Source organism: Battus philenor, unplaced genomic scaffold (genome assembly GCF_028537555.1).
Source record: "Battus philenor isolate CCGP_79_NKW_IND1 unplaced genomic scaffold, ilBatPhil1.0.hap1 SCAF_6, whole genome shotgun sequence".
NCBI classification, from domain to species: Eukaryota; Metazoa; Arthropoda; class Insecta; order Lepidoptera; family Papilionidae; genus Battus; species Battus philenor.
This window is the reverse complement of record NW_027181726.1, coordinates 13,003,090-13,537,704: the sequence shown is the minus strand read 5'-3', so window position 1 is coordinate 13,537,704 and position 534,615 is coordinate 13,003,090. Positions and strand designations below refer to the sequence as shown.

Genomic DNA, 534,615 nt, shown 5'->3' with positions numbered 1-534,615 from the left:
ATTGATTTGTGGTTCAACCTTATACAAAGTAATTTCTGCTTATCTTAAGATTATCGAAAAAGTTAAGGAATTTCATTATAAATCCGTGACTAAGTAACAGAGGTCACGAAAATACGATAGCACTTATTTTAATTCGTTAAAATAAATTAATATATAGCCATATATGTGTTGTTTATATTCATACAATACTATATTATATATAGGTGCTATATTAGGTATATTTATGCAAGTATTATATAAAGTTATACATATAGTTAGGGCTTAATTAAAAAACAAGCCATGGATTCTGGAAGAATGTGTAAACAATGTAAACTTGGTGTATATCTAAAACTTTTAAGTATCAATATTTTATCTATATTATATCAATATTAAAATTGATATGGCAAATAGTTTCTTAATTACAGCTTCATATTAGATTCAATTATTATAAATGTCACTTAAAAAATGTGTGTAAATATTTACATTCTTACATATTTTAATATTGTATTTAATAATAGAAGTATATGTAAATGTATGCTATTTATAAATAATAATAATTTCATATTACCGCAATCGCCGCCGCCGCTTTTTCTTCACTAGCCATTTCACTTAATTTGATTCACTAATTACAGTATTTTAATCACATACTTTTTAAAAGTAAAATTGGCGCGTAAAAATCCAATATGGCGTAAACTTAAAGATAAATTATAAGTATAAAGTTGTTTAAAAGTACACCAGATGATGGGATGGGTTGAAGAATAGATTAGTAAAGAGTTAGTAATTGTAAACGTATAGAAGTACCCGACCGGTTGTGTTTTGAGAAGGGAATCGAGTGACGGTTCAGAATGGCTGGCCCGCGTGGCGGGGTGACTCGGCCACCGCACCCTTGTGCGTTACACCGAATGTTCCAGTTATTTTTTCAAATATAAAAATTATAAACATCTAATCAAATACGATACTTTATTCCAATTTCAATTTAGATATATACGCCACATAAATTCAAGTTCTTTTTCGTTCGTTAAAAAAATTTGTTTATATATTTATGTGTAAATGTAAATAATTCTTGTCTAAATTATTAGTGAACAGTAATTAAAAAATATTATGAAAGTTCTATTTAAAAATAACATTGATCATTGTTAAAAAATAAAATGGGTGCTGCCAAGTACACACACATTGGGCTTCTTCGGGTCAGCAAAAGGCATATAACTGGCGTGTTTATATAATTCGCTTATACTTTTTCACCTGCTGCTAGTCAAAGGTTGTTAAGTGCTGTTTATGGCCATCAATTATACCGCTTAACACAGCTTTTTCTTAGTACCTACTACATAATTACAAGAAAGTATTCTGCGTCATATATAATATATTAATTATAATTATTAATATTTTATTTACAAACATACTTTACTATATTTCGGAATATAACCACAGCAATTTTATCTTTAAAAGTCATTACTGTAATTCAAATAGTTCGAAATTTTAGTCTATTACGACTTTAATTATTTCAACAAACAAATAATGTCTTTAGTATATATATGTACATATATACTTAAGGTAATGATATATCTGGAATGAAATATTTTAATTATAATTTATTCATATTCCCGTAATTAAAATTTATGTTAACACGTTTTAATCTAAATGTAATAAAATAATTTCTTTTATTGATTTTATAAATAGTTTAAGACTAATATAAACATTTACTAAATGACTTACATGTAAGTTATTTAGTAAACGTAATATAAAACCGGACCACACGTAAAGCGTAACAAAACATTCCAGTTGAATTTGTCGTAGTTAATTTTTTTGGGTTAATTAATACAAAATTCTTGAAATAAAAAATGTGATTATTATAGTATAATATATAAGAAATAATACTCTAATCTCTAGCTACTATCAAAAGATAACGAAACAATGAAAAAAAATTGCTACGAACATCTACGTTTCGTAGCACATCCGTAGCATGTACCATCTGTGGTAATTTATAACATATATTTTATATATTTTTAATTATTTTATTTTGTAAGTTGAAGGTGAAGTCGTCAGACATATATAATAAGCATATATAATAGCGCGCAGAACGGATGGTCGCTGGGGCCTCAGGATCATGGAGCCCAAACCACAAACCAACAAGGGTAATGTAAGACTTCCGCGCACAAGGTGGACAGACAAATTTATTAGAGTTATTGCAAGACGTTTGATGCTAGCCACTTCGAACCGGTCTAATATATTAAAGCTGTGTAATCCTGTTATAATTATGTCTGAACAATATGGAAACGCGAGCTAGTCGAAGCCGAGCGCTTTCAATCATTAGTGAAGTCATGATTTTGCGCATTTTAAGATAAATGGGAGTTGTGCGTGTTCGTTAGTTATATTTATAAATTACATAATGATTCTTATTTTATAGCAATGCTGCAATTTTCTGTTCAATAAATATTAACCTTTTATACACCGTACTGTTTAATAAATAAGAGTCCATATCGAACTAATCAACAACATAGGTTTAGTAACAATAGGTTTGTTTAGTACTCAATAGTACTTATTAAATCAGTGTTTCTCTACCTTTTTTTGTCATTTTCTCAATTAGCCTTTCTAAAATTAGGCCCTCATGTAACATATAATTTTTAATATAAAAAAAATCGAATTGTTCACATAAGAAATTTTAATGGTTTCTGAAATACATAAATCATAATCGTCCGTCCTCCAACAATTTTTACAAAACTACCACCTTGTGGGCGGACAAACTCAGCTGCGCTTGCCGGTCGTTGATGTCCACTCCAAAGCCGTTAAGCCATAGCGGCTATCTGTTCTGCGAGCTATACACCCTTTAACTAGAACTTGCCGATTCGCAAAAATGTTTCGTTTACTTCCGTTCATCTATTTAATGTCTATATATTATGTACATTGAACTGTCCGGATATTTATTTTTACTCCAAATCGCGTGCGTTTAATAAAGGTATATAAAAAGTAAATGGAAGAACATTCGTTGGTTCAATAGAACTAAACGTGTCACACTTAAATGACAGCCAATAACGGAAACTCAATTACAAGCACCCTTTTACGCAGTTTTGAGCTCTATTATAAGCGAATAGAATTCTGATTAGAATAAATAAAAACCTGCTAGTGACAGGTATTGAGTGATACGAGTGTCATAATATTGCGTTTCCTGTCGCTTATTGGTCGTGAGTGAAGTTAAAAGATACCGGACCCGCCCAGCCAGAGGCACGCCTATAGGAGAGAACTCGCGTTGCTCGGCAACAATCTTGTTTATTTTGTCGTCTGAGTCCATACTTTAGGTACTAAATTTTCTAAATAATGATTATTATAAGAGTATAGTGGTGTGTTGTATAATTTTAATTTCTTTGAAGAAACGGTTGTACACGTATAACGTTGTCATAAATTCTAATCTTGCTTGAAGTCGATTGTAGTATAATTGAGCAATGGCGTCAATAATACACATAACCGCGTACTAGAGAACGCTAACGGATAATAACCCAAGCAATCAAGTTAAAAAAATTATTCAGGAAATTTCTATGAAATGATTTAACTTGTCGCAAGAAAGCCTTCATTATTATAATAACATATTGCAACACTGAACCGTCGAGGTGTTATACTTCTGAACCAACTTCAATAAAACGGTATAATAGAATCCGTCACGAGCATTTCTCATAAACGTTTAATGTATACAAAACGCACATTTCGTGACATTTGCGTAACGATCGTAGGGGACCCCTAACACAATTCCCAATTAGCTCAAGGACGAAAATAAAGAAAACTGTATTACTATATTGAAGGACACCTTGACCCATAAATGATTACAAAATCCAATTTTGCTTAGTTTGAATTACGTGACATGAATCGTTGCAATGACATACATATTAGTTAAGATATTATATCAAACCGTTTTAAGATATCTAACGCATACGAAGGTTTATATTAATGCTTTGTTTATTTAAAAACTTGTTTTTGTATGTAATTTTTTAATAATAGCCACGAAAGTTATCGATATAGCTCAGCGTGTTAGCAAGTTGAAGTGGTTGTTGGTAGGTCACAGCGCACACAGTGGATGGCCGCTGGAGCCTTAAGGTTCTGGAGTGGACACCACAGACAAGCAGCATAGACGTGGACGAAGTCACACAACGTGTACGGACGACTTAATTAAGGTCACCATTTTCCATTTTCATTAGAAGCGGCTGGACGTAAGCCGTTACCAACGTGTCTAATTGAAAATCTATGGGGACGCCTATATTCAGCCTGGATATCCTGAAAAGATGATCCTAATTGTTAATGCTTACTTTTTTATTACTTTTCTGCATACAGGAATTGTATATTACTTTTAGCTGGCTAAAATTATAAGTATATTAAATTATTTAATAAATAAAAAATTATTTACTTTATTATTAACATTCTAATAAAGAACAAAAGCAAGATTTTCTTAATTAGGATAAAGGCCTTAGATATTACCGGATACTTTCATCGATACATAAAATCTAGTATCCATAATATAAAGTTAACAATAATTTGAATTTATATATAAAAAAGAGTAAAATCCATCATTGTTCTATTCTTTTGGCTATATATATATATATTTTAAATATGTTATTTTCCGTATGTTTTTGTGTGGTTTTTGTCAACATTTATTCTTATGTTCTATACATAACAATTTAGTGTTTACTAAATGTCCGTGCGACATGTCGACCGATGACACATTCTCACAACTCCAGGAATCCGCTACTGTAACAATCATGAAACAAACATATTACTAAGAATTCATTCAATTATTGAAGCCATTCTTGAATTTATAAAAAAAAAAACAAATATTATTTTTCACTTTCGTGACTTCGGTGTCTCGCATCGAATTGGTGACAGCGATGATTTTGTTTTATGTTCTCAACGTACCTAACGTATTGTATAATTTTATTGTTAATTTTAAATAATATAGGTTACTAATGAAGTACAGTTGATCCACGAGTACCTTCTCTCAAATTCATGTTAGCTAAATTGTTTAATATATTAATAATTTAGAAAAAAAAAGTTTTTAGAATAATTACATCCAAAACTTATATTTATTGTAAAATATCGCATATTTATTTAGTAATTTAAATATTATATATTATAATGTATATATTTTATTCATAAACCGTAAGACGTCGACAGCTGGACAAACGCCTTTCCCATAGATTTCCAAAAATATCGGATGGAAGCTGCTTGTAACTGGCACTATCTGACGGCCTTAATAAGGTTATTTTAGTCGTAATACGTCGAAGTACGCTTCACTTGTCGTTGTAACCGTTATTAATTAACCTTAGGATCTGACGTGGTTTATCATAAAGTTACTTATACTTTTTTTTTCGACATAGAAGGTACCCTGCAAAACAAATTTGTTTAATCTGTTATTTTGCCATACGTCTTGAGGTAGACAAAATGAATTATCATTTCATTTTTATTTAAGATAAATGTTTATATTATTTACAAATACTTTTTTCTGAAAGTTAATTACCGTATAAAGAATATAAAATGCTTTATGAGAATGTAAATTTTAAGAGAGCACAAGACGTATTTTATTATTGAAAAATAGTGAGGCCTACATGCCAACGTTTTACAACCGTTATTAAAAAAGTAACAAAGAAACAATTATTTAATTACATATGAATATGTATTCATTTTATGTAGACGGTAAAAATAAGGACACACGACACGGTTCGTGACATTTTTGCGTGTGAATGCAGCTTAACGCGCTTTTATCAATCGATTGTAAAATATATAATGACGTTATACGGTTTATATTCAAATGGCAAAATGGTGAAAGGATAAAAAGTACGACGTTTCATTTGTGGAAAAGTGGCCAGACGGTATAAGCATCGTTTATGATGCTTGCCCCACTTAAATGCGACGGATTTATTGACTTTCTTTTAGCTTGCCATGATTAGCAGTACCATTATTATGTCTTAATTCTAATACTAATTAAGGGATCTACGAACAAAAAATGTTATAATTAAATCAATAATTATAAGCTTCTTTCTTAGAGGCCTAAATAAATATTATCCTAAAAGAAGAAAACGCTTACGAAAACGTGTTCAGCTGTATAATATCAGAAAAAGGTTTTTCCAATTGCAAGTCACTGAGATGCATTAACTTCAATAGTTTTCAAATAAAATTTAAATCCAAGTTTACTATTCCTACTTCTGATCATGATGTAGGAGCAACATCACTTCATCGTCAGCAGCTCATCGAAAAAGGAAATTCCATAGAAATATAATTCTTTATTTACATCAGTACAAATACGGGCAATAATACAATGAATATACACATTTAAATTCACGCACCCTTCCGTGCCGTAAACTCAGCTGAGCTGTAAAAGCCTTCAGGCTAACAGGACCCACATAAACAGAGAATAAGTGAATATATGTACACACTTCTACTTCGTGTTGTTATTACCAGATCTATCGGCCCTATGAAGAATACCATAATGTTAATTATTTCAACTTTCTTTTCCTGTCGAATTCAACTTTGTCATAATGTTCTAGTTCACCTGCATCCGGTTAAAAATATTAAAGCTCTCTATCTATGTAGTGAGATCAATAAATAAGAACCGTAAGATCTAATCTTTCATTATACGAAAACAGAATTGTTAAAGTGAAAATGATTTAATAAAAACAACATTTTTTATATTTTTTTTCTATTTTATACAGATATATTGGTTATTCTAGATATATTGGTCGATATAAAAGTGAAAAATAAAAGCACATGATTACATTTTTTTACGTTTCTTCTTTGGCTCTTGAGTTTCAATAATATCATATTTTTCATCATCGTCCGACAAACATTTAGATTTCTTCTTTTTCTTTTTTCTGGGGGCATCTTCAGTTGAATTCGTCGCTTCATCAAGTAATTGTTCTTGATCCACATTTTTACTACTGTTTCTTTTACTTGTCACATTTTCATGATTATCTATATCTATATCAATCTCCTTAATTCTCTTCTTTTTTTTCTTTTTCAAACATGAAAATTCCGTATTTAAAATGACTGAATCATCAACGACAATGTTTAAACATTCTGCATCTTTTTCTTTTTCACATTCTGTTAAGTTTTTTGTTTTCTTTTTAGATTTACTTATTTTTTTCTCTTCCACCTCCCCGATCGTATCGGTATTAGAATTATCATTATTAACACAATAGTCATCTGGATTTGATTTCTTTTTACGAAAATTTGAGTTTTCGTCTTCTTCATCATTTTGACTACATTTCAAATCTTTCTCTTCCTCTGTATCATTAACATTAATTGCTTTATCATAAGATTGGTTATCTTTGCTAGGGTTCTTTTTACTCACCTTCCTCTTCCCCGGTTTCTCATTGTTTGCTTCAATTATTTCCTGGTTTTCTTTTTTCTCTACGTCTTTCTGATCTCTATCAAGAACTGCTAAGAAGAAACCTGTAGTAAAATCTGAATCGGGTTTAGCATACAAACATCGTGTGCCTATGCTGCCGTACATGCCAGAGCCGAAGTTATTCCATTGACCTTTTAACAATTCTTTCACATCTTGTACTCTCCATTTAGCCCTTGAGGTTTTTACGATGTTCGTGATTACTCTTTCGTTTTCCTCCGGGTACAACGAGCATGTGCTGTAAACTATTCGTTTTGCTTTAGGAAACGAATTCATTGCGTGTTTGAGAAACTTTTCTTGTAATGAGGTTAATTTAGCCAATCGGGTCTCTTCAATGTAGTTGTGTACACAAAAATCCATGCCTGAAAAAAACAGTTTTGTAACTGTAAACCCAATGTTTTATGAAACCCAAAGAAATACAATAATGAAAAGTTAGGTTAGGTTAGGTTCGGGTTAGGTAAGTTGGGGACCGTGTCTCAGGGTAAGTCAGTCAAGCCAAGCTGATCTAAAATAGCCTTCATACTGAAAATACTTAAAACTTACCCAAGAGGCATCAGTCGTCTAAGTTATGTTTATGTTAAGACTAGATTTAGATAAATATATTTTTTTGAGAACCAGGCAATATGAGATGACAAAATTGATAAATATGTTAAATCTATCTGAAAAATTACCTGATCCAGAACAACTAGGGTCAAGCAGAATGTACTCCACATCATCATAATCTCCTCTTTTCATTTCCAAAGAATCTTTGTGTAAAGTTTCCACACATTTGGATCCAGTCTTTTCTACAAAATCGCACAGAGTCTGATATCGTTGTTCATTTCTCTCCACGGCGTAGATTTTTCCCTGAAATATGAATTTGAAATTTTATACATATTATTCAAATTATACAATAATTTTAAAATTCAGTATTTTTCACTTAGCTGGACGCAAGAAAAAAATCGTTCACAATATGCGTAATTTAAAAGAGGGTATTGTTTTTACATTTGTACACTGAATTATCTGACAAAGTAAATTAGTTTCGATAAATAATGAGAACAACTAAATTTGTTATTAGTTGCCGGCATTTGGACCCGGGCAAACAGAAAAAGTACAAAAAATTTAATAATAAAACACGCTGAGTTATTGGTCATATTTGTAAAAGTTTTAAAGGGGTAAATTTTAAATCATTATAGTATTGTATCTGAAATCATTGATTTTTTGATAAGGTGTACTATACATTATTTGACAACAAATGAGAAATAGATTCACTCCTTTAAAGCTTTACTGTTCTTTTAACTTTCACATATAACCTGTTTAATGTTTAGGTTAGAATGAACATTTTTCCATGTACCTCATTTTTCATAAAAGCAGCTAATTGTGTCGTCTTCATACCAGGTGCAGCGCACATGTCCAGTACTGTGCTGCCAGGAGGTGCCGCCAAAAGTGGAACAGCCATTGCTGTCGCCTAGAATGGAAAAAAGACATTCATATTCTCTTTTTACTTTAATTAATGTAATAAAAATTTTGCATTTATAGATTCTTAAATCGTAATTACTTTATAATGATGGCTATGAAAAGTAGTATTTTTAAACAACTTCACACATGCCATGAATTAAGTGATATAACATTATTTCACTTTTTTTTAAATTAATTGCATGAGAAAATTATGTTATTTCTTATGATACTTGAACAAGAAACGCTGAAACAGAAGGCTGAAGACTTGTGGAAAGAGGGGCCTGTAGTAAGGAAATAAAGCTAGTATGGCTCCACTATTTGTGACTGCAGTTTTGTACTTATGTTTATCACTGTACATATATTTATATATTAAGATACACAGTAACTACATACTATATCAGAAGTACAAACAAAACTACAGTAACAAGAAACTTTACCAGCCTTTAGAAAACTGGCAGAGATGGTCTTTCTTATAGACATTATAAAGTAATTTAAGGACTGTCATACCTTATCTTGCAATATAATCTTATTTTCCAAATACAGATTATGTTCATGTAATTTTGTGCCAGGTGGGAAAACAAATACGGTCTTTATATGATAGTCTTGTGTGAAGTCATACTCGGTGAGACTTTGTATTTGTTTAAGGAAGTCATTATAGGACCCCGAAGTGCATCTGATAAAATGATAGCCTTCATCCTGAAATTCTCTTATTGCATCTGATGTAGTCAAGAGATTTGTGTTGACACGGACATAACGAGGTCTGCGAACAGCTATAATGAAACATAAGCAAAGAAAATTAGTAATATATTTTTTACCAAGACTTGAAACAACACTACAACAGTAATTATGTATACCATTTTTATTCTAGACATTAATTTAAACATGTTAGATTGAACCTAATTTTTCATCATCAAGTCAGGAGACAAGAGTGACAAGTCTTATGCTGCCCAAATCCATCAACTTCCCTTAACATTGTCAGTCCATCTATTGGGAGCATTCTCTCATCACATCTACTGGCTTGTGTTGGCCTTTTTTTTATTCAACTCATTACAAGTTTTTTATTCCATTTTATATGTTACAATAAAATTTTTATCTGTTTATTATAAAACACCATTTAATTATATATAGTCTTAAGCATAGATATAAACCCTAATGATTGTCTTGTGTTGTGATTATATTATAATGTAAAAAAAATATTGCCGCAGCCTATCTAGTAAATTAATATCCTTCATGTTCAATTATTTTACATTTATTTTATTTGTTAATGTTCAATTAGGATCAAACATGTATAATCTTGTGTCTCCCCACTAGTTTCAGCAACCAAGCGCCACTATGATCATTTCACATTGTCTAACTTTAATAAAAGTTGTTTATAGGTTGTTTTGCTCTAAGTGGCACAAGTCAAACTCCATAGATTATTTTTACCGCTGTTCACTACTCACTATCTGATTAATAGGAATATAAAGGCCAAAAATCTAATTAGCCCAAAAATATATTTTTTTTAAAAAGTAAAGTAATTTTTTTCTGTAATATTTACATTGATGTCAAATATATTTAGTATAAAAAAACATTCAAATGTAAAGATTTTCAATATTTAACAGTTTCAACAGTTAATTTTCCTCAATTTTTAGATTGTATAGTAGTTCAATGTGTTTTGTATCAATTTACATAATTTTTTACCAGATTAATATTCCAAATGTACTATTACACATATTTAGAATAAAGGTAAATGTCTCACAATTTCTTTATTTTGTTATCATCTAACACAATTATATAAGTGAAAACAATTTTTTTACATATATTATTTATTTCTACTATCTCAATAGCTGTTTAACACTATACAATATTTAAAAACAAATTAATAGTTAATACTGTAGTAAAATTATTTGGAATGTCCAAAATATTCCATTGGTAGAAAAGAAAAATGTCAATCTTCTTTCAAATTTAAGGAACTCTTCTCTTTTTCTGGGACAGGAAGTTGCTTATAAGAATGCTGGTCTATTTCATTCCCTTCCTCGTCATATTCCTTTTCATGGTATGCTTTATAGGCATACACAAATATAATTATATTAACTACAACAACAGCTCCAGCAACTGACCAAATTGTTTTGGCAAAATTGTTTACAGGATAAACATCTGTGAGTATGTGGCGGATGCCGAAAAATGCGATAAATGGAAGTGTGAACATTGCTACACTGTATAAAAAAAGATTTGCTAGCACTAAAGCAGCCCGTTTGGTGTGCGCTGGTATGAAGGGCCCTTCGGAATTATCCGCCATTTCTAGGTGACTTATATGTTGTATTGGATCTGAAAATAAAATAAACAATTACCTTCACTCTTCAAGTCACCCTCATGTTCGATTGAAAATTTTTCAAAATGTTCTTTGTATGACAGTATTGTTTGCTCTGGTTTACTTTTCCCCGGTAAAGCCTTTTTGCCAAATAATAATTCAGCCGTCAAAATTTTTGCCAGCCAAGGATCTAATCGGGATTCTTTTTCAAGTAGACCAGAACTTTCAAAAATGCTCTCGATATGTTTGGCATGTTTTATGGTTTCTGTTATTAGTGCAAATAGCACATTAGTCCTCTGCAAATACAAAGAAACGTCCAGTATACTTATTTTAAGTGCCATTTAATAAAATCTTATAAATTCAACTTACAAAGTGACGAAGTTTGTTATCGTATAATAAAGATTTAACACTGCCGCCTTCTGTTGAAACTTTTTTTAAAATGTTTGCTGCAACTTTGTAATGCCTTGGTACTTTGACAGAATGCTCAAACATTATAATTTAAGGACAAAAGTTATAGTCAATGGATCATATCAACGAACCTTGACAGTTACTTTCAGTTCTATCACGAGACCAACACAATTTTTTTAAGGTTAACAAGTGTTCACAAATGTAAGAATCTGTCAATCAACACAACCATTAAAACCTAAAAAAAATTCAATAAATTCTTTATACATGATTCAATACCAAATTATATATAAAATGTAAAAAGATTACTATGAATTACCTTTTGTGCGAAATAGCTAATAAATAAATAAATAGTTAGAATTTATAATTAATACGATAATAAATAGCTAAATAGTATATATTAATAAACTCTTTTTTACTAATTTATTACGTTGTCTGTAAACTTTGTGCCGATGTTGCTTAAAATTTACCACGTAGGAACTATTAAAGTTAAAACTTCTTTAATAAATGTAAAATTTTTTTTTAACAAAGTTTTATTTCGATCATCAATTTTCTGTTCCACATATTACCACAAAATTTCCAGAGAATGTAATAATGTATACACTGATATATATATGAACATTTTTTTAACAATTCCATAATTAATTAAAATTAAAATCGATTTTGCATTTTTACAAAATACTTACTGTAAATACTATTACTAAAAATATAATCAATAAGTAATATTCAAAACTTAACTTATTACGAAAAGTTCTTACTTTTTATGTTTTGAAATCAATTACAAAATTGTATATGACTCTTTTATATTGTAGTGGAATAGTAATCTTTTTATTAATACGTGCATTAATGCATAATTATCGCAAATTAAATGATAAATTAATAACATGCATTATTAATAAGTGTTTTCTATGTTTTCTTCATCTCGTAATTATTTTTGTCTAACAGTTCGCTATAATTTAATAACAGACTTTAGGTGTTTTTTTAGAACTTATTGTGTCTTCTAAATGTTTAATTAGAACAAACGATTAAGGTAAAACTAAATTTATTTTGGACAGCTAGCTCGCTTTCGTGCAAATTTTTATTATTCTATGAATTATTCTTTATGGTAAATTACCAGGGAAGAGAATGTAGACATCACAACAAATAAAAAAGATTTTACCATAGGCAATTGGTTTATTTTCTACTGTGCGAGTACTTACGGTAGATTGTTGCACGTAATCTTTATCATTTATTTACAATTTCTTGGAAAAATATTTTTGTGATTTTATAATTTATTCTTGCGACATAAATTATGTAAAGTGTTTGTTGAGGTAATTACATTCAAAAATTATGTTAAAGAATCGTGTCTCAATGTTGTTTGTGTAAATTCACTGACAGTTTCTTTTCGAATGGCGATTTGCCCCCCAATCAAAATACCAGGAAATGCTATGAATCAACATTGCTGTTTCAATAACATCAAGTAACTCAGTGCATAATATTTTCAGTCATCAGCAGCGACACGGTCGCTACCTAGCGAGTTTTCAGTGAAAGGTATAAAAATGTTGCGGGGGTAATTTGAGTGGTCAAGCTAGAGATCAATCAAAACAATGGTCCCCGCGCCGAGCTGCCCGTATACGTGGGACTACTGGACCTCCTCGACATCCGACCACGTCGAGCTGATATGTCTAATGCCCAACTCCGTGTATATACCACTCACGGTGAGCTGGGACGCGACTCTGCAGGATGTCAAGGAGGTTAGTGTTTGTGAGTTCACAAGAACATCCTGACCGAGTGAGTCACGCGTTTAACCAACACATTGTTTCCTTTGCACTTTAGAAGTAGGTTACTGTATTGTGTAACACACAGATAAGTCACTTTGACTTTTAGAAAGTGTATCACTTTGTTTACATCTTTGGGTTTATTTTATATTACTCAATGATTCTATAACATTACCTAATATTTTTTTTAAATGTATGGTTACTTCTATAGTTTAATACTTTATCTATAAAAAATCTTATAATGTTCTGCCTAAACTCCATTATTTAGTTTTTTAAAATTTTCCTGTATTATGCAATGAAATTTTAATGCAACATAAAAACAGGAAAATGTCAGAAAGGAAAGCCTGAACATTATTTATCATTTAGTGCTCTGAAATCTTGATGTATGTAAATTTTGAAAATATTCTTTGTAACATTTGTCAAATATTTTTTTTTTAAATGAATGCACAAATAATTGATTTTCATCTTACAAGGTACCAAATTAAATGATCTTTATTCTATCAACAATCTACTAAAATAAGAAACATTATTTAATAGCTAAGTTATAAAGGAAATGATTATATATAATGAATATTTTTATAATAAACAACAGTCTTTGGAATTTTTAGTATTTCCAACAAATATTTTTCAATAATCAATTGTATTATTATAATAACAACATTCTAATGTAATGATTAGCTAAACTAATTGTTCATGATTTAATTGTGAAGTCAGATGTATACTTGATATCACTTAGGAAGGTATTCAAGTTCTTAGATGAATCACCTTTGAAACAGTCTTTATGCGACTTATATTGTTCATGCCCTCTGAAGCAAGAAAACATTTGACTGTACATCAAAAATATAATAAATTATTTATAGTGTCAAACTAAATGATTATTTATCGTTAAAAATATATTTTTTTTTTACTTTACAGGAATTATGGGATCTTGCAGGAAAGTTTCCTCTGTTTGGGATGCTCCATGAAATGTCTGGTTATGTTTTTCAATTCATCAATTCCTTGGCTGTTACTGAAGAAGTTGATGATGAAAATAAGCGCCTTCGGGATATCAAACCAGTGTGTGGAGTTCTTGTGATAATTGAAAGGTCTATAGAAAGACCTGGGGAACATCTGCTAAATACACACATTAGTAATCTAATTGGAAAAGGTATTCACATAAGATTCTTTAACATTTTATTATGTTTAATCTTGACATAGTTAACTTTGAAGGTTCACTATATATTTTGTTTATATACATATAACAATATATACACAGTATATAGATATCAATTTAGATTAATGAACAAATTTAACAAGAAATTACTCTTTATGAACCATTTTATTATGAATATTTTACTATGTTATATTAACTTAATATTTTTTTTTAGGTTTAAACGAATTTGACAGTCTTAGAAGTTCAGAAGTGAATGACTTTCGTATGCGTATGCGGTACCTTGCAGAAGAGAGTATGTGCAAGAGAGCACAAAGCACTCGGCTGGAAAGACTCCGGTACAGATGCCCACCTAGACTGGCAGATAGTCCGTCTGTGCCACCGACACTTATAAGCCATTTAAATAACAACTGTTTTATACTTGTTACCAAGGTAGCCAATACAGAGGTAAGTGACCACTTATTTTTATGTGACTTATGGTGTGTGGGTTACCCAGGGCTCATTCGAGTTGATATTTCTAAGCTTTGATTATTCAATGACCAAACATGCATCACAAAATGGGATTTGCTTTATTTACTCTTAACAAACAAATTTTAATTTAATTGGTAAATATTAATAGTAAAAATTTAAGTTTTAAGACTGAAGTGAAATAATGGGTTGCTGGAATTCATCATGTTTTTAAATATGAAATGTTTATGTTATATGTTATGCAATAACAACATGGCTTATTTAATTTAATTTTATTATTATAATTTGTACATATGTATATATGCATATATTATATGTTATAGCCTTATGGATCTTGAACAATTTCTAATCTAGTGGAAGTCACATTCAGAAAGGTTACTCCTGTTCATATTACATTTATTTATAATTAATATTACCAAAATTTACTTGGACATGTTAATCGTGTTTACTGTAATACTTAAATATTAATTTATTTCTCATTTAAATCTTCTTCCTGTACTTCTTCGCTTATTTCTTCAATATCATCTTCTCCTTCTTCAAGTATTTGCATCATTAATGTTTTTGCTTCAGTTCTGAAATTATGAGCATAAATTGGTTATTTGCTATTGATATTTTCATTTATTTTACTATTGTTATAACAACATTTTTTCATTTGCTAATTCCATTTGCTCAGTTCCATATCCACTTCACAAGGTTTGAAATGGAAAAACTCTGCAACTCTGCTTTTTAGTAACTAAATTGACCGCCTGAGAGTGGTTTGGACTATGATATTATTTATTTCAATAGATTGTAAGGAATTTTTATACTTATTTTTCCTAGCAAAAGTGAAAAACTTCTAAACTGTATAATTGTCCTATCTGCTGTCACAACAGGCTGTATTGTTAGTTAAAAATGATTGTCATTACTTTTAATTTGTGCAAAGCCAAATGCTTGATTGCTATGGAGACAGATGTTTCAAAATTCTTATTGGTTTATATAGGAAAAAAAGTATTATTTTTCACTATTTTCTTTGTCTTGTTTATAATATTTTTTTGCTGTAAGCCTTACGAAAACATGTAAAAACAGCTAATTTGTATATTTACGCTGAACACTAATAAATGTAAGTAACTTTGAATTACATTACTTGTGAAAAAAAATTTTAGCCAGAAATAGTACACAGATTTTAATAGCTCATTAGGAGTTTCAGAAACAAGAGCGAGACGTTCGATGAGGTTCGGTTTTTTAAAGAGTTATCTTTGTCCACTGCAATTACCAAGCAGAAGGAGCAATGTGCGATAAAGCAATTTACGAAACCAAACTTGGCAGAGCTGTCCTACACCTTTACTCAATCTTATAAATAAAATGCCCTGGATTATAGATCCAGTTTTTTGATATACACATCATTGTGATGTGTTTATAGTTAATCTAAATCTATTTTGTCTAAATTATGAAAAATCTAAATGTTTGTTTTAGTAGAGTTTACCTTTCTTCTGGTGTGAAAACGCCTTTATTAAGTCTTTTCAGACGCGGCAGTGCTGCCAGTACCTCGATCCTTAGTTCAGGATCGTCCTCTTCTCCCGCATCTGTGCCCTCTTCGCTTGATCCACCCATGTAGGGGCAGCCTCTTAATATTAAGACTTCTAGTGCTTTTAAACACTGAAAAAATATTTATATGACAAACACAGACCTTATATATAAAGCTTATCTTCTATCTATAATTACTGATGTCTTCATAGTATTTTTGAAGGCTTAGTCAAATAGTATATCTAGTATAATACTATTGGGTCCTATATTTATTGATCATGTTGTTTTTAAGATCTTAAAGGTGTCAGATCTATGAATGAAAGAAGGAATTAGTCAAAATATTTCTTCGATAGTGGACGAGCCCCCAGCATTGATAGTCTGTATTTATAAAATACCAATGACAAAATCTGTATATGTACAATATTATAAAATCTCACCTGCAGTTTTTTAACTTGTTTTTTGGTAGTCACTCTACAATTTCGTAAATTAATATACTGCAATTTCGTATGATTAGGATCGAAACCGTTCAGTGATTCGATTGGGTTATTTCTTACATGCAGTATACGCAAATTGACTTGTCTCTCCAAACCAACTAGACTCTTTATTTTATTGCCTGCTAAATACAAGCTGTCTAAATTGGGAAAATTAAAATCTGATATATCTGTAATACGATTGTAGCGAAAGTCTAGACATCTGAGTGAAGGCATTCGGTTTGTGAATGATATGTTTGTGACTTGATTATATCCGACTTCCAATGTAGACAGCTCCGGATGGTATACGTCACTGACCGTTACTATGCTGTTGTAGTTCATAATTATAACTTGTAAATATTTAGACTTCTTTAAGAAAGCAGATTCTAGTCTGTTCTTGTCGGCGTGTATTAATACGAGAAATGGTAGTTTAGTCACGGCTTGTAGAGCAGGCGTTGTCAAGTAGTTTTCAGAGACGTCGACGAATTGTAGATGTTTGAAGGAAGCTATCGCTCCTATGTCGGTTAAACTCATGCCCGTGCATGTCGCTTTAATATATGCGTAACTGAAAATATTTTTATTAATTTAAATTATTAAAAATACAGATAGAAATATTGTAATACATTGTATAATATATATTATTTGTAAATTATAATAGGAGAGCTAAAGAGTTGAAATGTTTCGTTGAGAAAAAAAACTAAAATACAATCGATGATAATACAATAATTTTGTTTACATGAACAACAACACAACTAAAAGAAAAATAGCTTTTTACACTTTCGTCTAGTCACCGTAAAATTAGTAATTTATTTGTGGTTTGCATGGTTTTGTAATACACTACCATGTAATGTCTCTGAATTGTCTGGTAATACGTTTATACAGTTTATAAAACAATAACTAAAGTTCTATAAAGATTTTGAAAGTGAAAGAAAGCCAAAAAACCCCTCTGGGTTCGTTGCGGGTTTTTTTTCGACAAGAGCGCGATGGCCCCTGATTTTAAGATGATAAATAAGTTCGGTTTATTTTAGTTTCTATTAAATTGTGCTCCTTGGTATTCTTCTCATGATGCACACTAGTCGCCACACTTGGTTGGCTGGTGGATTGGCGATCGTAGTGTGGTATCATGGTACGCAAAGGGCGCTGCTGTCCATCGTCTTGAAATCCAATATAATTAATGCACAAAGTGTGAATTATATAAGTATCCCGGGTATCAAACCCGCGACCCACGATCGCAAGCCTGTTCTCTACCGCCAATAGATGGCACGGATGAATAATTATGACATTAGAATTAAGATTTATATAAAAAGATGATAACATTTGGGTTATAAATGATTAATGATATAATTGGTTCAAATGGTACTCCTAACTTTCTTGAAGTGTTTATCAAACAAATAAATTATTTAACCCACCCCTTAAATAAACGTTTACCAACCCATCACCTTCAGCCGTCTTTCCAAGCTGGCTAAGTCGCACGCTTACTTCAGATCTGTTAAGCTTCCTGTCTGCGACTGCTGGCAGGGAGGCTCTTTCCGTTCTTGTTTCTTCTGCTACGCTTGGTTCGCTTTTAACCTCTACTTCTTCTTCCTCCTCCACTTCTACTTGTGACTTCTGGCTAATGTCGAAGCGAGATTTTAACATTTTGAACTAATTTATTTATAATAGGTTTTGTTATTCGAAGATAAACAATAATATTGATTAAAATATTTTTGACAAGTACTTAATGACAAGTCTCTTCAATAAGGCACTGAGAAAATTAAACATGTCGTTTTTAATACTGGTTTTTTCTTTCTTTTTTCTAATAATGTAATGAGGTTTTTATTAGGGTTTTGTAATTAATAATTTTAGTCATTTTAAAAGTAAACAGAACAATGGGTGTCGCGAAATATGCGATTTTTCGGATGCATTTATGTCAAGATGGAAAAAAAGGATGAAGACCGAATTTTTATTCGGGAAGGACGAAATGTTATTCGGGAAGACGGAGCGAATATATTTAGAGCATAATATAATAATAGCAGCGTGTACAATGAAGAATATACAATAAAAAAATCAATGTTAAAAACTGTTTTTTTTATGACCGGTAATGATTTAGTTCATTTTCCACAGTTCTCCTTCACTTCAAACGTACCAGTTTCGCGCACGCCTCAACAACACATAGACACAATACTAAAGAAGAAGGTTAACTCCCTCAACATGAGGGGGGAGGATCCTCGCAATTATGTGCTGAAGGTGTGCGGCCGAGAGGAGTACCTGTTCGGGAAGGAGCCACTCATTCAATTCCTGTACATACAGGAGATGTTGGCGAAAGACGGCGTACCACAAGTTATGACTGTTAGCATAGACAAATTGACGCGTGAGTTGACAATGAATAATATAGTATTTTTAGAAGTGTAAGGATATTCTGTTGCAAGGTTGTGTTGCCGATTATTATGGGTGTAAAAGCTTTTTGTTAACAAATTTGTTATACATTCAAACCTTTATAGCTTTTTTACACCATTAACCAAACAACCTGTATATTTTTAGTAAAGTAAAAAGTAAATAACTTTTCAATATTTAACTAGCTGCCTATTTCAATAAAAAAATAAATGCAGAAAAATTAATTATCACTCTCTTTTTCTGTCCTCATAGTAATTATGTAATATCTGTAGTAATAATGTAACTCTAAATATAATCTTAATATGAATTTTTTGTTTTAATCATCATGTCAAATGTTTCTTTGATCAAATCGTCAAACTTGTATGGGGGAAAAAAATGTTGTTTTTACTGTCTTCGAATTTTATTTTATTTTCTCTCCGTAAGAACAGCCCTCGTGCCTTTTTTTGAGTTTTGTGCTTAGTAACACAACCCAATTCATTTTTATTTACACAAATTATATAATTTTTGTAAACTTTAAAATCTTGTTTAACTTTTAGACTCGATATTGACACATTGTGCTTTGGTAAACTGGTAGTTACCTTACAATACTACTTTGGTTGTCTTATAACATTAGCACGATAAAAATCGATTTAATAATTAAATTAATGTTTTTGTTTTAATTTTTATAAGACATACGCTGACGTGTCTATGAATCGTTTCAGTTGGCTGTGATATACCCATAGAAAGGCGGCCACTGCCCCCTGATTACTCTAACACAATACGCAAGAAGAAAAACCACCATGAGTCATCGTGGAATATCGACAAGAACTACACGTGCATGGTGCAGAGTGTGGGCGGACTCAACGTTGACCCAGGACGACTTGTAGAGGTAAGTCTAAACATCAAATTTAATAGATTTTCATCTTTACTACTACCCACATAAGATTTACAGTGACCACTAATGCATATAATGAAATAAAAACGTATTGAGCTCCCGTGTAATGGCACCTTTCAATTTAGATCAGAGAAAAGCCCGCAGGAAACTCGGACGCATTTCTTTTTGTATATCTTGAATACACAATAGTTAGAGTAATTCATTTTAAGGCTATATTTACTTAAAATATCCTACACATTGTAGATTTATTAAATTACTAGCTTTGGCCGCGACTTCGTCCGTTAGGATTTTTTTTTAAAAAAGTTTTTACGTTAAAAAGTTTTTTTTAAATAAAAGTATCCTTAATTAGTCATTATTTACACCTGCCAGTATAAGTCCCATAAAAATCAGTTTAGCCATTTCAAAGATTAACCGAAACAGGCAGACAAAATTTTTTAAATGTGATTTTGGTATATTTACCGTATATTTATTCATATCCATGTAGTTAAAGGCGGTGATTTTAATATTACAAACGAACTGTCCAATTTTATTTATTTGTATACATTAAGAGATATGGTGTGGAAGTAGACACTACATAGACAGGGTCGTGGAAAATCGTTGCATAAGGGTATTGTTATTGAGTGAAAGAACCTGCTAATGGCACGTTCTTTTATGGATAGTAGATGCGGTGTAGCTAAACCCCCCACCACGAGGTAGACCAATGATATAGTTATAAGTCGAAAGCCGGAAGAGGCTAGATGCGGGGGGTATAGCGGCATATATGGCGGAGACCTATGCCTTGCATTAGGCGTCAATCTTCCTACATGATGAGGGATGGGATTATGTTGTAATTACGCACACAGTTGCCCACACTTTTTAGCATGTGTCATTATCAAAGACACTTGTTTGAATTGCCACAATGTTTCATGTATAATGTGATGATTGCCAGGTCGTATGTCAAGCTGGTATTTTCCACGGAGGTAAAGCGCTATGCGAAGCCCAGAAGACGCGTGTAGCACCCGTCTCCAAAGAAGGTGTGGCGCAGTGGGAGGAGGAACTAACTTTCCCTATCAAAGTGTACAACATGCCCCGGATGGCTCGACTTTGCTTTGTCATCTACGAAATATCAAAAACCAAGGGGAAAAGGAGAGGGAAGGACTCAAAGGTATATTTTATTTGTCCACTAGCTGTGTCCCAGCAGACTTAGCAACCCCTGAAATTTTTACCTGTCTCATTCCAATATAAAATCTAATTAATGCCATTTCTCTCAGTTAAAATATTAATAACTTTTACTGATTTTCTTTTCAATCTTTCTGGCAATTTTCCATTACTAGGAAGCCTATTTTATGGAGGGTTTTTTGACAAATGTTAATGTATTAAATGATTTATTGTACTGTATATGTAACTAAAAAAACAAACATGTTCATTTCATATTTCCGTTGCACTGTTATAATTTCTTTCCGATTGAATTGTTTTAATTTAGAAATTTAAAATAAAAACCTACATTAATAAATGAAAAGGTTATGATGTCTTATGGGATTATAGTTGGCCATGATATATTAGCGTGATTGCGCCAGTAATTGCTTCAGGTAAGTATTCGGTGAGGCGACGGAGGAAGCGATTGATAAGACGCACACGAGATATTTGAGAACACTACTCTTCCTTTTGTCTACCTCCTCAGACGATAGATAACTAGTACTTGCAAGCGCCAATTCTTTTGTCATTTTTGTACTTACAGGCAACTGTTAAAAAGGCAAGTATTAGTAATGTACTCAATTTTATTTTAAATATTATTATAATATTTCTTAACAGGACTCAATAAACAAATTGGCTTGGGCAAACACGATGATATTCGACTATAAAGAGCAACTGCGTACGGATGGGTTGACGCTGTTCATGTGGACGCACGTAGCGGACGAGACCCAAGGCGACGACTGGCTGCTCCACCCCCTGGGCACGGTCGTCTCCAACCCGAACACCGACTCCTGTGCAGCTCTGCAAGTTGGCTTCTCTAAGTGAGTGCAAGGTGGAAAGTGGTGATGCAAACGAACATATATAAATTTGTAGATATTTTTGTACATTTTGTAGTTAATGTCCTGACACAGGACGATAAAAAAATAATGAAAAAAAAAACTATTTCGAAATGAATAATTTTATAATTGCTTTATTGTCTTAAAAATTAACTATTTTATATACACTTTTTCATATACTAGAAGATGTTGGTCAGTGTTTATTTTTCCATTCTTATGCTTCATACACTACGTTTTTTTATTTTAATACATCCTAAAACGCTATTTTCGGTTTTGTTTGATGTTAAATATAAGGGATCGGTCCATTAAAAAAACTAATTTGTATTGAAAAAAAGTTGAACTTTTAACTATTTTCCTATCAAAACCCTCTTGCCAAAATATGGCATTTAATTTCCTATGTTAATATGTAAATAAACAAAAGTATGAAAAGAAATAGCTAAATTTACGAAGCATTTTTGAGTTTTGTCTTAAACAACTATTCCAGGGATTAATTTTTATTTATATAGATTTTCTACAAATTCTTTAATTATAAAAAATAATATTGCTCATTGCATTACAGCTTCGACTGCCAATATCCGATATTGTTTCCTAAACAAGAGACGGTGAAGGCCTATGCGGATGATATTGAACTGGGCTCGCCGGACGTGATCGCGCGTCTCAGCCGGGACTTTGAACAACTTCGAGCGACGGCTGAAAAGGATCCCATGTATGAAATGCACGAACAGGAGAAGAAAGACATCTGGGCATCCAGGTCAGTTTGATCATACAGCTTCACTCCTTAAGTTATGTCTGACGATCAGATATTTGGAAGAGTAATAAAAAGTATGGAAGAGGCTTCTTGTTTATGAATAATTAACTAATATAATTATTTTCACATAAACACATTAATGAATAAATAAATATTAGTTGCATAAGTGATGGTATAATTTTAACACGACTTTAATTTTTTTGTAGATTTAGGAATGTCATTAAATTTTGATATTCAAAAAGCACGCTGACGGTTGTTACTACAATTACATATTCTAAATTTAATTGAACATATAAATACTATGTTACCTTAGTATTTTCTTAGCCAAGCATGTGTTTATACTACCGCAAGCCAATATAGTTACTCGACGAACAACTAATTAAAAATTGCTTTCCACAATAAGCCAACACATCTGCTTAGTTTGTTAATCAATCATCATTGTCTAATAGTGTAACTTGTGTAATAGATGGCTTATGCCCTATAGGCGTTCTGTACCCGTTTAGACAAGGCGCGCAACTAGTGGGCAAGTGTGTAAAGGTTATAGAATTAAAGTAATTACAAAAATTTTCAAGTAAAGTTAGCTAAGTATTGCTCGTTTAAAGTTATTGTGGACGGGGCACATAGCTTGTGCAACCAATAGCTATTGGGGCCGATAAGTTCTCGAGTGGCGAACTCGAGCTGGTAGACGGCGTGGGTGTAAACCCTCCACTACCACTCCACTTCCACCTACACCAGGTGGAACGATGACAGTTGAGGTGACTGAATACGAGCAGTAGCCCATGGCTTGTAGTGGGAGTCTCTCGTCTGAAAAGAAGAAAATTTATTAATGAAATAAATATCTCAACCAAAGGGAATACTTTCGCGTGGAGGCCCCGGAGCTCCTGCCCAAGTTGTTATCGTGCGTGGAATGGGGCGAGCGGGCAGAGGCGGCCAGCGTGGCCCGCATGGTGGCCGGATGGCCCATGCTGCGGGTCGAGTCTGCGCTCGAGCTCCTAGATTACGCCTACGCTGACGCGGCAGTCAGAAGCTTCGCTGTTAAGTGCTTGTCCGAAATCAGGTACGTTGCTATCCATCATCTCGATGAAAAGTCGTATGCAGTGGACAGGATTTAGGGGTAAGCTGGTACACTATTCAATTATATGTTCTAGAATGAATGCCGTTGTTTAACAATGAAGCATGTGTATTATTTTTGTCAAGTTGTATTAAAACCGGCAACCGTTAAGATATTCATTCATTTATGTAGATTCTTAAAAGATTTTTACTTTTAAGAGGTCAATCAGAAATCAGACTATCGTTACATATAATAAATTGGGAAATTAATGTGTGTCATATGAATATTTTTATATTTAGATGTGCACAGATTTAGTGCAGCGATTTATATTTTAAGATTTTTATTTTATACCAAAGTATAATGTAAAACCAAAATATTTTTTGGTCCAAGGTAAATTAAAATAGGAACGAAGTGAATAAACTGGACGATTGAATATCATAATACTTAAAACAAAGCATTCATTTTTTCATATCTCTTTTTTTAAATAATCTAAAATATTAAATAACTATGAATAGTTATTTAGTATGATTAATATTAAAAATAAAAGTATTTGAAATACGATAATTATTATTTTACAATTATCGGTTTATTAATGCCAGCGTTTTTTGTATTTATTGCAGAGATGAAAACCTGCTTCTATATCTGCTGCAGCTGGTCCAGGCTTTGAAACACGAGTCCTACTTAATGTGCGAGCTTTCTGTGTTTCTTCTGCAACGGGCCTTTAACAACATGACTATTGGGCACTTCCTTTTCTGGCATTTACGGTATGTTCATTTATTGTTTGTGAAATAAGACAACTAAATAAGATATGTATAAAAACATACTCTTATATGTAATTACAACATTTATTTTGGTAAAGTTAATACCAGTATAATAATTTTGATTAGAAAGATACCCTATCTGGATTTACATGAACTACCAGTAGAAAAAGGATTTGATTTCATTGTATAATGCAGTTACTATATATTAAATATGTATTTTTTGTGATAAAATACTCTTTTAAATTTATTCAGTTTAGCCTATAACATATTTTTAACGAACCATAAAGACAGTGAATAATATTTGAAGGTATTTTAATTGTCAATTAGTTTACTCAGTCATTCTTGTTACTGTTCATCATTGTTACGGTTTAAAGACTCGAATTTCAAGACTGGTATTAACTAACAATTAACCTTTTGATGTCTCAGGATACTTCAATGAAATACTTTAATAATTTAAACACTTATCGGTAAATAAAATAAAAAATATTAAACTTAGGGGGGGGGGGGGGGGTGATAGTCATAAATTTTAATCAATTAAAATATTCTGCAGTTCCGAGATGCACGTTGCAGCGGTGTCGGTGCGCTTCGGTCTGATGCTTGAGGCCTACTGCCGCGGCTGTCAGGAACATATCAACACCCTCATGCGACAAATCACCTGTCTCGACAAACTAAAATGTATGTAAAGTGAAAAAAAAACAGATACTTCATGTAAACAATTTTCACACATCAATAAGAATAAATTGAACAGCATTTCAGTACTATTCAAGTGTTTTTGGTTGATCGAAATATGTACAACTAGGTTTGTTGACTTATTGGTAGTTGATATTTTAATGAATATATCAAACATTTACTTTCTGTCTGTCTCCTCTCAGCACATCAGTTTCGGGCCGGTAGTAGCTTACTACTTATAATATTTAAATAATAAACAATTTAAAAGTGAAATGTGATATTTTCTTGAAAAGAACTATTTATGTTATATTCTTGTTTATATGTATATTTCAGGGGCGAGTCAGTGTGTGCGAAAGAAGAAAGAGATATCAAAAGCTCGTGCGGCGCTACATCAACATCTGCAGGAACAACATTGTATTGAAACGCTCTGTGACTTTGTCTCACCCCTAACTCCTAGTTTAATTTGCAAGAAAATTAAGTAAGTTTCGATTTTATTTTATTGAGGTATAAGTAACAATTTTTATTTTTAAATTTAAATAATATTAATTAAACAGGTTGATTGGAAATAGAGACAAATTATATAAATATATATATATATATAAATATATATATATATGTATATGTATGTATGTATGTACTCGTATATATATTTACATTCTATACCTTCATCCTTTTAACCCATTCCCAATCACCTTGAATAAAGTGCCATAATTTATTTTTTTCTCTTATAATTTACTGGCAAATTTCATATACATAAGGTCTATTGTATACACATCTCTATGTATATATATAGGGTGGTTCATATAGAAGTTGTAGGTGTATTAAATATTTTTTTCTATAGGAATGTGACCGGCCCTTAAATTCTGATAGTATAGTCTGCAGAGACAGGTTACTAATTTTAATATTTATAATGCGAATTAGGATATAATCATGTACTCTTTTTCTTACTACGCTATCATTATGTTCATTATTATTCCTTAAACCAGGTATAGGTAACACGCGACTTTCGAGCCGCTTACAGCCCTTAAACATGTTCATGATGCCCGCCTAGCATTTCGAAAATGGAATTTATTTTATCGAATTTTTTCCATCAATATGTTATAATGAAAAGGGGTAGTACATACTGAACTAAAACAATCCGTGACGAGATACTTCCGCAGCGACTTGTTCAAACATGCAATATGAATGCGACGCCATTTTTTGTATTGAATTTGTGTATGAAAACTTTATTTAATGTTTATTATAAATAAATACTTGTAGATTAATAATAAGTGTTACTTTATGTGCGGTCCGCCAAACTATTTTAAAATTGAAATTGCTCTCTTGATTAAAAAGGTTGCTCACAACTGTCTTAAACCATTGATTTTTGGATAGGGTGTACTGTACATTAATTAAACCCTTTAAACCCCTTTTTTTGTTCCATTTCCAATCAACTTATAGATAAAAACAACATTTTTTTTTCTACAGACCAGATCGATGTAGGGTAATGGACAGCAAGATGCGACCGCTGATGTTGGAATTTGAGAACGTAGACCCCACCGGACCCGATATACGTATAATCTTGAAGATTGGAGACGACCTGCGCCAGGACATGTTCACACTGCAGATGCTGAGAATCATGGACCGCCTTTGGAAGAACGCGGGATACGACTTTAGGTATGAACAGCACGCTGACACGACAGGGTTAAACAAAATGTTTTACGTAAAACAGTGTTGCTAGTTCTAGAAAAATTAATTTAACAATTTTTTTAAAGTCAAAACAATTATAACTACAAATCAACGAAAATAAAAAAACAATGCATTAAATTTATGTATATGTTATATCCTCTGTTTAAATTTGAGTTTATAAGTAATATTTTTAAATATACACATATACATATGTATTAATATATATAAAGTATATGTAGCATATGATATATATAACAAAATAACTTTTGTAGTACATTTAAAAACCCGCCTGCTATTCATCAATGTATCACCTTTAGTGGACTGGTAGATAATGTTTAAAATAAAAAAAATTACACATATTGTAAAAAGGTTTTTATTAACTTAAAATTATATAGTATGGTTATATATTATAAATATGAAACATTGTTTATACTTAAAAATACAGGGTAAATAATTTTACATGAACCGTGAATATAGCTTTATAGATTCTTATATAAGTATGTATATATAAATTAAACATTGTTTTATGTATTAGTATACATATTTTTGTTCACTAAGACGCTGAGCAATTACAGTTACTGATATAAGATACTATATATAAAATATTTTGTTACCAGACTGAATCCCTACAATTGCATATCTCTGGAGTATGCCGTGGGAATGATTGAGGTGGTGGACGACGCGGAGACGGTCGCCAATATTCAGAAACAAAGCGCTTTGTTTAACGCTGCTTCTACAATATACAAAGCCAATCTATTTCGTGAGTATATTCTATAGAAAACATTAAATATTGTATCAAAAGTAAATTTTACCATGCTAGAGATATAATTGTGATATCCCTATACAACCTACTGAAGAACTTAGGCCTGTCAAGAGTGAATATCAGCTTATTTATGGATCAGACTTTGAAGGCAGGATTGGTAGCATCATTTAAAATTTAGTTAAGGTAGAAATGAGTCTAGTTAGTGAAGGTGAATCCCTGATTTCATATCAAGAAGCCCTTAAAATTTTTTTTCTAAAATTAAAAAATTTCATAAGGCGTGTATTGCGTGTACAAAATAAATTTGAATGCAACATTTCCTTACTACATTTTATTCCGGAAAATGGTTACATGGTCAAATTTATAGTCTAGTAGCATTAAAATGGCTCAAGGGAGTAACGGAAAAGATGTCAAATGTGAAAAAACTGTTAAGATGCCTGGTAAGTCCCGAATAAATAAAAAATGTTTGTAAACAAAGATTACTTTAAACTGAAAGAATAAAATTAACTACTGTAATTACGAAGTCGGTAAGTTGCTGAGAGTGCATAGAGAAAGAAACTGAATATTGTGCCATATATATAGTCGTAATTTTTTGTTGTAAAGTACATCATGTATACTGTTTGATTATCCTGACTCGAACATCGAACCCCACTGGTTCACAATGAGTCATTTATTTATAAATCAAATGGTCACTCTACTTTAACATAAAGTATACTTTCGCTTAGTCCAAACTTCGCTTCCGAATCGCTCAAGAAATCACTGTCCAAATAACTTACCAAATAGTCACTGATCGTAGATCTTAATCTTATAACTTAAAAAACAACACTGAACTGTCGACATGGGGAGTACACCTATTTATACTAGGGAGAAGGTTCCAGTAAGTTCGCGATAGTACTCGGTTTTAATTTCCGAACACCGCACACAAAAATCTGACAATAACTTCAAGGTCATTTGTGTTTACGGCACTTCTTGATCCTAGAGTTCCGTGTTTGTTTATAGGGTTCTGTAACTCGTCTGTAAGTCTAATGCTTTGTAACAATATAAATACAAATTTAGCGTTAAATATGTTGCTGTAAAACTCGAGAACGGCTCGACCGATTCGGCTTAGAGAAAAAATCTCAAGGAAGAAAGATTGCGGGATAAATAGGATAAAACTACTATTTTCATGCAGATATAAACACAGCATATTAAAACACCTAATGTAAAATTTATAAAAAAAAAATTAATTAAAATCAATATAAGGAAATAATGAAATGTAATGGTATTAATACTTCAAGACTCTAATAAAAAGTTATAATCAATAATCAAGGTGATAGCGCAGATATAAGTTTTATTAAGTTATTTATTCTATAGAAATGAAATTACTTTAAACTGTATAAAGTCTGGCCATGTTGGTAGCATTAAATATATTTCTTGTAGAATGGCTCAGGAAGCAAAACCCGACCGATATTGGATTTAATAAGGCAGTAGAGGAATTCACAATGAGCTGTGCGGGATACTGCGTCGCTACGTACGTACTGGGCATCGCCGACCGGCATCCGGACAACATTATGGTGAAAAAGTGTGGCCAGGTAAGAAACTGTTTATTTATTTATTCTTAGGTCCTTCACCACTGACAAACTACAATATCATTATCAATTCAAATTAAATAATAAAAAATAAAAGTGGAAGAAGAAAAACGAAAACAAACGAATGTTTTGTTTAAAAGAGTATTTTATTTAAATTCAATATATATAGACAAAACATTTTTAAGCCTATGTAGTCTCCACGTATTTTGTATCATGAAATTTAATCATTTTTTTTTGGTTTATGCTTGTAAATCTGGAACCAAGAGTACAAATAGCTTATAAAAGCAGAGTATACTCTGAATATGAGTTAATAAACGCGGCATAGCTTTGTCAAATTTAAAATGAAAATCTGCACATTTGCAGGAAATTTTGAATCTTCAATTATTTTTAATATTTGGATTACATAATTTAGAGTTGTAGTCAGATCATGAGCCACTCACCACCACCATCTCTGAATAATGGTAATCTGCATCATATTTTTATTTGTCCTTACAGCTTTTCCACATAGACTTCGGACATTTCTTGGGCCATTTCAAACAAAAGTACGGCTTCAAAAGAGAACGTGTACCGTTTGTGTTGACGCATGACTTCATCCACGTGATTAACAAGGGTCAACGAGGTTCCGGAGTCAATGAAGCACTGGACTTTAAGATATTCAAGGAACACTGTGAGACGGTAAGTTCGCATCAAATAGTGCGTTTATTTAATAGGAAACTACATATATAACAAAATATAGGCAGGTATATATATACCCCTATATATATTTCCCATTAATTTCTTTACCTATTTTTTACACTTTTTTGCAAACCATAAATAATAACTAAAAAGAAAACAATTCGTACAGAGGTACAAGAGGCGGTCTTATCACTCGAGGCAATTTTTACCAGAAAACCTTTAGGTGGAGATGAGAGACCTGGAGGAGAGGGCTGTTTTGAGTTTACATACATACAAATATATACATTACTATACACACATACATATAAACAAACATACTTATATAAATTATGTTTATGTACCCTAAATATGTATAAGGTTTTATAGATTGTTCTTCGTGAGCAGCTCGATGCACCCAGGTAAAGGGAGAGAAAATAAATAACGCCAACGCGCCAGTAACGACCGGCCAAGGAATGTAAAAATAAAACAAAAATAAATGGGCATGTATTATAAATAAAATAATTACTATAATAAGTAATTAATGATAAGATAAAAATGTAAAAAATTTTGCATTAGATAAAAAGATTCTGACATTAGGCAGTAGAGGTTCAGATGGAAACATAATAAAAAAACGTACTGCACAAAACAGAGGTGACTGAAAATTAAAGTTCTTGAAAGGAGACCACAGAGCTGCAGATGCAGCATAGGACGTCTGTCCACACCAAGACACTGGATGCAAGCCGCTTCCAATCAATGCCATTAGTAATATATGGAGCAGATCTATGTCCATCCAGACCTATTGCTGAAATGATGACAGAGATAAGCTGTTTGTAACCATTTTGTTAAAAAATTAGATCTTAAATTTATCCTTTGTGCCAATATAATTAGTTATATTTTTGAATTTCTTTTTTATTTTCACAGGCCTTTAAAATCCTCCGAAAGCACGGTCATTTAATCTTGTCCCTGTTTTCTATGATGATCTCTACCGGTCTGCCTGAGCTCAGATCAGAAAAAGACTTACAATATCTCAGAGAAACTTTGGTATGTATTGCTTAGTTGTCTTAATTGTACTGTGATTGTCTTCTACAAATTTTTGCTCACACCAAAAAGCCTCGGTAAGAGAGAGATTGCGAGACAGAAAAGATGTCACTATGACTCTTCTACTTAAAACCATATGACTAAGTGTGATAATGTATAAATTGAAAAATACAATCATAATACAAACTATTATGTAAAATATTTCTGATAGTACTTAAAAAGGTAACTAGTAAATTGACTGACACTGAGCTTTCATACCTGTTATTATTTCTATTTAGTACAGATTTGATAGTAATCTAATTGAACATAATTTTTTTTAATAACATTCCTGTTTAATATTATATGAACTCAGTCACTCAATTAGCCTTGTAGAGGGCTATGCTTAGGATTTCTCTAAGACATCGAATTAGGAATGAAGAGAACCGAAGACGAAGGAAATTAACCAAGAGTCTAGGTATTAGATAGTTCAAGTGGTACCACATAGAACAGATGGCCCCGAGTGTCTCAAGGTTCTGGAGTGGTGACCATGTACCAGCTAGAGTGAGAGCAGAGTAAATCGTCCACCCATGAGGTTGGATAAGCATAACCACAGAATGCTCAATGCTTGGCCGTTTCTAACCGGTATTATAGACTCTATATCTATATCTATGGGGGAGGCTAATATCCAGCAATGGATGTTCTACGACAAAAATAATGATGATATAATGATTTATATTATAATAATTTAATAAACAGGTAATGGACTTATCTGAGGAAAAAGCATTGGAGCACTTCCGATTAAAGTTTATTGAGGCCGTGAAGAACTCGTGGAAGGCGTCAGTCAACTGGGCCATACACAATATCGACAAGAACAACTGACAGTGACCAGTCAGTAGGCGGCTGAAGCGCCAGCCGTCTAAACACACGCCGCAGACTCTGTAAGTCAGAGGGAGCCAGGTGCAGGCTCGTGCGCGATGCGGTGCAATATGAACTCTATGGCTTAACGTTACGGTCGCTTATTTGGACATGGTTACGTAGCGGATACACAGTTATAGTGAAGTGAAGTTTGTTTTTTATATAGTTAAAAGGTGGTGTGATCTGTGCTAATGAAAATAGATCTTGTCTTTCATAATAATGGTAAGAAAGACATTTTCTTAAATTTGTTTTCAATATGAAATTAAATGGCATTTATGTTGATTTGTTAGTGTTGTTGCCACAATAATGTACATCTGAATTTAAACATCGAACAAGTATTGTCACACTGAATAATATTTTTGTCGACTTTGATATATTTTCTTTTGAAGTTGTATATACTGACACATCATTAGTTTGACACACATGTTTAGTAGCGGAAATGTTTTGTACTTGAGTTCCTAATAGCATTTATGATACTACTCGGAGAATGGATAAAGTGTTACATATTTTAACTGAAAATGATCATGCAAGTTTCCATACCTGTCTATTTTTTATTTTATTAATGAAGACAATTTTTTTAGTAAAGTTATTCTTCAATGAATCACCACCCGCAAATGGATTCATGTGTGGAACAAATTAATGTTAAATGACTAAAGAAACACTTTTAAACCAATAAATGTAACATTTTTACTAATGGTAACATTAAGTTAAATGGATGAGATTAATTAGTAGTTAAATCAAAGGAAATTGATTAATATTTGTGGTAACACTCATTTGAACTTCATAATCAGAAACTGTGGTATCCGGTGCAAAAACCTTAGCAACATAGTGCTACAAGTGTAGCTATAATTTAGTTGCATTGTTAAATCTGACGCTACTTGTGTGCGGTTTTATATCTGATATATCAAAACAAAATATATGATATAAGTAACATTAATAATTACTTAAGCTAAGATGTAATGGCAATACTGACTTCTTTTTGTAATTATTAATAACGATATAAAAGACAGTTATTTTGAGTTTATTGCTTTTGTTTGCATTTCAAGTGTAAATTCATAGTTTCATTGACATTGTATGATAGTGGACAAAGTTACTTTTCCATGAACAATTAATTAGAAATATTATTGAAACAGATATTTCAAAGCTGCACTCAATTAGCTAAGTTAGTAATTGTGAGATTTCGTTTTGTATAATAATCTTAAGGTAACATAAGTATTGGGGAGGTTTGATGTGCAAATGGCGGCCATTTTGGCTGTGATAAAGTGCGCGCTGTCAAAGCGCTTACTAGGAGATATTGGGTTGTCATGATTCAACTTTGAACTTCATTTATAACTGTTAAGAATGTGTATTTTCAAAAATCAATTGTCATTAATTTGTTTTATAAGCATACTGAATATTTTTATAGTTTGTCAATTGAGAAACATTTGGACATAAAAAAAACCATTTAAATGACAAGTTTGAATTTGGAATGTAATAAACATTTTACATATGTTGCCATAACTTTAAATGACAAACATGAGGGTATGACTAAAAAGTTTGAAAACATTATGTAAATTATTATATTGGCTTTATTTATTATATTTGTATTTTCTAATATGTAAATGTTCGGATATAAATGTTTTGAATCGTTAGTTTTAAGCGTCATCCATAGTCGTAAAAGTTTTTTTTAATTAAGTGGAATGTCAGCGGTGGTATCGGCCGCATTTGCCGCGAACTTCTCCCATTGGAGCCATCGTGATTGGTGGCAGGCTTGTAATTATAAGGAAATATAACATGAAACGCTCTCATTGACGAGTTCTAGTAATAAGTAGTGAACGCATCATGTTCTTTTGCACGTACGTCTAGCGTTAGTTAATTCACTGAATAAACTGAACCTTCAAAGCGAGGGCTCAGTATCATAGTTTAGCAGTATTATAAAACCGTGCGGTTAGGAGGAAACGGTTTTTGTTTAAAGTTACAATAAAACGTTGATTTTATTACTTCTGCCTACCTCATGGTGTCGCGTACTCAAATGTAACTGAGTATTCACAAACTGATCTACTCGGTTTAATGAAAATTGTGAAAACGCTAGGAAATTGGTAGTGAAAAGCATTTAGATTTAGCTGTCTTAGATTTTTATAGGAACATATTGTATTGTTGTAATAATGGTTTGTGTTGGCGCCCTGTGGATGGAACGTAGTTGTAATTTTTCTCTACCCCATATAAGAGATAGGATTGTTAAGTGTTATAAATCCCAATATGTTCATGTTATGCCTTCTACTTGCTTTTCAGTCTCAATGGGTCTTTGAAATGAATAATTAAATAACATAGGCCCTACTTCATTTATTGTAGACTATTGATTTAGGACACCTCTATCCACTTTACAAAAAATATATATAAATTCCACAAACACGAGGTACGGATTTCAAAATTATATGGTTACTCTTTGATGTAAATACTTTCTGATTTTATCATATTCAATATGAGTACTTATACATATAACTAAATTCTACATATATTAAAAGACGACATATAGCAAAATAAAAATAAGAACCTACTTTTTTTGGGACAGTTTTAATTTTCTATATATTTTTTTATGGTGCCAAATAAATGTTACATATCTAATGTTACAAAAATTGTTAGTTTTTTGCAAAAAAAATTGCAGTGGAACAGTTTATCACCCTTTGTAAACAAAAACGTGTTAAAGGTAGATGATAATACTGATGAAGAAAAATTTAATCTCTGCTTGTATAAACTGTTATAATAATAAAAGAAAGATACCACTGACAAAATCTTCTTGGTAAAAACCGTTTCACGTTGGCATTATGAAGGTTAATAACCATAATATTAATGTTACATTACTGGACACTAGTAAATTGGAACTTAAATATTTGATGAAAAAAAAAAATACAATATGTCCACTACATATTGTTACATATTTTTATCAAGGAAAGACATTTTAAAATGTTATCACCTTAAAACAGTATATTCCAGATGTTTTAAACTGTTGAATGCTATAATAGTTTAGTAAAAAGGGGATTTAAGAAAATGCCTTGATACTGTTGAAGCAAAATATTATATTTATTTCAGTGGCCAGTATAACATCTTCAGTGATACTGTCTTCCTTTTGATTTTTATTACAGAATCTAAAAGAGCATCAATAGTAGTTATTTTTATAAATTAAAATTGGACCTTTATTTTAAATTTTAAGCATCCTGCTATATTTATCATTCAATGTGGAGTTCCGTGTTCTTAAAAAAAGTTATTAAGGTTCCGTGGAAACAGTAAAATTAAGAGTAAAAAATAACCCTGATTTTTACAACAAAAGCAAGTAGTAGATATTTCAATAGTCACTAGTATAAATTTCAATGTACCATAGTTTCAATATTTATGATCATTTATCAAAATAGCGATTATTCATAGCTATAATAGGTAATGCGGGGTAGATTGAGAATTTTGTAGTTAAAGGTTTATATATATTCTGATCTTTGTATAATTTCTGAATTGTCAGTTGTAATAGAAATTGCTGATTACAAATCGGTAGGACGGTTGTTGTAATTGTTATTGAATAGTTGTTCTTATATCCCGAAACTATAACTTTGAGCTTTGCTTAAACCGATATCTGGTTCAAACATTGTAGCTAATAATTATTAAGACATAGATAAATATTTTCAACTAAATTTATCACCTAATCTAATATATATTTAAAATTGATTTTTTCGCTAAGAATAGCTGTACTGAGCATTAAGTATGAGCGCGGGGTGAAGGGGGAGTATCAACGCTGACGGCTGCCTCTTTTATCCTCGGTCTCCACCTCACCCAGCTTTCCTAAGGCGCAGTACAGCGGTTGCAGTAGCACTGTAATATACAAATAAACAAAAGCAGGAAATCTAATAGATTCAGGTGTTACCTTGCGGAAGTCCATCTAAACTAAGAAAGGGACTAATATATAGCTACTTTCGCGATTTTCTTTTATATATAAAAAAAATATATACAATTATAAAGACGCAAACCAATACATTAAAAAAAGGATATAGAATTATTAATATTTTAATTTCCATAAAAGAATAATGATCTCTCCTAAGGTTCGAAGTCACATCTGACACACGCTCCATCTTTGTCTCTGGCTGCCCACTGACTTGTACCTGATCTCTGCAGTTTGTCTTTTTCATTGATAAGCCCGCCCATCTTTTAATTTCTTCAAAGCATACTGCAATTGCTTAGGATCACTAGTAAAATTGATGGCGCATTTCCCTGTACTAATATAAGTTAGAAATTCTTGTGTAAAGTGACGTTTCCTAAAACCTGTAAATGATGATCTCGCAATCGCCATTGGGTCAACAGTTCCAAGAGACTTTGTCAAGAGTGCCTGTGCCATTTTGGACACATACTTAAGATATTGGGGAAAATGCTATCGATGGTTTTTCACCTCTTAAGGAAGACTATTCAACTCTTTCCTAGTATTCCATTTCGCCATCTCTGTAATGTGCTCCAGAACATCAAGGTTATCTAAATATGTACCAAATATTGCAAGGAAAACAACCTCAGATGTTTTTAATCCTTCAGCTCCACTACGCGTTATAAATTTCACTCCATTTTGTTTGCAGAAGTCAGTACAGTATTTGATGACAGCGGCACCTGGAAAGTTTCACTGAACATTCCTCTTATTTTTCCAAAGAGATGAAGAATGTTATTGCCAACTCCTTCAGAACCCCTGACACACCCCCTGGATGGTTGGCTTCTTTCAATGACATTATGATTTCTGTAGACATTGGAAGCATTTGGAGGCTGTCTTCAAGTGCTGATTTCAACTTATCAAAAATTTGTCTTCCATGAACCAGCAGTATTGCTTCAGCTAGTGGTCCAATGTTACGTAAAATCCCAGTTCGTCTTTCAGGCGCCAATGTTATTCCTTGTAGCAAGCAAATGTGCTGATTTGTTAGCCCATATTGTGATATGTTTTGGGTGTTTTACATCTTTTTTGTTGTTTGCACAACTTTTCCATCTCTGCCTCTTTTTACGCCCCTCTTGACAACAGACTCCCGGACTCTGAATCTGGTTACTCCTGTCCTTACTTCATCAAAGAAAGATCTAAAGAGTGCGAGAATGTCCATAATTGGTGTTGCTACCAAAAAAGATATTTTCATGTTCTGCTGTTTTATTTTTTCTACAACAGTCTGAAATTTCGAAAATTCGATTATTGTCACCTTTATAAAGAGTTTTGGATTATTATCTACTTATTATTTCTTAATTTTTTTTCAAACAGCGATATAGGACAGGGAGAAGGTACAAGTCATTAGTCTTTTTTTTGAGAATTCGCGTCCTCCAAAAAAAAGTTACAATAAAGCCTATCTTCAAGTCAAGATTAAAGCCTATTTTCAAGAACTTTTACGTTAAACTGGTTCAAGATAAAAATGCCAATGTGAGAGTACTGAACCTTTTGATCGAAGCGTTTTTTTTTTATCCGGTATCACTGTACTTATAATTTTTTTATTTATCAATATTCTTTGCTTTTTACTGTTACATTTCGCAGAGCTAATTATAACAGTGCTATATTTCTAATAGTAAAGAGTTTAGATGCTATTGATGATTATTAATGCTAATTAGCACATGAGAAAATATATATAAAGAAAACTTTCATCTTTAAAAGAATACGATGTCTTTATGAACGTACTTCCGAAATGTTGAATGTTATGATAGTTTGAACGCCTTCGCACTTTTCGTAGAATTCATAACAAGTAACATAAACGTCTTACGTTTTGTTATCTTAGTTATGGTTTCGGTTCCATTGAAAGTATTAAAATTCTGAATGTGATTGTTGTTCAAAAATGTGTCGGTTTTAAAATAATGCCACCTTAAATATCCGAGATAATTAAATCAACTTTTATCATGTCCTACCGAAGTTACAGAAACGGTGACAATACCGAAGTAAGTTGAACATTTTAAACAGTAAGTTTGTTTCTTTAAATTCATTAAGGTTTATTTAATGTTGTTTTTTTTTTTTGTATTTCGGAATTGTCTTTATAATCTAACCACGCACATAAATCAATGTAAAATAACTCCGGTTGTGTATATCGTTATTATATTACGTATTTAGACCTTCAGGAAGTAGAGAAAAATATATTTATTCTTCTGCTTATATTTGTATAAAGTTAATACATTTTCTATTATGTACCCCAATAATAAATAGAATCTACATGTAATCTGATCTCCCATTATCCCAGATATATGTAATAGTTGACCCTTCCATAGAATTCAAACAACAGCTTCCAGTTAGTGTCGAAGAACATATTTTAGATAAAATATTTATTAAATGTATCTTATAAAACACTTTAAAATTAAAGTTAACCAGTAAATAATGTAAGAATATTTCTTTGTGATTTTGATGTCAGGCAAGCGTTAAATCCGCGTTTATTGGTACTAATGATGGGTAAAAATTGAGTATCTAAACATATTTTTTTGGTTTTCTAAAAGCTAAAAAAATATTTTATAAAGGAAACTCTTTAAAACGCTGATTTAGCCTGTTCCTATTTGTTTTACAATTTTCTCGATAGCATTTTTGTACATCTATGATAGTTTATTTGTAATTTATAGATAGCGAAGACATTAATGTTTACGAACGGGCTCAGTATAACCTAAAATGCTTCCTACGTAGTGCTAAAGTAACCGATATCGTAATATAATTTTGTATTTTATGTGTTAAGGCGCACTGCCTGCCTTTGTAAATGTAAATAAAGTTGTTTTATTTATATATAAATAAAGTTGTGAGTGCTTATATACGATATCATCAATTGTTTTTTGTTTAAGTAAGCGTAGCGTGCAGTTTGTGGAGTATAACAAACATTATTTAACACGCTATCCGCATTGAGACTTTTTTGGGGTTGAACGCAAGTGTAGACGTCATCTTGGTAGGGAATTTCACCAAATATTTTGAACATGTAAGCGTAAGATTAGGCGGTCATTGTGAATTAGCCATTAAGAGTTATAATATTATTTTCGCCATATTTATAAGGCATTATTTTAAGGTCATGAATCATCTCAAGTCTACGATACAATAGTTCCTTTGTCATGTGTCATGTTATATTCATACGAATAACGAAAGTTATGAAGGATATTCATTTAAATATTGTATAAATAATTTACTAAATAATTATTTGCTATCTCCAATATGATTTTTTGAATAAACGTTTCTTACAGGCACTGAGGATTTTCATTTACTCCATTCACATTTTTAAAGAAAAACAAATTCTTATTAGGTGACTGTTTTAGTACAGTTTTGCCTAAAATTAGACATATTAACTTTTTATTTTTTACATTACATATTTTTTTTTTTGGCGAGAAAGATTTTTTTTAATGTAATAAATAAGATAACAAGATGCAGCGAAATGGAGATGCAATCGCAATATCATATTGTGCTTAAACAAATTTTGATGCATACGAAAACATCTCGACTAATGTTAAATAAGTTCAACACGAGTTATCACTGAATCAACAAGGATTGCTTGAGGAACAAACAGAAGTTGTACCCGAACAAAGAGATAGCCTGTGTGAAATGTGAGTTGAGCGATGACGGAAAGATGCTCAGTGGTTAGTCTATGCCCGCAGTACTGTGTATACCGCTTAGTCCAACGCATTCGCCGCGCCGCGCGCATGTCAAAGTTCCCGCCAAATTGATTTAAAAAAAAATTGTGAAGTTAACGTTTTAATTAAAAAGAAAGTATTAATATGATAGTGATATAGTTTAAAGCTTTAAGAATATTTAATAAAAAAAACTTGTATAATAATATAAAATAAAAATGACTGCCGGATCCGAAGAACACGAGCCTCTAATTTCTTCATCGGTGGACAATCAGCGTGTAACATATAATAATTCGCCACAGGTGAGTTATTTCATTATATTGAATTAGAATTATTATTTTAAAACTTTACGCACAATATTAAACAAAATGGTCTTTATTAATTTTATTAAATACAGTACGACATTCAAATTGACCTTTAATTATGTATTATTTTAGTAGGTAGGTATTAATATATTCCCTGTAATTTCACCGCTATTTATTGTTAAATTTTATCTTTGTTATTATTTTTATTTCGTCCGATGAATAAAAATTTTATTTGATTGACGATTTTTCATTTAATAATATATTTAACTTTTAAATAAATAAAAAACTAAAAGAATGTTTCCGACGACCACATGGAAAGATATTAGTTAAACCGGTTTCAACACATCGTGGTAACGAATATATTTTTGGATCTCGTAAATTAGAATTGCAAATATAAATAATAATTTCTTGCTCCTATTTTAATGTAATAATTTGTGTTCGAGTGGTTGAAAATGATGTTCCTTAAAATGAAATTATAATAATGTTTTGATTTCATTTAACAGATTCGTAAAATAGTTATTAATAACAAATGTAAATATCGATATTGTTAATATATAAACTAGTAGAAAATATAAAAAAAATCGATAAGGATGTCACGTTATATTTGTTGAGCTGTGGATATTTATTAAGGAGTAATTATTTTTAGTAGAACTGGTTTAAATGTTGCACAATCTGTAAAAGTAAAAAGTCCGCTGTTACAGTAACCGCAAGGTTGAGGGTAGAAAAATACGGAAATTAAATTAAGCTTTACACGGAGAAAGGCAATGAAATGTACCGATGGCAAGTAACCTTATTATTCCTTATTTATTATGGTAACTTAACATATTAATCGTATCACAAAACATAATTTTACTTGAAATGCTGTCTATTATTCCTGTGTTTATTCATTACTATTTATTTGCCGATGATAATAATTTTATTGCCGAGCACAGCTTCTAAAAAAGCCATGGAGGGAACTATGATCAGGATTTATCTACAAGATCAAATCATAAATGAGGAGATCCGTAGACGAATGAAAGTAACTGAACAGATGTCTGCTTGGATCTTAAATTTCTTGAGAGACGACGGTAAACAGCTAAGGACATCTATAAAAATGGTGAAAAAACAACATTGCTAAATTCATCGAAATATGCTGCATACAGGCCGCTTCCACCCGATCATTTTAAAAATATTTGGAGGTGGCCTATTTCCAACATTGTCTTAGGCATGATGAAATTCTATTCACCATTAACTAATGCCGAATTCAATCATTCCTTTTAGTGTTACTTACTTTACATCGCTAATTTACTAATTAAAGATAAATAATCTACAACAATTATCGTAACCGCAGAGCTTTCAACAAAGTAATTTCTTACTGCATTGGTTATTTTTATTGAACACTATGAATCGTTTAGTCTTCGTTCGTCTTCGTTTAGTATTAATCGCGTATTTATAAAACCACATGGGTTTTAAAAATACGCGATTTAGTGCTTCAAAATATTAGTAATAACATTTTAAAAATATAATAAAATGTCTATTTATTTGATGCTTCAGAAACTAGTCTTAATTTTAAGAGATTTAACTTGTAAAAATTGAGAAGAATGTAACAGAACAAGGTTATCCGTATATACTTAGATATCATTAATTTAATCGTTCAAGTCAGTGTACAAGTAGAAAAAACCGAACGGAACCAGTTTTTTTTACGGCCGTAGCTTTCAAAGCTCCGATATAACCGGGTAGGATCGGAAGAGGTCTTGGCATTGGTTATATTTAAAGACGAGCGTAAAAGTTGTTTTTATTATTATTATACTTCAGTAATTGTTTAATACACAAGTCTGTATAATATAAATAGAAATAAAACATCATCAAGGAATTGTAAATTTTAATAATAAGTTTAAAATTGTCAAAATCAATCCGATCAATGCTCTTATATTGGTTGATTCGACTCCGACCTTTACCCATCTTCATAATGGCGCTTTTTTAGTTTATTTATAGACACATTAAAATAAGGTTTTAAAATAAATAAGCCGTTGAAAGTCGTTAGATGTTAAGAACACAATTAGGACGATAGTATTTTTTCTGATTTGTGTCTTGATCTACTTGTAATAAAACTTAAATGACATTGTCTACTATTTTATTTAAAGATGTTCAATGTCCTTTGAATGAATGACCTAATGTTGTATATAATAATTAAAACAAATTATACGTTATTAAATTGTATTATTATAAAGTGAATAAGCAAAATGAAGGAAGTCGAAGAGGCGGTGAATAGCCCACATAGCGCTCAGTACAGATGACTGCTTACTGATAATGTTCTGGAATGAAGACCACGGACCTGGACAACCATTGACAAGAGTTTTGACCAATATGTGACCTTGTTAACGTCGTTGTAAAACGTAGGATGCAAGCCGCAATGCAAGACCGGATCTGTTTGAAAATTTATGATGGAATTCTTTGTCCAAAAAAAAACTAAAAAAAATAATATCCTCAGTTGTGATAAAAAAAACATGTTAAACATTTGAAGAATAGAGAATTTTGTTATATTATTACTATAATTTTGCTGAATTAATTAAAACAAAAAAACAATTACATTAATTTATCATTAACGAACCAGCATATCTGTTTAAATAATGGTGTGATTATTACGTACAAATATTTTATTAACAGTAAATTATTTTTGTCATTATTGTTAATACATTTATAAATATTTCAACCTGCGTCGCTGTGCCTGCGAGCCTGCTGAATGTGTAAATGCCATGCCATGCCATGTAAGTCTAGAAAAAATAAATCCAATTGTATACTGCCTTAAAGCGCGAAATTTCTTCATGATCTGTGTAAATCCGTCATAATTGCTTATTGTTGACATTTCTTACTGATTTATAACACAGACCTTTTCAATAAAGACATAACCTAGTTTAAACGACGGCGATCAAGTTGCGGTATCCTCGGCACGCCGAAAGATTTTTTTTACCGCATAATATTAAGTGGATTCTAATAAAAAAATTACAAAAATAGTGATAGAATTTTTTTCATCTTTCAACATTAAATTTAATAACAATAACTATTTGCTTATAAATTATTACCCGTTATTTCTCTCTTTAAATATATAACGCTAGAGTATATTATAAGGCACTATATCGCCATTTGTAGTAATTTATGTGTAAATAAAAATGAACTAAAACTTTCTGTTGGTCTGTTATGCCACTAGACATTTATGTTCTAGCTATAGAAACAAAGTTTTATGTCAAATGAGATGATACGGAAAGGGCTCACGGTTCTGGAGTAGAGACCAGGAATCGGAAAACGCATCGTAAGATGACTCCACAAGGACAGGCGTCCTTAACAAGATTGTTTGAAGACGCTGATGTAAGCCGTGTCCAGTCGGTCCTGTAGGAAATACATGGAACATGGCTGAAACGATGACGAATATATTGATACAGATAATACTATTAAATAATTTTACTGAGGCATGTTTTATGTGCATTTCACTTCACAATCTTAACCAGAGAATGAAAATTATATAAATAGATCTTAAATAATTCTACGCGAAGTAAATCACGGAAAAATTATGTCTACTATTTATATTTAAAGATGTTCAATGCCCTTTGAATGAATGACCCTTTGAATTTGAATTAACAGATATAACACAGACCGTATCGATCTAGATCGGCCGGTTCGTCTAGAGGTAACCGAACAATGATACGGTAAATTTCTTTCATCCTGACCTATTTGTGGTAATCGTTAACATCCTACGTGTTAAAGCCGCGGCCCGGAAACCACTAAAGGCAAATTAAGAACTATACAAATATAGTGTAGTCATTTGTGAATGAAAAGTAATATTCGCATCTCATTAAAATCTGTTTTAAATTCTTGGTAAGAATTATAGTATATTTCCCTTGGATACGTGTTTAGATCTACTGCAAAATTCATTCAACTTTTTTTTTTATAATTGTCTTAATACTTCGAAAAAGGTTTTTATGAAAAAATAATCCATAGACGGCCACTGCAAAGCATAGTATATGAAGCATATGACGATCACCACAATGATCGGTCTTGCACTGCGTGCTACCACCAACTTTCTGCGATTTTAATTATATGTCATCGGATAACCTAGTGAGAACCCTATCCACGTCGCATTTACAACCTCGAGGTCGCCGATCGAAAATCTTTTGACCCGAACGGCCGAAAGATGAGCAATACTTCGAGTTGCGTTCGTGATTTTGATTCTTCTGTGGTTTTCATTTCCGTAACAAAGCTCCGAGCATAGCTTTCTCCATTGCTCTCTGACTGATCTTTAGACTTCTCAAGAATCAAGGCATTTGCAATGTCGATAATGAAATCTCAAGGACAGTCGTCAAGTATTCATGTCATGTATGTCATATGTGTTCACGTTGGAAAAGCATCAACATGATTTATTTGCATACCAGAAAATCGAACTAACAATATATTAAAACGCACTGCAATAAACACCGTGTTACTTAATTAACTTTCTTTTATTAAGTTCCATTATGAAGCTAAGGCAGGATAACGTCTATCGATTCAGCTAGTAAAAGATCAAATAATATATTCTCTATAACCTTAAAACCAATAGAAACCACGACCTATTGGTAACTTTGCACATATATTAATATAGTATTAATCAGCATAACAACGTTTCTAAGAGGCTATATATCGAGATTTATTCACACGGTTGCTAGCACGTTGACTTGTTTATGCAAATATAAATTGTATGGGATAGACATTTACCTTCAACCCACGTTAATTACGAAATTTTTATTCGAAATAAATTTATTACGTTTTTTGAAATATAATTATTCATTTTTAATAATGTTTGTATAAAAACTTTATTTAAATATTACTTGACTATACGTAGAAATTTTGAGTAAGCTTTTGTGTTAATATAGTTTCTTGACATTACCATCAGCAAAAATGAGAATTTATTTAAGTACAAAATAAGATTATGTAAAAAGATAATATTATTAAAACAGAAGCTTCGGTATCCGTCTCACAGTTTTTATTTACATTTTATGTAGATTAAATTGAGTTGACAAATAGAGAAAAATTAAACATGTAATATGTGTCTTCAGTATTCACGGGTTTCATCTTGTATAGTCAATGATATTAACATGCTACGAAAGAATGTTTGACACAAGAAGCTCGTTCAATTTTGTATTGCTAATAATGTACATTAAGTAACAATTACTGTAATACTTTTAGTGACTGTTAATTACATAGATTACGATGAAATGTTTAGATATAGGCGATAGACACCCACTACAAGGAATAGGTCACCTTTAAAGATCATCACCATGACCGGTCTTGCGTTGCCCCCGACTTTTCGCGTCTTTAACTACGTCGTCGATCCACGCGTGTACCAACTAGTGGTCACCACTCGAGAACCTTCCATTGCGTGAGCGATGTGCTCCGCCCACTGTTATTTCAAACTAGCAATTTTTTCACCTGCGTTGGGTTTTTCTGCCATTATCTTCATTTCCGATTCGACTTCACAGCGTTACTCCGAGCATCGCGGTACATTTTCGGCAAAAAACTGTAGTGTATAGTTATTGTGTTTCTGTTTGAGGATGCTGTTGCTATTAATGTTACTAAATAAAGCTTGACCACAATCTTTCTTTTTTTCGCCCACCACTGTCTTAGTTTCGTTACATCAAAGCGAAAGACAATATTCCATTACACGAAAATTCAGCCCAAACCTTAGTTTATAAATAAAAACATTACAATTACATTTTGGTGCATACTAATAACACCTTAAAATCACTACTAAACAGTGGAATGTTAAATACGTTGCTCGCATGACTTTCGCAAAATTTTTGTATCGTTAATTCTCGTAATTGCTGATTAAGATTTTCCCTTCCGATATTTTAGTATAATGATAATCTGAAATTTCGGTTTCGAGAGAAAGTACGGATTGAAAAACACGATGCGATTATTACAGATTTACAAATTTTGTATTATCCTTTTTTAAATTGTTTGTATGAAAATGATTTTTATATAGACAGCCTTCGTAAATTGTGACAGGGATTTTTTTATAATGTAATAAATAAGTAAAATGGACTTTGAAATGAAAAGTAAAATAGAATAAATAATTATATATTATGTCCTCTACATTAAAGTAAGGAGGAAAAAGTGCACTGCAAAAGGTGTTATACTAAAGTGTAGGCGATGCGTTACAGCTAGAATATTGGATTATTTGACGCTGTTCGCGCTTATACTCAAGAATCTAAATTTCATTTGCTTTGTCGATTAAATATACAGGATTACTGTTTATACCTGTAAAAGGTTTAAAGAGAATATATATATTTGTTGTCAATTAATGTACGATATACTCTGTTGAAAAATCAATTATTTCAGAAACAATTAATATCGTTTTAATTATATAGTCAGAAAAGACGTTTTCAAAATTCAGATTACATACTTATTAAAATTAAATATTGTTTACTATCTGTCCCTGCAAACATTGTATAGACAATAGTTATTATGCTTTCGCATTTCAATAGTTAAAATAAAAATTAACACATTTCAAAGTGAAAAATTTATACCGGTCGATTGGAAATAGGTTTCGTATATAAATACTATACATCTCTTTAATGTTTTTACATCTATAACCAATCGCCCTGTACACGGTATGATATATTAGGTTTTGCAAACAATATTTTTTATTATATCTATATATTCCATGGATAGAATGTGCAATAAAGATTTTAGGAATAGTATAACAAATAATTAGGTATTTGGACGGCTTCCGAAACCCGCCGCTGACAACAGATTATATCTATCCGCGGCGATTTGTCGGAGTTTCGTTTGTTAGTACAATGCGCTTGAAACGCGACACTTCGTGCGGTGCGCCGGCCGCCTATAATTAATACCCTAAAGCATTACCTAACAGAGGCCCTTCGATTTCATCGAAATTGTGTCACGTCTTGAAACCTTCGCTACAAGCTCGATATACATATTGCTTGACATTGGCTTCTTTCCGCTGTATTTTTCTTATGAAATTAGGGTCACAAGCACACTGATCTGCTAGCAGGTATATATTATTGGTAATCCAATTCTAGACGACTAATCTCATAAACACTGTTTACTGGTTTTCTGTTCTTTGTAAGGATTTTTGATAGTCTTGATGTCCAAGTAACTTTTAAATGCGTTATACGGCATAACTTTTTTTAAATTTAACCAGAACTTTTGTCTTTTATTTGTCTCTAATTGAAGGTAGTTCCTGATATAAAAATAATTATTGTGAAAGTTTAATAGTTGAAGTGCGCAGATAGTGGTGGAACTGTGGGTAGGTTTAACGTATTTGTAAAGTATTTTGTATAATCAATTAAAAGTCTTACAACTAAATGTAATTAAATGTAAAATTTAAAGTATACTGATTTGTTGAAAATGAACGATCTTCTATCTCATACAGCACATAACCGTGGACCATTGTACGTAGACTCGGCAATATTCTACATCAAGTATTTATATTAGAAATAATCCCACTTAATTACAAAATCATTTTCATTATTAATCCCAGGTTCTATGAATGAAATATTCCAACCACTAACTCTCGTTTTTAACTGTTAGCATAATAGAATAATTTTAGGAATATAAGATAGAATCTTAATATTTTAACGTTTTTATTTCTTCTTAAAATAACGTCCATTTTTGATTGTATGCAAATCATACAACAATAAGCTCTATAATCATTAGAATAAATGTGATTACTAATTATAAACACCTCCCTATTCCCGTGAAGCCGAAGCACAAGCGACAGATCCGGTTTCACTTAATGTGATTTGGCCAGGCATTCTTTAACCTCCGTGGGGTTAAAGTCCAATAAATAAATAATTCCGCTGTAAACAAATAAATATATCAACTTTTGTTACACCACATTGCCATATCATAAATCTGTCGAAAACCACACATGTTTTTTTTTTTTAATTAATCATAGCTAATTTCTTTTAATAGGATGGCAGCTCACCAAGTGGTTCACCACGAACAAGTGGTGGCGAAGTGACATTGGCAATACCCACTCGCAACTATGGTGCGATCGGTGGTACGGAAAAGGTTACATACACCTGGGGCGACATCAATGCATTCGCAACAGAGTCCAGGTCTCGTAATAGAAGGTTTTGGAACTGCTGGAAAACCTCCTCCGAACGTATGTTCCAGCAGAGAAAACAGCTGTTGAAAAATGGTAAGTGATAATTTTTTTATCAGATATACTATGTCATATTTTGTTTTAAATATTACAGCTTAAGCAGCTTATCTATAAAGCGATAAACTTTAAATAACAGCAACCTCTCTTCTATCTCTCTCTCACAGATGAGCTAAAAATTAATGTAGCCAAAACATCTTGTCTTAAATTCGCCGGACTATTAACAATAGTTAATAAAAAACATTACCAATCGCAATTTTATAAATAACGCAGTAACATTCATCTGTCTCTTCTACTTAAAATGATACGACAAAAGTTGTAAAGATTAGTTAAAAATGCGCTTAAATATAGCTATTTTGTAAAAAGTGCGGATATAACCAAGTCTATTTTTCTTATAATACGATCCAGTGAATCGTCATTATCTGATTCACTGTCAGTTTCTGAGTTTCTAAAATTAAATATCATTTTCTAGCCTTCACTCTGCTAGGCGAATACAGTATAATACTTAATATTTTTAGTAAAAATGATTATACACCAATTCCTGAGTTTGAAACCTCTGAATAAATTTGTGACTACTTATGTTGTTAAAACGCATAGGCCTATTAGAAGGATAATCATAAATACTTTAATTTCCAAATTTGAATCATTTGTACGCTCCGGGAAAAAAAGTTTACATATTAGAGTCATTTGCCAAAAAAATGTTTTTGTTATCAGTTAATGGCGCTGCTCACTCCGGTGAGCTGCTGGCGATAATGGGATCATCGGGGGCTGGTAAGACGACGCTCCTGAACACGTTGACGTTCAGGACGCCAAGTGGTGTCGTGGCTAGCGGCACCAGAGCACTCAATGGGCAGCCAGCCACGCCCGAGGCCCTCACTGCGCTGTCGGCGTACGTGCAACAGCAGGATTTGTTCATCGGTACTTTGACAGTGAAGGAACATCTGATCTTCCAGGTGAGAACCTCTTCCCAAAAACACTTTTGCATTACATGACATGGCTGTCTCCCAAAGGTTTCCAAGAGAACCTCTTGGAAAGGGCAAGCATGAAGCGTCTTCCGATGACCTTAACAAGGTAGTCTGTCCATCTTGGTGGACGTTGTACGCGGCATTTGTCGATACGTGGTTTCCACTCCGTAATCTTAAATAAAAACACTCTTATTCTGCCATTATTATTGTCGTTATAATCAAAGCTTTTGGAAAACAATGTTACAGGTAAAAGTGAAAATATTAATTATCTCAAAATTTTGTGTATGCCTCCAAATTTTCTTAAAACGCACGTATAAACTATAATTTAAATGTATTTAGACACAGATGACTAACCGAAAGAAAGGTCAGTAAATGACCATGACTTTATGACGTAAAGGAATATAGACATTCCCAGATTGTCATAATTTAAAGAATTTAAAATTTTCTTACATATTCAAATTCTTTTAAGAGAGTTATACAATCTATTTTTGTCGAAATAACAATTAGCAAGGTTTTATAGGCATTTTTGCGATAGTTACAACCTATAGAATATAAAAAACAGTATATTTAAAAAAATTAACATTTCTGATATCTTACCATCTAAACATATAAGATCGTAAAACAAAACTAATCCGTTAAACGAAACTGAAATTGTTTCAATATTCGTTCCCCTATGTTGTAATTTATCCGTATTTAAGCAAAAATGAATCGATTATTTATTAACTACATTCATCATATCTAGTCCATCTATGTCATCTTCTATTGCATTGAGAACCATTGTAATATGTCCCGGTTTTGCATTATATATAGTTTGTTAATATTGCTGTTTCTGTTCTTCTTTTAGTATACCTAGTTTGTAGGAAGAAAATCACATGATTCTGTTTAATATAAGCGCTTCAACCACGTTTATAATACGTATCCTCCATAAAAATTAAAAGAAAATTGTTTTGTGGTTCTATTTCGGATAAATTAGGAGAATAAAACATAACGTTTCCTTTATTATTTTAATATCTGACAGAATTATCACAATAATTGCCTTTTATTATTTATTATATATTATATATTATGAGTTTTATATAACATTTAATTCAGGTATAGTTTGTATACTTCGTTGGTATATTTATATCAGTTTTATTGTCTTTTACAATTTATTTAGTTATCTCAACTACCTTCATTAATTTACCTTAAAAACTTTCGAGTCAAGAATAACCTTAATTTAAGACACCATTTGCCAATAACTGGGTTACCTGGCTTCCAGCAAGAGATGAAATATCATCTCAATAACGATGTAATACATTTGTCGATTATTGTTACACACAAATGAATATAGAATGAAACCACAGTATTAGATTACCACAAATATCATATAATTATATCTGACAAAGGTAATGTTACTATTTATTGAAGTGTAAACATGAGCAATGGTTCAATAATCGAGCAGTGGTGGCCCAGTGGTAGAGGACTGAGACTTGCTGTACATCGCGAGTTCGATTCCCTGGATATAGTCTTATATATAATTCACATTTTGTGCATTAATTATATGGAACTGCGACTGCTCACAAATTTCCAGAAGATGGTAGCAGCGTAATACCGGACTGCGATCGTCAACCCGCTTGTCAAGCGTGGCAATTATGGTATATCCTCCCATAGATATCTTTGGGTGAGACATAAGCCTTACACGACGAGAAAATATTACTTTAAAGTTAAAAAAAATGTGTTAATGAACGTTCTCGCCGTTACCACTGCATAGACAGGGACACTGCATATACACTATAATTAATTTTATGATTATTATTTATAAGCAAACGTGATACGAGAGGATGTCGCCGTTAATGCATACATTTTTCATCTCGCCTCTATTACCGACGAAGTTACGAAACTAGTTTCTAGTCCTTATCATAATGGACAGAGATACCTGTCCGTCGTGTAAGCGCTACACGTTCGTGATGAATATGCATACTTAAATACACTAATAAGATTAAATACAAGTACGCTCTGCTGGTCTATACACATTTTTACACGTATGTATCGTGGGGGTCTTTTGTGAATAAAAATGTTTATATATGTTTAATACATCGCACTATACTGCATACATTTAGGTAATTAACTAAGTGTTAACAAGATTTAACAACTCGTATGTTCTCACTCGTCTTTTTATGCTTTATGGGCGAAGCATTCGACCTCTGTCTCGCCTAATATTAAGAGATGACGTGGTCTAAGATGATATATGCATGCCTAGAAGAAACTTATTTACTATTGCTTTGAATTGTAGGTTATTAGGTATTAGCGAAAAGCTTAGTGCGGGTGGAAGGAACTTCAACGTGTGTCTTGTTGTCTGATAGGAAGGAAAGAGATGAAAGAATTATTCAGTGTATACGGATAACCATGAAACCTTTTCATCGATGCTCGAAAAATTGAAGCTTAGCGCTCACCAAACTATCGTTACCAACCCGCCTCTTGGATCGTCTTTTCATTTTTTGAAGCTCGTATCCGTTTAGGGCTCTTTGACGGAATCGATGTCAAGCGCTTTCCAAACCAGATGGCAGTAGTGATAAAGAGTCAAGTTAATGACTTGAGCTAATCAGATCTACCCGCAGGTAGATGATCGGTCTTTAACCGTCTACTTTCCCTACAAGCAGTATTTAGTCGAAGTTATCTGGTTGTCTGCGAACGTGTGTAGCTAAAATAATTAAGGCTTCATTCGTAACACATCCTGGAGAGCCTAGATTTGTGCGTCTTGCGGTCTATGGTGTGCATAATATTTTTCGCCAACACCTCATTTCAAAAGCCTCCTTTCTTTTCTGGTCTGCATCACATGATTCAAAGAATTTTTTCGATCTTATCGGATTCTTGACATTATGCTAGCAATAGCTAATGCAAGCAGGTAGAGATTATAAATACCAAGGGTAAACGACATTTTGATATTGACAAAAAAGAAGGAAATTTTACTACGATAGAAAATTGATTTTTAATGCACATAATGTACCTAAAATTTAGTATTAAAAAATGAGGACACAAAAATAGTACGTGGCGATAAGCAAAAGTAAATGTTTTAATTGAAATAAAAAATAATATATCGATTCATTTTAAACAGGCTTTGGTGCGTATGGACCGACATATACCGTACGCGCAGCGCATGCGAAGGGTCCAAGAAGTAATTCAAGAGGTGAGTGACATTTGCTCTTAAAATTAAGAAACTTGAATAAAGAATGTTTTTTTACATCCATATAACGACACTGCTTATCTGTACGAAAAGTAATAAATAACTTTAAATGACTGCTACACCCTCAAAAAAATATTTTCGGCTATCGGGCGTATAAATTTCAATGTATAGACGATAAAGGTGTTAAAGAAAAAATTCAAATGTACGATCTGATCAATTTGATTTTTACTGACAAAGCATATATATTGTATAAGTAATTGATGAGTTTAATTTTTTATAATGTTGTTATTTCTTAAGATTGACGCTGACACTAGATACATGGTTATGCAGTTTGATTGGAAATTAGTAATTTCTTATATATTAATGTATGGTACACTCAGAAATCGGCTTTTTAAGTTAAAAGCATAGTTTTTTTTATTAACTACCTCGTTTTAATAATAACAACTAAGAAAGTATTTTTTACATTTCTTTGAAATTTAATAAATTTGTGTATTGTTAAATAACTGTCAAATTTTCATGGTTTCTTCACCCTTTTTATAACTTTTATTCTGATTTTTGAGACATTTATAACAAACCATTATAACGTGTTTGCTCTTACGCCGTGACATTTACATGTTTTGGCTAAACACGTTGTTTACTTAATATTGAGCTATTTAAGTAAAATAAAAGGGTGAACCCCTTATTACCATGTACCAAATCATTCATCATCATTTTTATTTATAAATAATCAATTTTTATTTAAAAAAATATTTATTATAAAAAATATTCGTAGTTGGCACTGTCGAAATGTCAGAACACGGTAATCGGCATCCCTGGCCGATTGAAGGGCATATCAGGCGGCGAGATGAAGAGACTGTCTTTCGCCAGTGAGGTCCTCACAGACCCTCCGCTTATGTTCTGCGACGAGCCTACGTCCGGACTTGATTCTTTCATGGCTCAGAATGTTATTCAGGTATGTTTCCGATTCCTTCAAATGTTTGATATATTCAATAACTTTTACATACGTTCTTAGTAATAAAACTTATCAACTATTTCAATAATTGCTTCTGTAATCCATAAAGTGTACGATTTTTTGTATCCACACAATTCATTGGTACGTTATGAGAAAAATGCAAAGAGAAACAAATTTGATACAAACTAGAATTACATTGTATTCCTGTAACAGTATCCTTCCCTTTAAATTTTCAAGGATTCCAAACACGCTGATCCGAGAAGATACCGCAACAAACTCTTACGGATTTTTTAATACAGTAATAAAGCAATTCGTTCCCCTGCTGTATTATATTAAAAATCCTTAACGCTGTGATATGATTGTTAAAGCGAAACACTAGGATAGTATAATGTTTAATTATAGAAACAAACTTTATAATTTTTAATTTTGATTAAACAAACTTGTTAACGTATATAATATACATAGAAACAGTGCAAAATGTAATCCAATAATTGTTACATTTAAATAGGTATTGAGCGGTCTGGCTAAGAAAGGCAAAACTGTCGTATGTACCATACATCAGCCGTCTTCGGAGCTTTACGCCATGTTCGACAAGCTGCTTATCATGGCGGACGGTAGAGTCGCTTTCCTAGGATCTCCTGATCAGGCCAGCGAGTTCTTCAAAGAGTAAGTAGACATCAACATTGTTTAAACTTTTTAAAGTTTAATGAATTAGACATGTCTTTAAGATAAAGCGGTATCTATATCATAAACTTTTCGTCAAAATTAATATAAGCCTAACATCAATTAATTGTTCATTACTTAGGATTTATTATAGTCGTATAAATTACATTTTACATCCACACGAATACATAGAAACATAGGCATATATAAGGGGGACCGGAAAATAATGTCGTTGCTGTCGACATATTTTACAGAAAAACCAATTGATTTTTACCGCTCTGGCATTGAAAATTTGTATAGTAGATGAGAAAGATTGTTGGGAATGAAGGTGAACATATTGTTGATTAGAAATACAACTTGTTAAAAATGTTGTCGTGTAAATTTAACTTAAGAAAGCGACATTACTTTCCGGTCCCCCTAATATATACAACCCGCATTTATGAGTGAATTTGTATTTATATATAAATTCTATAACTAACTATCCTTTTTATTCCTATCTGTACATAATGATTTAATAAATATTTTTTACATTCTGTACTACATGTAGACAGAAGTCAAGATCCGAGTAGGTGTATAAAAATTTAAGAAAATTAAAAGATAAAAAGAATGTCATCTAAGATCAATGCTATCCATCGGCATTAAATGTTTTACTGTGTTAGAGCGCTGGAGGCACTTAACCTAAACCTCTTTACGGTGACTACGCCTGATGGGTCGTTTATCTGTGCTTACTGTAAGCAGGCCAAATTTAATAAAAAGAATTATAGCGAAAACAGTACATATTTTATATACATCACGTAAACTAAAACCATTGCTATTAGTCTGACAGTTAACGAAAGAAGCAATGTATGAAGAGTAAACATTTATATGTTTACAAGGATTTAATGCATCTCATATAAAAGTCATAAAACGCATGTAGATAACTGTACTAAACTTTAAAGGGGTTAATAAACTATTGTTAAAAATACGTATGTATGTGTTCCGGTGTCAAGAACATTTTAGAAAATTTTATTCATAAACTTTTGTAAATAATATTGTTTACTTACTGGGCAATTTGCATTTAAACTTAGGTTAGGCGCTGCTTGCCCGGCGAATTATAACCCTGCGGACCATTACATTCAACTACTTGCCGGCATACCCGGCCGGGAGGAGACCACAAAACACACTATCGACACTGTGTGCACCTCTTTTGCAAAGTCTGAGTTGGGTTGTAAACTTGCGTCAGAAGCTGAAAACGCCATGTATCGTGAAGTAAGTATAAAATTCAATCTCATCAGTCTTTTAAAATCCATATGGTACAATCATCAATCATTCAGCTATAAAAAGAAATCATTATATAGTTTGTTGGTTATTCTGTTGAAAGAATGACCAGAAATAATGATTGCAAAATGATTGGTTTTTCTATATATTATAAATAGATTCTTACATAATTAATCCTGAATACGAATATAATTAAGTAAAGGGGTTATATTAAGTGAAGAGGTAATTACTGATCTTTATAAAGACAAAAGATATATTTACAATCGTTACTTACAGCAGTGTAGTGTAGTTTACGCAACCCTTTAATATAAAGATTTATTTAAGTGTAACGACAATATAAACAATATTAAGATTTAATTTCAGGTTTATTTTTAGTTATTTTAGAAAACTAAAATGGTTTTAACAGTTTTTCTGATCTCATAATCGTAATATATGACGTAAGACATCCGCTCACAAGGTGGGTAGACAATTATGTTTTAGTTTTTGTTTGGGTAGATTCTTGAAGCCGATCGCTTCTTACCTAGTAGGCCTATTGAAAATATAACGCGGAGGCCTTCGTCCAGCGCTTGCAGGTCCTACAGCTTATATGATGCTGATGCGATGTCTTAGCTTTTGGATTGGTCGATATATGCATACGAATATTGTCATTATTATTACCATAACTCATGTTTATTCTACATTGTTCGGGTTTAAAGTATAGTTCGATTACACAGAGAAAGATTTCGGGCGGCTGGGCCGACGCCCCGTGGTCAAGTGTAGCGGCCATCAGAGCGCGTCGGTCGCCGTACAAAGCGAGCTGGTGTGCGCAGTTCCGCGCCGTTCTCTGGCGCTCCTGGCTCTCTGTCACCAAAGAGCCCATGCTAATCAAAGTCCGCTTCCTACAGACTGTCGTAAGTATAAATAATTAATCTATGCTTTTTTACTAAAAGAACAGACGGAAAAAGGTTTAAGACTCCTTCCAAACTTCCCCATATGATTAGTAACCATCACTCTGGCAGTATGCATAAGGTGGATGACTGAAAAAAGCATACATATACAGGTTGATTGGTTATAGATGTGGTAGCTTAAAGTAACTAATAGGCACGATGACACATACAATTTCGTGAATAACCAAAACTACATCTAGTTACAGGTTAAATAGCTGTATTAGTAAATAAATATAATAAATAATAGTCGTTTAAGTTGGGTATTATAAACATGTTGTAAATAAAGATAAGTTAAATATTCTTTATTTACATTAATTTTTTATTTTTTGTCAGCAAAACGTAAAATGATTACATGTGCTTAGAAAACTCAACTAATGTGATTAGGGTACAAAATTATTTCTATAGTTTTAGAACTACTATAATATTAAATAAGATAAAATTTTGTTCAAAGATTTGGATTACTAAATATAAAATTTAATTACTGTTTACTATCTGTCTGCAGACTATGTACTGTCAGAAGTTATTTGTCTGTTGCATTTCAAAATGCTTTAATAGTGAGACACTTTATACAGGGTGATTACAAATAGGTGTGGAAAATATATAATGTACATACATAAAGGTGGACGAGATTAGACTGGTATTCAAGATATCTTTCAAATTCATTCAAGAGTCACAAATTTTAGATTTTTTGTTTACCATAGTTAATTTTCAGATGGTATCAATTCTTATTGGAGTAATATACTTCGGGCAGCATCTGGACCAGGACGGTGTAATGAATATAAACGGAGCCATTTTCATGTTCCTCACAAACATGACCTTCCAGAATATCTTCGCTGTTATCAACGTGAGTAAACTCATAACGATTCATTTTATCATTTCTCAAACTATAAATAAAGAGATTTACCTTTGTTATTAATCAGTCGCGTCCCAATAGGAAAACAAAGTGTTACGTATTACAGGGTGATATATTATTAATATAAAATTAATAAATAAATCTGTTGATCGATAAATGTTGATGCAACCAACGAGTTCTTTTGACAATTGTCAAACGCGCAGAGTTCAAGGCGAACTGTCAAATATACGAAATTCAGGGCGAATTGCCAGTCGCGCAGTTTTAATATTGACTATATTTTCTGAAATATGTCGAATTTCTAATCAAAAATCTTAGAGTGAAAATTAAATTCAATAAAGTCGTTTTCAAGTTATGTTGTTATCAAGTGATACATAGATATACATATATGTGTGTATACTTTCTAATTGTTCTCGTTAACATGAAAATATTATAATGGTTCTGTACATTTAAATCAAAAAACGAATTTAATGTGATGTTAACTAAAATGCATATAAGTCTCGTGTTAATATTTGGAAAACACTAACCTTACGCAATAAATTTCACAGTAAGGCGTGTTGCAGTAGATAACGTTGAGACATCAAATTTGATTTCGGATTTATGATTAGATAAAAGTTATATATAGCAAACACTATTTAATATCACATAAAATATCTACTTTTATAAATATTATTAAACAGTGATTTTCCTATTTTATTAGTATTTCTAAAATATTAAATATTTTTAAAAATGTTAATTATCGAGTTTGAACAAAAAATATGGTCTGTAAAGTGACACAGGAACTTTTTAATATGTACCGAAGTAAATATCGAAGCATGAAAATTAAAACGTAGTAACTAGCTCTATGATTACTTTAAATATTTTTATCAACATGCTGATTTTTTTGCATTGTCTAGTGTATGTCCCATAGCTGTATAATAAATTATGAATAATTTTAAGATTTAACTAGCAAACACTTTAATGGTTTTATATTTTATATATATACATTTATATATTTTACTTTTTTTGACACTGGTAAACATTTACATGTTGGTTACTAAGTTTTCGTTTCCTTGCTTCGTATAAAAATAGATGTCTTTTTTCTCGATTACAAATATAACTTCGGTTTTACGTTCCAACCATGTACTATATATGCTATTACACTGCCAAAGTTCTTTAAAATAATAGTCATCAGTCCTTTTAATAAGGAGTTGGTTCTCGTAGGTGTTCTGCTCGGAACTGCCGATCTTTATCCGGGAGCACCACTCGGGCATGTACCGCGCGGATGTGTACTTCCTGTCAAAGACCCTAGCGGAGGCGCCGGTCTTCGCCACCATACCGCTGGTATTCACCACTATCGCGTACTACATGATCGGACTCAACCCCGCGCCGGAGAGATTCTTTATAGCGTCCGCCCTCGCTGCTCTCATCACTAACGTCGCTACATCTTTCGGTAAGTACTTCTTCTTTCTTATATTCACTGATTTTTGGTGCCTTACAAACATTTCTACAGCATTTACAGGTTCTTCCAAATCAGGATACAGACTGCAGTGCTCCGTGTTGATTATAACATCATCAGCTTTAGAAATTCGTTTAGCTTTACTCATAAGGAGACAATCATTATCATGTTAACCGATAAACACTGCCAAGCGTAGAGGGAGGCAAAGAACGCTACAGTGAATGCATCCAACGACTTCAGATGACCTTGATAATGTCTTCAGTTTACTTGTATGGAACCCACCCACGCTGCGTCCACCAGCTCATGGTCGTCATTCAATATATTATTATTGGTTCAGTAGCCGCAATAGCACAGGTTGCACCAGCGAAGATATCTATGGAGAACATACCATAATCGCCAAGTTTGGCAGGCCTATTGGCGATCGTCGTACGCTGTATGCAGAGGACGCTGTTGCCCTTTTCTCAGAAGCTTATTTGAGTGCAATGGAAATCCTATGTAATTAATGTATACAGTGTGAAATATTTAAAATTGTATACCGATAATTGAACCCAAGACCTACGATCACAAACTAATTCCGCTAGGTTACCACTGCCCAGATATTTATTATTTCATACATAATCACGATGTATTTGTAATAAATCATTATCATAATTATTATTCATGTAACGCTATTAATGGGACGATACAATCAAACCGGCATATATACCACAATCGATTTTTAATATATCGGTTGAGTAAATTCTTTATAATATTACGCAACTATTTTAATATCATTCATGCTCAAATTTTTAAATAATATTTTAGACATTTGTCGCTAATTGTTTTACCTAAAAAATTAACTTAATGGTCTAAATAATTAAAAGGAAATTTCATAACGTTTTGTAATTCTTAGAAAATATGAGGATGGCATTTAATATGTTTACGTAATCGTTGATGGTAATAAGATACAATTAATGGAGGTAAAATTTAAAATGTTGTTCTAGACTTTTTATTATGGTACTTCACAGTAATACATAACTTATATAATATAGAGATTATTAGTAAAAATATTAACCTTTCGCTTCTCTATAGACTTTCTCAAGTACATGGGAAATTAAGCAAACCCATTTCCCTTCGTAAATAGGTCTAATGTTAGATAAAGTAATATTAAAAGTGTGAATCGTGAATTATGATTATACACATCGAATTTTATTCTCAAAAGTGAATAGACGTAACTTCTCAACATTACTTTCATTAATCATGCGATTTTCGGATCCATCGCGTTGTGAAGACTCGCGTAACTGGTTTAAGAAGGACTTGCGGTACATTCATCTTCTCTCCAGTCTATAAACGCCCATTTCTAGACATAGGCCTCCCCCAAAAATCTCCGCCATTACCAGTCTTGTGCTGCCTGCATCAAGCGACTTCCCACAACCTTAATTATGTCGTCGGAACAACTAGTGGATGGCTTACTCACGCCGCGACTATAGACCCGTGGTTGCAGTGCGTTAGCACTGACCAGACAGACTTCTTTACCTTCCTAACTAAGTTTTGAATGATTCTATCAATGTTGCTTCGGAAGCCTGTTCCAGAAATGAGCTGATGTTCGCTCTTGACATCGCTAAAACCTTCAGCAATTAGAGAGATTTCGTTGTTATACCTCTCGCTCCTACCTCCAAAGTATACAAATTCAATATTATTTTTTTCCTAGATAGTTCATTGACTAGGTCTTAATAAGTAAGTAAAGGACCAATATTTAACCACTTCCGCACATGCAGTGGTAGTCGTGCAACAAAGTTCACCGCCCGTCAGCCCGCTGATAAATGCGTATGCGGCAAACAATGCGAATTACACAACTGCCACCGTTAAACCACTCAACACGTGTTCCACCCCTCCACGGGGCATCTTCAAGAGTTATGTTACACCGATTAGTGCCAAACACGACTACCACTGCATCTGCGGAAGTGGCTAAATATTGGTCCTTTTCTTACTTAGAATGGACTTCCGCAAGGTAACGCCTGATTCCATTAAATAGATCTTAATACTTGTTTACTATATTTGTGTAGTCTATGTCATAAAACTACTATTACTATTGTTCGTAAAAGATGAATAAAAACTTGCTCGGTAAACCGGTAAACCCTTAAAACATTGGTGTCTACTGTAACCTAATGCAAACTACCTTACTATATCGTCGAGAAGTTTTTGTCCTAAAAGTGAATAGAGAATAATAAATAAGAAATAGATTTCTAGTGCCTATTTGGATTCAGTTGAATGTTTGACGTAAAATATCACCTAATAAAAAGATACTTTTGATTAAAATATTAGTGATTGCGAGTGAGAATGCCGTCCCGTATATGACGCAACGACGAGCGAGTTTCCACGGCCAAAGTTGTGGTCCAACGATTGGTATTTGAGTTATAATTGTTACGAAATGACTAGGCCGCTTTTGAGGCCCTTTAAGTTAAAACCAAGGCCAATGCGGAGATTCATATCTCCGTTATGAAAATATAAACATCATTCAAAGTTAATGCAACAAACAGTTTTGTACCATTTTTTTACTAGCAAAACAAGACACAAAGTAAGACAGTTAAAAAAATAGATTTGTAGGATTTTAACATGAGTTTTGGTATGGTATTTAAAATATTATGCTATTTCAAATATACTAACTTCAAAAACAACGAAATAAATTATTCAATCACTCATCATCAAAAGAGCAAAAAAAAAAGAGACACAGTGTTAGCGATTCTATATTTTGATTTGATACGGGAAACTCAGATTTTTTAGATGTTCAAAGAAGTGATACCTTAGTCTTAGAGGTTCAAAAAGATTAAGGTTGCGTTAGTGACAATGCTATACATAATGCTGCCGATGCTCAAATATGATTCTAGCAAACATTGACTCAATAGTAATAATGCAACGACATAAATAAAAAACTGACTTTTTCACTATCTATTGGATTCACGCGTTACTTTGCGGAAGTCCATCCTAAGTAAGAAAAAGGACTTATATATAGCTACTTCCGCTATGTAGCAGTAGTCGCGCAATAAAGTGCACCGCCCGCAATCCCGCTGATAAATGCGCATGCGGCAAACAATGCGAATTACAGAACTACCACCGTCAAATCATTCAACACGTGTTTCACCCCTCCACGAGGCATCCTCAGGAGTAATGTTACACCGATTAGTGCCAGCAAGCACTCGGTGTTTGGCACGACTGCTGCTACATAACAAAGTAGCTATATAGTAGCCCTTTTTCTTAATTTTATTCACTAGTTTATCCCAAGAAAATAGCAAGCATCTTGCAGGATGTTGATATAACTCTGTATAGGAAAGTTATATCATGTATCGACTGTCCTTAGTACGTTATCGAATATGAAAAGACTACTTAATAGCCATCCTATTATTGTTTAAAGTTGTTTTTCGCGATATTTTCTAATTAAACATTTTAAACTGAAAATTTCAGCCTAAATATCAATTAATATTTATTATATAGATTACAGCAGTAGGATTAAGGTCAGCGAATAATGTTATCTAGAAAACGTCTTTAAAGGGTCATCTAGTAGGCTTTTTCAGATTTGATAGTGTACACACATATATACACCTTTCCTGTGGTAAAAAAATGTAAAAATGTTTGGAAATGACATGTATCGTTCTAATTTTAAGGAAAAACATTGTTAATAAAATCATCAAAAAAATAAAAGCCCCACCGAATTTCTTGTTAGTCCTTTTCAGTATGTGCTGCGTCAATAACTAACTGGAACTTAATTTTAAGCTGAAGATTATAAGTGATTATTATGATTTCATATAATAGAGCTGTTTCGACCTTGACTTTGTTTGGTTAAACGTTTTGAATTTGAAATAATTATGAGAAACCAAAAAAAACCATATACACATTATTTCGTTTTACAGGTTACTTGATATCGTGTGCCAGCAGCAGCGTCAGTATGGCGGCGTCTGTTGGACCTCCCATCATCATACCTTTCATGTTGTTCGGTGGTTTCTTCCTTAACTCTGGGTAATTATTTTTCAATAGAATTAACTATTTAACAATCTACGTACTACTTCCATAACCTATACGTTGCCTGATATACAAAGTTTATGTATTGATTCCGCGACAATAAAAGATCATGATCACGTAGAATGACAGCAATAGTTTTGATGGAAATATAACAATGACATTTTCGATTTCTTTTCTTTTATTACAACATATAAACGAAATAAATAAAAAAGAAACAAAACACAAAGAAAATAAAGGTTGTTTGGAATTCGCGACTGATTGAATCTTTATGTAAAACCCAAATTCTTTTAAGTTTTTTTTTTATTTCATTTCATAAGCAATATTTATAGTCGATATTTATTTATTTATTTTACACTTTTTGCAATGGCGTAATGTGTATATTTGTATGTACTAAATGTATCATATTCTAAAGTAAGTTGTATCTATTTTACGTCTTGAGTGATAAGACCGGCTTATGTACCACTGCTGCATAAATTGTTTAACTTTTATTTATTAAATACGTGAATTTCAGTTCGGTACCTCCATACCTGGGCTGGATCTCGTACCTGTCTTGGTTCCGGTACGGCAACGAGGCGCTGCTCGTCAACCAGTGGTCCGGCGTGGAGTCCATCGACTGCACGCGCGAGAACTACACCTGCCCCTCCTCCGGGCAGGTGGTGTTGCAGACGCTCAGCTTCTCTGAGGTACGACTCCTAATAAAAATTATCTATAGTTATTAGGCTATCATTATCATGTCAATGGAAGGATGGAGGATGGCGAATGATACTGAAAGCAATCCGCTTCCTACCGGTCATATTGGCAAACTATGTGGGAGGCCCATGTTCAGAAGTGGACGTCTTATGGCTGAAATGTTGACGGTAATGATGATCACAAGAAAATATGTGACAAGTGTCTCTCAAATTTAGTAAACAATTTATCTTGTCATATCATCAAAAAATTGTATTCTACCTGTGGATGAGATGAATAAACTAAAAAAGATTTCGTATACCAACTTTCATCAACAATATTATAACCGTTACATCCATGTAATACAACTCTTAATGAATATTTAAAAAATATATTTTTACGAACATAAATAAAACGTTAAAAAACAGGTAAAGAAATTTCAAAGCATTTTTGTTTAAACGGAAATTTTGAAAACTGAATAAAAATGCATTAAATTACATATATCTCTTACACAGTTACAAAATTGAAATAATACAATCGAATTAATCATGACTGTAAAACCTAACGAGTACAAAAGATATAAGAAAACACTCTTTTAACTTTACTGTATGTACTTTGTAGCATAATTTGGCCAAAATACGCCGCCATATCAATTTTAAATAAATTATTGAGTTTATTTAAGTTTATTATATAAATATAAATCAAAAAGCATTGTTTTAAAAAATGTTTACTTGTTAATAATTGCAGAAAGATTTCACGATGGACGTGGTGAATATGGTTTTGCTGTTCATCGGGTTTCGATTCCTGGCCTACCTGGCGCTTCTCTTCCGCACGCGACGCGCAAAATAGGCCTATTATTTCTAATGCATCGAAAAACATATAATTATTATTCTACGTATTATATTTACCAAAATATAATTTAGATGTATAACGATATTTCTCTCTTGTCAAAATAAAAAAAAACAGCTCTGGCTACCATAAACATTGTGAATTATCGATCCATGTATCGATTATACGATTGCCTTTTTAGCAGCACATTATCACATTGTTCTGATTAATTAATCATTTCTCCACTTAAAACATATTTAACACAATAATCCAAATAAATATAAATAATAAATACATTCTGTATTTTACGTATAAAGTAAACCACACTGGCTGGAAAAGTCGAATGTAGCACAAGAATTGTTCGAAAATATATAAATCTTGCAAAAATTTATGTTGTATGTTTTAATAGTTATGTTATATTTTAACTATAATATTAATTAGTTAAAACGACATCTATCTATAATTATAAATAACACTTGATAATATAATCATAGTAGTGGCGAAACTTTTTCGGATCGGGATGTCAAATTTTGTCACATCACTAAAGCATGTAAAAAAAATCTTTAAGTTAATTATTTCTTAAACAACATTTAAAATTCCAAAATCAAAATATGAAACAATTTAAAAAAATTATTCTACTTATAAACGTTGTCAGTTTTCAAAATTAAATTTTTAATTATTAAAAACTGACTCTGACAGTTATGAGAGACGAGTATTTGAGATATGATTTTTTTTACTTTCCATGACGCCTGTCAACAAAAAATGAGTCTACGTAGCATTGACACTCTTGTTATAGTTTCGCCATTACTACATTATGATGTTATTTTATAATATTGTATTAAATAATATGTTTTTTGTTTTTACTAAGTGCATTTATGTGAAAGAAATGATTCCTAACCGATTTTGTACCTGAGACAAGGCCAGTTCCCTGCACGCCGCCGGGGTTGCGAAGGTCCGTTGGCAGTCGCTTCGCGTTCAAAACAGTGCCTTAGCCATATTATTATAATTTCGTAATTAAAAATCGTTTTGTCTGTTATTATTTTCATAAATAATTTGCTAATATAGTTCTTGTTCCGTTTATAACACTTGAATGTTTAATATATTATTTATGATTCATTATGGCTACAATGCTTACAATAATATAATTGCACTAAAGTAAAATAAATGTTAAGTAAATCTACCATTTAAACGAAAGTTTTTGTCTAATTTTACAGTTAATTTTAAGTAAAATGTGTAGTTGATAACTATAAACATTTTTTTTGTAATAACGTTTTACAATGTATGCAATATACATAATTTATGTTATCTATGATATTTTTATATTTTTTAATAAATAATAATAAATCGTTTTAATGAAAGAATTTTTCGGCATTGTAATAATTGTGTAGTGCCATGTATAAAATTTGAGTTGATTATATTTCAGTAATTTAATTATACTTGTTTCATTTTGTCCTAAAACGTATTTATTTTTTGGACCGGACTCACGCTCCTGTCCAAATGGCATTTAGAGATTCAGCGGGTTCGAGGCAGCAGGTTGCAAAGGACATCCAGCCTAAGACCTGTTTTAAGATAGCAAAGCTAAAGGGCACAGGGGAGAGCCTCGGTTCGGGCCACTACATAGTACAATTTTAACCGATTGGGAGGACGCATAGCTCTTAGATCGCTTCGGCGGATGCTCTATGGAGTGACTTCATTTAGGAACCCCTCGAAGGCACTCTGGGCTGTCATTTGTAGATAATAGCTGGTTAGCAATCGCAAACAAGGGCATCGTAGACGGGCGTACCACGATTTGGTCGCTTACTAATAACAGTACTATGATCTAGGAAAGTGCTAGCGCTGGGAGAAGAGATGGCAGAAGACACAAGTAACGCTTCTATCTAATGTGATCGGGAGCTGGCGTCCGCTTTGTGCCGGATCGGAACTTATTTTAATAGCAAATCGACTTGTTTTAAGAATAGAATCATACAATGATTAGACCAGAATGGAGAATTTTTTTTATAGTGCCGTCCATAATTCATTTTACAAAATCGTAACAGACATTTGTGTGCATAGACAAATGTGAGTAATTTACTGTACTACAAGGATTTTCTCTTTAGCATAAATTATTGCTTAAATATTTACACTACTTATTTTAATGCCATCTATTGTTGATACTAGGAAATAAACAATTAACAATTTATCAACTTTTAATCATAAATAACAACAAATAATTAATAAAGAATATTTTACAACGTAAGGTTTATCAACATAAATTCTTAGAAAAGGAAGTGTCAAAGAAATGTCTAAATGTTACCGTATTACATAGCTAAGCAGAGCAGTTGTCCATCTATAACTGTCTTCTGGTCTAACTGTCATCTATAACTACAGGCAGTAAATAGTGAGTATCTGGAAAATATATTCCAAATACTCTTGCACGTTTTAGTATAAAACGATTTGAGTTGCATTTGCCTTTTTATTGAATTATCGAATTCATTAAGGAGTTTTAATTGATACGAATAAAAAGCGTTAAGTTTGATCCGTTTATTTGATTTTCATTGCCCTGCTAAGTCATTTCTCATTAGTTTTCTGGTTATATATTTGTTATTACTCGTAAATTTTAAGATGCAAGCCGTTACCAGTCATGCAAACTGGATTTTTTACTCTTTAAGGATCTTTGCGTCTAGTGACCCTATGAAGCATCCGCCTAGCGTTCCAAAAGTACTTCTAATCCGATAGAATTATTATTTTATTGTAGTAAAAGATACAAATAGTGTCGTAGATACGAACAAATATATTAAATTGTTCTTAACATAATACATAATACCAACAGAAATTATAACGTCTATATGAAATCGGTTAGTCTCATCAGCGGAATAGGAGTAAGAATTCTTTTGTATCTATTACTAATTATTATATTGGCACGAGAATAATCTATTACTTCAATACTTAACAGACTAAAACTACCTGAAGTAACTGACACTAACCACAAGGAAATATTGGGGGGACCGGAAAGTAATGTCGTTTCTGTCGACATGTTTTACAGAAAAACTAATAGATTTTTACTGCTCCGGTTTTGAAATTTGTATACTAGATGGCAAAAGGTTATTGATAAAGAAGGTGAATATATCGTTGATTATAAATAAAAACTTGTTAAAAATTTAATCCAGTGAATTTAACTTAAGATAGCGAGATTATTTTCCGGTACCCCTAACATGCTTTTTATTTTCTCGTGGAGAAACCTTGTAGTCAAACAACGATGACGCTGAGGCATAAATAATGTTAGAAGGCAATATCTAAAGTTATTGAGCTTAGTAACCATAAACTTTTAGGTTAGATTCCTTCGACACTCGGTTGCCTTAAACTATGTGAATGTTTCAACGGGCAAATGAACGTGTATATAATGTATATTAGAAACACTTTTTGGTTTATTATCAGGCAGAAATGCGATATACTTAGTGGAAGGAATTGCTTTTCTTCCGGACAGAAATCGCGTTTTGCCATAAACCGTCCTAAGTACTTATTATTTTTTTGTTGATCGTTGTTTTTATGATTCTAATGTATGGGGCAAACAAATATGGCCGCTTGTTGCATATATACATCAATTACTATACATCAATTTATTTAGTGACAAACCATTAAGTTGTGGGAGTTCTATCGCGGTAACGTTTGTCTGAATTAGGGTTTCTCTGTCTGTCGGGGGTTTGAATCGCGTTTGTTACTTGATATTATCTACTCTACTTCGATAACGTTTCGTTTGATTTAGGCAGCTAGATTTATTTGCACTTGATGGAGTTCACGGTGTTTGTAGTCTATATGTTATTAAATATAAAGGGAATGCGGAAAACTTTATGCCACTATTAGTATTAAATACTTTTTACTACAAGGTGGACAAAGGACTAAGCCTTGTAGTGGGCGTCCGTCAGCTGAAAAGAAAGAAAAAAGGTTTTATGTATTATCGGAGTCAAAGAAGTGACGAATTTCCAGGTATTAGACCATATTTAGTCTGATAAGTACTGTCTCACAGTCAACATTAGTGCTTGTACTATTTTTTTAAGCAATTTAGTAATTACTCGTTTATTACTTTACACCCGTAAACAACGCATAATAAAAAAAAATAACTAAATTCCTGAACACAGGTAATGTTACTTTTTAACAAGTGAATAGTAAACTGAACTGTGTAATAAAATTGACAGGTCGTTAACCCTATCGTCGGCTCGAGGTTTTATTTAAATTAATAGTTTTTTATTCTAACATGTTTGTAAAATATGACAGTGATAAAAAAAGATAATCTTGATTAGAGTCATAGATTGGATCTTTTCAAACCTTCGTTTATTTTTGTTTTTAATATAGTAGCATTCATTTATAGCCTTTGTAACTTCGAGTATTATGTAAAATTGTACATGAATAGTTAATTTTTAAAAACTGTTCTTAATTTATTAAAAAACCATTTTGACATGTTTCGTATGAATAGACATAGATCAGTAACATAATTTTGTGATCGCAAAAAAATGTTATACAGTACAGTTCCAGAGAATGTTTATAGAACTACTTACAGAATAACAATGCCTTAGGAGATCCAAACGCTCCGACAGTTCAAGCTACAACTCTCTCTTTTTTGTGCCTTTTATTTTTGACGTGACCGTTATTTCGAGTTCTACTACAAGTTTTAGAGGCCATAGCGCAGATTGTACTGTCTTATTAGTAAGCGTCTATCCAATTTGTGGGGGGTAGTCCTATACTTTGTTTGCAGGTCTGTGGTCTCCACTCCAGTACCTTAAGGCCAATTTGCTAATCCGCTGAGCCATGTTGGTTACTTCCGTTCGTCTACCAATCTTCTCATCTGTCTCGACAATACCTTGTTACAAATTTATCACTAACAAAGTTATTGCTCGATTTCAATATTTTCATTTTATAATTTTGACAAAAAAATTGATTGATAACTACCGTCTATTTTCCTTACAATGTGTAGAATACAGATGTTACCAGTTTGACAGTGAAAAAACAACGCGTTGGTATTATATTACGAAGAGCCTCTTAGTCTCAATCATTAAGTTTGGCAAAAATGGATCGTTTAATAATACAAGTGTTAAAGTGTTGATGTTACAACTTTGAATATTTATATTTCTATTATTATTAATCTATTTAGCTGGAGTAAATTAGGATGTTCGGATACAGACACATTTAAGATAAAACTCGCAATATTTATTAATATATGCTAATTGATTTGTATATTCATATATTCTTTTTTTTTATTTAACATATTTTTTCCTCGTAACATCATCATCGTTATATATGATAAACGCCTATGGTAAGGCATAGACAAAAGATCCGGCTCTTAGTTGACACTCGAGAATCTTTCATCCCCAATGGCCGTCGCTTCAATGTGCCAACATTGGCTAATGTAAAGACGTTGAAAATTAATCGTTTATTTATAAAGTCATAAACAAGATAATATATCTTGTATCTTGTATATCAATCTAACAATGGGTAGTTTTATCAATTAATCCATAAATTCAATTTACTCTCCAACATTCTGAATGTAAATAGACAGTGCAAATTTGTATAATCTAATTGTTGGAACAAATATTATGAACTTTTACTCTAATACTGCGATAAAATCATGTTAAATTGACGAGCATATGTACTGACAAATACCATAACTAAACTAAACTAAATACTTTTTATTAGATCTCTTGTACTTTTTAAAATATGAAGTTAAAAGTAGAAGATATACAACTGATGAAAATTAACTGGAAAAATAAATTAAATATGCATATAATTTTTTTCCGGGGTAATTAATTCATTTCTGCTACAGAACTAACAGTGTTGACGAAACTCAGGTTGTTTCTTAGTCACCAGTTTCCAAAATTATGGTTCTTATTGAAAAAAAATTCAAAATTAACTATGCTAGGTTTTAAAATATGTGCGCCGAAACCACGATTTCGGCGTTTTGATTTAAAGAGGGCATGGTGTAAGGTTCAGCGACGACTAGCTCTCTGGCTGCTGATGAGCTATGATGTTCTTTCTTTGCCACTTCTTAGCCTCCTGCATTACATATAATAAAACCTATGAATAATATGCAACATACAACTTATATATCAATATCGAATCATCGGAACAATTAAAAATTTATGCCGTACGCGTTAATTCGGTAATTTTTGTTATTTGATTACCGTTTTCACCCTAGAAAGGGGAAAGTGGTCAGACCATTTTCAACATATCAAAACCTGTTTCGAGCCCAGGCACAGAACCTGAAATTCTACTAAGTAATGCATTAATTAGCGAATAAAGATTTTAATGGCACCAGGCGATGCCTGCTGTCATGTATGGAATGTAATAAATATGAGAAAGTAAAAAAAGGGCAAAAAATAAGGATGGTTACCAATCCGGTTAAATAAATAACTTATCAGCCGTGGCTCAGGAGGACCCGTTGTTTTTTTTCACTGTACTGCCTATGCTAAGAGCCTGTCAATCGTCCACAGCTGGGCATATGCCTCTATTACATATTTCCTATAGAACCAGTTGGAATCGGCCTGTTTCTAGCATCTGCCGAAAGACTTTAACAAGTTCAATCGGTCTGTGGTCTTCACTCATAAGGATAAGTCCCCAGCGGTCATCTGTTCGGCGCGCAACGTGACCTACCCACTTCTACTTGCCAATCCGATGGGCTACGTCGACCATCTTCGTAAGTCTGCTGATCTTCTCATTTCTGAATCTATTTTGTACAGAAACCGGAGCATGGCCCGCTTCGAGTGGCTTTGGAAGTGGAAATGGGTAGGAGCATTGCTTGCGGCAGCATCGCTTCCCTTTTTAAACAGCAGGAGAGTCGCCACACTTTCTTGCAGTATTGTTGCAGGATGGTGGATGACATTATTTAGCATTAAAATCGTGTAATTAGAAATGTGGTGAGGGATGGGAGGCGATGCGTAAATAAAATATGGGTGAATGCTGTGAAAATGATAGAAAACAAAAAGGATGAAAGAGGGAATAAAGAGAGAAACTGTGAAGGATGAAAGAAAGGGAGTGAAAATAGGAAGAAAAGAGCGGGAATTGTATTTAAAAAAAAGCTTGGCCCTCTCCATACCGTTGAGTGCGTAGGTGTTTGGCAATGGGGCCCGAAGCCAGAAACTATTTACAATTTAAAGATTTTAATTATTACCTGTTCATATTCCTATGTAATTACAGTGGGAAGTCTGTATTAGAAGACGACGTTTAGTTATTACATTATAGCAGTCAACGAGAGCGTAGGCAATACTATTTTGATGACATCGTCGTTAACGAAATTAATGAGCTATTTTATGTATCTCTTAATCTCTCGAGGTAAAGATGGAGGTGCCACGTATTATAATTCAAAATCTTGTGTAATATTTCAAATAAGGACAAGGCGAATCACATTTTTTAATTTAAATTTACCATTCTGTACATTTTGATACAAAAATCTAAATCAATTCCGTTTTAGAATTCAATACTTAAAAATGGAATCGGCATACTTTTATTTTGTACTAACCAAATAATAAGGAATGGTCTGCAATATACTGTGCTGACGCGCACAAGAAATGTCTTTTTAAAGACTTGTTTCAAATTTCTTAACTATTTATTGTAATAAATGAATTATAATAAGGAAACCTTTCTATGTAAATCGTTTAATTAAGGTCGATGATATGTTACCAGGCTACTTTAAGGTTGTGTAAACAAACCACTGAGTGCGTTCTTGGTTTGGTGTTCGAATCTCGATATCCATAAATCGACAGTGTATCCGTTATAAATTTTAACAAATGGTAAATTCTTGTTACCCGTTTATTTTTATTAATGTTTCTAGTTATATATTTTTTAATTTCTTTAAATGAAGAAATTAAAAACTTAATTTTGTGTAACTAAATCTTTACCACCTTTTAGCAATGTTAGTAATGAAGCGTACTAATCAAGTGAAATTTTAATATGAAGCGGAGTCCTCCAGATTTGCAACCTTGAAAGAGGTCTTAGTCTAAGCGCTCTATCCGCTTTACCGCCTTGAACCCATGAAATCTGCAAATGCCACTTAGGCAGCTTTCAAAGTCTAGCCCTATAAACAAAGATTCGGTTTATTTATATATACAAATACACAATTATTTAATTGTGATAAATATTAAATGAACAAAACGTAGAAAGCTAAAATGACCTAAGGGACGAAATATAATAATACAAAAATTAAATTAATTTTTACAATTTACTACTATACCACGCTTACCACATTGAATCACATCACATGAAATAATTGTAAGACGTTAGTGCATTATTTCTCTATTCCTTATTCAAACTGGAATACCTATGGGTTCTCTCTGTCTAAAACTGTCGCCGTCCTCTTTTGACGCACATCATACGTCGCATTCGTCGTTGGGTTACGCGGACCTCAGCACCCAACGTTCGGACAAGCCGCGCCGCGCTCGCGGTAAAATGTTACGTTACAAATTTTGAATGAGATTTTTGAGTGTGACATTTCTCAAGAAATTGTGACGGAAAAATGAGCGACTCGGACAAAATTGTGGACGTGAAAAAAGACTCAAGTTTACCTTCCTCTATTAATTCCTCAGAAATTAAGTCTGATGGGGAAGATTATCACGTAAGTATTTGCATAGACAAGTCAGTAATTTTCTTAGTAAAAATATACGTAAGTATTGAAATTAGTTTAATTGTATTTCAAAATGTTACCAATAGTTTTTATCTATTGATTAAAATATTTCCCAATTATCTTCCAAATCACGTGTCACTCAGGAAAATTCTTAAAAAAAACTTCATAACATATTCCTTAAATTCTTAGCTCATATTGCTGACTTGTTAAAAATTATTAAAAATAAAGTTAATAAATAAAAAGCCATGATTACAAAAGCAGGATTAAATAAATAACTACGAAAAATAATGATTCAAAGACTTGAAGACGGAAGCAAATATTAATACATAAAAGTTAATTTGTATATTACAAGGTAAAAAAATAAAAGTCTTACAAATTGTTACGCATCCATTATTATTTGTAATTTGTAAAACAATGACTAACAGTAATTTTAATAGTTTTTAAATGACTGGTTACTACATAATTACATTTATCATAGTATTGAAGTGACCAGTTAATTGCATTTATGCATTAATTAATTTTTATTGACAGTTAAGGAAGCATTTGTTCTGATAATATTACGTAATAATTAATATGTGATCAATTTATTTTGAAGTGCTGTTTTTTTTACTAATTATGACCAAAAGTTTGTATTGAAATAAAATTCTTTTGCAAAACGGTATGATACCGCAGTAATAGTAAAGTTTGATAAATACCGCCCGAAACACGAGAAATAATCCAAGAGTTCAATATTTACTGCGACTTTTGAATTATTTCTAATAAATTTTTTTAGAGCGTTCACTCATATGTTGATAGATTCCGCCATTTTTTTTAGGTTGATAAATGAGTTTTAAGTTTTAAAGACTATAATAGACTTTATTTAATGAAAACTTTATGAAATGTTTACGTATTCATGAGACCTGTCAGTTGACAGGAATATACATATATAACTACATTTATAGTTAATCAAATATTTCTACAACTAATCTACAACACGTGTCGTTTATCATATAGTATTTATAAATATAATCTATTTACCTGTACACTGCATGTTAATTTTCAAGTAAGAGCAGCGTAAGTCGTCCCCACCGATAAGAAGGACAGTCCACATTGTAGAGGTCCTTCTGTCAATCTATGAGGAAAGCCTAAATCCATCTGTGGACGTCATATGGCGGAAATCATAATGATAAATGTTTTTCAGTTACATACGGTGTTGAATTTACGTTCTGGTTATATAGACTAGGAGCTAACTTGAGTTAGCTTATTAACGAAAACTTTACTTGATGATGCTTTTGATATATTTTTAAATATTATCCTAGGAAGGAAGTCTTGGACTTAAATAAGCATGGCTGGACTAATGTACTTTATCGCTAGAACTTCCAATTATATTTTCTTGCAAACGAGTTTAACAAGTATGGGAATTAAAATTTTTCAAAATAAGAACGTGGTTTTGTTACACCAAAGACGTGGAATTTTATAGACGCGCACGGTTTTAATTCACCATAAATTTTCGAGACGACCACAGCTTACGTCGCATCCATAACGATACGTTATATTGGATTTTGTTCGCCGCCCAGGCATTTTTAAGCCGGTTTTATTATTGAAAAAAGTTCTAATAGACATTCGACGAGAAGACGGTTCAAACGTTAAAAGACTACCATAGATACCAGAGATATTTTGTCGTTAATGTATGGCATTACAGTGTAGCGAAGGAAATTCTGGGGTTATATTTAAAGTACCGAGGATGACCACATGGAGGGTCCATATAGCTCTGTCTGCCCACCAAAGAAGTTGTTATTTTATAAGTAATTTTATACTTCCGTTAACTTTACCTACTAATAGTTTTTTAATTGAATATTTTTATATTCAGTTATTACTCAAGACCTTGATAAGACGTTAAAAAACTTGCTCAGAAAGTGATTACAAAATTTAACTATGTTTGTTGGATTTTTTTTAAGAAAAGTTCATATTCCGATGATATAAAAACTAAATAAAAAAATAATATTTTTTTGGTCTACTATACACTATATAGTATATATAAAATACAATTTAATAATATAATTTCGCTGCCATATTGAATTAGAAATGAGTAGATCTGCAGAAGAATCAAGTTCATTGAAATAGCTCGAAGTTTTGCTCGTTTGAACTGGCAGCTGGATGAAGCACCTCGATCTTATAATCAATGGCCGTTGGGGCGACCTTGAGCCGGTAGACGCAGCATGGGTAGATGCACCGACGATATAGAAAGACGCGAGAAGTCGCCTGATGTGAGCAGCACATTACCAGCCGTCGTGCCTATCTCTGAGTAAGGCCTATGTGTTGTAGTGAACGTCTATTGACTGAAAAGCAGATGTATAATATATAGATTGCTTATACATTTTTAAACTTTTCTTTCCACTAGTTTAATTAAAAATAATAAAATTCATTGATAAAATACCTATTGTGTGCAGGTAGTTCTAAATAAAACATTAACAAAGTGTTTTATCGCCGAAGTATACCAGAAGAATCACGGACTTAAAGACTTATAAATTAGAGTGATTTGCTAATATTAAGACATTTTGGAAATGTTTTAATTATAGACAGGTTTTGATGAAGCTCTTCTATTATTAAACTATTTAAATATTTGATACAGTTAGAACTGATGCAAAACTCGAACAAGAAATCAATAATACATTGATGTAACGAATTATTTTAGAAAATTATAAACAGTACCTGCTTTTAAACTTAGTTATTCAGAGCCAGATCCAGAGACGGCCTTATGACTATTAATACAAGAAGAGCGCGCGGTTTCAATCTGATTAGTTAAAGTCGCGCAAACGTCAGCAGAAAATTCTGTTAGTTTAGTTATTTCTGCTTTATCAGCTTACATCATTTCTTCTCTATTCCTTCTGTGTTTTCCGTTATTTCTCTGTCTACGATACTTTTGCCACTCTCTTCTTTTTCATTTATGTCAGCTACAATTTCTTCTTTTTCCTCGGATGTGGAATAAATTCCTGGCAAATGTATGATAAGTCTATGGATGACAGATTCAATAATTTTCACTTAAGCATCTCTAAGTTATGTTATGTTATTAGTAATGGTAGCTTAGCGGTAGAGGATAGAGACTTGCCATCGTAGGTGGCGGGTTCGATTCCCTGGATATAAATTTATATAATTCACACTTTGGGGATTAATTATAAGAATATATAAGAACACTACTGCCAACAAACAAATTTCCACAGGATGGTAAGCAGCGCCTTTTCCGTATCATCATATCGCGATCATCAACCCGAGCGTGGTATACATTATATTATAGTATACAACTATAGTATACATATCCTTAGATATCTTTTGGAAAAGCCTTTGCCTTGCAATGGGCTTCTATAGGCTGAAAGGATGACGACGTTAGATTTAAGTTTCCCCATCTTTTCATCTTTGCTCACATATCTATGTGCATATAAATGTTTAAGTATGACAAAGTTATCAACATCAGAAATAAATAACTTGATTTGTCATGTCCTTAGTAAAGCGTGATTATACTCATTTCTGTAAATGAAAAAAAATTCAAGAAGTAAACAAATTTGGACAGTGAAAGTATATTCCCAGGAATCGAAAGATGTTGAATTGTGTATGCCATAAAATTTCGTTTTTATATGCAGTCTTTTTACTTTCTGTTCAAACTAGATATGCATTTAAAAGTTAGAATATTTAATGAAACCGCGACATAGATTCACTCCGTGTTATATGAGACAAACGAGATGCTGTGGTTTTTAGATCGGTTTCACACATATATCGAGTTCCCGAGATACGTGTACTGCGAGGTTTATGTTGTATACGCATACTTTAAAATTTAAATATCTTGATTAATATATTTTTAATGAGACAGTTTCAGTTTTTTCGCAAAGTTTTTAACCGGAATAATGATGTCACAATAATTGTACAGTTTCGATACACTTATAGGTAACAGATTTGTAATAAAAACAAGTTGAAACTTCTAGATTAAAGTTTGCAAGTTCGAATACTAAATAAACCAGCGGGTTATATATTTAAAATACAAATCTTTAGGAAATAAATAGAGACATTTTGGCTAAATACATTGCAGAGCCTTTTAGTTTCGTTACAGACAGTGTATATAAATACGATTACTTTAAATCTTTGAATCTTAATATATAAATCAAGCGGTTCGTTTAAATAAATTTAATTGTTTGATACGAAGATGAAAACATAACCTATAATTATTTTAGATTATTTTCGGACGACCTGGATAAATATTTTTTAACTGACATGTGCATATAAGAAAGTACATGTTATCAACAACTTATATAAAAAATTATTATTATAAGTAATTTTAAAAACTACTAAAGAAACTGTATAGACTATAATTATTCTACAATTTTTTGGAATTATGAGTGATTGAATTTGCAGAACTTCTAGGAATTTTAGAGAGAAAGCAAATATTAATGATTAAACATTCAATGTGACATATTCGTTTACGTACCAGATGGAAAAACAAGAAATATTGTGTTTTCCATAGCACTTGAATAAAAATCAAATTGACACGAAACGTTGCAATATCACAATATTTTCCAAATGAATTAAGTCTTTAAATTATTCAAAACGAATTGAATATTTGTGTAATATTTTTACTTCAAATTTATTTCAGTTGGTTGCGTAATAATGCGCGGAAGGTATAGATAGTTATATCAATAAAATAAGTAAGGTACGCTGTTATCCACAAGATCTTTTAAAGTTAATAAGATCCAGATCACAATAAAATTATTACTAATAGATAACTCATGTTAAGAACTATTAAAAATAGTGTAATTAAAACTTTTTTTATGTAACTTAAAACATATTTATAGTACATACGTCATTTGTTATTTTCCACATTCGTTATTTAAGCCGAACACGAATTTGTTTTTAAGAAATAATCAATGTCGGAAACTAGACCCGGCTGACATAACGTCGGAAGCTCCGGTATGCCTAACCTGTCGAATGACTTTTTCGAGTCGTAACGACCTATCGATTCGATTAAAAATTCAGCCTTTCGAGCGTATAAGAAAAAGAATGTGTAATTGATAATTATGTCGTAACGTTTGTTCGTGCGGTATGCGATTAAAAAATACTTTCCCTCTTACCCTTATTTTTAAGCCGACTCGAAACATTTGCATCAAACATAAACTGTCGGTCGGACGAGATTAACACAATGTCCATCAGTTCCGAAATAAGCTATTTTTGGGTGAGAAATATTTTCTTTAATCAATTGTTAGTACATAAATTTAATTGATGATTATTAAGAAAAAAAAACTTTATAAATTCTTTTTAATTATTTAGTCGAGGTAACCACGACTTTTACGACATTATTAAAGCTTATACAAAACTCTACGCTTTCTAGTGACATATTTTTACGTGTTTATTTAATTCATTAATTTTAAACGGTTCAAGAAAATTTAAAGTAAAACATTGAGTGCAGAAATACAGTATAAAATAAAATAAGTAAATAAGTAGTAATTTAATCTTGATTTATAATAATATTCTTTTTTTCCAGGAACCAGTTGAACACAAGTACACACCATCAAAAGGCGAATCGTGTTTTCAAGAAATTGAAGATCTCCTCGGCTCGACGCAACCTCCGCGACCTTGCACGCTGGTATGGCGCGACCTTTCAGTTCACGTGAAGTTGAAAGATGGAAAACTTAAGAGACTTGTTAACAATGGTAATGATATTTTATTTCATTTATATTACGATTCTTATTAAGAAGCTCAAAGTCGTTAAACGGTCTATAGAGAGGCTGTCAGGCTCTTTGTTTCTTCCAAAGAATAATTGCTCCTGATAGTAAATTCCGTGTTCTGCCTCTTTTACTCACCTTACGAAATAAAATGAAAGGGACAGCAATTTTGGATGTCTCGTAATTTTATTTACATAATATTTTATTTAATCAACGCATACATACATATACAATGCTTTTGGATATATTCATTCAATTAACACGATGATTAAATGTTTATTTATTTTCAAACCGGAACACGATTGCATCTGTAGCTTTCTTAAAAAATTAAAGAGGCATGAAACTGCAAGAATTCTCAAATTGCATCCGGTTATACGCATTTCCCTTTTGAAATTACAAATGGCGGTTGGTGTTATATGAAGAAAGTGCTTTTTGGTACGATTGCAGATCATATTTCTGCCTTTAGGCTGTAATGAGTTTTCCGAACAGCAGTCATTCAATTTAAGAGCAAATTAGACAGTGTTTTTATATGACTCTATGAATAAATAATCTACATATTTATATAGGAAAAAGATTTGCACATATCAAAACTTTTTTAATATTCAAAAAAATTTATTACGAAAAACTTTTTTTTTATAAAGTCGCAATTCTCGAATTGACATGTTTTTGATACCCAGTTAACCAATTAAACTTTTATATCTTTGAGGGGTAAGCGTATGGACTTCTATTATCAAATAAAAAAGAAACCTACATCTTTGTATTTCAAATAATGATTTGTATTAACCATGTGCTCGTCAATCATTCTTTTTATTAAAAAGCAGTAATTTTCCGTTGAACAAACACTTTTGTTATAGTAATTCTCTACTAGTGACTAATACTATAAGTTGTCTGTATTATAATGTGACAATCATCGCCTGAGGAATGTGCGCGGTGAGACAGGAAAAGGCGCGATAGCTAAGACGCTCACAGGGTATTTGAACACGCGAATACTTGACGCCTGTCTACCTTTTCTGTTCTGTCATTAAAATGTTGATAGGGACTACGGAACGATTTTAGGATTTAATTTTTGAAAAGCAAATTCTGCACACTACAACTATGTTTATTTTAAAAAGTTCTATGAAATATTTAAAATAAAAGACAAGTCAAGAGTGAATAAGTTTCATATAGGCAAGTTTTTACTATCGTAGACCTCGTGTCATCGCCTAACATCAGGCGAGACAGAGGTCAAATGCATCTTTATAGGCATAAAGGATAAAAAGAAAATATAATTTGCGCATATTCTTAAATCACACTAAATTGCATATCGATCCATTAATTACATCACACAGTTCTCAACTGCCACATTATGCGTCATCTTACTTGTAAAATTTTGGATAGTAATAAAACTTGTTTTAATAAAAAAATATTAACGTTTCATTTGTTTGGTCTTCAGAAAGTTCAATATGCTATTTTTATATGGATTTTAAATTTATTCCAAATTTTGCATAAACGCATTCATGACATTTAAATAAAGATGCCGAAAGTGATCTGTGATATTTTTGTACCTTGTTAACGACTAGTATAAATGTACAGATATTTTCTTGCACGTGGGTACACCATTCACCTCAAAACGGTAGCGCGGAATCATTACTGTTTCAGTTAAGAGGGCATCATAACTTGTTAAATTATTGTGTTTATGTGACGGAACATCTTGTCTCAAGATGATCAGCTCAAACGTGGTACTACTAACTGTTGTATTTCAAACCACTGTGTACACTTCCTGGTATTTTAATCAGACTTATGTCTCTAGGGTATTTGAAATATATACCGGGCTTGACGTACCCCGAGGCACTTGGACCTGATAATGCCAAAAATTACTACCGGAAAATATTCACAAAAATATTTAATGGAATCAGGCGTTACCTTGCGGAAGTCCATCCTAAGTAAGAAAAGGACCAATATTTAGTCACTTCCGCACATGCAGTGGTAGTCGTGCAACAAAGTGCACCGCCCGCCAGCCCGCTGATAAATGCGTATGCGGCAAACCATACGAATTACACAACTGCCACGTTAATTCACTCAACACGTGTTTCGCCCCTCCATGGGGCATCTTCAGGAGTTATGTTACACCGATTAGTGCCAAATACAGAGTCCACAAAAATTACACCATCTATTTAAAAAAAAAAAATATTTATTACTTTATTATCTTACTCAAGACTTCAGCTTGCTAAATAATGTAAAAATATATAAGGTACTGAGTATTGTAATAAAAATTGAAATTTGAAACCTCGTTATCAAATTACGTTTTAATAATTCAGCCACTGGGAGTCACACATGATCGAACAATCGATACAAGCGATAGTTGACGCTCGTGTGTGAATTCGTGCATGATCCGTGTAATTAGGATTGATCATTACGTATTTTGAAAATGAAAGAATTTAATGAATGGCAAGTCTTTTTTAATTATATTAAATACAAAAAATTCCACGAGCATATTACATAAAGGCAGAGCGTTTATTGGTTAATCAAATTAATTTATAAAAAAAAACCTGTTTGATCATTTTGAACGACCAATTTAAACGTAAATGTTTAGCTTACCGTGATAAAAAATGTTAACGAAAATATTCCTAGACAAATAACGAACTTATATTTTTTATTAACAATTCCTGTTGAAATTTTTGACTCATGTCAAGATCATGAGTTTCAAAATGTTATTTCTACACTGGAGATATAATTCTCGTTAATTAACTTTTCTGAATAACTGATAATCTGTGCTGGTACAAAAAATCGTTTTAATAATTATAATGATTTATAGAGATATTATACGTGTAAACATTTATATGTGTGCGAATAATTCAATTTTTTAAATTGTGATAAAAAGTTGAAGTCCGTGGTGTTACTAATTTAGTAATATGTTGTAGAAGATTATGGAATAAAGTTCGAATAACAAGGATGTCAGAAATTTGAGAAAGAACTTTTTGGTCTATAATGTAAATGAATTTCTTAAACTATAAATTAATGTTATTGGTTTATATCAATTTAACTACACCTACATGAGTATGTATATATTAGAGGAACCAGGAAGTAATGTCGTTTTTTTAAGTTAAATTGTAATCAACAATATGACCTTTTGCCATTTAGTATACAAATTTTCAATGTAGGAACAGTAAAAATCAATCGGTTTATCTGTAAATTCTATCGACAGAAATGACATTACTTTCCGGTCCCCCTAATATTTAAAAAATATTGAAAATATTTTTAAAAAACTTTCGAAAATTTCTTTCATTTTTAGTTTACGAATCGTATTTCATACTGTTGGACAATACTAGCCAAAACATAATTTAATACGTTTACTTCATTTTAAGATTAATAAAATCACAAAATGAAGTAAAAGTTAAAATAAACCTTGAATGTTTCATATAATTTGTAGACAATTGAGCTTTACTTCATCCTGATAATAGCATTCGATAGCGCCGATGTTCAGTTTGGTCAACCACCCTTGAATCGTAATCTTAAAGCATAATGTGTGATAGTATAAGTCGAAGTATCCTTTCGGACGTTTTTGCTTCATCACTTCAAGGAGTGTATGCCTAAGAGGTAAAGCGTAAATATACGCAGTCCGGGCCTAGGTCTCGACTTAGTTATTAAATAAGGTTCAAGCTAAGCGCTTTCAGTACTCTGCCATCTCAGCTCCGCGGAATATATAAAAGCCACTAAGGCAAACAGTGACCTTCCGTCATGAAAAAACAGCTCGACTAGACTGTGCCGTTAATATGGTAAGAGTTTTAAAGAAAAGCAAAGTCGGATTAGAGATATAGTGTTACAGATTATTATAACGAGATTAAAAGTAATTCAGGCAATTAGAAACTGCTGTAGACATTGTATTGTCGTGCTGCACGGCTAAATATCTGATGATGTATATTAATAACAAATCGAAAAATTATAAATTCATCATCCTTTTAAAACGCCCATTTTAGACATAAATCCTATAAATTTTCAATAGAATCGGTTGGAAGCGGCCTATTATGTCATCCAACCAACTTGTGGGTCGACATCCAGCGCTTGTAGGTCCGTGGTTTACAACCTGGAATCTAAATACTCCAGCGGTTATCTGTTCTGCGTGCTATGTGACTAGCTCAATGCACTTTAACTTTTCAATCCTCAAGTTGAAGTGGAAATAAATAATTATTTACTATTGGCGTTACATTGAAAATTAAAAAATACTTTTGACAGACAAAAAAGCCAAAATAGTACGAATTTTGTTGCTTCTTCCTGCAGCTATATATAGCAATTACACAAATGTCAAAATTTTGATTCTTTTTTTAAATTATAAAATTAAATTATCTTAAAATATTTAAAATAGAAACCATAATAATTAATATGTTGCAAGAATAACGTTATAGTATTAATTGAATAATTATCATATTATTTAATAATAAACACTTAATGTTAAATTTAAATCTAAAAGGTGAGCTATAATGTTATATTAATAAGACGATTTAAATATAGCAAACTGCATTTATTATCACGTGTTTAATCGGAAAAGTGATTTTATTTTAAGGCTTAGTTAAAAACAAATTGTGTGAATGTGTAATTATTTTTAGTTAGTTGTATTATTTATCCTACAATATCACTGTAACTAAATTATTAAGTCTTTCTTACAATTAATTAAAAAAGAATAGATTATTTGCGACTTCTTATAGAGAGCTGTTAAATATTGATTTCTGTTTTATTCAGTTATTGGCGTATTATACATAAGCTAAAATAATTATAGCTGTTTACATCTACAATAGGCAAACATGTTTTATTTTATACTATTATAATATTAAATGAAACTATTGGAAATTAATATTAGTTGGCGTGTCTGTTTAACAATCGAAAATAATCAAAATACGCAATCACATATTTAATGATTGATAAGAGTTTCACCGTAAGAAATTAATGGTGAAGAACAGTTGCTCGTGTAAGACTATCACACATATGAAACGGTATACCTGTAAGTAAGAAAAGGACAAATATTTAGCCACTTCCGCACATGCAGTGGTAGTCGTGCAATACACAGAGGACTCTGTGTTTAGCACTAGTCGGTGTAACATAACTCCTGAAGATGCCCTGTGGAGGGGTGAAACACGTGTTGAGTAATTTGGCGGTGGCGGTTGTGTGATTCGCATTGTTTGCCGCATACGCATTTATTAGCGGGCTGGCGGGCGGTGCATTTTATTGCACGACTACCACTGCACGTGCGGTAGTGGCTAAATATTTGTCCTTTTCTTACTTAGGATGGAATTCCGCGAGGTAACGCCTGATTCCATTAAATAAAAAGGTATACTTGTACACGCGTTCTTGTGAATACATCTATTTATAAATCTGATAAAAAAATCTGCTTTGATTTCTCCAACATAAATTGTTAAAAAAGATCATTTTTCAAAACTCTAATCATTTACGAAATTTTCTTGGCTATTGGATGTATGATTTTTGTATCTATCGAGTACAGATAGATTAGACATTAATATTTGTATAAAGATTTGAAGATATGCAAGACTTAAAAAATTTAGTTTTAATTATACTTGTTAATCTAGGGACCGGTTACTTTAGAGGCACGCGAATCTTTTTAAATATACATTTGATTAATTCGCGTCATCGGCGATAACGGTTATTTTAGAGATTAAAAGCCTGCTGGCTGATTTTTTTTTTGAAAAAACTCTTGAACTTTATGTAGAAGTAAAAAAATAGATCACTCGCCGAATTCAACTCGGAGGCTCCGAAACATCGTTTCGTCTAAAATACCGCAATGCCTGAAGACTGCCGATGATAACATACGAGATACGAAACGTGGTCGCTACGGTGGACTTTATAATAACGCTTAAGGTCACCCAGTAGTAGAGAGAGATATGCTTGCCACGAAAACGGATCATAAATGAGGAAATCCTGAAAATCTGAAGTGGCAGTAGCAATTGATGGCTTTCGGGGCCGAAAGGTTCTTGAGTGAAAACTAACGCGCCGTGGACAGGCCCTCCACTATGTGGACCAGCGACATGTTTAAAGTCATGGGAAGTCGCAGGATGCGGGCGGCGCCAGACCATTCACCGTGTCGATTTTTGTGGAAGGCCTATACCTTTCAGTGCGCATCTATCGACTGAAAAGAACAAGAAAAAGGAGGATGTTTAACTCCATATAGTAATTATTAATTTAGTTTCGTCAATAACTGTTGATATTTGAAAATACATTAATGTATCTATTTACGATACAAATTCTTACAAGGAGGATTTAGGCGTAGATTTGCTTAATTTGTTTGATATTATTTCATGAATTTCGTCTCGGGAAAATCGTTTAATCTTTTCTCATTAATTATTTTATCTCGTGTTGGGTGTAGTTATCTTAAAACATGATATTGCATGTTCTAATATCATGTTAAACTTTTAATTACTTACGCCGGCGTTTAAAAGACGTTTTCGATCGTACGACGTTGATTAGGGACAGATATGGCCGATCCCGTACGATCCATCGACTTACTGCTGAGTAACAGCAAAACATTCAATGAAAATTAACTTTATTTGTTGACAGTAAGCGGAATTGCAAAGCCCGGGACGTTAGTCGCTTTAATGGGACCAAGGTAAGTAACCTTTTTATTGTTACTTATAAAAGATTAAGTTATCTTTTAATCATTATTATGTGCCGTGCAATTACATTTTTTTAAGAAAAAAAAGAAAGACGTACTAAAATAAACAAATCATTGTAAGAAATGTGGTACCACTAGATAATTTTCCTAAGTTCTACCGACCCGAATATCTTAATCGGCGCAATAGTTAGTTAATCCAGTAACTGTACACCCGGACCGAAGTATACGCTTTCCGAAAGTGTCCATATCGTATTATCTACGGTACCGCGCAACCTTTGTACGGTTTCATTAGCTTAGTACTGTTTATGGTAAGTTTGAAGGTCACAATTTAATCTAGCTTTATCTAGTGTTTGCGGCATCAATCTTCAAAATCTATGTTTTCCAAAGGGCCAAATGTATGTTGCTTGTCTCAGTGTTGGAAAAGCATAAATTATTTATTTACGCATTAAAAAATAGAATTAACATTGACGTGCATCAACAGTCATAAAAATAAACAGATTGTTTTTTAAGTTACTTATTATTTATTGCGTCGGAATTGATTAATTGTAGTTAAGACATCGGCTGACTGTTTAAGTTGTCTATTAAATATTTGATTCAGCTTAAGTATGACTTAAGAGTGTCGGTTGCGGGTGAAACATTCTGGTTAAACCGGTATATCCTACGACTGTAAGGTGACATACACGAATTCCCGTATACTCTCTAAGAGAAGGCTTTTGGCCTATTTGTTTTATAACAAGGCATTATAATTATACATATTATAATTTTATACACATGAGAATAAAGTTTCTCATATATTTTCGTATACGAAGGTACTTTTCATTTACTGCACTGACCCGCATGTTTTAGTTCTATTGTTATGACGGTATTCTTTGATTAATTACTCATTCCTACTGCTTGCTATAAATTGTAACGCTATACCAAAAGACCTCGCTCACTAAAAATAAATATTTAAGGTACTCACTTTAACGTAGACGCTCTACGTGGAATTTTAATATAAATAAATTTTTGTAAACAATATGTAATATTAAATAAGAAGAGATAATTCCGTAAAGTTCATCTCGCTAAATTTTGAATATCCAAATAATATTATGAAATATGGAAATTATACTGTTAATGATAACAATGACTTTACTCATAAATTTTAATTTTTTTAAGTAAAATACGTATACAAATGTACAATGATAACATTAAAGTGTAACGTAGAACGAAAGCAAACAAATAACCGGCGATGAATGGGTTCAAACAGCTCGCAATTAAAACATTAAGACCTTATGTAAACGCGATAAACCGTCATTTGGACATCCGCTGTGATATTACATCATTACAAGATATATATCTCTTTTAAAAATATATTCAAATGGTATATGTTACATATATATGTGTATTTAACAAGGAACAAAAGCAAGTTCTGTTTCAAAAGTTTTTGTCGTAGTATCAATACACTTATGCCACTAGTAGCATATGAAACTATCAATAATAGGAAAACTAGGCGGTTAATACATAATTTCGCTTCTTACGATCTTGCCTATGGTGCTCACCATGTTTAAAAATTAATCTTTGAAATATTTCGTAATGGCCAGGCCAAATAGCGTGCACATAGTCGCAGAGGTCTTAAGATTATGGAGCCATGGACCAGCAAGCGTGGCGAGAGACGTTCATAAAGTTGCCCAGCATCTTCAGACTACCTTGATGGTGTCATCGGAAGATGACTGCACACTGGTTGTATTGCAAAGCTATGGTAGACGATCAAAAGTACCCGACATAATCCAACAGATTGGTATATTAAAGTGACAGTCGGCAGGTCACATAAGACTCAAAACGGACTTTAAGGTTCTGAAGCGAAGGCCACTCACCGACAAACTAAGCGTAAGATATCCGCCCACTAGGTGTACAGATTATTTTATTAAGATCGTCGGAAGATGCTGGATTCGAATCCGGCAAACCGGTTCCAACCGGACTTATTGAAAATCTACGGCGGGAGGCCTATGCATAGCAGTGGACGATCTAAGTTTGAAATGATGATGGTGAAATTATTTTATTTTAACAAAATGTCGACCTCCTAACTCGGGTTCTGAGTACAAACAAATTATTATTTTTCTAATAACTCTTGCATAACATGAATGAGCGAGCGTCTCTCTATTTAAATAAAGTTCGAGTAACTTTTGACAATATCAAATTTATTAATAGAATTTGAGTAATTAATATGTCTTATTTATTATTACGTATTTAGGAATTAGTTAATAGTAGGTCGATAAAAAATGCTACAGTTTAATATTCTAGTGTTTCAGATAATCTTTCCCAAATGTAATGTCATGGTGTAATGTTTAAACAATTTGTTTTGTTTAAATTGGTTTTCGTTTTACAGTGGCGCCGGAAAAACGACGCTGATGTCAGCACTAGCGTATAGAAATCCAAGTAAGTACACAGATGTATAGGAGAGTTCTATCTAATTTATTATTTAATAGAAATTTCTTTCTACCAAACTTCTTTATAAATGATGTTTCGTCGCCTCTTCTCTTACAATGAAAAAAATTATACAGTTGCTGACAGAAATATTATTATAGATATATTGTTTAATTAAAATTTATTAAGCATCAAATTCTTACATATTATAGATTTATTTATACTTACAATAGATAATTTGTTTTAGATTAGCAAGAAAGTTAAATAACGTAAGCGTCTTGTATCAATTGTATACTACATGACTTATTATATATATAAGACAGTTTCTCCGAACTATGTTGGTATATGCTATAAATAAATAATAATGCGTTACGTAATTTTAAAATCTTTAAACACGTTTAATAATAATCACACAATGTTTTACACCATTAACCTATCTGAAAATAGAGAAACGACATTTAAAGTTTGTTATTTAAATTATCGATTCTTTTTAAAATTTTATTTTGCAATATATATTACCACTTTGACATCTCAAATACCAACTGTTTTACCGACACGCGACCGCAAGGGTCGCCATCATAACACCATTATTAACAGCGCCATCTATGAAGTGTCAAGGTTAAACAGCCACTGCTTTACCGACATTAAATAAACGCGGTACCGTACAACTAGATTCTTTACATGTGATTATTCTTTTTAAAAGGACTCTAATTATACTACTAAACAATTTTCGATTGCTTGCGAAATCCTGTGTCTTTATCTTTGTTTATTCCCTACGACGACAGTAGGAACAATCATAGACGGGGACATTGCAATGAATGGATTGCCAGTGGGTGACTTCATGCATCGTGAAAGCGGCTACATGCACCAGGATGAACTTTTCGTGGATAATCTGACCGTCATCGAACACTTATCTATCATGGTATGAATAATAATGAATATAATATATTTTTAATAATGCAAAGTGTAACATTTTATTTAATAATAAATTATGTAGCGATACGTCTACGACAGAACAGACTGATCATACAAAAGCTTTTGGATGTTCGAAAAATAATTAGTGTCAGATTTACGAATGTGTTAAATTTTTAAAATAAATCAGAGTGCTGAAGATTTTTCTTGTTATCTTGAAATTTTAGAACCGTTCATGTTTCAATGCGTCTTTAAATGAAATTTATGTACATTACGATAAATGACCTGTTAATTAATTTAATCGAATAATTGATAATCTTAATATATGGTAGAAAAATTATATTAACAAATAGATGCGGCAGACCCTTCTTTTTTATACTCCAAGCGAAATAGTTCCGCTGGCTGTCGCTATCTTGAAATGTAATTTTAGGACTATGGTAAAAGAGGGTGATGATTCGGTTTTCAAATTTTCTCTATCATTACATCCATGGGATATCTACCGCTGGACATTGGGCTCTCCCATGGACTTCCAACAGGACCGAATCGGCTTTAAAGTTGACAAATTTTAAATCACTTTAAGGCTCCTCAAGTGTTATAAAAATAAAAATAAAAACTATTAAGTAGCAATTAAATTAATTAAATTCATCATAGTTAATATAATATAAAAACAAACTTTAAGATCATTTTATAAAGGTTTCTTGCAACTAAATAAAAGCGCATATAAATGTTTCTAAATGTGTAAACATGTTTCAAAATCATCTAAATTTCGTAAATAGGTCAATTATTGTTAACAGTTTTAAAAAAAACAATAAAACTGAAAAGAATTCCGCTTAAAAAATAAAAACGTCAAACTATTAAATGTAGAGATACGTATAAGGTATAACATTAGTACAATTTTTAAATAAAAATCCCATAACAAACGAATACTACGTTGACCGGTTTCGAAATGATAATTTTTAATGACCACGTGTCCGTGAGATGCCGTGATCCGGCCAATGCCGTGTTGATTATGTAAAAAATAGTAATATGATAGAATTTCAAATCGAAAATCGTAACTTTATTGTAAGGACACAGGAAATTCACTGGTATTTAGTGATTTCTTTTTATAATACGAAATGAAAATATAAATACCAGTATGACATTCACTTGATTAAAATTTTTGTAAGATTGCAAGCTCATGCTCGCTCAACGTGCCCTGGAAAAGGCTTCCGATTTTTCTACGAGATCACCACTTAGCCCAGCGGATTCTAAGTTGAAGTGGCAGTATGAAGGTCACATAACGCGCAGAACAGATTTACGCTGAGTCCTTAAGGTTCTAAAATGGAGACCATGGATTCGCAAGCGCAGTGTAACGTCAGCAACCATAGGACGAACTTGTTAAGATCATCGGAAGACCCTGGAATCAGACAGCTTTTAACCGCTCTTGACCTATGTACTAGAAGTCTACGTCCAGCCATGGACGTTTTAGTCCTGACAAATGATTAAACTTAGTGCATACACTGAACAAAACCTAAACAAAATTACCAACCAACTGAACAAAATTACCACTGCGTATAAATGATCTTTAGACAAACCAGTATTTAATTTTTCTACAGAATTTCATTACAGTGCTTCATATTAAATATATTCTTAAGTAAACTGAATCATAATAGCTGATTTTACGTCTATGATTCTCGTTCGTATGTCTTTTTTGGGACAATTTATCATAAGCTTTTAATTTTTAATTGAAAATCAGCCGTGGGACGTGAACTTTGGCCTCCCACTTAGATATCCAATAAGACCGGCTAGAAACGGCGCGTGTTCTGCCTACCTTACTAAGGTCATCTGTCCACAACGTCTATCTAAACTTCCTACGTCCCGGTTTTACATAACATTAATATTTTTGCTCCAGATACAAATGAAAGATTCCTCAAAATATTTAATTCATACAAAGAGTGCACTCCCCTTTTTTAACGAAAGCAGTAAGAGTTCATTGTAACTTCTACAAGAGTTTCATTCACCTTGAATTGAATAAAAAAATATATTAATTCAGGTCGGTAGTTACTAATAGGAAGCGAATGTCGCTGGCACAGTGTATCTATTCCACAAAATAGTCTCTAATCTTACCTAAAAATAAAAAAAACTAGTTTGACAAGTCTTATCGAGCATCTAAAAACACTAATGTTAACATTCTCACGTCTCGCTTTGATATACGAGGATGCGTTATTTTCCATCTCAAATATTTTTTATATGAATGAAATTGAAGTTTTTTATGTTAATCTTTCGAGGATTTAAGAAAGGCTCAAACTTTGTTTCAACCGATGTTCTATTATCGGATTATCGTGACAATTTCTAATGCTAATATTACTACCATTTCAGAAAGCATTAACGATGGAGGAAGTAGTAGTAAAAAGTCCCCATTAATTTAATACCAAAATAAATTCTAACTACTATTTTTTAATTAAAAAAATGAATACTTTTTTGACATTTGCCGATAGATTTAAAAATTAGTAGACATCAGTCTTAAAAACCTGACAACCGATATATTTATTTCTTCTTGTATTTAAATAAAAAAACGATCTACACACATCCATATCACTTAATGACATTAAAGATGTGATTAAACGTTTTGAATGTTAGAGAATCTTTTTATACACCCATAATTATTATGTATGATAAAAGTAATAAAATTTTTGAAAATGTTAATTTATTTCGAAATTTGGAATTTTAACTAACATTAGAAACTGGTATAAAAACTTGTTATATATAATTTTGTTTTTACCAGCCATACCAAAAAGTGACTGATTTACTTAAATCAACGGAAATTTTGTCACGTTTTTAAACATTCCAATAAAGAAGTAGATAAATAATAATTTATCTCAAAAAGTGAAGTTATAGCTGAAAATGTCTACAATAATAAGAAATACTTTCCTACCTGTTTTAATAAGCATTAAAACTGTATCATGAACTGTCTATAATACATTTCTTTATTAAAATACAGTTCGACTAATTCGGACTTTGCGTGCTATTATTTTAGGCTTATATAAAATTCCTTTATTATATTCTTTTCTCATTTTTACATTAACTTTCTTGCCGTCAGGCTTAGTGCTTGGATAGTGCATTTTAGTTATTTCCACAACAATATGTTCCACGGATTGATGCTTTGTGCAAAGAGGTGTGGATATCGAAAATTTGTTTGTGTTGCAAAAAATAGATCTCTTTGAGAAAACAGTTAAAATAAATCAATATCCTTACTACGGTTTCATAATACACTTATGATAATGTGTTGTACGTTTACGATATTTACAATAATTGAAAAAAAAAAGAGATGACCATAGCGTATTTATAAGGCACCGTGAAAAACACGCTGTATCGAAGTTTTGACTGCTAAAAATGTCTAATTCATTTGTAATAAATGGAAAAAGATTTTTAAATAAAATACCATAAAACGTTATTTGACTACCATTCATAAATTCAAAACGCATATTAAAAGTAAATTGATGGATATATTATTCAATGAGCGAATGTTTGAACGACTAGAAACCTTGGCAATGTAATTTGATTATTTGGTTTTCATAAATCGGCGTAGTAATTTAAAAAAATGTGTCGTGGAGTTTCTTCCTGCTTCTTCTTAACAACTATAACATCTTGGGAATCAAAGTAGAGGTTAAATAAAATAGATATAAAAAAAGTTTATAGTCAATAATTCTGTTAAAAGTTCCATTGTTGAATAAATTAATTTTATTTTTATCTTTTTCGTATAAATTATGATGAGAAAGAATAAAAAAATAAAGACACATATACAACATAAGTAAGAAAAAGACCAATATTTAGCCACTTCCGCACATGCAGTGGTAGTCGTGCAACAAAGTGCACCGCCCGCCAGCCTGCTGATAAATGCGCATGCGGAATACAATGCGAATTACACAACTACCACCGCTAAATCACTCAACACGTGTTTCACCCCTCCACAGAGCATCTTCAGAAGTTATGTTACATCGATTAGTGTGTGCACTTTGTTGCATGACTACGACTGCATGTGCGAAAGTGGCTAAATATGGGTAGTTTTCTTACGTAGGATGGACTTCCGCAAAATAACGCCTGATTCTATTAAATACATATACAACATTACTAGTTAGATAATTATAATGATCTAGTTTCGTTTTCGTTTCCTTAAAATATATTCCTTAAGCTAAACATGAGTTCGAGTCGAAAGCCGGGATCACATAATTATTTGTAACTTTGCAAAGTTCTCCTTAAAATTTCAGATAACCTAAAAATTATAAATGTTAAGCGTTCTTTTTAGTTGCATGATAATAACAATTAAGGATTTGCATTTTTTTAATAATTACGAAGGGCAGCCATCATTTTAATCCTTTAAAATTGACTTGTATTAAACCTATTCATAACCAGTTTCAAATCAATCGATGTATAATAATAACAGACAATCACATCAGTATCACGTTTCTATTTCTATTTTGTGATTCTAGAATCCTGAAGGAATGTCTGTCATTTGACGTGTGCTGTGGCATTATTCGTAACCAAGTCACGATTTTGCTAGAGTGGAAATAATGGAAGAGAAATAAATATGTATACACAGTATAGATACGTCAAATTTGTCAATTTTGATTTAGTTGTTACGTCTATTATACATAAATAGATAAAGCATGTATTGTATTAAAATTTATGTTTTAATATTTAAAAAAAGCGTATCTATGCAGGCTCGCCTACGAATGGATCGACGTACGTCATCATTGATGCGTAAAAGACGAATCAATCAATTGTTAAGGCAACTGGGACTGTACGGGTCAAGATATACACGTATTGGAGGACTTGAAGGACGTAACACTTTATCGGGAGGCGAGAGAAAGAGACTGGCATTTGCTACAGAAGTAAGTTTAGTATTTTTTTCTTAGTTGAGCATTTTACATTACATTTACATTTGATTATTGTGAGATTCAAAAACTGCACAGAAATTTAAAGATGCGTTTACACGTGGCTACTTTTATGAAACGCCTCAAATGAATTTTTTGTCTTTCACTTTTGTGCCTTTTTATAGCAATAATAAAATTTTTACTCGTATTTTTCATGTTATATGGTCTATCTGGAATTCATTTTAGATTTTGCAACTTTCACAATATGTTCCTGTAACAAATTAATAGGAAAGGTCCAAAACGAACCAGCCAAAACGGTTCAACATTATAGCACAAGAACACGTCCACTCTGTACAACAGGTCTAGACCGATGTTTTGTCTCCGTGTAAACGCATCTTTATCTCACTATTACTCATTCATGAGATAAATTGTACAGCGAATACAATATACTTACTTTGCTGGCATCGTAAACTATTTGTTTTTCTTTAAATTCTCATGAACTTCTTTTGAATAAAATTATATTTGTATGTTTTTTCTATCATCCAGTTATTAACAGACCCTGGTTTATTATTTTGCGATGAACCGACCACTGGACTGGATTCGTCGTCGGCACAGAAGCTTATGTCACTGTTGCGAGCCAGCGCAGTTCAGGGCAAGACAGTCATTTGCACCATCCACCAGCCATCGTCCGAATTGATGGCGTTATTTGATAAACTATTACTCCTAGCAGAAGGAAGAGTTGCGTTCGCTGGCAATGCTTCAGGAGCGCTTAGCTTTTTTGAAAGGTAAAAACAATTCTTCGTAATATTCCCTTTATAAAATATACGTCTACAATATCGACTCATCAACAATACTTAAGATTCTATATACTAAGATGGATTAGATTTTATAATATAAATGAATAAATTCAAGTAACTTACTTGTAATTAAGTAATTTAACGAATTTATCTTTCTAACAATCAACAATAATCAATGGTTTTGGATAAAATATAAAACGTAATAATAATATAGTAAGAAACACGTTCCTAAAATTTGGTATACAGATTATTTATATTAATTATTGTTTACTATATGCAGACTTCGTACAGCCATAAGTTAATGGCTCGTCGTATTCCAATAGAAAAAAAAAACGTTAATGTAATATATTTCAGAGTCGTCACTATATAGAAAGTGATGGGAAATACTTGTGAAAGCTTTATAACTTTTTGCTGACAAATGAGCTATAATTTGACTCCTTTAACACGTTCACTGCGGGCCCAATTTTGAAGAACTTTTAGCTGGTGCGGCTGAGGTCGAATCAGACTCAAGCTGAACTTCCTAGTAGTGCGGTTGAGGCCTTTTCTGCCTCATGTTCATCAATATTTTTTTACAATATTGAGTTAATGCTTCGCAGACATAAAGAAAGCTATATTTGTCTTTGTCATACCTCATACGGTTGAGTGTAAACAGCCGCCGCACTAGAGAGAAAACACGAGTTTTACGCGCCGCACCAGTGCAAAGTTTACCATGAGGCTGAATCGACCTCAAGCCGCAGTGAACGTGTTAAAGCTTTTACACGTGTAACTAATCTACTAACTAATTCTATTGTCGATAATAACAACGAAAACAAGGGGAATAATTGAATAGGTGCTATTTTATCTTGATCACCAACTATGAAGACTTAAAAAAAATCCTGTGATTTTGTGATATTATATAATGAGAAATGTGATAAGCTCAATTATAGCTTAATCTTACAATTGTAAATAAGATTTATTTGGTTTAAATTAAAATTGTTGTTACCTGTATGGAAGATAAAAGTACAAACATTAACGATTTTATTTTTTAATGGTGTTAAACGAAAGTGAAATGTCGAAATAGGTAGTTTAGTAAAGTCTAGACATATCTGTTATTGATCTAAATAAATGATCGAGTGACATCGCCGCAACAGAGCGGGTTAAATGATGACCTTAATACAACTTCCTCGCTATTTTCCTTTGCCCTTTCAAATCATTCAAGAAATAGATTTAGGCGCGAGTATTATGAGTATCTTAAATAGTTTTAAACTGTCTACCAACCTTTATATTTTCCATCAAATCTCATTATTCAAGTCCGATGAATATGTAACACAATTAATACAGTAATGTAAACATGATTAAAAATTAAAAAGAATTAATAACATTTACAAATACAAAAAAAATGTATAGTGAGTCTGCTGTAGAAAAGAACTACTTTAAATTTAAATTTGATACTGTAGTAAAAACTTTACATTTGAATGTTAATAAATTATGACCAATAGATATCGTTATTTACTATATTTTATTTAATTACAAAAATAAAGGTGATTTTGTTTTGACATTATTAATTTCCAATGAAATATAATAAACGCTAAAAATGCTAATATATTTTTATCTTATTATTTATATATAGCACTCAACAGCTAAAATCTTTTTAAGTCATTAAGGAAAATAAACATTTTAATTAACACTAATTATACGTGTTTAAGCGTCAATTGAAAAGCTTTATGCTTTATAGAGATATGGTATAAAGAAAACATATTTGTTTAAGGTTTTTCACGTATTACTTAATATTATATAATTATTTATCACGAAACTGTTAGGATTGTTATACACATTTTCTATGTACATATGTATATAAAATTATAAGTAAGAATTATTTGTATATGTTTACTTATATTATAATAATCAAAACAAAATGCACGTCGTAAAATATTAGTAAAAATATATAATTTTTAGTCTCGGATACCACTGCCCATTGACATACAACCCTACGGACTTTTTCATCAAAGTATTAGCTTTGACACCTGGCTCCGAGGGTGCTTCGAGGCACGCCATCAAAAGCGTCTGCGACAGGTTCGCAGTTAGTGATGCAGCCAAAGAGTTAGATATGGAAATTCATTTGGAATTCCATCTCATGGACCATGAAGACGAGGTAAGACTACTTTGTTAAAGATATAATAATAACAATATTGAATATTTACTTGTGTCTGTATAATTAAACTAAACAAGTATATATCACATAGTATTACATCATTTAATAATTTTACTTTTTACAACATTGACATGCCTGCCTACTGTTTATCTCTGTACCTTGGGTTGACTAAAACAGAATGCCTATTAAGTTCGCTTTTACCTCTTATTCCAAAGAAAATAATCTCTCGCATTTCCTGTTCATGTAAACGCATTGTAATACGATAAAAGCTACGAATTATAATCAAATTACACTTTGTTTTAAGGAGGCAAGAAGAAAAAACGAAGATAGCTTTAAACCACCATTTTTTATCACCAAAATGATGTGGCTAGTATACCGGTACCTGCTTGTAATATTAAGGGATCCACGTGTGCAATTACTGCGTATTTTACAGAAATTGGTGAGTGTTTGGGTCATTGTCGTCGTACGTTCCCATTGTATAAATAATAAACCATTTATCTAATGCTACGACTTGCAATTCTCTTAAACATTAAAAGACACTATATCTAAGATAATTACATTCTTATGCGAGGTAACGTAATATCTCAAAATCATGATAGTTGCCATGCGTTCATGTCGATAAATCGATCCATAAAAATAATAAAAACGTTAATTTACTACTTTCGATAAGGCTCCCTTAGCCTATTAAGTTTAATTCAATCGGATTCAGTTCACTAAGTTCGACGAAGCTAAAAGAGACAAACTTTAATTTCACCAAAAATCACAAATATATTCAATGAAATACATTATCCTTTCCGTATTCTTAAACCATATTTTAAGCAAACATGTTTAAAAATATTGTGATAATTAGGAAAATGAAGATCACTTTGTTTATATATATGCTTATGTTCACCTTTCAGGCTATAGCTTTAACAGCCGGACTTTGCTTCATCGGAACAGCGCGCCTCACGCAGGCAGGAATTCAAGACGTACAGGGTGCTCTGTTCATCATAATCGCCGAGAATACCTTCAGTCCCATGTATTCCGTGCTGCATATGTTTCCCGAAGAGTTCCCGATGTTGACTAGAGAGCTGAAGGCGGGCCTATACTCAACGCCGGTTTACTATCTAGCCAGAATGATTGCATTGGTGAGATATTGATTTTTGTACAATACTAAGATTTTGCCATATATATGCGCATACAAATTTATGAATAGTTGAAGTTATGGTACGTTATGAAATGCAGTTTTGTGTCCAAAAAAGTTCCAGATGCAAATTATGCGAGTGAGACAGGGATTTTTACCAGCTATTGCACAGGTAGACACTTCATAAATAGTATCATATGTTAATTTATGTTTATTTAATAATAATTCGTGGAAGCCGCTTCCATCATTTTGTTGAGAAGTTCAATAACAACCACACTTATCTGTAGAAGTAAATGATCTTTTTAATATTCATATTTTTAGCAGAACGTTAAATTTAATATTTTTATTCATGAATATATTATTTAATTATAAAGCTATATAGTTACACCCAACAAAAGCAGTTACTATTTTTTCCCAAAAATTAAAAATTGTGCAGAATTTAAATCAAAAATCATTTTCATCGTCATCATTTCAGCCGTATAATGTCCACTGCTGCACTTAGGCTTTTCCCTTTCATACATACCCCCTACATACATTGCCCCCCCCCACCTTCATACATCCCCTACATAAATTGCCTTTATAAATGCGCAGAGCAGCAGTTTGTTGGATCGTAAGCAATATGACCTGTTCACTCAAGAAGCTACTCCAAAAAGTTCTATAAAAAATGTAATTAATTTTACGCTTCTATTGAAAATTTCATTAGGCTTGCAATTTTATTATTTAAGACTACTTACGAGTACTTAACAGGAACACAGTATTTTTAGCTACATATACAAAGAGTTTTGCAAGTGGTATACATGTCTCGTAAAATATGTTTTTATGTTATATTATTATTATTTATTTAAAATCGTACCCATGCAAAATTGTAACAAATGGCGGAGATTTTATCTGGAAACTTACTAAACAAGTTATTCTTCTGAGAGATGGTAGGCGTAACAGGCTACTTCCAACTGGTCGTATTTATTGTAATTCAAATTCGTAATATTTAAATTCTAGTAGACATTTACACTTTTGAATCTTTTTATTAGTTTAACATTATTAATAGAAAACTATCATCGGCACCAAATGTTGACCTGCTGAGGAGAGTTAGCCAGAATTTCAACGGTTGCTCTTTTTAAATAAAATTTAACAATTTTTATTGTGTACATTATAACAACAATTTAAAGAAGTCAACAAACCAAGTAAAACACACATCGATCAACCAGAAATTTGATTTGCTTTATAAACATTTATTTCATAAAATACTTTTAGATCTGAAACCGAGAAAAGGTAGGTCTAAGATATCTCATGTAACTTTATATTAAGATTTGTTACCCTTTTTGAGATGAAAATACTTTACGAGTTTATTTTTATTTTTTGTGTTTATTTTAAAGATTTTAAATTTTGTCGCATATGGTAATAAACATGTATTGAAAATCAACCTTTAAAACACCAATTTCTTTAAAACATCTCTCAGATAATCTCTAACTTTTAAGTCATAAATAATAGCCCGTATAACTCGTTTCTGTAAAATAAATAAATCATTAATTTCGGGAGCACTGCCCCATAATAAAATACTGTAAAACAAAAAGCTATGAAAATAACTAAAATATATACGAAAAGTGTATTATTAATTTGTTGACACATGACACTATAATGTTTGTAGTTCCCCGGATTGGTGATAGAACCGACGCTATTCACGCTGGTCGTGTACTACATAGCCGGGCTACGCACTACCTTCTTCGCGTTCAGTTTTACCATCCTCTTGTCGGTCATCGTCCTCAATGTCGCTATTGCGTGTGGTAAGTATATTAACGTGGTTTAAACTGTAATGCTTTGTTATATTTGTTTTCCTAATTCGTAAGAACAGCTTTTCGAAATATTAGACCACGGATGTACGGACCGCGGCCCGCCGGTCGAATACTGATGGCCCGCCGACAACAAAAATAATACTTTCGTACATTCAAAAAATATTGAATTCTATTCCAGAATAAAACCAAAAAAAATTTAATTACCTATACTTCTGGCGGCCGGCCCGCCATCAGTTCATGATTTGCCCGAGTGGCCCCTAGTTTTAATAAGTCTGTGCAACCATGTATCAGACCGATTAAAAGTCTCTCATAGCTTATTTATGATGGAAAAATGAAATGACTTCTTTCCTAAGCTATTATTTAAACTTAAACTGATTCATATGATAAACTTACACTGTATTCAATGGTAGTTTAGGAGTAAAGAGGTTCTCTGTTCTAATTGAAATTAAACACTATTATGTCAAGTAATGGCTGTTTCGTACAGAATGCTTGCACTGAAAAAATTACATTGCTATTTATGCAACTGCAGGTATAATATCAATAAGGTTATCGATAGTTCCGCGGCAAATCAAATGGCACGTTGTTTAGTATGGTGATGTCTGTCTATAAGTACGGCAGTTTTTAATTTTCTTTTAAGACCATCAGGTATCTATAGCGTGTATCGTCATTTTGAAACTATAATTATACACCCTGGAGAAGCGGACATTGTATTTTAGATAAATATGCCACTCAGCTATTTTAGGTGCATTCAAATGATGCATTAAGTTCAACACCATTTCAGCCGCAAGACTTCCACAGTGGACATAGGTCTCTTCCATTGATTTCTAATAGAGCCAGTTTGAAAACAGCCTGCATCCAGCGTTTGAGGACTGACGATATTAACTTAAACATGCCTTTAAATTTGATTTTTCAGGTTCGTTCTTCTCTTGTGCATTCGGATCGATGCCAATTGCCATCGCCTACCTCGTACCATTTGACTACTCCCTGATGTTGACATCCGGTTTATTCGTCAAACTAAGGTACGGATTCAATCTCTTATAAATTATAATTTAAGATTAACACACGACTGCTATTCCTTATTTTTATAGACATTTTTCTTAGACTAATCAATTGTTTATAACCTAAAAAAATAGGGTCAGGATTTTATTGCAAATATGACGCGTAACAGAAGAGTGAACAAGTTGTTACAAAGCTAGTAAATCGCACTAGCAAGCTAAGTCAGCAACACCAATTAAAATTAGTTGAAATTGTAGTCATGGGCAATGGTAAATAAATAAAATACATTACCCGTTTGTACTATGCGGCATTTCATTTGGCACTCCGGTAACAAGAGCGAGATATTCGGTTTGTAACGTAGTCTACGTCTGTAGCTATCTGAACACTGGTCAGAGAAAGCAACGCTCTGCAAAACGGAACTCAAATGTTCTCTGCCCGTTAAGTCTTACTCTTCATATAAATTACCTTTCTTGACGTCGACATATAATTATTATTACGTGAAGATGTTACTCGGCAAGATAATATTAACGGGTAGACAATTAAATTTAATATTATTATTATCTAATATTAATATTTTATTTCATGTTTAATTTTACAGTTCAATACCAAAGTACATATCCTGGATAAGACATTTATCCTGGGTTATGTATTCGAACGAAGCCATGAGTATTTTACAGTGGGACGGCGTTGAAAATATAAGTGAGTAATATATTTATTCCATTGAATTTATTCGGTAATTATGTTTAAGAGGTACAAGTAAAAAAAATATGTTAATTTATTTTTACAGCGTGTGTGGCCTCCAACAACATCACCGGAGCCCCATGTCTGAGTACTGGTGACGAGGTTCTAGAACAGTACGACTTCCAAAGTAATCTATTTTGGTACGACGTCATCGCTCTACTCATTCTCTGGCTCTCCTTTCATCTCCTCGCGCTAATAGCATTAAGATTTCGTGTACGAAGAAAATAGCGATATTATTTAGTCACATAGAGTAATAAATGCAATTACATCTAATCTTTTTTGATTAAAAGATTTTTGATTTGTATCAAAGCCTATTTTAATAATTTTGTTAAAGCCAATCATGTTAATGAGTCATTTTTTATTATTATTATTTTTATTGCATGTGTCGTTGAAAGTGAATTATATAACTTAATAATTGATTAATAAAATAAATGAACTGATCGATTTTATATTTATTTACATATACATTATTTTAATTAATGCACATAGAATTCTTTGGTGCTGGTGGAACAGAATCGGATTTTTTAAATAACTCTTATTTAATAAGATATCTTATTTAAGAGGTTGTACAGTTCTCGGCCATTTCAACATTCAGATTTATACTATTACAGTTTTCGGTCATTTCGACTGCAAATAACAATTAATGCTTGTTAAACTATGAGCCTCAAGAATTGAAATATAATCTCTTCTTATATCAAACATGCTTAAAAATACAGCGTGATATTACGCATCACATTCATCACGCGATTAGCTTACTTCAATCATCTATTTAGAATATTTTATCAATAATAAATCCTTAAGAAAGAATTATGGTTAGGAATATTGCTGCTTCATCATTATCATATCAGCTGAGAGCCGCCTACTGCAAGGCATAGGTTTTTCTCTAAAACTGCCGCTGACCACAACTGCCTTCAATATTAAATATGACGTCGGTCCACCCAGTGGATAACCTATCCACTCTGCGTCTACCGGCTCGTGGTCGCCACTCCATTTTGGCGCCTTTTGGCGCCCACAGTTTCACGTGCGATGTGCCCCAACCAACCTAATAACAATCAATCATAATGATTAATTGCTATTAGATTGCTGCGTATTTTTTTTTGGACCTGGCTTGCACTGCTCCCCAAGTGGCACTCAGAGGTTTTGCTGGTGCACCTAAAACCGTCTCAATCTAACGAGTGCTTCGCCGTATTTAGCTGGACACGGTGTTGGTCCAAATGTTCCGAGAGAACGGAGAATTCTCCGATTACCTTTAAAAATTTAACCTCAAGGAGAGTTCCTCGTGCATCTGTGACTCGTACTTGGACCAGACCACGGTGCACGTGATCACCAGGCGTCCCGTCTTCGAGCTAATAAGAATGTCAGTCTCGGCTAGCACAGAGAATTGAGGAGCACAACATCGTGTCACTGGTAAGCAATAAGGAATATAGCCAGATCTTTCTAGATTTTATATAAATCTAGAAAGGTTATAAGAACAAAAATAAATATTTCAGTATTGTATAAAAGAGGACAGGACAAAGGACACGCCTGCCCGGACAGGGCGTGGTCGGAAACAGCGTACCTCGACGCGATACTATAAAGTTCGATTGCTTAGAAAGTCTCTTATAATGTATTTTAAACAGCCCGACATATTTGAAACGTACAACTTGTGTAGAGGTCTGTAATGCCAGACTGTTTGTCGAACGCTTTAGCCGCGTCCAGAAAAATAGCTATCCTGACTGATCCCTTAATTCGTTTACCGAGGATGAACCGATAAGGATATGGATATTGGGCCGATAGGACGTGTTTTTACGTGTTTAGAGGGCTTTTGCACTGTTCCACTGTTTGGGAAAGAATCCGTTGGTCAAGGCCCCGTAAAGATGAGGACTGTAACCTGGATAATTTCAGTCGGAACGAGTTTGGCTATCTTAGTTATATCATTTAAGCCCGGTCCTTTGCGCAGGCATAGATTGCGGATGACATTCATCTTCGTCGCTAGTGACGGGATTTAGTGATTGCTGCGTATGTTATCATATTTGTGTTAATCAAACTTGAGCTATTGACTTATCTTATAATGCCATTATTATACAGATGCTGCGCCATCTATACAAAAATTGTACGTGAGTTTTGTTGTGTGAGCTTACTAAATGACAGCGAGTGGAAACCGTTTAAGCGAGTTGTTTAACAACACTTACGAGTCCACCGACTCGATCACAGATGGCGCTAGTTTCGGGCGTGTTGTTACCTGGACGACCGCGGACCGGCTTGTGCCTGCGGCGCAAGCGTAGTTCAAATTCGGCCGCCATATTCGTCGTGTCAGACGGAGTGCAGTGCACGGCTGTGTCATGTTTTATCGTAAACTGCATACAACTTATGACAACGAGTTGTTTTTGGTGCTTGTTTCGTGTAGAGAACGTTAAAAATATGCGATCTGTTGGAGTTTCGAATGGACACTCGTGTCGCTTGTTGAATAATAAACGTGCAACGAACTGTGCATTCGTGTGTTTATGATAACACCATTAACAGTAATCCTAGATCGCGTATTGTTTTTATCCTATGCTTTCGCTGGTGAATTATGCACCTCAGTGATATTATGCAAGATAACATAACCGTGACCTTCGTGTTCGTGACCGTGCTTGAGATGCTTTTTGAGGTTAAAATGCAGCTACGATTTTGACTGACTGCGCCGAGTCATAAGGTTAGTACAACGTTATTTTATCTGATTTTATTATAACTAAATAAATTTTTCATATATTCCATTTCCTAAATTCCTAAATTACAAAAATATTGAATACACCGGTTATTACTTTCTAGGTAAATTATGTTTTTGACAGTTGTAACGAAGATAGTAATTCTGGCATATTTTAACGTTTGTGGGTGACAAAGTTAGTTAAGCTACGTACTAGGCATCGTCTAATTCGAAGTTTAAAGCGAAGTTTATTCAAATAGTGCATTTGAAAGTATGGCGGTTGGATGCTTCGACTGGCCAACCTTTAACGTGCGGGCCGGCGGCGGCGGGAATGCAACCTCACCGCGGGAAGTAAAAAGGGAATAAAACAAGCTTTTAAAGGACGCTTCATTGCTTAACCAAATACTTTTAGTACAGACATTGCCTTCTTTAGGGTTCCAAGTAACTCGAGCAACGAAATGTTCGTAGCTTCAAATGAAGAAAATTCGCGCCAAAATATTTCGAATGGCTAAGAAAAGTTAACAAATTATAAGTCAGAAATTGAATCCATGTTTTATTTAGATTCACGATTGTTGAAGTTAGACTTCAATTCAAATAGGCGCGAACACCTATTTTATCGATTAAATAAATATTTTTTTATTGAAGGTTTATGTTATTTATTCAGTACAGAAATTAATTACTCATTCGCCCGGTTCTCAAGTTTGACATATAATCATCAAAATTATTTTAATATGCTAATTACATACCATTTTTAAATAAAAAAGTAAGAAAACTAATTTTCCCACAGAGCGTTAGTGTATTGCTATATCACGATTTATATTAACGTAATAGAATGTAATAAAAAATGTTGACGATTCAAGCTAACTGGTTTAGTGTATAATAGTATGAATTTGTTTTCCATGTATGTAATATAAAATATATATATATATGTAATATAAAAATACTTCAGAAATCAGGCTAAGTAAGCATTTCGTCAAATGCTCAGTTCTCCGGCTTCCGAAGTATTTCGTAAACGTTTCCGTTTTAAGGACGAAGCCACGTGCTTGTGAAATTACTGGAATGGCGATAAATTTTATTTCGTTTGAAGTTAAAAAGGTGGTACAGAGCAAGATGTTGTATTTGGAAAACTATCAAATTTGAAATGTTTTCACAGGGATGTACAAGATCATCATATCAGCTGATAGATGCCCACTGTAGGGCATAGGCCTCCTATAAAGATCGCCTTAATGATATCAAGACTGATGTCATTTTCAAAACAAAATAAAATTGATGAATTTAATGGAATGTATTTTATATAAATAAGGATGCTATATTTGCTTTTATATACTCGAGCTGGACTGTTATAAAGGAATACTTCCTTCACTAGTTACTTAGTTCTATCTTATATTCCCAACAAGACGTTTCGCAATTATGCAAATTAATTATGTTTCGTATAAACTTTTATTCTGTCCAAAATAATGTAATGATTTTGGAATACTATAGTGAGGCCTCATGTATTTTCTTATGAGTTACGGAGTAGCATAATAGATTTTGTATCAACACTAATACTTTACGCACGAACGGCAGCCGAAACGCAATTGGCACGCGAGACAAAAAACGATAACATTCGTGCTATCGTTTCCTTTGTTATTCCTTACGCAATCTGTTAGTCTTTGTCAGCTAATATAATTTTTTTTGTTTTGTTATGACATAGTTCCGAGTGGCTATGTCATTATTTTGATTATTCAGTAATATTATTTAAACTATGCAACTATTGTTAGATGGATGATTTATTTGAACGCCTAATATTATTTATGTTATAATACTTTCATCGAACGATAATATTAATGTGGACAGTTTGAATTTATCTCTCTATAATACATTATAAAGTCTAATATCTTTACCTGTATTTTCATAGAAAGGTAATAGCAACTGATCGAGTCGGGGTTTAGCCATCTGGGCATCCCGGCAGTTGTGCAAATCGAAATAACATGAGTGTGTCGTGTATTAACTCAAACCGGAGTCCACTTTTGGGAAGCTTATACGTCCAGTCATTCCATGGGGCATCTGTCTTAACGACCTTAGAGTTAAGCGGCGAGTTTGTTGAGTCGTGACATAGAGAAAAAGCCTTTGAGCTTACTTATTTTAAAAATGTTTGACGCGAAATTAAGGGCAAGGAAGGCTATACAACAAACATCATGTTAGCCTGATAATCTGTAACCAAAAATATTTTTACAAGTCTAAATGTGACTTTTACGAATGTAATTTCGGAATAATTATAATATTTCTATGTAAATTCGATTAAAAAAAAAAACTAGTATTAAAGCCAAATGTACGCACTCTAAGCTATCAAGGCGAATGTTTTTTGCGACATAAGTTAGTTAAGTTAGTTACACCGTAGGAACGCCGTTAGACTTAAACAATTTTAGTCACGCGTAATTCAAATAATCAACGTGACTGATTCTACCGATTTGAAACTGTTAGTAACGTGATATAGACACAACTTATTTCAGTATAAAACAAAATATCTTTCGAAGTTGTCCGCATTAGATGATTTTGAGCATTCAAATCAATAAGTTACAGCTGATGCAGTCAAAACCTTGACGAACTAAAATATTAACAAAAGTTTACGACACTTGGTAAAGTCCCCAAATTCGCCGTCCCTTGTGTTACCTAAAGAGGTATACGTTGTTATAAAAGAAAACTGAATTTCGTCCAATCATGAATTATGGGTTGTAAAATAAATCCTGTTACCTACCTGGCATAGATAGCCTAAAGAGGAGTACAATGCTCCCCGGACTTAATTGAACGTTTCTCGGACTTTTTTTTGTCAGCTTCGTCGAATGCAATCGATTAAGGATCTACAAGCAAAAAGCTTATTTAAGCTTTTTCACGAGTAGTTGCGCTGCTGATAGCAAATATACTTATCAGAATTTTTTTTAGGTTTTTCAAGCTTCATGACCTCGATCGTGACTAGACTACCAGGATACTTATATTGTTAATCTGTTTTTTTTATTTGATTCACCAGTAAAGTTTCGAGTATTGCGTTGTGGTTAATGACTAAAACTTAATATCAGAAGTCGTGGGCTTGTTTTAACAAACCGCAAACTTTTATATAATATCGCTATTGGTTAAGATCGGTGAATGAATACATTGTGAGAAAATCGGCATATTCTATTATCAAACAATTTGAAATTGAATTCCTTTCTTGAAATTGAGGTCTAATAGAGAGGACATTTAGTATATTAAATATATATATACGTAATTTAAATGTGAGTCTGTATAAAATACGAGACACTGCAGACATTGCTATTATGTTGTAGTCTCGATGCCTGTATTCTGTTAAAGTTATACATCACTTTGAAATTCAAATTACGGTCTTACATGCATGTTCGAATTGACAAACAATAGTTGTACATTTGGTCAATTCATTTAAACATATTTTCTTTATAGTGCCTATATTTATAGTAATACCTAAGATAAGTAATGTTAACCTATTTTCTAGTATAATATAAACACCCTTTGCCTTTAACGGTTAATGACATGGGTCAAACTGGATTAAGACTCCGTCACTCCTGCATACGAAACTTCTTGCGTAGTTCTCTTCAAACAGGCTTCCGAAAGGTTCATGTAAGTAGATTGCTAGTGTTTTGTCCATCTGACGTGTAAGGAACGTTGAGTTAAACTGGCATGGAAATTAACGCAACATTTTTCTCATTGCGTGTCAAAGATCTAATGGAATTTGTTACTTTTAAACGTCCACTCTTCACTTTTTATCTGTCTTAGTGAGAATAAGCATCATTATTGGGTACTTTTTATTTGATACTCTTAGTAAACCGAAAATTGTAAATATTTAAATTAATTTGGTGGTTTATTTGTTACGCGTATCAGTTGATTCATTAAAATGTTAGAGCTCGTCAATATTGGTCCTTGTTCTAGTTGCTCGCTCTATTTAAAGCGGTGTGTGTGTCTCAAGTTGCGTTTCGACGGTTTTCGTTCAGTAAAATCATAATTTTAAAATATTAATACCTGATATATTTACATTGCTTGTCACTTAGTCGCTGTGAAGATGGAATTTATTCTTGAAAAAAAAATGTATCATAAACTATAAAATAAGAAAAGAGTATTATCAAATCATACGCATTAAAGATTTTTTAGTTCACAGACACTATGTAAATACAAGACGGTGAGGAAAAATACTGTATTATTTATTGAGAAAAAAGGAAACATGTTAATAACGGTACACAGTTGATAAGCGTACTAACGGAGACACGATGTCTCTTTATTATAAATGCACGAAGCGTAACTTTGAGATACAAAGAAGTTAAAAAAATAAAGAAAATATACGATATTTAGTACTCGCATCTGTTTATTGAATTTTTAATTATTTGAGCTATGATTCTTAATACTAGTACAACTATTCGCACTTTTTCTCTCCTAGAGGTTACACTTTTAAAAGTAGTAGTAATATTAGCCAGGCAATAGCAACCAGATCTAGTCTAGATTCAGTCCACTCGACCGCCCTTAAGTAAAAATGCTCAACGCATGTAAACGACAGCCCAGATGAGGTTCTTTCTCAGTGGCCCTTGCGCCAGGCGGAGCGCCCGTCTAGGCGTTCTAAAGGCTCAGCTGGCCGCTATTTTCCATAAATATCATCATCCACTAATTTAAATATTTTTAAATTGAAATTTATGTAACTAGCCAACCCGGCTCCCGAGAGCTCCAAGTTAAGTGCCTTCTGTGCTTGGACCCCCTAAGACCGCAGAATCTGTTAAAGCCGGTAAGGCTACTGTTTGCATCCTGACAAAAAGTTTAGCGTTATGGTTTAGAAATATGAGACACTATATTCATTGACGTAGATATAACGTACTATTGCTAACAAATACTTAAAAAAGGTTTTTTGTAAAAATAAAACGTGGACCTAAATGGTAATTATTCGGACAAAAGACACGTTTGTTTACGACAACGGTCTAGAGGCGTTGGAATCTACACTTCGCATGATCTACCTGCATAGATAAAAATAAATTATAAGATATACCGTCAAATGATGTTTGGTAAGAAACCATGATAAACAGACCAAGTAATTTCATAACACCATTAGAGAAGTTTATAAATAAAATCATGCATAAAATGGTCGGTACGTTTGTTTATTTTACGATTCGGTAGTTCGGTCGCGATCAAAGTTTATTAACCTCACATTGGATTCGAAAGTTTGAAGTATTGCTTCTATTTAAAATATTTATCTTTGTTATTGTACATAAATACTATCGCTTGATAACACCTTCCCCTTGTACTAAAATATACATAACGCTGTAACGTGCTTTTCGATCTATACGCGAGCTATGTTTTACAAAAAAAAAAATTCAATGCGGTTAAAGTGGCTTGGTGCACCTCGTATAATGTGTAGTGCACCGCAGTATCACATTAGATATGGGTTAAACTGAAGGTTATCAGAAAACAGATTAACGCCACCCTCCGACAGCCGAATAATATCACTTTGTCTATCTAACAAGTCAGGCTTTATTTTCTGTAGCTTGCGTGTTACGTATAAGCCTTGCGATGCTGTAAAAGCCACATAAGCTAACAATCGAAATACTAATCTAAGGTAACCATATCGTAACTGTAAGATATGAAATTGTTCAAATGCAGTGTACAGGTCAGAGAGGTAAATTGTCATGTATTGTATAATCGTAAACTACGATTATTTTGTATTAGCTGAACTGAAATAATTACATATATCTCGCGGAAAGAAAATTGGCATACATTTAATGTTAATTGGAACAATGAAATGTGCCTATTGATTAAATAATAGGCGCAATTAAATTGACGAGTAGACTTGTAATTCCCATTTGTGAACGATTCATTATTTTTTTCGTGTCTCGATAATTCAACAAAGTCCGTCGAAAGTTTCCAGAACAGTTCGCGGGCAAGTGTTTTGTACAAATATTGATATCGCTACATTAACTAACACCGTACGTTATCAGGCAAATATATCCCACTTCAGATTGCTGTGGGCGTTGTACGTGCAATGACGTCACCGTAACAAAGTGCGGCTGCCGTCCGTGGAATAAACAAGCGTATTCATAGCCGGTTTTACTTCCTCTTGTGTAAAATTTAATTTGCTAGATTTCAAAATAACAGAACTAATGAATTTCAATAACTGTCTATGCCGATGAAGCTATTTGTGTTATACTTAGCCGGGACATAAATACTGTTATGATTGAAAATAACTTTCGCGACAATATATTGTAAATTATTTTGTGATATTGAAATGGAATGGGGTGATAAAGAGAACCGAATCGCTGTAATTGCAATGCATTATCAGACTACATTAATGGTTTGTTGGGGTGTTAGCTATGAAGGAGTGACTGAGCCATATATTTTGTGAAAAATGTGTCACAACATCGACACAAATGTATCAAAATACTGTTCTTGAGAAGGTAGTTAAGCCCCTTGTCAACACCATGTTCAATAACAAGAAAGGTTTTTCCAGCAAGACGGCACCGAGTCAGAAAGATCCACCCAATCTTGGTTAGAAACGAACGTTCCGAACTTCATCAGAGCTGAAGACTGGCCGTTATCTAGTCCCGATCCAATCCACTGGATTATGATTTATGATCAGTTTTAGAAAGTAAGGCTTGGTCTACACGCCAAGAATTATAACGGAGGCCCTAAAACAATCCATATGATTGGCAGTGAAGAATTTTGTATTAATGTATCAAACAAACACACTGTAATAATAATAAATGTAAAACGTATTGGAAATTTTAATACTTTTAGAGAGATTTTGTATTTGCCAATTCTATAATTTTTAATAAAACAGATTTTTTACTTAATATCTATATATTTAATAGATGTGCGTAACGGTAAATGTAATCAAAGGTTACCCACATAAATCGTTTTTCCTTTCATCCTTTCTCAGTTATAATAAGTTATCTTTGATTGAAGTGAAGAAATCGGTTAACATGAATTTTATTTTATTTCGTTGTTTGTATGGAACAAACGCCGCAAGTAGAACTGAATAGGCCACACGCTCCGAAGGAACCCTGATCACATACCGAGGCAAGCTCAAGAATGGAATCCTCAAGGAAAGCAACGACGTGGCCGCCCAAAGCAAACCTGGCGGCGGACGATCACTGCTGAAGTGAAGGCAGTTGGAATGACGTGGAGCGAAGTAAAAGCGCAAGGCTTAAGACCGCTCGGGATGGCGACGTACTGTGTCCTCTACCCCATCTTGGGGACTTAGGAATGAATGAAGATGGAAGGAACAAGGAATTCTATCGGAATTGGCAGACCCGTACTCGAGCTTAACATTTAGCAACACATTTGGTGATACATTATATTTTAGTCATAGCAACAAACAATGCAACACAGTTTCAGAGATTCTTTTTATATTCGAGTAATAGCTTAACAACGTCTGAAGAGATACCTGACACTCCGGCGATACAAACGACAGTACTCTTTCTGCGTCAGTGCGTCTATCGATATGTCTTAAAAAGTATTCGTCTACCTTCAACACTTATTTTTTAATAATCAAGTTATTTAAATTAATAAATAAAAACTATGATACTTTCTAAAACCCATCGCTCAGTAATAAACAGTATATATTATCAATAAAGTTCAAAGTTCGTCTTTAAGAAAAACGTTTCACAAACTACAACAGATTATGAATGAAGTTCAGCTCCGTTACACGCGACTCCCTCCTCATGTTTCTTTCACACTCAATAGTTTTTCTTAAGTTAATCTCCTCGTATATCTTATAATAACCGTTATTATGACGCTAGTCGTCATTAGAATGAACGTAGTTTTTATATGAATTTAAAAGTTTTTACACTAGTCGTATGCTTGTTTAAGCATGAAGTATTTTACCAAAAAAACCTTTTCTTAATATAGCTCATAATTCATACTTCGTAAAATGGTTTGTTTTGGGTTTTCTTTACACAGAAATAACTATTATCGCGCTAGTTTTCAATCGACAACTGCGATTTATTATCTTGTCAGTATTCGTTATTGAACTGAAATATACAATTTAAGTGGCATTGACATATTTTTTTTTATTATTTATGTGATGTAAATAATTTTTCTTGACGACATATTGCTATTTTTTTGTTATTTATTTATACAGTTTTTGTGGTGTTTTCAATACGAATATAAGGCAACAATATTTATATTAGGGGACAGGAAAGTAAGTGTTCTCAAATTAATTTCACACGACTACATTTTTATGAAGTTTTCTTCTAATCAACAATATATTCACTTTCGTAATCAACAACTTTTTGCCAGCTAAGATACAAATTTTTAATGCCGGAGCGGTAAAAATCGATCGATTTTCTGTGAGATATATCGACAGAAACGACATTACTTTCCGATCCCCCTAATAGATTGGTCGACCTATAGCAGGTAGTGGCTAACTCCAAAAAAAATGAGACACATATTTCTAAAATTAGTACCTTGCAAAAATTATATAATTTACTATGACGCTTATGGTTTTCTTGGTTATTATGACTGCAGAGAAGGGACTTATAAATTATTTTCATTAATATTTTTGTAAATGATAGACAATGATTTGAATACTATAGCCTGATTTTAAAAGAAACCAGCAATTTTTGTCAAACTATAAAAATTATTGCTACATAGCAACTAATCGATCATATTTTTTTTAAAAAAAGTTTTTTTTTGAGGTTTGTCTCTAGCTGCCATTACCCGATTTTGGTTTAACTTTAATTTATATGACATGTTTTTTGAAATCAATTTAATTAAAAGTATGATTCACTTTTGAATAAATGTGTAAATAAAATTCGTCTTCGTTATGGGACTTCAGTTGTGTTACGAATACTCAATAATTTAAAATTGCACGAGTCTCGGATTGTTCGCCCTTTGGAAATAGATAATCGGCTAATTTCGGTTTTGTAGAGCACTATCTCTGTCCTGAAATACCTATGTGACGTTTTGTCAGTCGTGGTATTTCGTGCGACAAAGATGTGTATGTAATGGTGTGCAATATTTATCGCCGGGTACTGTATACATATACGAAGATAGATGAATGCTTGATGTAAATGTTTATTGATCTGTTATTTATGAGTATTAATTTTGCTTTTTTGATAATTAAAACGTCTTGGTGTTTCTGTTTAAGTTATAAATATTAAGAAAAGTAAACATTTCTGCTCTAATAAACGTGTGCAATAGTTCTAGATTTCACCGTTCTGTTTCTATGTTAATTAAATGGCTCAGATTTCTTATCTATACTTCGGGGCTTAACCAAGTCACCTATCGATTAGATAAACTAAACTGACATTCTGTTATTGCTTAATAATTTTAACTTTCTGTTTTAAAATGTATGTATACTTATACAGGTGATTGGTTAAAGATGTAAAATCTGTAAATGTATAGCTCATTTGCTACAAATTAATGTACGCCATATCCAAAAATGTATGGTTTCAGAAATGAAAATGTGGCAAGAAAGTGTATTAAAATTTCAGATTACCAAAAATTAAAATTAAGCGTCGTCGTATCTGTCTGCGGAGACTTTATATAGCCAGAAGTTATTATTCTACCGTGTTCCAATATAATAAAAAATTAATACAATATTTTTCAAAATAATCACTTTATACAAGATGATTAGAAATCACTGTAAAAGCTTTAAAAGTCTTTGTTGCCCTATGAGATATACATTCACACTTTTAAATCTTTTACACATGTAATTAATCATCCGGTAAACACATAAATTTGATGCCAATATTATGATATTACAACCGCAATGTAATTTATAATAGCATAAAGATATCGTTCGAACATTCCTTTTCATTATGTTTAAAAAAGACTAAATTAGAAAACGGTGCAGTAAGTTAAATTCATTACAGTGCGATTGTACACATACAAATTTGTATTATATACTACTACACTACATCTGTAGCTATAGCCTTGAAATATAGTATGTATATTAACCCACTAATGTACTTATAGCGCTATAAATCGTAACTTAGAAATGCTTTTACATTAGGTGATGGATATAGGTGTCGCAGAAGTCACCAGATGACTTCTAGAAAAATTATCATCAGGAACTTTTATTTAACTACCGTTAACATGTTAGTATAAAACCGAAAATGAAATTTCATTACAAAGGCGGTTTTGTATATATACCTATAATAGTTTAGTAACTTGATACTAAGTGATTTTTTGTTCATTTCATCACATAATAAAGTGGTTACTATTAAATACGTTTTGTTTATTTATTTATTGCAACAGGCAAATCGTGATGGCAGACCGTCGAAAGAATCATGATGCAGATCACTTCCAACCCATTGAAAATCTATAGGGGCGGCGCCCTAAATAAGTAACCACTTTTTTAATGTATTAATAATAATAACAGAATAAAAGAATATTTATAGAATTAAGTTTTTTTTTCATACATTGGCGGTTTTAATAACAATATGAATATATTTTCATAGTAATGCTTTTTATAATACATGATGTTTTTTTTGTTAGATTACCTCTTTTCGCGCCTTTTCTGGCTTTGATAGAGAAACCTGTTGTGAATTAACTTATTCAGCGATTAATACGTGAAAAGAAAATTTTGGGCACTTTTTTTCCCCCGATTTCTACCTTAAAGAGTTTTTCGAGTCGTTCCTGTTTGCGTTTTGCAATATGCGTCACATTACGCGATTCTATTTGTATAAAAAATATTACTTTAATATTTTTTTATAATGAATGTATACTGACGAGCAAACATGCGTGTGCGTTACATAGCGCAGTAGGCGGGTCATACGACTTTCAGACCCCGAGTCTTAAGTTGCCATTAAATATATTTTGACGTTTGTGGCTTTTTGTCACAACGGGGACGACCACGCGGTGTTTCGCGGTCGCTTGCCGACGTTTATGTTTCGACTCAATACAGTTACATCCGGTGGAGTGCCCCTCTAGCGGTTTGCGTTGTTGTTATAGTTATTGTTGTGTTCAAGGAAATTATTCCTGTGAAAGTGAGTGGCAAGGCTGCTAGAAGGCGCTCTAGAATGCACATCAAGACTTTCCCCTTTTAGTCCCGAGGCGATGGATTTGTTTTCGGCGAAATATCTTATGATAGCTGTTTGTTTCAGTTTGCTCTTAGCTTTTACTACCTAATGTACTTTGAAGTCGTCTAAATAGTTCCTATTTAAAAGAACTCTAAATTTTAAAATCATTCTGTAATTTATTATTACTGCGTGTGTTTCTAAGAAGCAAAATTTCAATTTTTTTGACTGTCACGCTTTTTTTATGTCATAGAGTAAAAAGAAGATCATAGCACTGTTGTTATACAATCTAATCAAAATATACTTCAACAAACTGTACACAGTTTGAGAAATTCATTTGTACTTTTTGATCAAATAAAAAAAAATCTAGTTACAGAGATCATCGGTATGAATAGAGAGTCCATATTAATTAATTATGTTTATATATTTACCAAGCGCTATTTAGGTGACTGGTGTAAATGTTTAACGTAACACTATTTCGACAAGTAAACAACATTAAAATAAATGTAAATTATTATTTCTTCATTGTTGGATATGCAATATTTTGTCTGTTATGAGAATGGTTTACTAAAACTTCCTTGTATGACTGCAATGGGATTTTAAACATAATACGTCTACTATTTTTATTCAAAATTTCAGAGTTATACTTTTTCACATAATAGGTTTCACTTTTTGGTCCTAATATTTGTATGTATCGAAGTATTTGTTGTAGATGTAAAGGCTTTTACGGGGTAATGCTTCGTTCATTTATCAGCCAAATACTTGTTTCCAATCATCCTGTTACTTTTAAACGTATTTCGAATCATTCTGTATGAAGCGATCACTTATCATACGACAGGTGAATAACTTCTGGTTGTACAAAGTCTGCAGAGATACATAACCAATCAATCTGTTTACTTTGATATTTAGTTCTATACTTAATGAGCATGAAATTAAAAACATATATATCAATACAAACACCGTCGTTAATTAGCCGGTTTGTGATTTGTGCAACTAGTACGACCGTCTAGGGAGTACATATTCAATGTTTTTTTTAATTCCTCATCAATATTAGCAAAGGGAGCGTAACTATGAACCTAAGTATGTTGTTTTTAAAGTAGTGAAGTACATTAAGTACATTTTCCTCCAACTCTATCGCAACATTAATTTGCATTGGGTCTTGGTCATACTAGTGTGCCTACGCGCCTAAGCTATAGCAGTATTAGACATTAATTAAGTCTAGGTTTCCGTTTTAACCAGTCGAACGGGATTGAACTGGTAGTGCAGTACTTCGGCAGATGTATGTAAACTAATTAAATGATATAGAGCTTTGTTTACGGTATTAAAGTGTAGATTTCATTTTACAGGGTGGTTCTTTATGGGTTTAAAAGCTTTAAAGAGGTAAATGTACACTCTTTCCACTTATTATTCAAAAATCATCAATAACGTAATGATAATTTACAAAACTCGTGTTACTATATACTAAAAATAACTGTTCTATACTAAATGATCCAGACGTTGTACCGCTAGAAATTACTGGTCTGTAGCATTTCAACAGAGTTTCAGAGTGATCTCTTTATACAAAGTGATAAGTTGAATACAAAAAACATGCATGGCATAGGTAGTTAAACTTTTTTATACATATGTTCAAATGGCTGATATCTAAAAAATTGTGTTTAAATCAGTTTAATGAGACGTTTCTAATATAATTAGTGGGTTAATGACATTGCGCAGAATTATGTATGCGCAGGTTAACTATTATGTAAATGCCCTTCTCGTCACGATAGTTTATCATATAAAAAAGACACGTCGTTATCTGTATACTGAATAATTACTAAACGTGTTTTGCTGTTATAAACCTAACGGTTACTGTTTCTTATTATGTGAATAGCACGTGTGTACTTCTCTGCAGTCTCTTTATTAAGGTTCGTGTCCGTTTTAAAACGCCTTGACGAAATCGATGGCAAGCCGATTCCTTTTCCTTTCTAAAGACAGTTGTAATAGAGAGTTCAGTTATTGATCTGACTTGATCAAAGAGTAGGCTAGATCGTCCACAAGGTCTTTTTGCAGTAGAGTATCGAAGTTATTTGGTTATCTGCGGACCATGTGACTCAAATAACTCAGGACTCGTTCGTGTAGCATAGCATATTATGGACATTTTCGTAATCTTAAGCTGGTCAAGGATGTACTTTTTGGTGCAAATTGCTGTCTATAGTATGTGTTTAATTTTTATCCATCTTTGGTAGTGGAAGAGCTATATAACGAACATTTTAAAAGGAGAAAATATACAAACAATAATTGATTGAAATTTTGACCGCGGTTGCCCAGCGGTAGAGGACTGAGATTTGCGATGGTAGATCGCGCGGTCGACTCCTGGGAACTCCTGGAATCTTATATAACTCACACTTTGTGAATAAATTAAAAGGGATTGCCCCTGCTCACAAACAAGTTTCCAGAGGATGGCGTTACTAACGTCCTCTGTGTACCATAATACCACACTGAGTTCCCCAACCCGCTTATGTTATATCGCCGCATCTTTCGGGAGAGCCTATAAATTGTAATGGGTGTCTATGGGCTAAAACGACGACGACGAATCAATTTTTTAAAAATGATTAATATATAAAGTTAGACGATCCCTAAGGCTATTTAGCCGCGCCGCAACATTCTCACAACTTTGGAAACCCTATCATTATGTCGATAGAATTAATTAATATTTCATATATATAGCTTATCTCGTTAGGGTAATATTAAAGCAATAAAATGCAGTAAATGAAATAATAAAGTCGAACGGCTGGTAGCGCTGCACTATTGAGTCATTCTTAAGTGACTTCTATTTGAGGCAAGCAATCGTTTATTGAAGTAGAGTTCTTTATAAAATTATACAGAATGTGCGTGTGTATTCTTTAAAATTAAATTGAAGATATTACGTGTGCTTTTTCGATTGAAGGTTTGAAGATTTTATCTTGATAAACTATTTTTAATATTTTTTTAGCTGTCGGTTAATTTTAAGTTTCTTTTATTTAACGCTATTCAGGTGTTAATGTGACTGAGTTTAAGTTTGAGAGTTAGTCGAACGTTACATGCTTTACATATATAATAATGCAAACTATGTTATACATACTGTTTGGGAGTTGCGAATTTGCAAGCAGTGGTAGCCCAGCGACAGAGGACTGAGACTTGAGTTTGCAGGTCGCGGTTTCGTTTTCCGAGATCGTGTATAATTCACACTTTGTGCATTAATTATATAAGTTTGCCGCTACTCACAAGTTTTCAGAGGATGGCTTGTAGCGTCTTCTGTGTACCACAGTAACACTCTGCGATCCTCCACCCGCCCGTCAATCGTGGCGATAAGTATATATCGTCGCATTGATTTCTTTGGTGAAGACCTTTGTTTGTGTGTTTGAAGACCTTATGGTCTTTTGGTGAAGATTAATTTACTATGCGTCTATCTGCAGAAAGAGAGAGAGTCTGTGATTTTGTATTGCAGAATGTAGTGTGGCAGTTCCACGGTAAGCCAAATCATGAAGTAGTAGTAAAGACATATATTTAATATTAAATAATGGTTCGTTTGTTCAGTTTCTATTATAAAAAGTCAGTTTTCATTTGTGTTTTAGGGCGAAAAGAACATTATTATCTATATGTATTATAAAAAAGCCTTTCTGTGATATAAAAAGATGTGTGGAATTACTTGTTATCTTGTTATAAATTTTATTTTTTCCGACTACTATTTTAATGGGAATTATATTCGAAAGACAATTTTTGTTTAATTGTCTTAAATCATTCATCTATTGTACATATATATTAAAACGTGTTCATTATATTAATACATAATAAGTTACCACTTTATATTGTTTAGTTGAATCGAAATTTAAAGCATTTGTCGTCAGCTTGTGAATGTTCAACTTACCGTATATCCGCATAAATAAAGTTGGCAGTACGAGACCGATGAACTCTGCAATTAACGGGTTAAGTTCCAAGAAGGTGAAAGCCTCTTTTCCTTGTTTTTTTTTCTTCATAACCATTTTGTATAAACGTGAGCACTTCGCTTAAGAGTCGCGTTTACAACCAATTACAATATGGATTCTGGAGTTGACGAGCGAAAGTACAAGATTTTATTTTTTTACAACTCCTCGCTTACTGAATACCGTTTAACAGATAATTTGTCATTAATTTTAACAATTAGCAGATTATGTTGAAATGGTTGTCGATACAAACCAGGTTTTTTGTGTTGAAGGAAAAATCGTGAGAACAAATGTAGGGACCGAGGCGTTTACTACCAGATTTGGAATAACACGGGGTATGTTGAACTGGTTTGTGGCTCGTTACGACGCGCCGTGGAGTCTCACGTAGCCCCACAAAAACCGGGACGGGGTACCGGGCAACCCGTTTCGGACAATACCGGGACTAACATGTAAATTAACAGGTGATATCACTGCGTTTTAAGTGAAAAGAATTAAGAATACTGAAGTTTCTTAGTTTAGTTAAATTCTATTTATGTGTTACTCTTTATAAACTTTAATTTCCGGTATTATTATGTTTTTTGATGCATAATATTTTTTGTTCTATTAAAAAAACGTTCAATGGCGTAACCTTGTGTGTAAAACATAATAGAGAAATAATATTTGATGTATTGTTCGCCATAACCTCGACACGTGATTGAGTTCTAAAGTACCCCGATATTAAATTTGTCAGAATGTTAATAACATTAGCAATTTGTTTTTAGTTATATTCATAGGTACTGTGTATCGTAAGTAGTACATTTAAAATTTAACTTTAGCTCCCGGAGAGCAGGGCACGGGTCAACGAACTTTAATTACTCTCCATTCTGCACCGCGGTGCAATGCTCCAGTAAAATTTACCATAACAAGCCTTTATTAGATCCAGAGTATACCAGCTTCTTTTATGCAGATGACATAATACAGCCTTCGCAGTTTGAAAAGATATTCATTGGGCAACTGAAAGGTTTTTGGAAATGATGCGAATAAGTTCTAAATTCACGTTCCGTTGTAAATGTATACCGGATAGGCGCCTAAATGAAGCCCGTTACAACGATCCCTATCGAGTGACCGCGTTGAATCACTTTTGCATGTCCGCGCCTGCAGCCGAAACCTTTTGCGGTGCGGTGTGCTCGTGAAAAAGGAACGCCGTAAATTGATAGCGTCCATCCAATCGATTTATTCCGATGAATCACACCGGGTTCGCAGTACGGTGTTTGCTTGTGGTTTTTTGCGAACCGCTTGGCCTCACTTTTAAAAGCTTATTTTGTAATAAATATTATAAGAAACTATTTGACACTTCGAGTTATTACATCATATTATAATTTTGTATTATATCGTATGCTATATACATATGTGTGTATGTATACATGTATGTTTTATCTATATGTACACGTTAACTATCCGTTCTTTATACTTCTACTGTTTTCATACTATGGTTATCTGGAAGAAATTACCTTGTGTGATAAGGCTGCTTATTTACTTTTTCTCTACTATTATGCGTCTATATATATATATATATATATATAGAATAAGATCTTCTAGCGTATACAATAAAGAATTTTAACTAACTAAGATCATCTTTTGCAGGACATGTCCCCACAAAAAGTTGTATCATTTTCTAAGATTATCCTTCACTCTAATAATCACTTGCATTCTCTTCACTTAACTATGTAATTTTAATGATGACTAACAATTGAAATAAATTAGACAATACTGTGTGATATAAGGACGATAAAAAAGACATATTCAATATAAGATTTAATAATTAGTGCGATTCTATTGTAGTGATACGCGTGGCACGACATCTCGTGTCCCTCTCCTATAAGGAAATAGTAATTCGCTGCATCGGGAAATAGCACACGAACAACAATTATCTTATGCCTCGTTACAACTGTGCAAACGTTGTCAGATGGAATGTTGTTATGAAAACTTCGCAGACCGACGCCTTATATTAGAGATATATCGACGAGAGGAACAGTAAAGGAGTGTCCGAGGCACGCGACAAGTTCCTATAAAAGGATTGTTAAGTGTGTTCCCGTTAGCCGTGTTCACGCAGACGCATACTACACGAGCTTTTTTAAATTTGATTTTGTTTTTGAGGTCAAAGAAGTAGACGCGACTGTAATAATATCGATAATCTGCGTTCGTAAAGACATTTTACTAACATGATTTAAAGATATTTAAGACAATACAACGACAAATACAATCATCATCACCATTTCAGCCGTAAGACGCCTATTGCTGCACATAGGTCCCGACTTAGATTTCCAATAAGAACGGTTGGCACCAATAATGCTATAGATGTTGTAACAAATGTTCGCTAATATCTGCATTAGAATAAATTTGTGTATAATATCAAAAATATAAAAAAATTAAAAAATGTTGTGAAACTTAATAGAAAATAAATATGTGTTGATGCAAATATTACTAGCCATTGATACAAATAGTTCCTTACCCTACATGAAAGTTGCAACGGTCATTTTTTTAATACAGATTTACATGTACGTGAAGTATAAGAAATAATCTTGTGGCTATGAAATAAAATTATTGATTAAATGAAGCCATTCTGTAGGCTTCTGATTGATACACTTCAGCTATTCCTCGTTTACTAATCTTAGGAATAAAAGGTAACCTCGTGTCTGTTGATGATGAATTAATTGCAAGTTGTAACGTCTTACAGAGAGTCTTTATAAAAAGGCTCGATGGACAAAGACGTATTTTAACGTCTTTGTCATGAATGGGGTGAATTCCATTCCGAAAACGTTGCATGTTCCATCTACTACGTTTGTAGAACAAACTTTACAATCACCTTGAATTCTGTTTCATTTATTACATGTAACATGGTTAAGATACACAGAAGCTAAGTCGGCGTGAAAACGTTGCGTGTTAAATGGAGGCGTTCGTGCGAGTCGTCTGTTACCTAATTCATTGTTTTTTCTGATGTTACGAAAATTAACGAATTGCGGCATCGTACAATAGGTTACATGCGAGGGTATGTTAGATTATAATGTTTGGCGTAAGTACAAATGTATGAAGTCTAGAATATTTTTCACTCATATGCTTTCAGGTTTTAGTGTGCAACATTACATTATATTGTCATGGGAAGAACTGGCGTCTAATATACAGACGAGACCTAGTGTATACACCAGGGTTTTTCTTTTAATATAATATATTTCAAGAATACAGTATAGTAATAAGAGACATAAATGTTCTAATGCTCTGATAATAAAACTTCATAATGTTTTGGTCATTCGTGAAAGGTTTACTTTTTATCAAATGAGTGCTTCATTGCATTCTAACAGTTTAGACTATTATTTATAATAGACAAATAAAAATAAATTACTTTATTAATAAAATCTTGCATGCACGAAATGTATAAATTACGTTTCATTTATTTTTTATTGTATCGCGAAGGGCTAGTAACTTCACAGAACCAAATCTGTCGGGGCAGCTAATCTAAAGTAATATTGAGTGCAAGGAATATATTTGTGGAAACACAGCTTAATTCTGTAAATTTAACATTTATAAAATTAAAAAATGCGTGACTACTGTATCATTGAATTATCGAATTGTATATAATAAATTGAGATAAAAATATGTTAATTTAAGTTGAAAGCTATCTTAGCATTCTACTTCCATAAATTGTGGTACTTGACAAATAGTCCAAAGAAAAGTGTCGCCGGCAAGTACGGTGACCGGTTAGTTATTAGCATATGGATTAAATAAAGATATAGGCGTCGGTAAGAGCGTTCGGTAGTGGAGTTCCATCCCGTGCGCGAGCATGCCCGTGCATACAGTAAACAGATATAATTAAGGTCGCGGCGTCCATATTAATGCGGAGAGATCAATATTCATAGCCGGGCGTCGGGTCACAAGATACGTATCAACGTCGGGGCCCCGGGTCAGGAATGAGGCGAGATTGGCGATAAAGTGGCGGTGCATTGAATGCGCTAATTGATATACTCCGTAATGATTAACTGTGACGTACCGTTTTGCTTCTGATTTGTTCTTAACGACTCACAACACTGATACAATCACTGGCTTCGTTATTTATCGAACAAGAGAACCACTGATGAGCTATGTAGCTATAAAAACTAAACCTATTTATAATTCATATAAAGATAAAGTAGAGATTTGTGAATCCATTTAAGTGTATATAACACAAGTATAAAATTAGTAATACATTCGTTTGGATAAATCCTTTATTATTATAATTTTCATGGTAAGTTTCTTGACGGCATAAATTTATAATCTAAAGCACTAATACACAAAACAATATATTTTTTTAAACAATTTTTTTTATTCTGACTAATGACTTGAATTTTATATAATAATAAGGTTGTAACAAAGTTTTTGTAAAGTCATAATCATGCGTAAACATCCATCTACGCATATCCGTCAACTGCCGATAGTAATAATTGAAATTTCTATTATCTCAAATCGGCGTGTGTTCAAATGTTTTGTCAGGATTTTGAAAAATCTTTTGCAGTTTATACAGTGATTTCTCTAATTACCGTGTTGTGTTTAATCACTAATGTTTGAAGGAAAACAACAGGAGACAAACAGAAGGAAACATATTGATATCACTACCTTCATATATTTAGTGAAATGTTTTACATGGAGGGGTTGTGGTGTCCTGGAGTTATTTGCTCGATTAGTGGTACAGGAAGATGATAATTATTCAGTATTTATAATAATAGTAACTTTTTATTGCAATAATATTAAATGTATTTGGTATTTTTATGTAGTTTTATTTTTGAGTTTGTCGGATATTTATATATACTCTCGCTAATACAAGGCTGGATACCAACATATCTTAATTCCTCTTAAGTTTCTGTTATATATTTGCATGTCCTGAGAAGGGTAAAATGTTGCAAAGTTGGTATGTGCCGTGTTGTTTAAGGAAGAATGGTTTCAATCGCACGTGTGATGTGGCGCGAATAACATTGCGCGACCTTGCGATAAAAATGCACCGCGTTGAGCACTGCGCTTTGTTCTTTTGTTACGCTGCAAGCTATCGGCATGTCAAATTACTTTTCTCCAGAGAAACCGTGAATCATCATTTTAAAATGTATTTTTTTTCTTTTGTGCCTGTGTTCCGACCATAAAGGTATTCGCGTTACGAAACTCTATACTCAGAATTTCCATAATTGTCGTACCTAACATGTTTTTAAATTTGCTTATCAGACCATAAGTTATTTAATGTTTACGCAACTAAAATATGTTAAAAAAATGTTAATTCATTGTTATTTATAAAATGCTATAAATCTTGATTATCATTAAAATTTACGTTTTTAATTATTAAAAGTAAAGTATGTAAAAAAATTCAGGTTAAACAACAAAGTATAAGATAAATGGCAGACAGATCATTTACATTAAAGTGCTACCAGCAAGTTTTGCCATTTAATGTAAGAGGCGACATTATAGTAATTATCAGCGAAAGCGCCCTACGTAACGTGTGAATGAAAAAAAAAGTAACCAACATCACTTAAATCACAAAAAATACAAAACATTAATTTGAAAAACACACATGGATAAATCTACTAGAAAGCTATCTTGTTGGTATTTCACCTGAATAAGTTAACTATAGTACTACAGAAACCTCTGTATCGCGCCTTCGGAAAGCGCGGCAACGCAAGGATCGAGGTGCAACGGAGTGGTGGAAACTCTCCCCCGTCTCGTAGTGTGTTTATCTAAAGCACGGTACAGTTGTTCCGGTAGCACGACTTCAATCATACTGATATAAAATGAATATATGATAACAAAACTTTTAAAAAAGTTTTCAATTGAAAGTGAGATATGCGTATCTGTAAAATTTTGGTTCTGCATAATTTGAATAATGTATGTTCAACGCATTTGGAACCCCATAGCTTCCACCTCGTGCCTCGCTTATGCGATAGTTCCGCTCGTGTGTAATCGCAACGTTGCGTTATTGCCATACCTTCGTAGATAGTGCGTTCGCTCGCCTATCGCCGATATGTTTTTATGTACGCCGTTTGCATACTCGGAACTGTTGTAAGGAGGAATGTTTTTTATCGAATATTATATGCTGTTTTCCTTAAGTTTCTAAGAGTTTTATAATCTATATGTTCTTTTATTTACATATATGATGTGCACAACAGGATATAGACAAAGTACAATATCATTTTTTTTAATAAGTGCAGAGTCTAGTATTATATACAGTAAGACATGCGTTATTTCCTACATAACTCTAAAGTTAAAGAATTAAAATGAAATGTAAATCATCTGAATAAGGTTTAAAAATACAACAATTAGGTTAAATGAATAATGTAACTACCCAAGTCGCATATTTTTTTATCTGTACTTCTTTTGTTGTCTATTGTCCGCGAAACATTTTACTAATATTTTTGTCTAATTCAACTTCGCTCTCATCGTGATCATGTCACATCTCTACTTGAATTATTTGTAAGTTATGTATGAATTTGATAAATATGTTTTAGTTTTCAGGTGACGAGAAATGAAAAATTCTTTCGTTTAATATATTTCTATTCTAAAACAGGCATAACATAATTACATATCGTTTTTATCAAAAATAAACAATTGGACAAAGAAATAACTAGATGAAATATGCAAATGATTTTCAAAAGACGTTAATCATGCCGTTATCGCGAACGCTCGTGCTGTCGAAAGTCATCGCAACATTAACCAAGATGTACTTACGCCTGTCGTGAATATCTGACTATATAAACAATATCGATGGTGTTAACTGAAAGTGGGTCGGCAGCACGAAGCTGAATGCCGAACCTATCACTCGTCTCATTTTTCTTCATGTCAACCTTAAAAAGTCAATTAAAGCGACGTAGTCTATGTTGAGTGTACTTAGCGTAACAAATTATGTTGATTGAGAAATGTTGCTTTTCACGATTGGACCTGTGTCGTGTCTGTTTATTTTAGACTGATTTAGGACACATTATTGTTCTGGATCTTATATTTAATATAACTGTCCCCTAGTGATGTGCCCCATGTACCCATTTCGAAATTCATGTCACTTGCCAGACAATACGGCTGGGTATGTATTGTTGTCTTCCGGCTTATGGAGCACAATACCTACAGTAGTAATTAAGAAGATAAAGAAATATACAACGAAGGATTTGAAGAGAGGCGATTGTGTTGGGGTAACCTGTGTTGCACATAACTAATTGAGATAGAGCCTAATTGCTTCCTTTCAAACAAAATCCCTTCTCACTGTTATGACATCAAGCTGGGAATGTTCCCACTGGAAACAGATAAGGACCCTTTCTTACGGAGAAAAATATCATGGAAAAATGTATAAAATTTTATGTTTTATATTTCTTGGATATTTATCGCAATATTAGTACTAAAGTTATGCCGATTTCCGTTTACAGTTTTATTGAAAATAGTACTTTATATATTAGCGTAATATTAGAAATTGTTCTGAGTCTTTTACTTCATCAACTTTACATTTTGATTTTTCTACGTAAAAACATTTTCTGCGTGAATATTGATTTTCATATTTTAATAGGTATATTTTAAGTATCAGTCATTGTGATGATCTTTGGGCAAGGCTTATTTCTTGCAGTAGGCATCTATCGGCGGACATGATGTTGTTGATCTTTATAAGAATGATTTTTGATACTTACCTAGATGAGGTCTGTTAATATGTCTGCTTTAGACAGAGAAATTGAAATGTATTTAATTTTTTTTTGGAAGTAGTCTCTTTTTGCTGCAACTGGTTCGTAAGAAAACCTGTTAACATGACTTTGCTTTCATATCATTAAAGTGACATTCATTATTTGATCCGAATACATTTTTAAAAAGTAGTACCAGAGCTACGCCCATAAGAAAGTCAATGGTAATTTGTGTGTGTGGGTGTGACTTGGTGTTTGAACGGAGGTCTCGTCTGCAGCGCCTGTATTCATTCGTGGACCGTTTACGTCTCGACGGTTGTTAGCACAACAATGCATCGAGTGCAGCGGGTGGCGCGAAGCGGTGCCGGGTCGAGTTATTGATACCCATCGATACAATTTAGAGCCGGGACTTCAATGGCTCCGTAACCATGTTATGCTATTGTGTTCCTACTTCGAGTTCGATGACCTTGATCGTATCTAACTGTTATTTAATTTTTTGGTCTATTCTAAAATTACGTCTCTAAATAAATTATGACAACGTTTTATTTAATCAGATTTTATTTTTACTTTTTTTTTAAAATTATTTGTATGTTATTGTTACTTACGTGAATTCATATTCTTATTAAAACAACACTGTGTGCACAAAGGATTTAATATTTTTATTTGTTTCTATTAAAATTTATAGAGTTCTATTTTCTTTAATGAGAATATGTGTATTCATGATTGCATATTATTTCATTTCATAATATGTGATGCGAAGAATACCATATGAGCCCAATTTATTTGAAACTAGAATCAAATTGAGCCTCTTTGTTGATTAGATTACTTCAGCTATTTTACGACGTTTATGTTAATTATTATTTCAATATTTTTTAAATATCTTTGAATAAATGTTAAAACCGGTGTATTTATTACAGACAAGAGAACCTTATGAATATAAGAATCCAATGGATGCGTATAAAAATTAATATTAAAAAGTTGTAGGAAGTTCCATTTCGTGCCAAATGCGAGTTATTATTTCGCGGAGCCGGTGCACCGCAAACGCAAATAGCCCGCGACGTGAACGCAGAACAACCGTATACGCCGGCTTAATGACGTTTTCCTCTCGAGCGCTTGCAGCGTGTCCAATGCGTTTTATATGGTTATTTTTGGTCAGACGTAGTTGCCGTAATGTTTGCGTTTATTTTTAAACATTAGTGTAATTTGCATGGTGGCATTTGTATCTTCATTCATACTGCATTAGACAACGAATCTAGTTAAAGCATATCTTCTTTTATTTCAATCCAAGCAGGGGTACTTTAGGGGTCCAAGGGTACTTTTATTTCACCAGGTGTCTACCTGGTGAAATAAAAGTACCCTTTAACTACCCCCACTAACTTTGATTGTTGTCTAACAATCAAAGTTAAAACTTGTAAGCCTTGTGTTTCAAATTTTCCAGTCTTACTAAAACAGTAAACCTACACTGACGGTAATCTATAAAAACAATAAACATATGTAAAGTATGTAGAAAGAATCAGGGTCGCAATAAATTAAATGAATTTTTAATTAATAAGCAACATAAGTCTGGGGCTTCTAACGTCAGAATCATTCAACTACCAGTCCTAATTTTTAAAAAAAATCTATAAATACATGTGTCTGGGGTATGTAGAATATATGTTTTCCGTGAGTTCTCAATTAAACTCGCTATAAATACAAGTATGTTTAGACGAATGCAGTTGCTGTTAATTGCAAGGGGACGCTGTTCTAAATACTGATTGTACCATTATTAAGCTCATTATAGTGAAAGTGAGTTCATTTCTCCGTTAATTTTTTTGTTAAGTCCATTTTATTCAAGTGTTAATATTATTCAGGTATACTGTTCGATAATTAAAAGCATATTTAAAAAAGGTAGTTATTATTATTTATCTTCTTAATATTTATTTTAATGCCCAGCCTGTTATGTTTACAACCATACACGTATGTATGTTGATGTTTATGCGAACCTCTCTCTTGATTTAAATCAAAGTTACGTAATTAAAAACTCTCGTTAAATATATAATTTTCCGCTCACGAAATGAATTATTCGAATCGGGTTCACCGTCACTTTCGTTTTTAAGAGCATCATCTACCCGTTGCAACGGAGAGCCTCCCACGCGGATTACTCCGAACAAATTATACTCGACAAGTCAGCACTGACCACAGATAATATCAAGGCTATGAAGCTATTATATAGTCAATCTTAACTGAGAACCAAATGCATGCTTTTAGCAAATATTTACATGTGTGACGATTGTCGGTTCGTTTAAAAATTACGTCAAAGAACGTAAATGACTTTACAGAAGATAAGCTATTTAAATATTTTTTTTTTTAAATAAACTTCATCTTATTAAAAAAATGTCTATAGTCTCGCTCAGTTCCTTTAGCCCTTTGTAAATTTTAGGTCTTTCGCAATAACGATTCGAACAGGTGGGTAGACTTAACTTTCCGTCTGATGTAATTCATTGTATGTTGATAAAGAATATTTGAATTTGTTACAATTTTCAGTGTGCGTCATAAATTGAGTCTAAGTTTCAGTAGGATAATCTCGTAATTTGATTGCATCTTATTTGATTGCGCAATCAATGATTGTTTTCTATAGTGCTATGAATTTGATTTCCACTAAGATTTTGTATAAAAATGTGGATATTTTTAATAATTCTGTTTATTGGAGATGAAGCATGAAGAGTAGTAGCTTGCACAATAATCTTATGACCTCGCAACGTTTACAATACTGGTTTTGTTCTTAGAAATTAGCACAAGCAGTTTACTTGAAAAGTGTTGCTCACAGCTTGTTTCTATCGAACTATTAATTAGAATCAGCAATATTTCTCAATTTGTTTTATCATGATAATGCGAATGGGTTTAAAGAAAAATATATGCCTAGAATGATTATGATTAAATCAATTTAATTATACCAAAAAGTTTTTAGTGTGAGTTTATTAATTTAATCATATTAGCATTCATTTTGGACAGAAGTGCCCGGCTCGATAGAATAAAAAAAAACAAATTGACATCTTTTTAAATTTATCGTATTATAATATAGAGCAGTAATCCTTGTTAATCATCTTCTGGTTTATTGTAAAAGTTATCATCTCATCAGTCTTAACGTTGTAAACAATCTTAAAAGGCTTGATAGTATGATTATTAACTAATATAAGAATGATGTATATGATTATTAACTACTAAGAATATAATTTTTAAAATGTGGTTTTATTTGTGACTGTTATGTAACAAATTTTAACTGTCTCGTATGTAGCTATAAATGTTTATTTTACTACGTAGTCCCGTCTCATTACAATGTATCATATACGTCTCAACACATTGTGTTTTTTTTTATTGAAATTGTATAGTTTAATTTGTTAAAAAAGTATATGAAATCGTATTAAGATTTTTGGTTTATAATATTTCTCAAATTCTGTTCTTTGCTTCTGCATTTATATACTTTACTACATCTTTACTTAATATAGAATAATTTTGTATTGGGACTGCTTTAATATTATTTCCTGTTATTCTAATTTTATTTTCATTATTACATTACATTGTTTTTGGCGAGTACTGTTCACGTTGTCTAACGCCATCTATTGCACATTGACTAAAAAGCATACCTTACCGATGTTATTTTTATGAAACGGGACATAACTATACAGTTACTTTTAACGGCACCAAACTATTTATCTCCGATGATTGCTTAAGACTGATTGCGGACTTATTTAGAGCGCCACGCCCTTCAAACGTCTACGAAACACTGAACTGACATTTCAAATTATTAAAAACACCATACTAGTTTTGGAGTTGCTCTGTCGTTTATGATTTCTTATAACCAATCAGTTGCTTTCCATGCTCTGTTTATAGACTTCTCATTATTTTTGTCGGCACATTCTCGTACGACTTTTATCGGTAAACCTTTCGATAATGATCAAGCTATAATGACTTCATTTTTGACGTTGGCGGGCGATTTATGACAGATTTCGTTTTTAAAAGGGCTCGCCGAAATTGACTTCGGAACAGCCTCCGGTTTTGGGGTCTCGTCGCTTTGATTCTTGTGAATTTTATCGTAGGCGATTGTGATGTTACGTAAAAATATTTTTCTTCCAAGAAATTTTCTTTTCATATTTAAATGTTTATAATTAAACCTCTTTTTATGTAAATATTAAATAGTTTATTTATAAGATGGCTTACATTGTTTTGTTAGAAACACTGATTAATGTATTTAATAAATATTAACATGTATCAAAATATGGTTCTATGTCTATGTATATATTATTATAATTTCGTTGGGAATTGTAAGTTTTTCTTGATGCAAAAACTTTAAATGTATCACTTCTGCAGAGATCAGACGGATTCTAATTGAGTTTGTTTACAATTATTAGTTTTTTTAATCGATATTTTTAAATTATAAATGATATTATTTCCACTCTAGCGACAAACTGATCCTCTCTCTCCATATCATCCGAGCTATATATAAATTCACTTAGCATATTTAAGTGATTGTAATATTGCCCAATTATATTGAAAAGTTTATATTAAGTCCATTATGAAATTTACGCAAGCTGTTTAACATTATTGTCGTGGCAAATGTGATTTTAAAGCGGATGGTTCCGTTTTGACGTCATTGGATTGCTCCCCGTCGCCCGTCGGTTACTGCATTGTGCCTACAATTGCCTCACAAGCGACTATTGCGAATGGAACGTAAATCGACGCCGCGCACCGTGAGTTCGTACTAACGGGTTCGATGCCCGCGTAGGGTGGTCGACCGCCGCATCGCCAAGTACTTAAATCACCTAGCATTTTTGTTGTTAGACCTAAATCTTAATTTATTTATTCCTAAATTTCTTAGGGGTTTAAATCTCATCTTTTAACTTATGAAATCTTACCTCGTGAATATTGAATTTAACTTTTGTATAGTGATATTACATCAGTAGTTAATAAAACAATGATAAGTTTGCTGTGATTAATACACAAAAATGTATTCTATGCTTTTATCGGTATAGTTAAAATTTAGATACATACAAGAAAGTACTTAATACAATTGACTTTATTTATATACACTTCTTACACAAAGTGTAATATCTGATAATACTTTACAATCCCTACAAGTGAACCAAGAATAGTGCAGAAAGGACATGCTTTGTGTACATTATTATCCACAGACGCAATTTTATAGTCACCACCTGTGTAGGTATGAACGCATATGTGTAAATGACGAGATAGAAAAGTATTATATACATCATAAATGAATGTATATATACACATATTTCCAAATATTAAAAAATATATTTGTGGTAATCTCAGTAATATTTAGTTTCTTTAAAGTTAGTATTGTCAGTATTTTTTTTTATTTGGATCTTTGACTGAAGTTCTCCATATTCAATGCATCCCTGTTTATTGGCTTGTGCACCCAGTCTCTTTCTGCGATTTACTAAATATCATCTCTCCATCTTTTGTATGGCCAACCAACTTTTCTGCAGTATCCAACAGCAGTCAATGTTCGCAACGCGTGATATACATAGCGTCGTAAAAATTGATCGTAAACATCTTATGTCTTGGACATCTGATGTTTTAGGTATTTATTACCCCGAATATGCTCCTCTCCATCTAACTTTACGTGGACTTTATTATGCACTTAACTTTATCGGTAAAAGTCCATGTTTGGCTACCATAGAGTGTACTAGTTTTCACACACGTATTAAAAACAATAATTTTTTTGAATGTTCCTCTCAAGATTTCTTTCACTATCCAGAAATTTTCCCAGGACTTAAATCTTTCCAATTAGTTTTTATTCTTTGTTTTAGTGAATGATATTAGTTTTTTCAAGTATTGTTTAACATAGTCCATGTTTTTGTTTTAATAATGATAAGAATTTGGTTGTGATTTTTCATTCTGGTTTTGGTGATATTTATCTGTCAACCCACCTTGGAGCTCCCCTCTTCTAACCTGTGGGAGTTTCGAACATAACGACGATATCGTCTGTAAATCTGAGGCGGTTGAGATAACAGCCTTCTATCGTAATGCCAATGTTCATTGGTGTTATTGGAAATATATTTATAAATCTAAAGCTAAATATATACATAACAAATGAAGGCGACTGATTAACTCACACTATATCATCTAAGCTCCAATCTATAAATAAAGTCAATTAGTTGTATTAACATTTAGTTGCCAGTGATATTCTGTTAAAGAAATGAATACTTTGACGCTACACGTTTTCTGTGAACACTGCACTTTGACAATAACCATCGACAGTTGGATTGCGGTACAAATATTGGCGGTCGGATCAAGTTTCATTCCCTCGTACTGGTGTTGTAATGGGAGGCAGGTATCGCGTCCGTGACTCATTTTACTGCTTACCCAAGTTTCTAAGTAGCCTAAGTAGTTTTTGTGATATAATTGGATAATTTTATATAAATGCTCGCTTATATTTATACATGATTTGAAATTTATTATAGATTTACAAACACTACGTTCGGATATAATAAATGTAGATTGCTATTAAATTTATGTTAAACCACAATATCTCGCCATAACTATAAAGAAAATAACGCTTCTGAAAAGTATTTTTTTACACATTTTAATTAAACGACTGTCTTAGTTAAAGTGCCAGAAAATTGCTGAGATTGATTGAGATAGTGTTTTTGTAAGCGGCGCTATGCCAATGACCTTTGCGCCAGGATTGGACTTTCATTTTAATGACTTAAGAACAATTTTTGCGTATTTCTCAAAACCATTAATTGGGTTTCGGATATTATAAAATAACAGACACCACGGAGACCATAAAAGGCAACGTTCATGTTCTCAGAAACTTCACAATAAATGCCTATTATATATTCGTTAACTTAAAATAAATACTTGATGTTGTTGTGTAATTTTTAAATCGCCGGGTTTTTGATTACACAGTGGAACGAGGCGTTGTTGTGTGCGTGCGTATAATCTGTTGCATTTGCAGTTTAATCTTTGTTTTGTATCAAACGGTTTGTTTGCCTTCCATTTGCAAATAATCGCACCGTTGCCATAAATTTTGCGAACAAACGTTTCATATTTATGTTGTTCAGCAACGGTAGCTGGATGTATTTAACTTTCGGGCCGCGATACCGTTTCTAGCGGCAGTAAATAATAGTCCGGTTTCTGGGAATATTCTTTCATTGCGTCGGACTATACGTACATGATATACTGTTTTTGAAATATATATTTCTACACAGTTTTGATGATTTTAATGATTTACAAAACATATTATAGAAATAAGTATTAAAAATATGACTAAAAGTTCGTTCTACTGACTCCGAGACAATTATTCAATTTCTACGTTGTTTTATGCACAGTACGTTCTTCATGGCAATCTTTTTCCCTGAAAGCTGCAGCACGGAACGTAAAAATAGATAGCGGTGATGATTTTTTTTTATTTCCGTTAAATTTCTATTACTTTTAAAAAAATTGCTGATACGTTGCGAAATTGCGTTATTCGTAATCCTGTCTACCCATGAAATGTGAAGCATGTATTATATCACATTTCAAATGATTCTTTACTAAGTGCAGACGTAAGCAACGAACTAGATAGGCTATGTTCTTAGTGTAGATAGTGCCATCCGTGTAGACACGTTCCACTCTTTATCCTAATCCTTGTTGGCCAAGTTTGCGACCATTCGCTAGGCTTTCCAGTTCTTTCGATACATACGCACTAATTACTAAAAGGCATTATATATTTATATATATTTCGACTAGTAAAACATCGTTAATGATTGTATTTACATTGCCTTCGTTGAATAATTTTCGAAGACATTTTTTACTACTCTAAAAACTCCGCAGACAGTTATGTTGACCGACAAACATCTCCCCCGTTTAAACTATAAAATGTTGCTCTGTAACTGTAACAAGTAGATAATAAAAATATCTTATATTAATCTCTTCCAACAGCCATAACGACTTGAAGCGAATACTCAACATTTCCATATTTCTTCCACTCGTTTCGCAATGCCGCTGTATTACAAAATGTAAATCGTTATCGGTCCGTGTAGGCAATATTCTCACTTACACCCATTACACTAGGCGCGCATTTCGCTTATCGCGCACCGATCGGCAGCCACAAGAGCGAGTAACTCGTTCAAGATTTACAATACGCGATTCGATATTTGGGCTTCCGTAAAACACCTGATGCAGGGCTCAATTAACGGCTACTTACGTAACTTGATGTTTATCTTTTTTCGCATTAACGCGCTGGTCGCCCCCGGCGGCGCGCCGACAAGTGGGTCAAAGGAAATGCGTTAACTGATCCCAATTGCGTGTAGATTCGCTTTTCCTCCGTTTGATTGCTAACTATATTATCCGTGTCTTCGCCACTGCGAATCGTTTGTTGTTTCCTTTCATACCATATAAACTAAGATTTATATGCTTTAACGAAATCTAAGACAAACTCTTATGATTCTTAATGACTATTATATTAAAGCGGTAAAAGCATAGCTCACTTCTCAGCGAAAAACTTTCAAGCTTTTTCTTATTTTCTATTAGAATGCGATGCGATTGGCTTATGAAGTAAAGCCTCCTGATAATGATAGATATAATATGCAGAGATAAATAGTAAACAATGATTAATTTTAATATGTAACAATCCTAGTTTTGAGAACGCATTTTCTTTTTGCGTTATCATTACGTTATTTATTATTTCTGAATTCATTGATTTATACATAGCTTGTACCGAATATTAGTTGACGGTAAATGAGCCATACATTCACCTCTTTAAAGTCTTTACATCTATAAGCAATCACTCTGTATAGTGTATGAAGGTTAGAATAGTACTTGAGCTGCGTTCATAATTACTAGGTTGCTATTTCTCGTACAATCGCTGATATTGTAATTGTTTGTAAGTAATTAATTAATTTTAAGTTTTGATTGCACTGTGATATGTCTATCCTTGCAATAAAGAAGCATTGTGCAAGCTGTGTTCGCGTGTTTCTAATGAAGTATAAAATGCTTCATTAGAGTCATGGTCCGATTGAGAAACAGTCTCACAACGGATTCGTTTGATTAAATTGTATTATCTTTGATTTTAAATTAAATTTTGATTAAAATTTCATAACATTTCGTTTCAGTTTATGAAAACATTTGTAATTAACTCTGTCTTTTACTGGCGGGATACAAGCAAGAGAAGGAATGAAAAATAAAATTAGTGTTCCTCAGAAATTGTGTTAGTTTATGAGTCTATTAAATCACAACTTATACATCTATTATGTTATGCTTTTCCGTTTAATAACTATTTTAATAACAGTGATATTAATTCTGTGCAATGTAATACAGTAACGATATATTTAAAAGATTGAATTAGCCTATATATTTTAATTATATATCATAATTAAATGTTTTAGTTTAAGAGTGGCTGTGAAGAAAGACGATGGTTAAGAAAATCCACATATCCCCTATATATTTTTTTTTAATTTTAATTAATGTTTGTGTTGTAAGATGTATAGATTAACTTAATATTAATAAAATTGTTTTACAGTAATGTAACAAGATTATATCTCTATACCTATTTTTTCCATGCAACAGAGTATAAAGTAAACTAGTAGATTTAGGACTTTTACAATTAGCAACAATGTGTCGACTGAAAAGACATTGTCTCTGCCTATTCTTCCGAGGGTCAAACAAAACACTGCGACAGCGCTGACTTTTCCGTTAGAACCATTTTGATGAGCGTCTGCGGCCCTACGGAGTTACCAAATTTAAAATAATGTTGTTTTGTCCTTTTATTATTACGATGTATCTTGTATAAAATTTATAGTTTGTTGCATTTACAGTGATCTCTGTATTTTTACATAGGAGTAAATATAACAATAATAATACATGTTAATAGGTAGACACTAAAATGTTTAGTAATAAACTTAGTTATTTAAGTAGGTATTTAGTATGATATTGTTTTATTTTTTTTCGATGTAAAATTATAAACTATCAAGCCGAGGTTTTATAAATTAACGGGTAATTTTGATGCGTAATTTATTTTGATATCTGTTTGTTAAGTAAATACTTTTTATATGCATTTCAAAAACTAGTTTTAATTTATTTGATGATGCTATTGACATATTTAGTGATAGATTTTAATGAATGCAAAATCAGGGTTAATGATACGTCTGTAAAGTGACCCATTGAACTGCAGGGCGAGGTGGGCCTACCACAATGATGCAGATTCGCTGTAAATGAACTATTCAGTGTTAGTAACTCCGCTTCGTGTCGACAGCACGACTGTCAGCTGCGGTTTTAGTGTGACCTTAAATATGTACATAAAAATGTATTTAAGTGATTAAATAAATTCTGCCCCCACAGTAATAGAACTCCTAAATGAGTAATAAATATTAAGTAATGTTTTAGGCTCTCATAAAGAGAAACAATGTTATAATGTGATAGACGACTGCTAGCAACGGCCATAGCTTAACGGATTGCTAAATTAAATAGTCAGTGGGCAAGCCACACAGGCAGATGCCCGCTGAAACCTTAAGGTTCTAAGAATGGAGACCACTGACGGGCTACCACAGCTTAAGAGGAGTGACCCACAAGGTGGACAGTCGCTTTTAATTGATGTTATTTTGAATCTATAGGCGTGGCCTATATCCTGCAGTGGACGTTGTACGAATAAACTCATGATAAACCAAGACAAAAGAAATAGGAATATTTTTTTTATCCTAAAATTATTATGTTCTATTAATAACAAGACGAGGTATTGTATTGTTGTTATCGTTGTCTGCTTTTAAAAAATATATCCTAGAATTTAATGTTTATAATTATAAAAAGCATAATATCTGTGTTTGCATATTAAGTTAGTTATATATTTTCCCGGTTTATGAAATGTGAAAGGCCCAGCTTCAGGTCTTATCTCTAGACCTAAAACTTCAGGTGTACAGTTAATGTCACAAATTATCGTTTCCCTCAAATCGGATCACTGATTTAATACAATACTATTTTCTTGACAGTAATACAACCCGCAACGATATCGAATTGGACGGCTGTCGGAATAATGACTTGACAGCTGGTAATCAAAGATATTATTGCATGGTAAGGTTATTGCAATTTGGGCACTAAACCATTACCAAATATATGCTATTAAAACTAATGCAGATAAAACTTTCGCATATAAGATGTAAAGGTTGTGCCATAATAAAGGTCACTTTTGAAAATATTAATAACGTGAGTGTAGTTTTTAGGATTACATATCTTTTATTAAATAAAGAAACGTATTTTTTTTAAATTACGTCGTCTAGGTACCCTCAGATCTTTAGGAATATTCGACAAATTTCGACAAACGATACCGAAAGTTTTTAAAAACACCTGCAAGTTTAAGCCATTAGAGCCGTTGTTCTTTCTGGTTGAATGTTTTACTTTAATTCAGCCAATGTTTTCGGAGAGTTACACGAAACTACTTTTTATATGTCCCCATTATAAATCACAAGGCGACGAATCTGGACATCGTTGTGGTTACTCAGTGTCATTCCTTTTCTATGTTACTTTTCTTAGGAGCATATTTAGATGTGTGACAAGGTGCCCCTTTCTGTAACCAAGGCATGGAGTTGTACTCATTGAAATCTTTAAATTTTTTTTGCGAGTATAACATTTAAAAACAAAAGGTAACTTTTTTAGGGGACGAGTGTGATATTAAAAAGTAATATTAAAATTTTATGTGTATTTAAAAGAATCGGAGGTCAGGCGATTAAATGATTATTACCTGCATTTTATGTTCCATTACCGATACAGTAAAATTTATATTTATGTAAACTTATATGTAAATAGTAATCGATATTTAAATTCGATTTTGTTCCATTTGTACAATCGACATTAAGCAAACTTGAAACCAAGGTGAAATGAAAATATACACTTTATACAATACATGTAGTGAGCAAATGAGGTGATCTTTATTTCACGGTTAAACAGTTATTAATGACAATTCTCTCAAGGCCATATTAAACGAGTGTAATATTATATGTATTTGTTAGCTTATAAGAAGTAGGGAGGTCAGATTTATTTCGTAAATGTAATAGAAAATAATGTTAAATGTTCGAAGGGATCGTGATTGAATCGATGGCGCAGCCGTATCAATTATCTTGACCTTAGATCGACAACTTGGTCTGATTGAACCTTATTGAATAAAAAGCCGGTGCAACGATTGGACGTGCGGCCACCCACCCACGTTCTTCATTGCTCTGTGGAATAATTAAAAAATATATAAATATAATTATATGATATTATAACGTGCTGTTCAGCGTGTTTAGTTTTGAATGACAAGTAATAATACATATTATGTACGATACATCTTCGAATTTTATCATAGTTACGAGAGTTTTTTGTTGATGGGAATGTGTTATACTTGGTTTGCTGATTCATTTTCAGCGTCGATATTATAATGTTTACATCAAACATTGTTTAATTTCATGAAGAAAGCTTTGTTTGATATTTTGAATTAATTTTTTTTATGTATCATCATCATTTCAGCCCAAAGGCGTCCACTGCTGGATATAGACTTCCTCTTAAGAATTCCAATGGGTTCGGATGAAAGTGTTCTGCATCTAGTGTTTCCCGAGGACCTTAACAAGGTCGTCTGTCCTTGTGAGTTGACGTGATGGTACAGGCGTATAGAATAGTTCCCATCGTGATGATGACCAGCAGTTGCAGCAAGAGTTATTAAGATATAAAAGCGGGGAGAGCCTTATGACATTTATTTTAATGCAATGAATTAAAATAAAATCCATTACTAATTGTATTAACTTTCATTTGCATTTTAAAAACATTTAAGGCATGCTAATAGGTTAGACATTCTAAATACAAATAGAAATAGTTTTATAGAGGTGAATAGATTTGAAAGAGGTGGGGCCTACGCAACAGTAACGGTAAAAGAATCTTGTTACAAAGTATCTTATCAAATTACAATTGCGTACAAACTAATGATCCTTATATTTCGGCATCGAGGCCGTCTGGTAATTACGGCTTATTATCGCCGTAATAAAATTTTATATTTTGTATCGCGGCAATTTAATGGCAAGCGTTTATTTATTGCTATAACGGTTTGCTTAACAGCTTTCGCGCTATGTATTTTAAATAATTGTTTAGTTGCGCTTCTAACCTTGCCTATAATTCGGCAGTGAGATGCTTGATACCTTATCGACACTCAAATGGCATATACGTGCCGAATTAAAATTAATGGCTCGAAGAGCCGCCCGCCGAGGCTTATACCTTACAAACCTATGATTACGTCTCCCCAGACATTCGTTTATTACCTTCAAGCATTGATGGAAATAAATTTTGTTCTAAGTCAAAGCGTGAAACTAGCTTCACTGTATTCGCCTGCTTATTTCAATTTATTTTCCTATTATTTTCTTAATTTAATTTTGATATTACGAGGGAGAAGTGATTATTCCTTATTTTTTTGGTCTTATACTAGTCTTTGAAGCTTTTTGCTGTAAAATGAGCTACGTATTCACCAATATAAAGCTTTTACAACTTTTTTCAATCACATTGTGTAAAATGATCAATTTGATAAACGTTATATTAATTCTGTAGTCACCTACGGATGTCAAACATGGACGTTTGACCTGAAGATTAGTAACAAAATACAAACCATTCAGACAAGAATGGAGGGAAGCTACTTGGACATCAAATTAAAAGACAAAATAAGGAACACAGCTATCTGCAATAAAACGTGTATAACAAATGCACTTACTTCTTCCCACCAAAGAAAGTGGATATGGGCAGGTCACGTGGCGAGGTTCGCACAAAGGGTTGTAAAATGGAAGGGACCACGAGGTACCAAAGCGAGAGGCAGAGCTAATGCCAGATGAGCTGACGAGATCGTGGCTATGGCAGGTCACGGCAGGCTCCAAGTTGCCAAAGATAAAGAAAAATGGAAACCTTTGGAGGAGGCTTTTACCCTGTGGTCCGGGTCCATACAAACAGTACAAAATTATCGAAATTATTATTTAAAAAATTACCAATTTTAAGTCATTTGTATGGAATAAAATAAAGCTATATTATTATTATGCGACTAATATTAACTTATGGCAGTACAAAGTGTGTACAAAGTGTAAGGACAGATTGTAAACAATAATTAATCTTACTATGATATTTAAATACGAATATCATTACCTTATTTATTGTTTCTGACACCATTGTCTATTGGGTAGGATGTACCAAACGATCCCTCTATAAAGTTTACGCTCCTATAACCAATCAGCCTGTATAACTGAGGACATAACGTTCCGAATCTACAAATAAAGTTGATTTGAACTTATATAAGATATTTTCCCGATTTACCAAAACCGCAAATGGCTTTTGATATTTAAACAAATTTTGCGAACATAAGGTGGAAATTAGCTAAATAGTAAGACGATTCGTGTAGCGTAGAAAAATGTTTTAAATAATGATCTAATTGTTCTAATAATAAATGTTGGCATAATAATAAATGGCATTGTGTAGAATAAATCTCAGACCTGTAGTTGTTGATCTGTTTTGTCGCTTACTTGAGAATAATGAGTATCGGAGTGTCACCATTGCATGATTGTTCCAGTGTCCTTTATTCACACTGCAATTGATCCGTTCATAGATTCATGCATAAATGCATGCATTATTGCTAAATTAGGTTAGGCAAGAGGCATTTCTTGGCTTAGAACAATGGGACGAACACAGCCTTTATGGCAACGCAATCAACGTTATGTGTTTATGATTTGAATTATTTTCGTTCATTAGTGTTTTTGAAGATTATATGCGATTTCATTTGAAATAAACCAGTAACGACTACATTACGTACAATAATTATTATTTAATTTAAAATATACAAATGTGTAATCTTATTTTTTGACATTTTACATGTTTAATTATACTGGAGATTTAAATTTAGAGAAGTTTCAAGCTTAAAAGCGACAATTTAAACTATAAAAAGTATATTATATATTATAGTGCAGAAAGAAACCGACTGATATCTGACTGGCGGAACGGAGGTCCAGAAATCTTTACCTTTCACGTCTCGTTGCACTTTCATAAGACGCGGTACATCAGTTACGGTATCAGTATAGCGCTTTTTATGGACTAGACTCATTGATGCCCGAATGGCATTTGCATATTTCACGGTTTTGAGGTGGCAGAGCATAGAAGGCGTCTAGCGTAATACCTCCTTTAACATAGCAAAGTTCGAGAACTCCTTGAGGAGCCTCGGCTCGGGTCGCTGCAATCTACTATTTCACCAGATTGATACTATAGCGCTACCATACGAAATAGTGTCGAGCCTTCATGGTGTTGAAATTGTGTGAAAGTGTGTTCAAGTGCTGAAATTGTTTAAAGAAAACAGAAGGTGCCTACATTTATTAAAGTTCAGTTTTTGAAATTTTTAAAATATTCTTATTTTTGAAACTGATTACATAAAGAGGGCGTTTGTTTATACATGTTTATTTAAAGCAAATAACTAGGCTTTTTAAATAGAAATTTCTACCCGCCAAACGTTAGTCCAAACGTCCGTGGAAGATATTAGAACATACGTTTCATTATAATCCGCAGAGGACGCTGGTGCTCATATTCTGAAAATTTGTTTATGAACTGTTGCAATCCTGTATAATTATGCACAAAATGTGATTATATAAGATTACATCCCGGAAAATGAACTCGCGACCTACGATCGCAAGTCTCAATCCTCTAACGCTGAGATACCACTACTCAAGCTGAAATGCTTGCAAAGTACAATTACAAAAAGGCCCTGAGAAATACATTTGGTGAACGTGATAACATTATTTACTTTTAATTTACTGGTATTATTTTTTGTGCGTACTATTTGATATTAAAATTAATTATCGCTAATATTAATTATTTCGTTGCATAAAGTTATTGTGAAAGTAAATGTAAGACTTATAAGTGGAGAAAGGAATAATATCTCTTATAATCTACGAAACATAAAGAGTTACGGCAGTGAACGGTAGGACAAGCTGTTTTTTTTTCAGCAAATAAGCTTAATTGCTCAACGCTATTCTTTACTTGTCCAGATTGGCATCGAAAATGTCGTGACCGGCGTCAAAAGTAGACCGATAAAGGTAATGTAACCGGTCCATAGAGAACTGTTTTTTTTTTTCTTTTATATTAATTGGACACCGATTTATTACCTACCCGGTAGAGAATTTTAATTTTTTATCCCTAGCACACTTACTGTGCGCCGTGATAGAACAGATTTTTTAATATTTTTATTTGTAATAGTAAAATACTATTTTCAATATTCCTGCTTATGATTCGGGTTTTTTTCCGCCTGTATTTGAGTTCTTTAAAATTAAAAATTATAGTAAAAAGGAATTATTAATAAACCAAAAGTCGTGTATTTATTTTTACGTAAATTTGGTAAAAGGCGGTACGATTTTTTTTTATTTCGCTTTTAATTAATTTTGCCATCTTTTTTGTTCGTTACCTTTATTAGGCATATTATTTTCTTTATTTAGTACGAAAAGTTAAAATAGTTTATTACATTTCGACACTAAAAAAAAAACAGTTACAAAAGAAATAGAATATCAGTTATGAGCAGTCGACGAAGTTTCTCGAAAAAATTGTTCGACGTATGACGTTTGGCGTAATTTCAATACAGTGACACGACGTAAATGGGTTACTTACCCATCAACAGTTGCTGAAAACATGTTTCGGGACTTCAAAGATATATATTAGAAGCGACGGAAAATTTATATTTAAATTCATGAAATAAAGTGAAATATAGCTTAATTATAAAAAATCTGAAATGAAAAGAAGAAATTTTACATAATGTTTTTTAGAAATTAATATCATTTCTCAAACTCGTTGATTCGTTTTACAAAATATTTGTTACTAAGTCGATTCCTTACGCTGCGTTAATAAAGCAATATCAATGAAAATTTATCTTTGACCCAGTTAGATAGGAAGCTACATTCTGATTGGTATGCTCTATCCCTTTAGCTCAACAATGATAGTTATAATTCAGTCGACGATAGCATATTGAGATATTTTGTCGGCCCCTCTTTATACTCATAACACAAACATCTATTACATCAGTTATATCTTCATTTATGTATTTATAAAACACAGTGTTTAATACACTAATTTCGACATAACACCATTTTACTTAGACATAAACTCTGAATATTAACAAGAATATGCACCGTGTTTGAATCAAATTTTTAATAATTCTAGAATAGAGATGATAGGTTAGTGTTTTAATCAAGTGATATCAACTTGTTATAAACAACAAAATTGTACGAAATTAAGCAATATATCTCAGATGTAATATATTACAAAGTGTGTTCTGCTTATTATAAAGCAAATTATATTTACTGTTACAATTTTTAACAATTTATTTAAAAAAAATGATGTTATGATTGGTATTTGAGTGAGAAGGGCGTCTGTGATAATATTATACTAACCTGCTTTTCGTCACATAATTTATTACTAGTTGGAATCTTAGCTTATATTTTCTAAGGTATGATAGAAAACATCTAATAAAAATATTCATCACATTGATCAATTTCAAAATATCTTTGTTTAAGCAGGCATTTACAAACATTTGTGTATCGTCAATTATTAGAAAATACTAAGTAGTTATCTATTATCGGCTCGGAATGCTGATCTGTTGAGAAGAAACGACCAGAAATTCAATAGTTGCTATTTTTAAAAAAAAAATGACATTTTTGATGTATATAATATAAAAGTAACTCTGAAAAATTATCAACAAAATTCGACACATTTTGATAAACTAAAAGCAGTTGAATGCTATAATAAGATATATTTAATAATTTACTTGTTAATTTATATTTAACACTAAGAAATGGAAGATCTAAAACATATTGTGGAACTTGTAGATATGTCTGGTAATGTATGTACGTGTTTATTTTACTATTATTGCTAAAAAAGTTTCTTCAAGCTATAGAATTGCTTCTAATGTAATAATGCCTTTCATATAGTCGAGTAAAGTAAAAAAATTATAATGTTAATACTCCATACATATTGGCGCCACTGACGGCTGTTATTTGTCTGCGTCCGTAGAGGAGTTTCTAAAGGAACTTTCTCCGCGGCTGGCCACTGCCTCTGGTGACAAGGGGGCTGGCTCTTTCCTCGCTTACGGTTCAGCGTTACAATTTATGCGGTTTAATTCCTTTGTACTCGTTCTATTGGACATTAATAAATATAGGCTCTTACGTCTTGTATTAACGTGTAGTCAGTGAAAGCAGTACTATACATTGCTTAAAACAAAGTTTATATTCAGTGATGATATTTTATTAAAAAGGCTATATTCATAAAAAAATATTTACTGTTAAAGTGTTATCATTATCATTCTGAGCATAAGTCGTCCACGTAGGAATCTGCTTGAATCTTGCTTCTTTTAACGACCTTAACTAATAAAATTACTAAAGTACACATACAATTATTAAAGCATGCAAGTTGGAAATTTATTTGTTAACAATAATATCGTTTAAATTTAAACATAAAACGTAATATGTTCACAAAACAAAATCGCACAGTAAACGATATAAAAAAGTGAGGGCTGTTATTTTATTTATATTAATATTTTCATAGAAGTGCGTCTTTTGAATTCGATAAAATAAATTTTAAGATTGGACTTACCTCGCAACTCGTCTTTATTTCCGCCCATATACTACTACTGCAAGGCATAGGCCTTCCCCAAAGATATCTATAGGGAGATTTATCATAATCGCCACGCTCGCCAGGTGGATTGGTGATCGCACTGTGGCATTATGGTACGCTAAGGACGCTGCTGCATATCCTCTCGAAACTTGTTTGTGTGCAATGGCGATCCTATGTAATTAGCGCACAAAGTGTGAAATAAATGAGATTGTATCCCAGGAATCGAACCCGCGACCTACGATTGCAAATCACAGTCCTCTACCGCTGGGCTACAACTGCTCAGTAGTATATTTGTTACCGTGCTTCATTTATTTAGTCATACCTCTCTGCAGTTTCTAGAACAGTTTCTTTTACAATTTTAACACATCACTGATATATACTTGATGCGATATTGAATAAAATACAAGTAACCTCGCGAATAATTTTTACTTCTTTTAAGTTTAATATACACACAGTCATAAGCAGAGCTTAATCGATAAAACCATACACTTAATGTAAATTCAAGCTCTGATTTTGTAATTATTAAAATACATTTAGTGGACTTTATTGGAGCAATGTATAAAAGTTAAAATAATAGCAGCATTCTTTAATAAATTTAAAATGAATAATTTTCTTGCATTCATGTAAGTTTCCATGATGTAGAATCTAGCGCATTCAATATAACTTTCTTGGTCTCTTTACAAACAGAAAGGAGCACCACACACACAATAGATGAGCCCCATTAAGGAATGGAAGCAGACAGCGCTTCTCTTCATTCATTGCTTTGTTTCTGTAAATATATTCCTACATTGTCACAGTAAATTGGCAAGGTTTTGTATCACATTGTATTTTACCTTTATTCACTATTGAAATTTTAGTAGTTGTTTTTTGAAGACGATTTCTACGTTGGTGGTTTATACACGTTTTTGTTATTACGTATGTACAGTTTTATTAGTTACCGATATAAAAGCTTTAAAGGTGTTACCGTATAGCTTATTAGCTGTCAATTTATATATCACTCGATCCAAAAACTAATGGTTTCAGAAATAATAAATAACGTTAATGATAATATAGTAAGAGGATTACTTCGTATTAAAATTAATAATTGTTTACTGTCTATCTCTGCGGACTTTTATAGCCACGTGCTATCAGCTTGTGGAATGTTAATAGATAAAATTAATTAATGTAACATATATTACTGTAATCACTATACAATATGATTGTAATGTAGGTGTAAAATCCTTAAAGCTTTTTGCTTACAAATGACCTATACGTTCACCTCTGAAGATTTAATAGCTGCAACTAATCGCTCTGACTTTATTAGTATTGAAAATATTATTATTCTTGAAAAAAGGGACTAAAAAGATACTTTTTTCATTTAAGTGTCTCGAAAAAATACGAGGGTTATTATAAGCTGTCGTTAGTTTTAATGGAAGTGAATGTTATAATGGTTAGTGATTATCGGTAATGGAGGTTCAAAAGTACTTATCTTAAATTAATTATATGTGTTTTGAACCCTGTGTCCGTCACTCGATTCGCAAACCAGTAGCGCTGTAATCATCATGCATAATAAGTTACTGTGATATAATAATAATCTGCTTTTATCCTTTATGTGAGGATAAGGACACCCATACACGTATAATAATGCACTTGTGGTTATCATGTCTATTTTTTACTATGACGTAATCACGTCCACAACAATCCTACTTGTACATCGGCTACGTTCGTATGGGCTTGCACAAGCTGTCAATCACCGATCACGACTGTCCGCCTGACATTTATGTCCAAATTTGATAATTTCTTAATTACATCTTTGGAAACTGATTTTGCCTGTGTACGTAATCGGAACCGATTGCACTTACGACAGGCCCGTGAAAATTGCAGTGACTAACTTGTTGCAGGGGCCCTTCTCTTGTTTACACTTTTGTGCAGAGTACGGTTGTCATACTTATATAATCTTTTGGTATAAAAACGATACTAATCCGTTTATATTGCTTGTAATGATAAGTATCGTTGTTTTTTTTTTTGCTATACGTAACCTATCTATAATGTTCGATGAGTAATTGTTACAAAAATATATTTTACCGTGCACTTTTGTGCATCCTACATAAATTTTCAATAAGTCTACTTAGGAGCAGCTGGCGTCTGGTGTCTTCTAGCGGCCTGTATAAAGTCGTTTGCCTACCTAATAGGTGGATGTCCAACCACCAACCAAAACACCAGCTTAACCTATGTTCAACGGCTATCTCTTGCTCTTACTCTCTTTCTACGTGGTGCCAGCCCTATGCTACTTTAACTTGCCAGTCGAATTTACTAACTGCAACTAATTGAAATGTTTATAAAAACACTGATGATGCCATTAGTCTGCTAGAGCATTCAAAATTTAATACAACATCGCTTCCTTATAATCCAGCATCAGAGCCGTGTTAGTCCAGAGATAGATTATTAAGACTTACGATCGTAGGTCGCGGATTCGATTCTCGGTATACAATCTTATATAATTCACACGTGGGGCATTAATTATAAAGGGTTGCCACTGCTCCCAAATCAGTTGCCATAAATAGACCGCAGTGATCTATGCGTACCATAGTACTAGACTGCGATCGCCAACACGCCTGCTAAGCGTGGCGATTATGGTATATCCTCCCATAGATGTCATTGGGGAAAGCCCATGCCTTGGAGTGAGCTTCTATAGGCTGAAACGTCGAAAACCTTTATAATAGACTAAACTAGTAATGATAAATTAGTTAAATTATGTTCTTTTAGAGTCAAGTTCCAAAGTGTGAAATTTACAAAAATTGAAATTCAATAGTGACTAATTTAGAAGGAAGTGAAAAAGATATTTTTCGTGCAAGGAAATTTTATATTTATGGTACAGTCACGCAGATATATCACGTTGTTCTTCCGCAAAAACATCTCGACTGAACAAAGAAACATCTTTGCGTTTTGTATTAGCGGCGAATACAAATAAACGGTATGATCTATTTCAGAAGAGGTATAAGCGTGTAGTGTCAAAGATTTATTTAAATATTCTTAGTCAGACTTAAAAAGACTGAAAATAATTCTTACAGAACATTATTTTTTGTTAAACTTACACTGCTGTCCAAGTGACATTTGCAGATTCCGCAGGTTCGAGTTGGCAGGGAGAGAGGGGAGTCTATAACATTTTTTAAGCTCTCAGATCGCTATGGCGGACACACCGTGGATTTCTTAGTTTGTCGCCTTTGGTTGAAAGACATGTAATTTAAGTACCACCAATAAGATGGTTGCAAGTATTTGGTTTAAGAAAAATTAAAAAAAAAAAACTGCAGCGTCTTTGCAACCTACATCTTGATAAAATGTTAGGATTATATGCCAAGTATTGTACAAGTTACAGTGACTTTCGAACTAGAATATAATATTGCATCTCAAATTTGCGATAGAAATAGGCGCCACAGGTATATTGCTAGAAGAGATCTTGCATTATTGGTTCTCTCATTTATTCTGTTCGTTATAAGCTTAGCGAATCGGCAGATTGAAGTAACAGTGGACAGACCGGGCTGTTGGAACGTTACGGTTCTGGATAGACTTTCACACATAATAAGTTAATGAAATTTTGTGCGAACGAGAAATGTTCGAAAGTAGAGGACCGCCTGCAGAAGTAAGTTCTGTAAAAGATAAATTGACATTAGCGTTTATTCTATTTTCAAAATATTCTAATAAATGTATTTATTCAGAAATCTAAAAAAAAGGTTAATTTAATTGGTCTAAGAATAATTAATGTAGATAAGCTCGTAATAAATCAGTTTGATTTATCATTGTCCTTGTCTAGGTCCAAGGATAAATGTTTTGCTTTCAAACATTTATCTTGTCGTGTTTTACCTGCCGCCATAACGACGGAGTAGCTTAGTGTACACCATCTACCTACTGATGAATCAATTCGAATCTTCAGTTCGGGCGAGATCAAATACGAAGCAAAATTTAAATTCTTTTATCAATTTTATGACTATAAAAAAATTTAAACGTAGAACTGTTTATATGGAAAATTTAATTAACGTTTCCACTGTCCATATATCGTATAGACACGTGATTTTTTTAATATTATGCAATTAATCAAAAAATTGTTCGAATTGTTTCACAATAAAAGGTTTTATAAATTGAAAACACATACGGTTACGATGAGACCAAAGAAAAAAGCAAAAGAATTTTTTAAAATGTAAATGACGTAACAAATACTACATATTCGTCTCTTTGTTCGCATAAAAATGTAAATGTCGTGAAAGTGAAAAATATTAATCTTCATTAAATAGACTTAACAAAGTTTATTAACGTCTGGTAACTGAAGCGAACAAATATATTGTTTTGACGTTGTTAAAAAATGTCGGACCGCAGACATTCCTCACGCGAAAGCAAATGCTCTTAAATACTTTTCTATTAATATATGTACTAGAGACAGACGTCACTGAGAGTTAAATGTTCATTTGTAAACGGTTTAAAAGAAGTGGAAAGTTGACGCGGGTGTTACATGAAGTTGTAACTTCATGCCGGACTACTGTCCGGACTGCTACGGGAAGACAGTCTATTTTGAACTGTTTACGGCTTCGCCATTCATGGATGATTTAAAGACGTGCGCCTGCGCACCCATTGTGACCGCAACATAGCTGCCGCTTAGGGCGAATGCCCTTGTGATGCTCACCGCCCCGCTTTTGAATTAGCGCCGTATTGTAATCCTAAATTATTTGGTCCTAATACACCTTAGGACGATGTGTAGCGAAAACAAAGATTTATTAACAATGCTGTTTAGTTTACCATTGTGTCCCAGACAATACCCTCTATTCATGTTTTGTAGAGTAAAATGCATATTCATGACCCAAACTTCCCAGCCGATTAACCTCCTGTTCATTAGTATGCATCACAAACCACCATCAATTTAACATCTGTCAGTCACTTTCTAGATGAAAAAGTATTTTTTTTTTCTAGTTTACAGAGAAATAATTGAAATATACAAAATTCTATCAGAAACAACACTAAAGTTGTGACAGCTTAATAGAACTTACTGAAATAAAGAGAAATTGAAAAAAATGCGTAGTTCAAAATTCATTCTAAAGACAAAAAAATTCTCTAAAATTTCTGATTGTCTATAAACACGGCAATAATGATTGATTGATGTATTTTAAGAAACTTGTTTAATTATACGTTTATCAGATATATTAAGTAAAATTATAACTGCAGATTAGTGGGAGCAAAGGTATTCATTTGTAAGTTTAATTATTTCAGTCATCGGCGCATTTTGGTCATTAGCGGAAAGTTTGACGGATCTAACTTATTTAGTGGTTTGTTGAAGGACAGAAATTATAACAAACTGCATGAATCCTCTCCAATTCTCGGGTTCTAAATTCTCACGCAAGCGAATACGCGTTGATTTACGTTTTAACGATATACATCCTGATTTACGTTGACACAATTGATATGACCGTACTTGTAACCTAAATAGCCCCCTTTTTCGAAACGATTTGGCGGAGTGAGGTCATACAGGATGTTACTGACTGCGAATGATGAAACGCTGTTGAAACGTTCAATGCTCAAAATGTTTGTTTTTAGTATTTGTGCTCGATTGGCATGGCAGCCTAGCCGCGTTAAAAGCATAAATTAACTAGTGTTTAAATTGAAATTGAAGTTAAATTTTGATTGTACTAATTAGGTTTTATTCTTTGTTACAGGTTCGTCTACAACTGCAATAACTTGGCGCTTTTCGAGAAAAGTTGTAAATCTGTTTCAATACAGAAATTTGCAATAAAAAAAACAGTTGAACTTTAGCGATAGCGGGAGTCTAGGTTCAGTTGTGGGTATGCTAGTTGAGAGTTAAATATTTCGCCAAAGTTGCCAAATCGTTTACGCGTAGCCAGACGATTTTTTTTTGCAACTGAAGAAAAAAGTATCGGCAGCCAAGAATTCCCTCATAAAATCTTGCGTAAAATGTCATGTCTATTTTAAATCATCTCTGAGATCGTATTGTTCTAGACAACTTTTCTATATTACAAACTCGTTCAGAAGGTCAAGGGAATGTTCCTTCAAAATGTACGTCAGCTGTGTAATAATTTATACGACTGTTTTATATTATTTCAACAAAACAGTGTTACGATAATCAGTCTTAGTTATAAACTTTTTTATGAAAATAGACGATTAAATTTATTTAAAACTATCATCGTTGGCTCGAACTACATGTATTGTGACGATGAATTTTGTTTTAATAATTACAATCATTTCGATCTTTATGACCGGTCTAGAATTTCTTGTAGTCATTGCCATAATTTAAGACGTTATTTATCTAGAAACGATGTATTCTGACTTGTGTGCCAAGTTTCTAACGCTTTTGTTATGTCAGTGGGTGACTCACTGGCGCGCTCTAGTAAAGTGTATAGCATAGTTACAAGATCAGTTTTATACTCCAATTGTTTATTTTTACAATTACCAAATTACAGGGGACGTGTATTCACAGTAGACGTCAGAATGTAAAAAATAATCTTGAGTTTATAAAATTACGCCCACGTGGCGATACAGGTGTCATAACATCCGTGCGACTAGAACGAACACCTGTTCTAGTGGGCGGTATGGTCAGGGTTACAGATAAGGTACATCTCACTAGTATTTTGTTGAAGTAAAATTTGGAGGAAATAAAAATAATTCTTAAAAAATATCTCTTGTTTAACATAACTACCATGACCTGGTTAAAAATTGAATAAAAAAAATTATAGGTTTTGTGTTTTGTAAATGTAATAATTAAATCATTTCCGGTGCCAGTAATCCTGGTACAGCGTACCCTCGTTTCCGGTGCGACTTGATGCCGTCAGTTGTTTTGGCATACCACGTCGTGCAAAATTCTACGACCCCCTGTTCAAGTGAATTTATAAATAATCCCGATTCGCCAGTGGCGGCGGCGGTGTGGCAGACCGCGGACGGCGCGGGCGCGCGATCTGTAATGGACGCCTGCCAGGGCCGGACTTTTCGAACGTCAGTACCGACACCCCGACTCACATAGGTAGCCTTTGAACCGCGCTTCCGCAAAAGGCTGCGACAGCCCTCTACGAAAGAGTTGCCGATGTAACATCAGTGAAAATAAATTTGACTGAATTTTAAAGTGCATTTCATACGTCAATTACGTTTTTTAGGCAGTGCCGTGGTTGTGTTAAATTGTGATACAATGCGAAAGTGATTTGGAACCTTGGGAATTCAGTGTTACACTCACTAATATAGTTATTTCCATCGATCTTATCCGCTTAGTTTCAATGGGACGGAAAAATTTCTGCTCAGGCGTGTCTTTGATTATAAGCAGACGTGCCACTTCCAATTTGCCGAGGAGTAAATTGTCGTTTGCGACACTTGTGAAATCCCACTTGGGTGATTTATGAAGAGATGTCTTGACTTCCATTCAAACTCTAACGAGCGAGGTGTCATCTTTCAGTATGCTCGGCATGGTTGCAGTTCTTTGAAATTCTTTCAGTGTGCGTTTAAAATTGCACTTCGGTTTAATTGCAACGGATGGTTTATTTATGAATTTCTAAATTTATCTTCCGTTAGTTTCACTAAAAGACTAAGCGTTCGTCCATAAATACACTGAGACAGTCAAGTATGTCACTAATGTTCTGTCGTTATTTACATTTAACATAAAAGCTGAAAATTTTAGGTTCTATAAGTGCGTAAGCTAAATATTTAGTTTTTCATTTAAGTTTAAATAATTTCTTTATAAAACCATTTGCAAAAGCTATTTAATAACGCTGGCAATATTTAAACCTAAGTCCTTTTATGATATTTACGCAATATTTGCGACTCTCCTTTGTGAACAAATCAGTATAAGTAGATGTGTTTGGAGATATTGCTACTTTTCGTTCCATTGCTTCAGCTGATTTACGATCCTTTTTGTATCATTATTTATATCTTAGGCCCGTGTGTGCGGCGTTAGTTTATTACAAACTTATCGTGTTCAATTCTTTTGAAAATTTTCCGTATTCTCTAAACATAACAAAATTGTTCGTCGTGTACATAGTAAATTATTCGCTTTGTTTGTTTAAATGAAAAAACAAGTTCTTTTGTGATATTGTTAGGATCTTATTTTTTTTTACCATTGAATGAACGAAGACGATATTAAATGTCAAAGCTAACTTGCTTGACTTGCTGCATCATATGTGGTAAACGTAAGATGACAGTAAGTTATGGTCGAGCTCAAATTGCTTTGTCCCGATGATTAATAGCGCTCGAGGATTTCAATGAATTCTTTTAGATGTGATAACAAACAGTTAATCACTTAACTAAAAATAAGTTGTTTGTTTTTGTCTTTTCTAGTATATTTAACACAAACTATGATAGAAGCAGTTAATGTCTGTTTGTTTGTGATCTAATGTAATTTTAGTAATCAATTTTTTTCGTTAACTTCCTTCACTTTTAAATATAAAAATGTTTATAATTATTTTTCCTTATGTACTTTTGATCTTTTTGTGTACAAAGCCTGTAATAGTTATTGCTCGTCAATAAAATTTATTTTTTGACGGACTCACGCCTACATATCGAGTTTATTAGTTCCATAACATGCATCGTCATAAACAATTTGTTGGTTTGTGACAGGTCGGTTTGTATTTTTGTTTCGTGTGGGTGTCGCCGTAGGAACCTTACATCATTGTGACCTTAGACATTAACATATTCTTTTGGATTTCCATTTCGTGTCATACCATATTTTATAAGAAAGTTTATAATGGCAGTACGTGTATGTTAATGTAACAATTTTTCTTGTTGTTAATTAAATCTCACTTTGATTTAATAAAAAAATTACATCGTACGATTTCCTATGAGCGCGTACTGATTGTATGCGCGTGCTCTCGCATTCCTCGTGGTTAATGAATTGGTCAGTTCAAGTGTACGAAGTAATTGCTAGATAGTTACGCAAATCTGATTGATGATAACGATCCGTCGGTAGTTACCGTTACTTCAACTTGACCACTGTGCCGTCGGTTAGTAGGTTCGTTCACCTCTTAAACCCATATAAACATTTCATAATTATCTTTCAATAGTTATTATTTTATACTCAACATATTTCATTATATTAAGCGCATTGTTATATTAAAAATTACACACGACTGTAAAACAATTAATATACGAAATATGCATTGTTTTTCACAGCCTTTGTTATGTTTTAAAATTGCCAGTGTCCGTGAAGAGTGAGCACGTCGCATTATATAAAAATAATGGAGTAACGTCGTTCAAACCATACTCTAATTAATACGAATTAGTCGATCCTGTTTATTTACTTTGGTGGTACAAAGTGAAAATCTAAATCCAACAAGATGATGCAAGGGCTACTGGAATCGCTCTACAAAATATACTCAGGTGAGTAATGTAAATTATAAGAGTAAACACGGTAGATTATTTAAAACGGTACTATCGGCGAAATCCATTAGTATCTGGTTCGTGAAGAAAAAAATGTTTTGTTAAAAATTTCCGCCTTCCGCAACCGACCTTTAGTGTAACGTGCTTAAAAAATAAAACTTGAACTTTGTAGATGTCGTAGGTTACATTAAATATGGGCATTGTAGGATTGTCCGCGGCCTCAAATCTATGACAGACGTGATGGACGTAAGTAAGCTGCAACAACCACAATATTTATTAACCTTAAAGATGACAAAATTCTATAATTATTATTCATTGCTATATTTCCTATAAAACAAAAATTCTGTCTCTGATACAAGATACAGGTGTAAATCATTATGCGATGTCTGTGCGCATGAAGCTTGATCTAACAACTTAGACTTTGAAAAGTTGAGTGTCAGATAACACGGTATTTGGTGGCATCAAAAACGATGCATTTAATTTTTTTCTGTTTATTAAAATAAGCCGCTAAAATTTTGACAATCGTCTTGAATTTCATCCCATCTATATTTTATACAGTACTAATAAATTTAAACTATACTTATAATAAATTATTACAGACACGTTAATAATGCAAGAAATTAAATAAATTCTAAAGGTTAACAAATTGTTCGTGGGTCTAAGTGTACGCAAACATAATAAACCATAGATCTTGATTTTCTTAGCTGGAAATCTAAAATAAAAAGTTTCAAGGCAAAAGCATCCAAGTATTTTCGGTTGGTCGAAATATGTTAAACTTTACTTGTAGATTAGTTTATAAGGCTGATATTAAAAATGTACATCGAATATTGTTAAATTTTATTTAAAAAAGAGCGGCTGTCGAGTTTCTGGCCGTCTCATCTCAACATTCGGAGCCGATTGTAGCTTACTATTTATAATGTAAGAATATTTGATGATTCAAAAGTTAGTGTAAATATCTACTTGAATAAAGATAATTTGAATTTACGTTATATTAGACTAAGTTTGAAAGTGTAAATATTTTCCTAACCTTGTTCTGAACGTGATGTTACATTATTATTCTCATTATATTTTAGGTTTTTTTTTTAAATGCGACACAGCAGGTATCAAGATTGAATCTACTTTTTGGTAAATTGTCTAACACACCTGTCTCTAATTTTAAATCGTATAATTCGCAAGAGCGGCCGCCAGTTGCGCGAAGGTGACTACTCAAATTGATATTTTCGTTGACGATCGAGGTTGGCATCCGGTCACTTGGCGTCGGCAACTTGGCTATGTGAACGGTTATTGTTACTCAGCATATGTGTCAAATTAGTAAGAAATCAAGCGGACTGATTTAACCGAACACGAATTTTAGAATGGATCATAGTATCTTTTTTATAATTGTGTTCTTCTTTCTACAAAATAATTTAGAATACATTAACACATTCTATGCCATGTGGGGCGTATACGACCCTCGTTGTATCGACTTTCCGGTCAGGCCATCTGCAGTTCTCATTGAAAAACAAAGGATTCTTAAAAAATGAATAGTAGGTTCGAATACAGATAACTTCATATAACGTATGCGCATACGTAATGAATATTAAAATTTATAACTTATTTTCGCTAATTATAGTTTTGCAGTATTGAAGAAAGTATAAAGCATGCGTCTTAAACGACTTTTTTAATTTTTAAAGTGTGAGTTGTATAAGCCACACGCAGCCTGAATGGAAAATGTTCAAAAGTTGCCGTGGCACGGAACGTGTTTAAGATCTAAATTGTTTGAAATCAATATGTCATTATACATATAAAGATAACGCTTCTCGATGTTAAGTATTTGTTATATATAATAGCATTGCAATTGCGGTTACAGAATATTATGATACATAATAACTAGTCCTATATTGTCTCATCATTGTATCCCCAACCGGTTTCCAATAGGATTAGTATAAAGTGGCCGTGTAACAATATTGTTTACTAACAATTATTTTCAAGAAGAGGTCAGCTAATAATGGATTTATGGAAATTAAGAACGGATTTACACCTATAAGGCGGATTGAGGGGCCTTCTATAAGTTCACGAAGTAATTAGTTAAGTTTTACTATTTGAAATCTCTCTAAAAAATTCTGCAATTTGAAATTTAATTTCCATAAGTTTTACAGAAATATTGTTACGGTAAAGTGAAGCATATGTCGCTAGTTGCTGATGATATTTGTAACACGACCGAGCAGTAATTAACCACGTGGTGCCGTCACGACCTGTAATTATTACAAACAAGATCCGCCCGCGGCGGGACGTTCTGATGTATAAGCCGGTGTTAGTCGGTAACTTGCTGTTTTTGTTTTATGCTCGCTAAATTAATTTTGTTAATCGGTTCATTGACCTTTTATAGAGTGTAAGTTCATTTTTAAATGTGTTTAATTTAAATACCATTGTCGGCAAAAAGTCAAATATAATATTTTAAACTTGCATTAAAAGTATAATGCTTTATTTATACTCACATGCCTTAAATTTTTTTTATTAATATCTTTAATATTTGTCATATCGAATAACTAAATCAAAATATAATCCATTGCTCTATTCAAAGGTAAAATAATGATCATGTTAAGTCAATGTTAAAATGTTTCCTCCATCGGATCATCGTTTCCGTTAGAATACCTATCTTGCTCGACATCGTTTTTACCGCGCGATTCTCTGAATTCTTCATGCAACTGCTCACGGTCGGATTGACAAGGTCGTCAGACCATTTGATAGAGAGAGAGAGAGAGCTCCACATTCCTGTGTCCTTGTGTTTAAATTATTTATGATAAGAAGTATGAAATTCGATCTTAATACTGACTTAATTAAAATAAATTCTCTTTACGAGTATAACTAATTCTTCAATGCAATAATTTCTTTTAAAATATCCGCATAAATTGAATGTAAGAGGCTCGTGCAGTTAATTCAGGTTCCGTCGGCAGTAGGCCACGGCGATTGCTGTTACGATATCGTTCATAACAGATTGTAACGCTGCAAGGAACTCTGGGTCAATGCCGTATTTAGCATATTAATTTAATTGTTAAAAGCATATTGATTGTTTTATTTCATCTAGTAAATTACAGTTTGTTAAAGATGAGAACAAGGCTACGATCAATATATTTTGAGATTGACACAAGTATATATAAAAAGATAATTTAAAAATTTCGCAAGGTTAGGGTAATATTTTATGAAAAAAATATTTCTTGTCAGCGTGCAACAGTCTTAGCAATTATGCTCGCTATGCAGTTACTTTACGATTTAGACACGTGAAATATTGTAGATGGTGTATACAGGGTGATCGGTCTTAGCTGTTATAAGTTATAGAATTTTAAAGAAACCGGAGCATATATATATTTATGATATATAAGTTTATTTATGACTAAAGGAACTCAAAAAATAAAATGCATTTACACGAATTAGTATCTATTTACTATAATTTATCATAAAATGTTTTTTGCCTAATTGTGTGAAAGTGTGTTGTACGTGAACAGAAGCGATCTCTTAAAATATATGACACTCTAACGTTAGAACCTTTACAGCAATGATTTAGATATAACAATAAGCCTTTATAAAAACGAAGACACGGAAACGAACTCACTAGCAGCTAGCAGCCTGGTAATGTACGTAATGGGATTGTATTTAGAATGCAGCCGCGCAACATCGTGATCGAACTCACAAGGTCGCCGTTCAAAGCGGTCGTTGTGGTCACTAATTAACTGGCGAGTTCCAAAGTTCCCTTTGTTGTTTTTTTAGAGCGCTCGCTCGGAATTCGATAGATTTTTGAAATTAAATGTCGATAGATACGACGCTGTTTATTTTAATGCATTGTGATACAGAGGTGTCGTAATATATTTCTTAGTAATTTATCAACGCGATAGTGAGTTCCAATTCGTGTGAAAATCTAAAATTGCTCTTTTCAACCATTATTATTATTTATATTGACTAGGCTGTATCCATAGAAGACTCAGGGTCACTCAGAGACCTATCGAAAAGGCTGTGCTCCGAGTTTCGCTGCGAGATCGAACCAGGAGTAAGGAGATCCGCAGAAGAACCAAAATTGCCGAAGTTGCTTAGAAAATTGCTCATCTGAAATGGCAATGGGCAGAGCACATCGCCCATCCGATAGCCACCGGGATCGAAAATTTCTCGAGCAGTGACCACTAGCCGGTAGACGCAGCGTTGATAGTGCCCCACTCTGTGGACTTACGACATAGTCAAGGCCGCGGGAAGTCTGTAGTTGTGGGCTCTTTCTGGCGATCTTTTAGGGAGGCTTAAGCCTTGCAGTGGGCGTCCATCGCCTTAAAAAAAAAGAAGAAGAAATAGGATGTATTCGTCACAAACGAAGGGCGTATAATTTCTTTCTGTGTATATCAATTATAGGACACACTGCATCGGCATTAGGTATTTTGCGGGAGGTATATTTATGAAGAATTGTAGGTCATGAGTATAATGTCTTATATGCTCACACTATTTCTGTATGCCATTCTATCGCCGTTCCTTAAATATTATGAAGATGCGGCTTGTTTAATGGATATGTTATCCTTTATCTAGGGGGGGGGGGGGCTTAAATTGCAACACAGTACTTAGTTAATATCATGTAATGCAGTTTGGCTTTGTTATAATTGTGAACTGTTCGACTTACGGGTTTTTATTGTGTTCTAACCTAATAATGAATATATCTTTGTATGAAGGAACGCAGATGACATTCAGTCCCTATGAAACGATACAGTTATTTTATAATACAGATCTAGATTTTAGCAGGGCTCCATCGCGAATGTGTAATATAATCAGAATAACGATTAATGCTAACATTGTTTAACGTCTGTAACCGCGTAAACGTACCCATCCGAGAATCCCTACAGCGCACACGTGTTGCCCAACAGCTTGCTGCGAGCCAATTGACGTCACGGCGGGTCATTAAGCCGAGCGCACGGGTTCGAGGCGCTGTTTGTGTTCGGTTGTTTGTTTAAACTACCGGGACCGTTTACCTGTTTTACATCGTGTCAGGGCTCGATTGTGTCCTTCAAATTTGTTGCGATTAGTCTATACGTACGTTATATTTGCTAACTAAATGTAATAATAGCTGGTTGTTACTAGATGGACCGACGACATAGTTAAGAAAGGAAGTGGCTGGATGCCGGAAGCGCAAGACCTATCATTGTAGCAATCTTTGGGGACGCCTCTGACTTCCAATGGGCGTCTATCAGCTAACATGATGATAATTATAATCTTAATACAAAGTTTGAGCGTTCATTATTTTTAACAAAGAAAAATGTGAAATCGTTTAAGTTATCACAAACAGAACATGTTTTTATTCTTCTTCAGATATATTCGTGTTTGTTCCGGAAGAAGTTTCTGTTTTACTTTATCAATTAGAATTAGTACCACATCTGAATTGTATAGTTACCTTTTACAAATGATTACTAATGCAATTCCATGTTTATGTGATAATGATATAACACAGAAAAAAAACAGTATTTTTTCACGTTAGGAAATACAAAATTATTTTTATGCTATATAGAATAGATAAAAATTTAGAACTTCAGAATCGCCTGGAACACCACATCTCGGCTCATTTCGTCGTGTCTAGAGATAACACGTCAAATTGGCTACGAAATTAACAATTTTTTCATGTATACTAATTGGATCTGTCAAACAATTGGACTACTTTCTCATATCAGATTAGATATCCGCTTATAAGTCTGAACTATTCAAGCATGTTTAATTAAATAATTATTAATTCACATTAATTATATTTAAATGTTAATATCCTTAAAGAAATAGCATACTTTCTTAAATGTATTTGTCTTTCGATTTTTAAATTTTGATTAATATTTTTTTTTACGAGACTTATTGACTTTAACGTTTTTAATGGACTATAAAGAATATTATGTTCGCGCAAGAATTTAGTCCGTGACATTTCATTAATGCAGTTTCTTGTGGTTAATATACATCAATTTTTAATCGCCGAGGTTGCAAGCAAAAACAATATGTTTTTTTTTTATCTTTCACGGTTATCAAAAGCAGAGGTGTCATATGTACTTCTGTTTATGTGTATGATTTTTATATTTAATTCATTGCTATGCGTGCATTTTTCATTTGCAAAAATTTTTTAGTTTCGTTAACTTTAAAGGATACTGTTTAATATTTTCTCATAACTAATAATCGTATATGAAATTTATATAGTTTACTTTATGGTTTCTAACGCTAAATATTGGTTGCATAATTATTATTGTTTCCTATAATAGGGCACTGTAGCTGAATTTTGAGGCAGAGCAGGACGGGAAGACAAAAGGTCAAGTCGTCTCAAATATCTCGTGTGCGTCTAGTCAATCGCGTTCCCACCCGTCTATATGAGGTGACTAGCACTATCGCGCATATGATAATAATGGTAATGCTTTGTTGAAAAAAATATGTGTATCGTATGTTACGTGGATTTCAATTGAATCGATCGACTGTACAATGTATGAACACAATACATGCATTCAGTTAGGTTAACGTATATATGTTCATTAAAGTCTGTAAGTTCTAAAAAGAATTTTAGGATAGTATCGTAGTTCAATGAAATATTCTTATTCTCTTTAAATGTTTGATTTTAAGAAAAGTTAAAAAAACATTTTTATCGCTTTACTATAAACCTCTTTTATGCATATTTAGACATAAAACTCAAACGTAATAAAATCACTTCTTAAATGTCAAATACATTAAATACATCGCAACAATCAAATTTATTACGAGTTTTAATTGCTGTAATAAAAATGTAAATAACAAAGTTCCACTTTCTTCAAGCGATAAAAACTTATTTGTTGTCTTCCTTGTCTATATTCTTGTTTTTATTATGCGACAATTAGCAAATCAATTAGCGCTCATTGTTATTGTGTGTTTAAAAGTGTTAACACGACGCGCTGTGGGCACGTGCTGGGGATGTGTTTTGAATGCTAAAAGCGTTTGCTTGCCCAAATTTATGCCGCTCGCCACGCAAGCTGATCGATCTAGAACATTCTATATGCATTTCGTTTGTTTTATGTAACATGGAATTATGACAAATATTGCGATACAGAATAATAAAATGTCGTTCGATATGTTTTCTATTTGTGGTTTCGTTATAAAACATATGCATAGACATGTTCGTAGACCTTTATTTTAAATTACATAAACGGTATAGAAAATCAAACTTTATTCTATGGTCATATAAAATACAATATCATGTATTCTAAATCCAATGTTTTTAGTATTATTGTCTTAATCGTTATGCGTTTTGATCGCAGTGACTTGTTAATAACTGTTAACATCTCATGTGAACAGTGATTATAGGTGTTCAAATTTAAAGGCATGTATGAAGTTTATTTGATAGCAAATTTTGTTTGCAAATAAAAAATCTGATAGTAAACAATAATTGATTTTAAAATGTAGTTATCTTGCTTGCAATATTAATTATTAGTTATTTATTAAAAAAACCTATTTTATAATGTATAATGGTTAGTTTAATTTTTAATATCAATTAATTTTTTTACGAATTAATTTCATTTTTAATAATTACGCTATTTATGGTTTTGTAACTATTGATTCATGGGAAGAATGCACCATACGATAATTGACTGCAAATAAGCTATACCAAGGGTTGCTAACTTGCGACTCGCTGGCTTGGCTGTCATCAATTATTCACCAAATTTTAAAGAATTGTAAAGAGAAAAAAATAAAAGTGTAAAAAAATTTTATATTTAAAACAATATGCATTTTTATGTTTTAATGCAATTTCTATATTTTTAATACCTCATTGTATATCTTTTAAATATATATTCATTTACGACTCGCGAATAATTCCAAATTTTGAAGAATGTCTCAGACTATCTAGGAGCTTGACCACCTCTAAGTTTTGAACCTTTTATATATATAGCCAATCACACTGTGTATCGTGCGTATATCTTCTGTATCAACACCGTATATGGTCAATGTTGTTTAATAAAGGAAATGGCCGTTACATAACGTGACACTTCCAAGAATTGACAGTCTCTTGTGACTTCTATGGAAACGTTCGGAGTTATAAATTTTACAAGCTTAGCACGCTCTGTATATTCGTAATCTGATAACTTACAAGGCGCAACAAAAATAGATAAGATGTTCAAACCTAACAGTTAACGTGCGGCTTATCGGTATTTCATAATCCGCCAACATTTATTAAAAAAATATTCAAACAACGTATTTCCTAGTCTAAATGTCCTCTTGCCTTATTTCGTGATAAATGTCAAATTTTGTTGTTTTTTTGCAATATAGATTGTAACGTTCTCATTGGTTAAAGCGCCGCCAGCGGAAGCAAGGAATATTTTACTACTTCGTTCACTAAAATCTTGTAAATAAAAAATTGTGTCGTACTTAAGTTAATTCTTGTGTATCCGTAAGTTAATCAGGTAATTATTGAACGACCGTCTACTGCTCCAACGTAGTCGTTAAACGTAAATTACAAGTAATAAAATGCACGGTAGACTAATGATATACAAATTGATGTATTTTATATATATTAAACTGATTTTTTACGAGTGAAATGTCTTTTAACGCTGACGGAAATTATCAATGTGGTAAGCACAATAAAGTTAAAATGCGAATTTTATATTTATTTTATTTAATATTAAGACATTTAATTTATTAAGAATTAGGCAATCTGTTCTACTTTAAAAGAGTGATAACGTATATATGAACTGCCTCAGTAATTGCCATACATACAAACAATTTAACATTGCAATTTGAATTAAATCTTGTTCTTCCAGAAGTGAAGTATAAACAAGTTAAATTGAATAAACATGTTAAGTTTATTAAATATAAAATGCTTAGTGTTCCGCGCTACATAAACATTGCTATATACGAGCTAAGTAATAAATTTGTTCGGTTAACGTATTTAAATACTGATTACGTTCGCATTAAACGATACAGTTACATTATAACGGGTAGAGTGAGAGAGACTGTAAATAGGGTCGCGCGTACGGAAAAAAATCCCAACTTAAAAAGCATTCTTAAAACCAAAGCGAGGAACGAAAGTTGTTAAGTTGAAAGTAGGTCGGTTCAAAGTTGTTAATATTTCACTGTTCGCATAAGAGTGCTTTGTGAACTTATCTTTTTATTACTCTCCGCCTCTGGGGTCACAATGCATGCAAAAAAACAGGTTATTGCAAACGAAAAGCATGAATTAATTTAAACATTAAAAATGTAACTGGAATCCGAAAGCTGAAACTTACACAATTCCCGCTCTTTTAATTTTTTTCGAAGCGTTTTGTTTTTTACTTCGTAGTCTTGGTGGCCAGCGTTCCAGTTGTGGCGCGTTTCGTAACCGTCTGACGATATCCATCATTGTTGGCAAACGCACGAAATTTAAACTTGACATGTTTCTGAATAAGAGGATCTGTGTTACAATTACACGAATTCTGCCGAATTAAATGTGCACACTCGACACACTGAGTGAACGTTGTTGATGTCATGTTATAATTTGTAATCTTATACTTTGGGACTCGTGGCCTGCTGTACGGTTGAGATGATGAGTAATCTTCCATTAAACACTTTATACTACGTAGGTTGTGCTAATTTACGATTCAATTATCCCACGCATCGCTGTACGCGGTTTGATGGTATCGCATTAGATACATTATTCGATAGAGCTAAGTTATTGATTTTATTATACGTATTAAAATGGCAATCTTTGATCAAAGCCTTTTATCGCAATCTCTAGTATTTGGCTTAAGAGTAGGGACGCATTATATACATTGCGGGTTTTGATGAAAATACAAAGGCTATATAAATTCTATTATTATATAATTTATAACAAAGGCTATAGACAAGGAATTAGCTCGCATCTTTAATCCGTGAGCACCGACAAAGCTGTAACAAACCCTCAAGGCTAACAGCGACAGCATCTAAAAAAAACTAAAGAATGCATAAGGCATTTTGTGATCAACACATTTCGAAATATTCGGTATAAAAAATATTTTGTGTTTAAAAAATTTCCTTCATTATAAGTAAGCACGAAGTAAGTATAACTTTAAAAAGAAACCCTTCAATGCTCTGCATTGTTCACAGAGAACGTATTTTTGAAAGAGCATAAAGCTAAAAGCGTGTCGATAACCCCGGTCACGTCACTCTCCGTGACTGATGTATTGGGGAGTCAAGGTTACAGAGATACGAGAGTGTGGGCGTGAGCCATTGTGAATGTTGTCGCCCGGCCCGCGATCCTCCGAATATCCTTTAATTAACCCCCGGCCGGCGCCGCCGCGTCGTGACGGACTCCAGTTTTATCGCCGCTTCGTCCCCTCAATAAAATATTTTTAGGGTACCATTAAAATTGTGGAGAGCTTGTATCTATTACAGGTTAAGATGGTCAGTGACACTATTTCCTGTAACATTCGTCCACAAGATCTATTCGGGTGTTAATTGACGTATTTGTTCGACAATGTATATAATATAATATATTTGGTGTGGGATGTGGACTTTACCATATTTATTAACTTGTTTCAAATGATGAAGACCCATATTTAAAGAAAGGAACTTGATTAATCCGAAATTACTTCACATTTGATTATTATCAAAGATCGGATATTTATCCTGCAAATTTACTTATACTTGTAGTTATGAATATGGCTTATGAAGAAAAGTATTTATCTCGAATTAGTGCGTAAAAATGGCGACTATGTTTACTTATGCAAATGTCCAAAAATGTAGTTGGATGTACCGCAAAAATATCTCCTTATGTTAATTTATCTACTAGTAACCCAAGCCATAGTTTTTTAGCAGTAAAATAACTTTAGGTCATCTTTAATCTACCTTATATTATTACAGCAAGTTATCCAGTAATATTTTTACAAGGCGCTGTAAAGACTTGGAGTTATTTTTTACAGAATCATTTTTAGAAAAAAATATTTTATGATGTATTTTGAATGTGATGCTTAAGAGAAAAGTGAAAAAGTAAAGAACTTTCTATGTTCGACTAAAGACTACAAAATTTGAAGATTATTTTTGAAAGATTGTTTGTTTTATTACAGTAATTGTTTTCGTAAGTTTAACTGGTTTCGTATTTTACAAGTAACGTGTTTTCTTGCACCTGTGTGAATGAGATGTCTTACATGCCGCGCATATTTAATTACGCACGTCACGCACAACTGTTAGATTATACGGACATCACCGTCGGTGTCATTGCGTTTAATTGGCACAGTCATATTACTCAACTATGCTGGCAGCTGGCATTTATAACGTCGTTATAACTGTTGCGGGCAGGTTTTATTAACATTTCTTACGGGCTGACAGACAGGGAAATGAGGGAAAGTTAGGTATGTTGTTAAAGGGCATGCACACTTAATAAAGTTACCAAGGAGATATTTTGATAACGAACATGCGGATATACTTTAATGGTTCGTACAATAATAATATATACTTCCGATTAAGTGGCCCATGGATTTATTAATGCAATTTCTTTTTTATAAAATTTGTTTCTAAATCGCCATAGCACCCCACACAAAACAGAAAAAAACAATTTTGATTCGGTTAAATTGTGCCCGGTCAAGCCCACAGCGCTCTGCAAGCCTCTTCCAACAGGTTCTTTTGAAAATCTATTTCACAGATCACCCAAGAGTGGACTTACTATCGCTGAAATAATGGTGACATGTTCCATTATAAATTTCGCGCTAAGTTTCTATCAACGCGCCATGCTATAAAAGCTGTATTTTTAGTATAAAATTAGAAATTATATTTCCCTCTTAGTCTTGTAGTATATGTTCTAACTTTCACGCATGAATAGATGCATTTCGCACAAATGACCAAGTCCATGATGCGCTTCGGGCCCTATCCACTGACTTTCAGACCGAGCTATCTTTATCTGTGAATTGAGTGGTTTTACTTGGCGCAGAGCGATTTACAGCACAATAAGTCAGCTTTAAATTGGAGATCCGACGTCAGTGGGGTCGGATGATTTTTGAGCGCGCTCTGACGCCAAACGCCCGCGGCCGCTCGTGGAGCGTACCAGAATTGTTGCTCGCACACAGTTGTTATTGCTCCATCGTACCATAATACGTCTAAACTACATTGATGTCACTATTGATTTATACTTGTATACTCTAATGGTCTTCAACTTGTGCAGATATTATGATTATTCGGATAATCCTACAATCATTTTAAATCCCTTTTGACTAATCCAATATTTAACGTTAAATATGTATCCGGGTATAGTAAATATAAACTTTTACCTTAATAGCGTAATATCGCGTTTGCACCTTTTAATATAAATTTAAATATTCTTTATTCAATATAGAATGGATTATAAATCCCATCGAAATCAAGATGAGTGTCCGGCTGATAAATATCTTATACCTGAGAAGAACAGTAGAAGGAAACTTAGCAGACCTATGGCCTATATGTTTTATATGAATATAAAATTTAAATAATTAAATAAAATTCAAATTGCCTGGAGGTAAAGACATCTTTACCAAGATGTGATGTCTCCTAAGAAGCTAATTTCAGTGTCGTTATAATATTAGGCACAAAAACATTTTATGCTATGTAAGAACATGATACTATTTCTTCGTAATCTAAGGTAACTAGTAAAAGGTGATAACATCCATATATATTTATAATTAAATTATACACCTTACCATTTACCTTTGAATTTATATAGAAAATGAAGGTAACACGTCAGCGAGCGCTAGTAATATCAAGGTCAGGCAGAACAAACAATTTTCTATTTAATCAGATGTTCCAGCGATAAATTCGCACCAGAGTGTTCTCCTTTTGAATATGTTTTTTTTTATTTCAGGTAAACATCTCGGAGAATGCGCTCGAGAATTCCACGACAATGCAGTATAAATATTTATTGTTTGACTGGTAATTAAGTTTTGTATCTGCAAAGATATTTGTCACGTTTTTGTAGTAATAAAAATAAAATCCGTTAACATATATGTACGAAAGCCATAATCTGTGATTAGACTAAAAGAAATATGTATTTATTACGCCGCATGCTTTTGAGATTTCGAAAAAGATTCTGCTCGCTGTGAGAGCTCAACCTATTTGTTGGCGCATACAATGAGTACTAAATGTGTATTATTAATTTACCATGAATATATATTTGGGTAGGCTTCCTTCTAACTGGACAGACGAAATAGTAAAGGTCGCGAAAAGTTGTTGTAAACAGAAGCCTGTCATAGTAGGTTACTTAATTCTGACCTTTCTACTGTTAGATCATTTTTTCTATTAAATAAACGATATGTAAAGAACACGAACAAAAAAGTTACTAACATTTTATGGGGTAAGTAATTGCATGATAAACTCCAAATGTTTTTAATAAATGCTAGAAGATATTATACTCATAACAGTACTCCTGTATAAAGCAAGTACTCGGATTGGTCGGTCGTTATAAAATTATTATATAATTTAAATTCTAGTAATATCCAATAGTACAAAACGAAGTGTAGAAATAGGTGTGGAGCGGAAGTAGCTCTATATTAGTCTTTTTCTTACTTAAAATAGGTTTTTGTTTCTTTTACCGAACGTTCTAGAAGAAACTTGACCTTGAAAAATGACCTGTGAGTTGAGTTCCATTTTCATTAAAATATTTATAATTTCAGTTAAATATATATGACTTGCCTCTTTGTTAAAATTTTATTTTTTTAATATTTACTTAATATCTCTAATTATAATTTATCTCCTATATCGTCGTATCAGTAGCAGTTGTTATTGTATTTAAAAAGCCTTGTAATATTCGCACTGCAGGAACTCGAGTCTTCTCTTAGAGAGTCTACTTTAGCTAAATTATTATTACGCGTAACATCTTGTGATACGTAATAATTAAAACAGAGTTTAGTCTACTAAATGAATATCGTAATTTCAGCCCATAGATATCCACTGCAAGGCATGGGCCTACCCTAAAGATATCTATAGGGAGATAACCATAATTGCTACGCTTGATTATAGCATTATATTACGCCAAGGACATTGCTGCCTATCTCCTGGTAACTTGTTAGTTAGCAATAGCAATCCTATGTAATTAATACACAGTGTGAATTACACAAGATTGGATCCCGGGAATCGAACTAGGGATCGCAAGTCTCAGTCCTTTACCGCTGGGCTACCACTGATTATTGGTTTTCTGTAAGATAAATTATTATAACATATTATGGTCCTTTGGTAACAAAAAAATTGTCATAGATAACACAACTATCTTAGCTGTTAAAATGATTTAAGTTTTAACTGTACCTCTAATGTGAGAAGTAAGGCGGTACAAGGGAATGTGTAATCAACGTAATCATTGATAAGTGATAGTTAGTCCCGACTTGGTAGTTACAAGGCCACTGTGCGAGACTCGCGCGATACCCCGTTGTGATATTAGGCGCGTTTAGATCCTTATCACACGAACACTACAATACGTCTATATTACGAGTTGTATACGTGGATTTTATTTTAAACACCTGCTTGTAGTGGTGTCCTTGAATGTATGTTCAATAATGTATTCATATTCCAGACATTTATTTTTGTATAATATAATTTTCGTCAAATGAAATGTATAAAGTTGGATTTAATAGCTTATAATTACTGGCTTAAAATATCCAGAATTATTTTGTTAACTAGAAAACTTTGACAAACTACGGGTTAGTAGGTTGAGTAGTAGATGGTAAAAGACGAAGTAAGCGAACACCTACCCGCTGGTCAGATAAAGTCACATCAATTACTTTTCTCTCCCTGTGGAAAACAGAGGATAGGCTAGTATGGAATGAGCTTGTCATACATTTCGTTGAGTCGTTTCGAGATGAACACGATCTTCAATAAAGAGACGACTAAGTATAAGATATGTACTATATTTAATTTATATCGTACCTGTATTTTGAAGTTTAATAAGAAAACCGTAAAACTAATTATATAAAACTTACTTCATCATTGAATTCTAAATACACATATACTCGCATATCTATTGTTCAGAACGTGAGTACTTAATTATACAAATGAATGTTAATACGCATTGTTGTATAATCTGGATATAATTGAAATTGTCATCAACAGCCAAAAAAAAACTCAGCTGATTGTGAAATCCCATTGTTTGGTTAACACAATATAAGTTTTCATGCTATTTCATTTTGGCCTCGTTAATATAATTTCGGTTTGGCGCGCCTCTCGTGTGTGGCCGACTTTACGTCCCTCAAGGCCCTTCGCTAGATTGTTCCGTCTAATTTGTTTAATACGTCTAGCGCACAAATTTGATACATTGATTGATGACTTGCGTTATTAACCGTATAGTTAGTTACAGGGCGAATGACTCCGCGTTCATCAGTGTCGAGATAACTTCATATGTTTTCGGTTATTTTGTTTTATCGCGCTAACGTTCTATTTAAATTAAAAATTTGTTGTCTTACATTTATATTGTGTATCTAATTAAAATTTTAGGATACGGTGCTCTACACTACAAATAACAATTTTAGTTAAAAAATATTTATCATATGTATGACGATAGCTACATAGCTACATTAGGTTCCATTCGCGGCTTGTTATCAATGAATTAATTTTTATGTAAGAATCTAGTATTAACAGCAATTGGATTTATTTCTTTTATTATTCACATATGTTTTTATAAAGTAATGGCATTGAATCAATATGTATAAAAATAAATCCTTATTTGTCTAGGTAACTCCATTTATAATGAAAAAGAAATTATGAAGAAACTTAATTTCAAGAAATCATACCGTGGAACTTTCGTTCGTTTGCCAGTTTACGCGTTACAGATTTATATGGTCGTTTAACAGTTGCTTCGGTCAGTATTTATCGATCAATAAAATTATATTTATTAATAAATTTAATGATCACTCTCAAATATGTCATATTAATTAGTTTTTATATTAGAAAGCGACTGGCAAGTAAGTTCTGGCAGTACAAAATCTGTTAGGAAAACTAGTATGTTCATAAATCAAGTAGCTTCATCTTTTAATATGAAATATGTTAGTAAAAACATTTCGAAATTATTGTTTCTTTTATTCTATTTAGGTACCGGAACAACTGTTAAAATGCTCAATAGAAAAAATATTAATATGAACAAGCCTTTCAAAGATAATAGTAAAGCAGTTTTCGACATACACAAGCACCTTTATTATTTTATATGATTCAAAAGGATGTAATGTGACTTGATTCTATGTTAATAATATTTTTAACCCGCATTTTTTCATGAATAGCATTAATGTACTTTGTTATATATTGATATACTATATTTGATTGGCAATGTACTTCGGCGTGAACGTGCCAGATATGCAGCTTCATTTTGCAATAAACATATCACTGTAGGCATCATCTATCTTCGACATTGTTGCAGCAGTCTTAGTCTGAACTATGGACATAACCTTTTATGTCGATGGCTATCTAAACATTGACTTTGACACGTAACCTCGTTTCTTACCCGACTTTAGAATCCTTGATTTGCAAGTCCATTGTTGTGTCAGTTTACGCCGGGCAAGTGCGAATATTTTGTATTATTATAATTAACTTAAAAAAAACGATGTTGCCAGCTTTATCTACGTACGCGCTCTTTAGGTCGTATTTATAATCATCATTTTATCCAAAGAAAGTCTATTGCTCGACATAAGTCCTCACCATTAGATTTCAGCGTCTTCCTTAACAAGGTGGTCTGTCCTCCTTGTGAATGGACGTCTTACACTCCAAACTTGCCCGTTTTGAAATATTTGTGGTACAGCTTATTATTAATCCTATATTAATGATAGTTTTCGAGTGAGATCCCAACCGAGAGCGCCTTTGTCTATTCCTTTAAGGATCCGTCCAATAGAGCTTGGCAGGCTGCCAACCGGTGGAACATCGAACTTAACGCCACAAGCTGATGCTCTCAAGGGAGACCCAGAGCTTAGTTACATTTGAGTTTCATCATCATTAGCCGTAGGACGTCCGTTGCAAATAAACATAAGCTTCCACCTTCCTTCTTAATCAAAATAAAATAAGCAAACGCTAACTGGCAATAAGCGCTTATCGGCAGAAAAGCTAAATAAACCAATAATTTAAAGGTTGCTTTTCTGATATCATAACGTCTCGAGTGCATTGCAGACGTGTTAAAAATTAAGTACGTTTAACGGCTTAGTAAACAGTCGATGGACGTACGCATCGACGGAAAGATTGTGCCGCAGCTGCAGTCGTAATGGACGGCGCTTTGTTCTTTCGTAAGTTGATGATTGATTGCTCATTCTAACTTCACTTAGGCAGTTTAAGTGAGGCCTTTGATTGATCGCACTCGGCGTTAACTTGTGGAACTTGAGTTATTAAGTAATTTATGTACACAGTTTCCGTTTTTTCTATTCAGTTAACTCTAAGCTAATATTCAATGTTAATAACACCGTTAAACTTGCGAGTTAGTTCAAGATGTTGAGACTTGAAGAAAGATGTATTTTTAGCAAACTTTACTGTAACTATTTCGATATTAATATGCAATTTTGCTGTTTCAGAGTTGCCAATATGAAAACATAACAACTTTTTACAGTATCCGGCATATTATTTGGCGCATTAGAAATGTATTTTATAATCGTCATAGATATTTAATACTTTATATACAAATAAAATAGGTTCTTCACTATGAAATCTGATATTTTATTAATTCGGCATCGATAGAAAAAAATATGTACTATTTTTTTATTATAAAAACATCTGCGTACTATGAACACAAAGGCAAAAAATATTTGAATTATATTCTTTTAACAATCAAAGTGGGATTTTTTGTCGTTGCTTTTGAATAACGATTAACAATTACGTGTGAACGCCTTTGTTGCATACACAAGAAATACCACGTGTTTATGGGTTCCGAAATATGGTTGAGAATTTTTGTACCGTCTGTAAAAAGTTAAATAAGTAATATTTTTTATCTATCAATTTTAGTCACGAATATTATGTATTTTGTTCGCTGTTCAAGCATTATACGAAAGTTTATGTAATAGTTAAACTGGGACAGGTCAGTCAGATTAAATGCATATTTTTTGCCTTTTTAAAACTGCTTGTGTTATGTAAGGAGCTCTTTTACAATAACTGACTTATATAAAGATTTCGCTGGTTATTTTGTTAATTTTACGAAATTAATATTTTAGACTATGGTATTTACAAAGAGTTATGCCAAGAATATGCTTTAGTTCTTATTGGCATACTCACAGTTACAAAGTGAGCCACAGAGAGGGCTATGCTCGGGATTTCTTTTGTAGATCGAATCAAAAATAAGCAGATTCGTAGACAGTCTAAAATAACCGACAGCACAGCGAATTGGCAAGTTGAAATGCTAGTGGGCAGGCCACACAAAGAAAAAAAGATGTTCGTTTGGGAGTGGAGATCACGGGCTGACAAGTGCTGCGTAGAAATTCCACCAGCCTTTATGCTTGTCGGCGGAAGATGCTATATGCATGCTGCTTCCAGCTGTTCCTATAGGAAATTTTTGAAGAAGAATATGTCCATCAATTCAACAGAGGACGTCGTATCGCTAAAACGATGATGACATTGATTATTTTATATTCAACTTGTCAGATTTAATTGTAATACACAATAATGAGAAATAAAATAATACGTATTTGTCCTAATTTATTGTGATTAATATTTAGTCACCCTGTCTCTGGCTGTCCGCCATTCAATGGCTCGGCGATAATTAATGTTAGCAACAAAAACGCGAACGTATTGTACGCGATCGGACCCCGCGTGCGCTATTCGCTATTCTCTCCTGCAGCTCCGAAGGTCAAGCGAGAATCGTTTTTGTAAATCTTTCATAATTTATTACTACAAACAATATATCGCGAATTGTAATACACCGTATATCCATACAAAAAGAGTTTCATAAATTTTGGCACAATGTAAAAGAGTTTTGAATAGAATTTATTTTTAGTACGGTAAAATCGATTTTACTTTGCAAGTTTATTGCAGTAAAGAATTTTTCAATATTTTTTCTTATTATCTATTCTTATATTCAAATTTACACTGCTGACAAAGAAGCATTTGCAGATTCTACGGGTCGAGTACTCAGATGGCGCAGATCGCTAAAACTTTTTAGCTTTGCATAAGCACGATGGGTTCCTTGGTAAGTATTTAGCTCGTGGCGCTAAACACTTAAGTTTCACCGGTTTGGGCTCAAGAATTACAACAAAGAATATCAAAATAGAGCTTTATTATATTTAATGGCATCTGTACACGCTAATGAAAGAAAAATGTTTTCCTAAAATTACTTGAGCTGTGGAAATGCAGTGCTTATAGAACCAGCGCCAATGTTTACTGACTGCCGGTTCCGGATGACGTCTCTCGAATGAGAAGCATTCCGCACATGAATGCATCATACACGTGATAACAGTGCCACTGTGTACACCGTCATAACTCGATTTATTTGAATAGCAGTCGTTCACCCCGCTGACGAGGCAGTCGAGTACGAATTTTGTTATGTGTACAAATTAGAGGTAAGCCGCAATCCGCTATTGTCAAATAGCTAAGTTACAATGTCGATAAACATTCACGCCTTCATTTTAGTACAGTTACGTGCACATGATCCGTCGTAATGAGCCGTGAAATAATCCATTTAAAATGTTACTACGTATATAGCGGGAATATATCTATTTATAACAGGGAGTACCATCAAGACGTACACGTGATGATTTGGATACTATTTTATTGCTTTGAGGTGTATAAAGGTACGTATCGTTAGTGATGTAATTTATATTGTTACTCTTTATGGATATACATATGGAAACACAATATTATTGGAAATGTTATGACCCCTGTAATGTAAAGAAATTGCAAGCATTATGACACAAAGGACAATAGGGTACTTGAATAATTATTTTAATATAAGCTAGTAATAATTGTTGGGGCATTTTGGCTGCATTTTTTCCTAAAGGTGGCTATTTCGAAAATCATTTAGTTTGTAAATGTTTCTATTACCAAGTAATCACTTTCGTTTTTTTTTCCTATGAAACGAATACGGACTATCTGATTATTCAGTTTCTAATTGTAAAGTCATTCAACACACGCCAGAAGGGCAGCACCTTATTAAAACAAAAATAAATGGATTGTATTTGTTTATAACCACAAAATGTATACTGTAATCACACCACGAAAGTAAGGGACATAAAAATGAAACTTAAAGATAACATCAAATAAATTATTTAATTTGTTACCCTAAACATAAATTCGCTTCAAGCATGAAATAACGAAAATACCACGCAGTTAACGCCTTGTGTTGACGTCTCTCCTTTGTCATTTGCTGCCGTAACTTTTTATACATTCGCATTAAATATGTCGACAACAACAAAAGTGTACAAACGCCATTTGAGTCCGGCGTGCGGTGTGCGGTGCGGCGAATTAACTATTATAATGGTTAGCTTACGTGTAATAGTTTTTGTATGAGGTCGTCGACATTTCTCGAGCGGTGCAGAGCGGCAGGGCGACGCTCAACCCATGTTTTACGTTATTATTACCCGGTTTAAGTATTCGTGCGATTACGCTATCGCACGCGGCTGCATTCGTAAAATTTTCGAGTGCACACGCATCGGTTTAACTCCTGTCTATCATGTGAACTATTCGGAACAGAGTAAAATGGGTGGGGGTAACTTTCTATTTAACTTGAAAATCTATTGTCATCATTTTAATCGTATTCCTCTGATGGGCATATATAAGCCTCCTTCATGTGGCTTGCATCCAGTTTTTCATTAACCTTTACAAAGTCTTCTTTCCTCCTAGTGGGTGTACGCACGTCTTTCGCTGCTCTCGCTGTCTCCACTTCAGAATTTTAGCGGAATTAAAATAAAATAAAAATAATGATTACACCATTAAATTAAATTATTGTTCAAATTACATCCTTGTTATAAACCCTGGCGGATTTTTGATTATATGACAGGCCAGTGTCATTGTGATATTTTGCTTCACATCCATTGTGAATGTTCTTATATGACTCACACAAAGTGTAACTCTCTTCTTGGATCCTGTGATCTAAAATCATAAATAAAAGTCTTTAGCTTCAAACAACCGGTTACGTAATGGTATTATGCTAATATTTAGTTTGAAGTTGTGCTAATATTTAAAAAAAGTTAAAAACGATGGCACTACACATATTGTAAACGACTCGAAATACAGAATCGTAGATATCATTTCAGGCATATGACTTCCACTTCGAGACTATATTTCCAACAGGACTGGTTGAAAGCGGCGTGCATCTAGAACTTTCGTCTTGTTAATCCATTAATAACTTTAGCATTAGAAAATCTAAAGATAATGACACTTATGAACTAACTACTCTTTGATGATAGAATTGTCCTCCTCTCTTGTTAAATTTTCTCTGAAACATTGATTCCCAATGTCCAGTCTCAAGGCTTAGTACCTGCTAGGGATGGTACCGTCGTCTATTGCACTAGGACTTCTTACGTCATGGTGGTGATAGCGGATCTAAAGGAAAAATGAAAGCAGTAAGAAAATCCTGTATTGTCATTAAAAAAATAATAATTAACCATTTACAATGTGTTTCATGTTTTGTAGCATAAGTAAATATTTAATATAAATGTTCTTTAAATTTTGGTGTTTTAATGGTGTTATTAATAATTATGATCCTCTTCCACATTCATGATAAACGCTATTGTATGGATAAACGTATTACGTATATTATTCCTATTTTTTAACATTTTGTGAACGGGAGGAGTTCGAATTTATTTGTCGGCAAGAAAGCAACAGTTCATAAAAGGACTTTTGCAGAGGACACCTACAATAGCTAAAGTTAGTTGATAATCAAAGTTTAAGTATCTTTATAATAACTGGCGTGTTGTTTGAGGTTGCTGTCATATATTAATACCATAAATTCTTGTAAAAAGCTGACTTAATTTATAACTGACGTCTCAATGAATTTATTAAACCGGGTTCACAAAATTACCGACGTCAATTTCATCAATCTGCACATAAATATCACGCAGCGTTGTGCATAACATCGGCTGCCATATTGTGGTTCTTGTACCATTAACATATAAATCAAAATATGAAACATGATTTTAGGTGCAAATACAACTTTAAAAATAAATGAATGCAAACTTTCGCTTCATCCATCCGTCAGCAGAGTGGCGCGACGTCCCTTGCGATTTCTTTCACGTAATGGAAAACATTGCGGCTGCATATTTTTGTAATTGTAATTACAGGATATTACGACGACGGGCTCGGTTGCTTGCGGCGCGAAAACTGATGTTTTTACATAAACTTCGACGATGACTTGTGTTCGTTTATGTTTTTTTAAAATATGTATAGTCTTACGAGATTACTTGGACAGCGAGTCACTAGCCCAGAGGTACTTCCCCGTTTTTATAATTATGACATAAGAGTTAAATATGTTCTTAGAGATGTACATTATTTTAAATCAAATTAAATGACCTATGTCGCTAATGTTCTTAGTTTATATTTTACTGTCTGAATAGATTTTGTACTAAAATGTATATATAAAAGTAATTTAAAATATTTATTTATTTGGATAATGTACAGCCGAGAAAAATGAATGTAAAGAAAGACGAATAAAATAAAAGAACTATTAGTTACTATCAGTTAACAAAAACATTAAATTAGAAATCTACTTTTTTTATTATATTATGTACTATTTTCTTACTGTATATTGTTGAGTATATACATACAACGTCTACAAACGATTCTCATATTGATAATATGTTATAAATCGTGGTTTTCAGTATAATTTTAGTTTAAACGTGTACACATCTAAATGGAGCGTCTGTAAGCGCACGTTATCTGTTTAGATACAAGGCGCAAAGTATTTGCACGTGGACAATTACTAGTTTTTCTTCTATGTCGTCATCCGCCATATTAAGACCGCGGCCCTGTTGTTATGGTAAGTAACCATCGCTAGCGTAATGAACGCCATTATTGTAGAGATCGTCGAGCGCGCTTAGCGATTTCATGCCATCTTATTTTAGGTGTTATCAGTTCATAGCAGTTTTAATATTTTAATATCTATCATTAGGTACTAGTCATCTTTTTCAGACATAGTTATACAGATATTATAAATTTATACCTAGTTAACTACACTATAACTATATCAAAACTTGCAATTTTTAACCTAAACTTTGATTAATAACAATATATATTTATACTGTCGTGTGAATATAATTCGAGTCCTGCTGAAAAAATCCTATCAGTTATGTGTTTGTTTTTTTTATCTTGCAAAGTGCAAAATTATTTCCGATAGTATTTTTTTGTAAGTGTCCTTCAAGATTGTATTGACTACCTATGATAGTCAGTGCAATCTTGAAGTACCTCCTTGATATAGATATGTCTAGGAGGTCAAAGCCAACGCTGTGTTGTACAGAATTTTATTTATATTAGGTAAAATTATTCAAATGAAAGTAACCTACGCTTAGTAGATTGACAATCTAAATTAACAGTGGATAGGCTACATAGCATGCAGTATTAATGGCCGCAGATGTCTTTAGTTGAGACCACGGACACGCAAATGCGAGGTAAGAAGTCCGACCTCAATGTAGATAGATCACCTTGTTAAGGACGATGGGCGCTAGATGCAGGCTAGTTCCAATCGTTCTCATAAGAAAACTGTTGGGGACCTCTAATCAGCATTAGACGATCTTCGGCAGAAATGACGATCATTGCGGAGCATTTTACACGTCTAACCTTTTTCAGTACAAAAATTTTCCTGAAAAAATTAAAATACTTATATTATAATGTTTCTTCTTAAAACTCTAGTAAAAATAGTTGGGTTCCGTGTAAAAGTAATATCTAAATATATCTTATCTTTTTCGTAATGACCGATGACTAGTGTTGATGGTTGCGTATTACGCATGATTTGATATTAGATTGTGGTAGTGCAGGGGCTCCGAGAAGCGGCACACAAACCAATTACAGAGCCCCGATAAAGTTTGACGCAGCCTTGATGTTTATTACTGGTTACCAAACATCATTAAACATTATTACTGTGCTTATAATTAGCTTCGCGGAACTTATACACGGATGTATCTTGTTATTTATACTGTTATTATTATTTCGATTGTATTTTATAATCTCAACAGCTGGTAAATACTGAACCTTAGAAAATAAAACGTTCTTAACAACTGATGAAGTAATTTAATTTTAGACGATGAAAAATAAACGTTTCCTGCTCTTCTTTAAAATAGAGGCCCACTGCAAGGCATAGAACTCACTCATAGATCTGTACTATGGCCGATCTTGCACTGCTTGAATCTAACGACTTCCTGTGAACTTAGCTATGTCGTCAGTCCACCTTCTTAAACCAAACTTCCAAACTTATGCTATACGCCAAAAGCATAACCTAAGGATATGGGATTTAGAACTAAATAATTTATTTGAGAAAAAATCTCTTGCACAGCAACTCAAATGTGATTAGCTAAATATTCATATGGCAATGACGATATACTGAAATTAACCATAGAAATAATTTGGAATCGTCCGAATTATCAAACTAATAATGTGTACTGTATGCTATATGTGTAATACTGTATGCTATGTCAACTGTTATTAGTCATGAGGAGATTCGTAGACAAACGAAAGTGTTACTTAGGCCTATAAATTAACAAGTTGTAGTTGTAGTGGGCGGGTCACATACCACGTAGATTGCCAATGGAGATTTAAAGAGAGGAGTGGAGCCCAAAAGGTGGACAGACTTCTCTTCTAACGGGTCTTCTTAAAAAACTATGGAGGAGGCGTATATTCAGCCAGCAGTGGACATCCTATATATGTACGTACTCTAAAATCTGAGATGATTTTAGAATACGTACATATGTAACTAGATGATATATCGTAATAAATAAATAAAAACGTTGTAAAACATTAATCCTAATAATAAAACACTAAAATAAGTCTAACGTAATTCTTTCAAAGCTTTCGTCTTTAGAACGCCCACGGTGCGGATTAAGGCGCATGAAAAAGCTTGTTTTAAATATGCATAACGGGTTGCTAATAAAATCTATGTTCAGTAATGCGTGTCATCGGGCTAATGCAGCGGATTGTTAGGCTTCATTGATTCAATAACTAGTCGTGAATAATCTTCACTAACTTTTTCTAATAGTTTGCAACAGAAATTAATGAACTATTATCAATGAATGTGAATGGCAGCTTAAATATTATTTACATGTAGTTAACATTGTCAATGTAGCTTATAAATTTTTTCAAACATTTTTTTCTTCTATCGCGTTTCAAAAACGACAGCTGTATTTGGGGAGAAAAATATTAATATTAATAAAGAACTTACTACTACTTTATTATATAAAGGCAATCGATAAGGCATCGAAAAAAGATCTCGTTACGTAAAATTGTAACTGCATTTACAAGTATTGCCCTACGTGTGCTATTGCCGGTTTTACTATAACTCTATGCAAAGTCTTCTATCTCAAGTTTCGAAATTATGCCTTTTACGATTTTGAATAATCTGGCGAAGTACTCGATTAATTCTATTTTAGTAAAGAATATGATTTTTGAATTGATGATATTAAAATATGAAATATTTTATAAATATGATTACAAAGCAATCATAAACCTTAATTACCAACGTATGCCAGTCGATACTGCGTAAGATATTTTTGATATTTCATGTTATCGCAACTTATACATACATGTATCTTATTCATATTTTATAGTGTTTATTCAAAGTAAATTTTAACCTAAATAAAGTGAACAACTTTTTATCTAAATGCAATTTCAATAAATAATAGCATGATTTTCTTCCGAAATAAAGTAAAAGAAATAAAAAGCGATGTCAGTGACAGTTAATGAGAGTAATTCAATTTCAAAATTTAAACAGCGGTTGTGTCTCACGCAGACGAGGTCTCGGAATATAGACCGTCGGAATTATTAGGGTTTCCTTAATTCTGCAATATTACCAGCCTTCTGCAAAACTGGTTTGTTTGTCACGAAAGAACACAACCGGAGAGACGACGGCGTTTTATGGCGGTAGGCTAATTTTTATGAAATATTTATTTAAAATCCTTCAAATTTGTGTTAAATTGAGTCAATTATTGTTTGAATTATAATTTTCCGGTTCCACGTATCATCACTACTACCTATGTTGGTGATATTAATTTCGATTTAGTGATGTTAGATCGAAATTAGGTGATGAGCGGAATAATCAAGGTAACTGATGCACCTCGAAGAATTACTCGTCTGAAGTGTGCGGGGTATATCGCTCGTGCAAATACTGCCGTCGGAGCAAAAAGGTTCTCGAGCGGCGACCACTAGCCGGTTGGCTAGATGTGGGTAGTAGCCTTTCCACTAAATGGACCGATGCCATAGTAAAGGTTGCGAGATGTCACAGGAGGCGGGCGGAGGGGGAGCCAAGCTTCTCTCGCGAGTCATATGTGGGTTTTTCTGCGTTCAAACGTACCAGAGTTCATTTTTAATGTTTGTATTATTATATTTTAACAAATTATTATTGTACTGTATGTTTTTTCAAAAGTTTTTTTTTTAATTTACTTCTATAAATATGAAAGACTAAGTGCAATTTTATAACAAATTGACCTATTTTGTACTTTTATCCACGTTAACAATAAATACAATTTGTTTAAAATATACGGATACCTTTTACGGCTCGCTAAAAATTTTTGTTTTAAATAATAGCTCGTACTATCAAGGAGCTTGTGCCACACTTATATTATATTTTGTTCTATGCTTTCCGCTTTTAACTTGGACCACTCGCTATTCTTATTTTCGAAGCAAATTGCTTTTAATTCTGTAAGTGTAAACGTTTGTATTTTACTCAATTCATTTCTTACAAAAAAAAAATATCGTACATTTTGCTGTGTCGTCTTTATACCGAATTGTTTTTATGATGATATGTGCGCAACCTTATGACCTTTTACATGTTAAAAGTTATACCGAACAAACACGGATAATGCTATTCTTTGAATGGTGTCCTATAAATATGAGTTTGAATGTTATCAGTTTCTGTGGCCACCGCTAGTTTTGTTAACGACTTCATTCAAGTCAATTGCTTGCAGAGCTAATAATTTTGAATTATATATGGATTCTTATTTAGAAGCTCTAATAGAAAAATTTTACAAAGTTAAAAATAAATTATGTTGTTAAGCAAGTGGTAAGCTTGTGCTATTTACTTGAGTTAATAAAAGAGATTCTATACAATATTATGCTTTATTTTGCTATGTGTAACATCCTTTCTCTCAGTTACTGGATATTTTTTGTGGGTGTGATTCCATGAAAAGGCTCGAAAATTTGATACGGGAAACCAGGCGCGTACTTTTTGATTTTCCCAAGGAGAAATTGGATGTGAGAGTGTATTCGACCCATATGGCAAATAAATTAACTACATATGTATTTCACAGTTGATAGTAAGATAACATGACAGACGTTAAATATATGCGACTACTGCAAGGCTCTTGTATTATTTAGATTCGTCGTATACTAGTCCACGTTGTTGTATTAATTGGTTCATATCTACACGAGTTATTTATCTGATAAAGCCGCTGTACTAACTAGGTTAATTTAACATAAGTTGTTTAATGGATTGGAAATTGTTTTGAAATTCACCGTAGCGACCCCAGCGCTTTCATCCGTACGAGGTTTGCCGGTTTTATCTTTTGAATTTATCTATCGGCTTCGGAAATTGCGGATGACATGATTGCTCGTATGCCTAACGATATCTATAATTAGTGTTAACAGTTTATTGAAATTTTCCTTATTGGTCTATGAAATAAGTGAAATTATATTTAACCCTCAGAAATATCATAGCAAGATGTAACATGTAAAAGCTCAATTCTAGAATATCAGTTCTAGAATTGAGCTTTTTCGAGCATTGCGCCTAAGTTAAATTCAATTTTATTGACAAAAATCAATATACTTTTGTATGTGATAGACCAGAAGCTTTAGCGGTAACCGAAGTTTAGCAGTATCCCAATTGTGTACTTACATTTCTCTAGAAATCACCCACGTCTGTTTCAACGGAATGACCGACACAGACAAACTTTTCCTATTATTTTATTTACGCATTATAAGCAGCAGTACACTTTTGTAATAGAAAATCTGGTCATATAGACGTGAGTCGATTGAACTAAATCGTGCAATTAATATGCACACTCCACAAAGTACTGGCCCATCTACGTCTGTGTCCAATATCGTCTAATTTGATATTAACCAAGCTTGTTTACCGACTAACTTTTTAGGTTTTACCTTAAAATGATAACATTTATCTCTGTTCACTGACGGAAATAAAGGGAAGTAATTAAAAAAAAAAACTATCATTTCAACCGTAAGCCATGTACTTCTGGACATCGGTGTCTAGCATTGATTTTATATGGGATCGGTTGGAAGAGGCATCCAGCATCAGCGTCTTCCGACGACTTAAACTTTATTTGTGTTTAATGGCAAAAGCTGTGCCGCTGTGAAGTGTTTTCTTACGACGGCCTTTTTTGTATTAGATTCTGTAAACACCCTAGAGTTTAGGTTCAATAAGGTTTCGATTATCAAGAACTGAAGCGAGTTGATATAACGCCAATACATTCCAGATAGTAAATTCGCGATGAAAAGGCTTCACTTGGCATTGAACAGAAATATTTATGAAATAAGTTTATATCAAGAGATGGAACGAAAAATTTTGTGCCTAGTTAGTAGTAAAACAACTCTTCTCTTTAACCACCATAGAGACCATAGAGTAAATCTGTTCCTGGTTATGAAACATTTAGCGTAACAGAAAATAAAAAATAATGTGTGTTAAAATGGAATCCAACTAAAATATTTCACACGATTAAGGATTACTTAGTAGTTATAATAACATTATTAATAAATGATTTCAGTGCACGAATTTGTAAACTCCATTTTAAATGTAACCATTGTTTATTATGATAATATTATGTCAATAAATAAAGAACAAAAAAATTCGTAAATTGTTGAGTAGTTGGCAGCTATTGAATGAAAAGTAAATCGCAAAATTGTCCTTACACGTCTTCTTTAATTTAGGCTACGATCGTAGTTTTAAAAGTGCAATGAACTTTAATGCTTCTATTTATCTTAATTAGATACAGTTCGTTAGAAAACCCCGTGAATACTTCTCTGCGTTCTTGACTAACGAATTATTTCATTAAAATAATAAGGGGCTGCAACTTGTCTCTATGGAATACGGATGCCTACAGGGGTGCTCACCCTTATTTGAATATTACGTTGTACGCGTGATACTTGCGTTTGCGTAACGACTATAAATATAGAGAAAAGTGTAAAGATTGAATTTCACATATTCATCTATTTTAATTAGTTTCTTATTAGTACAGATAGATACCTTTGATCGGTTTTAGCATATCGGAGCTTTACATTTTTTTTTGTAAGAACGTTTGCTTTGTGTTAAAAAAAAAACCTTACCAGTTATTAATTCCAATGAAGATTAATTAAACGACCATCTTTTTTATTACCGTGATCAATTTTACTAATTAAGTATGTAGTAGTTTTACAAGTGGAAAGAATACTTAAAGAGTTTTAATTGTTCATAAAATGTTAAATGTAATAAATCTTTTACGTAAATATAATTTTTAACCGTGAATAAAAACGAAATTATCTTTGTAAGTATGGGCATAATCAGAAATGTTATTGATCTGAGATAAATTATGGTAAAGTGTATTTTATTTCTGGATGTTGCAAGGTTTTTGGTTCGCTTTGCTCACAAGTGCATGTTACTATTCAGGTATGATTCACCCCACTCGTTCGGAGAAGGCGGGGGTGTGGGTGTTTGAACAGAATTTACAACCCTGTGCCGTCTATTTATATTTAAATTAGACTTGAACAGAATACATCTTATGCCATTTTGTTGCAAGGATTTATTCTCGACAGCGATAGCATTTCTTTTTATACTATCAATAAAGCAAGCGTGTCGAAAGAGTGTATCGAAATTCTAGTTGTTTGGAGATTTTGTTGCAAATTATTGTAATTAGTGTTTTCCCTTTTAATTATAGAGATGGCATTGGAGTCTTTACCTCGAATTCTTCTTCCGGTGTTAAAACTTTTAAAAATCTCCCTGTTTTGTCGATAAAAGAATCCCGATATTCAGATAGCGTACAATAGAGTCGTAGTTTGGCACCTTGAACATCCTTCAATCAACATGCCACCAAAGTCCTCTTTCAGCGATCCAAGCGCCCAGTCATTCTATGGAGTATTTGCCTAAGCACCAAGAGTGAAAACCTACTTTTTCAATACACGCGACATGTTCACGCATATTTTGTCTGGACTTGCGATCATCAAATGTGATGGCTTCAAGGCACACAAAGAATATCCCCGACGCGATGCACGCGCTACGACATAAATCAATTTATTATATTCACTTTATTTTTTGTAAACCGATCACGGCGGTCGGGTGAACGCTCTTTATCGATCTTGTAGGGTGGGTGTACGTAATTCTGTAACGACGAATACTATTTGTAACATCAATTGAATCTCATCTAATATATTCTCACAGCTTAGGAGAATGGGTTAATTGTATTTGAATTTGAAATCGCATTTCTGATGTAATGGCTATGCAGTACTATGAAACAAAATTACGCTAACGGCATTCTTAACATATCACGTTTATGTTGCGAAATAATTACTTATCTTTATCCTTAGTAAATAAACAAAATTCCAAAATTACTAGAAATTATAAATATACGAGAATAATAAACACAGTGCAAAAGCATTTTCAAAATTCGAACAATCAGTACATATTAAAATTAATTATTTTTTACTATCTGTTCTTGCAGATTTTTCTATAATGTTATAAGACTTTCACAATTCAGAGTGGTAACTGTGTATATGATGATTGAAAATAAGTGTAAAAGCTTTAAAGCGTTTTGCTGACACTGAAGTATACATTCACCCTTTAAAGATTTTAAACGTATTACTAATCACCCTGTATAATAAAAAGGCACGTTATATACTGCTAATCTGCTTTTAGGACTGTTATACGCTTATGCGGTAAATGAAAATATTGTGAGAAAGCACACATATCCTGGAGTTAAAATTTTATCTTTCCGAGTAAACACTTCTGTCGCAATGGGTCTACCCTACCACCACCAACTGTCTCCAACACAGATCCCATTGTAATATATTTATCGCTAGCATTTAAAAAACGGTAACTGCTACTGACTAATCCGATCACGACCAAACAATTCGCGATTGCAATGCAATTTTTTCGATCGTCTTGCGAACGATTCAGTTTTGATCAGTTTGTATGCAATGCGTTGGTGTCACCGCATTGTGAGCTTGCGCACTCTTGATAAGCTCGACATAATAAAGCCATTCTTTAGCCGCTGCGTCTGCACCGCGCGATACGTCAGATGGAGATTAAGAATAATGAAATGCAGAGACGACTTAAAAAAGTAAACTCGCGTTGAATAATTTAATGCAATGAATCCGCAGGCTCCTCTCCTTTCTCGAATTGTCCCTTATATGGATGCATTGGACGGGGTGAAAGTTTTAATCGGGCGTCAGATTTATAATTAAATGCGTATGGTTTTCGTCTACACTCTGTAATCGTTTTAAATGATGTTTTAAACGAGTACTTATTTTACAAAAGTTTTTTTTTTGTTTTTGCGCGATCATCACATCGTTTCAGTCACGGGACGTCCACTGCTCGACATTGGCCTTCCACATAAATTTCTTAAAGAACCGATTGGAAGCGCCCTGCATCCATGGTAATAGTTTTAATTAAATCAAAAAGTATGAGTTCGTATGTGGTTTTACTATATACTATAATTTTTATTATTTCTTTATTTTAATTCAGAAATTGTAACATCGGTAATATTGGCTATTTATCCTAATAAATAATAACTAAATTGTATACACACATTTTACTGACGTGAATTAATTACGCAATAGGTTTCATCTATTTATAATATTTTGTTTGTTATCAGGCTGATTATAGAGCTGCCTGCTATGTTATAATAATAATCTATTTAAACATTAATATTAAGAATGTACATTACGTGAAGGATAAAGTCGATAGTGCATGTTAAGTAAATGAAATCGCTTTAGTAATTTCTCTCACGCAAAACAGATGGCCGCTGGAGCCTTAAGATTCTGGAGTGAAGATCTTAGACTTGCAATAACAGAAAGATGGCCACCCACAAAGTGGACAGACGATCTTGTTGCTATTGTTTTTGAAGATGTTCTCGCTATTAGGCCGGTGGGTTTTTAATTCTTCATCGAAATTGAATTTACGTAACGGAAGGGTCCGTTAACATACTGAGAGTTCTACTGGACCGATGTATTCCGTTTGCCCGATAACGTTCGTACGAGGGCAGCAGCTCTATACGTGTTTTTATTATAATGTATTATTAATATGTGCGATGTGTCGCATGAGGAGGGGATGTTGCTGTAGTGGTAGCAGTGCTTGTAGTATTTTGAGTGTCTGTAGCGTGTGTTGTGGCGCTTGGATTGTGGAAACTCTGCGAGGGGATCGATTAGGAGGCCTTCCCATGATCTTGTGGGAAGTGCGGGGAGAATGGTGAGATTTGCTCCCTATAAGAGAACGATGCTGGATGCAGACCGCTGCCTACCAGTACTATTGGAAATCTCTGGGGGAAGCCTATGCCCAGCAGTGGACATCTTATAACTGAAATGATGACGAAGAGTAATTTCCTGCACAAATCTCGTTAAAAAAAGTTTACTCTGTTCGTTTTCTAATTAACTTGCATTTATACCTCTAAAGTAGTTTAATTGATAATAAAATATTGTTTTAAAAATATACTTAACTGTCAATAGACATAATATACCTAAAGAAAAAAAAACGAAATTATTTTAGAATTGAATTTTGTAGTGCATGTCCTGCATGCAAACCGTAGCTGCTGACCCTTCGCACCCGCGATGATTATGTGCTCGTTAAATGGGCGGACGACGGTTACTGCTTCGTTAGGGTTGGCCTCACTAGCCGCATTGAATCACCGTCTGGCACGGTACCGATTCTGATTACAATCGCTCTCGAAATACATCTGATGATAGCTTGTTTTGACGGAGCATCCGTGTAGGCGGTTCCCGATTTATCGCGATAGTGAATGCCTTGGTTATTGGAACAAGTTCACTGTGTATGTACGATATAAATTTCAATTGCATTGTATATAAATAAAGGTCACAACTATACAGTACAAACTATTCGTTTTGCACACAAATGTCTAACTTACTTGTAATTAGTACGTAAATATATTCCTTTTGGTAGTATGTAACCGCCTGAGGAGATGCTTTCGTGTCTTGCTATGTTTAAAAATGTAGACTTTGTTATCTACGCTGTGCCTCCATAACCCTAAGGAAAGGTTAATGTTATTTGGACAACAGTGTTAGTGTAATCGAAATATGAATTTTTTGCTGGACACATTACACATTGAAACTTTCCAAAAAGGGTCAAGATTTTTATTTTGCTCTCCTTAACTACAAGTGTTGTAAATTGTTGTAAAACAGATCTATTTAAGTCACAAGTACGTCACATTATCGACTACTTGTTGCATTATTTGGGTTTTTCACAAAAATATTTACACTGTGTACATTCTTATGAAGTGCAGGCCACCGCAACACTGCTGACGTTTTGTGTGCTCAGATGTATCTTGTTTTGACATGGATTCAAATTTATTTTATTCCGCAAACACGTCTCGAAATATTATTGTTATGCTTACCAGTCAATATCGTTGTTAATTTCCACTGAATGTAAGATGTTTCCAGAAACTTTACGCAGAATTATATTAGTAATATCAAAACCTAAAGACAGCAAATTGACATTAAATGATTACTACCTCTTTGACGTTCATCTGGTGATATATGCGACAGGCCTTGCCTTTAAAAACAAGTTCTTAGCAGAGATGTATTTTATTGTTTACCAGTGGTGACAATCTAGTGTTTAGATAGGCATCAGTATCTAGATTCTAGACGGTAGTTCTTATCTTTGATTGTACATCACCCGGTAAAATGGACAAAAAATTATACAAATAAACAATACTATTTTTCCCTAGGATGTCTTCATGACATAGGTCTCTATATATCCAATCCGACGACCAGTTGGAAGCAGTCTGCATCTAGTGTCTTCCAACGACCTTATGCTGCGCTTGCCCATCCGTGGTCTTCATCCCAAAACCTTAAGCCTCTGCGCCCAACTGTTCAGCGCACTATGTGGCCTGATCACTGCCACGCCGACTTGCGAATGTCTGAGCTATGTCAAAACTACAAGTTAACAAAATATAAATGGTTTAACAAAGTTTGTCAGTATGTACTTAACAATTATATGATAATCTCTAGGTCTCTTAAAAAAAAGTTGCTGTCCCTTTATACTTATTCTAGTCTAGTCCATGACCAACTTAACAGCGGCCGACCTCTGAATAAACATGAGCAACATAGACATGTCTAGATGTCAATACCATAAACATCAAGTGTAGAATTAACAACCGTTAAAGTCGATTTTATTTGTGCATTGTGTGTATATTTGCAGCATCCTGATAAATATTACTTTACAAAGATATATTTTATTATAAAACCAACGAGTATTATATATTTTTCTCGTTTGATATCTCGTTGTAAAGTATATCATAATTAAACTATTTATTTCACTGCGTAAAGTGGTTCATTTGAAAAATTATTTCGCGTAGACTTGAAGGTGTTTTTCACCGGGGATATTTATGAATTAATTATTCATCCATAGATGGAGCATAAAAAAATCATATATTTACGACAGCTAATTATAAGTAACGGATTGTAATTTTTTATCTATTTCGAAAATTGTTTCTGTAATGTAATTGAGCCCGTGCTCACGAAAGCAGGTAAGTGATTCCACACTATTATAAATTGTAATTGTCCAGGCTTTAAATTTTAATTGCGTATTGTGTTCGTCGTCATTAGAAATTAAATGGCGAGTCTTGTTAGCTCAGTCTTTTTATGATTTACACCGCGTTATATTGATTTACAGCTGCCAATATTTGCCAGACGAGGATTGTGTGTCTACAGGATGATTAAGATGTAAAAGCTTTAAAGGTAAATGTGTAAAGGTGTAAATGTGTAGCAACTCATTTGATGTCATTTTATGTATGGTAGGGTGTACTTAGTGTGTATTTAGCCAATCTTTAAAAGATAATAAATAAAGTAATGATAATATAGGAAAAATAGCGTTTTTAATATATTATGATTACTAAATATTAAAATTAAATATTGTTTACTGTCTCTATAGGCTTAGTACTGCCAGAAGTTATTGCCCTATCGAAAGGCGATAGAAAAAATTATTAATGTTACATTTTTAAGTGTGATCGTTTTATAAAGGATGATCGGAAATAGGTATAAAAGCTTTAAAAGCTTTTACATCTATTAACAATCGCCCTATTTAAAACTGTGTGATTTGAATGTAGCGTTATCAAATCGGCGCAAAATATATTTGTTACTAAATCATTATGAGTAAACAGAGAAATAGAGAGGCTCCTTGGCAATAACATCGAATGCGTACACGACTTAACGTTTTTCGCTCTCTGAAAATAGCAAACAATGCAATTATAGTTGCGTGATCATCAATTGGTTTCGGATACGAGCGTAACGGGCTGGCTTGTTAAGCGGTCAAATATTTCGTGTCGCTCACGCAACTGACACCGAGCACGGTTGACGCGTCGTCGCTCGACCGATCAGCTGTTTGCGATCTATTGCTACACCTGTGCACAAATGGAAAGATTTGATGCATTTATTCAGATATGATACTAGAAATTGCATTGAGTATATTCACGATGGGTTATAGGTGTAAAGGTTTTAAAGAGGTGAATGTGTTCGTTTACTATCAATTAATATATGGTACACCTTATTCAAAAATCGATAGTTCCAGAAATAATAAATAATGTAATGATAATACTACTTTTAAAATTAATTATTGTTTACTACCTGTCCCTGCAGACTTTGTACTGCCAGATGTAATTGGCCTGTCTCATTTCAATAGAAAAAAAATATATCTTACATATTTCATAGTGTTCTATAGAACAAATATTTTTATATATAAACACTGATTTTAAATATTTATAAAACCTTAAAAGCTTTTTGCTGACTACTGAGCTACATATTCACCACTTTAAAGCTTTTACACCTTATTTTGTACCCGTTTCGCTTTTCTCGTAACTTTCCTAACGTAATGTGTAACATGTATTGAAATAAATAATGGAGGCTTGCGTTGCTTTTACATATATGTACATCACCTTGTGACAGTGTTAGTGCTCCATCCATTAATAGAAATAGGCACTTGTAAGGTAGGAGTAGGCAGATGAAATATACTAACAGGAAAGTCGTCATACCGACTTTGATATAGCAGGTAATTCTATATAAATTTGACTGCAACGAGCATTGCCTCTGATCACAAATGAGTTTCTTGGGGATACGCAACAGCGGCCTCTGTGTACCATAATACCACACTGCGATCGTAAATCCCCGTGCCAACGGTGGCGATTATGGTATTTCTCCCATAGATATTTTTGAGGAGGCAGTTGCCTGGCAATGGTAGTAAGCATATATGGGTTAAAACGGAAAAAAAAATATTATTTTCTATTCGAATGTTTAGTAATTTTGTCATTAAGAAATTGATCTGCGACAAAGTAGTTTTTGAAATTTTTAAATATTGGATGACTTTTTCATTTTCTTTCTGTTCCGGCGAACTTCGTTTCGTTTGCTTAACAATCAATGAATAATATTTCGGATTTTCAAATTTACACAAAATTATTAAAGATTATAAAAGAAATTATAAAAGATAAATTTTTTACACGTCTTTACACCGATGTATTTAGCTGAGGTGGATTGAAATGTTTTTTAATTTATGAATATCATATTTGTGTAATCCTATTACGAACATAAAAAAAACATTAAATTCCTCAAAATTAGTACTGTCGTGCTTTAAATGGTGTATGTATAGATTTAAATATTAAGTTGCATTTGAGCTTTTCAAGTACTATTCAACCTTTAGGAGCGATAATGCACAACGTCAGCTCCCAAAATACAAGTAATTTCTCGCTTTTGAATCCATTAACCCTTTGGGTTTAACGACAAAATACCGGCTAAGGGGTGGGCGAACCCTTTCAAACTGCCTAATAACGTAATACCGTATTTGTGTTAGGGACAATGTCAACAAAGACTTGAGTTACGGGGTCCCCTAATTGTACACGTCGGTTTAATTTTTTATTTGCTCTGTTTTAACATTGGAACCGATATTATTTTCGGATATAGTTTTGGGTAGATTTATAAAAAGTATTTGTTAACAATAAAAATTAATACTTGTTATAAAAATATCGCATATTTTAATAAATAAAAAATAACGGAACTTAAGAATATATTAAATATTCTATTTCGAAAGGTAAATCAAATAGAGAAGGTAATATATTAAATGGCATCCGATTGTTCTAATGCAATTGTTGAATTTTTGGGTCGACTGTACAAACAAATGCCGAATCTTGCAAATTATCTTCGCTCGTGACTGAATATTGAGCAATTGCTCGCAGCGCAACACTTATTAAATACTTCTCCCTACCATTGCCCTTAATCTTTACAAGCTTTACACAAATTGTTTATTACTCTCGATTTGAATGAGATAAAATTATATGATTTTAAAATATCATTGATTGAATTATTTCCATTTACAAAAAGTAGTGATGTAAAAAGTTATATTGCGTGTCATATTAACTTAATTGGTCCAGTTGCAACTTTTCATTTAATAAAATTACTACGCACAAAACCGTATGCAATTAATAAAATATTAATTCCTTAAATAAAACTTGTAAGGAAATAATTAAATTATTGATTTTAAGTCTTAAATTGTATTGGAAAAGACCATTATAGAACTAAAATACAACAATTGTCAAATAGTTGGCTTACTTCATGTCGTGAAGAAAATTGTATAACTTGTCAATTCTCCAGCTTGCTTTGCAAGTCTTTGTAAATAGAAATGAAATAGCCTAATACGTTTCTTAACGTATAATTGGAGAACGCACCGACCAACTGAGCTATTATTATTATATATATTATTAGTTTACTCCTAAAAAGCTTTTACGCTTAGAACCAATCGAACTGTATAATAACAATTATGTGTGTATGAAATATTGATTAAATTGTACGTAAATACGAGCACAGTGAAAGTGTAGCTACTTTAGAAATCGAGAAGAGAAAGAGGAAACCGACGTTACACTTCATAACACCGTAACCTTTAGTTCTGTGAACTTAATAAGCCCCGCTCGCCCTATCGCTGATCTGCAACACCTCGACGTTCGTGCCTCAAATGCAAACCTAGAGCAGACGTGACCGGCATCGCCATCCGATTTGAATAAATAAATCACAGCGTCACGGCCCGTCCGCTGGCGCATCGAGAGAGTTCTTCCGTTCGATTAATCCGTCATCTTGCTTTACCAGTGAGAACATTCCTAAGGTATCGCTGCATTTTGAAGTGCTGATTGCATCATCCAACTTGCGCTCGGTTTCGCTTGCTCCTGTTACGTGACAGAGAAGACATAAAGTTTTTATCTCCCGGAGAAAGCGGCTCGTTTTAAGGTTTAAGAGTTTAAAGGCCATTACATTTCCAGTTTCGAATCGGCTCGTGTCTCTCGTAACTTCGGTTAGCTGCGATGCTATCGTGGTAATTTTCACACCAGAAGCGACGACGACGGTAACACGATAGCTGTAAACTCGTACGCTTGTTGATAAAAATAAATATGCGTCAATCATGATTGCTGTGAAAGTATTTATTACAATTACTAATAGGTCCCCACTCGGTGGACTGATGTCATGATCAAGTCGTTGGATGGGGGCAGCGCATGATCAGGCACTGTGACGATCGTTGCAGTGGGCTCCTATCGGCTGACGTGATGACTTACAGGCCAGAAGCTGAGTCTTTTGATACTTTATCTACGTAATAAAATACCGGTATATAAGTAATATAATTAACATTTTAAAATTAATTTATAACGTATATTTCATGCAAAATTGGCACATTTTCCCGGAATAAATTACAATCGTAAAATTCTTTAAAATTTTAGTGCATGCGCTATATCCACGGTGCAATCATATATCCGATTCAGTCACCGATGCGTCACTATTACTTCAACGAGGTACATCTGTGGATGGCTGTTGTGTATCGTACTAGAGAGTTCAAGGATAAGCAAATTAGTGATATCATTGTTTCACGATTAATTCAAGATCATTTTTATCATTTAAGATTAAACATTACAATGCTTTAAACTATCTATATATGAGTGCAATTTTTTTATTGAGGCTTTTAATGTACAAAAAAAAATATTTTTATTATTATTTTAACTATGCATGGACATAGGCCTCCTCCAAACATTTCCCATGGGACCGGTTGGAAGTGGCCACTATCTTCCGACAATCTTAACAAAGTTGTTTGCAACGGAACTTCTGGAACGGTCTTCGCTGCTAAAAGATATTTTTTATTCATAAAAATATATTTCTTTATTAGAGACGAGTTAGTTCACCCGTTTATGGAGTATGAATAGTCCTTAGCGTAAGGTCTGGTCTAGCCATGCAGCTCGCCAGGCGTCGTGCTCATTGCGAAACTGCGGCGACACGAGGTCGCGACACCCCTATCGCGACATCTGTCGCTGATATCAGTTAATATTCATCGTGTGACTTATACCACTCTGTCGAAGTGACGACGTGTCGCCTTTATCCATGCGAGGATCAATTTCTCCAAGAGAAATCACAACCGTGCAAGTCAAAGGATGTTTTATAATAAGCGGTGGTTTATTCAAGTGTAAAAAAAATTGTTCTGGTATTAGTTTTTATGTAAGCTACCTTACAAAAAATGTAAGTTGCAACTCAATAAATTTTTATTTTGTTATCATAAAGATATTGTAAACTTAATTTAAATTATACACTGTAATTGTACGTATCTCCAATCAACGTGTATGTGTATGATACATACTTTCTTTCTTCTATTGGAACGCGTCATGCCAATAGCTGCTGGCTGCACAAAGTCTGGAAGGACTAGTGATAAACAGAATTAATTATGTTTAGTGATCCGAATTTTAAAAACGCTTTTCTCATGTTATTGTTATTTATTATTTCTGAGGCTATTTATATTTTGATAAGATGTACCATATATTAATTTACGGCAAATGAGGTACTATACATTCACACTATCAGGCTTTAAAATCTATAGTGAAACAATCTTTACATATTAAATTCATAAAAATCGTCATTAAAAGCTAAATTTAACACAATTTTAATTGATTATTCAGTCTGATTAAATTTAATTCAAATGAAAGAAGCAAATAATTTCTTTGTGATAAAACTAATTAATGAGTTCTAGTTACCATAGTAATAGCCGACTTATTAAAATTTTGTGCTGCATCCCCTTAACGATCGGGGTTGGCGTGCATCTTCACCGCCGGGGGTGGTCTGTGTCCCCTACTAATGTGCACTCACGTCGTGCATTTAATCACCTCAGCCATGAATAGTTATCGTTGGCTACTGAGCCTGTGATCCACGTAGAAGATATTTATCAATTTAATTGGTTGTATATGTAAATGATCAAGACTTAGTTACTTTATTTTTTTATGCTTTACATATTCGACGATGTTTTATCTGACATACGTCAATATAATACTAAATAAAAAGTAAATTAACCAAATAATTATTGCAATTTTTGTATTTATTATTGAGTATAAAATATATTAAAGTAGGTATGTGGTTTTGGTTTATGATTTTTTGTTGATATTAGAGCGTCACGGTGGAAGGTGTCATGGAGACAAATTTTATACTGAATTTTGTCAGAGTTACTTGCTTGTTGTATAGTTGTTTTTAGATAATAAACCTTTTAATACGATCTCTATCAAGGGGAGGTCCCCTTTTTAGCATCTGGTGATTTTAACAAGACCAACGTGTGAATGGATTTCCTAAGTTGCGCTACCCGGTCAGTGACCATCACTCTAGAATTTTAAGACCCTTACGGCCATATCTATATGCCCACAATAAGTCCTAATTATTGCCAAATTAACTCGCCAATACGCTCGGCTATGTCGGTAAATTTCGTTCGTCTACGGATTTCCTCATTCCTGATTTAATTTTGCGAGAAATCCCAAACATAACCATCTGTAAGAGGGCTGTGTATGTGTACAAATGTTATTATAATGAAATAAAATTATTTTTAATGGATTAAATTGCGTTTTATTTGTTTTACGTTTCTGTTGTTTCGAATCCTTTTTAGCACCCGTGGTTACGGGTAAGGACTTCCATACTTGTTAATTATTACTAAGAAGTAATTATTTTTAAACGAGTTCACGAATTAATGGGCAAAAGACATACACATGTTCTAAATCATAGACTATTTCACGATATCAGATTTAAAGCAATGTAATTATTCTAAGAATTTCTGAAAACGATCTTCAAATTTGATCGGAAACAAAAAAAGAGTTCATAAATGATGTTAATAAATGTCTTTAAGTATGGGAATCCACTTGTTAACGCATCTACGGCAGGGTACTTCACAAAGTGTTTATTAAAACATATTTAATTACTGGATTGTTATTTATCTTTAACGTTGTTAGGTAACTTTTAAATTTATACGGTGTATAATTTTTAACTAAAATGCTTGGCTGAGCAAATACAGGCTGCTACATCTGTATAAGATTTGCCTATTATGAGATTCAATTTTCTTATCCGTTGCAGATGAAGAAAAAGCAACAAATATTGTTTTAAAAACAATGTTTAAAACAACACTTGTTAATCTTTTTAAAGGCTGTAACTAACCCACTTTAAAGTCGCAGTGTTCTGTCGCCATAGCCTCATAAAAATGCATGAGTACATCTCTTTGATCTTCCCTTATCGGGAGGGCGAGCTGCATAATGACATTAGTTTTAATTTGAATAATTTAAACCGATTATGTTTTTTTTATATATTTTAAGCTCTTAAACCAAATAGGCAACGTGCGTAATACAAAAGGTTCTCTGATTGCATCATGTTTTTGTTTCGTAAATAAATTTAAATCACATCGATGAATGATAAATTTTGTTATTTATAGTATAAACAGTAGTCAAGCGCATATATGCAGAAAAGAAACTATGTCATTTGTTAAGAGTCAAATTGCCGCGGTAAACTATCATGACTCAAGGAGAGAAAGACAAGAACTTGCCTTAATTTTTAAGAGGAGTTTATTTATATGAAATTAATAACTTGCTAATGCAGTAATAAATAGTAATAAGCAATATTGAGTCAATATTTGTATTCCAATAAATATCTATGCGAACCGTCTATTGAATGGGAGCGTGGGATACTTTGCGAGAAGTTTTTAATAAAGCTGGTAGTCTATCTCTCCCGTTGCAATATATATGTAATAATGTTTTGTTTGTCCGCAAAAATATTCGAAATTATTTTAAAAACAGTGATGGGCCCGGTGTTAATATAAGTTATAAAAATAAGCTGTGTACTCCAAGTTTACGTCTTCGAAAATTAAATATATAGCTTAAAAGTTAAAATAAAGGCACAAGGTATACAATAAAATTCCTCAATCGATTTCAGATCTGCCATAGGAGAGATTAAAAAGTAATATTAAAGAATGTTTTTTTAAACAGTATATTATTCAATCCAAGAATACTATACTGATGTTAATGCGTGGAATTAGATTTTGTTTATGCTCACTAATGAAGCTAATTATTATCAAGCACTCTTTATAAAATATATTTGTAAAGAGCAACTGTTGGTGTGTATGGCTCTTCTCAGCATAACTGCCTTCCGAGCCTGTGGTAGCTACCTGTAGAGACAACAATGCAGTCATTTTATGTTAATTGACGAATCGATAGTGCATGTAAGAATATTTTGATTTATAATAATAAATAAATGAGAATAAAAATAACATTAATTTACAAATCAAATTATTTCTTTATAATCCAATTGGATACAGTGTGAAATTTAAAAAAAATATTTAAGAAGCCTTGTGCATGTAAAGATGAAAGAATTTACTAATTTTACTATTTAATATTTCTTTAAGACTGTTAAGATATGAAATAAATGAATAAAAATAGACTAGTATTTTCGTAAATTATTTTAATTATTACGTTACAAATTTACTTCTATAGTCTAACTCTTAAGTAACACGATTATATGCCTAATTATGTAATAGCGTATCGAAATTAGTTACTCGATTCATAAGTAATCAGGTAGTCAAATGAGTAATAAATCATTGCTAATTAGACTTCCGTAGTTTTATAATCTATCGGCGTAATTATCTGTGTGTGGTCGATATCATTTAGTTTTCCTGATATTAGGTTAAACTAAGTAAAAATCACGGTTTTATTGAAAAGCTTTAATTAGACTTGTGTTCACCAGGGGACGCCTTACGACTAAAACCATGGTGATGATGATGATGAATCAAAAATAACTTGAAAGCAACACCATTTTTAAGTCGAATATTTTTATTCTATTTGTGTTGATAAATCATAATTTAAATATTCGATAGTTGCTGTATTGTAATTACGTCTAATTTGGCTCATTTATAAAACTAGAACTTTCTGTACTGTCTCTACGTTTTTTTTTTATATTTTCCATTTGACGTCAAAGTCTATCTTCTCCGTATATTGACAACGGTTCTGTGTAGTGAAGTTATCATTAAAGCCATCTATCAAACCGGGAAGCGGCTGTGCTTGGTGAGATAATGCGTAAACCTATCTTGATTGAAGGAGGAAATGAGAAAACATTCCCCTTGTGCGGTAACCACAGCTATACTTATGCGTGCATACTTTAATATCTATAAGAAAATTGCCCCTGAAAGCTATCATCAACTAGGAACGGACGGCGTGGGGCCAGACACGCGACCCCCGTTGCAACTTACATACGGCTCTCAAGAACCTTAAGCTGTTTTATCAAGGTAGATATTGCTTTGTTTAACTCGCGAAGTGTAATTTGCTGCATACCATTTGGTTGCATCGCGCATGCGTTCGTTTTGGAGGGAAAAAGCGCGGCAACAGTGTTGTCATGGCGATCAGCAATGCACCACACTAGCAAGTACACAGGGTTCGATAATTATTCTATTGATTTTATAATATTCGCAGTAAATCGAATATAAATGTTTCTTGACATTTGTTGTTCACGTCGTGGCTGAAGAAGTTGCGCGGAAAGTTGCGCGCGCGGTAGTCATTTCATTTGAAGTGTTTATTAGAATAGTGTCTGCGTTTGTTTGCGGTACGTATTTACCTCGCTCATGTTTTGCTTTGTTCGTTATTATTGTATTATTGTGAAGCTAATTCGTATCATTAACACGTGTACATATTGATGTCTACTTTATCGATGTGCTCCGTGACATTTTTATGGGACTCGAGGAATTCTTATGTCTATTTATAAGCATACAAGTAATATGATGCTTTTAAATACACCATTTTACATCTTTCTTTACAAAATCCATGTTGATAAATCCATGTATTTACGAATTTATTTTTGTATAAATAATTACAAATTGTTAAAAAAATAGATTTTTCTTATTATTTGCTGTTGTTATGCATTTCTTATGATTTATATAGTTATGATAGTTAGACAATGGTTCCAAAATTTTCTTTCGTTTGCAATTACCTACTGCCATTAATACCGCCAGTCAAATATGCGCTATGTGTAAAAAATACAACTTACATAAAAATGTTATTTTTTTTTCGTCTTTTAATATAGTAAGTTGCTTAATGCACAACACATGACATTTTATTTTTGACGCAACAGTTCATCACATAATTGTTAAAACCGAAACATTTTACCTGATTTCGGTTTTTTGATTCATAGGCTGGTCACTAAATGATTGTCATATCTATAGCCGTACTGCGGATTTCGCTTTATATAGAAAGCTGATAAAGCCTTATTTACTAGGTTAGTAATAGCTTATTCATTCGTCTCTTGACGGCACTGTGCTATTAACATTGATAATTGCCGCTATTAGCATATTGACTATAGACTACAAGACAAACCACCCGCTCGAAACGTTTCTTCACTTCAGCTATAATATACATTGATAGCATAACTGGCATGTTTGAAATATTAGACTATTATGATAGGATTATAAATAACAACGACATAAAATGTAACTTATAGCAATTATTAATAACTATACAGTACTACATAAACCCAATCGTCCTAGATAGAAGAGCTGCTGAAGTTTCTTCCGCCACTTCTTTTCCCTGCAATGGCAACCGATCAAGTTGAGGGTCGGCCGTTTCGGGCGCTCTTTAGCCAGAATAATAAACGTGTATAAAATAACAACCCAATCTGAGGTACTCTTCTGGGTCCCTTTCGCCAGGTAACTCTATAGAGAGCCTGCCATTGCAATCTTAAAAGGTTCCCAAGGATCTCTCGATCTAAGTTACGTAAATAAAATTTAGGCTAAGCATCTTCCGCGCTCTGCTTTCCAAAGCCCATGTAATCTAAATGCCAATAAAAAACAGTGTACATTAAGAAAAAAAAAGATTCATACACCGTAAACAGTTAATAAATAAATCCTAATTACTGTTACTTTCTTTTTATTACACTTCATGTTATGTGTACAGAACCTGGTAACGTTTTAGTAGTGATAATTAATATATCGGTTATAAATTGTTTACATTACTTTAGTTATATTAATAAATTATAATGTTGTTGTTTGGGCCATAACCCACCACGAAGGTTTAATGCCTGTTGGTGGATGTCACGTATCTTCTCTAGGGAGGTCCAGTTATGTCTCGCCGCAACGTTTTCATTTACCAGTTTGTAAGCGGAGGCAATGTATACAATGTGTGCGGTCACCGGTGTCGGCACCTTTTTGTTGCTGAGTAATAATATAAACCACCCTAAACGTCACAGTGAAGAGGCTATAATAGTTAAAACTTGTCCCTTTATAACAGGTGTTTATGCCAATAGAAAATCGAATAAAAGTAAATACGTCAATAATTTTTAGTACTATTCATTCTGGTTAAATTATTAGTAAGATTACAACACTTCAAAAGTTTGTTAAAATTGTAATTCTATTCTATTTAAGAAAAAAATTTTTTCGGCTCTAAAATTTTATAAAAATTGTATTGCTATCTATTCTATTAATAAAAAAAAACAAAACTTTTTTTTTTCTTGTAATTTTTATTAATATTCAAATTATACGATTTTTATTAAGTTACATTTTTTCCCAATTCTTTTTGGAAAAAAAGCAAATTATTTACTATTATTGTCAACCTGATAATCTATCAAAGGTGACTTGGTGTTCGTAGATCTACATTGATAGTAGTAGATATAGCCTGGTGAGTACGGTCACCTCATACGACGATCTTAAAAAACAAGTTATTTTGCCGAAAAAAAAAAATAAGGTGTGATTTATCGATTAGATATATCCTGCCACAGCCTGCTAAAGGCTTTGACACCGTTGACAACAATGACAATGAAACACAATGTATAACAATTTCATATTAAATACTTCGTTTTCATGTAGCCAATGCCTCGATCCACGATCGTAAGTAGTAATTAATAACTAAATCACTAATATTATTTAATTTGCTAAAAAGATCTAAATGAGCAAATTAAAGTTCGAACACGAGTGGCCGCAGGACTTTTAATTAGTACGCAATTAATCTTACAACGCAGCGGTCGGGGCCGGCCGGACGGGCTTACCGCAGCTTGCATATCGGCTGGGGGCGGAGTGCGACGGCAGCGGCCCACTTATGAATTTCATGCTTCAATTTAACGGGCTTACCTCTCTAGTATTACGGTAGTTTAAATAGCTAAATTTATTTAACTGAGCAGTGGTAGCCCAACGGTAGAGGACTTGCAATCTTATAGGTAGCCAGTTCGATTTACGAGATACAATCTCTTATAATTCACACTTTGTGCATCAATTACATAGGATGGCAACTGCTCATAAGGTTCCAGAGAATAGAGAGCAACATCCTCTGCGTACCGTAATACCACACTGCAATCGCCAACCCGCCCATCATGGCGATTATTGTATATTCTCCCATACATATCATTGGGGGAGGACTATGCCTTGTAGTAGGCTTCTATGGACTGAAACTATGACAACGATTTAATTTATATAGACATCGTCATTCAGTTGTTGGACGTTCATTGATAATAAGAACAACCCATCCTCATTAATTTTCAATAAGACTGATTAACTACATCGCCTGTACACCTTGAGAATGGACGTCGTAGGGGTGCACTTACTGGTCTGTGAGTTTATAAAACCCAATTTTTAGTCGTCATTTATGTATTGAAATTTGACCGGACAAGCACGGTGATCAAATAATAGTTAACCACAATAACAATCAACAGAGCAAAGATTCGGCCGCCCTGGGCAGCTTCGAGTTGGAATGCTAAATGCATATTAATTGACAGTCTAGGTAGAGATTCACTTCGTCAGTCCCTCATAAGTCATTTCATGAGTTGTCCGCCCCAGCGGACAAATTTCCTTATAACGCCTGAATCATAAATGCTTCTCGAGTAGAATCTTAAACTAAGCGCTTTCAGCGATTTGATACACGGAAACTAAACATCGCTAAGACAAACAGTGAACCAATGTAACAAAAAAAAATGTTAATAATGATACGGTCCGCGTGCAACAGTTTGGTGTTCCTCATGTTTTGTAGTATCAGAACTCACGAAGCAATTGTAATTATATTTAGTTAGACTACATTAAAGGAGAGCTACTTCTAATATAGTATATACTGGTATATTATATGGCATATTATACTTTTAATATGGTACAGGTCATCTGAACGGGCCTATGATTTCGTTTCCAAAGTATGAGTTCGAAAAGTTGATGCAATCCAAAACTCAGGCGGGTCACGCCGTAGATATACATCAGTCTGTATATCCAGAAAATCTGTTTTTGCATTAGTAAGCATCAATGGGACATTTACTCTAAAGAGAAACCGTATTATTTATTTCTCTCAAACAACGCTGCGACGATTTATTAGTAATTTTTAATTTTAATTATTTGCTTTTTAATTCTTGAATAAAATTCAATAACGTTAACACATATGGTATATATCGAAAGAAATATCGTACCGCACCCGCCCGTTTCAAATTTCCGTTGGTTCAGATTTCGGAACTCTGTACGCATTGCTACATTGTGGTTTGGCGGTTATTGCATACGCTCCAAACCAGACCGAGCTCAGTTTCAACTCCGAGATTATTACCGATTTCGTCGCGCAAATCGCGTGCTAATCTGGAGGTGTTTAACCCTATCTGAATCACGCTTCGCGAATGTCTTGCACACTTTATTTGTGCTAAAGGCATTGTTTATCACTATTCTTTACGATTAAAAGGTAATTTAACAAGGTGTAAATAAATTTTTGTATTAATTAAATTAAAAATTAATATTTACATTTTTTATTTTTTGGCTAGTGCTATTGCTGCACTTAAAAGTTCTGAAATAAATCGATTTTGTTTGATATTGATACGTACAAATAGGTGATGACAATACTTTAAATAAAACGAAAAAAAAACATTTAGTTTCGATATAGGACAAAAATTACTGAAGATATCTAAGCATGAGCTATTTATCATATTCCAGCTATAGAAACTTTCAGATAGTTAAATAATACTTTTGTAGTATGTGTTTGTGCATATTCCATATTAATGCCAATGACCTGCAATTTTCAGGCCAATATTCACATTAGTGATTTCAAAAAATTGAAAAAACAAATTTTTCAAAGAGTAAAGCAAATATGCAGTCAACGATGTCTTCTAAACCTTGATCAAATGTCACTACATGTGATAACAATTGATAGTGTCGCTATTCGGTACCTCTCGACAGTTAAAAATCTCTGATTGTCAATCGACCTAGTCCTAATATTGTCGAAGTTATTTATAAAAGTTATGAAAATTGTGCGTGTTTTATTATAGAATTAAAATAAGTCCAAATCATATCTAAAATCTCAAAGTTAGTCCAGCCACGATTTACTCGCTAGCATTAAATTACCTTTTTTGAACACTTACATTGATATTGTGTTTTGCAAATCAGTTTTAAACAATAAGTGCTGATGTCCACTAGTCGCGTCTCCATTTTTTGTTAAATGTCGCATTGTTGACGGGAGCAGTTCTGGTTCCGTGGCTGTTCTCATCGTTTAGCGCTGCTTATTGATGTTTTCCTCTTCTTGGGTTATTGTATATTATTGTAATGTCAATTTTTAAAAATAAGGTTTTAGAAGGAGAGAACTATAGGCCAAGTGTAAAAACTTTATAAAGTTAAGACCATTGCTGAAATAAATGAGTAAGCAAATGAAATGAGATTCTTCTCTTTGCGAGACGTCATAATTTCGTAGTATCTGTTTATTCAATGTCTGAAAATGCATATATAATGAACGACCCAAAAGCTATATCACGATGTTAATAATTATCTCATTAACCTTATATCCGTTGAGGCAACCCGTTCGCAGATTTGTGGGTCAAGTGCGAAGCTGAGTGTAAATAAAGTTGGACGTCGAGTGATAAAGTTGTCGTGGGAAATGGCGCGCGTTAATTTTGAATGAGACCTTAAAATAAATTGTCGTAAAACCATAAAGTCGATTTTAATACGATGTTTACAGTTAACATATACGCACCGTTTTTTTAATTGAACGTGCTTCTCTTGTATGATTTGAGATTGCAATTGAATTTCTGATTGATATGTTACGTGCTTATTCAAAATTTTACCGATACCTTCTTAAAAAATTACTATCTGGTCAAGTTTTAGATATTGTATATGATTATTTATTACCTAATGTACGTACTAGCCGGACGTTCACATGTGAGATATAATTATTCATAATAGGATCACTTATTTTACCGACCATTATATATGTCATAAGAAGAATATTAGAAAAGTCTTATTTGATAGAAACCAGAGACAGCTTGTGTTGCCTTCAAATGGCATCCATGGCTACGAGGGTTTCAAAGGCGCCCGCCCAGATGGGAAAGAAAGTCCACAACTAATTCAGACTCGATGTCACTTAACATTATGTGGGGCCAAAAATCGGAGATCGAAATGTTAAAAAATGCTTGACGTTAATAGTCTAATAGTTTTACCAACACAACATAAATCGAATCAGTTCCGTTTCTTGATTCATACTAATCTTTTGTTTTTATGAAATTTTTGATTTGTCTCTATCTGAAGATACTATTGGCGCGTGAGAGCCATTATGTTAGAGCAGTAATTCAAATCTTACAACAGATACGCTATGTAAATGCGGAACATTATGATTTATAAAATGGCACGAACTGAAGCAAATAGGATAGCCCGTTACGTAACAAAACAATGCAATGTTTTATTCATGCCCGGATTATAAATTATCTTTGGAAATGGTTGGGAGTTTGTTACGATGTTTGCTTAAAATTCATAGATAGTTATTTTTTTATATAATTATCAAGCAGAGTTTATAACGGGTTAAAATTAATTTCATGTATTTTATGAAACTACACATTAAAAAAAGTTTTAAATAACGATCTTGAACCACTAACCGGAGCGTGGTTGGCGGTAGTTTTATCCACAAAGGTTGTTCAAGCAGTTCAGTATATGGCCGGCAGATGGCGCTGTAATAAAAACATTTTCATCCTGTTTTCAACATTAGGATATTGCTTTATTTTGTAAATAGTGGACAGAAATATCCTATACGGTATTTAAAATAAGTCTATTATATTTACATACTGCATAATTTGAGATCTATTTTAGGCAATTACCGTATTGAAAGAATACATTATAAATCATATGTTTTTCTTCAAGAAAAAATAGCAGTAGAAAGTTCCACGTATCACATCTATATTATTTATACACGAGTAATTACGAAATTGTGCAATTAAATAATAATTTAGTCGTTTCTGCCTATAGAAGCCCGCTGCAAGGCATAGGCCTCCCCCAAAGATATCTACGGCAGGCTTTGTGGTATCGTGGTACACATATGTCGCTACTTCTCATCCTCTAGAAACTTATTTGTGAGCCCCTGCAATCTTGTATAATTAATGCACAGTCTTAATTATAAGATTATGACCCCGGAATCGAACTCGCGACCTACGATTGCAAGTCTTAATCCTCTAACCGCTGGGCCATCACCGCACGAAATTCTAATAATATTATCGCATAATTTTAAACATATTCTTATATGTGGTTTAAAATATGTATAGCGATAATATCCCTCCTATATATTTAGTCGTTTTGGTTTATTTTTTTTGTTCATATTTATTTTACGTAAGCGAGATTCATTGGCATTCCGTGCAATAAATTCAGGGGTTCCGTATGTTGCATTGTTATTTCATTGCCTGTGGTGCTTGTCAATTAGAGTCTTCACCCCATCTGCACAACTTTCTCTTTTTGCCGCGGGGAATAGAAATTAATTCTGTTCGTTCCCCGTCCATTTTTTCCCCTTTATAGAACCTAAATATTGTTTTAGACATGTATATTTTTTGTTATTTTGCTATATGGGGTGTAAAAGTTAAATGCCTATAAAGACAAAAGTATGTGCCGTTTCTGTTGAAAGTATTGTAGCATAATTCATATTGAGATAGTGAAGACTTTGCCTTGAATGAATATGGGTAAATCAAGTAAAATGATCTCTCGGTACACAAAACACTTAAATTTATTCGTCTTTCTAGCATAGCACATTAATTGTATATATGTATAGATCAGTGATAGCCTAGCGATAGAGGACTAAAGCTTGCGATCGGAAGTCGCGGGCTCGATTCCTAACACGCAATCTCATATAATTCACACTTCGCGCATTAATTATAAGCTCACAAACAAGTTTCCCAAGGATAGGCAGCAGCGTCCTCTGCGTACCATAATACCATACTGCTATCGTAAACCCGCCTGCCCAACATGGTGATTATAGTATATCTCCCAATAAATGTCATTAGGAGAAGCCTGTCTGTGGGTGTTGAAGGCCCAAACAATAAAATAAAAATTTTTAATCTTTTTTGTTGTAGTAAGAAATAGTAGTTTTTACATTTATTTTCGGACATATTTATTTTTTTCTTTATTCTGTCGGTATCTATTGTATGTAAAAAAAACATTAATTTCTTTGAGTTATGTGCTAATGAAACTTGTTGATCTCAGTGTCTCAATTCTCGACATTTTATATAAGTTTTTCTTATGGTTAAATGTTAACTAAATTCGTACATGCTTGAATTTACCCGTTGAGATTACCCGTTCAAGCACTAATGCTTGAACGGGTAATCTCAACGGGTAATCAGTCGATTGTGCTTTCTGATACTAATATCAGAAAGCACAATCGACTGACAAGCAGATACAGTAATCAAGAATTGTGAGCATGATTTAAAAAAAAAAGAACTATTCCTGTCAATTTAATACATTTTTATGTGTTTTAACAGTTAGTGTGGATTATGATTTAGTAAAACACTAAAATTTTCCTTTCTCTATATATTTATCTTATGTATATTCTTCGATTTACGTTTCTTAGTATATCTGGACAGATAATATATAATACTAACAATGTATACAATTCCCATAAAAATCGTCTATGTATTTAGAAAGTCCGGAAGTAACGGGTCACGTGTTCGTGTGTTCCGGAACTTGTCTAGGTCGTTGCGCCGGTATTGTTTGTGGATTATTCGACGGATTGCCGGCGTCCGGTACACATGTTAAACACACTTCCTGTAATTTTTCCTTTACATCTGTTGAAAGTTATGGACACGGTTTTTATCAGTCTTTTTAATTTTTTTGATGTGTGAATTTTAAATTGTAACTCCCTAATTAATACATAAAATGATATAAACTAAGCTCAAAGCTTCAGAACGACTCGAATAAGTTAGCATAATTTTTATCTCTTTTTTTGCTAACCCGCGACGAATAATTATGTAGACAAAAATAGAAAAATTAGTAAAAAAATATTAAAAGCAATAATTATCTTATCCTGTACAAGTCGCAAATAAAATTAAAACATCCATTTTACTTAAACCATTAAAATATGAATAACCACATTATCGAAAAAATTCCTGATTTTTTGTGTAATTCCCTTAACTTTCAAAAAATAAGCGTAATTAAAATCATTTTAAAACAGTTCTTTGTTTTGTCCAACAGATTGGCGCGCACCGATGACGGACGAATCGGAGGCGGCGCGCAGGCGCCCGCCGCCGCCACCTCCCCGGCCGGCCGCTCAGCATGGCACACACATGAGTCCGCAACACGGTGCTCAAATGGCCCAAAGCCCACGCGCTGGCCCTCAAGTCTCACACATAAGTCCACAGCACAATGCTCAGATGAGCCCGCAGCATGTTGTTCATAGTAGCCCACAGCACACCGCTCAGATAGGCTCACAGCATGTTGCTCAAATGAGCCCACAGCATAGTGCTCATATGAGTCCTCAACACAAAGCCCAACTTGCCATTCAACCGGTGCGACCCCCTGAACCGAAACCTCGAAGCCAACCGCCTCCGCGCCTTATACGACCCTCCGAACACCTTGCCATAGTGGAACGTGCGCGCGAACGTCGCGCGCCGCCATTAACTCCTACTGTTTCAGTAGTACATGGACCTCGGTCTTCTCAAACCTCGCACGCGTCATCGTCTCATTGCACGGCGGTCGTCCCCCATGTACCCTTACCCCAGCATATACATTCGTCACACAGTACTGCTATTGTTCCGCATGTTCCCCTACCGCCTCAAGTTCCTTCTCATAACTCAACGATAGGTTCTTCGTCTCGCAGTACTGCGTTGGTCCCACACGTTCCTTTTCCTCCTCACTCAACCTCATCTCATCATAACATGGCCATTATCCCTCACGTGCCCCTGCCTCCTCACGCGCCCCTGTCGCAGCATGCTCTGCCCGCTCCTTATGTGCCTCCGCCCCCTCCAGCGCTGCGCCCGCGAGCACCTCCGCCGATGAGAATGTCGACGCCGGTTCCACCGCCTGTCATGAGGTTGCCGCAGCCAAGGAGAGATGTTCAGGTAGGCTATATTAAAATATAACAAATGTATAATGTAATGTAAAATATTTTTATATGTATTATTACTACGTATACTATTTGCAAACTAAAGCTCCTATAAATGTAAAATTTTGGCATGTTTATTATTGCTAAGAAAACATTTTATGAAACTACATCCACAAAAATAAAATATACAGCTTAAGGTTCAGCTGAATTTGTTTTGGCGAAAATCCGCTTCGTGTTTCGCGCCGCGACGTCGATTGCGCACCGCGTAAGCCGGGAGCCGGTTCGATTCGCAACGGCCGTCGGGCGCGTCCAGGTGCCGAGAAACCCGACGCGTCGAGAAAATGCAAAAATGATAAGCCGCGACTCGCCCGCGCTCTCGCCCGGACAGATGAGAAAGTGCGTTTAACTTGCGTCGCGAATCGGCGCGGCGCGCTGATGCAACTGACGTTAATTAAGTACTCGCGTAATAAGTTTTAATTTTATCGGTAACCGTCATTATCGGTTTTTAATTATTTTGTTACAAACTCAATTTTTATTAAAAAAATTGAAACAAACCGTCACAAGTGTTGTGAAAATACAAGCATCATTTCAACCTAAAATAAATGCAGTTTTATTCTTATCGATTCTTACATTACAATTAATGGTTTTCTGCACAACATATCCACAGAATAAATGATCGTCTCTTATTTATTACACTTTCATGAGTTGCCAAATTGCAATGTTGTTTTAAGGGTAGTGAAACATATATAACAGCAATCACTTGTTAACGTCATTTGATATCGATATTAATAGTGCTAATTTTATTCACGATATTTCTTTGAGAAAATATGAAGCTTACTTTTGGAATATTTGATACAGTAAGAAAGCAATTTTACTAGAGATTACTTGCATTAATATAAAATGAAGACGGGAATAACCTTCTTGCGTAAATTCCTACTGTATATACTATATTTACATCTTGTATGAACTTTGCGATAGTTAACAAATAGTTAAGTAAAAGTTTATTTAAATTTTAGCGAAATTGCGTCCATGATCTTTATCTAAATGTTTAATGTTAGCGTAAATGTGCAAATGTGTCCATATGCAAATTACGTAACCGTTTCATGTTAGCCCCGTAAATTTACAAAGCAGTTGTTAAAGAACAATTTTGAACTTTTATTACTCTTGATAGATACTTAATTGTATACGTTAGTTTAGGCAAAATAAAGCGCTAAATAGTTTTTACGTGTCATAACATTACTTCGCAATGCATGTTTCATATAGAAAGGCTTTAACAGACGTTATTAGTAAATAAGTTTTGTGAAAGGCAGCTAGCACTTATTGTTCTAAATGACTATAAACGTAGGCTATGACAAATGTCGCTTATAAACAAGTAATCGTGTCGTTTTTAGTAACATGAGAAAAGATAAAAAATTTGTGCCAGATATCAGTTAAAAAAATGGCTAAATTTAGACATATTTGTGACTGTCCTCTTTGCAATCATGTCCGTTAATGTAATTAGTGCGTAAAAACATTTAAAACTTAATGTCGATATATAATTAAAAAATATGCGATGAACATCACTAAACTTTACGTCTTTATACCGTTTGACCCAGTTTAAAGGACTCTGAAGAACTGACGATCCCGCAAAGCGTCCAAATTCATTGCTAACATTATAGCCTTAGCAATCTGTTCCGACACGGAAAAGGCGTGTGTGGTGAATGTATCTCTGCTTTTTATTATATGAGATGAATTTTTACGCAGTATTTTAGTACATATTTTGATTATAGTTTGCGGAAGTTATTTCCAGGTTAACAATCATCATCGTCGTCAATTGACATCGATATGGGCTTAGCCAATGGATTTTCAATAGGACCGGTCAGAATCGACAGGCATCCAGCGTCTTGCGACATTCTTAACAAGGTCGTTGGTCTAGATGAAATCTCAAGGTCCTCACTGTTATCTGCTCTGCTCGCTTATCCACTGCCATCTGAACTTGCCAATCCGCTAGACTAATTTGCTTACCAACGTTCATCTCCGATCTCCTCATCACCGATTCGATCGTAGAGAAATCCCAACCTTGGTCTTATTCATAGCTCGTCAAGCGACTACGAGTTTGGCAATGTAGCCAGAATTAATAACACAAAATAATTAAATCGAAAGGAATCAGTTACAGTATAGCATATATATAATCGATAAAAATTTGGTCTCGTATTTGATGCCTCTCGGGACCCTCATGTTCTGAAGTGGAGACCACGGATCCGGAAGTGCAGCGTAGATGACCTTGTAGTGATCGACCGAAAACACTGGATGCGAGCCGCTTTCGACAGGTCCTATTGGAAATCAATGGTGAGGACCTTTGTCCGACCGTAGACATTCTACGGCAGAAGTAATGATGATGTGCTTTTATATATACACACGATCTTTATTTGCCTTATATACATATCATGAAGTATATTAACTCTAAACACATGGTGCATATATGTTAATTTTACATCGCGCTCTATTGTATGTTTGTTCATAATAATGAGTATCACAATACCGGCCTTGTTGTACCGCATTAGATGAAATGTGCCACGTCCTCATTCTTATCTGTTAATGGGTTATTAAGAGATTATTGTTGCTCCGTCCCGCAGCGCTATCGCAGCATTCAATTTAGCTTACAATGCGACCCACATCAGGGTCTGAGAGAACGAAGCGTTCCAGATTGAGCTATGATTAGTGTTGCCTAGTGTGGTTTCGTAACGGCACTCGGCAACAGGAACGGGAAGTTTTGAGGCTACTCAATTAAATTGAACCTCTTCACTTTTTTTTTGTATCCCTGCGTCCGTGAAAGCTGTAACAGCTTTACAAGGCTAACAGCGATATCTAATACAAACCAGAAGATAAAAAACATTTACACGGCGAAGATTTGACCTGATTTTAATTCTATTAATAATGTGCATGTTATGTGTAAGTTTATTTAAAGAAATGTCTTCTATGTAAAAAGTTATGAATTTTAATCATATGTTTTAGCATGTTTTATATTCATTAACTGTTTTCCAAAAGAGTGGGAAAGTTCAGATTCAACTCGAGCTGCTACATAACACAGTTTCTGACCATCTTTTTAACGATTGTATTATTCCCACTATTTGGTTCAGACAACACAAATTCACTCAAAAAAAAAAAAACAACTGAATGGGGTTCATGGTATTACATAAGACTTAATAAGGCTCGGTTTGATTAGCCTCATTTCTGGTTGAATTTTTGGACTGGATTTACAATTTACATTCCAAAGCGACAAGTAAAATAATTTAGTTTTCACCTAAATTTATCGATACCAAATTCCGTCTTATTGGTGTTTACATCGAGACCTATAAATTGCCATCAGGTGATCGCCGTGTTATTCTTTATCCAAAACGATAGCAACACTAACAGCACTCTTTACCAAACAACCAAGTATGAATAGAAAGAAAGCGCTTATCTTTCTTTTATTATAACGGAATTGTTAAATAGCCCTTCGACACAAGTAGAAGCAATAACGGTAGTGTAGACTCGCAGAGAGTTTTATTGATGTTGTGATTCTTATCGCATACGTTACACACGTTAAATGGTACGTAGTGCGCTGCCTATATTTGTTGGTATAATATCAGACTACATATGTTCATATGTAGGTCTAGTGGTAATTTATAGTTACGATTTTTATAAATCGCATATCAAATTTTAAGAATAAGGATTCCTAAGTATTAAGATAAGGTAATTATATTACAACGTAATAGACAACGATGCATTCTGTGGGCTGGTGACATTTTTTTTGCGGGTTTTGATTATGTGCAGGTAGTCTATCTGACTGTGTCATGACTTCTTTACTGGAAGCGAACTTGACAACTCCCTCAGAAACATTGCCTCGCGATCATTTCATTGAATAGAAAAAATTGCGATTCCTTTTCAATGCAAAAAGTTTTTTAAGCAGTTTTGCAGTTGCGAATTTGAAATTTCTTGCTAAGTTTAAAATAGTTTATCTTCTGAGTTTTCTGCCTCGGTTTTCTTTAACGAGTCATTTCTTTTTGCTTGCTGGCCAGAAAAAAAATTAAGAATTGTTTATCAAATGGGGAAATAGAAAAATTAGCAGTAAGAATTCTAAGAAGATTCGAAAAATTTACATTGCATTGATTCGGTTGGTATTTTTGACTTAAAGTGAAGTCTCTAGATAAAATTTCTGCATGGAATAACGTTGAAAGCGTTACCTATAAAGGTACACTACCTCGGATTGAAAATTTTGAAGTCCGTTCCCTATCGCGGTGCTGTAAATCTTGTAAAGTCAATTAATGTTGGACACGAGTGAAAGAGACGTGGATTTATAGATTTTATAAAGCGACGCTGAGCGGGAGTGCTTTGATAACTGCGCACAAGTGCCTTATTAAAAACTGGCACCAATTTAGCGATGTAATTACATAAGATGAGAATGATTGAAACTTTGATTATAAAATAAAGATTTACTGGTATTTATAACAAAACTCTCATTTAGTATATAAAGACTATATATTTATTTGCTAAACAAACAATCAAACCTTGTGATAAATGTTTAGTTGCGAGCGAAACTAAAAAGATTAAAGTAATCAAATATAAACAGTATAGTTAAGCTCTATGTGTGTCGCAATCGTTATAGACTTAATAATAGCTTAGAAACGGTATCTTTAAAAGTTTCGTAAACATGAATGAGGTTTCTGTTTATTGCTTATCTAACATAAGTAGTTTCAAAAGATGGATATTAATATTAGCAATCAATCAAATTGCAAAGAGGCGCGTGGGCGACGTTACTGTATTGCCTCTATGTATTTCAACGTTCCATTGAGGTTCGTTAGTTAGTATAATAGAGCGATTGGATTTTAATTGTTTGTGGAGAAGGAGTCCGCCCACGCCCGTGTGGATGTTGTTCTGCAACAGATTTAGGTTTGTTGCAAAACGTTGCAACTCCGCGGCGCGTCGGATCAGCGTCAATCAGTTCAACGTTGACGCGCGTGGGTGCGGTGCACTACCGAGTAATCTCTTCCGGTTTACGACGTTTTTATTGTTTCTGTAATTCTTAATGTTGTTGCAAAAACACTATTAAAGCTCCCGTTATTGCAGAATTTAATCTTAGAGTTTAATCAATGCATATATTGCGATTTATGTTGCGGAAAAGGAGCGGTTGTAAAAATTACTTATGATCTTTCACAACAAGAAGCATGAAATATAAGAAACATTCTTTTATTTGGGGGAAAAATGAAATTTTTTAAATAGTACAACAGAAATCTCTGCTTGCATATGTAATGGAACAGGGAATGCAACAATAGAATCGAAAATACGTATTCGATCGTTTGAATAAACGAAGCAAAGGCGAAATGTCTTCAATACAAATGATAATGCATTTGCTTATAGATATTCACTCTGTATTCAGTGATTTGCTCACAGAATACAAATTTTTTATGGACTTATAAGTGCAATGATACTGGGACTCTTTTTTACTTTATTTGTTAAATGATTTAGATAGTTCAAGGACGATTTATTCTTTATTTATGTTCTATTTTTTAGTCATACCATGTTTCAAAAATAAACTAAGAATACTTTACCATAGGACAAAGTTTACTTGATGCGAAATAGTGTAACAATATTAAAAAATGTATAGAAAAGAGTGTGTACCGACATAAGAGCAGTGGTATCCCAGCTGTGGACTAAATAGATTAATTTTTTTTTGCAGTATTCGCGACGTTCGTGATTTGGTTTTATATATTATTTCTAAGCACATATGTACAATACAAAAATTAACTTTAAGTCGAGAATATTAATTTTACTCGCCATAGATTCGTGTATTACAAATGTTAGGACATTGCAAAGTAATAGTAAAAGTTCATATTTTATTATAGGTACAATACAATTTATTCATTCGTCTAGAATTCTATTGTCCGCTCTTATCTGTATCTAAAGGAACTTAGATGAATATCTCATTACATAACGAATTACATCACATTGACATTATCAACAGATCTCCTGCCCAACAATAGCTCTCGTGGCCTTTGGATTCCGTGCCAGATAACAATTACTTTTATAATACCGATCTATTTTTCTTATTTAAACTGATTTAAGCTATAACGCTTTCAGTATTAAAATCTTAATAATAGAACTTTTTGGTAATATAAATTGTTTCTCGTACAATAACAGTGATCTAGCTCATGTTAAAAGTTTGACTACTCAAGATTTTTTACGTACTTTTCGTCTACTTGTAATTCTGCCGACAAGCTAACATAACGAACTGTATACCGTAAGCTATAAAGATGAAACTGTCTTTCACCTGATATTTATATTCAAAACTCAAAATATAACGAATAGTTGTATAGCTTCTATCGATATTAATAAAAAAACTATGTTAAGATTACAATTCGAGGATAGCTCGATCACTTCGGCTTATTTTGTCCTTCATATATTTTTAAGCACGGCTTAGGTTCTTATGAAAAAGTTTAGAAAAAATGGTATAATTATCAATTTTAAATTTATGTACAAATAATAGAGTAAATAATACACGAGTCCATAAAAAATTGGCGGCAAGAAAAGACAGAGGCGTGTTAGGATTGACTTCATTATGATTCAAGATTGCAAAAAATTATATGCCAGTATTTAATACGATATGTAGTAGTCAATGAGTGAAGGTTTACGATAGCGAGCTCTAATACTGCCACACACACGCTTCGTGTCACTGATATATATACTCGTACATTATTGTCACATATAAACGATGTAAAAGAATATCTTCAGGAAACTCATGTATTCTTGGATCAAAAAAGATCTTCGAAAAGAAACCTGCATTTTAACAGTGGTAACATAAAAAATCTGACGTTTAAGATTTTTTAATGAATGTTAAAATCACTTTCTTGTTACATTGCTTCAATTCCATTGAAATTTCATCAGATAAACTTTCTACACTGCACCGGCGCGACCAATAATTTCTTTTTAATTTGTCGCGTGTCAGTGGAAAATGTAAGGAAACCCAATATTGTAGTAACCCAACACTGAGATTATTGGCCGCCACCGAGTGCACTATCCCGGCGAGAGACTAAAAAATACGACTAAAGTCAAGCTCCGGGTGCAGCGGAGCGCTCGTATCGATTTTCAAGTAGCCACTTTAAACGTATTTAATTTGCTTTTCTACGCCGTTTAACGGAAACGAAACTTTCGATTTCATTATTGAATATAAAAACATTTGCAAGCAGTCGTCATTTCAGCCCATGTATGCCCACTGCTTCTCTTAGGCCTCTCTCAAAGATATATATGTGCTGCTCATCCTGTGGAAACTTGATTATGATCAGTGACAATCCTACATAATTAATGCACAGTGTTAGTTATATATGACATTGTATTTCGAAAATCGAACAAAATCTTTTGTTCGCACAGGTCTACCACTGCTTTGCAAATATTACCGCATTAAAATTTCATCATCAGTATTATATTAACAGTAGGATGTCCACTGGCATGGGCTTACCCTTTGAAATTCCTATCTACAGATTTAGATAGAGAGTGTCCTCTTTATACCTCAATGAGTGACTATAAGCTTGCCAATTTTAATTTTAATATTCTGTATGTTTATGTTTGTTTGTTAGTTCTGTATGTTTATGTTAAACCATAGCGATAGTATTATTATATTAGTAACTGTGTAAATAATATTCTATCATAATTTTGTATTAATCTTCATATTCTCTTTCGACACACTACCATATCTTACAATAAAAACTTATATGTTTTATACTTTAAAATTTTAACGATAACTACAAAATTATCGAAAACTCGTTGCCGAGTGCTGTGTGCACTGTTTATTGCTTACTACGCTATCGTATGTAAACAAACTGCATATACATTAACGTGTACAGTAGAATGCGCCACTAATGCGCGTGAATTAGCACCACAATGCTCGCCGGGGCGCTTTCCAATGTCAACGCACAATCGCCGCCCACGCCGCGCAGCACGCGCCTCGATTGACAACCGGTGGAAGATGCGCGTCTCCATTACGCTCTCACGTCACGACATTTTCAATAAAAAAAGTTTATTTAGCGTAAGTATTCAGTGTGCGAAAAGAAAGGAAGGGAAAACGAAAGGAAGGGAAAACTTGAACTTCTACTATACGGGCTTAAATTCTTTTTACTTATTTATGTTTATTATAAAATCATAAAGAAAAATGCATTGCTTTAAAAGTAAACTAATTACTTACCTGTGTTTTCTTTCGTCTATTCGTGCATGGACTTGGAGCACATCCCGTTAGGTTTATTAATAGATTATTATAACTGAACCTTTTAGTAATAGTAATAACACTATGTATTATTTACAACATTAGTAAATAAATGGTTATATATGTAGTGCCAATTGATTGATAGATAATATGGCGATTGGATGGTATACGATTTCATCTATTTAGTCTTTTCCGTTGGTAACCCAATTTTAATGTTTAAATCTTCAACTTCGCCATTTCCACCGGTCGATAACTTTTCTTCATGTACAAAAACTTTTTTTTCAGTCATTTGGGTTTGCTAACGTTTATTAAATTTCTACAATAACAATATGAAACATACACACTATTTCCCAAAAAGGTAACAATGCGTCGCATTTTAAACAGAAGTAACACAATGGAAAAATAATTAGGTCAGAAACAAACAATACACACTGTAATCACGCTACTTTATTCCCCGTGATCAGATTCTAGAAAACTAGTATGACAGTCAAATTCATACATGATACACACTAATATCATCTTAATACTTAATATTATAAAGACGATAGTTTGAAGATCATGCTTTTATGTGGACTGAATTCTTTGTCATCATTTGTCGTTTATAAACACAGATATAATCACAGGTTGCGAATTTTAAAACCACATTTTTCTTAATAAAGAAATAGTTTCGATTATGGAATAAGATTATGCTTTTTATAAACTTAAAGAAATAGAATAATTTCAAGCTACTGTCGTCAATGCACTACTTCGACTTGCTGAGGGATGATATTTCTAATTAAAAGTGAATTAAAATGGCGAAGATGGATCCAAATAAGTTAGTTCATTATTATATACGTACACATGTAAGTGTAACAAAGCAGACCTGTAGTATTTTTTTATAAGGCTTTATAGAGGTGAATACATAACTCGTTTGCTGTCAAATAATTTATAGTAGATACGGATTCCTAAACAGCAAAATTAATCATTGTTTGACTTTGTACTGCCAGAAGTTATTGCCCTGTTGCATTCAAATAAAAAAAATAATATAAGTAAAAATATAACTGTTTTATTTAGTGATATAGGATAATTCAAAATAATTCTTTTTGCTGTGTATATAGTTATAGACTTCAAAACTTTTATACACAATATTTTTTTAATGAATCCAACTAAATTATTGCGAACGTCGTGCCGTATAGAGCAATGAACCCATACGTGGTAATGAATCAGGTCTGTTCGGGATGATTATGTAAATATTGACTTCGACTGTGCGCCTTGAGTCACACAATGCCTTTTACAACTTTAGTCGCGATTGTTGTTTTTATGCCGTAGCAAAATCATCTGCAAAGATTTTCCTGTACAGTAAGTTACGTATGGGATATAAAAAAGTTATACTCAGAATTTCGTCAAGTAAGACGAGCGTGACGCTTTGAAAGGTAAACCCTTGCTTTTTAAAGTATTTACAAGGTAAAAAAAAAAAACAATTTATTCTACTTAATTTTTAATGACCGGCTTTCAATCGGTTTTCGAAATTAGACCGATAATTTTTTATTTCATTATTCTTAATAGCCGGAACAAAGAAACATCTAACATAGTTATATATACTATACTGTACTATAGAAAATAAATACGTCTGTATTTGCACGAATACACGTAGTAATAATCAGTAAATAAGGTGATGACATTATTGCAAGTTTGACTTAAGCAATGATTTAGAATGAGCATGCAAATATATTGAATATATTTTCATCATTTAATCTGAATATTCATAATTTTTATTATTTAATATCTAAAAACAGCTAATGACTAATTTCTTTATAGTGCCGTCGTTTTAATAGCACGGTTTTCGAGATACAAAGAGCTATTGAATTCAATGCGCAAGACGTCTCACGTCCAGAGTAGCCATTAGAGTCAAAGCGCAGTATGAAAGCGTAAATGACAAGCGTAGTGTACATCAACAACACACGTCAATCACTGCTGCCCGGACTTCTTTGAACCCGTTGCGGTGTGTCGGTCCCGATGAAACTCTGGCGAGTAATATGCGTTACGAGAAATAAAGAATTCAACCACTTGTCTTGTCATTTTGAACAATATTATGTGTATAATAATACACCGACAGTTTAAATGTGTAGAAAGTTTAACAGTACAAGCTACTTGTTTAATTATTTACTAATACGATTAAAGGTTATATATAAAATAACAATTATAAAAATATATAGATCTAAATATAACTGAAATCACTTTTACTACTGCCTTAAGAAAAACATAATAGAATAAATAAGGGAAGAGCTTGTCATCGATTGCGTCAGTGTTTCAAGACGAACACGGCCCATGAAGAGACGACTAAAAACTAAAAGTATTCATTTAATATTCCGACATAAAATCGAAGACTTTTCATAAAATTTGACTATGATTTTAGCTGTGAGTGTGTAATTGTAACATTTCAGCCTTTCCGGTTCAAATAAAATGTATAGAAGATATTATGTTTACAGCTCCATTTAGTTGATTTAGTCACTTCATAATTGAACCTTTTTTAATAAATAAAGATTACAGATTAATTAGAAAAATTCTTTTATTGACTGACGTGCCCTTAACCGATAAGTAACGGGGTCCCGTCACAAGTGGCTCCTTATATAACATTGTAGTAGCAATCGTTAAGCACGGCGTTAACAAAGGAACCTTTATACTGAACCGCAGATGACTGTGCGAGGGCAACTGTGCTTGTAATTGGTAATTTTTTATAGGAATAATTTATTTTCTTTGTCAATTTATTCAGCAAATGACTTTCGATTATACGTTTAAAGTTCAATAACTTTTATGCTTATTGGCGATAAGCAACTTTCTTAACGAATTTACGCCAAAGTGCATAAAAGAGCTTGTAAAGTAACCAGAAGAAGATAGACACAGGCAGCTTTAAACCGGTCTTAGTGGAAATATACATAGAGGGGAGGGGAGATCTATATCCAGCAGTGGACGTTCTTTGGTTCAAATAATTATGATGATGACAAAATTTTCTTGTCATTGTATCTTTTACTATTGCCGTAAATGTGCTATATCTGTCCCCCTCCTGCTTACCGAGGCCCGCATTGCCTTTGGTGGGTGTTACTTTAAATAATCCAAAAGTAATGAAAAAATATTTTCACCAAGTGATAAAAATTATAGTACGGAAATATGCATTTTTTTATGCACTTTTGTCCATTTCGATCAACATAAAGTCCGTTCTTAGTTGACTTCTGCTGTGTCGAAAGCGATATGCCTACTAAATTTCAAGTCTCTAAACCTTATGGTTTTCGAAATATCGTGATGAATCAATGTATAGGAGGATATCTTATACATAGATTACACTATAGTAATTTTTTTTAACATATTCTTTGTCATCATCATAATATAAGCCAATAGACGACCACTGTGACTGGTGTTGCCCTGCCTGCATCCAGTGACTTCCTGTGACTCACGCCGCGTCTACAGTCTAGTGCAGGCCACATGAAAACTTTCTCTCTATAGAGGTTGACGAGCAATTCCTCGAGCTACGTCAGTGACCTTGGTTCTTCAATTATATTATATAAAATTATTCTAAGAATTACTCCTGTTTCCTGTATGATTCCTTAAATGTAACGTATGACATTGGACATAGTCAATCGTCTCCCTGAAGATACCAGCGCTCTTTATAATCAGAGGAGTGGAAAGGCGGCGATTATCCTCAGCTCTCCGCTCTTGAATAGTATGCAAAATCGAATTACTGTTACTTTGTAAAACGTTTCGCCTCTTTTGTGAAAGCAGCACAGTAAAATCTATATAACTTTGAATTGAACTTTTTAATAATTCATAATTTTTTCTATTAAAATACAATAAAAGCACAATTTCTTCAACTTGTATTAAAAATACACATCTGTTCAAAGCTTCCAGAGATACAGCTGGGTAGGACCTTCAGACAATTTGCATGAATAAAAGTGATTTGCATAAAAATTCCTCCATTTGTTCAATAGTGCATACGAAATTAAGTTTACCGTTGTTTTACCATAAAGTGAAACGAACATGTTGGATAAAAATATGTTTTGGTATCTATGACTATCTAAATTCGCCTTAACAAGTTAGTTTTTACTTTGATAATGTTGTGTGCGTGTTCGACTGCTAACGCTACATTTTACGTATTGAGGCAGCCGTCATTGTTAAAACGTTCTTGCATAGTTAGAACGTATTTAACTGTTCTTTTGAAGGCACCCATATTCATACAAGGAAGTTGATTTAATTCTGCTTTTTAGCTGTGCGCATTAAAAGTGGCAAAATGAAACGCTGTTAGGAATGTCTACAGCAAAGTAACAATAGTGAAACGCTGATGATTGCTTATTACTGTTTGGCGGCAGAAGAGCATATTGCTTTTCTTAAATGGTCTTTAGTGAAATAGAGCAACAAATAGTGCCTTTTCAGATGAATTTTCTAAAAATTCTGTTAAGAATTTTTGATTACATTTTGAATTTTGGATTCAATCATACATTTATCAGATGTTAAATGTAGATAGATGTCTACAGGTAAAAAAATCAATATTTTTGGCAAGTATGACTGATTTAGTGGATTTCTTCACAATTTGTACATAGTAATAATGTTATGTTTCTCACAATACTTGCACGTGCAGTAACCGTACCTGAGTACGATTATCAGATAGTCTTCATCAAATAAGTAAGTAATAGTCTTTTTAAAGAAATATGTTAAGTTTAAACTTTTTGTTATTATCCATCATCTTCATAACTCTCGATCATAAGTTTTTGGATACTTCTACGACTGCAGTTATAAGCACTAAAGAAATTAATCATCGCCGATTAGTAAACCAATGACTAATTGTCCCGAGCTAAGATTTTGTTCCAACAGGCTCCAGTCTGTACTTTTACTGACCCGTTCATTATTCACGCAAATGCAGTTTAATTATAAATAATATAGGCCCTTGCCTTTCACACCATTATTTCGGTCCCGGTATCATGGCAACCGTGACCGCGGTCATGATGTGATCCTAAGCCAACGCCTCGCCCACGTATTGATGCGATGGACCGAATCCAATTTTAAATTGACCCATTGACTTAATGTACTTACGCAACAGTACCTCAGTGTTTTAGTGCTTTCGTCGATGAGCCTTTTACTTCAAGATTTAATGAGAAAAGTAAATGTATTCAGGATTTGTTTAATCAAGTAACTGATGAATCTAGTCTACTAACACCACATTTCCTTGTTTTAGTGTCTATCAGTTAATAATGTGAAGAATAAAGAATGTTTTTGCTCCTCCTTCTTTGGTATATAAAATCCATTTTTAGGTTCGTGCACGAAACACAAACATACCATTTAATGACGACATCATTTGGTACACAGTTACATCGATATCTTTAAAATTATTTACACCTTTTCTTGACACGAGTCTCATTCGAAGACGGAATTAATGGCGTGAGAAGCAATGCAAGTTGTAATTTAAATGAAATTATCAGCGCATTGATCTGCGAGTATACTCAGCCGGTCCTATAATGCACTTCTTTGCTTATGAATTGGTATTATTTAAATGTAAGATTCTTTTCCAAATGAATTTTTTATCTGCAATCAAAAATCTAAGATTTAATCTGCTTTTAATGCTTACATTAGATTTATCGACAGGTAATACTTTTTTGTTAATATTTATTGCAAATGACTTTGAGTGTTTGATTTCTAATAGGACCGATCTTCAGATGACCTTAAAAAGATCGTCTGGGGACCTTGTGGGTGGAAATTCTACACTGCTCTTACAGATCCGTGGTCTTCATACTTTAAGGCCCCTGCGGACGACTAATTTATGTGCTACGAGGCCTAGCCATTGTTACTTCAACTTGACAAACTTGACGAAAGGTTCCTCTACGGACTTTGAAACTATTGAAAATAGTGTTGTTCCTTCAACATTTAACTAAAGTGCTAGGTAATTATTTCAATACCGTAGTTTTACATCTAGTATTTTCTCCTTTATATTAAATTAATAAATATATCGAGTAAGCGTTTAAGTTCATACTGTCGAAATCCATCGCTCGAACTTTTTCATTTAAGGTATAATTTTAGCACATTGGCTTTTTTAAAAACAGCTCAGACGTGACATTGCAATATTTAATAGCAGGCATTTAGTGAGTAGCATCCACAGAAGTTAAGAGATTATTAACCTACTTGCATTATGAAAAAGTAACACTTAAGTTAACCGTTAAGTATTACTTTACGAGGTGAGCCGGCTCAACGACAAATTGAATTAACGTCGTTTAATTTGTTGATTTGCGATCCATTCCATTCTTCTCCATTAACTTTCACGCTGTATTTTTTTAAATGTGACCACGGTGTAAAATCGCATCATTTTTAAGATTTATTTATTTATGACGACGTAATGACATACAGAAAGGACGTATTCTATTGAATTCTAAGGAAATTATTAAAAGATCAGCGGAATGTATGAAAATTACTCAAAACTATGTGGTATCGGAAGTATGTTGTAATTACATAAATGATGTTTATTATGATAGAGTTACTGAAATCCTTTCCAAAAATACTACGGCTGCAATTTCTCCCACACGTACGTTATCAATTCTAATTGAACAGAGAAAACTTTAAATCATTGCACAGTTTAACTAGTGACTATTCTAGTAAAAAGGATAATGCGAGTTGGTGGAACATAACTTTTTTGTTTTCTTTTCAGAGCACAGTTTATTTCTCGATAAATGTTGCAATTAACAAAGATTACCCTTATCTGATATAGAACTCGCAATTGCGAATCGTAAGCAGTTAAAGAGTTCAAACCTCTAGATCATCTCTGCCACAGTGAAGCCTTGATGCGAGAAGGAATAAGAAAGAAAAAATGAGTCGTAATCATTAACCGATGTTTGTTTAACCAATAGTCGAAACATGCCGGCGTATTAACCGGTACTCACCTTTGAACACACCGACACAGATGGCCATCTCATTAATCACGCGTTAATGGCACGCGGTCGAAGGACAGTCATTTTGATAATGTTATTGCACTATAATGTCGGCATGCATTCGCGCGGGACATTGATTTTTTTTTGCATATTATTATAGTGCATATTACCGACTCTGCTTTTTATGATGCAACGTTGAATATTTTTTAAACGTATATTAATTGTACAATAAGGTTGTTCTGAATATGTGCTATGATTCATTGATTTTTTTATATTTTTAACAAGAATCATAGGAGCTGTATTTGTTTAAAAACGAAAGAATTACATAAATTTAATTTTATGTTAATAAATTGACAAAGCCTGATACGACCAGAACAGATAGCTGCTGATGCCTTAAGAGTCTAGAATGGAAACAAGGGGCTAGCAAGAGCAGCCTTAGGCATCCGCCTACTAAGTGGATAGACGAAGTTCGTCGGAAAACACTGGTTGCAAGTACCACCCGACCGACCTCATAGGAACATGTTGAGGGAAGCCGAAGACCAGCTACGGATTTCATACGGCTGAATAGCTCATAATTATGAACAATGATGTCGGATCATTTTAACTATTTCAGCCGTTTAGACAGTGTTATTTTTATTTTAGCAATTTTTTCTCTCGCAGATATATTGAATGTGCTATTAGTATATATGCACTTTTCGTGATGTCATATACTATACATCATATTTTAACAATAAAATAAAAGTACGTAATAACAAAATGTACGTGACGACGTTTTTTACACGTAATTATTTTTAGTAATAATGACGATGTTTTCCCTTAGCGTGTATGTTCGGTAATTCCATCATAAAAGCTTTAAAAAGGCAAAATAACAAAACTCTACTATTTTGTGTCCGTTTCTTTGTAATTTTACTAATAATGGCTTTTAGTTGCAATTTCCATCATTACCGGTAATTTTTGTTTTGTTACGTTTAGACGACGTTTACTATAATTATTGAGGGGTAAACTATAGGTAAAACGGCAGCGAGTTGATACTTTGTATAAATAAAGTATCATATTGCGATAAATAACTTAATATCTACGATATGAAAACAAAAACATATTTATAATTTCTTACTCTACATTGTTAACTTGGTTCGTGGAAACTATGATAAAAAGCCGTCGAGACGTGCTCAGACGGAGTAAATTACCCTTAATTTACTATCTTAGTAATTGACCGCTACCATTTCCAGTAATTTAGCAATTTTGTAGCTCCGGTGCATCGCCCGGGGTTGCATGCGGGTTAAATAGATTTCTTCATCACCGGCGTCGCTGGATGGCAGCGCATTGCCGCTATTACGAAGCCGCCGCGAGCCGCCGCGATCTGTTATCAATATCAATGGATGAGCTAACGGTGTGTTCCGTCCACAACGCGGTGTCGTCTCGGAGTTTCTATCAAGAACAAAAACGAAGCAACTTGTGAAGCTAATACCGTTATAAATATGTCTTAATTGCTAGAACTCATTACTGATGCTGTACTCTTAATGTGTTATACATGGGTATGGCACTAAAAACTTTTTGCGAACTCAGATTACGTTGAAATAAACATTACTATGCAAGATTATCCGCCATAGCTGTATAAGCTTCAAAGGGATGAAAGCATATCACATTTGTTATCAAAAAGACTTTGAGCTTTTTACACATTACACATAAGATACATTCATTCATTTTATCTATTGGAATATGAGGCTAGCTTCTAGCAGTACAAAATCTGCAGGAACACAGATAGTGTACAATAATTAGTTTTGATATGTTTTTTCTTATAAATTCTAATTTGTATCGCTATTGTTTTTTTACAATATTTTTTTTTTCGCTTTTACTAAGCGCAGACAGTTGGGAGCCGTTATTTGATACGGATCTTTCTTCTCCCAGCTGCGAGGCACGACAGCGGTTTATAATTATTTACAATTTTCCTACACAATTTTCTCTTATGGGTAATTTGATATATAATAATTCGAATTTTAAAAACGATTTTTCTTATTATTTTAATATTACGTTATTTATTAATTCTGACCGATGATTTTTGGACAGCGTATACCTTACGTTGACAATAAATGAGCTATATATTCACTATTTCACCAATAACCAAAGAAGCTGTAAATGTAAATTTCTTATTAGTACAAGCATATTTATAAGCTATTTAGCTCTATAGACGGTACAATTACAGTATAATTTAGGTATTTTTGCATTATGAACGTTATATGTATTACAAAAAAAATCCACATAATAGTTGATGCTTAACAGTTTCTGTGGGAAGATTATAAGATGGGTAATTCTTCAGGGGGTTGCCCCCTGCGAAGCTCGGGCGATGCATTTAAAACGCACCGGCAACGATCAATCAACTAGATCCCCACTGTAAATCAATGTTTGATTTAATCGATCGTAATTTTGTTCTATTACGCTTTTTTGTTCTTTTTGATTTATCGACTGTACGGTTATTGAATTTTATTAATTATTTTTTACAATATCGTTATTGTCTATCAGTTGTTTATACAAGCACGAATTTTGATGTGCTTTCTTTTTGTAACCTCTTTTTATATTAGTTAAATCATATTAATCTATGTTTAATATCGTTTATGTTTAAATTTATTAGGTATTACAATAGAGAAAGTACTTCTTTGTATTTATTTTATTACGTAGAGCACCGCTGTTAAATTAAAAACTAATAAGATATTTGTTATTCTGTTAACCTATGTTCTATAGTTCATTTCCATCGCCTGGCTTTATCGAATAACCATGTTTGATATTTACTGTAGCAACATTGTTGCAAATCCTGTCGTGAAAGCATTAGGGGCGACATCTGGTGTGGCGTTTGACCTCACTTCATCAATATTTCGCTTCATTAGATTATTTAGCGCGATAGGTCCTAGATATTGCCCTGATGAGAGCAACATTCTTAACCTGAATAGTTGTCAACTGTGTGGTCTGGCGATATGAAGATTTGGTTTTGTAACAATAATCATACTCTGAATAGGATCGAATGTACAATCTTGGAGCAAAAGCTGTTTCTAAAACCACAAACACTGTCATCAGTTATCATTATCATCATCATTATCGTGTCAGCTGATAAAAGCCCACTGCAAGGCATATGCCCCTTCTAAACATCGCCACAATCTTCGTCGATCCAGCTAGTGGTGGGCCTACCCACGCCGTATCTACCGGTATGTGAACGTCACTAGAGAGCCTTTCGAACCAACGGCCGACAGCTGCACGAGTAATGTCCCTCGCCCAATGCCACTTCAGATTCCCGGACGCCATCTCAGCCAATCACCAGCTCCGCTGCATTGAGTTAGACGCTGTCTTAGTCTTGCTCTTCACGGGGTTCCGGGGGGTTCTTCGAGTACCTTTGCCTGTTCAAGCTCAGGGAGAGCCCCTCGTTTTTCTGTGAACCGTTCGTGGACCAGATCGTGGTGCATCTGGTGGCCAACTGTCTGCATTCGGAGGACTTCGGGTACGATTTGGAAAGCAGGTTAAGTAAAAATATAAGTGAGGACACCATCGCCTGACTTACGGCAGATAACAACGACAGGCCAGCGTTCCACGAGTGCTGCAAGAGGATAGTAGAAAAGGTAACGCAAATGAACAAAACAAAATGAAAAAACAGATACAGATCGATAGAAAAGAAATAAATATATAATGGAATAGCAATAATTAGTAAATTAAAAATGTAAAATGGTGAATAAGTATAAACTTTGTAAATAAATGAGATAACCAAACCTGTTATATTCAGAAACGAGACGAAGGAAGTCAGAGCAAAGGAAGAAAGGTAGGTTAGTAAGAAAAAAAGAAAAAAATTGTAGAATGTGAGTAGAAGAAAGAAAGATCATGTGAAAAATGATAGGAAAGTACAGAAATAAAAAAAATGAAAAAATTATTAAAAGATAAATAACGACCCTGTCCTTCCCAAAGATAGAGGTACGATAGGCTCCCAACAGTGGAGGCCATAAGAAAAGAAATGCCACTTCAGAGGAGCAAATTCTTCGAGCTTGGTTCTTCTGCGTATCTTCCCGTTTCTGATTCCATCTCGCAGCAAAGTACACGACAGTAAAAGAACGACAGTAGCATCTAAAATAGCAAACATTTTTCAATATGATAAGCCAACATCCCCTAACTAGTAAAGTAGTTACTTTAAGTGAAAACCATGACGTTTCTCGCATCCAACTATTTATAAACGTTGCATCTGAATCCATTGCCTTACAATAGCAAAAAAAACTTTATACCGCTACAGGAAGTAAAGGAGGATCGTCAATTTTTAGTTCAGTACGCCCGTATTGGCTTAATTTGCCTCCGACGGAGGGCGTGATGGATGGGTCGACATGCGATGCGCTCGCGCTGCCGCACGCCTTCGGTCATAGGTTAAACATCCACTTTGTGCACGAACCCTTTGCCGTATTGATTTTGCAGGCGATTACGATTACAATCTGACACATAACTTCGTATCTTTGATGTTCGTTATGCATGGCACTATCGATTTATTTTGCGCACAAATCTTTTTTAATGGTTCGATCTAAAGGGTTTGTTAAATTTTTGCGCTTTCTTGTATTGTGGCCATTACTTTCACGAGATTATATGGCTATTGCCCAATAAATATATATGTTAGAAAAGGAATGAAATTGTTTTCCAAAACATCTCCAAATTGATCTATACCTCAAAATTATTTTTCATGACTGATAACAAAGTAGATTAAAATAATATTCAAAGCAAACATATATTTCTTATAATCAAATTATGGTCTCCAAATGGTACAATATTTCATTAATGTGACAGATACGTAGGTGAATTTAACTTTTTAATTCAATCGAACCAAATATTCACCTATCCAATGTTTAGCCGATGTACCATAGATAACCGATGCAAAGGTCGATTAATGAAATTTACTTTAATGCATTAGATTTTGTTTGAAATCTAACTATGGGCACAATTTATTACTTCAGAAGTTTAAAAAAATATCTTCTGTTTATATACTAAACTCTACAGAAAAAGATTGTAAAAAAAAATAAAAACCACGAAATTGACTTTTACTTTTATGATATAATGTAAACTTATAAAAATCGGTCGTTGTACTTTGACTAGTTTCAAATGTTCACGATTCCAGGCACGCACCGATAAAGGAAATGTTTACGTGGGTGTACAAGTGCCGGCAATTTTCTTCATGGCTGGATTATCTAATGACGCGCGGGGGTATGCAAAAACGACTGACTATCTTTAACGCGAGACAGCACGGGGATTGCAGTCCAATGAATCTCTAAAACTTTGTAATAGTTTCCTGACAAGCGATATTTAGCAATAGGCCAAGATTTGGAAAATTTAGCTATTGTCCCAAAATTAAGCAAAAAAGCTGAGGAATCCATCATAAAACATACATATTCACGGACTTACCAAATGTTAACTTTAAAAATTATAATATCTAACTGTACCGCAATTAATCTCCGCATTGGAACAAATCAATATAATAAGCATATACTTATAAATATAAGTTTATATATACATATATACATGTATTTATACACAAGATTTACACCTATGTACTAAATCATCTTAATTTCGGTAGCATTTGGGTATTATTATACTAATATTCCTTTCGCCGAAAAGTGGTCAGCTTGAGGAGGAAGCGTTCTTTACGTTCGCGAAGGGGGCGGGCAACGTAGGTATTAATTACTCGTAGTAGTTTAGAATCAAAATTATGAAGCGGTATATATCTACCGTAGCGTAATGAAATCAGCGGTGACAGTCTTAAGTTTTTTAGCGTTTATCGGAGATTTCGAATGTACGAAGCATATTTCCACTGTTGTTTTTTTTCCCTTTGGACCTTTCACCAACGCCGGCGTGCATCTTAAAAGGGCCCGTATCGTGTTAACCCGCGGAGACACAATTTCGATATAGTGTGGCGACTTTTTTCGTAACGGTACCTCGCTCCAGATGTCCGGCGCCGACGCATGTCTATTGTCACCGGACCGCCTTTTACGGTAAGCGAGCGGTCGATGTAGCCAGCCAGTACTGCATATTTCTTTCGTACTTAAGAAAAATCCATTTGCGTATGCATTTATGCCTTTAAAAGCCCAGGCTTTATCTTTACCTCCCTTATATATTTTATTTTGTCACCTCGATTCTGATGAAAGGAAAACCTACTTAATTCTACGAAATTATGATACTATAGAGAAAAATAAAGATCGTATTTGAACTCCAAATTGAAAAAAAAAGTAATTACATGCGCACACTGCATAAGACTGTCGATGTCTGTCAACTATAATCAATAATACGTGTTAAAGTGTCAAAATCAGGTTCCGCCATTCATCGCCACTCGCGCATCCAATTAAGGAAGTTCTCACGCGATACAACATCTAAGCTGTTTATTACCAACGTCTTAGTACAGTGGCTACCCTTGCCAAGTGCCAAAGCGTGCACCGAGCTTTATCTCACTTCCTTATGCAAATGGCTGCAAATAGTTGCTTTCATCATCCCATTTAAGTGTTAGGTGGGTAGTGAACGCGATTAGTGTAATGTGACTCTTCTCCCCACTTGGAAGTAGTACTGACTCAAATTTCTTGTATCTTCATTTCTTCAAGTAAATTTGTATTATTATATTTCTTTGAACAACTTGCAGTTGACTTGTGAACAGATTGACGATGCAATTGTTTACATCTTACAAGTATTTTTTTATATGAATATAAGACTTTAAAATTTTGTGTATTCAACTTTATACAAAGGCCTTTATATGTTAAAATGCAGTCGATTCAAAGGGTAAAACTGTGATATAATTAAAATAATAGTAAATTTTGCTATTTACGATCAATTTTTTATTCATAATTTTACCTTGCTTAATGTTCTAGAAAACAATCAAAATGTACTCGTATAAAATTTTAAAAGCTTTATAATTGTCTAATTTAAAGTCAAGCGTCAGTAATGAAATCTGATTAAATCTGTAGACGTTGAAAAGTTAAATTTAGAAGATGTTATCAGTTATGTTTATATTTAACTTTAGATGGAGTTAAATCTGGAAAGACCAGCTGTAAAAATTATCAGGAACAATAATCCATGCGGAGCCTGTCACACCCACACCGACTGCACCGCTTGGAACGTGGAGTGGCTGACCCTATCGCATGGAGTTTCCTTACAGAATGCCCTTGATCGCTATCTTCGGCTTTGCGAGTGTGTTGCGAGTGGAACTTTCACCTGGAACGCCTTTGAATTGCTCCAAGAGCTTTAAGATTTCTTGGGTGATACCGCAAAAATGTTGCGGCTGTGATTGTGTGCGAGGGAAAATAGGTCTCACAGTATTGAATTGAATATATATCAAACTATTACAATGAAAAAATAAAAGCGAGGAAAGTAAGGAATTATATTTTCACTTAGTTCATCTTTGCATATATGTAACCGAAGTAAATATATACTAGCAGTCGCCCGCTTTGTGAATTTAATGAACAACCTCTCAACCCCTCTGTGGGCGTAATTTCCTAAAATCCATTCTTAGCTGACCTCATTCCCCAAGGAATATTCCCATTAAATTTCAAGTCTCTAAGTCTTATGGTTCTCGAGATATTGTGATCGATCAATACGTATGTGAATAAATATATATAATTGTAAATGTACAAATTTAATCGCAGTACGAAATTAAATTCAATTTACACAATGTAAAAGAATGTCCTCGTGTAATTCCAAACGGTATTATTAAAAGCCATAGTTTACATCTTAACTGAAAGATCGTAGGCGTTCCTTACCTCGTTACACAGCACGGTCGCCTTAAAATTATGGAAATCTTGTTGAGGAATAATCAGTTTCTCTCCATTTGGATAGCGCGAACTGAAATATCCTGCTTCGATATTTAATAATAATTGTCAGCATAACCACGCAGATCTATCTAGACGTGAATAATATTAAGAAGTTAAAATAAGTTTTAATTATTAATAAAAAAAAGCATACACAAGATATTTCAGTTAAGTACTATTACATAACTATACATTGTTTTTGTTTATGTATTATTAATTAACAAATTAGAATTATCATATTATATATTAATTATTAAAACGGTGTTAATTAAGTGAGAGGATATAATAGAATGTTAACGATGTTCATGTTTAATTCATGGAAATATTGGTCAACTTAAGTCGATGGCCGCTAGTAATGTGACAAGATTACGCGTTATCGTCACAATAAGCAGGCTATGTACGTGGGGCGAAGTGGGGCTTGCTAGGGCTGTGTCTTGGCAAGCTCCCGGTGTCCCAGGTGGGTGGGCCAGGAAGTATCTTGCTAACACCCACCAGCCTTCATCGCGCCGTGATTCATGCCTCGGCGGTCCCAAGTACGCCCGTTAACAAAGCGATGCCGACTGCGAGCCGCTAGCTTCAGCTTCTTCCGAGCCACGCTGACAGATTTATCGTCACTTGTTACAGAGCCCCTGTCTATTGTCGTAAATGTTGTCTCGGTGCGATTATGTATGAAAGTCCTGTTATGTAAATTGTAAATTATGCAATATAAAGCTAATAACGTGGTTTCCTGTTCGCCATATACCAGTACATACAACAATGTCGCATTAATATCTCAACGGAATGCTTTATAAATTCAAAAATGTACGTTTTTCTCTTATAACATTAATGTTACTAAAGCTTCGTGTATGAATTTGTAGCAATTTAAATGATTAACAGCTAGACAATGTTTATTTATTTTACATCGCAAATCAAATCAAATTACCGTGAAATATACCATATTATATATACTTGATTGCTATTATGTTTGATAATAAACATTAAACTATTGTTTTTTTTTTTCAAATTTGAAATGTTAAAAGTAGTTATCTGTCAAAGATTGTTACATGCTACGGGTATAACATGTTACTGAGGTAATGGTAAATTCTTTTAGCAATATTCGTATATACCGATCAAGATATATACACCGACAGTATGAGCAAAAAAAAAACATTTTATGATGAGACATATGAGTGGATGTATTTTTGCACATCACAATAAAAAAAATCCTCTTCCAAAAAATATCAGGACTTAAAAAAAACATTGTTTGGAACCATGGCTAGTCAAACCATGTTTTAGTTGGCAAAACCATAAATTTTTAAGAGAGCAACAGTGACCGCGATCGGATCTTTCGTTCACTCGAAAGGCTGTTAAGGTTACCCACCTTACTCTTCACGAAGTGTCCTTTTAAATGTCCCGGATTGTGGAAAGGCTCAGCTAGTTAAATGCTAATAAAACAGTTTTTTTTAACAAATTTCATTAAAGCTTTAAATTAAATTATTTATTAAAGTTGTGTGTAAGGACTGTATCAACTTTCAGTTATATTAGTTAACATTATAATAAGAATCATATTGTATTCTCTTTTGAATATTATATATTGATATATATTTCTCTATTGATGTCAAAAATATACCTAAAAGTGGAAAATTATTTTACTAAAGTAATAAATATTTCAAAGAAAAAAAAATTGTTTGTCGTAACTTAAACGATTTAGTGTAGCCACGTCACAATTGCAACGAGCACTTCCCGCGGCGGTGCAAACACCAGTAGCGGTATACTTTCTCTGCTCCACTCGAGAACGAGAGTTTCGATTATTGCCCTGAGTTATTATTGGACCTGAATTCGCAAATTATTGTCTATTGTCTAACTTCCATTTGTGTCACTGCAAGATATTATTTATTTATGAACAATATGGAGTACGTATCAAATTTAGTAGGACTTCATTTCCATGTCTATTTATATTTATAATATTTAATGAGTAATATATTTGGCAACGAGATATGTAGAGGGCTGTGCCCGGAAATCTCTACGAAATCGAATTACAAATGAGGAGATCCGTAGAAGTGAGAAAGTGAGTTACATAGCTATACGGATTTGCAAGTTGGAAGTGGCAGTTGCCAAGTTATAGCGCGCATAACAGTTAGCCGCTGGAGCCTTAAAGTTCTGGAGTAGAGATCACGAACGAAGCGAAGCGCAGGACTTTCAATACAGTCCCGAAAAGAAGACCTCGTTGCACGTTGGCGCCCTAGAGCTTAAATGATGATGATATTAATTATCGTTAGTTTTGATTTTTTTTTTAAATTAGGATCCCTTCACGACATTTAATATCTAGCCAAAGCTGCAGAATGTGCTAACAAGGAAGTTAAAATCTTTTGAATCTTTGAAGATCACGAAGTGCCTGATTGCTATCTGAACTACAAAATGAGATGATCTCTGGAGATGGCCTACTTTGTTCAACTGAGATGATATAACAAAGACGTCGCAAAGTAATATAGATACATCGTCAGGTGCGATTAAATCTTACTAACTATAAACTAGAATTTGTTATTTTGATAAAACTACATACTATTTTTTACATACTATACTTATATTATATAATACATACATATATATATATATATATATATATAAAAGATATATATCTTGTGTCTCCTGCTTATTGCTATTATATTTTAGTAACACTTTAAGAATGTCTATTTATTTTTATTCAGTGGTTCATAGTATTATCAACTTTGGTTCATTTATTAAAGTATACGTCACATTTGGAATTCCTAATACGAAACGGCCTTCCCAATCAGAAACTTGAACAGAAGCGACCTCTTCTTTAATAGTATCCTACGTCTTAGAATAAGTAACTATGACAAATCTAATCGGCTTTTTTTACTACTTTCTCTTATATCCTTGATACAGTAATTATCTGTATAGCGTATACGATTGATTTTTGAATTGAATCCTAATACAACACATGCGACTCATGGATTCTTCTATAAAAGGTTCTAAGCGCTGGATCGAGCGACGCTCACCGCACGTCCAGTTTTACTGTTGTCGCAGCTTCAACATTGTTGATGTTCTTGAGACTAAGCTCTTTTATTTAAATACCTTTCAGCCATCTACGCCTTTCCGGGTCTTATTTTTAATTTAACATTTTCCTTACAATGGCGGGCATTCCTTAAAAGTATATGGTTCCTACCCTTTATGGTGCATTCAATTGAACAAGTTGCATCTTTTTTGCGATCTCTTAATAAAAAAAGCCCGCGCGGTCACAATTTGCATCGGCCATTGTTTCTCGTAATACGTAATTCCGATGAATGTATTGCCGAATTATGTTTTTTATACGACGTGCTATTTATGTTTTTATTTGTCGTGGCGTTCGCTTGATATGTCACGTGGATTTGCATATCTGGTACTTGGCTTTCAATGTTATCTCTGTCTATCTCCTTGTGCCTGTCATGTTCAATTTGTTAAGACGATAATATTTATTTATTATTATGATTTTATTCACAGATTAACATATTTACCATACTAAAAACATTTATTTTCTTTAGGTTTGTTGGTGTTGGAGTATCTTTCACTTAGCTCTCTAATAAAGTTTTCCCATCCGGGAAATATTTCTTTTGGAAATTACTGTTATTAATGCATATAGCTTACATTTGGAGTCCCTACGATATCATGATTAAAGTTACGTAGTAAATTTTATTTCTTAGCCCGAAATTTCCTACTTATGTATCAAAGATATTGCTTACGTTTCGAGACAGTTATCTCCTTAGCTGGACATCCTATCATGTTAGCGTGTTAATTTATTTTAAAACTCGTTCACTAATGTATTTTAATGTATCAATCATTTACCATATAACCGTGAATTTAAATAGTTATTGACTTTATAAAATTTTTATTCATGAGTTGTTTGCTTTTATTTCGATTGCGGATGTAGTTTGTAAATGGTATTATATTGGTTCAGTGCATCTATATCTAAAAAATGATATGTATAATCTATCGTATTTAATACATAGGATATAAAAATATAGATAAAGCAGGCTGGTACGTAATTTTGCCGGAAACAAAGAGAAGACTAACTAAATTATTTTTTTCGAAAATAAATTGTCCCTTTGATTAATTTTCAATTTTTGTTATTCGCTATATTTAAGCATAATAAATCTTTGCGTATACGCTGCTCGTTATCTTCATTTGTCATTTTTTTAATCTTACAATTCGTAAATCTTCTTTTTGGATTGTATATACAATACCCGGTTCGTTAACTTCGGGCGTGTCGTCATCGGCAGGAGTACGAAAAATCTCAGATGATTCATCATCCGACATTTACGTGCGCGCTATCTCATTTAAAGCGTTTCAAGTACACGACGGGAATTTATTGCTCATCATATTGTATTGGCAGTTATAAATATACGGACGCGCAGAATCATTCACAAAAACTTGCAACACTATCGCAATTGCGGCGTCGAATAGCACCTTCAATGTTTTATTGAGCGCGAGGTGTGATGAAAGCGTAATTACGTCTGTGTTTTTGTTTACTTTAGTCTTTACAGCGTTAACCGCATACGTTTAATTTTTTATAGTCTCATAACTGGCACACTTATATACGCATTTTAGTACCGTCTCCCAACCTCACTTTTTTATTTATTCATTCATCAGCGACAATTAAACAATTTTTTTTAATAAAACAAAACATAAAACCACAGATAACGAGCACGATCATTTCAAATGTATACAACGATACAACAATTTCGTACAAAATAATAATAACTTAAATCCTAATACAATTTCTATTTCTACGATTTTATCAGAAAACTGTGATCAGTTTTTGTAGCAGATTGTGGTCCAAATATTTAATAATAACAAACAAACATAACAATGCATCAAAATTATGTTCAATCAAAATTTTTAAACCGAGTGCTAATTACGTTAAACTCATAACATAACACAGAGTAAATAATTTAATAGAACTAGTATAATTTAGTAAATAAACAAAAATAAAAATTATGACGTAGGGAAAAAAGTGAAGGAAATTTTAATTTCGTACCACCATATGCAATGCAAATACAATTTGTAAGAAGTTCAAGAGTCTTTCTGAACAAAAAATTTTCATATAAGCATATTCAAATGCGTTTTATGTGATTTTTCACATATAGACAATGTAAATCCTTTCTTTATTTCCTGTAAAACTGAATTTATTTTGCTTGCACAATAACAATCTTTTCTTAATGTTAAAGTGATAAGGAAATAATCAAATGTTAAACTGAATAAATTACACCGTTGGGTAATGAACACAATAATAGGCAATTTATACCGCCAATTATGAAACTAATTATCAATTGGTTATGACTGACGGAAGCGATACTGCTCTCCGAATCGAGGAATTATTCATGCGAGGTGATTGTTGTACGCAAATAAACGATTATGCCGCAAGGTCAGGTTCGAAAACTAAATTATAAAAGTTATCTTCTTTGTATCATAAAGGCGGTTGGCCGTGGTCAAAAATTTATGTATCCTTTCTAAATTTTACTTTCTGTATCGGAACATAAAAGAATTTAAGATAACTTTGTTCTTAATACAACAATTACAGGAGTTATTGTAAGCCAGTAAACATAACGTATGAGAGATAATTCCAATTTATTTGACGCAGAGTGAGTTTCAACCGAAGTTCGTCGCGAAAACCATTAACAACTTTATTTTTAACTAATTATTTTTATGATCAAATATTTAAATTAAGAACGTTATAAGAAACGGTAGGTAGGTAGGAAGATACAATATTTAAAAGCCGATGTATTTACGCAAGCAAGCTTAAAGCTTTCGAAAATATTCCTTCAGGCATAACACGCCGCCCCTCTTAATCGGCCGTGCTGACCCACATTTCCCCTTCCTCCGGTATCTGACCCATCCTTACTTTTATTGCTAGCATCAATTGACCTGACATTCAGGCTCTGACCTAAATATTTGGTTTAGTCTTAAAAGGAGTCACGGTCACTGCGGATACGTACTCGATCCATCGAAAAAACTTGTGTTTTAATTTTTTTTTTTTACTAAAAATGGTGTCACTGAATTACTGTAGGTATCCAAAAGTCATTGCCTAATTTTGTTGCTAAATGACTGGTAACGTTTAATAAAATGGTATTTTTAGTTTAAGTTACGACTGTAAAGATTAGTTCTAGTTTCGTGTTTGTTGGGCGCATGTTTTACTCGTGTTAAATGTTAATTTGTCGTGTAGTACATTCACTATATACGTAATAACAATAGGAGCGAAGTTAACGGACTGAAATCGATACGCCGCCCTGACCTTTGCCTCGCGGAAAGGCCCTGAACCCGGCCTTCTGCGGATCCTTCACGAACGCTCGCTTGTGACCTTCACTGCAAATGTTTGTTCCGAACATCGTGTTTGTTACATTTTTTTTCAGCCTCAACTTTGTACTTACGTTGTATAAATATTGTTAACCAGTTTTGTAATGAATGTACTTTCTTTTTACAGGTAAGCAATTACAGGGAGATATGAGTGTAATTGTAAGTAAATTGAATTATTGTAATATCAAAATTATTATTGATCTATCGATAAAAAAGTTTCTTAATGATATTTAAAATCATAGTATTATTTAACGTGGAGAATTCAACAAATTCACATGTAACGTTTAGTTTTGATTTAACATGTAGTAATCTTTCAGGGAGGCCTACGTCTGACAATGGATGTCCTACGGTTATAATAATGATGATGAATTGCAGGCATCAACCAAACAACTGGCATCTATTCATATGCTCTATAGGCTGATGTCAAATGTCACTCTGTCAAAAAATCAATGACATTAAAAAATCTAAAAAAAGGTTAAAACTCCGGATAACAACATTTTAAAATTATTTGTTGTTTATTGGTCTTTGCCAACTTTGTACTGACTGAGACCGCTATTTCTTGCGCTATGTATTTATCTGTACTTAAAGCGCAGTACAGAGGGTTCGGTTGAAATAAAGGAAATTGTTAAAAATCATTATTAAACCAGTTACGTCTACTTAAAAAATCGATGCACGAAAATGAGTCTACATAAAAGTGACTATTAACAGCTATCGAACTGTCTTAGCAAGTCATTACGTTACATAAAGCGGCTGAAACTGGCTCTATGTTCTCGTGAACGTAACACTTCGCGTCACTTTAGCTGCTTTACGAATCGATGACTCATCGAACCTATATCGCTGACGGGCTTTTATCTAGAGAGACTGGTTCACACTTGATCTATATAATTACAGAAGCGAATCATATGTTTTAACACAATTTTCAAAAGATCTGGGTAAATATTTATTTAAAGGCTACTTTTTTCAAAAAAAAAATATAAAATTTACGTGACAATAAAATAGATTAAACATAAGTGAAAGAAAATTTAGTTTTTTTTTTTTAAATCATAGTTTTTGTTGAACTGTTTGGACTGCTCCGTGTACTTATAACAAGTCAATAAATGTTTTTTTTTTATTTTATAATTTTTGGTTTTTATGAAAGAAAGATATATCAATGAAAAATAGACACAAATTGTGTTTGTTAGTTCTATTATAGGAAATATAAGTAGTTTCGTATTTTTCTTGTTCCCTGTCTCTGTTTCTGTTACCTTTGCGCGTTATTATCCCGTTAGATATACGTCCCATGTTAAACCTTTTCGATTTTCTGATATAATGATAAGTTATATGACATTTGACATTTTTTTTATTTTTATTCCTATTTTATGACATTTGTATGGACGATATAGCTCCGTTAATGTTATCATACCATTTACTTAATACTAAATTACGAATCTTACACCATATTTAAAATAAATAAGAAAGATCAAAGTGTAATGTGCCCAAATCGTATTTTCTCGAAACTCCAACACTTTACAGGTTTATATTTACACATACATGTTGACGTATCGACTTTTTGTCATATAATACATGTCTTTATTTTTGGTAAATTTTGTGGCAGTTGTTTGTCGTAAAATTAGAAATGACATACGTAATTTCACATTCTATCATCATGTAACAATAAATCTAATCTATCAGGGGCCTAAGTTGTACGCACTGAATTGTTTCCTTATTAAACCGTCTGTCTGCACATGGTTGGAACGGTCGCGGACGTCGCGATAGTGCGTGTGCAATGGCATGCATTTAAAAGATTAATACTTGAACAGGAAATTTGATTAATGTCTCGAATAAATTGAATGAGACAAGTTGAAGTGCCGTCCGGCTACCGACATTAATACTGTTACGACATTTCACGTTTAGTTTTCTAGGAGAGAGACTGTTCTTTGTGGATTAGTGAAATTGAATACCGGTTGTATTGTGGTTTAATAGTTTTGTTGTGTTTTAATGGATTTCACAGCTAGAAATGCTAATTTAACTTGATTGGGTAAAAAATATTTTTAAATCACTCATTTATTATATAGTAATATAATAACTAGGAATATCTATGACATGAATGCTTAAAACCACGATCATACCCGTGACCATAGATGTTGCGAAACACGCAAAATTCACGGTTATATGAAAGCTAATGTAAACTACACGATGTAATCCCATAAATATTTGATTTATTGTAAACATGGCTTGCGTAAATATAAAAAGTTATTGTATTATAAAGTAATGTTAAAAAAATACATAACTTAAAATTTTGAACATGATGCAGAGGGATATCAAGATTGTTTTAGTGTTACCGAAACCACTGTACCGCGGCTCTAAAAAAGAAATGAGATGGGGACCAAGGATAAAGCCTTTGACGGCAGACTTGCTGGTACGAAGCGACCGATGCTCCCCCCCCCCCCTCGTCTTGGCGCGTACATACCTAAGGCGCGGTACAGCAGCTTCCGTAGCAACATGACACCATATATAGTATACTGAAACTTATGGTTTTTTTAATATAACGAAAGAAATATTGAAAAACGTGCTAGGTCGAGTGAATTACCGTGTACAATCATGGTAACAAAAATCATAACGGCTATTACTCTATCGACAAGAGTGAAGCTCTTCGTGTTAAGAGGATCACTCGATCTATTGACAAAATGTTTCGTAACTGTTCATTTGACTATCAACGATTACAAAATAAATTAACATACAAAAAGCTTGCTCGCACAAAGCTCAGTATCCGATCCGATTTAAATCATCGATAGTATTTTATTCCTCAAACAGTTCCACTCTAACAAGACCTGCGATAACCCTGAATCTAAGCTGTCATTCACGGCCCTACAGAAAGGGTGGGGTCTCAAACGCTGGTGCGTGTAATTATGCATAGAACCAGCCTACGCCTCCCACGTCCTTCCCACCAGTACTGTGTCTTGGTTGTTGGGTCAGAATCGAAACAATGCTTTCACCGGCCGCTTGTAATGTTTCTGCTAATTAATGATCGCATTAAGAAATCGTTACGAGCGTTGCGTATTGTGTACGAATAATCAACGAGATCGTCATTTGTAGTTATAATATCCTCGTTTATTCTCAACGACTGTCGACAGCTTTGTTATTGGCTTCGTTTCAGCAATACTGAAAATTTTTGCGGGAAATAGAAAATATGCCGGTTTCGAAACTATACCTATTGTTTCAGGTTTACATTGTCTAGTACTTCATTGTGTACCGGGTAATAGTGAAGAATGTCGAATATCGGAGAATTTGAATTTTTTTGCGCATATTTATTTTTAGCTTCATTTGTACGGAGATATTCTAATTTCAACAGAGCTGCATAAAAAGTGGTCATTGCCAAAAAATAAACAATGCAGATATAAAAAAAAATGCTGCGCATATATGCAGTGATTGGTAATATGTGTAAAAACTTTAAATAGGTGAATGTATAGCTCAATTGGCAGCAAAATTATTTATTTATTTACATACCTATTTCCAATCATCCTGTATTAAGTGATCACTCTGAAATATATCACATTTTTGTTTCTATAGAAATGCTAAAAGCCCTCATTAAAAAGTAATAATATATATAGCAATCTGATTTTAAAAAAAAACGCTTTTTGCTAGTACATTGTTATTACGTATTTATTATATCTGAAATCACTGATTTTTGTAGGTCATTCTATATCAATTCATGTAGTGTACATCTTAATTGACAGCGAATTAACCTATACTCCTTTTTAATGTTTTTTACACCGATCACACTGTTTAAATAAGCAATCACATTGCAGTAGCAAATACAACGACGCAGTAATTTTTATTTATTAAACAACGTCGAGTACGTCTGTATAGGTTTAATGATAATAACCGTAACCGCAAGTCGCGTCCGACCCAATCGCGCGTATAATTTGAGACATCGCAACGCGGACAATTACTATTAACTGATAGCTTATAATTTAACGTCGGAGAATGACAACCGTGAAAGGTTCCATATAACCCGAACGTAGACGAAAGGTCAAACGTTCGAAATTATAAATACGATAAGCTACATTTTAAAGCCAAGTGGGGAAAGCAGTGCTCGTTATTATTTTATTACCGATCGACGGATCGGCCGGCTATAAATGAAGTCAAGTGAGGTTAAGTAGAACGACGTTAAGACAAAAACGGAGTTGTCGGCTATCTTAATTTTATATGCGCCATTTCAATAACATTTTATGTGCAATGATCACTCAATAAAATTACGCATCAAGACGATTATTGAGGAAGCGGCGTGGAAGAGGAAATTATTGGGTTCCTACAAATTGAACTATCTTTTATAAGGTGAGAACGCAAGGTCTCGTCCAATGAATATATAAATGTTTGTTTTAAAAGTTTTCAATGAATTATGAATGTTTTTGATACAAAATAATTGTCAATATTTTTGATATTCTGTATTAATACTCTCACTTAAGCACGTAAATAAAATTACTTAAACATAATTTTACCGATATTAATAATGTTGTTCTTATGTTGTTTGAGATAATCCAGTCGAGATTATGTTTTGGTTTCTAAATATAACTTTTAGTTGTCATAAGTAGCATTTCATAAATGTATGTCATCTAATCCCAAAGCTTGTTATAGACTTACGCTTTATTAAATTTATATGCGAATTAAAATTATGTTCATACAATTCACGAGTAAGTCGGCGAAATTACATTTCTATCGATATGTTATCTAAAACGAAAGAGAGATATGGCTGCGATAACCAGTTCAAAACCAGTCTAATAAAACCATTGAGAACTGTCAGGTGACCGGCTGCGCCGCGAATAAGCGACGTTAGGGTGTAGCCACACCGTGCACGCTCTTCATCAAACCATTACGCGATAAATAGAGACTGGTCCGTTTTCCATGCGTATTGAATTTACTTTAAACTTTGGATTCTCAAAAGAAAAATATTAATATAGTGATTGTTAGCGACATGCGGTAGAAGTTTTTTGCGTCTGAAACTTGAGATAGACATAAGTTGTTCATTGCTTGAAGGAAGTTGCAACAAGTGAAATTATTAAAGTTATGAATCTTAACCATGGGCATTTAGAGTGACAAAGCGGGTTAAAGTATTGAGTTTTAACACTCTGGTCTGGATCCATAAGAAATAATATTAAAACATCATCATCCTCAAAAGCTCGAGACAATGACCGGTCTTGTGCTGCCCGTGTCCTGGGACTTCCGACTTAGTTGATCCACCTTGTAGGGGGGGTGGGGGGGGGGGTTGAGCATACTCACGCCGCGTCTAACGCCTCACGGTCGCCACTCGAGAACCTTATTAGAGAATATTATTTCATATTATAACCTTTAATAATAATATTTGTATGTTTATGTTAAATGTTTATGGATTTACTCAAACTATCACTATTTATTAAAAAAAAAACAAGGCTTGTTTACTTATTTTAACGGTGAATGAAGCAAAATATAGATCGACAAACTAATTACAATTTAGTGTAAGGACTCAGATTTCTACACACATTTCATTTTTAAGCTGTCTTAAATTGTGTGTAAAAAGGAATGGATCTAATAGAATTAAAAAAAAAATAGTCGATTGTGTCAAATTTTCTAAGAAAAGTTTTCAACAAGAGCTGACGTAAATGAGAACGTGTTTAGTCTTGTTATAGGCAGTGTCCATAGAGGATATTAATGTGAATAAGTACCTAACAAATTTGCCGAGAAATATAGAAATATATTAATTTTATACATTTGCAAATTTCCGTACTTGTTATGTATTTGATCTATTATTTTAAGTGGCAACCAGAGTAATAAACCGTGCCTCGTATTTACCGATGTTTTATGTGCAATATCTATTCGATAAGGGTCCAGTTGCCGCACCGCGGGGCTCTCACACGTTTTCATATTTATTCGTATCGGCCCGCGATAGTGCGCTAGTTTCACCGATTCGCGCCGATGCGTTTGTGTGCACTTGCTTTAATTAATGCGTCGCACCCAATGCGCCCACGCGTGTGCGTAGAAAGCACCGCCGGACCTACCCCACTACCTTCGAGCGGACGAACTAGCAAATTGAAATTGTACCCCGTCTTCATCTAACAGCGATTGATGCGCGTATTATACAAGCATCTCAGAGCTATAACACATGAAGAGAGATTACCTTAAATATAAATACATAATTTATAATTTTGATGAACGCAGATTTTTTTTAAATAACTTATTCTACAATTATAGATTTTCTTTAAATCAATTGCTTCGACAGGGCGTAAAATGATTAAAAGTAAAAAAAATACTGTATTTCTAAGATGTCAGACGATAAACAATGATGAATGATTTCAGTTAAGTAACATAGTATTTAAAAAAAATCCCAACTTAAAATTAATTGCTTTAGTTCAATAAAGAAACATACTCGGAACTGACGAAGGTAGACAAGTGCATGTCTACGACTAAAAAAAAGGAGGAAAACTGTTCATTCATCACAATCGCAAAACCCCATGAGGTGACAAAAAATGAGTACCTGGTTGTAGTCGTGATTATTAAGTGAACACTGAACATACCATTAACTATGTTACGCAATAACAGAACTGGAATAAAAAAGCAAAATATACGCAATTAGGTGAGTAAACATACACGTAATAAATTGTCTATTTTGTGATTATGTATTAGATTTATTTTCGGTTTACGTAAGTACGATCATATTTCCCAGTTCCGATCGCAACTCAAGTGGCTTCCAATTCGTCACCGCAGGAACGCTCATGTTCTTTCTACTCTCTATAACATCCTATACAATCCCTCTGCTCCTTCTTATCTCCGTAACCTCTTCCACTTCTCCCGGGCCCAGGACAAACCTTGTCGTTCGAACGTAAGGACGTCACTGGCCATCCCCACCCATCACTCTGATTTCTTTTCCTATTCCTTCACTGTCCATGCTGCAAGATTATGGAACGCTCTCCCCTACGAAGTACGTGATTGTCCATCATTACCTGTATTTAAAAAGCGAGTCAAAGAGCACTATTTATCGCTAGTTGTCTAGTATATATAATATTCTTAGTTATATATATTATATATGTATTTATGCTTATATTATGTATATATATTATTTATTATGCTTATTTATGTAAGTATATAATATGTAAGTATACATTTATGTTCATGTTAAGTATGTAATTATGGTCAAAAGTCGTATCTATTGTAAATATTTCAATTTAATTATTGTGCACGTTGTGTCTGCCTTACTTTTTATGAATCTCCTTCCGTAGGCCTACTGGAAGAAATTTCTGGTTAGAAATAAGTATTGCCTGTTGTGTCAGTTATATTTGTATTGTTACTTTAGTGTTTTTATTGTGTACAATAAACTGTTAAATAAATAAATAAATAAATTATTCGCTATTAGCTGAAGGTTTGAATTAGCCTTTCCATGTCGTCTTCGTTCGTCGTTTTAGCCCATAGACACCCACTGCAAGGCACAGGCCTCCTTCAAAGATATCTATGAGCAGGCGGGCTGCTGATCGCAGCTTGCTGTTATAATACTCAGAGAACGGTGCTATCTATCCTCTAGAAACTTGTTTGAGCAGTGATCAATATATAATACATATTTATATATACATAATGCTCAAAGTGTGAATTACATTACATTGTATTCCGGGAATAGATCCGACGATCTACGATCGCCAACCTTAGTCCTCTTTGCTAGGCTACCACTGCTCTATCTGAGTATAGCTCATAAAAAAGGTTTAAGTGTATAAATAAAATTAATTGTAGAGCATGTGTTTTTTTTTGATAATTAAGTAAGTGTATTTACTTAATTTTAATTAGAAATACATGTTAATCGAATAGCTCGAATAATTTTTTCTGAAACGATTCTAAATAATTTCGTTACATTGTAACAAAACTTTAATGACGTAACTATTTTACAATAACGTTTCACAGATGAATTAAAAAATCAGTTGGTTACGATATTTCTCGGTCGTACTTCCCGATGCTTGTTTCTTTGATAGACCAGAAACAACACTTAATGATCCGTGATAAGTAATTAAAAATTATTTGCCTTACTAAAATGAACATTGCACCGTTGGATGAAGAGTTAAAATTAAATAGCACACTATAAATAAACTCTGGTATCTACTTACTTCGCACTTTAAGCCGCATTCGATAATTAATCTGTCGAAGTGTTTGATACGGTCGGACAAAATTAAGGTTTACATATCGGAACGGGACAATTATTTATTATCTTTTGCACTGGAGAGCAATGCGTTGTCGGTTGCATGTCGGTTACGCAACTACAAAAAGTGACCGATGCGAAATGAATTCATTGCATAAAAGTGTTAGTAAGGCGGGTCGAAGCTTTAGTCTACTTTCTACTTTAAACCCGATTAAGCTATTACCTAAAGAATGGTGCATTGTAGTCATGCCGCTTATGCCGACAGCTCAGGAACGTTTTATCGCAGTGAGTCACCGCTATCGCTCTAATATTGATCGATTTATCGATAAAAACGGAATCGGTATTAAATGTCTGCCTCTAATTGTTTATTATTAATACAGAGCTCGGTGTGGCAATATAAATCGGAAAAGAAAATGCTCATGAATTATTTTAAAACTTTGCAAGACGTCTTTACAATCTCCGCATGATTAAAGTTAAAAATGTAAATATTTATACAAGACTAACTGTCCTTCGCCTGTTTTGCGAAATTAATGGCCGCCCTCCAACTAACCTTGCGGTATTCTTTAAAATCATATAGGTATAAGGTAAATCCTTCCCTTAACTTGGGGTCCTTCAGTTTTAATCCAGTTCAGTTTAAATGCAGTCTGGCCAAGCCAATCTAAATTGGCATTCATGCTCAAGATGAACAAGACTGATTAAAAAAATTCTCTACTCGGCGAAAGGAATGTTCCGACCGGAATATAAGCTTCTAAGCTTTCTGTTTCCAGAGATATCGTTTTAAGTCAGCATATAGTTTCCAAATTCTCTTCTAAATAAACGAACCAAATACATAAATATGGTTTAAAATGTTTATACCCGTAAAACTTATGTTAAGTTTGCTTACAGTGAGATAAATCATTGTTCATTATATTAATTTTATCTCATATTTTGAATTCTATGTTTTTTAGTTCTTTTTTTTATTACAATATTATTACATTCCGTCACTTCCTTAGGTAAGCTATTGTATAATACAACTGCACTCTTTTAAAAATGTGTTCTGTCCATAAAAGGTACGGACGTTAATAATAGCCATAACTATCTAAGAATATACTGTGTATATAAATTATGTATATATATCAGTACATTCTGTTTTTATATATTACATCCTCTTATTTAAGTGTATGTTTATAAGTAACTATGTAGTTATAATAATTATAGTATTTATATAAATACCATATGTTTGTATAACCAATTAACTTTTTTATAATATTTGATCAGCTGCCCACTATCTGTGCACCGACTATGGTTGATTTGTAGAAAATGCCCAAAGTCTAGTCCGCCTATACAAAAAAATTATTAAGAAAATTCGCTAAATGTCAATAGAAAAAAAGTGGTAAAAGTTTGATTAAAAACTAGCTTAAAGAAAAATATTGACGACACTATTGCGTATATTGCTTATCCTCATGTTTTAAATCTTCTGAGATAGATAAGACAACATTAGAGTAATTGGTTGTTCCTGTCAAGTAAACTAGTGTGTCAAAATGTATCGTAAAGGAACAAGTAACACACTGGCCGGCACAGCGCGTGCCCGTTCGTGACTGGACCTCCGTATTAGCGTATTAACACGGGACAAATGAGGACGCCGGCGACTTGACGTGCCGAGACATCGGCTCTTTTATCGATTCGTACAAAGCTATCGGACGTTGACTTTAGATTTTATAGCACACTTTATTACATTTCATCGATAATTCGGCGGAAGCTAATGGCTACCATGAATCGTTGACGTCTTATAATAATACATAGGCGTTAAAAGATTTTACTAGCTCGTAAAATCGTGACGTCTTCTATATAGAAACTTCTAACTGTTCATAATTGTACTACTCATTGGCATCTATTTCTCTCATTCTTACCTAAGATTCGCCGTATTCCAATTTTATGAAGTTGTCATTTATCATTGGGGTTTTGACCAATTAAACCGCAGGTCTTATAAAATTTATGAATTCTTGATATTTCTTACAAAAAAATCATGTGTTAAGAGTTCTTGTATCGCTCGATATAAACAAAGCCCGCGAATGGTAACAAAACATTTGGTTGCGCTCTTAGCGGTGTAAACCTATCCCCTAATACGCAATTCGTTGTATTAGAACCGACAGAAACGGGACATTTGGAAAAGGTTTCGATGTTAGACGCGTCGGGACGGCGGCAAGCGGCTTATGTATATCGTTTTACCCGGCAATTTGCCGGTCGGTGTTTCCTAATACTCGTAATGCCAGCTAACTCAGGCTCACTGTGACGCGCGGTGCTCTAATGCGCTCGCGCATCCAATACGTCCGTCTACGTAGGGTTTTACAAGTTCTCGAAGAAAGTCAGGTAATTTCCTTATATACTTAGATATTTGATACGAGCTTTGTAGTATAAGTCTGAGGACTCAACCTCAATATGAGGATAAAATCTTTAATTACCACGCTGACCCAGCGTTAAATGCTATGATAATCAAATTGTCATTTTTTACATCATCATCTTTAGTTTCTAACATTAAACAGTTCTATATTTAGAGTAATTGATTATACACATATCAAAACGCTTAGAAGGAAGTTAGTGTATTGTTCATATGTCAATAAAACTTTTACATATATTCCCAATCACTTTAAAGTTATCACTGTGAAATATGTTAAATTATGTACTTTCTATCGTAATGCGACAGTTTAGTAACTTGGAGCAGTACAAGGACAGATAGTAAAAAAATAATTGAAAATGCTTCTTAATGTATTATCTTTATGTTGTTTATTTCTAAAACGATTGGTTTCTTCATAGTGTGTACATTACTTGACATTATATACTTTCACCAATTTTTACTTTTACGACTATCACCAGTCGTCCTGTATACGTCTTAAAAATCACTATATTATTTACTTAATATTTTTTTAATAGTAAGTAATTCTGTATATAAAGCGAGAAGAATCAGAATATGGCCATTGTTCAACAGTTGACATGATATAAATCATTAAGCACTTCAATAAAATTAAATCTAGGTGGTTACATTTATAATCACTTAACATCATCAATTTCGAACAAATTCAATATTCATAGAGATGATTTATGAAAATTTGCCCGTGGCACCCCTGGATATAACTATTAGTCGTCAATTTATAGTCTTTTGGCGGACGCCTACGCGCACTGGACTTTCATGTTATGTGTGTCGGCCACGAGAAGCGCCGAGCCTTCCGCGATCTGATCGCCGATCTCGTATTACAGTTCGTGCACTTACCGGCTTGTCTGTTTGTAGATATTCACTTGTATAACGTTTCACTGTGGAACCGCTCTGCAGCTATACCGCCTAGTGCGTGTTCGGAGACACTGAATGCTTTTAATAATGACATTTGCTACCGGTTCTATTACGCCCTGAGTAATTTTCAATTATGGGAAACGCTGCAATCACGCTATATTTATTTGATGCAAATTTTCCTTAAACTCTAATTATTACTATCAATTTATATTACTTACCGAAATATTTAATTTCAAAACAAAATTAATCTTTACGATTTTTTCAACAACTCTAATTTGCTAACTTAAAGTATCAATTAAGCTCAATATTTTAACATTCATGTCTCATTACAAAATAACTTGAAATGCGTTAAGTATTTCATAGTAAACTTTTGTGTTAATTAAGTGAAGCATGAGTAAACTGCTTATTAGTTATGGTCTTATTAAAACTGCTGTACCGGGTCATAAGAAATCTCGGCGAGGTGGTGGTTGAGGAAAAAACGGCATGAGCGCTGCTGCCGCGTGCGTTGAATGAACCAGCCAATATTCCCCCCGTCTCGCCGCGCGCATACCTAAGGCGCGGCAGAGCAGTATCGATAGCGCTATAATAGTATTTAAATTTTGCTTTTTCTCAACTTCCTTTAAATTTGTTTATGCTCTCATATTTTGTTACCTATTATATATATTTTTTTACATATCTATTATAATAAGAGGTTAATTTCCTATCATCTAACACATGGTTAAGTTACAAATTATTCCTAATCCTTCACAATTTTCCCGTCACTATTTGTAATAATTGACGTTATATTACTAAAAGTGTGCTCTTAAACCATAGTTCTTAAATATTAAGGTATTTTTGTGCTACAATAATTTGCATTGAGATCCATTTATTAATACAACTTTTACTTTCGCCAATTGTATCAAAGGTAACGTCTATTCTCTTTGTTCTTACTTAATGCATATACTGAATGTTTTTATATGTAGTGATGTGATCGTAATTGTTACGGAACATATGTAACGCTCTTTCTTACAAATTTTTACAAACATTATTTGTAAATATAAAAAGAAATTGTTAGTTTTTATGTAACATATAACGTATACGAACTTTAATTTGTTCTTAACATAGTTTTATTTTATTTGTAATAACTAAAGTTTGTAAATTATGATTAAACAATACAAAGTGTGATTGAAATAAATCTGCAAATTAAAATAATATTTCCTCAGGATATAACCAATGCATTACGTTCCAGTAATTTTTTAATTAAAAAATTTAACTAATTAAAAGATACCTAAAATACCAAATAATTATATTTTTTAATATACAAATTTTAACCATAAAATATTTAGGAATTAGATATCTAAGAAAATTTTCAATATTTTTTTCCCTAAAGTGGTCAAACTTTACTTTTTATGTTGCTTTTTCCTTTAGTCAATAGAACTAAAACATTAGTTTTATATAAGTGTAACAGCGTAGTAATGTGATTATTTAAATTCTATTATTAACATCATTAGCTATCTAAACACCTTTACTCGCAAAATTAGTCGGGCAAAATTACTTTAAGCGATAGATGTACTTTTTATAATATCACCAGGTTATATATATATAACCGAGTGCGTTGTAAATGCGCTAGTAAAATTTACTTGTGCGCTACACGAAAACGAGGCAGTGCTCTTCGCTGCGATTGAGAATGCATGCACCGACTTGAACACACTTAAGATATTATCGACCATAAATCACCTTTATATTGGCTCGTTGCAAAGAATACGTCAAATATAAAACCTTGACAGAGATCGTGCTACCCATCACTACTGAAGGATGATTGTCGTGCCCTTTTGCTCGCGGCGTTTATTCCGCTAATGCACTTTCACTCCCTTTGTTCGGCTTTTTTTCAACGTCGAAACATCATGTCGGGCTTTAGAAGCTATCTGTCAAACGATAAATCGCTTTCATATCTGAGAATCGATGCGGTATTGTTCTACGCCCACTTATCTCGGGTCAACGTATGATTATCGATTGTTTACGACTTTCGATTAAGAGGATAACACTGCGGAGGCGTAGCGCGACGTTTTGTAGCCGCGCTCATTTTGAATTTGCCTAACTGGTCTACTTGAAGAACTGCAGTCTGAATATAATTTTGTTAAATTTAACATTGGCTTAATATATTTAATTAATAACAATTTTTAATTTAAGCTCCGAATAATCTTAAGGTTTTTGTTAAACATTTTTTTCTATTGCTCCACTAGGTAGACCAGCAACATAGTCAAGGTCGCGGGCAGTGCAAGACGTCATCGTGCGTCATCGATGTGCTATTCTATAATACAAACCTATAAATAGAAAATGAAACAGCACTAAATATTTATTTCAAATCATATAAGGAGAACCACTTATTATTCCTGATTTTACGAATGACTAATGTATTCCATATAAATAATTCGACAGTACATCAAAGGTGTCCAATTCATAATTAACCTCGATGTAAAATATATACAGCAGATCGAGTCCAGCTTCTGGTTCACTAAAGCAATCACCGATGATTAATGCCCGACATTCTCAATAAATAAATGGGGAAAGGTAATTTCTAATACAAATATTTACGTCCTTAGAGCCGTGCAATGCAAACGGCGCTGTCAACTTGTTACGGCGTGTCCGGCCAAATGCTAGACAATCAATTTTAATCGTTCATTCGATATCTCGTGCGCCGCAATGGCTCATATTGCGTTTAAAGTCCCATTCACACTGGAAGCACTGCCCTGACCGTTACTGCAGTTTAATCGTTAATCTGAAGCTGGTCTTATCATTACTTTAGTAGTAAAACTTTTTTGCTAGACACAGGCCTCCTTCGTAAATCTTATATAGAACTATCTTAACAAAGTCGCCTGTTCATCTTGTGGTTAGACATTTTACGCTATGATTGTTCCGTTGTATCGAATACATAATATTAAGACCCAAGCGGCTTTCTGCACTCTATGTGACCTGTCAACTTTAATTCCGTGTTCCATGGCTTGTTAGACGACTGTGAGCTTGACTGTGAACCAATGAGGCCTGAAGTGAGAGAGCATATTTCACTGACTTACAACCCTAATATGGCCCATATTGGTCGTAGACTTGAGGCAATGAAGGAACGTGATCTCATACGTACGAACTCTACACCGTTACGATTTTTACAAACATCATCTATTACCATTGGATAATTTATCTGTAATTTTGAAAGAAATTACCCTATCCGAATACTACAAACAATATCATAAAACGTGTCATTAGATGTACGTGTGAATAGACTTAATAGCTAATATTTCTATTGATATCTGTGGTGTGAAGCGAGAAATTTAATTTCGCCTTCCATTAGTTTCGTAACAAATTTCGCCTGTGGAATCGATGAAATAACTTATGATTGGTATATAATCGACGTCAATAAAAACCATTCAAATGTTTGCCACAAAAGTATTGCCATAAAGACAATAATTTACGTAGCAAAAACGTGGTAACATAGTTTGCTTTTAAATTTTAAGATTTGTTTATATTTTACTATAGATTTTATAGATTTGTCATTCGAAATGGATATATTCTGTTTTACTATATATCCTATGTCCTTGTTAAGCAAGAGTGAAAGGGAAAATGTTAATTTAACTTTTGATAACCTTTCACTTGATCATTTTGTTTCCGCATTATATGTAGCCCGAGTGGAGATGCCTTTTACAAGCAATTTAGTTACGTTAATCGTCGAAGGAGGCTTTCAAATGTTACCGCGTGTGGGACGCTGTTCGAATTAGCTTCGCTTGGTTAACTCCATGCTTGGATAGAAATTAAGTTGAGATTATTTTATTAATTTTTTGAGAAAAATTTTATAAACATCCCTTAATGTTACACTTATTAACAACATGAGTATTAATGTTAAGAAATTTCAACCTGCGACGATATTATTATTTTTTTCTGTGGCAGATGTTTTCTTTTGCCTATTGGTATTCACATTTCTGCGGGCTTAAGGAAGTATAGTTCAGATGGCGTATATCCTGAACCTCATTTATTATAGCAAAATTCGGAGGCTCGCTTGGTCTACTCAATTCGGGCAGCTACTGTTTTAAGTATCGGATTGGATATTGTTAACTGTTGAAACAATATCTTCTGCAAGCAGATGTTGGTGTTGTAAATTGTGCTGTATTACTTTGATAGTGTTTATGCTATGCATTTGTACAACTCTGACAGCATTTACTTATTTATATTTACATAAACGTTTGTAGTTTTTTCGTTATCTACTATCAAGTACAATTTGTTTACAAAGTCAAATAACAAAATAAGGCTTATAACACCTTCGACCTCCTTATTAAAATTTAGTGTTAATAAAGTTTTTGGCAGAAATTTAGGATTATTGAACAATAATAACAGTAAAGAACCACCCGGAATAAGAAACACCCGTCAATAACGGAGGCGGCATAACGACTCCGCAACGACCAGCCATGCAAGTCTGTAATTAACGCCGCCGACAGCCGGCGATTTATCAACGCACGATCATGTCAAGATTTTTAATATTTTTACGTCGCATATATAGCCTAAGTACTATGAAATACTAGTTTTACAATAGATGGACAAGTTAAAACTTGGACGACTAAGGATTATCATACACCGCCAGATAAAAGCAAATTGTTTTATACTTACAAATCTCATAATTCAAGGTGTTGTGGTCCATCCGGAACTTCAGTACCGTGTGATATAGACAACTACCTTTATTTGGTTACGGGAGGAAATCTTCTGGATAAGCTCTCTCAAAATCGGACAATCACCGAGACGGTTGAAGCTGAAGCTCCCCCGGTATCCTTATCCTGTGCTATAATGACGCGAGATCGCTTTGCGTTTTGCTGTTCTCTCTGGGTTATACATAATTATATCACTGGCCACCTGTATAATTCTGCAAATATTTCATAACTTTCTTTTGAAAGTATTATAATTTTTAAATGGCAGAAATATATGGCCTAATGAAAAGCGTTCACAAAGTGCAACCATACTATATATCAAAACTCTTATGCGTGGTGCAATATTGCAGTATGTTTTTATAAACTAATATTAGTAGCATGAAAGTTTGGCGACCTCCCAATGCATTCAAATAATTAAACTATTGGCTCGAGAACGAGATGTAGAGAGAACATTCGAACTTAGTTCCAGCAATGAGGCTTAGATTGAGCAGCAAACTCGGTGTAGATGTAAATGCCAGCTGGCAAATAGGCATTTGTTCATAAAAAGAAACAGTGCAATGGTTAAGGGAAGTCTTGCCATCAAATTAATGCATAGGGCCTGTAAAGAATCGCAAAAAAATTTTAATTTTATTAAATCTTCATGTGTGGTCAGACTGGTTAAGTCAATGTATATTAAACTTGACGTAATTTATTGCGAAACGAATTATATCTCAACATTAAAAAATTTTAAAACGTATTTAATTTAGCATATTATCGCTCTGATACACCGCTCATGAACGTAACTAAAATGGAATTTCTTATTTAGAACTCAATTAAAATTCTTAATTTGAAAACTTCGTATCAGGTAGCCGATTTTTTTTAAAGTGTATAAGTCGGCTTTCAATTCGTTTAGTTTCATCTGATCCAAAGAAATATCATTTACGATTGCTAATTAGAATCTCGCCAAATTTACTTAGATATAATATTTTCTTTCTTTAAAATACGAATAACTAAAAATATGTCTTAGTTCATATTTTAAGTCTTTTATAATTTCATGAAACCATAAACCTCCAGTTAAATCGACAAAGAAAAAAAAATCATAAAATCAAACCTTCATGTCAGATCCGAAACAGTATAAAGATATAAAAGACTAATATTTTTGGTACAAAATAGATATATTAGGTTAAGCACAACTTAAGCGATATAGTAACAATAACGGTATAGGAATGGAGAAGGAAGGTGATGAATAAGGAATTTAAAAAAAAATTGTTGAAGTGGGCCTACACGCAGTGCGGTGTTCCAATGATAGTGAAACATAATATAGCAAACTATAAAAAAAATAATTTAAGTTGTTGAAAATAAAAAAAAACAAATTATAATATGTAAAATTATGTAATGCAAAGGCTTCGGACTTCTAGGCTCTCAGACAATGAACCTGCTGTATCAATAACGGTTTAATATTTATTCTTTGTATCGAGTTGTTAGCCGGCAGATAGTTTCGCGTTGCCGCGTAATTTATTACGTGATACAATTTTTCGAATCTATTGTTGTCTAACCAGCCCATTGTGCTGGCAACTATCTCGCATCGCAACACTGTAAAATCACTTGTTACAACTATTTCAACGCGTTCAAGGCTTCGTGTAATTAAATAAAACTTCAATAAAAACACACACATTACGTTTGCGGCGAAATTTTCGATGTTATTTTTTAAGTGAAATGAACGTTTATTATTTTTGGAAAGTGTATTTTAAACAATTTCTCTGTAGCTTACATCGTTAAGTAGATGGACTGGCGACATAGTTAAGGTTGCGGGTTATCGCTGGATGCAAGACAAGTCATTGTGGCGATCTTTGGGGGAAGTCTATGCCTTACAGAGGGCGTCTATAGGCTGACGTGAATGAAGGAATAAAAGACATAAATGTAATTACAATTAGTGTTCGAACGATATTCAGGTTTAAAACCATTTAACATATTTATTTAATTTTAATTTTTTTAATGTATAAATGTAATACATTGTAGTAAAACTTAAGAAAAAGTTATCATTAAGCACAAAATGAAAATCGGGCGATATAGTAACATGTAAGCAGGATATTAACCCGAGTCCACCGGTCGTCGGACGGCGACTGTACGCACACTTAGTATTAATAACTGTCGCATTAGAGACCGCCTTACACGGAGGCGTGAAACAATAAGCCGATTGTGTACATCGCGAACGACAGGTTACGACTGTGGATGCGGTAGCGCAAAGTAAATGCTCATATTTACAAAACTGATACTATCATAAATTTCTTTAACAAATATAATTACGCATTTTATTAATAATAATGATACTTTTTTAACTAGTTAAACAGTGAACAGAATTAAAGAGAGAAAAAATGTTCATTATTTAATTTTGATATCCGTCTGTATGGGGTTAAACTACAGATGGAGGCTGTTTTTTAAACTTTTGCAATATGGTTATACAAAGAATTTCCTAGGCGCTCCCGTCGTATCTTTTTTGAAATATATCGATTTACGATGTCTTGCGTATCTGTAAATTACTCATCGGCAAGCCATGGAGAGGTTTTACTCCTGATTTCCCTATGAGATCGAATTAGGAATGAGGAGATCTGTAGAGGAACGAAAGTACATAGCCCCGCGGATTGGCAATTTGAAGTGGCAGCGACCTAGCTACGTAGCGCGCGTAACAGATGGCAGCTAGGACCTTAAGTTTCTAGAGGAACGGAACCTCCTTGGAAGACGCTGGACGCAGGCCGCTTCCATCTATTGGAAATCTATAAAGATGCTTTATGTCCAATATTAGTTAATATAGATAGTATATCGATAGATATGTAAATAGCTAAAAAGGAACTGCCCAGGAAACTTTTGATAACGGCCAACTTCATAGAGAAGTTTTAATCCCAAGTGGCAGAAAGAAAAAATAATAATATTTTGTTTATTTATGTGGTGCTTATTACTAAAATCGACTTATTTATTATTAAGAAAAAAATCTTAAGTCCTTCTTAAAAAAAATTTGTACACGGTATGTAGTTTTAACATTTTTGTTAGTTACTTATAAATATTACTTAATTGAATTTGAAAAATTAACAAAAGGAAGCCAAGATTTATTGAGAATTTTAAAAACATTCTAGCATTATCTATTAAAAAAATTAAGATATCTTTATTTCAGTTGGCATTTACATGCACTTTTGAATAAGCGATTATTTTAACATTATTAGTAATAAACTACCGCCGTCTCGGAATGCTGATCTGCTGGGAGCTGAGAACAGTCGACCAGAAACTCAGTTTGAAATTGTTACCCATATAAAATAAAATTCAACAATTTTTAATAATTATTTCTATATTTATTATCATATATGTATTAAATAATTGTTTTTCTTTTCATACATACTTTCCACGTGCCTTCACGAAAACAATAGATGTATCGGTCGAGCCGTTCTCAAAATTTTGTGCTTAGCAACAGATATGGCTATTAATTTTTATATATAAATATTTATACAGTGAGCACTTTCGTACGTGGGTCGAGTTCGTAGCTCCCGGGCGCGCGGAGTGTTGGCGCCCATTAGTTAGTCACCCAGTAGAACGATATCCCGTAATTTATCCCCTGCCGCGGATCCGCGACGATTTGTCGAGCGCGCGCCGAGACGAATTGTGAGTATTCCGCTGCAAACAATTTATTGGCTACTGGCTGCTTCGCTATCTTTATAATCATAACCCCTTAATACAAGGTATAATATTGAAATAAATAGAAATTGAACACTTTTTCATTTTAATCTTCGTCTTTTCGGCCATAGAACATCTAATACTGGACAAAGGCCTTCCTCATGGTTTTTAAATAAGACCGGTTTGGTCTGCATTAAGAGTCTGCCGATGACCTTATCAAAGTGGACGTCCCGCCCTAGGCTTGCAGGTCCGTGGTCTCCAGTCTAGAGCCCTAAGGCCCAAGCGGACATCTGTTCTGCGTGCTATGTGGTCTGCCCACTGGCAATTTCATATGCCAATTCACAAGGCTATATCGTTTGATTACCATGTAAAATATTTGTGTCGTGTTGTATTAACCAGACACGAATTATCTAACACAAGCTTTCTCCTGAAAAACCTTACGTTATATCTCACGAATTTTCAGTGTAAGCAAACACTGAGTCCGAATTTTTCTCAAGTTTTTATTGTCCATATTGTTCAAACACACACGGTGTTTCCAGCCTGTCATTATAAGTCCCAGTTTGCTACGAAGTTACCACTGTTCTCCATATAAAACATAGTAGAAAGTACAATAAAAAGTAAAATTGACAAAACCTAAAAAGAAACTAAATGCGCCATTTGCACTCGAGCCGCGTGTGTTCAACCAGACCATTTATTGCAGCCATTGTTGGTGGCTAATGAGTAAAAAGGGCCTTTATTGTTGTGCTCTTGCACACCGACAATGACCATAAACAAACTCGACGGGTCTTTTTTTACACGTTAGGCCTTCGCTTATTGCGCACTCTGATTTTCTCGAAATCAATAGCTATTCAATTTAGGTTTAAATTATTTATACTTTCATAAAATATTTATTAATAATATTTTACATTACTTGGGGATCCTTTGGCATAGGTTTTAAATACAATTGATTTTTATATTAGGCACTTTACCACAAATGTGTAGAAAGCTTCACCTTTCTAGATCGATTTTTAATATTAATTTATACCATAATTTCAATTCCATGTATGATGTTATAAATCTATTATTTCATATATGCCTAATAAGGCGCTTGCCGAAGGATGATATAGTTTATGTAAATCATTTATACACTTATTTCTCACGTATAAAAAATCAAACAGCGTACTTTAAAAAAATTAGTTGGAATTATGGGCCAAAGCTCATATCTTATTTGCAAATAAAAATATATAACTAAAAGTATATACAAGTAATCTATTTTTATTTTTTTGTACCTTGTATTTCTACCTTGTGCATTATCAGCATGGATCTATGTGATAACTTTTAAATTGTTTGTACTACTTCTGAGAAGTGTTATGATTTCACAAAACAACCATGTAGTATAGATATAATGCTACGAATTACAAAAACGTGCATCGTTTAATACCTATTGTTCAAATGCAAGTATTGCTAATTCATATGGATTGTTCACAATGCATTTTTTTTCTAGATGCTTCATATTTTTCTATCTTATCTATTCCAATATATTATCAACATTACAATTGTTATGAATTACAGTGCAATTCTCATACCGACGAAGAAGTTATTCATTCAGCTCAAACATAAAATAAATTTGCCAGTTTATCGCTGTTCGATAGACAGCATTTTGGAGTCTGTGTCGGAGTTACTTGAATTAATGGGGGAACTATTTTCTTTCTTCCATATAAAGGTCGAAATCCCTTCAATCCGCAGCAAGCGTACGTTTCCTCTTTTAATTTGTTTCCAGCCAGCTCTTGGGAGTCTTCAAGTCCAGAGTTAAAAAGTATCTTCTAGGCAAGAAAGTACCATCGTAGACCTCCTCACCGCTTAACATCAGGCGAGACGAAGATGTAATGATTTGCCTATAACCAATAAAAATGAAATCATTTGTACTGTATGTTATTGAGAAAGTATAATTTACCACTACACGTGTTTAAGGCTTAAAATACGCATAAATTTAATTTGTGTAAAGTGGTGTTTTGCAATTGTCATATCGAAGCTTTCAATAATGTACTTGTACTGTTAGTTTACATAATTTCCGAGAATTGAATGATATGATCAATATAAAGCGTTTTTAAATTCGTAAATTTTCCAGCGCAGTTCTGGAACTTTGATTTTAAATTCAAATATCTGTGTAATTGTATTTAATATACCTAATACGACTAACCCTGTTGAATTCCACGTTGCATGCTTAAATATCGATTTGCGATTAAATTATTGTACTAGTCTTAAATGCCTCACTGAAATTGAAACGTCGTGTTAACATCGTATCTGCGTTTTGATATTTATCATTTACAAATTCTCGGCACAGTATCAATCAAACAAAGGTCACGATGGATACCAAAGCCCGGCGTTTGTAGTTCTGTACGAGGTGTACATTATCGCGCCGGCGCACGGGCGATCTGTTAAATACTTCAGCTTAAATACGTTATTAAGGAACAGTTTCCCAATTCCTCTGATTTATCGTTGTGTTCGGTTTCACTATACATTTGACCTTTGTAACTACGCCGCGGTAGGTTTCGCAAATTCGCCTTTGTTCGTTAAACACGCGGCGTTACGAACCTTTGTTGAGCTTTATCACAAATTGATTTCGTTTTCGAAATAACGCTTATTTCGGCCAATTGAATGAAACACTTCTTTGAGTGTAATAAACACCTTTTAAAACAAATGAACGCTATAATGTCAGGGGTACAAGCTTAGTGTTTGAACTTTACGAATGCACGAAACTCTTCGAGATTTCGTGTTCGTGTATCAATTGTACGATCATTATAACCTTTGCTTGAAGTTCGTTTATTGTGATGATTCCGTTTATTATCTATCATAAAGAGCGTTTTCATATAATTGCGTCAATAATAACTCGCCATGACTTTTAATGATTTTTTTTTAACTATAAATTCTTTCGAGAACACTGTCGACACTGTTAAAATCGAATAGCATCCATTAAATCATTTATGGGGCTTTTATTTAATACTCCCTATTTTGAAGTTATATATATTGTTATAAAATATTACGTAGTTATGATATTATTCCATTGTTTAAACATCTTACAGTATGTTACTAATAAATATATGTTGTTGGTTTTTTTTTAAATAGATCTTTTTTGAATTACATTGCGGAAATGTTTAAATGTATTCGGAATGCTGAATATAGATTCAAGAATGTATCCTGACCATAACTTATAAGGTGTAAGATTTTCCCTGTTGAATATTACCTATTGCGATTGGCCCATAAAAATCAGCGAATAGGCCCGGTGAAACGCGCTATAAATCAGCCATGCGGAAACTCGCGGCAAATCGACGGCCCTATAAGGGTACGACGTGATGTCACTGCGCCTCATAAGGGCGGTGAAAGCTCCAACAATCGAACTTTATGATTGATTCCACGGGAATGTATGGAACATATGCGACGCGCTATGTCGATGCACGTTAGACATACATTTTATGCGATGGTTGCATAATTTATCGCTTTAGAAGTGGAGAAAATGTATTGGACAGATGCGATAGCGTAGCACACGGCGGCTTTCGTCAATGCGCTTTCTAGCGGCAAAATTTACGCAGCTTTTTATACATGCGTTTCACTCCGACTAGTTATAACTTCACACCTTCTTCGTTGTAAATGTTGTTATATACCTATTCTAGGAAAACTGCGACCACGTTTGTTTATTCATTTTAAATTTGGAAAACTTACGTCTATGAAAACCTGATTAATTTTAACTAGTTTACTGAGGAAGGGTCGGGTAAGACTGAAAAAAATTATATTTTAAAAAGTAAACACTATGTTACAGAACTAGAAACGAATTAAAAAAATATAACCTGAAAAAGTATATAAATAGATAATATAGATAAAAGGAGAGAAAAAATACAATTAATAGAATTGTACTGCGATACAAAGAAGTAATTTACTGTAGTATTGTAGGAGGGGAAGAGAAGTAAGGAAAGGTGGTGTGTTTAAAGAGACAAATAAGCCAAAGAGACAAATAGATGAAGAATGACAGAAATTTTGAAGAATGTAAGGAGAGGAGGAAAATAAAAATAAAAACGTAAAAAAATAATTTACCATTTTAAAAAGACCCTGTCCCTTCCTAGATAGGTGCGAACGAGAGGACCCCAATATTGAAGGCCATAAAAAACTAGTTTACAGATTGCCAATAACGAGTTATCACTTCTTATGGTTTATACCTAAAGATGTGCAGTCAGGTACTGCAGTGCTAATAGGAAAATTCATTTAATTGCTCAACTAATCGCTTCTCGGCCTCTTGTCATCAAAGTGTAGTATTTTTTCTTTTCCGCTTAATATCTGAAAGTTTCCGCACTGCGAAATCAAACTCTTCTTCGACCTATTCTTAATTTGAAAATTATACTGCACTGCTATGCACCGCGTGACCTGTATATTGAACTGATTTTTTTAAAACACCGCCATGTTCAAGGCTCGCCCCACGCCCGTCACATGACTGCCTGGTATTGTAGCGCCGCCGGGATCGGCCTACAAAAATAATATTTACATTAAATTAAATGTTGTGAGCTTTAATAGACACTTAAAATATAAAGACGAACTACAAATCGTGTTTAAAAAGTTAAGACTTAAACAAATTCTTGCCGAGGACTCGCTCATTGGGATCGAGACAGTACTGCTTCTATATTTTGTTAAAGCTTGCTCTTGCATAATATAACAAAAATTGTCTATCAATAGTTAATCAAAAGGTCTTTAAATTATAAGCTCTTGCGTTAAGTATATGTAATCTATTTGATTTACATGAGACATTTATATATAGCTTGGCTAATAGTTTATTGATTTATATGAGATGAGTAATTTATATGGCTAATAGTTTAAGAAAATCAATTTCACTATTGAGAGAAGAGACGAGAGAATTTTAAAATAAATATTCGTACAAATTAGATAGGAATCTGCAAAAGCTACAGGAGGCTGCAAAATTACTATTTAATATAAAACATACTTTTCATTTCAAATGCGAGTATTAAATCAACATTCCAAGTATTGTCAGGACGGCATCATTTCCCGCGGAGTGCACCCTTCCCTGAAACGAGATTTTTGATATAAAAATACCATTCAAACGAGGCAGTTGTTTTTAACATGTCGTAAATATTGATTGTTAATAATTACATCGATATAAATCTTATAATGCAGAGCTACACGCACCTGATGTCCTCGCAGGGACAAGGAACTTTAAACTTTGAAGTCCGCCTCTCTTGTAATAGTAATCTGTATTAATTTTATAATCGCTTGTCGGATCGCGTTACTCTCGGCCCGGCGGCGGGGAGCCCACCTGCGACCGAGGCCCACTCGCCGTCCGCAAGGATACGTCAAGTTGCATCTGCTATGAGCACGCGCCGTCGCTCGTTGACTTCTATCGACGGTGACATAAATGCGTAAATAATTATAAACAGATTTACCACAAGATACATAGGTTTATATACAGCAACACTATATAGCATATTTGACAAAAGGGTTGAGTTAGTAATACAGGAAATAAAATAAATTCTATATCAAAAAATCTTTATTCAACATACAGTAGAAAGCGAAGTCTATCACTACAATGCCTTTATTTTTTTTTGAAGAATATCTTTTGAAGAATATAACCTTTTTAATTAAAATTAGTGCAGCCAGCTAGTCCCGAAAGTTCTTTTTAATCGACTTGTGCAATAGGAAATTTTAATCCTTTGCCAAAATCGCAGGACTGAAGTTTTAAACTAACCTTACGTTTTATTCAAATTTTTTTTTTGCTTACTGTCGTGTATTTTTGCTTCCTATCATTTTTATTAGATCGGTTTCAATTAATAATACATGAAGCTTCTCTTATTTTTTAATAATATCCATACGAGATAATATCATCAATTACACCTAGTATCCGTTCAAGGCAAACATTGACTAAAAAAAATGTAATGCCTTATGAATTAAAAGATAAGGCTTTTCGCGGTGTGGCATGCGGACTATATAAGAATTTTATAAGGTCACCCTCGCTGTTAAGTTGGCTATTCGATAATGTTACTTAGGTATAATCGTAATAATTTAATAAAAGATCGTGACTGCCATTGTTATTTTGCTACACGATTTTTAAGGCTTATCAATTTTTTTTTTATTTACGAGGAAATAATACCAGTCGATATCGATATTATGGTTGCAGATTTAATCGGTAATATTGTTTGAATTATTTATATGACTCACTTTACCATAAATGATTTGCACAAGGTTATTTTAGGTCTTCCTTAAGATTTTTTTAACCAGTTAATGAACATTTGTCATACGGATCCATAATTTTTGTCATCATAATTATTAACTAAATATGATTCGATTATGTGATTTGATCATGCGATGGGCGAACATTATTTGATATTACATTCATACATGCTATCGTGTGTATTGAACATGAATACATGCTATCATTTATCAACATGATGGCATGTTTTACACTTTCTTCTTAAGTAAAAGGTACAACAAGTAAGGTCTTTAAGAGTAAATCTGCATATACTGAAACCGGTTTTTTATTAATTTCTTTCACCATCATCACCATAGTTTCAACTGCAGTACGTTCACTATTATACATAGACCTGCCTCTATCAGCTCCTCATTCTGCGATTTTTAATGATTTTACAACGTCGCCTGTCAACATCTCTCTAGAATATAATGGACCCAGCGGCTATCTGTTCTGCGCGTCATTTGGTCCAATGCTAATTCAGCATGCCAGTCCACTGGGGCATGTCGTTTATTTTCATTTATCTACGGAACTCCTCATTCCCTATTTGATTTCTTATTATTTTTTTCCAGATTCTTTAAAAAAATATTAAAAAACAAATGTAAAGCCATTCCGAATAAGCAATTAGTTTTATTGTAATATCATCATCGACAAATTGCATAAATCGCACATCTATCATGAACACGTACTGAGAATGAGCCGAGGTGAATTTTCTTAATGATACGCTATTACAGTTTATGAACGCTATACGGATCCGACCATATATTGTGTGTACATTTCATTTATGTTTAATTGACTGTGCTAAACTTTTTATTGTTTTTGTACTGTAGATTATCCTTTTTATTGTTTTTAACAATTATTTTATAAAATCTGCTACAAATTTAGTATATAACTTAATTCTACATTTTTTTCGTGAGAGCTGTGTTAAAAAAAATTATGTGTTACAAAAAAGGTGTAATGTATTTTATATATAGAGGTAAGGTCATCTGTTTATCGTAAGGTATACATTTTTTACAAGTATTATTTAGACGAAGGAGTGTTACACTAAAGAAAAAACTGATTAAAATCATTACAATTGAAGAGTTTTGTTTCTTTGAAAAATAACAAAAATTTTAATTTATGTTCGCCAACGCATTGTAATATGGTGTAATCGATTTGCAAGTTTTTATTCTAGTATAGATATATTCTGTTAACATCTGATAATTAACAGCAAACATTCAGGGAAGAAGAACATAGAAAGTTCCTTTTTGGTGTATATAGGTGATGATGCATTGACGCGTTTCGGCACAAAGTCTGATTTTTTTGAATTTATTGATCTCTGAAGAGCTTGTTACAAAATTAATATAACACGTTTCGTGCCATAGCAATTTTTGAAGATTTTCTATTCAGGCCGTGTGGAGCGTATACGACCCATACTTTAAATATTTAAAAAAGTCTTTTGAGACGTATGCTTCACACTTTTTCACTGCTGCTATAATTAGCGGAAAAAGTTATAAATTTTAATATGCATTACGTACGCGTATACGTGATGTAAAATTGTCTATATTCGACCCTGCAGTTCATTTTTTAAGAATCCTTTGTTTCTCAATGAACTGCAAATGGCCTGAACGGAAAGTGCAGCGGGGGTTGTATAGGCCCCAAATAGCATGGAATGTGATAAGATTTTCCGAATCTGTGTTGTATTAGAAATGTGTTGCAATCACTGAAATAATGACAGTGATATCACAGTTGCTGACATCATTCTTTCTAAAGACACTATCAAGCCATATCTCCGACAGATGTATCAGTATTTTTTTTAATAAATGATGTCTGTTCCTATGTTAAAAATCGGGAAGCGAAATGTTTCATCTGTTCTGCTACAGGTACTTTAACTTCGAAATAATTCGTCACATTTTTAAACTAGTAATTTCTACAGTGCGTTTTAAAAACAAAGTTATATCTCGGAACTACCACTACGTTAGTTTAATTAAAATAATACACATAATTAAATTTTATATAGTAGACATTGCAATGTACATAAAATAATCTTTTATTTCTACTAATTAAATTATAGTTCACCTCATAGCGACTTATAATAGAAGGGTCTTTAGTTCTCGCAGGGTTAGTAAAGCTTGCTTTGCGCAACCGCTTGTTCTCTAATTCAGTTACGAGCCCCTTTGCAGAGAGAAATAACATTTTGTCAAGCGAAACAGCCTCTTACCTAACTCGTTAATTAACGAACTGTGTTCTGTTATTCTCGGGAACAATCCGTTTGTAGACAATTACCTTAATTTATAACAAATAAGCTATTTGGGCTCAGGTCGAAAAGTGTTATGTGTTAGTTTACATCTAATTATTTAGTTACATCTGTTACGTACAGGATGATGGGTTAAAGGCGTAAAAGCTTTGAAGTAGTAAATCTATAGCTCCTTTCACAAATGATATACGGTACACCCAATGTCGTATATGATATATACACACAATAACGTAATGATAATATAGTAAGAAAAAGCATTATAGAAAGTGTGATTACTATATATTATATTAAAATTAATTATTCTTTACTTTCTGTACTTCAGACTTTGTACTCCTGGCAATTCTGAAAGTTATTGATCTATGTTCTATATACTATCTATGTTGTAATAACTTTATACTGAAGATTGTATAAAGAGCTTTATAGCTATTTACTGACAAATAAGTTATGCATTCGTCGAATGCTGTATTTTTCTGGAGTGAGGAATAGTATATACACTTCGTAGTAATCGCCATAACCTACCTATTACATCAGGTTAGCCAGCATAATTTAATTAACTCATCTTCCTAAAACGGAACAAAATTCTATGCATTTGGTGTAACCTTACATATTATTTAACCACTACCGTAAAAAAATTCTGATAACGTTTTCATGTAAGCCCTTATTTTGACACAGGTTTTGTTGTTACTGTTTATTTATTTATTCTTGCAATAAGTGTAAAGTGTAAAAAGGGGCACAAAAAGACTTATCTCATAACAAATGTTGTAATTGAAGTAAGTTTAATTCAATTACGAAATATACAGACATGTAGTCAAATACACATCAAATTTTTAAGGTTGTTTTTAAAAAAAAGTTTATTAGGCTATTATTTCTAGAAACATTCCTCTCGGGTAAAACATATTTGATTATAGTGTTTAATCTATACCGTTTAGAGTATTTACTTTTGTATTCTTTAAAAAAAACAGTCTCGCTAAGTTTCTTTCGCCTGTTCTTCTTAGGTTTTTGACGGTCAGTAATCCATCTTATATTGAATAAAGAATTTGTGAATTTAAATTTCAATTGACCACTATCCTTAAAAGGTGTCAGAGGTTTAGTGTGTTTTCGAAAAATATTAAAAATATAATAATTGACATTATTCATAAATAAATAACATTACAGGTCTATTTCACAAAAAGCAATATATATATATATATATATATATATATATATATATATATATATATATAAGTACACACAAACATACGTAATGCATTTTATAAAATTACGTAAAATGCTGCTCATTGAAGTGACCACACAAAGCGATCTGCCTTTTAATTGACTTCTATTAATTTAAACCTTAAATAAATACAGTAAAAACTTAAACAAAAACTACAGGTTCCATTACCTGCAAATTGACCTAAAAACCTTTTTATATATAATGACCTGCGTTCCTACCTTAAACAGTAATAAACTTTCAAGTTTCGTAAGTTATTTTAATTTGTCCATCTCGATTTAACTGACGAGCGACCATTACTCGTCCGACTCGCATAAAATCGCCATCAGTCGGTAATGCACGTACCCGGAGTTGGTGATGTACGATTCCACATAATTTCGAATGCGAATGCATTGGTTTTCCTTGCACTTTGATTGGAGGTACTCGTGATCTAAGATCTTTCATGTTTTGTAACTCATATTAGTATAAGTTAGAAAAAGACTAATATTTAGCCACTTTCGCACAAGCAGTGGTCGTCGTGCAACAATGTGCACCGCCCGCCAGCGAGCAGCATGTGCGGAAGTGGCTAAATATTGGTCTTTTTCTTACTTAGGATGGACTTCCGCAAGGTAACGCCTGATTCCATTAAATATCATATTGGTATAACTTGAAGAAGGACTGTAATAAGTCGTCTGGCGCTGGCTACCACTACAGTGTTTATATCAGTCATACGATAGTGAAACGTTTACTGTATTTCATATGCAATGGCGTTGTACCTTATTCTTTTGAAAGAAAGGTAGGCTTTCAGAGGTGATTACTTTTAAAATATTTCGGAGGGACTTCAACTCCTCGTTTATCATCCGACGTCTCACAACTAGGAATTAAAATTAATCATATGACATGGAATTGTTTTAGTGTTTTGTAATGCTATTGAAACCGCTGTACCACGCCTTCGAGCTATACCGCGAGTCAGTCTGGTGTCAAAGCTCTCGGCGGCTGCGCTTATGGTGTTTTTCTTCTGCCCCCACCTCTCTCGGCTCTCCTTAGGCGCAGTTGAGCGGTTTTGGTAGTAAACACATTAATACACTTTTATTTAGTATGAACCTAACCGACATCGCTTATTTATAGGAAAGACTCGGTAGTAACGCATTGTTAGCAGACTTTCAATGTGTGATTTAAAAAGTGCCATACTCGCGCAGGATTCAAGAACGCTTCGTTATTTACCTTCATTGCGGCGAATGTAACCAGTAGTTCCGATTATCGTGATCAGCTTTGTATATTTACATTTCAAGATTTGGATGGCAGTTTTAAAGTTGGATTACCAAGGCTATTTAGTGATTTTAATGCGGAAGAAGTTTTTAAAAAACGCTTCATATGCATATGTAACGGCAACAATCGTATTAAGCATGCCGGTTTGCGGTATAACGGGCATAGCATAACTTTTTCCATAAAGTTAAGGATGAGCAGCGCAGGCGATTCAATGAGCAACAATCGAACTGGTCGCTAAAAATGGTATCGAGACGCAGAACAGTTTTGGCAATATGTTTTATTCATGACGTCGAAATAAATAGCGGGACGTTTCTTTGGCAACGCGAGCGTGTATGAATAATACGCTTGTATCATAAAAAGCAACATTCTACGGGCATGTTAATGGCCTTTGACAAAACGTTATTGAGTGGATCGGGTCGGCGGCGACGCCCGCGTGTAGACGGTTTCTTCATTTTCCCAATAGATATTCTTTGAAATATTTATATTATTGTATATGTTTTCTATTCAAAACAAAACGTGGCAGTCACTAGCGGTGCGTGCAATTATGATTGGAATTGTAATATTTACGGTGGCATTAAAATTGAAACAAAATGCTCCCGCACTACTAGTACTTTAATGTAGGATATGATTTTCCTATCCGTGACACTAATTGCCAGTGTGTTGTGTATGTATCTTCGGAACACACATCGCGACGTTTCTTATACTCCTTTAAAATTATAGTAATTCAAATTTAAAAACTTTTAGAAGAAAGATTGGAAAAGTATAAAAGCTGTGAAAAAATGAGACTAAAATATTTAACTAAGGTCAAAATTTAGATTTCATAAAATATTTACAGATTTTAGACGTTACAATTCAATATATATTAATGAGGTTTATTTAAGAGAATTTGATATTTTTATGGCTTAAAAATTAGCTTCTTTCAAGGAGTATATACTAAAAATAAAAAGCGCTACAGAATAATTTAAACAGCTATTAACTTCGTAATGTTCCTATTGTTGCACACAGTCCTTTGAGACGGTGCGCGTTGTAATCATGCAGCCCGGTGCAGATTGCTGTAAATCACATATCTTTCGGATTTTTAATAGGTAAATTTTTCCCCCTTATTGTCAGAGAGCAGTGATAGTTTTAAAATTCATAATCTGGTCGTGTCGCAGATAGAATTCAAAGAATATGATCATTAGTGCGCAAACTAACTGCTAAGCTAAGCAATAATAAGTGCTACTCGAAAAGTTAATTTTAAATAGAAAGTCAACTTTTAAGTCCCGAATAGCCAGACCCTCCCAGTCACGACCGCGCTTTCTCTTGTCGTGTCACTCCGTATAAATTGCCGAGGTATTTCTTTTGTTCCTGTATCCCGCGCTGTCACGCTGGACGTGGATAACGAGACACTTTTGGTCTCTGCAATTAATTCTAATTCGCAGTGTGACCTGGTGGCGCGATCTATGAATGAGTGTTATTTATCCCTTCACCGATGTGTCCATCATGTCTTAACTGGCAAACGACTCTCAAAAATTGAAAATATATTTCATTTCATATTTTCTGATCTAACAGACTGGGTGAAATCCGATTGTCCGATTGTCTTCTACATATATTTCCAATAGGGACTGCTCCATACGGCCTATGTCAAGGGTTTTATCAGCCGCCTACTTTGTCGGTAGATATCCTACCCAGGGTTTATCGGGTCGTTTTCTCTACTCCAGAACCTTAAAGCCCCGGCACTGTTCAGCTCGCTATGTAACCTAGCACTATATACCTTCTGCCAATCCTGTAATAAATAATAATTTATTAAAATGTCTCATTATATTTGATATACACTAACATCGGCAGCGTTATTATACATGCTCAAAGGGCGGAATAAAAAAAAGGGTAATTTTTGCAGCCTTGTGTAAAGTATTAAGCCGACTAGCTAAGATACTCATTCAAAGATCTTTTTGAAATAAAACTGTACTAGTAAGTCATAGGGATTACATGATTATTTTAGTGAAAATATTAGTATCAGTTTAAAATTCATTCGTAGTTACTAGACTTTCTCGTACACTTCTACATTAAAAACATTATTTACAGTTTATTAATATGAAAAATATATTGCTAATTGTAAAAAGTTATATTGCCACTGGTAATAAATTTATATTTAAGCCGTCATTAAGCTTTTATAAACTTTGATTTATTTCGTGAAGGAAATTGTTTCAAAGTGATTTACATCATTATTGAGGAAGCGTCCTTTAATACTAGTGTCGATTGATTTATCACATTGTTTAGAAAGCACGACTTTTAAATAGGGGCGTTCATTTTGTAAGAATGTATATGAGAGATTATATACATATTTTTTTAATAATTACATAATATTACAGATGTTGTAATAATGTTTGAGTATATATACTATTTTATCTACCTTAGCGCAAGTCTCCGCGGTGAATTTCCATCTCAAACCAACTTTCTTTCCTTGAATGTCGAACTTTACACGAATTTACACTTATTTAAGTGGAATCGCGTCGTCGGAACGAAATCGTTGGCATTTAACGCCAACGCAACAAACATATTTGGAAGCGATTCGCACGCCGGATCGCTTTGGAGAAATTCATACATTGTTTATTTAAACGATACAGTAGTTTGCATACAATCACGGAGAAAGCACAGCCTTTGATATTTTAATCGAGAGAATAGCTATTTATCCGACCATAAAATCGATGTCTCAATCGAGTTTGTTTTGAACTCGCCCACAACAATTACAATACATTGGGTTGTTGTAATGCTGCTTAGCTGTTTCTACTTTATTACTAAACATCTTGAACTGTATATCTAGTTTAAACTTTGAAACGGATATGACAATCTGGTTTAGACAATGTTACACAAATATTTTAACCAATTTTGAAATTACTTATAACACCTATCATTAATAAATTTGTAAAGTCCCTGGTTTGTTGCAAATTATAAAATTTCGAGTTTCTTTGAATACGGCTAAAATTTGCGAAACCGTTTGGTATACGTAAAAAGCGTTTGCTAAAAGGCAATAAATACAAGCTTAAATAAAGTTTAGTTAGTATTGGTGCTTATTATCCATACCATTAATGGAAATTCAGCAACATGAACACTTCTAAGAGCACCGGCAAGGTATTGGAAAAGTTGAGCTTTACAGGCGATGTCTACTACGGAGTTTTATGTATTTATTCTAAAACAATTTCCAGCGCATATGTAACTACAATCGCTTACAATTTTGTACAACAAAGTGTCTAAACAATCAAAGCAAAATACACGCCGACAACCTTAATTATTAAATACAGTACATCGTCAATTTATCTTGGAAATTTCATTTACGTGTTTACCTAACGAAAACAGGAAAAAAAAAATTTTAGACTATCATTGTATCATACGGATGGATGTATTCTGTGAGTCTCAGCATAAAAGTTTATAACCCGGGAAAGTAAATTGCTACGCAATAGGTTACTACCCTTCCACAGATATATTCCCGGTTACAGAGCAACCATAACGATAATTAGAGTCCCTTCTTACGACACATGAAGTCACAGATAACCCACTATCAGAAATTGTTCTGAGAATTGTAGAACTAACGCGGAAACATCCAGATTACGTAAAAAGCGATTTGATGTCGTTGAAAATATGCTTTACTGTGATGACACACGCGTTATATTGAATGATCTTTTTTAGTTGTGATGAAAGATTATTTGGTGATTCAGAAGTCTTTAGGAGACGGTGACCACATGCTATTGCGTTAGCGGCATCTCACCCGATGTCCGGTTGCTAAAATAATCTCACAATTACATTGCGCAATAAAAATCCGGTCCAATTTATCCCAAAATATTACGAAATGAAGGTCATCGCTTAGTTATAGTACATCTGTTAACAAATAAACAGCGTAATAGCACAATAGGGTTAAATAGGTTAATAGGAAATGGGTAACACTCGTTAAATGCTCCTAGAGTCCAGGCGCTTATAGGCTGCAGATTGCTGCAACCAGTGGCGCGTCTGAATCGCTTTATGAGGAAATTACCGATATCAAATCATCGAATACACAGTACAGTTGTTTAGCCATAAAATGATAAATGATTTTTATTATTAATTTTAAAACAAATGTTTTTGACATCATGTTAAATAACTCCGGATGCTACGTAATCACTGCAGACAATAAATTCATTAGCGGTGTTGTTGATATAAAATTGTTTAGAGCCGGAGTTAACGATGTTCGGATACAGACGGTTAGCTCTTAGGGTACCGGGGCATCGTCTGTTTTATTTAATTATCGCCATTTAAGCAGTATGACGTCCGATTTCCAAAACAATTGTAAGAAGTGACGTGTATCCGGCAACTTCCGACGTGCTACGTGGCGCTTGCCAATCTAGTATCTTCTCCAGAACTTGAAAGCCCAAGCGGCTACCTGTTTTGCCTCTCCGCTGCCACTTTAACTTGCCAATCCGTTAGACAATGGTCTATTTATTTTGCCAATAGTAAGTCATATCTTAAATACAAAGAAATCTCCCCAAGCCTTATATCATGTCTTAAGGTGACGCACGACCCCAAGGGTCTCGTTTGTAATACAACGCGCTATGTAATGCTATACTGGCCATTGGACGGCTTTATAACTTAGCATCAAACGAAGTTCATTGTCGGGTGTAACATGTAAATGAATTGCTCTACTACTGTATCAGGGGTATTGCGATAATCACCACCAAAAATATCTTATAATTCTATAGTATACGTAATATTTATTAGTTTAAGACTTATATGTTATTTAGCAAGAAAAAATAGGCGTATATTCTCGGATGCACAGAAACTGATAATTAATGCCATTTACGTTCATGATTATTGTTTTATAAAAATTGTGTAATAAGATATTTATTCTGAAATGCATAAATAACTACCACTCACCGGTCTCCAAGTTGATTAAAAGTTTTTAAGTATTCATTAAGTAAAGGTCGAGTTAACGATAACGTTAAACTTATTACAATAGTTAATGATTTCATTTACTTGCACCCGATACGGAAACTTTCAAACTGAAATTATTGACGTCCCGTCGTAAACTGTCGGATACATCTCTTATAATCGATTTCGCTTAAACGATATTTATTAGTCAAGCAATCGCTTAATCGTTCAATTCCTCGTCATCGCTTACGTTTATCGGCTCATGGCGATTGGGAAATTTTCTTCAGATAATGAAACGGGTGCCGGCACTTTGCTTTCATCGCTTCCGCCCTCTCTCATGAATCATGAACGACTTTGTTGCGGCCAGTTGCGAACTCAGCTGCCATGGCCACTGATCAAGCACTACTTACTTTTTACTTAAGACGAAATACAATATACAGGGTGATTGGTTATAGGTACAAAAATTTTAAAGGGGTGAACGTATAGCTTATTTATCAACAAAAAAACTTTAAAGCTTTCGTAACTATTTCCAATTACCTGTGTAAAGTGATCACTTAAAATGTATTAAAATGTAACAGGCCAATAACTTTTGGCACTACAAACTGTACAGATAAATAGATAATAAACAGTAATTATTTTTAATATGTAGTAATCCTTATTTAGAAAACGCTTCTCACTGTATTATCATCACATCGTGTGTTATTTCTAAAAACATTGATTTTTGGAGAGCACATATTAAATTGACAGTAAATAAGCTACACGTTCATCATTTTAAAGCTTTTACATCTATAACCAAACTGTGTATGTCGTTAGTAAAAAACCCTAGCTCTTATCAATAAAGAATAGAACGTATATATTTAACTACTAATAAAAATATGAGTTTGAATATAAAGGTTAGTTAGCATAAACATCAATTAATCCCTCGTTGTAAGACCAAGCAGTCTTCTTAGCGATGTTTACACAAACTTGCCGGCTGGCTGACGTTAATAATCGTGTAGTCCAATCCTGCTACCAGTGACAAGTGAGAGGTAGATTGCACTTCGATATTAGCAGAAAGTTATTAGTCATCCAACATCCGTTCCGAAAGGATATCTTGCCGTTCAAACAAAATTTTAATAAATGTGATTAATGAACTTAAAATCAAACAATATAATACATTAACAAAGATTTTTCATTGAGCAATAACAAAAGAAATCATACATGGTACTTTCAACGTGTGATGGAGTAATCACTTTTATAAATACCATATTAAGGTGATTTATTAGCATTAAAACTTAAATATTTCGATTAATGTTAGTAGACATAAATTTAAAAGAATTATATTATTTGGAGCATTTTAACTCTTGAATTATGCAGTGAATTTTATTTGAGAAAACTCTATAGTGCTACCGAAATTACGCAAAATGAAAACGCGGCAAGTTGGGGGCCGAGGAAAAAAGAGCGCGAACCGTCGCAACGGAGCGGCCAATACTCTTCCCGTCTCGCCGCACGCCCACCTAAGGTGCGGTACAGAGGTTACGGTAGCACGTTAGTAAGATCAAGCAATTGCAAGGTATATTTAGAGAGAATAAGTATTAATTTAGTACTTCACATTACGAAAATATTTAATATTTTATTTTAACGAACCCGCACACTTCTTATAAAGTTGGACTGTCTGTATGCATACAAAGAAAAAATAGAATGGTTTCGAGCTTTAATTGCAAATAAATGGTTATCTGATCTCGGATCACGTAACAACTGTTGGCGTTCACAAAACAGATATTTGACCGTACCTTTAAACTTAAAGGTTACGGTTCCGAACGTAACGGCTGACCCGGCCGTCTCGTGAATAATTCTTCAGTTTCCGGCTGTTAAGCGTTAGGCTAAAGACCCGCTGTTTACACTTTTTGTTGCACAACCCAGTGCCTCGTTAGCGGGGTTGCCGACAGCCCGTGGAGCGGCCGAGATTGTTGCTCGCGAGGAAAAGGTCGCTGTTTATTACTTGGAACGGTAATAAATTAATCCCGGGTCTAGTAAATGCCTATTTTATTGTTAATTGAAGTTTTCACTTATTGGTTAGGCGTGTTTATAATGATATATAACATGTAATTACACATATAAACAGCTAAATATATTTTATCTCCAGTTGTTAGACTTCTTGACAAATATTAGTTGTTTTATGATTTCAATTTATAGTGTTAAAGATTTATTGTTAATATTTTTGTATTAATAATCTATTTGGCCTTTCCAGGTACAATTTTAATGGAGTTAAAACTCAACGCGACACGTGTATGTATGTAGTTATTATCTAACTGTTCAAGCACATGTTTAACTACAGAGCATGTAGTTTCTGAATCACGTGTTTTAACAATCCCTAATACATATTCGCTTATAGTGCTATCGAAACCGCTGTTCCGCGACTTAGGTAAATGCGATAATGTGTTGACTGTGGAAAAGAAAACATGAGTGCCACTGATAGAACAGATCTACCGATACTTCCCGCGGATACTTAAAGCTCAGTACAGCGGTTTCAGCAGCTTTATAACAGGTATATGGATTCTATCAGGTTAATTGGCAAAGATGACCAAAATAATGCTAACAATTAACTCATTTCAAAGTAACTTTGATAGATATTAGACTAAGCAGCAAGCAGTCAATATTTTCTAAAATTCTTTCATGTTAAGCTTTAAATTCCGGACGTGAACTACGCTTTTACGTTACCCCACAAAAATAAAATATTCGATGATAAAATTTTCCCTAGAAGTCAATCGCCTTTAGAAACGAGTATTCCAGGAATATCTCCGCTCTATACGGCGTCGGTGCTAACGTAGAAATCGTCCTACCAGTTCTGTAGGAACTCCCGGAATCCATTCGATGCCTAGAAAGTGCACTAACAGTTAAAGTGACCTGTTTGTTCAGGGGTCATACAGGTTTGGTCAACGATTAAAGGGAAAGTCTCGTATTGGCCGTTCCACGTTCTAATTCCTGACCGCCCGCTTTTTTAAGACTTCCTGCAAAGATGACCGATAGCCATAGCCAACAGAAAGCCGAGCTAAACTACTTTGTATCACTTCCCTAACTATTGATAATACATTGAACTGAATGCAACCGGAATTAAACGCATACAAAAACTAAACGACTTTAATTTAAGCGATTATCGAAATGCGCTTAAGATTTATAAAACTAAAAACATTATTAAAACTATATTAGCCTTGTAATAGGCCAGCTACTGAGACTTCTGAGCTAAGATTTTTTAGGTCCTGAGACATCCAGAATTTTTAATTCCTTTCAATATTTTCTTTCACATCTTGTAAGCAGTAACGATATTGTATAATTTATAAATAGTGTCAATTTCCTGAACACGCGATCCTAAATTATGTATCTTAACACCTAACCTACCTATTAAACCTATTGTTGAAATAATAATTTTTTTTAAAAAAAGGTAATATTTTTTCTAATATATGTCTTGTAATAAAACAAATGTATAACTTTTGCACAATAACAAAATTTTTCCTACACGCCGGTTGCCACATCTTATTGTAAAATATGGCCAGTTACAAACTGCATAAAGAAATTGCACGGAAAAATGACTTCTCAAATATTTGTTTATTTTTTGTAAACCTTATTAACATTGTAAAAGTTATGTGAATAATATATAGAAGACATGCAATGAACACAATCTTGTCATTCGCAAATCCATTGTTAACGTTCATTAAAGATAAGCTCAGCTAAATAGTTCTTCGTACGTCCACTCTCAGCGCGTTCCGTTTGCAATTGTCAGAGTGTCCGCAGTGACAATTCCCGCGCCGCGAACGAATAGTGACAACCCAGATACGGTAAGGTTCGATTTCTCCACGCACCAGAGAACCCATTAATTCAATTTACCGGGATCGACTTTCTAAATGATGCACAAAACTCATTTGCCGAATGACAAGTGAAATTGCCCGCTGCCATTTTACTTTCGCGGGCGTCTGTGACATTTAGGTCCGCATCTAGATGAGCTTGGATTATCGCAGCTAGCCATCTGCGCCGCAACGGTCCACCTTTATCTGTTCGCTTAACGTCCGCCGGCAGATTCTTAATCGTTATGCTTAAGAGGTTGTTAGGTGGGTGAGTGCAATATGCTTCTTGTTCGGCGCGATAAATGGACGCGTTGATAATGAGAACGAGTAAAACATTGCGTACAGGTTCGCTTTGTATTGCTTGTCGCCTGTTATCGCACCGCGTTATTATTGTCCGCGGAATGGCGTGCTCTTACACGCTGAAGTACCTCGTTTGCATGTAATGCCATGATCTGTTCCGTTCTATTTTATTAGAAATTTACCTTTGGAGACAAGTTTGTATTCCTCTTATCTATTTCAAATGTATGTTGCATTGATAAATTGTTAATTTGTAATATTATCGACCATTACATACGTTTTACTTGTTCACGTTATATTAACTGGGTTAAAATCATGCTCTCTAATGCTTTGGACACAGGCAATGATTGTTAGATACATGCGCAAATGTAAAACGTTTTAATTTAGTGATGACAATATTTCTATTAACTTTAATCGGGTAAACTAATATCAATAAACTTTATTCGATAAAGATGGGTGCTATAAACTAAACGGTTTTAGAACGTCACCGACATCAGCGTAGGCTAATAGGGAATCCTTGAACTATGCACAATGGTGACAAATTATTTAAATGTATTTCGTTCTCCTCCTCCCTTGTTTTGCGATTACCGTAGAACAACTCCTGGTTCTGTAAAGCCTGCTCCACGATCAGAGGGTCTAAATCGTCAGGACGGATCGCGGATGACGTCACGTCCGTAGACACGCGGCCGTCGGACACGCGCCGCCCGCTCCCCACGCTTTGATGTGTTCCGATTTATGATAACGGCGGCTGTGTGTTGTGATGCCGACTCGTCTAATTATAGCTTGCCTATCGGTTTGTCACATTGAGTTACATTATTTTGCCATTTTACGAGCCATTCGGCACGATCTTTGGATGCTTGAAAACCTTATCACTACATTTATCTTTATTAACTTCGTTCATCATGTTGTGGTACAAATAACAAGATTGTATCTTTAAATATATTGCTTATAAAACCAACAAACCTTTTTTGGATCTGCGCTATGAGATACGATACAAGGTACAAAATACTTATTTAACAATAGATTCGCAATTTTTTAAGTTCTACCGTCCGTCCCCTATATAAGAACAAAATATTTTTTTAACCTAACACAACTTCACCCTAAAACATTCTAGATGACTAAAAAAATGTCTTTTTTCGTGAAAAAGGAAACATTTTGTAATGCGAACGATTTGCCTTTGGTTACCGCCTACATTAAAAATTTCAGCGCCATTTCTTAGGAGCCGTACAGCCCTCGTTAGGAATCCATGGTGTAAACCAGTATGTACTTAAGGTGACGTCGTTATTCAAATATTAATATTTTTCTATGGTGGTTCTTTTCTGCCCAAGCGGTATATGCAGATTTAGCAGAGGATTCGCGGTTCAAGGAGGGCGCACAGGGCGCTTACACTAACACTCTTTTAAGGTAATGAACCCTGAGAGCTGTCAAGCACGGTATATATTTTCCATAGTTATCTTTAGGGAAGAGCCTTGAGGTAGACGTCTATAGGAAGAAACGATGACGACAACGTATATGTCTGTTAATTTATTAAGCGTTGGAGATAATAACTGCATGTCAAAATACTATTCTGAGCTTTATTCAGGTTAAGGCACTACGTATGATATTGAATAGATATGAAAAAATAAATAAAGATTTGCAAGACAATTATATGATTATTGAAATGCTGACCGCTTATCAGGAACCGATATCGCGGTTCGCTTATGACTTGTACTGAATGGGACTGGTTTCGCATTCACACAATAACGTTCTGGACGACGATGTAATTATTTTATAACATTTTTCGCTTATTTATATAAGTTTTTGATTAGTTTGTGGTCCTTTCCATTTTTGCTCATGTCTACCACAGACTGACAAAGATTATTAAATAAATATATATTTTATTATTTTACACGAGCCAACCTTAGTAGATGCGGCAATATAAAGTTGTAATAATTATGCATGTTTTATTAGAGGTTAGTTAAAAAGCTATATGTGATGTACGTACTATTATTATGTAGTACTATTGGTTAATGATGTTTCAAAGATAACACTTGTCGTGTTCGGATCTCCATATACGGCGATGTTAAAAGTTATGCAATAAACATTACGCGAAATGTTCGCGCGTGGGCGATGAGGCGGTAGCGGGCGCACTCCTCCGATGCTTAACTGTGGTACTTCGTGTCGCAGCTCCTGATAAGCGGGCATGACGTAGTGGCCAGGAAACGGCCCGCCGGTTCAGCTTTCCTAAGTAAAAATATGACTGAGGCCTTTATCGATGCAACTTTGTCTCTGCATTCGTTCTCATTTTATGCAAGAAACCTGTATAGTTAAAACTAACCCGTGTAATAAATATAAACTTTAAATATATTATCAATTTCCTCTTTATTTCCTACTAGCTGCCCAAACGGACTTGGTCCCGTCAAAAATTTATAGGCCTGACGCATTCTAATACATAAACTTAATAAATAAATGGAATAGCAGAGTAGTCATATATTTTTTTTAATAAAAATCTGTTGTTACTAAAACAAATAAGTTATTGGTTTTCGTAAATATAAGACTAATAGTAATTCGTAAATGTGACTTATTCACATGATGTGACTAACCCATAGTAATTCTACCACGCCCTTTTATTGCTTATATTGTTGGAAAGTGTTTGTAAGATAGAGAATAATTTTTTTAATTAGAAAAAGTAGTGTTTTTTACACCTTTAATTTTTTTTCTATCCATAAGACTTCCGCGTCAACGAATATAAGATTAGATGTATTGTTGGACACGTTATCGACTTTTGTATTTATTAGTTCGGTCATTTGGTGATTCATTTTAGTTTATTTTTTATTCATATCTCTTTAGATTAAGAAAATGTAATGGCCAGTAATAGACTTATAATTGACATTTACACTTTAACGTCCTTTGCAGAGAGTTATAGAAAGGCTTTTTTAACCGCGGCCAATCACTCCATCGTACTTACACCTCTGCCAGACATGAAAGTTACCAATGTATAGTTCCATTTTAATCATTGGTTTCGCTTGTCTTTGGGATATCGTTTTCCTTGTCTTTTCGCTTACTGCCAGAAAAACCTACCTCTAACTTCACATAAAGTTATTAACGACGGTTAAACTTACGGTTTACTTATGTAGCTAATTTAAAAGTAAACACACATCTTTTATTCGAATAAAAAAAAACACAGATTGGCATAACTTTTATTGAATTTAATTCGCCATTAGGTTTACCCACAGTTTGCATGAATCAATATTATTTTACGGTTACCTGACACAATTATGGTAGACCGTCATCTCGACTGACGTGTCCTTAATCCGTCCTCGCTAATTTTGAGGTCAACAGATCATATTATACATTTTTGTTAAGACATATCATATTTACTTTGAGTATTACACGCTTGCTTCAATATATCATTTTTTTTTATATTTTACACCGATTTACTTATTTATTATTTTCAGATAATTTCAGATAAATTAAATTATAATAAGAAAGCATAAATGTGTGTAGTCCATTAAAAAGATTTTATAACTATAAAATAAACTGTTATGCTGTCGATATCATAAATATAAATTTTGTTATTTACATATTCTTCACAAACTCCACCGACACTGACTTAAAAAATTTGGAGTTAATAAAAAATATAATAAATGAATTTTAGACTCGAAAGAGTATTTAGTTGACGTACGGAACACATTTGTCTTGTTTATTTAGCATGTTACGAAAACTTATATTTTCATATTGATATTATTTAGTCCATGATATCCGTTATATCATCAAATGAATATGTATATTAGTTTTTTAAATATTAATAGAGGTTAATATGATCGTTCATTGGAATTTTAAAGATATTGGAATTGTATATTTAGCCAAAGTGGTATAATTAAATAAAAGAAACGAACAATCGAGGATTACCGGTTTTCATGGACTATCAAGTCTACAGAAGTTCAAATAATGCCAGTTCTAAAGATGGTTAAAAAAGATAATTAATATTTAGTCGTTATTAGATACTGATGTTAATTTCGATGTTATTATTAAACTTGGAATAATTTTATTATTAGAGTACTCCGTTCACAGCGAGGGAGTACGAATCGTAACCGAACACGCGTGCACGAAGTATTTAGATCCGGGGATTTCCCCGTATTCTCACCGTAATTTCCTTCTTTGTCTGTTTTATAGCTGATCTGATAGAAATCATACACTGAAAATACTTAATTTTTTTTTATTACGTGCTACACATGTTATTGGTTTTGTTTGACGGCTATGAACAGTTTTTTTTTTTTTTAATTTGCTCTACGGTTGGATTAGGAAAAGAAAAGTTTTGTTATTGCTATTTTCCTAAATTTATCTACAGGTTCTCTCTGTAAGAACCTTCTTGTGTCTTAACGAATATATGAAAAATAAAAATTAGCCGATTTGGACGAGCCGTTTAAGAACTCTACTTTATTTTGCGTTTTATTTTTATTTACCTATATGATATTTACGTAATTTTAATTGTTTCAATTATTACACTTGATCATTTTTTGCTTTCTTTATTGATTTCATTTGTTTCCTTTGACAATGAAAGGTATACAAAAAATAATCCTTATAAAATAAATAACATATAATATGTCTGTGGCGCGTATAACCTACTTCAACCTACGACTGTACCTACTTTAAACCTCCTTTAAACGTCGTATGAGGAAGATATATCAAATATATATACTGTGTGCAACGTAACTCGTATAACAATGGAGATATATATAAATATGAGACACTACGCCTAATAAGGCAACAACATTAGCTGATTGTGAAAAGTATGAAATATATACTTAACTTGGTGTGTTCCCTGTCTTTTAAATAGTCTTTAATGCATTGTAATAAAAGCTATAGTTATTTGGTGATTAATTATAAATGTTGCTTTCATATGCAAAGCTTATGCTTATTGATTTCCTTTTTGATAGAGGATTTCTTCCGTATGTTAATACATCGTTTATTTCTTATTGGTCTATGAATATATATATCCTATTATTGTTCTTTTAAATGATTTTTTAGTTATATTTATAGAAATGTTTAGTATTTTATTTTAATTTTTAAATGTAGTATATATTTTAATATTTAAATAGCGTTTTAACGTATATGTGCTGTTGAAAAAAAGGAGTCTTAAAAAGATACGAATTTGTTTCCTACCTATTTATTATGTCTAGTCTAAGTTGGCTATAAGCTAAACTTTACCGTTTCAATTTATTTTATAAAAATGGGGATAGGTTCTTTTGCAAAGGCCAAATAGATGTCGCCGGACAATAATTGCATTGTCATTAACGTGTTCTAGTTTCAGGAGACGTTAAATTACTGGGGTAATGGGGCGCACTATCTATCTATATATATGCGTGGGTAGAGATGTAGTCATTATGACGTTTGACATTCTAGGTATAATAAATAATATATTAATAATAATATTTGATATTACAAAGATAATGGAACGCACTATCCCATGCGTTAAGATGACTTAATAAATACTTTGTGGCAATAAGATATTTAACTGAATTTAAGATATTTATTAACAAATTTTAAATAAAGGATTTACAACGCGGTCCAGAAGACATGTTCATATAAATATTTTCATGTGGCGGACTCGGTGTTTGGCACTAATCGGTGTAACATTACTTCTGAGGATGCCCCGTGGAGGAGTGAAACACGTGTTGAGTAATTTAACGGTGGTACTTGTGTAATTCGCATTGTTTGCCGCATGCGCATTTATCAGCGCGCTGGCGGGCGGTGCACTTTATTGCACCACTACTGCTACATTGCGGAAGTAGCTATATATTAGTTCTTTTCTTACTGATCAACTTCCATAATTAAAAGAGTTGAACGCTTGGATTCGACCGCCCGATATAAGGCCGTGAGTCTATAACCGCTAAGCCAGTCCTGCTCTATTTATTATTCTCTTAATAGGAGATGAAATCGATGCGGGTGATTTAACATTGCAAATTTGTTCCGGCCCGTTTAACACCGACGCTTATCGAAACCGCGTAACTTCTATTAATACAGCACTGAGCTAATACTTATTATCTGATGCGAAAATTATTTAATGTGATCATAACTAGTGATCGCAGTAGGTGGAGTTATTTACATAAAATTATGTCAATTACAACATAGGCCATTGGAATTCCAGAACTTCAAGATAGAATTCCGGGAAGTTAATAGTCATTTAGGTATAGTCTTGTTCGTTCATGTTGTGATGTGCCCCTTCTAGAGCTTCGCGTAGTAGTTCCTCCCATTTCTGATGATGTCTCCAGTCCGAACAGTATTCACTTGATGCTTCAGTTTCTATACGAAGCTCCATTTATTGAATGTATTTAATAATATTTAAAAAAATGTACAACCTGAAATATAAGAATACCAACACTAAGAAGCAAATAAGTTGGTCCTATTTACGCACCGAAAAGTTTATGAAAATATTCAAAAATTAATTACAAAGTCGTAAAATGAATTATATGCATTTTCGAGTGCTCCGGTATTGGAACATAATGGGTATAAATGCAAATTCATGTCATGACACTAAACTAATTATTTAACTAATTCCAAATGATTATAGCTTCTAGTCGTTCTGTTAACCATAAAAATATGCTCCAAGATTTAATGATATTTAACTATCTGTAGTATCTAGTACGAGAAATTCTATTTATCTATTTATCCTATGTTTATGATGTTAATCTCGTGTTAAACCACGTTACTGCAACTCTTCTGTCTTCAAAAAGTGGACTGATCAACAAATAAGTACATGTTATTATGACGTAACAGGTTTCTTAATTTCATAAAATGAAATTTGTGATTAAGTCTGAGCGCTCGCTAATGGGCACATTACACCGTATTTCCTGAAATAATATGAATCGTGAGTTAAATAAGTCGTAGAATTTACGACAACTATAGAAAGTGTAAGCGGTAAAGCTCTATTTCACCCGATAAGCAGCTCTGTATCGCGCCAATAGGTCGTCGATAAGGGTGCTTTGTGGATGTAAGTCAAACGGTATTGGACTTTTATGCATCGTAAAGTTTCCAATACATCGGTCAGAAGTGTTACAGTACGGGTGAGCGTGTCTCGGTTGCAAGCGCTCTCGATTTAGTGCTTGCATTGTGTAATTCGCCAGTTGTTGGTTGTAGTATCAACAGAATAACCTGTATTTTATACCCATAATATTTCCTTTTGTTCGATTATAAATACTAATTTTAATTCAGGTTTTTTTATTTATTTTCATCATACTATAATTATTTAATAAATATACAACAAAGCCGTTGCAAATTTTATTGTACCATATCAGTTCTTATACGATTTGATTATAGTGACCGAAAGTAGGTAATGCGAACATAAAAGAAAATAAGAATACTGAAAATTCAGGATCGCGTTTGAGAAATCAAGGCAATGAAATAGATATATAATATTAACTGTCTTTCTTTTGTTACCAGCGCCGGAGTTAGCTGGCGTCCACGGGACGACCGGTATTTACCAGCGCCGGAGTATCGATGTAATGTGGGCTTATGTGTAGATCCCAATTTTAAGATTTATCACAGCCAAATAAATTACTAAGAATTATCCTCACTTCTATTTTTAATTAATATACCAGTAAAAGCTTTAAATATATAACACAAATGAAAAAATCAAACATCAGCCTACCGCCAAGCAATGTGTACACTTCGCGGCGCACATTCCCCTAATAATAGGTGCTAAAAAAAATTCATATATAAGATCTTTATTGTAATATACAGGTAGAAAAATATATTCGTTAAATGAATGTTCATTTGATAACACAGAAATAGAAATTTTCGCTTACTACGTCATCGGCGGTAGTCAGTGTATCGATGACTCAGAGCCTTTACATTATCAGGACCAGGCGTGGGCGAACAGGGAGCAATTAAAACCACCCACAAGCACCCATAAAGCCTCTGAAAGTTTTATTAACCGCAAGCCGTAAGTGGATTTACTGTTAGAGACGCCCGTGTGGGCTCGTACACACTGCAAATAATACTTTTTATCAATAATCAATCTATCACTCGTTATTATCTTATTTAAAGGAAAAAAGTCCAAAGTATTGTAGTTTTTTACATTCACTGTTTTTGACGTGTGAGTAAAAAGATTGAGACGTAACGAAATCATCTTCATCAGAAACTCACCTTTTGCGGGATATTGATATAAAACCCTAGACTTGACATATACTTCGAAAGATCATTGACAATCAAGAAAAAAATGTTATTGTCATTGTGTTCATAATAGTAATTTTGTTTGACTTTTGTTTGTGTGACAATGACAAATGACAATGACTTTTGTTCTTAAAAAGATAGTTTTAATTATTCAATTGCGTCTGAATATCAGAGGAAATGATAATTGTTGTTCAAATTTAGATAATTAAGTTAGACAAATATCGTACATGTCTATAAATATAAATGGTAGTAAGTAATGAAATATAATAAATTGGAAAAGAATGTAAATGTTGATACTTTATAAATAATTTGTAAATAAAAAAAAATAAAATGGCATTATTTGTTTTACTGTTTCATATTAATAGCAGGCCACGAAAACAAAAAAGTAGGTGATTATTCATACCATAATTAGTTCGTTCGGAAAAAACGCGACATTTAAAACAAAATATCCGTTTCAGAAAAATAGCCTCAACATGTGTTCAACAGGAACCAACCATACGTATCATTCAATACAAACAATGGACGAAAACATTCATCGATGTGACATCCATATAAAGACTACCTTCACAATCCATGAAGTAATATAGACATCGCAATGATATATCTTAAGAAAATTTCACCTCGGATATAAACTTTAATAACATTTGTATTTTTGTGTTCGATGTGAAAACATCATTTCGAGATTTTTTTACCCAGCTCTTTCCATGCAATGTACTACACTATTAATTATTCTATTACCCACAGTTAATTGATTAACTTTGTTTTTATACTAAAAAGTGACAACACGTTTATAAATCATGTTCTGACTTTGTTGTGGTCTTTCCTCACAATCAAGACGCGTTTGGAATATTTATAGCTTTATGTTGGAGCATACCATTATAGAGTTCAATCTGATTTTAGTCTTCTGGCATTCTCGTCATATAGTACAGAAGTGGACACTGTGAATATTGTTATGTGGAAAATTATGTTAATGTACTGTTAGGTTCCGAAAGAGCTTTCAAATAAATTTTCTTGTTTACGGCGTTTGATTTTAATATATAATTTTATAAGTTAAGACCCCTCGTAAAACTGGAACACGATAATGCTTACAAACTACTGATTAGCAGTAGCCATAAGCGACCTCCGCGGATAATAAAAGCAATGTTATTGTAATATTGACCTTCATTTAAAGCAGTCTTCGTCTAGTATAGGCGTCAAGCATGGATGCACAATTTCAAGAAGTCGTTCTCCAATGATGATCCGCTTATACAAATGTGTCATAAATCCTGTCCCACCGTCAACCGACTGCAACCGCTATAACAATTCACAATAATTTATTTGATTGCGAACGTAAGTTAGACTCAAGTTTAACATAAGTTAATAAATAAGTAAACTTTTGATGTTAATTGTACATCTTTATTGCCTTACCGCTGATCGCTTTCTATTTTCTAGTAAACTTAAATAAATTCTAATAAATTCTAAACTTTCTTCCGAGTTTACAAAGCAGTATATTTGAGTTTATAAATATTAAGTTTGTTTGTTTCAATATTTATGTAACCATCCGGAATAATTACAGTGACATCTATTATTACCTTTTAAAAATCAATATTTCAATTAACGACAAAGGCTTGAAATGTAATGTAAGGCTAAGTTTACCCCTTATTGTTATTTGGCTTCTTAGGTATAGCCGAGACGCGGCGGTATTGCTAATTTAGGTTTAAGTGTATATGTTATAAAAACAAAGTTACCATTATGTCAACCGGTAGACACCATAGCATAAGCCTCCTGCAAAGATCCAAAAAATAACCGTTCTTGCGCTGCCTTACGTCTACACCTTACCACTACATATATTTAATGGTTTAAAAATGCGTAACTTTAACTTGTGTTATATGGCCTTTGGCAGTTGCCGTGTCGAGGGGTCTACTCACGCCGCGTCTTCCGGCCTAAACTCTCTTGCAACATTATTTAATTACCTTACTATTTTTATTAATAATCTTACCTTTTACAGAAGGATATAGGAAAATCTTCTAAATTTATTGTCAAATAATTAGCAGGCTTTCCAAACAAGATTTATTTATTAAAGCATGGTGATAAATAATGTAATAATAATCACCATCCAAGATTATTTTAGCCGTAGGTCTATGTTCATTACTGGTCGTACTCCTTCCCCTTTGGTCTTCAATAAGACTATATGGGAGCGGCCTGCATCCAGCGAATTCTTACAACCTTAACAAGTTTATCTTACCGCCTTGTGGTCAGACGCTCTACGTTATGCGTACTGTCTCTACTTCCAAAACATTAAGGCTCCTGTGTATGTACTTAAATAACAGTCGCCTCGTTACAAGCCGTCACCGTATCTCATCCAAGTTATATGGCACTATACTTAACTTATTAAAATACTCGCATTTCATACTTGTACATTTGGTATATTAGAAATTATACTCCTTTCTCAAATTACCTCACTAAAATTGTAGTTCATTCATTACGTAATCCCCATCATCGATGGTTACATCCACGCACAGAGAGTGAAAGCATCACTCTCGTTGGAAAATCGAGCGCCGATCCGATCTATTCGTCTTCCGTATTTGGAACCCGCCGATAGCATCTTCAGATCCATTAAGAAGAACAGACTTATTGTTGCTTGTCGAAAAACCGCATTCGATAATTAATATCCCAGACCGTCGACGTTCGAAGTAATTTAATTAATTTATGAAACAATGATTATTGCAGTTACTTTTAATACAATATGTATATGTATCATAGACTTACTATTTATTCAGACCAATTATTACTGATGGCAAATAAAAACCTATCGATCATTTTTTTTTTCAATTTATAGTAGCTATGGTTTTTTAGTAAAATATAACGCAAAATGTTAATAAATTGAAGTTTTTTTGGTAATTTTGTTTAGTCTTAACTAGTAGGCAATTTTATTAACAGTTAGTTTGGCGTTATTTAAACCGTAGGTGCGAATTTTCATTTAAGATAAATAGTGCTCTTGGTGCTAACAATGTCTACACTAGCGTTAGCGCGCCGATACTTTGTTTATTGTGACAGTTTATCGATACGTTGTCAAATAAGTCGATGTTAAGTGGAACATTAACGCCTTTTACATAAACTGAATTGTACAAACGCGCCGCTTCGTTCCGATTCGACGTGGACGTGTGACAGACGGCGTGGGAGGCCGTAATCGATATTAGATAACTGCATTAGGTTTACATTAGTAAACCTGAATAATCGTTTTGTTGAGTCACAATTCGATTGTCGCGTTACGTCATTGCTCTCTTATCGATTAGTTTCGTGTATTCGTTAGCGGCCGCCCGCGGCTCCTTTCGCATGCCGATATCTCTCAATCGGTTTGGCACCGTTGTTCCTCGAACATTAATTTTCCTAATATAATTTCTTGTCAGCGCCGCTGTTGTTGGTCCCATTGTCTTCGTGCGCCGCAACCTGCTCGGAGTCACGGCTTGTGCCGTCTGCTTTATGTAACATTGTATAAGACGGATTATGTTTTAAAGGAAGATGTCAATGGCGCCAGGCATTTGCGTTAAATCATTCCGCTTAGCTAAACTATTCAACATTCTCTTCAAACTAATCAACTTATATCATATCTATTATTACTAAAATTATTTCTCAATACTTCTATTAGGCATCTAACTTTGAAGCGTTTAACCGGCCTTCATTTTTCGATAAAATTTAAAGAGGCCCAGACTAACAGCGAGTTATTAGCCGTGTAATATTCTTAAGGCCGGCCGCTACAAATCTCCTGGAGTGAAATAGTCGCCAATTTGTTATCATCATATTCACATTCACTTTTTTAATCGATACAAAACGCTCTAGTGCTTTCGACTGGCATTATGGGATATACTTACCAATTGAAATTCGTACAGGTGCATTAGTTCTTTCCAGAATGCAGTGTAATGATGATCGACCATAATAAGCATTTTAAATTATATTATTAAAGCGGAAAATAATATGGACCTTATGCCATAACTGTGGCGCTTAACAGACTTGTAGTATTGCAATGCCAGTGATGAGATAGCAAAACGCTCATCGCAATCGTTTCATTTATAAAACTTCATTTATAAGTTATTTAGTCCCGATGACTCCATATCTACTCCGAATAATGTGTCTCTCTTGAGCTTTTTTATTTATAAACGGGTAAAGTCCTTTCCGTCCGACAAAATTTTGTTACCATTTACCCAACACTCATAATCAAGCATTTTACAAATGAGGTTTATTTAAAACTACATACAGAATGTAATACACATCATAGTTATATTTATGCATTTTGTTTTAATCTCGCAACATTTTCGCTATTACCAATATAATTTTCATGAACCTTTGAAATAGAACCTTCTTGCACTCTGGGAATATGCTTACATTAGATGGTTCCTCAGGTTGGTGGTTTATACCAAAGCCTAGTACTTTTGGCTATGATTGGCTCCAGTGTCTTGTAAATCATCACAGTTGACCGATGCAAAAGAGTCATATATCATAAAAAGGTCAGAAAAAGATAAAGCTAATTAAATGTAATTAAAAGGATACGTTAAATACGTTTCTAAAGGAATATCATATATCATACGTTTCCTTAATATATTTATTTCTTTAGAAATGTTTGCCCGTTGATAGACGCTATGGTGGTGCCAAGACTAGTTTTAGCAAAAGATATATACCATCAGTCTAGAGCCTTTTAAAAAAAAAAAACAAAGTCGTGACACACTTCAGCCAGTGAAAGGTACGCAGGCGAACAAATGGGCGGGCAATTAAAGCAACAATGACAAATCGTCCTGACCGGGTATCGAACCCGGCAGCCGTTGTGGCCGCGGCACGAAGCAGTCGCTGCACCGCGCCCAGCCCGTGTCACGCTCCTATACAACTTTTCTTGCCTTTCCAGATTTTAAGACATTCGCATACAGTACGTGTACATACTAACCTTTAACCCTACGTGGTGGGTAGTGGCAAATAGTTACTGACATTTGATATTTCTTGATAACTAAAACGAAATAGTAATTTACAAGCGTATAAAAAAGTTTCCTTAACAATTATGAACGTACAGCACTTACGTATGTAATCAAAAACATATTGGAGCTGCATTTCGTCGGAAAAAAATTTAGGCATAACTAAAATATATTTCAAAACTCGCAAATGTGATACATTAGATGAAATGGACGTAAATAAATTATTTTAATTGACTCAAGTTTCCGTAGTCAAATGCGCGGGCGATGAAAATTTCCTAACATAAGTAAGGTGTGCCTAAAAGTCGATAATCTTCTCTTAAATAAGGAAATATTAATTAACAAAATCTCAAATATAAATACCGCTAAGAAGTGAAACTGAACGTATAAACTAGATTTTTTTACATTGCTATGCTAACATAATTGATTAAAATCAAATAACATGCACATCGAATACTGGAAGTGATCCATGGGGCAGAATTTAGATCGTCTGTCGAAGTGAAGAGTTATACATAGATCTACGGTTTTCTTAACGAATTAAGACCTTGCAACAGTAAATTGATGTCCATGCTGGTTTTTTTAACAAGGACCCTTTACTTTCACGCCATGTCTTCATATCACGACTTTAATGCGACAAAAAATACAATTCATATAAGAACGTAAACAATTGACGTGGCGTCTCAGTTTTAATATTATATTCTCAGTTATTATTTGTTTTCAATAAACAGTAAAAAATGAATTACCTCGTCATATCTCCCATTTGGGGCAGACAAAGGAACTTGAACAAAAAGAATCCGAATATGATTGTAAAAATAAGACACGTCGTGTTACACAACAAAACTTCCTTATACGCCAGTGAAAAGCAATAATTCATTACACTTTTAAATATCATTTATTTTATCTGAGCTAGCACTGCTCGATGCGTTCGTTCCGGCACAATGTGAATCCATATTCATCCATCCATCCATTCATAATTAATTACAATTAATTTTTATACGTGTTCTTCTAAGATATCGATCAAGATGTCACTTTTAGCAACTTTCATTCTCAATGTTTAAAGCCGGTAAATTACGACGGGCAATTAATTTTTGATTGAAAATCAGTATGAAAAATAATAAAATCGATAGAAAGATACCGATGTTATCTACTTTCGTATCTTTTGATTTACAATAAATTCGAACGAGCCGCAATAGTAGCAGATCGGCGTCTTCGAATGAATACTCGAAGCGGCGCTGTGTCGGTTTGTGTGCGATAATTTTATATTGCCTGCGATGAAATTCGCTCTGTGTAGCGCAGCTGGATAACGGCCCTCGAAAGTGGAAGCATTAATTTTATTTACACCGCCGAGATTTAATTGCATCGCTATTGATAACATTAATAAGAGCTCAGTGATGTAACAAAATTTACGGTTATTGACGCGTGCCGTAGAAAGTGTCGGAGAGCTCGTGGAAATGCATTGTGATGCGTGTGCTTTCATTATCTGTCTACGTTGGATCATGAACGTTTACACGTTTATTGACGAGATAACGTAACATATACTGGGTTGTCGCTTCGAACTACTTACGTGATAAATATTAAATAGAAACATTGATGTATTTTTACAGAATAGACGAAATTTACTTAGGAGATAATGTAAAATTTCTGAAAAATAAATTGTTGACATGTCATTCACAAAGTGGACAGAAGAACTTGTTGAAGTCGTCAGAAGACGCTAATTTCAGACTTATAACCGGTTCTATTGGAAATCTATGTTGAATATTATCAACAGAGGCCGTAGGCCGTCTTAAGGACAAATTGATGATGATAATGATGATGATGGTCCTAATAGCAATCACTATTGCTTATTTTGTCTCACTGCTTTACGTTTTTGTCTACAGCTTTGTATATCGCAAGCAGACATGTTAAAAAGTTTCCCACTCATTGCAAGTTTGTAAACATCTTTTAGTGTTCTGTGTTTACCTTAATTTTTTAAAAATAATTAACTGAATTGGGATCGAGGGTCGCAGGATAAGACAACGTCGCAATTGTTTATAAACAGTGAAAAAATGTACTTTCAAGAAACCGACTAACTACGACGAAAAATCCAAAATGTATTTGAAATGCTGGTCAAATGTCATCAACCCGCACGAGACTTTTTTTTATAAATACTCTCGTATTATACTGCAGTTGCGGGATCAAGATGTAATTAAAGCGAATTAAAAATTAAGCGCAATTAAAGATGTTCATTACGCTACGCCACCGCATCTTATCTTTTGTGTTGTAGTAGTATAGCTAGACTTATGTGTAATATTATAGATATATACGTATATGCACATATATATTTAAATATATAACTAGATCCGACTAATTGACGGGACTATGACCACGACTAAAATCACTACAAAACAAAAATAAAAATTCCATCGTTTGTCCTGTCGTATCCACCTGTTTATGATGTATATTACATGTCTTAAATTTATGTCACAGGTACGAATAATAATACATATAGTCTACAAACTTTGATAATTTAAGCTAAATAAGGCGAATAGAGCCATCTACTACGTGTTTCGCGTTTAAATGCGGTTTTATGGGCCATAATAAAGTCTAACGCCTGGGTCCTTGCCGATTCGAATTTTCCTGTTCAGCTGGAGGTGCTTGACCGGGTAATACCAACTAGTTTTTAATAAAGAATCCCTGTATGGTCATATCTGTACAGAATAGCGATCTTCATATTTGTCTATTGTATAAAAAATTTAAAATAATGTAAGTTGTAGAAAATCTTGTTAATTTGGCCGTAAGATTATAACGACGTAGTAATGCCTAGGTTTCCCAGTTTTACCGTACTATTTGCTCATAAATATTATTATTCAATTTGTACTAAGTCTTTATTTAAATGCCTTTTTATGCGAGTGCTAAAATGTCTAAAAGATGACAGTTATCCGTATATAATGCATTCGATTCATTTCAAAGATCTAAACATCCGGTCAAGGACGTCAAATGCTACACACGTTCTTGGAAGAAAAAGCTTGAAGACTGATAATAAATGATCTCGAATTCAAAGAAATCTAATTAGTCCGTTTCAAGAATTCGGACTAGAAGATCAGTGTGCTAGATAATTAGCTATTCAGCCGTTACAGCTGCTCCGAATAAGGCGGCGCAGTGACGCACCGAGACCTGAATTATTTATTAATAGCGTTCTTAGAAATCGTCACAATTGCAACTCGAAGCTGACGTCCTATCATTCAGTGACATGAATCTATTCGTAAACATATGGATCACGAACATACAAATGTACTTATTAGAAACAACATGATTAAATTTGGAGCTCTATTGTCTCGTAATTAGGATGGCGATACACCGGTGCGGCGGTAAGACATTTGTAATTAGCGGAGTGCGACGCGCGGGGATCATTGTAAATCACTCTGTGCCAGCAACAATGGTTTCGACTGCTCTCGTATAATAAATAACTACGGAGCTTTCTACGGCGGAGGTTCGAGGCGGTCATCTATCATTAAGCCGGTGCTGCATTAGTATTCCGCGTGCAGGCGCTCCTCACTTTCACTGATAAATTCGCTCCCCGTTGCGTCATGCGCTGAGATACCCGATGGAGTCGCGCCGCGTCGGATCACGAACTGCGTGATAGCTGAGAAATTATTGTACGGCTACCGTTGTTACATTTGCGATCCAACTCGCCATGCGATTTACGAAACTGCCATATGTTTATATGCAATCTTTGCGAAACTTCTACTTTCACGTTCTAATCTTATACTTTACCTTATTATGGACATGTTTCCTATTACTTTGAATAACTTGAAAAGAATTAAAATATTTATTGTTTATTATATTATTTGAAGTTTATTATATTGTATTAACATTAATTGTAAGGCGCTCATAATTAATAGTGTAGTCATTGCCGGCGCAAGATGTTATCTCTCTAAATTCCATTCGGTAACAGAAACAGGTAACAGAAGCAATAAAAAGAACAATCCATATCGCTTTCGTAAAGATCGAGCGTCATTAATAATACAGCACGACAGCGAGTATCTCGCGTGTAAGTCTGATCGAGCTTCAGCGGTGATATATTTACGTCGCGAAACGTGACTCGAGCGACGCCCGCCGCTGAGATGAAAGTTAAGCGCGACGCCGGATTCGAACCCCGCTGCCTTAGCCACCGGCGCTGTGTGGTCCGGTGGCTAATTACCTCACGGCCCCTGCCGGTCAGCGAGATCACCTCGGTGATTTGACCATTGTTCACCTTAACTTATAGCCTAATATTTCCCAATGGGAAAGTATCGAAGGATAGGCATTCTAGTGTTTTAAGGTAGTGCACACAGACAGCATTAAAGTTAGAATGCATTACATTGCTATGATTTGATTTATTATTTTAAGCTAATACAAAATTTATGCCTATCGGTCTTCACAAGTTCTTCTATTATGTATTTATGTTAATTTGCTATTTTTCATACCATATTGGTAAATATTTTTCTTTTATAATTTAGTCTTTACAGGCTTACATATTTTTTTGAAATGAAAATTTGATTTTTCATACCTTTATCTATGTAACTTACATAGGTAAGCTATTTATTTATTAAATAAAAAATAAAAAAAATGATGAATATAAATGCGCTTAACCGAAAACTTCAATTTTGTTAAGAAAACATAAAGTAACTACGGATTATCTGTGTTCGCCACTTTATAGTGTAATGCTTATGAATTAAGATAATGCGAGCTAGCGAAGTTAAATAAAAATAATGAAATAGTTTTTCTATAATACTAACACACCTTTGCTCCCTTTCTTATCTCTATACGGGGTCAAGTTCGCCATTACTCAATGTATAAAAACAGCGAATAAATAAATAAACAGTAACATACAGTACTGCTTAGTTTTAGTTATAGGCAAAAGTCATATCTTCCTACGACAAGGCTTAATGATGCAAATAACTTTTGACGGTACATGTGTTTATATAAACAACGTCAATATATAATAAATTAGAATATTGAGACCACCTAGTAATTAAAAGTACACTTTTAACACACATACAGTTTGAACTTTCCGACTCGTTACTCTGACCGATATGTTTTGCGTGATGTGTTTACATGTCATTTTTAAAGCACTCGGCTTAATTACTATTTTTCGAACGCGTGAAATAAAATGCCGAAGGAAGTAATTACAAGGCTTTATTCCACCTCGGTTTTTAGCACGGAAGAAAAAAAAAGAGTCTGTGGAATGAGAAACAATGAGATGGTGCGAATGATTTCATAGCAAAACCTTAAGCTGTTGACATATCACGCGAGCGTTTAGCGTGAGTCCTTATCGATTCCCATATATCGTAACACTCGAGTTTTACGCCAGTCTGTTCTATTGCCAATTAAAAGCCCAGCCTGCGGATACTTGATATAATTAAATCCGTATCTCTCTGTGAAATCACTTCTCATAATTGTAATGCCGTGATCTGGTGGCCGCGGTAAGTGTTAACCCTTTAAATAACTGATTTAATTGGATTTAAGCGTATTGATTGCCTCAATAATTCCGGTAATCGAAAAAAGAACCCGTATATCTCCTTTCGATTTCTTTAATCATGTAATACTTCTATAATAAGCTGTAAATTTGAGATAAAGGAAACAAAATAGAGTTGACAATGTTAATCAGTATTCAGACATCATAAAAATTTTATATAATTGATTTCCCGAAAAGAATTATATGTATAATGGTGCTAACGAAGCCGCTGTACAGTGCCTTAGGAGGTGGAGGGTGTTACATAATAAGAAAATTTTAATATAATTTAAATTCACATTCGATCAGTGTGGTATATACGCAGATGACGCTGCTGCATCTTCTGGACACTTATCTGTGAATGGTAATCCCAATTAATTAAAATTGTATCCCTGGAATCGAACCCGCGACCAAAGATTACCAAGTCTCAGTCCTCTACCGCATGTCTAACACGGCTCTTGAATAAATGTATCTATCCGTCTGTCTGCACTTGGTGGACTTAAAAACTATTTATCCAATCGCCGTGAAAATTTGGTAAATAGATAGGTATATATATACCCGGAAAGATTTATTTTTTGTTTTTATTATTTGATGTTCATCGGTTTAGTTGGGGGCCTTTTTATTCAGTTTTTTAATTAAATGCAAATACAGTAACGCGTGAACCGGTACACTCGATAATATAAAAAAAGTCTTTAGCGTTCATTAAATTGAAATTTATTTCAGGTTACAATAACATTAATATCGAAGTCACCTTTATTAGCCGGCAGGTCTCCGCGCTAATAACCATTAAACAAGCAAACACTGCACCGGCTGGTATTTTATTGGTCGTGATAGATTTAGAGGCTTAAGTAAGATTACACCTTTCGCGCTTAGCGATCTGCGCTCACCCTCGTAACTAAGCCCGTGTTTATTTTCCCTCGCCTCGGTAAAGGGATAGGCACCATTAATATATCAAATTGTTATCTCCAAGCGAAGGCCGTCACGGGTAATTTCAGGTAGAAATAGCGAAATAATATTGCCTTACCTTGCGACCTCTTGCAAATTTCATTAAATGAGATTCATTGAAGCACAATGAATTGATTTGATAGTAAATTAAATATGTTATGTTTGTTTTGCTACGCTGATCATTTTGATCTTTATAAACTATTTTATCTTTTAGTAAAAGGCAATCTAGGTGCGTTTAGTAACAAATTTGGCACCTACTCATTGGCTTCCTTTAAGTTTATAGCGAGTAAAAATAAATATATTCAATTTGAAATGCACCGTTTAATCTTACTCGTATATTTAACTAAGTGATTGTGTCTTTAGACCATTATGTAATTAATTTAAAAAGATTGTTCAAAGTTACCAAGATTTAAAAATCGAAATAATTTAAAAATATGTTTGTAACTCCCTAACTTAACAAAAATTATATTAATAAAAATTCCCACACTAATTAATTACAGCCAGCGGTCTTTTTTTACGAACAGCTTCACGTTACTAATTGCTGTGGAATTTCGATGCCGTTTTAAATTCTGGTAAAATCATTTCGCAATTAAGTTATAACATCGTTAGGATTTTATTTTAGCGCAGTGACTTCACCTTAAATAAAAGAGGCCATATTACCATTTAATAAGCGCGTTGTTCTGTGTCATAAACTAACCATTGCTGCATTCGAACTATTACATAATTTTATTTCATATATATCTTGGCTTGAAAGACTTTTTAATAATAGGGTTCATAAGGAAAAACTATATTTTATAAATGATTTTTAATTAGTTGTCAATCTTATGCAATTTACACTCACGACTCATGATACTTTTATCGCAATTACGGTAAGTTATTTGTGTAACCATCAAAATACTGGCAACGTATATGAAAAGAGTAAGTTATGGAAATAAATAAACTAAAAATTAATCACTAAGAGAAGTAAAACCTGTGCCATATTTCTTACTCGAGTCATACCGTAGGTCAGCAGATGAGTGCTGTCAACGCGGCAGTTTTAATAATTCGTTTAACGAACGCTGACGAATATGACATTAAATACACGAAGCGAAATGCACACATTGCAATTTATTATGCGCGAGCATTTCGGCGTGATTGCGTTCATTGTCTCAATGCGATTTACCCGCAAACAATAATCGCACGGGCCTTGATCTTTTATTCCTCAGATTTACATCTGTTCACCTCTCGGTCGCTTCATTCGTCAGACGCATGGGGGCTCCGAACAATGGAACAAGAATCCGTGTTCCCGTCACATGTCGACTATTTTTCATACTAGACTTGTTAAATGTTTACGATGGCGCACCGTGGGCGATTTAAACACAGCCCTACAGATATTGGTACTTATTATTCATTTTTATTTACGTTTGACATTAGCCTTATATCATTTGTTATAGAGTTTAAACTTCTCTACTCGAACTGCATGGAGTTGTTAACCGTCGTTCGCGTGTCGTACGCCTTTTGCGTCGAATCGCATAATGATCCAGATCGTGTATTCGTGTATACACTGCATGTGTTTTGATTTAAAGTTCACGTATGTTTTTCTTGTTCTGATACAGAGGATGGATAAGTCCTTTTAAAAAAAAAGAGAAAGTAAATGAGGTATTATTTTACTAAATTCGTGTTTGAGATTAATAATAATCTTCACCTTAGATTCAAGTTTCCTTATTATCATTGTCGTTAGTTCACGAGTTATGTTATTAAGACTATTCTTCATAAAATTGTGTAACAAATCCAGGTGATTTAATTCAATTCAGAAGATTTCCAATATCAGTGAGGTACATCCTAATCTCTTTGAGCTATTAAAATCAATTAACACAGTTTCAGTCTGAAATTAATATATCCTTTGTTAATAAACTTTGAACTGCCCTCGCTTTTGGTTACCATCTTGCGCGTCTGATCATACAAGCTGTTGAGCATTCTTGCAATATCGTAGATTCGTGTTAGTAATTATGTTATTCAAAAAATTTCTACCGAACAATGAATATTTTAAATTTAAGTAATATTTTTTTAAGAGAAAAGGGTATTTTTTAATGACTTGCACACAAATGTGTTCATAGAAGTCATAATAAGTTCTACAAAGCTAGGGGAACAATAGTTGAAGAAATCTCTTTTGTACTTGATTAACAAGTAGATGTGAACCATACCGGCCACTGTTTCTACACCCACGCTATAGTAGTAATATTTATATTCAGCTCGTCTGAAAGAGTATTCTTAATACTGCCCCGTCTGTCAAACCATACTATAAAAAATAAATAAATAAATATATGATAGTCCCTTGTTCTAATTATTTACAAAACAAACCGTGATTCTCCGTGTCTATGCTCGAGATATCTTGAAAAATTAATATATTCGTAGACGAACGAAATTGACCAAAATTATCTTTGAAAAGCTAAACTCGTTGGAATGTTAGTTCGCTGGATGCAGGTCAATTCCCACCGGTGTTTTCGGTAACCTATGAAGAAGCCAAAGAATTATTCCGGTCCGATGTGAAAACCGTGTTGTTTTATGGATACAAGACGTTGAAGGTTGCCAAAGATATCACGCGTCGGCTCCAAGTCTTCGTTAACAATTGTCTTCGACGTATTCTCGGCATATACTGGCCTAACAAAGTGTACCAACGTAGACCTCTGGAAACGCTGCGGTCAGATGCCGATCGACTAGCAGATCAAACGCCGCAAGTGTAACTGGATAGGCCACACGCTCCGAATGAACCCTGAACACATACCTATCAAGTCCTAGAATGGAATCCTCAAGGAAAGCGAAGACGTGGCTGCGAAAGCAACCTGGCGGCGGACGATCACTGCAGAAGTGAAGGCAGTTGGAATGACGTGGAGCGAAGTAAAAGCGCGAGGCTCGAGACCGCTCGGGATGGCGACGTACTGTGGACGCCCTCTACCCCATCTTGGGGACATAGGAATAAATGCTGATGAAGAAGCCCATGTCAGCATTAGATCTTTCGGCTGAAATAAAGATATCTTACTTTTTTTTACGTTACGGAAATAGTGTTGACATCGACTAAATTTTTGTGCTGTTGAAGATAGCTGTTTGTGCGATCAATAAAAGTAAATTATAACAATTCAAAGTAAATATATGTATATTTGAAAAGTTTGCCCGTGTGATTAGAAATAGTAATTAAAAAAAAGAAAAAATAATTTATTTATGGTTAGAATTAGGGATAAAGATAATCTTGTTACACCATTCTCTAGGCACCATATAATTTATTTAACTCCTTTGTAGACAACGTTGTACGCTTTTATAATAAACGACCTTATAAAATATCTAAATCATTATGAAATAAACTCCAAAAGTTTAGCAAATGAAAATTTGTAAAATAAATCCAACTGTAGTGTAAAGAATTTTTAAATGATAACACAGCGATAATTTTTTTTTGCAATTGGATTATTATTTCAAATATTTCGTTGCGAGAATAATCACTAAAAACATGAAAATGTTTTTCATGAGCTTTTTTCACATGATCCCTCGTGTCTACTTTTAAGAAGAAGAATATTATCATAGGGGACCGTAATTAGAATTTCGTAGGGCTCTATTGGAATTTGCCTGAGTACACAAGTGATCAAATGATCGAACGTGGAAAATGTTGTGATTAGGAAAAATAAATGTGCTGAGACATGTGTGTTTTGAGTGCCACTCTATCGAAAGTGAAAAGATAAATCGTTTTAAAATCAATGGAATAATTTAAAAGAAAAGTATATATCCATTTGTTATGTAACTGGTGAATCTGTCGCGATATTTCAAACTGTCGTCGCCGCAGGCTTAGCTTTAAACGGCCGAGTAAAATTTAATTGACATTCTGCGTTACGCAATATTTACTGTTTAGCATATTCAAATGGCATCGAATCACTAGTCTGAATAATTACTTGATTACTAGCTGTACGTGTTAATTCGTTTATTGCTATGTGATATGTCCCCCACACCACGTGAGAAACCCAAACGGACCGCTGGCTGTTTATACTTCGGCTTCATTTATAATATCCGTTTATTTATTTCTGGTTAAACTTGTGTTTTTGCCACATATACTATTCTAGTATATATAATGTATACATAAGTGATTTGACACTGACTTGAACACTTTGTGTCTAAAACCATAAGGCCAAGATAATTGAAATTCGTCAAAAAAATTTCTTTCGCCGAATCGAGATCAGCAGATTTTACGAAATTCTACATACAAGGGTTTGAGGTGAGGTTCATAAAGTTCGCTAAACGTGCGGGGGACAGCTAGTATGTTATAAATTTTTTCACTAATAAAACATTTTATTGTTCACGAATATTCTTTTTTATTTCTTATATATTTTACTGCATAACGGACAAAACAAAATATTAAAAACTTAAATTTAAAATTTATAATTTTTTGCGATTTAACTGAGAAACCTTATTTGGATATTTAAAATCAGTAATACCATATTATTTAAAACAATTATTATTCCATATTAGATAAAGTCAAGATCGTAAATTGTACGCCTTAACCATTATATTTTAACTCTATGTTGTTTTATTTTGAACTAACTCATGCATGTAATTTCAGATATAATCGTAAATCAACTGATTAATCTTAAGAATTAGTGTTCAAGTCAAATATAACTTTTTAATGAATGCTGAATGATGGCTAACTCAGGACTCCCATACACAATTAAATTGTCAGTTCAAATGAAGACTTATTTTAATTGGTTTCGTAATTATAATTTGCGACCGGCTGACGTGAAATGGCAAACATTTATTATGCTATCATATTTAGACTGTAACTCAATGTTTTAGGATTCAAAACGAGTTACAAGTTGGCGTAGTAAAGCGCTCAATGTATATACAAAACGAAGAGATCCTCTTATATGTTAGAAAATACATTAATGTCATTTATATTTTATTATAATTGCATTCGGATGTCGTTAAGTTTTTATTGATTCAATTACGCGAAAGTGAAACCTTAGAATTTTGTAATAGGAGATATTGAGATAATTTAGGCCTGTATTCGCTTTTTACGTAATCATATAATAAAATAAAATACTCGCATTGTTGAAATACGATTTCGATTTTCATACCGGAATACAGAACGGGCAAAAAAACCACATTGGTTTAAGCCTTATCGTAAAAAAATATTTTTTAAACATGTCAAATAGTACGTCTTGTCTTACATTATTGTGTAGTTACATAATGTTACTACCGATTACATTTATTTTAAAGTAACAGATTTGATGTTTTAATGTGGAAATATAATTGCAGTGTAGGTTCAGATGAAATATTTAAAAATGATACTATTTAGAGATAGTTACGAAAACAAGATATATACGTTCATTACATTAGCATCGAACTTTGTTTTAAAATCTTAAAAAAATCCAGAAAATATTAATTGTCCATAATTACGTATATTGTTTCTAGGCCATACATTACGGAATTACCGGCTTACGGAAGAGTTCATTTTGGTTTAAGCAAAGCCAGAATAAATCATAAAACCACACCTCTCTTGCCAGAAATAACACGACTCAATTAATTCTTAAATCAATGGCACTTGTAATAACTATCTTACGTTTATGATTCCTCTAGATCGGTATCTAATCAGGCGACGCAAATGATGTTGCAATGCTATAGAACCGTAGAGTTTCTCCGCATATTTTTTTATCAATATTAAAGATACGAGCACTTTCTATTTCAACAGGCAAACCCACGTTTAACGGCTAGCCGAATAAAATTTGAATAACATTAAGCGAGTGTTATACAACGTGTTTTGCTGTCGCGGCGCTGTTCTCACCGGTCATTACTCATTATTATACTCCAAACATGCAATGCTCATTGACGTAATTCCCGTAATAAGTATGCCGCCCAGTAATTGAAGCTATTTTCGTGCTCCCAGACTACGTATGAAGTTTAAAACGGCCTCGTAGATTTCTTTTCAATATCTCCTATCTTATTTCGAATTATATTTCAAATTATTAATCTTTCGAATAAAACAACAAAACGAAATAAAAACAACAGTATTTACTTCGTAAAATCACGAAACGGGATCATCGGCGTACTTATCGGTATCTCGTTTGCATTCGTTGTTTTAAAAAACAACATGTTTAATCGCATTAACCTAAAACTTTTACTGGCTTTAGCGTTATTCGAATCGGACCATAATTATACTTCATCATCATGATTATCAGCCATTATATACTGTACATTCATCAACTACAATATACAGGTTTTCGACTCAATGCAGTCTTCTGCTCTTCGCTTTGATCGATATGCGGCCGTTGTGCTTTGCTTGTCTACCAATCTAGAAGGATGGGCTTTCACCTCTTATTCCCCTATACGGCATTCAACCCCAAGACTTTTCTCATATATATACTGGTACCAATTCAACGGCTGGGACCAGACCTAAAGTCAAAGTCAAAATTTATGTGAGCTATGTTACAGGACTTTAGTTTACACCTAATTTCTTTGACTCGTCTCTCTACACACAGCATATTTTTATATCGATTGTTTATCTTCTTTGAACCCGTAGACTAGCCCTAAGCTAGAATACTTGATTTCGCATCGTATATCACAACAGGGAAGACGCACTGGGTAAAGACGTTCGTGTATATACGTTGTAGTATTATAATAAATTATTTGTTTAATAGATATAGCTGCAAGGCATGCGTGCATCGTCGAAACGTTTCTGCAAATGCCGGAATATTGTGTTCTAATTTGCAATCTCACCCATTCCGTGACTAACACTTGTGCTTTACGCAACGCCGTGGTAAATCAGCGGATGCCGTAGAGGTGTATCCACCGCCGAGGGAATCGTGCGTGTTGCGCGCCGTAACCGTTTAGCGGTCCACGCGCGATTAAATACCCGACAGATCGATTGCGGATTAACTATATGAGTTTATTTGTTAACAGTTACATAAAGCCGCGTGCACTGTAACGGTGCTGAAGCGGGAGCGAGCTCTGAGAACTAATTATCATTTAAGTAATAAAACTGTTTAACATATTTTTCGGATAGATTTTAAGTTTTTGGTTAATGAAATTTAATTATTTTTTATTACAATATTAAAATTAAAGGTGATTGAGGATTACATTTATTATGTGTCATTTTAGGAATGAAGGTCATTTATTTTTTTATACTCCATATAGTAGTAGTATAATGAACAGCTATGACACTAAATACAGAAATTTATTGTATGCAATAATAATATATTATTAAATAATGCAACTGCAACACGCGACAGCTTAAATATGAATTTTAATTTTTCGTTTTATTGATTATTAAAAAACTTACAGACAGTACATATTTACACATTGATGTAGCATTAGCAGTAGCACAGGGCTAATTAAAAGTTTTTGCAGATTCATATTTCTGCGTTAAACTCGCCTACGCCATCGGTCCGCTCCCTCTCTAACGCATCCGTGTATCTTTTACGTTACATTGAATAAACATGAAGTCACCTCTGTCAGTGTATTCACAGCTTAATTACGATAACACTTTTGCTTTTGTTGCAGGTACGGTCAGTTTGGAGCAACTGACAGTGTTACAGCAGACGTTTTTTGCAACACAACATTCTACAAAGTATTTCGGGCGTGTAAGAAAAGCAAATAAGCTTTGACGTATCGAGAACATTAGCTATATCTTAATTAATTATTCTTACGTAACGTTTGACGCGGCCTGATTTGTTTTTGTTTGAATTATATTCGTGATTTGATCCTCAGCTGTAGCAAAAACATATTTCTAATATTTAAATTATTAAATATTCATCATCATGCTTATTTCCACGAAGCGTCCCCTGATGAACATGATTATTTCCCATTTATTTCCAACATAACCATGAACGTTCTTAGCTGCACTTATCCGTGGATTCCACTCTAGAACCTTAAGTTTCAGCGCACTATATGGGCTGCTGTCATTTTTACTTTTCAATCCTCTTGGCTATGGGGTTATTTTCCTTTATATTACTTTTGTTATATAAGTTAAATATCACTTGCCTATTTAAATACATTAGTCGATACGTAATATCTTTTCAATTTGTCATAGTGAACAGACAGTGCTGCAAATAAATTGAAGTCAAAATGTTCAGTCGCAAAATTTGACCGTGCAAATCTGATCTGAACGCTCTTGTCATATTTTATTTATACCACATTCAAATACAGTACTTTTGCTTTTACACATGTTATCAAAGCAAAAATACTTCACTGTAAATTGAAGCCATATAGTATCACCAAGATAACGTCTGATAATGTTACACAAGTTGTTTATTTACCAAAACTCGTTTGTTATATCATAAAGGAAAAATAACGCTATTTTGTTAAATTGATAATATTTGTTATGATGATGTTATCGTGCAAACAATTCTCGAAACATGTATATTTTGTCTGGATCAGTGAAAAATCTCTTTTGTTTTAACACGAAAACGTCTGATTTATTTGTAGTCTTGACGCCTTTGTAGTTTTAGAAACGTCCTCGATACATCAACGTATGTATTAGCAGATTACTTTATTCATAACAAACCGACGAGTTAAAACGAGTGGCGGTTTAAATTATTAAAAAAATCACTTTGTCGGTAACTTCCGCTATGGTCAAGGTTTGGGGTATTTACATAACATATAATGAAATTTATCGACATAGTCCAGCGGCGTGCAAGGCGATATGGCAGTCTTATGGGGAAGACCCATATCAAACAGTGAACGGCCTAAATTAAGATGGTGATAAAATATCTAATTTGAGCTAATACGATTTTTCGATAAGACTATAATTTACATACTGATGAAAGCGTCGTAAAAACCTGCTGATTGGTTAATAATTTGTTGTTTATGTAAAAGGATATTTTTGGAAGACTCTTTGAAAGTAAACCTTTATTTTATAAGTCTGTTGGAGACATAGATACAAACTCCTGGCAACAGATAACGTTGTCTATCTAATATTCGAAGCGTTCGAATTTCTCAAGACATTTTTACTTTAGTCGACTTTAAGAACGAATCACAGAAAGCAATTTGTTGGACAAAAAAATTACGTTATTAACGTGTGACGTCATAACACATCTGAAATCTCAAAGAGCTTCCGTTCCGGTGTACCTAATACGATCTTTGAACCGAAAACAAAATATTTGGGTTTCGTTATGAGATATGAGATAGAATAAAGTTAAGCGATTTTTTTGTACTATAAAAACTGAGCAGAGCATTTATGGTACATATATCTCATCCATGATAGTATGTTTTTCCTCGTACCTAGTCGTACTCAAGAGTACAATCAGCGTAACTAAAACGTATCTCATTATAATCTAATGTATGTTAATATTTCGCATGTAACATTCAACAGTTGTCGTGAATCGTTTGTCTTCGAACTTCAGCTATAACTTAGTTATCCTACACCAAACTCTAAGCTTGAGAGTATCACGTGAAACGTTATAAATAAAGAGTTCCGTAGAAAATATCCTAATAACTTATAAAGTGAAGTCTAAACGTTGACATCGTTTTCATACGTAAATTTTATTAATACTACGCAATATTGAAAGTTAAAAGCTTGTAACAAATAACTCTATATGTATAACACTGTGAAGGTCAACGGAATCGTCCATGTTTAGAATAAACAAGTCGAGGTCACCTACATCTTGATTATAAAACAAAATTTTTATCCAGCATAACTTGCCTATGAGTAATCGTGTGGCCCTTCAAAAACACGCGATCGCGCGTGCTTTTGCGATTCAAGATAAGAGCCGAGGAATTCGGTGATAAATATCTTTTGACCTTGAATTAAGCGGCTCTAGGATGAGACTACTGAGGCGCTACTTTCTAAATGTAAGAACAGCTTAATTTTAAACCTGGTTTTAACCATATAAATCAAAATGAGCCCATTCTTTGATAGCAATATGTAGTAGAGATGAGGTAGTAGTTGCACGAACCATAATGTTAAAATTGTTAGGGTGTTATGAAAATTAACAAAATATAATAAGTTTACTTCAATTTAGTGTAGTTAAAAATTTAATTTAGGAAAAAGTTTAAGAAAATAAACACTGTAACAAGCAGAAAACTGAGCGAAAAAAATTTGGGAACAAAAGTTCTGTATCAGTGACGTTAAAAGATATGTCTCATGAGTCCAGTAAATAGTAATATAGTAAATAGTAAATTTAGATTTCTGCAATTTGCCTAAACAGGCTATAACAAAAGTTAGGCTTTTTAGCTATCAACGCAATAATTTTTTTTTAAGAATTGGACAGTTAATTATAAAACTGACATACTTCTTGTCATGTTTTGGGTAATTGTAAATAAAAAAATTTAACTTTTCATTTCAATTAATCTGTTTTCACAATATTTGTTACTGTATGTTTATTAAAGAAGGAGCTTTTCTTTCACAATTTAGCATTATATGGTTAAAAAAGATTTACCGCTGATTTGTGAAATGATATTTTCAACTTAAAAGAAAAGTAATTTCAACATAAAACTGATATCATTTTATTTATAGAAGTTTATTTTTAAACTCGTGTGTAAAATTTGACTTGTGCAGATTTTTCTATACCTCGAATCTTCACTTCGTAAACATCTCAAACATGTTTATAGTAGTTTAATATTAATAAAGAAGAACAAGATTTCTACAATCAAAATAAAGTAGATATAATAAATTAAAAAGTTTCTTTCCATAATTTTACAACATGAATTTGTAATTAATTTATTCATAACACTATCAAACTCGGACTTCACGGGGTCACGATGCTCCGTCGCTTCCTCGTGTGGTTCCCGCGTCTAACGAGCGTAGCCCAGTGGTCTATGCAAATATCAATTAGCCGGAGAAATGTTTCCTCGGTACCGGCTACCTGTCTCGAACCCGCGCCCGTCGGTATTAATTGCCAGCATTATCGCCTACTACGTGATAGGCCGCTTCCGTTAATTCGTATTGAATACTGTTTCTGTGCCGCTCCGGGGTCGTTGATCCGTCGCTTTTGTGCCGACACTGGTTTGTTTAATTAAGCCATTTGCGACCGCACTCTCTATACATACGTTTTGTTACATACTTTGGATACTTACAAATGTGTGTCGAAAAAGCGCGAGTTCATTGCTTAGTTTCATTGTTCTTATTAATTAGTTGGTTGTTCATTAGTTTCGTCTAATGAACATAACTAGTTTTTACAAAATTAATTACAGTTTTCGATGTTCATTTATATGGGGAGATACTTCATTCCCTTTTATTCTAGCAGAGAAAGTTTACGTGTAAAAAATATTAAAGACACCTTACCGGTCTTCGCCTGATAACGCAGCAAAGATTATTCGTATTTAGACTAAATCAAAATATATAAAATTAGCATTAAACGACTACAAATATTGCAGTAAATGTTACACTAAATATCGTCAAAAATTGTAGTGACAAATGACGATCTTTTTTTGAAAAAATCTAAGAAATTAAACAACCATCAACTATTTGTAACAACATTAAGGTTCTGGAGGGAAGACCACGGACCAGCAAATGCAGCATAGGACGTCAATCCACAAAGTAGATAGACAACTTGTCAAGGTCGCGGCAAAAGCTGCGTAGCTGAAGCTTTCAACCGAGCTTTATTGGAAATCTGTAGATAGAGACCAATGTCCACCAATTAACGTTGAAACCACGGTTGAAAATTAAAATATTAATGAAGGGCATCTTATTTGGAAATAAAAAGTAAAATATTCACGGGTTCTTTTAAATAAGGTGAATGGGCTATTCTATTAGAGAAGTATCTATAAAAAAATTGCTACCATTACTACTAAGAGTGAACACTGTTTCCAATCAAATGATTCAAATGAACATGGCAAATAAAACAGCAGTTAGGCAAACACTAAGCAGACTGATCATTGCCTAACTTCGCCAACAGTTTAGGAACCGCTACGCAAATTCCCACTCGAAATTTCCAATTAATTTAATTCAACGTTCTCGCTAATAACTGCATTTATTAGCGCTCCAAAGTAATTTTGCACCAATCAATTTGTTTTATGCAAAACCGAGATAAAGCTCGTATCTTGCGCATTAATTTGCCGTGTCGGTGGTCCCCGCGAAGTGAAACTTGTTGCCGCGGTTACCTGCGTGCCCGGGTTCGATTCCCGCGCCGTGTCGCCGATACTAGCCGTCGATAAATCGCTCAACACCTTCGATACTACAATGAGAAGGAGAAAGTTAGGCCGCGCAAAATATCGATTTCTCGGATAATTGTAGCCGGTTGTAATTTCGGGGTGTTTGTTACTCGAGTTCGTGAATAAGAAATTATTCCTATTGTATTTATTATTTCGTCAATAATTTTCAAAACAACTACCGATTGTAATTCATTATGTGAAATTAAGCTTAATATGATCGTTCAAAAATAAAATTAATACTGCTTTTCAAAATCGACTTATAAAATTCGTATTTCTAAAAACTATCGAAATGTGCGAGACAGTTCATCAGACACGGGTAGCATATAATTCACAGAGTGCTGCACATAATTTTGTGCAACTAAATATAATAATAGCCATATTACCCGACATGTCACGACTCTTTTGACAAGTAATAGCACTGGCTGCGACGCTTAAACCAGTACACTAATGTATGAGCATTTACCGTTGTTTAGCGATTGAACCCTACAATCTAGTAGATTGCACCTAAAAGAGATCAACCAATTTATACCATACCGCAATAGGCATCGGCAACGAACTTTCTAATATCACATGACTGGCTGATCTTTCCTCCCCTGTAATGAAAGAGCGGGTACACAGTGAATTTCTGCACGAATCTGTCTTCAGTATAGTACGGAGCCAGGCTTATGTTCTCTTTGAGAGTTCCAATTGAAACTTATTTGTTCTATATAATCAAAAGTCTTTTGTGACGTATGACAAATTCCACTTGCAATGTCCATGACTAATATCCTCTATTATATGTAGTGGTACCTGCGATATACAAAAAGAGGACGCGGGATAAATGTGCCTAACGATTCATTTACATACCGCCCAGCGCAACCCCGCCCCCCATTTCGAATCAATTCAGGCCACCAAGCTACTGAATCGCTGCCTTTTATCACGCCGGTCGGGAGCCATTTGTATAATGATAGTTAGTTGTAGGCAATTTAGTGCTATCGTGCACGAGAGTTTGCTCCACTGCACCCTCTTAACGATTATCCTTTGATCTTGGGAGCGCGCCTAACCGGCTATTAACACCGCATGATTGAATATTTATATTTACTTAATAGATAACTGCTATTTAATGTCATCAACTGTGTAATTGAAATAACTAAGCAAGCTATATATTCATTAATACGAGACCACTTGAATTAAATGTGTATTTTTTTCAATAAACCGTAAAGATTAAAATTATAAAGTCTGATATGCTTTATTATAGTAATAACTACGCCGAATTTACAATGTTTTTATGTATGTTTATTAAGTAATCAAATACGCACTAGAAACTGCGATTACTATTACGCTAATAACTATTAATAATGCCATCTAAACGGGACCTTCGACACAGAAATACGAGAGAGTCGACACAATTAATGAGATATTAAGTATACCCGGTGACATCGTTGCGCGGCTCGCTCGCTTGAAACGTTGTTCGCCTGCAACACATTCCTAACATTTGAGCGGCCGGGTCGCGCATATCAGTGGAACGGCTTAGACCTAGTTTCTCGGTAAGCTGACCACGTTCTCTTCACAATTTTTGAATGAATGGAAGGCTCCTGTGGGAGGCTTAAGTCAAGGCGTCTTACAATTGAAATGACGATGATAATGAAACAGTTAATGTTTTTATGTTTATTATATTAACGTTACGTTCTCATTATAAGGACACCAGGCATCTCTAATAGAGGCGGTACAAGACGTTATACATCACGTGGGCCCAATACTAATACTTATAATTTTATAGAGCAAAAACATTTGTTTGTTTTATGGAAGGTAGTCGCAGAGGTCGTGACATGTACCAGCGTCTTAGTTTCTTTTTCCAAATTTTACCTTAGTGGCTATAGAGAGAATAATCAAACTTGTGTTATATAATTTTTTCTTAGATTCACGCGAATGTTTCTCACGAATCCTCTATTTTTTAATAGTTTGTAGCGTTATATTCATAGCAGGACTAAGATATTTGCATTTGATAGGTGGTTAACAGTAGTTAATAATTCTTGGAGTAATGCAATGTTTATTTTTGGGCTTTATTTAAATCGTAACTACACGTAGAATAACTACGACATAGGGAGAACAAACTCAGTGTAAGACGTCCACTACGAGACAGAACTCTATAGGATTTTGGCCAGTCCCATAGTGGTAGAGAATGTCGACCGGGAAGTCCTAATTGTAATTTCGGGAGCTGCAAAGCACTCGACATGTCAGCAACATAAAAATAATTCGCAATATTATCTATTAAAAAGTATTTCTTACCTAATCAATATGGTTATACACATATGTATAGGGCACTTATATATTTTTTAGTTTTCCGTAAACTTAAACAATGTGTACTCATTATGTTTAATCATCACATGTAATAGCCATAATAATCCTAGTATCCCACAGTCGGACTATATCGCGACCGGAAATGACGCCATGTTTTCACTTAAGATGCGCCATCGTTACGTCTCTCGATACTGGTTTAAAGGAGGACCGGTTAATTACTTCAAAGCTATATGTTATCTAATAAAAAATAACTGGTATAATAATTATTTTAATACTCCTTATTTTACACGCTAGAAAATATATTCATAGTTACATAATGGTAAAGAAAAGTACAATAGGCGGCACATAGGTATGAAACTGTAATCACAGTTCCATACCTATGTGCCGTATTTATGTAATAATGTAATCACATTACATACAAAATAGTTTTTGTAATTTTTCAATGAGTTTCACATTTCAAATTTATTTATGGTAAATAAAATTAATATTTTCTGTACGTAAAAGTAATTGCTCCTTTACTAAATAAGGTCTATTTTTGTTCTCGTCTTCACAAATAGAGGCGATAAAGTAGTCTAGCATTCACAAATAATTATTATAACTACGTAAAACACGTAGCGTTTCGTACAATATATTCCGTTTTTGTGTACATCAACTTTTAATTAATTTTTTATAAACTTAACTATAATAACTTCCCTACTTGCGGGTGCCTATGCTGTGGGTCGATTTTATATAATGGACATACTAGCCTATTTAAACGCCTTGTCACTCTGCTTGTTAACGGCCGCACTTAACTTGGACAAATGCGTGCTAGAAAACATACGCAAGTCTCAACAAACAACTATTCACGCATGGAAGAAAAACTAATTGTTGTTTTATTTTTTAATATAAATGTATAATACAGAACATTTTTGTCTAAATCTGTGAAGAACCTGTTATAGTTTAAAGAAGAAAATATCACAGATATCTAGTGTTCAAAGATATCCGTGCTACATTAACTTACATACCATCAAAGAAAATTAATAATTAGATCGCTGACCTACTTCGAGGATAGACAGCTGTGACACATTTACAGCACCCGTAAGCGTCGACCGCATTTTAAAGATGTCGTTTAATTCCTAGCTCAAGGATCTCCAGGATAAAAATTCTCCAAAAGATTGTCGTTATTTATTTCGAAATAGGTTCAGGATTTTATATGAATATTGCTAAATGTTATAAATTTATTACGCTTCTCATAAACCAATCCGTAAGTTGAAAAGATAAGAAGACATGAAAAGATGTTTTTGTGCATAACTTTTTGCTTTCTCGGTAAATTCCGGCAAATAATTAGACTAATAATACACTAGGGTACTCTAGCAATAAATTTTATGTCGTCTCTTAATTTGAACTGTTTTTTTTTTTAGGCTACTATGTCATAATTAAAAAAAAACTTCTAAATAATTAAAAAAAAGACTTCTGTAAAACATACTCTCATATTTTATCTAAGTGTCGCTGCTCTCTATTCAAATATAAAATAATCCAAAAACAAGCTGTCCTGGCCAGCAAGGACAGCCACCAGGATACAGAAGATACTGTCTCGCACCGGATTGGTTTCCCCGATTATAGATAAAAGCGTTGTTGGTTTGCATCTACTTCTTCCAGTATTAACGCTTTTCGTATTCGTAGTAATTATAGCCAGACAATATCTACCGATTAGGTCTACGTGCCTCCCTCCTGAGTGCCTTAGAGTCGAACTACTGAATGCGTATAATGACACCCCAAGCCGGACTCCCTTCTCTGAGGCCATGCGCTATGTTGCTCCATGGAGCATCCGCCTAAGCGATCTATGAACTTGGCGGCCTCCCAATAAACTAACAAATATATTTTAAGGCCCGAGCCAAGATTGCCGAGGGAGCTCTCAAGCTTATTTACTAAAAACAACTGCAAATAGTAATACCAACAGCACCTTTTTGTCAAAAACAAAAATTAAGAATTGCTAAAATCATGTTTTTGGTCTGAAAGTAATAAAAAGGTAAATTGACCCATTATTGTTCTGCTAATCGTAATAATATTAAAACGAGAATCAGTTGTTTTAATTACAATAGTTGTTTAACTACCAGTTAAACTTGTTAATAAAGGCACATGATGATAACTAGTCTAAATCCTATGTTATTTAATAATTTAGCCCCACGTTATCGGCATCATCTAAGAGAGTATGGCATTACTACTGTAATTTTCAAACGATTAAAATACTGTATTAATTGTTACGTCTTAAGTTGTTTGCGAAGTTAATAACGCTTAATGGGATTGTTGGTTTAGGTGGTTTTTGTTAAACTTTTATGTATAATTATTTAGTCACAAATGTTTTGGAAATTGTCTCTTAACACTTTTTCAAATTCATATTCTTTTAACGTATCTTTCAAACCATATCTTTTAAAACTAACTCATCGATCGATAAAGTTAATAAATTTTCGAGTAATCTTACTATCTTAAGTACTCAAACAATTATGTTTACTGTCTCCAAATACAATTTACGACTGTATTAGAGGGTTCTGATTTATTAGGTTTGTTTTAATTAGATCCAATCTCACGGCGTTTCGTTCTTCTTCGCTGACGTTATCACTAAATTGTTTTTTAATAGTTTGCGTTCGTTTTGGTATTTAGTTATTTGTGGCGGTTACGTAATCTCACCGATAAGTAACGGATTGTTAGAAAGTTGGGTAAGTATAACTGGCCATAGAATACTGTCTGCTGGTTTTTTTTTTTTAATTTATTGGTATTAAAAGAGAAAAGTTCAATCTTTAATAACACGTTTTACGAACTCGTTTTAATTGTATACAGTGTATATTATTCCCTCTTGGTTTTATATACAATTACGTCATGACGGATTGACACAGACACTTTCCGTTGCTTAGATATCTTGCTTTTAGTTAATATATATACACTATGTAACTCCTTTGTAGACAACTGTGTATGCATTTATAATAAAGTACCTAAAAATGCATATGAATTATTATAATGAATTGTAAAAATTTCAAAACGATAGCCAGTAAAAAAGGGTAGTACGTGATAATACAGCTTGAGAATGATTTACTTCCACTGTTGTAACACGCATATGAAAAATATTGGATTTCTAAAAATTTTCCTAAATAAGTCGATAATGTTTGAAGTGGTCTCTTCTTAGATTAAGTGTATTTGGAACCCACCTTCTCCGCGCGTTGTAAGTGTGTCATACCACTATACAGGAGATCAATTTGATACTAGTTTCTATCAAATTAGACTCTTTCTATTGTTCTTTTCACGATTAATCTCGATATAAGTAATGAAAAAAAGATGTGAATAAAAAAGAGAAGAGAAAAAATAATATACCATGGATGTTCAGATGAATTATTCTCCACATAAATATTATAAAACATGAGTTTTTATGTTCTAAAATGAAACTTTTTCTTACGAGATTATGAAACTTCACTACAAAAAGTTCATTCATTTTGCCTAATATATTTTTTTTAAGGCGAAGTAGAAATTATGAAACTTTTTTAACGGCAGAAGTACATCTGAACAGCTGTGGTCATACGGAAACAGTCTCTCCAACAAATCTCAACAAGTGAAAATCTGTTTCGCTTATCCCGTGCTGCGGTAAATTAACCGTATGCCTATTAACTGCAGTCTTCAATTACGAAGGAAAGGCCAACGTAGCTGTGCATATAAAGGAAAGACTCGGTTGTAAAGAAAACTTTTCTCTTGTCTTAGAGAAAATGAATAAACACGTTCTTAATAATAGTTATATCGGACGGAAAGGTTTACATTCGTATTTTTTATTTGAGAATGGCTTAATTTGCCTGATGAGTATTCCAGTCTACGTGGAAACTTTCAGGAATAAATAAGGTATAACAAGTTTAAATCTTAACTAGTTTATATCTAAGAACGAAGAATCATCGTCATATTAAATGAAGTGATATTAGAAATAAATGATAGTCCTTTGTAAGAACTTCTTGGCATTTCATGAATTAACTCTGCAGATATCGAGCCTATTAAATGGGTGAACAATGTAGTGTGAGTCGTGTGATAGCCAAACCCGCCTGCCAAGCGCAGTATAGCAAACAGGCTCTTATCATATTTTGTAATTTTTATGTTAATTTAACTTACACCTTACCTTAAAAAACTAGGTGTAAAGGCTTGTATAGGGGGAATGTATTTATCGGGATACTTTTTATAATAAATTTATTTACATATATTCACATTTAATCAGTTTTTTTTTAATTTAAAGTTGCATTAGTCTGAAAAGTTAAGTTTTAAAAATAACATAATTATTTACTTTGTTGTATTATTTACTTTTACCGTTTTGTATAATTACCGATACTGTTCCAGATAAATGCAACACTGTCCGAAAAGTAAAACAACGCGATTGTCTACGTTTATTTAAATCGTCCGGAATGACCGTCGCATCGTTGGTAGATACCGTTGCCTCTACGTGACGGTGACGACGGCGACCGTCTGTCGTTATTCACATTACCTGCCCATTAGACGCGAAGAATGTGGCAACGTTTCGTATCACAATCGAAAATGTGATCGCTCGGCAATATATCAACGGCTTTGCTCATGTCACATGTTAATGTATATTCAGAAGTTAAAGACAAGTTTTTTTCCCGACTCGATTTCCTTTTTAAGTTTGTTTACCAAACCCATCAGCGTTGTATTAGAAAATAAAAAATAAAAGTTAAAAATAAAATAAAATTAAAAAATAAATAAATAATAAAATAAAATTTAAAAGAATCACTTAATGTCCCACTAAGATAAACTCCAGAAGAGCACAAGCAATTCGGCTATATTTTTTTCATAATTTAATGATGTTAAAGAAATTAGAAAATTCTGGTAAAAACTTACATGGAAATTGGTGAAAATACTTCTTTCCCCATATAAATCATTGCTTTGATTAAAATATCTATATCACAGTGTACAGAGGATTACAAAAACTTAGTGTACGAATTAGGGAACGTATTTTTATAAAGAATCGTAGTATATTATCAAGGCATTAAATCAATAAATAAAATGACCACTCTGAAATATGTTTCATGTTTCCTATAAAAATGCGACAAGCTAATAACTTTTACAGTACGAAATAAATAAATTTAGATTATCTTCTCGTTTTGCTAAGGAACGACCAAAAAGTGAACATAATTTAAATCTTCACCTAACGTAATTTTTTCATCACAGATTCTTTTGCTGTCTTTTGGTTTCCTCAGAGCAGTAGTAAGAGGTAGCACTGTAATAGATTTCACCACCCGCTAGGTGATCGTCCACGTGGTCTTTTGTAAAAGTTACCTGGTCGTCTGCGAGCGATGTAGCCAAAATATCTTAAAAACTCGTTGGTAAAATGTTGTGGAGAGCCTAGTCTTAATTTTCAATTGGGCAAGGACGGACTTGTCGGTGCTTCTTTCTGTCTTAGTATATGCCTGTGTAAAAGTAAACAATAAGCAACTTTTGGTTCTATTGTAAAAATCTTATTATTCCTAATCGGGAATAAATAAATCGGGAATCGAATCCACGTTACTATATGAAACTCAAATGTATAAGATTATTTAGTTATATATTATAAGGAACAGTTTTTTGTTAAGGAAATTTTACGTTAACGCCGCTCTATATATTTATTTCATTTTATGTGCATAATGGTCTTATGTGTAAAAGTGTACAATGCGAACGATATTTATTTGAAACGAAAATAATTCAATTTTATTAATTAAGCAACTTGAAAAATACGTCCGAATATACAAACAGATAAACTATACATTTTTCAATTTTGTCTTTTAATCACATTTTTGTACATAAATAATAAGGACTAAAAACCATATCTGGATCACAATTATATGTTAACCATAGGAGTTCACACTTGTATCTGTTACGGCCTCTCTCGACTTGCATATGATAATTCAGAGCGCCGTAAATGGGTGAATAATTAACCGTTGTTTAGCAAAAAGCGGACAGAGTGCTCCACTTGCGTACGCTGCCAATGTGGCCCGCGTCCTTGTTTTGTGCCGGGGGTAAAAAAGAACGGGCTGCCGGGAGCCGCGGGGGTTGAGATGCCGTCGGTAGTGGACAGTGCCGCGGTGCGGCAGTCCGTCAGTTTCGCCGCGCCGCTAGCGTGCAGCGCACGTCAGAGAGGGGGCATACGTATGTCCCTCGACTTATCGACTGTTATTCGCGGCTTACCGTCGAGAGCGCACGTGTCCAGCGCCGATCGTTTAACGCTCCTGCACCTGTGACACGGCATTTTACGTGATGTGGAAGACCAGCGCTGGTTTTATCGTTATGTGTTGACAGTACCGCGAGCGGTGTGTTGTTGTGCCCCGAGCACTGTGCGCCGTTTGACAAACCGCCGAAGTGTTTCGGCGACGGCCAAGGCGTCCGCATCTGCAGTTGGATGCACGCCAACATCTCCGCTGCTGAGGTGAGTAAGCGGCATTGGTTGCTCTACATTTTTTTGCGAACAATATAAGCAGCGACGGCTTATCGACAATGCTCCGTTATCTTCTCGTCTGTCGCCAATACACGATTCCTGTTTATGATTAAACATTTTTATCTCTGACGTGCTCGGCGCGTTTGATGCCTGTTGTTTTACAGCGGACGTTCATTGCGTACGAGTTCACTTTGAATTTCGCAACCGTTATAAAGTAAAACACAGTTCTGGGTGCTATAGTTTTCTGATATCTAAAAATTCAAACGTAAATTCTTGAAACTGTTTTAGCCTTCGATACTAATTTTCAACTACTTACGTTAATACAAAAAAGGTTAGTAATATTAAGGCTTCGAGTGAAATTACGCCTTTTTTCTTCGTAATGTTTCCGTGGTGGTAAGTTGACTTGCAATCAATTGTTTTAATCGTTCACGCACGCAACATCTTTAGTTAGGAACGTCATTCATGCGATTTTGTTTGTTTGCGTTTGCCGCGAGCAATGCCATTCAGTATGCACGCCTCATTGCTACCTAACACTTGGAAGGTAATTGATATCTACGCAGTAATTGAGCGATGAAACTGTGATGTCACTCGTTTCTTATGAGAAACCAGACACCGCTATTCTTGTTATGACACAGAATAGTATAAATGACTCGCACCATTTTTTGTGTTCTTTAATTATTTACAGTTGTCACGTTTTAACTGACAAAACGTAGAACACGTAGTCAATTAACAAAACGTGTATTTATTTCGAAATTATCTAAATTTTTTACGAAAAAATAATAAAAGACGGAAAAAATATGTTAAATATCTATGATAAGCAATATCCGTATAACATAGATAGTATTACGTGTGCAGAACTCTATATAATATTATCAATTTATGCATGATTAGTTATTGGTGTTAAATCTTTAAAGGGGTGAATGAATAGCTTACTCGTCAGCAAAAAGCTATAACCCATTACCTTATACACCCATTTACTATCTCCTTATATAAAATGATCACTTTGAAACTTTATTGGAATACGACAAGCAGTTGAGTTGACAATAAATGAGCTAAATCTTCAGGTTTTACACTTTAACAAATCAGATGAAAAAGCCAGACATGAATATAACAATATATAGCAACAAAAAATAATGGTTGATTTACGACAGATGTATCGAATATCGATATGTATGTTAAACACATTGTTTTAATAATTATTATCTTTGTTATTATGAATTAACCTTCACAAAGTTGACTGAAAATTCGATAAAATAATTTTATTACTTACTTCTATAAATTAATTGTAACAATCGTTATCATCACTTTCTCTTAATATAAACTATTTATGTTACTGTTTTGTTGTAACAATTCGTGGACTATTTTAGTATTTAATTTATGCGGAGGAATAATTTAAAAATGATGTTACTATCTTTTTTAAACTTATATATAGCACCGAAAACCGGCCGCATTGCCAGAAAATCTGTTTTACCTTGCGTCCAGTATTAAAGGCTTCGATAAACCGCGCAACCTAATATAAAATAAGATAATAATAAGTGTCTGCTATCGATTTTATGGTAAGTGCCGTATTCACTGCAATTACGCCGAAATCACCGTTTCACCCTGAGAGTGCATTAAAGCCCGTCAAAGCCATAAGTTTAATATTTGTTTTGTGGGAATTTTATCTTTAATCGCTTCAAGACACGGAAGATTTACGTATCTTATAAATCGCGCTGCGTTCCGTTGCCAAATTTCATCGGTGCCACTACATTTGTTACTGGCAGGCGAGTCAATATATAATGAGATGATTGCGCGGAGATGGCTCGCGATAACTCCCGGCGCGATAAGAACGGAATCGACAGACGGTGGGTCGTGTACGTGACTCCCACAACGGGCTCTTTACTTCCCGTGTCACGTTTGACACACTCTTCAACAACGCCTTTCCTTCATTGCAAACAGTCGTCTTTATTAACGCCCAATCGCTCACGAAATCGACGCTAAAAGCTCGCCAGAGTACGACCATTACGGCTGCGAGATGAGCATTTCCTCCAGCGTAATGGACGGACTCGAGAGTCGGCTCTGACTCAGAGGCCACTCCAGAGTTCGACCTCCTTGAAATAGCAACCGTGACCGGTCTAGCCGCCTTTTTTTCGGTTTTTGCGAATCGTCACTCATTCAATTGAACAGAGTTGGCCGACCGCCAGGACTCCACGGGTGCCAAGATTTGATCCACTTTTATAATTGAACACGGGACGAAATGTTTTGTATTTGCGGAGTAGGATCACGTCGCGTCAACGACACTTCGACCCTTAGCCGCCTCCGGTGCGCTCGGGTGAAAGCATGCGCTCTTGGCGACAAACATTCCGGTTGACTTTACAGGCGTGATTCGAATTTTTTGTGTCGTGACAAATTGGGGCTACGCTTGCTGCGGTGGTTTGTTCTGCTCCGTCTAAGACGTTTATTTCGGTGGCATTGTTCGGCGGTCGCGGCTCGGTATTCGCGACTGCAGTTGGGCCAGCGATAACTCGGCCGAAATTAGTTTTACGAGTGGCGGCCGCTGTGACGTGCCCGCACACATCAAACGACGCCACCACTCATTGTTACATGTATATTATTAGACTCGATGGATCGTTTACGTTAAACTTACTTGTGCACGGATTGTATAACCTTGGCGATACTATAACTATTATGTAAAATATGTCTGCTGTTTTAAAGACTAGCGATTATAAAGAAAAAAATTCTCTTACATCAATTTACGATGTTAATAGTACTAATAAATTTTAACGTTATAATGACAAAAAAATGAATAACTGTAATAGTTTTGTACTTAAACAACGTTAAAGAAAGTAAAAATTCAATAAAAATTTTAGTAATAATATGCATAAAAGTTTTCATACTTAAGATTTAATATATGTACCGAAGTCCCTAAAGTTTGGGAGTTGTGGCATCTTATCGTCCGTTAGAAGATTTATGTATTTTCGTTTAAAAAAGCAACTGTTGCCATTCATGCCAGCTCTCCTCAACAGACAAGCTTACCGGTGGTAACTTACTACTTATAACGTTAAAATATTCAACGATTCAAAAGTGCATGTAAATACCAACTTGAGTAAAGGCATTTTAAAATTTTATAAATCTTTAACGTAAGTCGTTGCCGAGTAAAAGCTTCGGCGAACTAATACGAAAAAATTTTAAAAAATAATGCCACCTAACATAATATTTTCATTTACTATAATTTGTATTTACATCTATGTAACGTATAACCATACAAGGAAGTTAATCTGTGTTATCGGGTCATCAGATGCTGAACAAAGCGTTCATTGTATCGAAAGCTGCATCGCGTTAATTATAATTCATGTCGCGAGCTCGAAAAGTGAATCGAGAGACGCGGACCGGTCCGCGTGACCCCTTCTCGACAAATCGTTCTAATTGGATATTTGGTTTCACTCTCTGCTCGTACTTCGAAAATTATTACTCTCAATCCCTGGACAGCCTTGTCTGTTTCGGTGCGACCTACATGGATTTGTCATTCACTTTGTACATGTCTGATTAGGATTTGTCAGCAACCTAAAAGTATTTTCGCATCGAAAAAATATTAAAGTTAACAAGATTTTTCGACTTTATTCATTACCATGATTTCAACCGCAAGACATCCTTCGCAAAAAAAAAGATAAAGGCCTTGCATATAGATTTCTAAGAGGATCGGTTGGAAGCAGCCTGCATGCAGTGAGTGGGCCTGGTGCTGAAAGTATGATGATTTATTTGCCAATAACTAATATTTTTTAACGTGAAGAATTTATCCTACATTGCGCTTGCCGGTCTTTCTCGGCCTCAGAATCTCTGGGCTACAGCAGTCATTGCTTCTGTCTCATGTAGCCTGTCCACTACCACTTATTCGTCATTCGTCTAGGAATCTCCTCAGTTCTTATTACATTTGGTAGAGATATCCCGAACATAGCTCTCACCCATTTCTTGACAACGTAACTATGACGATATTACCATGGGTAATTTTAGTTGGTCACTTGCAGAATTTCTAGTAAATATAACAGGATAAATGTTATTATATTGACATAAATACCTGCATCAACATTTAGGGTCGAGCTGGATAAAAAGTGGAAATTCACAAAGAGGCTAGAAAATCGGAATATGAGAGTCCTTATAAGGATCGAAGAACAGGTTATTGTCGATTGTTCCGACCGATCGAATCCGAATAACGGTTGCGGTTAACAAAAAAAGCTTCTGCACAGTCTTCCATAATCATTGGCAAAAGATATTCGGAATGCGGCCTGACGTCGACGCCTGTCAATAGGGTATGCCCGTCGACCTTAAATGGCCTAACTTTGACATCAGTAAAAAATTTTATTGAATAAGAATTAAATATTTTTAATTGTGTCACTGTTTCGAAATCAATTACACATTCCGTGTGTGTATATAATTTCATAATAATCACTATCTTGTTACACTAAGTCTATGAAACAAAACATAACAAAAACCTTTCGTGTAAAATGTCATGACATTTTAATCCCGCCCGTAACACTTATTTTCACGGCACAGTGGTTAATATGCTGCCCTACTCTTGGATACATCACGCCACGTTTACCCCTATACCTTTGTGTTAAATATAACTGACCAGTTTAAACTTCGCGTTTATCTGTTAGGTGAACCTCTTACAAACTATGATAGGATACTGTTAAAACTTATGTAAACATCCTTAATATTATAAAATATTAATAATTATGCTATAAAATGAAGTGCAATAATATTTTTGTGTAAAGAAATAAAATTTTATTTATAACTTCTGAGTTGATTGTCTAAATAAATAGACAAAAGTTTCGTTGATTAAAATACAGAGTAATCTTTTACTTTTTTTAGTCATCATATTAGCGTCGAAGTTTTTATGAAGCTTCGCGAATGTGCTAAAAGCGCTGCTTCTCTTTGCTTTCAAAATGGATCTTGCTTTGTGCACAGTGACTAATATTACAGTTAGTAGCGTACAAAAATTCATCACGAGCAGCTTATGGCGTTTCAAACATAGTTGCATAAAAGCTTTATTTATACACAAAATGTTTAGTATACTTCGTGCATATGTGCGTTTATAATATTATGACGTAATTTACATTTAAATATTTTTTATAATTTATATTGTGGCATAAACTACTTTGGGATTTTTTTCTATTTTCATAAGCCGTGTACGGTACAAAGAATTGTACATTTTTTTTGAATAGTTTTATTGTAATCAATTACGTAATATGCCAATCATATGATGCACGTAATTTCTGAATAAATTACATAATACCTTGTTTAGAACAGTAAATTGTGAATATAATTCACAATATAATTTTAAATTACTACTTAAAAAGGGAAAACGATTTCAAATGTCAGTTTTTTTGTGTTTTTTTCTACTGCAGTCTCGGCTAAAGTTTATAGAATTTATTTAACTTATTAAATGTACGTTTATTTTATTTAAAATGGTTCGCAGTCAAATTGTCACTATATGAATACGCGCATTTCGAAAAATGCGACATATTCCATTAGATCGTGGACTCGTTCTTGATCGATTGCATCGGCGATCGGTCGCAGCGGGCGCGAGTGCTGGCATCGGTAAAATGCGCGTCTACATCGTCGCCGAACAAACTTGGCGCGCGCAGGTGAGCGAGTGCTCTTTTATGGTATCGCCGTTGAAAAACCGACAGCTGGCCTTCCCCATATTAGTGCACACGCAGCGAAAGGTGTCGTAAGTCGCAACCTGTCTCGCGGCAAAACATATAACCCTAAGGCTAATGAAATACGTTGAACAGAAGCCGTTCGGGCAGAAATTAATTTTCTCGGCGCTGCATCTACGACTATCAGAGCCTACGTAGTCCGTGCTTGTAAGTCTTAGAGTATATTTTCGTGTGGCCTAGGTGTAGGGTAATTAACTTCTCATTAAAATTTTCCCAGAATTTAATTGCGTGAAATGAGTGAAAATCGTTATAACGGCGGCAGGTTTGTCGCTAGACCTGGTATTGCACATACCTCTATCGACTGCGACCAATGTAAAAGCGACAAATAGTTCCAAGTTTCTGATCAGATATTCAGTATGCGCTGCATCCGCCTTTTTCCCGACTTGTTTAATAATCGCACGTTGAATGTAGCCGCAAATTTGTACTTCCTACATTACCATTAGAAAAAACATGAAACGACTTTTCGAGAAATATGTAGTTTATCGAATATTAATTATAATAATCATCGTATGTTGGAAATCCAATATCGTAAGTGAAATAGTTGTTCACTCACATAATAAAAGTGATATTCCAGTATTATTTCGCAATTTTTTTTAAGAGAAAGATTTTTTTTTAACAAAAATCAAGATTATTTTCTATGCACTCCATATTTTCTGTAAACTTCACTTTGCCTTTTTTTAAAGAATAAACCGGTTAAATTACGGTTATTTAAATCCGGGTGTCGCGCCGAAAAACTAGATCGGAGGACACTTTTTGTAAGATGATTCACAGTTACGCTAAGCTGCAGTTTCTGAAAAATACCTTAAAAATAAATTAGAGATGTACAATTTATCAGTATTTATGTTGTAAATTTTAAACCGGTAAGTATTTGATATAATTTAAGATAAAAAATATGAATGTATAATAAAACTTTTATGTTTTTTTTTGTATAATTTAACATTTGCATAACATGCGTTTTCGGAGAGTCATTGAACTTCTCTTGTTCTGTTGGCCAAATATTTGATTCTTTACACTTATGTTAATAAATTAACTCGTGTAATATTACATTTTGCTGAGAAAAAAATAGTTCGCACACGTTATAAAGTATTGACGTCATACTTCTTATTTTTTTAAAATTAATTTTTATTTTATCTGTTAATGATATTATTTCTTATATTTATGGTGCTTCACACGAGTTCAAAAGAGGTTTCGGATTGATAAATATGAGATAAATTTTAGTATAGTTATATGTAAAGTAACTTCTACGTCGTATCGCTACTGATGAGTTTAACATTCAAATGGCACGTATAAGATCGTGATTGATTTGTTTTTAATAGCGGATACAATGTGTAGGAGTGTACCTTGTATATTCTGGATAGTTATTCAATTGGCAGTGATTGTGTCGCAGCAGCCATGCGGGCTTCAAGTGATACGGGGACGGGCGATCGGACAATTATTCTGTCGATAATTTGATTCAATCTTGCTTCGATTTTTCTCTCCGCACTATTTATGACAAAATTACGAAACACATAACGCTGTAATTCAACCTTCTAAAGATCTTATTTAAAGTCAGTAAGCGAACGTTTGGCTGATATAGTCAACGTTCAATACGAAATCAAAATGTCTTTAATTATGCGATGATGCGTTTAACAATTTATTGAATGCAATCAATATCTACTCGTGTTTATTGAAATTCGATACCGTGTACCGTTAACGTTTTATCGCTTCTCTTTTTAAAAGGCTTATATCGTTTCTTCGAATCGAATTCGCGAACTAAAAACAAGATTCATAAAATTTTTGTCCACCAGTATTTTCTATCCAAATAAATCTTTGGAGGAAATTTTTAAATAAGATCTTATTCTATTAAATCAAGGACCAGCTACAACGTAGCCGGTTGAGTGATTTCCATGGGCACCGATAATGATCCTTCATTCATTCACTTGTTTGCCTTTTTCAAAAAAAAGCCATGTATGAATATTATACACCTATTTGTGGTTTATGGTGCTACTTGTGTATTCTATGACATAGTAAACCTCGTTATTGCCCCCGAGTCTCGCGAGGAACAAACTTTCCGCACTTTAAACTTCACATCATAACTTTAATCTGGTGTATCGTAGTGCATGACATTGGTAGTTGCGAACTACATTAAACTTTGTACTTAGAACTTCATTGTACGCAAGTGGCCTATATACTAACTTAGTACCTAAAGTTCACATTAGCTGACCTTACTCAGAGTATTAATTTATTAACGCATTTATTTTGACATGCTCTCAAAATAACACGCGCCTTATTTGTAAAGAGAGATGACATTTTGTGCCAGTCACTCTTAAATTCAGTATTTCAAAGTGCTTCTTTATATTTTTTTACTTTATTGAATCTGTTTACTGAATTGCGGGATTTTTCACGTTTTATTATAGGTAACATGAATAATTGCGCTATGTTTCTGTATCTGTAATTTAAAGATAATTTTATTTATGCAGCGTGATTGGCAGGGTATAAAAGCTTTAAAGGAGTGAAGGTTTAATTTTTGCTGACAAATGAGTAAATCTGTATGAAGTGATCGCTCTGAAATATTCTATATCAAATTATTTTTTCTATTGGAAAGCGACTGGTCAATATCTTTTGGCGTACAAAGTATACAGAAACAGATATTTAACAATAATTAATTTTAATATGTAGTAATTCTAATTTTAAAAATGCTTTATCTTACTTTACTGTCATTACGTTTATCATTGATCTTTGAATAGCGTGTACACTGACAGCAAAACTATACATTCTCTCCTTTTATACTTAGAACTAATCACTTTTTATAAAGACCAAAATCCATTTCGAAATATAATTTAAATTATTCAGTAGTAAATAGACGTTCCGTGGTTGCCTCGTTGCGTTGAATTGTAAAAGGAAAATCCCAAAGCAGATCTCGGGGACATCTGTTAAATTGCATTTGTCTTTTGTTACGCTTCGACTTACTTGCCTCGTATTCGTCAACAAAGGTTACTCGAAGATGAAATAGAGTGGATTTCTACCTGCGCCGGGACGAAGGACTTTGTTTGGACAGACGTTAGCAGGTGGCCGTGGCGAACGACGTTGTTTAACTGTAAACACGACAAAGAAGTTTTGCGACCACTATTTTTGTGCGACGAGATACAGGTATAAAAATATTAAATGTGTCCATAGAGATCTTTTTTTTTTATTTGAGTTAAATTTTAAAAATGTAGTAATAGTAACTACAGCGAATAGCAGTTTTTAAAATGTACAACGTATTTAAAGATTTTTTGTATCACTATCAATAAATAGTGACTTTCATATAGATTTTACAGTGACCTTTTTTCATCTTTCTTTTGAATTAAATATTACATATCTTAAATAATTAATGGGTGTAGTTTAATGATTTTGACGTACGATGTAGAATCACAGGTTTGATTCCTGACAGATAATGAAAAATGAAATAAACTTCCGCACAATGAAGGTAACATTGTAAAAAAAATCTTTTAAATTTTTCAATATTCACCAAACTAAGCCCGGTCCGTATGGTGGTTTACGCCTAGTATTTTCTGTCTCTCTCTTCTTACCCTTCCGTTCATCTTTCCCTAAAAGCGAATATCTGTGTTTCAATGGAAACAAATGAATGTAATGTTTATTGTTTTTAAACATTCAAATATTAATTAAAATAATACCTGTGAAAGAGGTTTCTGATGTTAAAAAAAAAAAAACATGCTGATAAGACTTTAATTCATTGGGATTTATCCTATAAACGCTTTGCAACATATTTTGGATGATGTATGTATGATACGCTGTAATAACTTATATTATGTGAAAATGAACACGGTCTGCATTTTATTTACTCCGATAGTTGCCCAGTTTCAATTGTGCGTAACTATTCAGTCTGTTATACAACGCACATACAAAGAACATTACTATTTTCTAAAACTATTGCTATTGTAAAAATTATTATTGTCAATAGATTAAAACACATGATCATATGTAGAAATTTAAAATGCATATTAATTTATTTATTTAAATGTGCAAAGTAATAAATATCAAATCAATAAAAATATCATTAATGATTGAGTGTGACGATATAAATATGATCGAAAATTCATGAAGTATTATTGTTACGTAGTTACATTTATAAGAATAATTATTATTGAATTTAATTGAACTATTTACAGGTACGTGTTGTAATTTTTAGTAAACGTCATGCAAAAATTGCACTCATTGAAACAGGTATGGAATATAAAAAATTGTGTAAATAATGACAAGTATTAGACAAAATTTATATCGTTCAATATGAATATAAACAGTGATTTAATGCGGTCTTTGAAATGTATATTACCAGTTATTATATGGGTTATAAATAATTCTAACAGGTCCTTATAAGTCATTGAAATCAAATGTTAGACGACTATTAGGCTGCACTAAAACAATTAGAGTAATGAATGTAGGCACTGCACGTACCGAGTGTCGGGCGGGGCGCAGGGCCCGGGGTGCGGTGCCGGCGCGGTTAATTGTGAGAGGGAAATGCGGCCAATTTGCGAGACACTAATTGTGTGTCTGTATGCTCACGGTGCTCGACCGCTGCTCTACTCGACGCGCGCACTGCTCCGCGTATTTGAACTCGGGTTTTAGGTTCAAATTTAATTAACCTTAAAACTTGTACAATTTTTATTTCAGAAGTATCCAATTAGAGAGTTTGCGTATTAGTAACACCACTACAACTGAAACATAAGCTTTGTTATAGAGAAAAATTACAGGTTGTGGACTACTATATGGACCCATTGCGGATTGAGGATTTTACAATACTTTTAAAATTTTTTGTACCTTGCTAGTTTGTTCACAATATTTTCCCTCATTAGTATTGAACTGTGTACTAGTGTGTGTATAATTCACTTCAATAAAGTCATTTTCTAACATTGCTAATTCGGCAGTTTTATAATTAGGAATTGTCACGTCTTTGTCGAAATTTCTGTACGGATTCGACTCAATGACAAGTAGATCCGTAGACATACGAAAGCAATCGAACATAGCCTGCAGAACCGATAGTCACTAGGATCTCAAAGTTCTTGAGTAAAGACTACGTAGGCTTGCCTGCCTAGAATCGAAAGTAGCAATAAGGGGAAATAACAACCTTGTTAAGATCGTCGGAAGATGCTGGGCCACTTCCTGCCAATTTTAATGAAAATCTATTCGTGTGACCTATATTCAGCGGTGGACTTCCTACGTCTAAAATTATTTTGCTTTTTTGATTTTTTGCTTCGATTGTTAGTTGTGATAGTCACAATTTATAAGATTTTTTTAAAAAAATCGCTAATTAAGTAGGTTTTAAATATTATATTACGTTTTAAGTATTAAATATATACATTATACAACACAGTTTCCTATTCGATAACAAACAAACGATGCAGTTATTGATCGTATGATATAGAATGCAGTCGTACCCTCGCGTCACTCATTGCAACAAGGCTTAGTGAAGGGGTGCGATGGACCCCTCTATAACTATAATGTAACGTGGCAATTTATTGGCCATTTTTGCACAATGCCCGAGAAAATTTATAACGTGATAATGTCCATATTTCATTCTGTTTATTACACAGTAGGATTCTTAGTAAATCCGTCAGGCTTTTTAACTGTCATTTGAGAACGGATACGGATAAAGCTTACTTTAGGCATTATCAGATTTGTGGGCGCTTTTATTCGGTGAAATACATAGAATATATATAAAAAAGTACATTTCTATACTCGTAAAATTCTATATAATTTATATAAATAGAATTTTGGTTTTGGTTTAAGACAATAAAAGCTATAGTGAGATGATAATACTAATACTAATTGTTAAATATTTATAATGCTTTTGTAATATTGTAAAAAATAACGTGGACTTTGAACTTATACGGAGACTTTTATATAAATGATTTACTAGCATCTGATAATTTTTAAATTAAGATGATTACTAATTTTTTGTCGAAAGAATGGTTATAATTCATTATGATTATTAGACAGCTCATTTTTCAGCAAAAAATCCGAAAGCTTCATCGCCTGTTTTCAACCAACTTTATAAAGTGAAATACGTTAAATTATTTTTTCGACTGGCCAATAAGTTCTGGCCGTCCAAAGTTTGAAGGAACAGATAGTAAACCATATTTAATTACCATATGTAATCTAAATTTTGAAAACGCTCTTGTTTACTTTATTACCATTATAATATTTATTTCCAAAATCATTTATGTATATATATGTCATCATATGTATATATCATCGTGTGTAAAGCATTTACTTGCAGCATATTAAAATAATAGCAAGCAGCGCTTCACTATTCTTTAGATATTAAAACAAATCAATACAAAGCAGTCAATGACGACTGAGCGAGTTAGGGGTAGGACGCATAGCGAATGCACTCCGACGGGGAGTCAGGGATTGCAGAGGGATGACCCTGCAGCAAACCGAATTGGAGCGCGTCGGTCGCGTGCGGCAAACGAACCTGCATCCGACAGCGGCGACTATGCGCGCCGCGTTTTGATAACTTTATCACAATCACTCCGCGGCTTTTGTAAATTAAGCTCTATATCGTAGAAGAGTTCAGGATAGAAAAAAATACAACATGCTCCTATACACTTAGAACAATATCTAAAAACAAAGCAAAATCATAGGCCGCGTCGTCCTAACACTGTAAATGTACGGACGATGCGACGACTTTAAGGAAGGCATTGTACAAAATATTTCACATCATTCAAAAACAACTTGCCTCGTCGGAGTGGAAGTCGGCTCCGGTATCATAAGAGGAGCTTACACCCGATCGTTCTAGGTTGAAGCATTCCTGGATTTTTTTTCGCCTATTCTGACAGCGCTAACGCTTTCCGAAGTGGTAGTAATTATAACCAGGTAATAGCAACCAAGCAATTCGATGTTCATCCCTCTCGGGCGAGCTCGGGTTGTAATGCTAAAAGCGGCAAACCAAACCAAGGTCAGCTCAAAAGGGCCCTTAATGCTAATCATTCCATGGAGCGTAAGCGATCTAAGGCCTCGATGGCCTAGGAATCCCCTGAAATTATAGCATGTTGCGGCTCAGAGGTCCAACACAAATGACAAGTGTAAAAAGTTTGCTTTGACTGGCGGTGTTTAAAACAGACGTATGAGTATAGACTGCATATTTGTTAAAACCGTCAAGCCCCACAAGCGATTCATGTTGCTCGTTTCGCTTTAAAACGAGAACGTTGCCAACACCGGATCATACCTCCTCTCATGTTACAATGTATTTGAAAATTTAATTGAAGTTTGTAAATGAAAGTGCACTAGCACAGTCAACACTATGTTTGAAAGTTAGTGCTTTAATTATACACAAGAACAGAACGAAGTCACACAGTGCCGCGAATATTACACTATAATTACCTTTTCTCGTGTTTTATAGTTAACATTACCATAGAATAATAGAAATGTGCTTTTCAATTTATTTCATTGCCGTAATTTCCTGCTTACGTTATTATTTAAACATTAAATAGAAAGCACAATATTTATTATATCTGATTCTAACATATAATCTAAGAGCTATGTATATTTGTTTACGTGGATATTGTTTGTCGAGCTGAAAAAAAATAACATTGGTAACTGATTTCTGCAATAGACCGTTATGTCAATATTTGTTGCCATTTTTTTGGACAAATACTGATTCTTTGGGCACGAGTGGGCATAGCATTGTAGGCGCTTAGTGTGATCCTAACCTATTTATAGTAAGCTCGAGTGCTCCTCTGTGACCTGGATTTGGACCTATACCTTTTTGGGGGATAGTTCCGAAGATGGCGTAGCTCGTTAAATATATTAAGCTGTTCAACATTCTCAGAATTGACTATTGCTGAGCCATGTATGTCGTCGGTCCTAGTGGAACTGCCACTCAGAACCTTTCGGCCCCAACGGTGGCCGGCCGGCGGTTACATGTGCGATATGCTACAAACAAAGCCATTTCAGAGCAATTTTTCGAGGCCTAGAGGGTGCCCGCTTGACATAATAATGGTGATGATGAAGCCTTGTTTGATGATTTCATTCAATTATTGACGTCTGGAATCATACGCAATCAGATACTCTCACTGCTCATCTTATCTGTATTTCATACAGATTAACAGAAAAGAAAAATAAGTTTCTTTTATACTATTCTAATTACATTTTACTTTTATTATTTTATTTATAACTAATTTTCTAATTTGATTACGTATACAGTTATCTATTATTCTTAATCCATCATAACCTTAGAATTTAATGTAATATAAAACTAGAGGTAAGCAGTGGTTTTGTTAAATGAACGTTGAGGCATTGTTTACTCTTTTAACATTGTGTTAGATTTAATCTTGTTGGTATAAAGAAAAAAAACTCCAAAGTGATTACGAACAGAAGAAAAGTTCGCGTCGGGCGTCATTGTTTCATTCCAATGAGATCATCCAACAAGCGGACCCGGTTGATGATTAATTTCGTCAGTCCATTGTCGCGAGCCGTGGAGCGTGTCCCATCGGTGACCGATTGTTCGCAGCCCCTCTGTTGTGGGGAATGATAAAGTCTCACCCGGATAGCGGCGCATGCGTCGTCGCATTGTGCAATTACTCGCGGGTTCAAATTGAATACCCGTCCCCCTGTGTACGCCTCCTATTTGTCTTCAGCTAGGTGTCTGTGAAAAATTTGACTCTCACGATAATGAACTTTTTTTTAATATTCTATGTACGTAGTCAACAACATCTTATTTTATATTTAACTACTACGCGTATTTACGCGTCAGTTAATTTTAACTAAAGTTGTATTTTTTTGTTATTAGACTTATGGAACTAATTTTTCTCTTATCTTCTTTCTTAAACGTGTGATTGCCTGGTATAGTTTTGATAAACACTATATGAGTTTTGAAGCCAAAAAAACACCATTTTGCATCAAAAAAAATATACGAGATCGTTTGTTTTTGATTTTTTTTTTAAATCTTAACGTTTTTAGTACTAATAAATAGCTTAGGTTCAATGGTATAAAGAAGGCAATTGTGTTTTCAAAATTTTCCATAAAAATTTACTTAAATTTCTGTAGAAAATTTACTTTGACCGAGAATGTAATTAAAATTTTATTCTTAACCAACGCCTACTCAAAATAAAATCAGTTATTTTACAAACTTAATTGGTGTATATATTTCCTCTTCATGGAATTACTACGTATTAATATACTTGTATTTCCTATAGTTGATTGTGACGTACTTCCTGATTCGATACAATTTTTTCCACAACGCCTCGCCATGCTTATCCCACGTGTATTAAGTTTATTTTAATTAAAATATAAATGTTATGATAAAAGAGCGTGGTGTTTATGCTAGGCGTGATATGCTATAGTAAATTGCGCCTTGGATAGGTTCCCCACTAGATGGAGCGACGACACGGCTAAAGTCACGAGAAGTCGCCGGATGCGATCAGCGCGAGACCGATCATCATGACCACGTTTTGGGGAGGCCTATGCCTTGCAGTGGGCGTTAATCGGCTGATATAATGATGATGGTTAATATGACTAAAGTTAATAAAGAGAAATTAGTTGTATAACATTTTATTAGATCTATCTATACGTAATTTACTATATATTGTTTAAGTGAAATGCATGGAAGATATATGGACGTTCTTAAATTTTTTTTTTTACAATAACACAGCAGCTTGCGACCCAGTTCCCTTGAGGTGAAGGGACACAGTCGAGCGCGCACCCCACAGCGGGCGCTGGAATGCAAGGATCCGCATGACGTGACCCCGGCGCTGCTCACTGCCCGTGACCGCACATGCTTATCCATCACCTGCTCCCTTTGTTCCCACGCTCCACCGACTCGGGCTATAACTGGAGTGCATCCTTTATTCTTCGTTTTATACCGCGCTTTAACTATCCGAGTGTTAAATTTCTATTAATGCTACCTAATAACTTTATCCATGGCTACGTAATAAAGCAATGTATCTTTTTAAAATATAGATACAGAAGTTTAAAAAAGATTTTTTTTTCGTTTGTGGTTGTTGCTATGCTGTTCGCTTTAGTGGCGTTTACTGTTTCTTTGAATTAGGACTGGTGACAAAGTAACATAGCCTAAACTTAAGCTTAAACGTTTTTAATAACTAAACTAGAAAGCTTCCTCAAGAGCCTCGTTGTTTAGATTTTTCGTCGAAATGCGAATCCAAAGAGTTCTTAAATCACTTCAGCGGACGCTCTAACTCCAAAGAATGGCCAATCACAACAGTCTCCGTAATCAGACCTCAGCTTGGGCTGGATCTTAGATGGAAAGCGGACTAAGCTATTTTATTTTTCATGTAGATGACGGCATTGTTTATCATTTTTAATACAATTACTGGTTCAAAATTATAACTCTAAATTAGTTGATTTATTTTATTGTAAGAGAAATCAAAAACAATAAGAAGTAAAAAAAATCGTTATCGTATAGTATATAGTTTTTTTTTATATATAAGTAGCCCACTATATATATATATATATATATATATATATATATATATATATATATAAAAACTGTAGTTCGCGGACATGCTCACTGCGGGGAGCGCTTCATCGCCATTACAAATCCGTCAGAGATCACGACCGCTGATCGCTCCTGCGATTCCAATTATTGCTTTTCCCACGTTTTACCCGCTTCATTCCGCCGGCTCGTAATCTCAAGGAACTGTTCGTTTCCCATAGAAATACCTACAGGTGTGTCGTACTAAAATCATAAATATATAAAAACACACAGTTACAACAAACATACAGTTATCGTCATTTAAATTTTATAAAAAATAACTTTTATGTTTTACACAAATTTACATAAATTTAAATTTTTTACACAATTTCTGTGGATCTTAAAACAAGTGGACAGTCGTCATTGATAAGGTAGTCGGAAGACGCTGGAGTAGGCCGCTTTCAATCGATCTGATTGGAATTCTTTTGGAATACCGATGTCCAACAGTGGACATTTCGCAGCTGAAATTATGAAGTTGATACATATTTTTTGATAAAAAAACTAGCTTAAGTAGGATTTCATTGGCGGTTTAAAATTTTAGAATGTGTGTATCAAAACAACAATGTGCAGTAATCATGGACAAATAACGATCAAAAGCAAAATGAAATTCGACTGATGGATTACCGTTCGACGTTGATTGACACAGATGCAAGCCATCAGTTTCGGAATACCCGACTAATGAACTTGGTCTTAATTGAAAGCCATCTATCATTCGCGCATAGCCGAAGTATCACAGATCGCTTCTTGTTAATGTCCAAGCCATTGCTCCGGCACCACTGAACTACGGAATTATATTCAAGCGCTCCCGAAGCACCTTGACCTAAATCCTGCGTGTGTAGACGCAGCCGTCGCGGACAGCTGGAAACATTTTGCTACAGTAACAGGGATACATATGAATATTTATAATGGTCACATACGTTCAAAGTTTAATTAATTATCGGAATGTGACCGTGGCGGTCAGAGCAGTCATCCGTGCGCGATAAGTGGTCGAAGAATTTGGTAGCGCGTTTTTTGCGATAAATCCAAACAAAATATTATTGTCGCGGATTGAATAAGTTGAATAATACGCATTCGCTTAATGAACTTGGCGGTGTAAATTATTTATCTTGTACTTTTGTTTATTTACGTATATGACAATTGGTTATAGGTTGAAGGAACTAATTTATAGCTCATTTGCTGTCAAATAATGCACAATATGTCCTATAAACAAATCTTTGGTTTTAAAAGTGATTAGAACGTAATGATATTATATTAGGGATCATTATAGATAATATTAAAAAAATGTTTTTACAATACTAATTGAAATTAGTTAATTTTTACAATCTGTCAATGCAGACTTTGTAATGCCAGAAGTTATTAGCCTTTGGTATAAAAAAAACATTAATTTAAAATCATTCAATGTGACCATTTTATACAGGTGATTGAAAATAGGTTAAAATCTTTAAAGTTGTTTGCTGGCAAGTACTGTACATTTATCCTTTAAAGCTTTTACACCTGTAACCCTTTATCCTTTATGCTTATGAAAGTGTATGCACCTGCTGTTCACCGTTTATAGTGAAACAAAATCGCGCTTAGTTTATTGTTAGTCCTTATTTATATTATACTAAAATTCAATGCAGTTTTAGATACTAATTCTAGATTTTTGTTAATTGGTGAAAGTGGTACTTTACTTATAAAATGTATGAAATTAGAATCCTACAGCAGACATGATTCCATTTTATAGCGTCATGTCTCGACGCAGCGGCCCAAATTTCACGCGAGACTGCGTTGATATATTGTCCGGAACTGTTCTTAGCTTGCGCGTGCATCTTTCCTATAATAGCCCGTGCATTGTTTCTCAAACTTCCTAAGAATTTCAGAATTAAACTTCCTCGACTTGTACGTATTTGCTTACAACGTTCAATCTTTTTAAAATACGAATTCAACAGAGGATTCTCGAGTCTTGTATTAGATGTTATCTGTCTTTCTCCGTTCTAACTTTAAACAGAATTGCCTTATAAACGATCTGCATTTATATACTAATATAAATTATATTTTACAAATTGTCACATGATTGACACAGAATTTATTTGAATAAGAAAATTGATCACTTAATTACACATGTATAACTTTTTATAGACTATAAATGTTATGTATAATGTGTAAAACATAATATTAATAAGTAAATTTTCCTATCCGATCATTTATTAAAATACAATTGACATATTATTTTACATATACTTAAGAATATTAATTCACACCTCGAACCGCAAGTATAAATTGTATTAACTTATCTATGAAAATACTTGTTCGTATATGTTTATCTTTAAAAGTAATTATTAAAAAATTATGAATCGATTTGCTCATCGACTATGTGCAATCGGACGAAGCTATCGTCCGACCTTTAGCACGCATCTAAACACGTGGCACGCAGACAATCTTAACACATTAATTTGGCAGATAAAGCCAATGATCGGCGCTGCAGCCTATCAGAGGCTATAAACTCCGAACAAAACCGTTGCATCATTTACGATCGATTCAAACGTTTTAATGCTATTACTTAAATTATTGTTTTTCTTGTTTATAATATTTATTGATTTGAATTTTTAACTGCGGCGGAAGGCCACTATTGGTATTTATAAATTCCACATGTTTGACGTGACAGAGCGCAGATGGTGCATATAGCCTAAATATCTATTTTGTAGAAAAGCTCGAGGGCTTTCTCTGGAGCCTCGGTTCGAGCTGCTACATACTGCTTAATTACCTCGATCTCTTAGGTCACTTGGGTGGAGGCATTTACCTGGAACTAAGGCCCCGAGATAAAAAAATTCGGCTTAGACTATCACTTAAAACGCGTTTAGCAAGAGCGCCCGGGAGGTACGATCCTCGACTAGGTCAATCGCTGAAAAAAGTTGCGGAAGAAATTCCAGCGACGCTCCTGTTTAATATTATCAAGGGTTGTCGTTGACAGCAGTTTACAAGCCTACCTAGCCTGTTCTAAGATTTTGTTTCTATCTCTGTTATTATTATTGTTTGATACAGTCAGCGAATTTATATTTGTGTATATGGTAGTAATCCATTTACCAATTAACATTTAATTCTTGACTAATATTTTTTTAATCGATTTTATTTTTTTGTACCTTATTCCTTGGTTATTCGTATATATGAAACTTCTTACACTTCACGTCCGCTATTCTTTTCTGTCATAGCCTGTACCCACTCCAACGAGTTTGACAAGAAACGATCTGCACGCAGACGAAATCGTTTAATTATGCTAATAGATGTATATTTACCAAATAAAGCAGCGTTGTGAACGACTATTCGATTTCTAGTATATTAATAAAAGTTGGCTCCCGTTGTTCTCGACATTTGTTCCCGTTAAAATGTAGATTAATGACCGTCATTACCACACCCGACCTGGGTTATTGATCTAAAGCTCGCCGGAGATAGCTTCTACGTCCATGTGTAAAATATAGGCGAGCGTAGCTCTTAGTGGCACTATGTAAATGAGATGAGAGTGGATAGGCATGTAGATCTACTGCAATTAACATGTTCTATTGCCGCTCCGAGCGTGACTCACGAACGCTCTGCGTCGCACTTCACTCCTTAAGTTTTATATTCTATTGCGTCTTTATCGGTGTCTTTAAATGTCGGGGCTTACTTGTTACTCCGCGATCGTTGTTTAAAGTACTTCTCGAAATGTGGCTTCGTCTCAATTTTACTATTCTCTCTATAGAAAACCTATTCATTATTATAATTCGACACCAATTTTACTGCATTCTTAAAAACTTGGATACTGTAAAAATCAAACATCTCTGGTATGAATGCACGTTGGTTAAATAACTAAGACCTAAGTACTAAATCGTATCGTAGTATTTCAATGTTCATGAGTACTGAAATGGTGTTATTAAAGTTTTGTACATTGTCTTGTATACATAGCACTTCCACGATTGCGCTACCAGTTCGTATAAAAGAAAACACTTCATGAGAGATACACCGTGTACAATAAAAAACATTATGTACGAGTTTTGTAATATAAAATCCTGCATAGGACTGCGTTGGCGATCGTTAATAACACTTATTATACTAAATCACATTTGTCTATGTATTTTACTAGCTGCGTTGTGAAAGAAATAAAATAGAAGAGAAGAGATGAGAAATAGACCCTGATGCCAACAATATTTACATCTTGCTAAAGAAAGCTAGCACTGGTTTTATGGAGCACATTACCACCTGGCTATAGCACAAATGTGTTAAACAATAGATTCATAACTAGTATTTGCTTTTTTATGATGACACGGGATTGCTCTGTTATTATAACTTATATATGTTATATTATTACTTGTATATTCGAGTGAAATTAACATATTTATATATACGTTGATACAAGATCGCTTGAATAAACGTAATACTTGTATATTCGCACGAACGTCTTCGCATTCATCGTAGATTGAATGAACCGTGTTCAGTACGTTTATCTATCTGCGTCGCAACTTGTTTTATTCGTTTATTTGTCCGTTTGTTTTCGTTTCACTCTGCGGCTCTTGTTTTCGAGCGAGCCGTCGACTCCTATAAACTAATCGTAACATTGAGTAGCGGGTTCGTTTCCGGCATTAAGCGTGACGTCAAACTGGCGTCCGTCGTCATCGCCGACGTCAGTGGCCGCCTTGTGTTACTTAATACAGTTGATTGAACGACGCAAATTTGATTTGTGTCAGATCAAATTTGTACGACGTTTTAGATAAACATTTAATGTTTTTTTTTGTTTGAATTGAAAACTGGCACTACTTTATTTAAATGAATTTTGAAGCACTTGGTAACCACTTGACAAATTTGTATTAATGGCACCTGTAAATGTCATCATTACTTTAGCCGGAGCACGTCCAGTGTTGGAAACAGGTCAGTTAAAAACATTTATATACATTTATTTTGAACTCTTACTATTATCAAGAGTTTACTTTAACTACAAAAATAGAATGCTCGCCCCAAGTATCTCAAAACTTGGCTGAGTTGTAAAATTTAAAAAATTACAATGTTTTAAAACAAACAGTGAAACAAGTATTAATTCTTTCGGGTAAGCTTTCCTAACGTACCTTCAAAAAGACAAAACGTTTAAATATCTTTAATTTCTTATTGGTCCCAATTTTCTCCATATACTACTGGCAGGTTCATTAAAGTTTACCTCAAAAATCATATATAATAATAAATAATATTTCCCAGTTTTACTCCAAAATTTAGATTCATATTTTATTTTATAAACGCTATATGCAAAGGCACATAAATTTTAGTTTATACAATTTTTGTAGAGCCTCTCATAATACAAGCTAGTGTTTATGTAAGCGAACTTTTTAATTATCTAACAAGACAGACGCACCCAAACATCTAGAAAGTTCTTTCATAACGTTCACATCGCATTGTGGCGCAATGTACTAAATCCGATCAGTTATTGTAAATATGATTATTCATAACGATAGAAATTCTTTTAAAAATAGAATGAATGTAAAACTTTATATTAATTTATTTTCAACAAGTCTCCGAGGTTTTATTAAATTAATATTTAAAATAATTTTGCTTGTCATTTTTATGTAAATAAGTTCGTGCTTGTTTTATTTATAAAATTAATTAATGCTCTCACGTGTGTTTGAAAGAAGTGACTAACTGCACGGATTCCGCTGTCCATTGTTTAAATGCCTTCTGCAAAAACAAAGCGTAGCTCTGCTTTTTATTTATATTTTTATCATTCAACGAGTTTAGTCCAAATATACATCGATATGTATTAAAATTGAATGTTTAAATTCTCTAATTGTAACCTATTTTTTGTTACAAATAATTATTCTTTTCAGTATTGCATTCTTGTCAGAGTGGCTGTGGTCATGCCCCGGTCGGTTCTGGTGCCCCCGCTGCTCTCGCTATGCGTCTCCATGTAGCTCGATGTTTGGCAAAGTGAGAGCATTCATTTTCTAAGTTATTATTGGCAGTTTTAATGAGACATGTCCATCTAGTTGGATAGCGTCCGCGAGATGGCTTGGCTTCCATTTCGCCTTGCACCATTAAACGTTCCATCGAGTCCTCGTTAAGGGTGACATGTCCAAACGAGGATTAGTAATTGTACAATCAACAACAAAATATTAGTCTGCTAAAAATGGCTCAGAATGTTTTATAAAATATTTTCACTACGCAAAAATTATAACTTAAAAAAATATTACTCAATACATGAGTACATTATGTGAAAAAAAATATTAATAATTTCTTTTTTATTATCTAATTTACATTCTTATTTGTTATCTAATTTTTAAGTTTGATGTTTATAGTTAGTTTTGGTGGATTACATTTGGGCAAACGACCTTGTTCTTTTTGCAAAGACAGCGTCAGCACCGGTTAAAATGTTTAAACTAACTTGTACAATTGTTTAAACCGCTGCTGTAAACATGTCCTACATGTTACGTATTATACAATTGAATTTTTTTTTGCTTTTCCTGCAAACCCAAATATCCCTGTCGTCGTCACATGAAATGTAAATATTTATTTTTTCTAGAATCCATTATTTTCTGTTATGATAGAATTTTAAATTTACGTGCTCCTAGATAAAATAGTATATGTACGTAAGTCTAAAATAGTGATTTTGTAGTTTATTTATTTGATCTAATTATTATTTTTTTCACCTATATGTGTATATATTATTTTATCCGTCTCCGATTTTATGTCGTTCTATCAAATAAATATGATTGTAGCGCTATGAACAATATCAGTAAAGGTCATAGTCAAGGAAAACTATTGTTGGCTGTAGTAATGTATACATATTGTTGATACACGCCCCCTAACGGTGTAAGTGACTAATGGATGTACATGGTCAAACGATAAAACGCCAAAGCAAATTACGTCCTTGTAAACTATAGTTGTTTTCGAAGAAAATTACCCTTGTAGTCTGTCAAGGATTTTGTAAGTTATTTGTTAGAACACTATCGCCGCCATAATATACATAAAGCGTAATTTAGAATGACCACTTAGCTATTGATTTAACGTCTTAAAAATAAACAACGTTACTTACTAAAACAAGTTTTATTTATTTTGTACACACCAGAACTTTAGTTCTAATGTAATCAATTTTACTGTGTGATATTTTTTGTTTGATTGCACTTTAACACTTCTTTTAGTTTTGATTGTCGTCAAATATTTGACAGCTGCGGATTGGTATAAATATTTAATTTACTCTTTGGTTTTTACGGGAAAAAATGTGTTATTTTTAATTATTTTTTTCACAATTTTTCTTTTGGTTAGAAATTATAAATTATGAAATGAGTCAGTCCAGTCGTTTTCGAAATTTTTGATATCATTTCTTTCAAAAACTTCCGTCGTCAACCTTTTTTACGGATCTAAAATAAGGCCTACTAAATAGTATCGTGAAATATTTATCGAGGTATAGCTAAAATTGTTATAGTGCGTTAGCCGAAAATTTTTGCGTCCTTGCTACAAACCTAGTTGTTTGCAATAACATTAAGTTGCAACTAAACATCGCTCGCGCGTGATTGACTCGGGCGACAAGTAAACAACTTTTCGCGGTCACCGTGCGGTCGGTGGCAGCGGCCGGCTACGTGAGAACGGGGCCTAACGCACAGAGCGCTATATAGTAATCAATGATTACGTTCCTCGCTTTCCAATATACTTTGTCTTTAGCTTTGTGATTTTGATTTTTATAATTCGAACGTTTGACTGTACTTCATGTCCTCTGTCTTCTCTTTCTTTGTTCGTCTTAACTGGTGTCAACGGTTTGCGCTTGTCGGAAATTTAAGTGTTTTGACATTTACGATTAGATTATTAATAACTATGAATATATAGTGGTGTAATTTTATAATGTGAATAACCATTATTTGTACGTTTTTAACTGCTTATGAGTTGATAAAAATAATAAAATGTTTACAGTAAAAATGCTTATTGCATATTTACACTAGATACTTTTTTTCCTAATTCATACCAGGTTTACAGTAGTAGTACTTATACAATGTAGTACAATGAAAACAAATATTATTACATATTATTATACCAAGTAGAAGTGTTAACAAAATCTAATCAGAAAGGTTATAAAAGGGCATACGGCGGTTAGTTGGCTATATACTACGAACCGCTGGAGGATGTAATTTGAAACTTATTCGTTTCTATAATTCCTTGATTATTCTATGGCCTTTTACGTTTCTAAGGATAATCGAGGTTAAAGCGTATTTATTGTTAAATTGCTCACGAAATTGCATCATTTCGCAATGAGTCAAAGCTAAATTGAAGTTATGAAGCTAAAAATTATTTGTAACGCTAACGAAACTAAATATTTTTTGCAATCAGTTCAAATGTCGACACGTTCCGATTTAATAATTCTTTATTTATTTTTCATTGGAACGTTAAATGTTATTGCGGTATAGTTATTTCAATTCTATTTGTCAATTTAGAACATTTAACTTGGTAATGTATATACTATACATAAAACTTTGTGATATTCATTTGTGTTTTTTTTTTTCAGGTAAACTACTGTAGCAGTTAATTCAAATATTTTATAAGTTGGTGAGTCCAATAATAATCATGAGAAGCAAGTAAGACTAAGTGTAATGTTTCTATTTTACCAAAATCATTATCATTCTCTACTGCTGAACATAGGTCTCAATCTGAAACTGACTGTATCTAGAGTCTTTCGTAAAACATTTTGCCATTTTAAATTGTAAATTTGGTATATTATAAACCGAAAGAGTTATTATAAAGGCAATAGTTGATTCCTTTATGTTAGTGTATATTTATTATTATTAAAACCAAATAAACATAACTTTATTTATATGAGAAGAAACGACTGAATCAACTCTTGAATTAGACGACGAGTTCGTCATTCTCTTCTAAAATAACAATACAACGTAAGTTTGGTAATACTTTTCGACGTCGTGAGTCATTTTTATCGTCGCCTTTGTATATGTCCATTTGTATTCCGCAAAGGAGACATGCCGGTGATGAATCAGTACGCAGGAATCGCGGCGTCGAACCAATAACACATGTGTGGCGCTTTGTCCCTACTGACTTTCTATTATGATAATCTGATTGTGTAAATAAGGCCAGTCGATCAAAAGGTGTTGACGTTACGTATCAGTATTAACAGTTATAAATTCCGTCTTATTTAAACTATATCTCCGGAACTCTCAAACCTTAACTACTTTCATATTTCGAGTGTTTCAAATTACGTAGCTTCCTGTAAATCACGTTTGTTATTCTTCACGCGTTAGTTACAGAGACGCTCGAACATACGTAAGTATCGATTAAAACGTTTAATTTTTAAAGTTTTATGCGCTTCGCACGTGTACTTATGATGGAATTTTTTTTATACGTGACAACACGACCAAGAAGTTTGCTTGATAAGTAATAAGACCTGCTTGTTACAATACATTACTGTGAATAATTTTGTTATTTGAAATAGTACTTAACGGTGCGATTGCAGTCGGTGACGTTATTTCTATTTAAAATCGATTTCTTCCAAAATTTTGTTCGACTATAGTAATTTTAAGTTTAGCTCTTTACGAAAAAAATAATAAAAGAACTTGAGTTTTTAATACCTTGAAATTGAAAACTTGAAAAGAACTTGAGTTTTTAATGCCTTGGAATAATCTAAAAATGTATCTTATTAAATTTCTCTCGCTTTCTGTCCGTTATTACCTTCACGAATTTTAGGTAATCATAATAACAAATGTTCCACTTTGTCGTCCAACCCGTTTGCAGTGTACGTAGTAATCCTTTTAAAATTCCGCCGCAAGAACGTTTTCTGCGGTTTTTAATACGAAGCTCAAGCTCGTGATTTATTATAATGACTTGACTAGTGAAAGTGTCTCAGAGTTGCTCGCCTGAATGCCTTACAATGGTGCTCCCATGATTGATGGACCGCATTCAATTGTAAGGTTTTTCTTTCTTACAATAATATTTTTGCATAGTTTAGCGCATCTCACGCCTTTGAATCTCATTACTAGCTAGCAATAAATTGATTGCCAAGATGATTTTTAAATCATTTGTTAATGTTTCTAACTATTCATGTTATTTATAAAATTGTTGATATTAGTATATAAGTTTTTGCACTGTTAAAGTTTTAGACAAAAATATCCTACCCATGGCTGTATAATTTATTCATCACATTATACACAGTACTTCACTACATGTATTGCTCACAAGCAAGGTTTCGGGTAGATATATTCTTCCTTTCAGCCACTGGACGCTCACTGCAAGGCATCATCATTCACTCATAGATCGCCACGATGACTTTAACTATGTCGTCAGATATTAATAATGGTAAGATATAATTATAGAAATCTTTTCAAACATTACAACAAAAAGTTTTACTGGATGCCTTTCGTTTTTACAACATAGATTTAGATTTATTAGTAGCTTTTTCCACCCATTGTATTATATAAGAATCTAAAATCAGCACTAGAAAAATGATAGCTTCTATTTAGCAATACAATAATAATAAGTTCAGATAATAATTAGGGTCTTGTTAGAAAGTGATAAGTTTTGATTTATGTATTTGACCTTCTTGACTAAAAATTACTAAAGTCCTGTTTTTGAAAGGCGATTCGTGTCAAGACATATTCGTGCGTGTTACATAGAGTTATCATGATCGTTAAACGTAATTTTATTGTTTGCATATTCCTCACTAATTTTATATTACACTGTTAAAAATAAATGTACATGTTTTATTGTTATTTTATCATTTTTATCTATATTAAAATATTTGCTTATAAATGTTGTCTTTCATAATAGAAATACATATGTTAGACGCGATTGTTTAAAAATATTAGCTATTTTTGTTGTGTTCTCTTAGAACCACTTTACGGTTTGTGAGCAATTTATCTGTATATCTACTTATCTTTCTTTAGAAAACGACAATTACAAGGTGTATTATGTTCGTCTTTTTAAAATAGAGACAATCAAGCCCAGAAGTTTGTTTGAAAAGTAGAGAATTATTGACTGCAAGGTACTCAATGTGTAACAGTAGTATTTTCCCATCCCTATGAGTGTTATAAGTTCGATCCTCGTCAATGACCTAATGTGATTCCGTCAATGTTTTTCAGTCGCGTTGTACCGTATCTATAACACTACCACTCAATATTCCATTAAAGTTAATATTCTCGAACTTTCTAAGCAGCTATTATTATTTGTTATTTATTGTTATCGTCCGAGCCGTTAAAATATTTTCGACTGTGACACGTAGGGCGCCGGTGCTCGCGCGGAGAGCCGTCGGGGTGCTCGTCGAATTAACGAGCAATTAACAATTCAAACAACGCTTGTGCAACCGGAGTTACGCGGAGTCGATGCACTTGAGGCGACCGCTGTGGCGTGACCGAGCACTTTCTTACGACGTAGCATCGTAACAATACCGTTTGGAGATCCCTGCTCACTTTTGACAGTCAATAACTTGACATATAATGTCATTTTATAATAATTTATATGTAATAGCCTATCTATATTTTGCTATAAAATGATCTTTTAGAACCAGAAATTAAACTTTAATCTTTATGTAAAAGTTTTAAGTATATTACGACTAATATCACAATAGTGCGATCCTAAAAATTAATCTAACATCGTATTCTTTTGTGTATAAATAAATCTGTGATATTTGCTTGTGAAATTATGAACTCAGCAAATTACATGTGTTTAATATAAGTAATATTTGGAAGTATAAACACAAAATTTAGTCAAGTTCATCTGTTTCGGTATATTTTGAAAGATTGAGACCCTTAAAAATTTCTTGTTACTAGTAATTTTCTTTATTAAGTTTACCGGCCATCTGCAACTATGAGAATAGATCATACAAAACTTTTTTTCTCTCTCAGGTTTGAATTGAGATTTTTAATTAAAGCTACGGAACAGCATGCAAAAATTCAAATTACGCTTCACTATTTTTATGTGAATACGAATTGGCCAGCAAGGCATCTTGTTATACCATCTGTTGCGCCTGCACATGCAGTTATATAGAATTTTAAATATTTATTCAAGCTTTGTCTGTGTGAAATTTTATAATTATCGGAAGTGCATGATTATCGAATCTTACGAATGATGCTTTTCGAATTAACGTGTTTTGAAGAATAAAGCGCATAATTATTTATTAGGCCTGTACAATTTATTGATGGACAATTAGTTACTTGATTAGTGTAGGTAAGTTGAATCTATGTTAAATAACAAAATACTTGCTTATATCTATGTACACAGTATTCTTCTTATTTGTTTAGAGAGACTCAGTTCATACTATACAGAGTGAGAAAATATAAAAACGTTTTAGGGGTGAGTGTATCGCTCATTTGCTATAGATTAATGTATGGTACATACCCAAAAATCAATGCACGCAATGATAACATAAGAGTAAAAATCCTTTTATAAATGCGGTTGCACATATTTATATAACATAATACATGTTAAAAATTTATTATTGTTTATTATGTGTCCCCGCAGACATTTAATTGCCAAAAGGGTTGTCGTTGCCAGAAGGGCCATTCGCATTCCAATGGAAATAAATTTATTTCAGAGTGATCTGAAATATATGTAATAGCTTTGAAGCTTTTTGCTTTCAAAGGGTGCTATCATACGAGTATATAAATATATTCAACCCGTTAATATCAATATATAAAAAAAATAACCAATCATCCTGTATATAAAGCAGTCTGTTCTACTTAACATTCTCAGTACTTTATCATTGACTCTTGTGATGAAAGATGAAAGGTACAAGATACTGGTGTACATCTCATCGGTGTTTGCTAATTAAAAAAATGATGTCCAACTAATCTTGTCAGTCACTGGTTTCACTTAAATCTACGCATTACGATATTCGAATGAGTGATGCAACGGTCCAGCGCTAATTCGGTTTGTTTTATGTTAATGAATGTTTAGGTTACGCTTTCGGATTGTTGCATTAAAGCGTACGCCGCGCTGATAAAATGTTATTCTTCATTCATTTAGTTTCGTGTAAACTATTTCAAATACGCAGTCGTGTGTTGTGAATGTATTAATATTACAACTGAACATATTGTTACATTGAAAATACTTCCTGTGCAGCGTTTTTCATTATAATACTCTAGCCGCGGCAGATTTAGAACTGTCAGATGTTAGAGGCCTGTTGCAGTCCATTAGGAAAAAATAAAATAAATTAATAACTTGTTTAAGATTTATTGATTTATTTATTGAATACAGTCTTTAAAATAAATAACGATTACTGACAAATCAAAGTTTGGAGTTTTGTACAAAGCAAGACTACCTATATTTTCAATCTAATTGTTTGGCGCGACATTCTTGTACGATTATATCGTAACACACTTTAATTTGTTTTTGTCAATGTTTGACAGCCAGGTGTTTTAAGTTACTCTATGGTTTTTTAAGTATGTTTATGAATGTAAAAAAACAACGAATCAAAACAGTTTTCGCACCTTTTTGGTTTTGATTGATGCGAAATGACAACTAGATGTATAATTAGTTTGTGGTTTGGGATAAAAACAGTGTTGTGTTTACAATTTCATGGCAATGTTCAAAAAATACAAAAAGATTTGGTCGAAGCGAGCAACACAACGATTCAATTTCATTATACAGATTGAGTATCCAATCGATTTGTTTTGTAATTAATATCGTATACTACTAATGATTAATTGAAGTCGATAGGTAATCTACTTACATAATAATCAACATTAAGGTCTCGCTTTTCCCTTCTCGAATACATAATTTAGAGGTCGCCACGTAACAGCCTTCCACTTATCAATTAATAGCATACGTGTTTAATAAAACGATAAATTTGTGTTGCGCGTTATAGTCCGTCAGCTATCCGGCGCAGCTAATGGGATTAGCATAGAAATGGTGAAAATGGCCGACTTCCGCGCCGCACCGTTCGGCTCTGCTTGCCGCGGTTAATTGTTGCAAAGGCAGGCTGTTCGGAATTACCTGTTTATTCGAATTCCTGGCTGTAAAGCGGTCGCCCAGTGCCGATTAATGTGTTTACACTCGCGGTGCGTGCGTGCTATAAAACATCACTTTTAATTTCCCTCCTACGGATGAAGTACTAGTGATTTTTTGTCAGTATGTTTATTATTTTTATGCCAGAATCTAAAATAAGCAGGAATCCAAATGTTCAGATGTTGTACAAGAGTCCATCATCGTTTTAGCCGAAATACATCAAGTTTCTAGACATAGGCATACCCATAAGTTTACAATAAAACCGATTAGAAGTGGACTCCATCTAGCGCCTTCCTATCACTTTAGCAAGGTCGTCTGTCTACTTTGTAGGTGGATGTCATACGCTATGTTTGCTGATCGGTGGTCTCCGCTCCAGAACCTGTTCTGCTCGCTATGTGGCCTCCTACTGCCAGTTTAGCTCGCTAATCCACCGAACCTTTCGTCCGTCTGTAGATCTCCTCAGTTTTAAGTTATTCTTCAAAAACTGCTGGATGTCGGTCGCGTACAAACTGACCTTTTTGAAATATATCGGGGAGCCCTACGGCTAAAACGCTTCGTAAAGAATTTTTTTAAATAAGGTTTCAGCAAAACTAGCTTAAATAAGAAATGAAAAAGAACTTAATAATTTTTTTATAATATGAAAGAATCTGATTCAATTGTTCTATATCGATATATCAATTTTCTCGTGCATCAATATTACTCGCACGTCCTAACCCAAGCACTCGTATGATCTAAGCTTGCACGGCAATTGGCATCTAATTACCACACTTTGCTCTCTGCCATTCACAACGTACAGTGTGTTTAACATAAAGCCGCATTCATAGTTATTAGCGAAGGTATAATCATAGACAAAGGATTAGCTTCAGTCAATTTAGCAATAAAAATGTGGTAAATGTCGCTTCAAATCTCATGTATACACAACACACATAAATGTACAAATTTCGTTTAAGAATAATGTGTGAATATTTGAAATAATTATCTATAGTGTATTTCTCTGGCTTTTATGTGTGGTGTGTACGGATCCTAATGCTGGCCACCGGTCACCGCGTGGTGAGAAAGCACGTGTTGATGACGTAACCGCCGAGAGGTGGTCAACGATGCTCAGCGAACGATGTTTACATAAGTATGAAGACGACTGCTTGCATAACACCACCACCTCGGACGTTTGTTTGGTCTCACCTTAATGTAAACACTCTTTGTTACTGTCTTCTTAATAATAGAACCGCTGCGATTTGTTAAACGTAATCTCGATGTAATTACTTAGTGACACAGATTATACAGGATGATTGGAAATAGGTGTAGAAGTTTTAAAAGGGTGAATGTACTGTTCAATTGTTGACAATTTATGCATGTTACACCTTATCCAAAAATCATTGGTTTTAGAAATAATAATTTATGATAATATAGTAATAAAAATTGTTTATTTTTTACTATCTATCCTTGCGGGCTTTGTACTGCTAGAAATTATTAGCCTATCGCATTTTAGTAGAGTTACAATTTTCAAGCTTTTTGCTGTATAATGAGCTATATGTCCTTTTAAGCTAGCTATATATAAACACCAGGTATTTTCAAAAAAATGTTATGCACATCTCCGAGCGTTTTCAATGTTTATACGATAACACGTCAACGGATTCAAACAGTTCTTTATCTGTTTGTGTGTTTTTACGGGAGATGAATGATGTGGCGGCGGGCATCGCATTGAAACACCTCTCGCGGCCGGACGCCGAGCAAAAAGCACTCGGATATTAATAGCTACAAGTCTCGACTCCTTTGAGTTCATTATACGTGTGGATGTAGAAGCTAATATGTACTATATGCGTTTAGTTTTTTGTTTGTTTTAAAAACTTCGCGTTTATTCAACAGACTTTAATGGATCAAATTACAATAAACGTCGACTAAAGTTTGTGTTCCATCTTTAATCCATACAATTAAAAATCCAGTAATGTGCTGACACCTCGTAGGGACCCGTAAGCCTAGACACTCCATGTAGCGTCGGTCGCAGAGATTTAAAAGTTTGGTGACTTCCCAGTCTGGTGAAAACTATTTCACGTTATGTAGCAGCCTGAACTGTGACTCCCTTGGTAGTCTACGACCTAAAAGAGCTTTGATCTTTAAAAGGGCCTCTCCCAGTCTAGGTTTACACTCTGATCCTTGCCTTTGGCAGCAGTAAAAGCCTTGTCAAAAAAACCATGTCAACCATGTCCATGCTAATATGCATGATATTTATTGTTATAACCTGCTTTATGGCGTAATACTAATTTTACAATAACCTAAAGTGTATTGTTAACAGTTGTTCCATACTTTAACTCTCGTGTACCTGCCAACTTTACAAAGCGTGCATTAGTTAACCGTTGATAAATTACAGGAAACGTGTAAGCCCCGCGAACCCGGCGAAATTCATTCAGCCGATAAATTATTTACGCACAGCCGAGCTTCGTAATCTATGCAAGGAGTAAGGCGCCTTTGTACTAGGGTTGTCACCAACGAAATATTTTGTTCACTTGAATGTTCACTAGGTCACACTATAATCTAGTGTGACCTAGTGAAGATCCACGTCATTAAAAATATGCTCTCCGTTAATAACAAAGAAACAGAGTTTTTAATTAAAAAATCGTTGTGTAAATATAAAATTTAAATCAATGACTTGGTGTCTCTACCTACCTAAATTTTAAAATTAAATTTATTTGATTAAAAATAACAGAATATATTGAGTTTTGTTTAGACAACCCTGGGCGAATGCGTGTCTAGACACCAGGTACTATATAGGTACCGCGACCTTAGAATTGGTTCCAAAGTGTAAATTTTCATTGCCTAATACATTAGTTATTATACGTCTTACGTACGCAAATTTTTCTTAAGTGTAGTGTGTTACATATTACATAGCTTTTGTTTTCAAAATCTACTTTAATTGAATAAATTATTTAAATCTCGTTAATTAATAAGTTTTGAAATATTATTCTTGAAAGTATTTTTTACTGCTGCGACACACACACTTCAATTATACCTTCAAATATTATAGAAATAGTGTAGCCTTCCTGTCTTATTTTTATTGTTATCGTTATCTTATGTGATATTTCAATAATTACCGGAAGAGTTACATAGAAAGCAGGAATTTGGTTTAATAGACACAAATACTTAAATGCGCCCAAACTGATCCACCATCAGTCGAATGTTTTATCGCATATATTTCACAAGTTTTTATGTACTTCAACCTATGTAAAGTAAACTGTAAGGTGTGCATCCTTCAGGTGGGTTGATATAGAAAATTAAAATCAATGTTTATGTTAGTATCACACGAATCGCTAGTCAGAAGTTTCTTAAGCGTAGGACGGTGACGGTTCGGACTTACACTCCAGCTAATGCTCGTCCATTTCTTGTGATAACGAGTTGACATAAGCTTTTAGAATTGTAAGTACAATCAAGTGATGTTAAAACCTTTTCATGTTTTTGTTGTTTTACACCGGGAAGTTGGTAATAGCAAATAATTGATATATCTTTTCGTGAAACTACATTAAACAGGTGTTTTTATTATTTTCGTTATAAAATACAGATTTCAGTTGCTATCATAATAGTTTTCCGACTTATTATACGTTACCGTAAGTAAAACGGGGCTAAGGATATAAGAAATAATTCGAAACATTAAATCACATTTAGCAACATTACGTAATATTTTTTTATTGTGTATACTCGTACAATAAGAAACTTCCATTTATATTAGGGATCCGAGCGTGTCAGAGTGTCAGCTGATCGAAGTTGTCTTTCATGTTCAAATTTAATCAAGAGGCATTAGGATGATTCTAGATTAAATTTACAACTAAATATAGTTCAATTCATATCATCTACTCGAGAACAGGATACAAGACTGAGTTAATTCTGCAAGTACATATATCTCAGACCACGCCACCTATGTACGTGAAGGTCAGTCGTATGTTGAACCGTTTGCGACCGTCCTGTGCTTGTAAAGATTGCCGTGAATCATTGCGACGGACGTCAGGCTCGTATTTAATACTTGTCGTCTCCTATTTACGCGTTGATTTATAGCAAGTAGGCTTAATCTTGTGGAAGAATATAATGAACCCATTTTTTTATTCACTTCAATGACGTAAATTTAGATTGTTCCTTGAGATATATTGCAGAGCTTCATATAAACTTCAATTAACGTCATATCGCTACCAAAAGTGGTACCACGATATATTAATTAGTTAATTGTGTTGTATAAGAATTTTTTTGATTGAATCTTAATATACCAATTTTGTTTTCTAAATTAAACTTACATTTATGAGGTCAAAAATCATAAGACGAAGATTCAGAAAATATTTTTAGTAATATCCTAATATTATGTTCAATATGCCAATTACGACCAAATGAATCTTCTAATAAATGTCAAATAAATTAGTTTGCTAATTTATTTTATATTTATAACTACGAGTACATTATTTTATAAAAAAAATTTTTTCATTATTATTTCTTCGGGGCCAGTACACGCGCTAAATTTTTTATCCCATTAAAATTAGTTATCATACGTAACATTTAAAATGCTACAACTTTAAGATTGCATCTAAACGTAAAAGCGTAGTAAGAACAATTTTTGCAACTATGACATTGTCTCCACTCAAATTTTCTACGTTGATTTGTGAGGAGCGCTGGACAATAAAACGCAATTTGTGTGTCAGCACAAGGACGACGGGACGTGCTTCGAATCGTAACTAGCTCTTTAAATAGGATGAGACGAGAGGACGCAGATAAGAGTCAACATGATTTAACTGCCTGTATGGGAAGAAAAGTGACAAAATCAAAATTGCTTTGAGTTCCAAGAAAAGTTTTATCTTTAAAAATGTATAATAAAATCAAAGTACTTAGTCTGTTTTTATACTACAACTGCACTGTATGTAATAAGGAAAAATATTTACTATTACGGTACCTTATGGTAGAGTCACGATTTTCAATAGTGAGAGATAAGACGCATAGAGTAAAAGGAATTGTAAGACAATTCAAGGTCGCTGGATCCGGGCAGCACAAGACGGATCATTGTGGCTATCTTTTGAGAAGGACCATGCCCTGTACTCGGCGTCTATCAGCTGGCGTGATAGTGATGACGTAACAGTAAGAAGGTTACGTAGATATGTGGAAGTACTCCAATTATCGGTTTCCATAGTACAGCAGTTGAATATTATTTTGGGAATTTTATAGAATTATGTATCAGTATCCATACAAGCAGAGTACAATGTAGATATCCACACAAGATGAAGATGGCCCAGCGGCTTCGTTAAGGTCGTCGGAAGACGCTATATAAAGAGCGCTTTCAACCGGTCCTTTCGAAAATCTAAGGGAAATTCCTCTACCTAAGAGTGCAACAGTAAATTACAATAGACTCTACAATGGAAACCTATAGCCATAAAAGCCACATTAAATTATTTATACATTGATCACAGATAATTAATAAAGTACACATCTACGATTTCCGTAAAAAAACAGGCGAAAGTTTTCAAACACGATTTGCAGAAGTATTTTTTTTTTAATATCTTGTTGCGAATATTGAGTATGAAACTCTAATGTTTATCGGTATAAATACGAATGAGTACAGTGCGTTTGATTTTTTGCCCTTGCCGTACCCACACAATCTGCAAGCGCACTGCCAATGATATTGTCTAAAGCATATAAACAATGCGAACTTGTAAGACAAGTACAGAGACATTTGAATGTTCAAACAGTGTCTTTTTGTAATAAAAAGGTTGCCCTCACGATATATGGACTATTCAAAGGCTATTTTTAACTGAGCCGGCATTCCGCGACATGCATTTTGCCTATTTGTGCCATCAACTCTTTAACACAATAAACGGTGTAACACAATACGCTCTGTACGTAACGCATGAGGTTTTTTTTTTTCATAGCATCGCTTCATTAAACGAATGAAATGTTAGTGGATAGTACATTATTGTTGCACATCTAGGTATTTCAGACAATTATATAAAATAGTTCCTGTATATTCTATCTTTGTTTATGTAGTTTAATTGGTAAAGAGTAAATGTTTAGCTCACTTACTGACAGTCAATGTACACCCTATCCGAAATCAATTGTTTCAAAAATAATAAACAACGTAGTTATAGTAAGAAAGTGTGTTCGAAATTCGGATAATTGAATATTAAATTTATATATTTTTTACTATGTGTCAATGCAGTATCGCCGGAAGTTATTAGGCTGTCGCATTTTTATAGATAAAATAAATTAATATAATATATTTCAGAGTAATCACTTTATTGAGAGTGATTGTAAACAGGAGCAAAAGCTTTAAAGCATTTTGCTGACAAATGTTATACATTCACCTGTTTATAGATTTAACGCTAGTTAACTATTCAAGCTGTATATCATTCTCTAAAATATTCGATCATCTCGGATAATTTGCGACTAATTTGCAAACCCGTCGGATACGTATTCGCGTCGATGTTCCGAGCTCCGATTTAGTAACATTTCGGAATGCGAAATCGACACAATCCTATGCATTTGCGAGATCGAAATAGCTATCCGATGACTTTCTAGGAATGTTGTAGTCTTCCCTAGTTAGTCCCGGTCATTGACACGCGCGCCGGTTCTACGCCGGACTATATTTTAAATGTATAACTAATTTATATGCGAAGTGGTAAAAATTAACACTCTCATGCATTCGTTTCTTTAAATATTCTTCTAATTAATTAATACATTAAATAATTATATGGTAGTTTCGATCTAATTACCACATTACTTTATTCCTCATTCTGTTTAACTTGAAACTTGCTCATGGTCAATGTCTAAAATCTATCTCTTAGTGTCTGTTACACTAGTGACATCACTCAAGACACATTACAACCTAGATGATTCTTATTTTTACGTTTATTTTATAAGGTAGCGCCCACACTGATAAACAATTAAATTGGATAGTGTCGCTTCCCTGCGCATCCAAGTCTGTCATATTTTGTTAGAAATGTACGCCTCTCACTGTAATAGTAATTAGGCTAGTTTCCTTTTTTTTTTTAAATCAATATTATTTTTTAAGAAAAACACTAAGGTACTAAGGTACTGAGGTAGTACTAAGGTACTTCCTTTTTTCATATTTTTAACTGGAATGTGTTGATTTGCGATAATATTTTTTTAAGTGGCAGCGTGCACATAACGCACAGAACAGATGACCACAGGGACTTTATGATTTTGGAGCGGAGACCATAGACATGCAAGAGTAACATAGGACGTGCACCTACAAAATAGACAAACTTTGTTTAGGTCATTGAAAGATGATAAATTTATAAAAAAACGATTTTTATCTTTTCTCAAAACCAAATTGTTTATACAAACATTTGTACTACTCAAAGTACAATAAGTCACTATTTTTTTTTTTTGACTTTCACGTAGATTTTTATAAACAATTCAAAAGCAGCGACTGTGAAATTGCAGTTGTTGTGAAACTTCCGTTGCGGTGGGACTCGTCGTGTTGTACATAATTAATTCATACACATCGCTTCCGCTTAAATACATGTATAGAAGCACAGCCGCTAATTTATCATTATTTTTATTATATTCCTGTTAAACGAGTTCAAGTTAAAATCTTAAATATAGCTATGTTTATGTCGCTTAATATTAATTTCGTCCGAGCAGTTTATTTTACCTAAGATAGTGCAAGATTAACCACGACTCATTCAGCTAAGAATTTTACTTTCTACTATGTTTTTTTTTTCAATGAAAATAATATATCGTTTCCACTTAGCTAATTGGCGGTCATGATGTCAATAGAGATATTATTGTCTATAGAGAAACATGTACCTGTCAAAGAGTGATAAGCCAGCCTTAAATTTGTTCCCAACACATTTTTTTGCGCGTAAGATCTCGGAAATATATTTATGTTGAGTAGATGCGAGTTATATTGACGGAATATGACGTACTGGCCTCGGTACTCCCTTTTTAAGCAATAATATCTGCTAGACCAAGACAAGACGAAGCTTAGAAAAGTTCAACCTTCCTGATTAAGGAAATGCTTTAAGAATATTTTTTACATTTTATATTCGTCCACCCTTATAGGCTGGAGCAGATTTTCATCGCGTGGTTTCCATTTAGATGTAAATATTATATAGTAATAGCATTGCATTTAATCGCAAACTAATTGGCCGGTCGTAATGACCTGCCAACTGCGTGTACAACACTAGTCATAATACAAACTATATTATTATTATTATGCATTCAAAAGCACGGCGTGCTTTACCAGCAAACGAGTACGCAACATTAACAATGACCTCAGCAATTAAATCGTGACTCGACACATCGTGTGAATCGTATCTATCGGGCTGCCGGCGATGCGGCGCATTTATCAGGGCTGCCATTTAATCCGGCTCCGGCCACTTCCTGTTCATGTCTCCATTCAGTGGGGCCCGTTCTGTATGCGAGCTTTTTATTAAGTTTCACCACTCGTCCGTACAACAAAAACATACTGCGATTGGTTCATTAGTTTTCAGGCACTCAATAAAATAGTATATTAAAATATTAATGCCGAGTTTTCTAATGTTTGTTTAGTCAGTATTGATATCTAAAAGTCGATTCTTCGAGCTTAATAGAGCATTAAAATTCGAAAATCTTGACAGAGCATAAGACATACCAAACAATAAAGCTAATTCTGTTACAATCGGGTTATCAAATTTACGTATTCTCTTCAAATTCCGTATACATCAGTTTTTTTTAGTAAAGCTTATTTTTTCTTTTAAAAAAAGAAAGCGATTTCTACCCCGTATAATTTAATTTTTTGGGGTACAAATAATTTTCTTTAGTAATTGCACATCCTTCGAAAGTCTCAAACGAAAATTTGCTGCTTGCTCATTAGCGCTGACGTTGGTTTCGACTAGACGGTTTTTAGCATATTACAGGTTTCTTTATTTTAACATAATATATGTTTAACTTGTATGTAATTATCACACTTCGAAAAACTCTTATCAAAATTATCAAAAATTTCCATTCTTCATTCGTATCGGTTGCTTTATAATATTTTGAGGTATATCAAAATTGAGGACTAGTGAGGGTAATGAATATATAATTCAACTGTCAATTAAAGTTTGTACTGGCCTCGATGTTGCTGCGCGTACGCGGCCAGCATCAAGTCGACGCATGCCAGATGGCAGCCCTGTGGCAGCGGGCGGGGCAGCAATTACGCCGCGATCCCGACATTTTTTCCAACAGTTCAGCTGTTACGTAACTGTGCCACTTATTGTATTCTGGCAACATTTAATATAATCTTTAAAAACTCCGTGCGAGTCTTTAACTATTGAGTGAAATTGAATGTAGTCATCTATAAGAATTTCTTAATAATACTTTAAAAAAACACTGCGCACCTATTTGGAAAAAAAATCAAAACTTTAATATATAAACAAGAGTTCTCGGTCCCACTTCCTATTATCGACGATTATTTAACACAAGGAAAAAATAAATTGTAATTAAAACACCATACCAATACAAATTACAAGGAATAAAGTACCATATACACCACACCATATAAGTAATTTTTATTAAAAAAAATCGATCAAGTCATCAATCAAGACATCACTAATAATTTTCTTATAAAGAGCGATTACTATATAAACAGGTTAGTATTTCCTTCACATGCACCGCCTTCATTGCACCGTCGCTTAACAACAGTTTAAATTACATCAAAAATGAAATAAACAATCTTGCACCGAGAATACGACTTGGATTATATCGCTATAACATGCCCATGTATCCATGTATAGTGTAAATCTAAATACCTTCTTGAAGATTTTATTGCCTAGTATGATATGTAGGCAAACTATAAAATGATCGAAACGTAAATTACAGTTGTGTTAAATTGAATAAAAACCATAAATTATAAAGAAGTAATCGTCTACTAAACTACGCGATAAGGGACTGCATGAAGTACTTATATTACATTAAACTAAAGTAAATAATGTCTATTATAAGTATATTTATTTGTACTTACATCATTAGATCATTTCAATAGAAAGAAGTATTTAATTAATAAAAGTCAAAATAATTGTGTAAATTGCACAAAAAGAGCTATTTAGTCTGAAATGTATGAACAAGTAAGTCGTTCACCTGTCTGTTCGATGCCATACGTCCTAAAATATCAAAATTTCATGAATCGCCACGTACCTGATAATTGCCTTTATATCCTGGGTAATGCTATTGGGACAGCAACTTCTCTTAGTAATACGACGATGAACAGGTGTTTAAGAACCTACTTCCAATAAGTCCGGTACTACTACCATATACCTATTTCTACAAATAGGTTTCACAGTGATGTAGTTCGGTGTCTTTATGTATTTATAAAATAGCTGCCTCGACTAGAGTTCATCATATTTGTTTACCCATCATGTCTAATAGAAATAATGAATAAATAAAATGTAATTTAGATTATCATCTTAATTATTTTATTGATTTTCTGAGTAAACAAATATTGGTAAGGAAAGGAATAACTTTTTTCAAAACTTATAATAATGTTTTTTGTTTGGTTGCATACTAATAGACCTTTCTTTAGCTATGATTGTCGGCAATTGTTTTACAGCTAGGTACGGGTGTTTTAATTTGCTATATGCTTATTCTCTCTTCCTATGCTAATTATATAAATGTTTCTATTTTTGCTATGCAAGAAACTTAAGGAAACTATGAGAAAAAAATACAGGAATTGGTCAAGCCGTTGTTCATTTTTGTGCTTAATAATTAATATACATATTAAGAAATTATTTTTTATTTTTAGACATTTAAATATTTATCAAATATACAAAGGATGTGTCGAAGGCCTACCTCAACCTTTTTCCTGCATCGGACAATGAGCCCCGGTGCTGCCAATAACCGATCTTTATTACTAAGTGCGGTGCAATTTGTTTGTGAGTCACATCCCGCTTGTGTTGCACCACCAATTTGATCATTATTTACTTTATTTGCCTCGACTGTCGCGTATGAACTCACTGTCATATGCCGAATTGATTACTGAGTAACTTTGTTAAGAGGGCAATTTATATTCCTCTGTAGAATTTATTAAAGGACCGGTTCATCTATGTCCTCCTATCTATCAGAATAATGTTTTCAATTTAATTAATTTTGTAAATCTGTAATCTCTTACAATAAAATTTAAAAAATGAAAATGCGTCGCATTCTTATTCAACTATCGATTGTAGAAAAGTTTAATATATCTGTTTGATTTTATTGGGAAAGTGAACAAATGTATAAAGAAATTACGAATACAATTGTTTATCTTCTAAGTTTTAGGAATTAATTAATAAAACTCAAAAATATCTAACTCCGACAATTTTCGACAAAATCTGAAATGTACAGATAAATTATTACTGTAAGAAATCCTCTATGATTAAAAAAAACCTTTGTTGGTGTGTAATATATAAATGTATTCTAGCTATAATCATAATAGTTCATAGAGCGCCTATTTACTCCAATAAAATTTGTGGATATTTTGACGATATAATATATACATTATTTTTTCAATTATATACGCGGAAAATAAAAAAAAGTGTACACTCTGCAACATTTTTACGTAAAATACATAGATATACATAGAGTTAAAGATAATTTCTCGAAGCGGATATTTTTCAATTTCTATTATATTTAGTATCTATAACCAAGAAGCCGCTATTAAGCTCATGACATTTTCAATAGATCTATTAAAGACGTAATTGCGGACATAGGCCGCAAATTACAGCCGTCCATACGCTCACCTGCGCCGGCGCCTTGCTCAATTCAATGCAGGCGCGTGCCCGACTGTCTTCCCCTTTTCAGGGTTCCTCGACCAAAATGGCAAACACCATTTACAGGAAAATCACGCTTTGGTTAAAACTACAAGTGTACTGCTCCTTTCTTTGCAGCCACTATGTCTCAGCATTTAAAGATTTCCCTTAACTCTGATATCCCACTTGCCCTTATACGATCAGTTGACAACATAAGACACGAAACAACTTCATGTGCAAATTTTCTCTAAGCAGAAACCTAAGCTTTGACACTTACATTGACACCATATTTAACTTAATGTATAAATCAGTGCATGTAAATAGATTAATATAATGGGTACACCAAATAACTGATTCCAAAATAGTTCAAACAATTGTTTAAAAAGGTCAGTTTAAAAAATGTCGTCCATTGCCCTGCTTATAAATGAATCGTAATTAAATTTGTGTTTGAATTGAAATTCGCTTTGTATTTATTTTATACGTAAACCTATGTTTCTTTTATGGTACAGCTCTGGCCCAATAAAATATTAAACGAATACTAGTGATGTTACTGTATATATAAGAAAGATTAAATGTTATTCCATATACCAAGGCATTAAAGCGACTCGTTTGACCGCAACATATCGATATAACTCACAATTTAGTGCGGTGCTACGCTGACTAATTTCTCCAAGGCCGAAGACGATCCATTATTATTTATTACCGTATAAAATAATTCCCTTGCTCACCGTATACTCGAAATGCAATCTTAAGTTAAACGCAAGAAAGCCCTATTTATTTTAAAGTTACGTATCGAAATCCCATTTGGACCTTTTACTACTGCACTGAGTCACTAAAGAGAATTACTGCGCATTTAAAAATAGTTCATGCGTTGTTAAGGATTTATTGTCGTTCGTAAAGAAACGCAATTTTGTTGTTAAGATAAAATATGTTATTATATTGTACGTTACAAAAGTTGCCTTATCCCACTAAATACTTTCATTTCACTTGAATACACTCTTTGTCTCTTTGTACTTATATATTCACTTATATTTAATCTGTACATAGTGATTAAATATATAGGTAGTGAAAGCTTTAAAGCTAATTCCATCCAAACAAAATCATATCACTGAGTATACTCAGTTAGTCATTGTCACATATATGTTACAATAATTTATGTTTTTTTGAGGAATTCGAGGGATATAACTTCTGACTTAAAAATCTACGGGGATAGATAGTAAACGGTTAGATTTTTTTAACATTTTTTCTTACTGTATATTGTCATCACGTAATTTTTGGATATGGTTTACTATACAATAATTGACTCTAGGTGAGCTATACATTCTCTTTAAAGCTTTTATACCTATTTCAGATCTACCTATTCATTGTTACATATATTTACAAGACAGTAATATTAAGTACACATATACAAAATGTAACAAGTATTTTGGTTATTGAGTACCCATCATAATAGTCAAAGTGTCGTTAGATTTAAAATAAACATAGATATTACTTCGACAACGACCGTATGCATATTTTTATTTCGTAATTACCGTTCCTAGTTGCCTGCACGCGGCTCTAAATGAATCTCTTCCGCAGGCGCGCGCATTGCGAAACGAGCTGAGTGCATTTGTGTTTGGGCAGGTTCATTGAATCGGGCTCTCCTGGGCGCTGCGCTCGCGTGCGCCTCCTTCTATTACAGCATCTGCCTTTATGATCTCCGCGACGGACGTTTGTTTATGAGTCGGGTTTATTTCGGAGCGAGTAGCGGCGCTCCTGCCGGCTGTCCGTTCGCGCCCGCGCCTCGTGTCGAACCTACAATAAATAAACTACACGTAATCGGACGAATGGCGGCATTAATGTCATCATAAGCCGAAGCCGAAAGCTTTTCGTGTTTTACTTTTGTTTATGTATTAGTAAATATATTGAATTTAAGAGCGATCTAAATCACGGATCGGTTTGATGTAAGTAAAGTTAAATAAACATACTATTTTTTTGCTGCAGCTAATCATTAACTTACTAAATAATAAAATAGTTCTGCTACATGTCTCGGTTTTATTAAGATTTATTAAAAAAATATGTTAATTAATATCTTTAGCGTTATTTCGCATAAGAACTTATTTCTGAAGACATCGCAGATCTGGAACAGTATACATGTGCTCGATGTACATCGAAATCACTACGATTGATTTCCTAGAAACCATAAAATAAATTTAGTCCAAATAATAAAACAAAAATCCTTTTTTCAATCCAGCAAGTAATGCGGTATGCACTTTTTCATCAGTATTATTACGCTCGAGAGGCTGTAGTGCCCTCAACAGACACTTACGTTTCTCCGGTAAAAGGGGTAAAGGGTCGTCCCGAGATCGTTGTCGCTGAAGCGCAGGACACTCGACAACAAAGCGTCACAGAGAGGTGCCCTTGTGAATTACTCATGCTGAGCAAAGGCCATGTATATACACCCATATTCAGTGTGTGGGGAGCGAACATAGAAACAGGTCGAATGGAATTTTTGATGATTAATGAAAATAAATAATGCCGAGGGTGTCGCATTGGTATATGTGTAAGGGGTCTTTAGAACGGGGCATCAAATGCCGATTATGTTTTGTTGAGTTGGCTGCAATGAGGGCAGGAGCACAAAAAGCAACGACTGCAATTAAAGGGGTTAGAAATTTTTAGCAATAGGGTTATATTTTTTTTATTTCCTTCAAAAAGGTCACTTTTGAAAAAAAAAAACGGTTGTCAGTTTTGTTACAAAATTTTATATTGATTTTTAATTTTGTTTAGAACTAGTTTAGTAACAGTAAGCAGTGCCGTAAATCAGTCTTGTATAGTTTAAAGTTAACTATTTTATTTTTTTTAATTTTGCACATCTTTACGTCCTAGTTTTAGTTGGATGCTACGTTAATATTAGACCATGAAAATATGTAATTATAGAAAAAAAAAAGTACAAATATACAAAATGTTAGATGACCTAATAACTTACAATAGTAAAATATGTAACAGTCAGAACTTTCCCTTCTCGTAGTCGCGGCGTTGCAAAATATTCTCGCTCATTGGCTCCCGAGCGCTCGCCTCCCTATTCTATTATTCCTTTTCGTTTTTTGCCGACTCCACCTGCTGGGCTATTGTGAATAATGGCCGCGTAACTTGTCCGTGCATTGTTAGAATTAGCGGCGCCGGCGCAGTCACCTGGACGTATTTTAGATTCGTTTTGTGCCTATTGCACGAGATGATTAATCGACAACTTTAAAAGAGAACCAACACGCGAGTTGCTGAGTTATTGCTACAGTTCATTAGTTGCTTAGCTTTATGCGTTTTTGAGTTATATACTGCCTATTGGAGAATGTTTGCTCTTTTGAATACTTTGCACAGTATAGAATATTAAAATGCTGCAAATGGTCAGTATAATATAAACTAAACTAAAAGATAAAGAACGTCACGTATAATTTTTGATATTTACCTAAGTAATATTTTTTAATACATATTTGCGTTGATACACTCAACTAACATTGGTGCCGGTATATAAACTGTTTTATAATATAAAAAAATTAAACAAAAGGATTTTTAGTGATGATGTTATAGTTTAGGAATACTCTAATTATTAAGGATATTTGTGAACGTAATTACAAAAAAAAACTCCATTCTTTTTAGACTCTGTCCAGATTATCGCTTGATCCCACGTTCTATGAAATTGGACTGTTTAATCATTCTTCTTTTGAATTATACTAGGGTACAAAGTGTGTAACGTGTACTTTGAATATTATAGGTATTGCTTTAAATTGATGGTATCAGAAACAAACGATTTTGTATATATTCCACAATATAATTTACACCTTGGCGTGTTCATAAATTTTACAGCACTTTCGTTATTATTCAATATATTTATTAGTATACAGTGAAAACCGAAAGTACGTCTTCATAAATCTGTTGTATTTGTTATTCGATCGGGGGCCGTAACTTACGCCAGTCTATAAAACTCGACGAGTCTGGCTTTCTATCGCTTGCTATGAGTACTTTACAAATATCACCGCTTTTCCGTGTTTTATGTTTGTTTTATTGATATTACTGCCGCTCGTTTGAAAGACCCGTACGTTGTCGTTACCGGTAAGTCGGTTCCTACTGTGCGGTTGCGTTAATGTTTATGTAAAAGTTTTCCTTTTTTTATCACCAACGACACAGCCGGATAAATGCTTCACAGTGTTCTTTCCATTTCTGTCTACTGAACAAGTCCGTGCACCTTTTTATCAATGTATCTTTAATACTTTTTGTATGATTATATATGATATTAAGGCAGAACACGTATTGGCAATACTAATTATCCTATACTAGTGTTACGACCCATTCAGAAAGAAATTAATTGTTATGTAATATTCACATCTTACGTGTTACCAATGATGACTAACGGCATTGGAACGTGGTCTTCCACTTCGGTCATTCCTCACTGCCAAGCTCCCAGTCGGTTAATAATCCAGGGATTGGCAAATGGAACTGGCAGCAGGCATGCTACATCGCATGGATTAGATGACCGATGGCATCTTTAGGTTCTGGAGTAGAGACTACGAACCCTTAAGTGCGTGGTGCCATTCACAAAGTGGACAGACGACTTTGTTAAGTCGTCAAATGTAAAGACGCTAGACGCCACCTATGTCTGCAGTGCCAAAATGATTATGAACCTTTATCAGGTTTATAGTGTATATTATGTTGGACACTGTAAAGGCTCTGAAAGGCTTGGTACAGATAATTGTATGTTACTTTTTTAAGGATTTGTAGTCAAAAGATATTCATTAATAATTAGTGGAAAATAACATCGCGTGCGCTTAGCGAAAAAAGTCTGCTCTTGTTGAATCTAATCAAATCTGTGACGATGAAGCTTTAAACCTTATATCAACATAACTCTATCAAAACAAACAAGTTAGAAAGTTATAAAGAGTTTATATAAAATTTAATGGATTGGATTTAATAAAACTGACTGTTATACACATATGAACTTAATATTACATTGTTAATTAGGCCTCGGAATTCACCGCCAGGGCGAAAAAAATTAAAGACTTTCCCATCACATCTGCTCTACTCATGATATAAAAACTTCTGTGTACTAATCAGTGACAAAATTAATATATTTATATATATATATATGTGTGTGTGTGTGTGTGTACATTTTTATAAACAGTCCACGATGGACTGGTAATTTGTGTCCCCCTTATATTCAGTTACTATCCGCCGTTATATGTGTTAATTTAGTATGTAAGACTTTTTTCTGTGTATATATAGTTGATACATATGGTTTTATAACACAAACCAAATAACCTTAATAAATAAAAGTATTCGTTACCGTTTTAAATTATCTTTAAAATTTTCGGGATTCAAATGATTACAAAAAACGTCATAAACTTTTTACTTAATCAGTCTCTGTGTAATGAATTAATCAAAAACTCAGAATTAACAAGATGAGACGCCAAGTTAGGCTGGTAACAGTTTCCTCCCGACCTACCTCAATCAAGCGGTCGTTCACCCGGTTCCGTTCCGACTCGTCGATCCCCGTCACACCCCTTTAGCTGACGTCGGAGGTTGTATTCAAGTGCCTCCGCCGCCCAGATAAAGCGTACAAAGCCTCCTCGAGCGCTCTCGGTCTGGCGCACACTGCTCTATTTTTAAATAGGAGATGAATTTTTCCCATTTCCATTTTTGATGCACTCGGAGCGTCAGCGCATAATCTGCCTCCCTCGCTTCAATAAGAAACGTCGCACGTCACGTTGAGAAACTACGGATTACGACTCTGACGCGTGGCCATAAAGTTTATATTCTAAAAATAAGCAAACGCTTTTGTTTGCTTTAAACATGCAAATATCCCTAACAAGTCGACATCGTTAGTCGTTGCATTTTAAAAGGAAATAGTCCGGCTTCACGTTTATTTACTTCTCGAGAGAGAAGGCGTAAAAAGTTGTAGAACTCTTTTATTTTACTTCAAATGGTATTTACTTTATGCTTCTCTACTATGTTTACGTAATATTACATTGATAGTTAATTATAGCAAGAAAATTGTTGCATCGTTTAATTAGTCTTCGTTTTAGAATAACTGTTTATAATTAAGAACGGATATTAGCGAGGTATGCGCCGCTCCCGTGCTGATAATCGTTTCGAATTAGGTAAGTAGTTTGAATTTAGTTCGCCGCCGCTTGCAGCAGCCGTGGCGAAAGAAACCAGCCCAGCGGCAACACGATTCGCTTGTCACATTGAATTATGCACACCGCTTCCGTTCCATTTGCACACATCGCCGGCCGGTAATGAATTCACGGTACGCACTCCAGATCTGAGATATGCGCGTCCACGACTCCCGCGACCAATCGTCACCCACTTAAATATCAACTCTATTACGCTAATTATAAAATTCATATTTTACGAGTCCCACCACGATCATTACAATTTTGAATTAATTGAAGTTAGTTTTTTTTTACTAGCTTATCCGACAACTGCAAACGTTGGTCTGTCGAAGTGCATTAGAAAAAAATAATAAATGTCATGTATTTTGGATTCATCACTTTATTGCCTTAATGTCTTAAAAAAAACTTTCGTTAAATACTTATATCTATATAATAATATTATAATGTAATGTTTCGTTGTACATCGCACTTTTTATTTGATTACATTATAACACGAGAAATGTTTGATAACTATGGGGTGATATTTTGATTTAGTTAGTGCTTTGTATACGGAAATGTAAATGCGATTCTTACTATTTTTTACGCAATTTTTCAACTTTTATTGCCATAGGAACCTCTCTCTTGCCTTAACGAAAATATTAATTCTTAAGATTAGCGCTTAGTGGCTACACACGTGCTATCCATCTTTAAGTTTTAACCAGACTATATAACATATGTTTTGTTTAATGATGTTTATGATGATATCATTTAAATAATAATTTAACTTAAATACGTAAGATGATTTTTTATTATTTTGTATATTTTTCATGGCTGTTTAGGAATACTTATTGACATTTGATTCACAAAAAATAGATTCTCTTGTAACACCAGTATTGTTTATAAATTCTATCTATGTATTTATTTGTTTAGTCTCTCGTGTTTGATTTTAACCGCTACTTCGTTATTAAGTTATTGAAATATTACTTCCTAGGTTGTTGTAATATTGGATAAATTATAGTTCATTGATAGACAAAGTAATACAGATGGATACGTTAAAGGTACGAAGCGACACGTCAGTGGAAGATTTCTTTATAAAGTTGCATTTGATTCAAATTGTACGAGCGCTTGTAACTCGACAAATTGCGTCCACGTAAATACTAAATCGACAGGATCTGCAGTCGACAGTAGTTCGTGTCTTTACTTGCGTGAATAAAGGACTCTTTTATTAAACGGGAAGTATCATCTCCGGTAATTTTTTCGTCAAGTTAGTTAAAGAAGCAATTTTTCACCGTGTCCGTCAAGAGTTGATTTGATACGTAGGGTCAAGATTCCCGTTGTACACCAAATGTGTATATAACTCAGATGAATTATATATGGTTGATACTGGTTGTCCCTCGCTGGTTTGGTTTCGTATTGTGTAAAATATAAATATAAATAATTTTGTTACACACACAGAATTCTTCATCTCATAAACCCTCTTGTAAGAGAAATTTGCTAGAATTCTCTTAGCTGGCTTCGACTAGACAAAAGTAATGTCGCTACCAAATTTTAAGTTATAGATGTTCAGGAGAATGCACACAGGTGAAATCTAACCGTCTAAGCTCTCTTTAATAAGCTGTAGACTTTGGTTACAATCAGAAATCATACGACTGCAAATTAAAAATATTTATTATTGAGTATTTTTCTTCGGGCCGTGTGAAGAGTATCTTAAAATAAATATTTTATAGATGCCAGCCATGAAGTATTTGCAGATCAATCTGCCTTTGTCTGAACAACAAAGCTTCGATTTAAATCGAACAAAATGAGCTCAATGTGTGTCACGTCCTGAGGGCTTCCGCTGCACTGGCGCCGGTCCGCCACTGACACTGACCCGTTCCCACGGCGCCGCAGGAACTGCATCCAATACTCTGTGCGTCTAGAATTAGACTAAAATTATTACTCTCAACTCCATTGCGTGCTCACTTAGACTGTATATGTTGCCTAGTATAAACTGTGTTATACTGAGTGATTTCTAGCGGTGTAAAAATTTTAAAGGGATGAATGTATAGAACATTTACCATCAAACTTTTAAAGCTTTTACTTTCATTTATTTCCATACAACCTATATAAAGCGATCACTCTGAAATATGTTTCATTTTTTTTCTATTCGTGCGCTAAAAACTCAAAATAATTAGTTTTTATATGTAGTAACCATAATTTTTATTTTTCTTAGTATAATATGATTGCAATATCTATTATTTCTTAAACCATTTTTTTAGATTAGGTATAAATGAGCTGTACATACCTTCAAAGCTTTTACATCTATTAACAATCAACCTGTTTACTTATCCGTTACATAAATTTAATCTCTTATTTTTGTTTAAATTGAAAATAACATTTGCGATCAATCATGTTTCTGAAGTAAATGCAATTTAGCGCACTGTTATCGCAGTAATTAAAATTTTATCAAGTAAGAATGACATATCACCACATATATATAGAACATCAATTATACATCTAATATAACATAAATAAATATGTATTAAACGTGTATATTGTTACAATACAACCCTAGTAGGTAAAAATTAAGTTGTCATTAGTTTCTTTTTAATTTTGCTCTGCTGGTATTCTTTTTATGACGTAGACAAGTTTAATAATATCATACATTAATACCCTAAACACAAACAGCTTTTGTAAGTTTGCCGAGCCGCTTACGGAATGCCCCTTACTATGGCTTCGTCTGGCTTCACGCGCGACTCACGCGTGACTCCTGTTCCGCAACTCGTCTGCGCATATACAAATGAGATTAACATGTATTGTTTACTTGTTTCCAGGTAATTCGAGTTCATTGCGTACACGTTCAAGTTCATTATAAGTGGTAAGGGTTGGATAGTTTTGTCCGGAAATACTTTAATCTAATTTTACTTTGTATCTTTATCATTTTAGTTATACGACGTCCCCGTCTGGACTTGGGTCTTCCGATAATTTTTCAATAGGAGCAGTCGAAAGCTATCTGTATGTAGTATCTTCCTAGCTAAACAAGGTCGTCTATCTACTTTGGCAACTTGACATCATATAATGCGCTTGTCGGTTTATCGTCTCCATTCCAGAATCTAAAGGCCTAGCTGCTATCCGTTCTACGCGCTGTGTCTTGCCCGCTGTTAGTTCGACATGCCGATCCGCTGAGCTTTCCGATTTATCTCATAAAGAAATCCCAAACATAGCCCTCTTGCGTATGTAAACAGTCACAATAGCAATCAGATGTCACAAATTATCATGAAAAGCTGTATGTTGTTTACTTTGGAATTAAATGTAACTCTTTAGTTAATAAAAAATCATTTTTGTATTTTGTCTTGTACTTTCGAAACTTGAAACAGTAAGTCTTGACTTTGAGTTTCTTTAAGGTATTTTATAAAAACTGTACACCTCCCTCGGTCCGAAATTAACAATACTGCGTGTCCATTGATATAAACATTCGCACATGCGTGTCCCGCGCCGCCACGTCTGCGCAACTCCCTAAATATAACCCCCCAAGGGTTCCCTGCTAATGTTTATTAATTTATATATGCAACATTGTTTATACACGTCACGTGGGGCGGGCCAATGAACTCCGCGCCAAAGATATTTTTATTTGTATTTTTCTCTTTCGTGAAATACGAATGTCCACATCTGGACACGCTTCGCAGGGATATACTTTTATTTCAGTGGCTATTTCTCTGACTCGTGATTGTAACTTTCGACTTATTTATTTACAGAGCAAATTAAACCTAAGAGTTTTTAAAACATTCAGTAATGTTAGGAACAAAGAATACCGAGTAACAAAAACTTGCCAGGTCGATTTTCTTCTACTACCAGAAGCATTTTTCAAAGTGGTAATAATAACGTAAGCTTTAGAAATTCCCACGATATCCAAAAATTTTATTCGATTTAGGCTATGTCTGAATGGGATTTAACGCGATACGACTAATAGTCTGCAATAAGGTTTCACTGCGGTCAGTCACTCCACGGAGCAACTCCTATGAGTGACTTCTCTGTCCAGGGTAATAAGTATTTGTACAGTACAAGTCCTTAAGGCTGGTTGTTGTGCTAGTCTCAGATAAGCGCCTTTAGCATATAGCCGACGAGCAAACAGTGTTTGTGCATGATCATAAAAAAATTAAAAGAAATTCAATCTCCATTAGACGCTATTTAGCGGATAGTCGTTCATTCCAAGCCAAAGACCATCTCCAAATATCGTCACAATGATGTCTAATGTCGTCCACATTCAGCGCCTTCCCGCGACCTGGTCTATATCGTCGGTGTACGGTTGTAAAATTATGTCGTCGGCTATCACCAGGCGGAATAAACTCTTACAAGGAGCTTACTCCGCCTAAACGGCCATAAGTTACACGAGCGATGTACCCCGCCCTTTGTCACTTCAGATGAGTTATTATTCGCACTACGTCGGTAACCTTGCTTCTTCTGCGAAAATATTTCCACCAGCCCGAGTATCCATTAAACACAATAATCTTTGCTCACTATTCTGTGTAGAGAGAAAGCAGAAGAAAATCCTTGGCTCATACAGACTCTTGTAAAATGACCCTTACACCTTGTCACGGTAACAAAGAAATTTCTTTATTTTTAATCGTTGAATAATGTTTAGTTTTTAAGCTGAATCCTAGTAGACTTCCATTCGGTTTCTATGGGGGAGGCCAGGATATCTAATTGATGGCTGAAATATTGATGATTAATGTTTATTGAAATTTATTGTGTTTCTCTATTATATTCTTTACATGAAAAATAAGAAATGGTGGTATTATTATATTTTTATTTAGGAGAGGCAAGTATAAATATAAAATGAACGTATCATTCAAAACAAGTGGCAATATTTCAATATCGAGCCTCCAATTAATCTACCATGCGCTATAAATATTGATGTAAACACTTTCGAAGTGATTTTATTCGTAATCAGGAGAAAATGGTAGCTACCTAACCGTTAATAATTAATTACGATTTACGATACGGGGTGTTCAAATTGAGGGGAATCTTGCGTTAGTGTCGACCTGAATTATCTATTGCACCTATTTCTGTAACAGATTTCCTCCATTACTGCGAAATTAGTCGATACCTATCTTCAATTATTACTTAAATAACCACAACTAATCTAAATGGGTTACATATTTCAAAGTTTCGAACTATTGTAGTAATCCTTATTTTTCTATTTTATAACTTGATCTCGTAAATGACATGTGTAAAGTACTATAAATACTCAAAGTTGTTGTACCTTATGTTCATACTACACGTACATATAAACTAAAAAAAGGTCATATGTATTATACATATACATTTATATACCTTATTTTATACATAAGCTGAACTTGCTGACAATAATTCGTTTTTAACTACTGACATTCAAAACTTGAATATCAAAACAACGAAATTCGAAAATGATATGTCTAGCAACACCTAGACAGTTAAATGTCCGCTTTCCCTTTCGATCCTATCGACCGCGTAATTGGTATTCGTGGTTAACATCAATCTGAAATTCTACACGTACAAGATTTCTCAGTTTTATTTATAATAAAATAGATAATTTAGTGAATGGATTCTTCTAGAGATATTATCGTACGTTTTATAAACATTCCATCTTTGATTTACTGCCCCTCTCAATCTTGTTTTATGACAATGTTTTTATTAATTCAATAGAGTCAGCTAATTTTTTGTAGGGACCTTAAGATGATGCTTAGCATTAATGTGTGCCTATTTCAAAGTTATCATTGTTACTTAAAACAAAAAGACGTCAATCAAAGTAACATTTCGTGTTAAGGAATCGAAACCCACAGATGGTAACTTAATCTAATAATAAGGTAATTTATTCTTAGTTTTCTAATGTTTTAATAACATCGTATGGAATGAAAATACCTGTAACAAAAGTCTATAAGCCAATTACGAAGCTAATACAAACTACATTGCTATGTAATAGCTAAGTGATCTTAAAAAACTGACTTAGTTTTTAAAGAGCTCCTCTCAGATCAAGGTACGTATTGAATACTAGTAGCTTTATGTTAAAGAATATCTATCTACGTATATGTATCCTTAAAGTCATTAATTATTGAAAGTGGATAATAATTTGAATAAATAAATAAGAAGTATGGTTTTGACGCTACATCAACGGCTACTTCACGCTTTGGTCATATAATATCACGCGGATCGATAACTTGAAGAAACTTATCGTAACAAATAACAATGATGGCAGAAAATCCGGGGATCAATTATCAAAGAGATAACAGCAAACCTCTCTGATAATCGATCCATGTTTAGATCCACACAACTCAGTACTTGCTACATGAATACAACTCAAAGGTAAAATGTAACACGTAAAAGTTATTGATCCGTTCAAGGCCAAGGACCTAGATAGATATCCAGGACTACGAAATGAATAAATCGTTGAAGAAACAGAATAGTAAAATAATGTTAATGTTGTGTCCTTATCTTCGAGAAGACTTTGTTTCATCATCCAACGATAATATAACAGCGTTAAATAGCGCAGTTGCTCAGCAGATGAGTCCCGTGAGAATGGTAATGGAACAGTTGGAGAGCCGCTCGCACGCCATTTCACGGCGTTGCGTCACGCCGCGTTGCTCCCGGGCCACGCTCATTATCGTACACTTTTCAATTGTCCTCCGTCACGCCGGCCAAGCAATTAACTACACTGTCCACTACACAATAGACTCTATTTTGCTTTCATCGACACTGTCATATGAAAGAGTAATTATGCGATTCGTTTCGGTGCAATTTACTGCAGTGATGCAATAGATGTTTAAGTGTTTTTAAATCGTCTATTGTGAGTATAAAACAAGACTCACAGACAACAAAGTAAATGATGAAATAAAAAGTAATTTTCGTAGTTTATATATCGCTGAAATGGCGTTCAAAATATTCCCATATATAGTAAGATAACTAATGAACCTTAAATAAAAATGTTCATTTCTTAATTATAAATTATTTTTAAGTTATTGAATAACATAGTTATTTTAAGAACGCATGAGAAAGGACTATAATTCCTGATACCACGTTGCATTTAGCAAAATAAGGCACTAATGAACAAAGGAATGTGGCAGATCGTTATGATATTTCACGTAGCAGTTAACACCATTGCTGTTATATTTCGCACCTCGCTCTCGGAACTAAAACACGCGCTGCTAACGTTGGACCCACGCTTCCGTCACACCACCGCTATCCTTACAAACCTTTTCGTTACTACGTCTGGTTGTTGTAGATGTCTACAACTAGAGGCCGTATATATCGGTACCAGTGTGGGGTTTACATCTGGTGAGAATATTAGCGTGTCATTTTCAAGGTAGCTAATTTTATTACTGGACCATGAGATGTATGTAGTCTTATATCTCAAAGCAAATACATTGTATTACAAAAGCATTATAATCAACTAACGATCTTTTATCTACGCCGTCTAATACCAGAAGAGCCCAGTTTGATAAAAGCTCTAATTAAATTGAGTTCCTTTACAAAAGCATTCTTTATCTCAAAATAAAGCAAGGGGGTTACTAGCACACCCTGATTTTAAAAGATTCCAAAACAAACGCAGTCGGGGTTTTTTGTGATTATATATATCCTTAATCCAGTAGTTAGTAAAATACATCCACGAACATTAGTTTCACTTACAAAAACCTTTATGCTGAAATAACAATCAAATCACTCTGGATTTTTTCTGTGACAAATAAAATATAAAAATCTGTTCATTATCGCCATGATTTTAGCCGTATGTCATGAGTCCACTGAAGCAGCCTGTATCCGGCTTCTACCAACTACCTTAACAATTCACTTGATATGTTAAGTTTAATAACGTAAATAAGTAAAAATGGAAATAGAAAACAAACTGAAAAAATTATTACTTTACATATATAAAGCCTCTGCGACTCGACGGTCAAGTTATGTAAGAGTGAAAAAAATGTTTAATTGACTTAGTTTATTAGTCTACCATATGGAAAATTTGAGAATCAAGAATAAAAATGTCAATTAGTATCTACTTTAAAAGGATGGAAATTTTAATTTAATGGAAAAAATACTAGCCATGAAAAGGGTAAATGCTTTCAAGATAACCAACTTTAAAGCTGAGTATATTTCGTTATCAGTAATTAATCCTTTCACTTCAAACAAGCGAAACTACGGCAGTAATCAATTAATTTACGCGTGTAATACATTCGAAGTCAGACAATTCCATTTACGCTATTAACCCAGTGTTCGGAGTTAACAGGTCTATACTACACAAGTAAGTTTCTATATATAGATACGTAAACAAATTTTATTCTCACTAAGTTAATTAGCCGTTGAACGTTACAATGCATAATCTCGTTACTGTCTAACAGGGGCAAATGTCACGGGTAAACAAGTACCAGGGATCAAAGCCAAGGCCGGTTTGTCCCAGGCCTTTATGACTTCATTTGAAATTAGATACATTAAATAATAGTAAATGAAATTAATGGAGCAGTTGTAACATAGTACTTTATGAGTAAGACAGATAAAGGTACGCTGTGGTTTACATTCCAGGACACGCTTTGTCTGTAAAGCCATTGTCACTGCTTATAATCAGAAGAACATAAAATTATAATAGTATGACATACAAAATGTCTACTAGAATGTTTTTGAAGCAAAATACAATTCGTTTATTTCGTATATAGACGTAGTCGTGGACAGAAAATAAATAGTTACCCTCCTATCCCTTGGTAATAATGAACTACTGTTGTAGGCACCGGAGGTACTTCAATTAAGACTGTCGTCAAAGATAAAAGTTCGCAATATGTAACAGATTTTTCAGAGAGAACACGTAGGCTAATAAAGACCTCGTGAGTTTCGTAAGTCTATTTTGTGTGTGTGAGAGTGTAATAATGGCTGCTAATTCCTTAAATTTTTCCAGTGGAGAACACTGACCGGCAAGCCCAGTAGAACGTCCACCTACAAGGTGGACAGATGTTTTGTTAAGATCGTCGGAAAACGCTAATATCCGGCCTATTTTTTTAGCCGCCTCTGTTGGAAGTCTCTCACGGAGGCCTATGCTCAACATTAGACTGAAATTATAACGATGAGAGTGTAAGTGTATGTGAGAGAAGACAGCTACAGTTGTAATAAACTGAATAGTGTTTCTGTGCTTTCGTAAACAATGATTGTAAAATGTTCTGTAGTAATAAGCATTCATTCACTGTTTTATGACTTTTTACACAGAGTTGAACAGTGGTGGCGCAGCGGTAGAGAACTAAGAATTTCGATCGTTAGGTCGCGGGTTCAATCCCCAGAATACAGCCCTATTTATAATTCATAGTGTATGCCTTTATTATACAGGAGAGGATGGGCACCAGGTTCTTTACGTACCAAACTGCAATCACCAACATGCCTGCCAAGCGTGGCGATTATGTTATATACCCCACAGATATCTTTGAGGGAATACTTGCAGTGAGTGAAATACCCGCTCGTCTGCTGCACACGGTAATGCCGCGTACTACACGCGTACCAAAACGCACTCGACCTATAACGTGTTTAAGATCTACGATAGATTAGGAGGAAAAATCCGTAGAAATCTTTTACGGATATTTCGATAGTATAAATTTTGTAAGAGTTTTTGTAGTGTTAATAAAAAAACTAGATTAAACAAATAAAATGATTTTTAATGCATGTATTGCGGACGTGTAATCTGATCGCACGTCAATAGACAAAAACGTTAAACAGTAGAACGTTACCATGAAACCTAAGTGGTAATATATTTAAAACTAAATTAATCAGTTTTTTGTTGCACCGCTTCCACATGGATACAAATGCGATAGTACTATTACTATGAATCACGGTGTCGGTGAACTTCGTACAATAGAGTTTTTACGATGGTAGATGCCTCATTGAGATTTTTGCTGAGGTTCGCTTAGTACATTAAATAGATTATACGAAGCGATAGTACCGCAGCGTTGATTCGAAACGTTCCTGTACGTTTAAATAATAACAAAAAATAACTAAACATTTGCCTTGTCTACTTGACATTTTTTACTTATTTATCAATAATAGATCTGCCACTTTATTATTTTCCTGTTCATTAACATATTTTAATTTTGTAAGGTATCATTTATAGTTTAAAAGTATAGAGGTGAATAATTGAGAATAAATAAACCATCGATCTATCAACAACTAATGTTTAGAGTATGTATGAGTGTATTCATATATTCTTTCAGAGATATGAAGGCTGCGACTGTCTTTTAACATATCTTCATCATCGTATCACCCGATAGACGCCCATTGCAAGCTCGCCAAGATGATGATCTTGCTCTGCCCGCATCATGCGACTTCCGCCACCCTTACTATATCGCAGGTCTAACAAGTAGGGAGGCCTATCCACGCCGCGTCTACTGTCTCGGTATCGCCCACCACCTTTGGTCGCAACGGTCATCGATTCCATACACTAAATTAATATAATATTGTACATTAAATTTCCAACACAGCAAATTTTAGATGTGTTTCTCATATACGCATGCAGTTGCATGTGTACAGACGCAGTTTACAGCACATTGCTATTCATGCGTAATCAATATGAATTAGCCCGTTTGCTGAAGCAATTCATGTAATTGGATTCAGTTTTACATCACATAAAACGGGCTCCGATTGCGAACACCCATATAGAAAGAGTTATCGATAAGCGACCGGCGATCGGAAATGTCGTTACTCATAAACACGAAATGCGACCGGGCTCACAAATTTATTATAACAACTTAAATAGCACGATCGCAAAAGTAATCGAATTCCAATTAGCGATTGCTAAATACACAAACAGTTTAAATAGCGATTGCCTATGAATTTATATCTTCATTTAAAATCGCAGTCAATTTCCTCTTTAAGATAAACGCTCGCGCAACACTAATTCGTGAGTCGTTACGGCCAATTGCGACGGCGCGTATAAAAATAAACAATAATCGTTACAAATGTAATAATAAAGATTTAGCGGATTTAAAACGGCTATCTCGCGAGCTGTAAACCGTTTACCGGGTTAGTATGTAAACAATGCCGTTCCGGAGATATATAAGCGATTAATTTGCAATTTCTATCAGATCCGATGCCCGATGCCGAGGCAATGGAATCGTAAGTAATCAAGTTTACGACGCGCACGCCGCATGCGTTCGCGCATTGGCCGTATCGCAAATCATCGGTTACAGCATTGAATAAATCTTTAAGCTCTGCTTACTATCCACTCCAACTGCCTTGCGCGCATCAAATTGTTATAATTTAAATATGTAAATGGATCTCTGGCCAGTAGAAAATAGCAATATCTATATCATCATTGTTGGGCATAAATTTCCAAAAAGTCCGATTGGAATGAATTTTATAACGAGGTCGTCTTTCCACCTTGTGTTTTTTGTTGCCATGCGCTACCATTGCCAGTTCATGGTCTCCATTTCAGAGCCTTAAGACTCCAGTAGCCACCTATATTACGTGCTGTGCCAAGCCCACTGTCTCTTTAACTTGCTAATCCGCTTGGTTGAGCACTTTCGTTCTCAACATTTTTGATTGAGTCTCATAATAAATCTTGGGCGTAGCCCTCGCTGTACCCAAAAAATTACTAGTCAAGATAACCTAATTGTCAACATTTTATTGTATCTTGTACTTATTGGAGACTGTGTACCTCAGTAATGAATGATGGTAATAAGTACTGACGTAAATTTAATTATCATTATCATTCGGTTACAAAGAACCTAATAATGAGTTAAGTAATCGAATTAATATTATTTATTTACACTCAAATTGCGAATAAAAAGCATGTAATTATAAGAAAACATGTCTTCAATGTTTATAATATATGCGATGTATTAATCTATCTAACTATATGCCAATTTAATGTTAGCAGATTAATATGGTTAAATATCGTGCGAATAGAATAGGTAGGGTATTAGCACTACGCCACAATACATTCCAGACGTAGCCCAGAATTTATATCGACGAATGGGAACAAGCCGAACGGGTGTTTCACCGTGCGCTCAACAAGGTTCCCTCGGTTGCCAGGTGCATGGGTCTTTGGCGCTGTTATTGAAAAACAATCGCATATTTTTCTCATAAATAGAAACTAACAGCGCGCTGCCTTTGCAGATCGGAAATTGTCGCGCCTTGTAGGGCAGGAGGCACTGCGTCGGACGCACTTATCCGACCCACTTTCCAACGGCCCAAGTGAAAAACTTTGCGCGCCTACTGACACAGGGCTGCACGCGCTACCTCACTGACCTTATATTCCCAGACATCTTCGCTAATAAAAACTCTATCATTATCATTTTAACTGAAAAAGCTAAAACTGATATGTGAGTATAAAACCTTAAGGTAAAACACAAAAAATTAAATTGGATTTTATTACCATTTTAGTGATAATCAATAAGTAAATTCTGTTAAATTATATTCAATTGTGTAGTCGATTAAAAACACTTATGTTTACATATAACATTTTATATAGCGATACGTTTGTGACCATACTGTATCAGATATCATACGGTGTCAAAAATATACTCTTAAGTTAGAACCTAAAATCAATAATTAATTATAATTAAATATGATTTTCACGCTTTGAGAATAATGTGATTGACATTTAAAAACATATCATTTTCAATGCTACTGTCGAATCTTGTAAGACCACTAATTATAATTTAAACTTGAACTGATAATAAGAAGTTATATTCTATACAGTGTTCAATAAGCGACCGTTTTTTTGCAGCCCCGCCGTCACGCGAGGTTGCACAAATACCAGTTGAAGTATCGCATTAGCTTTCTAATATTAACGCATCATAAATCACTTTTTGTTTCAAAACGGGACGCGTTAATATTTCTAAGAGTGATTAACATTCCAATATTCAATGACATGTCAATACCATATACGAAGTAGTTGTAGTCGTTTGCTCGATTTAAATTTAATAAAGAGAAATATATTCCGACATGTTTCGTCTAGTTAGTGCGACACATTTCAATTTTAAATGAGTTGTTTTATACGATTACGACATCGCAATTTGTGTACATACATGGACATTCGTTTAACAAAATTTGCAAAGCAATCCATATGATTTGCCAACCTTATAATCCGAGCTTTCCTCGTCTGCGCACTTAACATTCAATCATATACGGCTATTAACACAAGCGATGCGATATTATAGATACGAGATAATCGCGTGGTTTCACTAGAAACCTTCTAAAGTACCAGTTTCGCCTCTGTCACTCTATCCATCAATCAGACATGAAATGAAGTTGCCACTTGCAAGCCACCGGATTAGCTGTAATAGGCAAGCGAGGTACTCGATCTGCGCTACGATGATCTGAACGGTTTACACGATTATGCGTCGTATCTCTGCGGCGCAGACGCGATAGCCGTTTGAGGTGTTTGGACAGATGGCCCTATAACTCACGCTGGTGGCAGCACAAATCACGATTAACACGTGACAACAGATGGTGATCTCACCTTATAAGTGTGGCGGTTCTATTAGACTGCGAGAACAAATGAAGACATAAGTAAAGCGTCCGTGTAATTCGACCTGCTCTGGATTAATTGTTGTTTTGATTAAATAAGTACAAATACATCAACATATTACTTTTCAAGAATTGTTTATATTTTATGTGAATTGCTATTATGTGCAAGTGATGCGTTAAAAATAATGCTAATCAAAGAAAAATCATCAAAGAACTTTTTTATTTAATGTGTAGATCACACTATTTAAAATTTTTTTGAAATTTTGTCTGTTCTAAAAACAGCGGTTACGAAAAAATTAGGCGATAAGATAAACTAATACAGGTGATTGATTATAGGTGTAACAGTTTTAAAGATGTGAATGTTCTATTTACTTCTATTTACTTTTGCTGTTGTTCTATTTACTTTTGCTGTTGATTACTGTATGGCCGGATACAGAAATAATAAATATCGTTATAATAAACAGTAACAAAAAGAAAGCGTTTTAAAAATTCGGATTACTACGTATTACTATTTATTATTATTTACTATCAGTCCCTGCCGGCTTTGTACTGCCAAAAATCACTGATCTATTACATCCCAATAGAAAAAATAAATTATTGAAACATATTTCAGAGTGACTACTTTAAACAGGGTAATTCGAAATAGGTGTAAAATAAAATATGTGCTATTCATTCAGTCCTTTAATGGTTATACACCAATAAACAAACACCTGTGGATCGCGTGTACGGATCACGAAAAATAATCTTTATTTTAAAGAATACGTAGTAAGAAAGTCATCAAGTTCGAGCCCAAAAGACAGTCGTAACAACAGTCAATTTTATGTAACACTCTCACGACATCCATATGTGATAACACGGCCGAGTTCGATCGCCTTTAGCAGCACAATAATTGACGTTATCCGCGGGCCATCTTTAATCGGCCCTCTATTTCCTAGACGTGCTTGCGTAATAACCTATTTATGTAACAAAAGCGCGGGTGGGCGTCATCAATTAAATTGTAAATTTTGTAAAGTACCGTACTGCTCTGTTACCAAGGGCTAAAATCCGTCGACTTTTATTTAAATTTATTTTTATTATACGAGTAAAGCAAGGCCCTTCCTAGGAGGACCGACGGCAGAGTCAAGGTAGCGAGGAGTGCGGGAAGCGCAAATCCGATAATCGTGGCGTCCTTTCGAGGTGACTTTCATATGTCTTGGGCATCTATCGGCTGACATAATGATGATGAATTAAATCAAGATCATCAATCGTTTCTTATTATTTTTTAAAATAGGTAATGATTATTACACGTTTAATTGTTTTATTCAATTAATAAAAATTATGAAATAATCTGAAAAATTAGTCTTTGGAAGAATAATAATGATATATTTTTCAATGAAAAATTAAAAATATAAATGTTGACGCGGTAAATATTAAATAAGTTTAATGGGCATTGTACGCATTAAAGCTCAGTACGTCCACACACTAGACAGATGTTGTTACGCATTTGCGTAAGGTCGGAGTTCAACGAACTCAGATTACGAAACCGTAGAGACGAACCCATAGAGCTCGCTAATTCCAGCGCTTGTCTGCCCACGCGTGGCATATGTTAATGTAGATACGTTTCATATCCTCCGAGCGTTGTTAACAAGTCGATGAATGGGTTCCGATGGTATCGGCTCTCGCGGACCGCCCGTGGCCGGGCATGAGCCGCCTGTCACTTGTGACATGTGACGTTCGGAATCTCTTCGGTTTGTCGATAAGCCAGAAAGTAAACTTTTTGTTTTATCACAGTTATTTATTTTAGTAAAAATAAATCCCCTTTTCCTGTCGTCTCGCCATAACTTGAGAACGGTTTTACGAACGAATTTGTTTATTCCAGAAAAATATAATCACTATTGTTCTGCGCATTTGAGAGTTTGCTATGAACTTTTTGCGTTGGACAGTGCACGCGTTACAAATTTATATAAAGTGATTACTCGGTAAAATACACATTAACTTAATTTTTATTGGTTCTCCGGGACAAACTAGGGACCGGGCCGGGACGAAACTCTCCCGGGACAGCTAGTAAACTATTAAAAGTTCATTTGTAATAACTGTGGGTTTTTACTTCAACACTTTTTTCTTTAATTGAATGGGATAAATTCTTGTTACTATTATACATCGGTCTAAAAATTTAACTTTTAGACAATGTTATAGCAGATTTACAGACATCTTAATGTCAACTCTTTTAGTTTATTATTACAAAGCAACGTTGCTAATCTTAAAACTCAACAAAATATTGTCGTGTTTTACTCGCTTGTCTACATCAATATCATTTAAGTCTGCCACAAGACTATTAAGAAACGAATACGATGCGGTTACTCAAATATGAACTATTAAACACGTTCCGCTATGTAGAAATCTGCGAACATGGTAAAGTGCACTGGTAAATGATTATCACTCCAACGAACGAGCCTTACATAAACCGAGTCATGGCAACTGATAGCGTCTCATTACGTATCCAGCTCACTGGGCAAGGTTGTCTTGCGTACACGTTTTTCTGTAAGCTTAGTTTTAATCTGAGTCGTGTCTTAATTTTATGTCAAGTTCACGATCTGTAACTGTGCTGTCTCATGCCCCAACTCGTGTTTTAAAAATACATTTATAATTGCATGATTATTTCATTACATTTTTATTTAAAAAATATGCATGTATGATACAGAAAAGGCTGCGTTTCGGATTTCTCGAATCGGTAATGAGGAAATCTATAGACGTACAAAAGTAACCGATTCAATCCAGCGGATTAGCAACTTGAAGTGGCAGGGGTAGGTCGCATTGTACGGAGACTGTAGCCTGGGGCTTTAGGGTTCTGAAGTGGAGACCATGTACAGACAAACTTGAGCAGGACGTTCACTTACAGGATGGACAGGCTACCTTGTTAAGGAAGACGTTGGATACAGGCCTCTTTCAACCATTGATATTGGAATTATACAGAGGCGATTTATATCCTGTGACCTATATATATATTGTGGGCGTCCTACTGCATGATGATGATGTACGTATAACTAAAAAGGCTCTAATTATTTAGATTAATAAAACGTTAGTAGATGTTAACTTTTTTATAGACTTGCAAATAGGTTCGTAGATTAACCAAAAAATAAAATTATTCGTAAGTAATACGTTTTAAAATACGTTAAATCACCGCTTGTTATTTTGATTCAACTATTCTAATCGCAGCACGGGCGTAAACAAAACACGCTAAAGTAGGTGAATCCACATCGCCCCACAGCACATTACGCACTTTGCATAACAATAGCGCTTCGAGCGAACGGGCCGTAGGTACACGCGCTTCACTAAAGCCGACCTCTGGTTGGCACACGATCTGCTCCATTTGCATGCGACTCATTAATTACACAGAAGCGTGGAAACGTGTTCTTTATAAGCGCATCGTGAAGAGATTACGCGTTTAATTAATGCGAACGCGATGCTCCGTGAAATTATTGACAATTGTGTGTGTACAACACTTCTATGAAATGTCTCTGTCAATTTCTATTATAATTTAAGTCTAAAATTTGTATAAAATTTCAGAATCAGTGTAAATTTATTTTATCTGAAGTAAATCTTGAATGACTTAGTCTAAGTACTGTTTTGGGGATATCTGTGAAAATGATTACAAAATCCCGTCGGAGTTTATTGTGTGCTCTTCACAGGCCAGCGCGCGTTTGTAACCTTCGTTACTTTATTTAGAGTTGATAGATGCGATTATAGAGAAATTGAATTTGATTCTTGTTTTTTTTTTATTATAAAATTGGAATCTTCTAGCCTTACTTTCATGATATATATATTAAAGAATACTGCGAATTATCCCTAGCAGATATTTATAAGCAAATAAATAAATTATACATAGTGGAGTAAAAGGTTGATGGCTAATTATTTTTTGTGTTAACTATTAAAAAAAAGTTTGTAAAATGGTACACTTTCTTGTTGTTTCTAGATTTTTTTTTATTTATACAATTTTCGTATTTTAGAATTAATTAATATTTTCGCGAGTGTGGTCTTACGTTGCGAGACAGCATGCGTTGTACAACGCGGTGGTGCACGGCGCCGATCCGCCGAAATCATGTAGATTTTTATCTCGATTACTTGGCTCATATTAATAAAAGACACTTTCGATTTTCTAAATATATACAGAAGCCATCGTGGGTGAAAGCAAAGCGTTTTTGATGTGAAAACTTTCATAAAAAATAAACAACAAATGTCAATTTAAAAAAAAGTTGGTCGTAGAAATAAAAATTTCGTAATTGAATTTTGAAATATCATCACGGTATTCAAATAAACAGTAATTTTTAACGATACGAATTATATTTTACGTATCCGAACGACTAATAAAAGTTATTTGGCGCCGACTCTTGCCTTTCGACGCAATGCTTTTTGGCGCGTCTTTATATATCCTGAAATTGCTGTTAATAAATTTTGTCCCGAGAAAATCCAGCTTTCTCCGAAACAAAATATCTGTTAAATTAATGATGCGTTCGAGGCTTGTAGATTCAGCGTGACTTTTATTTATATTGCAATAAAAATAAGTCAGAATATACGTTTGAACAGTCGGTCGGTTATTGACAAGTCGTGGGCGTAGTTGGGAGAAAACTTTGTTACGTTTGATTACTCTTCGATCGTAAATGTGAATGAAATGCAAAACAAATACATCAATTAAAAAAAGGATACTTCACAAAGGAAACAGGTGTTCGCAACTATTGTGTGTTGTAAGAAAAATTATACAAACGCCGATAATACTCTTTCTCCAAATGCTATTTTCAAATTGACAACCGACAATACGTTGTGAGCCGTAGCGTGAATCAACGTCCGGCAAATATTTGCTTTGGATCGCGGCCAATGTGAGGAAACATGAGAAAAAATAATCAAGCTGACCTTGCTTACCATTTACAAGTACCGATTGTCGTTTCTCTGCGGTCTAGAACACATTGGCTAGTTGCGTATTCACTTCTTTCAAACCATTCAACTGGCTACCAGCTCTCTGAGACTATTACACAAAAGAAACATTTTCTCCGGTTATTTTTTACCCAGAAGAAGTTTAGGTTTGTGGCGGCCTATGTTTAGCAAAAAACTTATTACGGCTGAAATGAAGATAATGATGAATTGTGCCGACTCTATTCGACGAAATGATTTTAAACGCGAACATAATTTGTTCAGTGTATTTAGTGTACATTGATCCATGCAGACTTATGCAATTAACAATGAAAACGAATACTAATTTTTTTGGTCCATTAATCAATTTAAATAGTGTGCTGCAATTCGACTATTGACTATTGATAAAAAACATAACGAGTCGAGCCGTCACTCGTAATTGTTTCACTGTACGCTAAGAACTGATTATTTTGCCCCTAAGGGTCAATAGCCTCACGTAGTCGGTTTTGTCATTTAGCCACGAGCAAATGAAGCGTTACTTTACATTCGTATATCGTGCTTGTTGTAAAAAATGTTTATTACTCCCGCCATATTAACAAATGCTTGTTGGTAACAGTTTAACAACTTCACGATAAATAACAACAGCATAGTCAAATAATGTAGCTAGTTTAGGTACGGGTATAAACTACGAATTATATTCGCTGTGTACTTAAAAATGTTTTATACGTCTGTCAAAACATTGCTAAAAAAACAGATAATTGTATAAATTTGAGCTTTAGTAGCATAAAAATGTAATAAATGAAATAAAGTCGCAAAGGGGACATTATTTATAATGATAAATAATTAATTCATTATGCTGCCTGTGCGCTTACGGATCAGAAATACAGGTGTCCAGTCAGTCGATACGAGCAAAGCGATCGAAAGTACTTTAGCGCCGATAATGATCTTTAATCTAAGGTCAGGCTCACATAAATGGCTTGCTGCGGGTACACCGCGCGAGTGACATTGACCTCAGGAAAGCGCGAGTTGCGTCACGAGCCCGTTTGCGTAACTCAGACTGATGACGCCATTTATTACTATTTTTATGACTGGTCTGATGCGTAATCCCGAAAAATCGACTGATTATACACGAAATGCGACCGACGTCCGTTAAGCGTTCCTCTAACGCGAGACCGGTTGATAAAATATTGTGTAGCGATTACGTGAATTAATTACGCTTGGCGGAGGATGAAAACTTCATTACGATGGATTAATAGTCGAAGTAATGGTGCGTTTGCTCTTTGATGTTATTTTTTTACTTTTATCTCGCGAACAAATTATTCCGGTTTCATTTGACGGCGGTACATGGCAGGGTGTCTCCTTGGGAATTTACTTTCGTATAATTCTAGGAAATATATTTTTTAATCATGTTAGATGCGGTGTACTGTGTACCAAATATGAGACATGTGATTTTTCTACTTACTTTGTTGAAACGCATATAAATAAAATGCTATTTTTTTCATAGGTTTCAAAAAAAATTAATTGACTTATATTGTTTGTATCATACTTCACTTTACCTATAAAATAATAAGTCCGCTATTACACGGTGTATAAAAAGAGTGAATAAGTAAATAAATCACCTCCTTTAAAGTTATTTAGATTAGAAGACTAGTAGTGAAATTAGCGTGTAGTAACGCGCTAAGAATGTGACTATATTTACTTCGTCCTGAACTAGACCATCCGAGCCTCCTAAATGGATAATGTCAATTGCACGTAGCCATTCCGCATTCCAGCGGAGGGACGGGCTATTTGACATTAATATGGGGACATTAATTCATTAGGCGGCTGCGAACGCGTTTAGCAGCGGCGCTGGCGAGCCGCCGCGCTGGGACGCGCTGGGACGCGCTCGCTCGTGTTGTAGGTGGACATTTCCCGCTGCTCGCTTGAGTAATTTTAAAACGTTTAGTCGAGCGTAAACATTAATGATATGTACATAGAGTGTTATCTGATAAATCATTGTACCTATGCTTGTCTCAATCGATAACAGGATTGTGTAAATGGGATTAAGTAATTATTTCAAAGTTCCAACGTATTTTAAACACACTATTTACGATCATCATATTTATGCTCTTTGAATTAAAAGCCGTAATATGACCGCAATAACTCTTAAACTAAAAAAATAACATTTATTTATTAACTATTTATTTTATGATCATTTATGGTAAAAACGTAAAAGATCTGTAAATTTAATAACTTATAAGTACAATTGGCGTTATTATCGTATTTCGCGATTTCATACTGACAACCATAGTAACGATTGTTTTCTATCATTCTATAATAGTTTATAATTATCAATTGTTACCACGTTTTTAAATATTTTATCTTGAAATCCCACTTTGATTTGATTACTGTTCGTTATAGTCGGCCCTAAAAAAAACAAAAATAAAAAGTGAATTTTTACCAAATTATCGCTGAATCAATCAAATAAAGCTGCATTACAGTATGTATTATAAATGTAATAATATTAAGCTAGTCAACAATGAAGAAATTCTTTAGTTAATAATTATAATTGTGCTACATATATTTACTTAGAAGTTGGAGAAAAAAGGCAGAGGTTAATTTAATAGATGTAAGTGTTTCTAATTACATTTCAGCATTTAATTTTATATTAACCATCATAATTTTTTAAAATGTGTTATATTTAGTTTATCGATTATTAATAAGTAATTTCCGTATGTTTATATAACTGTTCTTTCTTTTTTGATTTAATTACCCGTAGTGATGGACTGCGTATTTTGTAATTTAGATAATAAAACTTTGATATCGGAGGAGTGGAGACATTATTTTACGACGATGACTTTAATTACTCCATAAATAAAATCCGGCTAATTGTGAACGGACGATTATGTGATTGTTGGCGAGCGGCTCTCTCCAGCTTTCTATGTTTTAAGTTAATAATTAATAATTTTGCTGATGTCATGATGACGTCAGACAATTGTCACTTGTCAGTATCGAAATGTACGAACGATTTCGAAAGCGAGTCACTCTCATATTTTTACGCAATGAGCAAAAAGACAAAGACATATTTTATATAGCCTTCTGCCGGCCAGTAGGCACTGGTGGTCCAATGTTACCCAGAAACGCAAATATATTACTGTTTTTCTTAATCCCGCGCGGTCTTAAACCGGAGAAGCTGTATGTTTATTTGGGCCTATAATATTGTCTCAAAGCAACGGATGCACATGTGTTGAAAATTAAAAAAAGTGTTATATCAGTTTTGAAACTATCTTCTCACTTCATATTGAAGAGTCAATTTCTGGTAAAAAAAATTGTATCGCAATAATTATACCCGCATTCGTCGGCAGTAGTCACAGCGGCGAAAAATATATGTTTCATATGAAGAGGGTTATGTTCAGGATTTCTTAAGAGGTTAGAAAGAATGAAGATATCAGTATCCAAGCTAGTTAGCGGGTTGAAGTGGCAGTGGATCAGATCAGATCACATAGCGCTCAGGCCGGATGGCTGCTAGGTCCTCATGTTTTTAGAGGGGAGATCGCAAACGGACATGCGTAGAGTTGGACGTCCACCTAGAAGATAGACAGACGACTTTTTTATGGTGGTCGAAAGTCGCTTCCAACCGGACTAATTAGAAATCTGAGGTAATGCCCTTCGGCTAAAATCATGATGATGAAGGCAAGTTATTCCAAAACATTTTTTTCTCTAGCGTTCACAATAAATGTTTTTCTGCGTACAGACTTTTTGGTTTAACTAGTACGAGTATGTATAGAATACTGTTACGATCAAGGGCTCAGCCTTGCCTGTTAACATTTTAAAGGATCGTAGTCATATGACGGTCTGCAATAATTTTATACTAAGCGAACGGTTCTACAATTTTAATTCATAGATGAAACAGTTGTAATTTTGGAGCTTTACCAAAAAAGCAAATTGTAACTTAAAGACTATCATTACACGACTTTTCTAAGAATACCTAATCTATAATAATAGAATATAAGTTTTGTAATAAGACATAGATATCACTAAAACTATGGACACATTTACGCAGAAATACAAATGTCATAACCAACAATTACTCACGTAGCTACATAGACAGATAATTAGTGTCATTATGTGATGACACTGATTGTCGTGGTCGTATGTATGAATGGTAAAGATAATTAACTTTTTATGACAATATAAATATATACTTTGTTTTGATTTCAGGTACATACCATGATATTTACATATCTTTCAACAAAATCCATTCCTCTGGAAAACCCACATATAATAAGGTAACCGATGTATTGTGTATTTCTTACGTCTACCAATGAAAATGGAATTTTTATTTATTACATTGAGTACAAGCAGTACCAATACATATTACAGAAGTAAAATATAGGACAGGGTCATCGTAGATCTGTTATTCGTAACAAACCGTTAAGACGACGTACGTTCCCAGGATAACGACGTACCTGCGACAGTTTTACGAGACAGATCCACGGGGAGCATCCGACGAACTGAGCTCTTAACTTGCCTTTACTGCAAATGACATATCCGTAATTATATAAGTTTCTATTAAATATTAACCCAAAATCTTCGCATGTAAATCATAAACCAATAATTCACACACTGGTCGTAAATGTGTTTATCGCGTTAATGTTAATAGGAGTTAAATAATAGCTAAGTGAAAGGTAAAGATGTCTTAGAGACAACGTGTTACGCGCGCTTTCAAATGGTATTTTCGCAGAGAAATCTAATTAATTTCGCGTATTTATTTACTTCATCAAATAGCTCATATAAATTAATTAATATTTTATTGAGACCTCTTTCTCTAAATTGTTATTGCAAACATGTTAAGTGATTTGTGAAAGATAAGTTATCGTAAACACGCACATAAAGATCGCAAAGTAAACTGTAAATTAGCTCGCGGGTTTGTGGGCCGCGAGCTCGAAGATCCTCGAAGCCGGCCGCACTTAACCGAAACCATATCGCTTAAGATTATACTTAAAGTTAACATAACTTTGCGGACTTGTTTTAGTCTAACTAGTTCTGCATCCAATCAAGTTTAAATTGTTATTATGATTATTATGTTCCCATGTACGGAATAAAGGCCCACAAGGTTAGTCAAAATTGATTGAATTTTCTAACGTAGTGTCCGGTTTTCTAGTAAAATTTTCTTTAATACTGTAAGTAATATTAATTACTACATAGATATTCGATCGAGAATCGATGCGTGACGAACGTAATCCGTCATAAGAAGTGAATAAAATTGACTACATTCGCATAGTATTTTGCCTCGTTCTAATAATCGTTTTTAGTCTGTACTTGTAATAGATACATCGTTGATTTTCGTCTTTTATTTTACCATTCTACTTCATTTACATCCAGGTTGTCTTATAAATCAAGCCGAAATTTGGACGACAGGGAAAGTACAGACGAAATTCTAAAATTTAATAAAATAAAACTATGCCATCTTTTAATAGTTGCCACAAAAGGAACACGTACCCTAAGATAATCTATCACTAGAAGCACTTTTATTACAAAGGATATTTACTTTTGCAGTTTTTTTTTACTTTCGTGTATCCTTTACACAAAAATTGTCGATGCAAAAACATGAGATTTAAAGTATTTGTCAAACCATATTGTTAAAATTGTTATTTGATGCAACTGATTGGCCGTTTTAATATGAATATACTGTTCAATATCGGCAAGTGACGTTATAAGATATCTCGTACAATTCATTTTTACTTTTTTCATTGATTTTTGAAATAATATTAGGTTTCAAGAGCAAATGTCGTACCACCCGATTTAGGCTTGACGTTGATTTATGAGACATCTCAATATAAGCCACGTAGTAAGGCAAAAACAATTATAATTATTTTTAGAGTAATAATAATTTAACCTCTAACTCTTGTAACTTAATCATAATTTATTAAGACATGCCTGATGGCATGCCGGTAGGTCCTGTGGGTTAAGCCACAGCACGAGAACCTTAGTTTATGAAGCAAGTAAAATATTTTACATCTGTAACAGATGCTGTTTATTTTTAGAGAAGAATCATATGTATGTCTAATTCAAGAATCAATTTTGGTGTCATACATAATTCTATGTTGCCATGTACAGTAATCGGCAGGTATGGTAATATAATATTCCTTACCACTTGTCTCGTCCTTTTCTATTCTGAGATTCTTACAAGTTATCTCAAAGAATAAAAGATTCAATACTCTTGTAATCTTTTTTCTTTTCTTTCAAAATTGGGACAAAATTAACGTTTAAACTAATTAATTATGCATAACGTTAAAAACGTTTATCATCGTTGTCCACAGCTGGACGTAGGCCTCCCCCATAGATAATCATACCGCGCGGAAGCGGCCTGAATCCAGCCTCTTTCAACGACTTCAATAAGGTCGTCAATCCACCTTGTGGTTGGACGTCCCACGCTGCGCTTGCCGATTCATAGTTGACAAGTGAAGAGATATTTTCCATTGTAATTTATAATACATTAAAAAGTCGTTTGGTAACCTTTTGTGTGTGTTATTAAAACATTGCGTGAGATGTCGCTGAGAGAAACGATTCGGTTAGTCCCCGATTTAGAATTCATACAAATGTCTAACAGTTTCGCGATATGTTGCTAATTAATGCAGCGGTAGAAAATAGAACCGTAGACCTTGGACACGGCGACACCGGCCGCTAGCGTGTCGGCGGGGGCCACGCGGCGCGCGTCACCCGCATCCGATGTAGACGTTGGTCGCCGCTCGGTTTATTTACGAGTGCTCTAATATTATTTATGTGTGTCAAACTGGTCTATTTCAGAATTCAGCGCATTGGATGCGCTAGCGCAGCCGCTGCTTTTCTCGACCGCTCTGTGATTCATCGACGTCGACATTTTTTCTTATTCCTTACGCTAAAATGTGCTAATCAAAAAAGTAAAACTTTTTTGTAAATGTTACTCATATTTATTTCAATAATTTTCAATGCACAAAAATGTATTATGTATAATACAGTTAACTGCATAATTATAAGAGTCGACAACAGTTTTAACGGATATTTGATTAGGAAACTAAGTATAAAATACATAAAATGTGATTTATTCCTGTTGGACAACACAGGTTAAAGTCTATGTCCACCTGAAATGATGATAATGAATCAAAAAGTGCAAATAAGTAGTATTGTAGTGAATGGTTGGATTAATGCGAATATATCTCATTAAAATAAAACAAATGTTTATGTACTACAGCGGGGATAAATATTTATATCGGCGTTTGGTAGTAAAATTGTTATTATTGATATTCGTTTGATTTCGAATATATAATATTTTTAGATTCAAGAATAATTTTTGTAAAAAAATTTTAATTATCAATTATTAAAACGCGTTTCTAATATGACTTCTTTTATTGTAAATCAAAATACGAAACCGATGCGACGTTGATCTCATTCGTTGATTGACGGCTCTTAAAGTATTGCTGTTTAATCTAAAATCCAGCGTTTTCACATACTAACTAGATGCCCACATTATTCTTCCGTGTTCAGGAGCCCTTAACGAGCCACAATGAGACATTGCGAAACGTATTTCACAGGTGCTTCGTGATATTCGCGAATCCATGATTTCCTTTGGGCTTGGCGTTGGTAGACCTTGTCAGTAATTAACGTGAAAAATGTTCCACTGGCACGGTACATATTTCCTGAATTTTGTATAAGTTACTTGTGCAAATAGATATTGTTTAATGTTTAATATATTCCGTTTATGTTATGCAGTAGGTAGGTTAGACAGGATGACATATGCAAACCCTCATTCTAAATCTTTTAATATAGTTGAATAAATAGGTTTAATCTAACCATTATTTTGTAGTAACTTACTTAGATATATACAGATGGTATACGGTCTAGTATTTACCGCGATGAAGACCAACAGAGTGAGGTGCAGCACATCTTCACAAGTACTCGGCGCTGTGTATCGAAGGGCGACTGCTCGTTTCTCAGACTGATAAATAACTTGTAATTTATCTTATTTTCGTACCAGCGACAAGTAGTGACTCATAGCTATTTATTAAGCATAATTGTAATGGCATAAAATTACGGTCGGTTAACTAAAATGATTGCTGATGGTATTTTTAAATGTTATGTCCGGTGACATATTATCGAATAAAATTTAAATTTTTGTTTTATTATGTATAAAAGAATAGGTAAACTAGACTAAAAGAAACATTGTAACGAGATATTTATTTAATTTCATCATCATTATTATTTTATCCATTCTGGACATTCATATATTTCTAACAGGACTGAAAGGATGTTACCTGAAATCAGCGTGTAATTTATAATTACGATTTATTATCAAAACTATTTTTCATTTAATGAATCGCTTAAAGAACAATTTATACAGCTTTCAATGTCGCAACAATATATTTCACTCCGCGTTGGGTAATTCGTGATTTAGGAAGACGTAGTGATCGAAGTGAATCACGGTTTACGTAAGAAAGGGCGGCAGCTCTAAGCGGCGACTTTGACACACGCACGGCTTACGTACGTTTCGTCCTTCGACCGGTTGGCGGAGCCCCGCACTTTAGAAAGTGTCCGCAGCTCTCATAAATCACTGAGATAGACATTGACGAAACCTAACTAGCCCTGTCCGCAGTGATTTCAAGCCGGCCCCATTATCGTAATTGACGTCCGTACATGACATTTTGTTTTTATTTTCTTTTAAAGTGTTCAGATATTTGTCACTTCGTGTCGACATGTCGGTTCGTATCAGAAAGAATGTTTTTCAACATTGGTTATGTGTCAACATTTCTTAACATGTGTGTGAAGTAACAGCTGTAATTATTTGTAAATAAAGGTAGAGCTATTACTTATTTTGTGTTTATATTATTAATAAACAATTACAATAGATCATATATATATCACATGCAATAATCCAATATAAATATAAAAAAACTGCTGCTATAAGCACGTTTAATGGCGGTAGTACGCTACAAAACGTTTAAAAAAAGTTTAAGGAATTTTAGAAATCATATTGAACAATGTAATTATTTAATGCATTCAATTTTTGAAACATCGCAGATATGTGTTTATCTTCCAGCATGTCCATGATTACACTTATTACAATTTTCGGTAGCAAAAACTAGTAAGAATTTACTTTGTTCTCAAAAAGCTTTGTTTCAGTTATTGAACATAAAACTTTCAGCAATCAACCAGATAATAAATATGACTATCAATACATTGTTACCGAGACATCGACACGTCCACCATCGATCACTCGTGTGGACAATGCGCGACGAGATAATATCATTGTGCGGAGGAGAGCTGCGTCCAATTACACGCGCCAAAGTGAAAACGCGCATTATTTTGTCATTGAACAACTCTAATGAGCGATTCTGTAGATATTCCATTAGTCAATCAGCACCGGGGCGCTAACGAGACTCGGTCACACCAACCGCGCGTTACGCCGCAATCTGCATAACTTCGTCGTATTAATATCAACGCGTCTTTGTAACTGTTATCTTGGTACTTTTTCTTCTATTCTTACCTTAGTTACCCCTGTCTTTCTGTCATCGTAAGTCTTTCTTGACTACTAAATTTAAATTTCTAAATCGAAGCTGAAAATGGTGCGTCGGTAATACGAGTACTTTCATCATCTTCAGTATCCAATCCAATGTTGATCAAGAACTTCATCTAATCTTCTAGCTTCAGCATACAGTTGTCATGCTGAGCAGATATGAACGATTGTCGCATCGTCTAGCCTAAAGTCTGGACCGTATCCGACCTGTAAATAAAAATGGTGTCATTTAATAACCTTGTTTTATGACCAAAATGAATAATCTTTGACCATTGTAGTACACAGAAAAAAAATTGTTTATATCTCTGTAGTATTTATAAACTATTTTTTTTTTTTACTTTGTTAATTTGTATTTTGTAAATAGCAATTAAAAATATAAATAGAAAAAGATGTGCCTACAATCGATTTGCTCTTTTATTAAATTTAACTTTTTAAAATTTTAAAATGGAACTCGGGATGCATACAGCTCGCTGCATTTTTATATTGATCCAGGATTTGGTTGCGGCGGGAGGCATTTTTGCATGTACCGGACCGGTTTATCATTTTAACGAAGGTGCACAGGACGCCGTTTAGGAATCTGTCTGGACTCTTTTAAATCACTGGAATGTCATTGTTCTCGTGTAGTTGATCGTTTTTTTTAAGCTCGTTAGTTTCAAACGATTTGTTTTAAATATACACGGCGGTCCAGTTACACTATTAAAAATATACTCCTCGTACTATACGTATGCGTAAAAAGTCCCAAACTACTCGCTTGTTCCCACTTTAAATTTCGACAATTAAAAATATGATTATACATTATGTTAACTAAATCATTTTACTAATTTTTGATACGGAACTTATGTATGCTTTCTCCGTACCAATATCCTAATACGTCCTTTATTTCACTTAAAATAATATATATTTTTAGTAACAGTAATTTAAAGCCTAAATGAGATATTTTTTTTTAAATTAAAATAGTTACGTGTTCTTAAAATTTTTTTTGTCAATAATACACAGTGCCATCCGTCAGGTCACGTCTCACGTTTCTAACGTACATTTGTGTAATTTTCCGCTCGTGTTGGAGTTCTCCCTCAGTTTAATTACCTTTGAGTTTATATACTCACTTTGGCAATTAGATCAGTCTAAACTACACGTGATTGAACTATACGTAATTCCCTCGCCGCCTTTATTTTTTGTTCATAAAGGAAGTACTCTCTCTCGCTACAAAATTACGATTTTCTTTCGACGTCTGTTGACAAGTACCGTAGTACGCTTGCTTCCGTGGGGATTAAAAGTAATTTTAAATATAATAGTGGGAGCACACTAGCTGGAAAGCAATGACTACAGTCTATTGTAACTTCTCTGATCGACCAGTGCCATTACTGTTTAGATGTTTAAAACGCATACGCACAATTCAGTGGCGTACCTAGAACTTTTGCCGCCCGGGGCGATCTCCAGTTTGCCGCCCGGGGCGATCTCCAGTTTGCCGCCCTTTCTCTTATAAGTCATTCAAATTGTGGTTTTTATAAATTAATAAATAAATAAATTGTGTTAATTACACATAAATAAATTATTAAGTTATTTAATCAATATTAATTAATATACAGAGTAATTTTTTTAGACATATTTGTATGCACTCGTAAATATATTTAAATAATATCTACTCTTCTAGCTTTCATACTAGAAAAATTGTGTATAATGCTCTCAAAATTTATATTATTTGTAATTTCTTGTTCTATTGACAATATTGCAAGATTTTGTAGTCTTAATTGACTAATTGTAGAACAAAGATAATTTTTTATCAACTTCAATTTTGAGAAGCTTCTTTCGCAACTAGCGACACTGATTAAAATTGGTAAAAAAATTCTTAACAAAATTACAATGTTCGGAACAGAATTTTCCAACCTATACTGCTGAATAAATTTTAGCAGATCAAGAGGGCCCTTCTCCCCGTTTTTCTAATGTTTTGCCTCTTTTTTTAGTGTAGGTACAGCCAAAAAAACCTGGATCCTTTTTCTTTTAATATGGAACTGTTCTTTATCAATGTCAATCAAGTCATTTATTTGACATTCAAATTCTTCATTTAGTAGGTTACACGGTATTATACACGAATATTTTCTTACAAGGCCATGCAACTGACCGAAGCGTTCTTTTATTCCTTGATAATTCTGTCCATAGACGAAAACATTTTTCTTCGTACTTCTTCTTCTCAGGATAGCCCCACGTCCCAACGTCGAATTTTCCCCACTCATATTTTTTCTCCTTGTAACTCGACGCTTAGTCGACATCTCTAACTCTTCACAAATTATTTTGGCTGCTATAATAGCGTTTTGTACTAGCGTATCTCTTTGTTCCATGAAATGTGTTTGCAAAGAATTTAGTTTTTTATGGCATTGGTGGACATTTAACCCTTTTACTTGCAGGTATTTTTGAGCGTCCTTAATTTCCAAAAGGACGGGTTCCCATAAATGAAGGTAAAATAGAAAAGAAAAAGATTACATAGAATTGAGTAATATTCCAGCATCTGATCTCGTTTTACAATTTTCATCTTCTAATAATCATAATAATAATTTATTATTCAAGAAAGAAAAAATATAAAATGAATAAGTTGCTTTTTACAACTATAAGTAAATATAAAAAATGCCGCCCCTAGGTAAGTGCCGCCCGGTGCGGACCGCACCCACAGCCCCCCCCTAGGTACGCCACTGGCACAATTTGTAAACTTTCTCCGTTGAACTTGCGTTTAGATTGGCTAAGAGGCTGTACAAATTCCACGTGTATTTAGACTTTCATAGCCCGGGGAGAGCAGTCGCGTGCACATGGGCCTGGGAAAACTAAAACTCATTTGGTTTAAATGCAACCATATCATTTCTCGAAGAACCAATACTTGCTCTGTGCCTGTTTCGTGAACTAAACTGCAGCGGCCGGGCATTGTGGATGATTCGCGCACGCAACTAAAAACGCAGCCGTCCTGTCACGTAATACGAGACGAGTTTGACTCGCATCGTGTAATCATTGTAATGATGCGTTTTGCTTTAAACGTTGCTTTCCATACGGCTCATTTTTTATTTCTTTTACTAACGTTTTTTTTATTAAATTAATAAAAAAGTCGTCAGTTGTAATTGTTTGCAAAGTTGTCATAAAGTCACGTTAAAAAGTATACTTATATCCTATAATGTACTTTATTATCGTCGTCATTATTTTAGTCGTAGTACGTCAACGACTGTTTCGTCGACCTCTGTTTAGAGGTCTCTGTTAATTCAATTTCTAATAGCAGCAGTAGCAAAAGCAGTTTATAATTTATTCGTTTCTAAAATTACTACATGTATCTTCAACTAGGTAGTAGAAAATGCACACACTTGATAAATTAACTACATATGTCTTGCTGAACCAGTTTTTATGAGGGATATATTAATGTTTAATTATTTATGAGATTTTACTGTAAAAAATCAAAATATTATCAATGTATTTTTATTATAAAGTTCCACTGATGGTATAGAAGAATTGTTCTTCCAACACAATAGTATACTAATCCGGTAAAAAAAATAACGCAGACAAGTTCTTGATCTTGTTAAAATAAATTTATTATGCTTAAATGGAGTGGAAGCGATAATAAATATATCCAATGCACGTAAGAAAGTAATTCAGCTCATTGATAACTCTGAGACGGCGTAATTATTGCCTTGCGCCCTGCAGTCAGTAGCGGTGTAATCATAATCATTGTGATCGCAATTTACATTTTGTTGGTGTCGAGAAACCTGCGTTATTTAAACGTCTAGCTGTCGGCCGCAGGGAAGTGCTTAGTGCGTGTAATTGTATCGATTTTTATGCCTTAATATTTTTACGTCGAGTTATTAAATTCATTCAAAAACAAAATCGAGAGATAAACATTTATATATACGGAACTAATTAAATATAAAAAGGAAATTGCATTAAAGGTGTGCCTTTTTATGATGCCGAACTCTACTTGTGTATCATAACATGTAATAAGACGTCGGTGAAGTAGATAAGATAGCCAGCTCTGGTGATTTAAAAACCGGCTGAAACTACCTGACATGTGATACCATCAAGTGCGTAGCGATGGGCGTTCTCAACTTCATTTCCTCGTTGCTTGACGCATGTTCTTCTTTCACCTTCGCGAATGTCTCTTCTAAATTGTGAATAAATTTAACATCCTTGGTATCTGCCAATTCTATGAACCAAATATTCATAAACCGACATTTAGATAATTTATCTTTTTCCACATTATTATTCATATAGGATTATTAATAGTGATCATGTATGTACGTCATGAAATTACGAGAGGGGTCCAATTAGATACAAACAACAGTCACATTGTATCTCCCATAATTATATTATATGCTATTAAGCATACTTCATCTTAAAGCTGGTCTGAGAGGAACCCGCGATAAACACAGAGGGTTTTTATGCGGTCACTTTTCCAGTTCCTCAATACATCAAGTAAATACTAAGTTTTTGTTTAACGAACATCTTACATTAATAAGAATAAAATTTAGAGACATTTCATGGGTGTGTATTATATACCATACGTAGTTGCCCACAAAACAGTTACTAATATTATAAAGTGTAGGGAAAGGTATAACAAGTTTATACTTATTTTAAGATTTAACCTTATATTCTGTTGTGTATTGCTATTTTACTTGTCGATTATGTACCATCATAACATTTTTTTTTCACTAAACTTTTCTGTAAGACAATTAAATACTCAACAATGTTAGTACGTTAACGTAATGTGCAGATTTATTTGACTGCACTCTGAACAAGGAAAGCAGGTTTTTCACAAGAGTACGCAGTGATTCATCCACTGGCTGCCGCGGCAGACAGCGTGACTTCTCTCTTCGGCTCACGACAGCAATGACCCTGGACCGTGTAAGTTTTAACGCATTCCTTAACAAGCGGCTCGGCTTAAACGATCACGTTTCCTGGTACCTGCCGCTATGTACGTGACGTTTATGACCTTGTTTCATGTGAAAAGTAAGCAAATTTTTTAAAAATTTCCTTACACATTTAACACAAGTTGTACATTTAATGCATTGTTAGCTTTGCTTCAACTATAGATTTTTTCCGACTAAATTGCATACAAACATTTGCTAAACATACCATGCTAAACTATCCAATTTAATACAAAAAAAGTCACATTAATGAAACTTGAAAATGTAATTCTGGACAAGGAATTATGATATATCGAATTAGCATAAGACATGTATACTGCTATATAACAATTATTAATGCTGAAAGCGATAACAAATTTGAACTGAAAATACTCCTTTCGGTGATTTTAAGGTACTGATAAAGAATCGAATTATTTAATTAGTATGACAGGTACGTCAAAAATAGGTTTTAGGTGTTTTTATAATATAATGACGATATAAATTATAAAAAATAGCTACGATTCAAATCCTTCATAGTTATAAAAATAATATGTTGAGAAACCGTTTATAGTTACCCTACACATAAATCTCCTATATGCGTGTTATATATTACCTTGTTAATGTTCGTATAATGCTACATCTTTTTTTGTACAAATTCGTTTCATGTTACTTATTGCCGCTTGTCCAAATGTCATGGTCACCGCGTACGTAAATACGCCCATAGAAAGTAGATAGTCGCTTCGGGTGGAGCAAGGTTAATGGGTGACTCAGCTATTGAACAAAAATATCATGATTTTAATTATTCTCGATCATTTCTTTATTTTTATCATTGTACGGGAAACGAGGCGTATTGAAATTTTACCGAGCTGTCTGCAATCTGTATCGTGTATATTGCTTTTTAATATTTATAAAGCTGTAAATCTCTCACTTTTAATTGTCCGAAATGGAACATTTGAATATTGATTATTGTGCCTGTGTAAATCAAAGAGGATTTTAGAAAATGTTAACAATCTAATCTAAATATAAGAGTGGTAACCCAGCGCTGGGGGACTTAGACCTGCGAGCATAGGTCGTGGGTTCGATTCCGGGGATACAGTCTTATACATAATGCATATGCATTATTGATATAGGATTGTCACTGCTCACAAACAAATTTCATAGGATGGAAAGCCGTAATATGTTTGGGGAGACTTATGTCCCGCAGTTAGCGTCATCTGAAACGACCAACCAACCTAATATTGATTTTAGCTTTTCTAATCAAATTAATAATGTAATAAGTGGAAAATACAAAGTCATATATGTTTATTCTTGTATTTTCACCTAGGTACTAAATGCTTGTAATATATTCCATTTAATTATGAGACGGCCTCCGCGACGGCAGATTTACTGCGTAACATCAGAATACCCAAACCTTAGTCATAAAGAGTCCGTTTAGGTAGACAATACAACACATAATACTTTTAGATCAGTTGGGCTTTAGTTTTATTTTTGTAATTTAATAGCATAGGGGTAGTAAAACTATATTGCTTTAAATAGTTCATTTATATATTTAATTATTTATTTATAATCATTTATCGTAATCACCTATGTACGTTACGAGAAAAATGCTAGAAAACCTCAATTTGGCAGAAACTAAAGTTTAATTGAATCCTTTATAATGTAATCCTTCAATTAAAGCCCACAAAAAATCAAACGTTTTTTTTATGATCACACAATTATCCCTTATACAATTGTTCATAAAATATTCCCAGTTTACACAGAGAATTTAAACTAACCTGTGCTGAACCACATTGTTATTTCTTAATCAGATGTCTACACTACTTGCCTCTTAAGTATGCACAGGGTGATCGGTAATAGGTATCAGAGATTTAAAGGGATGTATGTTTAGCTGATTTGTCAACAAAAACCTTAAAAGCTTTTACACCAATTTCCAATCATCCTGTATAATGTGATCACTGTTACATTAATTTAGTTCTTCTATTGAAATGCGACTGGGCCAATTACTTCTGTCAGTACAAAGTCTGCACGAATAGAAACAAACTAGTTTTAATATTTACATATTAAAATTGATTATTGATTACTATGATTCGAATTTTAAAAACGCTTTTTTATACTATATCGCCGTCACGGTTTTTTATATTTCTGAAACCATTGATTTTTGGATAGGGTGTGCCATACATATATTTACAGCAAAAGAACTGTACACTCCTTTTAACTTTCTACAACTGCAACCAATCACTCTGTATATATACGTATCATCCGATTCAAACGATGTACAGTGAGACGTTTATAACACGACGAATAACTGTCATAACATCAAGCAACGTCCGAAGGCGTCTCGCAACCCGTTACATCACTTTAACTTCCTCATTTTATTGCCATGGGATCGGTTTAATTATAAATTTTATTTTCTTCGCTCCGTCCGTAGCGGGAGGAACATTCTGTATCTAAAATAGAATGATTTCTCGACCATATGCACCTTATTCCCATTCAGCGAATCTTCAGCATTTATTTTTAATTTTCTAAACTTTTTACCAAACATTTTCAATTGACTGTGACCTTTGAATTATTTCAAGCACATCATTATATAAAAAAAGTTTGTTTACTGTCAACATCTCCATACAGTGGTACGGTTATTACTTCTATACCATTAAATTTAAATACGAACAACTCCGACATGTAAAGTAATAAAATCGACGTTTACACTCAGTGTTTATTCTTCATTTCGCTTTAATTTTGTATTTCATAATCTATATTTCTTTCTAGAGTAATTTCTATGCCTTACTCTAAACTAGTTCAGTTCAGTGAATATCTGTTAGTGAAGTTTTAAAAAAAATTAATACCAATATTATAATCGTCGAACCATTAAATATTATCGTGTTATACAAAATTCGACCTCATTTATTAAAGTTTAAGTTTGAAATCAAAATAAACGGTGAAATATAGTATATACGGGAACGTGAACGAGTGCACTCGACTCTTCCGTGTGCAGAATAAAAAGCTAACGTTACAAAGGAAATGGATCGAGCGAACTAATGCCCACGCCGGACCAAACGTGAGCGATATAAAATGCAGTGTGTTAGTACTCATAAATATTTATATAAAATATGAAAGAAACACTCGAAATTTGAATGAAAGAGCAAAAAAAGTACTACCGACAAAACTAATTTGATGTTATTGATATTTGAAATTAATAGAAATCAACAAATTTTTCAGAAATTTATAAAAAAAATCTATTAAAAAGAAGCGGAAAACGAAACGGTGTTTGGGTTACATCCGTCAACCTTTGGGAATGCTGACTATTAAAAATTATAGAAGCGTTTATCAAATCCATACAATGCTTCAACAATAATGTACAAAATGTATTAAATAAACAAAGCCACAAGTAACGACGACTACAACGACGATGCTATTAAAATAATTCGTACATTTCAGTTAAAAGTTATACCCGTGCATTTTATAACTAACTAAGCCGTTCAACCCTTTGAAGTGTAATAAATATATGCTAAAGTATAGTCTATAATAATATGTATGTTAAATATAAATAAGTATGTTAAAGTATAGTCTATCTAAGAATAAATCTCACAAAATTCTATTGCCGATATAATCAAAACGTAGGCGTTTTCGTAGCTAGTGTTTTATATCGTATAGCAATTAAGGCTAGCATAAATAAAGGTATTCAATTTCAATAGTTCCCTCCGTGTGAACTGAAAATCTTTACTTTCCTTGACTCTTGTTACATGAAAAAAGTATTTTTACATGTTTCATTGTGAGCTACAAACTCGTCAAATTACTAACTACTTCACATTTAATCCTTTCCCACAGTTTCTCATGGAAGAACACCTGTGAACACCTGTGGACTGCAATTCTAAATATATGTCTATGACGATTTACCATTTCACATATAAATAAAAAAAATAATAAATAAAAAAATTATCGAGATTTTGCGGAAATCAGAATTTGTCTACGAAATTGTTTTGTTGTTATGAAATGTCCCAAGAATACGATCTGACTTCTCATCTTTAAATTCTAATAATTGTTCTTCACAAATAAAAGCATGCAAAAATGCTGATAAAAAAGACCATCAAGGTATTATTTTCCTGCTTTTTATTAGTTATGTAGGATAATTATTAAAAAACTTAGATATTAAAAGATTTTTTATGGAGTTAAAGACGTATATATTTGTTATAGAATTTAACCATTCTTTTTGCGTATGGAATATTTAAATTTAGGGTATAAAAATCATGACGAAGTTTTAAACTTGCAATGATTATAAGTAAAGATTTTTAAGTGTATATTGTTTATAAGCCATCTGAGAACCATGTATACGTGTATAGACGTACAGAGGGAAGTGCATTATGATATTTACTGTAGGCCTCGTAAAATCAAATAGCGGTACTTATCGCCCATCTGCTTAAACGAAATCTTACCAACCGTCCTAAAGTAAATTAATATTTATTGGCCAATAATATTTTAGTTTAGTAAATACGTAATATGCGAATATTCATGAATATACATTATCGGTTTTACGTTATCGATTTCCATTATCTGTATAAGCCTTTAAAGTGTCAGACAAGGTTGATTTAAAACAAATGAGGCTCGGCGGGTACGCACGTTCGGCGCGCTCCGCCGGCAGCTCGCATTCGGCGCGGACTGCTATTGAGATATCGGTTATCAAAGCCGTTTCGTTTAGCCGGCGTCGTTAGCGAGTGCTTAGCGCTTGTTTGCATTATGCATCGCTCGGCCGCCCCTGTATCTGTATCTCGGATCGTGTTTTACATAATTATTGTAAATTCATGTAGAAAGGAGCCCTTGGACGATCAAATCGTAAAAGCAGAATTATAAGTATTTCTATGTTACTTTCTCATTCAATGATCCGCTCCGTTAATGGTTGGTCGTTATGTTTATTCTGTTTTATTTGTAATTTAGATGGCTATCTTGATGTATTGAGGGGTACCAGATGTGTTACTTGTTTTATAACTAATTGTTTACTGAATCTTTATAGTATTTTGATGTAGTACATTACTACATCGGTTTAATAAAGCACGCTTGATGTTAAGTCACAATTTCACTTTTAGCGGAGATCTACTAGCCGTAACCAATTTATCTTTATTTATTTCCAATAATTCTTTTTGCGCTTCAATATTTTTACGCGATATATTACTTTCTTCAATTACATTAAGTGGTGACTAACGCAAGGTTTTACTATCATTTAAAACATTTCTAGCAGTTTATTAAGAGGTAACATTTTTTTATAATAAAAAAATGCGTGGGATCAAAAATCGGTAACATTTATTAAGCATCAGATTTTTATATTACAGACAATAAATACTAACAGCATCTTCGCTCTATCTACTTTCATTTGCACCTTCTAAAGTTGTACGTAACCCGTGGTAACCCGTGGCAACCTACGACCCCGCGACCGACAGCCGTGGAAGGTTAAGACACGACGGGGCAAGGGGCCCCATTGCTTGATCATAAACTTAATTTAATTAGACAGAATAATACATTATTAGTCACAGAAATAAAGCTGTTAGCGCATTATTAAATCTCCATTAGCTACATGGTGTTTGAGTTAGCGTGCAAGCCATTTTAGACTTTATTGTCATTATTGTTCAAAGTATTTTAGATGTCTGCATTATTTATAGCTCCATATACATTAAGAACAGTCCAATAAGGCTAATAGCCTTCCTTGACATAAAGTAGGTGTCGGTTCCGAACGCTTGTTATTGCCTCAAATAAATTTAGCGATCTGAATGATGTAATCGTACTTTTAATGTTCATAACAATATTTAGGTGCAATTTGTTATAAAATGATTATATAATTTTATCGACACAGAATTGTGTTAAACTTAATAGCTGTAATAGATAATCTGGCTATGAGTTACATAATCTGCTTAATAGTGCGTCAGACAAACGAAGTGTGAAGATTATGATTAAATACTACGTTTTAATTTCTACACATCTGAATGCAGGCGCGTCGTACAATAAACACAATACGCCCTTACGATATACGGCTTGGTATTGACTTGAGTGAATAGTATAATCAGCAGTGAAACTCGAAAGTGCGTGTTCGATGTTCACAATTACAGCAAAGAGCACTCAGCCCGAGTACAGCGCAGTTCACAGCTTTCGTCGTGTCGACGTGATAAATGGCCAATTTAGCGTCTTCGTGAGGTTCCCTGCGAACGCCGTGACTGTGCAGGGAGAACACCATCTTAAGACATTTCAATCGCATTATTAATAGTTATGGTGCTAAGTTTAATTGGTCATTTATTTTATTCTTCCCTGTTATATTTACTCCACCTAATCTCTGTGGTCTATTTAAATTCTTTGTATATTTACATCACGCAGCATTAATGTTTATATGTCGTGTATTTCTTAAGGCCCTTCGGTGTAGCCCCACAAAAACGGAAGAAAGCGGACGGAAGACGACAAGCTCAAATCACACCTGACATAAGATTAGGGGTTATTTCACGTCATTTGATACTTTTGTACACTCGGTAACCGTGGGGCTTCCTCGATGATCAGCCGGGAATTATGTACGATTTGACACATGCCAAGTTTTGTTGAAAACATTTTTTTATATTTTTCTGTTTTTGGAATGTTTTGTTCAATTATAAGTATGTATATTATATTCCTTATTCTTATTTAAAAAAGTATCCTTTATGAAACGCTGATCAACAAACGAATAATATTTCGTTGGTTACTTAAAACCTAATGTCTTAAAAAAACGTCTCAGTTAGTAAGATCATGTAAAAATGATGAACTAACTGTTGTGTATTTATTTTACGCTAATTGAATTGATTAACTATCCTTCTCGCATTTTTGCTTCTTTAATTGGTTTCTTATCATTGTGCTATTTCATAAAAGAAAATGTACTTTATTTTACGAACTTTTACTAGTCAACGCTATTTGCTTTTGCGCTTCTAAATCTTCGTTTCTTCAGGTGTAAACAACATTCGTTGTTTCAACTGATGCTTCACAACCAACGCGATATATTCGTTACTGTCATGAGATCTCGTCAGATATGCTCGTTTACAATAATAATTATAGAAAAACTGTCAGTTCGTGTGTGCCCTCGTTGTCACATTGAGCTAATTTATGAGCCCTGTTCGGGGAATAGCTATGACGTTCGGCGTCCGACACGTCGTTTGTTGAAGAGAGTCGCGTCGCTCACATTCTGGTTTCGCGCTGCAAATTATTTCTGCTTCTGTGGGTGTCGTGTCGGAAGATTATCTAAAGAGACTTATGTATCCGCCCGGCGTGCCCATCGATACGGGGAAATAAATCGCTTGTCGCGGCCGCGGACGATGATTGCTGCCTCAGTGCGGGCTGCAAGTGGATTTATTAACTTCACCTCTTCGGATAACGTCCGCATTTCAGCGTATGAGTAATATGTGTATATGCGGAGGTTCCATTTTGCCGGCAATTTGTTCTTTATTTTATTAATGGTTATTACCGGACAACTTGAATAATGTTCCATCGGGCTTGTACGTGTTTTATCTAAGCGGAAACACTTAATATTTAATTCGCTTTTCACGAATGTCATGTTTACAATATGCCAAGGACGATGGATGCTGAATTCGATTATTTTTTTTGAATCACGACTAACCAGTGTTTGGCTGCTAACTCACTTAATGTAAAAATTAAACGAATAGGTATTGCTGAGGTATTAAGTATTGTTGTGGATTTTGCCGTTGTCATCAGTAATACAGGGTACTTCTGTTCCTCCTTTTAATGAATACACAAACGTCATAGTCATTACTCTTCCTTACAGTATAGCATGTATTACACTCGAAATGGAGAAACTATTCTGAACGATAAAACAATAATTGTAGTTGCGATGTTCATTATCTATTTTTGAACAGTATATTTCAATTTCATAATATGACATAAATTTCAGTGATGCGAACTATAGCTCGTTTTTGAGCTTGTAAGTGGTTATGGTGCATTTAATTTGGCACATCGGGTAGAAAAGTTGGACATACAGCAAAGATTGACTGAGTTTTATAGAGCGACATCTTTATCGCATAGTACTCTAAGGCGATCGTCTGTCAACCTTTTTCGTGGACGTCATAACTTTTACGTTTCAGCTCTATCTGTTCCGCGTACTACGTGGCCTGTCGCATCAACTTACCAATCCACTTGGCTATGTCGGTTATTTTCGTTCGTCCACGGATCTTAATTTTATTCATTAAAGTTTAATATTTCTCCGACGTGCTAAATTAAACACTGGGTACTAAATGTTCGTGTGTTTTTGTGTGCAGGCTCAAGCGGTGAACCAGGTGCCGGTGGCGCTACCGCCGCCGACCAGCGCGCCCGCGCCCGCCGCAGCGCACTGCGCCGCGCCGCGCACCATCGTCATTCAGCGCCCCGACGCCAGGCACGGCTTCGGTTTCACGCTTCGGCACCTCGTCGTCTACCCACCCGAATCACTGCAGGTAATAATATAAACACTATCGACTTTTAGAGAGTGCTTATATAAACTCTGGACAGAAATTGCCTCTAGAGTAACTAAAAATTAGTTTTGGTTGTAAGATTTTTAGTTAATTTTTCATAATTCTCAAAAGCTTACAGACTTTATTAATAATCATTTACACTTAAAAAGGTTTACCGGTACCAAGCTTCCGCTTATTCTTTATCCTTAATTAGTAATATTCGTTATTCAATATTTTGGAAAAGACTGAGCCAGCATTCTCGCTCAAGTAACACGAGAACACTTCAAGTTGTCTCTTAACCGAGTTAGCTTTTGTAACGTTAAGGATGTGACCTTTGCCGGCTTTGAACCTAAAGTCTTTTTAGTAGCCGTTTGCAACAGGCAGAGAAAATGTGTTCTCGACTTTTTTAACCAAACATTATAAGCTAAGAGAAAAAATTTAATAATTTCTCGCAATTCGATTTGATGAATATTTTTTTGTTTGTATGTGTATCTTTCTGAATAGAGTCATCAAATTTATTATAGAAGCCAGAGAAAATAAATATAGAATCACCACTTGAGGAATTATTACGTAAAACCAGTAATTAAATTGTGTTAACGCCATTCACTCTTCATTACAAATAAAATTATAAAAACAGCGCAACATTTATTGCAAATTTATTACTATTTTCGGAGTTTTTATAGGCTCGTAAGATGCGTTCTAAAACTTCACAGCCGCCATATTTCACACGTCGGACGGACAGGTATTAACGACCAATTTCCGGCGCGCTATTGAGGGCACTCATGCAATCGTCACTTCCTTTTCAATCCGCCGCATAAACAAATATGTGTAAAAATTGGCAACTATAAACATTATTATACTCTCCGCTCTTGTGAGTTCCGTCGTTATTTACGACTTATATTGTAATCTTTGACTGATGAATCGCAAGATTGCAACAGACTTCAGTCTTACGAATCACATTCCTGTATATTTTTATTAAGTACAACGCTTGTGGATGTCTCGTCATTCATACAGGCTGATTGCTTATATGTGTAAAAGCTTAAAAGAAAATTTATAGCTCATTTGCTGTTAATTAATATATGGTGCACCCTATCCAACAATTAATAGTTTCAGAATAAATAAATAACTTAATGATAATATCGTAAGAAAAATCGTTTTTATAATTTGCATTCCATATTAAAGTTAGATATTAAGTACTATCTATCCCCGCAGACTTTGTACTGCCACAAAATTATTGATTTGTCGCATTACAATAGAGTTTCAGAGTGATCCCTTTATACAGAATGATTCGTAATAGATGTAACTGCTAAAAGATGTAAAAGCTTTTACACTTATAACCAATCATATATATATATACATATATGTGTGTGTATATATATATATATAAAGTTATAAATAAATCGTGATATAATATTGTCAGTTTTCTAAACCGCGCTTAGCATATGACTGATGAATGGTAATTACAGTTTTTTTTTAATATTTCATATATTGCAACACGGTACAATGAATGGATATTCCATAAGTAAAGTTTTTAACTCTCAATCCTTCTCTTAAAGTCAAAATTTAACTATAATAAATAAAAATTAATATATTAAATGCTACGCAGTAGTAGTTATGAGAGAATAGCCTTCGCATTAATTAGTGTTAAAAACAAACCTGTCCATATGTTTAATTTTTTTGTCAATTATTGACGAATGATTCGTGCAGGCAAAGTATCATATGACAAATAGGATTTAAATATCCTATTTCATTTCAAACATATTTAATGATACAAATAACGTTTCAAACATTAGGCAATCACTGAGAATTTGAGTTTAATATACTTATAAAAGAAACTAGTTTCATAAATCGCATCATAAAAATTATGATGAAACAGCACCAAAGTAACCTTCAATCCGCAGAAACCTTTAGTATTATATTGCGGATTTTTTTTTTCATACAATATAGTTTTCCGTAACGAGGCAATAAATGAAGTATTTTATGAATGTGCGCAGGAGCTGTACGAGGATGCGCGGCACCTGGCGGTGGGCGCGGTGGGCGCGCCGATGGACACGATCTTCGTGAGGTCGGTGCGGCCGGGCGGGCCGGCGGCGGCGGGCGGGCTGCGCGCCGGCGACCGCGTGCTGGCCGTCAACGGCGAGCCCGTGGCGTGCGGCCGCTCGCGGGCGCCGTACGCGCGCGTCGTGCAGCTGGCGCAGCGCGAGCCGCACACGCTGCGCCTCACCGTCGTGCCGCGCGACCACGACCTGCTGCAGCGGGTACGCAAAAACCTTTACTTGCTACTATACCCAGCGGAAAACCGCAAACCGAGCCCCTTTTTTACTTTTATCACTTTACTAAAGCATGCAAAAAAATTAACTAATTTACGAGGTTCTTGCGACGACGACAACGAAAACGGTAAACGAAAAAAACGTAAATATATTTGACTATATATGATTGAATATTGATCAAACTAGTAATGAGGAGATCCGCAGAAGGACCAAAGTCATCGAAGTAGTTAGAAGAGCTGATTAAATTTGAAGTCCCATTGAACGAGATTCATTGCTGGTGTAACCGACTGTTGTTGGGGCCAAAAAGTCCTCGAGTGGTGACCATGAGCCGGTAGACGCGCCGTGCGTATGCCGCCCACACATAGATAGTGTCACTGGAAGTGACTAGACGCGGGCAGCACATGACCGGTATTGAGGAGACCTTGAGTTGGACATCTGTCGGCTGACCTAATGATAATAATGATGAAAAAAAGACTTGATAAGTGTGATGAAACCGCAGGCTTGAGTTTAAATAATAATGATAGTGATTAAAATATTAGTTATTTTTGTCCAGTATTTCAGTGAAGCAGCCTACAACCCAGAGACTAATCAGCGGCCCGAGATGCCGGCACCGGGAGGAGAGGTAGAGCCGCAGAGGCGCGCGCGTTGCTCCCTGCCAGCACCCTCCACGCCCCTCGCGCCCCTTGCGCCGCCACCCCCGCGTCGCGACGACCCGGAGTACGCGAGCGTCGCCTCGCTGCCGCCCGCGCGCTACTACATGCTGCACGACAGGTAACAACTACTTTTAATATGTAAACATTAAGTTCGTTCTAGTTGAGAATGAAGTAAATCATCACATGTGGGTTGTTTTTCATTTGATTTGAATATAGACAATAATTGCAATGGATGCCTTGCTTGTGAGAGTGGGTCCTGAAAAATTCCACGAGCTTAGTTGTATATATATACATATATATATATATATATATATATATATATATATATATATATATATATATATATATATATATATAGTATAGGTCTAAGCTCAACGCTACCAGTGCTCGGCTCGGCCGCCTGAAACTGGGTGTAGGCAAGATGAAAAAGGAGTGAGAAATTAATAGATAATGTTGAATGATGATGATGATGATTCATACACAGAAATAATTTATTTGGTTTTTGATTTTTTTTATTTTGAATATTTCAGCAGGAGGGAATCGGACACATCCCTGCCATCATCGGCCGCCGAGAGCAAGGACAGTCTCGGCTCCTTCGACTCCAACTCGACCCTGACCGGCCGAGAGATTGACGACTCGATCATCCTGTCCCGAATACGAAAGAGCCTTGAGCAGAAGGAGGCCTTCCTGAGACGTCCTAGCCAACCAACAGGTTGGGTCACACCGGACGCCCCGCAACCGATAAAACAGAAGGAGTTTTACGCGAGGCCGCAGAAGTTACAGAAGCCTGCATGGCCCCCTCCCCCTTCGTCACCTCCGCTCGCTGCTTCCCCACCTCCCTCGCTTCAACAGAACCAAGAGCAAGCACTCAAAAAAGAGGAATGCTCCGCGAGCGTCGACAGCGGAACATTCAGCGGTTACGGCGAGGTGAATGGAACGAACGCGGACAAGAACAGGCCCAAACAGGACAAGAGCCAGTTCGTGGCGACATTGTCGAAGATACAAGAAACAGCACCGAGCATTCAAAGCAACAATGTGGGGACGCTACCCAACGGCGGTGCTAATGACGAGAAAACTGATAACAATGATAACGCTGCGAACAATCAGGATAGCAGGTCAGTTCTTTGTAACAAAATTCACATTTATATCTTCAATTATTTTTTCTTTCGTTTCATTTCCATACATCGATTACAAAAGTATGTATAATCTTAAGTATTACATAAAAGTTAAGTCACATTTATAGATAATATTTATTGTAAAATTTCACTATAATCAGTACACTGAGTGAAGGCAATGTGTCTAGTTCACTGTTTTGTATTATATTTATATACTCTACGTAGTTTAGTGTAATGTTATACGGAGGAATTCGAAAAATCTGAAGACGCTGACAGTTGTTGGCAATATAGAGGGAAAAAGAACTAGAGCCTCACTCACTGGACTGATGCAGTTAAACAAGTGTAACGCCACTACAGTATACATACCGCTCCTAAAAACTTTACGAAAATAAAAAAGACGACACTCCGTTCTGAGGAAGCGGCTAAGAAGAAGAGTGTAATATTGGTGATTGTATAACAGATACCCAGTGCCGGAGCTGCAGCTGGTGACAGCGCGCACGAGGCAGCTGGAAGAGGCCCGAGGCGGCGCCACGCGGACCGAAGTGGCGCGAAGCGAACTTGCTCGACTCAGCAGCACGCGCCTGGAGCCCAGTGTGGCACTGCGTCGCAAGGAGTTTGAAGGCCGCGCGGCCCGACGAGAGGCTCGCTCGCTCGACGTGCAGCCGCACCAAGGTAAACACACATTCTTATATCAATTAATTTTATAGCAATTAGTACTAAAGTATACCCAGCCATGTCTAAAATCTATTCGCATTAAGAATGCTCGTCGCCCACTGCTGGGCGTAGTCCTTCCCCATAGCTTTTGGACCGATTGAAAGCGGCCTGCATCCAGCGTCTCTCGACAATTTTAACAAGATCATCTCTCCACTTTGTGGGTGGACGTCTTACGTTCTCTTTGCCGATTTGTGGTTTTTAGAACCTTAAGGCCTAGGAGACTATAATGTATTTCAAATTGAATCATCATCCTAATTACCTGTTGGGTTTGAAAATAAGTCATAGTGAACATTACTTTTTAAGGTCGACAACGGACATTTTGATTGTAATAGGACGCGGCTAGACAGGCAAACAGTAATGTTTAGCGTTGGGAGAGGCTTCATTATTCACTTACCACAAACATGCAAGGGACAGCAATACGATGTGACCTCGTGTTTCTGCGGAGAGAGAGAGAGAGGAGGTTTAGCCTCCTCCAGGGATGTTCCTTGGTCAGTACTGAGAGGCACATAATCCGAAAGAGATCCCGGTGAATGACACCCTAGGGGGTTTATTGGTTAGCCCTTTTAGGAAGGTTAGCCGAAGTTGCCTGTGTTAACCAAAAAACTGAAATATTAATAATAATATAAGTATGATCCGTTTTGAGGAGGACCTTAAGATAATGCGGTACTGTGTATAGCACGGCTCTATTATAAGAACACCAGATTAGTTTCGTAAACAAATAATGTATTTCTGATAAAAATAGATGGAATATTTATAAAGATCGGTATGTAAAACTATCAACTGGACAATTATACAAATCACTATTGTTAAACATTTATTTACACTGTATCGGCGACAATCTTTGTGTTATCTAGACTAAGCTTCCACTGATCGATATTTTTCGACAACTCTTATCTCGCCATATTTAATCAAAATAATAATAATTGGACGCAAAGCTAATGAGATATTTGTTTGTTTACAGAGTTAGATCATGATACGACACCCCTCGGTGGAAGCCTGTCAGGAAACCAGTTAATGATCACTGGCAGCAAACACCTACATTGCCCGCCTCCAGAAGGATATGCGCCCGGTGAGCTAAACATATATGTTATTTATTAAAATAACACTAGTGCTATTAGATTTTATTATTTAACTAGGCTGCGTAGACTTTTGTACTGTCAAATGTTATTGCATATAGAACTTTTCTACTTAGTTTAATGCAAAATTTCGATAACTTTTTGACTATATTTTTATTTTAATGTATGATGTCATGATATTATTTATTGGATCTAATCCTAAAAATCCTCTTTGATTTTTATTAATGACAACAAACGTGTTGGCTAGAGACTGTATTTTTTATACTGTAGAAGAAGTAAACTTTTCTTATACAATCCACAACTTTGATTTACTATTGTTGTCTCTTTTTTATATTTTTCTCTCAAAAAAACTTTCCCGTATCTAAACAAAGAAAATATTGAGTTGAATTGCTTCAGCAACTCACGAGTTTTGTAATAACACGGTTTGAGAGTCACTTTTATTTATATATGTAGGTTAGTTTCAGGCTTAAAAGCTTTTAAGAAGTGTATGGCTTTAAATATTTCACATAAATTTCGAATTATAATTTATAAAATGATTACACTGAAATATAATAATCTTACTTTTGACACTATGTAATCCTTATGTTAATTATTATTTTTAAAACCATTAATTTTGGATACAACTATCATGATTGATTATTTAAATTTTCAGAATCGTTTATATAAATATTAAATAAAGCTGTTTTCGTTATAGCTTTATTAAACTATTATAACATGTTTGCAGAAACGGAAAAGGTTCAAATGAGAACTAGGTCAAACAGCACCGGAAGTGAAGGATTACCCATTAGAAGACATCATGCCACAGGTAATATATTGAACGGGAATTGAAAATACAATACATATATTACAAGTGTGTTCCTGGCATGTTCTACACTTGAATATAACACCCATTTTTATTTGGAATCGACGTAGTTCAATGGATTATTTATTTTGTCCACAATAAAATGATATTTTACACATGCTTTGCTGCATTTTCACACATGCTCAGTCACAGATAATTTAAACTTGGAAATGCTAAAATAAATAAAATGCTAAGATTTAACGCTGAAGGTGGCAACACATGTTATCATTACTTACCGATAGATGGCAATGTTTTTTTAAATTCTTTATTATACAACCATTAGTTTGCACAATATTTTAAATATAGATAAGTTAAATTGATGATGACTACACAATAGCTTGAAATTATATCCTAAATTGAATATACTCATGTAGTCAAATCTCTCTCACGAGTTAACAATTTGTGTATTTTGACATTTTACTAGTTCCTTACGTTTTTCAGTTTGTTTATATCTATCGCCTTTGAAAGATGAACGCTACAATTATATTCATATCTTTCATGGCTTATCATCACTGGATAAGGAATTTTTCTATATTTTAGTTTAAAAAAATGAGACACAAATTAAGTACATAATAAAAATAAAGTACAAAACTTACAAAACAACTTATGAGATTTATACGCATTATTTTTTTTTAATTTTAAGTTAGAGCCAAAGTTCAAACACTTATATACATTTAGTATATCATCCATCGGTAAACTGCATAAGTACACGAAGCTTGCTTCCACGGGCTTTTTGAAAATGCAACAAAGGCGTGCAGAAATAGCGGAGTTGGCGGGCATACTCTAACGGCACTGTTACCGCCCTAAAGATGGCAGTCACGCGAAGCGACGTATGGGGCTGAACAGGGAGCAAATGGAGGAGATGAGCCGCGTGTCGCTGGGGGCGGGGGGCGCTGGGGGCGCGGCGCGGCCCACGCACCTCAGCCTCGCGCCGCGCTCCGCCTCCACCTCGGCCGCCACCTCGCCCTCGCCCACGCCCAGCACGCCCCACGACTCAGGTCCTGCGAGGTGGCCCACGCCCACTCACGAACGCTCCCATTTTACGCACGAATAAATGCTTCCTTATACTCTTTTCTTCCACACCTACATAATATAACTAAACTTCAAACGTTACCTTGATCGTCATCATCAGTCTACGTTCATCTATTCATTAGAGAAATTCAAGCCATCTCTCTTATACATTTCAAATAGAAGTGGTAGGAAGCGGCCTGCACCCGGCATCGCCCGGCAACCTTAACAAGGTCTTCTGTCCGCCTATTTCATTTTTTCGTTTATAATTGTTCTAAAATCTATCTATCTAGACTGAAGACGCCTTCGCTTCACTTTCCGCTCTTACGCCGCCATCTACAGTCTACGCCCAGCTACCATAGTTTGCAGATTTTAAGAGCTTTATCGCTAACTTTACTTCGTTGAATTATTTAGTCTAGAATACCCTCTTTCTCTTATGACTTGGACTAAGTGGTCCAAGTTAACCGTTGATATTGAACTATTATGATATTCTACATTAAATAATTAATTAGTCATATTTAAAACGATTTCATTTTCCATAATTAATTTGTAAGCGTTGTACTACTAGCAACATCGCAATTGCCATAAAATCAAATATCACGTAATCCGCCTTCTCCTTGCATGACAATTTCCCATTTCTTTCCACCAAATTATTTTAATTTTATGTGCTGCAATATATTCTTAACACTGTCATTATCCTCTCGCTTACAAATCGAGCGCTTGTTTTAATGCTGCAGGTATACCTAAAACTTTATAACACAATATATAATAACATTAGAAGAAATGGTTTCAAAAAATATCAAAGGTTATCTCTATTACAAATCCTTCTTTAAGTAAATGTTAAAGGTAAGCAAATAATTCAAGAAAATATACGAAAAACGACTAATCTAAGTATGTACTGATTAAACACTTAATACTTTTAGAAACATATATGCGCTTCAATAATTTCAAGTTTGCTCGATTTGTTTTATAATTATTATTTTTATGGTTTATGACGGGAGCGTTCGTACCTTTACTAAACAAGGCCATATTAACGGAATGTTTGTGTGCTTCTAGGTGTGCTACTAATTCCAACTAACGTTGTGTATACTCGGTGTTATTTAATAAATTAACAATGTATATACCGGAGATATGAATAAGACTCTTAACTGAACAATTCTTCGACAGGTTTTGCCGACGATCTGGTGACAAGGCGACAGAAGAAAGACGCTCAACTCGGCGGTCAGTAACATTTTGCCTTTTAAAAATATATACAATAAAGTTTTTATATATATATCACGAAGCTGTAAATTAAAAATGTTAAATAAAGTAATGGACCGGCTATACGCAAATACGCAAAAAAAAAATTAAAAACGCCCGCACTGCCGTGTGGTTGTTACATTCTTTGTTGGTCATTTGAAAGATGCCAAAAGAAATACTTTGGCTTGTGTTATACCCATTAGAGCTATAATGTGACTGAAGAATTGTTTTTAATCAACGCCCCCGAACTATGCTAGGCGAAAGGAAACTACCAAATTTCATGTCTCTAAGCTAAGAGATATTGTGATGAAATATAAACATGTTACATAATTTTTTGATTTCCTTCTAAAGGAATGCGACAAGCAGGTTACTTCCAGTAGTAAGAAATTTGCAGCTATTACTAAAATATCATTATTTTAATAATTATTTCTGAAAACAATAATATTTAGATTGGATATACCATACATTAATTGACAGCAAACAAGCTATTCATTCACCCCGTTAAAAATTTTACACTTATCAACTAGTCATCCTGTATATTAACATTTCTTCATTTATTGTACAGAAGAAGAACGTGCTATGCGAAGGGTGTCGTACCTGAAGGCTACTTGGGGAGACAGGCTGCACTTGGACAGCGACGTAGAACCGGACTCTGACCACCACGCTCTTAGAAGGTATTTAGACTAACCCCTAGTCAACAAGCCAAGAATTGCTCAATCGACAAATTTTGTTAATTCATTTTAAATTCGATTCATAGAAAGAAATTTATTGACATAAACTAGTGGAAGTACCCTTTACAGTTGACAAGTATGATAACACTTTATATTTAACATCCAATATGATCATTATATTTAACATTATGTTAGCATCTGTTATGCATATTGTGATAAACAGTGAAATCTTTCCTGCCCATTGAATCTCGTGTATATTCCTTTGTTGTAGATAGATACCAATTATTATACATTACATGTTTAGTTTAGTTATTAACCTTAACACCATGTTTATTTAAACATATTTATATAAATAATCTACTTTTACGGGAACGTGCAATTGGACTTCATGTATGATTTGTAACAAACGCAGTGCATATCGCAAGTGGCGCCCTCCTCGTTTCACGGACGACATAACGCCGCTGCTGCGAATTTTCGACCCCAATGCAACCGTCCCCGCCCGGTATGTTGCATGGCGTCGCCACAGCTATTCGCCGCTAGATGGCGCTTGCGGTGTTCACTAGGTCATAGATGGCGCTGTTCGTAATATTACGTATAAATGAAAACGTGCAAAACGTTTAATTATTTTTTAGAAAAGCCTTGCATTGCATTTGCCTTTATTGTGTTACACTGCCGATCCAGAAATTTAATACAATTACCAAAATATCAATGAAAAATGACGTTATTGATTATTAAGGTTTGCGCTTATTTGATAATTGACTTCAAAAAAAATTTTTTGAACGTTTGATATATATACTATTATTATACCGGAATGACTGCATGACTTTACTCGGTTAGAATGCATCCTAGTTATATATGTTGATATGAATGTGTGTTTGTAGCATGATTGTTAAATGTTGTATTTAGGATTTTGGTAAAATTCTAGTTGTAATAACAGAAGTAAGTATAAAACGGCCTAACGTAGTTTAACATTCCTGAAAATAATAAAATTAGCAATATTACTACTAAAATCATTCTTTTGTATTTCTTTAATATTATTATATACACCAAAATACCAAAATAAATCTATGTACATTACTTTAACTTAGTTATCTTTTACGATCCAAGTAATTTATGTTGTTGAAAATTAATCATTACTATTAATCTTTGCTCCGGGCTCTCAGTTCTGCATCACAGACATATACATATAGGTTTTGAACAACATCTAATTTTAAACACACTCTTATATAGATTCAAAATTTGTAAAAAAGTTTGTAATACTTGTAGTAAGATTGTAATGTGTGATGTAGCCCAGAGAAGAAGGGCGAGGAAGAAGCGGGCGAAGGCATCGTGGAAGCCGAACCCGACGTGCAGGGACACGTGCAGATCAAAATGGTGGTCAGCAACGGCAAGGTATACTCATTTTCTAATTTATTCTTATTATTTAACATATGTGTGTGTAACACATACAATAAAATCTATAAAATATTGATTATGTAATAATATGATCAGGAGTTTTTTACTTAATTACATACTTAAATCGAGAAATGTTTAAATTATTATTTTTTTTAATATATACATAGTAATAACTAAATAACTTACATTGGTAATAACTTATTTATTATTATTGGAATGTAACATATCAACATTTTCAAAAATTGTAGATCATCACTTAAGATGATAATGGCTCACGTAAATGATTACAAATAGCTGACATTGGACGGGAGAGCGAGGCGATTATATATTTCTATATTTCTTGCATATTTTTTATCTTTATGTAATATACCGTACATTTCAGTTAATTGTCAAAGACATATCTTTTTTAGTCGATTGGGTTTTTAATCTAAATATTTTAAAAAAAATGGATCGTTTGGGGTTTTTAACAAGAGTTGTTTTTCTCAGTCCCTCTGGCAATTTATTGCAAACGATATTCCCCGATTGTAAATTAAAAAAAATCTGTTGCTAATTGGACGCTCTAATGACGCGATTTAACAAGTGGAATATTTTTAACGAAACCAACGCGCCATTCTACACCTGCAAAAATCGGGGTCTATGTTATGGACATATTTTCGACACTAAAATTTCATTTTTATAATTGTAACGTCTTTCTATAAATTAAATCATTTAATAATTTTCAAACAATTTCTTTATTCTTTCCTTCTTCTTTGATTGAAAAATAAATTCTAGTTAAAAATAACGTTTGTGTTAGACCATGGTTGTAACAGTAACGAGCATATAGTGACGGTATTATATTCTTAATGATATGTGTTTGCCCACAGCGCGCCAGTGACAGGTCGTGGAAGCAAGTGTGGGCCGTGCTGCATGGCACCAAGCTGTACCTGTATAGACATCATCCTAGTCAGGTAAGAGACTCACTTTATTCTAAGTTTCTTTTTTAAACATAAAGTAACACCTTTTCTCCGTAGGAATTTTACTAGAGTTACCCTTGGTGATGAAATCTTATGTGTTGAATTTTGTGTATTTGCTTTTGACTGTCTACAACGTTAAGGATTACATAATAAAATATAACTAATATTTAAATAACCCAGCGTGTCAATATAACAAAGCGAGCTTTTGTGTTTTTAAAAATAATATTTAATATCCGGTTATTTTATACATGCGACACTGGTAAACTATAAATATAGAAGAGAACTCAATGATAAAATGTACTCTAGGAATATGATCAATCTCTCTATGAAATCTCTTAAAGAAGAATAAGACGAGTTATCGCAATTATTACCTATGGATCGTATCAAACTATAATATAATTATTTCTTCATCATTATCATCATCTTTTCAGTCGCATGAAGTACATTGTTGGCCGTAGGCCCGTAGATTTCCAAAAGTTTGAAAGCGGGCTCTAGGCATTCCAAGCAGTGCCAAATGTTTTTATCGCACCACTAGACAAATTGTTTAATCAGGAATACTCCATTACATTTTTTGTCTTATTCATTTATCACTGGAAGGTCATCGTGAGGTTGTCAAATATTTGCGTATGTGTTAGTCAAATATTTTCCTTTTTAGACACATATTTTTACTTAATACTGGTTTGGTGTTACAAATATTTAAGTTCTGTTATCTTGCTGATTAAGAATTGTGGCTTATTGTCATAAAAAGGATTCAATCAATGACCGATCCACCATTTGCATAAAAATTAAATCAATTCTAGACAAAAACAGTGAACGAAAGTATCAAGTAGAAATCGCTATCTTGTGTCATCATATATGACATACAGTAATTCGTACCGTTTTACTAGGAAATACGTGTGTTATAACTGTAGAAAGATCACATAGAGTAGAAGCAAAATACATATTGTAATATCACTAATTAAAACAACCATATTATTGTAGTAAGTTGTTTGGTTTTGTACGAATAATAAACATTTTACATTGCCTTTGGTTGTTGTTAACGTTATTTTTACCAATTGCGAAGCATAATGCTTACGAAACATAAAATTGTATCGAAATTCACAGTCAAACAATTAGAGACTACTAATTTTTAATTGTGATCTTTGTGTTTAATAGTTCGTTTATTCGTCTACAGGGCATTTATTTTATTTTCTTATCTTTTCACAGGCATAAATTTGGCTGAAATGATTTAATAGACAATGAGTGAATAATTTCCCAATTACGTTTTATTTAACTTAGTATCGTCATCTTCATTATTTCAATCATAGAACGTCCATTTCTGGACATAGGTCTCTCTCAAAGATTTCCAAGAAGATCGGTTGGAAACAGCCTTCATCCAAAGTCTTTAGACGATCTTGACGAGGTTGTTTGTCGATTTGTAGTCTCCATTTCAAAACCTTAAGGTTCCTGTGGCTATCTATTCCGTACGCGATGTTTCCTACCTATTGCCACTTCAACTTGCTATTTCGTCGGGCTATATAGGTTACTTTCATTCGTTTACGTACTATATGCTTCCTTGATTTTATATCAATTGGAAAATATGAATTAGTAATTACAGTATCTTTACCATTTATTATTATATATTTAAATGTGGTCATCGTTAAAAGTAAGAAATAATACGAACAAAATTCAACGTATTTCTTCTTATTGAATATTAATAAATTCAATTATTTCATAAGTCGCCAACTGTCACAGCTACCCTCATATGTTTATAAGACATTCTATCCGTTACCTTATCAAGATAACGGTATCGCACTTTCCGCCCTCATAGTCGTAGACGTGAACATCTGGCAACCTAAGCCATTTTATTACGACACAAGAATTGTTTCTTATGTAATGAATTAAACAGTTTCTTGTTTATTTTGAAGATACGGCCTTTGATAATTAGGAGGGTACAATAAGTGAGCAACTGTCAAAACTGTCCAAAGTTTTTTTTTTTATATAGAGTGTCAAAAGACCGGTATTAACGTGACTATAAACGAACTTTAAAAAAGTAATGTCTATTTTTATGTAAAGTCCCGGACAATATCCGAAAAAAAAACATAATTAATGGACCCCTTATCGCAATTCAAACAACTGTGAAAGTAACGAACCTTGTCGCGACATTAGCCTGTTAGCACCTGGCCAAAGCTGCTACGAGCTTAATGAGACATTAGAATAATTAGGAACCCTTCGCGGGTTTATCACATATGAAACTTACAAAGGCAATGATAGAAATTATACACATTTTATTGTCACGCGAAAATCTGTGTCGCTAACCATTTATGAAAATAAAAAAAGTTTGTAGATTCACTTATGATTTATTTGTTTTGTATTTTTACAATGCCCGTTGGCTTATTATCCCCGTCAAACTTTATAGAATGACGTAAAAGATGTCGTAATGTTGATTAAACCCAATGAAAAGTTCATTGGTTTGTATGACTGCTCTTATTGTAAACCTTTTAAGAAAATACGTACAATTGTCAATAGCTTATATTTGTTTGCAAAAATCATTGTCATCATCATTTCAACCGTAAGACGCTGCATTCACTGCTGGACATAGACCACCCATAAATTTCCAATAGGATCCCTTGAAAGCGGTCTACAACCAGTTGTACGTATTATTCAATAATTAAAATAGATTAAGGTCACGTATATTTAAACATATGCACTAATCTATATTAAGGGTTATTTGATTACGATCCGTACCCGCTCACTGAGAGGAAGTTTGGAAGCGTTGGGATTTTTAGAAGGCCAAGGGCCAGATCTAATTATACACGCGAACCACAATAACATCAGTGCAATAAAATCATCGATTACGTAATGAGAATTCAGGCGCCAAACCACTTATGCTAATTTATTACTGTTCCGTCGTGTTCAAAGAGCGATAAAAGGTGGCATCGCACGCGCCCACGCTGCAAGCGCATCTCCCAGTTACATCGTGATGTCGACACTTGCATGAAGACTCCCCAATCATATCTTAGCCCCGTCTCTGTATCATAATAGCGAATTTAAACAAAGCAACATCTACACACGCGATTATAACCTCTATTGGTAATACAAAAGTATTATTTTGCCGTAAACGTTTTAACGTATAACAAGTAATTTGGAATATAATTGGCTGTAGATCTTTCGTCTCATCCGTGACACGTTTACAGCGGCGTCAATATTCTACTTTTACTTTCTTCACTTTCTCTGACGTTCAGAAATATTAGCCAATTAAGTGCTTGTGCGGTACGAATGAGTACGAGCTATGTATCGCTAGGCATTCGGATGCTGTGTCTGTTAAACTTTCACGAACTTAATTGCCTAAATAGATCAATCAGTGTACTATTTTGCGGTGAAAATATTGTACAACATTTTTTGAAGATAATAGTGTAAGACTACTAGTATTGCAATAGTAGAGTAGATGCTGATATTTATTTTATTTAATTGCTGGAATTAAACATTTTTTGGTTATTAAATATTTGTCCGTTGGCATAGGCAGTTTCACCGTATTTTAGATATTGCATGACCGCTTGAGAGCGCTTAACCTTGACCTTTTCTAGAACTTCGGGCGTTTCATTACGCAACACCGAGCCCTTAACGTAATAACTTTGAAAGACTTACGAAAATCGCGTATTATTATCAGTCTAGACATATATTAACGAGACGATTCTATTCATATGTAAGCCTAGAACTTCCTTGTTCAATAAAACATTCAATCTCGCTTTAAGAGATGGAAAAAATTATATTTTTTTGTATTTTTTGTATTGTCTTTGTGATTGACCGCAGAACCCGAAGGACTTACTATATTAACATATATAAGAGAATACTTTAAATTTTCGTAAACTAATATTTTTTTTTTATAAAACAGAGCATGTTTTGTTTAACAGACATGAAACTTTATAAAATTAGTTTTCCCTGTATATTTATTACTTTCCATTTTCACGCATTACTTGTGCCATCTTTCTTACGTCCATTGATTTATTTTGCTACGTACACTACCTCCCACCCGCTGACAAGTTTATATTAGTTTTGATTTGAAATGCAATAACTACTTGCTACGTATACATAACTCTCTGTCGAGGAGCTAACTCCGATCAAAGGAATTTCTATCTAAACCCAGCGTTCCATGAAACTAACCAATTTCATTAATACTTAATATTTCTCGTCGTAATAAAGTGCACCGTCAAACTAGATTTCTTGGTAATATTCGTATTGTCCTTACGTTGCTATGAATAAGGTTAATATTAACTCGGACAATGAAGCGAGCTCCTACGGAAGACATTCCGCTCACAAAATAGATCATCGATGTTCTCAGAAACAGCGCTTTATGCATCTGATATATTGTTACTGGTAATATACGTCAACTTGTGGTAATATGCAGAACTAATACAGGTTATGGTTGCTCCTTAAAATTATTACGTGTGTTTGTGTACAAATCGACGATAAAGTTTTTACTTTTCTGCATGATTTTTTTTCGTTGTACAAATAAAATGAAATCTTTTTTGGTATCTTTTAATACTCTTATAAAATTGCCGATACTTTAACTGAGTACATACTTGTGCACAAAGAAGAAATGGCATCATAAATAATGCAACGAACTCTACCCAACATCTAAGATCTAGATTAAAAGTACAATTAGCCTTGCTTTTAATTTGTGGCAACATTTTGGCCACCATTCAAATATTTTCATTATGGTAATGCGCGATTCAATCATTACCAGACAGACCAATTCGAATCGATTAGTTTTTAAACATTAAAAATATTGAGCTCCGAAATTTGTTATTCGCCTTCGTCCGCCTTCTCCGATTTAACTCCGAGGTAAGACTAAAGAACTAATTACTAATAAAAAATACCTACTTTATGTATATGGCGTGGAATTTTTTTTATGTCATGACTTACGCTGCTGTCCAAGTGGCATTTGCAGATTTCGTGGGTTTTAAGATGGTAAGCGCCTGTTTTTGGGTACGGAGTTCCATCAGATTGTCTGATTGCCAAGCTCTTAGAACTCTTAGGCGGAAGTTCCATGAAGTCACTAGGCTCAAGAGCTACGTCGAGGGGACCTCGACTTAGACTGTCACGAGTCGACCCGTTTAGCATTACCACTCCAAGGCGCTCAAAAGAACCGAAACTTGTCTTAGTCAGTTGTCATTACCTAGCCAACATTACAACCACTTCTGAAAATATTAGCAACTAGGAGAGATGGTGGTGATTTTTTTGAAATATTTGGACTGACTACACTATCCTTAATATAATGTAAAAAAATTATTAAGGATTCAAAAGTGTGTGTGTAATATTTGGAATTTGAATTAGATCGCTTATCAAAAAAAAATCTCATCCTTACGTCTATCACGAAAATATTTTCTAAAAATATTTACCTCAAGTAACTTATGTAAATAACACGAAATCCCGAGTTAATATTAATGTTTATGGTAAGCTTAGCTTCTTTATTTGGACTTAAAAAGCACCGGCGCATTGCCCTTATAATACTGTAAGTACTTGTTTTAAAGACAAATCGATTTAAATCAGCCTTTATCGCCAATCTGGTATTAATAACATTGAACCGGAGCTAAAACTGAATACAGCCTACTTTAGAGCGGTACCAATATTGTAATGATTTATGAGTCGAGTTCCAACGAAGGTAATGGAATACCAAAACAAGTCAATAAATTTAACGAACGCAATTATGTCGTTAAAACACATTCTTCTCCAATCAAGAGATTTGCCTTTTTATTTTAATTGACTGCGCGAAAATTAACTTTGTAGTGGGCACCGTACACGTTATTTAAAATTTTTAATTGGGGAAGTTGAAATTGCTACCGCACGTTACCCGTTTCACAATTGGTAACCATAAACCAACTATAATTTTTTTCACTTGTAAATTTGATACATAGTAAACCATGTTTCGTCTTACATACATTATTTTTTACACAAATCGCTTGATTATATTGTAAATTTAGTTTATTTTATCAAGTGAATTTGGAAAATACAAAAGACTCTACTCTTGAGATGTCCCCATCAAAAAAAAAACAAAACGCGACAAATCGGGATTTCTGGTCAATATCATTCTTCTTCAATCGTATGAGATATGTTCCCAAGAACAGTCATAACTGTTTTTGGGAACATGTCTCATACGACCTCCATGCTTGCATCAGATATATAATAAATGATCTCGTTGTGTTTGAACCAAGTTGTAGATTGATACTCATAGAGCTTTTGAGGCATTGCAAGAAGTTAAAAAAAAAACAAAAACTTCACCTTTTATTACACAGTGTTTTTATTATTACTATGACAGTAAGTCTTAGGTAAATGATTACATCGCCCATCGAACCGAAACACATTGATACTTGTATAATTTTATTTTTCTAAGTTTCTATGTTACTGCCTTTTGTTACTGTTTATCTCAAGTAAAGTGAAATGAGGCCTATTGCTAATTGTAGTCTGTAATCAGATGATTTTTAATAATTAGATGTTCATCACGTGAGGTGTCATTGTTCGGCACGTGCCTGCGTCAAAATATCTCGTGGTGTGCCGGCGTCGCTCACACGACCTTAAAGCTTCTGTTTGCCGTTGTTGTGGTAAACGCCAGAAATAATTTGGAACGCTATAAAATGTAACTCATTGTTTCTCATTCACTGAGTATTCAGTTTAAAAAGTACCTCTTTATTAACGTGTCGAAATTATTGGTAAAGCTGTTTTCCATTTTTACACAAATACTGTTTACTACATACAGGTAACACAATAAATGTATTTATGTACATGTCTTAAACTTCGTTTGTACTATTATTATATTCTAAGTAGATATAAAGACGTCTTTTTGCCGTAAAATCAAAATGAAAATTGAAAAAAAAAACTTAAAATTTGTTTTATTCCTAGATCGAACCTTTTCGTCCATTTCTTGTCCCCTAATTTTCTATATTCATTTATAGTATAAAAAATAAATATGAGTAAACGTCATTCAAGTTTATTTTTTTGGATAAAATAGGTTCTATGTTCACTCTCAATTCAAACAATACAGTACAATTTTTATGCCGTTATTAAATCAAAATTATATTCCTTGAAATAAGAGTCAAAAGTTCAAAGTTATCGTAATAGGAAATATTAAACCGAATGTAATAGTGCAACTATAAAACTTTATTTAGAGTTTCCCGCAATGTACGAAATACATTAAGCACTTTGATGTATAAAATAAACACCTTGCATTGTTTGTGCACATCAATGGATGCGCGTACGCATTGACCTTATTGCTGCTCTAAAAGAAAATATTAAATTATATTTCTAGTAAGGGAGCCGCTGGATAGAGTGCGCAAATTGATATTACTTTGTTCAGAAAGGCGGCGAAAGTTCTATCTTAACGCGGAGAAGTTTGTCTAATCTAGTTCCGGGCATAATCGCACATCTGACAACCGACTTGTCTCCTTGTAGCTCAAGATAAATTATGCAAATGAAACAATCTAATATTTATTTCCTTTTTATGAGTCATGCAAAGGTTCTTCGACTGGTGTTAAAAAGACGTAATATTAAATCAATCTATTTCGAATATACCCTGATACACTGACTTACCTTTTTGCCTTATCTATAATACATCGACGTAAAAACGTACGTAGACCCGTTAAGATTCGATCGAAATGGAAAAATGGCCTTTGCATATACTTCCATTTTAATAATCATTTAACGTTTAATCACCCGTACACTTTTTGAAAATTGACTGTATTTCAGAGATACTAATAAGGAGACAATAATATTTGTAATAAACATTATTATAAATATTATTTTATTATCGTTATGGTATTTTCTACCGGAGTCGCAAGTATCTAGTAGTGACAACCACGAGCTGATAGACGTGGCGCTTTAAGTCCACGGACCCTTGCACTTAGTGAACTCAGGTCCGATGAAGCTGTGAAAGCTCCCGCGCTAATAGTAGACGGAAAACAGATTCGCGAGAGTCGCTGGATACTTGCAGCGCAAGACGGGTCAAAATAGAAATCTTTGGAGATGGCTTATACCTTGCAGTGGACCTCCATCGGCTTACATTATGATGATGAAATTCTATTTATAAGGACAGAAACTTTGAACAGAAATGTGATTTGAAATCTACTTTTAGGCGGAAAATTAAATAAACATGTGTGTAAATTAAACTATGGCGGAACGGTGGATGTCACAAAAATTATTTAAAATTTGAAAAAATAATATAAATATGTTTTTGTATAAACATATCCGTTGATCACAAAGCATCAATTATAATACGTAATTTTGAAGTACACAATGTACCTTGGTAGAATTAAACGTATATAACCTAGTAAAACGGTATTATATTATTATTATTATACATCGATGTCAAAGCTTAATAGGAGTGAATGGATTACAATTACAGTACAAAGTCTGCAGAGACAGACGCTATATAATAATTTATTTTGATATGTAGTAATTTAAATTTTGAAAACGCTTTTTTGTTGTTATAGTTCTATCATTTTTAGTTAATATCATTACGCTATTTATTATTTCTGAAACCATTATTTGATAATGTGTACTTACCATACTTTAAAGCTTTTACCCCTGTAATGCGATGCGCTTTTTCGTCGCATATTTCGTCGTATATAAAAAATATCGATGTTTCTATACTTGACGTTCATGGTACAGGGGTCGAATTGGACTGCGAATCCGCGGGGTGCCATAAGAGGACGTATTTGCACGACACTTAATGAAACCTTCACTTGAACGAAGAGTACTTCTTTATTCGATACGTTCATTTAGGCGATCATAGTGCGAACATCTAATATATTTACAAACATTAGCATATCTACGCGTGCTTATCCAATAAATTCTTGCCGAATTCCCCAAGTTTCTTAACGAAAAACAAAACTCCTACCTATCTATATAAATGACGTTACCTTAGAGGAATATTATTTAAATTTGAATATCGTGACAGTTAACAGCCCATCAATTTCGTTGAGTTTATTTTACTGAAGCAATATCTTATTAATAACGTTCTTGCTATAAATAACAATGTTAAATTACTAGAAATGAGAAATGTTAGAGGAAAATTATATCTGTTCTGTACATTGCATTTGCATGGGGGTAAATCCGATGTTGTACGAATACTGTAAGCGTGTTTCTTTATCTTTAACATCGCGAAAGGAAAACACAAATAAATAATAAGCATTATATAATTCAAATTTAGAAATACCGGGCTCGCGTCGTTACCACGGGGAGGAACACTCATAGATATACAGATGTTAGTGATGAAGTCAGTACTTGTCTACCGATCGTTTTTGTGCTTTATGATTGCAATGTATCATCATCAAGTTAGTCTATAGACGCTTTGCGCTGCACGCATCTAGTGACTTCCTGCAACCGCAACTATTTCGGCGGTTCTCTTTGTGGGGGATCCGCCCACGCCTTGTGGATCGCCATGGATGATAATTCACAATTAGGTGAAATATATACTTCAAAAAAATATCCACGAAATGGCACGGCGGCAATTCATGGCAATGAATGCGTCTGTAGTTTCTTAATTAAATGGGAAGGCGTTAAAATAGCTTTATTGGTGAGGTCTGCCGCACGCAGCGCCCGCCCGCCGCGGACTTCCTGACACGGCAATTATTAAAATAAACAATAATCACTTCCTGCGGTGTTGGGGCAGGTCGTTAGCGGCCGCTGTCGGCGGCTTTTGATTTAACAGCCGGACTGCGCGTGCGGCGCTGCAACGCGCCTTATTAGGTGAGGCCGGCGCAGGACCCGCTCCGCAACAAAACGACCGCCGGCAACCGATTCGCTATCGATCGCAATTACACGTCTCAATTTTATTCGTTCTTGAGTCATCGTCTTAAGTGCGCAGTCGATTCGTCAGTAGCAATATTAAATGTTTTTAATCTCTTCTGAAATTTCACGTCATCCTCACTTAACCTCTTAGGGGTAGTCGTCTTATATTACAGCACAGAATAAATAAATTATTAAAAAAAATTACATTGTTTTGATCGAATAAAATTCAGTTTTGAATATATTTTCGATCCAATCGTATTTCAATCTACGGTAGTCTTCTACACGGCTACGCACTGATTTGTATTAAGTAAGCTTACATTATATTCACCAATTAACATCCACTTAAGTGGGCACTAATTATCGATGTGAGTGTGAACTACAATTATCACCGGTGGATTTTCAATTAAAATAGTTTTCTTTTTAATCGTTAAATCTTTGACGTACTTTTGTGGTCATTTTAATCTTGTTACGTCTTACTAGCAAATTCATGCAATGGGGATGTTGATTGTCGCTCCTACTTAATCTCCTGGCCGATGTACCGTAAATGATTTACCAGATTAGAAAGGCACCTAGCTTTAAGGGCCCCTTAGGCGGATGCTCCATTGCGTGACTAAGTGGGTCGTTAAGGGGCCGCAGTTTTGGCTGTCACTCGAATCGTGGTCATCACTTCCATTAGAGAGTGCCTGTAAAGACCTTAATTAAAGAATTATCGTTAGAATTTTTTAAGCTAACGTTTCTTATTTTTCTAACCGAGAAGTACCTAGTCTGGCCATAGGTTTTGTTACAAAGAAAATATTTAATAATTTCTAAAAATCTAATTTTTTCCAAAGTTTTATGTGTGATTATGTAGAGAAAAAAAGATATGTTGACGATGCTGTTTATTCAGTGTCCACCCTTAGCTTGCTTTTAAACGGTCGGCTATCAGAAACTAAGGATCGAAATTCAAATTAACGTTTTTTTTAACTTTCGTTTATTTTTTGTTTTATGGCTAGACTAGGTATAAGCGGTATGCTGCCAATATACATAATCAATCTGTATCATCATTATTTCAACCGAAGGAACCGCTGCTAGACATAGGCCTGAATCGACTTTCAATTAAAGCAGCCCGTATCCAGAGTTTTCCAACTTCCTTAATAAAGTCGCCTGTCCGCGGTCCAAGTTTTCCCACTTCATAACCTTAACGCCCCAGCTACTATCTGTTTTAAGCGTTCTATAATAATTCTTATATATTTTTTTAATAACTCCTCTGAATACCAGTTGGGTTTGAAAATTGCGATATACGTGAACAAATCTGTGATCGCGTGTTTAATTATACGTTGCAAGCGTCAGACGGTAAAGGTGCGGGGCGAATTGCAAAATTTGGACGATTATTATCGTAAAGAGTTCGCTGCCGTCGTTATCGCATTGTTTGCACAACGCCACTCAACTAGTATTTGCTTTCGCAAAATATTTGAGACAATATTTCACATTACTTTAGACGTGCAATTATAACTATGGATTAATATTTTATTTGACTACAATCGTTTGCACTTTACACCGCCTGTCAATGCCTATTTATATTAATACACAATCAAATTGTTGACGGTTACTACACAAATTGCAAATTTATGACCGTGTATAAGAACGGTCATATTTGCTTATAAGATGCAACTTCAGTTCATCTGATAATGAGTAATGGTTTAAAAAAAAATAATCTTACAATTTTCTATTACTAAAGTACGATAAGTATATAATACTATGTATATATCAGCAATGCCTATGTTATTATGATATACATTGTCAAATTTAACCTCTTTAGTTATTTCTATAAGAACATCTTTTCTCATAATGTCACTGGGTGCCGTAAAGACGCTTGTAAACATCAAGGGTTTCATGTGCGATTTGTCCTACTCCGAGGGACCTTTTCATGCCGTTATTTAGGACTCGCATTCTTCACTTTTGTTCAAAGATGTACGAAGATGTTCCCGAACTAACAGAAATAATATCTTTGACTACAAAATGTAATAAAAAAAAATAATAAAACTTTCGATTAAAATAATTAGAACATTGTTTAAGAAATAAATTAAATATATCGCTCGATTAAGGACGCATTGTATATAACATTAAAATATTGTTTTTAAAAAACAAAATCATAAAAAAATAGTTTCCAGTGTTTATGCAAATTAAGCGGAATTCTCCCTAAAATATTGCCCGGACATAGGTGCCGAATTACAAACACCGAACCGTACAACTTTTAAAAAATCTTACCAGATCAATTCTTCACCCTTCATTAATTTTCCCTGAATCAAGCAATAAAAATAATAATCTCGCTGCGAACTGAGGATTCGTTATAACAAAGCGACTGTTTGTTTACCGATGACTGTTGATGTCTTATTTCAAACGCATTGGAAACAAATTGGGTTAAACTCATGAAACTAAATAACAAAGGACGTTAAACACATCGAATGATGCCCGCGTAATATCCCGAGGTGCATAAAAATGTGTAACAGCATGCCGCTGAAGCGAAAATAAATTGGAATGGAGAAAATTTTGCGGAATGTCCTGCCCGGGATTGGACACGGCGGTTTACCTTATTTAAATCTGGCACTGATGTAATTTTTTGTAACACGGCGAATGAAAATGGTCAGAATTAAAAGGTCTTTATCTATAACGCCCTATAATCAGGGTCGATGATGTTTTAGAAATAGACTAAGAATTTGCATATCCAGTTGATTATTAAATATAAACAACCTTTACCTATATGTGTAACCGTGAAAAAGCTTCATAAACAACTTCAGTAAGACCTTAATATTTTAAATACATAACAATATGTCGTTCGTATGTTCGTTGTCTAATTCTATCGAATGCCCCTGTCTAGTTACATGGAAATATTCGTTGTCATTTATTTTCTTTTCTTGAAAATATCTTTTTCCATTATTGGAAAAATGTATGTTCAATGTCTCTTAATTAGGTTACAGAAATGGAACGTCATTATGTAAGTAGGCATATTTGGTGTCACCCAATTTTGAGGGGTTGCTCCAGATCGACGAGACGTTCGAGATCGCCTAATCCCTCTGGAATTAGTCCACCGGGGGCTACGGGAGGAACCCCACGACTCGCCCTACTTACGGCGCGTTGACGCGGAGTAGGTTACGTGACTTATCTTTCCACGTATACGTCTATATTAACAATTCCTCAAATCGCACGTGTAGCATTAAATCATCGTATCTGTTTACATTCAGTTGAATTTATTTTATTTTCGTAAAGTTTTTTAGATATTTAGCGAAAAGTTTTATCATATGTAAAAAAAACTATAACGGACGCGTTATCAAATGATAAACTAAATTACATAAGTTTACACAAATTTAGTAAGAACAGGCGTTTTCTATAAGCATTTATGGATCAAATTAAAAAAAAATCTTAACAAAAATCTTCACATTTGTTTGGTATAAGAAAGAGTAGATTTTTGAAATTGTCAGTAAAAATAAGGTTGTTATTAAAGATCTCGTTATAAACACACCAACACGCATGCATACGACTGCTGTTCGTAATGAACAATTAAAACACGTAAGTTCAATAGAAAGTTGTTGGCTACTATATCAGTTTTCGTCATTTAATTTATTTTTAGAATCCATCAATCAATCCTTCAAATACGACGGTACGCGGTACATTTTAGTGTGTCAAGAAAAAAATTCTCTGTATTCAATTCCGCACATATGTCTGTTGTCATGGAAATGGGTGTATGACATCGTAAGTGTTTACGTTAAAGCAATAGATGTATTTTTTCTGTTATTTAACCAAGAACATAGATTTTATTGAATAGATGACTCAGAACCGTGCCTGGCGCCAATGGCTTGAAATAATGAACGTTTCGAAGACAACATTGTATTTTGTGGAGAAGTAAAATTATCTAAAACAACTGCCTTTCTGTTTTAAGGTGATGAAAATGCATATTGTAACATGCAGTTGTATACGAAAGTTTCACATAGCATTATTTTATTCTAGCTGGCTATAACTTACCACCAAGTAAATATCCACCTGCTTATTACAAAGCTTCAGCTGTAAATATTTATAGGGATTGTTAGTTGTTCATTAATATTTTTTTTATTTTCAAATATTATTAGAAATATTTATTTCATGGTTACGATTTTTTAACAATAACAAAACCTTTCGGTCGGGAATCTTTCAATAGACCAGCCCTTCAAACCGGTCTATAAACATGTAAAAACTGTAGTTCTGAAAATATATTTCACTGAGCAAGTTTAATTTTAAATCCCGTGGATTACATTAAATTGTTTTTTAATTCACTTGCTCATTCTTTCAATGTTTTCGAGCCAAACTAACAACATTCCAGTTCACATGAGTTTACTAACAGGAAAATTCCAAAACAATGAGTTTAAAATTTTTACTTTCGTGTAAGATGCAAGATCCGCATACCTTCTCAATCAATGTTAGGTTTTGTTATAAATCTGTATCGATTGAAAATCTGGGTAGGTTTCGTTCAATCGCATTTTAGGAATTTGAACAGCTGTTTGCGCGATGAAATCACACTGAAGAATTCAGTTGGAAATGGTTTTGAAAGAATAAGTAAATTTGACCTGATTGCGCTTGTCACCCAGAGCAACGCGCTCAATTGTCACTTTCCGCGGCTCGGGAACATTTCGCTAAGCGCATCAACACGCCCACCCCCACCAAAACGGATCCTTTTCCCGAGCATCGAACCGCAACTGGAACAAATTCCATCCGCGCCAATTCACCGACATTCTCATCAGCTTCCCCTTTTTTTTAATTTCTTTCTGAATATACACATATCTCCGCGTCACCGTCGACCCAGTTCCGTGGCGCTTTTCCGAAAATTTGTAACGGATTATTCAATTTCACCAACGATTAATGATTACTCGGTTATCTAATTCGGGCATCCGGCGCGGACTAGACGGTTGCGTTTACAAAACAACTAAGAAGTAAGTTTTGCGTAGGCCGCGGACTGTTGACGGCGCGCGTCTTGGAACTGTATAACATTTGGGTTCATTATTTAGGGATAATCATTATTCATCGCTTTCGACAGATTTAGGGAAATGAAAACAAGCATTGAGGGGCTTTCTCCCCTCGTAACATGTAAAGTTTACGGGTCGTTTTAAAAAGAAATAATTCACTGCGGGTTACGTGCGCGTACGCTTTTTAAAGATGCGGTTGTTATCCTAATTTTTGTTCATCGTACTTTATTAATGCGCCCTATAATTTAAATAAAAGTTAAGTTGAAAGAGGTTTAATTATAGATCATACCTATAACATTCTATTTAAAAATCCATAATAAACTGTTAGGTATAATTATTATTATATTTATAAGCTTTTCATAGTTACATAAAAATTGCAATGAAATAGAGTTTTACTTGTTTTAATAATTATTACAATGCGTTCCTAACTGTAAATTTGTTTATTTATTTATACTTTTTACACATTGTAAAATGGCGAACTTAATATATAAACATTATCTACCATTCAACCTAAAATAAAGTGAATTTAAATTTAATAAAATAACGGTATTGAAACACAAAATGCAACCGTTCAATAGAAGACAGAGAATTATAGTGTCAATGTAAATATGTCATAATAGTTTAGTCGACAATTTGCCAGCCAAGCCTTGCCCTGGTCCATTTGCACCTGCCCCGCCGAGGTGGAACGTACCTCCGCTGACCTACAATCTGTTTTTGTTTACATAGACGGCCCTCCATAAATCTTTGACAGTGCAAACAAATTGAATTTGGATCGCGGTGCAATTACTCGGCCCACATTAATCAGCCCCAAGAAGTGGCTAGGGCGGAGATAAATGATATAAACCTTGCTACACTCTGTGATTTTGACTATTTAGTTTTCTCAAATTTCCACATAAAGGCACAATATGTATATATATATATATTACATATGGTGTTTATTGCCAAAGAATAATAACGTAACTACGTTAGTATTGTCAATACCTTCAATCTATCAATAGTTCCAACTGTTTGCGAGCGTATTTTAAAGGGTATATCTATTTTTGTATTGAAGAACTGTCCGAATAAAAAATATTTGCTTGAGTGATTATACTTCCTCGTCGGTGTCTTCCGGGGTGAATGGAGTAAATGCACCTGTTTAGACGGTTTGCATATTCAAAATACTCCCTATGTCATTACTTGTAAGATTTAAAGTCAATTAGCAGGAAATTTATCATTGGCATGAGTTGATGAAAAGCTTCTACGACCCAGTGTGCCGATGACCGTCTCTTTTGTGTCCGAAAATAAATGCATTGTCTTAATAACTGGGAGACCGTGTTTGTTTTCACCCGTCGCCCTGCCGGTCTTTTGTTATTTTTTTTTTTGCTTTTCTTACACGAAACTAAACTTACCTGACCTTATTCCGTTTTGATTAGGTGCCGCTATAATTCTGTACGTTGATTAGCCGCCCGGTTCGACATCATAAACAATGCGTTAACGCTCGTATAAAATTACGTTGTAACCATAACAAACGTTGCATTTTCTGAAATAATAATGGTATTCCAACTCGTGCTATTTTTAAATCTTGAACTATACAAAGTCTATTAAGATTTTTCATTATGTAAATTCATTGCAAAAACATGTTTAGCACTCTTCACACGAAGTAATTTATACAGGAAAAATATTAACGCACGTTTCCTTAAACCGTGCGTAATCAAGAAATTACAAGTGGAGCTAGCAAATTATGATAATGCATTGCAATTTACATAGTCACCGCAAATAGCAATGCAGCCGTCGCTCGAAAGTGAAAAGCGCGAGCTATTTTTAACGCCATCAATGAATTTATCGCCACTTTGCTTATTAACACCTCGGTATAAATTATTGACGTCTTTAATAATGGATAAGGCTGGCGATAATGAAATCTATTATGAATATAATGGTTATTAAACGACTTTATGATCTCGACCGCACGTCGTCCTCTGCTATTCAATAGCCTCCTGAATTTTCCCTGAATTTCCAACATGACCGTTTGGAAACAGCATGCATCCAACATCTTCCGACAAACAATAAGATTGTTTGTCCACCCTATGGTTTGAAGTCCCACGCTGCGCTTGCCGACCTGTGGTCTCTACTCCAAAAGCTTAAGGCCCTAGCTCCCATCTATTCTAATCAATATGACCTGCCCACTCCACCTTCATCTTCAAAGTTTCGTTCTTCTACGGACTACTTCGGCTAGTTTCGTTCGTCTACGGTTTCTTATAACTGATTTAATCTCGTAAAGATATTACGACGATATCTAAATGTAACGCATTCTAAACAGTTATTTGCACTCCTATTTATATAGGAAGTAAATAATATTTATGTAGTATTTTTCAACGTTTTTCTATAATTTTATCAATTGTGATATTAAACAATGAAATAAAACAATCCAATTTTCCTTCTTAAGTGAGTAGAAATTGTAAACAGTTATATCTTGTAACCTTGAGTGAAAGAGATAGCCTTAATGCATAACCTTTTATAGACATAAATACGTCAACCGAGCTAAGCATCGACGTTAATGTCGTCAATCAATTTCACCCAGCCCGCCTCATCGGGAAACCGCGCCTTGCTGAGTATTAGCGCTCTATATTTATGTTATAAAGACGAACCAATTTGTGTATAGTTTTTGTTGCAGTTATTACAGTTCTAGACAAGTTTTTCCTATCATCTTTTTTACACGTATATTTATTTCTGTTTTCTAATCTTATTTGTGCACTATTTGTTTTGTGTTTTTTTTACAATAAAAATTTCGATATCTTTGTGTGTTAATTCTAGACATAGTTTTGTTTTCATTTAATCAAGATGTTGTAACAGAACATTTTAAGGCATTATTTAATAACCAGCAATCATAAATTACGCGACTTCGAACTCAACATAATTGTAGAAGTGACCTAAGAATTTGGCGGCTTCCCAATCCAGAGAAATAAATAATGTAACAGCCCGAGCCGAGGTTCTCGAAAGAGCCTTCGAGATTAGTTACTTTATAATGGAATATTTGGAATTGAATTACAGAACAAATATGGCAAACGATATTTATTAAGCTTTGCTTGGGGGCAAAGGGATCTTAGAGTCCCTTATGATGACGCTAACCTAGCTTTCGGCAGTAAAAAGCCTGTTCAAGTTAAGTGTAAAGGCATTTGACTGCCAATATCATCATTTCATCCGTAAGACGTGCACTGGTGGATATAAGCCACCCCAGATTTTTGCAATACTTCCATCGACTTTAACAAGGTCGCCTGTCTACTTGGTGCATGGCATAGTTCTACGCTGCGCTTGTCGGCCCGTGGTCTCCACACCAAAACGTTAACACACCAACGGCTGTTTGTTCTGCGTAACTTGTGGCTTCCGATTGCTTCTTCTTCTTCTCTACTAATTCGTCGAAAATAAAATTACAGTATTATGATGCAACAAAATCGCGATGAGATACTACGACGCAGTGCATTTTTATGGGCCACGTGTTAAATATTTCGCTTAAAACCGTATATTACGCTCATTACACGCCCGTGACGGACGCTGACCGAGTTTTGAAGAATTCGGAAAAGTGGAAAACAACTTTTATAATGGAATCATCCTTTTAAATTATCACAACGAAATATATTCCATTCAGACATTTTTTTGTGAAGTAAAACTATTTTAAAGAAGAAATATTGTTAACGCAATATAAATTAATATTAGAGCTTTGTACTAGATTTTAATGTCGTTGAGTTTATTCTATTGTCAATCCAACTACAAAAATTATTTTATGGGTCTATGTCTAATGTCGCAAGAATTTTATACAAATATATCCAAAGATTTCTTTAAATGGAACATTTATTGGTACGACATCGCCGGAAGCACCGGAATTTAAATCGAATAAGTCTTTGCCAGCGAACGAAATAACATTTATTTAAATTCTCATTCTCACTTTACTGAAACATTTCGAAAGATATTTCGTTAAATAGTTTGAGGGCAGGTAATTTTCGGCTATATAATTCTCATAATGTCACATAATATTATGAAGATATATTTATAGCACACAAAAGCATTCCAAATAATTTTCCTTTAACCACAAAGGAGGTAACGTAATAAGTAGCGTAGTTAACACAATAGTGGTAGAAGCAACCCGGCTCTAGATGCGTAGGGGATGGGAGGCCATGACGTCATCAGCGCACTGTGTGACGTGCGGGCCAACCTCAATATTTATTTTAATTGTTTTCACTCAACACAACAAATTCTACGAGTTATTTTTACTCTATTTCTCTTCGTTTCTCTTAATTTAAATTGCCTAAAACATTTATCGCAGTAAGATTTGTTAAAGTTCTTTATATATTACTTCGCTCATTCAATTTACTTTAAAAATCTCCGACGAAACAGTATACTGGTGAAAACACGTCAATACTCCCATATCCTATGGACAGATATGGTTCTTATTTTACTTCAAAATAAATATTGTACAGTATATTTGGGAGAATATGTCATAAAATCAAAAATGTAGTGGTATACCAGAAATATTTTTTTATATCATGCAGCGTTGTAAGTAGGTGATCACTAAGAGCATTGTCGAGGTAAATATATGACTAAGGTTATGCCTTATTATTAAGGTTATGACTAAGTAGTGGAAAATGTTTAAAAAAAGTGTAATTATTCCACTTATATAGTTAGCAGTATATAGTTCAGTTCAGCTTATAAAGGTTTTGTCATGTGATTTATCATACCGTTTGCCTCTTCTAGTCACATAATGTATGCTTTAATTGAAGATTTATTTTGGAAATTATTTATACGAGGAATTTCACGCTTTTTGTACGTTAAGCTATACATATTTTAGGTAATCGTTTATTTGAAAACAATTTTAGACTTCAATTTGCTTCTGGAATAACTATTATTTACTTTTCTTTTCAATTTGTCAATTAACAAACAGCATGGAATGCTGATTGGCATAGAAGAGCCGGTCAAAAGCTGTAAAAATTGTTGCTCTTTCTAAATTTATTCAAATAATCAATAATAAATGTTTCGCCGATGTAAAAGGTTTTTCGTTTATGAATATCATATTCGCCGCAATCTTCCCAATAACATTACACAAAATTATAATCCTTCTAGCTTGACATTTACATGCTGTGGACACAAAACTTTACACGAGTTTGAGGAAGTGCGACATGAATCCAAAGTCATTGCTTACTTTGACATAGTTAGATTTCTCGTACTGATGCGTTACAAAATTTCACACATCATCGCGGAGATATCTTACATTGATGTGGAATTACATAAAGATGTCAAAATCATCGCGTTTCTAGGAGAACTGTTCGTTTCTCGCTAACGTATAACGCAAGCCCGTTGTTATTATTAAACTTTGTCAGATTGTCTGACAAGATAGATTAATCAAAGTTACTACCGTCGGTTTTCAAAGAATTTCCTAGAGTTGAATCGATTTGAATAATTTAAATCAGTGTAGTGTGCATTTTTTATAACAGTATTAACCAACTACGGGTCTATTCTTACAATAATATATTGTTTTAAAAAACATAGCTATTCGAGCTTATACGGTTTCCAAACCGAATGAAATGTTTAACATCACTACACAAGTTTAAACGATTTAGCTTTACTCTATTTAATGTGTGTATATATATAGATGTAATTTAAATTGTGGCGGTCTTTGGAGGAGGCTTATACCTAGCAATGAGCATCCATCGGCTGAAAAAAAGAAGAAGGATATGCAATTCAAATGTTTCCGTGATAACTCCCGTAACACCCTTTTAATTGTTCTTTAACTTAACAAATTATGTCGGTAATGCCACGACAAATTCTGTGACTTATTTATAGCTACTTAAATGTGACTTTAGCTTGAATTATTCTTTTAGATTAAACATAGCGCGGAGTAATTTGTTTTGAATGATTATGTAACACTGTAATCTCTTTTTTCCCGTGTTTTTATTTGTGTTAATGTTTTTGTCTCGACACTTGTTCGCTTTCTTAGTTTAACTGAGCTATCTTATTGTGTTATATTTAGTCGTACTTTACAGCTAAAACGTCATTTTGTTTGTTTCTCGAATGTTGATAAAATAAATAAAATAAGATTAAACGGACAAAGATATTAAGATTCATTCAGCAGCGAGCAACAGGTTCGCGCGTAAGTACATATGTCAGGCCGTCACGAGCGCGTCGGCCGCACACTTGTCAGCCGTCCGGCGGCTAACACCGGCGTAGAGCCGTGCCAATGCTGACACGCCCTTTTGGTGCTGCCCGCTCGTAAATCTCGTCGTGAAATGGACGCGATTAAACCGTCTTCCGACATCGTCGCTGCCCGACAGTCGCTTTATTAAAAGATGAGATACGCCAACAATCAAAACAATTTTGAATAACTTATACGACTACGCCTCGGCGAAAATTCAAAGTCATTGTTAACTTCGTTACGCCGCATGTGGCTTCTTCCGCAATGAGGGGTGGGGTCGATGACCTCGCGTACTTTGCTCACGTGGTGGCATACGTTGAAACAAAGGCGATCTCCTCCAATAGCAATCTATTCTGAGATTAGCTAATTGAAACCACGTGATGCGCGCAGACTTTTCCAATTTCCAATTTTCTCGTCCATACTATTATTTAATTTAATCTAGTAGTGTGTACATATATGATTTATTAATTCATATACTTTTTATACAATGTATAACGGTGAACTTAATGCGTAAGGCATTTTCTGCCAATAAGCTATTTGGGTGATGCTATACCGAATTAATGATAGGTGAATATGTAAGTGAAGTATAGGTGCCTTCAAAAGAGAAAAAGGTCAAAATGCATGAAGAAAAAATAATGAAATAAAAAAGTAGCTCAAATATAAATATACTAACGAATATAAAATCATTATAATAGTAAAAATTATATTTATATATTGCACGCAATAATTACAGTATTTTAACATTTTAAAACTACTATTAATAACAAATATATCAATGTAATAAATAATACAATACAATTACTGTAATGATTTCGTCAGCTTGTCAAGCAATAACATTCGAACTTTCGCTTTCAATGCGCCAATTATTCTGATTATCCTAATATCACGAAAGAGAAGAGAAAGGGAAGAATAAATTGTATAGCGAAGGAGTGAGTAAAGTTAGTACTATGAGAGAGAGAATGTAGAAAATTGCTCAAGGAAACAAGTGTTTTTGTGCGTATTTGCTACAAACTACATTTACACTATTTTGTGATAAACACGGTTAGAACGGTTGGTATTTATTTTATTATAATTTAATTGAAGCAACGCCCACCGCTATTCGAATCTAATATTCATAATGTAGCAAAACTTCAATCTGACGGTCAAGTGGACAGATTCAATTAATTACGATCCGCGTCGAGTGTCGCAAAGGAATCTGATTTTAGCTCCGCCGACGCATCTTTACCTTCTTTTCTAATTTCTCTGAATCCATTCACGTTTTTCGCCTAAGATTTTATCGTAACCATCTATAATAAACCATTTACCTACATTAAATTCGACACATTTTAGTAAAATCAGGACGACAGGTGTATCTGTAAGAAGATGTATTGGTGAGGAAAGTATTTATTCTGTAAATAACGTGACAGGTTATAGTAGTAAAAACTTTAGAAGGGTAAAAGTATGGTTCATTTGTTACGGAAAAGCTCTAAATTGTTTACATCTATTTCTATTTTGTGAAATGAGTTAAATTAATTATATTTTTCTATTGGAACGCGACAGGTCAATAACTTCTGGCAATACAAAGTCTGCAGAAACGGATAGTAAACAATAATTAATTTTGATATATACTTATTACTATATTACTTAACATATTATATTAATTAACATATTTGTTTATTTCTGAAACCGTTTTTGTATAGGGTGTACCATACATCAATTAAAAGAAAATAAGCTATACTTTCATCCCTGTAAAGCTTTTATGTCTATAACTGATCATCTTGTATACACGTTGTAGTATTGTTGTTTCTTAGATTGACGAAGATTTCATATTGTTTCATTGCTTTGAAATCAGAGAGGTTTAATTTGTTTTATTAATGTTTATTGTTAACTTGTTAATTTTCGAAATTAAATTTAAAATATCTTTATAGAAGTAAGCATTGAACACACTTTTAAATCGTCAGAAATAATTAATTCTTTCATCATAATCTAATACAGTACCCGGCGATAACTATTGCACATCGACCTTTGGAAAAAACAATCGACTAATTTCGTAGAGCATTATCTCTGCCCCGCACTACCTATGTGACGTTTTGTCAGTCGTGCGACAGAGAAATTAGCCGATTGTTTACTTTCCAAAAGTCGATGTGCAATATTTATAGCCGGGTACTGTACAATGACCATAAAGTAATGATTACAAAAAAAACACATGTAATATATATAATACATGAAATGCATAAATAAATTTAATATTCAATTGATCAGTATAATAATTATAACAAGATTATGAAATAATAAAAAGATGAATAATCCGTCAAGTTAAGAACCCCGAGGTCGGATTTTCATATAAATTAAACCAAAGCGATCAATCTCGGCCGGATCACCGTCCAACGACCCCACGGCTACTTCCCTGTGTATTGTTTTCAAGTTAAATTGTTTTGTTGGATTTGCTTTCATTAACCTACGAAGACGATCTGACTGGTCGATGACCTTTGAACTTTTAATCTAAAGCTATTCGTAGAGACTAGCGTCTCTTGCTAATTAACTTTTCAAATTTATAATTGGGGATCAGGCACCTAAAACTTTATACGATTAGGAAAACTTCATCAGTTAATACAATGGTGGTCAGTTCAAAGGATACATTAGAAGTTTTTAGTCTAACTTATAAGAAGAAACACAGGTATATTCCTCGACGGCATAACAAGATCGCAACTTCTTATACTATCACGCTATTAATCTTAAGAATATAAGTCTTATATTCGTCGTCATCTTCGTTTCAACCCATCGATGTCACCGCAAGGCATATGTCTGAAAGATATCTCTATCTCTTGGCAAGCAGTGTGGTTATTATGGTGCACAGAGGACGCTGCTGTCCTTCCTCTATAAACTTTTTTGAGTCTTATATTTTAATTGTATTACTTATATAATAATTACCCAAAAATTTAAATTATGTGATTATTTTGTACTAACAACTTACGAACGCGAACCGAATAGCCTATTTACGTAATAACTAAAACACAAAGCGTAAATAATTACAATAGAACAATATTATTCAATTAACGTTCTCTTAATTAGTTTTACGCGTGGTCGGAAGGACTAGATTATGTACAGAGGAACGGATATTGAACGAAGGCCGCGAGATTGTTGCTCGTTACTTCGCCTACGATTGGCAATTCTTGAATATGCCTTTACATAACTTTTTATACCCGCAAATAGGCACTGTGGTGTAATGAATTGAAACTTTACATATGTGTGCCCGAACAATAAATGAAGAAGAAGAACAGAGCGATTAACAGTTAAATTTACACTACACACACAACGCTGACTACTGAAAACTTTGAGATGTTGGACAGTACTTATTATCCGGTATAATAGTTGACACGTCATCATGATCATTTCAGCCATAAAACGTCCACTGCTGGATATAATATATAGATTATTAATATATATATAGATTTTAATCCCGTCGATTTGCATCCCGTTGTCTTCTGGGGTGATTTTCACTCTAGAAACTTAAGGCTCCAGCGCCCCACTGTTCTGCCTGCTGTAAAGACTGTCCGCTGCCACTTAAAGTTGTTAATCCGCTGGGCTATATCGTGGATAGTTTTCGATCGTCTCTACTGATTTTTTATTTTATTTCGTAGAAAAATCCCGAGTACTTCCATTGCTCGATCCAAAAAGGCTAACCTAGCCTACTAGAACTTTACAAATATGGTGGTCATGACCATTTCGACTGTCCCTCACCATTCTCCTTCACACAGGCACTTCACATACGCTGATTCATGGTTGGTTCCGTATAGACTTTCACTTGATCCCTCGTTGCAATTAATGAAATCATCGCAGTGCCTGACAACCTCTGGAATTTAAACCCATTCATTCTACTCTGAACAGTTTCTAGTCTTTCGTACACATAAATCTGTAACCGGTGTTCCGATTTGTACCTATTATGATCTTAAATGCGTTGCAACAAAGTATGTTGTCATGTTCAGAACCTACCACTTCTGTAATGCACAATTCGAGATTTTTATTTCCAAATCAATTAGACAATATTTCCAAGCTAAAACTGAATATTTTTATTTGTTGACCTGTCAATGTATACCTAAAATTATACAATTCTCATAATGCGATTTGAAAACTCGTTCGCGAAGCTCACATAATCGGCGCCGATTAAAACTTTAATAAGGGCCTATAAAAAACTCGTTAAACAGGCAAACCGATTTCGGCCCATTGTTTGTTTTCTTTCTTCTACCAACCTATTTGATTCCGAACGAAAACCCGAAAAATTAATAAATAAAATTTAACTTTTCGCAGTAAATTATTAACTAAAAGTGTAGAACTATACCTTCACAGTTGTACAGTTTAACCAATGCAGCGGCTGTGGAGTGATTCGCGGAATCGATCCATCGACTAGCTCTTAATGAAAGCGCATGTTGTACTCGTACGCACAACGCAATTAGGACACACGTGGGGCGCGGTCAATGAAAATGAAACTGAAACTTGCGGCATTAATATTGGCAATAAAGTAGTGCTTCAATAAAAACAAACTACATAAAATTAATTTGCTACTCATTTAACTATTCGTGTTCGTTAACAGGAGAAGCGCTGTCAGTTATCGTTGAGCGCTCACGTGGTAGCGGCCTTACGGTGCAATGATTTAGAGACCGCGTGGCTGCAACGGAAATAGAACAATCGCCCGACCTAAATAACCTGTACTTGAGGTGATGCGAAAATTGTTATGCGTAAATTAATTTCGCTTGCGTCACTGGCCCAGCGGCCCGCGAGCGCCGCACCGTACGCGCGGCTCTGACATAACTCGGCCATGCGTTTCGCAACGCGGTTATTTCTAACGTAAACTATGTGCCCGTCCGGAATTATCACTTAATTTTACACACCTAACAATTTTAGCTCCGATGTCTTTAACCGCCAATGAGGTCTACAATTTCACCTCGTTACAAACATGTTTCGTATTATGCTGCGAAAGTTTCTGGAGAAGCCGTAACGTGACCCGTTTCAAATTTATAACATCGTATCCAATCAAGGACGCTTAATCAAGGCCGGTGTATGTATTTGTGTACCACATCAAAATAAAGTCTATCTATGTAGTTGAAAATCGCGTCTCTGTCCTCAAACATTGTCATGTTCTAAACTTTAATAAATTTATATCTTTTTAAATATATCTTTTACAAATTAACATACTTATGTTGCACTGTCTTCTTGTTTCATTATCTATTCATCATCATCATCCTAATCATTATATTGGTCGAAAGACGCCCACTACAAAGCAGAGGATAAACAGTAACAAAAAGCGTTAAGAAATTACAAATTTATGAATATAAAATTAGTTACAATTGTTACCTATAAACTATCTCACCAATAACATTTAATGAATGAAAGTAAAACAATAATAAAACAATATATAACATTACTGAACAAGGATCAATAATCCAGCGCTTCCCCCAAAGATCGCCATGGTGACCGATCTTGGGCTTCCTACGACTTCCTGCAACTTCCGGTGACCTTAATTATGCCGTCGGTCCATCTAACGGGGGCCTTGTCCACGCCGCGCTACCAGCTCGTGATCGCCACTCGCCTGAACTTTCAGCCCCTACTGCCACCGGTTGCACTAGCGATGTGCCTGCCCACTGTGCCACTTTAGATGAGTAATTGGGCATATATTACTAGTACTTAAATAAATATACTACAAATATAGAGATGTCGTGTATGAAAGATACGTTATGAAAACGTACTAAAGACCTGGTAAATTAATTCCGAATGTGTGTTACCGAGGACTAATGGCATACATTACAAATCGGAACGGACTGACAAAGAATAGCTTTATTTGTCGAATCGCAATGAACGGGGACAGCAGATGGGAATGAGTCGTTTCCTGGTTAGGATAAAAGCTGTAAATTTTTCAACGTCTCAAATGATTTCCAGTGATATGATGCAGCTTCTCAAGACTCCGTTTCTGAGAACAACATTTGTTTTTGTTTTGGTGTCACTTAAGTTCGCGCACACGGCATTTCATATTGTCGTTAAATTTTTTTAACATATTAATCTAATTTTTTTCTGTATAAATACAATACTTCGTCTGTGTTAAATTCCGTTTGGTTCAATTTATATATATTTAAATGTAACGTGACACTAAACGTAAACAGGCGAACTACTACAGTTTGTGTGTTAAATTATGTTTAATATTCTTTTATTTAAATTGTACGCATTATAGCTTTATTCGTGTCATATGATTTATTTTAAAATAAGAATTGCACGTATAATAGTATCTGTTTAACAACCCGTAAAAAGTTTCTATTAAAATGATTCAAATCAATATAGAGCAGATTTTGAAGAGACTAGTGTGGTCTCATTGACCTACTTTTTTAACATCTACAAGGTTATCTGTAAGAATAGAGAATCTGTTATGATTTGAGCACACTTAAACTAGCCCCAGGTAATCCTTCTCGTTGGTTTTATATGGCGCCGTTAGATCAATCAATATTAATAGGCTATCAAATCGTATTTACAGTTCCATGAATTTTACATAAGACTTAAAGAGGAACGCGAGGCTTTATGATTCTGTGGAATTATATTAGCTATCCTGCGGTCTCTTAGGATCGCATCAGAAAAACTATAAACCTATATCTGAATCTGATGTGCAACAGATTTCTAGAAAGTGTATGTTTAACTGATCAAACTGTAGCTGCAATATGCTCCAGACGCGGTTGGCCTCCAAGATTTCATAACAGCGGGATTATTTCGCGTTAGCATCTCGTTTTACGTATTCATACTTATCGTTATACTTCATCATATTCACATTTTCTACAATATTTTGTGTTGCATACACTAAGTAAAAAGTACAGTCAAAAACAGATTTTATAGATATCTAATCTAAATATTTATTAAGACAAGACAGGATTAGAACGATATCATGTATTTACAAGGATTTGTTTGTAATATTTGGGAGACGTTGGAGTGTTGTCCGTCAGTGAAATAAATTATGTGTAAACATCGGTTTTAAAGCAAAACATTTTCTTTATACAATGGCTAAAAGTGATTTCAATGCAACCTCACCGAAATATGCTGAACAACATCTGTAAATAATAAACGGCGAATATCTTGTGCGAAACACAAAATGAACCAGGAAGGGAGCGCGCATTGTTTTATTTGCTTTGGACAGATATTCGCTGGATCAGAGTTTATGACGTCTCAGTCGACGGCGCGCGCCGTTCTCTGACGCGGAGTGGTCGTAAAGCCGCCCTTTGAGCGTTTATTGCACCTCCAGCCCGAGACGCGCCATCTGCCTTTTGTTTTCACTCCCGAATTGAACACAATTGAAGGTGACCAAATAGCGCTGCCCGTTACACTGTTTATTCATTTGTTCTCTCTTAATAACATGCTCATAAGCGACAAATATTTCAGAGCTCCGATTTGCTTGCATATTATATTTTAATTGTAAATAATTGTCAACGAAAGATTTCACAACAGCTGAACATTAGAAAAACCACAGTAGATTAATAACAAACCGCTTTGTATTTGTATTATTATTATTTTTATTAATAAATCCAGTTTAATGTGAAATCCTAGAACTACCCTTTAATTTTAACCCAAATCTCATGGAATATTTAAACAACTATTATTTGATATGTACTGTCCACTGGTAGCTATTTAATAAACGAGGTCGCACTATTTACAGCATTAAAGGAAAGGAAACCTTAAACTTTGCAGTAACTATACTAGAGTTACTTAGGAATCTCGGCTCGGACAACTAAATTATTGTATCACAGATTGAGTAACCGTGAAGGTCTTTGGTTACTAAGGATGCAAGAACCCCTAAAAGGGGAATTCGGCTTAACGTGTCGCTCCAATAGCGATTAGCATTCCTATACAGAGATATCTGAGATGAACATCGGCTCGATCGGTTGCTGTGGTCGGATTAACAAAAAAAATAATAAAATTAATATTACTACCACTTCAGAAAGCTGTCAGAATAAGAGACGAAAAAATTAAACGCTTTTATATTTAATTGAAAAAAATTACCTGATACTTCGCGGTAACAAGAGTATGCAGTAAAACAAAGCCAGGCGTGACCAAGCTGCGACACTGTTTAACTGTGCGGTAGTCATCGCATCATCCGAGAGGTCCGGGAGAGGTCAGAGTCTCCGGAGGGTGCGCCGCTGAAATTACCTTAACTGAAACACGTTTAATCTACCTTTCTATTATTACTTTTGCTTCACAAAATAATACTAACCTCATGCTTGACACAATTCATGAAATTTGCGATCCACAAATAATAGACTTCTACTTCGGAATAAATCTCAACCTAACATAATAAGAAAATCAGTTACAAAAGAAGATTCGATACCTATAGGCGAAAGGATCAACGTAACTACACTCTGACTGTATGCTACACAGGTTACATATAAAGAATTAAGGTGGCCAAAACAGCAAATAAAATTTGGTTCAAATTGCCTGCGAAGAATTTCTTAGTGTGTGTTATCATATGCGTGTGTGTCACCGTGTGGTGTTATGTCTGCGTAAGATCGAAATACATTAAAAAGCTTTAACTAAGATACACATTTCTTTAACGACCATATATGAGACAAAAGTTTATTGCGAACGAATTTGCTGTTGGAAGTACAACGTAACAGGCGTCGCCGCTGCCGTAACGCAACACCTTCGAGAATTTTAATGTTCTTTGTACACAATAAAGATAAGGCTTTCGTGAAATTATATTCGACTGAATCTTTATTCCGTGGAAAATATTTACGATTAAAACTTAAAATTTTATTAAGAACACTTTACTTAAATAAAAGTTTTTATTTAATAATTGTTTGCTTGTTTTGCATTTTTATATGATTTCATTAAAGTCCAAGTTTCTTATAAGCCTTTATATTTGGGTCTATACGTATAAGCTGACATCGATACTATTGGGTAAAAAGCCTCTTTGAAATGCTGCCATAATTAAATATTAGGATTAAGTCCGGAGTAGTTGCATATTTTAAATGTTTTTATTTAAGACCGTTATTCAGTAATGATAATGAATAAATTCACCGTTACTGAAGTTTTAGGTTTATAATTTACAAGTAACTAAGTTTATGTAGGAATTCAAATTAGAAAAATAGAATTATTAGTAGAATATCAGTATCAGTATTTTCACAAGTACCAGTAAGTACAAACGGCGTGAACATACCAAACGAACTACTATTTGTAAACAGGTTGAATGGTTTAGAAATATTATATATATTTATACAACTCTTATAGGCAACTGCACATGTAGTCAAAGTAGCTTAAAAATTAAAACTTTTAGTATTATTTATTTAATTTTACTAATAATAAATTTATGTTCTAGAAGTTTGTGGAATGCATTACAAAATTACTTTAACTTGTAATATTATCATGCTTTAGAATCAAAAACAAAAGCCATAATCTACGTTTAATATTTTAAAAGCAATTCAAATTTTTAATCTATAGTTAAATAATAATACTGTAATTATTTCTAACAGAAACATTTATCAAGTATCTTTGATGTACGAAGGAGTGAATTCTCCGAAAGATGTTGATAACACTATTGACTGTTTATATCAGTCCGCTCTCCTTCTCGCAAGTAAAACAGGACGAACATCGAATGCAAATTAGGAAAACCCGAATACGTCTCTCCGAGTCGGAAGTCACTTCTGTCTGTTCGCGGTCAGATGTTTATAAACGCTCTTCCATTCGGCGCTAGATCCACGGCTTGTGTAATCAATGAAATTGATTATATTTTGCTACAAAATTTCGACTATCATGTCTTATAATACCAATATTAATATAAAGTATAACAGTTATAATATAATGTATGATAATATAAAAAGCAGACAGCTTCCAACAAATTTAGTTGGAAATCTATAGAGAACTCGCAGTTAACCAAATGGAAAACCTTTTATTTATTTTGTTGTTTATTATCAAGGCATTAAATCAAATAATGTGATAATTCTGGAAATATTTTTTTAATTTTTTTCTGCTGCATGAATGTATTATTTTTGAAAGTTCAAAGTCTTTCGCGACATCTAATATAGACATTTATTTTCATTTGATATATAAAATATTTTGTAAGCGTAGTAATCTTTTCATTGTTAAGATATAATCCTCCCAGGGATTGAGTAGTAGTATCCATCTCGTGGGTCGTATAGTAATTACGTGCCTAAATTCTCGATCAAGAGAAGATCGCCTAAATTAGGTTAAATTTAAATATTCACATAACATAACTTCGCATTACCGGCAACATTATTTTCATAATGAATGCAGAGTAAAATTTGTTTATAAATTGTGTAATGAGTGTATAATTACTGATTTGACCTTAAGTCTTGCGTTTAAAAACTGTAAATTTATGTTTAAATGTTTTAAAACTGCAAAGATTTTATTTATTTACAAATTTTGTTCACATTGTCTGTTATCTGTCTAATACGAACTTTGTCTAAATAATGTTAACGCATTCCATTTAAATACTCACTCTTTTTTATTTTTACCATTAAACCGAACAAATTTCAAACCACAAATTGTTTTGCGTTCGTAACTGAGTTCACATTAGCGTATCCTTTGAAGCCGTTCGCGAATTGCAAAACAAATCATTAGCGTTACAACCTCATAATACCGGCCGATTTTTATAAACGGTGTGCATAATGTAACCGACAAACTTGGCCTCGTTGCCGAAACGTATCGCTCTAATGTACATCGCTTACGCCAAACGAAAATTCTTCCACATCCAAAACGGTTCGGGGCAATTTTATCGTTTGTTTTTTATTGTTGGCATTTAACCTACATGCCCGTAGGAAAACAGCGAGACTATTTCACGCATCAGCGATATTATGTTACATATGTTACGAGTTGTTAGATCAGATCAGAGGCGTCTCGTTAGCGATACCGAGAAGTGCGGCGGGCGCGAAGTGGGGCGCGTCCGTCGCTCCGATCGCTGATCATCTATTTGTCCATCACGGCCATTGTCCGCCTCTCTTGTCGCTGCTTTTAAAATAACCTATTCATCTTTAAATAGATAGCATCGAGAGTACGACCTCTAACACATTATGACTATTCGTGCAAACAACTAAATTAACACATAATAGAATTTACTGCAATTGATATCAATTTAGGTACTCGAAAAATATAGAAACTAATTTATTTTCACTTTATTTGCGTATTCTATTAAAAGTCAAATTATAGTCTTATACTATGATAGTTTCATTCACATAAAAAGGACGATAATAATCATGTTATTTATAAAATTTTTGCGACTTTGAATTTTAAAAATGTCTACCCTAACCCGGGCTTGCTCTTGCTGCACCGCGTACCATCGACATAGTAAACAGATTTATATAGGCTCACGGACGCCCTGCAATACACGTTCAATGAATACCCTTTATGTAGAATTTTTTCCGACATTTTATCTCACACCGCTAACGTCGTCCGAAATTTTATAAACGTTTCGTGTCCGCGTTTGACCGATAATTTATCTGATGTAAAGCTTTAATGTAGTCGAAGATGAAGCACGCAGATTCAGTAGGTACCTAATTCAGTAGATACCTATTCGCTATGACCCTAAAGTGGTAGTAATGTTAGCTATTTAAGGAATAAACAGCGCCGGTCTTCGAATTTTTCAAGTAAAATCTTCTAATAGGATACGAACGACAGCTATATTTGCGTTGTCATTCCTTGAACACTTGATGCCTAAGATAATAGATAATATAATAGTTCGCGCGTAGACTACAGAGAGACCGATCATCGTTTATTCCTATGTCCCCAAGATGGGGCTTAGGGCGTCCACAGTACGTCGCCATCCCGAGCGGTCTTGAGCCTTACGCTTTACTTCGCTTCACGTCATTCTAACTGCCTTCACTTCTGCAGTGATCGTCCTCCGCCAGGTTTGCTTTAGGCGGCCACGTCTTCGCTTTCCTTGAGGATTCCATTCTAGGGCTTGCCTCGGAATGTGATCAAGGTCCCTTCGGAGCGTGGCCTATCCAGTTCCACTTGCGGCGTTTGATCTGCTAATCGATCGGCATCTCACCGCAGCGTTTCCAGAGGACTGAGAGACTGCTGAGCATAATTACTGTAGATAAATTTACGTTAAACGCTTTTAGGTTAGCGGATAGGTATACTAAACGCAATTCGTGCCTATGTAGGATTTCCACCCTATGTTTATAAATTGTTATTTAGAAATATAGGCTCTGACTATATTAGAGGAAAATGTTGTAAAATTGAATTAAAAAAAACGCAATTCGTGTGACTTCGCAAGTCGAGTTCCTCTCTTGGAGGCCATTGTGCCAAATCACTTTGTAACGGCCCGAGTCGATTTCCTGAGAGTGCTCTCGGACATAATTACTATAAAGAGGCTTAGACTGAGGGCCCCAAGCACTATGCCAGGTACAGCTGATGATAAATTTCCTTTCACCTTGTTACAAAGAAGTTAATATGCATTTTAATATACACTGGTCCCTGTCTGTGTCCCTAGGCGGCAGACATGCGACCCATTCATGCATTTTTTGCACTTCCGTTGCCTCGGGGACGGGCTCCGTAAACGTTGTCTGGGTGGAGCATACCTTTGACTATTATTTCTGTCTCAAGTCTTCTGTTATATAACATTATTTCAAAGAAGAATTAGAATTTTATAATTTAAATAAAAGGAAGATGTTTTTTTCTGTTTATGAATGTAATTAATTTTGTATTCTTTTTTAAATAATCTGATAATCGTTAATTTAAGTCGCGTAATGAAAGTTATAAATTCTATAATATTTTTGAAAACATTCGTTCAACTATTTTTACGTTCCAGTTTTTGTTCCGTTCCGATTGGCACGAGTTTATTTGTTGTCTACATTATTAATAAAATGAAAAAAAATTTTTGGTCAAATAAAACATTACCCATTTTATCACTCATAACTGCTGTTATATTTAAAATATAAAGACTTTTCTATCAAAGTGAAGCGAGCAAAAATGTTTTATTGAAACAAACACCTTTGTGAAATTATTATCAAAGAATTTCGTGTTCTAGATCAGAGACAGTAACGTCCAATTATTTCTTGTGAACGCATCGTGCCGCTGATGAAATTATAGTTTTGCTTATGACTTTATGACGACACTCCTAATGAGGTGCCGACATTGATTTGTAACTTCACTAAGATAAAAACATTTTTGTTTCAATCATAACACTGTATATACGAACCGAATCGAGGGCGACATTTTAATTTTCACAGCTTTGTCTGAATAGTCTTGTCACGTTATTGATGTTAAAGATATTAAGTAAATAGGTAAATTATTCGTTACATCTGTATTTCTATTAATGTTTCATTTTTAATTTAATATATGTTAATATTGGACCGTATCGGTATTAAGAAAAGCAACTCTGCGTACGAGTGTGGCCATAGGATGCTATTGTTTATTATAATATTATCTTATTCATTTGTGTTATTTATAAAATACTAATTTTATGTTTATTGTTTCAGGTAAGTTACAAATATACATGACGCGATGATTGTTTTGGAATTTGGTGTAAGTACGTTTTTTGTTAAGAATCATTACACACGAATAACAACGGATGGGGATTACGTACGATACCGACACCCGTACTAATGTTCCGCGATGTTAACCAAAATTACCTGTTCAGCGAGGGCGTCGCTTGTCTCGCAAATAGATTGGCGTTTATTTATATACTCGTACGTCAAACGCCGACGACTGCAACTCGAACGAATTCGTTACGTCCTTGCGGTTCCGCGAACGTCACGGAAACGTGTTCCAGTGGTTGGGGCTGTGGATAAATACGAGAGATAGTCGAAAATGCGTAAAGATGACCAGATAGCTAATGATGGCTGAGGCCGGCTTCCGTTTACGCAAGGTAAATCTGATGTTAATATGCAACTCAACAATTTTTCCACTTCCAAAAATTCGGTTACGTGTGGAGTACGTTGTCCTTGTCATATTATATTTGATGTGAGAGGCACTATTTAATTAATAGGTCTTTTGTAAAAATAATTTATTCAGACAATAAATTATTTTTGTTGAGTTAGTAATGGACGTTGACTCGCACAGACATGGCGTCTAACCGCCCACACAGTGGGCTAATAAAGTTTATTAATAATAGGTGTTTAATCTCTATTATGTTATGACTGATGAGCGCCTCTTAAAGCGTGTTAGGTATTCCTTTGATATATCACTTTGAAAATTCATTCACTTTAGTCCATAAAGCGATCTGGCTATCTATCATATTAGCCGTGCGATTGCTTTGACGTGTTGCAGACGTCAGGGGAAGAGGAAAGTGACTACGTCAGAGCAAACATCGGCGCGGGATGTCGGAGCGGTGCAAACTGTGAAATATTTAGCCAATTTCACATTGAAGTAATGCTATATATCGCGATTTAGCTAATTTAGAAATAGCTTCTCTCTCCCTGAACAGAATGCAAAAAAGTTTCGAAAGACACAAGTAAAAAACAAGTTTGCTTGACTTAGTATTGACGAAGTTGTTATTATAATTAAAGAAAAATTACATTCCGTTATACTGACCTTTTTTTACTATAAAAGACATATGAAATAATTATAAAAGTTACGAAAACATTCGTTAACAGATAAATAATATTTCCACAGATAATTAATTATATTGTGGTAAAGAGGAAGTTGAAGGAGAAATTTTACTTGATTTATGTTACTTCCTCATGTCCGATACTGTGTTTGACTCGCTGACGCTTATCGCTGCTTTCTGTTCGCGCTGAAGCCTAAATAAACCAGATGCACATCGGCGATTTTAATTATGATGCACGGCAAGGCCTTGTTAAGTTGAAATAGCAGCTTTTGCCATTATTATTATTGTTAATAACTTCAATGTTTACCTCTATAAGAATTAAAGTCACCTCCTAACAAACATGATAGAAGAACGCATGAAGATAAAAGCAGATACTGCCTCGGTATGATTATCTTCGTTAACCATCGATATATTTACTAACTAAAAACTTTTCAATAATATTTCGGACCAGTTTTGACTAGCACCATTATCTGTCAACCCGAGTGACAACCACTAAATGTGTATTTACTGGTATCTTTTCATATTTAATACATCAGTAATTAATTTAGATTTTTATAATGCGGTATTAAGACTATTACATACACTATTACAAACCTTAGACATGAGGTCTTTTTAGATATCACCGATCTATGCGGGTTTTTAATCTTGGGATATCTACATTTTCATTGCCGCGGTGCAACGCGTAAGATGTCCGCGTCCTCTTAAAGATTGATTAAAAATAAATGCGAAAAACAACTTTGTGCTTATATCACGTAATAGTATAACTGTTAAACTAATTGATTTCGATAGGTACGGTACTTTTAACAGCGTAATTTTAAACAAAGTTATGTTACAATGATTACTAATCTAAACATTATACTTTGTAGTGCAAGGAGGTGATTCTGTTATTATTAAGAAAATGTGTTTCAACCTGGATCAGGACTAATCCGTTCGACATTACAATTAAGGCACTGAACTCTTAACTGATGTAATCTATTTTGGAATGAACGATTGAAGGGAATCCTCTGCCGAGTGTCTACGTGAGCCTCAGCACGAGCGGTGAACCGCCGTCAACAAATCTGTGTTCCCTTATTTATATAAATGAAAAATTCTAATACTTCCGAACTCTTGATAGCTTACGAAAGCCATTAGATGAAGAGCTTTGATTTACAGGATGCGCTAAAAACGTTCACATCAAAAACGATACTTACGTTTTGTACGATCTTCGTAAACATTCCGTGATTTACGATCTATCAAATCCGTACACGTAAGATGCTTTTCAGCATCAACCTTCATTATTAAATCGAGAATCTTTTTAATTTCAATTTATTAATTAAAATTTATGTCAAAATACATTTAAACAAAAAAAAATTTATCTTTTTGATTGGTCATAATTTTATAATTTGCTTAAGTGTATGTTATTTGTACATTGTTTTCGAAACACCATGTATGTTGGTGAATTAGCGTGTTGAAATAAAACAAAGCGCAGCTAGACGCGTGCTAGCAATATTTATCGTTCAGTCGGACAGCGTAAAGTTTATTTATATTCGGCGGTCGCACCGGCTCGGTGGTGATTTAGCGCGCGCGACCGCCTAATCGTACGGGCCGATCTAATCCAACGATCGTACTCATTGTTGCAACGAAATTTATGCACGAATATACTGTTTCGGTGATTTACCTTCCAGTTGTCATGGGATTTTTTTAAAAAACTTCATGGCGTCAATCCTTAACATCTTTTGTCCCGTTCGGTAACAATGTACAGTGTCAACCTCCGATGAAGTTTCGAAGCTATTAATTAAATATATCCAGTAGACATTTAACCCTTAACTTGGCAGATTTTTTTTAATATTACATTAATATTCATAACAAGTGACTTTTAAGACGCAAGGATGCCAACAGAAAAAACTGAACAAACGTTCGAAAATTAAGAAATTACCTTAACATTCACATACAAATGATTACTTTGTGTTGAAAATTGATGCCACTATTTTTTTTTTAATTCTGATGTATCTCTACAGATACATTATCAAGAAAAGGGTTACGTATGTTATTTTTTTTTTCAATTGATATTTTGTGATAAGAAAACCGAATAAAAACATTTATGCTCATCCTTAAACTTTGACCCACTAAAACAATGTCAGGGATTTTAGACGACAATTTATTGAAAGACCCTTTTTATCGCGGTATACTTTGAATTTCGTTCGATCAGGGAAAGACAGACCGCTCATAAAAGTCATCCGAAAACGGCTGTTTTTTTTCCTCCTAGAGGTCACATTGCCCGTACAACTTAGCCCTTACTTAGCTATAGCCGGGGGATTTACATGGATAATGAAAAGAAATGTGTTATGTATCATATTATATACACGTGTTAATTTTCTTTTATTGTATATTCTTTTTAGTAATAAGCACATTATGTTCTAAATTGTATGATAAAAAATAACAGTTTTTCTAGTGTAGAAAATTTTCTTTGTTCACGGGTGTCAATTCACTGAATGGACTTGTAACCTGCTTAGTGCTTTACAGTAATGTATTATTATTATCCAATGTCTGAAGGAGATAAGAGCAGACAGTCATAAAGGATTCTGTTTTACAAAACTATAGCACTGGATTGTAGTAGGCGAGTCGTATCATTAGCGCTTACAATAACGTTCTAGTTATCTAGATCTTTTCTAGCATTAAAAAATATATAAGCTGTTGAAAGAAATTTGTAAATATTAACTTACACGTGTTACTATAATTAACCATACGATCTCAAATTAAATATAGTGAGAACAGGTGTACCTTTCAATTACTAAATGCGGCATCAATTTTTGGTATCAAACAATGACTTAACATTAATTAATATTAGGGAGACAGGAAAGTAATGTCGTTTCTGTCGACATATTTTACATAAAAACCTGATTGAAATTTACCGCTCCGGCATTGAAAATTTGTATACTAGATGGCAAGAGGTTGTTGATAACTAAAATGAATATATTGTTGATTAGAAACAAAAACTTGTGCCAAATGTAATCGTGTGAATTTAACTTAAGAAAGTCCCCTTAACATTATGTCTTGAAAGAGGAACGTTGTAATTAGTTTCATATACCAATAATATCCTATGCCATAAGATTTTATGAATCTCAAAGCTCAGATATATAGATTATTATAAATATGATATTTCGTTAATGTTATTTTCTTATAAACATTGGAGCCGCTAACGCTACGTAGGATGGCAGGCGAAGGTTTCGCGCGCGCCGTGTTCGGTTTAACAAGCTTCCGCTTTATCAGATCGCATTAATTAATGTGGCCTCCAATTATTCTGCGGACCCCCACATCTTTTCTTTGTTATTTAATATCATTACACCGTGTTCTATTACGAATTACATATTTAGTTATAAGTCAAGAACTTGATGTAAGCATATTGACGTAAAAATAGATGTCTCTAGGAATATTATAACGGAACTCATTCTGTTACATAACGTTACAAATTATCATTATTATGATTTGTTATAAATAGAAAAGCTTTAAAGAGATGAATGTATAGCTCATTTGCTGTTAATTAATAAAAATGCTTTGCAAGTTTCGTACTGCCAGAAGTTATTGTTTTTCGCATTATAAAAGAAAAAAATTACTAATGTAATGTAATGTGTATTAGAGTGTTCACTTGAGAAATATTAAATATTGTTGAAGATTTCACATCTATGAAATCATTGCATTAGGTAAAAAGGATATCATATCGGAGATATTCAACTCAATATGATACTATGGAAAGTCATAATTAATATCTAAAATCTATTAACGACAACAAATTTTCATTGTCAATTCTACGGATGGGGCCTGCGCAGAGGGCACTTAGTCTATTTCTCATCTTATATAGCAAACCGCTAGGGCTCCTTCGCGAGTTTAGATCAAATAAGAAAACTAATTGATTTGCCATAATTTTTGATAACAAATATGTCTTTACTTTTCACTCTTCATGTCGAAATCTTCGGTTTTGTTTGTAATATTTTACGTGTATATGGATTTTAGGATAACAGGGTAGTCGGTAATAACATGTTGCGCATGAATAGCAGGCTAGCACACTTACGACACCGCGCGAGGTCCGCGGAGCGAGTGTGTGAACACCTTCGCAGAGATCAGAATCCCGACACGCGCGACAGACGAGGCGTTGTTACAGCGACAACAATGATAAATCAATTCTTTTGTGCGCTGTAATCACAGGTTCGACGGCCTGCGAACGTGTTACCTAATAGAATCACCTTAACACCTTTTTAAATTACGTAATTTCTCATTTCATTTTAACACGTCTGTAACTCATAGACATTCACATTTATTATCAATACAAAATATCGTAATACTAAGAAGGAAACGTTGCCCTTCATTATTATGAAACGCTAATTGTTATTAGCGTTAAACAGCATATCACCATCATCATTTTATTTGTAACATGTCTTCTGCTAAACGTAAGCCACCCCATTGGATTTACAATAGAACTAATTAGAAATAGCCTGTCGAGCTGCGTCTTTCGTCACTTTGTAGGTAGACGTTGTAAGTTATGCTTGCGGATCCACCGTCTTCGCTCCAGAATCTTAAGATCCCAACATCCAACTCTACTGCGCGCTGTGTGATCTGACCACTATCACGAAAACCAAATTTTTTATAACTGAAACATTTCACACATCATAAATCGGCAATGGAACCGCTTTGACCATTTTTGCATGTAACATCTCTTTGAGAGAAGAATTATATTGTAATATTGGAAATACAAAAAGAACTTTTTTAATTTTCACCTTTTTTAAGCTGTATGTGTTGTTTAAATTTCTTTAGCTAACTTTGCAATTTCCAAAAAAAATCAAGCGTATAAAAACTCTCGGCAGCCACTTTCAAGAGACACCGAAATTGTGCGTGTCGAACTGCAAACAAGTTTGTCCAAACGTTTCAAAAAACATTGCATGCGTAACCGATAGCTTAATACACGTCGTCTTTTGGGTCGCGTCGCTCCGGCCCTGCGACCCATGACCGTGACCGAATTGGCCCGACAGCGACCGCGAGCCTCCGACTACAGGACGCGCCTACAATGGATTTATCGCATCCTCTTAGAATGGTTGATAACTATTTTTAGGCAAATGCATTATTGTAATATATTTTCGAAATTTTTTTTTATACTGGCTGATTGGAAATAGGTTTTGACGTACTTCCATATTTTTTTTATTACAGTGATCACCCTGTATATACGTTGCAGTAGTTATAAAAGCTTTAAAGGGATGAATGTATAGCTCATTTGAGGTCAATTTATGTAGGAAATCCACTAACCAATAATTAAACGGTTTCAGACATAATACAGAACGTAATGATAATATAATAAAAAAAAACAATTTCAAATTTCGAATTACGACATATTCAAATTCTTTATTATTTAGTATCTGTCCCTTCAGAGTTTGTACTGCCAGAAGGTACTGGCCTGTCGCTTGCCAATAGAAAAATAATAATTAATGTGACATATTTCAGAATGATCACTTTATACTCGATAGTTGAAAGTAGTTACTAAAGCTTATACATCTTTCCCACTTTTAAATCTTTTACACATATAATTAGTCACATTGTATGTATCCGGTACTAAAAACTTACGATGCAAAATCTTTACTCCGTAAAAATATATGAATTTTTAAAAAAAGAACTTTTTTAACTCTTTGATATTTTATTCATAAGAGGTTACGTGATCGCTTTTTACAAGTTTCGCGTCACTGTGCTTTAATAGAACACGTCATTGCCCGCCCCAAAATCATGTCATAGATACGATACTAATGCGATTCCATTAAAAAAAGTGAGAAGAAAATTGCGCGTTAGTTGAAATTTTGGGCGGGCGACTCGACTTTCCCAGCGCATGGAAAACGACCCGACTCACTCGCGCCACAGTCCTCGTAGCGAACGCACGTCTGCTACGACAGCCGATCGTTGCGGTGAATCGTGTTTATACATCGACGCGTACTTAGGACTCGAATCCTGTGCGAATAACGAATGCAGTAAATGAGAGCATCAATGGACAATCGGTTTATTAAAGTGCAATATAAGCTGTGACTTTACGATGACGTTGGACAGGGGTGAGAGCTTCTGTGGAAAGATCCAGCCGGCCACGTCTGTGTCTTGTCTATCACAATGCCAGAATATTTTCGGAAAACGACTGAAGCGATGGGGCTCCACCGGCTCTTGGGTGAGATTTTTAAAGATATAATTTATATAAATAGATAAATCGTCTATAAAAGGTTTGGGCTTAAATATTATTACTTATTTTTTATAAACAAGCTTTTTTAACAATTAAACGGTATGGTCACATTTATTAAATTATCATTTTATTAATATTGTCATTATCTCTTTTCGGAACCGTCGTATTTTGAAGCTTAATTATAAATAATAAAATAAAATAAAGTGAAAAATTATTTAAATTTGTACATAACTTGACTTCTAAGTATAACTACACAATCAAGCTGATTCCTGCAACTGTCTTTACAAACAATAAGTTAGTAATAGTTTTTGATATTTAGTGTCGATTGGACTACATAAATATATATACAGACAACAGCCATCCACGAGTTTGTTATATGTTAACGCCAACAAGTAATGTCATATTATGGGGAATTGAATAATTTATTCCACGTTTTCTCACATAAGGCTACGTGCAATGTTGATGGTGATGATATTTTTTTGCACGTAATTCTTCTTTGTGACTTTATCCATCAACGGGGAACCAAGTTTAAGTATGGTCTATTTTTGCTTTTTATGCTAAGGAAGGTAATCATTTGAAGATACTATAGAATACAATTTAAAGAATCTAATTAAAATGCCTAATGAGACAAGTTGTTACAGTTTACATACTCTAAAATACCTCAAAGTTTTTAACACGAAACCAAAACTATTTTTATCGTAAATGTTAAAATAAGCTTTTACTAAAAATTTACAGTTTTCGATTCGTTGAATCCAGAAATAATGCACTTTGCTATAAATAAAATGGGACTGAGTTAGAGAACAAGCGTCAAATAGAAAGTGTTATTTATATTATGTTGTTTCTATTTTAAAACACTAAGTAATATCCTGTATCGAATAGTAAAAACTAGCAGAAAATAACCGTAATTGCGGTATTGTACTCGTCTCCCTATTCTCGTAATACTTATAAAAACTTACTAGATCGCACACATAAAAGATTTCTTCAATACAAGGTCAAGTAACAACGCGTGTCTCATATAAACATAGTCTGGCTACAAAAGAAGCCATAAGACAAGGGTGGAGATTGTTAAGGGTGGTGTCCGCGTGCTACCCGCGTGAATGTCACGTGATCTCTCCCTGCGACCCCGACAAAAACCTCTACCAACGGAAATTGATTTCACCAACTATAACCACGTTTGGTGCATAAACAGAGCGATTAGTTATAGTTGGACTTTAAATGAGTAAATGATAATAAAAAATGTACATCTTATTTATTGCAATTAATGAATGTACACTTTATTCAAAAATCAAATGATTTCAGAAATAATTAATAACGTAATAATTACTACATAATAAAATTTATTATTATATCCTATCTGTCTTTTCAGGCTTTGTACTTTCAGAACTTATTAGCCTATCGCATTCCAATGTTAATATATATGGTGATTAGAAATTGGTGTTAAAGCTTCAAAGATTTTTGCTTACAGATGAACTATACGTTTGCCCTTTTAAAGCCTTTACTATAAGTAATGAACATGTATAAAACGAACACATTGTTTTGCCTATTTGTTCCTCAGATGTAAAACGAATTAGACGTCAGGTTTAATAGTAATTTTTATTTTGTTATTGTTAATCAATATTTTACATATTACACTTTTATTACTCAATAAGTATTAAGAGTTTATTATTGCTCGAAGCCTTGAACCATTTACGATAGTTGTTTTCATTGCCGTAAATTTCAGGTTTTTTATATTTGCCTTTAAATAATATTGTTTAATGAAACCTTCACCGCTAAAGGATATATCGTGTCGAATCTCTTAAGGTTTGGTATAAAATATCGAATCTGATTCCAAACATTATTAATCGATTCGTAATAAGAAAAATATAGGTTAATTTCTATTTAACAATATCTGTCTTATAAAAAAACAACACTACATTGATGTAATTATTTTGCATAATTAAATCTGAACGTCAATTCTGTAATACCACAGTTTTTATTTGAACTTTAATATTTATAAATTCGATATATATTATGATAATGTAATCAATGTGCATAAAAAGATAAATAAAGATGGCTTATTAGAACTTAGATTTTATAAAATTAGTTACTCATTTACGGGCAGCTGTGTACAATGTTACAGTATACTTTCGTGTAATGTGTCTAAATTATGAAATAATAAGTTTAAGAATTTCATTTTAAAAAAACTTGTAAAAATAATCCTATTATGATAATGTGTAAGTAATGATAAAGCTTGGAGACGATTTGAACCCTCGTAGTTTTAGGTTGAAGCATACAAATAAAGGGGAACTCAATATGAGTCTGGTTTCTTTGAAATTGGGAAGCAGAATATGCTCATGATGTCACTGTAAATGATCCAATGTGATTATTAATATAAATAAATGAATAAAGTGGATGTAATATGTAAAAACGAAAATTATACTTCTACATACATCGATACAGATTTGAGGTCACAATAAACGCAAATTTCTTTTCAAATGGCTTTCTAATCATAATTTTATTTGATACATATTGATAATAAACAGCTTAGTAACGATAATTTGTAATGTATCCACTATAATTTCCTCAGACTATAATTATTGAGTTGAAAAGTGATCAATAATCGTTAAAATCGTCAATTCGAGAGTGACCGGAGCTGCACGGTCCGCGCAATGAGTTCGGAGCTCGTTAATAAGCTATTCACTTTCGGAGCAGTTAAGACTTTCAAGTTCAACTAATCAAAATTTTATATTTCCATTCATAGATAAGTAAATTAACGGAAACATTTCGTTAGCACAGTGGAACGCCATTGTGTTTGAATCTCACGCATGTTTCGTTTACTCCGAATTGAACTCTGCTTTTAAAGTATTCTATAATAGACAAACAATGGATTGATACAATCAAAATCTAAAACATAATTACATATTAGTTCGAATTTAGTTAATTCATTTAATGTTTAAGGTCGCACGGTATTTTTATCTAATGAGTTTTTCGTAACATTTCTGTTACGCTCAGATTGCCAACGATAAGGATTTCAAAACCACATTTTACTGCAGTTCGTTTGTTGCTTTGTTCGAATTAATGTATTCAAATTGGTCATCATTTTGAATAATTCGTTGCATCGAGCGATACGAGGCTTTCGCGTATAACTTAATGTTCTTGATTGGGTTCGATTGTCAAGCTCGCTGCATATGATTCGCAATGGCGTATGTAAAAATAAGGAACAGGTTGCGAGGGTAACGCTCCCGTTGGTGGGAGTCGAAGTCAGCGGGTCCCCGGGACCTTGCCCCGCGGAACTGGTATCAGATAAACTGGTTCCGACGTATCGGACGACAAGTGGCGGCCGTCGCGTCGCACCTCGGCAAGCTGTGGACTAGTCGCGCCTCGCGGCGTCACTATCGCGATTTCGAATCTTTAGCAAAATTGATTTCAATACTTCCTAACATTCATTTCTCAACTTAGAAACAATAAGTCTGCATAATATCTTCTTCGCTATGTTACTGGTATAGAACAATGCATGCGGTTATTTTTCGTATCACGTACAGAGTCGCGCCAAGGACTGATATCCTTATAAATTATATCATGCCAATAAATATTTTGTATCTTACGATCTTGATCTCTATGGGACGGTATAGCATTTGTCGTGTTCATTTTTTATGTGTCATCGATTTTTTTAAATCACGTAACTTATAACAGATTTTATTTCTCCATACTCTTATTAGTCATACTACATATACTCATACTTCTATTTGGCTACATAAAACAATATTTTTCTGTTTTAATCTTAAGCATCTAGAAGTCGTTAGTAGTAAGACCACATGCCACATAGTGAGAAATCACATAGATTATCACTAATGAAACACCTATCTTGTATCCTTTTAAGGTTAATATTAAGCGTTTGTTGCGGAGCGTGTAGCGGTTTGTGATTGGCAAAGATAAGTAATCTTCGTTCACTTGATCATCCAAATAGACGAGCGGTAATGGTATATACAACTACCGCGTCCCGGTTGCTGCCTAACGATTGTTTTGTCATACTTAAAACCGCACTCGGCTTCGAATAGAGCACAACGTGTTTACAATGTAATCAATTCTAATATAACCTCGTGACCTTCGCTAACAATGTCGATAGTTTATGGCACCATTCCGCGAAATTCGCTAATTGCTTTATTTAAAACTCCGTCGTGGGGCGAAATTAATACGCGCTATTTCTGTACCCGGTGCAAGTTAGCCGACGCCGTACTCGCGCCCACGCCGCGCCGAGACTAACTTGTCAAAAGTAAACGCAAAATGTTTTTTTTTTTTGTAAACCCTCATAATTTTATAATTGACCCTTTTTGGACCCGTTGCAGTTTTATTAAAAAGAGCCGACCTACTAATTAGTTGGTTAGTGAAGCTACGGATTACATACTTACAAATTACTAACACTAAAGCAAGCAGGATATTTTTAATTTACACTTTTTCTTTCACTTGAAGTAAAAGACAAAATTACTTCACGAAATCTAGAATTTATCTTCATTAAAAAAAAGAGATGAATAATGGAGATGACATAGATTTTGTAAGTGTAATCTGCCTCTTATTATGTAGCCATATACATAAGTTTCAAAAACAAATAATCCCACTCAACTCACTGTTTGCCTCTTAAATACAAAATGATGCATATAATTCACCGACGTAATTTCAACCGTGTAAATCATTGTTCAGTAAGCGATACATATGTTCATACGGAAGTACGTATTGCCAGTATGTATATATCAGTGAAAGTCATATTGCACCGACGTCTAACGTCCGACGCCACGAACAATAGCCGCTGCTTTCGGCCCTGAACGGTCTGCGGATTTCGCCTGGAGGTTGGTTTTGGAAGATCTCGTGGGCATCTCAGGGTCAACTAGCACATTGTCCGTCAAATAGCCGCCTCAGGGGGTTAACGGTCGCTTAAAATTACTGATATTACTCTCAGATTATTTCCATTGTTGGGGCATAAGACTTCTCACAAAATAAGCTGATCGGAGTAATTTTTAAAAAGCGTCGATTTCAATAATTCACAAATTTACTAATATTATATCTACATTTCTAAAAAAAGCTATAAATTGTTTATTTTTTATACCGGATTCACCTGCAAAGTAATATAATAATATTACTTTATAACTTCTTAACTGCAAAGCATGTTTACGAATTTCCAGGTATAATTTCTGAATTTGTAACAAAACATAAGTATATATATAATATGTTTTACAACAAAGCAAACAATGCGTATTCGAGAGCATGTGAAAAGGCAATAATTTTTTATAACTCATACGTGCTTCATTTCTCTTGATTTCTGTATGAACGTGAACGACAATATAAGAGTATAGGAGTACACATGTTAATTATACCGGATTCACCTGCAATGTGATCTACATATTTCTAATGAATAAATTATATTACTTTATCTAGCACGTTGACGTTTACCTTTTAATCTGTTTTTCTTTTTAAAAGTATCATTTGCCTCCTCATGTTTAATCCATAGATCTTAAACTTCCACTACAATACAGGCAACAGTAGTGTACTTATTGCTCAAATATTATGTTTCGTTATAAAAATCTTTATCAACATCCACTAATAATAATAACTAGAAAAATAAAAAATATTAAAAATCAAAATTCCACACTAGTTGCCAAAAAGTTATCCTGGCGAAAAAAAAACAACGAACGAAGTTTTAAACACTAAATAAGAACAAAAGTCTTCGCTTCTGACTACGCGCTGTTTTTATAACCATAGTGGTTATCGTCGTTTATGTAGAAGCTATTTCTCCTCTCAACATTATACGTCGAACGTTTGCAGTTAAAGACTTTCCCACGAGCGAGCTTACGATTCCCGCAAGGCGTATCTGCTATTTCGTCGAAATCTACGATTTATTTAGATTGGTGGCGCGTGTTTTCGATTGTACGGGAACGATAACGCAGTCCTATTTTTATTTCAATAATCATTATTCATTTGCACACGGTAAGAAGTTTAACAGAACAAAATAAAGTGTATGTATTGTACAAATATGTTACGAACATTCTATACGCAGCATTTATTTTTAGTTTTCTGCAACTCCAATTTGTAGATATTTATACTCATGTACAACTATTTACTGTATTATTTTAATTAAATTTCATTTCGCTTGACCTAAATGTTAATACGTCCCGGTAAACCCGTCGACTGCATAACTGCATAAATCCATCCCCGATCAGTCAATGCATATGCAATGGAAACGAGTCGGCTCGGTTTTACCATTCGTTTCTTATGCTCTTGTAAATACGATTTCCGTTGCAAATCGCATGTTTTCATTATACGATCTCTGAAGCCATAGACTAATTATTCATGTTAGAATTTCCTTATATTATAAATAGTACGCAATGTAAAAGTAATGGGTTAACCCACGATAACCTTAGATAATGTTTACATAAATACTGTACTAAAAATGTATTTTATATCTGTATGTAATATTTAGAGTACTGCAGTAATTTTGTCTCTGTTTAATACTTCTGTTATCATATCTCTTAATTTAAATAATAAACACAGACTAACTCTTGACGGTAGAAATCGCGATGATATCTACCTGAATACCTTCTTGTAAAAGAGACCCATATCAATCTTTTATTATTTCAACTACTTATAAGTCGCTGGTGGCGTAAAAACATTAGTTGATAAAAAGTAACACGGTTAAACTACGCTCCTCCGATTGGGCAGTCAATAAGTGCTCCTTTATCACTTTGCATAATTTAAACTGTCGTATTACCATAAGGAACACATTGCATCACCTGGTGTTCCGGTTGGCCTTATCCGCTCGATCTTGGCCCTGACCAAGTCAACGATTGGAACATTTTTAACCCCCAATAAACGTAATTAATGCATTTTAGTTTCCAAACGGCCTTAACTTTTTTAAAAGTGTTTACATCGGGCAACACTTGAGGAATTTCCGGCAATTCTTCAGTTTCCAATAACTCGTGCTTATAAAAATAGATCAATCGATTCTTTGCTTGTTGCAAATTTATAAAATCTATACGTTATGTTCCGTACTCCGTGATATATAAAACAATCTCAACGACTTAAATCAAAGGTATAAAAGGACTTTTTGTGATCGTTGAAAGATAATAATCCAAAGTACTATTAATTAAACTTAAAGCAAGTAAATAAAATCTTATAAGATATCGTACCATAATATTGCACGACTTGTGCCGCACCACACAACGTATCTGATTTCTTATTTCAACAACTTCTACACTAAAACCGTTTATGATCTATGTAATAACCTAACTGCAAGAGCTGCTTTCACATATCGAACCTTCACTTTCTTTGTTAACGGTGCAGCCGTTTTAAAATCTCCAAGTCAGTGGGTAATTATTGTCTCCACTGATTTATATAGCGGTTGTCTGTAATGCTTTATCATTGGCGTTGCATTAGCCGTGCTATAACGGAATATTGCAGTAATGCCATTTCGCCCGCGTGCCTTGAATATAAAGTGACCGACCAACAGATTGTATTTATATTAAGGATTGACGTTACGAAATGTTCAGCGCACATAAATGAAAACATTTCGTTGTTTTGTTTCTATTGCAATATATTTAACGATGCTGATTCGTCAATTTTAATTATACTTCGATAAGATGCATTTGCGTTATTCGATCTATCTTTATTCCATGTCATATGAAATGTAGTTATATTAACATAGTGAGTTTATGGAAGCATAACTACTACAGCACGGATACTAAGCCGTGGAGGGAAACGTGAATAACTAAAATTCGGTTTCAACTTGTTTATTCTTACAGCCAATCGCTATCTTCTGGCCACAAAAATAATTAACTTTTTAAAAAACGGAGTGGTCTTTAAAGCCAACCCAGAAGGCGTAATCTACTTTTTATATACACTTATTTTCCAAGACTATAGCCCAAGGCATTTTTGAATCCATTCAGACCAATCAATGTACAATATGTAAATTTTCTGATGTAGCCCTAACACGATTTGATTGTGCCCGCCGGACTTATACATGGGGACAAGAGAACCTATACTATTTTGAGATATGTTAAATCATTAAAAAAATTTAGATTTGCACGATAACGTGGCGTATTTATTATGGGAGTTTTAAAACGTACTGAAGAACAACACTATGTATAATGTAAAGTGGAAAGTCTATTTGTTCGTAATAAAATACCTTTTCGTGTAACTTCTTTAAAATCAATAATTATGTAAGAAAATGTTCCTTTAAACAACAAAAGTCCATTTGGTGGTAATATTACAAACAGATTAGGAATCTTAAGAGACAATCCTCACGCTTATTAGTAGTAATCTTCAATCGATGGTTGCCTCCGTGACTTCCACGAGTCTTGCGGTCAGGCCTGCATAGTGCGTGCCCACTGAATCACTCACGGTGCGCAGTTGCACAACGGAATAGTTCGCGATTACCGCGGCCCGGTGGAAGCCTACCGCAAAGGTAAGCAAGGCATCTCCTGGACTTTGAATATCTCTACCATCCCAAAGACATAGTAAAGAGTGACACTACGAGTTATTCTTCTACATAAAAAGTTCTTGCAATAACAATGTGAATCTAACCAATCACATTATTGGTTTCAGCGTATTAATACGTAATTAATACAGAAATGGGCATCTTAATGCTACCCGATAACCTTAGTTAGTATTCAAAAAGGCTTAATTTCTTTTAATGTATAAGGCAATTTTCTTATAATATGTATTAAGAAACAATATTTTAATTTAATGACAACTGTCGTATCATTATTACATTGTACAAGAACGAACGCCATGACATTCGAGTTTCGTAGCAAAATAATACCCTTGTATGAAGAATTCGCCAACAATTCACATTACGAGTACGCTGTAATTAATCTCGTGTCAACTTTAAACTTGACATTTCAATAGTTTTAAAACAAAGTTCGCAGGCCCTCAAATAAAACGAGCGTATTTACCTTCATATTAATATTTGCATATTATCTGACGATAATAAACTTATTATGGTAAATGCGTGTAATATTTAATATTACACGATTCTTAAAATTAATTGGACTTGTTAATGTCATACTTAAATCTTTTTCTAGAATATTTCAATATGTTTTAGTTAAGCTGTACTAAAAGTTTTCATGCATTTTTCTTCAAATTTAAATATTAGGATATAATGTAATGCCATATATAACAATTCTACAGTAAGTTATCGGCTGAATTAAACACAAAAGCAAAAATGCACAGTTTATTAAACCGTCTTTGTATGTATCATTTTTGCTTTTAATAAAATTGTTTAATGTGAAATGTATGCACTTCCTCCAATAAAATTAATTCTGTCATTAAAGTTGAAAGAAGATTTTACTAATTAAGGAGTGTTAATCGTAATTTGCAGAGTGACAAATCATTCGTTTGAGACTTGCTTTTGTTTCTTTTTTGACGTTTTTTAAGTAATTTCTTTTCGTATGTTACTGATTGGCGAGATCGCTATTATATGAAGAAAAAGTGCAAGACTATATTCTGATTAAAGTGCGCTGACTTATGTTCATGTGGTCAGCGGTAATTGGTGCGAAGCTGCACTGCTACCCGGGGCAACCTGAGTACTCAATGAGGCCAGCTGTCAAACACGCACGCAATTATATGCTCAATATCTTTAAATTACATGTGCAAGTTGCGCACATTGTAATTGACAGATTTATGATATTGCTTCAACTGCAGAGGCAACTAGTAGAATGTTTTCAAGACGAACACGAGACGTCTGATCAAAATTTTACAACCTACATGCGTTCGGGTATCGCGAGTGAAAGCTTTATTAAGCATATTCAAATAATTTTGATAAATTACTATAAAATATAAGCAAAATGGTTCACTATATGAATTTTACAATATATACGACGTACTATAAATAATCTGTGAAGGTTAATTGAAACATCTATGAAGCTTTCAAAGGTCTCTTTCACATTTTTTTATGATTAATAAAATCCGACTTTATTTATACTTTGAGAGATTATCTCCGCCCAGCTTGGTAACCGTTTTCAGTGAGTTTCAACGCAATTTTCCAGCCTCGTCATTAAAATTTTCCTCTGAACGTAAACTGTCTCATCATGGCTGAGCGATTTAACCACTTTTGTGACTTTGTACTTACTTTGTTGAAAAGGTCAACGTCCTCGTGCTATTGCGGCGTTGAATGGGATTATCTCTGTGCAAATATATTTTTGTTAAAGTTTATTAAGTGACTTTGATGAAGTAATTTTTTCGTTTCTAAGATAGGCCATTAGTTTGAGGCTTTTATTAATAGTATTCGAATACTCCGGCTTTTGATCTTGTTTTGTTTATATGAGCAAAACGTCTTCGCTTACGCTTCGCTCGCTCTTGCAAGCCCTGCGCCTCAAGTCTGCCATGGCTCCTCTTGTTTCATCGCGGGGCAGGCCATGGTTATTTTGTCCTCCGCTACGAAAAGGTGGGAACTAGTTTAAGAAGGCATATTTAGATCTATACTCTTCTAACTTGCAATGTAACTTATAGCAGCATAGAGTGTTAAAATATTATTTATTTTATATAAATATTTTTCCTATAAAATAGTGTATTTGTCTTACTATCACAATTCACTATAATACCTGATAAAACTTAAATTTGTGCCCCGATTTTACCTGATTCGCTTCTTATTACAACACTCTGCTATCACACGAATGGCCAGAAAATCAAGTAACTTTTCGTATCCAACTTCAATTCAGATATAGGAGTGTCTACAAAAAATCGGTACGCCGCCGCAGCAGTGAAAGCGATTGTTTTGATCGTTGACGGCCGCGTACCTTACATCACAATGACTGAACGAAGAAAGCGGTTTCTTGTATTGCATTATGGTCTAAAGATTTAATGACAGGGCACACAGCCGACCCAATAGCGTGACCGCGGTGCTCTGTCTTACACAATTCGGGAAACGTTTGGTTTTCCTCTACTGCACACTCCGCTGTACAGGAAATTACAACAAAAACTCACAACAAAAGAGCCTCTCTATTGCCAAATATTTAAAAATAAAAAAAACAATATTTTCCTTTTTACATATACGCTTCTCAAATTTTCCATAGAACAATTAACATTCAAGCCCAGTATTTACAGTGGTATTTAGCCGAGTGTAATCTTTATACGCCGTCGCAAAATGTCGTCTTCGTGTACGCGAGGCACGCTTCTAATATAGCCTTAAACGGAGCATGCCCTGTTAAGTCCAACACGTTGATATTTGATGCTCACGGGTAGCGGTCGTTTATCATGGCTGCCTTGTTTATGCCAAAAATACATTTATCAGAAAAAAAGCAGAGAATTGGGTTTCCGTATCATTGTTCCTATTTTAATTTTTTCGGTTTTTTTAACGCAAAGTTACTTTTGTCGATATCGTGCTATCAACCTGGCAATGTTTTGTTCCTGCTTGGACAGCTTCCTCTCATGACAGGCCCGATGCGAATTCGTGCATGTAACATATCTTACGGAGATTTAATCTCACAATGTTTTCCTTCACCGTAAGCAGTAGTAATGTCAAATGAATCACAATAAGTGCTCCTGCCTTCCGGGTATCGAACCTGAACCTATTGGCAGTCACGGTTCGTAACTATTGGCTTACTCTTTCGTATTATATACATTTTTCGTTAATATAGTACCCGTTACTTATTTTTGATGTAAATACTAATGGGTCGAAAATATTTTGTCTACCGTATAACTCGAGAGCGGTCCAACAAATACGTCTATTATTTTCATATTTTCCTTAAAGCAGGGGGAATGTTTTTAAGAAGAGGAAAAATGGAATAATGGCGAAATGGTAAACTATAACACTTATATTCCCATACAAACCACAGAGTAAGTTATAACACCTATCCCTAACTGTCAAACATTTCAACATCGACGTCGTGTAAAACCAAAAAAAGGCTTGTAGAATGTAATCAAACAGAAATTTCGTTTGTACCAAAAGAGTTACAATATAAATATAATTACATTATACATCATCGTCACATCTTTTCAGCCACAGGACGTCAACCGCTGGACATAGGCTTTCTTACAAAGAATTCCAATAAGACCGGAAGTAACAGTTTTAAAATATACGTGATCATTGATTATTATGCAGATGTAAGATAAATAAAATGTGAGAGGTACTTTGGCCGCATAGTCTTTCAAGATAACTTTTAATAAATAATTATGTTGCAACTTAATATAATAGTTAATTGCATAGCTTTCAGAATGTAGTATTTAGCCTTGAGAACGTCAGATGAGTGTTAAGTCATCACGCCCAACGCTGTCTACAATTGAACAACTAACCATTATAGAAAAAAAAAAACAATACTACTTACAACAGTGCTTAACTACAATCGATAGGTTAAGAATGGCTGGGAACACGCATGGCCTCGACAAGCCGTTGAGGCCGCGTCAGCCCGCGCATAATGGGCGGGCGATGACGGCCTGATAACTAGAGATGGAGCCTGCCAACCACGACAGGTGACATCTGTGTGGGTCCTTTGTGTATTGATGAATGCCCATCAACACTACTAAGTTACTATGATAGCGTCAAACGACAAATATAACTTATTGCTAGATATTTTCAATGCGTTATTTTAATTCATTTATAGAATTTTTTCACATAAGGTTTAGAGACTTCAAATTTTGTCGTAATATTCACCGTGCAGATTTCACAAAATTGGAGGTTGAGGGCACTTTCATTAAATTTGCGAAGCAGACGGTGAACAGCTAATGAAGAATAAACTAATATATATCAATGCTTGTACGCGATCTGTTGCCTAAAGGAAATTACATTATAATGATTCAGTCAAACCTTTCAAATGCAAAGTACAAAACGTCCTTCTCCAAAAAGATGTAGTTATAAATAACGAATATGTAATTCATATCAACATTGGCAGTTCCTTTTAATAAAAGTAATGGCACTTTAAGGGCCGATGCAAAAATCAAAGCAAAAGCTTTCAAGCAAAGTAAAATTCGAACAAGTTTTTCTTTGTCCAAATTCTTTTGATTCAATTTTCCGGGACTGATTATGTCGACGTTGGACTTCGGGCCGTCAAGTGTGCGTCAAAAGCCCCCATCCAATACCGAACATAGCTTTGCCTCGGAGACGCTATATTTTTATTAATCGTCGTGGCCAATTGTTCGAGGATGTGACGCCATGGCGGCGGCGCGTGACCCACCTGCAAATCGATCCTGCGCCACGCAATAATTCATCCTTGAGTCGTGAAATAGAAACTATATTATTATATGAAGCGCAGGAGACTTCGACGGTACTGTTCGCTTCTTTGTTACGAAATACCAATGTTAGATGTTACATGGCTTGATTTGTGAGCGGTAAGAGTTTTGCACTGTAGATTATGTAATAAAAATGCTATAAATATAGATCATTTCATAATAACAATAGACTCTCTATTGTCTTGATTACATTCCCGTCGTAAATTTATAAGACATGTATCGTAATACACATAATGTTATATGAATTCATAGTTAATTATGACTATCATTAAATGTTATGCATAATCAACACTTCAATGCGGTCACATTTACAAGGACTGACTAAACTTGGAACTGGGAAACACCCGATAAAACTTTTAACTATTGTTTGATTTAATCACACTAGTATTAGAAAAACTATGGCGCATAAAACATTCTCAACCCTCTCGTCCCATGGTAGCCTTATGGCTAGTTGGCTAAGGGAAAAATATCCACGAACGATAGACAACAGTATCTCCCAAACACATTCGATATGATAGACAAAAAGACCAGGCACCCGGGCCTAGGCAGCGCTGCTGTTCCTTCCGGGAGTGGCTATCATTTTAACGGCCGAGCTAGGAGTACTAAGAATGACAAATGTCCAGCTTCTCTCCTCCTACGAAATCTAGGGTGGCGAAATCTCGAGCTAAAATGATGGTGAATGATAGCTGTGCAATGTGTTAGTTGAAATATTGATTTATATTATTATATTTAACTACACATATATAACAAAACGGTAATAGTAATAATCGTGTTATATAGAAAGAAATAGAGTTTTTTTTGTCAAATATTATGATATTTATAACGAACGTAACGGTAATTTCTCAGGATCTCCCGGGATACAGTTAATGCGTTGTTATGTAAATTAATATTAATTTTTTCTAAATAAAGGAAAAGGTAACAGTTTCATTGCCGTTTAATATGTGACATATGGGAGCCTGATACAGCACAGCGCGCCATAAACAACGAGAAGTCGCCAGAGGTCGCGACCGCAGCCTCTCCTAACCAAGCCAAGAGGAAGGCAGGAACTCTCGGTCACGTTAGATATCTCGCTGGTTTTGACCTACATTTGACTGTAAACAGCTGTTTTTATTAGTTATTTGAATTCATAGCTTCACGATTTTGCGCGTCATCTTTGCGCAGGGACCATGTTAATCTTCTCTGTGTCGTTCCAATTTTAGTGCATGTACTGCCGAAGCGAGTACATGAATATGAAGATTTCTAAAATGTTAGTCTTTAGATCTTATAAGATCGTACGTGACGCTACGGCGTTTAAGTTTGCTTACTTTGCGCTTGCTAGTGCCAGGGCCCGTGCGTAACATGGCCGACCGGATTTAATCGATCTTCAATCCTAATTGTTAAATGTCTTCGTGTTCAACTCGGTCCATTGAACAAACTTCACTCCCATTCCGCATCACATACCTTTAATCGTTCTCACATAGTTAACTTTTTATGATCGTAAAGATATTATCGATACGTGCGGTCGCAAAAAAAGTATGTGATTAATGCACTAAACCAACTGTCGGTTTGTTAAGCCAAATGACAATATCGCCTGCGCCTGGGGCGCACAGTTATGTCTAGAAAATGTAACATAAAAACATTAAGCGAACATCGTTCTAATTGACACATCTCGTTCCTTAGATCTAGTTATGCGTGTGATACGAGAACATGAAAGGGGAGAGCCCTAGTGCTTAGTAATGTGTTTCTCAAATGAACCCTTACTTTATATCCAATGACCAGTAATTTGTAAGAGACAAAAAAATATTTTAATACAAATACTCTTATAATATTTTACTTAATACAAATTCTTTAGTCCTAATTTATGTGCGTAATTATAAATCAATAAAAAATAATCTTGTCACGCATTCAACAATTTAAACAAAGTGCTTTTGACAATAGTTTTATGATTCTTTTAATGTTTCACATAAATAATCTGTTTTAAACATTTAGTTCAAAACAATAGCATCTAATTGATCGTTTTTTTTGGCGGTTGCGTAGATTTCGACACGGGTGCGTAGTCGAAATTTAAATTCATTTCGCAACGCCGGTGCCCCTGCCCTGGTAAACAAAACATTACTCACATACCACATTTTATAGACGATCATTTGCCAGCCCGCGGAGTGTTTCTTAACACGAGAAACGCTTTAGTATCGCGCGGAGCGTATTCTAGTTCCAGGGAGTGACACACACTATCCACTATATATCTTGATACATCCGAAATTATTACATAATCTGTCGTAATGTATGTGACGAAATATCGTCGCACTGCACCTCAAGGACACGAGCTCGCTGAATGAATTTCATTAATGGCCAGTAAACAGTCAGATTTATTATCGAGCAAGAGTAAGAGATTTATAGGCGCTTAACATCGAAACTAGCCAACTTTTCACATTAGCGCATTGTTTATAATCATAAATTTTTAAAATAATGTACAAAAGCGGCTCGCCGGAATGTTTACGCATTCATAGTTCTTCTTTGTTTTTCATTAATCGTTGTTCTTTATCATCATAAAAATTATTCGTTTAGAAGATTAGAAAGATTTTAAGAAGCTAGAAATGTTTATATTAGCGTAGTGTTGATTATTTCACTTTAATTTGCTATTATCAAAAAATATTTCATATTTCTTTTAATATAATATGAAATCATGTTGAATTGTTATTACAACAACGCAGTGTGTTTTTTACCGACCGCAAGTGTCTTATATCGATATGAATCATTCCAAGTTCAAATTACCTCTCAAAGTATTAACGCGGTACGGTAGAAAATGATTGTTCAAGTTGTGATTCATCAGATTTAATATACAAGATATAAGAAAAAAAATTGTTAACTAAATGGATTCAAGCCTTTATCGCTGAGATTTATTTGAGAAAAGTATTTATATCAGATTACGACATGATGATTGCTCCAAAGTTGATTCTTGTCAAAAATTTTCATTAGCCTTTCAAACGATCCAAAGTTATTCGAGAACCCTAGACAGGATTATTGACACACTTTGTCATGAAAAAATTAATTTTAGCATTCACTTGAAAAGAATGTTTCTTTAGTGTACGCTTTCTTGGGACTCCCAAGGTTAAAATCTTCTTACTTCTATTTAAGAACTGGAACATGGCGAGCATTATCCATATACTTATTTTTATATTAGGAAATTATCTGATCCAAAATATCTACTACTGAAATTGAATTGCAATATAACACAAACAATGATATAAAACACAAAAGGTGGAAATAAATAATAGATTAATATTTTTATTCAAGCCAGAGTCCATAAGACAAACAATGAAATCAGAAAAGGTGGAAATAAATAATATAATAATATTTTTATTCAAGCCACGGTCCGATTTTCCGTTTTTCGTATAATGTTCCAGAATTTTGTTGTTTGCAGTAATATTGTATCTGACCATAGAGACTATGATTGCCTGGATTTATCCTGAATATTTTGCCATGGTTTTAATATACTATATTATGTAAGCTGCCTCAAAAAGCTACATAGACTGTACCAAGTTGTCACTGTATGGTATAAAAAGAAACATTCAACAATGGTGTTCAATTCATACCTAAAATAAAGGTAATTTAGCGCAGATTATTAAAGAAATATCTATATAACTTCCAATTTATTTTGTAATAAAGTTTCTCTTTGTGAAAACTCTTTATGTGTTATATGTATACAACACTGTCGTCATTATCGACTCGCCAATGACTTGTATTAGTCGGAACGAAGGACGGTAACAGGCGCATTGAGCGTGAAATGACCAATTGCTTAGGGCAGCGGAATCCAAATCCTTTGTACACCACATTGCGCTCTACGAACGGACCTCTACGCATTAATGACTGTCTAGTCGCCTACGGTGGAATGTCTACGTTCCTTTTTAGTCGTAGATCTACCAAGTCAACATTCCGAGATAAATGTTATGTTATCTTTAGATCGATGTTAAGAGATTAAGATAGGGATAATAACGTTTGATTTTAAATTAATATATGAGTTTAGCGTGTGGCAGTGAGAAAAATAAAACCCTGTTGTACACTATTACAGACTATTTACTACAAATCGTGATTGACCCAAGCAATCGCAGCGACTGCCTTGATGTCTCAATTTGAATTCGAACTAGTAATAATAAATTAACACGGAGTATTATCATTTGAACGCTATATCACTTGTATTATAATAAACTCTATAAAATAAAAACTGTGTTGAAATAAATTACAGGGAAACGACAATATATCTCTAACTGCACTTTCTCATTTCACAATGAATTTAATCGATCATGCATGTATAAATTGATTATTAAGGTAAATAAGTGGGTCGCGGCAAACAAAAAGCCATTAGATCTATCAATTTGATGTGGACAGCGCGTGTGGGCCACCGATTTTCGTTAATTGCACTTAGATATCGAATGTATCGAGTGGGCTTTGAAAATTCCTTTATTTATAAAATTTGATTATCGCTTCCATTCAAAAACATTCCATTATCGACTTTCACGTTTTAACATTGACTGATAATTATTGATAAAAGTTTTGATAAAACTCCTAACGATTGCCCTTTTAACATTCGAATGCGAGTGGGACGAAGATTGCTGCATGTAAACGAATAATCAATCATTTTTTTCCGATAGACCCACTGTACCTCTGTCGAGTTTATTATCACACTTAACAAAATATAAAAATTATTGTTGACGCCAGAGTAAATTTTTTATCTCACATTGGTGATAAGATGAATAATTGGTACATGCCATCCCTTTGCAGTACAAAACTACACAGAATTTTAAAATCAAAATTTCGCACAGTGCAGTGTTTATGCTACCTTGGCATCAACGGTGAAATGTCTAAATAGATCAAAAAAATTTGTAACTATAAATCTTTTCAAAAACAGATTTCCTATCTTGTGGGATTATTACCTTTTTCATATTATAACCAAATAAAAGTTAAAGAAGGAAAAGCTTTGGGATATTGATAACATAGTCAAAAAAGCATTTACAGAATTCGGATTACACATAATAGAATTAATTATTTTTTTAATATCCCTGCAGACTTTTCATTACCAAAAGCTATTAGCCTGTCGCATTTTTAGAAATGGTAGGTTAGTAACGCAGGTTAGAAATGGGTATAGGAGCTCTAAATTTTTTTGCTGATGAATAAATCCTTTTAAAGCGTTTATACACAAAATTATAAACAATCATCCTTTATATTTAATAATTTAAAAGTTGAACCGTGTTTAATTGCATAGTAATGTATGTAACGTTTCTATTTTTATCAGTCAAAGCATATATTTCTTTATCTTAAGGCGTTTATTTGTGGCCATTCAGCGTAACAGAGACACGGTACACGGGCGCCGCATACTTGCAACACAGCTGGCCGCGCTCGCCCGCATCGAAAGTGCACGCGAACCTTCACGTATAGATATCCCATTAGGGTGCTTCCAATAATTGACGTACGAGCGCAACGCACACTGCGGCACGTAATTACGTCGCAACAACGACGCACTCAACTCCCTGCAAATGCACAAGTAAGCAAATAAGGCGTTTAAGGCCCCCGACAAACTAAGCGAAAGATTTTATTTAATGCACTCAATTTTAAATGTACAGGTTTGTTGGTAAAAGGTGAAAAGGCTTTTAAGGAATAAATTATAGCTCATTTGTCGTAAATAAATGCATAGTATACACTTCTCAAAAAAATATATAGTCAGAAATAAGTTACGTAGTGATAACATAATAAGAAAAATTATTTCCAAAATTTTGATTACTATATATCAAAATTATTGTTTACGATCTGTCCCTATAGACTGCTGATAAAAGCTATCGGTCTGTCGATTTCCAATAGAAAAGACTTAAATATTTCACAGTCATCATTTTATACAGAGTGATTAGAAATAGGTATAAAAACTATAAAGCTTTTTGTTAGAAATGAACTATACTTGTAAAGCTTTTACATCTAAGACCAACCACCCCGTAAATCGTTCGTAACCACTTTTAAGAAAAATCAAAGAAATCTAGTAATATATACTTTGTTTACTTAGATACATCTTCTAACAATCTCTTTAATATTTAAAATAAACTCTTTAAATGATATTTGTAGACTTACAAACATCGTTTCAATAAATTAAATCACGCAAAATTTAAAACAACGAATCCGACAGTAATTTATGATGTTTCTCTTTGTAGAGGTATTAAAAATTGGGGTTTATACCTTACAATCGCCAAATGACATATTTATTTAGAATACAAGTATTTCATATGTGAGTTTTGGTGGAGAAAATAAATTAAATTAAAATTAAATAATTTTATTCATGTGTTACGATACTAATGTGTGGGCAATGACTGCACGCGCACATGGCCGCCACTTTGCCGGCGCGGCCAGACTGAGTGTCGTCGGGCCGATGCGAATGTTCGCTTGCATTCACGCACTTTGCAAGCCGACGAAACGTAACTCGATCTGTATTTGTTTTTATTGCGCGTCAACTAATATACAGAGTGTTTAGTTATTGGTGTTAAATTTTTAATGGATGTAAATGTATAGCTTATTTGCTGTCAGTCATTGTTCAAATCATTGAATTCAGTGACATCAATCAAAATAATAAATAACGTAATAATATAGTAAAATGGGGCGATTTCAAAATCCGAATTACTATACATTAAAATTCCTTTTATACTATCGTTTATCTTTCCCGCAGACTTTCTACTACCAGAACTTATTAGCCAGTTGCATTTTAATAGAATAACTAAATATTTCCGAGTTATCACGGTATATAACCGGAAATGGATACAAAATTGTGTAAAAGCTTTAGACTTTTTCGTGAAAAATAAAGGTTTCAATAACTAACAACCAAGCGCCCTGTGGAAATAAAAACTAATTTTCAAACAAAATCTCGAGAACGGCTTAACCAATTTATCTATTATTTCATATCTTGAGCCAAGGAATAGTTTTATGGATAGAAAAAAGGAAAAAGTACAAGGAAAATACTAAGAACACTATCCTTTTCCTTTTCTAAAATTAGATATCCCGGTTAGTAAACATAACGCTACCGCTTCTCTCATTTATTATATACTTCATCCGTCGTTTATGTTCCATTATTAAATTGTTCATCAATTTGTTATTATATTATATTAGATCGCACGTATATTTCGTTTAAATATGACATGCCAGTTACTTTTGATACAACGAGGTCCGACAAAGCAGCTCGTTATGAATGAAATCTTACTTTTAATAACTTGGAAAAAGGATTAACAAATGTTATAACTACATCTTTTAGTTAAAATATGGAGTAAGAACTCAAAATTCAGTTTTGTATCCATCTAGTTCTTTATTTAGTAATTACTTTTTCTTCACATACACAAAAGATGTTGGTTAACACGTGAAAGTTGACAGTGTGGATAATATCCGTACAACGGAAACCGCGAATCGGCATATGGCCGTCACTCGCACGCTTATCCCACAATCGCTCATGTATGCGCATACGCACGTCGTCCGCGCTGCCGGGGTGAACGACCTCATTGCATAGACAACTCACGCGGATCTAAATCCACTACAACTCAATGCAAACATTAGAGCAATCGATTGCGTATATAACATTTCAAAAGTAAACTACCCGCATGAATGTGTAGATAGCAAATATTATATTTAATTATTGCAATGAACTCCGTTAAGCGCTATTTGTTTTGCGAAGTTATTATGAAATTGTACTAATGCGGGAGTCACTTAATGTGGCTTAAGGTGTAGTACCTCTGGAAATTTCAAAATTGTTGATGTGAATACCACCTATGTAACCAAAAAACATTCCAGAAATAATCACCAAAAAAGCGATGTACAAGAGGTATGTATAAAAGATTATATAAATCTTGTAACAAGTAATTGATTGTAAATCTTTTTTTTTATTTAACAAATAAATACCAATATAAAAATACGACTGTTAAGTAATGATTTTTTATTATGGTCTACATAGGAATTTATAGTGACCACTTGGGAAGATGCCAGAAGAGCCCAATTTGGAAAAAAATACGATCATGTTGAACTCTTATTTGTTGGCAATTTTTATTTTTTTATTATTTTTACAAGTTTTTATTTAATAATCTTCTAAAATTTATTACAGGATAATAGATGAAAGTATATTATACCGTACACAGATGCCGACAAAGGTGTTTCTAATTTTGTAGTTTAAAAAAAAGTATAACTTACTTATCTCAAACATTAAGCTAAATTATATAGACAATTCATATTTGTGCAATGTTGACCTACGTTTTGTTAAACGAAATTCTGGACAACGCATGGAATGATTGCGCGTATTCATACTTTTCTTAGGCGCGATTCACAAAAAAACTTTAAACATCCGCTATTTTTCTTAAATATACTCTATTTAACAGTTTTTTATTTATCAAAATGCAGTAATTTATTAGCGTCTTCGAACTATTACAGGCATAGTAATATCTATAGAGCTATTTCATAATAACGCAACCGTTTACACATCGATGCAATACAGGCCATTGAGTAGACTTATAACGGTCGTTACCAAATAAGATAGATTAGCATTAGTCATCAGATAAGATGACTTTTACTTTCGCTGCGACTACGCTTCGAAACAATCGCGTCCGCGTCCAGTCTCTTCCAGGTCTCATTTGTTTCCGCGTCGGATCCGCTCGGCGGGCGAATATACCGGCAGGCGTTTGCCAATTATTATGGTTTACTTTCTATGGCTAATTGCATATTTATTGTGATCGAAAGCGCCCCGGTCCGTGATTCATGCGTGCGTCGGCAGCAATGCAAACGGAACACGAAACCGGCCGTGTTGAATGTTAGTGATTTTTATACGCTCACGGATCGATATGGAGGACAATAGGCCGTCGTGTTACACAGGTGTCGGATATAATCGTTAAATTCATTGATTCATTTGTTTATTATCAGTACTCGTATCTGACAGTAAATAAGTAAAATGGTTTTTTTGTCACTGAAACTTTTTATCGCTCTTTCGTATTTTACATTAAAAATATTTTATGAAATTGTATACGGTCCGATGTACCGGCTAAATAATAACTATGTGGGTGTGGTGAGTTGGTGGCCAACCCTGTACTCAAACTAGTTCTGTAATGCGCCAACTGCATATTTCCAAATTACTAAATAATTTAAAAATACAATTTTTTTTACTTTTATTAACAATATGAAAATAATTATGAAGTACTAATAGTTTCGTTGAATTCAATAATAATTTGAATATACTACACCAAATCTGTAAACAAGAAGCGCAATTTGCAAAATAATAAAACATAATTATGTAATTGTTCTATTGCCGATGTGGCCTAAAAAATAAAAGCGACACGCCCACCGCGGTATAAAAATTTTCACTACGTACTTGCTTCGAAAAAGGCTGACCACCGCTGATGTAATGTATATTTATCGTGTTTGTAAAGAACACATACTGATATAATATATGTGTTCCACAATAAAACGAATCTCAGATCATTAACACGATTGTTTATCGGATTTTATAATCTGTGTAAATTCTTAATTTAAAATCATGCATTAGGTTTAAAAAGCGCCTTCTGTGCGAGCGCTGCGAGGTGTGCGGCGTGTTGTCTGAGTGTGTATCCCAGTTCACTGGAACGTTAAGGCATTTTCCAGTTCGCAAGTTTCATGGCCAGCAGCCGCCGATGAAGCGTAGACTCGAACCGCAATTTTACCAACCGTCCGAACTTACGAGACCGTCAAACGATCCTCATTACGTATATGAAAGCATCCTGTACGTATATGTAATAATACAGATTTACTGATTCCCTTCGGAACTTTTTTTATAAAGTTATGGTAATTTTTGAATCGTGTATTCGATAATGGAATATATTGTTGGTGTAACATTTCTATTGATTTAGACGATGGCCGGTTTAACGAAATCACAAATGCTCTTACAGGGTGAAACTATCATTATATAATGATAAATATGGATATGGGTTAAATTTTTAATTCAGTCTAATGTCTAGTTATTATTGTCCTATTATCTTACTTGTAAAAGACACCGACCTATCTATACAGCAGCAGACATATATATTTATATGTGTGTTTGTTTGTTTTGCTAGGAAAAACATTCAATAATACCATCCAGTGTTATAAATAATGCTTAAGTTCTTGAATTTCACTTATTGATATTAACTTGTTATGAAAAACCTCGTTCTGTGACACTTTAAACCGTTTTGAACGCTTCATAAGAGGCTGTTGACCAATATAACTTAAGCCTAGGCTTCAGCTGTAGTTCAAGTTGTCTAATGGCAACCCGCCAAGCACTACACCCAGTGACCTAATTAAAATCAACTGAAATCGACAGCCTTCAAAAAACTTATCGCAGCCGCCTACAGTCGATTATAGCAAACGGGACAGGTCAATACCTCTCCGTCTTATCTGCTTTCATTTGTATACATATAGACTTAAATGGGTTGTAAACACGATTGTATCAACATCTGACCCCGATACGATGCGGTGACGTCCGGATCTGACGTAATATGGTATGATCTCATTAGATGTTTCTGCTGATCTCGTTTTTAAAAGTTAAAACAGTTTACATTTTGTTTTTATGCTACTCTTTTTGGTTAAAATTACCTTATTACTTGCGCTAAGTACAAAAATAACCATATGTAAACGCATCTTTAATTTACTTTACAACTGTTGACGTGTTCTAAAATCACCTGCCTCATTATTTTGCATAATAAAAGTATTTGAAATAACATTATTTTAATTACCTAAACATCTAGCCAATATACATATGTAGTATAGGAATATTTATATACTTTTAAACTAGTTCGTAACAAGAGAAACGGGGTTAATGCATAGTTGTAACTACTATGTTTTAGCAGCGCGATACAATAGCGATTATGGCATTGAAGCATGGTGCATCTCATTAATTCCGTAATTTTAACAGCAGTGATCTCCAACCGGAATACAATGAGTTGCTGTTTTACAGCAATGGCACCTTTCAAACCATGTATTTGTTTTGCATAGTACGAATCTGTGGTTCATGTGAAGCGGTCGCAATTTTCATTCGCGTAAACTAAATCTCCAACATACAAGTGTAATGTATACACCGGGGAAATCCCTTGTGTACACTCAGATTTTTGGTGCGCGTGCATCGATTATATCAGAATTATTTGTAGCTTTCTATAAATGTAATCGTGTTTACTTTAAATTTTTGTGCTACAATATTTTAATAAATTATTGCGATGTGTATTAACTAATCAGCATTTAGGTGAAATAAAATAAATGTATTTAATTTTTAATATTTATATTTAATACACACTTTTGTATTTTTATTTACATAATTTTTCAAAAAAGATAATTTTCGGTAAAAAAAATAATATCTTTTTTGAATACCTGTTAATATTGTCTCGCAAAATTTTCAAATTTTGAATTATGATTTGGACTATCAAGGAGCTTGTCTTGCCCTGGAATATATTAATTTCATTGATCGAACACACAGGTGGATTGTTACCAAACCGCGTGGGTCGCATGTTATAATAATAGTTTCATATTAGTTAATTATAGATGTGCGCTGTAACTTACCACTGTGTCATTATCAGAAAGATTTTGTTGTAATTTATAGTCCTTATCTGCCGCTATCTGTTAAAATACCCCTCATTAGACAGTGGAGCTACGGAAACTTTCTATACGATTGCGCAAGTATGAGTTGGTTATTACCAAATAATGTAGCAAGGTCCGCCAGTAATATTGCGGTTGCAGAGCAATGGAACCACAGATTCATAATAACATCACACTAAAAATATTAAAATTATTTTTAGTGATATAATATTAAAAAGCTTTCACCTATTTACAATATAATAACATTGTTAAAATAAAAGACATATATTTTTTGTTATACTTGTGACAAACATAACATAAACCATTGACGTAAAGTAGATAAAAGCGATTAGTAATATACTAATATTGGCGATTTCAAAAATTTTATCATTTTATTGTATGATAGACATTTTATTTCGAGGATTCCGTATCTAAGAGTTGAAAGAAACAGTTAGAGCGACAACGTTTAACAGAACAGGACATCATCCAACAATCAAAAAGTGTTTCCAAAGTCCACGTCTGTTAGTTTAAACCCTGTCCTTGTTTATGTTTTGAATAATTTTTAATCATTACAAAACTTAATCCGGATTTACGTATTCACGTTATGAACATAAAATATCATAAAGATTTAAAAAACTCTTCTCAGTACGAGATTTATAAAAAGGCAACTCTATCAACGTAGTTCTCTGTAATCAAGATCCAACTTATTTTATAAAATCGGTCAAGACGCAGATGACTCATCTGGTGGAGGCAACGCTTACATTGTTTATCGTCACTTAGTCACTATACGAGCTGTCAATCAAAAAAACGGCGCTACTTTTTAGTATCGTTCATATGTTACGTAAACTAGAAGTGCATTACGAAAACGGTTGAAGTGCACTCGTCGGGATTGACGTGCGGATCGGCTGGCTGTTAGATCATCGATCACGCTTAAGTGACAAAAGTGCAACCCAGTGATAGATTTAACGCTTCATGTTAATAACGTTTCGTGATTTTAGCTTTCGCTTTGCAAATTATATCATTTCGGCGCTGGCACGATGATGATAATGCAATTATGATGAATCACTACAGTGATTTATTCGCGAATCCAATTTTAGGATATGAAACCTATGTTAACTATGAACGTTCTTGATACAATAACTATTGGATTGTTTTAAATCTCAATAGCAACCTGCCGATAATCAACTTTCTCGTTTTCGTATAGATTCACACTTTAAAATGCCCTTTACCACATAGTGACACTCATCACTGTAATGCGAATGACTTAAAGTGTCAATAAGTTATTTCAATAAACGATAATTTATTTAATAATATCTTTATATAAATTCGCGTATTATTCTACGATCACCTGCAAACCATGAGAAGATATTTATGAAAATCACCTCATCGCTAGTGAGAGTAAAATTCTGCTACAGAGGTCTGTGCCAATAAAAAGAATTAACCATTTACAAAGCAAGAAAGCTTTGTTTAGTCACAGGCACTTAACAGTTAGAATAGTTGAAGAACGCGCTCATGGTGATAATCGATAATTTAGGAATTTCACTTTTTTGTATTTTACTAACAGTCTTTGATACTTAGAGTTTTTTGTGTAACTAACAATAGTAATAGGTAAGAATAAGATAAGTACCCTCGATGATAGTATTCAGCAATCGGTAATGACAAATACAAAAACTGTTCGAATGAGTCACGCGCATTTTTTTAAGTAGCCAAATCTTAGCAAAGTTATACTTTGATGACGCATACGATCAGCAGAAATACACCGTCATTTACTTTCAAATCAATAGACAAACAAAAATTTTACTTCTTTAAGAAAAACGATGAATTTTAAAATATAACGGAAAACTCGTTTCAATAAAGCCTAGTGATAAAAGCACTTAGTGCATCTCAGAGTTTCCGATGGAAACTAGCGACAAAGGAAATGAGCGCGGGAAGCGTCCGGAAATTTCACATCCGCAAATTTACTGTCCTGCATATTGCAAATATCCGACAGGAGCATAACTTTCGCTGTTTGAACATCAGTTTTATTTATTTAATTATAGGCAGGCAAAAAAATAAACGTTATACGGGAACGAGAAGGTATGTATATATATAATATATCCAAATCTCAACTTTTAAAAGAAATAACCAAGTTCTATTGGTATAATGAAAGATATGACGAATTGAGATTACATACTCAGCGCATTTGCAAATCGCATTTTATGACATCCGCGAAGCCTATTTACAGGCCATTGTGCTGACACGATAAGGATAATCAACACTCAAATCAAGCAACGCAGCTTGCGACCGTTTCTATTGACCGACAAAATACACCTCAGCTCAAATTATCAACGATGTGTTGAAATATTAATAGAAGAAAAATTATTTTTACTACATATATTTATAACGATAAAATTACTGGAAGAAATAAAACTAGTTTCTTTGTGAGTTCGAAGAAGTGAACTTAATTAATTTTGAAAAATGAAAATAAACGTTCAAAGAACAGGAGACAAAAAATCGAGTTGTCCCCATTGTAGCCAGCAAGTCGTCCGGAAAAGACTATCAATTTCCGAACCGTGAAAACGACGTGTTGGCAGACGGCGCGGAGTCTGCGGACACTTTCTCTGCGCAGACTCAGCGCGCGCCAGAGTCCTTCAGGCGTGCGCGCGCGTCGCCCGCCCGCAGCCGACGCATCCGCGCTTCTCCCACATTTATTTCGCTTCCACGTCTTACACATCTCAGACGTCTTTATTCGTGCATTATTCAATCCACGCGCTCAAAATATACGTGATGCATAAAACGTGAAATAAAATTTGAACAGCTATCTGTTTACGCGATCGACATTACACTGGGATGTTGCATTCATCGGATTCGTGTGACAATTATTGACGGTTTAGTGACCAGGTATAATTGTGTTAGCTAAAGTGGTTGTAAACAATTGCACTATTGTGCGATCGCCGATGCCGAGCGTTGACAATGACCACGAGGCGTCACCGCGCTCAACTTTGACGCCAATGGACTCCAGCCAAGCCATGACGTTCTGGTACACAGATATATTGGTGAGTTTTTAGCTCTGCGTTTAATCTCGTAAAGCTTTTTATTCTTGCGGCGAATGTTTATGTATACAGTGGCGGACGTATCGACGTCGTCTCTCGGGTTTATATTACTCGTTTAGTTTAACCGCAGCGAAACAGATTTCCGCACGATAGCCTACGTTTTACAATAATTACAATTACAAGGCTTTCTTTTATAAACTTCTCAGCTATAAAATAATATACCTATTTTATATTGAAATATCTTCTCACTTCATGCTGAACTTGAGCCTCAATTTTACTGTTATTTTTTATATTTCAAATGCATCAAAAGCATCTTTTTAGACCTTACAACACTTATTGAAAATTTAATCTATTTCCTAGCTAATTAACAGCTGTTTACCACTACAAGAATTTTATACTAAAAAATAAACTAAATCCCGGTCTGAATGTATGTAGTCGTATTTATTACATTTATAATGAGACCAAGGTCATAGAGAAATCAGTATTTTTTTAAATGTGAGTGATGCTTTTGCATCACCAGTTGACAGCATGTGACGGGATGATGAGCTTCGGACAACGAAAAAAAATAAATAAACTGTCAAAATGGACACTTGTAATACTGTTTGATTTCCATCACGTCGTTCGGTTCCAATGCCACACGTCTATTGTGAAAGGGTCTTTTATGCGCTCCCGACGGTCAGCGTTTCATGGATTTAACTCCTCTCTGTGTTCCCTTGACTTAGATTAAGTGACATTTGCCGGTCTCCTCCAAGGTTCATCTCCTATTACATATAAAGGACATTCGCGTCTACAATTACTGTTCTATTGGAATATCTTAACGACAATTTATTACCCTGACGGATTACAAAGTCGTTAAAATGTGATTTTCCTTCAGTTAATAAATTCACATTTCACTAATGTTTGTTCTCTCTCAAATTTTCCTAATACTTGTACATTTACAAACCATTAGACCTCCTAAATAATTTCCATGATGACAGAAACAATTACGTTTTCTTACAAAACTTATCCCCATAACTTGCGTTTTAGAAGTAAATGCAAGCGATTCTACCAACTTGCAACGCATTGTAAATTTATTATTGTTCGAAGAGGGCCTCTACTGCCGTTTATATTTAAGTTAATTGACCTAGTTACGTTCTCTGTATAATTACTTAAACTTTACTGTGGTAAGTTTCCCTTGATAGAGGCAACTTAAATAGAATCAACCACCACGCCAGCATCAAACGCCAAACAGAATCACTAATTAAACTGATTGTTCAGTTCAGAAACACATTCCTGGACTGAATGTCGGCGCAGGGCCCATGGCACTGCAAAGTGGCCCTTACACGTTTCAACATTTTCTAGTATAAAAATTAAATTAGTCTTTCATTTTTATTTTTTATTGTAATTTTACTACACAACTTATGTTCATAACTAGAAGCCAGATTAATTAATGCCATAAATATAGATCCGACGCTGTAAAAAACGTCTTATTATTTGTAAAATACATAAAAATTTCGTGCAATTAAATAATCTAAATCTGTAATGTTACTAAACACTAAATATTCAATAATTTTCACAATCTCCGAAAGTTAATTATTGGAGCTGTTACACTTTGCTCAGGCCTGCTGGTGCATTTAAAAGAAAACTAAATATTAATAGGCTCAACATTTGATGGAAAGCGTGTCAGGTGGCATAGTCCGATTCTTATCTCGCGCTCGTGATTTTAGAGTCTATTTGAAAGCACGTCTGTTTTCTCACATAATCAAAGCGGCGTGCCGAGATGATATCGACACACGAGCGGTTAATAAACGCCGCGGGCTGCACGCGTGCGACTTTTTTTCCGAAACGCAGTTCGCGGCGCCCGAAATCGGTATCTGTATCAGCGGGTCACTTTCCTCGCGCTTGTCACAGAAAATGAATATTTGTCGCACGTGACACAATGTTGGCGCCGGTACATTCAATCTTTTTGTAATCTATTGTGGCTATTTTTTTTAAATAATTGTGGGAATTACTGATTTAAAAGAAATAGTTGAAGCTATTTTTGTGGGAAGGCCTGTGCTTTGCATTTGGCGTCAATCTGCTGATATGATGATGTTGAGGTAGTGTAGTTTTCTAAGTCGTATCGTACAAACAATGTTACGTTATTTTTTTTAAAAATGACAAGAATAATATGTTAAAACTAATGCAGGTCATAAAAGTAGGCCAAAATTAAAAATAACATTTTGAAAGTCTACAATCACAGATCGTACAGCTACGCTATTTCAAATTCAATTAAAATTAATAGAATTTCTTCGCATGCCATGTTACTGGTGATTGCTATAGGAATACCATTATTGTTGTGAGTTAAATGTTGCGCTAAGGAAAGTAGCGCGGATCGATTTCGGAGCGTCGGTAAAACGCGACCGAATCACTAATTGACGAAGTGAGTTACGAACCTAATAGACACGAAGAAAATGAACTTAATCTAAACTCGTAAACACGTGCGAAGACGCGGCGTCGGCTCGCGCACAACGGCGTAGGCAGGGATTGCTGCCTCCACCAGGATGCCGCAATTCTCGCAAATTGTTTAAGTACCTCGATGTTTTTCTATCTTACGTCCAATCAACACTCGTCAAGATAACGTCTTTTAACTTTTGCGTGGAAATGTGTCACGGTTATTTTGTACACAATATTAAATAGCTTATTTTATTCCTTTAAATTGGAATACACTTATAATATTAGCAAACTATCATTTTTTCAATTTCATACGTTTTAATTTTGGAATGAGAAAAGTTTTAAATATTTTAAACAAAAGTAAACATATACCCTTACTATATATATTTTATATAAAAACACGCGATAAAAAACTAAATTTACCTGTGTATTGAACGCTCAGCTATTAACGCCTAGGAGCACGAAAAATAAATATTAACAAGAATTTCGGTATTGAGGCCGCCTTTGACTGTTGTCACTCAATAGTAATTTATGTAAATACGACCTTCGACTTCCTTAAACAGTTTCAGTTTTACCGTGTGTTGTTCCTATCGACAACCTTGACTGTTGTAAATTATAGGTTTCTTAGGTGTTACAAGTATTTATGAATTAAGAAAAGTATATGTATTAGTTAAACAAATTCTATTGTATTTACAAATCTTTGTATGTCAATTTTTTGAAATATTTTTGATGTTTGCCAACTTTGTTTAAAAATAAAACTCATACAATTACGTACACACATAACAATTCATTAAAAAATCTAGTTGTTCATTTTCATTTGCCAAAGCGATGAACATTGTCTTCGGTATCTTTCAACATTTTAGACTAAGGAAAAAAATAAATTCAGTATTACTAGTTAACTTCATCCGATGTCAACTATTATTGATTTTATAAGCGTGAATCATTAGTGCAGCATTGATTTAAAGTTATAATAAACAAGCTGCACTTGATCAACTCCTTTCTCCTTATCCGATCGTCGATTAATCGTGACCATTTTCGACAATAGCGGGTCTCGCATAGGCGTGAATTAATTCGCGCACAGAAGCGAACTACGCCATATACGGTAACGTAACGTTAACCGTTTAAAACAGGAACAAGATAAATAGCCAACGTCTGATCTTTACGTATCATTCGACTGGCAGTACTTAACCTTATCAAATATATGGTTAACTTATTACAAATTTAACAATTAACAATAAATGTATATATAAATTAAAATTAATCATATAACTGAATCTGTATTAATGTTTATTTTTAATCATTTTAAGTAAGCAAAGTATAAGCAATATTTAACTATGTATAATAGTTATATAATAAGCAGTATAACCTACCATCACTATCAAATAATGTATGGTTACTTTAAACTGAATGCTGTAAACTCCGATCAATTGTTATTTTTTTGTTTGCATCCCAGTTACACCGTTCTCAGCTAGTAGTTTGATTAATACCTCTAAAAGATAATAAAGCCGAAAACAAAACACAGTTAATCGCAGTCGTTTTAGTCGTTTTGGTAAGCTAATGCCCATAATTAGGGGGTGAAAGCGAGGCGAGACGTTTTTATTTCAGTTCCGTGAGCCATTCGGTTCGCACGAGCTGTCTGAAGCTAAACGGTGATCATTCTAATTTCGACGAAGAGCGTGAAGCCGTTCGTGTATATTGTTTTAAGCTGTAGCCGTGAAATTGTTCTCGATCTTGCCGCTTAATCGACTACTATTTTTAGCTTGCTTTTAATCGATTTTCGTCAATGTTACTTTTCGTTTCTAACTATAACATTTGAAAGCAATCCCTTTATTATTATGTTTTTTTTATGTGTCACGTTGGAATGTAAATGGTTAATGCACGCTCCTCGGCTTGATGAATTTGTCTTCGAACGTCGCATTCGAGTTGACACAGATGAGTGATTTTGTTTAAACATAAGATAAATCTTAAATAATTCCGTAACAAACCGGCGTCGTTATCGTTTCCGTTAGCAATGTCATCTTTTATTCCAATAGCGTAATAATAATTACCGCGTTGGCGAATCAAAGCTCTGGCACCGGTTCAAAAGAAAACGGACTAGAATATTTAAAAAGAAACATTCCGGTCGGTGTAGGTTTCCAATCTCGCTTCATGACATTACCGTTCGGTCGTTGTACTTCAAATACATAAATACTATAACACCAGTACACACGTAAGTTCACAGCCGCATAATCTATTTGTACTAAATAAACTTTCTAAAAACTTTCGCTGTACAGAATGAAAACAAATAGTTGCGGCGGTAAATAAAAATAAATTTGTAAAAATGCAAGATGGCGGGCCCTACTGCAAGCATACTCTGTCGCGACGTATTGAAAACTATTGAAGAAGTCGGTCGACGATTGATGGACTCTATTCACGTGCTGCGCCCGTAATTGTTTAGTTGTGGCGAAAATAGAAAAGACATTGTAAACAAAGTGAAAAGCGAGTGTATCGTTATTGCACAGTTTTTATTAGCTAGTCGTATTCGTCGATCGCATCATTGTAGCATTCCGGCAGCAATTAAAAATTACCTCTGAAGCAAGTGTTTATATTGTCAAACTACAGAGGAATTTGAAGGGGTGTTTATTATTAAAGCTACAAGTCTATTAAAAGGTACTTTCTTGTGTAATATCACAAAATTATGGGCGGCCCTTGTTATTTACCATCAGTTGGTCGTCGTACTCGCATCGTATGGTAATTTAAGGATCCAGTAAAGCGTATCGTGTTATGCATATTCACAGACATACCGACCGATACTAGTTCTTGTTTAACACGTACGTTTTGCTGTCAAATCAAAATGTTTTTTTCGATGTCTCATTGCAAACTCATGTCTAACCTTAAATTTTTTCCTTGCAACACAAAATCCGATATCTCATCTTACATAGCACTGCTTTTGACGAATTTAACTGATTGCAAGGGAAAAAATCCGTACCATTATATCATTCGGTAATCGATTGACGTTAACGGCTCTCATATTTTTTTCAACTTATATAGCTTAATTGAACATGGAACTCATGGAACTGAAATTCTCGGGAGATATAAAATTATAAAACAAAACATGGGCAGGCCTGAATGTGCAAATGAAGCATTCCGATTCAAGGGCGCCCAAAAGAGCTGAACTTCGATTTCGATTCGGCTGGTTGCTATTACTTGGCTACAATTCTGACGAGGCCAATTGGTTGTCCAACGGCTGAAACTAAACAATTTGCAATTTTCTTTCGCAGAGCCCGGGCGCGGCGGGCGGCACGGGCGCTGGCACGGAGAGCGGGTCGCGCGACGCGCTGGACGTGCGCTACTCGCTGGCCGCGCTCGCCGACGACTACACCAAGCGCAAACACGTCGTGCGCGTCACCACCGCCGCCGGCGCGGAGCTACTCCTGCAGGTGACACTTGCGGAACTCATACAGATATATAACGTGATGAATCTTACTGATGATGTTAATATTTACATGTTAAATGTAAATGACAGGCGGAAGGCGCAGCTGATGCTCAGCGTTGGCTGGAGGCGCTGAGGCGTCACTCCGCGGAGCCCCCACCGGCGGAGGCCGCACCCTCTGCCCTCGGCACCTCGCCCGCCTCTAACACTACCGCGCCCTCTTCCACTCCTGCGCCCGCTTCTGCCAACGTCACCGCACAGCCAGACTGCCCCTCGCCGCTACCGCCGCAGCGCAGCAAGAAAATCACAAGGAATAGATCGCCCACCGGTAATACCTATTTTAACTCTTGCTCATAATTTGCATGCTCGAAGTTTACATGAGAGACTGAAAGAGAAGATAAATAGAAGTAGCAAAGTTACCGACGTGTGTCGCAGAATTGCTTGTTTGAAGTGGCTATATAGGCCAAAATTATAATAGCAGCCGTTGGAGTCAAGTGTCTCGAGTTGTTACCACGAGCCTGGAAACCCGGCTTGGATAGGCCTCCTGCTAAATGAGCAGATGACATAGTTGTCCGTGGGAAGACGATGGACGCGGGGAGTGCAAGACCAGACCAGTGCGCTCGTCGCGGCGATCTTTGGTGAAGGCCTATGCCATACAGTAGGTGTCTATCGACTAACATGATTAGACAGGCTTAAATTACTATTCTCCATAATTAAAAGTGATTTAGACTTTACGTCGTAAGGTGTTGTAGAATAATTTTTTTCACCTCCCCAATCTACACTAAAATGTTCCTACGTACTGTTGATTTATCAAATGATATGGCCGTAGTTTGACCACAGACAAAAAGATAATCACATCATCGACTAAATAAAGGACGAATTTAGTTTGTAGATCTATAGCAATAAAGTCGAGTTTAAATTGAATTTCGCTCTTTGGATTGAAGCAAAGATCGCGCTCTGAATGGCAGCACTGACAGTGCATACACAATACTCTTTATGTTGTACATTCTTTACATTAACGTGTACATATGTGTATAGCATGGTCAAATATATATACTATGTCCATGGAGAAGAATATTATGTAAGAAGTTTAGATATAAAACTGCATTAGTAACGGTAGCAATGCGAACGTCTAATTACGGTCGGCGGTGAAATACCAGGTTTAATAATTGTAGTCACGCAAGCCATGCTCGCTTTATCTATATCATCTATCTTAAATGAACTATTTGTTCAGAACTGCATGCAGACCTTAACACGTGATTGGTAAAGGTGAAGTACACATCGTACTGCGTTGTATTCATTACCTTATCACCTCGATGGATAGTTTATTTATTTAATATAGTTTTCTACGTTTATTATAATAAAATTACGTGTAATTTTGACAAAATTATTAGATATATTTAACTACCCTGCAACATATCTATATGTATAAGAATTTGTTGGTGCAATATAAAATGAGTCAGCCGATCGCACCGGCACAAGCATGGTAGACGCTCAAACCGATTTCGATTTTTAAAAACGCTGACGCTTTGTCACATTTTAGACGATTCTACAAAACTGTTTTTTATTGCAGGAAGAATAATAATGTCAGAGTTACTGCCATCAAGCTATTTAAATAATGTAAATATCTCGAAATTACAATTTGAATTAGTTCTTTAAATCTTCGCAACAATAGAAATGAATATAATATAATATAATGCGATAGTCCAATATTAAATTTTGAGCACTGAGAAGACAGATCAGATCAAGGCAGATTAGGAACTCGCGTAGCCTTAATGTTAAAGGAAGATAACGGTTTAGTCTGATTGTAGTTTCTATCAAATTGTGCTCTTTTAACATTCATTAGTGACCTACACAAGTGGTCACTGTATACAATGCCATATGGATCACAATATGAATAAGGTAATAGAATCAGCGCTCCCATTAACGCGTATTACCAAGTAATTACTAAACGTATATAACAACCAGGTCCACCAACACCGACGCTGCCGTCATCCCCCAAGAACAAGACATGGAAAGGTCGCATGGCGAAGCAGTTACGTCGCATGCAGGGCGGTACGGGAGCGGGCGCAGCGCCCGGAGCTTCGCCCGCCGTCACCGGCTGGCTGGGGGCCCCGCTGGAGCGTTGCCCCACAGATCCAGAACACCCTGGTGTACCTCTCGCTGTCACATTACCCGCTACCGCCGTCGAGGTAAGTCGCCGTCATCGTATTTATATATATACCGGAGTAAATAACACGTTATAGTGTAAAATGGTTCTCAATAAAAGTTGATATAGATGGGATATCTGTGCGAGATGATCAACATTCACAGTATGATGATACAATGCCTCGCATCGCTTTTACAGTAATAACAAGCGAATTGGATGCAAAGTTCACTAAAGGACAATTAATTAAATATATACTAACGGTCACAGCACAGTATATTTACAATGATATCCTCCTCATTAAACAGTAATTACCATACTTTTAAGAAAAAAAAAGAAGTTGGTAGCAGTTAATTTTGGGTGTCATAAAGTTCATACAACCCTGTTGGGACAATGTATACGCTTCTATAATAAAACTTCTGTAGCAATTTTACATTTATGCACGAAAATATTCAAAGCTTATGCCAGGGCAAGATTAATTTGATTAATAAAGCATATTATTTTAAAAAAGGTTATTTAAAGAAAAAAATGTAAAATTGATGATAAAAGAGTAGCTTTTGAGTTTCTTATCAGATTCTCCCCGATATAACTAATATTCTAAACTTAGCAATAAAAGTATGTGAAGAAAATTGAGTCCAACAATAATGTATTTATATACATTTCCAAATGTACGTTAATCAATGTCTTGATTTTTCGCAGATGATTAGCAAAGTCCATTAGAAATTTTCATAAGAAGCAGAGGCTTCAATATATTCGTAGACCTATATCATTCAAGCAAAGCCGTGTTCTTATAGCCACCGCAGTGGGACTGCGCGGCTGTCGAGGCGTAAAGTCGCAAGACTGTTTAGCAGGCACAAATGTGCTGATGAGAGGGGTTTCAGAATAAAAAGTAATATAGTTGCTTTATTATTAGTATAGCTGATAATGTGATTGTCGCGCAGGCGTACGGTCTGCGCACGGTCGGCGTGTACCGCGTGCCCGGCAACGCGGGCGGCGTGGCGGCGCTGGCGGCGGCGCTGGACCGCGGCAACGCGCCCGCGAGCGACGCGCGCTGGGCCGACGTGCACGTCGCCTCCAGCCTGCTCAAGGCCTACCTGCGCCGCCTGCCCGACCCGCTGCTCACGCACCGCCTCTACCCAGCCTTCATAGGTACGCACACCCACACTCGTCACCACCACAAACCACCACTTCACACAGTATCAGGAGCAAAGCTCACCGTAAGGCACAGGCCTCCCACAAAGATCTCGCGCTACATACATCCGGCTACAAATGAGTTCAATGTTACTCAGTTCTGTTACTGATACCTTATATACGATGAAGATGCGCACGCACGAGGCAACTATTCAGGCGATGTAGTTACAAGTTACTGTTTGTTGTAGCGGCCGACCGTTGCGGAGAGCGCGCGCGCGAACTACGGCGGCTTGTGCACGCGCTGCCCGAGGCGCACTACGAGACTCTCAAGTACCTGATCCAGCACCTGCGCAACGTTGTGGCGCACTCCGCGTACAACAAGATGGAAGCGCGCAACCTAGCCATCGTGTTCGGGCCCACGCTCGTGCGCGCCGCCAGCGACGACATGCTCGCCATGGTCAACGACATGTCCAGCCAGTGCCGCATCATCGAGTCCTTCCTCACGCACGTAAGTTGGACATTATGATACCATACCTCTCCGATACTCGCGCTTAATTCATTTCCTATAGCTGGTTCTGTCGGCATTTCAGAAATTATCTGTTTCAAATATCTCCGTGACCTTAGAGCTTAATCATGCTATCATCATCATGATCATTTCAGCCATAGTACATCCAGTGCTGGATATATACTTCCCCCATACATTTCCAATAGGGCCGGCAGACAGCGGCCTGCATAAAGCTTCTTCCAGCGACTTTAAGAAGTTCGCTGTCCATCTTGTAGACGAACGCCAGACTATAGTGTCTTCTATCCTTTCTTTAATAATAGTGCAATGAATCATCATTATTTATTGTCATAATATATTGTAAGCTGCTTTCATTGTTTAACTATTGATCTTCAAAGTGCATGTGGCGCCATCTATTGACCCATTCCGTAAGTAAGGAACGAGTTAGTGTCTTGGCATCACACAAAGTTACTGTAGCTATGTTAGTTTAAATATCGAATAAATATACTTTATAGGGCTTACTTCTTACCATCACCAAAAATTTTCGTTTCAATAAAAAAGTTTAATAAATGTGTTTGTGTGTTTTATAAATGTGCATGGGTTTGGTATTAACTGGCTGTTTGTGTGAACAGTACTCGTGGTACTTCGAGGAGAGCGCGGGCGAGCCGCCGGCCGAGGCGCAGTGCGGCGACGCGCCGCAGCCCAGCCGCGACCTGCTCATACACAACGTCAAGAAGATCGAAGGTACGCGAAAGCGCACACACGCGCGCACAAGCACATGTCAAATTATATATACTAGTATATTCTTGCTTAGATTTCTCCTAGTTGTCCCCTAGCTGCCGCTCGCGTGGCCTGCACTATTACTTGTGGGTGTAATTTCATAAAACCTATTCGTAGTCATTTTTAACAGCAAGTCCCTAACGGGTAGAAATTCCTAAAGACTATTACAAATTTTCAAAGGAATGTTCATGCAATCTCTTTGCCATGCAAATTCTGAAGGATCCAGACAAATTATAAGAATCTTAAGTGCTTAACTATACCGGTTGTCACGTGATTGTCATCTTCAATTTTACGTAAAAATTTAATGCAACAAACTCCTTCAATTATATTTTACATAATGATCCTGATCACCAGACTTGCATCGATATATATAGAAAGTATATCAACAAAACATAAATTACCTGCTTAAGTTTTATAAGAGTTTGTCTTGATTTATGCGCAGGCAAAGACGTATCGACGCGCGACATCGTGTCGTCGATCATATCGGCGGCCAACCGCAAGATCCAACGCAAGCCGCGCACCAAGCCGGCGCCCGATAAGAAGTGGAGCGACGCCGACAAGTCACCGCCCGCCTCGCCCCCGCACCTCACCACCTCGCTCGCCGACTACGACGGCCTGCCACGCCACGACCACCGCGACCAGCGCCCCGCCGACAAGTGAGACACGCACCCCTCCACCACCACCACACAAACACACCCACACATCAAAGTTCTACCTTCTCGGGCGCCGTTGGGTCGGAATGCTAAACGAGTCTTATGTCTTTTCTTGTGTCTGCTGGCTGGTTTCCGCAACCAAGCGACACTGCGCCATTTTGCATACTGGGCTGCCCGAAGTCTCTTAGAGATCCGGTGAAACTTGTATGTTGTAGAGTAAGCCGAAGCTATCCCGGGAGACTTGAAGCTTAACTATTGTAAAAGAGGTTTTAGGCTAGGCGCCCACTTCGCCTTGCCACCTCGAACCCGAAATTGGAATCTGCAAATGTCACTAGAGCAGCAGTGAGCCTAGCCTCAGATATTTGAAGATTTTATTGTTAGATGAGCTTAAACTTATTACAGTCAAGAAGTATTCTTATAATAATAAGAATACCTTCAATACGAACAGTGTTCGTATTGTGAGGAACTTAAGACTTTTGTAGCACGTACGTAATGTACAGTAAATATTACACACTACCCACGTGTTTTATTCTGAACATTTTAATATTAATAAGTATAAACAAATAAAACTTTTTTTCATTGTTCCTCTGCGCAAGTAAATTTACAAGTTGTTGGTAACAATAGTTACATCAATAAGTTCTGTATATGGGCGCATGCTCACTCCACCAATCCCATTTGTAATCACTCTAGAACGCTCGACCTTCTTAAATTGATTTGGAAAAACATGACAAATCGATGCATACATTTCACTGTTAATTATTGTAAAATTTCTCTGTTACAGGATTGAGATAGAAACAATGTCGACGCTGAGCCGCGGCCGCCAGGAGGTGTCGCGGCACGCGCACGCGCTCAACAACTTCTCGATCGATGGTAGGTGGCGCACGCGCCCGGCCCAACGCCGCTTGCTTATAGTCTCGTCAGTGAAAGCATTAGCGATGTAACGCGAGAAAAGCTTTAATAAATTTATTTCTTATTATTTGTAATATGCAATAAATGTGTCTACTATTTGCCCCATTAGGTGTCCAGTACTGACGTCAGAGAGTAGACACACCAATCTCTTAGTTTTGTCCACGTTAAAGGTATAGGATTGTGAGCGTGCTGTTGCAAGTGTGTGCGTGTACTCGGTTAAAGCCGTTAACACGGGGCTCGGTCGGCTTGTTTGTACTCTTTAAGAGATATTCGACCGTGTTCGTGCGTCTGCATACAGAACTACGACTCAGTTCAGGGTCACGTACCTCAGCCGAGGGTATAAACAAACGAACCGCCCCCACAGAACTAACGCTTCAAGCAGCGCCTGCTGACAAGCACGGCTTGCGCTCGTGCATCGTCTGCAGTAGGTCGCAACGGCCATCGCATACCGCTGTACATAATCCATATCATTCATTAATAATCAATTGACTCTTCACGCACGTAACCGCGCGAACTCTTTAACCTGCTTATGTATGTGTCAAATCATCGACGTCCTCGCAACTCAATAACTGAACTTGTCACAGGAACCGGAGACCTGGTGTCATCTCTCACGAGCACGTTCGACCAGAAGTTGCGCACGCTTAACAACTCGTCGCCGCTGGACGACGGTAGCATCCCGTACGCGGACGAATGCCAGGACGACGCCGAGGACAAGTCGAGCGGCAGCTCGCCGTCACTGGGCCGCGATGGCGACTCGCGGGACTCGCGAGATTCGCGCGCCTCGCCCGCCGCACGCGCCCACGAGCTCAAAGCGGCCTGGCTTGCGCGTGACCTGCGGCATTCCTCCTCCAGCAGCAACGACGACGACGCGCGACATTGGCCGCGCCGCTCGCACCCTGAGAAGCCCCTCGACAATGACGACTCCGAGAAGGAAAACTGTCTGGGCCCGCGGCGTCCTCTCGACGACGACAAAGACGTCGACACCCGCTCGCAGGCTTCCAGCGGCGAAACGGCGCCCGACAATGACAAGCGGCTCCCCTACTACAATGGGCTCCGGCTCTCGAACCCCGAGACCGTAAAGCGAAACAGCGCCGCGCTGGAGAACGAACCCGACGTGGACGAGCGTAGCGATGACGACTGCGCGAAACTGAAGCGCTCCGAGTCGCTGAACAGAGAGCAAGAGCGCGGCGAGACCAGGGTGCTGCGCTCCGAGAGTCTCAACTGCCGCGCCGAACGGCTGCAGCGCTCCGAGTCGCTTAACAAGGGCGACCGACCCAGCAAGCTGGAGAAGTGCGAGTGGAATGTCGCGCGGCGGCGGGAGACGGGCGCCTGGCGCTCCACCAAACTCAAGCGCAAGAACGGTATGCCGGAGCGCGGCATCAAGCGACGCCACACCGTCGGCGGCACCAAGGACTTCGACAAGGACGGGTGGGGCGCGCGCCACACGCGCACCTCCTCGCCCGACCTCAGCGCGCCCGTGCCCGCCCCCGCGCCCTGGCCGCGCGGCCTCGTGCCGCCGCCGCGCCCGCCGCTCGAGTCGCACGTCTGACGCGCGCCGCGCTCGCCCTGAGACGCAGCGCCCGCCGCGCACACCCCGCGCGCCGCGCGCCTCCTGCTCGCGCTACTCGACTGGATCCCGTGGCCCAAGCTCGGACCGGCGACGTAGGCAACGGAAAGTGATATATTGTCCCTGAGGGTGCATGGAAACTGTTTGGTGCTGTTCTATCTGCGTACATAACTTTTGTGCTAATTAACGCGAGACGAACACAATCTTTAATGAGTTTTAACCGAATAACGAAAATTATATTTATAGTATATCTAATACATACGTCTGAAATGAAACAAGTCTGAACTTATGCTGAATGGATACTTGACGACTCGAAGCTTTCATTTTGAGAGAGGCTATTTATTTTGATTCAATTCAATTGACTGAATAGAATTAGGTCACAACTATCTAAACGTTATTATATTTAAATAATCGCATCGACCATAATACTCAATACACATACACTCGGTCGAATTGGAAGCGCTAAGCATTCACATTAATATTTCGAATCGATATCACGTGTAAATTAGCTATATAAATTTATATATGTAAAGCAACAAGCGAAAGTGATTCATCAAAATGACAATCGAAGTGCAATACATTTATTATAATATTGACGAGATTGAAAAATATATATTTTTAACAGGGGATCGATAATGGAAGCGTTATTGAACTAAGCTCACTAAATAATGCCAAAGAATGATGAAGGAACTTACGAGTGTAGACGGGGATGTTTGCGAGGAGGTACAAGCGTGGAGGGACGACTAGACGAAGGGAATGCGAGACTTTTTTGTTCAATGACGAGCAATACAACAGGCTAATGGAAATACAATTCTGAACAATAGATATCTGCGTACCGTGCGTACAATGTTCCACAGATCTACGCGCACGCCGTGGTAACTCCCTCTGTAGGTAATTAAACTACTTTTTACGGAGTTAATGTGGATCTATTGTTAACTTGTTTAGTGCAAATCTGCATAATATTATTTTGATAAGTAGTGCTACTAGTGTGGATAGTGAGAATGGAACTTTAGTTTTCTCTAGTGACGTAAGTTAATGTACGCGACGGTCGGCAGCGAGCGACTTTTACAATGTAACACCGCTATTAATTTTAAGGATGTTATTGCGTAGAAATATTATGAATTAGCATCTAATGAAGGTTTTATTGTATTTTGAAATAAATGAAATTAGAATGTATTTATAAAATTGAACATAGGCGTACATCACCTTATATTGCCTTTTCGTTAAAACTAAGCGGAATGGAATTACTATGCACAATTCTTAACGGCTAGATTGTCCTTTGAATCGAAGTTACCTTCTGATGTATCGTCTGATGCGAGGGAAGCGACGAAATGCACGAAGTATTTAAGTACGTGTGGACATAGGATATTTAATGTACAGTATATTAAGTCCTTAATTACATTTGTCACTAGTGACGACAGGTCGGCAGTGTGCCGGCGACGCAATGTATTGTAGCCCGGGGGCACTGCGGCACGGAGGTGATGATTCAAGTGATCCTTTAGATTTGTATAAATTGTACATTACATTTATTATTAATTTATATTAAATTTGTTATCGTAGCTTTGTTGAATGCAATTATTTTTTATTGTTTTGTTTATCAAAGAAAAGTATTTTAGGCTAAATTCAATTGTTATTTATTTGCGAAAGATATAAAACGTGATTTGGTGCAGTTTTTTCTTCTTGAAAAATTACTTATAAACATTGTAAATATTTCATCTGCGAAATGATGTTTTAGACTTTCGTTCGTTCTTTTTTATTTTTTTACCATCTTTACGTTAAGACGATCTCAAGTTTGTTGAATGTTTGCAAAGCGTTCCTTTTAAAGTTTTATTTGTAAATATATCGTTTAATGTAGGAACAGTGAATTTACTAATTTTACTTCATCATATTGTACGTAGGTCGGTAGGTGCGCGCTCGTGCAACTCAAACTATAAAAGACACGTCTCTGGCCGAGGCGACTCGCTCGACTGTCTGTTCAAAGAGATTTGTATTCAATTGTTCTATTCGTGTTCTTCGTGTAATCAGCTATTAAATTGAAATAGACATAATGCAAATGTGGTTGCAACCCATACTTACGGTACTTGTCATTGTGTATATTTTGGTAAAACGAAAATAAAACATTGAACCAATGAGGCACAGCTTTTATTTAAACATTCACATTCAATTTATGCAGATAGCAACGACATCAACTGGCGCAGCGACACGTGTGTATAGACATGTACTATCATAACCTCTACATACTGTGGGTAATGAATGCCTGCTCAAACACAAAAAATAAATTGCTTCTTATTATCATCTTCACCTATCAACATATATTCCGTTTATAAAATGCATAAACGGCAGGATTTTAAAGTAAAATAAATCTGTGAAAAGTAAGAATTCAAAATATTATTATTATTATTGTATTGTCTTCCATGAAAAGCTAAAATTTCTAAATTCGCCTACGATAGCACATAGCACAAGACGACAATTCGTTTCCCTTACCTAGCACACATTTGAACTTTTCAATTGAAATTATTCTACGCTATAATATCAACTGTTCGGACTCCCGGCCTATTTTACTACCAGACGCCTTTTCGAACTATAAACTGCTGATTAAAATATGTCCCTTAATAACAATTCTAAGACTAAGCTTTTCTAAAAACTTTAGGATTTCTTTGCGATGTAACATTCTCAAGTCTACAAGTCTAATTAGTCAATCACAATTTCACGCGCCGACTAACTGGTTATACGTCTAACAGCCACAAATTCTTAGAACCTAAAGACAATTGAAGTACAGCGGGTTATCAAAATTGATGCAAAAGCGAAAGGATTGTGAAAAAAATGCACCTTTTTTGGATTTGTTCAATGAAAAATGAAATAATTTTAACCAATTTCCTTTTAGTTGAAAATGTATTAAATACCGGTTCGTTCTTCTGTCACTGCGTGGAAACAATTGCCATTGAATGAGTAGCGGTGAATTTATTTATCATTTATTAATATATCTACAAAGCACACAAAGGATCACAAACCAACTTATACAGCAAACATACTACTTACTAAATTTCGTCTTAAAATTATAGGAGATCGTTAATTTCGAGTGTTGGTGTGTTATAATGCCCGAAATATTTACAAATACACTATGCATATATCTAACACGTATTCAAATTATCAATTACCAGAATAAAGCTAAATTTAAATAATATTAATAAATATGGCTCAAGCTAAGCCGGGGCAAGTCTCGTCCTCTCTTAAATATCAATAGTGAGTATAATAATTGCGACTAAATACCGAAAATAAAACAGCGTCTACCAATCTCTGTCCAGTTTTTATACATTTGAAACGCTTCTCTTAGCGGGTCTTTATTTTCTTTTACTCCATCTTTACGGTGGTTTAAAAAAGGCAAGGTTTATTAAACTTTTTTTATGCTGACAACACATTTTAACACGTAAATAATTAACATTTTTTGAAAAACACGCAAACACGCCGACATTTGTATTAAATTTAAGGTTGTGGGCAACACCAGAATGGTCGTGGCGATACTTTTGGAGGAGGTCTATGCCTTGCAGGGGGCGGCTGGTTATCGACTGGCATGATGGCGATGAGGTAATACATTGAAGAGATTTGCCGACAGTTTAGTGGTAGTACTCGCGGCGATAGCCCTGCATGTTATTGCCGTTGGCGCGGTCCGGCTGCTGATCTTCAGAGTGTTGGTGCGTGTCGCTGTCGCACTCCTCGTTGTGCACGTAGAGCAGGTCGCGGGTACGCGTGCGGCCAGCTGCTGCGTGCGCTTTATGCGCAAACGCGTCGGTGCGCGCCGGCTGCTGCAGAACTTGGTTGCAGTTGTCGTGCGGCTGCGCGACGCGGCCTGTGAAGTTGCCGTCGCAGGAGCGCCGGCGCACGGCGCGGCTCCGCTGCGGCCGCACCACCACCACGAGCGGCGAGCGCGTGACGCGCGTTACGTGCGTCATGTTGGACCGACGCGCGCTTTGCTGAGCGTTGTACTTTTGTGTCGGAGGTAAATACGTATCGGACGTGCGGAGCAGGCGCTCGGTGTGGAGGTCATCTGTCTGCTCGACATATGGCAGTTCCGAAATGTTTTTGTGAATACCATTTACGTCGTGTTCAGCACAGACGCGGTCAGCGACACTAGCGGCGTGCGTATAACAGTCAACATAATACGGCGAGTATGCGGAATAGGATTGCAGGGCGTCTTGAGATTTATTCGTTTCATATTGGTATGCGGCTTGAACGCGAGAGCAAGGGTATTGTTGGTATACATAGTCATCTTGTACGTCATTGGCGTTGTCCGCGTGACGTGCATTGTCCAGGGGTCGCGTGTCTGGCGTGTGGTACGTGTGGTGCGCGTGGCGTGCGCGTGTGGGTGATGGTCAGTCGGCGGGTGGGTCGCGTGGCGCGGCGGGGCTCCAGGGCTGTACGGGCGGCGCGTCCTCGCACTCGGCCGCGCTGCCGTCCAGCGACAGGCTGTTCAGCAGAATGTCGAAAAGCGTATCCTGCACATAAATATTAATATATTTACTTTCGTTAACCGAGGAACCTCCACGAGATCGTAGCTAACATCAAAGGTATGCTACGATTTATTTACTAGAGTTGGCTGAACTGAAGTCACACAAAAATTGCCAGCAATGTTGTTTTGTTGCCGAAACCAGTTAGTTGAGACATCAAACTTAATATCATATCTTGAAACATATTTAACTCGTTCGCTACCAATCGTCACATATATGTGTCACCGCGTTTCTTTACCACAGCCCGGCGACACATATATGTGACAGATATTTTTGTATAATTTACAAAAGCATGTTTGAACATGTTGAGTATTGAACTAAATTGTTAAGTTCTAAAACTATAAAATGCATCAAATCTGTAGTTGGTCTGCTCTCGTATTAGATTATTTACAGTTTTTATAGCAGTTGAATAGGTCGGTTAAGCAAGGTTAGTGAAATTAGTAGGCAATAAATTAAAATTAAAAAGAAAAAGAATTTGTGAAGCCAAATTAATAAGATTTTTAACAGAAACATATCCCTCAACAAAATGTATAATTTTCGTAAGAAACCCCAAATGAAGAACAGATGCATAATATATTCCAGTGATGACATAGAATCTAATAAGAATATACCAGTACCAGATCCAACTGATAATTTTTCTATTACGGATTGTGAAGAAATGAGCAGCTCGTCAAATTCAATAATTAGAGTTAGATGCCATGTATGTGCCAAAAACAAACAGCGCAAAGCTACTTTCTACGCCTGTGAGATTTGCAAAACAAACAATGGACAACCGATTGGATTGTGCGTTGACAAATGTTTTAAAATTTATCATACAAAATAAAATGAATTTCATATCGATAAATTGTATTTGTAATTTTTTTTTGTCTTATAATCAATTTCTTATAATTTAATGTGTCATATATATGTGACACATGGGCTACAGGGTTTAGTTTTTATCTATAGCCCAGCGTCACATATTTGGGTCAGTTTAAAAGAATACTTATTTTACTTTTTTAGACTGTTCTAAATATACATACGTAAAATCTATTTCAATTCATTTAATATAACCACCAAAAAAATGTTGGGCTATTGTGGACGTTTTTCCCAGAAGACCCTGGTAGCGAACGAGTTAATATGAAAGTGCTAGCAATAAACATAAAAACGTACAAGCTAATCACAATTCGACTTTAAGCTGTGACTACCCCTTTCCGGCACAAATATTCTGTGAACATGTTACTTTTATGTTATATGATTTTAAACGTTTGTTTTGAGCAATTGAGGTAAACATATTTCGCTCAACAATTGAAATCACTCCGAATCTCAATAAAAGCATTCGAGATTGGTGTGATGGGGAGAGGAGGGGAAATAAGCAATTTAACCGCAATGAGTTGCTAAATAACAAATTTAGTCGGCATACATTGTAGTCTAGGATGGCATCGACATCGTCCGCGTCGCTCATGGACGAAACGGAGGGCCAGTAGTCGTGCAGCGCCTCCGGGGAGCTGGCCGCGCCGCAGCCCGCGCCCCTCCCTGCACCGCACATTAATCTATTAATAACTTCAAATAAAATTAACAATTATTTTAAGTGTTGCATAAATATCATTTTGTTGAAAGTAGGTTATCTAAAGTACAAACCTTGTAACATTAGCAATGCTGTTAAAATAAACTGCTGCAGGTATAGCTGTTATATATTTTGGACCTTAGAACATGCCTTCTGAAAGTTGTCCTTCGCCGATTAGGAACAGTAGCACTATTCACATATAATTTGTATCAGTTCCATTTCAAAGCACTACTGTTACTTCTGCAATATAAATGGTGAACATAACAGCAGTGAATAGGCACATTTACCAACCAGATCTCATGCCAGTTGATGCGATGCCTAATCAGAGATGCCACTTCGTACTAGCCGTTACGCCGTTAACCAGGCCACGGATACTAAGTTCGTCCTCTACGTAGACAAGGCAGACAAGGCATGATACATAGATTAGTTAATTTTTTCTTGCCCATTTGCATTATAAATGCGAAGGTTCAGTACCTGCGTAGACAAAAGATCGATCCTAATTAGTCGTTGCGTTCGATAGAGAATGTATTAGTCAGCAAAAAGCTTTAAAGATTTAATGCCTATAACCAATCATCACGGGTAAATACAGGACTAATGATATCATGCAGATGTGTTAGTACTGCACTGTTGTGCTGGCAAGCGCTGTGTTATTCTCTGACCAGTGGTAGGTTGAGCATTGTGCGAACGTCGCAGCTGTCCGGGCGACAGCGGGGGAGCGCGCGGCGTGCGCGTGCGCGGGCGTGCCCCCGTGCTGGCGATGGGAGGCGCGGGCGCGGCGGACGCGGCGGGTGCTCGCCGCGGCGCCCGCATCGCGCTGCCGCTACGCGCCGGCTCCGGCGAGAGCGCGCTTGCTGTCCAGTTGCGTTTCGGTCCTGTGCGTATAAGAATAATTTTCATTTTGTTACGTCTCATTCGGCATCGTCTAACAGTAAAGTATTGAACGAGTCGACTTAATAATTTCCTATGCCTCAACGCTCGCAGGCACACACGGTGCGCTCGTCCTTACAATTAAAAAGAAAGTCAACAAATGTTAATATGGCTCGACTGCTTTTAGTTACTTTTAGAACATTTTGTCTTATAGTGTTTTAATATGATGCGGTGATTAATTAATTTTATAGCAGGAATTAATTATATACATATTTTACAAAAAAGAGCTGTTAGCTAGCTAGCGGGCTATTTATAACATTAAAACTACAGTTTCCCCGAGAGGTGTTTTAGAAATTGTTATTTTGACAGTTGCTTCACAATACATATTCAATAAGATATTATTTATGCGCCAGCATTATAATATTCAAAAAAAAATAATGAGAGACCTGTTATTAATACAAGAAATAGAAAAGCTATTAATATCTACATTTCGTTTTGAGAAAATTATCAAAACCTTAATGGGTCTAAGTGTAAACATGTATGTTAAAGTCCCAAAATATTTAAGACTTTCCTTCTTTGCAAATAAAAATTAAAAGCATATTATTTATTCAATCTTACTACTGATGTTTTTATTGACTCATTTACAAGGGGTGATCAGTCCACGTCAAACCTCGCTGGATTTTACTAAGAAAGAGTTTCTGACCAGCTTTTCTCAGCATATGCCTGCCTACAGTGGTGGCCGGTGATGGCTTACTATTGAAAATGTTAAAATAGTCGATGATCCGTACCGTGCTTGGAATGTTTGGGCGTGAGGCCGTTGATGCGCATGAGGTTGAGCAGAAGCATATCGGTGTGCGCGGCGGTGGACAGCTGCGGGTCCGCGGGCGCGTGCTGCGCGTGGTGCGCGGGCTGCGCGGGCGGCGGGGTGCAGCCGTCGCTGCCGGCCGGCGTGACGGCGCGTCCGTGCACCGCGCACAGCAGCCGGCTCAGCGCGTCCGCGCCCTCCTCCGCCGAAACTCCGCACGCGCCCTCCACGTCGTTTTCACCTGAAACAGTAAAAAATATTATGAACAACTTAAATCTTAATCTAGTTTTGAGAATTTATTTAAAAATAATTAAAATAGCACAACTTACTATTTCCATGTAAACTGCGAAAGTTTTATTCAAACAAGCGCGGGTGTTTATTAGAAGATGTATTATAACATGGGAACAAATACATTAATTTAAGATGAACTAAAAATAGAGAATGACTTCTTCCGAATCACATTTAACGCGAGAACGTTCATGTTATTTGTTATTATTGATAATTATCTTCGCAAGCGTCGCAACTGAGGGCGCGACGCGGTGCATAGGGCTTCGGTCTGGGGCGGGGACGGCGGTAGGTGGCGCGGGCACTGGCACCGCCTGCCGAGTAGCCCTGCGAGGCGCCGGACGCGTCTGAGGTGGGGGAGGCAGCTGACGCCAGCGACGCGGGCGAGACGCCAAACGCACACCACTCGCACGACCCGCTGCCCGACGACCCGTCTGCGGGAGGTAAGCAACGTTACGGGAAGGGATAAGGACAGGATGGGGACCGATAAGATATCACATATATACCATACGCGGTTACGGTGAGATAATAATAGGGTAGTGGGACCAAGGTATAACACATTTTGAAAACTTATTATTGAATATTCATATAAAAATTAAAAATCCTTAGACCATGAACGTCCTCACAGCAAATACATAAATTACCAATTGATGTTTATACTAATAAAAATAACTAAACACTCACCAGACATAGTTTCTTCATCTACATCATTTTCTTCGTTAGAGTTCTCGTCAACGTGGCTGGGGTTATTGTCTTCCACAAAACCCTCCAACTCCGTGAACATGAGCTCCTTTATAAAAACACGAAGCAAATTAGCGCGAGTTTACATAGCTTGCATATTTTACTTGTTATTATGAATCAGGCTATGGGAACTTTTATATTGATATTTATGTCTATATAATTGTACTGGCTTCAGTTTGGAAAAGTACTCACTCCGGTATCGCTACTAGACTCCGAGGCGGGATGTGCACTTTGGGTAACATTGGGACTCTCCCCCGTGTCGGGAGTGGCTTCGCAAACGGCTTCGGTCTTTGCTCCCGAGGAGTTCAGCTCCGGCGAGGACATCGATGAACACAAGGCTGCGTTGCTCGCGACTGCTGTTACTTCTGTCACTGGAGTACTGGACACAGCTGTAACGAGATAATCTCAATCGTCATTATAATTCACGTAAATTTTCTAGTAGCGGAGCTACTTCATAGACGTTCAGACACGGCGGAATTTCCTGCATTTAGCTCTATTAATATATTTTTCTACGTGTGTACTGAACATAACAAATCTTATAACAGCATTGAAGAATTATTGGTTGACCAAAATTTGTGAAACTTAGTTTGTTGACACTCATTTACATGGTTGATATCATAATGTATATCAAGCACTGTTAAATTTCATTTCAAAAGAGCACGTGTTGGATTTCTGGCCAACTGTTCTCAATAGATCAGCGTTTCGTACCAGTAGTAACCTATATTTATAACGTAAAATAACTGTCGAATAAGAAATACATGTAACTACCTACTTGAAAAAATTATATTTTCAATTTCAATTTTTATATAAACAAGCTGGGAGCGTCAATAGACAAACAGCGTTCCCGCTATGGTCGGCAGGCACCTGTGAGGGCGACGTCCTTGGCCGGCGAGCGCAGCTTGTCGTGGCGCGGCAAGCGCGCAGGCGGGCGTGCTGCGCTAAGCAGCGTGTGCAGGCTCACCAGCGCCATGCTGTCGGCGCCGGCTGTCCCGGTAGCCGTACCGTTGCCCGGCGCCAGCGAGCTCGCTGACCTGAAAACAGATATTATTAAAAATAATGGTTAATTAAAAGCAAGCGGTGCACATAATGCTAATGGTCACCAATGTTTGTATTAAATGAAGGAATAAACTGTTTTTTTTTTTCAAATGTCTTTGAACATAAAACACGCAGTATACTCCATGTGGTATCGAATATGATAACTAGGTTATGTCATCTAAAAGAAGTAAAGGATCTAAAACACCAGCCTCACTACACTTGTGGCGATCTGAATATATAGTATGAATTAGTGGTTTCAATATGCAATAGCAAAGATACCTCGATATAACAATGCAATGAGATACATTGATGTAAAAGATAAATTATTTTGTATACTTTACATATTTTGTACATGACCAGTAGATATTACATATCCCTAAATTTTAAAACCTATCTATTAGATTGGGATTAGATCGAGATAGATTGGAATTGTTTGATGTATTTAAATCTTACCTTGAGGTAGAGGGCAGGTTGTATGCGTCTAGTGCGTGTTGCACGTGCGCTTGTCCGTGCGCATGCGCGTGCGCTTGCAGCCGACGCTCCAGCGGCGCGTAGTCGCCGAACCCGTACCCGGACTGAGAGGACACGTCGTTGTTGCGCGTGTCCTCCAGGAATAAAGCTGTGTTCAGTATGCCTGCCGATAAATAATCACAAATTACGCTTAAAGATGGACAGACGACCTCGTTAGGTTCCTTGACGCCTTAATACTAGATGCTACTTCAAGCCAGTTTGATCGTGCTTATGTCCAGCAGCGGACGTCTAACGGTTGAAATGATGATGCTAATGAACTAATTAAAAAAACGTCAAGAAATTAATTACAATTCTGGACATAGGCAAAACGCAGAGACAAGTTGTTTAACATGTAAATATACCTGGACTAGTGAACGTTTGCCCGGCCACGATGCTATGCGGCGAATTAAACTTCCACTGATTGTTGTACATTAAGTCATCGAAAACGTTTTCATCGACGGAGTTCTCCTGCGCGGGGTTGTCGGCTTCGTTGGCTTGCGACGGGATCGAGTTACTAGGTGCCCGCGTGACAGCCATCGAGTTGCGCGACATTTCCAACGTCAAGCGCTGTAAAAAGCAAACGTCAAAAAGATAAAATCTTATTGAAACCTGTTGATTAGAACAATGTGTGTACAATAACAAACATAGATACACATACCTATAACAATAAATCTTTTGTCACTGATACAAAAAAATAATTATAAAATAAAAAATAAAAGAATTATGATAGAATAATAGCTCTGTATTCTTTTTCGGACTGTCTCATTATACTGCCTGCAATTTTTACAATAGATCAAGTTACTGTGTTCTCTGTGTATGTTTAACAATATCTCTAATATAACCACTTCTGCTAATAAAAAAAGCTGCTAACTCACTTCCTTGAGATCATTGATTTGCAGAATGTGCTGGTTCTGCATCGATATGAGCATGTTGATGTACCACTGTTGATCGCGGCAACGCTGGTAAAAGGTCGGCGGTCGGACTTGAAATCTGGAAGCACAATCAACAAAATGCATATTTATAACGCAATGATAACATTAAGTCGATTGTAGCGCATTTAAACTTCTAGACATTCATAATAGTATAGTGTATGAACACTAGACAGTTCTAGTACCAAACTTGATCATCCATCCATAAATACGTGACCGATATAAATGTGATATATCAGATTTTTTTTGGATATCCCTAGCTCATCATTATTATAACCATCATCTTTTCAGTCGAAAGGCGTCCACTGCTGGATGTGTAGGTGGTCCTTCATAGATTATCCGTGTAACCAACAGGAAGCAGCGTACATCCATTATTTTCGAATGACCTTAACTAAGTTGACAGACAAGAGACAACTGTCTGTGTACCTTGTGGGTGTAGGGATTTCTATTCCAGAACCTTAAGAGCGCATAGAAAAAAATTTCTATGCATGATATGACCTACCTATTGCCACTTTTTCTAATCGGCTGAATTATTTCGGTTACTTTAGTATTTCTACAGGTTGCCCTTCATTGGTGAACCGATCTCTAAGAAATCGCTAGAATAGCATTCTTCATGGCTCGTTGTGCGACTATGAACTTGCCAGATGAATTGGCACCACTGTACTGCACGTTGGTTCAGCTAACTGTCAAACTCACAGTACAACTGCTTCCATCGGACTCTAATTTACAACTCTTACACATATTGAAACGTAAGAAGTAACGAAGGGGTGTAATAACAAATAATAATAAGGCCAAGGCAAAGTATGAGATTACCTAAGTATAAGCGTATCGGTGTCGGGGTTGAGATAGCCCTCGCTGGCGAGCAGGTCGAGCCGGAAGAAGCGGTTGTAGCCCCAGCACTCGCCTACCTCGAAATCGGATGCGAACTCGCGGACGATGTTCTTTGAGGGATCGCGGGACACCTGGTGCAGCATTTCCACGCGGTACTCGTACCTGAACGCGCCCATCTTGTCGTTAATTGTAGTTCATGAGTAAATAAATAGAAGCGATAAGCGCCGATATAACATTAATGCACTTTATGAATGATTCACCATAATACTACCACTGACATGTTAACTCCAACTCTTATATTCCTATAAGTATATATATATTCATCTGTATGTGTTATAAAAGTTTTTAACTAAACAAACCGAAACTTAAATATAAAAAGTTTAAATTAACTTTGGTATTTCAAAAATATTATTGAATTTATATAACATCTCTTTGAAAAAATTTTGATTGCACTTTGTTATAACCTTTTTTTTCATCAATATTAATTAGAAAGGAAGTACTTTTTTGTGTGTGAATTAAGTAGAAATCGGAATACCCAGCAGAAAGTATGAAAGCTAACAGTTAACCACACTAAAAGCAAAGATCTGTTAATAACACAAGAGAGAGTAATTTAATAATTCACTGCCGTGACATGTGTGATGAACAACAACTTTTAAGTTAATTAAAATAAAATAAAAAAATTAAAATACCATGTTAAAACATAAAGCATGACTATCAGAGAGAATTTGTCATAAAAATTACTTGTACTATTTAAGGTACACCCTGTATTTACTATGCAATTTTGAATTACAAAATTATGCAAGTCATCTCGTGATCTGAGGTGATGCATTTTTTGTAAACGTACCATCCTTTTTGGTAAATTAAATTCATTCATTAAAACGTATAAATCCGGTTCACTCAATGAGAAATAATATACGCAACTAGACGTCGCATAAAATAAATAATACGTATGTTAACAACTAATAGCTAACTTCAAGAAATTTTATTCCATTATTTACCTGTGAGAAAATTTTATGTTTTGTGCAATTAAAGTTGTCAAAAATAAGTGAACCTGCAGCCGTCAATTTCTATTAATGATGGATGACTTAAATCAGCATTATTTACTTAGCGCTTCATCGATAAATACAAAACATGTTAAATTAAGTTATTGTTTGGAGATTTAAGACAGAAGATGAATTCGAATATACAACGAAACCAAGGCAAGTAATCTACAGTTTGATGAAATGCAGCATTTTAGCACACTGAAGTGTGTTGGCAACGCCACCAGCATGCTTGCACACAGAGCGGAGCGGCTACGGCAGCAACGACTAGATGGTATCCAATATGTTTTGTCTAACTTACCTTTTGCCTACCCTTAATTTAGCAAAGCTTGTAATAATGAAATTTCTTTGTTACTCCACTTTTATTATTAATAAGAGACAAATAAACACTGTTAGTTCACATGTACACATTAATTAAAGTGTAAAATAAATCCTGGTGAATATTACAACAGTTAATATATTTTTAACTGTTAAAAAAATGCAAACAATCGTTTTAATTACTTTTTATTTCAAATATTTCTTTTTGTTTATTCAAATGTAAACCTCTAACATTCAAAACAATAAACGGGACGGCGTGTACAATAGCTCCTACTCGAAAGCAAGGAGTTTAATAATGGCAGACAGTTACATCACATAACAGACAGCTTCTTTCCATCCGTTTTTATTGCCAGCGACATTGACTTTTTAATAATTCCATTGTAATGACACGCTGATAAGCCTGTCTTCCATTTCCCTCTGTAACTTTTAATTTATCTCTAAAACTAATTTAAAACAACTCAATTTATATAAGTTATATTTGAATGTGACGTGACAAAATCGGATTTGTTAACTAGGACTCGGCATGTTATTAGTACTTCATTAGTGTTTTCATAAATTTCTTTGGGTTAACGCAAACGTTCTTTTTCAATTATATGGTAGAAGTAGAGAGGCTCAAAATTTGAAGTACTCGAGTTTGTAGCACAGTCTTAGATTAAGATAAATCATGAACAAAATCCATATTTGCAGCAATTAAAACCTGGGGTGAGGTATCACCAGCCCCTCTCCTCTCGTTTGCTACTTAATAAGCACGTTTCTTAACTTTTAACCGATAAAAATACATAGCATCAGAATAAAATTTCGTTATGAATTAGGAAAACTACGTAGACATTACGTCTATTAATAATAACGATTTTTTATAACTTATAACACAATATCCAAAATTACAAGTAGACGATTTTTGAAAATAATAGTTATCAAAGAACACACAGGGATTTTTGGGAATATCCAAGAAATCTTGATCCAAGTTATGAGATTGTTTAAGAAATCAGAAAACAGTGAATATAATGGGGCTCACTTCGAGGTCTCGGGCAGGCCCGCGCTCAGCTCCAGGAATACGGAGAGGTAGTTCCCGCGCACGACGCCGTTGCCGTCGGGGTAGACCTTGAGCCGCCAGCACAGGCCGTTGACGTGCAGCGGCGCCGAGTAGACGGGCGCGGCGGCGTGCTGCAGCTGCGTGAAGTTGGACAGCGGGAACGTGCTGCTGTCGTAGCTCGGCACGATTTCACTGTACGCGCCCCAAGCAATAAGTAAAACAACAACCACACAAAAAAAAACAGAAGCAGGTTCGAAACGTTTGAGAAAATAAAACATAATATAAATATAAATGAATCATTACATATGTTGTTAACAGTAAAACGCGCAAAAGGTTCGACCAATCCCACTATTTTTTACATTTTCAGTAATGTGAACTAACCTAAAAAATTTAATATCTAAAAAATAATGCACCTGGAGTCAGTCAAAAATAAATAACATGATCGCATGATAGGAATTAATGAAACAAAACATGTACCATAAAGCGTTACAATGAAGTTCTTATACAATTTTTATTAAAGTCTTGCAGTATACAAAATATGAAACTTTAGGGATCATTGTTTATAATTTTTCAAAAGTTTTTTTTTTCTCTTACTTGACTGGCAAATACCCCTTCCCTTGTCATGAGGACAACTTGTGGTCATAAAACAAATAATAGCTGTATTTCAAAAAACTATATACGCGTGTGCGTGTATAAAAAATAATCGGACATGTCTTTTGCATTACATTTGGGCTATATCGAAAACGAACACGCATAGAATGAGAGTTTTTTTTTTATCTCGTTATATTTGCTGCAATTACAGATTAACTTTCTCTGAGAGTCACCATGAAAAACTTTCTTCGCATAATATGTCACATATATAACATTATAACAACTTGCCATGACATCAAGGAAATGAATAAGTACTTGCCTGTGAAAATCGGCCGGCACGGGGGCCGTCACGAAACTCGCCATGGGCTTCTTGCGCACCTGGTGGATCATCTTCGATAGATCACCACTCTTTGCTATTAATTCAGACCTGTACATTGATGATATATAATATTCAGAAATGTTTTTTTACATATAGGATTTTGACCTGTAAGAAAATGAACAAGGTTTATTCATTTTATTTTCCTATACCATAAAGATAACTTCACTTTTCGAAATGTGAGACAGGACAGATAAAATGAGAAAGAAAAGACATATATTAGGCTCCCTTCATGGAGTACATGATGGGAAGCTTAACCTAATAAATACATATTTTTTCATGGATTTTATATTTATTACTATACATTGTATTTAAATAATATTATATTACAAAGATATTATAATAGTGGTTTCAATGTTTTTTTTTAATAAATTATTGCCACACTTGCAAGGGGTACATATACCAGCCTCACATTGCTCATACTCATCTCAATTTTTTTGAAAATCAAAATCTTTCTTATAATATTTTTAAACAAGTTAAAATGATACATTACCTAGTGCTAGAATGCAGTTGGTGCTCAATCTCCTGCAGCAGATGTTCCAGCTGCTCAGTCTCTTGTGTTAGGCTATTTTTTTGTCCCATCAGAGTCAAAAGTTTCGCCTTCAAAGCAGAGTCCAGACGCGATATCATCAGTTCCACTGCGTTTCGAATTTCACGCACGCGTTCATCTTTGGCAGAGCGCACAGATTCCACATTTCGTTCCTATAAACATAAAAAATAATTGATTATCTTAGTTTTAAATAAATTGAATATACTGCCAAGTTGGACAGTCTATGCCAGGGATGGCCAAGCTCTATGATAGTGCGAGCCATTTTTCGAAATTTGAAATTTGTGCGAGCTGCGATTAAATACGCGTTTAAAACACACAAAAGAATGTTTTTTACAAAAGTCATATTTATTGAAATTATATAAACAAAAGTACAAAATATGTGTATTGAAGTTAGATATAATAGCATACGTATATGACAGCACTCATAATAAAACTAAAACGCCGGTAAATTAATTATGATAGGTGTTTGGATTTCGCTAATTTTATGGTGTAATAATATTAATACTTCACACCACTTTCGATTTCCTAGGGACTGACATAGGTTATATAAATTTAAATATTGAAACAATTCGAAAATCAAGCGGAGCCAAAAATCATCGTTTAAAAAGCCGCATGTGGTTCGCGAGCCGCAGTTTGGCCACCCCTGGTCTATGCCTTTCAACACATAGTTTGCAAATCTTAGCATATATGTTATGAATGGTTATAGGTGTAAAAGTTTTAAAGGAGTTAATTTACAATCAATTAATTGCTGACAATTGTTTGAGACATAATAAATAGTAAGATAATAATAATTACAATATATTTATAAATTGAAGATAATACAGTAAGAAAAAGCATTTTAAAAGTAGGATTAATACATATTTAAATAAATTTTTGTTAATCTAACTGTGCAGATATTGTAACACATTGCTTTAGAAAAAAAATGTAACATATTTCTGAGATGATTTTATACAGGGTTTATAATAAAATACAGCAAATAAATTAAATTTCTCTGAAGCCTTTTACCGACAAATGAGCTATACATTTACACCTATAACCAACAACTATACAAAATTTAAAAAAGTGCTCAATTTCACCATAGATTTAAATGACTCTGATACACCTTTTAAGACAACTCAACGCATTTTACCTGTTTTCTATATTTGTGTGTACCATTATACACTTGTGATAAATAGAATAAAAATCTATTCCACTTACAACTTCTTGAACCAGGCTGATTAGCTCTATGAATCTCCGCCTTAGCTGGGAGACCTCGTCGCGGATCTGGGTGACATGTTGCTCGTAGACTTCTTCCAGCGGCTTAAAAGTATGCCCCGAGTGTGTGCCGCCCCACAGCGCACACTGATGGCAGATACACCGTCTACAGGTCCAGCAGTAAACCGTCAACTTCTCTTGGTGGGTAGGACATCTGGAATTGTATTTGTAATACTTTTAATGTATATATGTAAAATTACTATTTGTTAAATTATATATTAACATTATAAATTTAGAAATTAACATTACATTTGTTTTATGTTTATACATTATTATATTTCTTAAATAGTATTTTAATGTATTTTATAATATATTCAATAATGTATTTTATAATTTATATAATGTATTAAATAAACTTATTTCAAAATCACTTAACACTAACTAAAAATACTTTCAGATTAAGTATTCAGTGATCAAAACTAAGACATTCTCTTTAAAAAAATTATGGAATTTCACAGATTAATTCAGATTTTGTTTTAAATCCGACATATGCTACTTTAAGCTACTTTAGATGTTTTTGTTCCATCGGCGAATTTAGATCTCATGAGAAAAGTAGTCTCTGAATTATGAAGTGTGTGTAGTAATTGAAGATATGTAAGATCTGCTTATGAAGTGTGAACACAGTTATATCCAAAGTTATACTTTTGGGAAGAAGTCTGCACTCAATGTTGATTTGTTTCAAGCCATATTATCAAAACCCGACATTGAGACCATTAAGCTGCTCTGTAATATGGTCATCTCCCAACCTTGTAATTTCAAAGAAGAGTAGTTTATGTTTCTATGGACTAGCATTAAAAAATTTAGCGTTTTAAAGATAAAAACTTTGCACAAATTAGTATTACAAAAACACTTGTTTTGTGTTGTATCAGATAACCTGGTTAATACTAGCCCCAATTAATTTTATCAAATCTAAATCTATTATACAGAAGGATCTTATTGAATTATCGTAACAATAAAATTTATAAAATAATCGACTACCAAAATATCTGCCAGAGCATAAATGGATGTGCTGAGATGTCATCACACTTGCACATTATCAAAGTTTTTTAAATTAAAGTGAAGTATGCAACAGGACATGTGTCCCCCAATCTTATAATTTCTTCCAATAAAATTAAAATAATGATAATACTAATTTAAGAACACACAGTTTGTTTAAATAATTAAAACTAATAGCATTGAAATTTAAATATAAATATTTATTGTGCTTTTTTATAGTTACACTTTATAATTATAATTAAATGTGAAAGTACTTGTACAAACTAAAAAACCATATACAATTATTGCATTAACATTTCTTTTTAATTCTATAAGTTCACACTTCTGATAATTATAGAACAATTTTACATAAAGATTGTACATATAGCAATGAAAGGTTAATTTTATATTCAATTAAATAATGAACTATGCATGTTATGTCTTTTAAAGATAAAAGTGTATGTGTGTTATGAACTGTAATTGTTTTAATATTTTTCTATTTTAATAGTGATTGTTATAGTTGATATCAAGGATTAAATAGTTTGCAGTAATACAATCATTATTTTATTGATTATTTAATAATAAAAATAATTTATATCTTAATTATTTCATTGTACTATTCTTTACCATATATGAAACTTGAAGAATTTAATAACAATGACTAATCACCAACCATTAAACCATTGAAAGGTATGACAACTTACCTAAAAAATATACCTAATGCTATTGCATAATTGTTTTACAAGTGTTATTGAGAAGTATTAGTAGTATTTTTTGTAAACACAAAGCATACTAGAAATATATTTATTTCATTTATATGTCAATGCTGCAATGCCATAATGATTTAAGTTACACTTGTAACCAGGATTATAAACATGTGAGATGAAAAACTCACAATTTATGAGTTAATAGTTTTCAACTATAACTTTACATCATATATGTAGAAACAATAATTAGGTACTAATACTCTATTGAATTGAATGACTGCATTGAATCACAAAGATGAATAAGAAATACTTTAAACATTATTTATGGAATGTTTTATACATAAATTTCACATTGCATTACTAAGTAAATAAAAATGGTGGAAACAGACATGTCAATTATTTGATCATAAACTTTACCACAGGGATTTTAAGCACTAATATTTTATTCTTTGGACAAATAAAGTCAATAATAAAGGACAATACATTTTTTTAGATTAGAAAAATTTACCTGTCTCTGAAGCTTTCTCTTTGGCTAGCTGAATTACTTTGTTGCATGGTTTCAATTTGCTGGGTGACCTCTTCAACCCAACGGCAGTTCACTAATTCATGTAGATGCAGTGCTGCCCGGCAGTGTGGACATTGAGACCGCTGTTCCGTCAGCCAGCGCCGAACACAAGCATAGCAACAAAGCTTGGAGCAATGAGGACAAAGGTGCGCATCCACCAGCTTCTCCATACAGATGAAGCATCGGAACACCTCCGCCAACGTCTACAAATGCACAAAATTTCAATTCCATACATAACATAGGTCAAGTTTAACTAACTGTTGATGGTATGTAGGCCAAATCGATTTACCTCAACAATCTGCTCCTCGCCATTTCCATTCCCCTTTTCGCCCCTCGAAGCCATCCTTAGTTTAGACAAATCTAATACGGGGAAACCAACTTCTTCACCATAATTTTAATAGTTTCTACATAGTTCTAAAGAAGCAATAAAACATGTTTCGCAAATCAAGCGTCAACAAAAGAGGTAACCAACCACTTCCGTATTCGAATATCAATTGAAATCAAAATAAAAACAAAAAAACTGGGCTGCCATATATTTACAATTTAGCCATAATAATAGTTCTCACTAAAATTTTAGAGGTGCGACTTTTGATCTTGTTTTTGTTATAAAGTCCAAAAAGGGTTAAAATAGGTAATCTTAAACATTTTGTTAACGTTTACACCAAAAGATATTGAAAATTTGAATTCATTTCAACGATATACGGCTAATAAAGTTTAAAACAAAGCTTTTGCAACATGTCCAATTCAATGAATTATTAAACAAAATAACATATCACAACAGTGGTGGAATTTCATTACATGTATTAAGAAAATCGTACAAAGTTGTTATTTAAATAAATTTAATTCCTCGTAAAAAAAAAACAGTTTATTCCATAAAACAAGGGAAATGTTACCCAACATCTACACACTCATGGGAATATAGTAGTAATAAAATAACAATGTCCTAATATTTTCAAATGGTAACACTTTGGTTACTCAAAACGATCAATATCTGATATCGAAATATAAATAGTAATAACCTGCACTAATTAGCTAAAAATATTGTCAAATTAATGAAATAATATTTTTATTCAGATAATATAATTTGTGTTTTGGTAGTTATTAAAAACCAAAAAGAACTACCATATACTCCCTCTTACATCTCTCTATTCTATGAAGCTCTCTATTATTTGAGACCTCCAATTTAGTATTCCCTCCTACATCTCCCATCATAGATAATCTTTATAATTTGAGATAATTTACAAACGGTAAATTAATAGATGTATTATTTGAAAAGCTCAATGAGCAGTACAACGTTGTCATGCGTTTCCATTTTTATTGAGAAAAAAATTTTGTCACAAAATTTTAAAATAGGGTTTGTTTTCTACTATTCATTCATGTATTTTAAGTTAGTCATGGTTAGTTAGTAGAGGTTATTTCTGTTGTATCACATAAATCTAATAACGTGAAATTTTACATGTCTTTCAAAACTTATTCTTTATTGATTTAAAAAATGTTCGTGATTAACGTATAAATACAATATACAAAGCAGCGTAAACCGTATACGTGATATAAAGGCTTATAAGATGGACCGTTCAGAATAGAACTATAGGTAAATGGGGAAATTCAATTTGACGAATACACAAACCATAATTTATTACTTAATGAGGATATTCTCTAAAATTTATTATGTTTTTTTATGAAATATATCTAGCTAACCATGTGTTCGTGATATAAACTTTAAAAGACAGACGATGTAGTATTGGTATTTAAGGTTCTGGTAACTGATTATGTCTATTGTCATCTGCGTACTTGACGTATGACGTCTTTTGGACCATAGGTTACATGTATAACCTATATACTATTTTGAATTGAAGTTTTATCAGTTATATTATATTCTAAAACTTCTTCTGATTTTTCCTTTATTTAATACCTTAGCAACAAGATATTTTAATCAATTAAGTAAGTAAATATGTGAAATACATGCAGTTGTTTTAATATTACGTATAGTTTACCTGAAGACTAACAATTCTGGTAGTAAACAAATCAACAAAATATTATATAATTTTAAAGAATTTTTTTAAATGCTACTTATGATAAACGTAACAAAAACTTTATGGCGTAGAATGTTAAAAATATAAACTTTTTTTTAGAATGTTAACTTAAAATATCGTACGCAATTATTCCTCACGATGACCTACCTCAAAGTTATGCACTGCAGTTTTTGCCTTAAACATGGCATATACGGTCTTTCTACAAAATCGCTGCTGTTAAAAATTGGTGTAAGTAGTGGTTTTTGATATATTGTATTGAATCATTAAGACTCATGTACTGGTTAAGACTAATCTGGTAATTTTTTCGTTACTGATACACAATTTTTCTTTGGAGGGCAAAGGTACAGGCAGATCTACCATGTGTTCTATAAAGATTACTATCTACTTTCTATCATAAGGATTCTGGGTGGATAAAATTGTGTTCTTCAAATACCTAATAAGAAATAGCTGTTTCGGGTTTTTTAAATACTAAAAAGCACAAAGTTGAGTAGCATTCAGCTTATCAATATGACATTCCCACAATAGTGCAGTGTTAAATTGAAAGCACATATGAACATAACCATTTAAAACTTTGGGTGGTTTGCCTAGTTATTACAGTAATACCTACTCTGACACTGAGAATTACCACTAGAATATGTTATATTGATTAGATCCTTCTGAGTAATGTTGTAAAGGTTTTCCTATTGATTAAAACAGTTGTTTAATCACATTATTCTCTTATACTTTCAGCATGGAAAACCAATACAGCAACTGGCTAAAATATCAACTTCACATTGCTGGAAAAGCAAATTACCAATCACAACCCAAGCTCAGACTTTGCCACATGTGAAGAACAAAAATGTGCCACAAGACACAAGAATATGGAAAGAAACTCCTACACTTGATGTTAAAGACAATGTAGGCAACTACTGTATGATGCTTTCAAAATTTCGTTTAACATGTATGTATTTTTTTATACAGTTAAGGATTATTAAATCAAGCTTGTGTATAAAATATGTGTAAATTGATGTTTTCAGCTCTAGTAGTATTGACATCAATGGCAGGCTACGCACTAGCTCCTGCACCATTTCACTTCACAACATTTGCCTTATGTGCTGCTGGAACCGGCTTAGTCTCATCGGCTGCAAACTCTATTAACCAATATCATGAAGTGCCATTTGATGCTCAAATGTCACGCACTAAAAATAGAGTGCTTGTAAAGGGCCTATTGGAGTGAGTATAAACTATTTTCAGAATGAAGTGAACAAAATAATACATTTTCATTATTATTCATTTACTAAACTGAATTAAGTTTACAATAATTTTTTTATCATATCAAATTATTTATAAAGATAAAATTCTTATTTGCAGACCTGTACATGCCATCAGTTTTGCTGCTCTTACTAGTGCAACTGGTCTTAGTATATTGTATTTCGGAGTAAATCCACTAACAGCTGCTTTAGGTGCAGGCAATCTTATACTGTATACATCTGTATACACACCCATGAAGAGAATGTCAATTCTTAACACTTGGCTTGGTTCCGTAGGTTAGTTGTTACATCTTTATTTTTTTAAACCAAGTAAAATACCAACTAATTAAACATTTTTTTTTCTTAATTTGACAAATTTTAGCCTTCTACTATGTATCTCCCTTTATTGTTTATTAGGAATCAGCATTCCTATAGTGCGTAACAATTTAAATTACGATTAGTTCCTTGTTTAATAAAAAAAAAAGAAATACATAAGAAGAGATAAACAAAGTTGGAGTAGTACCCATTTCATTTGTTACTAAACAAGCATAAAATTGAACAAATAATCATTTGCAGGAATCCTTTGGGTCCTCATCTTTACTTGCAGGGCTGAGGGCAGAAATCCATGTTGTCCAAGCTTAGCTACTTCTATTAGATAAATATTAGTTTTTACAATACAATAATCATGAAACCTTATTAAATCATTTCTAGTGGGTGCAATACCTCCATTAATGGGCTGGGCAGGTTGCACGGGCAGTTTAGACGCCGGCGCGCTCGTTTTAGGAGTGGTTTTATACTCATGGCAGTTTCCACATTTTAATGCACTGTCATGGAATTTGCGTCCTGACTATTCGCGTGCTGGATACAGGATGATGGCAGTCACTGATCCAGGTAAGAAATGTAGTGTACATACAAGCACAAGAACATTTGAGAGCCAAAATCAACCTTTTTTTCCAAAGTAATGTTAGATAATAGGAACCAATCAAGCTTAGGTTCATGACTCTTAGGTACCCCTGAATGTGAATAGTACATGCAATTTCAGAGACAGCTCAAACCATGGTCACTTCACCCTGCGGCTTGTTAATCTATGGAATGTTTGGTTAAATTATTTTTAGCTTGGCACCTTTCCATTGCAATAAAATATATAATACAATGAATTGAGCAGCAGTTTTTGAGAGAATATACAAGCTATAAAGAGATTGAGCGCCTTTAGTACTGTCACCAGCCTTTAAGTATTATATCAACAAAATATATACATTGGTATTTTATATAAAAAGTATTTTGTTCTAAAATTATTGGTCTTGATATTTATTTGTATTTTTTTCATAATGCCAGCACAGTTAGTGATAATGACTACCAATACTTAATAAGTTAATTATTTGCATTTTTTTACATTTAATTTTTTAATGTTAAAATAATAGTATATACTAAATTAAGTATCATATAAAATGTTATTTCAGGTTTATGTAGACGAGTTGCTCTAAGACACACAGGCATTATAACAGCGACATGCATTGCATCTTCATACATGGATGTGACAAATATGTGGTTCGCTTTGGAATCCTTACCATTAAATATATACTTCATGTACTTAGGTAAAATCTAAAAATATGTAAATGGGAAATATGTACTAAATCAATATTTTTACTAATAATATATTTGTTTTAGCTTGGAAATTTTACAAGAAATCAGACAGCGGTAGTTCAAGAAAACTATTCAGATTTTCTCTTATACATTTACCTGCATTAATGTTACTTATGCTAGTCAACAAGAAGTATTGGAGTGCAAGCGATACTCAGGAACATAAGGAAATATTAAAAGTGCAAGATATTAATAAGTTACCAGAGTCAAAGAGGATTACAGTATTGCCACGTGGCCCCGTCGTCGCCGCGCAACAAGCCGATACCTATCAAGTTGACGAACGAAAAACTACAAATTTGTAGATAATTGTTGTAGTTGTAAATAGTGTATGAACATTTTGTTAATCCAGCTTGTGATGTAAGATAATAAATCAATTCCTCGCTAGATTGTTACAAATAATTAATTTATTTTGTTGCTATAGTTCTTGTTGTGGCTAAGACTTAAATGAATTACACAATTAATAGTAAATCTTATATTTATTTTGTTTTTCGTTTGTATAATTTAAATTACAAAGAATCGTGGAAATATTAAAATAAATCTACATTACATACAAACATTCAGACAACTCAATTTGAACATGGAAAAAGATGGACATTGGTTTAAGTGTGGTTTTTATAACAACTTAAATAAAACTTAACATCATCATTGAAACTGAAAACCCGTTTCTTCACACATTATTAATCTTGGTCAATTATTTCCTGGAACAAAAGATTTTAATTAATAATTATTTCAATTAATATTTAACAATGCTAACATATATTATGTGCCACATCTTATACGCATTGATTTACACTTCCGTAAAATTGTCACGCTTTTTGGTTTTACATTCATCTCTTATTCTATTTTCTATAAATAAAAAGTAACTATAAATTTTTAAAAATAATAATGGCAAAATATGTACACAAACACTGCAACATACCATCAGTTAAGACTTGAAAGTTCATAAAAGTGACCAGCGTCAAATAACATTGCAAAGATGTTAGAAAAAATTTAGTGCAGAATTCAACAATGAGGTTAGTATTACTTCCATTGTGTAAATTTGAAATGTTAAGGATTCAGTAGATTATTCATATTAAAGAAAAACAAACTTACTTTGCCTTCTTGGAACTGCGTTCGTGCTCCCGGCTGTCGTCCCGTGAACGTTTGTGGGACTTACTATCACTTGAATGGTGCTTTTTGTGGTCCCCATTGGACTTGCTGTGGGATGACTTATGATCTCTGTCGTGATGCGACGACTTATGGTGTTTGTCACGATTCTTTGAAGGGCTAAAAAATAAAAATCAATAAATTCTTAATACAATCAATCAATATTTTAAACTTTGATTTATACAGATTAGTTAGTTATAGGTGTAAAAGCTTTGGGAGTCAATTTCTAGTTCAGTTTGTGAACAAAAAGCTTAAAGGTTTTATACCTTTCTCCAATCAAACTGTATAAAGCGATTAATTTGAAATGCGGATTTCTTGTCTAAAATTGGACAGGCCAATAACTCTTAGAAGTATCAAGTCTGGAGAGACAATAATTTAATTAATAATAATAAAGGACATGTAGTACCCCAAATTTTAAAAATGCTTTTTATTAATATATATTTTATAACATTATTCAATATGTCTGAAACTATTGATTTTTCTATATAGTACATCATACATTGGTTATCCTCTCATTCTGTAATTCAATTTATAAAACATTTGTTATTAAACTATTTATAACATGATCTTACCTGCTGCTACTGTGTTTTGATGGACTCTTATGGCTTGAGCTTTTGTGGTTGGAACTAGAACTCTTGTGACTTGAGCTTTTGTGACTGGAGCTCTTGTCGTGTTTGCTCTTTTTACTGCGCCCTTCCTCGGAGTCGAAGGAGCGCGGCCTATCGCGTCCTCCTTTTCTTTTGCGGTCGAAGTCCTCTCGGTCGTAATTACGTTCCTTCTTATCTTCCTCGGCTGCTTCTCGCTCCAGATCAGACCAATCTTTACCTGATTCTTCATCTTCCTCTGAACAAAACAAAAACAATAATAATCAATACTTTTTTTCAATAACTTACTTTGGATTCCTTGAATCAGTTCAATTTATATGTTATCAATAAATTGAACTGATTCAAGGAATCCAAATCAAGTTTTTTATATGTTAATCAGTTCATATGTTAGTGATATTAATATATTCTCGTGCTCTCTCATATCTTTTAAAAAACAATTTCGTTCCAAATTATTGAGTACATGCAATGCAATTTAAACCATAATATAAATATATAAACAAACATAATATAAATGTATAAACCATAGTCTTTGATCCCTGTTTAATAATGTCTTTATTTTTATTTGTTTTTTCATTGTTTGACTATAAATCATTACATGTTCTCAGTGAGATAGTTATAAGGTATCAACTGTAAATAATCTTATATTTCTAAGCTTGTACTTTCTTACTGCCTTTTGTTACTGTCTATCTCCAATAAAGTAAATAAGTAAATAAAAAAAATTATAATACAGTATATTCCGACAGTGACAATATCCTGGCTCAGATAATTACATTATTCATTAAAATTTAATTGTTAAACTTGAAATTAATTTATCAATAGCAAGTAACAGGTTTCCTCTCGTTTTTTAACAAATTAACAAAACAATTGTTACCTACCTTCACTGTCGCCAGAACCTTCAGATGCGTCTGAAGCTTCCGAATCATATTCAGAATCATCATCTGACTCTTCTTCCGACTCCACATCAGTTGGTTCATAAGCATCATCTTCTTCTTCAGATTCTTCATCCTAAAAATTGCAGATAGAAAATTAAAAAAAACTTGTTAATAGTTGTTGCAATTTTTCTCTTTATACACAAGCCACCGAAGTTCAACATATGCCATCCAGTCTGGTTTACCATATAATACATTTATCATCATCATTGCAGCCTACAGATGCTCACTGCATGACATTGGCCCCCCTAAGGATCGCCATGATTCGACCAGTGTTGTGCTGCCCAAACCCTGCAACTTCCCATGACCATAACTGTCATCAAATCACCTAGTTTGGATTATACATTATGTTTGGGATATTTTATTGTGAGTGTGTGGTAGCGATAGTATTATGTAACTTTTACACATTATACCCAACTTATCAGGAATCCAGGATACAACTTACGATAGCAAAGCTCTCTTTGCGCAATCATGTACTTGATAGAAGTTAGTTTTTTGTTTTAATCATAATAAAAATACACAAAATGTCAAAATATACCTGAGCAGCATCTTCCGCATCTGATTCTGGATCCAAAAATGACCAACCACCATTATCAAAGAAACCCTCTATATCGTCGGTAATAGTTTTCATGACCTTTGTCCAATTGAGAGACTGTATGCCTTCAGAATATCGAATATCACATGAGCTGAAAAATAAACAAGAAATTTAGAATAACTGTAAAAAAAATACATGCGAAATTAATACATAAAATCAAAGTACTCACTTAAGCCATTCCTTTACATGATCCAGCATGTTCATGGGGACAGCATTTACCATGGCAACCTTTTTAGCATAATCTTTAAAAACAAAGACCATGTCGAAATTTTTGAGGTGGAATTGAACACGCTCAAAATGCACAAGTTCAACATCTTCAAGGGCAATGACAAATGGTGGCCATTCCGTGAGATTCACTAGTGCACCCGATGTTGGTTGCAAAAGGACTGTACTGCGAAAAGGTGCTCCCGGAAAGCCTAATTCTCTGGAAATTGAAAATGATATAATCAATGAACATATTAATGCGAGAACCCTCTCGGGTTAATATTTAAAATAAGTAAATATTCTCTTGGCTAATGTTTTTTTACATGCATTTTTTAAGTTAAAGGAACTAATTGCAGTGGGCATCAACAATTATAAAAAAAGTATAAAGATGTGTTTACACAGTGCAAATTTTTATAAATGTGAGCATGTAACAAATTTCATGGTTATCTAAACATGTTATCTCACACTATTCATGCACAGTCTTTTTTTCCTCAGTACATTTTACTCATTTCCACATTAAATGCTATAACTACCAATTAGAATAATTGTACATTTCCTAGTAAAACCATTGAAAAAAAATCAGTTCAAAAAAACTTGCAGCTTTGTAAGTGGTTCTAAACACACCCACTCTTTTATTGGCAATTGTTCACAATAAAATTTGACAATGAAAACATTTTTTACATATTGAAAGTTAAACATATTTTTTACCATGCAATATATCAATTTGCATTTCATACTTAAACATATCATACCTGAATGGCGTGTCAAACTCAACCTCCTGCTTGGTCATGTTCTCTACGCGCTCACAGAAGCTCTTAAATGCAACCTTAAGTTTATGCCGGAGCTCACGCTCGCTCTGCTCTGCAGCCAGGTCATCACGGTCATGCATGTGCTGATGTTTGCCTAGATCTGTAGTGATCTCACCCACTTCTGTGTAGAATTGCACATCCACATGTTTCTTTTTGCCTGTAATTTCATAATATAAATATTGATATAAAATCAGTTAAATATACAATAGCAAATGTATGTTATACATATATGAACTTAATCTGACAAACATTTATTATAAGTCATTGTTAAGTAAAATATAGCAGCAAACTTACCAAACATTATAGCATGTTTTAAATGAAAATGCAATAAAATTATCATTTCTCCATCACACGGTTGGAAGAAGGCATTCTTTATATTATTGTACAAAATATCTACTTTGTCACCTCTAACTGATGTAAATCTAAAGCCATTTGTGTGAGCTTCTAACGATCCACTCATTCTCTTTGTGACTATGTTAGGTCTAATGTACAGATCTTTAAGTTTTGGATTGCCTTTGCTCTGTGAGAGAACCAAAGTGTCCTGTTTTACAAGATCCTCTTTTTCTCTTTCTTCTGCTTCTCTAGTTTTAAATTTCTTTTGAACTTCTTTTATTAAGCGGAAACCTGTATTAAGGTTTGAAGATGGAGGCGATATTTCACCTGGTTCTTTTGTATTTGTACTTCGGTATGTACTAAAAAAAAAGAAAAGTTAGCTAAAAATTAACTAAAATAATTTTGAAAATACATGACATTTAAACTTACACTTCTTTAACAAATGTAGCATCAGGTTGTGAGTAATTCCCACCTTCGTTTCTGCCCATGGTAGCACCAGGGTGGAAAAAGTTTATTCTAAGATAAGTGTAATCTCCTTCTACCGATTGTGAGATATTCTTTATAGTGGAGATATGGAATGGTACTGGGACACCAAAAATTGGCAGAATGACAGTCTCGTATTTGCGATCTAAAATAAAAAAGCAAAAAAACATTACAACCAACAACATTTGTTTAAAGTAAACAGTAAATAGGTTTGGATAAAATTTGATGAATTAATAATAAAATACTTACCAACATATAATTTAAGCTCTTTTACTTCATTCTCTCTTGGCATCTGGCTAACACTTTTGTATGAAACAGTACTTTTTCTTATCTTTTCACTGTCTTTACCACTGGATTGTTTAGCAAGTCGCTCTTTAGCTTTTTCATTAAGTGCAATAGCCAATTCTCTCTGATGTTCCTTTCTTTTTTCTTCCGAGGAATGTTCTGTTCTAAGTTTTGATTCTATCACTGCAGTTCTTTTACCCCGACCTAAAACATTTTTAAATTATAATGAAAATGTTGGGTAATCAAATTTATCAACAACTACATTAAATAAACGTTATGTACTACTACTATTTAACAATATAAAGAATTAATCCAATTTTTTTTGTTTACAAGTATACAATAAGGCGATTTATACATGCAACTACAAAAAGTAGCTTTTTGAAGAAAGAAATAACTCACCTCCATTTTCTATCCGTCCAGGTTTGCATGTAAGTAAATAAAATTATGTAAATGACATAGCAAAATAAAAGCAAAGTCATGGAAACTACTTTTAACACAATTCAAATTCAATGTAAAGAGAAATCATAGCTTTCAAGAAAAACTAAATGTTAAATTTAATAAACCTAGTCAAAACACTGTACAGTTTTAGTGTGGTTTATAAAGTTATCTTAGTGAAGTAAATGACCCTCCTGAAAAACAAATCTTTAATCTTGGGTCACCTTTGATGGTGGACTAATTTTATTACCATCAGGTGTTAGGAGTAATGCACTTTTCACTGTTTCAAAAAAAAAAAACAATATGTCATAGCCATAGGTGCCACTTATAGGGTCACAAGATAAGCTGAAAATTAATGCTTATGATATTAATTCTTTGACAATGATATGAGAAACAATTTATTACAAAAATTGTATGGTTTTAAGCATGGATTACTATTTTCTTCACTCTTGCTAACAACTCACCAAGTATTTCAGTCTTGTTTTCCTTTTCCTCTTCTTCTTCCTCATCATCATCTTTTAGGAATATGCCAATGTTTTTGATTTTCTTTTTGGATTGTGTAAGTAGAGAAGCCGGTTGTTCTTCATTTACTAACACAGTGTCACCAATGAATAGTGCATATGTCTGAAGCAATTAAAATAAATTTTCTTACATAAGCATATCAATTTGTGAAGTTTTATTTGACACTTCTCACAAGTTATTTCAGAATAAGCTTTAATTCTGAAAGCAATTTATATAAAAAAAAATTGTATTACCTTTCCTTCCTTATCTGTTGCTGCAGTATTGGTGAGATTACCCAAGCCAATATTGATGTTAAAGACCATCCCCTTTTTAGCTACTGCTGAAGTTTTGGGTCCAATCACTATTGAGCTTTCACGGAATTCAATACCCATAGCAAACCTATTAAATAAAACATTGTTTACTTTAAAGTGTATAATTGTGTAAATATACTTTAAAAATAAAGTTTTATGTACTTACCCAAATGATTTGGTAAGGTTATCAACCAAATCAGGTTTATCTTTCTTTGCTAATTCAAGTCCAGCTTCATAAACTGCTGAAAGCTTTGCTCCAGCGACAAGGCGTTTCATGACCTCTTCTTCGAGGTTTAAAAGAAAATTATAATTGCTCTGTATTTCATCGGTTGGATTAACCAACAATGTACGAACAATGTTAGAACAGTAGGATTTGTACCGTGCACCCAATGAGCAAACAATAGAACCAAAATGTAGGTGATTTTTATCAGACACTGCACTGAATTTGAGACTATAGTTTCCTCCTGATTGTATTATAGGTGGATAGCACATATCAACTTGACTTGTGTCTACACCGGTAACATACTTTTTATCAGATATTGCAGCTTCAACGCCTTCAGCTAGTTTTGAATGTTTTACTTTCTGAAAAAATATGTACAATTTTTTTTTAATTGTTGTATACTTTCTTTTCCTTCTTTTTAGCCTATAAAGGTGGACCTTTATGGGCTGAAAAAAGATACTGGAAGGCAAAGGCCTGATTCTTATATAACAGTAATAATTAAAAAAAAGTGTTGGAATTCCTAGCTCTTAGAATAGCAGTGCATGGACGTTATTAGGCCCCAGATTAAACATGTTTGAAAGTAAGTACATGTCACTTACAGATAAAGCAGAAACCATCAACACAAGACCATGAAAACTTAAATTACAGATGCATATTAACACATCTTTGCTCATTATCACTAACCTAAGATGAGTTGTACATTTTACAATATCCAACCTTAACAAGTACATACAATGTTATAATAAAATCAATTAAATGAAAGTCAATTGTAGAGATCAATGCTTACCTTATCCGAATCAATAATCTCCATTATCTGGTCTTTTAAGTATTTTGTAAAAACATCCATTGTAACTAAACATGCTTTTTTTATTGTTATAATTTCGGAATCTTCTTTTGGAGCCATTAGATTTGCTATTGATGAACTGATATCTACATTTTCAAATTTTTCTGCTTTCATAGTAGCCTTCCAGCTTTCACAGAACTCACCGGGGTAATTGTCTTTTGCAAAAACCCCAAGTGTCTTACCTGATTTCGATTTTTTAATTTCTTGTACGAGTTTGTGAAAATTTTCTTTGTCCTTATCATTCTGTGAATAAAAAACACTAGTAAATACATAAAAAATAAGAGACCAGAAGATTCTATTCACATACTAGAATTTCTTTAAGCCTTTTCTTTAATTCTTTTTAAAAAGTAACAAAATTAATTCATCTTTAATTATAAATTTTTATTCGAACCCCACAAGAGTTTGAAGAGTTGTAATTCACTTAAACCAAAGTTTCACAAGTGTTAATAGATTACTACCATGAAGTGAGGATGTGTATTATTAGCGCTGCTAATGATCATCATTATATATTTAAATAAAGCATATAGTTATTACACTAACATTATGTAACCTAAAACTAGACTTGAATAAAAAAAAAATATCCTAAGTGTTTTTCACATATTGATTCTACTGGTGAAAATTGCATTGTAAGGAGGTACTTAACAGGTTTTGTAAATATTCCATACTTACTCTATCTCTAATAAGAAGCTTAACAGGGGGTAGTTCAGTTTCTTCTTTGCCATTTTCTATTTGTCTTAGAAATTCTATTTTTTTCTTACTGGCCAAAAAGCACATGCTGTTCTCTGTAAGTACAGTTATTGTATCTGGTAACTCGTATCCAAATAACCATGTCTGAAAAAACAAAATGTCCATATAAAGTCAAAATATTTAGTAATTACAAATTATCACAGTAAACTATATGTCAACAGAAACGGTAACTACATGTCTGTAGTGAAAATGAATAAAAAAATTGTGTATAATAAAAATTAAAATATATCCTTGAAAAATGTAATCTGTCCATGATACAATTTAATTTAAAAATATCGGTTAATATGCTGTAGTTGTTTTTTTGCGAATTAGGTTCAAAACTAGGTGTTTTCACTTTGGGCACATCAGTAAAACATAACTCTGTACCAGTTATATGAAGAAAACAAGTATTTCAAACTTCATATTTTTTTAAACTAAGATTAAAATTTCCTTTTGAGCAAAGTTAATCTGTAACAGCAATAACAAAAATTTTTTACAACTAAAACATGTCCATGCGCACACTATAAAAATAAGAATATGCACCTGTAAAGCTGTTGATTTACTGTATAATGTGTCTTCGTCGACTCCAACACAGGAAACCAAGCAATCAGTCTTGGCTAAAACATCATCGCTTTTTAAATCGGCAGCTGCAGCCTATAACAATTTTTAAATTGAGACAAGGGAATACAAATTGCGAGCGTTAGAATCTACGCGTTGTAACGCACCTTCCATGACGCATACAATCTTTTCATGCGCCGATAAAATGTCTCTTTGTCCAATGATATATTAGACATTGTGGAAATTAATAAAAAATAATAGTAAAGTAAGTTTTTACGCCACAAAAATTAAAAAATTATTCACGATCGTATACATTACAAACTTTGACAGCAAACAAGGATGGCGGGCGTCCGTGCTTAGCTCTACATTGTCTATGAAGAACGTTTCGTTTTATACCTTTTCTTTAAACATCTTTATTTATTTTCTTTGCGGTGATGCCTATTAACCACAAAAATAACTTAAGTTTTAAAATGGCGATATATTGCAATTTGCGCAATCATACTGTTTATTTTTTTTTAAAGTAACATTGCTACAGTTCAAATAAGGACTGAATGTTTAGTTGATACAGCATCTTACCAACATACGTACTATTAATTATCAAATATTCTAACGTTCCGTGTAATATTCATTTGCAAGTTATTTCGCCTCTAACTACGCATTGCCATTAATTCAAAATATTGCTGAGAGTAGTAATTTTCAAAAGATTCAGCTTTCTAGCATTTAGCCTTCAACCAGTTGAGTATATTGGCACGTTAAAATCTAGCGTTACAAGAGTTCTGATGTAGAGTAAGCAGTTAAATTTAAAACTTTCCATTAAAAAAAATTATTATATATTTGGCATTTATAACTTGACCAGGTTAGTGATGTCAAAACGTAAAAACCGCAAACTACTTTAAAATTTTCTTACAAGAAACTCAGT

At 34.2% G+C, this 534,615-nt stretch overlaps 9 protein-coding genes, 1 non-coding gene and 1 pseudogene across 14 annotated transcripts; 6 read left to right on the top strand and 5 right to left on the bottom strand.

Moving 5' to 3' along the window:
• Positions 1 to 6,688: 6,688 nt before the first annotated feature.
• Nsun5 (Nop2/Sun-like domain containing protein 5) lies at positions 6,689 to 11,700 on the bottom strand. The gene is made up of 6 exons (XM_068773299.1): positions 11,457 to 11,700; positions 11,128 to 11,383; positions 9,305 to 9,567; positions 8,694 to 8,807; positions 8,032 to 8,206; positions 6,689 to 7,722 (listed from the first exon to the last, which is right to left on the bottom strand). The coding sequence occupies exons 1-6, from the start codon at positions 11,577 to 11,579 to the stop codon at positions 6,728 to 6,730; spliced, it is 1,926 nt and encodes a 641-aa protein (XP_068629400.1). The 5' UTR covers positions 11,580 to 11,700; the 3' UTR covers positions 6,689 to 6,727.
• Positions 11,701 to 12,691: 991 nt separating this feature from the next.
• Positions 12,692 to 39,086, top strand: Pi3K92E (phosphatidylinositol 3-kinase 92E). The gene is made up of 19 exons (XM_068774011.1): positions 12,692 to 12,802; positions 12,977 to 13,225; positions 14,165 to 14,396; positions 14,617 to 14,846; positions 18,944 to 19,190; positions 19,915 to 20,081; positions 21,016 to 21,231; positions 21,879 to 22,081; positions 22,656 to 22,847; positions 23,695 to 23,901; positions 24,516 to 24,659; positions 25,207 to 25,331; positions 25,659 to 25,803; positions 26,793 to 26,981; positions 27,611 to 27,753; positions 29,173 to 29,324; positions 29,817 to 29,996; positions 30,897 to 31,016; positions 31,749 to 39,086. The coding sequence occupies exons 2-19, from the start codon at positions 13,079 to 13,081 to the stop codon at positions 31,869 to 31,871; spliced, it is 3,162 nt and encodes a 1,053-aa protein (XP_068630112.1). The 5' UTR covers positions 12,692 to 12,802; positions 12,977 to 13,078; the 3' UTR covers positions 31,872 to 39,086.
• On the bottom strand, positions 15,337 to 18,478 carry LOC137930288 (leucine-rich repeat-containing protein 23-like). The gene is made up of 4 exons (XM_068773514.1): positions 18,273 to 18,478; positions 16,808 to 17,405; positions 16,330 to 16,502; positions 15,337 to 15,439 (listed from the first exon to the last, which is right to left on the bottom strand). The coding sequence occupies exons 1-4, from the start codon at positions 18,476 to 18,478 to the stop codon at positions 15,337 to 15,339; spliced, it is 1,080 nt and encodes a 359-aa protein (XP_068629615.1).
• Positions 39,087 to 39,462: 376 nt separating the features above from the next.
• w (eye pigment precursor family transporter white) lies at positions 39,463 to 63,753 on the top strand. Its single transcript, XM_068773999.1, has 13 exons — positions 39,463 to 39,766; positions 47,717 to 47,945; positions 48,621 to 48,859; positions 51,966 to 52,037; positions 52,807 to 52,986; positions 53,495 to 53,652; positions 54,717 to 54,897; positions 55,620 to 55,796; positions 56,545 to 56,676; positions 57,886 to 58,114; positions 62,008 to 62,113; positions 62,628 to 62,799; positions 63,530 to 63,753. The coding sequence occupies exons 1-13, from the start codon at positions 39,683 to 39,685 to the stop codon at positions 63,629 to 63,631; spliced, it is 2,061 nt and encodes a 686-aa protein (XP_068630100.1). The 5' UTR covers positions 39,463 to 39,682; the 3' UTR covers positions 63,632 to 63,753.
• Positions 63,754 to 71,976: 8,223 nt separating this feature from the next.
• Positions 71,977 to 100,620, top strand: LOC137930664 (protein scarlet-like). The gene is made up of 14 exons (XM_068774000.1): positions 71,977 to 72,188; positions 77,704 to 77,872; positions 84,428 to 84,476; positions 86,848 to 86,897; positions 87,671 to 87,807; positions 92,498 to 92,668; positions 93,197 to 93,435; positions 95,383 to 95,578; positions 95,883 to 96,017; positions 96,478 to 96,705; positions 98,347 to 98,482; positions 99,405 to 99,510; positions 100,086 to 100,186; positions 100,275 to 100,620. The coding sequence occupies exons 1-14, from the start codon at positions 72,090 to 72,092 to the stop codon at positions 100,454 to 100,456; spliced, it is 1,998 nt and encodes a 665-aa protein (XP_068630101.1). The 5' UTR covers positions 71,977 to 72,089; the 3' UTR covers positions 100,457 to 100,620.
• A 1,892-nt stretch (positions 100,621 to 102,512) lies between these two features.
• LOC137930661 (rho GTPase-activating protein 23-like) lies at positions 102,513 to 502,478 on the top strand. Of its 4 annotated transcripts, none has more exons than XM_068773994.1 (25): positions 150,985 to 151,055; positions 153,216 to 153,422; positions 206,374 to 207,239; positions 405,356 to 405,529; positions 407,521 to 407,784; positions 408,350 to 408,567; positions 408,980 to 409,564; positions 410,025 to 410,236; positions 411,240 to 411,347; positions 412,079 to 412,159; positions 413,005 to 413,193; positions 414,371 to 414,424; positions 415,008 to 415,116; positions 415,526 to 415,615; positions 416,403 to 416,505; positions 417,372 to 417,455; positions 492,510 to 492,668; positions 492,755 to 492,989; positions 494,630 to 494,853; positions 495,749 to 495,956; positions 496,187 to 496,446; positions 497,073 to 497,184; positions 497,663 to 497,876; positions 498,655 to 498,743; positions 499,367 to 502,478. In XM_068773994.1, exons 2-25 carry the CDS (start codon positions 153,380 to 153,382, stop codon positions 500,329 to 500,331), a joined length of 5,646 nt encoding a protein of 1,881 aa, XP_068630095.1. In that variant the 5' UTR covers positions 150,985 to 151,055; positions 153,216 to 153,379; the 3' UTR covers positions 500,332 to 502,478. The 4 variants fall into 4 exon arrangements, with proteins under 4 accessions (XP_068630096.1, XP_068630095.1, XP_068630094.1 ...); XM_068773993.1 differs by having other exon boundaries at positions 151,029 to 151,083; XM_068773995.1 differs by lacking the exons at positions 150,985 to 151,055; positions 153,216 to 153,422 and adding an exon at positions 102,513 to 102,902.
• LOC137930701 (U2 spliceosomal RNA) lies at positions 260,414 to 260,665 on the top strand (annotated as a pseudogene).
• LOC137930703 (U6 spliceosomal RNA) lies at positions 473,363 to 473,469 on the bottom strand. The gene has a single exon (XR_011108912.1). It is a non-coding gene; the product is annotated as a U6 spliceosomal RNA (small nuclear RNA).
• On the bottom strand, positions 502,475 to 520,322 carry LOC137930662 (E3 ubiquitin-protein ligase TRIM37-like). Of its 2 annotated transcripts, XM_068773997.1 has the most exons (17): positions 520,099 to 520,322; positions 519,753 to 520,012; positions 517,506 to 517,716; positions 516,252 to 516,460; positions 515,702 to 515,809; positions 514,774 to 514,983; positions 512,383 to 512,562; positions 511,516 to 511,630; positions 511,003 to 511,207; positions 510,584 to 510,764; positions 509,960 to 510,126; positions 509,288 to 509,484; positions 509,039 to 509,144; positions 508,053 to 508,310; positions 507,057 to 507,269; positions 506,254 to 506,366; positions 502,475 to 504,842 (listed from the first exon to the last, which is right to left on the bottom strand). In XM_068773997.1, exons 1-17 carry the CDS (start codon positions 520,150 to 520,152, stop codon positions 504,720 to 504,722), a joined length of 2,910 nt encoding a protein of 969 aa, XP_068630098.1. In that variant the 5' UTR covers positions 520,153 to 520,322; the 3' UTR covers positions 502,475 to 504,719. The 2 variants fall into 2 exon arrangements, with proteins under 2 accessions (XP_068630098.1, XP_068630099.1); XM_068773998.1 differs by lacking the exons at positions 502,475 to 504,842; positions 506,254 to 506,366; positions 507,057 to 507,269; positions 508,053 to 508,310 and adding an exon at positions 508,531 to 508,788.
• Positions 520,323 to 521,618: 1,296 nt separating this feature from the next.
• Cox10 (Cytochrome c oxidase assembly factor 10) lies at positions 521,619 to 525,194 on the top strand. Its single transcript, XM_068773202.1, has 8 exons — positions 521,619 to 521,750; positions 521,942 to 522,070; positions 522,572 to 522,782; positions 522,859 to 523,054; positions 523,193 to 523,368; positions 523,783 to 523,962; positions 524,532 to 524,666; positions 524,740 to 525,194. The coding sequence occupies exons 2-8, from the start codon at positions 521,981 to 521,983 to the stop codon at positions 525,012 to 525,014; spliced, it is 1,263 nt and encodes a 420-aa protein (XP_068629303.1). The 5' UTR covers positions 521,619 to 521,750; positions 521,942 to 521,980; the 3' UTR covers positions 525,015 to 525,194.
• On the bottom strand, positions 525,164 to 534,037 carry dre4 (SPT16 homolog, facilitates chromatin remodeling subunit dre4). The gene is made up of 17 exons (XM_068773201.1): positions 533,864 to 534,037; positions 533,682 to 533,792; positions 533,082 to 533,243; positions 532,356 to 532,655; positions 531,515 to 531,930; positions 531,292 to 531,436; positions 531,001 to 531,160; positions 530,066 to 530,305; positions 529,763 to 529,961; positions 529,295 to 529,692; positions 528,944 to 529,157; positions 528,157 to 528,411; positions 527,931 to 528,078; positions 527,339 to 527,468; positions 526,431 to 526,701; positions 525,805 to 525,978; positions 525,164 to 525,410 (listed from the first exon to the last, which is right to left on the bottom strand). The coding sequence occupies exons 1-17, from the start codon at positions 533,930 to 533,932 to the stop codon at positions 525,404 to 525,406; spliced, it is 3,399 nt and encodes a 1,132-aa protein (XP_068629302.1). The 5' UTR covers positions 533,933 to 534,037; the 3' UTR covers positions 525,164 to 525,403.
• Between the last annotated feature and the right edge of the window lie 578 nt (positions 534,038 to 534,615).

Excerpts from the sequence above, each read along its gene's own strand:
- Nsun5 (XM_068773299.1), bottom strand. The coding sequence starts at position 11,579 with ATGTTTGAGCATTCTGTCAAAGTACCAAGGCATTACAAAGTTGCAGCA. Across the intron at positions 11,384-11,456 it reads ATAACAAACTTCGTCACTTT|AGGACTAATGTGCTATTTGC; the intron begins GTAAGTTGAATT and ends TTGTATTTGCAG. Across the intron at positions 7,723-8,031 it reads CCCTAGTTGTTCTGGATCAG|GCATGGATTTTTGTGTACAC; the intron begins GTAATTTTTCAG and ends TGTTTTTTTCAG.
- Pi3K92E (XM_068774011.1), top strand. The coding sequence starts at position 13,079 with ATGGTCCCCGCGCCGAGCTGCCCGTATACGTGGGACTACTGGACCTCC. Across the intron at positions 21,232-21,878 it reads GGAGAGGGAAGGACTCAAAG|GACTCAATAAACAAATTGGC; the intron begins GTATATTTTATT and ends ATTTCTTAACAG. Across the intron at positions 25,332-25,658 it reads CTGTCTCGACAAACTAAAAT|GGGCGAGTCAGTGTGTGCGA; the intron begins GTATGTAAAGTG and ends TGTATATTTCAG.
- LOC137930288 (XM_068773514.1), bottom strand. The coding sequence starts at position 18,478 with ATGTTAAAATCTCGCTTCGACATTAGCCAGAAGTCACAAGTAGAAGTG. Across the intron at positions 17,406-18,272 it reads AAGACGGCTGAAGGTGATGG|TTACGCATATATTAAAGCGA; the intron begins GTTGGTAAACGT and ends AAATATTTTCAG. Across the intron at positions 16,503-16,807 it reads AACAAGTTAAAAAACTGCAG|TGTTTAAAAGCACTAGAAGT; the intron begins GTGAGATTTTAT and ends ATATTTTTTCAG.
- w (XM_068773999.1), top strand. The coding sequence starts at position 39,683 with ATGACTGCCGGATCCGAAGAACACGAGCCTCTAATTTCTTCATCGGTG. Across the intron at positions 53,653-54,716 it reads GCCAGCGAGTTCTTCAAAGA|GTTAGGCGCTGCTTGCCCGG; the intron begins GTAAGTAGACAT and ends ATTTAAACTTAG. Across the intron at positions 55,797-56,544 it reads TCCGCTTCCTACAGACTGTC|ATGGTATCAATTCTTATTGG; the intron begins GTAAGTATAAAT and ends GTTAATTTTCAG.
- LOC137930664 (XM_068774000.1), top strand. The coding sequence starts at position 72,090 with ATGAGCGACTCGGACAAAATTGTGGACGTGAAAAAAGACTCAAGTTTA. Across the intron at positions 72,189-77,703 it reads CTGATGGGGAAGATTATCAC|GAACCAGTTGAACACAAGTA; the intron begins GTAAGTATTTGC and ends CTTTTTTTCCAG. Across the intron at positions 96,018-96,477 it reads TGCGTATTTTACAGAAATTG|GCTATAGCTTTAACAGCCGG; the intron begins GTGAGTGTTTGG and ends TTCACCTTTCAG.
- LOC137930661 (XM_068773994.1), top strand. The coding sequence starts at position 153,380 with ATGATGCAAGGGCTACTGGAATCGCTCTACAAAATATACTCAG. Across the intron at positions 414,425-415,007 it reads GAAAGACGCTCAACTCGGCG|AAGAAGAACGTGCTATGCGA; the intron begins GTCAGTAACATT and ends TTTATTGTACAG. Across the intron at positions 496,447-497,072 it reads TCGAGTCCTTCCTCACGCAC|TACTCGTGGTACTTCGAGGA; the intron begins GTAAGTTGGACA and ends TTGTGTGAACAG.
- LOC137930662 (XM_068773997.1), bottom strand. The coding sequence starts at position 520,152 with ATGGCTTCGAGGGGCGAAAAGGGGAATGGAAATGGCGAGGAGCAGATT. Across the intron at positions 509,145-509,287 it reads AGTCTAGTAGCGATACCGGA|GAGCTCATGTTCACGGAGTT; the intron begins GTGAGTACTTTT and ends GTTTTTATAAAG. Across the intron at positions 504,843-506,253 it reads ATGCCATCCTAGACTACAAT|GATACGCTTTTCGACATTCT; the intron begins GTATGCCGACTA and ends ATTTATGTGCAG.
- Cox10 (XM_068773202.1), top strand. The coding sequence starts at position 521,981 with ATGACCTACCTCAAAGTTATGCACTGCAGTTTTTGCCTTAAACATGGC. Across the intron at positions 523,963-524,531 it reads GATGGCAGTCACTGATCCAG|GTTTATGTAGACGAGTTGCT; the intron begins GTAAGAAATGTA and ends ATGTTATTTCAG. Across the intron at positions 524,667-524,739 it reads TATATACTTCATGTACTTAG|CTTGGAAATTTTACAAGAAA; the intron begins GTAAAATCTAAA and ends TATTTGTTTTAG.
- dre4 (XM_068773201.1), bottom strand. The coding sequence starts at position 533,932 with ATGTCTAATATATCATTGGACAAAGAGACATTTTATCGGCGCATGAAA. Across the intron at positions 533,244-533,681 it reads GTAAATCAACAGCTTTACAG|ACATGGTTATTTGGATACGA; the intron begins GTGCATATTCTT and ends TTGTTTTTTCAG. Across the intron at positions 532,656-533,081 it reads AGCTTCTTATTAGAGATAGA|AATGATAAGGACAAAGAAAA; the intron begins GTAAGTATGGAA and ends TTTTATTCACAG.